The 503,748-nt window shown below is 34.4% G+C and overlaps 2 protein-coding genes, 1 long non-coding RNA gene and 1 pseudogene across 16 annotated transcripts; 2 read left to right on the top strand and 2 right to left on the bottom strand.

Moving 5' to 3' along the window:
- The first annotated feature begins 45,719 nt into the window (after positions 1–45,719).
- Positions 45,720–180,944, top strand: CadN2 (Cadherin-N2). Of its 4 annotated transcripts, none has more exons than XM_036374491.2 (13): positions 45,720–46,159; positions 144,065–144,208; positions 149,202–149,317; positions 151,010–151,174; positions 154,850–154,987; positions 160,088–160,508; positions 160,602–161,504; positions 162,608–164,924; positions 165,245–165,415; positions 166,059–166,300; positions 178,750–178,971; positions 179,226–179,396; positions 179,544–180,944. In XM_036374491.2, the coding sequence occupies exons 1-13, from the start codon at positions 46,105–46,107 to the stop codon at positions 179,852–179,854; spliced, it is 5,376 nt and encodes a 1,791-aa protein (XP_036230384.2). In that variant the 5' UTR covers positions 45,720–46,104; the 3' UTR covers positions 179,855–180,944. The 4 variants fall into 4 exon arrangements, with proteins under 4 accessions (XP_036230384.2, XP_036230373.2, XP_014103284.2 ...); XM_036374480.2 differs by having other exon boundaries at positions 179,226–179,447; XM_014247809.3 differs by lacking the exon at positions 45,720–46,159 and adding an exon at positions 135,187–135,516.
- LOC118683129 (uncharacterized) lies at positions 51,239–97,090 on the bottom strand. Its single transcript, XR_011395582.1, has 2 exons — positions 96,965–97,090; positions 51,239–52,031 (listed from the first exon to the last, which is right to left on the bottom strand). It is a non-coding gene; the product is annotated as an uncharacterized lncRNA (long non-coding RNA).
- A 6,419-nt stretch (positions 180,945–187,363) lies between the features above and the next one.
- Positions 187,364–188,577, bottom strand: LOC138855917 (uncharacterized; annotated as a pseudogene).
- Positions 188,578–209,351: 20,774 nt separating this feature from the next.
- Positions 209,352–501,068, top strand: CadN (neural cadherin). 11 transcript variants are annotated; one of them, XM_070106310.1, is made up of 24 exons: positions 209,352–209,722; positions 247,084–247,160; positions 292,198–294,046; positions 324,306–324,759; positions 328,090–328,306; positions 329,950–330,735; positions 331,803–332,036; positions 332,098–332,289; positions 339,007–339,197; positions 350,321–350,510; positions 357,673–357,855; positions 361,380–361,569; positions 450,709–450,852; positions 451,220–451,335; positions 455,087–455,251; positions 459,497–459,634; positions 463,970–465,293; positions 468,337–470,638; positions 470,790–470,960; positions 477,535–477,776; positions 490,531–490,743; positions 491,608–491,778; positions 494,328–494,364; positions 495,877–495,961. In XM_070106310.1, the coding sequence occupies exons 3-23, from the start codon at positions 292,345–292,347 to the stop codon at positions 494,360–494,362; spliced, it is 9,360 nt and encodes a 3,119-aa protein (XP_069962411.1). In that variant the 5' UTR covers positions 209,352–209,722; positions 247,084–247,160; positions 292,198–292,344; the 3' UTR covers positions 494,363–494,364; positions 495,877–495,961. The 11 variants fall into 11 exon arrangements, with proteins under 11 accessions (XP_069962411.1, XP_069962407.1, XP_036230269.2 ...); XM_070106306.1 differs by lacking the exons at positions 455,087–455,251; positions 494,328–494,364 and adding an exon at positions 456,689–456,847 and having other exon boundaries at positions 495,877–501,068; XM_036374376.2 differs by lacking the exon at positions 494,328–494,364 and having other exon boundaries at positions 495,877–501,068.
- The last annotated feature ends 2,680 nt before the right edge of the window (positions 501,069–503,748 follow it).

Raw genomic sequence — 503,748 nt, 5'->3', positions numbered from 1 at the left:
TAAGATATGTTTACAAAGTAAGCTCTCAAAAAGTAAATAGGTCTACTTGTCCTGTAAATGGATTTTAAATTAAGGTATTAGTAGATAACTACCATTTCGGAAGAGGGTTGTCACATATTTAGAATATACCATATACCATGTAGTACTCAGTATTAGTGTTATAGTTTATTTTTAATCGGCAGTTCAATAATGCAAAATTAAATTAATTGACAGGGTTCAAAATGTCAACATATGGAAAGTAGGCGTGGTCTTCGACCGAAATTTTAATTTTATGGACTGCGCTGCAAAGGCATTGAAAAACGTTCCATCAATTTTGGCTTATATAGTTTAACTGGTTCATGAAGTATCTATATTAAATCTGTTAGATAGAATTACCATGTCAACTTTTTGAAAAATTACAAAATATTGTATACTTCTCTTCCTCAGTCACCTCTTAAATCGCGGAATCAGATCAGTGCTACTCCCTCGAAATGCCGTTAATCAGAAATTTATAAAGTGCTATAACTAAGCACCAAGTTAGGACGGAACTTCCTTATAGGTTACAGCATGTAAATCGAGAGCCAATGACGTTATCAAAATACAACTTTGTTCACAAAGTATATTTAAGTTGGGCAATTTTACATCCAAAAAGGGGCGGAATTGGGTTATAACTTTTTAAGTCCCCAGATACCGAATATCTGTACCTCAGTGCTTATGGCTGACTCATTACAAAAATATTTTTTAATCTGTGGAATACCTTAAAGGAAGTCATTCAAGGTTTCGTCAAACGTATCATTTTTGTATTACAGAGTTTCGCAACATCTAAAAGTATTTAGCCGCCTTTGATCCTTGCAAGTTGCAAGTTCGGGTTACACCCGAACTTAGTCCTTGCTTACTTGTTTTTTTTTATTATTATTACAAACAAATAAGTAATAATAAGATGAGAACATAATTTAATCCTGTCATTCGGATATCGTATCGTATTAGATTCATAGATTCTCTTGCATTTCTTTCCTCGAACTTATTCATTTAACATGACTAATTCAATTATTTTCAATAAATGTGATCACTGTTGTAAGCTTTCAATAACCTACCGATGAAAGCTCGTCAAACGCTGTTAATATCTGTTTGGTGCGGGAATTACAATACTTTTTCAGCAGCATTGTTTGCTTTTTGTAGAATTATTGCCAAGGGTATTTTTTAGCAAAGGAAAATCAAGAATCACTGAGGTTTACAATGCTTTAGTCAATACACATATTTTCAGTCAAATTTTCTAGCGCTGCACCAGTCACTGGCTTCATATTTTGTCTGCATCGCTTTCGTAGAGCACGCTTACTCTCACAGCTGTCGCTAGTGTTGTGCCAGTGCATAATGAAACGCATGAACTTCCGTCCGCTGGATGCAGGACATCAACGGCGTAGGGGAAATTTGTTGAAGCTGCAACACTGCTGCAATTTGTTCACTTGACTACTCCCGAATGCAAGACGACAATTCGTTCATCAATTTATTTTGAAGCATGATTTCATCATTCCACTCAATTGCTGAGCGTGCTGGCAAACTTTTTGTGGAAGAGCTTGTGTGTTTGTGTAGCTGCATGAAGCCAATGGCCAAAGCGCATTGACAGTGCACGATGCGCCACTAAATTACAACAACGCCAAATCAGTAGTATCCATATAAGTGTGTGTGTGTGTATGTTTCGGTCAGAAGCGTAGAGAAATCCGTTTGCTGGAGCACAATTTTTCTAATCAGCGCAGTTTTACTCTTTTTTTCGTTTTGACTTGGCAAGATTTGTGTTTGAAATCTTGTGCAGCATCATTAATCATTGAAATCGCTTTTCAAAAATCGATTGCGTGCACAATTTGCCTTGCGCCACACTCCTCACTACACTCCCGTCGGCGGCGGCGATTTATAGCAATATATCTCTGACTCCTTTACACAAATAGTGCCTATATACAAGTAGAGGGGCACAAGTTTGCTTATGAGTTTATTTTCAAAACTTATATCGTAGATTTAGAAGTCCATATTTTACGTAGCATATTTTATTTATTGGTCCATTTAGACTAAAACAATAACAGGGGTCATTGCGTTCTTAGCCGCCGGCCGCGACATTTGTCATCCTATTTTATGACTATTATATTTGCGTTTTGTTCAGAACGCTTAGTAATTTTAGCGAGCGATATGAAATTATTTACGATTTCCTTTAATGAAGAAATGTTCATTTTCTAACGGCAAGAGCGACAACTAAAACAATGGCTGAAAGCCGTAAATTTATATGCGCGTATATCCACTCTTTGGCACACGAGACAAAATGATGAGTTGAAAATTATTTGCGGTTGTGCCCAGCCAAGTAATTTTAATGTCATAACAATGTAGTCAGCGATTTGAGAATTCATATTATCCGGTCATAATTTACAGTCTTCTTGCACCTACCCACGCGCTATTCGCGGCTCCATTGTTTTCTCTTGTCTGTTCGCGCTGAGTAAATGTTTGGATAATGCACGTTAAAAGCTTGGAATGAAAGCAAAAGATTTGTGCTTAAGTTGCGCTTAAGCATTTAGTCGCGTATTGTTTGACTTACGAGATTGAGATATTCTTATCCCGTCATTTAGTAATTTTTTTTTATGATTATTCTGCCATAAAAGTATTAGATACGATTAAAGAATTTCATAAGAAACTGATGAATATCAAAGTAAACTTTTTGTTGCCCTTTACAACAATAACTTCCATAAACCTCTTTTTATCGCAACAAACGCTCAGTGGTTTTGCATTACCTTTCGAGAGTCAGCTGATATTCGAAATAAAAAAAAAAAATTGTATTTAAGGTTCATTTGATCAAAGATTGACTCTTTTGAGTCTCTGAATATTTCCGAGGCATTCCTGGGTAAGTTGCAAAATCTGGAAGGTTCAGGTCTGAGCAGGGAGCACAGTAACTATTCATGCAAATATAAATTGACTTTACTGATTCTAAACAATTAGTAATATTACTTAAGTTATACATTGATTGCATTTTCGGTATCCAGTAGTTCCAAGCCTTAATACAAATTATGAGAAACTTCCAATTCTTCCTCCTTCACTTCAATATTACTTTTATTGTTCCAGACAACAATCGCTGATTCCTACAGCCACATTCATTAAGTATAATTTCTCTTCCTTTCAACGAGAAATGTCGTTGGCGCTCCCGCTTCGTCATTTATTTAAAGAGTTCTCCGATAATAGCAGCGGCGCGGTATTAGAGTTGAGCAACGCAAGAAAATATTAACAAAAGCACTTTCAACCGAAACAATGAAATGCTTGTTGGAAACAAAAGCGAATAGTCGAGAGAAACGTACACGCGAAACAAAACAATTTACAATTAAATACATCAACCGTTGTTGGGGACAGTCTTCTTTGACTTCGTTTAAATAAAGTTGAAAAGTTCGCTGCAGAAGTATATTTTAAGTACTTTCCATACATTTATTCACGTTTCATCAATGCCTCGCAAGCTCTTCCAGTATAAAGTGTATCACTTTAATACTTGCCCGCTTTTATGTCGGCAGACTTATTTTGTGCCGTTCTATAGAAGTTTTCGTCGCGCTCTTATGTTCCAACTTCTTTTTGTAAATTTGTAAGCTACAAAATAATAATCTGAGTTGACATAAATATGTAGAAGTGGGAACACTAATATTCAAGCACTATATGTTAAGATATTGCAGCAACAGAAAAAAAAATTAGAACTACAGAATTCGAAGTAACCAAAATAAAATATGGGCTTAATGCCAGACGGTTGTAAATTAATAAGTAACTGACTTATTTAAATATGTTAGAAGCTAAACTACTTCGTAGCAACAAAAAACTTTTTTCGAAACTGATCACAGTGTAGTGCTTGATGAACTCTTAATTCCGTTCCTAAATCTTTTCCTATTATGAAGTTTATGGTACAGTACACACGTTCTCAATGCAAACAAAGTAGTCTTATCTTAGTTTTAGTTATCACCAGATGTTATCTATCACGGAAATAAATCAAAAAAATTAGTGTGAACTGCTGATAAAATAATATTAATATATCCATCTAATTGTTCTCTACTTGGTGAAATCATAGCCGATGAAATAGTTTTACACCTCTCGATCACAAACCATATGCGAAACTACTTTTACTTCTGACTTAACTGATAATTGATCAGAATTCTTTTAACGGCTTTTCGTGAAATACGATGGGATAAAGATTGAGTTTTCTGTTAACTTATAAATTCTTATATGTGTAGATCTCTAGACTTGTAACTCATTCCGTTGTTTTAAGGGGTTGCATGGGTTTCAAGGCTTCATAAAACAAAAAAAATGTATTGTCTTATTTCATTCTATAACATCTCTCTAATATTGTCCTAATCTCTCAAGTTGATCCCAGTAATAGCTTTGGAGGTACATCTTTGAAAAGTTGCATGCTCGTCAGGTATATAGTCACTTTAAACTTTAAAAACGTTTTTCTTGAAACTGTGTTTTCCAAGTCGGTTGTCAAGATTTCTCGCGAACTACTCAGCCGATCTTAATGAAATTTAAACAGGTCTTCAAGATAACCTTTTCAAGGTATTGAATTCAATTCCAGTAATCTTCATTCAATTAAAATTATTTAAAACAAAAAAACGTCGAGAAATTTTCACCAAAATTTGCTTTTTTTTGTAAAAACGTCTGCCAAAAATACACTTTTCACTTTATTTGTTTTTTTTTCTCCGTCCAATACCTAGTTATTGGTCTTAGTTCAAACACGTATTTTTATACTCTCGCAACCTGTTGCTACAGAGTATAATAGTTTTGTTCACCTAATGGTTGTTTGTATCACCTAAAACTAATCGAGTTAGATATAGGGTTATATATATATAAATGATCAGGATGAGGAGACGAGTTGAAATCCGGGTGACTGTCTGTCCGTCCGTCCGTCCGTCCGTCCGTCCGTGCAAGCTCTAACTTAAGTAAAAATTGAGATATCTTTATGAAACTTGGTAGACATGTTTCTTGGTACCGTGAGACGGTTGGTATTGCAGATGGGCGTAATCGGACCACTGCCACGCCCACAAAACGCCATTAATCCAAAACAAATAACTTACCATAACTAAGCTCCGCAATAAGATACAATACTGTTATATGGTACACAGGATCACATTAGGGAGAGGCATCTGCAGTTAAAACTTTTTTTTAAAAAGTGGGCGTGGTCCCGCCTCTAATAGGTTTAATGTGCATATCTCCTAAACCGCTAATGCTATAATAACAAAATTCACTGGAAGCAAATGTTTTTAGCACTTCTATTGACGGTGTGAAAATAGTTGAAATCGGGTGGCAACTCCGCCCACTCCCCATATAACGGTACTGTTAAAAACTACTAAAAGCGCGATAAATCAAGCACTAAACACGCCAGAGACATTAAATTTTATCTCTGAGATGGTATGAGATGACTTTAGAGGAACCGCGTTTAAAATTAGACAGTGGGCGTGGCACCGCCCCCTTTTAGGTGAAACCCCATATCTTTGGAGCTGCTTAACCGATTTCAACCAAATTCGGTGCATACGTTCTTTTCATATTTCTATTTTATAGTGCCAAAATGGGCGAAATTGGATTACAACCACGCTTATTTCCCATATAACACCATTTTCAATTCCATCTGATTCTTTCACTTTCCACTATGCATATCAAGCAACAATGATTATATCGGGGTAAACCTTTGCGTGAATAATACGCTTAAAGTATGCCACCTTGTGACCAAAAATTCTCTAAATCGAACCAAAACTGTTCAAGCCCCTAGGTACTGAATATGTGGACCCCAGTGCCTATAGTTGACTTTCTACCGAAAATATCGGTCAATCCACAAAGAGAGCTCAAACGAGTATACCATTTGACTTTGCGAGAGTATAAAATGTTCGGTTACATCCGAACTTAGACCTTCCTTACTTGTTTTCTTTTACTTTTGATGATTCTGTCAGAAGTTCTGCTGTCAACGCGGAAAAAAATTTCACAATTTTTCATTTTTTATATAATATGAAAAACAATTATTAAAAATAGAGCGTTTTTTGCTCGACGAAACCCATGTAACCCCTTAACTGGCCAACTGCGTTTCGATCAGTGCAATTTAACGGCAATAAAAAAAGTACGGTCTTACTACCGGGCAAAGTAAATATTTTTATTTTTCGATTTATGCTGTATTGCGAAGTAAGTTTGCTAGTCTTCTTTGCCCTAACCTTCTGTATAAAAGCATATCTCATTTTTTCAACATCGCTACGTCTTCGCCTTTGTGACAATGGCAGCGTCTGATAGTTGCTACTGCTTTTGCAAAAACAGTCATTGCGCAGTTCATGTTTTTCATACACCCAAGTTTCTAGTGAAAAAATAGGGAAGTTACAAGTTCGAGTGACACCAAACAAAATAAGCTATGTCCTATACTCAGACCATTTTTTGGGATTTTGAAAGGCATGAACTGAAGTAGAAAAGTTAGTAGACATATCGTTTAACGTTAGCTTGCAGCTGGTACCAGATTCAGTTCCAGCGGAACCCTTTCTTTCCGATTGCGGCTGGTAGATTTAAGAAAAAGACTTTGACTAGAAAGATAGAGAATCATATTCGGATCATACTACTGTCGACTATATCCAACAAATAACACCTTTTGTAATTTTCCAAAATATCAACCGATTTTCACATTGTTACAGAAGATGAAAGTAGACGATATGCTGAATTATGCAAGTTTACTATATAAAGCACGTTAAGCGCGAGCATAAAAAGTACATTTCCGTTACGGTGTTGCCAACAACAGTCATTGTCGCAGTTGGTTGCCTTCGTCCGGATGACATAAATTTTATTCCGCGTCGATGCTGGAGGGCACAATAATGCAGCATTTTAATTAGCAACACTGCAATGGAGTGTCAGTCGTACTATGTAACTATATAAATACAGCATGTAAGGAAGAGCTAAGTTCGGGTGGAACTGAGAAGTGCAAACTGATAATATAATAAAGACTTCGAACTTGAATTTCGCTTTAAAAAATTTATCTTAAATAAGGATTTAGTTCGCGCGAAGTAAAGGTATTTAACGAGAAGTCTAAAAAAAAGGAACTGATAATTATTAATAGGGACACTGCGGACTGATTGTGCCCAGCATCTTACTTTTGTTTCACGCCAATTTACAAGTGTTTATTTTGTTTTATATTGCACATTTTAATTTTTGACTCAGTCTATTACAAGTCACGATAGGAGAACAATGTTTTCATTGACAGGGAAGCCCAAAACACCCATTTGTAAATATTAATTTCTATATATCATGAGATTTTTAAATTATACCGTGGCACCGGTCAGTTTGTATGGCAGCTATATGCCATAGTGGTTCGATCTGAACATTTTCTTCATAGATTGTATTGTTGCCTTAAACAATAAATAATGCCAAATTTCGTAAAGCAAAAAAGTTTTCCATGCAAGTACATGATTTTCATTGTTTAGTTTGTATAGCAGTTGTATGCTATAGTCCTCTGATATCTGCGTTTCTGACAAAGGAGCAGCTTCTTGAGGAGAAGAGGACGTATGCCAAATTTCAGATCGATATCGCAGGATCTGAGGAACTAGTTTGCGTTTACACAGACGGACATGGCTAAAGCGACTCAGCTCTTCACGGTGATCATAGTACATATATATATATATATATATATATATATAATATATTTTATAGGGTCTCCGACAAATCCGTTTAAGTGTTACAAACTTAATTGACTGTGTTCAGGGTATAAATATAAAAAAGGAAATAACATGCTCAAATCAAGTCATCCTTGAAGTAATTGTTATTTACGCTGATATCTGAACAGAAAGTGGCAAAAGTTGCTCGGTAATGGTGTATTTGAATTGTTCTCCCTGAATTCTCACCTTTAATTGCATGCACTCAATTAAAATTAGCAATTCTTTAAGCAACCAATCAACGAGCGCTGCTCACTTTCTACGCATGGGGAACTTTTTTCGAAATGAAATATGTAAAATTTTTCCGACCCGGCAAAAGAAAGAATTTTCATTTAAGTTGAAACTCACTGCATTACAGAAATAGTATAAAAATTCGCACATTAAAGTATGAATTAATTCAAAAAGTATCCTTTCTCCGCTACCGAGGCGCCTTGCCCCCATGCAATCCTTCAACACTACAAGAAAGTTGGTCGTATGAGTCGTGCGGGTGTGTGGGTGTGAGTGTGTGACTAAAGGGGTGATGTGCGCATTATTGTGAAACGAAAAATTAAAAGAAATTCAAAAGTTGGTTTAAGAAAATGAGGCAAAGTGGAAAAGTTTTATACGGCAATGTGTAATTTCCCCAAAGTATTTGAGGGCTCATTTCTTGGAGCTGTAACATAAGTATACAAGAACACCAGCAACAGTAAAAAATTTTAAACTGTAGCAACTGAAAAGTCGTAAAGTGCTACCGACATTTGGATAATGAGTTATTGCTGAATTTTCTTGCCAAGGCATTGAGGAGCAGCTTGCATCTTCTTCCTTGATTTACTTTAGTTTTTTATGTTAGTTCGCAGTGCAATATAAGTACACCAACCAAATGGAAATGCAAAGAAACTGAGGTGTTCAGCTCAAGTTGTCTAGCAATCGTATTACAATGGTTAAAGGGTACTTAGTGCTGTTCTTCATAAACTTTTTATTCGGCGTTTGGGAGTTAGTAAAATTTTGTTCCATGCAAGCAGATTTATATAAAAGAACATAAATGAAGAATAACCACAATATAGGAAGATTTCGAAATGAAGCAAAACTTAGTACACTCAATTAAACTTACTATAGCTGTCTTCGATTCGCAAAGCGTAGGAATGTAGCAAATCGAACAAACTATACCAGTAGCTCTAACAAACGGGCAGCACTTGATCAATAGTGTTATAATTCTTTCTTAGGGGACAACGTTTTAGTAACCCTTTAGTTTTGCTTTCTATAAATTTCTATCTAATCTGCAAGAAAGAAAAAAATTGTGTTTTCATTTATCATCTGAGGCATTCACAATAATAAAACCGATGTGAAATATACAAAACAATACTTGGTAGTTATGAATATAACGGCTATAGCACTTTAATGAGGTATCCACATATTATCTTGTACGAATTTGACTCGATATGTTTGTAGTTGTTTTTCCAATCGAAAACAGCTTATATCTATAGCATTACCTTGAACTGCAACGACTTATTAGATGTTGAAAAAAATATCTGTAGCGTTAGGGAAGAAAGTACTCATTTTGTATGTCAACTCACTTCAAGTATGTTGCTCTAACAATTCATGGACTTTATCTCTTCTTATCTAGGATCTCTATCTCTTCTTATCTCTAAATTACAAATATTCACCTCAGACTGTAGATCCCGTCTTGATGCTTCTGTTGTACTGTTCACATTTATACCCTGAACAAGGTATATTAAGTTTGACACGAAGATTGTAACACCCCGAAAGAAGCGCATAGATCCTATATATACCAATATATATATACATATTAGATCAGCGTGACGTGCTGCGTCGATTAAGCCATGTCCGGCTATTCTAACGGTCCGTCCGTCTGTCTATATATACGCGAACTAGTCCCTTAGTTAAGAGATATCGATCTGAAATTTTGCACACGTCCTTTTCTCTCACAGTAGCTGGAATTAATTTCGGCATAATCTTTGAACAAATTGTCGGGATCGAGTCACTAATGCATAAAGCTGTCATACAAACTGATCGATCAAAATCAAGTTCTTGTTAGGAATCTTTTGTAATTGTGAATGGTATTATAGTTTCGGTTCAACCGAAGTTAACGTGGTTTCTTGTTTTTTTTCAAGCCGTTGCACTGTTTAATTAATATTGTAGTGTTAAAATGGTCCAATGTGTCCAGCGTGATTAAAGTGAGTAGTCACGTGAAAATATTGTCTCTATTATCACGCAAACACCAAAAGTTTGCCTTCAAAATCAAACTCTGCATTCACATGTGGCTATAATAGTCAAAAATGAACTCTTGTGGAGCTAAAATCACAGAAGAAAATGAGTAAATTTCGAACCTTAGTCGAACATATAATAACTTACGCACACATGTTTTTAACTAATGCCACCTCTTCCCTTTTGAAATGCTTCCGACTTTACAAAAGTTTTCCATTTGCATGTTTTGTCTTCTATTTAAGTGCTACTTTACATGAAATCATCCGCAGCTTCGTGCTTTTGATAGCTGATAGCCTTGCATAGGAATAGGTGAAACTTGCTGCTGCCACGAGTAGAGTCATCATTTTTCATTTCACGAACTCATCAACTCGCATTCATCATGCACCAACGTCGGGTGCCGTCATATTTTTCCCGAAGAAAATGGAGATGAAAGTAAGTGACGAAATCGCGCGGAATAGAGCTGGTTTAGTTTAAAACTTTTACGCGTTCAAATGAAAATGATGCTGCGCTTTACTAAATTTTCGCCATCATTTGCTTAGATAGAACTACCGAGCTCATAGAATCAGCTGCAGAAAATTTACCTTAAACTAACGTATATAAATATATAAGAAAATTTTCTTGTATCGGGTATATATGTACAAGTATGTTATTTGCTAGACTGCTGTGCTATCTTTCTCTCTCTAGCAGAAGTGTTCAATAGTTTTGGTTGTCAATAAAGTAATGGACTCAGACTGATCTAAGCTTAAATTTGCAAAGGAAAGAACGAATTCCACTATAATAACCTAATTTATTATAATAATAATTTTAATTTAGGATAAGGATAATAGGAATTTAGATGTAGGCGAGATTCTCGATTGGACATAATATAACAGGACATTTATGAGTTCCCGCCGAAAGAAAAAATTTTATTATATAAGGTTTTTTCTAACGGAATTATACTTAAACCTTAGAATCTTTTCACATAACTTGTTTAACTTTCATATCTTGGATATGTATGTTACAGAGGCAAGCAACAAATAGAAGCAGAAGTTCATTCGAACGGCTCGAAAGGGTATAAGCATAATTTAATTATTTATGTAGTTGTTTTGCCTAAGAAAGCATTTCCAAATATATTGCAATCCTTTTTCTCATTCTACTTGTACTATTTTTTTCTCCATTTGACTCTTAGACTATTCCGCACTTTATAATCGAACAATGTAAGCAAGTAGTTGAAAAAAGTTTGTAATTTTGCGACTTTCTTGTCTGCGTTGTTGGAATACTTGATGAAGTGAAAATCACACCCACACTAAATTTTTGTGCAAACATATATTCATGAATACGCAAGTTTTCCATTTTTTTCCTACCGTTGACAGTGATTACGATATTAACCCTTCTTTGCGGAGGTCGAGGGAGTCACAGCTGCTAAACGGCGATCTGTTTGACAGAAGTAACTCTTTTGATAAGACCGTAGTATTTACTACAAGCGGTACTAGGTAATGGAAGTAAGGCAATAGCATTTTCGTAAGAAAACTTGCAAGCGATGTTTATAATGAGTGCTTTATTTATTTAAGGGGGTATTCTTGTCTACAAACCACAATTTACGGCGCGTTTTGATGCTCTATACTTATTTTAGATATTTCAAAACACACTAAAATGCACATATCTTCACGTTGTTAAAGAACACGTGAAAGGGCGTGTCGATCTTTTCACGAACATCATGACAAATATCATGATTTTGTGCTTGTTAAATGGTAATGTAGCATCGTGTCTACTTAAAAACTATGAATTTTTCTACATTTTTTTATAATTTCCGAATTTCTATTATTAAAACAATTTAAAAATTATGATTTTTTGTCGCTTTCCGCCACAAAAGGATATATAACGAGAATGAATGCCAATTTTTAAGTAAAGGGGTTAAGCGTGGTATAAGGGAAGATGAAGAAAACATCAATCAGAAGGTTAGAAATCGGGTTATTAGTGATATGAGCTTTAGACCAAGGGCTGGATCAATTCCAATTATATTCAGCGCTAAACCACACTATTTTTGAGAAAAACTGTCCATTTAATTTCGTTAAAATTTCACACGTGTTGACCGACATGAACGCTTTAAAGTTTAAAGTCAGATTGAAAGTCAAAATGGATGGAAATAACGATATCCGAAATGTTGGGCATTAAGTCTGCTAGAATAATGGAAATCATTATTTGTAGTATATGGGAGCTAGGAATAGTTGTGGACCGAACTCACATGTTTTTGGTATTAAACTGCAGTTTAATGCAGTTTACAACATATCATATCAGATTAGCCTCTATTAAACAAAAAGGGTCAGAAGTTTGAAGGAAAATAAAACATTTTCTCTAAATTTAAATACTACATCACAAAGATTGACTGATAGGTTAGGTAAGAGATCAGCCATAAGCACTGGGATCCACAGGATATCTGGTGCTTTGAAAAGTTATTATCTGATTTCGATAGTTTTAGATGTGAGATGGAATACCTCAAATTCTCTATTTCTACAAAATTTTATAATATTTTAATAACGTCCTTGACCCTCAGCTTATAAACTGTATATGAAACAATTTTCGCAATGTAAGATATGCTGAATAATGTTACACCCATTCGGTTAAAATAGCTATTATAGTTTCGTACATATATATAGAACTGATATCAACCACTTTTTATATCGAGATAAAGACAGAGTTTTTATATATGAGCAGGACCTTAAAAACCTTTTATAAAAATTAAATGATGTTAAAAACTAACACAATCTTTAAATGTCCGATTGAATAAGTTAAATATAAACGTTCCAGGTACTTAACAGAAAATATACAATTTAGTTCAACTGATAACAGAAAAGGAAGGGCTAAGTTCGAATGTAGCCGAATATTTTATACTCTCGCAAAGTCAAATGGTATACTCGTTTTAGATTTCTTTGTGGATCTTGCCGCCTTGTTCTATGTTGACCGATACTTTTGGTAAAAAGTCAACTATAGGCACTAGGGTCCACATATTCAGTACCTAGGGGCTTGAACAGTTTATAGAATTTTTGGTCACAAGATGGCGTACTTTACACGCATTATTCACGCAAAGTTTTACCCCGATACAATCATTGTTGCTTGATTTGCATACTGAAAAGTGAAAGAATCAAATAGAATTTAAAATGGTGTTATATAAGAAATAGGCTTGGTTGTAGTCCGATTTCCCCCATTTTCGCACTATAAATATCAAAAGAATGTCATGTACCGAATTTGGTTGAAATATAACAACAATAAATACTGATTAATATTTTCAGAACCATGGGGCGAATTATAATATTCATGTTTACTTGGCAAATAACTTGCGTTAATATACAGATATATTAGCCCTATTTGGTGTTCACAATGTTTCATTGTTGCTACTAAAACTGGCGAAATCTTATAATTTTGTAAGCTAATTATGTAAAAATTTAAGCTTTAAATTTCACAACATCAAATAAAAATGTAGTCGAATCCCGGTTCCAAAAGACGTCTCGTTCTACGTAACGGTATATTCAATAACAAAAATGTTTCCAATTTTTTGATAAATAGCATATATAGTAAACCAGATTTCAAAATATACATCATTCCTCCAGTATGGCAATTTATTTCCAAAAATCGACGATAATTGTTCAATATTTTCCACTCTTCCCACATATTTCCCATCAAATTTAAAACCGCATATTTCGGTCAATATATTATATTAAAATTGAACGTATGAAGGTGAGCTTGTTAAACTTTGCGTATGATAACGTTTTACAAAAACAAAAATTGGAATCGATAGTACCTACCAGAATTTCTTCCTTGTATGTACTCGTATATATTTAAATATTCATAAGCGTATGTGCATACAGAGTGCCTAATATATGTATGTATGCGTTTACGTAAAAAAGAAAAACTTTAAGCCGTCTCTCAGCTGCAGATACACTCGTATACACGATTGTTATTGCCGATTTCACATAAGCACTTATTATATGCAGAACATTTTTCGCTTGTACATTTAACGCCCGGATTATCAACAGACAAAACAAAGACAAAGTTAAATCTAGCAAAATACGCAAGCAAATTGCCAGAAGTCGCCTGGTGGTGAAGCCTAAGAAACAACTCAATAAAACAAATCAAAATTCACAAAGCCCAAAACGCTGAGCGCTGAACACGGAACACAAAGCAAACAGTATTAAAAGTCAGACGAATTGTCACGCGCACACATCAGAGATACTTTACTCAAACACACATACAGAAACGCTTCAAACACCTGGTAGGAAACGTAAATTTATCAGCACAAGCTACAGTTAAACTAAGAAACTATGAATATTTATGCATTTATATATGTTAAATGCAACTCTTAAACATATTGATTCCATACTAACATACTAACGTATAACACTTTAATAGCAAAAGGTAGGTAATTTCCTTTTCAAATGGAACATTTTTTCGTGATTTTGACTTAAAAACGTTCTTACATTTTTTTTATTAAAGACTCAGAGCCTTGTCAATTTCAACCAAACGTGCCTACAATGTTATTTAGCAATCATTATTTAAAGCTTATTTCTTTCTAAGCTAATGTTAAATACTACTACATCTGCATCCCACAATACAGATGACATGCAGAATAAATTTTCTAGCTGACTCTTTCGTGTTTCCACGCATTTGACTCGGTTTATTGAGTACATTGCACAAGAAGACTGTTTATTGGCTTCCCGGAGTGAAATAATCTTCGGGAATTGGATTTCAATTGGGAATCAAATATCGTTGATACTTGTATTACTACCAAATTGCTCCAAATACTGGTTAAAAACGTAATTTTGCTGCTGTTTTTAATTGATTGTGACCTCTCATTTAACTTACAAAAAATTGTATGAACGATATATCCAATCTCTAACATTATTATCCATAGAGTATCCTAATTTGAAACCTTTAGAGTATCTGCTATCTCAATCAACTTCATTTCACCATCACGTTTTCTGATCTTTTTGTCCGTTACTGTCTCGCTTAGGAGTGTACCAGGTTCATTGTTTTCGCTACTCATTGGACCTGTACGGACTTCAGCAAACAACTTGCGAATTCCGGCTTCCACCACGGGTCAGAAACTGGCCAAATCTCACAAACATAACTCTTCTTATTAGCAATTTTTTTTTAAATTAAATACTAGTACTTTATCAACATGCGCATCTCTTTTTTATATATGTACTTCTTTTTTAATCTAACACTTCACAGCATCACTTTAAGATATTATATAATATATACAAGTAATACAGGAATTAATTTTCTAACATCTTTGGATCTCTCATGTGATGTTTGTTAACAATTTTTCAGATTTTTCAACAGGTTATAGTTGGAAGTTTTTCTTAGTTTTGACATATATATTTATTTTTATTAATTTCCTAGCAGTAGTGGAATCGAACACTAATAATTTTTTTCCTGCTGGGTATGACGAGCACGTGTAATACCAGCATATACACATGTCCCCTTTACACATGCCTACATATGCATATATAAGCGTCTCAAAGGATTTTCGTGGCCCAAAACTTACTAAGGAAAAATCGCAGATGAGCCGAGTTTGGGGACTTGAAAAAATTTTACGCAAAGCCAAATAAATAAAACAAAACGTATGAGGGTGAGCAAAGAGGGAAGGGTAAGGCGAAGGACTAAAAGAGCAAAAAGTACGGCAACGTAAATGTCGCTCTCAGGCGTGAAAGAAATCAACAAGATGGCAACAAGAAAGCCGCACAAAAAAGTACAATGCATAGACAATTTTTCGTTGAAACGAATAAGAAGGAGGTTAAGTTGTATGATGAGTATCCGATGAGACTTCATTATGCTTGGAACGGTACATGCATAGAGTTTAAATTCAGGCGTAAAGGCAGTGCAAGGCTGAGATTTTCAGATTAAAAAATGTGATAATTCTTTGTGTACAAATGCTAACGGAAATTAGGAGTCCCTGGAAACTAACACGAAAAAAGTAATACTAAGCTAGAATAAATGTTAAAGCATAAGCGACTACAGTCGAATTTGCGTATACCATAAAAATGTATGAATATAGGTATGTGTGTACATAAACGTAAATCGTATTAAGCACTCATGCGAGGAATAGCAAAACTTAAAGTAAACATACTGCATGTCTACATGGAAACACATATACAACCATATGTACAAGTATGTGTGTGCACATATGCACGTTTCGGTTTTATGTAGCAAGGTGCTACTTAGAGATTAACAAAATAGCGGCAACAGAGCAAAATGGTACATGATGCAATGATGTTTCATTGCCAACAGACACGCTCTAGCGGATACTCAAGTAGGATTGTGTATGCACATATGTTTTAACTATACGAGGGTGATCCGATAAGAACTTAGCCTATAAAAGAAAGACGAAAATTATAGAAACGACAAATTTTTATACATATTTTTTTTATCTCGATATACTTGACCCAGCAAATATGAAAAATATTCCTCCGTGGCGGCAATAATCTTCTTATTCGCTTTAAATTTCTGTCCGGCGAGTAATTTTTCTGGTTTGGAAACAAAAACAAAAGTCGCACAAAGCCAAATATAATGGTGTGAGCCAAGATATTGTCATGGTGGAAGAGCACTATTTTCTTCGAAATTCAGCACCGAAAGAATCAAGTAATTCAGCATAGTAGAGCCTTGCAACCGTTTCGACAAAGGGTTATATGGATATCATACTATGTGATATCTAAAAAACGGTCATAATCATCTTTCCGTCGGATGAAATGCACTCTTTTGACTATTTTCTGGTCTCTGGTGTCATCAGAAGTCTCGAAACGACGTTGAGGTTCCTTCGAATCGTGCCTAAACAGCAGCAAATACTACTGTGAAGTGGTCTCATAGTCTCATATCACTTATTGTTCGAAGTAATCACACGTATCCCTCATCGCGCAAACAGTTTCTCAAGCTCAGGACGTGGGCTTTTATCAGGTTACCTTCTTCTTCAAAAACCGATGTGTAAACAAGTTGAAGCTCATTATTCTGATTATTGACTATTGCTATGGAAACCGCTCTTTGATTTCATAATACGAATTTTGTTCCAAAAACAAGAAATGATTCACCGACCTATACATATATTTTTTTAATATTTTAAAAATCCGTGGCCATGCTAGCTTTAAAACGAACTTACGATTCAGAGGTGGATATTAGCCGGTATGTACAACGCGATAGTTGTGGCATCTAGCCAAGAAAATAATTACCTATCGGACTACCTTCGTAAATATAAATGTACATATATGGGCATACATAACAACTGCTTTAATGTGCGAATATTGTCTTGCATTATTTGTTTTCGTCTGTTGTCCTAGTGTATAGTCCTCTCTTCATCCCTACGGCGCATCAGTACTAACCTCGCAGCTGCTGTAAAAGGTTGGAATGTGTTTTTTTTTTTTGTAAAATAAGCAAATTGCTTGGCGTGGCATTTGCTTAAATATTTCTAAAAGGATTTTGTTGTGATCTCTGACACGGCACTCACTCTCGCTGTGCAAGAACTCTTAGGGAAAACAAACGAAGTGCTCGAATTACTGCGGAAATAAATGCAATGTGTCATGTGTCTTTCCGCTCAGGTATTCATATCGAGTATAAGCGGAAAACGTGTTTGCCTTTGCTAGGAGGGGCTTAGCGTGTTCTACCAAAGTGCCCTAAACTGACATATTAGTGCCGTTGGCTACAGAAGCAAATACATATCTTAAACTATCGTAAAACGCGAAAAATAATTTGAATTGAGTTGGTATTATTGGGTTTAAAAATAAATTCACCAGTGAACGTATATTGCAAACGAAACTCGTGCATCAGTTCAGTATTAGATTAGTTATAATGAGTAGAACAAAAGCTCTCTATTTACACCAAACAAGGAGGGGCTACTTTGTTTTAGTGTTGTTTCTAAATTGACCATTGCTTAGTCAGACAGTAATTGAGGTTATGCCTTTCCAGCATTTTGTAATGTTCTAGCTTGCTTTGTTTGATGAGAATATCATTTATCTGGTGGTGAGACTGTATACTACGACTTGGTGTTCAATGTATTAAGATCTAATGATGAAGGAAAATATATCTTCACATCATTACACTGACTACTCTACTCTCTCTGTATTTTTTTCCTATTGTTTCAACGATGAATAAGACGGTTGTTTGGTCTACCAATGTAAATTGTCTTTACCAAATTTTCTATTCAGTTTTTCAGATTACTCTCTGATATATGCTTATAGGCAGGCCGATCGTCGCTAAGGGAGTCTTAATTTTTTTTCCATCTTAAAATCCCCAGACAAACCCTGCGCGTCCCAAACAAACAGCTGCCAAAAACATTCTATGGCATGCTGATATCAAACTTCATACAATCAAAATAAAAAGTTGTACCAAACTATGAAAAAAACATTTATCTATTCCGTTCGCGCTCGTAGTTTCAACGGACCAAGCCGAGTCAAATTTAATCTTAAGTGTAATATTTAATCTTTCTACGTACTTTTCTACACGAGTATAAACTATTAAACTGTAAAAGATAGGGAATTAATCTGAGTCTCGAAAACAACCTCAATCCCGTACTACTTGGCTTCATTTAATTTTTTTCAAAAGAGAAAAAATTATTCAATTAATTCATCACATATCCTTCAAAGATTGATATTTATGTGGAGGCCACATCTGTTTACTTGATATTCATTTGCAAAGCCACTTCCAAGATATTTCGATGTTCATTTATGCCAAGAGCAATAGAATCAGCTATGAAAGCATAATTCATTTTATATATGCGACATTCACCAAGGAACATACGTCGTACATGCAATTGTGTATTAGAGCGGCAGAATAAAAAATTAATGATGCTTTTTATAAATTAAAAAATTCAAAAAGTGTATACCTTTTTTTTTACTGTTTTGCATTCGAAACACTGCATAATTCGATTAACGGATAAATTTGAATTGAAGTATTCAGTCTTTGGCTTGAGCTTAACAGTTAATAACCTACTTTATGTATTAAGTTTGAAAGTGGCGCCAATGTCTGTGGGGACATTTTCAATTGTGCGTATATTTCTATCTGCTAACACGTGCACATTTACATAACATACTTATATATATGCAAATATATGGCATATCGGCATTTGCAACAAGCGATCTGTCACTCAAATTAATTTCCTCGCTAGCAAACAGACATGCTTTACGTACTTCCGGCGCACTGAATGCATCCAGCACTGAAAACCAGTAGTGCAAATATTTACATATAAGGAGCATATGGAAAAGTTAGATATAATGTACGATGTATGTATATAGATATAAATGAGTTTATGGGTGCGACTCGGCGAGGTTTGGGTTCGACGCAAACAAAGTCTGTATTATCAGTTAAATGACACTTCTCGATAAATAATGCCCAACACTGATATATATTTTTGATGCGAAATAATTTTTTCTAGAATTCAAAAGCATTTAGGAGACATCACAAACTTTATAGATCTAAAAATGAGGGAGAAGAACAGCAGCCTGGTTCGTGACAATACAAAGTGAGCTTTTCGACCACTTTGACTTGCAGACATTTGCATCGGAATTATAACATATTAAAAGCCACATATGGATAACTTTAGGTACGCTGAAAAAAAAGCTCAAAACCAAATAAATACGATCCAAATTAAATTTATTTCTCAATGCATACGTTTAACAGGATAGTTAAATATCTCTGAACCAGAACTGAATCTGGGATATTTTTAACTGAAATCTGATAGTTGTCAAATTTGGGAACGTAATCCAATTATATATTGGCTAGTTTTTCTTTGATTTCTACCAGCTTATGAACTTATCTAGGTATAAGGGAAAAAAGCTGTTTGTATCGAATCCAACAAACTATAGCCATTGTTCAAACAGATTTCTATTTGAATAAATCGTTTATATCACTTTAATTAATTATCAGCGTAATTTCTGGTAACGAATTCAACTCGAAGTTTGAAACTGGAGTATTTTTTACTAAAAGCTGACAGTTGACACTTGATTTAGTTCATCAACACGCAAAAAATACCAGATGCGTTTGTTGAAAAGAAGACAGAAACGCTGGCGTTTCATTGATTTCTACGAGTTGTAAAATAGGTTTTAATTAGTTGGTCACACCACAGGGTTTCTACTTATGTATGTATCTGTACGTATGTATGTAGAAGTCTTGTAAAGAAACATTACAGTCAGCATAAGCTAAAGCCAAACATTCAAGGGAGTTTACATATGTTATTTATACATATGTATTAGCTAGGTCGGACCATTTTAATCTGGATAAGGAAATTGGTTCACTCTTACCTTTTAAGTGGTTTATAGTGAATTTTTAATATTCGTTTTGCTTATAAAAATACTTTCAGTGTAAAATACTTTGATCGTAACGGATTCCAATTGTTATATCTATTAGCAATTGAATTGACTGATGAGAAATGGTCTAATTTTCTTTAACAAGTCTTATTTATATTTATCGGACATTATCATCAATCTTTAATCCATCTGTGTAATATATTTTGATACTTTAACATTTTCTATACAACTTTTACTTTAGTCGAGTGAATAGAAGTAGCTTTATAAATTAGCACTCTAAGCTAGCGTCTATTGAGAAGCATAAAACTCGCAAAGCAAATTCTAAAGTCAATTCATTATGCTCAGCAGGTATTATGTTATGTCTACTAATTCGTCGCTGTGCTTTGTTTTGCTGTACTCAACGCAACTCAACTCAACTCAACTAACTTCACTCTCAAAACTTTGACAAAGTGTGATTAAGGAAACTAACGGAGAGAACTGCAGAAATGCCTCAAGGCTACCTAGCCTCCGTTGGCTAACCTACAAATGAACTTAAGTGAAAATAGATTGTGTATGTGTGTGTATGTTTGCAAGTGTGTGCGTTTATTTGTGTGCGTGACCTACTAATTGTCATTAACGACAGATGTTCGCTGTGATAAGTAACGGAAGTGTGGTATGATTATTATGGTGACACAGTCGGAGAAAAACGTGGGAGGTTAAAGAGGAATCTAATAGTGGTTAGAATGGCCAACTGAGAAGCATACAAACGAGAGATGAAGATAATAGCTGCGAAAGCTCTGGACTTACAAGCAGTACAGAGGAAATGCTGGTATAGGGTACTAAATTCAAAAGCCTGTAGATTTAATTATTTGCTTTTGGCCCTAAGTTGTTAATGTTGAATTTTGATTGTTGAGTTGACAGCGGAAAATATTTGCATGTATTTAAATGTCATTAGGGCGTAGAGCGCAAATGGAAAGTAACAACATAAAAAGTAAAGCTGAGGCATGGCGAAAAATACAGTAAATGGAACAAAACACTTCGGGAAGAGACTAAAAAACACCCACCAAATAACGTGTATATATATAGAGAGAGAGAGAGCTGACCGTTTAGCGTAAGAAATGTATTCGTGGACTCTATAGACAATTACTTATGAATTTAAATGTGTTTGTTTATTTAAGCGATCATGCAGCTGCAAAAAGCCCCCTAGCGATTCATTCCGTAGTCTTCAAGAGTATGTGTTTGTGTGCGTATTGTCGCATGCAAATAACTGCCTATTAACATAATGGACACGTTAACAACATTTCACGTGGTTGCTACGTCGTTAAATATAAACTTTAATAGCACAATGCAGCGAGACTGTACAGATAAGTCTTTGAAATTGGATTGGTTCATTGTTAAAGCGTTAATGTGGTAGGACATTTTGAGAGCGATAAACACTTAATAAAGCATTAAGATAACTTAATAATATTGTTATAAGGGCTGCTAAGTAAAATAAAGTGTTTCCAACATCATTTTTTACGCACCAAGACGTTCTCTCAGCTCGTTCTTATACTGGTCCCACTGATTATTTGCAGTAATTGATGTCAATGTATTCCATTATCTCATTTATTCTGCACTTTATTTGTGCCTTTAGAACTATTGTAGTCTATTGTAGATTTCAGATTAATGAAAGCTTGTAACCATATACATACATATGTATGTACCATATATTGAAATGAAACATTATGCTTAAACTCGATAAGAATGTGTATTGTATCAAAAGTATCGATAAATAAATATATCTCTACAAATATGGCGAGTACATGAAAAGAAGTACTACCAGTATATCAAAGAGTCGTCCTCTGCTTGACATCGGGGTAACTGGGGGAAATTTATTTCGTATCTACTCTTTATTAGAATCAGATATTAGATTTTATGAAAAATTGTAAAAACTACATTTTTATTTGTACACACATTCGAATTAGCTATCTGATTAATGATTGCAAAATGGTTTTTCGATACTAAGAGAACATATGCGGCATCGTTAATAAAAATTGCTAAATTGAATAGAAAATCATGGTCTAAAAATATAGGGTTATATACATACAAGTATATATAAATGATCAGGATGGCGAGAGTATTTGAAATCCGGGTGACCGTCTGTCCGACCGTCTGACTATCAGTACAATATGTAACTTGAGTACATTTAAGATATCTTGGTGAAATTGTGCATGTTTTTTGGCATCATGAAAAGGGAGGAATCGGACCATTGTCACGCTCACAAAACGTACTTATTCAAAAACCTTTGAAAAGCTATATTTAAACTCCACAATATCCCGCTCTCTAACACGTTTAATGTGCTTATCTCCTACGCCAGTAACGCCACCATTATTGATCAGAACAAATATTTTTGCTATCCAATCTGACGGTGTGAAAATGAACGTAATCGGATTATAACAACGCCCATTTAACAAACTTTGTTTAAAACTGCTAAAAGTGCGATAAATATATAAAAGAATATTATGATATTATATATATTGACATTAAATTTTTACCCCAGATGGTACAAAGATCCTTTTAAAGAGCGGGTGTAAAAATTGTACGATGGGCGTGTCACCGCCCACATTTGGGTGGAATAACATATAAATCTCGACCTATTTCAATCAAATTTGGTACATAACACTATCCTGATAGTTCTAACAGTGCGAAAATGAACAAAATGGATCGAACTACAAACACGCCTATTTCCCTTATAAAGAAATTCTAAATTCCATCTGAATCTATTGAGAGAAAACTTTACACAAATAGTGCCTTTAAGGTGTCATCTTATGTTCCAAAATTATCAAAATTGGACTACAAGTGTTCAAGCCTCTAAATGCCGAATACCATAATAGTATGGTGTGCCTGTATGTCCAAATACTTCCCTAATATAGGTATACCTAATATAGAGAGTTTCGAACTTCCAGTTGACTTTATACCGCATTTGTCTAAAATGGATAAAATTGGGCGAAAACATATAACTAATATCAGGATTTAAAACATCCTGTTCTGTACTCCATATATTTATGATACTCAGAGAGCATCTTTTTCCGTTAATAATATATAGTAATGCCAAAAATAGATCAAATCCGGTCAATACTACCCCTGCCCACATAGCTAATATACGATTTTCAAAAGTCCGATTGGCTTTATTTTTTATTATAAGTAATAATCTTAGCAAAATTAACTGAACATATAATATGGGACACACTATAGTTTAATTTCAAAAGTATGAGTTAATAGACTACGAATTACCCAAACCCCCATATACTACATTCTACATGATTTTCGTAATTCTAACAAACCTTATGTCGAATCGTTCAGCGTATGATTCATATATTTAGATAATTCAGGAAAACACCTTCTTAATATACCTGAGCAATGTCAAAAGTACATGAAATTAGTGTAGATCGTTCTCTGCCCCAATATACCCTAGATAGTGATTTTCGACTTTCCGCCTGCGTTTAAACTGCTTAGATTACTCAAAATGTGTAATATTTTAAGAAAATTAGAATTAGTCTAGACCTTTGTCCAAACTTCATATTCCTAATATCCTTGGTTATCATTTTGCATATCATAAATGCTCTAAGGTATCAGAAAACGTTTAAGCCAACAAATTTGAAATACTATTTTTCACCATGTATTAGAAGAAAATAGAAATTGAAATTATGACCCAACGACGTCCTCATAATTAATATCACTTTAACACATTTGATTGGTACATAAAATAATATATTAGTAAGCCCTTACCTTTCAACTTATTACATTGGAATAACTCATAAATTTCCCGACGGATAATTTAGTAATATTTCGAATAAGAAGAAGCTAGAATACGAAATTTGCTCACGGTCTATAGTAGAGAAGGCTCCACTTATCGAATATAAAGCTAAATTATTGTTTCATTGACGTGTTTTTTCCAATTGGTCGATTCTCGGTCATATAAAAAGTGTGACTTACGCGCCCACCCAATGCCCTTTTTTGATTTATTAATATAATTCAAAATAAAGCGTTATATGGGAAATCGGTGGAATACCGACCAGGTTTCAAGCTGCGCCAACGTAGAATGTATCGCATGAGTTGTGTGCGGAAATTTTTAAATTTCGCCGGCCAAATGGGTTAGGATATAGCTGAATATGTAAAAAATGAAACTCGTTGAACAACATTTTTCACAATCGCAATTCTTGACGATTTTATAATAACTTACGGATTACTTATCGTTTATTACAAGTATTATACTATGTAAGAATATTTTAAATATATTTCAATACTATTTCAATCTCTTTTTAGTTAGTGAGTGGCTCACTTATGAGATAATGTTACTTCTTTAAGCGAGAACAAGCGTGATTTCGTTTTGCTATCTACTTTATGATTTCGAAGGCAAAAAGCTTTAGTTGTAAATTTTTAAAACGTTTAAAGAATAATGTCCCAATAAATTTTGGGTTTTCCTTGTCGACAGACTATAGTATATACAAGTGAGTAGACTGCTGACAAAAATAACAAAGATTAATGATTTCCCATTTCACGAAACTAATGATGAACAAAACAAGAAAAAACGTTAACTTTGGTTGCACCGAAGCTATAATACCCTTCACAAATACAAAGTACCTTACAAGAACTTGATTCCGAACGTTCAATTTTATGGCAGCTATATGATATAGTAATCTGATCTGACCAATTTCTGGAGAAAAATTTGTTGCATTAAGCCTAATTTCGTGAAGATACCTCATCAAATAAACAAACTTTCCATGCAAGCACTTTACTCCGATCGTATGCAGCTATGGCAGCTATATGCTATAGTCATCCGATCTATACAATTTCTTCGGTGATTAGATTATTGCCTTAAATAATAATCCATGCCAAGTTTCGTAAAGATACCTTGTCAAATGAAAGAGATTTCCATACAAACACTTGATTCCGATTGTTCAGTTTGTGTGGCAGCCATATGCTATAGTGGTCCGATATCGGCCGTTCTGACAAATAAGCAGCTTATTATGTTAGAAAAGGACAGGTGCAAAATTTCAGATCGATAGCTTAAAAACTGAGGGACTAGTTTGTATGTATACAGACAGACGGACAGACAGACAGACGGACGTCGCTAAATCAACTCAGCTCATCATGCTGATCATTTATGTATATATTCTATAGAGTCTCCGACGTTTCCTGCTGGGTGTTACAAACTTCGTGGCAAACTTAATATACCCTGTTCAGGGTATAAAAATGGCGATTCAGCAAGACACCTATCGGCGAGAGTCGGCCGCATCCAGCAAACGGGGAATAGCACAGCTGACAAAACATCGGCGACGCATTCCATTACAAACAATTTAAAAACGGCAATTGAAATTCATTTCCTCGAATTTTTCACAACATTGTTACCTAGTGTAATCAACTTTTCTGCTCAATATATGAAAATGAAGCTTTCATTGCTTTCTTTACCTACAAATACACTTACATACTTTTTTAGCTCGAACTGTATAGTTGGAAAAAATTCACGGTGACTTTCTATTCTCCTTCGCTTCTTCAGAAAGCTGATTATTCATGTAAACAACTCAGAAGAATAACGAAATCTATAAATATGCGAACGTTTTCTGTGTGAAGGTGTGTTGGTTCATACTTTGTTGCTCTCAATGATAAGCTAAGTTTATTTATGGCTATTATTTTGTCTGTCATCCTTTTGTACTTGTATACAAGTATTCCTATTTCTTACCTTTCAACAAGTACCTCGGAGATGCTCTTGCTCTTGCCTCAGTGGTGTTCGGATGTTGACAACACCGTGTCGTAGACAGCTTCCGGTCATATATTTTACGTTAGTATAATTTAAATATTCCTAAGTGAATTTGTAATGAGATTTAAAAGTTTGTTGAAATTTTAATAAAAGTACCAAAATATTTTGGTGTGGTTTATATCACTTTAAGTGTGGTATTAAAGTTATCTAGTACTATTTTTTTTATTCTTTTGCAGCAATGTTGCTACAGAGTGTAACAGTTTTGTTGTATAAAATATTTGTATATTATACCTATATATATTGCGCTTACAGTGGCTGGCATGTATGCATTTGACGTTTTCATTTATAGAATTGAGAGAAGCCTCTTGATTAGTTTTAGGTGATACGCACAACCGTTATTTGAATAAAACTCATTCATTTGATCATCGATAGGATTGAGAGAACTTTGTTTGCGCCAGGAAGCGCCTTAGTATAATATCTACCAAATAATCATAGTTATGATGGGAGTAGTCTCTTAACCTACGAACTCTCAACGGTGAACTGAACGCTATAATTTAAGAATCGCATCAGCACTTCCATACGAACTTGTTTAATTTTTGATATTATTGCGACAGTTTCGTGCCGCTGCTATTTATGTGGGAAATCGTTGAATAACTTTGCATCGAGGCGGCACCGATGGTCGCACTAGATCGTTTCGAATACAAACTTGTTGGCAGGATTTTAACCCGGAGTGGACGAATGATTTCTGTTTCGCATGACAAGCGGTGTCCACTGGGCGCAGGTCTCGTATACATGAACGTAGTTGCTTGACCATAACCGCTTTGCTGATTGTCGGTTTGCGATCTAAGAAAAGTTGTGAAGGAAGCCGCAGGTTCTCGCCATAAACTAAATCGGCTGGAGCTGCGTCTAAGTCGTTTTTGTATGTAGATCGAAAGCCCAATAAAATAGGTGGTAAATATGAAGTCCACTGGCTAGTGTTATGGCATAGAAGTGCTGCTTTTAAAGTACGATGCCCCATTTCTTTGGGGGTGGAAAGGCGTAGTACAAAAATGACGATTACCTAATAACTGTAGTAATTGTTGAAATAGGACGCTCTCGAACTGACGTCCGAAGTCTGAGGTAATTGTTACAGGAACGCCAAACCGAGAGATCTAACCATTCAGTAGCGCTTTGGCGACAGTTGGTGCTTTTATATCTGGTATAGGTAACGCTTCCGGCTGGCGTGTTAATCTATCCAAGATAGTGAGACAATCGCGATTTCCTTCAGATGGTGGAAATGGTCCAACTAGGTCGACATGGATGTGCGCGAAGCGAAGTGTTGGTCATTTTTGACGCTATAACAGACTTCGTTTGTGACGTATAGTTTTCTTCCGCTGACACTGCAAACAGCAGCGAGCAAAATTTCTGCTATCTCGCTGGCCACCAGGCCTAACAAATCGCTCTATTACCAATCGTGTAGTCCCTCTAACACCTGACTGTGAAATATTATAAGTTAATCGTAAAAACGTATCCCCAAATGTATTGGTTATGAACAGTCGGACACGGGCAGTTGAGGTGTCACAGCATAAGCTTCTGGAACTAAAAAGAAGAGCAAAATTTTGTAGGTTAAGAGAGTGCTCGATGTTACCATTTAAAAGTTTTTGAAACTCCTCGTCTTTGGACTGGTGGTTTATGCGTGCCAGCGGTTCTGCTGTTACATTATCTTCCCTGGTTATTAGGCGGATTAAAATCTCGGTCCAGCTGAAATATGTATATCAGCGGCTTATGGTCTGTATTGAAACTGTCGTAATGCTAGGTATGTGGCAGTCAGCTCCCTGTCATAAGTGCTATATCTTTTCTCAGCATTAGTAAATCGAGAAAAAATTTCGAATGGTTGGAGTCCCATCCACGAATTGATTAAATACTGTGACAGCAACGAAATCTGATGCATCCACCCCTAAATATAGTTCCGCGTTGTCCGATGTATGAGCGAGTAATGCACAATTGACTAGTTGTTCCTTACATGCGGTAAAGCTGTCTGTTGCTTCGGCTGACCAAGTAAGTGGTGTGGTATCGTTTCGCCTATTATCACGAACCATATCGAAAAGGCAGCTGTGTGTCTATAATGCGTGTGGTATGAAGCGACGATAGAAATTAAGCATCGCCAGAAAACATTTTAATTCTTTGACAATAACTGGTCGTTTAAAATTACGTAGTGCCTCAACGCGTTCTGGTAGTGGCCGTATACAATCTTTGGTGCTAGAATACCCAAGGAATCTTAGTTCCGAGACGCCAATTCCCGATTTACTAATGTTGATAGTTAGGTTGTTCTTCCTTAGTCGTTGTAGAACTTGCTGTAGGTAGTTTTGATGTACTTCTTCCGACATACATCATCAAGATCACGAAGTTTAAACCACGAAAAACTTTATTAATAAGTCTTTGGAGTGTATGTACTTGCATTCCTTAAACCAAACGTCATGTGTGTAAATTTGTAGAGTCCGAAAGGAGTCGTTATCATCGTTTTACAAATGTCTTCATTATTTATGGGCACTTGGTGCAAAGCCTTTTTAAGTCGATTTTAGAAAACACGCGTTTTCCAGCCAAGATATTAGAGAAATCGTGCAAAACTGGCAACGGGTATTGATCAGGAACTTATACTGCATTAAGTTCTCGATAATCCCCGCATGGTCTCCATGTGCCATCAGACTTATACACCATATGTAATGGGCACGCCCAGTTACTACCGGATGATCGACAAATGACCAGTTTCATCAGCGAATCAAACTCAGCTTTTTGGATGAAGACGTCGTGGTTGTGCGAAGACGATTTGCGAAATTGACAAAACGTGCATATTTAGCATACAATCTTTTAACACGAATTCTAAAATTTCAAATGTTGCAGATTATAGTGGTATCACTCGCTCTCATCCGCTAAATACACCAACAAAATCGGCGGTAGAACATCGAATTATTATCTGACCGGTGGCAGCACCAATAATTGCTTGAGAAACGTCGGCGATAACGAAATTCCATAAAAATTCGCGTCGTAAATTTAGGTTAAGTTTCAGAATCGCCTCACCAAATACAGAAATCGGCGATCCATTTGCGGCAAACAATTTCATACCGTTAGGGGAAGATCGTGCTGTGTTGTTGCACTTTGGTATAACGGAGACGTCCGAACCGGTATCTATTAAGAAATTAAATTTTGTTGACATATCGTATATGCATAAACGGTATGTTTTCACGGGTTTTCTCTACATTTAATTGCTTTCGCACCGAATTTATTATGGTACCAACAATTCGTTCTTTTCGAGTTACCGTATGGGGGTTGAGATCGAGATCGCGATTGTAAATCCGACCCTTTGTTTCCGAAAAGCTTATGCACTTGCCTAGTTAGTTCTGCTATTCCAAGTTTCAAGTTACAGACTTCATTAAGCGCCAGACCCTCTTGCGCGTGGTTATGTCGCATCCCATTGGTTTTGATGATGGAGTCAGCGATCTTAAGTTTTTCCACGATAGCGACGTTTGTGGCAATAATCGCTGTCTGTACATACGGAGGAGGTCTGCTTACCCATAGATCGAGCAAGATGCTGTCATTCAGTGTCATTCCTGCTGCGCGTTTCATGTCGTTAAATAACTCGCTAGGACGTTAATCGCCTAGGACGATATCTTTAAGAACACGTTGAATGTAACACAATATGAACACGTAAAATGAAAGATATGATGGGCCACGATATAAGGTGTATAGCATGACGTATAGTCTTCATCTAAAATAAGAGAAGTTACTTTTGTCCAAGTCCATTAACTTTTCTTACATATTGATTGATATACATATGCCTTATAAAAAACTTCGAAAAAACGAAAATCAGTATATTGGGCTTCCATATAGTCCCATAGGGAAAGGTCTGGATCGAAAATTTTAAACACCAAAACTTATTTTGTTCATGGAAATACATTTATGGAAGGATGGCGAGTGTAGTAATTTTAAGCTGTTAGGGCAAATCTTATAGGACTTTCTGTTTCTCTAGTATACTTCTGTAATACTAGGAGAACTCTAGAATAACAAGCCCACTCCTGTGTTAAGCTGTTGATGATGCAAATGGAAGCCCTGAGTGTCCTCTAAACGATGCAATTTGTTTGACCCACCTAGCTTTTATACTCCGGCCGCTAGAGGTCGCAGAAGGGTGGAAAAACACCTGTGTGCAGGGCAAAATGACCCATGGTGCATCCTATAGGATTTCCACGCTCCTGGTGGAGGTAGGTGGGTAGTTGAAGGTGATCCACTTGGTTTCATCCCCCCGCTCATATACCCCCTTAACTGGAAACACAAAAAAGGTAATAAGTAGAAATTTTGAAATTTTCACTTTTTTGTTGATTGCCACTTACCTATACCTGAGATTGATGTCTCTAGTTAACGCAGCAGCAGTTGTAAAAATTGGCTCCTCCTATATACATGAATAGTTAGTTGTGTAAAAGCGTCAGTTTCAAGAATATCGAGACTATAGAAGAAACATTCAACAGCTGGATGCTTAAAATTTTTAGCTGAAAGTTCATGGGAACATATTCGCGTGATAATATAATGAGTTGAAGTTAAAACGTCAAGCAGAGGATCTCAAATCCTTAATTTAGAAAAAAAGGCTTGGACAAAAGTATAGACTAATTTCATTCATATTTTCACACAATTTTGAAGAAAACTCTTCATTTACTAATATTAAAGTTTTACACATATTGTTAGATGGAAAGTCGGAAATTATTATACAGCCTATATTGAAGACAGAGAAAGGGATGGGCTGATTGAATTATTCAGATCATATTTTCAAGCAATTTTATAGATATATAACTCACACATTGACTGACATATTCGGCATAAGGTTTGTTAAAATAACGAAAATCAAAATAGGTAATATTTGGGAATTGGGGTATTCGTAGACTAAATTCGCATACGTTCGGCATTAACCTATAGTTGTATTTATGTATATATATATATGTGGGGATAAGTGAAGATGTGTTATGTTTGATATCCAATTGCAGAAGATATTTATTTCTTAATCGTTATAACTTAAGAGCTAATAAGAAAGTAATAACAAAATCAATGAAGGAACATATGCTAGCTAGCGTTGCATTTTAGGAGTTAGATAGAGTTGTATTTTAGGAGGGCTGCGCCAAAGATTGAATTAAGGCGTTATGATCCAAAGAGGTTATATATATACCTATATGCTATCCATTTAGTAAAATCTCTTCTAATCATTTCCTCAGCACGCCATGTTTGTATGATTACAAATATACATTCCATATACAACCGCAAAAATAACCGAAAAGCAATGACAGTATTTGCATTTAATCTGGTAAGAATTTGCATCTCGTACTCAAAATTCACCACAAAATTTATTACCAAATTTGCACCCTAACTAAATTTGAGTGTCACCACTCGACACTCAATGAAAGAGTTGTAAATCCAAATAAACAAAACATTTCGACTCACAGTTGAAAGCTGTTGATATGCCTTGCCAAAAAATAGAAAATCAAAAAAAATCTACGGCTTCGACCACAAACACTTCTAACACTTAACCTCAAATGACAATTACAGTTTCCGACTTCCAACTTCCGTTTCCCGTACAACGAAATAGACTTTGGAAAACATAAAACGATAAACTCGTGCAACTTCTTCAAATCTAATTCAACCAGTGATGCAAACAAGAAAGAAACGAATTTTAAAATAGTGTGGAAAAACTAAACCAGTCGGAGTAACAACTCAAATCTGTGGTTGGACGCAAAGTGTCAACTGTCAGCTACGAAGCACACACCGCAGTAACTCACAGCACGAACTTCAAACACAACGAATACACAAGTGAAAGAAAGAAAAAGAAATTGCAATAGCGAAAAGGGAGGAAAAAAATGAAACGAAGCAAGTGAGCAGCAACCTACACAACAACAACATCAAAGATTTTCACACTACAAGTACATGCCAGGCGGTATCCGATATTTCGACCGTATGCTAGCGTGCCGAACGGGGTATAGGTATAATAAAAAGGTTAAAGACGCCACTGCCAAGAAACGGAAAATTCAAGATATTTAAGAGATGAAAGAGTTTAATCTAAACTATAAATTGCCAAAACTCCAAAAGTAGCCAAAGAGTGCAAAGATCACGAAAATGGCACAAGCAAGTAGAGCAGAGGATAGGATAGGAAATAAAAAATGCGCAAAAAGCAAATATGAACAACACATAGCAAAGTAATGCAAGCAAATCGTCTGATTATCATGCAGAAACAGTAAAGAAATAGAGAAAGGACTGTGCACACAAATGAGGCAAAATCTTACCCAGCAAAGAAACCGATTGTATACAATTTTTTGTTAGCGAAAACGATATACACATACAAGTTGTTTAATTTTTGCGAAACTATGGCAAAATCACTCGCGATATTATTTGGATGAATAAAACAATTTCAGCTGCCTTTTAAATTTTATATATCTTATCTGCCAGCTCTTCTGTTTTCGGGCTCCCTAATTATTCACTTCTTGGAACACATTCATTCACAATGCAGGATTTTACTTTTTTAAGGGATTTTGCCTAGTTGTAAGTGTAAAAAAGTATATTTCTAGAATTAAGTATACATTAGAAGCCCGCGATTTGTTAAATGCTGAGTTCCCTTGCCCTTATAAACGATCCTCTGAAGACCCTCCACAAAAAGATACTGGATAAATAATAGATATCTGTCAATATAAGGGACTTATTTTCTGGATAGAAATATACAGAAGAGATAGTAAAACTTTTAATTTTTGACAAAATTGCATCCACAAATTTTCACTTAAAGGGCTTGAACATTCTTTTAGTTTTTTATCTTATTTCTTCCCCCATATCCCCATTAATATTAGTCAGATCAACCTAAACTTCAGAAAATATACTTCAATCTATTTTCATTGAACAATGTACAATAAAATACATTAAAAAAAAAAAGTATGCATAACCATTTAAGAGCAGCTATTTGTTAAATCTGCTTACTAACGAAGCTCTGGTAAACCACAAATTATCAATATATTAGAAGTCACCAAACTATTGGATCACCACTATGGCCTGTGGCTGAGACTAATGCCAAAGATAGTGCTAGAAAAAATCTTCGACAAGAGAAAAAGTGAGAAGCGTTGACGGTACAATGTGACTTGGCAAATCTGTGGCTAAATTGTTGGCAACGCTTTTGCGATGGTGACGCCCTTATTTATAAATATCCTGAAATGATTATATGCAACAAATGATAACTTCTAGCTGGTATACTGGAAATGACAATGTCATTGAAGCGACTAAGTGAGGGTAGTGACGAAGCTAGAGGCAAAGTCTTTAAAAAAATAGAAGTCTGATAGGCAAAAGAATGAGTTTGGATTATGAACATAACAACGTCATGCATATCTATATCCACTTATAAACTCACAAGCATTGTCATTGCTGTCGTGGCAACTGGAATGCCTGCAGCCGACACGACGCGCCATCAGTCGCAGTAAAAGACAAAATCTGCTCAAATCCCATTTCTTTTACAATTCTATAGCCACTGTTTTCTTAAGTTATTCCGGTAAATGCATTGCTTTTGTATTTGCAACGAGCACTTTTCATGTGGACAACAATTGTGTGGCATGTAAGCAGCCGGCAAGAGTGTAACATTGTTGCATTCCGCACGAGGCGCACAAGGCGCTGCATAGATGATTACCACTACGTCTTGGTGTCTGCGACAGCAGTCTGCTCATTCACCATAAAACCGGGGCAATATGAGCAAAAGACTACATTAAAGAAAAGGATCTTGCCTTGGACTACAACCAAATTTAAATCTTATTGAAACTACAGCGAATATCCTGTTTACCCAAAGCAGTCGTATGGAAAATCTTGCCTCTGGCTCTTTGTTTTTCTATCTTTGTTGTATAAATGTAAAGAAACTATAGTGGTTTGAAGGCGAAATATCTTCGTATTAAAAATGGGTGAAAGTAATACTGAAGTCAATTTTAATATTTCAGCTCTTGTGTGCGATGCATGTGTTCACATTTAGTTGTCGGAAGCTGAGTCCATTTAAATACATTTTTCAGAACTTTTATCATAAATACAAATCTCTAGGCACATATTTTCCATTCTATATTGCTCGGTGGTAACATTTTACATAGTTCAATAATAAATAATATTCATATCAGGTCTTGCACACTTGCGTAAGCTTGTGTAGGCTTTGAAAATTATGAACTGTTAATAAAAATTGCCACGTTTTTTTGATAACAATAAAGAAGGTAAATATTTTGAAACTGAGCACCATAAAAATTAAAACAAAACAAACGTTAACGTTAGCTGGACCGAAGTCATAATACCCTTCGCAGTTGCATTTTTTATAGCATACAAGCGTATAAAAAATTAATCTATGAACTGGTTAGGAGCTTAATTTCTAATCTAGACGTAGATCTGCCCTATGGCGCACATCAGCCTGATTTAAGTCACCCAAACCAAAACCGGGGCCTCTGTATAAGTATATTATTGATTATTCAGACTTTCTCACATTCTGTAATACCCTTTAAGTTAGATCTTTAAACTTTTTGCATACATTGAAAACAGTTTATTCCCTTTCTCAAGTTAATAATGTTGTATTTTAATAATCATACTCTTATGTCGAAAAAGTGTTGATCTGTATCAATAATTACTTTAGTACCCACATACCTAATATAAAGATTTGTGTGAATAGATAAAAATCGGTCGAATTCTACAATTATCTTCGATAACCCTAATACAAGATTTTCAAATTTCCGGTTTTATACCGTATATTTCGGATAATATGTAAGATATTTTAGCAAACTTAACTGAGCGTATAATAATACTACAAGTACAGCTTAATATCGAAAATATGTGAAATTGGTCTACGAATTACTTCGATTTCCATATACGACATATGAGAGTTTTCGTTGTGCCGAATATGCCAGTCAGTGTGTAAGTTATGTATTTTTAAAATTGCTTGAAAATATGTTCTCGAATATACGAGCCTCATAATATATGAGCCATTAGCGGACATTTCTCTGCCCCTAAAGTGCTCTATATAGTGATTTCCGACTTTCCACCTGAATTAAATACCAAAATTTGTGAGATTTTAATGAAATTAAGTAGAAAGGATTTCTTAAAAAATTTTTGTGTGAATGTGAATGGAGTAGGTCTTGACAAGTCTACACCTCCTGTCACTCATATACTAAATTCCGTTTTTCTGGTTGAAGTTTTGCATATCAAATCAACTCGGTTGAGTTTATGTCAGATATATCCCAATTGACGATGATTTGAATATAAATTTCGCCGACTTGAAGTGAAATATTTGTTTGTGTTTGATGGTATGAAAAAACTTTATTTATTTGTGTACTTCTAGAATTGTACTATTAGTCTTAAAAAGTATAATATATTTTTAGATGATATAGATGATGTGACCTACATTTCACATTTTGCATATTCTTTGTATAATATCTGAATTGAATGATGTTAATTGTACTTAACGATTTGCCTTTCGCCAGAGCAAATAAAACTATTCTCATTAAGTTTGGTTGCACAGGACTTTCCAACTCAGCAAAATATACATACATTTCAGTATGAGTGTATGTAGAGTGCACAGAAAGTCGGAAAAAATTGTATATTATTATGCATGTCAGATTTGAGTATGGTATGCTTGATTTTATAGGAGATAAATGAATTTATATTACCCTTGCACTGCTGATGCAATTGCCTTGTATGCGAAAATATATATCAGAGGTCTATGCAAAAATAGTTTTCAAATTTCTAAATACATTTTTGTAAACTTGAATTATAACCAAATGCCCAATGCGGTTATATGCCATATCTCGTAACAACTAAACAGACTCACATTGTGACAGACGATAAAGTTACTGTGGGCAGAAGTTGAGAAAAGTTACCGACATAGTTTTACGGTGCTTACCAACACATAAAATCATCAAATGTTGGTCTGATGTGCATCTTAATCACTTTGTCAGAAGTTGAACCAAACTTTTTTTATTAAGCAACAGAGTAGGAAAGAAGTAAACATTACTGAAACCGATAATAGTCGACTATTTTTGTAACTTACTAACCTACAAAAATACACTGCTTCCAGGTTAAGAAGTTATTTCGGTTGTTAAACCACACTGCATAAGAAAATATAGAAATAAAGAATAAACATAAACCAAAATCTATGCAATATATGATTATTTAGTCAATATAACAAATAATGTTATAATATTTCAATAGCATGTATGTATATATGTACGCTATATGTAAATACCATAAAACATAAATATATACATATTTATAACAATATTGTCAAGAATAGACCCACAACGCGAGTAACGCGCTCACCAAAATTTGCCTTAAAAAATATATTGTATTGATGCTGGATGACAGCAACATGTTGCTACAGAGTATAATAGTTTTGTTCACCTAACGGTTGTTTGCATCACCTAAAAATAATCGAGTTAGATATATGTTTATATAATATATATATATAAAAATTATTAGGATGACGAAACGAGTTGAATTCCGAGAGACTGACTATCTGTCCGTCTACCCGTCCGTCCGTCTGTCCGTGCAACCTGTAATTTGAGTAAAAATTGAGATATCGTAATGAAACACATGTATGTCTTGACTAATTCGTAGACGGTCGTAAACGGACCACCGGCTCGCCTAAAAGACGCCATTAACCAAAAACCTACAAAAGGCTATAACTAAGCACTAAATTAAGATATAAAGCTGCAATTTAGTACAGGGGATTGCAGTAGCAAAAAGCAATTATGGGCTAGAAATTAAAAAAATTGGGCATGGTCATGTACTCTAATAGGTTTAATGTACATATCTCCTAAACCACTAAAGCAATATCCAAACTCGCTTAAAACAAATTCTTTAAGAACCCCTACCCACAATATGAAAACAGATGAAATCGGATTATAGTCAACTCTGCCCTCTCCCCATATAATGGTTTTGTTAAAAACTACTAAAAGCACGATAAATCAATAACTAAATGCTTCAAAGACATAAAACACCCGATATCGTACCCTGAGGGCTTTAAAGGAGCCGCTGTCAAATGTAGACGATGGGCGTGGCACCGCTCACATTTAGGTAAAAATCCATACCTTGGGGCCTACTGTACCGATTTCAACCAAATTTGGTAGGTAATATTATCCAGGCATTCCTACAGTACAGTGTGAAAAGAGACGAAATCAGACCAAATCCACGCCTACTTCCAATATAACGCAATTTTCAATTCCATCTGATTCTTTTACTTCCCAGTATGTAAATCAAGAACCAATCAATGTATCCGGATAAAACTTGCACAAATAGTGCCCTCAAGACATTCCACCTTACGACTTAAAATTGTCGAAATCGAACTATAAAGTTTGAAAAACCCAGACGCCAAAAATTTGAACCCCAGTGCATATGAAAGAATTTTTGCCGAAAATATCCATCAATCTGTGAGATATGTTATTAAAATTCCAGGAAAATATTTCTTTGATATTAATATATCCTTATGTCAAAAATCGGTTGAATTGGTTCAATACCCCATATACTTAATAAAAAGATATTCGAACTTTCAGTTGACTTTATACCACGTATATTTGCTAATGTGGGAGTTATCTTAATGAAATTGAGAGATCGTGTTTTTCTAATAACAGTGTCTCTTTATGCCAAAAGTGGATAAAATTAGGAGAAAACTTGCCTTAGCCGCCATATAGCTGATACTTAGTATTTTAAAACATCCTGCTGACTTCAATATGTGTTTATTTTTATATACAATAATTATAAAATTGTCCTTCCTTTTCTTTGCCTCCAATATATCCTATATAATGATTTCCGACTTTCCACCTGTCTTTAAACCGTTTAGGTTGGTCAAAATGTGTGATATTTTAATAAAATTTAGTGGACGCGGTTTCTCTAACGATTTAATATTATATTAATGATTTGGCGCTCAATATAAATTAATTTTCCTTAGCCAAAACTGCATATCCCTAATATAATGAATTCCGATCCTTTGGTTCAAGTTTTGCACGTGAACTGAATATATTAATTTTATACTCTTCGGTTGTCTCATTTGAGTACAATTTTAGCATAATTTTCGCTGACAGTAAGCAAAATATCGTAATAAAACTAAGGAAGCTTATGACCTTCAAAATAAGTTAATATAATACCAAATTTGGTTGTATTCCATTCACTATTTTGTCTAACAATAACACTTCCTTACTTGTTTTATTAAAGTTCTTACTGTTAAGATATATTTACTACCGTAAATACACCTGCATAAATGGTAACACATTTTTCCAACTCTTTCATACCATTACAACTTTTCAGCTACTTCATAACCACAACTCTCTGCTGAGTTAATTTGATTAACACCGTAATTATGTGATATTTCCATGATTTAAATGCGCTTCATTTTTACTTAATTGCCTTGTCCCAACTTCCGCTAGGTGCATTGTTCATTGCGGCTCACAATGATTGGCATATGAATTCGCAATTTTATGCTCCTTTTAGCAAGTGATGAATGCGGGTGGCAACATCGCACGTGAAAAGCGAAGCATCCATTTCATGCATAACAAGCTGAGTTGCGGGCAGCGACTACGCCGCGAAGTACAAATAAATAATAAGCCACAATCGAGACGGCAACTTCATGCCGCTCGCATACGCATCAGCATGCTTAATAACAATCATTACAACAATTATAATGACACCAACAATACAGAAGTCACAAGCGAAAGACGGCTAAAAGTGAACTTCATCATTTAACTGCAATTCAAAATGTAAAGCATACTTTTTACCCAACAATGTAAAACTGTAGAGCGACTATAATGTGCATTCACTTAGCATATATCAGCATATATTTTATGTACGTGTGTCAATATCGTACTCGCGACCATATGCACACATTAAACATTGTCAATGCACCGTGAATGCGCACCGGTTCTACGGCAGACATCATGCCCAAGTGAAAAATGAACCACCGAAATCATTTATTCAACATTATTATTCCGGCAATTAATTCATAATAGCGCACACGCACTCGCCTTGAAACTCAGATTTGAGTTTGGTCGCTGCTGCCGCTGACATACAAAATATGCTGACTGGTGGCGTGTGTCGCCTATGGGTTCTCAGTGGAATGCTGTGCAAATTTACAGTGTTTTTTGAGTGTGACATGAATTTTTGTGGTTGTAATGAGATAAGTCTCATATTCAATGCTCCTTTTAAAAGCATATGTTATAAAGATTTTTATAAATTATTTATTTGATTACTTATTAAAGTTAATTTTTTTAGGAGAGTTCTGAACATAAACTGTTAACAAACACAAACATCAAGTCAATTCCAAGCACATACTTCCGGATCTGTTAACAAAAATAAAATAATAAAGGTCTGATCGACATCATAGAAGCCCTATAATATTGTAAAATTTGAATGAGACCATTAAATAAGGAATACTTTCTTGTGCTTGTCAAAAACTTATAAATTAACCACTGTTATACTCATCAGCTGAAACACTGGCCTTTCCACTGGTTCTCTCTTTCTGGATTTAATCTTCCGCCGAAGCGCATGCTTGAGCTGTGCTTGCAACCAAATATACTACTTACTGATATTCCCTTGGAATAATATTAGCGACGACAAAAATGAGTTGAGTCGGCCTAAAAATAGTTGCAAGGCTTTGCATCTCACTAAAGCTTTCGCGACGATCTCATTATCATCATTTTTAGGTTTGTAAGGTTCTACGACTTTAAGAAGTTGGTTCAACTTTGGACTGATTCATCTCGATAAATCGCCTTCAACCTATCGTCATTCTGCTTAGCTGTTTTATTTCTATTTCCTCAAATTCAAATTTCCTCGTTCTCACAAAGGCTGGACATTCAAAAAGAACCTTGTGATGGTATTCAAAACAAAGCAGTATTTAAAAGGAATTTCAAGGTTCTTCACGGGTTCACGTAAAATTGTTTGTTTTTTATTCTTGAGATATTCTGAGAGACATTTGCGGCCTTTTGTACACAAGGTTTGGGCACAAAAGGATTCAATTTTTAGGGGCATTCTGTAGAAAGAAAGCCGCTTTTAATATCATTGTTTATAAAAACTATGAGCATTTCGAAATATTGTTCGCCGTTAGTTCTGGAGCTGACATATAAATCAAGCAATGCAACATTACAACTGTATATTTTCCCTTGCATATGTATGTATATATTTACTGTTGTATAAATGGATGTGTGCTCACTCGTAATTGCATTAAGCAGACACAAATGCACACACGGCGCATACACGCCTATAAATCCTTGATTGTCTTGTCACCAATGTCAGCAGTGTAATATGCAAACGCGAGCGAGGTACTCCACACAATAACAACAAATAAAACAAAAATATGCAGCAACAATGATAATTCCGTTGCGTGTAAAACGTGCACTTCAAATTAATGCTTTTTATTGGATTTAATTTCATTTCATTTCATTCTTCACGCGCTCTGTGACGGCAACTCCTGCATGGCTTACTAACCGAAGGGCGCAAAAGTTAATAACAACAGCAACACCGACAACAATGTTGCAAAAAATAAAAAAATAAAAATTGTAATATATTGCTGCTGAGTAATTGTAATATGCGTGTAAATGCGCTTATTCAACACAATTCATCTGCCGTTTCGTCAGCCCATTCATTTTCTATACGTGAGCATATTAATCCAACTGTTGCACGACAAACAATCAGGCGTAGCTACCGAGGAGTGTAGAAAAAAGGTGTGTTCGAGTTTATAGGGGCAGCCGCAAAGCTGAGAAAAACGATAAACTCATAAAATAATGTCAATAATCATAAAAAACAACGGCATTTTATTTTTATTGTAATTGCATCCGAAATCAGGTCGGAAATTGAGTGGTGTCCGATTGACACGCAATGTCGATCGCCCGCCATTGAATTATTCATTGCATTGAGCTGTTGTTGTCACATTAACAGAGGTGTGCATCGGACGAGTTCTACCACGAGCAATTAAACGAAGTCCGCCCAAATGAAATATGTATATATCAGCCCGATTAATCAATGTAATTGAAAAGTTAGTTTGGAATATACATACCTAATTAAATATATATAAATATTTTAAACATTACAATGATTTTCGGTTCTACATAATGGGAACTGAACAGTTCCCCCCTTGCTAAAAGCATCCATTGAACAATAGCTCCACTATATTTCAGACTTCGACGATTTTTGAAAAGTCCACACTCGCCCTGAACCACATGTCAGCCGAAGGCCTTAAATATTAGCGCAGTGTTTTCTTTTACGTTTACTTAAATATTAGTTAATTTTTAAAATTATTTGAAACTGAAAACAATTAACAAAAAGAAAGAACAATTTGTTGATAAGAAGATAAAAAAATTGTCGGGATAAAAATTTAAATTATTAAATAAAGTGTCCGGACATACTAATCGGAGCAAAAGTTCTTACCAAAAAGAGAACGAAACCCCACAAAAATATGATTATGGATTTCCAGCCATTCAGCGGTAGATCTGAATTATGATATTTAAGTGCATAGTGGGTGTTTTGGAGAAAAGCTCAAGCAATGAGACTGTTTAATGAATTTATTTACAATGTGAGAAGGAATGCACAAAGAACTCTGACTTACCTCGGTGATCGTATGGTAAAAGGCTGAAAAGCTTCAAGTCGCTCATACGCACCGGCGACCACACGACCAAGTAGAGCAATTGCATCTAACAAACTCATTTCTTTTTGCGGTTATAAGTGAGGTTTGTGCCTTTTTTGTGGCGCTATGTGACAATATAGTCAAAGCAGCGAACATAATGAGTACATAATTTTTACCGCCTGCAGGCCACACATTTGCTGTCATCCTAAGGCGGCTCTAATAGTTACTAGATAATATATAGTGCGGAGCATTATCATTTAATTCGTTTAGTAGAGCGTGAAAATGTGCGCATTGTTTGCGAAAGCGGGGAGTAGAAAACAATGAACGGCTGAAGGAAAAAATTGCAAAAAATTCTGAGAACAAACAAAAAGAAGAATTGAAAGAAGACATGTTAGAGGAGAAGTGAATAATTAAATGGAATACGGAAGTAGCATTGCATGTAGTAGCGCTGTCAATGAAGCTTTTACATACTCATAGTTAGTGTGTTTCAAAATATAACGCGATTGTAGTTGGAGTAAGACCAATTAGACGGCGGCATGAGAAGCGGTTGAAGATATTTGTCTTAATGGCTGTGGGAACAAAGAAGTTTGAAAAAAATGTCATTTTCAGTCTACCACAAAAACATTACTTTGAATAGAGTATATCAGTTAGATATGTCATATAAAAATAGATATGCCCGCTGGCTGGCTAGCCAAAGTCATTGTCTGCCAGTCAAGTAACCAACCAACCAAATGGAATGACAGCGGGAGAATTGATTGTCCTTCCAACTGCCTCAACGTTTGCCGAAATGGCGAAACGCTACGGAGAGTAGATAACGATACCGACCGTCCGCAAAATGCCTTTTGTTCACTAACAAATTTTTCGAATGCTAAAAAAGAAATTTGTAAAACTTTAAAGCACATTGCTGATACCTTCGCGAGCCTCGCTAAATCGCCAACGACAATGAACGATTATGCCGATGCTATCTATCCCGCCCGGGCTGTCTAACATTTGTGCTTACAAATTGCTGCAATTTTTATTTTTTAATCTTCATAATACTTTAAGTGCAGCAACTCAAGTGTGAAAATATGAAAGCTCTTAGAGCATTTGCATATAACTTAGACAATCACTTAAATACAGTAATGTAAGTGCATTGAAGTATTTGTATATCTGTTAAACACTGTACAAATATGTACAAACTTTTTGCTATAATTTTCTGTACTCGCCAGTTGTTGTAGTTGTTTGTGTTCACCATGGATACTACTAATTTAACTTCATCGCGGCGCTAATTGGCTTAGCAAAAGTTTAAATTCGTTGGAATACTTAGTAATTTGTTACTTGCAAGTGTTTTGCGCTACTGTAGAAGATCGCTTCGCTCCAGACGTCTACACAGTTTGCTGCTTGGTTGGCTGGTCGGCTGTGTCTGCTCGATTTGCCTGATTGCCACGATGAAAAAATTAAGCTTAAGGCAGATAAGGGTAGATGCGCCTATAGGGCTCTTTTGGACTTTTATTGGTTGTTAGGTATGTATGTAAACAGCATCGTCAATCACAACTTCATAATTATATGTAAATTCGAGTATTACCGATACCTTCAATTAGAGTATAATCTGTATAATATTATATATATATTTCAATCATAGCAAATAGAAAATTCAAACAATTCTTCTGGGTTAGAACTTGTTTGTTAAATTAAACTAGTAGAACGTGGCCGACGGTGTCCCATTTAATGTAACTAAGTGCTCAATCACAGAACTAAAAGTATTGCGATTATTTTTAGCACCCAAAGAACGTAAGGAACAAAACAGCATTAAACTGACTAAATTTTAAATAATTGTACTCCTAAATTAATTTTATCATATTATATATACTCTACTTTAGCGCCGGAAATGTGTAAAATGGTTCAAAGGTCAAAAAAGGTCAAAGGCACACATATACTACCTATAATGATTTTTGTTATTATAACAAACCTTATGACGGATATGTCGGTCAGTGTGTGAATTATCTTCACAAAATTGCATGAAAACATGTTTTCGATTAAATTTGAGTAATGTCAAACGTTAATGTAATCAGTTCAAATCTTTCCTTAGGCCCATATTCCCGATGTAGTGATTTGGGACTTTTTACGCCACTGTAAACCTTGTGTGATATGGAAAATTTTGTGATATGTATTTTAATGATATAAAATGAAGAATGTTTCTTAAAAACAATGTAGTTTAGTGCTGAAGTTGAATAAAATTGTCTAGACTTTGGTCTAAACCTCATATTTCTAATGTTCTGACGATCCTTGGGTACCCAATAAATTAAATTTTGCCTCTATGATTGAGTTTACATCTGATATATCGCATTTGAAGTTGATTTTAATATAAATATTTCGAACACGCAGTAAAATGTGGTAATGAAACTATGAGAGTGTACGGCCTAAAATGTACAAAGGTTAGTAAGATAACAAGTATGACTGTAATCCAATCATAATTTGTAGTATAGCGAATATTATTTATTTATTTTTTTTATATCAAATTTTCCAATACTTGGTAATATATTTTTGGCTTTGATGCTTGAAAATTTTGATTTTGAAATATTTGGTGACACTCGAACTTACTTGTTATATTTATTATTAAACTTCCAATTTGCTTCCACCTTGAAATCTGGATATATAGATAGGTAATTGAATTTACTTCTTTCCGAGATCAGATATCTAAGGGGTTTTCTGCACAAAAACTGAACTCAAGCCTTCAGGCTTTGACGAGACGAATTGTATTACTATTTTGAAGATACACCGAAGTTTTTTCGGAGCATTGTGTCGGCTTTTTTAAAGGCTACTTTAGATTTATTGTAATACAAATACAATATCTTTTGTTTAATTATCTATTTAGTTTCACAAGTGCTATATTTTTAAGTTTGTATAACTCTGATACTGATTAATGTTCTTAAAAATAATTCAAAATTTTCATCTGATAATGATAATTATTGTGTAAAAAAATGACCATGTAGTTTTAGAGTCCAGGAATAATACGAGTATATATAATTATAAGGTAACTCTGCCACTCAATGGAAATAATGACAATAGACAACAATGGTATTAGTAAGTGACAGTCCTAACTCTGTACTCCGTTACGTTGGTTTCTCCAAAAGCTTGAATTCGAACCATAACAAGAGCAGGCAACAAATGAGAATTACACAAAAACCTAGGTCTTTAAATTAAGGATCTGTGACAAAACATATGTCCAACGTTCGGAGAATTTAAATTTAAGTAAACTAAAGCAATTCGACCGCGCAGAAAACATTTCGGAATATCAGATGGTTAAACAAATAAGTATAAAAAGTATAAGTAACTTGTGTATAAATATCATGAATAATCTTTCGAGTATAATATCATAGGATGCTGTAAAGACAGTAACGTAACGGTTTATAGCATCAGTTATTAAGTATTCTACCATGAAGTTTTCTGAAGTCAAACTGGTGATCCAGGACGAGTTGTTTTAATTCCAACAGAGGCGAGTCTGCGAAAAAATATTCTGTCTAACATTTTCCAAACAGTTACCAGTAGTCTAATCGGTCGATATGAACTCACCAGATGCTCAAGTTTATCAGTCTTCGGAATTAAAAGTTACCTCAGTACATTTCCATTGAGATGGAAAGGAGCAGAGTTTGAGTACGATTGTTTGATGCTCATGCTGATTACGTTTTCTGGAAGCTAAACTCCTTAGGAGTGAAGGTGTTTTGGTGATGTGTGGTAAACTCATCGGCTTTTTCTGCATTAGTCGGCACCAAAGATCTCTGTTGTTGGTAATTGGTGGGCATCTAGACATCGGCATTTTCTTTTGTCTAGTCGCGTTCCAAAGATTGATTTCTGGATCTCCTCGTTTAGCAGTAACCAGATACGCCTCTAGAAACTTGTTCAATAGAATCTCCTTCAGCAACTGCTCTTTTGTGCAGTATTGTGTATACTTCCGCAGCATAATCAATGTCTGCCTCAGAGCAAATGGTGATGTAGGAGTTTATATCAGCGTTTATTTCTCCCCAAGAAACTGTTCAATTGTCGAAACCCCCGATATCGGACCATTATAGCATATAGTTGCCATACAAACGCAACGATCAAAATCAAGTCCTTGTTGACTTGAAATAAAATTTTAATATCTGAACTATAATAATTATATTATTTTATTAGCTTGGATATAGGATAGTAATTTAAAATAAACAAGTATTTATTCTATGAGTATATAATCGCTCTTACTTACCTAACTTTTTCTATTTTTTCAGGACTATTCTCAGATCATAAACAACGGCGAAAACTCTTGCGCTCTCGGGAGATGAATCATTTATGTAACAAAAACTGTATAAAATCAGAGTAAACAACTTAAGCCGCCATCAGAAGTAAAGTACGGCTTTTAACCGTGGAAATACTATCCTGGACGTCAGTAGGTAGGTTCAATCTATCGAGCCCAGCAACTAATCGAACAATGCCTATTCGAAGCAGCAATGCTACTGAACTTTACGCTACACTGTTCAAAACGGAACTTTGAGGAGAGCTGAGTGCTTTTCTGCGAGATCAAAATTAATAGAACGAAAGTTAGCTGCTGGCGTTTGACATAGCAGAGCATAGCAATTAGCTAAACCGCCCATTCGGCCATAAGGGCGGCATATGTTTACAAGTTGAATGGACTTTAGCGCCTTGCAACTTCAAATGCATATTTGGAAACTTCTATTGATAGGTAAGTGTTTAACCATTAGGAAAAATTTAAAATAACTTTTATTGAAATTTATATGTGAAGTTATCTTACCTTTTGATAAAATCTAAATATCCAAGTAATAAGAGTAATTCACTTCGGACGATTTAACTATTAAACTACCAGATTGATATTACATATTTCTCAACGACAAAACTTCTCGCGAGCTGGTGCAGGAACAAAGATGACATATTGACCAGCAATAAGAAGTAAAAGATGTAACAATGTTAAAAAGTATAAACAGCTTCTTAAAATATATGGCTTTTAACTAGCGTAATGAAATACGAGTATTACAAAAGTTTACTAATATATATTAGAATTTTAAGAGTTTTGCATTATCTTTCCTAAATCTGTTATACTCTTTCAACTAGATCAGTGGTTGGAAAACTTTTAAATGTCAATGAATTATATTGTGATAATATGTGCGTGTTGAGAGCTATTCAACTATCCTAATGGTACTAATTACTGGGATGGAGCGAAAAAAGTGTTTTTTGGCTTAGCCTGTGGGTAAAATTTGCAGCTTATAAAAAAAGAAAATTTTGGACAAAAAAAAAAATTTTTTTTAACATCTAGAGACTTTCAAGTAAATTTCGAGTTAAAATTTTATTTGGACAACAAATTTTGGATAAGTGTTCTAGAAGCTGTGGAGAGTCCTCTTTCTGCTCAATTAAAAGTTATCAACTTAAAAAAATTGTTTATGCTCATTATTGGAGTTATAAAAAAAAGTCTTAAACGACAACATGCTTTCTTTCAGCGTTAAAATAATTTTTTTTTTTTTTTAAATTTTAACTTGAAATTTACTTTAAAAGTGAGTGGACCGGGCCGCCTCTAGATATTAAAAAAGTTTTTATTTTCCAAAAATTTTCTGTTTTTATAATCTACAAAATAGCACCAATTTTTTAACAATTGATTTTTATGACAATTTTTGAAAACTCCCGTTCGAATTAATAACACAATTAGTTACAATATGATTTTCGAGTATTAAGTAGTGCTGATCTTCTAACTCCAGTTTTTTAATACAACAATTTTCTTGCTACTGCCCGGCTTATATAATATATATGTAGGTTAGTGTGTCAGGTATGTTAAAAAATTTATCAAGTACTCAATTGTTAATATAACTTTTCTATAATGTATGTCCGTATATATTTTAAAAGAACGAGAAGAGTTATATTAATACAATAATAAATGCATATTTAAGAGCTTAATATAATGGAAAAGTCCATTTTTCAAACCTTCTACAAAAATAATAGTAATTTTTATATTGAAATTGTATATTAGATCTCGTCTAAATTATTAATTGTTGCTGTTTCACACTCAACCCAGTTTAGGTACCTTATCGCGTCTGGCGAGTGTTATTCTAACCGCTGAAGCACCGAACCAGCAAGTATCAAATTTCATAAACATCCACAGGGTGGAGTAGGTGTCCATGGTGAGCGGAAGAGTAGCGTGGCAAATTAAGGTGAATTAGAGTAGAGTTAAGTGCAGTTGAAGCAAAATTTAACTCATCACCTAGTTTTGTTGTTGCAATGGTTGCAATAATGAAGCATTTTGAAAGTTCCCTAATTTTTGCAACTCGGAAAAAATTGGAGTAGGTATGCGAGAATTAAAATCTGCGAAGTACTTATTACGGTAAAGTGCTGAGAAAGCGGCTTTTCTACGCTACAAACTTGTTTTGCGTGCGTTGTGGTTTGGCGCTGTTACAAACATACACACACATTTGTATGTGGGCATTCATGTATGTGCAGCATCCTAATTTACACTGCTATGATTTGCAACAGTTTGCTAACTCCACCGCTTCCCTGTCGCTCTTTGCTTATAGGCAGTATCTGTGAGCGCAGGTGTTTGTTTATTTACTAGACTGGCAATAAAATTTTCGCTGCTAACATGATTCTCCTGAATTTGCGTTTGAGGTATTTATTTGAAAAGTAGAGAAGAAACCGTGCGAAAGCATGCTAAAGTTTGAAGCGCACTTTTATTTTTTATTTTTTTGTTTTACTTACCACTTTAAAATGCATTTGGTGCTGTACTTGTTTCATTACTGTCTTATTTTATTTGTTAATTTGCTGTAGAAATTTCAACCGATACTTAAATTGCTGCAATTTTCTTCTGAAACTGTGAAGCATACTTATAGGCGCTTAATTAGTAAACCATTGCATTTCAAGTGCATTCAGAGTTCTAGTCTCTTCAATTGCTTTGCTTCTTCAAAAACCCACCTCAATTTCTTGTTTTCTTTCAGCAGCAACTCGACTAGTTGGCTATTTGTTCGAAAAGGGCAGAGTGTAAATTAAACATATAGTTCATTACTTTTAATAAAATAGGAAAGAGGCCTTAAAAACTATTGATGGGCAGTATTGCCACCAGTGTTACTATTTTACTTCGCATAATTAATTTAATATTTGGTTAAAATGAAAGCAATGTTAGTATAAAGTGAAAAGTGACTCAATCAGAAAATTTTCGCCGGAGATTATACCGTTGCCTAAGGAAATAATCCGAGCTAAACTTTGTGAAGATATCTTGTCAAATAAAAATGGTTTCTGTACAAGGCCTTTATTTTGATCGGTCACTTTGTATGACAGCTATATGTTATAGCGGTAGCAAAGAAAGAGCAGCGTGTTGAGGTGACATCGACGTATTTAAAACGTCAAATCGATAACTCAAAAATAGAGGGACTAGTTTGAGTATATACAGAAAGACGGACGGACAGACAGACAGACATGCCTAAATCAACTCAGCTCGCCAAGCTGATCACGTATGTATATACTTTGTGGGGTCTCCGACGCTTCCTTTTGGGTGTTACAAACTTCGTAGCAGACTCTGTTCAGGGTAGAATAAGTTAAAACAGCTTTATTCGGTGAACCATCTTGGCTCTGCAGAATAGCGCTTAATATGTATATTTTTCAATTATTTTATTGCGTAATCATTGAAAATAGGAATCCACACTCGCAGAACGTTGTCTTATAATCCTGTTTTCAAATTCTTTTCAGATATTCGTTATTCGTTATGTAACTCTAAGTGTTTCATATCTCAGTTCCGGCAACATGGTTGGAGTCAGCTTCCTGTTGGAAGCTTCAACCCTACATAAACACCAATTTATCTGCAGATTATCTCAAATTATCTCTTGACTGATCTAGGTATAACGTACTTTATTATTTATGTTTCGATAAGAACAAACTCTCTTACTCCAGACCCCGACTTACAATCCACACCGGACTCTGTGCGTAACTGTAAGAGTTAAATTTTATTGCTGTTATTGTAAAACATATATATGGTATTTTGAAGGACGCTGTCGAGTATAGAGTTCTTGATCGGATAGATACCTTTCAGTTTCGCAACCAGGAAGTAAATTTTACGACAGTAGTAGTTCTTGATTTTTGCGTCATCACAGCTAAGCCAGTTAAACTGATTGTCGCAGTGACTAAAACCAGTGTGGTCATACAATAATATAATATTTTTTTCTCATTAACAAAACATAATTTTATTGGAAAAGGGTTAGAAAAAGTATGAAATTTTTTGTGTTTTTTTTTTTAACTTAAATTCCCTTGAGTAACCGAAAATATTCAATATTACAATTCAATTTTACAATTTTACAATATATTTAATATTCATTACGTAATTGTATGCCATCAAAGCCTTCTCAGTTTTTAGCTCTAGAATCGTTTAATAAATTAATAGAAATTTCGTCAGTAATAATCCATAATTTTTTAAGTTAATTAAAGCATTGAGAGCTTATCTAAAGTGAATATTTGCTGCTTATATCCAACATATTTAAGAACGGACAAGCATATCGAGAATCTTGAAATGAGCATTTAATTAATCAAATCACCAAAATTAGATATAACTTAAACTCAACCAATAAATTTATCATTATGTGGAAGGGCATAGTTAATAAATATAAATGTTAATATTTCCACATAAATTATTTAACTTAATTGACATTTTGCAATAGCACAAACTCGTTTCATACTCCAAATTACTTGGGTATGCATTTACTACGCGCTTAATTAATGAAATTAAAGTAGAAAGCTACTCACATGTAATGCAACACGTTTCCGGCAATTTACTTATTATTACCTATTAATATTGCAAGCAACGATAGCGTATTGCATACCAAACGGGCAAGATTAAATAAACATGTGTGAGCGAGGAAATAAATTTTAGTCGAAACTATAAATTTCAATAACCTTACTTATGCAAAAAGAAAATTAAATTAATATAAATGACCATATGGTTGTGCGTTATATGAAGTTTTTTTTTAACTAAACTCTCCATATTCCAAACCAACTGCACATGCTACACAACAGGATTTTACTTATATTTTCTGGAATTATACTGCTTATTTCCATTCATTAAAATCATCCAGTATGGCACTAATGAGACTGGTTGGGCTGGGAGGTGAACTAGTCCCATTAATTTTTGGTCGTTTGTGCAAATGGTTCCTCTTAAGTAGGCTATACTGATACGTTCGCGGTCCAGATTCTAAAAATTAGATTCCAATTTTTTAATCCAAGATGTTTGGATTAAAGATTAAAATTTTATTTTTTAATTCAAGATGTTTTGGATTAAAAATTTAACATTAATAAATAAAATTTTTTGATTTGAATGAACGCGAATAAATTTTAACTCTAAAACAAATATAATTTGTTTAATTCTTAATTGAAATTGTTTGAGTTAAAAAATGTTCTTTTTCATTTTTCAATCCTGTAGTTGGGATTAAACTTTTTTTATTTTTAATTTTGGTATGAGCGATTAAAACCTTTTTTATTTTTTAATACTGTGTTTGAGATTACAAAAAAAATTTTATGTTACTTCAATTATGTGTTTAATGCATTTTTTGTAATCCTGAAAGCCACGTATTCCGATTTAGAGTTGAATACTCAAATTCTGCATAATTTTTTTTTTGGTTGAAAACATTATCAAATGATTTATAAATAAACATAGCTGTAGCTTATAAAGTTAGCATACAAAATTAAATATTCTTATAAGGGTCCCGCATTCAAACTACTTTCAGGGTAACTAAAAATGAGGCAGCGTGAATTTTACCCCTACCACATGAACCCGTAAATGTGCAATTTCCAATTTCACTTTAATTTAACGTCCATTTACTCCAGATTACGTACACTGTAGGGTGTTAATAAAGTTATTTATCTGAAAAAACATTAGTATCACTTTGCTTATACATATGTATACTGGGTGTGTAAGATGTGTATACAACACTTTATATAGTTTGTGTCTTCTTCCGCTATCTATTTACGAATGTTATTCACTTACTCACACACATGTATACATATATGGTATTTCGACACTTCTACAAGCGAACTTGTGTAAAAGCGCGCTGCTTGAGTTAGTTTATCAGTCCGTTGCGTGCAGTGGAGGCTAGTGATTGATGACATCGATAAGTTGTTATAAATTGCAATGATTTCTCCTGCTCTTTGTGATCCAGTGAACTTGTAGCAGCTTGTCGGTAGCAGCGCCTGTTTTTGCGCACATTTTCAAATCGCCACACTCACTTTTCTCTAAACTATTACGCCCGCGCAACAGTCGTTCTATGAGCATGCCGAAAATTCCACGTGCTCACGTAGTCGCCCGCTACAGCCTTTTGTTTTGCTCTATGTGCCGTTTGGGGTCGACACGTCGTATGCGCAACGTACATTCAATACTAGAAATGTTTGCAACGTTTTATTTGATTTTATCTGTGACTCAGTAGAGAAGCTGCGTTGTTTTCTTTTGAAAATTGCCAAGCAATTAAAATAAAGGATGTTTTTAACGTTGTCTTTGCTCAGATCTATCCATAGAAGCACTTACAATTTTGGTTGAAGTTATGTTGTTTATTCGCGTTGACCGCAACTCCGCAACAAAGCTGAAATCAAGGAAATAAAAGTAAATGTTTGCAACATCAATTACAAGGGAATTCAATCTGGCATACATGCCATCTCCGCTTCCATTCACACACACACTTACCCTTCATCAGACTTAGCTGCAATCGTTAGCATTTCCTACTAGTTGCCGCTTGTGGTTCCACGCATTTTATTTGACTCACTCGGTCGACAAGTACACCACAGAGTTTTGGTTTCTCTCATGCATTATGCATGTGTGAGAATGCTCTGATATTCGTGCACACAATTTTCAAATACTTTTAAATTTCGCCATTGCCTTCCCCAATATGCTACCAGCTGCCGTATGCAACGACATAATGCCCAATGCAAAATATTTTTAGCCAGTTGTCATTGGTATATCTGTCCGCATACTCAAAGTTTTTTATTATGTGGATTGTATGAAAGTGTGTACCTGCGTGGTTTTTGGGCTCCGTAGGGTACGGAATAGTACAGAAATTGCTCCTAAATAAGTGCTTTAGCAATTTAGTCCCCTTACCTTAGGTAATAAAGAATTCAAGCAGAAAACCACAAAAATTAAGCTAAAACTAAAGATATTAGGTGATTTGCGAAATAGGTCGTGAACGGAATGAAGAAAAATGTGAACCGGCGTGTTGAAAATCAAAGACAATGCATTGAATTTAGAGCAGTTGACATTTTCTTCGAGCTTCATAATAATAATACATGAATTGTCATCAGTCTGGTTGTCTTTACGGCATATATATCGGGTACTCACATGCCTTAGTAAAAATCGAATTTTGAGTATTTCATTCGTATATATGTAGGCCTTTACTATTGTTTTAGGTTATCTCTCAATTCCATTAAAAATTCAGAGTTAGAATATTTGAATATTTTATGGTAAGAATAATATTTACGTTTCTAATTCAGTTGTGCTACTAAATATGTATGTGTTTAGAAAATATAAATATCTCACGATTAGTGTAAACCTCTCAAAACCAAGTTATATAAGAAGTAATAAGAATGCCAATGCTCGGGTCATTCCTCCACTTATTCGAAAAACTTATTAAACTACGGAAAGCTTTAAAAAAGTTCACGAACTTGAAAAAGGTTAGTGTACATATCTCATAAATTTCTAAACCTATGATAATTAAACTCATTTGGAGTATTTGTTTCGCCAATTAACACTAGAATGTAAATCCTAAATAAAAATAAATAAATTGGAACGTGCCTTCTCTAGCCATCAACAACGATTACAAGGATCGCCATCCCCCCGGTGGTCGTTATCACATGTATATTAGGCAATAAGTGAGTTCAGTTCCATACACACAATATAATTATTTTCAAACCTTTTGTGATTTTACTATATTTATACTATAAAATTATGAATATGTAGTATTTTATAATATTCGTATTTGGTTTCCCATAAAACCGAATATACATATATTTTTATGCAAAACTGTATTCTCATATTTTAGTTTATTATAGCAATTTAAAGTTTATATTATGGCATTTTAAATTCTAGTTTTGTTTCACTCAAATTATGGTTAAAATATTTGTTAAAAATATAAACGACGTTATTTATTTTTAAAATATAATTATTTACGTTAAGATGACTTAATAAAGCATGCCGCGTGTTATTTTAAAAGTTCAACCCTGTACAACAATAATGCTGTTACAAAAAAAGATACTTCCATAAAAAATTTCCCTTTTTTTCATCCTTTAATTTCAGAAAAATTAAAGTTATGTGGAAGAGCCATAATTTTAGATTTATGAATTTGTAGAAAAGCTTTTATGGGTTTACAGAGTTTTATATAGCATAAAATATCAAAGCTAATTATTTAAATACTTAGACTGGAAACCAGATATTAGAAGCTGCAGCTGTTTGAGCTTACGGAAAATTATGATGTGCTGTTGTTTACCAACGGTTATATTTTATAGCTTAATTAGCTTTTATTTCTATCAATATCTGCTTTTACTTTACAAATATAAAAAGCTTGCTAACTTACAGTCCACAAGATAGAGAGATTTACTCAAGAAAATTAAGTTAACTCGTCTTAAAGCTCTAAAGCGACAACTTTTATGGCAAAGCTTTGAGAGACACAAGAGTTCAAATAAGTTCGCTCACGCAGTGAAAGTATATACTTTAAGAGAAACAAAAGCTCGCCGGGATGATATGTTCAAGTAAAATTAAGTAAATTCTTATTAAAGCTCTAAAGCGCCAGCTTTTAGGCAAACGAGTTCAAGGAAGTTAGCTCATACAGTTGAAGTATATGTTTTAAATATAATTTAAGAGAAACAAAAGCTGGCCGGAATGATAAAAGAAAAATACAAAACGATTTACTTATTATGATACGTATTTCAAGATTAATATTTTCAACGGTTGAATTTCAAGAGTTTTCTAAAATGTATGTGGCAAGCCTTGAGCTTCTAACTACAAAGATATTTAATTTTCCCTTTGTCACGTTGATTTATTATTTTTACTGTTAGTAGTGTCATTAGATAAGTATGGTTAAATTCTTCTATTTTATAATTACTTTTTACTTAGCCCTTTAAGAGATGAAAACCGAATGTTAACCATTGAATTTCTTCCAAGGGGTATCACCAAAGTTTTATCTTTAACTTAAGCTTCGATAGAGGCTATTCTATGAAGCAGCTTGATGGAGAGTCTCTTAATGAGATCCGCAAAATGTACTCTCCAAATCAGAGTTGCTCGCGCCGTAGCTCACTTGGCTCGCAACAACATCACTTACAATAAACACAGCGTTTTTTGTAAACAATATGCGAAATGATCACAGCAAGCAAGCTAGAACCGTCTGGTTCGCGGTGTCTTATTCAAAACCAGCAACACAAAAATCTATCCTTGGATCGCATACGTTTAGCAATGGACTTGTTGTTGTACTGGTCATTGCAATGTTGTTCATTAGGAACATAGTTTTGAGTCGAAGTATTTTTTGTCATTCTGAGAACTAAGTTGTTGTAATTATACGAAGTTTGTAACACCTAAAAGGAAACGTCGAAAACTCTATAAAATATATACATAAATGATCAGCGTGATGATCTGAGTTGATTTAAACATGTCCGTCTGTCCGCCTGTCTGTATATACGCGAACTAGTCCCTCAGTTTTTAAACTATCGATCTGAAATTTTGATTCTGTCCTTTACTCACTAAGAATCTGCTCATTTGTCGGAACGGCCAATATGGGACCACTATAACACACAAACTGAACAATCGGAATCAAGTGCTTGTATGAAAAGATTTTCGATTTGACGTAATATCTTCATAAAATTAGGCATATTTAGGCATATTTGTGAAGGGTTTTATGCAGGGTTGCACCGAAGCTAATGTTAATTGTTATCGTGTGGCTGCCGTGTTGTCATGTGGTTAGCTCTATATGTTATTCGCAAACTGTTGTATTTGTGCTGATAGAACAACTGTACATGTGGGTGGCCTAGTATTATTTTCGCTAACAATTTTTTTTAAATATCAAATTCTCCTATTGCGTCACGTATACAAGGATAACTTTTTTTTCAGGTTAACACTGGTTTTTGAAAATATAGTTTACTCTGTTGTTACAGAATCTCCACTTAAAAAACTTGCTCAAAATACACAACAGTTTCGTTATGTCATATGTATATTTAAAACATAAATAAATAATGTGAGATTTTCTAGGGGCGTACGCATACATATTTATTTTTAATATTCATTGGACTCTTTAGTGTTTTATTCTTCAGTTGAATATTAAAAATTCTGTACAAATATTGCCATATATCTGAGTTCGTTATCATCTAAAAAGCTGTAAAAAATCTACATAGACTCTTTTGTAGAAGCTGAGCGAAAAATATGCATTGTAATAAATCTAAAAATATTTGCGTGTTTTCATAATTTTGCATAAAAAATACAAACATGAACATGAACGCAACAAAAGCAGAAATAAAAGGACAGTAAATGGACTCACATATACATACAGAAATAAATGTAATAAAATGCGACAAAATTTGTGCCAACAAATTTCAGTAGCTCAGTCAAAGGAGGTGGCCAAATGGAGATCACACACATAATACCACACAAGTATCCACTAACTATCCTGTACACACTTACACTGTGCATACGTGCATGTAAAAATTAGTAGGAAACTACGCGCATAGCAGCGAACAAATGTGGCGTTCATGCAAATTCGGTTAGACCAACACTCAAGTTTATTGCTGTATATATGAAGAGTACAAAGGGTGTGCACTTATGTGTATGTGCTTGTGACTGGGTATGAAATGTGGCGCTTAGATCTACAACGACTCTAACAAATTACGACAAAAAGCGTAGCAAATCGAGCCACAAATGCCAACAAAAGTAATAACCACGACTACTGTAAATACTAATATGAAAACACTCGCATTTGTAATAACCGCTAACGTTGGTGTCACTGACAGCGCCCCAAATGGTGGTGGTGGTAGGGGCTGCGGGTTGGGGTGTGGGCATACAAGAATTTTATGATTGTTGCTTCATTTGCAAAGCGATTCTAAAGCTGCTGCATCTAAAACGAGAAATCTAATAGATGAGCGCGATAAAATGTAAACATACTTTGGGGCGCTTAACCACATATTGCGGCACCATGTCGAAATAAGGCTTCCAGATTGCTTTGAATTAATATTTATAAGTATATACGAATATATGTAGCTTTAAATGAAACACGGAAATATGCAAATTTTATGGCGATATTTTTTACATCAACTATAGCGCGTCGAAATATTAATCAGCGTAGTTATGATCTGAATTTCTGCTGACACTGCCAAAGGAATCCGTTCACACTTGCAGAATTCCTGCTGTTATTACTTGCTCAGTTTCGTTGCCTTCACTACAGTAGTACACTGGTGGTGGTAGATCACCCGCTTTATGTCGAAACATGGCGAAATAGCAATTTACTTCAAGGGATATCATTGAATTTGTGAATTTTTCAACTCTAATGCAAGGGAGAAACAAATTATGTTATTTTATATAAGTAATGAAATTCTTTGCTGCTACTACATGCTTGCTTTTGGTATTTTTTGATTGCTTGTAAGGCTGTGAGTCCAATTTAAAAGTGAAACTATTTTGTGTACCACTCTGTTGCAAGAATTTCTCTTAAGGTTAGTCAAACAAAATTTTTATATTAAAGTAGTACAGCTTCTTAATATAAAAATTAAATTACAAAGGTTTCAAACAAATTTTTCTATATTTATTCCGACAAATGAATTAGTTATTAAAATGTACTTCAAGACAACAACTAAACTTGGAAATTTCGTTAGGAATTAAGTTCTATGAAGCGATTAGGTCCGCGTTTTGAGTGCGCTCAAAAAAGTACAAACTTTGATCATTTATTCCAAGAACAAAAAATTGGAAAATCACTTTTAACATTTTGAACAAAAAACCTCTATAGGCGCCGGTCATTTTAGGAACTCAAAATAATTCAAACAAAATAAAATGCGACTACTTAATCTAAAAGTGTTAAATCGATGCACAAAAGATGTTGATGTCCTCTGCTATCTCTCTGATATCAATACTACGATTTTCAAGCAAATGGATGAATTCGCGACTTTCACTTTTTAACCACTCAAATACTTGTGTTCATGATAAAGTCTACTCCCCAAATCACTTGTTAAACATTTTCAATAATTCCGTAGCCGCAATTCACTTGTAAACACACTTCAAACTAAATTCGTTGTTACTTTTTTTAAAGGTAAAAATTACCAGACAAACTTTTCGCAATTATCTCGTTACAGTCTTGAGAAGTTCCGCTACAATTGTCCGTAATACTTTTGAAAGAACTTGACTAACAGACCAACTTCACAATAGTTGTAGACCATTGCCAGGTCTGGATATCTTTCAAGTGTATAAAAACTGCGCTTTGAATTGAGCGCCATAGAATTCGTTTTAATTATCCAAATTAATATATTGCCTTACGTATTTATGAAAAAATTACTTTAAAAAAAATTAAAGGGTTCTAATTTATATAGTCGTATTTCATCTTACCATATACGTTTCATTTTGGGAGACTAAAAAATATATTGCAAAACCTTTACTCTCAGAACCATCATCTTTATTAAAATTCTTATCTCTGTCATATGTTCAAAATTTTATGTATAAAATAAATTATTGCAAATGGTAATTGCACAAACACCACAAATTAACCAAATTTTAAAAAATATTAATTTCTTTAAAATTTCATAATATTTTAATTTTCCCAACTTAAAATAATATTTTTAAACATTTAATGTGACACCTTACATTTCACGTACATTGTTTACTTTTCAAATTTTGAAACAATTTCAATTACCTTCTGTCCATCATTTATCAAGAATATACGAATAAATACATTAAAGGAAGTTTGTTCAACTAAAAATTTTTACAATGCCATTCACAACTTAATTTGTGCGAACTCAAGCGTTACACACATCCGCACGTAATTTAATTAGCTCCATAGACACCTTTGCGGCACGCAAACAATTAATCTTATCTCACACCCTTGAGGTGTTTGAATGTGCGAAGCGAACATGCTTGTGTGTGTATGCTACAAGGGCACATTTCAAGTGACGCGTGCTTACTTGTGTTTCTTAGGTATTTGCAATTTATCTTTATGCCCTTAATCGACGAGCCAGGTAGTTTATAAATTCGTTGGAGGTCAAAAATTGCAATTGTAGTACTTTGCCTTTGTGCTTATTGCTCAATTGAGAGTTTTGGTGTATATTATTACTTATATAACTACCATATATAAAGTAAGCTAATTGGGTAGGCGGTTGATTTGCGCCTTATTATTTGCGCATTTCAGTTGAACTTTGAACGCAGGTGTTGCATCGGTATAATTGAAATTAATACCATAATCTTGTGGTACAAAGTTCTTCATGTTAAATATTGGTTGGAAATGTTTTGTAATCACATTTGTTGCGTTTCAAAGGGAAAATATTGCAAAGATATGCTTTATTTAATATTTAAGCCACTCTTCGCTACTCTGCCTTCATTTACTTATATAAGTTTGTATTAAGATATAAAGAATTCACGGATTGAATCGCAGGACCTATATTTGCCATTAAAGACACCCACGACTATTGTTTGTTTTTTGTTTTAGAGTCAAACGGAAAGCACGCTAGTGGAGATACTATATATGTACATAAGATAAATGTAAATTTACAACAGTCATTCAGTTTGAATTTCGGCCTCAGTAGTATATCTGATAATATTTGTATATATTATTTGTTACAATATACCGTCACACTCCCTTTTCAAAAGTTATTAAACCAAAGATGTTTTTCCAACTGTGAGCGCTAATGTCAAAATTACGTTTTGTTGCTTACATGATCGCTTAGTCGTAGCATCTCTTTATAGGCATGTCACAGGTCCAATACCGCTTATATTATATTTTATACGCACCTACCAAAAATTCTAAGCAATACCTGCATCACGTTTCATTACTCTGTATTCGAAATTAAAGATATAAATAAACTTTTGGAAAAAAAGTTTCTCATCACCCTAATCTATATCGCTACCATATAACATATATGTATGCCAATTATTATACTCTAAACACGATATATTAAGTTTGTCACGAAGTTAATAACCCCCGTCGGAGACCCTATAAAATATATATATAAATGATTAGTCGGTTTAGCCAAGTCCGTCTGTCTGTCGATCTGAAATTTTTCACACGTCCCTGCCCAAGAAACTGCTCATATGTCGAAACCACCGATATCGAACCACTATAGCATATAGCTGCCATACAAACTGCACGATCAAAGTCAAGTTTTTGTAAGGAATTTTTTACATTTGTGAAGGATATATATTATATCGGAGCGATCGAAATCGATTTTTTTCTTGTTTTTAGGTGTTAAAAATAATTGTTAAAATAACAAAAGTATACTAATCTACGCAATATATTACGAAAGCATTCAAAGACTGGGTATAATGTATTTGTCAGTGGACGGATTTTACATATATGCGTACTTGTATATATAGTTTATAGATACGTAGATACTAAAAAATATTATCTTCCCGAAATGTCAAGTATCAAATCAAATCAGTATACTTTCAGCTTCTCTGACACTACAACCAAACTAATTTTGCTATGTGAGAGAGCATATTATTAACCCTCTTCAAATTTTATATAAAAAACTTTATAAAATATTGATATTATTTGGCTTTTGATTGGCACTTTAGCAAATGTTTGATTGCAAAGGTGTATTTACAGGCAATTTAACCCCAATTATAAAACTCTCAAAGTATCAGGCTGACATGCTTAACGTTTAGTTATCTTTTAAATTTTGCCCACCTCATTTTATGAAGAGATTAATCAAGTGTCAAACACGTGTGTCATATCACTTAAAAGTTAAACGTAGATATCTTATTTGACAGCTACACAATTGGCTATTTGAGCTGTGTCAGTTACATGTGCTATTTGTAGTTTGCACATTCACACATATCGCTCATCATGAGCTTATTTTAAGGACACTAACTACTTACTGATAGCCCATCTCTTATTTAAATTAGAGGGGATATGAAATGACTGTTAATGTTAGTTTTTGGGCTTTTGCTTTATAAAACTGTGTGCGTGAATATGTTTGAATTTACAATATTAGAACGAGTTAATTGTCATATAAGCTATTTTCTATATATATTTCAGTATACTAGAACACCTGATTAATGCCCGATTGTATTATGTCAGTTGTTTGTTTTAACAACTTAAAAGTTGGACGTAGAGCCACAACAATTTTAACAGGAGCAGAAAATTTGGTTCGAGGAATATTATCGCTGCGAAAAGCGTAAGACATATTGAGAGGAAAATATTAAAAAACCAGAAAAAACCTTAACTTTGGGCGGACAGACGAACAAACGGACAGACGGACGGACAGACAGACGGGCATGGCTAAATCAACTCAGCTCGTCACGGTGATTATTTATATGTACACTTTATATGGTCTCCGACGTTTCCTTCTGGGTGTTACGAACTTCGTGGTAAAATTAATATACAGGGTATAAAAATTGATGCTACGCACACTATATCTCTTTTATTGAATATAAAAAACAAATCGAATGTCATTTGATTGTAGAATGTTTATACTGTTACTACTAGAGTAGCTCAAGAATGATTCAGATTGAGATATTACCATATTGTTAACAATACGGAGGAGAAAACGACCTTATGTCGTCGAAGTCAATCAATGTACGACAAGCTACCTGACGCGCTAATCTAAGTGGATAGCCATAAAATGGAAAGAGTTCCGGCAGATTAATCAACAGCAGCGAGCACAGGAAAATTAAATCCATTCCGCAGACGCAAAGCTCCAGTGAATCCAGAACAAGGAGCATTCTCTTACGATCGAGAAATGGAAACAGAATTTGCACAGAAAATTGTTGCATAGAATATAATAGTTTTGTTTACCTAACGGTTTTTTGTTTCACGTAAAACAAATCGAGATAGATATGGAGTTATACAAGTATATATAAATGTTCAGGGGCTATCTCAACCAAACTTGTTGAGAAGAAGTCTTTTTTACAATTCTTTAAACACTGTGAAAATGGAATAAATCAGATAATAACCACGTCCGCTTCCCAAATAAAGGTTATGTAAAAACTTACTAAAAGTGCGAAAACTTACTGAATAAAAGAGCGGGTATAAGAATTGGACAATGGGGATGGCACTGCCCACTTTTAGGTGAAATCCCATACATTAGTAACTACATATCCAATTTCAACCAAATTTGATGTGAGAATTGGTTTGCAACCACGTCTACTTCTCATATAACAAATGTTTTAATTTCATCTGATTCTTTCACTTAAGAGTATACAAAACAAATACCAAAAAATACTCAAGGTATTTAATCTAACAAAAATTGTTAAAATCGGACTATAACTTTTCAAGGACCCAGACATCAAATATGTGAACACCAGTTCATATGGCTGATTTTTGACCGAACATATCGGTCAGTCTATGAGTTCCCTTGTGTCAAAAATAGGTAAAATCGATCAATACTTCTCTTAGCTCTCATATACCTAATATAAATAATTTCGAACTTATGGTTGACTTTATACCACATCTAGCGGTCAATATGTAAGAAATCTTAATGAAATTTCAAAAGGACCTCTATTTAATAATATGTAGTGTATCTTCCTGCCTGTGATTGTAAATAATGGATGCAATACTTTCTACTATTAATTAAAATATATATGAAAATCAGGTGTATCACTATACCTTGAGTATCGGTTACCTACCCCCCCTTAGACCTTCCTTAATTATTATTATTTTTCAATCCGGTAATGAGGTTAAAATTACCATTATTCATTTTTAATCCGATTGTTTGAAATGAAAAATTGGGATCAGAAATTTGTAAATTAGTTTTAATTAAGAGTTTCAGGATTAAAAAATAAAAATAAAAAAACTGAATTTAAATGTTAACTTATTTTTGCCTATTTAATGCATTATTTCAATTATTTGGCATCGTTAGGCAAACTTGTCATATTTGTAAATAAAATACTTATTTACTCTCCTTGAAGTATCGTTGCATGGCTTAAAGTGCTACTTTTTAGGTTGAAGCTTGGGTAAATTGGACAAAATATTTTCAGACAAAATGAAGCAGTATTAAACTCTATATCGTTTAAACTCTATATCGAGACTGCCCGCCAATGCTTTAATAAGGGCTAAAAGATTACTGGGTCTCCATATTTATTGACAAGTTCAAGGTACAATTCCTGCTATAATCATTGCTTTACCTCCCGAGGGGCTTTAAAAAGTAATAAGTAAAAGAGCTCAAACTTTTCAGTGAGCCTTGAAACCAGCTACTTATTTTACTTTGAACTCAAAAAGAAAAAAATAAAAACAGCAGTTCAGAAGACATAATTCTGCAGAATCAAATCAAATAGTGTGAAATCAAGAACTTTGCCCTTTCTATTATTGAAACTAATGTAGTTATTAGAATTGAAGGGTGTGCCTTTACATCATAATTTGAAACAAATCACGCGAAAATGCCAGTAACGACCCTCGGTATGAGTGAGTACATAGTTAACCCACTCACTTACTGGTACGCAATGTATCAGATTCTAGTTTACCCAATCCTAGCGCCTCCAATGCGCAATATTTCAGTCACCATATGCACATGTATGTATGTACTTATTTGTATACACATTATATAATATATTTGTACTCTAAGGATTCGTGAGTTTCCCTGAATCCATATCAACAGTGCATCCACTCTCTACTCTCCACTCTCTCTCCCAGCGTACCAGTTTCAATATGCTAAATGGCGTGAGTTGATTTTTAATACTCTCAACGCTAGCTACAGTAACAACAGCAACAACAACATCGTTAGCAGTGGCAATGGCAGTACAGCGCACTTAGTTTACCCTTGATATGGCCAAGGTAAACTTTTTACGTTTTTACTTTTTTTCTGTTGTGCATTTTGTATTTTTACTTTTGCTCGCATTTTTTCGATTTTTCAATTCAACCTTAACACCTTTTCAGCGCAAGCGGTTTCAAAACTTTTTCATTAGACCCTTTACCCCCTTCTTTGCAAACAACACATAAATTTGCTCGCATATAGATGGAGGAAAAAGTATGTAAATTTATGACTAAAATAAAATACGCTCATCTGCATTGCATGTACATTAGTATGGGTCAAACAAAATTAATTATTATTTTTTGCTTCGTACTCTGAAAAATTGGTGAATAGACACCTCTAAGAAAGGTTCTCGGAGTAAGCTTTGAATTGTAACGGGAACGTCCAACGCTTATCGGTTTTCTGTTTTTTCTTTTTATCAGATAGATAAATTAATATTTTTTTTTTTGACCCACCCTATTGTACATACATATATAAATATTTACGCCCCCACTTTCTATAGATAAGCTCATCAGTGTGGATATGAGCACCCCAAACACTGTTGCTGCTGATGACTGGTTGCTTCTGTACAAAGTCGGTTCTGTAATTTTCCCTGTCATTTCTTCTTTCTGATATTTCGTTTTTTTATTTGTAACCATGTGTTGTTTTCGTTTTTTTACAAACGTTAATTGCGCTTCATACAGTTGAGTGCAACTTTAATCCCGAATGTGCCATATTTACGCAAACGATTAAACCGAAACGACGGTGAGGAGCAAACACGCGCCGGTATTTGTTAAGCGCTTGGGCTGGATGAGCATGCGGTGATTGGATCAACAAAACCATTCGCTTGATTTTAGACATTTTTCATGCGGCAGATTAAAAATGGCGTAAAATACTTTGCAACAACGATTTTTTGATTTTTCAATGTTACACAAACCGACAATGGCGCGGTGCCCTTATGGACGTATTTAATCCTTCCACCGCAATACTAAAAAAAACTCAGCTTAAATAATAATAATAAATGTTGTAGAAGTATGTGATTGAATGTATGATTATTAAATGTAAATAACCAGAAAAGTTTAGAAGTATGTACGAGGATAGCTACTTGCAACAAACGAGGAAAAGTTAATTTAGGATTCAATCAGCATTTGTTTTATCAGAATTTGTAGAATCAAAGGTGCGATGATAATTTAAAATTTTGACAACATTCTGAATTATGACATGTTCCATATGAATGTATTCATCTCAATGCATAACTTATATTCATGGATCTACTTAACTTTTTTACTAGAAATTCTGGTACATATGTATATCTTAAAAATGTTTATTATAATTGAGCTACGCAGTACAATACACCATATGCATCATATTTGTGCAAAAGGCAAGTGCATACCATACAAGTATTACTACCAAATATTACATAATTTCGGTTAATACGGTTTAGTTTCTAACAGAAACTAAATTAAAGTCTGGACCAATTTCACTAACATTTTACGCCAATTTATATCGTGTGTGTGTTCGCTTAGTTTTATTAAAACCTCTCACCGATTCTTCAATATTATGGATACCAAGCTACCACAGGAAGATCCCCATATTCGGTATGATTTTATTGAAGGTGAGAAAGGCCTTAAGCTGAAAGCACTATTTATTCTAAGTTTTATTCTATGTGTTCAAAGATAAATTTGATTTAATATTATATTTAGTACGCAGTAGGCCTGGTTTTACATCCGATTTTGACCTCATTCGAACTTTGGTTCAAGTTAGTTGAGCAGCTGCTGATATATCAAATTGTACAATAAAAGGGATGACGAAACGTCAATTGTCCATTTTTTATATCACAGACCTAATGGCGTTTTTCTTTAGAGTATCATCATAATTTTCGTAGCTGTGGACATGACTTTTGTATGGGAAACGGGTATGCATATTATCCGATTGGACCAATTTCTTCACATTATCAAGAAATTGCAAATAAACTTTCACTAAACTTGGCTTATGCTGTTTTAACATGAAAAATATGCGCATTAAACCTGTTTTGATAAATTTGCTATAGAAGCTACTTCCTTCCTTTGATAATTTTTACCAAATTTAGGTTTGTGATTTTCGACTTAGTTATATTACCTTCTATATGTTCGATTAACAGTATTTTGTTGGTGTCGGAACAGTCCGATTTTACTGTATTGTTAACGACTTCAACCTCATCAGTGTGCCAAGAAAAATCTCGAATTTTACTAAAATTAAAATTAGATTAGTTGTAGAAACATAATTTTGATATAGTGTGACTCCGTAGTTCGATGAGCTTTAAATGTTACAAACAACCGTTATGTGAACAAAACTTTTATATCTATTAACGATCGAATAGCCAGAAAAAGGCTGAAGCATGCTTTCAACAGAAGCTATTATATTATATAACGATTCTGAACTGTATGACGAATTAACCAGTAATATGACTTGAAAGCCTCGTAGATTTAAAATAAAACGATTATGTATTTTACTTATTGGAAACAGCATTACTAATGCGCGAACTTGCTTTTATGAAAGAGCAAATATTTAAAGGTTAACGATAAAAGCAGCAAGAGTATAGTACACCAAATGCTGCCACACTCCAATTAATTTACTGCACAAATACGAAAACAAAGCCAAAGCAAAACAACAAATGTGAAACCGTGTGAGTCTCACTTTATTTGCTGCATTCCAAAGAGTAATGGTGTTCCTGCCCCTGCAAATGGCCTTTCACTCCTTGGCATCAGTGATGGAATAATGTCTGCTCGATGCTCAAATAGGATTTGTATGGAGTGCGGTGCTGCTCACACCACACGCACACATACACCTACTTGGATAAATGAGTTCTTGCATGTGTGTGTATGGTCAAATGTATTTGAATATTTTGCATTTCTTTCAAATACAAAACGTATATTTCCTAATTTTTGCAGAAATGTTTTTGGTCTATCATATATACCTACATAAGTAAATATATATAAACACCATGTGCGTATGTTTGGGAATCTATGTGTGTATTAGAGCGGGCTTTTTAATAGCTTTTAATGCAAATGCATGTATTTTCCCTCCTTATTCGGATCAGCTGCACTTCTGACAGTTACTTCTTTGGCTTTCACCCAGCAACCCGCGCCAATGCGCAAAAGTTTTTATCCGTATGTGTATGTATGTACGCATTGCTTTGTGTTCGATTTACGCTCCAAATACGTTTTGCCTGCTACTTTCTCAAGCAAAAGATGGTCCTTTCCTTTTCCTTCTAGAGCACTTATAAATGCATACAAATGTATTTGTTTGTAAACAACTTGTGTGTGTATGTATTTCGTTCAGCCTTTTAAGTTGTGGCAGCTGCATTGAAAGGATTGAAGTTCAACCAACAGTTAAACCTACTGACACACATTTGCATATCGCCCCCCTGCCCCCATTGCCCCGCATTGTTTCATACATCTTGATGTAACGTTAACTGAGCGTGAGTGTATGTGTGGCATGTGTGTGCGTGAGTGCGTATGACAGCATTCATCACTTGTTTTGTTGTTTTCTGTGCGCTTTTCAAGTGTGTCCATTGTGTTCACGCATGTATTAGTGTTTGTTCATACACACTTTTACTTTTTGCAATTTGCATTGTGTTGCAGTGTCCGCCCTTAGCTTTGTTGACATGCCGCAAAACCACAAAATAACAGCAGTGACAAAGAGGCCACCGCAAGTAGTCGTAGCAGGGAGTGTAGCAGTTCGAAAAAAATGCTCAAAATTAATGTCACCTCATAAATTTGCTTTTTAATGCCGTAGAATTGTGGCATCAAAGCCGCTCCAGTTGGTCCGCTTTAGCTACTCAGTTGCTGTTGTTGATTTTATGTTTTAGCTCTGCTCCAAAACAAATGTTACCTCTCACGTTGTTGTTGTTTATTTCGCATGCTTATTTATTTTTTTGCTGACTTATTGGTTTTGCTGGACTTCCATTTGTTGTTATTGTATCCTTTGGTTTGCGTCAAGCATTTTTGTATGGATTTTCATTTGCTCTTCTTCCTTTCGCCATGTTGCCCAGTACTGTTGTCGATTTCGTGCAATGCCTACAATGTCCAAAAGCTATTACATTTATCATTGTCTTTTCAGAGCATATTTTAACGCTTCGCTAGACAGTAGTTGAAAGTAGATATTGCGTTAAACACGGACACTTATTTTCATTAAAATAACTCCTATATTGAACGATATATACGAAATAAAGTAAGCAGGGAGTAAAAATATCTGTGTATAGATATGTAAATTTAGAGGGCTTAGGAAAGTAATAATAGAATTAGTATATTTTTATGTTTATATAATTTTGTATGATAAGTTTATATAAAGAACTGTGCAATTTTTTAACCACCAGCTCAACAAAACATACCTTTTTGAGTAATTTAAAATCTGGTCTGCCCAATCTATCTATCTATAATAAGAATCCCAATTGCGAAGCAGAGCAATGCTGGTCCGCCACACATTTCCTATATATTTTAACTTTATATAGGTATTTAAATTCACACACTAAATCATTCATAATGGCTATATATATACATATATGATACATATTCACAACAGGTGACAGTGTAAAGACTGTCTGCATTCGCACTTCCATCACGTGAATAAATAAATTTAAAGCACATTCAGGTGAATACATACATATATACATAATTATGTACACACTGGGAGCTTGGGTGAGGTGTTCGCGCAAACAAGCTCGCTATTTCGCGGTAGTAAATGGCAAACGGCAAGTGGCCTCAGCGTTACTCTATTTGGCTTTTGCATGAACAATACACCGTGATATGCGACTGCTGCCATATGACCCAACATCCGTGAACGACGGCCTCCTAAGGCCAACGAATTGACTTTCAACTGTACACGTTTACTAATAAAGTGCGCTGCGCTACTATTATATTTAGAAAAAAATATTTATAATGGGTTGCACTGCACTTGAGCGTCTAGAATTTATTTATTATTTTAGTTTTATTAATTTTTTTTTAACCAAAATAGCAAAAGATAATAACTGTGCTTAATTGTTAAGGAAAGACATACTAACCTATTTAAAGAACAAAAAAGAACTTCGTGTACCCTAACGCTATTGTATAATACTATTCACCGGAGCATTTTGTGTAGCCTAAAAGGATATAAAAGGATTTTAATTTTATTTTTGATCGGTTAGTTTGAATAACAGCTGTATGATATATAATTTCTCAATTAAAATTTTTTCTATGCAAGGACTTGACTTCACGAGCTTCTTGAAGAGAAAAGTCTTGTACAAAATTTTAAAACGATATCTCAAAAACTTAGGAATTTGGTCGCTTATATACAGACGAATGGCCAGATGGACGGGCATGCCTAGATCATCTTAGCTCATCACACTGCTTATTCATAAATGTATATATATCTATATTTTATAAGGTTTCCAACGTTTTCTTCTGGGTGTTGTAAATTCGTGCTAACTTAAAATACTTATACTCTGTTTAGGGTATTCAAATTATTGATAAGTTAGGCCACCACAGCATTAAACGTACTTCGTCAGTCAATGAGCACTACATGTTGTGAAAAAAACTTGCAACACTTAACTTTCTACAGAAATAATAAAATGGTCACGATCGCGAGTTTAAGTTAAGTTTGGTTTATAACATGCTGACAACTCCACCTCCCATAGAATGCATTTTAAAATACCATCAAATTATTTTACTTCAAAATAGATAAGTCAAGCGTAATGACTACACATATCTATTTAATGATCTTTTTTCCGATTGACTTCCTTTCGTACATAGTAATTGGTGGGAAAGATATCTCAATACAATAAGCGGGTAATATTATGTACCTAATATTATATATAAAATTCACAATGTGATTTCTTACCAAAAATTTATATAAACGGTCCATATATCACACGCACTATTATGGTGATTATACTAATATCAGTTTGATTTTAATGCATATAGTTCTGGTATTAAGCGCGATACAACATACCAGAAAGGACTGAAATCGGTTCATAAACGGATAAAGAACTGTATTGATAAAGATTTTTAGAAACCTCGGAGTATTAAATTAAAATGAAATTCTTGTGAAATAGTCGTTTTTAATCTTTTTTAAATCTAACTGTAGCTTTGACTATTATTTTTCGGCAGCTTTACAGCGAGCACAAATGTTGCAAACATGTTAATTATTAAATAACAATAGCAGCAGTAATGGCAACCATAAAACGAATAAAGTAGAACGGTGCTTATAAACGAAACAAATATTTACGAAAAACATGAAACCATTAAATTTAATGGTGAAAATGTGTTGCCAGCAACGGCAACAAGTAAAAGCTAACATAGTTAACATAAAATACACAAATTTTGTTAATTACCGCTAATGCAGTGAGGAGGATTTTGAAAATCATTCATTCCAAGAGCTTCAAAGCTAATTAAATACAAATCTTTTAGCTTTTTAGATACTATCACTTATAGTATTAACTATTATTTGGTTCAAATAAAAATTATTTTTTAATGTTTTAAAATTAGAATTTTTTAAGAGAGGTATTACCGAGACTGTAAAAATTTAACAAATTCGGAAAATAAAAAAGGCTGAAGCCATATTTATGAAAATATTATTGAATATTTTTAATGCGGTGGCCATAGTCTTGTGAGCCACTGTAAGTAGTGGTTATCATTAAAACGTTTAATTTCAACTGTGAAGTTGACTGTCTTTGATTCGTCAAACTTTGGAGAGTAAAGAGTCGTACAACAACGCTATCTTTCAAACAGAGTTGTAGCATTGATATTGAAATGGTTTGTTTCCTTCTATGGCACTTTTATTCATCCTGATTATCATTTTTTATCTATTTGCTTTCGTCCGTATCTCGAATTTTCATAAAAGGCAATATATGAGATTATGGGGTAGGTGTAGTCAGAGACATGAAAAATTTATTATTTTGCCAACAAATTACTTTATTTTATAACTGTAAAAACATAACATCATTAAACAAGATTTCGACTTGACTTGAAAAAAATTTTAAACAAAAAATTTATAATTTTATAAGCAATACAAAAATTTGGTTTTATTAATAGATCATCTAGTGTCAGAACCAAGTTTTTTTTTAATTATTAAAATGGTGATCTCAGGAAAAGTTTTCCAGATTTTCGAACAGTTAATTGTTTATAAAAAATCGAAATAAGAATCCTTCATTCAGGAAATAGTTTTCCATATGTTTAAAAAAATCATTTTGTTTAATAACAAAATTTGTAATATCGTTTTTGACAAATAATTGACGTTTGGTTGATTTAAGATTTCTACTATATGGAATTTAACTGGATATGAGTGTTGTTGCTTCCATACGTAAATAGTTTGACAAAAGAAGTTACGAGTAAAAAAATGACGAATAGAAGACGGTTATGAATATTTAATTACGATAGCGTAGCATCTAGATAATTTTTATACTCTCGCAACCTGTTGCTACAGAGTATAACAGTTTTGTTCACCTAACGGTTGTTTGTATCACCTAAAATTAATCGAGTTAGATATAGGGTTATATATATATAAATGATCAGGATGAAGAGACGAGTTGAAATCCGGGTGACTGTCTGTCCGTCCGTCCGTCTGTCTGTCCGTCCGTCTGTCCGTCTGTCCGTCCGTCCGTGCAAGCTCTAACTTGAGTAAAAATTGAGATATCTTTATGAAACTTGGTAGACATGTTTCATGGTACCGTGAGACGGTTGGTATTGCAGATGGGCGTAATCGGACCACTGCCACGCCCACAAAACGCCATTAATCAAAAACAAATAACTTGCCATAACTAAGCTCCGCAATAAGATACAAGACTGTTATTTGGTACACAGGATCACATTAGGGAGGGGCATCTGCAGTTAAAATTTTTTTTTAAAAAGTGGGCGTGGTCCCGCCTCTAATAGGTTTAATGTGCATATCTCCTAAACCGCTAATGCTATAACAACAAAATTCACTGGAAGCAAATGTTTTTAGCACTTCTATTGACGGTGTGAAAATAGTTGAAATCGGGTGGCAACTCCGCCCACTCCCCATATAACGGTACTGTTAAAAACTACTAAAAGCGCGATAAATCAAGCACTAAACACGCCAGAGACATTAAATTTTATCTCTGAGATGGTATAAGATGACTTTATAGCTCACTTTTAGGTGAAAACCCATATCTTGAGATCTGCTTAACCGATTTCAACCAAATTCGGTGCATAACGTTCTTTTCATGTTTCTATGTCATAGTGCGAAAATGGGCGAAATCGGATTACAACCACGCCTATTTTCCATATGACACCATTTTAAATACCACTTGATTCTTTCACTTTCCACTATGCAAATCAAGCAACAATGATTATATCGGCGTAAAACTTTGCGTGAATAATACGTTTAAAGTATGCCACCTTGTGACCAAAAATTTTCTAAATCGAACCAAAACTGTTCAAGCCCCTAAGTACTAAATATGTGGACCCCAATGCCTATAGTTGACCTTCTACCGAAAATATCAGTCAATCCACAAAGAAATCTCAAACGAGTATACCATTTGACTTTGCGAGAGTATAAAATGTTCGGTTACATCCGAACTTAGCCCTTCCTTACTTGTTTTCGATTTATTTTATATCAGACTAACTTACGGTTATGTCTGAATCAAAGTATCATGTAATTTGTTGGTGCTGTGGCGGTGTTTATTTAGAATTTATATAATGCGATACATAAAAGATAAAATCGAATTTTGTAAACCCTTGTCACCCAATACATTTTAATTAAAATCAGATTGAAATTTGAACTCGTTTTCTGCTCCAACCCACTGGGTATAGCACATACCCTTTTTTTCTTGGTATGTTGCACAGGTGTTTGTGACATTAAAATGGCTTTATTATCATTGAAATAATGAGTTTCAAACAAAGACGAAATTATTACATGAATGCTCATCTATTGAGCGGCGCTTCTATATAAGAATGCGTGGGACTTTGCGTTTGTTGAAGGCTTAGTTTTCTAGTTGTACACACACATCACTGACATGAACTACGGTTTTCCATTGTAAATATAAAATAATTATCATTTGTGGAACTACAAAAGTTCCATCAGGTGACAAACACTCTCTAAAAAGTTACTGTTTGACGTGTGTTTTTCGCTGATGACTATATTAAGATTCATCTTTTGGGGAAATGAATTGCTTTAGGCCACAACCATCAACAGCTGTTGCGCATTTAAAATCAATACACGGTCGTAAGGGACATGAGTCCATATCACCGCAAGAAGACGCGATTGAAATGTAAATGATATTGTATTCTATAAACAATGGTTCCGGTTTAGTTAATGTTTATTCATTTTCACTTAAATCCTTTGGCATCCCTTTATGAACCAGCAATTTTATACCTTTCTAAATTTCTTTAAAATATTTACACACAGGGACACTGGGACGCTCTTGTCACCTTGCCATTCAGCAACTTTACGATTTATATTATACTTACTTGGTTTAATGTAGGTGTTTGTTTGGCAAATATTTTATGCTGATGACTTTCGGGACACAAAGCACATAAAAGATGTACATAGGCCTTCAAGCAAGAGCATAAAATTGTCAGCAGCTTTTTATTATTTCAGGTGTAATGAAGTAATACCTAACCTCTTGCTTGTCGAAAACGAAAATTAAAATGAGCATTTTTCGTACGCTTTATTTATTTTGTGGTTAGGCAGCGTGAAGTGAGCAAAAAATTTAGTAATTGCATAACTCTATGTTGCGTAGTAAAAAACTTTCAATGTGTTTTTATTAGAAAATTTTTTATTCGATAATTTTGGAGGAAAAGCGGCATATCCAGATATATCTACTACAAAGGGCAAATCTTGTAAAATATTGCCAAAAATTAATTAATGCGGTTCAACAACGCCTTATTTCTGAACAAAAGCTGAGGTCGCAACCAGATTAGCGTTTGTGGGAACTTGGAGAATCCCTTGAATTACGAACCCAAAGCGAATTTAAATATTTGCAAACACATTTGCAGCTACACCCATACACAATAACATATACATACACACATTCAAATATACCAAATGCCAGCCTCCCCTACTGTTCAGCTACAAGTGGTTTACCTACATACATACATTCGTACCAACAAATACACTTCCACATTTGTCACCGCAGAGCGCTTACAGCCAAAGCGATCGGTTGGTTTGTGGTTATTGTACTTAACTTGTCGCCTCTATTTAACCCGCAAGTGAAGAAAACAAAGCCACCAACAACAAATGCAAAATAAACTCAGACGATTACGGTTGAATAGATAACCGAACGAATAAACGAAAAGGCGAATGAGCGTGTGCGAAAGCAATACAAATATTTGTTTTTATTTAATTTCTTATTCAACCCACCACATTACCATCGGATGTCGACATATGTAGCCGACATGTATATACTTACAACTTACCTATACATTACGTGCACATGGTGATATTGACCCTCAGCGCTTTATAATACAACAAAACATTAAAAGAGCTTAAGCCGATTTTTTTGTTGAAAAACCAAGAATTTGTTACTTTACCTGTATTTCTAAACTACGTGATGTTTGTTTGTGGTAAATTTTAGATGATGCCGGTTATTTAAAATACTTGTTTCATAAATACCCGAACAGTTCGTGCTGAAATAAATTGCGATAAAGCTGAACGTTCGAGAATCATATCACGTGTTAAGCAAACCATCTTTTGCTTTCCAAAATCCAAAATTAATATAAAATAAAAGCATCTCTGAACTAACTTTATGAGTGTAAATCTTAAATTTATTAGAATCTTAATTCTTCCCTCAATTGTTCATTCTCTGAACTATCTCGAAAATTAAAAAGAGAATATAGTTTAGTGTTTTAAAGGAATCTGTTATATGAAAAGAAGATGAAATGCAAATGGACAGAACAGTTCTTAAAAATGCAAAAGTAAATAAAGAAGAACAAGGTCTAATTTTATGATCTAATTCAGAATTCGTGGAGCGACCTTTTAGAACTCATTAATGTATTCATATAAAAAGAAGAAAAAACGTTAACTTCGGTTGCACTGAAGCTATAAAAAACTTCACAAATACAAAAGATTCTTTATAAAAACATTGATCGGTCAGTTTCTATGACATCTATATGCTATAGTTGTCCAATTCCTGCGGTGATTTCATCGTAGCCTTAGACAATAACCCACGCCAAATTTCGTGAATGTGAAATATCTGGTCCAATGAAAAAGTTTTCCATACAAGCACTTGATTCCGATCGTTCTGTTTGCATGGTATCTATATGATATAGTGGTCCGATACCGGCCGTTTCGACAGCAGATTCTTGAGAAGAAGATGGGTGCCAAATTTCAAATCGATATCTCAAAAAGACAGGGTATTGTTTGTACAGTACAGACAGACAGATGGACATGACTAAATGGACTCAGCCCGTCACGCTGATCATTTATAGGGTCTTTGACGTTTCCTTCTGGGTGTTACAAACATCGCGGCAAACTTAATATACCCTCTTCAGGGTACAAAAAATGGTCGATGAACTTCACCAGCTTGTTTATTAGAGTTCCTAAGTTTGTTGTTTCTTTAATATAAAATCGTTTAAATATCTTACGTTCCCCATTTGACCTAATACTGTGCTGATAAACCGAAAGATCTTAACATATAATAATCACAAACCGAAAATAGCGACTTTAAGTTAAACACCAATAATCGCTTATACAAACGATGTCATGGCAAAAGTAAAATTCGGGAGTGTCGTCTATAAGCTAAGTCAAGAAGTCTCAATCTGGTGACTAGGCGAACAGTAATGACGTCAGCATCAGTCCAAGTAAGACTGAAGTTGTCTTTCTGACTAGAAGATATACCATACTTATATTTCAAAAATTTACCACATTAAAAGACATTCGAAAACATTTTGAAATCTTTCAAAATTTCGACATACATATAATATATCCGGATATTTTGGATCATTGTTTCACTGAGCCAACTCCTGGAGACTTCTTCTCAACGCTCATACATGGAAGAGATATGTGAGCGGGGTAGATTTTTCGCGGATGGATCGAAAATCTATATCATCATAATCATAAAGAACCGTTTATTTTAAAATCAAAAAAAATATCTTGTATATTATTGATTTGTATTAAACACATTTGTTTTAAACACATATTTTTCTAATTTCATGAGGGTTACCAAATGAAATCATCAACCATTTGTAATTATTATAACCATATTTTCATCAATAAGTTACTTAATTACACTATCTATGGCACACACAACTGGAAGAAACGTTAAGCATATTTATTTGAATTACGATTCGTAAAATAACTACTAACATAGAAACTGCATACTCTCCACTTTCGATGCCCCCAAACATGCTACTTTGCTTTGAGCACTCAAATTCGGTCGACGCAAGCCTGGCACTTATGAATTTTCATTGAGTATTAGCAGTGGAAATAAGTTTCATTCATAAATCAATGCCAATACATAGTGCGTATTAATGGCACACACTTAGATAACCCTCGAAATCTACATGGGCGTTTCTGGTTGCCACATGCCATCGAAATTTAATTTACAACTATTTGCTGCGTAACTAAATATTTTCAAAGCAAATATCTGCATGCGAGGCGACCGTACTTGGCACTCGATGGGTGCTCATAAAATCAAATAAATGGGAAAATAACATTTTCCGGCTGCAATCCGGACGCAAGCAATATTCATAACTCGATTCGATGGCCAACGGTTAAGGAAGATGCTCGAGTGGAATTCAACTTTTTCTGCACATTTTCTATGCCACACCATATTTTTATACACATATGGGAGAACGATTGCATATGTATGAGTAAAAAGACAACTGATGTCACACACACGCACACAAGTACGTGAGTATGTATAAGGCCGGACGATCATATGAGCGAGTAAATGTGTACGTGTCTGCACTATTATTACACTTTTTTGTGGCATCTATTATTATCACACTTATCGAATTGGAAGTGATGCGAACAAAGAATGAGGAAAATTGCATTCGACCAACAGACACTGACCAACATGATAAAGAAGATAAAAAAGCAGAAATACAGAAACTGCAGGCGACTACATTTTGCTACAACATATAATATTATAGTGTGGACACTGTGCCATCAGAGGCCAAAAGCAGTCGACGAAATTTGATAACGGCACATGCCAAGGCAGCGAAGCTGTTGAAGTGTAATGCCGAACACACATGCGTACACTCATATGGCCAAGCACAAGTGCTGTATACCTTGTTATATCCATACAACTTAGTGCCCTAATGTGTATAAGTGTGTGTATATGCATACTAATATTAAGAATTGCATTTATTTGGGTGTGAGTACACGTTTCGAACGGATGCGCTTCGCCGCTTCAATTGAATATCCTCAAAAGCAATAAAGCAAATGTGTGAAACGAACGCCGTAAACAAGATTTATGTTTATTTTCTAGTTAGGTGGCAGCATAAACTTAAATTATTATATTTGGATGAAACTTTAAAAACAATTGGTCCCTACCGCAAGTATTTTAATTAAACATTTATTTACAGTGGAACTATAATTACAGCATCCAAAGATAGTAAAAGCATTTCACCAAATTTTCAAGGTTGTGTCGAATCGGCCATACAACTGGTAATAAATTGTTCTTAAACTGGCATAGTTATGTGCGAAAAGATTTTTAAGAGGCTACACCATTTTTAAGATATATCCATTTACCTTCGTTTCGTTGAATGAGCGTCATTTGAATTGAATCCATTAGTTCTGCAACTTGACCTGGCCTTCGAAAGATATGTGTATAAATTTCACAGCTACAAGCCACAAGCACCGAAAGCGACGAAGGTCCAAAAGATATAAATTTTGGTCCAGCTAGCTGACACTCCGAAGAAATCAAAGGAGTTATTCGGACATATCGTTCATGAGAGTTTCTATACAAAGGGAGTACTGCAAATTACCAAAAACTACCAAATTTCTGATCCCGAACAGTGTTTGGAACTATTGAATGTAATTATCCCTAATTTTTGCATTGACTTTTGTCGATGAACATTTAGTTAACAGTCACCTGAGTGAACTGTATGCAATTAACTGAGCCGAGAGTTTGGTAATAACTTAGTAAGTCCATATTTTCAGATACCCATCGAATAACTTCTATCAACTATCTCAGAATGGAAAAACCGAAAAACGGCGATTATTGTACGGAACCATTGAAACGTTCGAAAGAAACGCCTTTATTTGAGAAGAAAGAAAGTCGACTTCTTTCTGCCCTCAGACATCATACGAATATTTGATACATATTTAGCATATGAAGAGGCAACTGACGCTTAGACTTATTTTATAATATTTTAAGACTGATCGGTTGCTTTGTACGGCAGTTGGCTAGTTTAAAAGATAAAACACCTTTTATTAAACATTTATCAAAATTTACTTTGGTTAAAAATGTTAATTTACAATAAAAGATTTTTAATGATTCTTCCAAACAATAACGGGTGAAGTTTGTTAAAATTCTTCCCAAATATTTAACTATTTTTCTACCATTTTGCTATAAATAAATAGGTAACATTGTACACATTACTGTTGTTCAAGTCCAACAATGTTATCATTAAAAATACCTCACACACTGCACTGCATAACAAACCACATCAGCTGGTCGACGGGGCGTATTAGCAACTAAAATGCCCGTTGGGGTATACAGTGTGTAGACACAAGTTTGATTATTTTCAACTGCGATTTGCGAACGTGTAAAAGAACTTTATTTGTCGTAACAATGTATTGTAGCTTGTTTATACAATTTCAAAACTATTATGCTTGTTATTGCTTTTGTTGCACGTTTGACCGCACTGCGAAGGGCAAAGTTGAAGTGAGAATGGTTTGAAAGAGCAGTTTTGCTTATAAAAGCTGTAAGCAGAGTGAAGCAAAAAAGATAACGTTTATACCATATATTGCCACTTTGTTTATACACATCTATGTATGTATGCATTTATTTATGTGCGTTTTTGTTACCCATGTGCTGCACTCAATCTTTCCATTTCTGTTATGGGTTTTGTTTGAACTTTCTATTTGCTCAATTTCCTTCACGCGGTGAATTGCTGTTTTACAACTTGACAGTTTTTTCCCCCTCTTTCATACATTTGTTTATTATTTTGTATGTTTTACTTCATTTTATTAGAGTATATCTGCAATTTAACCGCAATTTACGAGCTCTGATTAGTGTGCAGCACTACTTCCTTCCCATTGTTCGAAACATATACTCGTATACGATGCGAATACATTCGGGTACAACTATACCTGTAAGTGTGCCCGAAAAGCGATGAAAAAATTTTCGAATCTGTTTTGACAGCATTTATTGAACGCGTGTGGTTAAGTAATCCGCCGTGCCATGCACACCACGAGCAGATATATTGTAATTGAAGGAGGAAATATCGATGAACCTGCTTTATCCGTAGGTGTGTCAGTGTGTGTTTGTAAATATATTTCAGCTGGCAAATTTTGGAATTATGGGTGAAAAAACTTCAGATTCCCGCATCAACGCGCTCATTGCACTGTCTACGAGTACACTCAATGGCCCCAATTCGTTTCTCATTTATCAAATGCCAGCAGGAAAGTGGCAAAAGTAGAAAAGCAACAACAACAATGCCATAGTTATTATTGAGTGCTTACTAACAAGGCGTTTAACAAAAGCAGAAATAATACATTGTGAATCAGTAATTCTGAAGATGAAGTACAATGGCTGATTGACTTACTCACCCTTAGTCGCCTACTTATTCACTAACAAATCAACAGTCTAAATGTACTATATACATACCTCCTGTTCTTTTTGTCACCTATAACGAAGCTGCCTGTCATTCGGCGAATTCCTGTGCAGTCATGGTTTCGCTTTTCTTTCTGCTCATGGTCATTGGCATCAACACTGTCACGCTACGTTTAATAAAATTTGTGATTTGTTAGGTTCTGTCTGGTGGGTTTTAATTCAATTTATGGGTGAGTGGCAACGCAAAAAGAAAAGAAAATATTTAGAGGATAGATAAAAGGTAGTAATGGAAACCACACAATAAAATTGAATAGGTTATATGAAATGCCTGACTTGGCACCTTTCATCGACTGCCAGAAACTGATTTTCGTTATAAATGACAGAAAAATGGACTGCTTGTGGCTGCTTTGACGTTCATGCCCAGTATAATGGTGGGTTACAATTAAAAGTTTGTGCAGAAAATATATAAACGACAGATGAATAGGCATTGAAATGAAGGTTTATGTCAGTGATTGGGGAAGGTTGGGTGCGTTTCAAAGTTATTGAATGGAAAGTAATAATTTTGAAATTTATTCCTTTAAAATTTTCCATTGGGGAGCAAGCAATAGAAAACGATTGCTTTCAATGGGGAATGCGCTGACAACTATTTAAAAACCGTTTTACTTCAATTGAAATTTAGCCAAAATCTTATTAATGCTGCTGCGTTGGCAACGCAACTTTATATGCAAAGCTTCAAATGTTGTCTATTAGATAATGGATAAAAAAATTGTTTCATATATATGTTGTTGGTATGATATTTCTTACACAAACCTATTCATTCGTGTTTCAACTTAAGAATAAGTAAATAAAATCTTAAATCTAAAATCTTAAATCTTAAATTTAAAATTATACTCGCTTAGAGTTTCCAATACGTTTGCTAGATACGAGGTGTGTTCAAAAAAAACCAGTATTCGTTTTTTGAAAAAAATTATATATTCCATAGGCCACTTATGCCAGCGCTTCTTCCAATATATCGTACTTCAGGGGCATGTATATCAACGTAATAAAAAATAATGTTGGCAAGTGGACTCTCCAAACCCTTGAAATTTTAAAATACCAATTTTTTTCAGAACACATCTCGTATGTGATTTCTCTAAGTGAGCCCACTGTCCCAATAAATTCCTTCATTTGATTGAGGTAAACAGACATTTTTCAGTTCGATCTCTGACAAGTTATGAGCCCGTAAATGAGTATGGAACATAATTGTTGACTCTTTATAACCTAAGTTTGCCCGATGTTTGTAACAGTCAGAAGGAATCGTCGGAGACATTATAATATATATATATATGTAAAATATCAGCATTACGAGCTAATGTCCATCTGTATATACGCGAACTAGTATCTCAGTTTTTAAGATATCAGTCTGAACTTTTCAACACGTCCTTTGCTCATCAAAAAACTGCTCATTTGTCGAAACCGCCAATAGTGGGTAAAGCTTACAACTACTATACAAACTGAACAATCAAACTCAAGACCTTGTATGGAAATCTCTTTTATTTGTCAATGAAATTTGGCACAAATTATTATCCAAAGCATCGCTGCAATCTCAGAAAAAATTGTTAAAATCGAACTACTTTAGCTTACAGCTTTAAAAGGACTGATTCAAATCAGAATAAAGACTTGTTACACCTTCTTATACTTTTGCAACATGTTGCCACAGAGTATAAAAGTTTTTTTCAACTAATGGTTTTTCTATCTTCTTAAAATAATCGAGTTAGATATAGGGTTATGTATATATATATGATCAGGATGATGAAACGAACTGAACTCCGAGTGACTGTCTGCCTGTCCGTCCGTCTGTGCAAACGTTAACTTGACTAAAAATTAATGGGCGGAATCGGATTACAACCACGCCTACTTTCCATGCAGCTCAATTTTAAATTCCATATGATTCTTTCATTTTTCGGTACACAAATGAAGCAACAATGATAATATTTGGATACAAATTTGCTCAAATACTGCCTCGAGGTATCCTTGCACGTTGCGAGAGTATAAAATGTTCGGTTACACCCGACCTTAGCCCTTCCTTACTTGTTATGCTACAAAATGCGCCTGGGAAGAGTATTATGGCTTCGGTGCAGCCGAAGTTAACCCTTTTTCCTGTTAAATATCACAAGCATGCTCGCTGGAAAGAAATTTTGAAGCGAAAGGACAATAATAATACAAAAATTATTTGTGAAAGTTAAAAGATCCCTATAATTAGAGTTTCATCCTTTGTGGCAACTATGGTAATTAATACAAAATTTGGCAAAAAATGTATTCTAGTGTATTAGCCTATTTCGTATGCAAAGCTTTTTTTCCCGCAATAAGCAATTTTTCTTTACATATGAAGGGCGTGTGAACAGGATATTACAACACAAACCTTTATACAATTATTATCGCCTCTGAATTTCTGCCCGGAACACTTGTCAAGAGTTAAACAGACTCGCTTCCGCTAGTTATCATTAACTGTAAGTAACTTCCAAAGCAGTATTCAAGCGAGACCGACTACCAGTTTTAAATATACGAAGTAACGAGCTCACAACTCAAGTTTACGATTTTAATTTTAGATTTCAGCCAATGCTGCGTTACAACTATTAACTTGGACTATTTGTGTTGTGCATACTAAAAAGTCATGTACAAAACGGAAGACATTCCACACAAGTTATTCGCAGTCAAATGCAAACGCACACACACCCAAGCCTAAGTGTGACAAGCCAATGCGTGATAGGAATGTGCGGATACACTCGCTTACAAAGTAAATGCATCCACATTGTAACGCTATCAATTTTTGGTAACTTCCACCCCACTGTCCCTTACTCACAATTTAGTAGTTTAAATATGAAGAAGACAAGCTGAAAATTTGTTGCAGAGAATTGCCGTTGCGTATAAATCACGGGAAATGTACGCCATTCGAATGACAGGCCAAACTTGCGAAAAGTTGTAGCCGTTACGCGAATCGTAAACAGAAGGCGGAAGATTGTAATCAGAATTGTGAGCAGAAGCTGCTTGAGCTCACACACATAAGCCCGTAGATGGTTCGCTATTACTTGCACACATACATACATGTGCACGCATGCCACATACATGCCATCCAAGAATCAGAATCTCGGCGAAGACATTAAGCCAGTGATAGCAGAGTGCGAATTAAAAGTGAGGAGGTGGCAAAACCAAGTCCTCGGAGAGCCGGTCAAACCGTTTAGTGCGAAGTAGCAATTCAGGCAACTGAAGAATTAGCTGTACTTCAGTCTGACCCGATTTATTCAGTGGTCGGAGCAGAACTTAACACCTCACTCATTCTCCACACACACAAGTTACACATACACCATCTAGCCAATAAAACAACAAATGGAAAACTTAATAATGATGTGCAAAATTTGTAGGGAAACGGAAATGCCGAAATGCAATTCTCAGATTTTATTTAAGCATTCTCTTGAGCCATTAAGTTACAACGCCCGTCTTGGCCAAGTAATGTCTGATACGCTCAGCTCGTTACACGTCACACGCCTTTCTGCTTCTCTCGCAACTCCCTACCATATCTTTGACTGTCTTTGCTACATTTAATGCTCGGTGTCTTCGCCGCTCTGGCAATTGCTTGCATTTCCAAAGTGCTTGTAAGCATAAATCTTAAAATTGCAGCTGCACTGGGTCGTTGCGACGTTGTGTGTGCTGGTTGCTGTTGGTAAATGGCGTGCATCCATGTGGTTTTTGCTTTTTTGGTGCATTTTATCTCTTCCGAGAGTATCTCTAATTGTGCACTGGTTGTTTGGCAGACGCCCCAATGGTTTAGTACTAATGTTACTAACGATTTTAGTTTAGTGGCAATTGCTGCAGCCTGCTTTGATTGCTATATTTCCTGTTGTCACAGTATGTACATATTCACTTGCTCTATAGTAATTTCCAACCACTTCCTGAGAACGATCATTGTATCGGTAGAGAGTTCATTAAAGCTTTTATGTTAATTTCAATTAGAAGAAATATTTTCTTTCTTCGAAACAGCACAACTAAATAAAAAAAGAAACGAAACAAAAGCTTGCATGAAAGTGAAGATTAGCAACTGAACTTCTTATGGTGTCAAGGAACAAGTGACAGACAATCAACAGGCATGCAACTGGTTTCATTATCGTGATCATTTATACTATATGCATAACTCTCTATCTATCTGGATTAGTTTTAGCTGTTATACGCAACCGTTTGGTGAACAAAACTATTATACTCTTTAGAGTAGAAAAACAAGATCAAAGTTAGCGAACTGAATTCAATACAAGAGCTTTATTGCTACTAAATATTGTTTTGCAGATTTTAGACCAATTATATTTATGTGAATATCTCAAATGCAAAATTACTGTCTAAAGAGAAAATACAAAGACGTTTTTTAATAAAAAAAAATTAAAAATACACCTTTACCCTGTTTTAAAAAGATGTTATTATATATAAATATTAGGCGTTATATATGAGGATATGTTGGCATAAAGATGGATCGCCATTAAACTTGATTGGTTAACTTGTACAGTTTGTTCGATTCGCTACTCTTTAGTGCTTGTCGGATCGAAGACAAATCGAATTTTTTAGACTTTCTTTTTTCAAAAGAAGAAAAAAAGAACTTAGTACACAAGTATTTTCTTCTCGAAATTATCACAATCGGCTTATCTTATTATTCGCTCTTTGAGTAGAAGAATCGATTAGCAGCCATTTTTACAACAAAAATAGCGAATATCGTACGTAAACGTAGTAATAAATTTCGTTTGGTTTCTTGGTTAGTCTCTAAGCACTCTTTATATGAACTGATTATTTTGTAAAGAAATTTTATATTTATTACATTGAACAAAATCGTTATATCGTAAAAATCCTAATTGTCAACAGATTTTCAAAGCACAACATACGATGATTATAATGATTATATCTGATGTTATAACAACTCGTTCGGCAAATACATTATCCTTATCTGGATTTCTTTATTAAATAAAATAAGTAAGGAAGGGCTAAGTTCGGGACATTTCGCACTCTTGCAACTTGCTAGAATCAAAGACGAGGGAGTTCATTCAGGTGTAGGCTAAACTTGATTTTATAAATGTTGCAAAATAATTCAACATACCATATATTGCTCTGCGAAATCGTGAACGAATTATAATCAAATTTGGTATTTATTTAGTTATATTAATGTTCATATACTAAATTAGTTTTATAACTATATATTACTTCCCGTCAGCGAAAATTATATTAAAATCATCCGTAAATATATCTGACATAATATTGAGATGAGGTGGAAAACGTTTACCAAAGGATCGGAATTCATTAAATTAGGAATATGATATCTGGAGCTAGGTCTAAACCAATGTCATTCATATTAAGCCCAAAACCACACAATTTTGAGAAAAGCTTGTTTTGGTTTCACTAAAATATTACACATTTTGACCAACCTAACGTTTTAAATACAGATGAGAAATCGAAAATCACTATATAAAATATATTAAGATATATTCTTTGAACAAACTTTTGACATTACTCAGGTATACTCGAGAGCACATGCACCGCCATGTTCGTCATAAAGTTTGTTACAATACTGAAAACCATTATAAGCAGTATACATATGGATAATTCGTATATTTATACGTTGTAAAGCCAACCGGAAGTTTAGAAATTTTATAATAGGCATAGACTCCATAGGTCTAAAGGATGTATTGACCCGGTTTTATCAATTTTTAGAAAAACCACATACTATTAACATCCCACATAGTGGCAATATCCTCTCTGAGCCATTAAGGTACTTTACATACCATCACCAATCATATGAAGTAAAGGCAGCCGTTTGAAAATCGTGATATTAGTTTTATGGGGGCTAAGACAAATTTTCACTCGATTTTATCCATTCTAGGCACAAAGATACATTGCTATAGGTAAAATACGCTGCCTTATTTTCACTAAGATAACTCACATATTTGCCAATCTACAAGTATGTGGTATTTAGTAATACGGAGGTTCGAAAATCTTTATATTAGGTATATGGCGGCTAAGAGAAGACTTCATCCGATTCAATCCTTTTTGACATACAGACATACTGTTATCACGAAAGGAATTGCTCCGAATTTCAATAACATATCTCACAGATTGACCGGAGTTTTCCATAAAATGTTCGCTGTAGGAACTGGGGTCCACATATACTGTATCTGGGGACTTAAACAGTTGTAATCCAATTTTAATAATTTTTGGTCATAAGGTGGCCTACTTAAAGCGCACTTTTCGGGCAAAGTTTTACCCCGATATAATAATTGTTGCTTGATTTATATACTGGAAAGTGAAAGAATCAGATGAAATTTAAAATTTTGTTATATTGCAAGTAGACGTGGTTGTAATCCGATATTATTACATACCGTATTTCGTCGATATCGGTAAGGTTGGATCTGAAATAAGAGTTTTCACCTAAAAGGGGGCGTTTCCACGCCCATCGTCTTATTTTAACCTTGACTCCTACAAAGTGCTCTCGTACTATTTCAAATGTAAAATTTAATGTTTCTGGCGTATTTATTTATTAATTTATCGCGCTTTAAGTAGTTTTTAACAAAACTGTGGAAAGTGGACGGTGTTATAATCCGATATCATCCATTTTTATGGTGTTATTGTACCTTAAGTGGTTTAGGGGCCACGTCTATTTTTTAAAATTACTAGACCGCAGGTGCGCCTTGTTGCTACGATCACTTGTGCCAAATTGCAGTTTTGAATCTTAGTTTAATGCTTAGTTATGGTACTTTATAAGTTTGCGTTTAATGGCGTTTTGTGGGCGTGGCAGTGGGTCGATTACGCACGATTATGAACTCATCCTCTCTTTTTTGCCATGGAAGCCATGCATCAAGTTTCAGTACGATATCTAAATTTTTACTAAAGTTACAGCTTACACCTACGGATTTACGAACAGACAGCCAGTCACTCGAAATTCAACTCGTCTCGTCATTGTGATTATTTATATATACATATATAGTTCCATATCTATCTTTCAGATGAAACGAACAACGGTTAGGTGAACAAAGCTATTATACTCTGTAGCAACATGTTGCAAGAGTAGAAAACAAATTATTTTGTTGATAGTTGGGCTCTTTATGATTCAGATCATCATCATATAATTCGATTGTGAGTCGATTTACAGAAATCAAATGTATAAAATAAAAATATTGTGTCATCCACTTTTGAAACTTTTTCTCAAATATTTTATTTTTTTTTTAATATTCCCCAAAAGCTTTTAATATCAACAAAAATTATGTTGAAAACTATATTTTAAATCAAAATTTAATCCGAAAACGCGGTAGAAGTAAATTGCAATAGTTTTAACAGCAAACTCTCGCAGTTCGACATTTTTAGTGTAATTTATAAACACCACAAAAAATGCATGCCAAGAAAAGTAAAAAATATTTTAAAAGCACTTAACACAATGCGCCCGCACACCCGAACGTTGTAAAATACAAATGCGGTTTTTATTACTTTTTAAATGTTCGCAATTTGTATTATTATTTTTTCCTTACCCATTGTCTGCAGCAAACATTTTTTGTAATGCTCTCGCCACACACATGCTGCCACAAAAATAATTCATGCGCCATAAAACTAACAATAACAATAACAATCACTTAAATATTTAACATGCACACCACACAACAATGCAGCTACATGCGCTCACACATACATATGTACGAACGTGTCACAACAAGCGTTCGCTCATATTTTGGTGCACCTGCCAGGGCAACATCGAAAGTTTGACAGACAACAAGCGCATCTGCTCATCAACTCCTCACCGCATCGCGCCACACTAAATAACTATGGAAAAGTTGGCAGCAGCGCAGGCAGTGAGTTGTTGCACTAATACTAATATCAATACACATATGCACTTGTACATGTGTTTGCAGCATATGTGCAATATTGTGTCGCAACATTTTTTGAACATGTGTAGTGGATTGTGCAAATTTTGTTTTACTCTAAAAAATTTGGTTTTTCTGGCTGTAAATAATAGAGCTTTTCTAAAATCCATTTAACGGCTTTAGCGACTCAGCACTCCCCACACGCATCAACGCGCATTCATACATGCATACAGGAATAACAGTAGACTATCTACTCTGTTGGCCCACTCTTTCGATATTAATGCTTTATATTATTTAGTGAATGGATTAGGCGTTCATAAGCTGGACGATTTAACTAGTCGGTGTGTTTGTCAAACTATAACGCGATTACTGGTTTGGTAAACGCTCCAGTGCGCATATGTCTGCTTCCTTTTGGCAAAAGCACATCAATATGTCAGATATATACATATGCTTACCAATGCATGTGCGATATATGTCTATGGTATACTTATGTATATGTATATACATATATGTATTTTATTTGTTTTACATTCTCAGGTGTCATTTTGTTTGGTGCTTTCATCAAATTGTGCTTTTAATTGCATACACTAAGGCGTAACAATAGTGTGGTCTGTATGCCAACGCATACCTATGTATGTATGTTGGTAATGAAACGCACACACCCTCACGCGCGATATTGTCAATCGTGACCCACATTTTAAGTGTGAAAAGTATAATAAAAAAAATGTCGCTGTGGTTGCTCGCAAATGTTGACAGCGGAGAAAAGACAGCATCTTATATTATCATAAGAGTAATATTGGTATGCTGGCACATATATTAAGAGGAGGGAGAAGAGCGGTATGATTGGTGAAGTACGACATACACGTATATAGGCATAATTGCTCTTTGTATAGACAGTTTTGCGAAAATTCGGAAACGCGCAAATTTAATGTAAAAAAATTTTTGATGAAGTCTCTTTTTTCGTTAAATGATATTGAGCGCTCTTAACAGTAGACGACTTGTAGCAGTACCTCTCAGTAGAACGGTAAAGTAAATAAAGCGTTACATACAAAATTTTTATTATTTAAATTGTAAAACCAACATTTGTGGAAATTACAAAATTGTTTTAATACATTTTTTTTTGGTTTTCTACTTGTTGTTCAATACAAAACTTCAGTTATTAAAATCATAAGTAAAATCATATGAGTAAAAAAAAATTATAGCATACTTAATATCTTATCATTTTTATTAAAATAATTTTGGTAATTGAAAAGCAAAACACAAAAAAAAAATTATATAAAAAATTTTAATGTTATCAAATATAATATTATCGTTTTCGAAATTCTAAAATTTACCTACAAGTATAAACTGATTTTTAAACGAACTGAACAAAATTCGTAATGTTTTTTTTTTCAAATAATAAATAATAAAAGTTAAAGAAGAATGATAGGATGAAAAGAACTGACCAACTTTCCCTATTTTCCTTTCATTTATGACGTCACGATACATTTATGTCTTTCCTAACTATAAAAACTTTAAAGTGCACTGAATTGTTTACTTTAACTGTTGCTCTTAATTTTACGAAACGAATAAATTTCTCTTTTAACTGCTTTCACTCTCAATTTGGTATACTGCTGAGTCTGTTAAAGATAACAGTAAGAGTCAAAAGTTATCACTCTCTAAATAAACAGCCTGCAGAGCATATAATATAGGTATATATAGAATTAGTAAGTTACAAACAAACCAATTTGCAGCCATGCTTAATCTCCCGTTTTCTCTCTGCGCTATGGCTGCAGAGGCAACACGCCTTCACTTAGCGCTGCTGTGTGGAATATTAAGAGCAGTTCTGCACAGCTTCCCTTTGGATATTACAGGCTGCGGTGAAATGAGTTTACCAAATTCAACTAACCTAGCCACAATGCAGTTGAGCACAAAAGTAACACTAAATGCGGCGTCGAGGCATGTAAACCGCTGCCTTATCATATCTGCAACAGCATCCCATTTGGAGCGAAGGATAACATAACACACCATGCACAGCATCAGTTCGTGTTGAATTGTCAGTGACGGTACGTGTATTAGCGGCTGATGAATCACACACATCAATTCAATTGATGTGTAAATAAACACAACTAATAACTAAATAATTGTGAAAGTTTAATTGAAATGGGGAAATGTGTTTGATTAATGTAAAAAAAACACTAAAAATTATAAGAAATTATCTCAAAAATATTTCCTTTGCCAAAGCATACCAACAAAGCGGAAAAGTTACACAGTTTGTTTAAAACAAAATATATAAATGAAGTATAAATATGGCATGGAATAATTAAAACGTGTTTAGATAAACATAAATTGAAAGTGAAAATTAATAAAACAAAAAAAAATACGAAGTAAGTTATTTAAAATTAAAAAAAAAAATTTGTGCAACAAAAAAAGAAAGAATAGAATAAAAATATAATAAATAGTTAAATTTCATTAAGCAAAAACCAAACAATCTTTTAAAATAAAATTTAAGTGATATATAAATCCAACACTATTTTTATCTCAATGCAAAACATATTTATCCAGTATTAAAATATGGTTACAACGACAAGATATAAATTGCTCACAAGTGAATGTAGTGAACTTGCATTTATCAAATATTTTATTTTTTTTAGCTAGTGAGGCCGAGCGAGTCTCTAAACGCGCCTAAGTCCATGAAGTGCGCGCCAGCTAACGCCATAACTTGGCCATTAATCTCAATAGCCGCATAGCCGCATTACAGCAGGGCACCAGCTGTTTCTGCTAAAGAGGATATTAGCCGAAAAGTGAAAGAATATATAAATAACAAATAAATAAAAAACAACAAATTCAAACCGAAAAAAAAATAAAATAAATTATGTGAAGTAACTAACGGAAAATTGAATATAAATCAATTTGATTTCGCATGTTGCTGTTGTTGTTGTATTTGTGGTCACCACTTAGGCTGTAAAGAATACTGCACACGCACATTTTTTCGCATTAGTAGTGGTAAATCATGGCAGCCCTAATGATGAGTAAATGCGCTGCTTTGCAACGAAGCTCCTAAATTAATCTTAATTGAGGCAATTCAAAAATTACCAGACAAATTTGATGTAAAGTGATATCCGACGTAGCTATTAAATTATTTGCAATTAGTGAGTCGCATTCATAATTTGTGGATAATTGATTTAAATCTCCTTCATTTCTCAATTTACGTTCCAAATACAAGCTAATGACACTGCTCAACAAATAAAGGAACATTTTGCGACTGATGTGCTAAGGCGTGTGTGGGTGTATTTCTGATTACATATTAAATTTCAAAATTTTCTCACGTGCAGCTATTGTTGTCATTTTAGTAAATCCTACATGTTAGGAAATTTTTCTATCATTTTCGGTTTTAGCAACCCAAAATTAGCAAGAAACATCTTCTAACATCACAGTCGCAAAATGACTGTTAACTAGTGTAATTTATATTGAAAGTTATGAAGGCATATAAAGAATCTGAATTTACTTTTAATGTTTCTTTATTAATAAGTATTGAGTACTTGAATAAAAGAAAATTAAAGTTATGATAAAAAAATTGTAAATGAAATTTAATTAAAACTTTTTTACATTTATAAAAACCAAACAGCCCTCGGTACCTGTCCAATACCAAAAAATATTCATTTATCCATATATTGTTTACAAATGGTTTCTTTTAATTGATTCTGTTTTTCCACATCTTGTTTACAAATGGCTTCTTTTGATTAAGTTTGTTTTTCTGGGCGTTGTAAAATGGCTTTTTTTGACTGAATGAGCTTTTAGTGTCAAAACACAACACTATTTAATTTTAAATTCTTCTGAATAACCAGCACTTTTATTATCAAGTTTGCGAAGCTTTATGCCTGGCATTAGTAGTAAATGGTAAAAGCAAATCGCGACACAATTTATTTTATAATTCATGAGCAATGCCAAAACAATAGTTAAATTTAACATAAAATTCCTTAAAAAATACAAAACAACGGTGAACATTGGCACTTCAATCCATCTCTAATACACAGAACCTCCACTATGGACGTATTAAGACCAATTTAGGCTAAATATTTGAATGTACCATACAAGCTTAAATATTAATCCTTCTTTTTTTTCACGCTTCGCATTCGATCATTTGCATAGAGTTCACTCGGATGTTTGTCGACTGGACTCCGAAATAAAGTAATGAATGCGCGTCTCATGCATTATCGCATATCGAAATTCCGGTTTAGTATGATAGAGTATTCAACATATTTCTTTGAGAGTAGTTTTTGAGTATTAGATATGAACTTTTCAGCAATAATCTTGTATATGTCAAGTTAGCAATTATAAGATATAAGCTGCCAAAATTAACGGCCTGTTTTTTGATCTTTGCTAATTCTCCCGAAAGATTACTTAGTGGGAATGTCCACTTCTAATTACTCATAAATTATATTACCATATGGCATTAAGAGAATAAAAATATTCTGCGCATATCACCCATTTTTGGGTACATTAAATAAAATTCAAACCACAGTGTAGATATCATTATATTTGGTATTTGAAAGTTCGGCCAAAGTATGGATGCATTTCATTGCTAAACCCCAATCTGGTCAAGAAAACCCCGAAAAGTCCAAAAACATTATATTTTGTATAATGCAGCTATGCAATATCTGAATCGATATGAAGTGCGTTTTTACCTTTATACAAGTATATATATATGGCACTGACTTAAACAAAATTATAATATACTGAAGACTTTGTACGCCCTTAATTTTGTTATATATCTTATATATTGGTCGACTTATATTGTTAAAGTCAACTGGAAGCTCGATTATCATTCTACTAGACATATGTTGCAAATTTTAAACACATTATTATCAAAAGAAGATCTCAACCGTTTTGATAGCTTCTTGTCTTTATAATAGAACTCAGCGTGTGATATTTGAGGATACTCTTTCAGATACCATTAATGTCTTTTCAGGTTTCCGCAAGGTAGCCATCTTGGCCCGATTCAGTTCTTGTTGTTTATTAACGAATGTAAGACAATGTGCTTTTCCCGTAGATCTGTGCACCCCTCTTCTTATGTAATAAAACATTTAAACTTAGTCTAGAGCAAGTTTTTAACTATGTCGATTTGAATATAAATATGGACCATAAGTTTAATTTTATTATTTATATTGATACCATGGTCTTGAAAGCAAAAGCTGTCCTCATTATCGTTGGTCTAAAGAATTTAGAGATCCGTATATTACTAAACCACATTTTACAATTTTGGTTAGACCTATTTTGGAATATGGCTCAGTTGCATGGAATCCTAGCTACCAAATCCATTCTGAAAAGTTAGAGTCTGTTCTTACTTTTCGCCTTAGGGCATTTCCGATAGGATTCTAGGGTAAGTCTACCTCCATACACTAGTCGTTTAAACCTTATAAATCTAACTACACTTTCTAGTCGTAGGGAAATTCTTGGCATAATATTCTAAATATCTTGAATGGAATAGTTTTCAGTTTTTTTCTCCTGTCTGAAATTAAATTTAATATCCCGGTTCGCTTTTCGAGGCAGTTAAGACCTTAACTGTTAACATCCTGTAGATCCAATTCCGAACTAACAATGTCATGATTTTAATTTTCATTCCAACACATTTTACTTATCTAACTCACAAAATTAAAAAGACTTTATTGTTTTCTCTTTATAAATAAAATTGGAACAATTCATTATATCATTGACTATAATTCTTAGCTGTTAAAATTTTTGTTTCTGTAGCTGAGCAATTTTTGTTGGGCGGGAGGAGGTTAATCGTTGGGTTATTATTATGTTTGTAACACCCAAAATAAACGTTGGATACGCTCTAATGTATATAGGTATATCAATGATAAGAGTGATGAATTGAGCTGATTTTGCCAGATCTTCAGACATATCATTCAAATCGGATCACTATAGCATATAGCTTCCTGACAAACTGACCTTTTTAGGAATTTTGGAGTAAAGTGTTTAGAAACTTTGAAACAAATTTAAAAGTTTAGAACCATTTTATAACAATTTGAGAATTTGTGTATTATTTACAAAGTTTGCAGTTTTGATGTGTTCGGTTTTTGGCGTGGTACAAACAATACTTTCCTAGAAAGATTATTTAAGACCAACAACTAACTCCATTGTTTCTAATTATCTGGCCATTACTGTATGAACAAATAAAGTACTAATTTGGCTTTTACCAATTATTAATTTAATATTCAAGCAAAATCTGTATCCTTAACCCTCTTATTTTATCCATGTATTATTTTATTTTAATTTACTCTACATCAACAACAACTATACTATCTAGTCACTCAGCTTCTACTTAACAATATTCAAGTTTAGTTGTAAGTAAGTAGGCGGCTTGTTGTGTCTTATATGGAGTAATTAGTTGGATTGTAGCTGCAGCATTGAAATGTGATGAGCCAAATCAGTGTAATTAATCAGTGTATAAAATTGTGTTACACCACAAGCTGCCAGGCCGTTCTGTGCATAGCGGTATATACATACATACATATAAGTATATGTATGGTAATTGACTAATTATTGCTGATATTTATCGATAGCAACAAAACTGCATAGCTGAAAGAGACCACACCAATACAAGTATGGTAGCAAGTCGTCATTGGCAAGCAACTACATAGCGGTACATCGTACGCTAAGTTATATGCATGTGTTCGTAACTACAATTTTGTAATTAGATAAATGTAGTTGAGTCGAGTGTCGAGTGTCGAGTGAACTTGGCAAGTGAAACTTTATTTTATTCTAACTTACTTACAAAGTACCAGCTTTTGGCCCAGGGGTTGTGCTGTACGAACTGCCAACTACTTATGTATTTGTTGCGTCTTGTATGTGCTTTCACCTTACAAATATACATATGTACATACTCACATATGCGTACTTTTAGGGGTACGTCATCACTTAACCGAGCAATAGTAATTGTAATTAATTACTTAATTATATAAAGATTATGTGATTCGTCTTCATAATATGACTCGGGGCTAACAAAGATGTGCCAGTCAGCTCGACCAAATCGAATTTATTCAATTAAATCAAAGTGCACATGCTCGTGTGATGTTTGAAATACTGTGTGTTGATAGAAGAGTAATAAATATGTGCTGAAGTATTAACAGAGTATTTCGAAAAATAAATTTATTCAAAGTTGGAAATCACTGAATTCAATCGGAAAAATAAAATATTTTGTAATGAATTCGATCGTGCGTTTGGTAATTTGAAAGCGTAAATATGTATGGTTGCACATTTGTATTCAGCAAAATTTGCGAAATGTGAGCGTGATTCTGTCGCACAAGCGAAAGTGTGAAATATGCGCTGAGTATTCACAGCAATGATAAATTGGATTTATCGAAATGACTTTTTATTATTGCGGCTTAACGAGCAGAAAAACTTTTAATACCGATTGTCATGTTAAACTTTACCGAATTTAATGATATGGATAAGCATTTATAGCACTAGTCGAGTGGAGAATATTCGAAAAACTAAATATTAATGACATTATACTCAATTTTTAGAGCTGGGTGAAAAATAACGGAAAGTAATTAAATTTTTTTGTTTTGAATATTTAGTTTGTACAAAACTATTAAAAGTTAATTACGTCTAATTTTTTATACATATTAGTGCTCTCAAATTGTATTGAGTAATAAAATACCCTCAATAACATTAAAATTTCGTATAAAAAACCAGAAAAAACCTTAACTTCGGTTGCACCGAATGCACCGAAACTATATAACCGCAACATATACAAAAGATTTCATACAAAAACTTCATTTTGATCGGTAAGTTTGTATGGCAGCTTTATGCTATAAGGTTCCGATATCAACGGTTCCGACAGCTACTTCTTGAGGAAAAAATCGACTCAACTCGTCACGCTGATCATTTATATATATACTTTATAGGGTATCCGACGTTTCTTTGTGAATATCCCGTTCAGGGTATTAACATGTTTTACATTAATACAATAGTTATAGTTTACAAGCGAAAAGCTTATATTTCGATCTGAAGTATGACTTTTTAAGCTTATCTTGTAAGCTACTAACATCTTTGAAGAATGCGATTGTGATTGACTGACTAATTTGGCATATGCTTTTTTGAAATTTCTGTTAGAATTTGGATTTCGTAGAAATTTCTTCCACGAACTTGTGCTATCAAAATTAAAAACGCGAACTTAATCTACGTAATGCTAATATTTTTTGGACCCTAATGTGTACTTTAAACCAAATACAAAATTCCGCTTTTTGACAATCCCTTTTTAATATCCTGTCAAGGTCCTTCTTACACCTAGCAGAATTTTTTTTGTATTCCTTGTATTTTATCTAGAATTTCTATATCTCCTACTTATATATAAATGGTAATGGGCATATAAATTACTAATGCATTTTTAAAGATATTCCTGTTTTTATGAATTTCCTCTCAGTTCACATGGGGGTTAACACAATAATTTTATGAGAGAGTTTTGAGAGTAGGTGTTGAAAGGAATATAATGGTGCTACAGGTAAAATTGGGTATATTAATTTACTTTTGAAGGTTTTGTAATAACTTAAGCTTCGTTTTAATTATTACAAATACCGTTTATTTTTGTAGTTTGAATTGATCAACAAGTCTATTGGGAAAAAAAACTATCGAAATTATTTGCTGGAGTTAATACTACGTGTAATGTGGCACAATTATAGAGCGGCGTAATCTCAGTTTCGGGACTAAAACTAAGAAGACTTTTATACGATTCGGAAAATTCAGTTGCGAGTTTGTAGTTGCTTTTTTAACTTAAATAATTTATTGAAATAAAAAGTTTCAAAATAGATTAATGGTAATTAAGGTTGTTAATTTATTAATTGAAAAAATTTTAATTCCGATGTTGGGATTGAAAACTTTCTATTATTTTATAATTGAACATATTATTTTTAATCCAAAAATCAGATTTAGTAATTGATAAAATATAAATGGTTGGAATGTGTAAGTTTGTTGACCAGTGCTTTAGAGTATTTTATATGATGGTACCGTGCAAGCTCGGATTCAAAATAATTGAACACAAAGTTCGTAAACGTGAAAAAATGTTGATTCTAAAACAATTTCCGTTCTTAATTTTTAATTATATCCCAATCATACATATTTTTCAATCCGGTTTTTGGGATTAAAGTCTTTTTCATTTTATAATAAATTTGTGGATATATTCGCAGGTAGTTAACAAATCGGCCAAAAAGAGAAAATAGAATTAGCTTAAATAATTGTATCAAATGTCACTTCAATTTGAACAAAATGGAATTTTAAATTTGAAGAGATGTGGTCAATATTAAATACAAGAGCGAGTTAATGGATCTACTAGTTTTACTTTATTCTTTAATTTGGAAATAGCGGATTTTGGTGAAACAATGGTTTCAGTGCTAGTGATTTTGTATACCCAAGCTACGAAAAATTAGATCAAGGAACTAATGAGCGAGCTATACGAGTGGAATAAAACGCACATGTTTTTTTTAATACAAATTTAATTTAGCGCTTATATAAGAATAAATGATTTTTGAGAGTAGAAGGAAATCGCAAGAGTGTCGCAAACAGGTTTGGGTATAAAAATTAAGAAACGAACCCATAATTCTTTGCATTTGACGTTTTCGCAGGGTCCCTTTTAAATGCCAAATGGCAGAACACGTGGATGGCATTAATGATTAAATGAAAGTGAAAAACTTTAGCACGTGCATGCTTTGGCGCTTTGAAATGTGCTCCAAGCAAGAGGTACATGTTTATAATATTATATATCACACCAGCGTACACCCATATGTACGAGTATCTATACAAAGGTATATGTTTAATACATATAACCTGCAGTTGCTTAATAGACGGACTGCTATTCCGCACAAACTGCTGTGACCTTTATTGCTCTGTTTTATGCTTGTCTCTATTTCGTTTTATTGTCAACGCTGTCATTTGCAACACACACCATGCACCATGCAGCTTTATATGGTAATGAGTGTTGCCACCGGCTGACAAGTGCAACACAGTAACATCACGACACTCCGTTGTCAGTGCCTTCACCTATAACCTGTTTTATTCAACATATTGCACCTGCACTTACCTTTTGTATGTATGTATGCGCATGTAAATGCTTATTTTGTATGCAATATATTCGTAGACTACGCCTCTGGTATAGCTTTGCATTGGAGATTGCTCGGCGTCAGCTGCCGTTGACACTCACTCACACCTGGCTATCGGAAATGGGATTTATTACTACGTATACGTGCTTTAGTGTTTTTGCTGTTGTACATACCTACATACTTTGCATATAATATAGAATTGATATTTTTCTTTACTAACCTTTACTGCCCATTTTTATTATAAACTCTTATAAAGGTGTGAGATATTTCTGTTACGCTTGTATTTAATAGTAGTCACATCGGAAGACAACTATCCACGCCACTCTAAAAACATACCTCTGTATCTTCCCCTACTCAACTATTAATATAAATATTTATACGAAAAAATCAATAATATAAAGATATAATTGACACTATGGTCATGGTCGATTCAAACTTAACTATTGTATAAATAAATTGGGATATTGAGAGCATTTTTAGTTCAGTGTCACATTAACTAAAAACTTAGAAATAATAAAATTTGTATATAATTAGTTTAAGTTTCTGTGAAGAAAATTAAAATTTATTTATTGTATAATACTTCTCCTCTCCAATTAACATATATTCGTATAAACAACGGAAAATATTGATTGCAAAAATACAAATATATATGTATATCATACGATGTTTTTGCTTTCTTCGACGAATTTTACATATTTCATATGACCAAATTTTGCAAACATCAAAAGAGGGGAGGCAAAACTTACATATAGTAGACCAGGGTCAATAATTTTATTAACCAAAAAAAATAATTAGACTGATTTAAGAAGTAAGAAAATCTAAATCCTGTAAGTGGAAGGAAACGGGGATCTTTGAGAATTTACGGGTAAAGTAGTAACCCAAGGCTAGAATTGTTGGTTGAAATTATGCTGGTTTCGAAACATACAAAAACCTACACTTTTTCAAATTTTATTCTGTAACCTTCACATACATTTTAAAAATTTCAATAAGGAGTGAATAAACAAGAGTATCGTTGTTATTATAAGTTTTAGCATAATTGATTCAAATTAAAGCATAATTGAAAATTTATTTTTATTTGATATATTTTGCGTAATATCAAATTAAATATAGATTATAAAGGACTTCAATATTAAATAACTTATATATGTACATTAACATATGTATATATATATGTATATGTTTATGTTTACATTTCAATATCAACTATACGGTTCTTTACGTATTCAATCCCTAAAGTTAAGGGGCTCACACTTTCGTTAGCATTTCGCCTCTAACTTTTAAGCCTTTTCTAACAAGCTGATTATCCTTTTTTCTGAAATTAAGCGCGTTAAAACAGGAAACCGATTTGCTTTCGCCTCCAAATTGTTTATTATTCATAATTTTGTACTCTGTTCTAACCGTACTCTGCAGCAACCACCCACTTAGCCTTCAAATCACCCGGCTACAACGGCCATTTCGCATAATATCAGTGCTAAAGTTTAACCCTATTAAATAGTCATGTATCGCTGTCGTCCAACACATCTGCAAAACACTCTAAGCCATGTTCTTTCACATGTGTGGTTTATAACAGTCAACACTTTTTGTATCGTTTTCAAACCCAAATACTTTTACCAACGTCGAAAATTCTATTAACCTCAACTTTAAATATGTACATCTGTAAAGGGATACATTGAGAGATGCGAACGACTGTTTGGTAATTAGATTTGTACGCGCTTGATGTTATGTGCTATATGTATTTACATGTTTTCAGAAAAAGGCCAACAATGGGTTTGTGTATGTGTGTATTGTATGGAGAGATAAGCTAAGCCAATTAGGCACACACGTGTGCTTTCAACTGACGGTAATTATGTTGCAAACATCAAAAAACATGAAAATAGAATTATGAAAATCTCAAAACAGTACGGAATGCAAAGGAGAAATACAATTTACGCAATGTCAGCCTCAAAGTACATGTGAAAAATAAATTAAACCTTTGTTCTATTTTTCATGTTTCCGCTGACAATATTTGATTTATTACTTTTTAATGTCGACTCGACTGTCGCAGAAGTACGCACGAAAGCACCATTTGAGGTAACAATTAAATTAGCCTTAGTTCGAAAGGGCTAACGACAGCAGTCGAGACCGCACATTTAAATAAATTAGCCACAAAAAGTTTTAAGCGTTGCCACGGTTACAGTAGATGCGCTATTGGAAGTGTCTTGTGTTTGTTAAGAATTTTTATGCACTCTGGAGCGCATCTGGTGTCATATAAGCTACTTTTCTATAAAATAAAAAATAAAACCTTAAATAAAATTATTCAAAACGCTAAATATTTTTATACTTTATCAATTTATTGTCTTTTTCGGCCATTTCAATCATATTTTGGCAACATTTCAGGCGAATAGGAAAATCTAGAGGGTTTAAAAGCCTTGTTATTTGAACTAAGGAAACAGGTTTAAGTCATTATAAATTATCCGTTGTAATGACTGTATACTAACTCCAAGTTGCGAGTCGAAACTCTTGGATTTGCCTGAATTGACGATGCAACAGCCGCGATTGTTTCTTGAAAACGAACATACGGATCTCAATGGTACGGTCTTCTTGCAATACTCCAGATTCAACAAGCATGTGTACCACTTCATAATGGTCCATCTACTCGGGGGAGTGCCGCCAAAATCCCGACTGAATTTCGTTTGAGCGGAAATAACGGACTACTACTACGGACTGTACTATCCGAACCCGCTTTTCGGCATCCCAAGCATTCATTTTTAAAAAACCTGTCAAGTAAAAAATAAAACCTAAGTCGACCACTCACACTGAAAAAAGTTATTACGGTTGGTTTTTGTAGCACGATTCGTGAGCCACCCTGTATTAAGCTCACAAAACATAGTCGCATTGGTTGCGTATACGTAAGGGCTTACTAATATGTGGAATCGCAGAATATGCGCCGTTTAACAACATTGAAGTCGGTGTTTGTGGTTTTTGAATAGCTGAAATTTATCTATTAAATAATATGATTTTAAGCATCTTCTATTATATAGATACTATAAATACTAAGGATTTTAAGAAAACCATTTAAGATGAAGGGTGACTGTTTGGTAATAAATAGTATGACTTTAACTGACTGACTAACTTTCTTGTTTTCAAATACTATGCATTTTCTAGATTCTACGAACCAATTTTTATGACTATTAGATTTGTGTTTCGTACTCTTTCCACACAATTATCTTTTTTTGCATTGCGATAAATTTCATGAGAACTATTTATAATTAAGTAATCTCTGAACTAAAACATCATGTCAGGCCTACGTGAACACTGTCCATACGTTTACGTTTTATACAAATTGCTTTAATTAAAATCCGCAAAATTTTGAATTATTTAAATTTACTTTTAAATTGTTTGTTTGTCATATAAAATTATACGGTTGAAAAAACGCAAATATTTTCCGTTTACAAAAACAAATACTTATGCTAAAAATAAATTAAATACATATATTATATTTAAATTGTGGCTCATACTAACAGATTTAAATATAAATTTTTTGCGTTTAAAGTTGATAAAAACTGCACAAAAATTTAAAGAGGCTTAATTTGGATTAGCGGTGAAATCCATAGACTTTGGTACCAATGAACTATGCTAACATTTTCATGCCTTTAATTTTTTACTTTACAAACTATTTTGCTTATTATAATAAAACGTTAATTTGAATGCATACTGATACAATATATAGATATCGATTGAAATTACAGCGCATGAACTCGAAAATTTTCGTACGCAATATATATATACTTATACATAAAAATGAAAATGTAGGTAATTCAAATTTGTTTAAACAATTATTTATTTTTACAATTAATAAAATGTAGCGGGCATATTAAGCTGACTGGCGTTTTCCTGCGTGACCAATTTGTTTAAAACCCACAGTCTTGCTGAGCTCATGGTTGCATTTGTTGCAGTCAATTAATGAGGCAAATAAAAACTCAATCACGTTGAGTCATTAAATTAATGACAATCGATTACAAGAGTAATGTAAATAATATAATTGTAACGGGATGAGTTCGAAAGTGAAGCTACGCATATGCAAGCGAATAAATTCATTAAAAAATATATTTTTCTGTTTTTGTGGGAGAATATTTTTATTATATTGTTATGTTGAGTAAAAGCTAATTAATAAAGGGTAATAAATTTAAGATCCATAAACAATAACCATATTAAAAGCTTTTAAGCTCTACACGTAGCTGTCAATAAAAAAATTACTGTGAGAGTAGAAGGCATTAATTGAGTGTAAGTAAATACCAAATCTAAATGCATATATTTACTTTTTAAAGGGTAAATAGTCTGATATATTAAAGAGACTTCTGGTATCGAGTAACTGATTAAGTAGTGAATTATATGAAAATAATAGATCTATTTTAGTCCACTTAAGATTTCGTTGTATTTTTTGTTACCAAAAGTTGTCTCTTAATTTTGCTTAACTACTCTATATTGCCACGATAAGGTTTTTCGATCTCACATAGTTCAGCGCTGTTATCCCAAGTCAGTCGGCTAGTGCGCTCAGTACTGACCTCATGTAGAGTATTATGATCAGCTTTCATTCTTTAATAGGAAAATATAGCTTTCCGTGCCCGTAAAATTTTAGTTACTCCTTTATTTTGAACATCATGCACATTCTACGGCTTCCCTAAAATACAAGGTCAATAAAAACAATAAATGAACCCTTTTTATTCAATAACATATATAGTATTATATGTCTTCCATTCGCCAAGCGTTACAGAGTAGCCAATCGAACAAAACATACGAGACCTTCAAACAAACAGGCAGCACTAATGGTGCAACCCTACGCACCTCTGACACATTCTCAATTGTGCTACGATTATTTCTTGGTGGATAAATCTTTCTTCCCGTGTTAAAAAATGTTTTACAAACACCTAAGTTTTTTTTTTTATAAACTATTATAATTGACTTTAAATTTCAAGTTTTAAAAATGAAAGAATAAAAAGAAATTTGTGTTTTCATTTGTCATTTAAGCCATTCACAATTACTTAACTGGACTAAAATATCCAAAACAAAACTTAGTAGCATTGAAGATAACGGTTATACCACTTTGATGAGGTATCCGCATACTCTCTTGTACGAATTCAACTCGATAACTTTGTTGTTGCATGTAAAGATAGCGAAGAGAGAAATGGCGAATCGAAGATTCTATTGTGATTTTTGCTGCTATTTGATTACCGCTTAATCATTCACAATATGAAACTTGTTTAAAATTTGTACACCAAAAGCCACTGGAGGTTATGCATTTTAGAGAAGGTTCTGCATATTCACTTTAGCCAAATTTAACTCGCTAACTTTGTTGTTGCTTTTAAATAAATGTTTTTGGCTAAAGGGCAGGGCTTAAAGATAGCGAGTAGAGAACATTGATACAAATATAAACCGATATATAAACTATACCGTCATTGTAAAAATTACGTTCTACCCAAAACATGATCATTTTTTACCACAGAAATTTCGGTAATGTTTGTAAGTGTTCACGCAATTCTAATTATACCCCCAATACATAATATTTACTAAAAGACAGGTTTGTCAGTTCAGGACCAAGACCAATTGTGCAAGCTCTTAGCCACGTTATGAAGCATGAATGCTTAGTTTTCCGCGAAATTTTATACTACATTCACAGCGTGGCTTAGTGCTTTGCGCATTTTGTTCATTTATTTGCTTCATATTCCTTAGACACGCCTTTACAATATTAACTAGCATGTTTCCGCTTTGAGAATTTTCCTTTTCTTTTTCGTTACTTTCAAACACTTTTAATTAAAAAAATTCAGTAGCCGTCTATGAAAGCACACACACATATAGGGCTGCAGTCCTTGATGATGGTTATCGGTGCATGTGAACATGCTGCCCTTATATTATAAATGTTTATATCGATGTATGCGATAAGCCCGCACTCTTTTTTCTACACAAATCTTCTTGCTTCCTTTTCACTTGTTTCACTTGAAAAATCATTGTGGCTGGAGTATTTTTCTTCTTGACCGCTTGACTACTTCCTAAAGCACATATTCTTATTTTACTATTTTATTTCATACTTTTCTCCACGTTCCTTCTTCCGAGCACTTCCGACCACTCAAGCGAAGCACTTTAACGCCCTTCACATTTTCTGTCCGTTTTTATTGTAGTGAAATAAATGAAAGCACGTAAATTAATCCTTATGAATTTAATTACGCGCTCGTATAGCAGCGGGGTACAAAGCAGATTCATTTCGCGCACACTTGTGGCTTATTTGATACTTTCTCACTCGTTTCACACGTCAAATTGCTTCAACTGCATATACAACAACTTAACCGAAACCATACACACTTGTATTAATTGTGTTCATTGTTATCCCTTTTTAAACCGTTTCATTCCAGTTTTTTCGCTATTATAGTCATCTAGCTCATTTTACTTGGCTTTCCTTCTGCGGCTTTTTATCCACTTCAATATCCACTTTCCGCCTTTATTACCGCTCCCAATGCGCTAATATGCGTTATAAGTGCGATGCCGCCACATTTTATCTCTCAGTTCTGTCCTTTTTCTAGACTTTTTCTATATGCACTGCTTTACCTTAGCTTAATGCCAAAGTTTTGCTATATAACCCTTCTAGCTTGCCTCTTGGCTTGTGATCCGCTTACGCGTTCCTTTTGGCAGCGCAAGTTCAGGCGGTTGCGTAATACCGCCCTGGAGAAATGCTGCGAAATGCAACTAAGCGCATCGGACCACAAAAGCTGAAATAAAGCCGGAGAAAAATTGTTTCCTAGTTATATCATAACATAAAAGTAGGAATTTATATACTCGTATACGAGTAAGCAATAAAATTTCAATGAGTGCATGTATGTGTGAATACACTGCACATTATATACACATATAGATAAGTACAGACGTGAAATAGTTACTAAGCTCATAACCTAGTTTTTTATTTATTTAATATTAAGTTTATGTTTCCACTTTTCTCTTTTTGGAGAACTATGGCGCAAAGTTTATATGGTTGAGCAGTAAATCGCGTTACCCGCGCAATCTATCTCTATGAGAGAGAAAAAAATATATAAAAATTCTTTACATAACGGTTGATTGTATCACAAATACTAAACAATACTATGGATTTTATCATCCACAAACGCAAGCTCAATACATATATTTCAGGAATTGACTTTAGGATAACAAAGTTTTGCCTAAAATTCTAAACTATAAAGCAAAATGTATCATTTCAGCTATGAAAATGTTCTACAAAGAGATGTAAAAGAGCTTATTATTTCGTATGTGATGATCGGGGGCTATAAATCGTGAAACCGTTATATTGCCGGTTCTTACTGAAGTTCCCAAACGCCAAATGTTGTTGGATATTATATGGTCTCGTTGATGAGGGCTTTTGGATTTTAGAGACACTCTGTTATCTTAAAACTTTAAAAATATTTCTATCACTTCTTATTCTGCGGCAGCCGAATAATTTAAATAAGTGTCTCTCATTCGTTGAGTCGTTAACTGAGATCTTAAGCCGAACATTCTGATACACTCTTAGAGAATACCAAGCCTTATTCAACATTTATCAGCCGGAACTTTTTGATTAATGGTTGAACTATTTTCATTAATTTGATGGGTATGTAACTCGAGAAATTTGAGGCTTGGTTGTTGTCTTCAAAAGACCCCACACAACTCAAACCTCCAACTGTTGACTGAAGAATTTGCTATTCAGTTCCAATCACCAAAATAAGATATTATGAAAAGCTGATTTGCGAAACCAAAGAATTGTGTCACGCTCTTCGGAAGTGTGGCCATTAATGTCCAAGACCAATGATTTTCACACACAGCCTTAAAATATTAAAAATGTATGGAAATCAGTAACCTTTCTCCTCAACATGAAATACAAAAATATCTTATACACCTTGTTTTATCTGATTGGCTTATAAGTATATTAACACGTATTCTTTTACTTATTTTCTAACTCATTTCCTATGAGAAACTGTTTTACTCTTCTGAAAGCACTTAGAAAATTTTTATTTTTTTAGAAAAAATTATGAGATTAAAGATGGTCTTAGTCTTCCCAGACATAACAATACAACAAGAATGATTGTGCATGAAAAGCGTAGAGTACTATAGTTGCTAAACTTGTTGTTGACTTTATACATTTCCGTCTAATCTCTTCCTGGTTAGATATTCTGTTTTTCATGAATTTCCTTTTCCTATTTTTGTTTCATACTTTATATCAGTTATCAGTTGAAAGTTACAATTCCACGATAAGGAAGTTAGTGTACCGAGCAATCTGTAACTATGTTGTTTGCTGGTGGATACTTAAACAACATATTTACCATCGGTTTGGAGTTCACTTTGGCAACATTTTGTTTGTAAGAATATTGCATTTCCTCTAACTAGATGCCCGATGCAATATGAATTTTATTGAAATGATGTGTGATATAAAGTTTGCTTTGATTTAGTAGCTCTATTTGTTGTGCACACACACACATACATGGCACCAGTGCTTGCACGTTACTTTATTTGTGGAGGCAAAACTCTTGTGGGACATGCATAGAATTTTAATAGGTATGGGGAGAGAACGCATAGGATTTGTGGTTCATCATATCCTGCCGACTCTAAGTGTGCGCTTTGTTGGTGCAATATGAAGTTCGGTCGATTTAATTTGCGATTGAATATTGTGGGCGTGGTGGGAACTTGAGAGTTCCACTAAATTTTTCCACTAAATCAAGTCGTATATCATGAATGGCACCTTCAATATTCACTTCTAAAGCTTGAAAAGATTTTGATTTATTGCCAATGCCTTCAAAAAACCCCAGAATAAATAGTCTAATTGTGTTAAATTACAACTTCTTGGAAGCCATTCAATGTCACAATTTCTTGAAATTATCGAATCTCCAAACTTTTCTCGCAATAATTCGGTTGTTGCACGTGCTGTGTGGCACGTAGCAACGTCTTGTTGGAATGTTGTCAAGGTGCACTACTTCCAATTGCGGCTATAAAAAGTTGGTTATCAAAGCTCTACACCGCTCTCCATTGACAGTAACATTGTCACCAGCTTCATTTCGAGAGAATACGGACCGATAATTCCACCAGAATAAAAGCTCCACCAAACTGTCAATTTAGGTGAATGTATTGCTCATAAATAATTTGTAGATTTTCTTCGCCTCAGAATCGACAGTTTTGTTTATTTACCGCACCACTTACCAGAGAAGACGATTTTCTTAAAATATCGTTATCGTTTTCAAGTTTTTCCAATGCAAAATCAACAAATTCACGACGTTTACGGTGGTCCGATGTCTTCAGTTCTTGAGTGAAAACAATTTTATACAGATGCAAGCCCAAATCCTTTCTTAAAATCCGCCAAGTTTTGGTTTGACACAGTCCCAATGCTTGAAAACATCTTCTAATCGACAATTGCACTCTCCTCAACGGCATATACTTACGTATTTCTTCGTATTGTAAACATTACTGTATAAAATGACCGAAACGACACTTAGAAATCATATTATCCTTATTGAAAACCCCGATACAAACATTCGTATTAATAATTAGAATTGTACATATATAATTCTTTATGCTAGTATCGTAAATCTATTTTAAGCGTTTTTATTTCAATCTTCAAATATAATTTTTTTTCTAATTCATAATTTACAATATAATTTTTTTAATCTGGTTATCACTGCTGTAAGCCAATTGAAAAAGGAATACCAAATTGAATAATATTTTAATTATTATTTACTATTTTTAATTAATTTTATTAATTTATTAATAAATATTTTTACAGATATATTGTTAAATGCGATTAAGTATATTCGTTTTTATTTCCAATAAGTTTTTGTTACACGAATTTAGAATAGTTTCTTACCTCAGCAATAGGCTAGAGTAAGCCTAAGAAAAATAAATCTTTGTTTAGACTTTTACGTTTCGCCTTCTAAAAAAAATGATTGTCCAAATATAGACCAACGTAAAATATCCGTTTAAGTAATCTATCAGCGTTCTTAGGTGATACTGAATACCCAATATGTATTGCACACTATTGGTTAGATCACATTAATGAAAACTATAACTATTTTTGCCATCGACTGTCTCAGTTGTACTTTTTTTTTTACCTAAACACGGGAAAACTGCTTACATTTGCATTTCCTCGCTTTACCGAGGTTTAAAAAGGGAACTGTTCTAAAAAGCAGAACAAAAAAAATCATTTAAACACACCGAGAAGTTAAGAACTAATTTCTATTTTGGTTTGAAAAAAAATATGAAAAATATTGGTAATATATAATAAATTCTTTAAAAGACACAACCAGCCAAATATCTGGATGGTCTTCTTCAAGCCGAGAAAAATGTTTACACAGTTACTAAGTAATAAACCTAACCCTACACATAAAAAAAACAAAGCTATTTGATTGCTTCTAATATCCTGAAAAAATGAGCGAGATTTATATGAAATCATGTCGACAAGAGAGACAAAATTAAAACAACGAACTCTTACTTTGCAATTAGGTCTCACATATGGTTGGAGTGGCAAACGTACCAATGCAGGCTGTCTTTTTGGTTGATATATGGTCCTAACCTCATTTTGGTAGGGGAGAAAATATGAATGAGAATGACTTTACTTTTAGTAAGATTAGTAATGTGCGCAAAAAATATTCAAGTTCAACTTCAGCGGCAGATAAATAAAATAATCCAACGACAGATATTATTTAGTTTAAAGATTAATCAAGAAGCCGACATTTTTGGGCGTGAAGAAAATTTACTTAACAACTTTACCGTCGAACTCATAAGGCTTCAAAGCAAATTGCCACTTAAATGTCTTCTTGAAAATTAAAGGAGCAATGTGTTTCGCAAACTCAAAGATATTATTTGTGCCACTATTCCATAACTGCTTATATTCTAATTTTTCTTATGACTTTTGACATTCAATCAATTTTATGATAATTTAATTCTACTTTGCTATTTCTTCGGCATGTACGAGTAATGAAAATTAACACTAATTAAATACTTCATGTGGGAATTATACTTACCTGACTATGTAGAAAAAAAATATTTCTTACCGCGTCCTCATTATTTTGTCATATAATATTTGTCGTATAACTTCGACATAGAAAGGGAAACCATTTCCCATAACTTTACTTGTAAAAGAATATACGCGCAAATAAATACAAACGCAAATATTTTCTTCCAACTTTTCTAATGAATTTCCCAATAGAGCATTTTCGCCCCGTACCACCATTTGAAGCAATGTGGCAACATGAAAGCACTTTATTCTGCTTGCCAACTTGTCTGCTCCAAGGGAGCGAAAAATTTTAACGAAATGATAAAAAGGGCACTTGGCAGCTCTCTGTGGTGCTTGTCGTTTCCAACTTCGCCAGATCTTCAGAGTGTACTTCATACTGTGTCATTTGCCGCTATTCAATCGGTTTTGTTTGTCCTTTTGCTGTCATTGAAATAAAAAAAGTTGAAGCATTTAAAAATTTGCACTTGTAGCTGTTAAACTGTCATCAATCAAAATATAACAAGGAATATGTAGCTATATAAGCAAGTATTCATGCTTTACTAATGAAGGGGAAACGTTGAAAGTCAAAGATTTGGAACAAAGAAAAATATGAAAATTGTTGTTCTCAGATAAAGTAAGGCAATCGGTAAAGAAATGCTAAGTTCGGTCGTAAAGACGTTCGAACACTCTCGAGCTGTCTGTAAAGCTTTCCTTGAATTGTCGTATGTGGATTTAAGGTGCATTCCCAAAAAAATTTTACATCGGCACTTCTTAGTTTCATTACACTATTTATCGATATTTAGCCTTGATGAAAGCTTCCTATCTAGGATGCGGTACGTACATTACCCTGTCCACAGTTGAAGACAAATGCCTCCCAATAAAGATGTATTTTATATCCTCTAGTGAATAAGACTAGTTCAGTCATACCTCAATTAATGGCGAGGCCACTTCTGTTCGCCCAGTGAGTCTCTATGCTGAAGTGAGTTAGGACATAGACGGTATACAAGACGAACCTTTAACCATGAAAGCAATGTTTTAGTTGTTCCAAACAACATATCAAGCGCTATCAGAGCTTAGACTCCAAAGAAAATAGAGCTCGGACAAATAGTTTCTAGGTAACCTTTGTTATATATTTGTGTTAATTTGATATTCTCTTCTTTTTCACTATTCTATTCGATTTCCTGCAGATTACAAATAAGAAAGCATAAAACTCGTCATAACATAAAAACACACCATTATTTAACGATTGGTAATAACATGCTTTCAAAGCCAAAGATAAACAAATATGAATGCCTCACATTCCGTCGCAATTTCAATAAAAATATTTGTCACTTTTACTGTTTTGTCATTATAATTTGTCAATTTGTACTTAAAAGGTTCCCATGGAAGACATAACCTATAGCACACACCACAATAGCTTTTTATACAGCTCAGTCTCCTTCCCTACACAGTTATTTATACCAATTTATTAATTTTTAATACGCTCCACTCATTTTCTGATTGTATTCTGATTTATTGCAATAAACAACGGTATATTTGTATGTACTTGTATGTACATAGCAGTAGGATATGAAAGTCACTCCATCTTTACCGCCTAAACAATCCAACGAACAAAGACGGCAATTTACAGTTAGCGCTGTGCGCAATGGCGACACGTTCTGCCAAAATAATAAATTCTTCTCTAACTGCGGGCGATTGCCATGCGCCGCCTAACATTTATTGTCGTCGCTCTTTAACAAGCATTGTTAATGCGGCAAAAGTCAGCATGCCCGCTCGACATTTAAGTCAAAAACTCGTCGACTAGTCGGCACTTTGTATTACCGGCCGTTTCACTTTGGCGCGAAATAAAATGTGCTTGAACAAATGCACAGACAATTTATGCTTTAGTGACTTCTCCATTATAAGGTGCCATGGAACTTTCATAGATACAAGGCAGATATAAAGCTGAAAAGCAATTTGATTATATTTGTTTTACTTTATACTTTCTTGAATTTATACAGTTTAGTTTGCATCCGTACATACATACACTTCGGGAAATTAATGCGTACTAAGAAATTGCTTAGCAAACAATTTAATTAATTTTTGTATAACAGTTATTTCTTTAATAATTTATTAATGTATTCAAATCCGTACAATGAGCTTACTTTTAATAGCGCTACTGTAGACTCACTGAATATGGTTATGTTAAATTAAATTATTTAATGAAGGAAAAATAAATGATTCTTTATGCAAAAATATAAATTATTTTCTTATTTTGTAGAATGCTTTTGCCATTTAATACAATGAAATAATTGTAGCATGATGACTAACTTTAATTAAAGTAAATGTTATTAAAAAATTTACTTTATTGTACTGTATGTTTTTGTATGATATAATATATAAAAGTAATATTTCTTTCATGTGGTACTCATTTTAAACAAATCTTCGGGGAGGGTTTGCTAAAAATTTCGCTTCATTTCATTTGGTCAATAACCAGGCATGCCTATTGTTTTAATGATAAACACACTTTCTGACAAAATTCAATTATATTTTTTAACAAAGTGTCAAGGGCAATTTTATAACGCTTCACATGTATGTTTGTATGCATGTATTAATGTATGTTTGTGAACTTTGTCGGTGACACTGAAACGCCAGATATTCCCAATATTATATAATATTTGAGTGGCGCTATGAAAAAACTACCAACAGTTTGAGAGGCACTGCAAAAAAAGGCCCGTAAAACAATCCATGCTATCATTTGAATAACATATTTACACATACAAAGTGAAAACAACCTGTGTGGCTAAATAATAAGTATGGTTTAAAAAACTTAAAAAATAACATACTTTTAAAACATATTAAACTAAAAAGTGAAAAAAAGTAATGTATAACAAGTAAGGAAGCGTTAAGTTCGTGTGTCACGGAATATTTTATAATCTTGCAAGTTGCACTGGTCACAGTCTGGGAAACACCAGGTGTTGGCTAAACTTTATACTAAAAGGTGCAAAATTATATTCTAATAACCTCACTGATGTTTGATTTGTATATGGGAAAGTGAAAGAATCAGATGGAATTTAATTTGTTATACGGGTAGTAGGCGTAGTTGTCAATCAATTTCGCTTATTTTATAGGATTTATTTCTAGAATCGTTTGGATAATCTGATACCCTAATTTTTGTTGTAATCGGTCAAATAGTTCCTGAGATATATGATTTCACCTAAAAGTAGGCGGTGCCACGGCCATTTTCCAATTTTTGCAACTTATCCCGTAAAGCCCTTCCGTACCATCATGGTTGTGAAATGCTTGTGGCGCATTTATGCAATGAGTTTTCGCACTTTTAGTGGTTTTCAAAATATCCGTTATATGAGGACTGGGCGTGGTTATTGTCTGATTTTACCCATTTTCACAGAGTTGAAAGAGATTCTAAAATGACTTCCTCTCAGCAGGTTCGGTTGGTATAACCTTAGCGGTTTGGAAGATTTGTACAATAAACCTAGTGTCCCTGGCTGCTGCAATGCCAGGGAATACGTGTAACAAGTTTTATCGCAATATCTCAATTTTTACTTCAGTAATCACTTAACTTGTGTCATCATTCTGATCATTTATATATACATAACTCGATATCTATCTCGATTAGTTTTAGAGTTGTATTATTGTAAGAAAAGTGTGGTATGGTAACACAAGTATTTTTCGGTCAATATTACTGTCAATTTATATTAAGAATTATTTTTAAGTGCTTTAAAATGGTGTTTTTTTATTTTTTGAACACATATTGATAGTTGTCCCACTTGTTTTTTGCTTATATTGTAATTTGCACTCAGTATCGGCATTTTCATTCTTATTGATATCTGAGAACTTGAAAAATCCACATTAGGGCCAGGTGTTCATTTAACGGTCAACCAAAGTCATTATGTGGGTTTTTGGTAGTTTTGTCCGTTACAGCCTTCGGTATCTACACGGAGTTTAAAAACCACTTACGAATTTGGGCTTCGTCTGAAGCCGGAATAACGCTTTCCAAATCATTATGTCTTATCAGCACCATTTTTGTTATCAAAGTTCGTTCTAAGTCTGTGTTTTCAAAATACTAAACCTTGCGTTATAGAAAAAACAGATTTGCACGAGCTAATTGTAAGGAATATATTTAATTTCTGCATATGTACATATGTCTTTTCTAAACTATATTAATTGACAAAATATTACAATTATTTTCAACGTGCGTGGCAGCTTTCAAAACAGATAAAATTCATTTATAGAAAAATATTTATTGAGCCGTGCCATTTTTGAAAAGTCTTAGAGTTCAGCTGCAGTGTTTTCCAATTGAATTAGTTAATTAGTTAAAGGACTATTCTACTACTGATCCACATACCTGCGTTATAGCTGCGTAAAACTGAACATTGTTGGAAATTTTCCAGAAGTGGGTTTTCTTGAGCCAATATAAGTAGGTAAGGTCCCTTCACGTATTCCGACTGTTTTAAAGCTTACAAAACGCTTGTTTATTGGATACTATAGAATCAATTTTTTACTAATGGATATAAGTATGTAAGTCATTGAATAACATAAGCATGTATAAACACATAAAAATTAAAACCAAATAAAATGTGAAGATTTTTTATATGTTACATACATATGTATTTCTACGTAAAATAAAATTACAGATGGATGGTCTCATTATGATTAATTATTAATCCGAAATTTTGAGTTTAAATCTTAAATCAGTAATCTCATTGTCCAGGTGTGAACCGCCATCGCTTTTTTTTAAAACCGCTTATGCATGAGTACGGAGTAAGCAAGTGAGTTTGGATGATTACTGAGCTTAAGTACGCATTTCTATGTACAATCTTATACATGGTTCTTCACTATGAAATACCAAGATCTATATATTTTTCTTTTCGAATTTACCATTATGAACCGTCTATTGCGCTACACATTTCTGTAATATGTATATAAATATTTCAGGAGCGAAATTTTTGCATTTCTGAATCCTAGCCTTTTTAAAATCGCATACTTTCTATTCCTTTGAAGTAAAGTAATATATAAAGTAAACATCATTTTGAAGGTAAGTAACTGTTACAAATTGGTAGCAGGAGCTATGAGAGTGATATAAGTGCAAACTGTCTCTGACATTATCGTCTATCACAGAGAGTTAAACGAATGTGAGGCAAATGTGACAAAAGCATTAGCCAAATAAATGAAGTTAGCGCTAAGCAATGTGTTTTATAAGCGCAAAAGACATGGAGTGTGTGTTTCACATACTTCCACATAAATTTTATATACATAGCATACTTGCCGGCGCACTGCATTCCGACTTTGTTTAGCAAAAAATACAGAGACTTGCAGTGAAAGACAGGCCCATAAACAAGTGGATAAATATACTTGCTTGTTTGCAAGTGCAGTGTGCCCCGATATTTACTTATGTGTAAAATATGGCTGCCACCACAAACTAAGAGTAATGCGTACATACAAATAAGCATTCATATAAAATTAGCTACCGTAGATAGTTGGGGCTACGTTGACTCTGGCACGCAATGACTTATAAATGGCCATTTGTGAAAGAACTTTTAGCACTGCAAATAACATACTTAGTACCAGAAGGGTAAATATCTATATTGAAAACCCTCATGATATACATGTATCGAATGTATGTACTACATATGCATGCATTTAAGTACAATGTATACATATGTATGTGTGCGTTATATCAATGAGAGCAGCCTTACAAACTCGCTGGAACCACATCCCTACAAGAACAGTGATAGTCATCTGACCGGTAATATGACAGTCACAGTTAAAAATATTATGTCCACGTTGTTCTGCACGTTTTTATCATTTTCTTAAAAGCCTTGTGCAAAAACTGATGTAAACAAATGAATGTGTGTGATTTTGCATCTTCCTTTCACACATGGATATTCGTAATTGATTCACTATATATCTATTGCTCACTCTCATGCCTTTTTCTGAGTCATTGCTGACCATAAATCCATCAAAGCTGCAATTTGTCAGTGATAACTGTAAATGTATCACAAGTGAAAATTTTTTTGCGCTGTTATTTGATATATTCAAAACTTAAAAATAAAATTGGTTATAATAAATGCGAGTACAAAAATATAAAAAAGGAGTCCAACAAAAATAGAATTATATGATAAATTACGAATAGAAATTTTCACTTAATTCCATGCTTGATCTTCTCAAAAGCTCTGCTGTACGTGTTTCTCCAATTCATGGATATTTCGGAATTTGAAAATGCCCAAATATACATGAAAATTAACTAAACGATTTTATTTGAAACTTAATAATAACTTACGTATGTAGGTATAGGTAGTATGTTTGAAAACTCCTTCGTTATTTATTTTTTTTTTTTTTAACACAAAAAGAGTTATTGCACTTTTGGTTTATCGCACGGAATAACAACTGCATAAGTATTTCACAACTTCTCGAGACTTCTATGAAAATATATGCTCTCTTTCCGACGTATGCAGAATTTTCTTTTGGAAAAATCGTAAACATTAGCAGTCATTTTACTGTTCATTTCACTGTCAGTGGCGACAGTACTAAAGAATGCAGCTATTTCTTTCTTACATATGTAAAGCTATAGTAAGCAATATAAATCACAAGAGTATCTTTTTAACAATAAAAGTGACGGTCAATTGCCGGGTAAGTTGACCGTCAATACTGACGTAACAAATGTGAGTGTATTGGTGAACCCATCAGCAGTTTCTTGTAGGGATACATCTTCTCCCTGTTATCTTCTTGCTGTTCATTGTAAACAAGTTAATCATCGTCAGCGTTACAACTCCTTTAACACGAACAGTTGTATGCGCGTGTATATGTAGTATTACATGTATTAACTTCTGCTCTGGCTACTGGCGGTAGTTATATAAACTTATGTACATATTATACCTACATACAATATGTACCCAGATCACTGTTGCCGGATATTTTTGCAGTTAACCGCTAGTTTTTCTGACGTTGTTTTTATCGCTGCTTTTGTGGTATTTTATTGGAATATTCGGTGTTGACTTTTTCATCATCAGCTCAGCAGCTGCCCATAACACACACATCATGATATATTGCGTTCATTTCGCCATTCGAGCAGAAATTTTCATTTTCTTTTTTCACATTTCCGTTTCAGTTACACGGCATATAAATTCAAATGATTTATTTACCAGCACTTGATTTATTTACACAAGTTTGACGCATAGATATACCATATGTATGTTTATAGGAATGTGTATATTGTACGCTTATTGCTCTAAATTCGTCCGCTCTAACCTAACTAACTAAGTGCACAAAAGCAGCATATGATTATTGGTGGGAAAGTGTGTATTAATTAACTTAAAGAAAGGAATACAACAAAACAGCATAGTCCACAAATTGAAGGATTCGCTTGAAGAACTTGCTTGGCCGCTTTTGTGGCTCTGATATCCAAAGCTAAGTTGAGACCCCCGAATTATATGATGTTCGTAGAATGATCTTTTTGCCCAACATACAAGTATAAGCATAAGCAAACGAACATACATCACATTCGCTATGAGCATCCCTGTTATAAATATAAGCATTTTTTGTATTATTAATCAAAATCCTTAACTGGGTTTCCTCGAACCCGCAGCAAATAATTCGAGGAGAAAGTGCCGAAAACTCAATAAGAATTAATTGGAAGAAAAAGAGCAAAAATCGCATATATTGTAAGCTCTTGACCGTCAACCTATACATGCTCAGTCCGATGTATTAAATATTCATATTCAATATGCTCCGTTTTAAGCTTACGTAAATAATTGACTTTAGAATATATTAAACGCAAATTTGATAGTAAAACAAGAAAACGAACAGAATTTGTTACTCTAGAAAGTACTACAAATAAAGATTATACTTGAAATTTTCTAAGCATAACTCCTTAGAGATAATAATAGTAGACTAGTAGACTAAGGAAAAGTATTCCATTTAAACTAATGTAAATAAGCAATCTACCACTATATAACTATATACATATTTTTACTTTTACTCACTTTCTCATTCGTAATACCTTGACTGATTTATACGCAAATGTTTCCTTTTTAATGGTTAACTCGACGTCAACTTTGATTTCGCTTTTGTTTTTTTGTCTGTTTATATTTACTTTTGTCTTAAGCTTCAACCATACCTATTTACATACTTACTCCGACATACTTACTTAGAAATACATGTAACTATATTAATTTGTATATATTTTACGACATTACAACTTTGTTTGAAGTAATATTGCTTGTGAGTTTCTAACTCATTCTTTATTTTGGCTATTGGATTCCAGTAATACTTTTTTGCATTGATCTTTTAATATGTACGTATATTTTTTGTAACTTGAACAGGGTATATTAAGTTTGCCACGAAGATTGTAACACCCAGAAAGAAATGTCGGAAATAGGGTATATGTATATACATGATCAGAATGACGAGTGGAATTTATTTAACCATTTTTGTTTGTCTGTCCGTCTGTCTGTATATAAGCGAACTAGTCACTCAGTCTTTGAAATATCGATCCAAATTTTGTACATATCCTTTTCTCCCGAAGCAGTTGCTCATTTGTCGGAATCGCCGATATCGGACCATTATAGCATATAGCTGCTATAGAAACTTAAAAAATAATTGTCTAATACAATGCTGTACTTTTTCAGATCGGATCTCTATAGCGTAACATATAGCTGCCATACAAACTGAACAATCAAAATCAAGTTCTTTTAAGGAATATTTGTATTTTTAAGAGTATTATACCTTCGGTGCAGCCGAAGTTAACACTTTTTTTGGTTAAAAATCTTTTAGTGTTGTTAAGAACTGAAGTATAATTAAATATACTTTGTTTTTCTTTTATAAAATACATTTTTTTGGGGAATTTTCGACACTCTCATTATAGGTTTCTTGAAAATCTATCCAGGAAAATAGGAAATGCTTATACTCAAGAAAAAACGAAAGCATAATGCAAGTATAAATAAAGCAGAAAAATGAGGTATCACTTTTTATTAATATACTAAGCCTTAAAGCAAAAAATGTAGTGTAGGATTTCACATACTATTATAATATTAATATAATGCAATATTATGCACACTTTAAGTATAAAAATCGTTACGATCTTCTTTGGCACCACAAATATACATTCTAGAGTCAATATTATAAACGAAATCAATATATTAAAATACTTTATCAATTACAAGAATGTTGGTACGAGTAATATTAAAATTGGTTCACAACCACACCTACAGACATACTTTTCATTAAAAATTATGGAGCTAAATGGCCCTATTGACTTCCCTACATAATAACTGAAGATTGTTGATTGATTGAGAGGCGATCCTGACAAAATTTAGTACCAATGGAGATGCAACTAATACTACCGTTCTCAAATATGGAATAAAGGATAAAGGATCTTTCTCAAGCCTAAGTACATATTAATGGACTCGAATCGGTTGTTTAACTTTGAAATTAAAAATCAGACAAAGAATTCGGTGGCTGAAGGCTCCGTATAATTTCGCCTTTGATTAAAATTGTTATTATACTTTTTAACTTTAATATGAATTCGGAAATTCAACAGTTTTTCTATATTCATACCATTCAGATAATATGCAGGAGCATCTTTTAAACATTTCCTTCGCAAAATAAAAAAGGTACGTGTGGCACTCGGGGACTGCCGCGGTAAAGCTTTGCATAGCATTTTTTATCAACTTATGCAATTATAATTTTTTATGTAATATTTTTTTTTTTTTTTGATATTCATTCAAGCTACATTTTTTGAGCGTGCTTACCGAATAGGAAACACATTTTTTTCTTTTATTCAATAAATGAGAAGTTAATATTGTTTAAAATATTTTTATTTTCTTACAATACATGTAGGTTATTCAGAAATTTGTATCATTGAAACCAGGGATAAAGGGATGCCCAACTTAATCCAGTGTGAGAGCGCCTCAAAATTAGCGTTTTTTATAACATTTTCCATTGTAGCAAGATCAGTCAAAATGATAATTCTTAAGAATTTAAATTAAATACTCAATATTTGTTAGTGATCTTCAACAGCAGCAACAAAACTCTCTGTTCACATATTACCATTGATAATCCGATTGAAATACCTTATTTCAATTGTATTGTTCAATTCAAACGAGATATTGTTCCAAAAGGTGAGGTAGCTATTTTCCAAAATAATAATAATATTACTAATATTATGACTCCGAACATTGAACAATTTATTTGTTATTAGTTAAATTTTTATTGAATTCCATATTTTTATTTGCCAAATCACCCTGCTCTATAATTGATTTGTTCTGTTTCTTAAAGTTTATTTCTGTATAAACTTTAACTCCGAAAAAAAAACTATTTGCACAAGTGAAATAAATGTCTTTAATTTGCCCTTTTCTCTCTTCTAATCTAAGTGGTTATTAAAACGTTTTTGGACGCGGAAAGAAGAAATTATTTACCAAGGAACAAATCTCAAGACAATTGCGTTTGCGTAAGAAGGCAACTTACAGCAGGGTTGCACCATAACCGCTGCCCGTTTGTTTGAACATCTACTCTGGGATAGCATAACTACATAAAGTAAATAAACATAACGACCATTATTTTTGTCCTCGAACACACTGTATACATCACAATGTCATTTTGTAGTCTTCCGCTCATTTGTTGTCATTTCTGCAACATTTACAACTTATTTGTTTGTCAACTACAACTTTATTTGCTTAGAGCGTGTTATTATTTCTTTTGCTTGTCTGTTTATTTACATCTCAGTTACATGTATTTGTGTTGGGTTTAAATGGCGTTTGCTACTCGGTATTCTTGCAGACATTTAATTGTATGAGTCTCACTATCTGAATGGCGACTGTGTGTTTTTTGAATAATAGATATGTCAAAAGCTTGAAGATTTGTTTACACCAAACTCGGGTTGTTCAATATCCGATACAACTACATATCAATGTATGTGTGCTGTGATATTGCTCACAGCGCTACCAAGAATTATTGAAAGTATGTATGCATATACATATATGTTAAAATGATCAGATGACATGTTTTATGCCTAAATTTCTTTATTTACGTTGTATATGACATTACCACACGTGTCTACCCAACCTCGAATTTCTCTAGTTACAAACTACTTTTACAACTAGTATTAACTGCAAACCCAACTACAATAGTTTACCGATCATATGTTTTTGTACAACGATTTCATAAGTTTATGTCTTCATCATCAGTATCTGCTGTCAACCTAGTGCTATAGTCAACGAAAACGACCAAAATATCCTGCAGTCAGCAGCTATCTAAATTGAGGTGAAAAATGGAAACAGAAGTTTAGCCGTGTGTTCTGGGTCCACTTCAGGAGTTTTCCGTCTTTTGATCTTATTAAAAGTGAAGCTAAACTACCTCTACTGGTAATTTGGTGTGCACATCGTACAATGCTTTGATATTGTTTTGCTGTGCAGCTTGTTCGGCTATTAAAATTAGGCTATCAGTACAATTACACTGTACACACTACGATCTTTTACGAGATGCCAATTGTCAGATATCAGTAGGATGTCATTTTGTTTCGCTTCTCTCGGCGAATACCTCTGGATTGTCGCTACACTTTTACTTCGTTCTCTAAAAGTCACTGACGACCACATCCTAAGAATACAGTGGATGCGGAAACAATGAAAAACAACTTAGCAATAATTTTAACTCATTTTGGAAGCGTTTTAATTTGGTATACCTTAAATTACGGCGTTTTTCAATGACATTAATGAACGATATGTCTAACAAATGCTTTTAATCCTGTTAGAGTGGGAGTTAGCTCCATCAACTTCATTCTACGGTTATAAAAATAACTTTGTGGATTTCAGGGTCATATTTTCTTACTTCATTTTGATCAGATCAAGTGTTATTTGAACTGGTTTTATTTCAGTTAGATATGTACATGCTACCAGTTTCTAACTCGATTCGTTTCTGTTAAGAATTTCTAATTCTAAATTGGTGCGTTTTCTGTCTGGTAGAATACTTTACTTCTGGGTTTGTGCATTTGTTACCGATGTTATTTGTTTGTTTATTGAATATTTAGTTTTATAAAATGATCAAATGACATGTTTTATGCCTAAATTTCTTAGTATAATTGCAATATTCGAAACCTAGTTACCACCCAAGGCGACTGCGTTTAATCTGATAAGCCCGTTGGTAATGTATTCAAACCCTAACCTTATATAAACGTAAAATTATATACTTGTATGTACATACAAAAAATTTTATCATAGTGATTTCATATCACATTGGAATAAACAATATCTATCTGTCGTTGTATAAATATAATTACATTTGACGATAATTTCATTACTCTTACTTATTTAAGTGGACATCAGTATGTGGTTTCGCTAAAAGTTCTTCATTGTGATATTCTTTTAAATGCACATACTCTGTTATTAAGTTCTATTAAAAGCTTTCTATTAATTCCATTAATATACCAATGTTTTGATACAATGGCATATAAATTAAATTATTTTAATAGTACTATAGAAATAAAATACCTTTTAGACTTTGTTACTTTGATTATACTTGTAGCGAAAAAAGGCATTCGCTTTATGAATGCAAAAAAAATATTTTAGAATGATGTGTTTCACAATAAACTTCTCAAAAAAATACTTCTTGATATTAAAATAAGTTAAACAGGGAAATGTATATCTGAAAGATAAATCAAATGCAGATATGGCCACTTTTCAAGCTGTACCGATATCAAAGTAGATTTTCACACATATCAGATATAAGAAGAGCGTGCCTATAAGAAGGGTCCACATTACATAACTAGTCTGCAATATATTAAGAGCGAGCTTTTAAAGCTAAGACACATAGTTGGACATCTCACCAATGCAAAAAATTATATATATATCAAAAACACCAATGTCAATAGTTTTGATTTATATTGAGCCCAACACCAACAACAAGAATATATTCGATGTCAAAAGGCTCTCGTGCAGTTTTAAGTTTCGAGTCGCCAAGGAAGTTTGATGACTTAGTCCAATGCCATAGATGCCAAGAGTTCAGACGTAGAGATTCTGCAATAAACCATTTAATTGTATTAAATATGCACAAAACTACCAAACATCCGACTGCATAAAACAAGGGAAGCCGCTGACAGCTGTGTTCACGGCGGGGAAGAGCACACTGCATCCTACAAAGGCTGCAGAGCCTACCAGCGAACTGACCAACAATTGTTTAAATTGCAAGGTAGAAATTACCAACTTAGTAATCAAAATGAAACTCGGTCTGCTTCACCAAGTCAACCAATTCCTGATACAACTTTTGCCAGTTTGTTGCACAACGGACCTCAAGTTAGATAACCCTCCCCAAACCATTACCTCACCAATCGTCGATGAGGAGTCAATAATGAAAGTGGAAGTGCTCATGCAACGGATGGTCATGCAAATAGCAGCTCAATTTACGCAAGTGATTGCTCAACTCATGACGTCAATCAACCAATGCAAGTAAGATTCAAAATTACTATATGTAATGCTAACGATTTATGCAAAAGTGAAGCCGAAGTGGAACATTATATTAAAACCAACAATATTGATGTACTAATCAAATCTAACCATCCAAGTGGTAATGCAAGAGGTGGGGCTGCAGTTCTTATGAAGTCTGATATTTCTCACACGCACCTTGAACCAATTCAGCATTCTTGGGTTCAGGCAGCAATGATCATGTTGCCTAGTCCTCATGGAAATATAACGACATTTGCCTTTTACTTTCCTCCGCGACACAATCTATCCCAAGTAATACCTATATGAGCAGATTAAGGACCACTTTGGAAACAAATTCATTGCTGATGGTGATTATAATGCCAAAAACACCTGGTAGGACTCATCGCTCACAAATACCAAAGGCAGAGCACTTTTAAACTGTATTCGGAATAAAGACTTGACATGTCATACAGCTGGCGAGCCAACTTATTGGCCATCTGACTTCCAGATGTACTTGATTTTACTATTTCGAAAGGTTTTAACTCAAGACATATACTTCCACCTGTTTGGACCTCTAATCTGACCACAGCGTACTTTCAGCTACATGGCTAGAGGACAATGTTAACCACAATATCATTACTTGCTCTGAGGCAGATATTGACTATGCTGCGGAAGCCCTGACCAGCACTCCAGTTGCTAAATCCACACAGAGCAACAACAAGCGGGACAGACATCTTTCGTCCATTAAAGTAATGACAAAGCTGAGAGAGAAGAGACGTCTTCGGCATGCAAACACAGCTGAACCATGTCACGAAGGATCTAAATGCAGTTCTCTGAAAACTGTGAAAAGAGTCCCTAGAGGCGCCAAACCAGGAGATCCAGAGATCTTTGGAATGCGACTAGACAAAAGAAAAAGCCTATAGCCAGATGCTCGCCAATTATCAACAGCAAAGGTCTCTTATGCCGAACTAATGCGGAAAAAGCCGATGAGTTTACCACACAGCTGCAAAACATCTTTACTCCTAATGAGTTTTGTTACGATTCTAGCCATGCAGAAGTCAGCAATTCAAAAATATTGAAACTTTTGCCTCTGCTGGAGGAAAAACAACTCATCCCGGACCCATTCTTTTCACGGCTAACCTCTCAGTAATTAACTCTGGCTGCACAATTACGGCAACCTATGTTACTGACGTCAAATAGCAATTCTAATACTGAAAAGTCCATAAAAGTGGTGTATACCCTCAGGAAAGAAATATGTCCTGAAGTGGCCTCATATGGTCAGCACAAGTACAAAATATCTGGGACTTACAATTGATAAGAGACGTACATAGAGAGACCACGTGAAAATTAAAAGAACCCATCTTGCCAGAAAGGGTTCTGATAACTGTATAATAAAAATGTAGTTGGAAGAGCAAACCCACGGAGAACTCACCACAAATTTTCCAATAAGCAGAAGATACATATATAACACATTCATTTTTAAGTATCGAAATAGCCATAACTATCGTGTTAAATATACTCCGTGAAGTAAACATAATGGTCGAAGAGTCAATATATTCTAATTTGGGTGCCCTATATGGGGTAATAGATGCTTAAAACATTAGTCGAAATAACAGATTTCGATGATGAGGGCATTTTTCTCTCTCTTCTAGCGAATTTTTTTAAAGCAAGTAACAATTTAATTTGCATGATGGGATCAAATATCTCCCACCGCTGTGACTCATCAAGTGTGACATTAATATGACACTTATGCATGCCCCACACAGGCATAATTACGCTATTTCCCGCTGACTCAGCCTTTATATTAGAATAATAGCCTGATGGAAAATATTATTCTAAAGTAATTGCTCATTAAACCCCTTTTCTTATTATTTGTTTTGGTTTTTTTGTTTCGATTTTAATGTAATTAGTTCAGAAGATTTATAAATGCCCCAGAAAGAAATTCACGATTTTGTTTATGAATCATGATAGAGTTTTTTGATTCGTTTTAAGGCATGACCAAGTTTGCTTATCTCTTCAAATACATAGAATTTTTAGTCCTGGGTACTAAGGTCGCTAACACGGTTTAATAAGTCTGCAAAGGAATAAGTACCATATATTCGTATGTACAACTATGGTACATATCTACATGTAGGATTAATTACACACGTATACGATTATGTGTGAAATACTCATACTCATATAATCATATGTACATTTGTACCTCTCCAAGTGTTGGCACATCAAAGCCAATTTTCGCGCATGGCCGCTTACAAATGAGGAAATAGGGCACTTTAATAATAAGTATGTCTGGCAAATAAGTAAAAACTGTAATAGCAACTATGCGAGCAAAAACATCACCAAGAGTTCATTCCACTCTGGGGAATGCAGCAGCTAACTTTAACGCAGGCGAAAGCAAAAATAAAAAGTAAGGAAGGATTAATGTCGTGCGCAGACGAATGCAATACACGCAGTACTGATAAGAGAAATCTAATAAGATATTAGATAAATACATAACATGAGTGTATATTGTAGTCAGTTGTTGTTACAATGCTTTAAATCAAAATGCGAAAAATTAAAATTCACCTTTTCCTTTGAACACACCTCGTATGCTGGGTTAATTCCAGTCCAAATTGCTAACTCAACACGTCCCCGGATCTTGATATATACCTTCGTATATTTCGAATACTGTATTTTGCTGCGCAAAACACTTTTGCTCTTATTTCTATTCACTATATTCTATACTAGAAGGCAAAAGTATAAATGTGAAAAAATTCAACTTCAAAAAAAATTAACGCTATAAAATAAGCGCAGGAAAGCTGTAGTGAACAGTATGAATGGTGTACGCGTTGCGAAGCTCGCGGATAACTGCAATTGTAGTGAATGCTTTGAAAACAAAAAAAGTACACACACACACCCATATAGAAGTTGAGATTTGTGAAAGTAAATGCGTGCACGTACTATTCATGAAACGGCGTCCTGAAAAAGCGCATCTGAACTTTTGTATTCAAAAACCAAAACAGGAAAAAAAATAGGCAGAAGGTGCCTTCAGTTAAAAGAACTTATCGTATGACAGTCTATTCAAATAATTTTTGTTCTGTTAATTATGTTCTCTGAGAAGAGAGTATATTAAGTAGCTTTGTCTTATGAAACTTGTATGTACAACAATACAAAAATACAAGCGATGACATCTGAGGTTAAAATCTGGCATTGAACACACCCACATATTCTGCAACAAATTGTGAGAATTGCTGTCTTACTATAGTATTTTATGAGGATTATTACCGCTTTTACTGTTTACAACTCAGCTGAAGTGAACTCGAAACATCACAATTTTAAAACAACTAAACTGTTTTTTGGTAGTTCGAATTACAGCTAATCTCAGTTCAGTTGAATTGTATTGCTTTTGCCAATCTAAAAAAGTAACATTTTGACAGTTAAGTAAACAGCTTAAGGAAGAGAGGACAAATGTTTCGATTTAGGCTACAACGACCAAAATGTTGGAGGCAAAGCTGATGCAATAAGCTTGGTATCGCTTTATTCTTTTTGAAAGCCCGAACTCCAACTAAGAAAAAGTTGTAATCAACTTATGTTATATTGTTAGATAGTTAATAGAAAGACACTTAAACTTCTTTTAATATTCCACAAAGGAATAGACAACTCAACTTACATTTATTTGACTACTTCAATTGGTTTCCATGATAACAAATTGTCAAATTTCAACTTAAGAGTTGAGTTGTAAGCCGCAGAAAAGGTGTACGAGTAAATTAAACAAATTTAAACATCATATGCTACGTACATATAAATACTTACTTCGATAACAATTCAAGTAACCAGAGAATGGAGCTCGAAACAACTAGAATTCTGCTCTAGGATTCTTTTTAGTGCGGGAATTTGAACAAAGTTATTCCCTACGAATTCCCATTGCAGTCACTTACTTTAACTATATCCGCGTACATACTTTTATAACGACATACGCACATTAGTGCGCACTTGTAGAGCTACACACACAGCTATTTGTTGTAGACGTTTATGAGGGCCAACTTAATAAAGCAAAAATTGCAGCACTTTTGCTAAATGCAAAAACGCAAACACATATGCATGTATTTGTGCACATGTTACATAATCACATACATACATACATGGAACAATCAAATATCTACTCGAAACTCGCAGTTCACAATTTCGCAACTCACGACTTGTCTGCATACCATTCGCATGCAACTGTTCCCTCACTTGCTCGCAGTTTTTATTGTTTATGATAAAGCTTCGTTTATGCATGCAAGAGTTCTCTTCTGCATTTGTGTAATCTCAAATATATGCATAATTAGCTACGCACCTGCAGCACACTGTGTACGTATGTATTCATAATGAAGGCTGCACAGGCAGATGCTTCCCGCAAGGATGCTTGAGATTATCCTAGATTTTCTTACAATTAAATGGCAGAGCTTAACTTTTCAAAGAAACGCAGTTACTCAAGTCAAACATTGATATTGGTTCTAGTTTAGCATTGTGTCTTCCAAAGCTCACTCTACTTGCTATTAAGAAGCTAACAGCAATTACATACAGCTCCTTTATAGATTGTCAGTTAATATTCCGAGACCATGTGATTTACAGTAGTTTATTTAATATACCGACAGGTTAAACCTTTTACATCTATTGATCTTGGCCCCTTTTACCTGGCGGCTATGGAATGTAATAGACACTGAAAGACAAAGGCGCCATTTGAGAAAGCTTCAAATTCAAGTCAGTATACGCACAGATTAGGTTGTATGTGCCTTCAAAGTATCGAAAGTGCTTTTGAAAACGCAGCACACCCCAATGTTATCAAATTGAGTTGAGGAAAATGCCAGATGCATCGTACCAGAGTAGTCAAAATCTTATTAGGATACACAAAGATTCGACTTGGAACCAAGGGAGAATCTGTTCAAGCAGGAGTATTATTCCCTCTGAATGTAGAGCCTTATAATAGATCAGCTACTTGAAAACTTGTTAATTGGTAAAACAAGGTCATAGTCACCAGATTACTGTCACTCTGAAGCTTCTGAGTCTTGAACTTAACACATAATACTAGCGTACTGAGGCTAGATGAGATATTTTGAGAAGGGGAAGCACATTTGATTGTATTTTTTTCCAGTGAAAGACTGGAAGAGTAGCATAAGTATATATTCCCATAAGCCACCACACTCTATAAATTTATTATAAAATAACTTATAAATCGGCCAAAAGTTGAATGTTCATCAAAATCACTGCAATAAGTATAAATAAGAAGTACATAAACGGCTTCTGTTCTGTTTTTATTATTTTCCTTTATAATTTAATAACAGCAAAGTAGATAAATAATCTTTGTTTGCAAATTAACACACACGTTTTACGCCTCCGCAGTCTTAATTTTATGATCAGCTAATAAGGTCGAGGATTTATGTAAGGATAGGGATGGTAGTATGGCTGGACAGAATCTAAGCGAAACCTGCAGTATTTAAGTATATATGTATGTACGTACATATAATATATTATATTTTTCCGTTATTTCTTTGTCTCCTTGCTTAAGTAACTTCGACCATATTATTCTCATCTTCCGCCATCTTTCGCATTTATCTTAATTTGTGTTTGTCGTTAACCGGTCATTGTCCCTTCGTTTAGATCATTACCAACGCTTTTATGCAGAGTCATGAAGTGTCACTGGCAATTATTGGATTAGGTATTTGCGAGTGTATTAGTTGTCTAGTAAAATGAAAGACAAAGCTTAATAACAGCGTAAATACGCCAACTCAGTCAGCATTAAAGAAGTACAAGAGGAAATTATCCAAGAGTCCATTAGAATTGAATTAAAACGTAATATATTATGTTATATAATATATACACTTAATAGGCGGCAAACGAAATCGCTCCATCATTTTATTAATCCATATATAAACTTTATAAAAGATAATATGACATACTTATATGAGGAAGACTTATATCAAGAAGAAATAGAACGCATTAGGCTCTATTTTCGACCAGTTTTTGCAAAATTGAGGCCGTCTGTTAGCAATAACGCGCTAAATATTAGAGATAAAGCGCTCAGCAAAAGTTTCCTTCAATAAATTGATTGTTTCATTGGCTGTAGGGCATGTAGTGCCGTCTTGTTATAACCAACGGTCGTCCTCATAAACATCCTTCCAAACAACAAAAAAAAGCATTTATCATGGCTCTATAATGTGCCCTATTGTACTGACTGTATTAGTATAGCCGGCTTCATTTTTGAACAAATATGGACCAATGATTCCCTCTGCCCATAGAGCACACCAAGCATTCGATGTAACGGCATCTCAACAATGGCTTCTGGACACTGCGCAAAGTCAAATGGTATACTCGTTTGAGATTTCTTTACATATTTTAATAATTAGAAGTAGAAACTGTTGCCTCAGTTATTTACATTCACAGTGAAATTAATAAGAGCAATTAGTAAACTAAATTAAATGAAATTATGAGAAATTATATTAGGTATATGAGGGCTATAGGAAGTATTGATCCCATTATATATATTCAACCCATTTTTGACACAAAGACATATTAATTTCGAGAGTTTCATTTATTTATTTAATTATACAAGTATGAATTTCAATTATATATCTTACACATTGACCGATATTTTCGGTAAAAAGTCAACTATAGGCACTGGGATCTAAAAATTTAGTACTTAGGGGCTTGAATAGTTTTGGTTCGATTTAGACAATTTTTGGTTACAAGGTGGCATACTTTAAACGTATTATTCACGCAAAATTTTAAATTTTGTTGCTTAATTTGCATAGTGGAAAGTGAAAAAATCAGATGAAATTTAAAATGGTGTTATATGGGAAATAGGTAATCCGATTTCACTATTTTCGTACTATAACATAGAAATATGAGAAGAATGTTACGTACCGAATTTGGTTGAAATCGGTTAAGCAGATCCCAAGATATGGATTTTCACCTAAAAATGGCGTTGACCACTGTCTAATTTTGAACGCGGTCACTATAAAGTTGTGTCATACCATCCCAAAGATAAAATTTAAAGTCTCTGGCGTGTTTAGTGTTTGATTTATCGCGCTTTTAGTAGTTTTTAACAGTACCGTTATATGTAGAGAGGGCGGGGTTGTCACTTGGTTTACCATTTTCACACTGTCGATACGGGTGCTAAAAGCGCTTGCTCTCAGTGAATTTCCTTATTGCAGCTTTAGCGGCACAATAAATCTATTAAGGGAATCATGCCCTCTTTAAAAAAAAATTTAAACTACAGATGCTCCTCCCTAATGTGATCCTGTATACCAAATCACAGACATGCATCTAACTGTGGAGCTTAGTTATGGCAATATATTTGTTTTTGATTAATGGCGTTTTGTGGGCGTGGCAGTATTCCGCTTAGACACATTTGCAATATCAACCGTTTTACGGTACCAAGGAACATATCTACCAAGTATCATAAAGATATCTCGATTTTTACTCAAGTTACAGCTTGCATCCAGATCATTTATATATATATAACTCTATATCTAACTCGATTAGTTTTAGGTGATACAAACAACCGTTAGGTGAACAAAACTATTATACTCTGTAGCAACAGGTTGCGAGAGTATAAAAATACTGTATCGATTGTTTTACAATTTTCAGCTACAAATTCAGAGCCCTATTAAGATAATTACTTTATTACTTTGATCGAAAAAAGTGGACTTATTACTTGGTGAGTGCTACTGGTGTTTTACGCAGTAGCGTGTTGCCTAGTAATTTGGTATTATCCACTCCAAGGATTTTTACCGAATTATTTTTAATGTCGGTTATTATGTTATGTTGAGTTGGATAAGAAGTTGACTAGACTTTTCTTCCACCAGACGAAAGGTTACAAGATTTGAAATTCGTTTGATCTGCTTATAGTAATTTAATAGGACTAAATTTTTTTGAACTGAAGTCTCTTGTGCGGAAATACATGAGAACCAGGCGCAAGTCGTAACAGAGAAAGATATAAATACATATAATATCTTATCTCGACATCTTCTATCAAATTAGCTATTTCTAAACATTATAGAATAGTGTACACACATGACTACTCGCTCAGGCATACGATGGGACGTAAGTAAAAGTCCCAATGGAAACAACATCTAAAACTAAAGGCAAACATTTTTCGTGCAAATAGAGTACCCGATCATACATGAAAATTAACTGGCATTTCTTAAAACAAGGCTTGGTTTAATACCTAGTAATAGTATAAGTGAATATTATACTATTTTTATTCCTACTATCATTATAATCTTTGTTCGTACATGCATTAGTACGAGATATATTTATTTAATTCTATTTATATCTCTTTTATGCTGGAAATTGATTTATGCAACATTACTTCCCATACGTAACAGCCAATCGAATATTTTTGAAATATTTTATGACAATAAAGTGAATACAACGCAAGTCATGCATAAGCATATTCCAACAAACACAAGCCTCGCTTGTGGGCTCCATGTACTAATAACAAACATCCGATTTGCTAATATTTTGCAAAATTGCAGGGTGCCAAACACGCATGCTTGTATAACTGGTATCTATATCAATGACAAGTTATTGTCAGCAATATTGTCAATATCATTGGAAAATTCATTATTGATGGGTATGCAAATAAGCGACATGTGTATTTGCAAAGCGAGAAGCTTACATTTAACATGTGTTTGCCTATGTTAAAGTTATATTAACGACAGTTTAAACAAGATCGAATGAAGTGCTAGGTAAATAGGCAGATTAGTCCGATATGATTACAACTAAGTGGACATTTGTCATAAACACAGAGTCCACTGTCTCTTATGCAAATTATGGATTATAACTGAAAGTACCTACACATATATTAACGTATGCGAATAAATATAATAGACAGATAAATGATTGGGAAAGTTAACAGATGTGGCCGCCTATAATCAAATATAGCCACATATTTTTCGAAACTAAGTCTGCCTGCACAAAGACGCTTTTAAATTTAACGGTTTATAAGTGCTAGAAAAAACTGAAATTTATTTTTTCCAATGCCATTGGTTCATAGCTTCGGGTCTTTTTGCATGAAATCCTTACTTTTGTCCACATTTATAGATATCGAATTTAATAAAACAATCGCTACGATTCGATTAACGCTTGATAATTAGTGGCGAATTAAACTCATCATACCAGCTGTTCAAACGCAATTACAGCACTGAAAAATCAGAAAGGAAAAAGACTCTATAAAATATATGTGTAGGTATATGGTATATATGAACAGCGCGACGAGCTAAGCTGATTTAGCCATATCCGTCTCTCTGTCCGTCCGTCCGTGTGTCTGTATATACGCGTACTCATCCCTCAACTTTTGAGATATCGATCTGAAATTTGACCACCTTCTTTTCTCCTCAAGCAACTGCTTCCGACAAATGATGTCGGAACCGGCGATATTCTGACTGACTTAGTGCCTTTGATTTGTTTCAAATCTGAACAAAAACAATAAGCTCAGAAATATATCTAAAATCATTAACACCGTTGCAAAGTATCAACTCAGCTTTGAAACAGACATTTGTGCGAAAATTATTTACAATGTTGCATTCGGTTATGTGTGAGAGATACTGTTTCGTTAGTAACTTACGCCACTACCCAGCTCATAGCGTAGTGCTAGCCGGATTTCCAAAACAGAGATCTCATCCAATGCTCATGGCTGCAACAATGACATTATTATTAGATGAGTACTCGTACATGATATGAAGTAATATCACTTGTGTACGCACTCATTGCATTCAAGCGGAAGGAAAATACCGAAACTCACTTGACTAACTAAAACATTCAAACTGAGTACCATCTACCGAGTAATACGAATACAACAATAAGTAAGTGGGTAAGTAGGCGAACGAGTGCTCGAGGTGGATATCAAAAGGGCAGGTGACGTAAAAAAATCTGGAGACGAAGGCACGAACAGCTAACTAAAGTGGGGTAGCACCGAGGCGAGCTTCATCTGCCTTGCTGACTAAGTGGTCGTTCTCAAGGACACTTTAGTATGTGAATTTACCTAAATCCCTGGAAGTTTTTGCTGTTTCTTTAGTTCTTTAGTGTGCATTGTAGAGGAAAATGGCAAACTTAAATGAAAACAATCTTTCACTGCAACTGTCGACGATACTTTTTGCGATGCAAAAAAAATATATAAACCTAAATGAAGTTCAGTCAAAAGAAAACTGGGGTACAAAAGCAAAAAAAATGCCAAGACGAATTTGAAAAGCACTAAATAAAATAAAACAAAACGGAAAATTGTGCGCCAGCTTCCCAATTTTGTCATACATTCAATCTGTGTTGGTATTACGCTTGTTTAGTTTCCATGGGGAAAAGTGAAACGCTGAACACAGCAGCGCATACAAAACTAATGAAAATATGGTTCAAAGCCATTTAATTTAATTATAAAATTCGGGGTAAATCATTTATGCGACTGCATTTTCGCTGTTAAATTGAAATACAAAAATGCCTTTCAGTGCTTTTAGTTGAAAATTAAAAATTATGCAATAATACATGTATGTAAGAGAATTATCGATGCAGTTGTATTTGGTTTCTGATGGGCTGCTAGTTTTCATGATGATCTATGCTTTTTTTGCAAGGTTAAGCCAATCGAGAGTTCTAAAATTGGCATACATTTGACAATCTTTTCTGGGAGTAAGGGAAATGGAAACGACTTTCTTGTTTTTGAGCGAACATTTTTCGAAATTATGATTCAAGTCTCCATTACACGATGATTCTAGGAACTCGTGCTATCTGAAACAAAATAAACGATACGGTAGTTTAATCTAAAAACTACATGCTCTCGTATATGTTTTGTTCTTTACAGGAATTATTTTCAAAATAGTGGTTTTGTAAAGAAAGAGAACGCTTCGACACTACAACGTATTTGTTCTCTACTCTATGGTTTTAGCACCTTAAATTATGCTTTAACCTAATAAAAACTTGTCAATTATTTGAAAAACTTAACTAGCCTAACCCTTTGATAAAGTCTTTAACCATTTCAGTCGGCAGAAGGAGGAAAATAATTACTGTAACCTTCAATAATTTCACTATAGTAATGCTATGCTTGTTTTATGTTTTTTCGTATTTATAGTATAATTTTGTATGGAATAAGGCATTGAATTTCTGTGGGTCTTTGTTAAAATCTAATATAAGTCAAAATTTGTATTCATAGCCTCTTAAGTATATATCTAAAAGACTTCCGTATTCAACTATTTAAAATAGTTTAAATTTGAAATGATATAAAAAGCCCTCATAATCATTTCAATAAAAAATTGTGTCGCTATAATCTAGTGGGTATGAGAGCTTTTCAATTTACATTTCTTTGAACTCGTCTACTTCTGCTTGCATGCATCGAATTTTAAATGAATACACAAAAATGAATTAGAATGAGAAACGTATAAAAGGCTGCTCAAGCGTTTATTAGGTTTTAATTTAATTAAAAGTTAGTCAAACTGTAATTAAATAATTCTTTTGAAATACATATTTACATTAACATGGTATATTCTGATTTGGTATTTATTATATACAAATCATTTCTGCTAAAATTTAGTTAATTATAGTCTTTAAATTTAAGGTTAAGAACAAAACACAATGGGTTTTAATATAAAAGCACTAAAATATGAAAAATTGTAATGAAATAATGTTTATAATTTTTTTATTGATAACCAGAAATCATAGATACATACATATATACACGCTTAATTTCCTCTCAATTTCTTCCAATTCGTGAAATTACCTTTAAAGTAACAAAACAAAATAGCTTGCAGCTATCTAATTGGTGGTACACTTAACTACAGCACTTTAGTATAATTGACCGACATATACGGCATATTTCCAGAGAGGGTTAAGAAGGATACCTTATTTCAAGAACCTGATACACACTAAATACTGTATGACTATATGTTGGCCGATGCTGCCTATTTGGTAATAATGAGCGAATTTTGTTGAGATTGGTGAAGTGGTCTTTGCACATGAAACATCTCTGAGAATTGGACCTTTTTTAGTCTATTACGTTGATTGATATAGTAATCTAAGCCTGATGTTTTTAAATATCTGGAGTTATTCACCAGAAAGCAGTCGTACCTATCTAATGTAAAAAAAATACTGTTATTTCAAGTTGAGCGTGGTGGTTACGCGATGTGGTATCTTTGAATAACTTAATGAAGAACCTACCGATTACGCTCAGATAATCCATGTTTATGATGCTTATCCTGGTAAACTGGGTTTAGGGATATGTAATTTTAACATAACAAAGTATAACTTTTAAAGCAATCTTTTACAAAAAAAATTATAGGGTAATTTTTATTAGAGCGGAAAATTTTAAATTAGAATATCACTTATTCAAAAATTTTTTTACATGCTTAATGCAAAACATCGAAAAATCCCATATACCCAATATATGGGAAAAGAAAAATAATTTGGACACGGTTTAGATTGAAATTAAAGAGGTTGGTTAGATTGAAATTAAAGACGATGGATCCTTATTTTTAAGGCAAGACTTTAAACTTTAGGAGGGGGCGTTTGTCATAAATTGGGAAACAACGGACACCCTAATATACATATCAACTTGATTATTTTGTATAGTTATATACATCTGTTATATTTTTTCATTTATTATTCCTGATTTACAGCTTTATTTGGAACGCTATAGTAAATAATACATTTTATAGAAAATAACGAAATTAATTGCCAATTTTATTATGACATTTATTTGTTGTTATTTGGGCAATACAAGTTTATACAAATAAATTGAATAAGGTAAATATTCTTTTATTAATACAAACTATGGTTTATCTTTTAACGTATGTAACTTGTCGAAAGACAAATACCATATATATATATATATATATATATATACATAAGTAATAAATAATCTGCATATTGACATGTACTGTATGTACATGTGTGTATATGTTCTTACACTCTAGCATTAAAATAACTAAGAACAAATTCTGTTACATTTATTTAATACAAACAACTCATTTACGCTAGTGTTTCTATACTCCGTTCCACTTTTTTCCATACCAATATGTTCAAAGACTTTTCCTCATTTGGTTAGATCCCAACAGCCTCAATTACTTAACCTAACTGTGCCGAGCCAAACAAACACAGATCTTCAGTAGGCTAAAACATATTGAAACAAGCTTGGGATTATTTACTCATGCCGAATAACTAATAAAATAAATGAATACAATAAAGTAAACAATGTTGCGAACAGCAAACAAGCCAAACGCACGTACAGACAAAACAGCTGAGCTTTCGTTGCTCCAGTTATATGGAATTTTGTGTAAATGCGGTAAAGGATTTCTATGCTAAGCCAAATGAAGTTAACAAATATAAGATAAACAAATACAACAACAAAAACATGTTAATAAATAAAACGAACTGAAACTGAAATTGAAAATGTTGAATCGAACACAACAAATAGTGAATGAATCTTAGAAGCAATTAATTGCTGGTGGTGTTGGTGATTGTGGTCAGATTTTTACTTATTCTGCTTTTAATTATATAGTAAATACTGTAATTAATAAATCGGGTATATTATTCACTTGAAATGAATTGAAAAATGCAAACTGAAATAAATCTATATGAAAATGTGTGCGATTGCAGTTCAAAACCTTAAAACGAAATTGAGGATAATTTAAATTATCGCGAAATAATATAAGAACATAAATTCACCAATAAAATTGCGTACAAATATATCAGTACAAAATTAATTTTGTTTTAAAATATTCCCAAAAAATTTCAAATTTAAAAAACAATCATAAAAATCTCCCATTTAAGTTATGAGCTTAAATTACCCAACCAGTGCGTACGTAGAAAATAAAATGTCACCATTTTTCATTAAACAAGTTTAACATCAAAATTTTCGAATTCAACGGCAAAATTACCGACAACAAAACGGCGACTTCGTCATCCGCGCAACACCTCGCTGATTCGAGCTATGTATTTAGTCTCTTTGCTATATACGCTTGGCAGCTTTTGGTGTTGTGGTTTGTGTTGACACTGTTAACAAAAATTCCTGCTTCACCAATCAGTTTTTGGAAAATATTTAAGTTTCAGCTAAGCTGTGGTCCATACCATTTTCCCTGTTTCGTAGTTATGGTCGATCCGTTAAAAATATTTTGGGTACTCACAAATAGCACTTATTTAGGTAAGTATCTTAAAATATAATGTAATATAAATGAAATGTATTTTAGTTATATATTTTATATATATATTTTAGTATATATTCTTTATCTAAATATAACGAATACAAAAAAGATACCTTTCATATCGCAAAACTGTCAGTTATACCTAAACTTTTTGAAGCTATCATCACTGACCATATAACCTTTTCGATTTCTCCGTTAATTTCCCCATCTCGGCATGGACTTCGTAAAGGGAATTCGACTATAACAAACTTGCTTGAATTTGTAAACCATGTATCATTGGGTTTTAGAGAACATAAGCATACGGATGTTATATACACAGACTTTAGCAAAACTTTCGATAAAGTAAATCTCTCGATTCTCATACATAAACTTGATCTGCTGGGCTTTCAGCCAAGATTTCTTCAATGGGTAGCTTCCTATCTTTATAATAGAACACAGCGTGTGATATTTGAGGATACACCTTCAGATACAATTAATGTTTCTTCAGGTGTTCCGCAAGGTAGTCATCTTGGCCCGGTTATGTTCTTGTTGTTTATTAACGATATCTCTTCAGTAATAGAATTCTCAAAAATTTTATTATACGCTGACGACGTAAAGCTTTTTAAATCATACACTTCAACTGAGGAAAGGTGTCTGTTGCAAACAGACTTAAACAATTTGGTTGCATGGTGTGATAGAAATGATTTACCATTGAATTTCAATAAATGCAAGATGATGTGTTTTTCCCGTAAATCTGTGCACCACTTTTCTTATGTAATAAAACACCATATTCTAGAGCAAGTTTTTAACTATGTTGATTTGGGAGTTAGGGTCCACCTAAGCTTAATTTTAGTCTTCATATTGATACCATGGTCTTGAAAGCAAAACCCTTCCTCAGTTTTGTTAAACGTTTGTCTAAAAAATTTAGAGATCCGTATATTACTAAAACACTTTATACAATTTTGGTTAGACCTATATTGGAATATGGCTTTGTTGTATGGAACCCTAGCTACCAAATCCATTCTGACAAGTTAGAGTCTGTTCAAAAACAATATTTATTTTTCGCCTTAGCGCATTTCCGATGGGATTCTAGGGTAAGTCTACCTCCATGCACTAGTCGTTTAAAACTTATTAATCTACCTACACTTTCTAGTAGTAGGGAAATGCTTGGCATAATATTCTTAGTGAAAATGTTGAATGGAATAGTTTTCAGTTTTTTTCTCCTATCTGAAATTAAATTTAATATCCCGGTTAGCCTTTCGAGGTAGTTCCGAGCGCATGCGGATTGCGCCCCTCGCTTCGGTTGGGCGGGAGGAGAGTAATCGTTGAGTTATTATTATTATTATTCACCAACAGTAGAATGTTTTCAGGCAAACCTTTTTATCACGTTAATCAACGACATTATGTTAAATGGTGAGTTAAAATATCTGTTTATTAAAGAGCCACGAGAGACCTCAGAGATTCACAATACGGTAGAGCTTTGAGAGTGGTCTCAACCGTCAGAAATATATTATGCAACTAATATTTGGTAAAATTTTCAATCTTACTGCATGAATGTAGATCGGGCTAGGTCCAATGTCCAGTTTTAGGACATACTCGTTCGTTTCTGGAACCAGTAAGCCAGGAGTACCTGACCTAGAAAGCTCATCAGTCCTGCAGTTTCCTACAATTCCGCTATAGCCAGGCACCCAAACCAGTCTAATCATGAAGTAACTCAATGCCAGAGATAAGGAGTCGAGACATTCACACGGTCAGCGAGCTCAAGGTTAATATCGCCGCCCTACTATCGGAGTGGAGAGTAACTACTCTGGAAGAGGTTAAGCTCTGAAACAGTATATCTTTTGCAACTTTAATGGCAGTCACGCCCGCTTGGAAGACGCTATAACGATTAGGAAGTCTGAACCTACCGTTGATAGACAGTATACTCATCCACCAAAATTCCATTCGCAAAAATTTATCCATCCGTAAAAAAGCTCACCACCCCTCTCCTTCAGCGGCTCTTCCTCTCCCATATAATCTCCAAAGGTATGTGAGCAGAAAATACAATTTACAGGGCTAGGCTCAGTGACTTGGTAATCCGAGTACTTTGAAATGAATTGAAAGCCTGCGACGATCCCAGAGTACCCAGGCTCGCGTTCATCTATGTGACCACCACAACACTGAAATTTTTTTCACCGAATTGCGGCAGGAGAGGAGCAAGAAAGCTTTTTCATTGTTAATTATATTTCAAAATCCACTTATTTTTTATGTTTATGTTAATATAGATATTTCTATGCATTAGTACAAAAGCAGAAATTAATTAACTTTATATGCATTTATGCCAAATATTTTGCTTTCAATTTAGCTCATAAACACATTACCTAAACGAGAATTTTGAGGAGTGTCATTGTTATTCATTAATTTTGTTAAAATAAATTACTATTCAAATTTTCGTAATTCACAAATGTACACAACACTCCGACAAAAGTATTCGGCATTTGTAAGTTCCTTGTCATTGTAATTTGCATTTTAAACTTTTATACGCACGTTTTTAATTACGGACAAATGCAATTTTCTTGTTTTCGGCACACCACGCGGTCACAGTTCGCAGATTCGTGCTCTCAGCGGGCCATAATTAACATTTTATGAGAACGTCCTTTTCGTATACGCCGAAAAATGGTGTTGGTAGCAAGAGGAAGCTAGAGGGTAAGGCCTCATGCATACATATAATGTTCAGAGCTGCACTGTAAACAGTATTAATACATAAGTATATAGAGTTATATATTGTGGAGGCTTGTTGCATATAAAAAGTGAAATGAAAATTAAAATTCTCTTCTTATAAAATGTACGGGTCTAAAAAATGCAAAACTGCGGCACTAGAAATTTATAATTTTAAGTGTCATTATTTCTAAATTTAAATTTTTTGAACGTGATTTTTTAGTTTTGATTAGCTAATGATAACTTTTGAAACGTAAGACAGCAAATTCTAGCTATCTCAAAACCCACAACCGTAAATGTCCCTACTTGTTAAATCGTCAGAATGCGGTCTAAGATATGTGTAATTATGCACCATAAAGCGTACTAAATACCATCTAATGAAATACAAAGAAAACAGACAAAATTTTGTATTAACTTTTCTCAGCGCCATGCTGCTAAGCAACTCTTTCGCTGTTAGTTCATGCAAATTACACAAGAATCTGCCAACATGCATGCCTGAACGAATGTGCCGCCATTTGCTGCATACACACACACACATCATATTTACACAATTATGCTGTGTTGCACGTTCATTTAAATTCACCCTGCGGCTATATCAGCAGCAACATCAACCGGAATCGGTGCAAAAGAGCGCCGCGTGCAAGCAGCCAGCGACGTAACCCAGATTTCAAAGCGAAGGATAAAAGAAATAACAAATAAGTTGAAAACAAAAACCAGCCAAAAATCGGCCAGCCAAGGACTGCATATTTATATGCCTTTGGTGATTTCAGTTATGTCATTGTTGCAACATACGCGCCTGTTGGCTCGCCCCCACACACCTACACACACTTTAGTAACGTAACGGTAGAAAATAAGATTTCAGCAGCCTCAGCCATATCCACTAGTAACAGCCTCAGTTGTGTCTGCTGATATGCACAATGGCGACTTGCTTGTTTTGCCAGGGATTGCTATCTTTTGAATTGTTGTTAGGTATACACTGAATACAAATTTTATGAACACATAAATTCTCGATGTGGTTCAAAAAGAAGTCTATGTGTTAGCAACAAATAGTTAAATTATTCCTTGAGAATTGTAGTGAGCTGTTTTCCATTTAAAGCTGTAATATTTACAATATTTTATTTACCTAAACCCCTGTTTCTGTATAAAATTTTTTTCTCAACATTGCAAATACTTAACTGTATTCTAGTGTCAATTTCCCAATTATTTAGCGAGCCTCCGAATGGAATGCATACAAATCTTAAATGCCGTTATATGAGTGCGTTTGTATTCAATATAAAAATCTTGATCACACTGCTATAAGATTACCGCTATAAATGTGTATACTTATAAATAAGATTTCTCAAAAAACAACAAAGGAATTAATGCTTTTTAGGTGCAACCGACAATCCGAAAAATAACGAGCCTTTTTGAAAAAACCACTTAAAAAACAACAATAAGCAGCACATAGAAAGTTGTCAGCTTTTCATTTTTTATTGTTACAGAAGAAAGGTCCACGTCGCATATGTCGCCGCTACACAAAAGTCAGGCTCAATCATAGATATGTACATAAGTACGCATGTACTGCTACAAACAAGGAGTGCATCCAACTTCATTGCGAATTCCCTTTCCTTCCGTCACTGTAAGTTCAAGCGGATTTGACTCGTGCCGCGTTCCCTCAGTTACTCGCACATAACACGTTACGTTTTCTTTTTAACTACCTTTGTTAGCTTTGCGCTACTTACTCCCTTGACGCGTTTGACATTTTGCCGTCCTTGCTAAATAGGCATCAAAGAGCTGGAAAAGTCAAAGCATTAGCGGCCGTTGTAAGATGTTCAGCAACTAGCTTGTTACTGCACGTTCAATTAAATTGCCGCGAACTCCGATAACACAAAAGCCGAAATTTAAATTCAATCACTAAAATATTAAAATAATTTTTCTTTGTTTAACTTAGAATATTTTGAAGCAATTTTTATTGAATTGAATTTTTTGTGATTGAGGAAAGGAGTTGATGTTTTAAATTAGCACCAGTCAAATACTGAAACGATAACAACGATGTAAGTTTCATTACTTGGAATTTCTTTTTCAGTTACTACAGCAACCTGATGATTTCCATAGTTATTCGAAAAAGCAAATGCAATATTAAACAATGTTATTAATATATATATATAAATTTATAAACCAGTTAACATTGTTAGATAAAGTTCCAAACGGTTTTTTTTCGTACAGCCTACCTTATATACATACCCGTATAATAATAGGACTAACTCAACACGCTCTCCGCGCTTTCCTCGAAAATATTAACTCCAATAGACAGCAGCTGACAGAGCTATTCGATGTTTGCTGACGTAATGTCACTGCTCTCATAGTAGTTTCACTTTGCGGTGTATTTTGAAGCATGATTTGAACTTGTTTCCCTACCAAATGCAAAATAATATTGCCTGATCTAACAATCCCTAACCCTCAGATGTAAAAAAAAACGCTGGCACTCACTGGTCATCAGTGTTGCGAATATTTCGGGATATAAAGTAGCGAAATCTGCACTTAAAAATAGCTAAAATAGCCAAAAAATTAAAAAAAAAGAAAAAGAAACTAAATTAAAAGCTAAATAAGTTCATCATTGTTTTAACGTTATATTAATGTTAAATGTCTGCGTCTTCTGCAATTTTCTATAGAGAACATGTCAATTTGTTCAGGGATTTCAAAGTTTTCAGGTAATCTGTAGAGAATTTATGTATAGTATTAATAGCGAATAACACATTCATATAAAATCATTTACCTTTGCTTCAATCCCTTGACCATTTTCAAGACTATTTTTTATATTCCTAAATAAAGTTATAGATATATAGTAAGTTTTACCAATCTAAGAAAACTTCTTTTGAAATGTCAATGTTAATATTTGGCGTTAAGATTTTGCTTTTGAAATCATTTCATTAGAATGCAAGATCCCGTGTTTACTTGCATTCACAATCAGTATTGGGTTATTGCACTGAAATCGCCACTCGAAACTTGTTTTGCAGAAAGCTAAAATGAAGCAGTTTGTCCTTTCAAAATAGCTAGAGTTTCCTTCAGCCGCTATTTCATAAATTATCTCGTATTTTAACTCGAAATTCGAACAATTGAATATACAATTTATTAACAATATTAATACTGCTTAAACTTTATTTAGGAATTTAAAAAAATGTTAATGTTATATTATGTTATAAAAAAAATTTAATTTTTAATTCAACGTCATGCAAAATAATTTGTTGTGTTTCTGGTTTGTTTCGGCTTAATTTTTCCTTGAATGAACAATTTAATAAAATCGCCCAATTTCAATTTGTCGTCATATGTGACCGCGTATGTACCTGCGAGTGAAAGAAAATTATTATAAAATATTGATGAATTGTTTGAATAAAATACCGATGAAGTCTCGAACTGATGCTCCATTTTGAAATCTTTTCAACAAATTAATTATATTTTCTTTCGCTACGCACATTGTTCTTCAGGTGATATCGAAAAATTATCGGCAGAGGAATCAGCAATGTCGATTCAACCAACTACATAAAATTGACCTTGGAAAAAATGTTTTACAAATTAACTATCACACAACGCACTTGAAATTAATCTTAAAATTTCTAACTCACCATTATAAAACAAATGATATCAAAGGTTATTTCTATTTCAATGCTTTATTTCCCCCCCATTTCAATACTTGAAATGAACGCGTTAAACAAGTAATTATATCAAAATTCACTCAAAATTATATCAAAATACTATAACGCGAAAAGTCCAAACACAATGAAAAAAAAAATCCCTACCACAAATTCCCCGTAAACGATAAACAATTATCCGTTATACTTATGTATTTGCAACTTATGTAGAACAGCGACGAAATGTACTTCTGTATATGACTGTGTTAAGTGCCACGCACAAAGGAAAAATAACATCGACCAATGAAAACGGGAAATAGCGCTATATGAAAAGATAACGTTGTGTACTTCTGCATTTCTTCTCCTTTCCAACGATATACATTTGATCTATATGTGTCAACGGTAACACAGTCAAAAACACAATTTTTTTTTGTTGGCGTAGTTATATGTATATATTGTAGATATGTAACAAGTTTTCGTGTGATAACTATTCCGATACATAAGTTTTTAATGAAATGATAGAGTTCAAAATGGTTTTAGATGGAGTTAGGTTTGCTGGTGCTCTAATCTCTCTAATTTTGTTGCACTAAGAACTTCAGAATGTTTTGTACCAAATTTGTCATAAATCGGTCCAAGAATATTTGAAATATGAAATTTCACCTCTATTGGGAAATACCGCGCCCAATTGCATATTATTTTAACTGAGTTGTATGTAAGCTTACCACGGAACTTAGCCTCATTGGCTTAATTTTTTCATAAAGTTATCGAGCTTTTAGTAGTTTTGATTTCATTATGTGAGAGGGGGACGTGGTTACCAATCGACGAATATACAGTTCCTCATCGCAATTTCAATTTGTCTGATCATTCTGATCGCTTTAGCATACATATAACTCTTGATTAGTTTTATATAATTTAAATACAGCTTTTCGGCTTTTAATTTTTTCAACGAAAAAATACAGAAAATATGCAAGTAATTTGAATAACATTTATGTATATCTGTCGGTACAAGTATGATCTGCAATTATATAATATGAGAATGACTTGCGATAAACTGGTAAGTTTCCATGCGCATTTTCAGAAAGTTGCCGTGCAAAAAAACCAAAACAAAATAAATATTTAACTGTTAAGTGTATTTGTACAAATAAATATAACAAGCAGCGCATACACACCTACATACTTGCATGTAAAATCTAATTGTTGCACGTATGCAAATGGATTTCGCTCCGCATCAATTCACTTGAAAAGCTAAGAAAATACAAAATTACTTTTTACATATGTGCACGTATGTATGTATGTGCACTAAAAGTGGCATTGTAGCAGTAATAGTTTCCATCACGTGCGCTTCACATTTCTTTTAGAAGCATTGAGAGGCATCAGCCAGAGTAAGCATTAAAACTGGGACGAAAGTGAATAACAATGAGAAATAAATTGTTGCTTAAACTATTTGTACAGATTTCTGAGTATAGAATTTGTAAAGAGAGATGTGTAACTCTTAGTTAAGATAAGAAGGTGACCTGCTGGGAATTTTAAGATAATGAGAAGTTATTTTTTCTTTGGAAATTTTTTATAAAATTCTCAAGAAGATTTGAAAACAATTTAAAATATGTCGTAAACGCGTCATATTATTTTAATTTAAAACTAAATATCCAATTTGTGCCTTTTCTTCTCTTCTCATTCCACGAATGTTATCACTACTCAGTGTGATCGTAAAATTAATTAAGATAATAACTTTGCACACAAAAGATGAACTTGTCACTTGAAACGTTTCGTGTTGCCCAACTTCTAGTTGCATAAGATGAAACTTGAAAATATTTGAAGTGTAATGTGCTGCAATATCGCACGGATGGCCAAATGCGTTTCCAATGTTTATAGTATCCTGTAAAATGTATGCCTTACAAAATCAATGAAATGCATTGTAAACATCTTCAATTGTTTGTTGTAAGAAAGTTCCATTGTGCGAGCGAATACATAGACTCGCATGACTTAGACACACATACATAGAGAGACGATAAGCCATATAACTTCTGAATATCAGAACTTTTAACTGTATTTATATTTCCTTAATGGAATGTGCAAACTTTCTCGGTATGTATGTGTGTATGTATATGTGCGCTTAGACATAAATGGGAGCAATGGAGCAAAAAAAAATAAAAGCAAAAAGTTTATTTTTAAAACTTTACTTCCAGCCACTTAAACAAATAGATAAAAACTATATTTGAAATGAATTTCTATTGTACATTTATGTTTTTCTATCTCTTTGCAGTTACAAAATTTGTACGCATTGGTATTGCCGATAAAAACGACTCTCCACCGTATTTCGACAGATTTCTCTACGAGACTGAAATTGATGAGAATGCCGATCTACAGACAACTGTACTCACCGTCAATGCCAAGAATCACAATGATTGTAAGTAACACATCACAATCAAATGGCATTCATTTACAATGCATTTGAAAGCGTTACAGTTTCAGACATGTAAATCATTTGGCGAAAGTTATTAAGTCAATTTATGGAAATATAACTTCCACTTTACATACAAATATTGGTGTAGTAAAAATAAATAAATTATTTTTCCAATAGATGGCGTTATCTGTATCTCGCGTTGCATAAGTTCGATCGGGTTCGGCTAGATGGCGTTATAAAGATGACTTTTCGTACTAAAAAAGTTTTGCTGACGGTTTTGTGATTGGTTGATTCAGTTTCTTTGAGCGTGCGTCAAAAATGGACATTAGCAAAGAGAAAATAGCTATATTTTACAGTTTTTCTTCAATAAGGGCGAAAACGCAAGCCAGGCGGTTAAAAATGTGAATAGTGTTTATGGTCCTAATAATTTCAGAAAATAGTTCGGTATACGGGGGTGGTTGTGAATTGTTGTAGTCCGAATCAGATGGAATTGAAAATTGTGTATATAGAAGGTAGGAATGGTTGTAGTCCGATTTCGCCCATTTATAGAAATGCCAGGATAATGTTACGAACAAAATTTTATTGAAATTGGCAGAGTAGGTCCCGAGATATGGGTTTTAACCTAAAGATGGGCATTACCACGCTGATTGTTCAATCTTAACACCGGCTTCTATAACGCTCACCACTGCAATCCCCTGCACCAAATTACACTTTTGTATCTTAATTTGAAACTTAAGTATAGCACTTTATAGGTTTCCGGTTAATGGCGTTTTGTGGGCGGGTGCAATAGTCCGATTTCGCCCATCTTCTAGGCCACTGCTCCTTAGATGTCAAGGAACATATGTACCAAGTTTCATCAAGATATCTTGCTTTTGACTTAAGCTGTCGCTTGCACGGACAGACAGACAGGAAACCAGATTTCAACTCGTCTTGTCATCCTGATCATTTATATATGTACGTATGTGTATATAACTCTTTAAATATCTTGATTAATTTTAGGTGAAACAAACAACCGTTAGGTAGACAAAACTATTATATTCTGTAGCAACATGTTGCAAGATCTAATATCTTTCTTAGAAAAAGTTGCAATCACGCGATATCAAAAATCATCAGATCAACCTCGTCATCGTAAACGAAGTTCATATACCTCCCAAACTTCAAAGAAATGTCAATTATGGCATTGACAATTTAGAGAAAAAAATTAATTCTGACTGCAAATCGGTAAAATGGGAATTGTCTGGCCAAAATAAAATCGTTGCAAATACTTGTATGATTTTGGCAAAATTATGTAATGCTCGAGAGGTTCAATACTACTATATATCTTCTTTAGTAACAATATTTATATTTAGTAAATAAAAGGTATATCCCTTAACGCTTTAAGTAATAAGCTTAAAACATTAAAAATTCGTGCACAGATATTATTTACCTCTAAATCAGTAGCAATTTCCATTACACGAAAGCATTTATATTCGAGATTATTTATGTTATGCTTATAGTAATAAAAAAATGGAAAAGTTAATTTCCCTAAAAATCCGTTTAAATTATATCACTTTACTGCTAATGACATAATTCCATTTGTATAGCCATTGTTAAAAGTACCGGAAAATATGTTAATGCTACCGCTGGTTAAACGTTTGTATATTTAGCTACAATATTTCATTCGTTCTGCACAGCTGCATATTGGGTATGTATGTAAATGCGGTAAGCGTGAAAATAACGAGCAAACCAATTTGAATATTGCCCTTATCCACAAGTGCGCCAATTGTACGCTAGTGTTTAATAAAATTGACATTCATTTTCCGCATATCGACAACATACGCGTACAATTGTAACTAAACTCTGAGAAGTACAACAGCATTTCCTTGCGAGCGCCAACAAAGCCGCTAACCTTAACAGGCGCCTCGAAGTCTCCGCCTAAAATAGTAGCAAATAATAATAGAAGGATACTGCAAGACAAATGTGGCAAAGGATGAATGTGAATGTTTACTGAAGATGGAAAAGTGCGGCAAAACGAAAGAGAGGTCACAACGTTGGAAAGAAACGAATTGTGTGCACATTAACCCAAATGAAGGGATATTTACGGCAAGTGTATGGAAAGAATTCGCATGAAAAAGCCGTAAACAAAACCGTAAATGACAAATTTCAAAATGAATTAGGGAAACGTGGAAGGATACCGTTATATTTAAGTAGACAAAAGAAATATTTCAACACTCCGCAATCTTAAGACACAACATACAGATTTAAATTAGAAGCAATATGTTTTTGCGGTAAACATATTCCAAGGACAGGGTATTTTAAAGCAATATGAATGCGTATAGCACTTAGTACTGCCTACAATAATGAATTGAAATTAGAACGTACTGAAGCTTTGTTGTTTCTTAAGAAGTGAAAGACGCCGCATGTGGCGAGCTCTTCATATGTATAAGTACTATATGGAAAGCTATGTGTACACATCCGCTTGAGTTAAACGCATGTATATGGTAGTCCCTTATCTATATATAAACATACAAGTGTGTACGTGTTTTGTTTTTGTGTTTATGGTAAAATTGCTAATCGCTTGGAATTTATGGGAAGAGTTTTATTTATGATGTATGATAACAACTAAAACGGAAGAAATATGTGAGGCATATATAAACGTTTTGCCAAATTTAAGTTTTCGTTGAAATTTATGCATCGGATAAAAATGTTAACAATGCATTTCCGTGCTCTCTTATTCCACAATAAATACCCAATATGTACATTTTACAAAATCTTTTGAATATTTCGCTTCAATCTCTTCCAAGTGCCGCAAGATGTTGTTTAGTCAAAAATTGTATTTGTATTTATTAACTTTTATAGACCAGTGTAAGTGCCTTTGAAAATGGAAAAAAATTTTAAGAAATTCATAGTAGCGCGTTCTAAGGTCGGAAAGAGGAAGGGGAGGAGCGTGGTTGAATTTTAAAAGTTTTAAAACAGTTTATTTCGATTTCCACCAAACCTACGAGTTCTATAGAAAAAAGTAATACGCCTAAGTTGTAGGTAATGAAAAGATCTACAACTTATGTTAAAAATTAAAATATCCAAGTTTTTAAGCTTTTAATTTTAGTTTTGAACAAAAAAAATAATTTTTGTTAAATTCGCTGAAAACTTACCTTCTTATGTCCCAAATAAACAGTATTTTTTAGTTAAAATATTAAAGAGAAAACTCTTTTTCGACTTAAAATCAAAAAAACAATAATTCATAATCAAAAATTCTCATTTCAAATTATCAGATCTTTTTTGAAAGGTCAGTAGGGTTCATGGCCTGCTCTTTCCGATCTCAGATCGCTTGTTAATTTTCTTTAATTTTTCTTTTTTTGTCTTTCGTTTCCAAAAGGTTTAGTGCTACTATGATTTTTTTTGTTATCTGGTCTATTAGTCAAATATTAATGTATATTATATTCAATGTCTCATTTTCATGGCAGATAAAAACTTAAATGCGTGCTGTCAAACGCTCATCAAGCGTAAAAGAATCTGCCATATCAAAACTGTGCGCACTAAATTTAAACGCCAATAAAGGTGCAAAGTTTGCGGTGTCGTTGAAAGTTTCGCTTTCGTCGATTTGAAAACTTTTCCACTTGTTTACGCTACTTAGAGTTTTCCCAGACAGGCGCGCAAATAATTAGGTCACGCAGTTTGAATTTCTTCACAGCAATCTTAGCTATATATTGTCACCAATCTATTTTTGCCTATTTAGTGCAGCAATTGAAAAGTCTACAACTACTATATATACTTGTATGCAGGATGATTTAACGCTAATTGCTTAATTATTATTGCATAGTAAATATTACAAGCAGAAATTTGTTGCGCATACGCCGTGTACTTTCTCTTTGCAGCTATAAAGATATATTATATATATATATATATATATATATCGATATATGTATACGATATGTATATATGTATTAAATAATTCGCTTAAATGGCAGTATTCCTCTTTACTCAGCTCAAGCATACACTTGGCTGTATGTCCATATGAAAGCACTTGGCCTATCTCTTCCTTTTCATCACACTTAATGACTGATAATGAGTATAGATTAAAGCAACAAAAATCGCGGCATCAAACCCAAGCACAGCTCACAGCTCAGCAAAATACTGCGTATTTTCGAAATTGCTTCCCCGGTACTCACGCATGAGTAGACACAATCAAGCCACACATGCACACACTTGTCGGTGCTTAACACTTCGGTGGCTCTACTTCATTAGAGCGGTTTAATGTGTGGCGCCCGTTACGTCATTTTATCAACATTTTACGCATATTATCATAATGCTACCAAGAATTTGCTGTTGTTGTTTTAACCAGTGGCACATAAATTCAATAAACTAAGACGTGTGCAATCGGTATAAAAAGATAAATACACATTAAAGCCTTCTCGCTCACACAGTTTCTAACTCAGTAGAGGAGCTACGAGTTTAATGTTTAGTGAGTTTCAAATTTTGGTGCTTTTCGATTTGTAGCTCAACATTTCAAACCATTTTACCGTTTTACATTTGGTCATCTAAAGAGAACTTAGTGAGAGTTTTTGTAGAATGTACAGTGAAGAAAGGCATATTTTGCGACAACTGATTTGTCAACTAGTATGGGTGAGAACGGACTATAATTATCCAGGTACCTAAATACCGAATATAAATATTCTCAAGCATCCTTATATATTATTATATTAAAATGTCTCGCAACACCCATCAATTAAGACTTCTACTAATTTTTCGAAGGGGAATTAGGAGCTTATATGGCTTGCACACTTCCACTTTTGAAACTTTCATCTATACTACAGAAAAATTTAAAATTGGTACCACAACAATTCTGAATCTAAAACTAGTTTAAAATGCCAATGCAAAATGGAACATTAAAGAAAAAATTCAGGATCTTAAACATGTACATAATATTTATAATTGGTAAAGGATTAAAGCCATACATAATTTTCATGCTTTTACACTAACTACATATATTTACATACAACAAAATCTTTTTTTTCAGCCTCGAATATTCGATACCAGATCACAGGCGGTAACATAGGCAATGCCTTTGGCGTACAAAACACAACTGGCGCGATTTTCGTAGCCAGTCCACTCGACTATGAAACCCGACCAAGAGTAAGTACATATTTACACGCGTTCACATATTTACATACAATTATAAATGCTTTTTTATACTAAGGGTATGTTTGCTAAATACATTTTAAGCTTTATCCTTAAAATGCACATCCAGACTTATGGACTCATTTATGTATTTAAGCATATATGGGAATACTTTCATGAATTTCTAGAAGTATTTTAACAATTTTGAATATTTACACATCGTACGCCTACACTACTGTGAAAAAAATTAATTAGGCTACGGCATTGGAGATAATAAAAATTTCATTAAACGACTGAAGAAGGAAATATACTCGAAATTTCCTGCTTTCTGCCGTTTCCTGCTTTAAAACGGTTATGATCCTTTTGTATTTCATTTAATACATTGCTTAATTTTTCCTAATAAATTAATAAATTTCCATATTATATACCTTAATGACCACCTATTCGTTGATACAAATTTGTATGGAGTGTTTAAAGTCAACTATATTTTTACTCAAAAATTATGCGGGGAAAAGTTTTTAAGTTTTTTCGAAACTGAAAATTAGCACTTATGTCCCAGTATAATTTACGTACGCCACGCTTGAGCGCATTGGCACGCGTGAGGGACGATTATACTGATGCCGTCGCTGGACACGTCAGACCCGTAGCCTTGGCGAATCAGGCCAACAGCCCATTGAGAAATCATGTACGCAAAATGCCAACGAACCCATGCAGTGAGTGCCAAGCCGCACACTTATTTTCAGAAAAATCAACTTTCACTTTGTCCCTCACTATAATTTACAAATGTTTGCAGACGACTGCACAATCTTGGCTCAGACGCATGTAGCATATGTACATGAGCACAGTGACACAGAGAGTCGAGTGAAATTCATTTTTTATATTCACATTGAAATATTACAATTTTAAACAGGTCGTTTTATAAGATTTTACCTTTAAAACATGACAAAATTTTTTGATAATTAAGTCTTAAATACTACCGTATGATACTTAAGTTGTCTTCGACTTGTCAAGCGTTAGAGAGTAGCGAATCGAACAAATTATACTTGCAATTAAAACAGACTAAGGCTAGCTACGTGCTTGCCAATGCTTTAATGTACAGACATCAAAGCAGTTTTACGAAATTCTTCATTTGGTTCAAAAATTTTTAACTTTTTAGTCAATTTAAATCACTGTAACTTAACATGCGCAAACCTACTTAAGTGGGTACTTTCTAGGGTATGTCTGTGCTGCTTTGCATGAGCAATTTTTATATTACACGTTAATTTTGTACGTAACGGAACATGCAGCATTTTATGACAAGCGCCACATGTGTGACATCGTATATGAAACCTACCAATACATACATTCGTTAAAGCAAATGTGTATGTGCAAGTTATGCAAGTACCGAATAAGTTGGCTGGATGTGCAGGAGCGCGTTAAAATTCAATTCATAATTCAGTTGTCAAGATATTTGGAATTTTTTACAAAAACCCAAACGCAACGCATGCTTTTGTACGTACATTTTATTAAATCACAAAAATAGAAGTTCTCGAAATAGTGACAGTTATACCAACAAAACTCTCAAATATTTTTTAAAAGAACTTTACGTACATTTTACATAACATTAAATATTTACATTTTAGAATTACTGAAACTATACTATTACAATTTTTTTTTGCTTACGGTTATATAAAAGTTATGTAAAATTTTTGCACTCTATTTTCTCAGTACGAACTCCGTTTGGAAGCGTCGCGCAATCGCAAAACAAATTACACCACCGTCGTCATCAATGTACGCGACGTCAACGATAATCCACCGTCATTCGATCGTCAAACATATCGCACACAAATTACGGAAGAAGATGATCGTAATCTTCCCAAACGTATACTACAGGTATGAGGAATTATTAAAGCTTTATGCCAATAGTATAAAGGTAGAATTTGGAAATGATGGTTTTGAGTTCATATTTAATGTTTAAACATATGTATGTATATGAAAATTTAATATACTCAGCCCTGCTTTATGTTCTGTTACTTGTTCAGGCCATTTTAAAAATAAAACTATTACATATTTGTTAATAAAGTTAATTTTATTTAATAATGCATATAATAAATCAACGGTGTAAAATTTTTCCTGGAAACGATCACCTTTCACTTTCACACAAGTCCTTAAACGACTCGGTCATTGATCTACAGCAGCATTCACAGTTTCTACTGGTATTGGGTTCTCTAACTCGGACCACAACCTGTAGTCTAATGAATTCAAATCTGAACTTCCAGATATCAGCTATGAAACTACGAATATTGCCTTTTTGTGCCTCGTATAAAAACCATCCAGCAGTGACTGGAGCAGAATCTTGATGTAAGATCCAATGTCCAGCATCGAAGAGAGTATTGCTTAACTACTTTACCGCGCCTTTCAAAACATCCTGCTGAAACACTTTTGCACCAGTGTTAACACCATTTTCACCGAAGTGAAGAGGTGTAACGTCTTTACGGGAAGCTCCCCACCAAACTATTACAGCAGCTGAATAGTGACCATGTTGAACCCATCTAATAACAGTTTTTGCGTAGATTTTGTTGTTTTTCTTATTAAAAACTTCTTCAGCAGTGAACATTTTTTCACTTGTAAAAAGAATACTCTCATGGCCGTTGACCGCGTGCTACTGATGAAGCCGCTTGCATCTGAGAAGATGACCAATTGACCAATGAGGGGCTTTAATGTGGTTATCATCTCGAATAAGCCTTGACATAGATCTGGTGACCAAATTTGCTTGATATTTGTCGAATAGTTCCTGAGCTATGGCTTATTGTTCATTTTATATTGTTTCTAACGTGTTTATATAACGAGTTAAAGCACTTTGAGTAGTTTTCCAAAACCTCTGTAAATGGAAATTTCCTGGTTATTCAATTTCATCTATTTGCTGGAAATTAGTGACAATTTAAAATAGTCGAAACGCCATATTACCTAACTAAAAAATATGTAAACCTATTATATATATTTTAATCATCGCATTTTCTTTTTTATACGTTATATATACACAAAATAAATACAGATTCCGCAGCGCATATTGCATATTAGCGTATCGATTCCGTCAACATTTTGTTTTCATCGTAGCTTATTAAACATATAGACACACATAGGTAAATGTAGCTCAAATATTGTTGAAATTAATGCAAAATTGTTGTAGTTGAATGCAAGTGATTGAGTTGTGAATCGCCGATTAACATTAAGCATTTCCTTAAGCCGCTAAGCTGCATAACCAAGTTGGAAAGCATTTAAATGCACGCTTATACACTCAGTGTGAATTCGCATTTAATTTCACAACAACGGAAAGGATTTTTCGCACAAAGGTACACATTTAAAACACTCGAATAATGCCAAAACCATATGCAAATGTGGCGTTGCACAGAAAATAAATAAATATTCCAATAAAAACTCAAATATAACAATCGTGATATAGTTATATATTTATATACATATTTATACTCACGCAACATTTTGCTACAGAGTATAATAGTTTTGTTTATCTAACGTTGTTTAAAACACCTCAAAAAAATCGAGATTAAGAAATAGTTATATATGTATCTATGTATATAAATGATCAGGATGACGAGTAAAGATGAGTTTCGGGTGACGGTCTACCCGCTCGTTTGTCCGTCCGTCCATGCAAGCGAGAACTTGAGTAATAAATGAGATATCCTAATGAAATTTGGTACTCATATTTCTTGGTACTCAAGGGAGGTCTGACCGAAATCGGACTATTGCCTCAACCACAAAGTGCCGTTAATCGAAAAGTTATAAGAAGCTTTAAATAAGTTCCAAATTAAGCTACAAAACTAAAGTTTAGTGCAGAAAAGCATTGCAGTAGAGCGTCGGCATGCTGAAAATTTTCAAAACGTAGGCATCACCCCGCCCTTTAATAGGCTTAATGTAAATGTCCTACAAGCCGATAGGGTTATATAGACTAAACTTGCTGTGTTGAAATTCTTTTGAAATCTCCTACTACCACGCCCAGTCCCCATATAAAGGATAAGTTGAAAACTGGTGAAAATGCGACAACTAAACAAATAAGCCCGAAACATAAAATTTTTCAATTTATTACGCATTTGATTTGTTTTTTTTTTTTTTTGTTTTGCCAACACCTTAAAGTATTTTCCCCGCTTTATTCCTTGCCAATTTTGAGAGTTTAAAATTCTCCGTTACATCCGAACTTAAATCTTCCTTTCTTTTTTTTAGTTTAGAGCGAATTTATTTACATGGTCGTGTGCGACGTTGGCGAAAAATCATTCGAAATGTGTGAAAATTGCTTTAAAAGCGATTTGATTTTCATTACTACTTTGTTTACAGCAAAAAAGTGCTCGTAAAAAGTCGAAAATTGTCCTTATATTTACACCTGGCAAGCACGTTAATGCTGGTAACACATACGTGCAAATGCCCGAGTATGTTCGTGTATACAGTTATGATTGCCAAGCATATGCAACGAAATGAAGTTAACAATACAATTTTGCCGTATATTGCATGTTACGTGCCACATTTTCATGGGAATAAAACAGATAGTATGTGGCACATACATATGTTTTTTTGAGAAGGATAATAAAGAAATATTTCCTAGAGAGGGGCTTTGCTACATATAAAAACAGTCCTTGTAAAAACTTTGATATTTTTTCGATGCAAAACTCTTGCTTACTTATAAATATGCATCAACTTTTATCTTTTATTTTAAAAATTGATACTTTCAATTGAATGTATTTTCTTTTTCAATTTATACGGCCAATGCGTCAACTGATTTTAAAACAAACACATATATAACACACATCAATATGTTAGCAACATTGCACACACGAATATAGCATTTATATACGAGTAAATAAGCGTGTACATTAGGGTGCCCATTAATTCGCAAGTTGATTTTATTTCTGCAAACGCCCTCAGAAGTTGTTTTGCCTTAAATTAAAGTATTTAACATAAACAAGCTCTTTATTTTAAAATTAAACCGTACCTTAATCACTTTACTTATTCCATATACATATTTTTTGATTTTGCAATAAATTTGTTATCAAAAAAATATTTGCTTAGTGCTGTGAAAGAATGATATTCTTATACAAAATCTTCCGCTCTATAAAAAAAGTTGATAATAATATTTGTTTCTTAAAACATTCCTTTAAAAGTTATGTATCACATGTGCTGTATTCAAATAGTACACCATGTCGTATGCGTAACAAAGCATGTAAAAATTACTTGCATGTATACTTAGTACATTTGATGATAACCTGCGTATAAATAACTTTTAAAGGAACGTATTTATGTAAAAAATACACACGCGAAACGCGACTTTCAGACAAAATAAAATCAATTTGGGTGAATAGCGGTCACCCTAGTATACATACACAATAATCATATATTCACAATCCAACAGAACCGCAATAAATCGCGCTGGTATTTAATAAAAATCTCAGCCGACTTCTGCCATCATTTCCAAACAATGTCGAACCGAATGAATAAACGGTAATTTATGTGTGTTAACCACTTTTTATGTGTTTTGCTCTCGATTTCTCCTGGAATTAGGTTACTGCCACCGATGGTGACGTAGATAGGCCAATGAGTATTGTATACTTTCTCACCGGCCAGGGCATCGACCCGGATAACACAGCTAATAGTAAATTCGATATAAATCGTACAACGGGTGATATTTTTGTACTAAAGGTAAGCTATTACTACAATTGAATTTATGCTTTTAATAAGTATTACATAGCGATGTTATATACAACCATTCACAGTTTGATTAAATATGTAAAGCGAATTTACAGCTGCGAGCAATGCTAAATATAGTAATTATAACTGCGATAATCCATATTAAATCATTATTGGCACAATGTGTTTGTTATTTCAGGAAGGCTGAAAAACTCACATCGAAAAGACTCCCCTTTTTGACAAAATTCCAGCTAATTATTCACCAAGCTATCAGAGTTATTTAGATTATCGCTTAATTTCCCGTTATAATTCTTGTAATACCGTCGTGCTTTGCTGCAATATAACCATCGGTTTAGGAAATTACCTCCACATAGCGGCTAAATTTACTCGGATGACAGAGCCTGGATAACGCTAGTTAGACCACTTTTAGTACGTCAGCATTTTCTTCACTAAAAAAATAAAAAACTATTACACAAGCACCTCTTTATACAGTTTTTTTTTCGAAACACTCAAGCAGTCAAAACGATATTTTTTTGAAAGACTTTGAATGCGAGCCAAAATATGACTAGATGCAGGTGCAACTCTAAGCCGAATTCATATGACTTTGGAGTCGTTTTCAGCATAACCTCTTGCTAGTGCTTAAAAGTTTCGCAAGCTATTAATGGGTTATATCCTCTTTCGTATACCAATGGGGATGATGTGATTTGACAGCTCGCGGCGGCCATGTTTGTATACGAATTTGCTTCAAATTTTGTCAGTATGTTCAGTAAGGTTTCCATTTCATCATGTTACGTTTCACTTTGGTACAATTTTTGGAAATTGTACAAGATTTATACGCAAACTCACGTTCTCCGAAAAATCATCTTCTTAAATTATGCTAATTTCTGGCTAATGGCTTACAGCTAAACGGCTATTGGCCCAAAAAATGACCGTTTGGTGCGGATTGTGGTATGGCGGCATTAAGGCCCGACTCGGAGACTCGTTAATTTCGAGAAATGGCTCAGTTATATGGCCGACAAGATCGTGCAATTTAGCACCTAGATTTTCTTCATCTTTCATTTAAAATTAGCGTAAATGGGTGGAGATATGCAAATGGTGCCGTGATGACCATTCGGCCGACATTTTGCTCAAATAATGAATATCATAAAATTATCTGAATATTATAAAGAAAACAAACCCAATTGGACTAAATTACAGTTTTTTTTATTTCATTCAAACATCACGTCTTTCTTGTTTGTAGACCCTATATAAAGAATGTTCATATATTTGGGAAACTTTCCGAAAATTTAAAGTTGATTCGGCAAATGGTTTCAGAGATATGAGCGTATTTAAATTTTTTAACTGTAATCCCAAAACTTTAAACGTGATTTTCTTAAGAACCTTGCTTTAAGAGTCGGTTCGGAACATTGCTTCGAAACGGCTGAACCGATCGACTTGAAATTTTCCCGCCACCTTCTTAAATATATTTGTCAAGTAATAATCTTATGAACAAAATGTGTGAAAATAATTTTGATTTTTAAAACCACTCTTTGACGTAAATTTTTTCCCAAAAAAAAGACTTTTTCTTTGGAAAGACGCCATTTTGTCAGAAAACAAAATTTCGGCGAATTCTTCGATCAGTAATATTTGGTGTTTTATGGTACTTTAAATGTCCAACTCTTTTAAATGTTCACAACAGAAGTTACACACAATACTTGGACTCTATTATATTGTAGGTTTTCTAAGATTTTACAATACAAATTCACCTCAAATGAATTTGGATTATTTACATAATTATTAATTATAAATAAAGATTAAGAAATTATAATGGTAAAATGATAGGTATTATAATGTATATTTCTAGGGCTTTATCAATCGTTACAAATCTGAACACAATTTCCAGATTTTAACAGCATCGTCGTATATTTTTTCTGCGGGTATTCGTGTACGCATTTACTTTATCTGACGAACAGATAGTACTCCTAACCGAGTACGAACCTTATGTCAATGGACACTCACTAGTTTCAATCTTATTTACTACGTTACTATTGTATATAATGCCTGTGTCCGCTTAGCGTAGTCAAATTTATATTCTCACTACTATAAATTGTGGAAAGAGTCTGCGACGATCTTATCATACGACATATCCCAATGGAATTTGGGCAGCACGCGTACGTCAAAGGAAAATCGGTTGATAGCGCTCTATACGAGGTAGTTAAGACAATTAAAAGTTCCTTAGAAAAACAAGAATTTAGCCTAGCGACATTCATTGGCATGGAATGTGAATTCAACAGCGCCAGTAGGGCTGCGCTGATATCAGTAATCGCTTCTCTTAGCATTAATCAGAACCTACTGGCCTGGTTAAGTCATATGCTGAGGAATAGACAAGCCATACTTGTATAACATATGATGTGGCACTCTGCAACGAGGCATCTTATCCCCCTTGCATTGGGTCACATAAATCAATAGTTTAAAATTTCTACTCACCAGGAGAACTTTAAGTTCGTCTGCCACTATGGGCATGGTATCATACTTGACCTTCCTAATTAACTCGGAACCCATGGAGAATTTAACATTTTAATTCCTCAGTAGAGAAGAATGGACCAGTGGTTCTGTGATGGATCATTCTAACGACGAATCAAAAGGTGAAATAGGATCAGGAGCAGGTTTATTCTGTAATAATTTATATGCAATAGTTAGCTTCAAACTAAATGAGTACAATTAAGTCTTTCAAGTTGAAATTGTTGGCATAACAGCCAATGGCCAAGTGAGCTTCTGCTCTAACCAGCGAGTCCATAAACCTTCTAATGGACAGCCAAGGGGTTATTAAGGCAATGCGTAGCGCCAATAGGAAGACAAGCAGGCAATGACTAGACTCTAAGTAGGTAACTCGGTTAATATTACCTGGTATAAAAGCAAACGAAAAGGCAGACGATTTGCCTGTTGGGGCAGCTCGAAACACAAATCCCTAAGTGGCCAAAGACTAAGTATTCAGCTCCTTCAAGAATTACGTGAAGAAATCAAGACCACACCTTCAAAAACTTGTAAAAGTGGATTCGGCGGAATGTAGAGCATGTGCGGAGGATGATAGATCGTGAAATAGGTAGTATCTTTGCAAATATCTAGCCTTCAGCCGGATAAGACAGATTATATTCCATTGCTCCCAGTACTTTAACTAAAGATATATTGGGCGGCTAAAGTGGAAAAAAATCATGGTTTTTTCCAAATCCACTGAGTTGCTGTATATGGCTTACTTTGGTTACCAACCGGGAGTACAATGGGCCTAATAGTGGTCTAAGTGGGATCGCCTGCGGTATTCAGCTCCTGCGCCTTCCTGTTCAATCAATCAACTAATCATTGAAACTCTTAAAGCAGTACCTATTCGATTCGCATAAACAGAGGTGAAGGTCATAGAGCACCATTCTAGGAGCACATTTTTTGCGTATCGCTATTTTTCCGGAAAAACATCTATCATTATGAACAACCACGCCATAAATTTGCCGATTTTACAATCGCAAATTCTGTATTAATTTGCAGTATATATTTACCAAATAATGAAGCAAAAGCAGCTTCGCCAAAACTTGCGAGTGGAAAATCGAACAAACATGTGGTATAAATCAAATATACTTGTATAATTAAAATAGAGGTAGAATGAAAAGAGGGCATACAACGTTAATTAAAATTCAAAACATATTTATTTTTTTCGCGAATAAATAAATTGTTAACCAAGACATTGGAATCACCCTAGTGGATCCAATAAATACGGTACATGTATAATTAAACAGTGATCCAATGGCGACAAAACTGGAGCAAACATACAAATATGCTTGTACATATGTACATATATATAAGCGTGAATGTCCATACACGTGTTCCTGCTAAATTAAAAAGTTTGTCATGCTGACTGAACACATCGTATTACCAACGAAACGCTCGGGCTCACACGCCATGTAGGCAAATACGAATATGTACGCGAACTGGTTTGTGGGCGTGTTGACAACTGTCACCAATGAAATTTTGATAGCGCGTGCATATGTAAACGTGTTTATAATTTGCTAGTTGTTTTGGGTTTTCTCTTCCGCTACGCATTGCAGTCATGTCGCGCTGAGCGCGTTTGCGTTTGAAAATTTCACTTGAGCCGTGATGGCGACTTTTGCCAAACGTGATGTTGACAAGCGGAATTTTAATATTGGAAAATTCCGAAGTTTTCAGCATTTGGCTCCCGATACAATTGCGCAGTGGATTGAGCCAAAAAACATGAAGTTTCATGCAGTAGAAGTTTTAAAGCATTTATACATACATATGTGAGCGTGTGGAAGCACTGGATCATATGAGTTATATTTATACATTGCTGAGTATATGAGGGTATAGAAAAACAAGCGATTATGCGCATATCCGTCTATTATTTAAAATATTTTTTTTTTTAACCTACGCGTATCACAATTAAAAAACATATATTTTAGTCCTGAATTTCTATTTACATTTAGAAAATTCAGCTTTAGATTAGATTGAACATTTTTAAGCTTTCTTATTATTGTACTATTTTTTATTTTACTCTGTAAATATTCATTGTTCTCTGTGTTAGAGGTGTCTCGCGTCCGTGTTTCGTCGCTCTTGTTGTATTCCTAATTGCAATAACTAGGCCAGGCCTCGTCAATGCAATTGAAGAGTAGGCGCGATATAATATATGTTTAAAGTGCTTTTTGGCTTTTAGAGCTTTGCGAGTATTTAGTATTTTCGCCACTCATCAATCGTAGCTGTCAACAATGGCCTCGTCTCAACTGAATGACAAGCAATGTGTAATATGCAGTGCAATTGCTAAAAGTGGTTGACAGACCGCAATATAATTTGAAATTGTTTATAGCAACCATCATTATACGAGCTCTCAGCTGTGGACGTTTGCAAGATGTTCGATTCATAATATTTATTATTACCGGGCTGCTGGAATTATAGGTCACGGACTTGCTATTACAATTTCTTACTAATGAACCAAAATAAATAAAAATCCCTCTTAGTATTTTAAGAGCTCATCTATGAGTTAGTAACAGTTTTTTTTTTCTTTTTAATTTCGATTTCACTTAGTATAGTTTTCTTATTACATTTTGTATATTTTTTACAAACCACAAACCACAGCCACTCGATCGTGATCAACCACATGGTAGACCGCAATGGCGATTTACAGTCTTCGCACAAGACGAAGGCGGCGAGGGATTGGTGGGCTATGCCGATATTCAAGTGAATCTAAAGGATATCAACGACAATGCTCCACAATTTCCGCAAGGAATTTATTTTGGTAATATAACAGAAAACGGTACCGCCGGGTTGTCAGTTATGACAATGTCAGCCGTTGATTACGACGATCCCAACGAGGGCACCAATGCCAAACTAATTTATTCAATTGAAAAAAATGTGATCGAGGAGGAGACTGGTGCCGCGATATTCGAAATAGAACCGGAAACGGGCGTTATAAAGACTGCGGTGTGCTGTTTGGATCGTGAACGCACGCCCGACTACTCTATACAGGTGGTTGCGATGGACGGCGGTGGTTTAAAAGGTACATTCACGATTGTAGCTCTTTTTTTTAAATCATTACTTTGATTCCTAATACTCATGAACTCATGTATATAAATCTTTTTTGTTGCATCAGGCACTGGCACCGCTTCGATACGGGTTAAGGATTTGAATGATATGCCACCGCAATTCACGAAAGACGAGTGGTTTACCGAGGTAGACGAAACGAACGGTACTGCCATCCCCGACGCGCCTATACTTACAGTGACCGTGCAAGATGAGGACGAAACAAATTCATTTCAGTACAAAGTGGTGCCGAACAGCGGCTTTGGCGCCGAGAAATTCGCTATGGTGCGGAATGTTGATGGTACTGGTTCCTTGAAAATCACACAGCCGCTCGACTATGAGGATCCGCTGCAAAGCAGTGGTTTCCGATTTCGCATACAAGTCAACGATATGGGCGACGACAGTGACAGTGATAAATATCACGTGGCGTATTCATGGGTGGTAGTCAAATTACGCGACATCAACGATAACGAACCGCACTTTGAGCGTGATCATATCGAAGTGGCCGTCTACGAGGATACCAAAGTAGGTACAATACTTGAACAGTTTCGCGCATCGGATGCTGATCAAGGCGGGCACAGTAGAGTAACTTATCACATTTTGCGAGCCTCAAATAAGAAACGTCAATTCGCCATCAGTACGAAAGGTGCAGTTAGCGTACAACGACCGTTGGATCGCGAAGAAACTGATCGACATTTTGTACAACTATTAGCTATCGATGATGGGAGTACGCCGCGTACAGCTACCGCTACATTAACGGTTATAGTGAAGGATGTTAATGACAATGCGCCGGTTTTCGCGAAGGATTACCGACCGGTATTGCCGGAGAATGTGTCGCCGCGAAAAATTGTGGAAATTGCAGCGAAAGATGCTGACGATCGAGCTCGTGGCAACGGTGGTCCGTTCACCTTTCGACTGGACCCCCTTGCCAGTGATTTGATACGTTCGAGCTTCAAAGTAGAGCATGACAGACGTGAGTATTACATATCAATATTAATATAATTCGAAAACGAGCACTCTCTAGTTAGAGTCAGGACTTAATCTGGGTAGGACGAAATTTCACCGTCAATAATAACTTTAAAGTCTTTTAACAAAAATTGTGTGGGTCTCATAACACAATCGAAGCTTAGCTTTATCAACAGTATCCACATAAAGAGTGTAGTTATTTAAGTGTCTACTAGTAAAATTCTTTTATCTAGATAGATAGATTAGTTATCTACATGTGAACTTGATTAGTTCTGAAGTCTTTAAAATTTATCAAGGTAACTCTATAACGAAGCTAACGCAAGGCTCATTCGGATTAGTCTTACGTTTAATTGTTGCCAAAGACTTGCTGATACCTTAGTTAAGATTACTAGTACGTAAGCTTAAAAAGTAATTAAAATCGACTAATCGAAAAACGAATTTGCTATCCTTAGCATATCTATGACGACTTAATTTTTTGTAGACTCAGATATTAATTTTACGGAATTTCGTTCAATTTTTTATTCAGTGTTTTTATCTAGAAAATCAAAAATAATATTATATTAATTTTTTTCACAATCCATTGAATTATTTTTCATAGGGGACTAAATGTCTAACCCTTAGAAGTTTGAAGGTTAATCTGATCCAAACTATTCATAAGTTTTTAAACTTCAGCATTTTTAACATGCCAAATATCATTTTTGCGGTATGCACACAATTGAAATTGAAACCGCTCAACTTTTATATCCACTTGAATACGAGCAATTAGCGTAATTATATAGCAAGCGCTAATAGCCAGATAGAATACTCGGCTTTAGGCGTTTACTTAAGTTGACTGTACCGACATAAATATGTTTGTATTTATTTTTCCCTTTCTCCACAAATTGCTTTTAATTCAACGAAAAAAAAAACAACGATTGAATGTCCTCCACAACGACTGGAAAATCAACAAACAATTCAACCAAACTTACGGATGCGATACTCAACGCAAATCCACTTAAATATGTCTGACAATCAACCAAATTAACTATGGCTGCCCGTACAAACACCAATTTGCGCCATCGTACTCGCCAACTTCATGCCTTCCAACCCTTCGCCGAAAAACATCCGCAGGCGGTGACAATGGCAATGGCATAGCAATTGTTTCGTCACTACGTCCCTTTGATCGGGAACAGCAAAAGTCCTACCTCATACCAATTGAGATTAAGGACAACGGCACACCACCCATGACGGGCACCAGCACTCTAACTGTCATTATTGGCGATGTGAATGATAATAAAATGCTGCCGGGCAGCAAGGAAGTTGTTGTCTACAATTACCAAGGACAATCGCATGACACGCAAATAGGGCGCGTGTACGTACACGACCTAGATGATTGGGATGTGCCGGACAAGAAGTACTATTGGGAAGCGCAAGAACATCAGCGCTTCAAATTGGATACGGACACGGGCATCGTTATGATGCGCGCGGGCACACGTCGTGGACGCTATCAACTGCGCTTCAAAGTTTACGATCGAGAACAAGGACAGGTGGATGTGCCAGCGAATATGACTGTGATAGTACGTGATATCACACATGAGGCGGTCCAACAAGCGGGGTCTATGCGCTTGGCTGGTATAAGTGATGAGGACTTCGTGCGTGTGTGGGACTATACACAGCATAAACTGCAACAGTCCAAGCTTGAGCGGTTTCGCGAGAAACTAGCAGAATTGCTGTATACGGATCGTGACTATGTCGACGTGTTTAGCGTGCAGCTGAAGTCGGAGCATCCCTTAGTAACGGATATACATTTTGCTGCGCGTTCACCAACCCAACAGCCATACTTTAAGGCAGTGCGTCTGAACGGTGTGGTGCTTATGCATCGCGAAGAGATCGAGAAAGAGGTGGGTATTAACATCACCATGGTCGGCATTGATGAGTGTTTGTTTGAGCGACGACACTGTGAAGGTTCCTGCACAAATCATGTGGAGATACATAACCGTACGCCGTACACGGTAAGTGTTAATAAAACAGCGCTGGTTGGAGTGCGTCTTAACACGAACGCTGAATGTGTTTGCAAGGCGCGCACTTTCACTCGTGAAGAGACATGTCGTACACATCATTGCTATAATGGCGGGCGTTGCGTTGATACTCGCAGTGGGCCCAGGTGTGTCGCCTGTCCAGTAGGCTATAATGGGCCGCGCTGCCAGCAGACCACACGCAGTTTTCGAGGCAACGGCTGGGCTTGGTATCCAGCACTGCAGTTGTGCGAGCAGTCACATCTCAGTCTCGAATTTATCACAAAAGAAGCGGATGGTCTTATACTATACAATGGACCAATAGTACCACCCAAACTGGGCGAATACCTGTTGCGCGATTTCATTTCCATTGAGCTGGAACAGGGCTACCCACGCTTACTCATCGACTTTGGCTCAGGTACATTGGAGTTGAGAGTGAAAACGAAAAAAATGCTAGATGATGGCGTTTGGCACCGTTTAGATGTGTTTTGGGATAGTGAAAATGTACGCATGGTGATAGATTTCTGCCGCAGTGCTGAAGTATTTGAAATGGAGGATGGCTCTGCGCCCGAGTTCGATGACAATTCCTGCCAGGCACGTGGCCTAATACCACCCTTCAGCGAAGCACTGAATCTAAATGTACCTCTGCAACTTGGTGGCATCTATCGACAACATTTCGATCAAACACTTTATCACTGGCAGTATGCATTTACGTCAAAAGGCTTTGACGGCTGCATACGTAATCTTATACACAATTCGGAGCATTACGATCTAGCATTTCCCGCGCTGGCACGCAATAGCTATCCCGCCTGCCCTCAAACGGACGAAGTTTGCTTAAAAACGGAACACACAGCTCGCTGTTGGGAACAAGGTAATTGTGTTGCCAGCCTAGTACAAGCCAAATGCTACTGCCGACCCGGCTGGACGGGTCTATCTTGCAACTTTCCCACCATACCTACCACATTTAAACCGCAAAGTTATGTTAAATTTGCGCTGAGCTTCGAGCCGGATCGTTTCAGCACGCAGCTCCAATTACGCTTCCGTACGCGCGAGCAACAAGGCGAACTATTTAGAGTTAGCGATCAGCATCAACGTGAATATGCAATACTCGAACTGAGCCGCGGCCACCTGCAGTTGCGGTTCAACTTAAATTCTTTGCGCGCCGAAGAAAAACGCTTACAATTGAATGCCATCGCTGTCAACGATGGTCAATGGCATGTGGTGCGTTTCAATCGATATGGCTCGGCAGCTCTGCTGGAACTGGATGGTGGCGAGGGTCGGCGTTACAACGAAACATATAATTTTGCTGGCCATCAGTGGCTATCCATTGACAAGCAGGAGGGCGTTTATGCGGGTGGCAAAGCGGAGTATACCGGCTTAAAAACCTTTGAAGTACAATCGGATTTTCAAAGAAGTTGCCTGGACGATATTAGGTGAGTGCGCATGAAATGTTAACTTAATTTGTGGGCTGCACATTGTAACTGCTTAGAAGTTGAAAAATGACATACATTGCAGAAGTCGACTAGAATATCTAGTGTGTAGTATTTCAGTTAAAGTTCATTTTGTGATTTGTGTTGGTTATGTGTTAATATATATACATATATATGGACCGTTGGGTTCTTTACCTATTTAGTGTTACCCAATTTTTTTCTTTATTCAAAACAAAAATATTTTTTCACTTATTTCTTGCTTTAAATTAGATGCTTAACATGTTTTGTCAACTTTTCTATTACACTCTTTGCTACCTTGTTAGATTGGATGGCAAACACTTGCCACTGCCACCTTCAATAAATGGCACGCAATGGGGTCAGGCGACGATGGCGCGCAATCTGGAGCGTAACTGCCCATCAAATCGACCGTGTTCAAATGTAATCTGTCCGGATCCGTTTGATTGTGTCGACCTGTGGAATGAATACGAATGCACGTAAGTATGAAAACGTCCGTTAGCATGTAAATTTATTCAAAACATAAGTATTCGCCGTTAGACCGAACGTTTATATCTGTACAGTAGTTGCACAATCTATATATATATATATATATACCTATATACATGTTTATTTATATATGCAAACGTAGTATTTTGAGGAGTAAAGTTCTCTCCGCACTTTAGTGGATAGACAAATAGTTATGAATAAACCTAAACATTGTTTCCAAATCATCAACTTAGTTATTCTTCTCGGTAAGCAAATTACCCGATTGACTAACTAATGAGGCATTAAATGTAAATTTGACTACACAATCACTTGGACCTTACTCAAATGGCAAGCAAATCTGATAATTTTGTTTAAAGAAAAAATTACAGTAAATACGCTTTTACCTTACATATTAAATTGAAGATTCTCAAAAAATATTGGACAGCAATAATTCAAGCAATGTATTCCCACCAGAAATTAGAGCGAACAACAATTTATGCAGGCAGTTACAATGCTTTTTCAAGTTACACCGGCTTTCTCTAATCGAGCTAAGCACTGGTTCTTTCTTACTGTTCTGATTTTTTTAGATCCTGGATTAACCTTATAACTGAAATTTAACGTGCAATACTTTCCGATTTTATTTTCAATATATAGCTGCAGTGAAGGACGCATCATGTCCGCGGACACGAAAGGCTGCGTCGACCGAAACGAATGTCTCGACTTGCCTTGTCTGAATGGCGCAACATGTATAAATCTCGAACCCCGCCTCCGTTATCGCTGTATCTGTGCCGAAGGATATTGGGGCGAAAACTGTGAGTTGATGCAAGAAAGTCAACGTCTCAAGCTGAGCATGGGTGCGCTGGGAGCGATCTTCATATGTCTCGTTATTATATTAAGTGAGTAGATTTTCAATTAACAAATTTAAATAAATAATTGACAAAAATACTAAATTAGCAGTTCCAATTTTAAAAACTCACATTTGTGATAATGAGATTTTAAATAGCGAATTTCAAATATTTAGATGTGATCGACTGAACAGAATCGGTGGAGGTGTTCTATTTGCCGTGCATTTCTCTATCCCATCTGAAAATATTCTTGTTCCAGGGACCGACTTATTTGAATTTAAATGTATTAGAGTCTATGTTAATAGTTGCTTTATTTATTTAACCCTGTCTTATATACCACCCCATTCGGACTTATCTGTATACATGCAGCATGCTTCTTTAATAAATAGTGCTACTTCGATGGCAAATAATGCAGATTCAATAATCGTGTTAGGAGATTTCAATTTACCGTGTGCTTCGTGGAAAGTTTTCAATGGCTATATCGTACCGATTTGCAATCGGTCATGTTTTCATGAGTTTTTCGAAAAAATGTCCGAGTTGGGTCTGAACCAAATTAATTTGATTCCGAATAAATTTGGTAAATGCTTAGATTTAGTATACGTTGGTACGTCTTCAAAGTGTTCCGTTATTCATCCTGTTCGTATCATCCTGCTTTGGAAATATCTGTCGAAATCATGAGAAGTGTACGCGATAATAATTATCACACTTTGTGCTTCCGTACTCGGTTCAACTTTGCAAAAGCTAATTTTAAAAAGTTAAATACAGAACTTTCTACAATATCATGGCCTAATTATAATGGTGATATTGAATTGAGTGTCTCTCATTTTAATAACATTATTACGAAATTATTTGAAAAGTATTTTCCAATAGTAATTGTTAATAAAAGTAAAAGTAGAAGTCCGTGGTCGTCGAAAGAGTTACATAAATTGAAAAACAGAAAAAATCGAGCCTTTAAACATTTTAAAAAAACCGGTTCACTTGTCGACTATTCTAAATATTCCGTATTGCGTCGACAATATTTTGACCTAAACAAAAAATGTTACAACAACTACTTAAATAACGTAAAAAGAATATTGGAAGTAATCCAAAATCATTTTATGATTTCGTCAACTCCAAACGCAGGATTTCCAAATTTCCGTCCGCGATGAAATACAAATCTATCATTTCAAGTGACAATGATATTATATCCAATATGTTTGCAGAATTTTTCAAGTCAAACTACTGTAATAATTCTTCCAAAACTTTCTTATCAGCACGTGCTGTGTTCGAATACCTTAATTAACGCTCAAATTATTTCTGAAGAAGACGTCCTACTTAATTTAAATAAGTTAAAACCATCTTTTAGTTACGGCCCAGACATGATCCCTCATGCTTCCTAAAAAATAGTATATTTACTTGCCTTTGACAAGGATATTTAATTCCTCTCTTAAACACGGTATATTTCCTTCAATATGGAAACAGTCATTTATAATTCCTTTGCATAAAAGTGGATTTAGATCCAACATTGAAAACTATAGAGGTATCGCAAAACTATCAGTTAAACCTAAACTTTTTGAAGCTATCATCACTGACCATATAACCTTTTCGATTTGTCCGTTAATTTCCTCATCTCAGCATGGATGTCGTAAAAGGAACTCGACTATAACAAACTTGCTTAAATTTCTAAACCATGTATTATTGGGTTTTAGGGAACATAAGCATACGGATGTTATATACACAGACTTTAGCAAAACTTTCGATAAAGTAAACCTCTCGATTCTCATACATAATCTTGATCTGCTGGGCTTTCAGCCAAGATTTCTTCAATGGGTAGCTTCCTACTTTTATAATAGAACACAGCGTGTGATATTTGAGGATACACCTTCAGATACAATTAATGTTACTTCAGGTGTTCCGCAAGGTCACCTTGGCCCGATTCTGTTCTTGTTATTTATTAACGATATCTCTTCCGTAATAGAATTATCAAAAATTTTATTATATGCTGACGACGTAAAGCTTTTTAAATCATACACTTCAAATCAGGAAAGGTGTCTGTTGCAAACAGACTTAAACAATTTGGTTGCATGGTGTGATAGAAAGGATTTGCCGTTGAATCTGAATAAATGTATTTGTGTTACTAAAACACTTTATGCAACTTTGGTTAGACCTATATTGGAATATGGCTCTGTTGTATGGAACCCTAACTACCAAATCCATTCTGACAAGTTAGAGTCGGTTCAAAAACAATATTTACTTTTCGCCTTAGCGCATTTTCGATGGGATTCTAGGGTAAGTCTACCTTCATGCACTAGTCGTTTAAAACTTATTAATCTACCTACACTTTCTAGTCGTAGGGAAATGCTTGGCATAATATTCTTAGTGAAAATCTTGAATGGAACAGTTTGCAGTTCTTTTCTCCTGTCTGAAATTAAATTTAATATCCCGGTTAGCCTTTCGAGGTAGTTTAGACCTTTACTGTTAAAATCCTGTAGATCAAATTTTGAACAAAACGAGCCATTCCGCCGTATATGTCATGATTTTAATTCTCATTCCAGCACATTTGACTTATCTGAGCAGTTTTAGATCTCAACACTTATAAAACTCTCTTGCCTTTTCTGACTCGGCTAATTCCGAGCGCATGCGGATTGCGCTCCTCGCGTCGGCTGGGCGGGAGGAGAGTAATCGTTGGGTTATTATTATTAAAAAAAAAAAAATATATATCATTGTACTCGTTAGAGATTCAATATTTTTTCTCATAAAGTAGGCAGTTATCCTCTATTATTAAAAATTATTATCACCAGATAAAACTTTTCCGCTTTTAAAATATGTTTAAAGTAAAATACGAATCTGACATTGAGTATGTCCCATATTAATTTCGGTCGACTTCACCAACTTGTGCATAATTCAACTGGTTTATGTGCGCTAGGCGATCATTATGAAAACTTTTTATACAATCGCACATTAGAATTTGTTCCCTCAGCCACTGTATTTTGTGTTTTAATGCTTACTCCAGTTAAGTTACCATGATACACGTTGTATAACTACACATAAATTTGTCTCGGAGGTAATTGGTGTAAGGATACACTGACCTATTGAAGTTTAATGTAAGTAAATTTAACCAAATTGAATACATAATTATTCCACGACATCTCATTATCACAATATACAAATGGCATTAACCGGACCAAACCATGCCACTTCCAATAGAATTGCTTTTTGAATACTTTCACCTCATTCTACTTTGCTATAGAAATACTGACTCAATTAATAACGAATATATCTAAACACAACTTACTATTATGTATAATGTCTAGTACATGTGGCAACTCTCAATTTAGCTCAACTAACTCGAACAACAGAGAAACGTTGGACACCCTAGAAAATTTAAGGGTCATTTCATCTACAATTTACATACAAAATTTTTTCTCGTGCGAAACCTTTGTTTTTGTTTTCTTTGAGGCAAAATATTGGACACGTTTTTGTTTTATTTTCACTCAATAAGAAAAATTTTGGAGTTATAAATTTTCAACATTTCAATTTTGTATTTGTGAAGGGTATTCCGATTTCAGTGCAACCGAAGTAAACGATTTTTCTTGTTTCACTAAAATTCGACAATCTATTTAAACTAATAGCTGCTGACAACAAATATACATATACACATGCACATAGTGGCTAGCAACACTGTGGTGTTTAAAACGATTTTGCCTGCCTTTTGGCGGATTTATTAAACATACACAACTTTGTGTGCGTTTTTGCATTAACGATAGCCATATTTTGATTAGTAAAAAATGTGTGATTACATATATAATTTTTCAGATATGTTGTTGATTGTATTACAGAATTAGTTACTCGTTTAATTTAATCTATAATTTATTTTCATTAGATACTAACAAGTCCATATAATTACATTGATGTTATTAAATGTACATATTTAACGATTACATTTTGATGGCTTAGTTATCAAACGAAAATGTTCCTAATGATTATAAATATTTTAATTAACTCAATTTTTTAAATTTAACCTTAAATCAACACTTGAACAGCTACGTACATATAAACATCATAACCGCATCTCTCTGTGCCCCGACTTGCACCACGGACTCGTGCACCGCCGGTAATACAATAATTCTCCAAAGTTTTAAGCTAATTACACTTGGTGGTATTTTTAATTGCCAACCCGAAAAATTACAGGCAAACCACAGGGTTTAGTTTAATCAAAATATGTCGCATTAGTCACGAAGGAAGATTGACAAATAAAGTGTATTGTGTGTCCCCAATATGAAGAGCAAAAGTCATTAGCGAATTTCTACGTGCGTGCCACGGTTGAAGTGAGTGAAAATTGTGCTTAAGCTAATATAAGCAATAACGCAGTTTGTACTAAAAAATTGCAGGAGTTTGTGTTTATAAAATTAAATGTTAAAAAAAAGTTTAAAAATGACCAACACAAATTATTTGATGGTTTCACTATATGCCGCCCATGGCTTCATGCCTTTGTTGCTACTATTACAGAATCTATGGCAATGCAGTAAATAGTGGTACGAAAGAAGTGGTAAGGAAAAGAAAAATTGTAACTTTTATCTGGGGATGACTAAAAAGTGACACGGAATAAAATGACAAAGAATGGGGGTGGTGCCAACAAATGACAACAAATAATGTGACTCCGCCAAAGTAATCTGAATTCAAGTCACTAAAAGACCATAAGAAACAGTGGGATGAAATGAAAATAAAATTATTGAAAGGAATAAAGACATTTTCTTTAATAAATTTAATAAAATATAATATATAACTAATCCAAAATTTTTAATTTAGTGGTATTTACATACAAGTATTTATGAGAGTACTAAAAAAAAGTATGTACCATCTGTTCAATCCATTTACGGAATACTATTGCAGAATAGCGCTAATTGAGAATTGATTTAGATAAAAATAATAAATTTGCTTTGCCAGTAAATGTATGCTTACTCTGGAAAAAATAAAACAACAATAACTTATGTAAAGCACAAAAGAGCAAAACCGCCTGTTAAAACAAACCATATGCTAGCAAAGTTAAAAATGATCTCGGTTTACTTTAGCAACACTTTCTCAAAAACTGAGTGTTCACATATATAAAGACAGATATGATCATGCTAAACATTTAGATATATATTTTATAGAATCTCTTACGTTTCCTTTTAGATGTTGTAAATATCGTCGCAAACTTAGCATACCCTGTTCAGGGTATACAAGTTAATACATATTTTTATATCGATATAACACTGTGCCACTTAGAAATAAGGCGTCTTTTGACATAAAAGATAGAAAAGTAAAATAGAAAATATAGAAAAAAACCAGACTAGACTTTTTCGGCACGTAAAGCGTAAACATTCAGAAAATATATAAATTCATAAAATAAGTTAACCAGATACACGAAGAGAGCGAAATCTGCAAACAACACTAAACACCATTCGCGTTTAATGAAGCTAATTAAACAGACAAGCAACAAAATGAGGTTGTATTACCACGTTAAGAATATATAAGCCATAGTTGTGCATAACTGCCCAAAGTGATTTCAGAAGGTACAAGACTTAATTTCAATTGCATTAAGGAAATGATGACAAGTAACTACAACAAATAAGCTTTAAATTGAACGCAAATAAAACTAGAGTGAAGCAAAGCCAACTGCTCTAGGAAAAAATGCAAGAATAATTATAAGAATTCATCAGCATTAATGCTGATTACATGCAATAAAATAGTACGTCTATAAGTATCCGATGGCGGTAATAATAGCTGATTCAATTATTGCAAATTTTGTATCAGTAATTGGACATTTGGAACATTTCTTAACAAAAATACCGGACTGCAAAATTAAAAAAAAACCCATTTAATCTCAAATACCAAATTGAAAAATAGAATTTGACAATTTTCGACGTGAGATCGATTGCCTTAAGGGCAGCATTAGTGAAACGTTTTATTTTAATTAAATCGTTGAAAGAATCGGATGGAATTTTAAATTATCATGTATGAAAAATAGGCGTGGTTGTAGTCGTGATTTGAGAACTATGAAACGAATCATCCCATTAACTCGAATTTAATTTTTGTATATACATATACTCATTTCGGCAATTCTAGTAATATATATTTTGTGTGGTTGGTTGAAAGGGAAGGTAGAATTAGAAGAACTAGAATTTTGAGATACTTGAATGGAATCAGATTTGTTGCCTCAACTGTCTGTCTGAAGGCTGGTCTTGTCTTATTGTTTCATCATCCACCAATTGTTTGAAGGTGAGGCCTTCGAGAAAAGTGCCCAGCAATGACATCTGTAATTATACTTAATTCCCCTCTCCTAAAAGTATTTTTGTTACCTTCTATGTGTACTTATATGTCTGGATACGTAAATGATGCTTACTGAGTTTGCTAATAAAAAAGTTTATTGATTAGGGCGATTGGGACTAGGATCGGCTGACTATCGACAATAAAGTCAAAAGATATGCTAGTAAGTAGTAGATTTCTCCAACAGTACAGTCGATAACTGTATCTTTGGTCCAGATTTTGTGGTGGCAACATTATATTGTTTTAATCTCCAGTTTTTATGCTACAAGTGTTACTAATAATTTGTTTTCAAACTATTCATTTTGTGGTAGAAAATGTTTTAAGCAAATTCGCAAATTAAATTATCTTTGTCACATTTTGTTTATTTGCTGCCGTCGCAAACTGACCGAACTAAGCCCCCTTCTTTCAAAACTTTATATCACCATTGGGTGCCCAGTCCGCTACTTCAAGCAAAAATGCAACTTGAAACTTTAAGCTACCTTCAAAGATATTTCGAAGAGAAAGGGAGAAAGGGGCATCTAGCTACTTTCAACAAAATCAAGTTGTAGCAGACAATCTGGAAAATGACAAACGGCAAAGTTTCTGACTTTGACCAAGTAAGTGTTGAAGCCACACAGCTTCATGTATACATAAGTACTGAGATATGCTTGTATGCACACATGTACGAGTATGTATTAGGTAACGGAAGAAGCTTAGAAGTGAAAGGAAGCAACTCCATTTCGTGCATCCTTCCATACGAATACTAGCATTTTTATTTTCTCCAACAACTTCCTTCCTCTACTATTTAGCCACTTTCTCTGCTGCACAATTTTTGCTGTCCCTGACTTATTTTGTAAGCTCCTTATAAACACTTTCAAGTACTACAGGAAAAATAACCACCCTTACCTCTTAATAAAGCTCCACTTACATAATAATTACACTGTGAGAAGACAAAGTTTTGCGACACGCAGGTGGCAACAAAACGCTTAAATGGTGGAAGCAACTTTTGGCAACTTATTGCATGCAGAAAATTAAGGTCTAACAAAAGCCTTATCCTAAAATTTTGCACAATAGACTGCCAATGCCAGTACGTAGATTGCTAATCAATGGTTTTCTGTCTTTATAAATTTAGAGAATCCCCAATAACTTAAGCACAATACAAAGAACAAGAAACTAGCGTTGAAGATGATTTTGTTTAGTACAGGAGACAGTAATCAATGGTCAGAAATTCATGATTTGAAGAAAGCTAAGATGACAGATATATTACTACGTTTTAATTGTGAGAATATTAAGTTTAATCAGAAGTTCCGAGATAATTTTAAAATTCTCTTTTCTATGAGAGGCCTCTACTAGCATTGAAACTATTTATTTTGAAGTCAGACCACTCTAGTTTATAAGTTCAAACGAATTTTTCCTATTTTCATACAAATCGTCGAATTTAAGCCTATTTTGAAGCAGCAGACAAATTGTACTACCAAAGTTGTATTAAAAAGTTCGTACTCTTGTCAAAATAATGGCATAATGGTTTTCGATAATTCGATACAAACAGTATGTCCGGTACATGATCAGTGTTTATATTCTAGTTTTCATGAAGACTGATTAAACGAAAAGACAGATGGAGGAGTATGTCTATATCGACTACTCTTTTTCCACTATTTCACAAAATATCAGAGCAAAGTGTCAATACACTCCTTTAGCATGAGAAGCACAGTTACAACATAATAATAAATAGTCATTATTCAGGCGAAAAATTATATACTTAATTTTTTTCAAGTGTTATTACAAGATGTATGTAAGCTGTAACGCTAAATTATAACGGATTGAAAATTTCTAGGAACTGAGTACTATTTTGTAGAGAACAATTTACTCTTGCGAGGGGACTCAAGTGTTAAAAACTTTCCTGAGTTTTCAAACGTTTAAATTTGTCAGCATATTTTCTCGAGCTTTTAACCATTAATCAATGAGCTCTTTTGCTGGTTTTAACCACTAAGCACTGTTGTAATGACCGAAATGCAAAACTGTTTTTTATTCTCACTCACTTTTATTGTTCAAAACTTTATACAACTTTAAACATCACCCTTACCGTGGCTACTTACTTCAAATTGTTAAGTGTAGCCTTGAACGCAACCTCAGTTTCGAGTAATATTTTGTCTTTCTCTTAGCATTTAATAGAAATGGAATAGAATATGCCAACTTGAACTAAAACAACTAAAACAACTAAGAAAGGACTAACAAATTGAACTAAAACAACTAAGGAAGGACTAACTTCGGGTGTAACCGAACGTTTCATACTCTTGCAGCTTGCAAGGAACAAAGGCGCAGTAACACCTACAGGTTTTGACAAAACTTTATATCGCACTAAGGAAAGAGCATACATTGTTATTAGAAAGAGATTTTTTCAGAATTTCGTTAAGATTTGTTACGTATTGACCGATAGGTGTGGTATAAAGTGAACCGGACGTTCGAAAATATTTATGTTAGGTATATGGGGGTTAAGGGAAGTGCTGACCTGATTTTACCCATTTTTCGCACAAGTTATAGTACGATTTCGACAATTTTTGGACGTAAGATGAAATACCTTGAGGGCACTATTTGTTATATGGAAATTAGGCGTGGTTGTCGTGCGATTTCGCACTTTTTTGCAGTGTCTAATATGAATGGTTGGATAACCTCATATACCAATTGGATTTGAAACGGCCGAGTATTTCCTAAGATATAAAATATCACCTAAAGGTGGGCGGTGCCACGCTAATTGTCTAATTTTCACACCAGATCCTATAAGCTCTTGTTTATCATCCTGGTTGTGAAATATAATGCTTGTGGCTCATTTATAAAGTGAGTTCACGCACTTTTAGTTTAGTTAAGCGGTGAGTTGGCGAGGTTATTTTCGGATTTTACCCGTTTTCGCAGAGTTTTAAAAGGTGATAAAATTACTTCTTTTTAGCAAGTTTGATTGATATATCTTGGAACCACGCCCAATTCAAAAAACTCTAAGCCCGCAGGCGTCCTTTGCTACTGCGATCGCCTGTACCAAATAACAGTTTTGTATCTAAATGTGTGGCTTAGTTATGGCACTTCAAGGGTTTACGTTTAGCGGCGTTTGTGTGCGTGGCAGTAGACCGATTCCGCTCATCTATTGTACATACCTACATTCCCGAGGTACCAGGGAAGATGTATACCAAGTTTCATCAAGATATCTCAGTTTTTCCTTAAGTTATTGCTTGCATGGACAGACGGACGGACGGACAGACAGTCGCCCGGATTTCACCTCTTCTCCTCATCCTGATCATATCACGATCCAAGTAAATGTACCTTTTTTTGACACGTTTCTCTAAAGAATGTGTTTCGCGCGCTTCGCTCAACTTGTGGTCAACATAATCGGCCTACTGAGCGTACTATTCGCCACACCATCACCCATTTTGAGACCCAGCATTCATTCATGGAAAATATTCGACCGAATAGACCACGTCAAGCACGCGGTGAAGAAAATATAGCGGCCGTAGCTGAGAGTGTACACGAAATGGAAAGCGTACAAAATACAGCTTGTGCAAGAACTGAAGCCGCTTGACCTTCGCAAGCGACATGTCTTCGCTCTATGGGATCCAAGAAAATCCGACGTTTTCGAGCCAAATTTTGCTCAGCGATGAGGTCTTAAAAAACAACGGTTTGGTGTGGTTTTTGACCGGTGAGAACGTAACCGTCAATGGCGACCGTTATCGCGACATGATAACCAAATATTCGATGCATGAAATTGAAGCTCGTCACTTCCCACACATCACACCAATCAATGGTTTTATTAAGGAACACTTCGTGAGCAGATAATTTTACATTTTGTGCCAATCGCTTGGCCACCATGGCACCGTTAAATTTTTTCTTGTGGGGATATGTAAAGTCAAAAGTCTATGCGGACAATTCCGCTTCGATTCAACATGCCCTTAAAGTAAAACATCATGCGTGTCATTCGAAAGTTATCTGTCGAAATGCTAAAACGAGCCATCGAAAACTGGATTCAATGGATGGACCACCTGAGACGTAGCCGCGACCAACAAAATCTTCAAAAAATAAATGTCAAAGAGTGTTCCTTTGTATGATTATAGACATTAAATTTTAATTTTCTGTGTTTTTCTCTAAAAAAGTAGGGAACGTGTATCTATGTATATGTATATACTGTTCTTGAACCTATAACCCTATATCTATCTCGATTATATTTAGGTGATATAAGCAACCGCTAAGTGAATAAAACTATTATACTCTGTAGCAACATGTTGCAAGAGCATAAAAATTAAAATCTGTCCTGTCGTCCAATCATCACGCTTAAACTACTTAATGAAAAATCGTGAAATTTTCTATACTCATTTTACACGTTCATAGGCGTGCAATAGGAATTTTTTGTGAAGGAACTCTAAGATTTTGTTCACTTGTTTTATTAATATATATTATTATGAGCAATATACTTATGTGATAAAAAATCAGATTGGATGACGAAAACAACTATTATATATTGATAAAAGTTTATATAATAAATTGAAGCCGCACGATCATCAAGCGGGTCGCACATTCGGCGAATGGGGCCAAAACGAGATGGCCACCGATTCCAATTTTCACAAGGAAATTGTGTTCAACGGCGAATCTTACTTTTGGTTGAGTGGCAACGCTAATAAACCAAATTGTCGCTTTTAAAGTGATGATAGTCGTTATTTCCTCAAAATGTTACAGTCAATGGGGCACGTTATAAAGCCATGATTAATGACTTTTTGTGAAGGAAACTAGACGATTGACGCTTATTTTTAAAACATAATGGCGAACCCTTATCTGTATATTGAAGCTAAATTCTTGGCCATAACATTAAATTATTTGCGTTTTATTTCTTCTTAAAAACCACATGTCTAAAAAACACCTTTTTATTTCGTTAAGATTTATCTGTTCTCACAACGGTTCGACGTGATAACCAATATCCAACTGAAATTATTATATGAAAGTGATGGCGCTCAATAAAGATGATAATTAATACGAAGTTAGTGCTTATAATAGCTTTATTAGTATAAGTATGAAAGATAGCAGTGGTGTAGCTCTCAAGATTACAAAGTAAAGTAAAATGTAGGATAACTTAACTCTTAATATTAACTAACTTAATATTAACCAATGAATGCATGGTTTAAATCATTTTGATGTACAATGTATATCTGTTTAGATTATTATAGCCTGAACAGGCTATATTAAGTTTACCACGATGTTTGTCACACCCTAAAGGAAGGCCGTCGGAGGCGCTATAATATAAAGCACCATACATATGTACTTTTATATACCGATGTATATAAACTGTCAGCGTGACGAGCAGGGTTTGTTTAGCCATGTCCGTCCCTCTGTCTGTATATAAGCGACCTAATCCCTCAGTAAGAAGCTGCTCATTTGTCCGAATTGCCGAAATCGGATCACTTTAACATATAGCTCCTATACAAACTGGCCGATCAAAATTAAGATAAAGATCCTTTTATACCCTTCTCCACAGAAATTAAAAATATTATTAAAACTCAAAACTATATTAAAAGGCACAATTTAATCTGCAGTTCGACTGAATCTATATATTATATATATGGAAATATGCACACGGCTTGCTTGAATGTTACAGATGCCAGCTGCTGATAAACAGTGTTTTGAGCTTTCATTGCACTCAAAGCATGTAAAATTCGTAAGATTAATTAAGCTAACTTGGCAAGGAAAACTTTTCTTGTTCGCAAGTCACATAAATTATTCATTAATAGAATAGTATAATAGTTAAGATAACTTGACTAATGTCCTCTGTCCTCCAAAAATACTCTCTATTCGTTTTAAATTTTAAAGAATTTCTCAGATAAAATGTTCCCTAGTAAACTGAGTAAATTATGTGAACAGAAAATGTTCAAATATTTTCCTCTGCCACAAATTCTAACTCAATTTACATACGAGTAGGTATGTGTATTTATTTAGCCATTTGGCATCATTGCACTTACATATAAACGATTGGCTCCTCTCTCTTTTGAATAGAGAATCCGCAAAACGTTTGCAGTTTAGAGTATTTATATGCAATAATAGTTCACCAAAAAAGTATAGAAACGTACATTTCCAAATTACTTAAATCTTTTAAACCAATTCACAAAAGCACTTACCCCAGTAGCACACACAAACTTTTGAATTGTTGAGCAAACTCCACTCACTGAACATGTTTCTCTGCTTTTTGTTTCCTTTTTTTGCAGTGCTTTCACTGCTGTTCGTGCTATATAACCGCAAACGCAAGACAACGAAGAAGAAACGTGCCGGTCCGGAAAAGGACGTACGTGAGACTGTTATCAGTTATGACGATGAAGGTGGCGGCGAAGACGATATGACAGCGTTCGACATAACACCACTGCAAATACCCATCGGCGCCGGCGGTAATATGCCACCAGATATTGCCACCTGCAAGATGCCAATAATATGTGAGTAGAGATTTTGGAAAGAAATTCAATACACTGTATCATTGTAGTTATGAATAAATGTACATGCAACCATGGCACAAATGCATTTCAAATAAGAGCACGTAAAATATTATCAGATTACGCAATGATAGGATAAGTTAATCTAATATATACATACATAGGTGTTTTTGTTTATGTTTCCGAAAATATTTGCCATTAGATAACTTAGTTTTGGATCAGTACTAATCCATTCCCTTACTGTCTATAATTAACAGATCCCGTTATGACACTTCTGCCCGGCCAAGAAGTGAATGTTGGTTTCCTGATGGAGGAACGCAAGAAACGCTTCGATAAGGACCCGAATGCGCCACCGTTCGACGACTTGCGCAACTTCACCTTCGAGGGCAGCGGTAGCATAGCCGAGTCGCTGAGCTCCTTGGCCTCAGGTGCGTACCGGCACACTCCGACCACCGTCGCCACCACCTCATTCATGCACTGTAATTTTTGCTAATGTTGTTATTGCAATTACAAGCAATAAAACAACAAACTTATATTTTTTGTCGCGCCACCCACTTATTCATATTTACTTACAGGCACCGATGATGAGAACCAAGACTACAACTATTTGACGGGCTGGGGGCCGCGATTCAATGCGCTCGCCGCAATGTATGTGCATCACGACCATACGAAGCTGACGCGGGTAGTGGCGACAAACGAAGTGGCTATAACTTCAGCTGCAGCGGCTATAAAGGGGAGTACGACGGCTAATATGCTGGCCGTACCCACGGTGATGGGTATGGGCAACAATTCGGGCATGTTAACAAAAACAACAGCTGCGGTAATTCAAGAAGAAGATGAAGATGAGGAGGACGAGGATGAGGAGGAGGGTAACGTGGCGTTATAAAATAAGGTTCTGCAACAGATCCAAAGAACACGAGAGGTGCGTTCGTAAAAATCACATCAACTATGAGCCATACAAGCCTACATTGAAAATATCACTCGATTTAAAGGCACTCAACTCAACGTAGATCTCTTCTGCTAGATGCTCCTTACGGTAATATGCGAGTATGTGCTCGTTCGTGAACCGAATGGGGTAATTAAGGTCAAAGCAAAGGAAATGTATACAACTTCATCGTTTGTCAACATGTGAGTGAAGTTTTGGGCTTGTGCTCATTATCTCAGCATAAAATCAAAGAAGCAATCAAGCAAAGCAACTGAAAGAGAATGCTGTTAAAAAAAATATTTGTAAGGAATTTAAAACACATTTGTAAGGAAAATGCTTCTGTTGGCAGACGACTGTGCGCTTCACAAGCATTTAAGGTAACTTTGTATTTGCTTGACTTTAAATAACACGCTTTATGTGAAGAACGACAGAGGATACTAGTTAAAAACGATAAATCGAAGTTAATTATGTACCGTCATAAACATACATACGTATCCATGTATACAAAGGAAAATGTGAAAGTCGCCAACTCAATTGTAAAATAGTTTGTAAATATTTTGAATGAAAACCGAACGACTAATAAGAATAAAATGTTAAACTAATATTAACAAAAAATGGTAAGAATTGATGTAATTTTAAATTTCAATAAATTACAAATAAAATTAAGCGTGTGTAGGGGTGGTAGCATAGTGCGAACGACTATTAGTATAGTTAAATCAAATTTAACTTAATTTTATGCTAAGCAAGTAGTTATATGATACCTACAGAAATAAAAATCAAATCAAACAGTTTAAATAAATAATTTAGTGAGAAATAATTAAGAGAATAAAAATAATAAATAATAGATATTACACTATGGTGACATATAATAAAATAATTATAGTTAATATCTAAAAAATGAAAACGAAATATTTCTGCATTTATTAGAACAAGCATAAACATTAATTTATTAAAAATATTTACTTATATATAATACAATATGTAACAGTGAAATCAAAATGGAATTAATGAAAACAAAACTAAATTTAGTTATTGAATTGTTAGTTAGCAATAAGGATATTGATTTTTTAATAATAACGATAAAATGGTAATTCAAAAATATAAACAAGCAAAAAAGAAACAAAAACAACATTTGCATTTAATTTCGTTTAATGTCACATAGACGCATTTAAGCGCCGTGAAGCGCAAAAACAGGTAAGCATTGCAAAGCACATAACAGTACAAAAAACCAAAAGCACTAAAATGCAAAAAGAAAAAGATGTTAGCCAAAGCCATCACATCAGCACGTAATCAGAAATTAGTTCCAGTTGTTGCCTGCTATTTTGTGTGCTACTTGCTGCCTTTTTTGCATTCATGCCTAAAGCCTTTTCTTGCGCTTAATGATCCTTTGAGGCGAGCACCGTAAGCACCATCACAACACAGTTCCAACTAATCAGCCAATCGCCCAGTGTGCTGCCAGTTGAATGTCACATAAAATGTCACTCAAACGTGAAAAGGCACGAGCCAGTGTCGACTGGGTGAGAACGGAAACTGCCGGCGCGTAAAAGGAAAATTACAGTAAAGGCAACAGAAAGAAAAACTACAAAAGTAAGAAAAGAATTTCAGTGCTCTGTTTACTGTTCTATAAAAATTCCGCTTTAAGAGTAAAATATTTACTTCTTGCACATAACTCTTTTTTAACTTTAGTTTAACTTACTAAGTGGTAAACATATAGCTTCAGATAGATTAACCAGATCTGCCTTCGAAATATGATGTAAGGCTGTTTTCTTTTTCGATTTCTTTGCCTACTTTTATTACCCATTACTTGAATATATAATTTGTTACCCTAGTTTTAGATTAGCGATTGATCGACCAAATTCAAGATAAAGATCTCTTTATATTTTTTTATGATGCAGTGCAGCCAAAGTTAACGTTTTTTCATGTTTGAATTTTCTTTAATTGTTAAGATATGACACAATTCAGAATACTTAATCACTCTGATACTTAAATAATCTGATACCATTCATGCAATGTTCGTTAAGCTTGCAAACCTGTGCCCAATTTGCACTTCAGCCTATTGGACGGTTAATTCTGTAGTTGAATCTCTTGTATCTACACAGTAAGGGTTCCTAGGTATTTTAGTTTTATTCTCTCAAAGGCGGGACAGTCATGAAGAAAGTGAATAATCCTACCAATGAAATTTTCAAAATTTTCATGAAGAATTTGTTTAATCTTACCGGATGGACGCCACTCTAGATAAGCTTACGCAAGGCCTAGTCATCCATTAGTAAGCACCAAGGCGACAACGATGTTCACTTCTCTGAAGATGGATCAATATTGGTTCAATATAAATAAAAATACCTAATAATTGCATTCAGTATTATCAACTTAAATAATGAAAAGTAGAATAAGCCATTCACCTAATAATTCACCAATCAGTGTGATACCCCGCTCAAAATGTTTCCCAGTTTGGAGTTTGGTTTACTTTCTTAGTGCTCTGCACCATTAGGTGCAATATTTTAAAAATTGTTAGAGAAACCGTTATTATAATTAATCGAGCTATTTACTGAAGAGAAAACTTTTGCATCCTACTTAATATATACTCATCGACAACTGGATGGCCAGGTGTTCACTTGTTGGTCACCTTAACCATATCAGCACTTGATTCTTTCGGTACAAATAAGTACCTTTTCTTATGGATGACTGGTTTTCGCACCCGTGTTTTATAATTGTGAAACCGGAGTCGTTTAGTTTTGGGATATTAGTATGTACCTAGAGTGCAGACATGTTTGTTTTTTTAAAGTCGTTGTAGGGATAATGTGTACGTCCTAGAAAAAAGTTTATACATTTTGAGGCAGCGGGTGTGATAGTGACATCTATGTATACCCAAACAATGGTTCAATAGCTTAATGGGTCAATTGTGGCATAATGGGCTTTGCTTATTTGTGCCACTTCTAATACATGAATAAACATATGTTAATAATGTATTTAATTAATTTCAAATATTTAGTTTTTATCTCAAAAAATTAGCAGCAAATCAATTGATTTAAAATCACAGATATCCATTGTTTAATCGACATGCGGAATTGGTTTGTTTATCAATGTTGTGGAAGTTAAATTAACACCGAATAAACCGCCGCATCAAAAACAAAGAAAAAAAAGATAAAAAAACAAACAACGGTAAAAATAGTGAAATCATTTGACCGTATTAACAAATATTTGCTAATAGACATTTGCTTATAAAATACAGTTCTATTCATACGATAATTAATTCTGATTGACGGCATACAACAACACAAATACAAACGAACATGATAAATACTAGGGTTGTTTTGAAATTTCTGAACTAACAAATGAAAATACAACTATTGGAAGAAGAGATATTTATTGCTTTTCATATATTTTCTCATTTAATTTTGATCATTTTGGAAAACGAAATAGTCCGGTATCCCATGGTTTCTTAATGAAAAACTATAGTGTTTAAATCGAAATTCAAGGAACCGGATACTCTTTTATGTTATAAAGAGCTTTCGTTATACGGAGAGAATTTTCGAGAAATAAGTGCTTCAATTATAAGATGTCTTCAATTCGCCATTTCTCTGCTCGCTTCTGCTCTCTTGTCAAAAGAATTTCATGACAAAGCAACAACCAAGTAATCGAGTTGAATGCGTTCAAGAGAGTATGTGGATACCGTATTAAAGTGGTATAACCGCTATCTTCAGTGCTACCAACTTTTGTTTTGCATATTTTATATCAATTTCACTATTGTGAATTTCAAATGATAAATGATAATACAAATTTTATTTTTTTTTTGTTGGTATTTTTAAAATTTAAGATCAAAAATTATTGAAGTAATTTATAGAAAAGAAAAAAAAAGCGTCAGAAGACATGTTAGCGCAGGGTTGCACCACAAGTGCTGACCGTTTGTTTGAGCACCTAGTATAGTTTGTTCGTTTCGCTGGAGAGTAGGGTAGGTAGGTTGAGTGGGTGTCCAATGACGCACCTAGGCCTATAGGAGGCCCATTGTGATACCTCCGGGACTAATGTTCCCTCACTCTATCGTCTCCTCTCTGAACCAACCTGTGCTCCTGATGAAGTTCATCAGTACAAATAATTTTATATTAACAACTTCTGATACGTCGTCAAGGAATCCACGACCGATAGTTGCGATTCTTTTCCTATATAGAGCTTTACATTCGCATATAAGATGCTTTACAGTCTCCTCTTCCTCTACTTCTTGACAGCTTCTACAATAGTCGTTGTATGGTACACCTAGCCTACTTGCATGTCTTCCAATTAGGCAGTGACCTGTTAGTACTCCTATCAGAGTTCTTATATCATTCCTTTTAAATTTTAGTAGTCGGTTTGTGCGACTCACGCTCCATTCCTGCCACGTTAGTCTGCTGGTTGTGCAGGTTATTGATTGTCTCCACCGAGACTCAGCTATATTTATAGCATGTTCGCTGATTAAAAGTTTGCAAGTTGCCAGAGGCATAAAGATACCCTCTTTTTCAGGGGTTAGTTGCAAAGTGGTGCCTATTCTGGCTAGTTCATCTGCTTCGCAGTTACCAGGAATATCGCTATGTCCTGGAACCCATTGCAGGTTTATTGTGAAGTAGGATGTCAGATCCTCTAATAGATCAAGACAATCTTTCACTAGCTTGGATGAGACCATTGGAGACTTGAGTGATTTCAAGGCCGCTTGGCTATCCGTGTATATATATATGCTCCTTGTTGTGAGCACACTTTTTGTCAATACCACTAGGCTTTCTTTAATTGCTGTGATCTCCGCCTGGAAGACACTGCAGTGATCTGGCAAACGGAAGGCGATATTGGTGTTTAATGTTGCGCAAAAGACACCACCTCCCACTCGATGATCCAGTTTGGATCCATCCAAGTAGATTCTAATTCCTGTATTCCTGTCCACCTCGCCCCTTTTCCACTCGTCTCTTGTGGGGAAGGCAATATTGTGTACCGAATTTAGCATCCGTTCTATTGGATTGTGGAAATCCGTGGTTTTGGGTAGGAACGGGAATATACTGAGTATACTTGAATGCCCCTTGTTGCATGCGACTAGTTGGGAGGATTCCCTTAGTCTAAGAGCTGACTTTGCCGTCACTTGTTTACAAAACAGGTCTGTTGGCAGTAAATGTAGAATGACGTTAAGAGCCTGGCTTGGCGTTGTTCTAAGAGCTCCACTAATGCATATACTGGCTGCTCTCTGTATGCTTTCCATACGCTTTACCGCGTATTTCTTTTCCATTATTGGCCACCATACCAATATACCGTATGTCATGATTGGTCTGACAACTGCTGTATAGAGCCAATAAGTTACCCGAGGTGTAAGTCCCCATTTGGGGCCCACCATCCTTTTACAGGTGTAGAGTGCTGTGGCTGCCTTCTTCACCCTAGAATCCAAGTTTTGTTTCCAAGAAAGCTTCCTGTCTAAGATTAGTCCCAGGTAGCTTGCCTTATCTCCAATTGTTAGTCTGCAACCATTTATTATTGGCGCCGTAACTTCTGGAGCATTATGTTTTCTGGTGAACAATACGAGCTCTGTCTTACCAGCATTTAAATTTAATCCGCACGATACTGCCCAGCGATTTATATCGTCCAATATCGTTTGCATAAGGTCTGCGAGAGTATTCGGAAATTTGCCTCTGACCGATACTGCCACATCGTCAGCGTAGGCCACAACATATACCCCCTTCTTTTCTAGATCCATCAGCAACTTATTCATTGTCAGGACCCAGAGAAGTGCGGATAACACGCCTCCTTGAGGTGTACCTCTTTCGACAGATCTGCACATCGTTGACGCTCCCATCGTTGAAGTTATTGACGTGCTCGTGAGCATCTGTTCAATTAATTTCCTGAGAGGTTCAGAGATGTCCAGATCCTTAAGCGCACTCAGTATGGCCCTAGGCTGGATATTATTGAAGGCCCCTTCTATGTCTAAGAAGGCAAATAGAGTGTATTCTTTGACTTCCAGAGATTTTTCAATCTCCGCCACCACAGTGCTTAGTGCTGTTTCTGTGGATTTTCCTTTAGAATACGCATGCTGCGAACCAGCCAACTTTTCTGGTTTCAGTTTATTTCTTATATGTAATTCTGTTAGTCTTTCCAGGATTTTTAAAAGGAAAGAGGAGAGGCTAATTGGCCTGAAGTCCTTTGGACTTGTATGCGAGCTTTTGCCTGCCTTTGGTATGTATATTACCTTGACCTCCCTCCAAAGCGAAGGGATGTAGTTTAATTGCAGCGCCCCCTTAAGAATGGCAATATGCCAATTCATTATGTAGTTGTGCGACTGCTGCAATTGAGCCGGGAATATACCGTCTGATCCCGGTGACTTGAAAGGCTTCAAGCTGTTTATTGCCCCGCGTACGTTGCTTTCTGACACTATGTTTATGAGAGTGGGGCTCACTTCTGCTCCACTGTCTTGAGTATTTTCTGCAGTATGGCTTTCAGAGCTGCCTGGGAAGTGGGTATATATTAGTAGCCCCAAGGACTCTTCACTGGATACCGTCCAACTTCGGTCTGGCTTCTGAAGATATCCGATATTATGCACCGATTGTGCCATTATTTTCCTAAGTCGAGACGCTTCCGCCGTGTTCTCGATGTCGTTGCAAAACGATTTCCATGAATTTCTTTTTGCTCTCCTAACTTCCTTTTTGTATGACCTAAGGAGGTTGTAATAATAATCCCAGCCTGACTCGCCTTGGGATTGCTTAGCTAAATTGAACTGTTTTCTGCATTCTTTTTGTAGCTTTTTGAGTTCTAGAGACCACCAGGGGGGCCTTATTCTACCCCTGCTTCGTGTTATTGGACAAGCCACTTCTAGTGCTTGCCGGCACGATTCCGTGAGTCGATTAACGAGGATATCTAGATCCTCCTTGCCATTGGGCTGAAACGGTAGAATCATAGGTATACGTTTCTCTAGCTCTTGCATGTGCACCTGCCAGTTCGTTCTCCTATGATTCCTAAAGTTAATGCCTCTATCGGCCCTTTCCTCTATTGTACATTCGATATATCGGTGATCCGAAAAGGAATGTTCTTCGAGAACCCTCCATTGGGTTACCCTGTCAATTAGTTCTTCCGACACAAGTGTGATATCCAGCACTTCTTGTCGGTTTCTTGTAATAAATGTTGGAGTGCTTCCCTTATTACACACCAGTAATTTAGTACCTAGTAGGTAATTAAAGAGACACTAACCTCTGTCGTTTACATCTGTGCTGCCCCAGATTGTGTGATGCGCATTTGAGTCGCATCCAAGTATCGTCATGCACTTGGATGCCTCGCTATCCCGTACCACCTCTTTTACCATCAGAGGTGGCACCAGCTCCTGCTCATACGGCATATAGCACGACACTAGCCGGTAACTGCTTGAGCCCGTTTTCCAGCTTACTGCTGCTGTGTCGTTGTTGCTGTAATTATGTAATATAAAAACATTAAGGTTTTTCTTTGCCATTATGCAGGCTCTGATTTTACCTTCACAGTTAGCCATCAGCAACTTATAGTTCGGCGTCCTCAGTCCGCAAATACGCCCTCCATTAACCCATGGCTCCTGAATGAGGACAAATTCAGGCTGTTCCATTGCCACGCGGTTAATTAGGGCTGCTGAAGCTAGTTTGCTATGATGGAGATTAATTTGTAGAAGACGCATAAACCATTGTTATATCTGCGTCTTCCTGAGAGTCGCTTAAAAGCTCTTTCTCAGTATACAAGCTTGAGAGTCTGGCCGCAAGCTCAGACCCGGAAGAAGAACACTCACCTTGCTCCATGCTTTCCGCGTCGCTCGAGGACTCCATCGGATCTTCCTCTACTTCGCATAACTCTTTCCCCGATGCCAGATGGTCTGCAGCATCGGCGTCCGACTTGTAAGGCGTTATCCTTACTTTCGTGAACCCGTAATTTATCTCCCCGCCACTTTTCGCCAGCGGTTCGATGGATTCTTTCGTTAATAACAGCAGAATCTGCATCGTGGCCCTTTTGGTCTCCACGCCAGATTCTGCTACGCTGTCATCAAATGTCTTGACATACTTCCACTCTTCCGTGGGTAGGCTCGGGTTGCAGGCTCTTATGAGCTGCATAATTTGGTCCGGCTGTGATGGTGTAGCCGGAATCCATACCCTTGCCCTTGGTCTGGATGGTATGTCCTTCTTGTCCACTGCTACCAATTTTGCCCCGGGGTATACCTCTCCCACCTTGGCTATAGCAGCTTTGTATAGAGCGACCGATCTCTCGTCATCGCAAGCAATCATTTTGATCTGGCCCTGGTACCAGCCGGCATCTGCGCATGACGGTGGCGGACCCGGATTGCTTAATAGCACTTCCAGCGCCACATTTGTCAGCGCAGCCTGCACCCATTTCCATTGGGCTCTGGGGATTCTTCCTTCGGGATCTCCCTCATCCAGAACGCCAATGACAATTCGGTTCCGGGCCACTTCTGCAAATGATTTTGCGGGCGTTACACCCTTGGTCTTCGGTCTTTTTGCTGACGGCTTTGCCTCTTCAGCTGACCTCTGTCGCTTGGCTGCCTTTACCGGCGGCTCCAACTTGAAGTTGGGTATGACTGCTCTCGCAAGGTCAATTGATGCTTGGAGCTCCTTCGTTAGCTCCTCTTTCGTTGGCGGCTTTAGCTCTACCAACCTTAGTGAGTATGCGGCGCGTCGTCTCTCCGCATACTTTGCCTTTGTCGGGTCCTGCATGCTAAATGCAGGCCACTCTCTGGCAGATGCACTTCCAGCAGCAGCTCCTTTGGCATCTCCTCCCTCCCCCTGCTTCTCAGCCGTGTTTTGGCCGCAGGGTTTGGGTCTGGCTGCCTCCGGCGCTACCACTTTCTGTGGGCCAAATTTAGCTTCTGCCCCTTTACTAGTGCTTGCCTTGTCATCAGGACCAAGCTTCGCTCCTGTCCTCTTCGTGTTTGTTGAGCTTGCTCCAAATGCTGCTCTTTTATGGGAGCAACGCGTTTTTTCCTGGAGATTCGGGCTCTCTCCGATTTTTTGTTTGTTGTTTTTGTTTATTTGCGTTTTGGTTCATTGTTGGTCCCACGAGTGTGGGGGAACGTATGTCCACGGCGCCAGGTATCCGTAAGCTCCGTTCGAGACTGGGCTATTTAAGGGCCCCCAGCCAGGTTGATCCTCGGCACCGGTCGCATGACACCTTGATCCAGCCCTTTACCCCCGACCATGGTAAGGCTCCTCATCTGTATGCTGTGCTATTGAGGAACATCGAACACACAGATAAGAAGTCTGACCTTAGCTAGATTCCTCACGTCTACGGCAGGGGCGGACTGTTACCAGCTCGTCCCCGCTTGTGTCGTGAATCTGTGGTATCTATTACCAGTCGGCACCCTCGGGGAGGGTTCAGTGGGAGATTTTTGCCGACCTCGCTGGAGAGTAACACTTGTCGAATTGTAGACAGCCATAATTTATTTCATAAAACGTGATGGATTTTATTAATTATTTACAATACACATAGAACGGAATTTAGGGATACTTTCCGCTACACTAGTGGATGCCCAAGCAATAACAACTTTAAAGTAAGGACGGGCCAAATTCGGGTGTAGCCGAAAATTTTGAACACTTGCGACTTGCAAGGTTGAAAGCCGGGGACTAACTTTAACACTAAACGGGGCTAAGGAAAGTAGTGATCCGGTTCCACCCATTCGACACACAGGCATAGTACTTGTATTATCAGGAAAAGATTTTTTCGCAATAAGACATATATATATATGATATATATATATATATATATATATATTCCACATACTCGGTATCTGGGGTTGGAATAGTTATAATCCGATTTTGACAATTTTTGGTGATCAGGCATATCTTAACGGCAATATTCATGCAAAGTTTTATATGGATGCATTCATTGGTGCTTAATTTGTATCCTGCAAAATGGGATCTAAATTTTTGTTATTGTATATGGAAAGTAAATGTGGTTGTTCTCCGAATTCACCTACAAGTATTTTCGCACTATAACAAAGGAATGTCAAAATAATCTTATGTACCACATTTGGTTAAAATTGGTGGAGCATGTATGAATCATCTCAGGTGCAAGATCTCTGATATTTTTATTTATTGAGTTATCGCACTTTCAGTAGTTTTTAACAAAACTGTTATATGGGGGGTGGTCTTAATATAATTTCAACCATTTTTACACTGCCAATACACTGGGGGATGCTAAAAAAATTGTCCTGAGTAGGTTTGGTTAATTTAGCTTAAGTAGTGTAGGAGAAATGAACATTAAGAAGGTGAGATCCTGCCGACTTTTTAAAAATTTTCAAACCACAAGTGCCCCTGTAATCCTCTGCACCAAATTACAGTTTTGTATCTTAAATTAGAGCTTGATTATAGCACTTTATATGTTTTCAATCAATTAGGTTTTATGCGCGTGGCAATTAATAGATTCTGCCCATCTGCAACACGAATTTCCTTTGGGTGCCAAGGAATATATATAGCAAGCTTCATCATGATATCTTAATTTTGACTCAACTTATCGCCTGCATGAGCAGACGGATAGACAGCCGGTCACCCGGATTTCAACATGTCTCGCTATCGTGATCATTTATACATATATATATGTATGTAACTCCATATCCACCTCGATTAGTTTTAGGTGATACAAACAACCATTAGGTGAATAAAACTATTATATTCTGTAGCAACATATTGATGTTAACTATGGGAAGTATATTAGTTACATATTGCAAAAATTGTATCTGCTTTGGTCGATAGGACCCTATGGCCCCTCGTTTATGGGCGTTTCCTAGGGTCTTCCTTGCAATAAGGTGCGCTTCGGATATAACCTTCGCCGCTAAATTGATATAAATCTTGATATGTTAAACGTCAGAAAATTTTGAAATCAATGCACCATTTTTTCAGCCGGCCCACAAGTCTCCACATGGGTTGGCTACCGCATCGGGTAAAATCAAACCAAACGCGCTTTTGAAAAACTATAGTATATATAAAATTTTAACAAGTTAATTTGACGTATATATAATATAAGTCCGTTAAACTTACAAGTTTAGTGAAACCAATGTTGGCTGCTAAAAGTTTGCATGTCGATTTATATATATGTATGTATGCATGTTCATGTTTTGTAATAATCATGACTCCACAAACCAACTCAAGTGGCATCAACAATTTATTTTTTTTAGAAGTACCGTTTTAAATAATAATGATGATAACCTTATAAAATTATTTATTAGCAATATAAAGCGCTTTAGCCTTCCATTTTGAATGCATTTCGGAATCACCGTAAACTTTCGCATAAAAAATGCATAAAATCAGAAATGAGAAAATGAATTTCATTGATTTAGCACAGCATTCATTGCCACAAGTAGGTCAAAGTGGCGAGGTTTAATGAAAGTTATCGTGAATTTTGGAGGATTATTGTTTTTTTGGCAAAGCAATAAACCAATTAATCACAAAATTTTCCAGCTTAGCATATTTATATGCGAGTGAAATTTTGTGTAGACTTATATACGGAAAAAATCAAAAGCGCCGTAAAAATTTATGAAGTATGTATGTATGTCTAGCTAAACGGGAACGGTGCAAGAAGGAATTAGGCCAAGCTTCGAGGTAAATCCTTTATATCCCATGAACTTAAAGAGATAATTACTTGCAGTAAGATTATTGTCGATATCCTTATTTTTTATCACATCACTTATGTTATTGTTACTACTTGTTTCGCTTATGGCTGTTAGCTTAAAGTGTTTAGTGTGAAGCGAGCTCGAAAACTGCAGACTGTTCTGCAGCAAACAAATTGGTTTTGTCGTCCGTCATTTATTCTAATAAATTTAATTCAAAATGTTCTGCATTTAAAGCTTTTTTTTTGGCTATATGATATTAAATTGAATTATATACACATGTTGTCTTATTGGCAATTTTGCTAAGCTGTTGCAACAGCAAATACATTGGCAATATTAATTCTGCATGAAAATGGTAAAATCATTTGTCCGCTCGCCACCACATAACAACAATCCCGCAAATGCAAATATTCCACACACACACTCTCACAGATCCTATTACCTGCGTGTGTACGCGTTAGCCGCACATTTCCGAGTATTGCACGTGTCGGCAGGCGCGCTTGATGATGTTGCAAACGAAATGCAAACATAGCCAGTAATAACCACCAATGGTCCAGCTCCTACATGGTGGTCGTTTGGCGAATACGTATTGAATGACACAAGCATATTGGTGTGGGCAAGTATAAGCCTGTATAAAAGTCGGTATGTGTGTCTAGCAACAAACCAACTCCACTCGTAAACTATCGACACAATCGTCGCCATCCGCATCCGCCCGTGGTTCATATCCGCCACATCCTGCCCGCGAAATCACATGCACATTTGCACTGACCGACTAACTACTAAATGCACTGCACAAATTGTATATTTGTGTACATATGTACGCATGCTATGGGTATTGTTATTGTTGCAGCGTCTATGTTATTACTTTACTGTGTTATACGCACATTGAAAGCATCCTGTTCAATGGACGTTGTAAAATTTGCAAATATTTTTATCCGATTCAATTGTAAGTATTTAGCACCGCTGCCGTTTTCATTTTGTGGCAGATCGGCTAAACAAATACGCCACATGCCGTTAGGTGCTACTGCAGCATTTCGCAACAGTGGCTTTGAAAGGCAATACGTTTGGCGAGTTCTCAACTGAAAATTGGTGGATTAATACATCACAGTAAATTCTACCAGTTAGCAATTTATGCCCGTTAACTCTGTACCTGCACTCGTTGCTGCTAATTAGGTGATTTTCATTTATCGGTTGTCACAAAGTTGTGGAAGAATAATATCTTCTTTCTTTTATTTAACAAGTTTGCCGCTTTAACTATATGTTAATTTTAATATCTACGGCAGTTTCGCCCCACGCACGAAACCGAATGGTAGATTTAAAATTTTACAGTGGGATAAATGCGATCTATATTATGCATTTATTTTAAATATATTTATAGAGTTTACAAAAAAAAAAATTCTAAGAAAAAAATAAAGTTTCACACAGTTGTACGTTTTTGAAGTAGATCCTCAATCAATACTCATTTATACGAGAAGCTTAGAAACTACAGAAACAAATATTTCGCACAAAACGGCGGATGCTATGAACAAATATCAATTTTTTAACCAATTTTTATATATACCGCCTATGTTTTTAAATAGTACTAATTTCAATTAAAACTTTAAATATGTTGATTAGAACTTGAAGTTTTTTTAAAAAACACTTCGAAAAAAGTTGTTTCAAGAAAAATGCGTTTTAAATTCCTTAAGCCATCTATTGTTAGATTCGTTCTGACTTTCGGACTCAAATTCGAAAACTCTTTTTAGAAACTATTCTTCAATATTTAATACCCCTTAAATGGATTAGCTTTAATTTAATAGAGGATTCCAATTCTCTCTGCTAAGTAGAAATTAATTTTTTTGAAAATACATTTACCAGTGAAATTCTGGAGGTATAATATAATCTCTAAAGTTTTCATTACTGGCACTTAAGCGTTTAAGCAATTTTGATCTACCCAGTCAGTTGTTTATTCTCTTTGTTGGTTGACGTCAATATCTTTTTACTTTTTCTCTCTAACGCAAAACGGTACTGCATTTACCTTAACTTACTTTTCATTCGAACGATTTGTTCTACCCAATGTAACAGCTAAATTACAACGCCATCAAACACAGGATGCTCAAAGCAGAACGAATGATTCCTTATTAAATCTCAAGAATGAAGTTGGTGCAAGAATTTACATTTATCTTCATTATTTATAGTCATTGATCTTCAAATTTATAGTCATTGATTGTCATGACAACGAACTGACATTTTACTTAATAACAAGAAATATCTTGTAACCTTCTCTTTTACGGCTATACCAAATTCGCTTTGCTTCATTTTCTGCTACTCGGTTAATATTCTCCAACATCAGATTTATAAACTAGCGCAACCGAGTGTCACCCTGCTTAAAAATTGTTTAGAAACTAAAGAAAACGCAATTAAGAGGTATGTGACTAAGCTGAATACATTAACATATTATATCGGCTCGGACCTCCGCTGTCTTCTTACTGGCTAGAAGACAGAACCTACGGAACTGAAAAACTCCAGAGTGGGATGCAGTACTTATTTTCAGAAAGCTTCATCAGGATGCCAAATTGCCTGGAAGAGAGCCAGATGAAAACAACTTAACCATCTATAGACTGAGGTCGACACATCTTATATGTTATAGCTTCAGTAAAACATTCCAACAAAATTTTAGCTCCAAAGTTTGGCAAAATTTTAGCTTTAATACAAATAAATAATGGAGAATAACAGATACTACCGTACATATTACAAGCTGATAATAACTTTACAAAGACAATTTATTAAAGACAAGATTACAGTCCATTAAACAGTTAGTTATACTCTTAATAAGAGATTAGTATTCGTCTTAGGTCTGCATTAGAAACCCAGTTGGGTAGGCACAATTTTAGAGGTACTCTGTAATGAGCAAAAGTAAGGAAATAACATAAGAAGTAAATAAGTTTAGTTAAGAACTTGAAATAAAAAGATTTCATTAAATAACATTTTGCTTCAATAATACTTGTAAGGTCGTTAAAGGTTTCCAATACACAAAACACTGTACGCTACAAAATTTTTGTTTGCTCACAATAGCAACCAACACAATGTTGCCACATTGAAGCCTGGAGAGAGATGCAACAAGAACAAAATAAATTAAAAAGTATACAGTAATAGAAACATAGAATTTGGGAGTAGAATATCCAATAAAAAAAATATATATTGAAGTAAGGCTATTTGTTTAAAAGGGTTGTTGTGAACTAATTTGAGGGCCACTCACTGAGTTCGCACACACACACACCAAGCCTCCAAATCCAAGCAAATCAAATAAATTGTTTGAAGTAAAATTGAATGCTGAATATTGAATAGTTGTTAGTTTCAAATGGCAAAATAGTACACAAACACGCCAATTAAAGAGGAAACAATAATAAAATTCATAATGACCGAGTGCAAAAATATTGAAGAGGCGGTAGCATTTCAAACTGACGAAGAACTGCAATTTAAAGCTAAAACTAATCCAATTTTTATTGAACCCTTTTCAATTTCAATAGCTCAATGCCAAAATTATTGCCAACTATTTGGATTGCACTTAAATGCATTTTGTTGCTCAGACAATGCAGTGGCTCTAATAGTCTGAACTGTTCACGAGGAGTAGGGCAACTTTGCATGTTCGTTTTTATATACTTCCTGTGTGGAAGTGGCAAACATGCCAAATACGCATTGTATTACAAATTAAATTAATTGCAACCGATGTGATAATTAATCGCCTAAATACTATGGTTAAATTATTACATTAAATAGTCGTAATAGTAATATTTTTTAGTTTTCTTTTATTTATGTTAATGCTTAATTTTTTTTAGTTCAACCCAGCATTCCTTTCAATGCATTATCGTAGTTAATAAGAACGTTTAGTGTAGAATTTTATTCAAAAGCGTATAGTGACGGCGGAACCAAACTAGACTGGCGCATTATATGGAAATATAGCAATATATCAATGTCGTGTATTGGAGCAAATGACCGCTAAAAATGTTCAATTCAATTCAATGCTACAAGTTTTAATAAACTGAAAGCTGAATTGTCTTAATAAGCGTTAAAAAATCACTGACTTAATAAAAGAAAAAATTAAAAGATGTTATGTTTTTATTGCCTATGAGGAAAATTTTTTCCGTAGAAAAAAACTAATCAATATAGATATAGAGTTATATAATATATATAAATGATTAAGATGAAGGAACTGGTGCAAACGAGGTGACTGACATGAGTAAAAATTGAGATACGCTAATGATGATGGCATCCAAGGCAGGTTAGAGTTGAAGAAGCGCGGAATCAGTCTTTGCTATAGCTAAGCCATAAATTAAGAGACAAAACTTTAATTGGCAATACGGATGAAAATATGGAGGGGCGTATGTGGCTTAAATTGTTTTTGTTTTTTAGAGGAGGCGATACACCTGCTAATAGCCTTGAAGTACATATCTCACAGACCACTTAAGCTAAATCCCCCAGACTTGCTAGCATTTCCTCGTGCTATGTGATAATGTGTGAAATAAAATAATAACCACTCCCACTCCCCATAGAACGGTTATCGGTAGAACTGTGTAAAGTGCGATAACTCAATACATAAATTCGTCAAAGACATTAAATCCGAGATAGTTCGAAAAGATTTCATAGGAGACCGAAAAAATTGAAGGAACCGCCCGCCATTAGGTGATATCTCATACCTTGGTAAGTACTCGACCAGTTTTAAGCAAATTTGTTGCATAACATTACTCTGACCTTCTTAAACCACATTTTTAAATTCCATATGATTCTTTCCCTTAACAGTATACAAATCAAGCACCAATTAAGATATCTGCACAAATATCTATCAAATCTTAATATTGGATACTGTAGTTTAATGCAGAAAATCTGTAAAATCGATCCGTAAATTACCCCAACTACCATATAATACAGGGTGGCTCACGAATCGTACTACAAAAACAAACCGTAATAAACTTTTTTACTCCAACGAAAATTTTAAAACAAATTAATATCGAGAAACTTCACTTTCCGTTGGCCCCCAAAGTCACCTGACCTGACTACACCAGACTTTTTTTATGGGGTTATTTCAAAATAGAGGTGTACAAGACAAAACCCAAAAAGCAGTTCATTAAAACGATAATTGAGGTAATACCGACTACAACCCTTCAGGCCGCAATGAATAATTTTCTAATTAGATGTCGCATATGCGTGGATGAGCATGGAGGTCATTTACGGTCCATAATTTTTAAAAATAATTGATTATATCAAATTAAATTTGCTATACACTAAAAAATAAATAAATGTAACGTATTGATTAAAAAAAGTTATTACGGTTTTCTTATGTAGCACGATTCGTGAGCCACCCTGTACATATATGTAATAATCGTTATTATAGCATATTTTTCTGAATATGTCGATCAGTGTATGAGCTATATTCATAAAATTGCTAGAAACATGTTCAAGAGTTAACACAATCATCCCTGACCTTTACCTAATGTTCAACCGTTTATATTGGTCAACATGTATAATATTTTAATAAAATTAAGTGTACATGTTTTCTTAAATTAATGTATTTTAGTACTGAATATGAATAAATTAGTCTAGACTTTGATCTTAATCGCATATCCCTAATTCAATGGTTCCCGATCCTCTACTTGACTTTTTCCTCATGTACCCAATATAATAAATTTGCTTCCTTTGGTTGAGTTTAAACCACTTATATCTTATTTGAGGTTAATTTTTTACATGTAAATGATCAGGATCGGGTTGAATTGCGAGTGATTGTCTGTCTGTCTGTCCGTCCGTCTGTGTCTCCGTGTAAGCGATTATCTTTATGGAACTTTTTTTTAAAAGTGCGCATAACCCCGCCCCGTAAATGGTTTAATGTACATATCTTCCAAGCCACTGAAACTATATCAACTAAACTTGCTGAGAAAAAGTATTTTTAGCACAGTTAAAATAGTTATAATGAAATAATAACCACGTCCATTCTCCATATATCGGTTATGTTGAAAACTACTTAAAGTAAGATAACTCAGTGAATAAATGCGCCACACATTTCACAATCAAAATTGTAGGGAAGCGCTTTATAGAAGCATTTATAAAAATTGGGCAGTGGGCCAGGCGCTGCACTCTTTAGCTGAAATCTTATATCTCAGAAAATAATTGAACGATTTTAAACAAATTTGGTGTGGGCGGTTATTTAAACATCCCATTATATGCTGTTAAATGGGTGAAATCCGATCCCAACATACATAACCAATTTTAAAATTCTATCTGATTTTTTCACTTTACAGATCAAAGTTATCAGAAGAAAACATTGCACATATAGTACCTTCAACGTACTTCCATTGACGCAACAATTTTTAAGAAGTGCAAAACTTAGGTGTAAGGTGATGTGCTTCTTAATTCTACGCAAAGCGTTGCACAAGGTGATGACCTCCATTGTTAATGTGTCAATGACACATTTGACACATTTGCTTAATAAATAGTTCAATTATATCTTTATTGTTTACATAACGGGTATGTGCTAAGGATGCTATTAAAATAACTATTCGAACTGAGATTTGCCAATATTTCAAGTAATTTCATAAAATTTAAATATCAGGAATTTCAGTCATCGAACGTAAATGTTCGTGGCCACATTGAGTGTAACCCTTTTCTTAATTTGGACCATAAAAAATTTTATTTTATATTATAAATTCCGAAATTTTACCATTCTTCCTCTTCTTTTAATTCAAAAGATTATTTGTAATTGTAGATCATGATTTTTTTTATAATTTTATATAAATTCTAGACGCAAATCTAAATAGGCATGGACATAGATAACTTTTTCCTCGCTGCTATAATTGCCCGGTGGAGTCCCTTAATGTGAAAACTACTTATTTGCAGACAATGTTAAGAAAATATTAATGAAAATTTATATAACATTTTCTGTTTGGGCCTTCTCTATTCATTAACATTCTCTACTCTGGTTCCGCACCTTTCTACCTTTCCACAATTCATTCCCACTTGATATCGAAAATTGGAATGATAAGACCTGCGTACGTTCTCTGCTTGAACTGCCATAAGTTCCACGTGTTTGGTTCTTGTCTGTGCTAAAACTACCTTATCGTTTATTGCATTTAACTGGTTTGTGACTTGGTTAAAATGTTGCTAAGTGGAACATGTTGCCAGTATCAAACGGATATCTATTGTATAAGTTAGTAATAAATTTTATTTGGCTGACGAATTGAAAATATAACTGGGATAGATAATCCCAGTCCAGTCGTTAAATTATATTTCGATATTAGACGCTATCAATAAATGTATGTATATATATATATAATTATAACTAAAATTATGATTTAATGTCGTTGTAAAACGTGAAAGTACGGCCAACTAATTAACATTCTAATTGATATCAAATATATAAACGTTATTCTTTCAGATCAGATGGCTAAAGCATTTTAATATCAAATTTGAATACCACATATAAAGCATATTTGAATTACTGAACACATTTTTGGCTGCTAGATTGCTTTTGCGTGCTTTAAATAACAAGAGTCCAGTGATATTGCGGAAAATCAAGTTCAGATAGACCAATATTTTTATATTATAACCATGTCAAAGTATTGCTTAGAATTAGTTTCCGCAACTCCAGACAAGTTCAGCCTTTTATATAACTCATTCTGCAAATTTCCGCACTTGCCACGGAAAAATGCTTCTCAATTCATTTATCTGACAGCAAATTTACTATATCTCGTGGCCTCCATATGCTGATTTGTCAAGTTTTATTTTTTTTTTTTAAAGTTGTCATCTAAATTGATTGTTGTTTCAGAAAGTGTTAGTAAATTACTGGACAGTAAAAAGTTGTTTAAATATGAAAACAAAATAGTCCATAATGTAATTATTTATCTTTTTAAGAATTTTTGGAAAAAAAATTTTTGGTAAGTAAGCAAATGCTGCAGTCAACGAAATACTTTTATATAGATATGTGTGTATGAATGTAAGCAAATATTTAAAGCCAATGAACATTAGTTGAAACATTTTATGCGTAAAGCTGGCGAAAGCAATCAGCAGCCAATTAATTTCAATCACAAAGCGATTTATGCGTAAAATTTTACGCTTTGAACAGTCAATAAGTCCAGACAGACAGACACTATGGCAGTTGGCTAGTGGGGCAGCCGCAAAGCTGCGGTAAATCGACTGTGTGGGTGTGTGCCTGTGAGTGTTTGTTTGCCACATGTGCCAATACCAAGCAGCATAGTCACCGCCACCTTTGGATTGGTCATGTTTGACCGCGAGTTCGCCATATTAATTTGCAACAACAATGCGTTGTCGATGTTGGTGCTGCCGTCGCACGCACGAAGGCCGCATGTTGCAATTGTGGTAGTGGCTAATGTCCCCGCAAAAACTGTTGGTGGACCACAAGCCATTTATATCACATTGGAGTACTTACGAAGTGCTCCTCTGTAGTTAAGTCTCTACATTAGCTTATTTCTACTCGATGCTTGTTCAAGTTTTAATGTTTAATGAATAGAAGCGGAAGAAATTTGCGATGACACAGAAACAATTCCTTGCTTTTTTATGGCTCTCATGGGCTCTGCATGAAGTTTGCAGAAAAACATCGTTGGGGTCATATCGGGCATGAAAACTTGGAGATCCTTACCCTTATCCTAATACATATAAACGCAGAAAAAAAGGTTCCATTTGGCGAACAAAAATTGTTTTTCCACCATAATATCGCATCGGCTCACACCTGCGTCTTCGCCAAATCCTATTTGAACGGACTAGGCTACCAACTGCACCGTATACTCTAAAATTTGGCGTGGTGCGACCTTTTTTGTTGTCAAAATCTGACCTCGGACAGGAGTTTAGGTCTAATGAGTAGTTTATATTTTTCTTTTGTAGGCTCAGTATTTATCATATTTCATTTCCTCGTGTTTTATATTCATGGTAGCTAGTTTGGGAGTACTTTCTGATCCATGTGGAGGACATTTTACAGCTTGCAGAAAGTACTAGTGATTTGTGCAGGGTCAGTGTTGTGGTCAACGAGTCCCAGCACATATCATCTGCATGGTTATGCTATGTATCTAAGTACAGCACTACGCTATCAAAGTGTTTGCTCTGCCTTTCATTTCTCGTTTAGTGTTTTTAATGCGCCTACGATAAGCTTATGACAGCAGCGGGTTAAGTACAGGTTAATGGTGGCACGCATAAATTCCAGCTCTTCAACATTTTTTGTTCAAAAGTAAACAGCGTTAAAATTGCATTTATATCTAGATGAATATACTTTTTACGTGCCGTTTTAAACAAATTCATAAAATTCTTTGCAAGAAAAAAATTATCAAAATACTGCAAATATTTAATTTGGTGCGATATTTAGCACGAACAAAGTAAGGCTTGCACCACCAATTTTGATTGCAATTCACCAAATATATCTTGAATTCGATGGAATCGTTTCTACTTGCTGCTAGGTGCAGCACGTCTTCATTGCTGTGAGTAATCGCTGCGTGTGCACTCTTAATTTTAGGGCGCAGCGCAGCACGTTTCAACAGACACGCCTTCACTGTGGCGCACACCTCAATATTGTCAGTTCAACAGACTTTCCGAAGCGCCAAAGATGCACTAAGTCGCAAGCAAACAAAGGGTTAGACTTTTTGATTGTTACTACTCATTTGTCGAATGTGTTTGAACTGGTCCGAAAGGGCTGTGTGGTAGTTGACCAGTACGAAAAAATCCTTTAAATTTTTATTATACTTAATAATTTGTTATTTACTTATTTAAAATGGTTGCCAGTCGTTTAGTTTCGTACTTTTGTAACCAAAAAAAAAATCGAAATTTCAAAATCAAAAGCATTTCTTTTAAAATTCAGAATACGTGAATAAATAATGGACTGACTGAACCACAATAAAGGAAACTGAGGTTATGCTAGGTGATAAAACAGAAATTTGCCCATTATAGTGCCAGATTTCAGAATTTTGAAACTGTATGCTAAGTTGAGTACTACACTCTTATTCTATTTAAAGTACCGAAATTTCATAAATACTTCCTTCATTAACTATTCAGGGTCGAACATAATTACTTTAAGCATAGCTATTCGTAGGGGTGCAAGCTGTGGCAATTTAACATTTTTTGAGAGGAAAAGAACACATTCAAGGAATCTAAAATTTAGTTTTAACCCCGCCATAGAAATGTTTTATAAATGTCTGATAACAGTTTGAATAATTGTAATATTTTTTTTTAAAACAATTATTTGATACATTAGTATAGGGATTTCGGTGGTATTTCCAAAATAAAGTAGTAGAGAATCGCTTGTCGAGAGTGGATTTATACTATCATCTCTTAAGCCACACAAACTAATGCGATTGCTGTTTACTTACCTGAGTCGATATCAACAATCGAGCTATAATGGTTGTTGTAGTTTGCTGCCAGTGCTACAATGCACATTTGTAGCAAGTGCCTTTGGCAGCTTTTGATGCTGCAATCTTTCGACTCACTGCTTGGGGCTGGGCGGAAGCTGTTAAATGCTCAACAATAGATTGGTCTTAGGTTTTATCTAAACGTAAGGCGTATTGAAATTATGCCTTTAAGCGATAATTAAATAAATAAATCTTGTAAAATGTAAATAAAATTGTTTACTTTTTTGGAACCTTCGTTGTCTTAAACTCGACAATTAGTTTGGAATGATTTTAAAGACGTATCACCAGCATATTTCAAATTATTTAAGTTCCAGTTATTACGGCCAATTTTTTTAAACTCACTAATTTATTATTTTACTTGTATTTAAGAATAACCGCTCATCCTAATTACATTTGTACATATATAATTGTTATTTATGGAGTTACGACTATATATAATAACACTTCAAACGGTTATAATTGATGGAAGATGCGATGCTAATTAAACAAAGAAACCTAAACGCGAAGGCAAAGCTATCAAGCGTCAAGTGGCGTTTCGCAGTCAAAACAACAGAAAAGCTCAAAACACAGGTGATGAAAAACGAATATTTACATACGAACAACGATGCAGCAAAACGATTCCAATTTACAAACAATGCAGAAAAACTCGTTTTCGAGTAGCTACGTGTGTACGAATTTCAACAAGTGCTCCGACTCTTCAAATCTGGAAGCTACAACACGAAAGGTGTAAAAGAAATGTTAACAGCTTAATGAGACATACCTTGATGCTCAATTAGGAAACCCCGCAGGCGCCTCATTTACTGGCAACTTAAATTTCAAAATTTTAGCATGAACTTTAATTGTTGTCAAAATGTGATTATTAATTCTTTTTCAAAAATATAAAAATACACTTTAAGCCTCTAGTAGGGAATGTATATGAGAGAAGGTCACTAGAGCAGATAAAACCCGCGTGGTCTGATTGTGTATATTAATCTTTTCAAATAAGTTTAAGTGAAAAATTGTTTCGTTTTTACAATGTACCACATTTATTATTATTTTTAAACCAAGTAGAACAAAAGCCACACTTAAAGCTATCGACGTCAAAATCTCATTAGAAAACTATATATCAAACAGCGGGGAAGTTAAACGGCAGCCAGTACCTCGGTGACATCCAGAAGTATGAGAAAGACAAACCCGCTGCATCGTCATTCATTCACAATTACTCTTCATTATTTACTTCACAGCTCAGGCTTAACAAATTGGTGGCTGATTAAAAGCGGCATGAACACCGTTATTACAAACGCTGGCAAATGGATAAGATATGTTGAAAGCTTAGTAATTTGAAACAAATACATAACCGGAGACGAAAGCTGCAATCAAATTACTGACAAAAATGTATTCAAATTCCAAATTGCTGAGAGAGAAATTTTCATGGATTTCGTTGTGAAAAACCAATCGCATGTTTCAGGGATTCCGCAGAAATAGCTTTCTCTAGTTGTTGTCGTTTTCGCTATGCAATAAAATTCTATGTTGTTATGATCTATCATTACTTATTCGATGAAATCCAAAGTTTTCCACATGTGCACGCAACCATTACCCTACACAATAGTGTCAAAAACTCCTATAACTGTTGAAAGGTGGAAGCCACGGAAGCTTCACACGCAGTTCGACCCACTTCACCACCGCATTAGTTTGGAGTCCGATAGGACGAGTTTACCTCCATGGTCTGATCTTCTTCTTTTTCCTCTACGCTTGGCCATTCGCCTTGGCATATCCATCATGGCATGCCCTTGACCCTGAAACCCGTGGTACCAATAACTTTAGGGTAAATAACACTTAAATTTATTCGATTTTGAACACAAAGAATAAGCCGAACATCAAGTATTGCTGAACTTACGTCAATGAAAAGGAAAACAAATGTATTACTTGTTCTTTGCATTCTAAGAGTTTAGCACCGTTGAATAAATGCACATCTTTATTTTGCATCAAGATTAACATAAGTAAGTGTCGGTGCGAGTCGCGACTACGAGTTTTTTATTGACTTACACAAGTAAACTAAATTCAGTTCAACTCTGTCCCATGTCACAATAACAGCGGATTTTAAAAATGCGGAAAACGCTCATAAAAACAAATAAGAAGGGCTGAACTCTTGCACAGAAGACGGTTGAAAACTATCGTAATTTGAATTAAAGTGACTTCCGGGTCTTGGTACATGGATTTAAAATTGTCAAACCAAATTGTGTGGCGTCTATTCTCATTTTTCATTATTAAATCTTGCTCCTTTAGTATCCAAAATTATTATTTTAGAATCAACCGACCTGCTCTCACTATAAGGAACACTCCTCACTAAATTCATCATACTACTACTGCGGAAGGATATAGATCGATATCTCTAATTTTTGATACTAAATTACATGAAGCTTAAGAAAATATATCCTTTTAATTTCATTAAGATAACTTACACTCTGACTGAAATATGTCGTATAAAATCAGGTATTCTTTTATTCCATTAAGGTAAATTGTAAAATACGCGATTTCTATCTTCCCGAAAGATGTTGTAAACTTTCACCTCACACTTTCCAATTATCAAGTGACTCAAGCTTTTACATTTAATTAGTTACTGCGTTGCAGCATTACAGGTTTATTTGAAAAAAATTATTTTATAGGCGTGGTAATGATCATAGTAATTATACATAAACAACAATCTGTCCATAAAATCGATAGTTCTATGGTACAACCTATAAGCTCCACAAATGGTTTTCACCGAGTGAAAACAATTCAACACACATACACAAAATATAATACTTTTTGAAAAATATAAAGACTTACATACAGTCTTCAAATTACCCAATATGGCACTTCACGGAAAAAAATACCAAACCATTTATTTTCGAGAGATTGAGTTAAAAATTAAATAGAAATTTATCCGTTTACTTTACATTTTTTTTTTTTATTGTATAGCAAATTTTATTTTATATTTAAAAATTATGGACGTAAATGAGCTCCATTCTCGCATATGCGGCACCTAATTAGGATGTTATTCATTGCGGTCTGAAGGGTTGAAGTTGGGATTGCCTCTATGATCGATTTATTGGACTGCTTTTTGGGTTTTGTCTTGTACACCTCTAGTTTGACATAACCCTATAAAAAAGTCTGGTGTAGCCAGGTCAGGTGACCTTGGGAGCCAGCGAAAAGTGGAGTTTCTGGATATTAATTTGTTTTCAAATTTTCGTTGGAGCTCCGCAATAACCGATCTGGTTATGTGTGCCGTTGCTTCATCTTGCTGGAACCAAACGCTGTTGAAAGGCGTCTTCGGTGCAGTTTTGGGTAAAAAAACTAATTCAACATCTTTAAATAAGGGTGCCCTTGACGGTTACTGTTACACCGTTTTCTTCTAAGAAGTATGGTCTAAGTATGAACAATACACCTTGATGAAACTGCGCACCACACAGTGATTCGTTCTGGGTAAAGTTCCGTTTCGTTGATTATTTGTTTGCTTATATTTCCGTTTAGATCAAAATAAGCCTCATCAGACATAAACTGGTAATTTATCAAGTTCTTCAGCCATTTCAATACTAGGATACGTTTAATAATAGGAATATCTAGGAAGCTTAACTGGCTTGTTATTTGAACTTTGTACGGAAACAAATATAAGTGATCATGAATTATCCGTCTACTAACTCCAAGTTGCGCCGATAAGTTTCGAGTCGAAACTCTTGGATCTGCCTGAATTGACGATGCAACAACCGCAATTTTTTCTTGAACATGAACATACGATAAGATTCGGCAAACATGGCAACATCCATTCGGTATCCCAACCATTAGTTTTTTAAAAATTTAAATAATTACCTGCCAAATAAAAAAACAACCTAGGTCGATTGCTCACAATGAAAAAAAGTTATTTCGGTTGGTTTTGTAGCACGATTCGTGATACCCTGTATTTCGATTTTGCGGGCTAATAATATAATTTGTCGAAAAAAGTTTTTTTACAGGGTGATGATTAAAAAAGAGAACCACATGCAGTATAGCACTTATCCTTGCACATGTGTATATGCGAATGTATGTTTATACGAGAAGGGAAACCTCTACCAATTAGGTCTCGATTTGGCTGCAATTAAGCGTTCATTATGATTAACACAAAGGGCATGAGAGCAACGAAAGCGGTGCTTTCCGGTTGCTTTTATTGCTTCCATTGTGGTGCGAGTACAAGTGGTTTTAGTTGTTGTACGTTCCACTATGCGCGAACTGTTATCGCAGAAATGTGCGATCAAAGCAAATTTGAAGCTAAAGAGCTCGTAAACCAAATCTCACCTATTTCCGTTAAGTACTCTACTTGTACATAATAACATGCATACATGACATAATCGAATTGCTAGGAAAGTTTGTTTGTTGTTTTCATTGCTACGACCTAATTGTTGTTACTGGTGCTTATTGGCTTTTTAGAGATTCGACTCTATTTCTGTTACAATTAGTCCCTAATTTTTGACAATTGTACACACATACATACGTATTATGTACTATAACCTTATATGCCATTTTAATAGAAACTTTGGATATATCAAACCCTTGATTGGTGCAATTAACATTACCTCTCCTAAATAGTCTTGTTTCGTATCATATATATATATAAGCGTTATTCTCCAGCGAATTGAACAAACTATTGTATACCAGAGGCTTAAGCAAACAGGCGGCAGTAAAAGTTCTTCTACAAGTATAATATCTGAAAAATTCTCGACTACAAATACAGAGAGAAGTTTAAAAAATTTGTTGGGCCAATACTGCTCTCTTCAATAATTATTTGATTCGATTATTTAATGGGATTATCTAAATATATCGATATTTAGTTCGAATTTCCGGCAAAAGGAAATTCCTTCATTACCTATTGTTGTTAAAAATAAATATAAGAGCGGTAAAGTATAACAAGTATTTTTCCTTAACTCTCCTCAATTTTTCTATATATATATATATATGTATAAATAGACATGTATACAAATGATGGTATGATTTTGATATGATTTTATAATAACTGCTGGGTCTCAGCGAAAATTCCGTTACACAAACCTTTCGCGGCTTCTTCCTTGACTGTAGGCCTCACGTTGAGTCAAACACACCTACTTTTTGTTTTAGTTTAGAAGTGTCTTTTCTGTTCAATTAATTCAATGCATAATCAGATGTACCCAGGTGATGTATACGACATTAATTAGAATCACAAAAATAAAAGCGAAACAAGAGTATAAACGAAGCACCATCTTACTGTGAGATTGGAGTATTTACGCGCCCAAAACTCTCACGTTTTCTACTTTTTTCTTTCCATTTCGTGGAAAAAGTGCAGTACAGCGTCAGCAAAATAAAATACGTGATAAGAATTAAAAATAAACAGTAACAACACTTTAATAGTATGTATTTTTATATAATATACTATTTGAAGACAAGGGTTTACTAAAATGTACGAGAAGCTTCCGATAAATAATTGCCCTACAAAAGTAGTTGTTGGAAAACATTTTAGCTTGATACGCTTAACACAGATATACCTCTACTTCCCCAACTCATCTGAAAAAGCGGTGCAGTAATTTGTTACACGAGTAAATTGTTACACGAAAGGACGCAGAAACTTCTTCCAATTGTATTTAAGCAGCGTAACACTCTGCTGTGAAGTAGTCTCATAGTAGCATTTGTTGTCCGCATCATGCTCAATATTTCATGCAGGTTATGACCCAAACAGTTTTGAGATGCTTACTGTCTCATTTATCTCACCTTCATTAGGCGGACTGACAATGCGAGATCGTGGACTTTGCCAAGTTATCCTCCCTTCTTTAAAACTCATTGAATCAATTTGTAACGTTTGCAACCGAAGGAGATTTCGCTGCAGCACTTTCTTTCAAAAACAAGAGTCGGATAATCAACGATATTGCTCTTATACCTTGTGATACCTGGCATTTCTCAACAATTTCACACATTTGTAATCAATTTTATTAATTTCCTTCGCTCATTTGCTGAAATATTTGCTGGTATCTTTTGTTTTTGAGTAACACCGCCCCATTTACGCCTTACCTTTCAATTTTGCTCTTTGAGAGCTCTCGGAGTTGTGAGAGCTTTCCCTGGTACCAAATACATACTAAATAGCCAACTAGACTCCAGTATCGCTCTGCATTTAACTGCAGAATGAATGTAAACAAAGCATTCATTTTACCGGCAAACATAAAAATAATCATGCATTCATTTTCGCTCTCGCGTTCATTTTCAATTGCCTCTCCCTCACAATCAGCACGTGTAGCCAAACCAGTTGTTTACCACACAAGATCTAAACGAAAAGGGGGTCTCTACAGATCCATACGAAAAAAATAGCACACAGACGAGGAAGACGGTCGGTGATGATCGCGAGCTGCGATATGTGATCAGGCGGGCTTCAGTTCCATGTAAACAAACGTGACGAGCGGTTGTGCGAATGAATTACGGTAGTGAGCATTCCGTTAATGAATATTGAGGTATACTTACGTAGTTGCGACCCCATTGACTTGGGCGAAAGTGATTTCAAATAAAAAAATATATACATATATTTATTTTCAATTTGCAGTTTTTCAATTCATGTTTATATGTACATATATTTATGTACGAGAATAGTATGTATGTAGAATAGTTTTTTTTTACTATTTTCACAACGGATGTGCAGAACATTTGTTGCACATGTTTCGGATTGAAGTGTAAAAGTTTCTATTTTCGGAACGATGGGTCTCGCAACTGACGACTGCAGTGAGTGCGAGTGAACCCGACGACGGAGTGTACGCAAAATTTGTTTTTGGTTGTTTATATGTGCCACAAGATTTCTTAGGCGCGTCGGCGGAGTGCCTGGTCTCCCCCATTTGCTATAACCGTCCATCTCATATCCGTGCATTATTTTATACGCTTACGTCCGGTGTTGGCGTCGTTTTAACGGTGTTGTTGCAAGTTAAAATCAACAGTCTATCATTTTTCTGTTGAAGTTATAAAAATCAACTTATTTGCCACAAACATTGATATTAGCCTCGATACAGGCCGTGGTGTTTCCAAACGGTTGCTGCTGAGATCCGAATATATTTAATTGAAATGTATCTACATATGTACATTGGTATATGAGCAATGTGCATATGAATATTTATTTGTTTTTGTTGTTGCAAGAATGTTGACATCACTCCTGCATGCCGCATTGTGTACCATATTTATAAATATTTTCGTAAAGCGTGAAAAGGGTGTAAGTAAACAGTAAAAGTAAAAATTTTAGCATTGAAATAATGAAGTGCTCTTCAGAGAATTTCCAGGGAAATCAATATATAATATTGTATATGTTATTAACATAAAATATACAGGAATCAGAATATGAATACCTAGCAATTTTAAAGAAATTTCGTCTTTAATTGCAAAAATTTATTGAAATCCACGAAAGCATTACAAAGTCGTAGTTACAAATCTTCTAAGAATCTTCAAATGTGTTATAAATATTTTGCACAAGTATATATAAAGCGAATATTGCCCCCCGTGCGTGCGATTCGGTCAAATTAAAGCAATAATCGTTGCCACTTCATAATTTATGTGGATTCTTATCAGTGAATCGCACGTAATTTGCCATCATTTCTCGGATTATCTGCAGCGTTTTATGCACATCAACAAGCGAACTCAAATCTAAACATATTGCAATTATTCACACAAACGTAACATACACATATACGAGTAAATGTAATTTGCAATGCATGCAAATACACGGAAGCGCCTCTAAAAAATTTAGATTATTCGTTGTGCTCTCTAAGGTTGCTATTTTACAGTTTGTTGCTTGAGATTGTGTCCGAGTATATTGTGAATCTTCGATACAGCCCCAGTGGGTGCAAATCATTTTGCGAACGTTGATCGCTGTCTGCATTGAGTGCGGTAAGTATAACGTGATTGAAATTGCCTCCGAGTTGTTTTCATGGGTGGCCACAACAGAGTAGCCTTGTTACAGTTTTTGCTTTTTTAAGTTTTTTAAGATAACGGTAGTGAAGAGGGAACTCTGATTAGAGTTTAAGACCCCATAGTTGCACCTACGTACGAAAACTTACCTTAGCTCACCGAAGTATTCTAGACCCTAACTTAAAATAAACTATTTTGACTAAGGATAAGAGCCTCAGCATTCTATTGGGTCAGATGACTGATATGTTAAATTGTCTGTATATCGCTTACATTCGATAAGATACTTAGAACCAATTCAACTTTGTCTATACGTTATATAAGTTGGTTAGTCTTAGATATTTAGAAATTTGTCGCGATATTTTACAGCTCTTTCTTCGAGTATAATTCAACCCGCTGAAAGCATGAATTATACAATAAATATATTCGATCCCAAAAAGATGTTTACTATAGCTTTACTCACAACGCTTTAGTTACAATGGCGTTTTATAACAAGTGGAAGTGGATTTATACTGATTTTGTCCATTTTCAAACTACGAGAAAATTTTTTACAGATCACTGAAGTATTTTGTGAGATCAAAAATTTCACTCAAAAGGGGGCAGGGACTGTCTGTTCGTCCATACGTCTGTCTGTATGAGCTAGCGATAACTTAAGTAAAAATTAAGATATCGGGATGGAAGTTTGTACTCGTGTTTCTGGGCCAAATGGGGAGGGCAGTATGGTAAATGGGCGTAGTCAGACCATTGTCACGACCACACAATGTCATTAAACGAAAACCTACAAAAACTGGCATAACTAAGCTTCAAATTAAGATAGCGTCCACCTCCACCTCCTTCAACAGTGAAAAAATGGTTAACCCATTCAGATTATAACCCTTCCTCTCTCTATATAACGTTTGTGTTAAAAACTATTAAAAGTGTGATAACTTACTAACTTAATATGGTAGAAGCACTAGGTTTCACAACTATGATGGTAAAGAAAAATATGGCCAAGCACCTTTATAGGAAATTCTATATCTTACGAACAACGAGAACCAATCTTGGTGCATACCTAATACTACAGTGTAAAAATGAATAAAATCGGTGCTCAACCACGCCTACTTTCCATACAACCCTTTAAATTCTGAGTGCCTCTAGCTGAGTTAAAATATCGAATGTGTAACCTATGAGGTATCTTAATAAAACTCAGAGACCATCTTTTTCTGTTGATAATATGTTGTAAAGCCAAAAATGGAAAAATTCGGCTAGCCCATTAGATAAATGGGTATTATAATTAGTATTTCAAACTTCCGGTTGGATTTATACCTTATACATCTCTCAATGTTCAAACTTAAGTGAAAGTATAATATTTGATATACTACATCCTAATTCCGAAAATATGTGAAATTGATCCACGAATTACTCTAACTATAACGAATAATGTAAATAATGACTTTCGTTATTCTTGTAGCAGACTTTATGTCGAATATGTTGATTTTTGTGTGTGTTATATTCATAAGAAACATGTTCTCGAGTATATTTAATTAATGGCAAAAGTTAATGCAATCAGTCCAGATTTTCTTCTATCCCCAATAAAGTTTTTGAGTTATCGGTCTAAAATTTTGCACTCGTCCTTTCTTCCCCAAGAAGCTGATCATTTGTCGGAACCGCCAATACGAGGCCACTACTACTAGCGTTTTTGGAAAAGATATCTTCCACATCGAACCTAATTTAACGAGTTTCTATTTCAATGATAACATTTATTTTTAAGCTAATAACTTCTAATGAGAGTACGAAATAGTAAAATAAAATAAAAACTGTTCTGTTGGGAACAATGAATTATGGCAATTCATTATTTCGTTGTCTGATGTTTGCCTGTCTTATATTTCACTGCACTTAAGAATTGCTGCAGTGATGCCACCTTCATATGATGAAAATGCACTGCAACTTTGGCATGCACTTGTCACTTAGCAGAACTCCCATCATTTGCTCGGTCGGCTATGAAAAACTTCAGTAAAAAGCTAAGAGAAATGGAAAGCATATTCTTTGTTATTATTTCATTTTGCTTATTTTGTTTTTGTGATTGTCAGTTGTTGCCCCTGTTAAGCATGCGCTGTCGTACAAATTGCTTTGCACACTGGTTGCGTCGGCTAGGGTCCACGTCAGCGTCACCTATATACATTTGTACTTCCATACATGTATGTACATAAGTATATGCTACTATGTGTGTTACTTTGTCGTTCAAGTGCTCTCTATAGCATTCGACAACGCAAACAACTCGAGGTATAACAACAAATATAGCAAGTGGAGCAGCAAGCGAAATAAACTAAGTAACGGCCACTTGGGGAGCGTATAGTTAGTACAATAAATATATGTAGGTGTGTATGTGCATACATAAAAGTGGCATCAGCAGCAGCGACGGGAGCAATAATAGTACTTGCAACATGCTGCATACTACGGTTGGTTGTAAGGTCACACGCTGCCGGCACTTGGCGTTCTCATATATAAATACCGTTGGGTATGGATGCCATGTATATGTGTTAATGCCACTCACCCACACACTCATACGGAGTCACTGCAATAAGTACTTGTACTTATCACCGAGACATGTGCAACATTTATGCATGTTGTTGTTGCGCAACGTAGCGTTTTCGTTCGTCCTCGCAGTCATTATCGCGCATGTGGTTGCTATTATTTTTGTTGCTACATGCAGTTGTTTTTGCTGATATTTTTACCAATGCTGCGCAGTGCAACATTATTTATTTTAAACTGTTGCGGTTGCCCCTACGACTGCTCCATTACTCTGCTTCGAGGCGAAATTGTCCCACAATTTTCTTGATTTTTCACTAAAATTGTCACTGCTTTTTTGGTTGCCTCATTTTATATTTGTTGTTTTATGCAATCTTCGCTCGCTTAGCTGACAGCTAAAATGCTCTTAATGATTTTTCTTTTTCTAGTGTGGGAACTCAAGTTTGCGGTTTGCTATGTAAACATCCGTTGCATGCAACTGTTCATTTGAATTTGGCAAGCTATAAACAGTGTTTCTACCATTATTTAGTTAATATTCATTTGCCTTCTTCCACTTAAGATTTCCCCAGAAGATCGTAATTCTTGTTTATAAATAAAAATGTCAGTCAGTGCCACTTTATGACCTTCACCGCCATGAAGAAGCATTTTTCGTTGAAAATTTTATTTATTTCACTGCACTTCGCTAAAATCCCACCCAATGTCACGTACCCGATTTTGAAGGCGGTTACAGAATATCTTCATACTCACTACTGTCAATGGCTCATTATTGTGGCTTCCATAGTGACCACACCAGATGCTGGCCACCGGTGCGCACAATCACATGCGAGTGGTGTGCCTCTGGCATGATGTTGACAAAGTGGCAATTAAGCAAATATTTAGCAAACTTAAGTACATAGTGTTTTAAGAATGCTAAAAATTGTGTTTTTAGTATGCTCGCTAAAACAAAGGAGTGGCTTAATTTCTTAAGGTAAACTTGCGGGAACTGCCTGTGACTTTCGAACTCACTCCTATAGTTATTTAAGTTTAGTGTTTACGACCTCTGGCAGCTCTATAATAATCTAAAAATGAAATTGATAAGCTCTCAACTTTGAACAATTTGAATTTGAAAATTTTGTACACCTTTGAAAGTGTTACGCCAATCTAAAGCTCTAAACAGGTCTCACTTTGAAAATTTATTCAGGAAGTAATGAAAGTAAAAAAGTCAAGTGATGGTTTAAACATATACTTTAGTGTATTTAAAACGTTTATATTGACATGTTGAAAACATTAGCCCATCTTCGGAATATTTTTTTCAAGGGGATCTCGGCTGAGGGGCTCGGTGTTACTAGGAACTTGAAGGAACTAAAATATATGCTGCTAATCTAAATAAGGCTAGTAGATACCATATGTATGTACGTTTAACATCAATTTTGTTGAACTTTTAAAAACTGTTACATTTTTTACCGAAAAAATAGAAATATTACTGTGAAGCTATAGTTAAAATTTCAAGAGGATACGTGCGATAAGATAACATTTACTAAGGTGTAGTATATTGCTTTGTACATGTTGTCTATATGCAGACATGCGCTCCAGCTTCAACTATTGTATATACTTGTAAGAAGGTAGCTGTTTTTAGGAAATACTTACGCTAGAAAGTTGTCTCAATTTTTTTTCCAAAAACAAAATAATTTAGCCAAATTACTTTAATTTTTTGTCTTCTTATTTCAATAACTAGCCCCTAAACTTTATACGATTTTTGTTACGTAACGAGCAGATAATAGCTCACTGTAAAGAGTAAACTTTTAGCCCTTAAACACAGATGCCACTCCGTCTCAAAAGTATCGCCATAATTCTCCTAAGTAAGAATAGTTTAAAGCTCTCGGAAGCCGCACTAAACAAACTCGTAGTTTTCTCCGAAATCGTCGCCAAAATAGACTTTGAGGTTTCGATTTGCATGTTTTGACTCGCAGTAGGCTTTCCGTTGGGACAACCTGCTGCCAAAGGTATGTAAGCACAATAAACAACAAACATGTGTTTTTCTTCGACTTCGTAGGGCTAACTGTTTATGCATAGGTCTAGGGCTGTGTGTATGTTTGCTAGCAGCTTTCCATTTGGGCGGTCGTTTGCTGGGCTGACCGCACCGTAGCCGTTGTTGGCACGTTTAATTCTTCAGCCTTTACTTGCTGGCTGTGTGGCTGGGCGTCTTTGTCTACTAACTCACTCGTTGATGCTCGGTTCGGTCCTGTTTGCATATTTACGTCGTAATAGTAAAAATAAATTGTGGTAATTGCATTCATTATCATCTGTGAGGCAATACATCTTAGAAAAGGGAAAATATTTGGCGGGGTGTGTAATGGCATAAATATGAGTTGTGTCTGCAACTGGGTGCAAGTGGCACAAACCAAGTACCGCTTGTCCTAGTGTTGTGCACCGAACTGAAATAGTGCATTGACTGAATAGCGAAAAATGAGTAGGCAAAGATGCTGGTGGGTATTTAAGTGGGTATGTGTTGATTTTTAGATGTGCTTGGGTATATTTTATGGCACAAGTTTAATTAAACTGGGTAATCAATTTTCGACAGTGGAAATCAGCTATTAAATCGTTTAGTATGTCTTTTAAGTGGGCGATGGAAGTCTAATTAAAGTGGGAAACTACACTAGTTGCATCCCAATACAAAGTTTATGGTAATAAATTATTGTAAACTAGCATTTAGTTACTCTGAAAGTATATATTTATATGCACATACGTGGCTTATTTCCGCAATTAATGCACTATAGAGCCGATATTGCCGCAACGAACTATTATTCGCAACTAAAACCTAGATTGAAATGCCAATGCAACGTTGAAATGCCGAAAACAATTATCTAGCCAAATTTTCCAACAAAAAAACGCCTTAAAGCATATTTAAGCTCCAAAAAATATACAAAATTATCTACGAAGAGCTATGCGTTTACGTTGGGCTACATAAAAAATTCGTGAGAATTTTCATGCCACAAAAGTGCCATCACGACTTGGCCGTATTCTGCGGTCGCGAAGACATCAATTTCGATATGCCGCAGCGGTTGCAACGGCACTAACTCCGAGAAAAAGCAGAAGAAGACGACTTAGCAGCAGTGATAATGTCAGCGACACGTATTGCACTGCGGCAATAACACGAAGGTGATGTGTCGTGGCTTGAATTGCGCTGTGTATGATCTCTCTGTGTTTATGCCAGTGTACATGTGGGTGGGTGCGGAGCGGCAAGGGCAAGCTAATGGGGTTATTGTCGTCACAGCAGATATTTGTAGTCGGTTACGCGTGTAATGCAATTGTTAGAAAGGATCGTCTTCACCTGAAAATGTCGCATTATACTCGTACATATATATTATGCAAACAGATACGAACAAACAAGAATATGTATACAAAATTATATATACATACATATGTATACTTATTATGTGATTTTAACTGCCTAACTGCAATTGCAAAATGTGAAAAAGAATATGTACACCCAGTAAGCATTTGAAACAGCTCAGGAAACAAATGAATAGAATGAGAATAAATCAAATAAATTGAAATGAACTGGTCTATAATGGCTCAAATTCCCCATGTAACACAGTTAAATCATTTGAATTAAGTTTAGAAGAAAATTATATTATTTTCAACGATCAAGTACGGCTTTAGTGGTTACAAAATAAAATATGTTTATGAGTGTGGTCTTTCATTAAAAAAAATGTGCATAGATATTCGCTTTGGCTTAAAAAGCCAATTGCATATAATATCATGCGGCCGAATAATGTTAATTAGGTCTCGTAAACATACCACTTACATTTTTATTCTTCGAATTTCCTACTATAAGCTTTTCACAATTTCCATAATTAATTAATTATTGCAAAACAATGAAAAGTAACTCCAATAGAAAAGAGTGTTACCGCCCGCGAAGCCGAACATTGGACATTCGTTCGGGACGTTCGGACATATTCGTAACTCTCGCAATTTGTAAAAACTAAAGATCCTTGGCGCGCTAATGCTTCGAAACTTAATAAATCATAATTTAAATATATATATGTATTCATCCTGGGCTAAAGACATTATAAGGCAGTTTTCCACCATTTGAAGAAAATTTTCAAATATTAAAAGATCCGGTAGTTCTATGTACTATTTTGGTAACTTTATTAATGTTAAAATATCTATAGTGTAGTACGGTAAAGCTAATGCGATCCAAACCAACTTTATATAAAATAGATCAGATCACGCCTGATTTTCCGAATTTACAATTTTTCATAATTAGGCATTGCATGACATCCAATTAGTTATTGTTAAGGATTTGGATTTGTTAGGATTGTATATATGTATAAGCTTTTATTTGAAAGTGGAGGTTGGCCATAATCCAATATGTCCTATTGTGTCTTCTCTGTTTTTAAATTTCAGATATCTCTGAAATTATTTAGATCAATCGATTTGACAATGATTTTAATTTTTTTCTCTCTCACAACATGTTGCAACAGGAAGTATTAAAGTTTTGTTTACCTAGCTGTTGTTTGTAACACCTAAACTAATCGAGATAGCTATGGAGTTATAAGTATATGTAAAAATGATCAGGATGTCAAAGCTGGTGGAATTTCGATTTCGATGACTGGAGTAAATATTTAGATATTTTGATGGAACTTGATATATATGTTGCTGGGCACTCAATTACACTTAGTTTTGAGCTCTATCGGAGTTTTGCTATGCTCACAAAATGCCTTTATTCGAAAACCTAATCGACTAGCAATTATACAAAACTGTAGTTTAGTAGCTCGTCGAAGTGTGAATAGGCAACTACTTAATCAATAGCAACTGAATTTGGTGTATGTCAACCACGCCTACTTTACATATATCACAATTATAATTTCCATATGATTCTTTCACTTTGAAGTATATAAATCGAGAGCCAATGTCGTTATCGAACTAAAACTCTTAACAAAATTAAGTGAACGTATAACATTGGAAATACTTTAATTTAATTCCAAAAAGTGGACTAGTGGACGAATACGTTGGCCAGTTAAGTTATTTTCACAAAAATAATTGAAAACCTGTTCTCGAGTATAACTGAGCAATGCCATGAATAAATGCAATCAGTCTTGATCTTTCCCTAGCCCCAATAAACTTTATCTTTGTCATGAAACCGTTCATGTTTGTAAAAAATGTGTAATGTTTTAATAATATTAAATGATTTTTTTTAACATTTATTCAGTTTCTTCGAATAATAACTGTTGAATTTTTATGCTAGATTCGAGCGCGCCCCGTGCAAATTGCGAGAGCATAAGTCCTTCTTTGCTTGTTAATTTATATTTTGTTTACACCTAGAAAATTGGACATCAATCTTCTAACGAATCTTTCCAATATAACGAATAGTTATTTCCTTTTTTTAAGTGAAGCAAAATTCAATAAAACTGGTGTAACTAACATGACTAATTTTATTTTACTACACGTTACAATTAAATGTTATAAAAATAGTTTTTATTGTTCTGTTACACCATTGATCTGTTTGATCTGGTGGTGATCTGTTATGGTCCGATATCGGCGGTTCCGAGAATTGAGAAGCTCCTAGGTAAGAAAAGTACGTGTGCAAAATTTGATAGCGATAGCTCACACGGACAGACGGATATGGTTAAATGACTCAGTTGATCATTTATATACATATATTATAGGGTCTCTGATGTTTCCTTCTGGCTGGTACAAGCTTCGTGGCAGACTTAATATACCCTGTTCAGGATAACAGTTACTGTCCGCTTCTCGTATTTATAGGGCCAATATAACAGTTACTGTCCGCTTCTCGTATATATAGGGCCAATATAACTGCAATTTGCTGCTTACTGGGTAACAATCAGAATATGCATACTTCACTTTTCGAGCGGCCAACGTGCGGGAGGTTCTTAGTATATAGGTATGTGAAAATAAATCTTCCAGCAATTACACTCTGTCGTCTTTTGCGGCAAGTGTAGGTAAAACTACATACCACTGAGGCATCCATACTTCTACTCTTTGCACACTCAGACTCCTACCGCTTTCTACAAAGTGTTCGTATTTTTTTTATTGCCGTGTACGCTTTGTAAGTTGTAAGTTTATGCAATGCTTCTTTCACTTGCCGCTTTGCTACTTCTCCGATAGGATATTGGCAATTACAATAGTGCAATTCAGCTAAATAAGTATGAAAGTAAATCCAGCAGTGCTTGAGATGTTGAGGGCATTCCTTTCTTTGGTCGTGAAAAGAAGGTTTTCAGGTTAACTCCCACGGTGGGAAAGTATAAACTTTGGCTGTTACAAGCCATCTTACAGCCATACATGGACAACTCATTAATCTTAATTCAACAATTGTTTACAACATTCGAGAACTCTACTATTAAGTTTGCTGTTATGTACAATTTCTTACAAATATGGACACATTAATAGAAGAAGATGTCATTTTGAGTATTTCACGCGTTGCAAAAGCAAAAATAATAAATATTTGCGATTCGTCTTCTGCCAGAAATGGTGTGTCGATAAATCTTGGCATTACAAGCGCATTATTCTTTATTTGGTCACATTATTTTTTCCATCTTTCGCTGTATTTTTCTCCTTATATTTTCTTAGAGAGTGGTATGTTTCACTACTTTTTCAATTTTTTTGTGTCAACACGTGCGAAAACGCAGTCGCTCAACTCTTCTAGTTGCGACAAGCAACAACAATTGGGCTAGATTGCCGTTAGGGGGTTCTGACATGAAGTCTAACTTCGCACACACGAAACAGGTACCAAGTGGAAAAATAAGTATTTTTATGTGTGGTGTTGCCAGATTTTAGCAAAAGTATTCAAATTTATCAAATAAATAGATAAAAAAAATTATTTCTATTGATATTTATGTTTAACAGCCTCTTCTCATGATAAATGCACTTTAATTAGTACCTTGACATTTCATTTGTCATTCTGAAGCTACTCTTAATACATACTATTAATGTGTCATAATCTACTCGTATTATAAAAGGATGTTCGGTTTTATATATTAAAAATTACAACTTTAAATTTAACGGTATGAAGTGAGTGTTAAGATAAAAATGCTTTGGTAGGAAAAATTTGTTGTGAGCGAGCCCTAATTTCATGAATTGAGTGAATGGCAATACAATACGAAATAAAATCAATTTTGCATCGAATTGTCACTGGCGATAAAAAATGGATTTATTTTAAGAATCCTACACGGAGAAAATCATGGGTCAATCTGGGATAATCATCAACATCGACTGCCCCGAATGCACGGCAAAGTAATTTTGTTACATGACAATGCAACTGCACACAAAGCAAAATCCGTTCTGGATACAGTCAAAATACTTGGCTACGAGTTGCTACGCCATCCGCCGTATTCACCAGACTTGGACCCTTCCGAGTACCATTTGTTTTCATGGATCGGACATTAGCTGAGCAGACATTAGCTACGCAGAAGTCGAAAATTGGGTATCTGATGTGTTTACGTCGACGAACATTTCAATGGGTATGATATCCAAAAATTCCCAGAAAGCTGATTAAAATGTATAAAGAGCAATGGTCAATACTTGGAATAATGTTTTTTTTTTTTACTTTTCCATTAAAAATTTGTATAGATATCAAGCAGGCTGAAAAGCTGGTGTCATTTCTATGAAAAAAAGCGTCTAGAGTTAAATGTTCGTAGTGGTACATAACATCCAACCGTTTGAAGTGATGTAACTTTTCGTAGAAATTTTGTGAGAACCGAAAATGATGTGCACAGCGTCTTCGAAAAAGGACCCAAATTAATGAAAAAGATGGATTCGACTTGAATTTGCCTACGCATTCCCCGTTATCTCCGTAGCTGCTCACCAATGGCTTTTTGCTGAACCTTTTCCTACTGAAAAAGCTGAGGCGATGGCAATTATGTTAAGTAATAGAGTAAAAATTTACCAAACAAAATTGAATATTCTTTAAACCGATGCGAAATTTTCAGCCTTATGGAAAATAAGCTGTTGATTATAGCTATAATTCATAATATATCAATCTGGCCACACTTTACTGCCCATCTTAACAGCGACTGAACGCACTATCGATAAATATCTTTGTAAAATTATTCAACTTTTGTAACCCTTTTGCTCAAGCCGACTGGTTGATGGAAAGCACTACAAAATTTATTTATGTATACCATGTAACTAAAGCTATACCACTTACTTCCCTGACCCATGATGCTTTTCAATACAAGTATAATTCCATTTGCAGAAGACATCCACATATATTTGATCGTTTGATCGCTGATTCCTTGTATTGACGTAAAATATGCGCACACGTGATGTAATGATGCTTAAAACGAGTTGTTAGTGAGTATTCGGAGAAGACATAGCCATCTCGTTGCCAATGTCGTTTCCTTTCCAACGACGAGATCACTGTGTAGCTGTTGGCTATCCAATGTGCACAACATACTATACACACATCGTACAGTCGACGTGAGTGAGCGGACCATAGTGTAATCACTCTTCGATCATTTAAAATTCGCTTTCGCGATCGTTCTTATTTGTATTCTGTGAGACCCGTTGCTTGTTCTATTCTCACAGATCGCAGGCTGACAAACTTATTTCCATTACATCTATTGCTGTTGCATTTTTTCACTTATACTACTATTTGTTCGTGATTTTTTCCGACGTATTTTGCGGCCAGTACATATTTATTTATTGGGCTGCTATGCCTGACAACATGTTTTGACTTTGTTTGGCATTCATAATGTTACGGACAAATGTTTCTACGATTGCAGGAACTGCTCACCATTCAACTAATGCGCTAGTTAAAATATTCGACATTGTTCTTCTCATCACAAGCCACGCTTCCACAAATGTTACTGGTCCGTTCTTACCGCAGTGCCATCCGAGTTATTGGCAGTCGCTTATGTGGCTATAGTTTGTTTTTTTACTTTTGAGCCATTACCGTGATCGTTTTGGCCTTAACAAATGGGAAATGTCGTTACATACCTAAATGATTGTCTTTTCTACAATCGATTTTGTTTTGATAAAATTGTTGTTGTGGACTTATGACATCAGGTTTTGTATGAATTTGTAACTCTAATTGCAGCATTAGTGATCAGTCGCAACCGTCGTAGAGTATTACATCCACACATCTATGTATCTACGAGTATGCCTTTCTTTGTGGTTCACGTTCTATTTCAAAGTGAAATTATCTTATAGAGAAATCGATTACTTCGGTATTTGGCAGTTGAATGCTTTACTGGCTTCGCTGAAAGCGGATTCCAGCGGTAATTAGCTTAAGTGACACAGGCAAGATTATCATCTTCAGATCATTCAACTTAGTTACGAGCGCGAACGTTGGCAAGTCATAGCTGAGACCTTCATATGTCAATAACGTGGATGACAGTTGAGTTTGATGTGATTGTTGTCATTAAAGCTTTATGCCAGACCAATTAATTCTCTGCTTAATTTGATCGATGAGCAAGAGTTAGAATTCTAGTTGTGACTGTTACCGTTCATATACAAATAAGTTTTGTAATTCGTCTAGTCTAGTGGAACTACATTCTATAAATAAATGTTGCCCGTAGTTATTATAACCAAAGCGCTCACGAATTAAATTAGACGCTCGGCCTTGATAAATTTACATACGCTTAGATTAGACAAATTTTCCTTGTAAAGAAAAATTTTATTGAAAAAAATTTCTGGTGCTTCAGCTGTTGTTAGTTCATTTCATCCTGAACAGGTTATATAGGGTGATCTATTTCGAGGTTTCCTACTCTTTTCAATACAAAAACACATACATTTCAATTTTAATGGGGAATATTTAGTAACATTCGCAAGAACATTCTTTGGCATTTATTTCTTGAAGATTATATCTTTGGCCGTGGCATCCCTTGGGTCCAATTTTCGGTGACTCGTTCGAGCATTTCGACTGGTAACTTTCGAATGACACGTGTGATGTTTTGATTTAAGGGCATGTTGAATCAAAGCAAGATTGTCCGCATGGACTTAAGACTTTACATATCTCCACAGAAAAAAGTCTAACGGTGTTATATCATACGAGCTTAGTAGCCAATCGACCAGCCCAAACCGTGAAATCTGAAATGATATCTGCTCACCGAAGTGTTGTCTCAATAAATCCATTGATTGGTGCGATGTGTGGGAAGGGACGAGCTTCAATTTCAGGCATCAAAAGTTTAGTTATCATGGCGTGATAACGGTCACCTTTGACGGTTTCGTTCTCACCGGCATCATTTTTGAAGAAATATGGACTGATGACTCCACCGACTCACAAACCGCACCAAACTGTTGTTTATAAGTTTTTTTTTTATGAAATGGCTGCTCTTGAATCTCTTCAGGTTGCTATTCCGTTCTAAACGTTGTTAAGGCATACGTCCATGATGAAATGCCAAATAATACTGAACAAAAATAATATGACAGCTTGACATGACTCACGCGTGATCTGTCAAAAGAAGGCTATTGAAAAAAGTGCCTCTACTTGGATCACCGTTTGTATATGCATATATTGTACATACTAGTAAATCCGAGCGATTGTACTTGAGGTTTAATTGTGAAAATTATTGATAAAAATATTTGTCAATGAAAATAATAATGAATTTTAAATATGGCATTTCGCTAATTAAAAAAATACTTCCGTTTATTCTTATTTTATTATTGAATTATTTTTTTTTTTAAATAATTGAGATGTAAACTATCCTATATTTTAAGTTGGATCAAAGTAGACATAATCTGCTAAATTTTACTAAAATCAGTTCAGTTGTTTAGAAGTTTACCCCGGACAAAACGTAACAGATAATGTATATATATCTATGATATACATATATATAGGAAGACTAGATATTATATATATATAATTATATATATTAACTAGCACCTAAACAAAGTAAACAAAACTGATTAAAATCAAAGTACAATAACTGTTATGACAGTAAAAAAACCAATCATAAAGAGTAATGAAGAATAACAAAGTAGCAGAGAGATTATTTGTTTTATGTGGCTCGTTTGCTTTGTTGCCACAAGCTATAAAAGGCGCGGCCGTGGTATCAACAACATTATCCGCCACTACAGGTACAGTGGCAGCATGTGTCGTGCAATGAACGACATGCAACTGCTTTGAAACAATACTCCGTTGGTCATATATTTGTGCATACCGACGCATGAAGGTACGTTAAATAAATAAATGCACAAACGCACCTCTCGTCAGCCGCCACTTGCCGCTGCACATCTACATCTTCCCCCTCTTAACGCCCCACGCTTTCAACACACACGAGCACAATCGCTAACCATCGACGTATTGCCTGGTCGCCTCTGGGGCACACTGTTAGTTGTTGTAATTATTATTGCACCAAATAACGCTGAGCCAGCCGATCGGCTAACGCTAGCCGCAGAGCCAACGCATGCATATGTATGTGTTTGAGTGCTTGGTGTGCCCTATTGGCGTGTTATTATTGAAATTAAATTAGCCTAAATTGAATTGAAATGGTCAATAAAATCGCATGCTTACATGTCTTTGCTTTTCGTTGTCGCAGCCGCCGACTGACTGACTGCTGGCATTGTTCCCATTATTGGCGTCGCTTTTGCTGTTGCTTTTACGGTTTGTTGTTGTGTCGTACTCCTATTAGCAGCTGTTAATGAACATATGGCATGCCAGCAATGTGTTCGAGGCTCACCTGGTCCGTATCGCATTGTGTACGCTCATCAATTTGGAATTCGTATTGATGCCTCAACAAATACATATTTACAAACATACATATGTACTATATATGTATGTATGTGTGAATGCATACAGCTCTGTTTTATTTTTCTTGCGATTAAAAGTTATTAGTTTTCCTATTTGTTGAAATTTATCGAGAAATCGAGATTAAAATTCAAATTTCTATTTAATTTAATTTTATTTTTCAATAAAACAAGTTTGTTTTAATTCCTTATCTTAAAAAGCGTTAGCTTTTAATTAAAACAAAGAAGCGTCCAACAGTTTGAGGTCAATTAATTTGTGGCTATTTTTATATGCAGATAACTATCCAAATTCAAATGGTAAGTTGATAAAAAATATCTTCAAATTTACATTTGAAAGCTGCAATAGATAGTATTAATAAAATATAATTTGCCTATCACAACTCCATAAATAAATATCAGATTTTCGATTTTATGGGATATCTGCATTGCTAAGTGTTAATCCGATATTTTAAGCATATAACTTTTCAATACAACCGAAAGTATTGTTCTAAGTGTGAAAGCTATGAAATACTTAGTAAATATACACCCATATACCCCAATGCCCCAACAAGGTAAACCCAAAATTTTAGTATATTGTTAACGGAAAGCTAAAAATATTTATTTATTTTAATTTATTCAAGGGAATCAAATTCGAAATATCTCAAAACGAAAATATTACGATTTTTAGTGGCATGTTCTTAACCTAATCTAATCGTTAAGTTTATAACGTTATGAATATAATGCTATAATATAATATAATATATAGATAAAATGTGACAATTTCCGCACCCAATAAACCGAGTCCATTGAAAATGTGGTACATTAAAGGTATAACCATCATCAACAATTAAGCTAAAAAATTTTGAAGTGAGTACGGTGGGGCTAAAAGCGGTGGTTTAGAAGTTTTGGAAAAGTAGGTGTGGAGCCAATTGTCTACTGATAGGTTTAATGTGCGTATCTCGTAAACTAAAATTATATACCAACCAAGCTCTATAAGAACATTTCGTTTTATTATTTCATGCTACAGGAAAAATTTCATATCGTATAAAGTTATTAGCTGATTTCTACCAAATCTATTTCATATATCTTTACAAAGTTTTAAAATTGAATTTTGCAATTAAACGTGACAAAACAAAAATACACATTGTTGTTACACATTGCGTGGTAAACTTAATAACAGGTGATCCCAGTAAAGGTACTGTTTTCAACAGCCTTCTTTTGATAGATCACGCGTTTGTCGTGTCAAGCTGTTATGTTATTTTTGTTCAGCGTTATTTGACATTTCATCATGGACTTATATCTTCACAACGTTTAGAAATTGTTCAACTTTATCACTAAAACTTCGCTCAACTTATGGTCAACATAATTGGCTTACTGAGCGTACTATTCGCAAAACCATTCGATCGAAAAGAACATGTCCAGCACGCAGTGAAGAAAATATAGCAGCCGTAGCTGAGAGTGTACACGTAGACCGTGGAGAGTCGTTTCGGCGTCGTTCGCAGCAACTAGGTCTGACGTATGGAACGACTTGGCGCATTTTACGTCGAGATCTTACATTGAAAGCGTACAAAATACAGCTTGTTCAAGAACTGAAGCCGCTCGACCATCCAAGCGACATGTCTTAGATTAGATTAGATTTGCAAATGAGGTATGCACTGCGACCTAGGGTCTATTGTGCCCTCTCCTCCATCACATGCATTCCCAAAGTCCCAGCACCCTGAAAAACTCCAGATACTTGCTGGGTGATATTGAGGCAATGTGATCCCTGGTCACAAAAATGGAACCGAGGGCCTTGAACCTGCGTCTACAAATTGCGGTGCAATCTAGGATTAGGTGTTCTGGTGTTTCCGGTCCCATGTCGCAGAATCGGCAGTTGCCACAAGAAGCTAAGCCCATGTTTGATAGGTGCTTCTTGAGCCTGCAGTGCCCAGTGTAGAGCGCGACAAGGAGACGGAAGCGACATGTCTTCGCTCTATGGGCTCCAAGATGATCCGACGTTTTCGAGTCAAATTTCGTTCAGCGATGAGGCCCATTTCTGGCTCAATGGGTGTGTAAACAAGCAACTTTGCCGCATTTGGGACGAATAGCAACCTGAAAAAATTTAAGAGCTGCCATTTCATCAAAAATAAATATAAAAACAACTGTTTAGTGCGGTTTGTGAGTCGGTGGAGTCACCAGTCCATATTTCTTCAAAAATTATGCCGGTAAGAACGTAACCGTCAAAGGTGACCGTTATCGCGCCATGATAACCCACTGTTTGATGCCTGAAATTCAAGCTCGTCCCTTCCCACACATCGCACCAATCAATGGATTTATTGAGACAACACTTCGGTGAGCAGATATCATTTCAGATTTCACGGTTTGGGCTGGTCGATTGGCTACTAAGCTCGTATGATATCACACCGTTAGACTTTTTTCTGTGGAGATATGTAGAATCTTAAGTCTTGCTTTGATTCAACATGCCCTTAAAGCAAAACATCACATCGAAAAGAGATGGCGTGTCACCGTCCACATTTAGGTGAACATATCTTCGGACTTCCTCAACCAATTTCAACCAAATTTAGTTCGTGGGATTATTTGGCCCAGACAACTTTAAATTCCCTCTGATTATTTCACCTTCTAGTATACAAATCAAGAACTTATCAATGTATCGCGATTAATATTTTAGCAAATTGTACCTTTGAGGTGTGCCATCTTATGAATAAAAATTTCCAAATAGGACCATAACTATTCAAGCCCCCACATATCGGAAATGTGGACCCCAGAGCTATGGCTGACTTTTTATCGAATATATCGATAAATGTGTGAGATATATAATTAGGAGCGAATCCTTTTCTAATAATCGTTTGTCTGTATATCAAAAATGAGTCGAATCGGGTCAATATATCCTTTATCTCCCATTTACCTAATAGAATGATTTTCGAACTCCCGGTTGACTTTATAACCCATATATGGGCCAATGTGTGAGTTACCTTAATTAAATTAAGCGAACGTGTTTTTCTAATAACGGTGCATCTGTGCGCCTAAAGTACATAAAATTGGGAGAAGACTTTTCCTAGCCCCATTCAACCAATATCAGGATTTTCAAATACTGACTTTTCTCTTTATACTTGTATATTGTTGATGGTATGTTAGGTACCCTATTGAAACTCAGAGGGTATCTGTTTCGGTTAATAATATGTAGTAATGCCAAAAATAGATAAAATCGAGTTAATACTACACTTATCTTCCAGTATATCTAATAAAAGATTTTCAAACTTCCGGTTGGCCTTATACCGTATGTATCGAACAGTGTATAAGATATCAAAAAAACTTAACTCGAAGTACATTCTATTGGATATATTTTAGTTAATGCCGAAACAATAATTTCCATTATTCTAACAAAGAATATTTTATTAATGGTTTAGCGCTAAACATGAAAAGATTTGGCCCTGAAATCAGTCTTAATTTCATATCCCATTTCATATCATCAATTCCGATCTTTAGAACTTTGAATTTTAAACACATACTTATGAGTTAAAAAATAATATTTTTTATTTATTAATTGTATTGACTTTTAACATGAAGATGTAGATAAAAAGAATCTTATGTCCATCCCCTGGCCCTCAGCTACCTTCCCATCAATTTTCAGCTCAATAGGTTCAACCGTTCTTGAGTTATAAATACACTTCTTTCTTTAATGCATATCAACATATGTATGTTTGCAAATATATTGCAAAATCGACAGTGATTTTACAAAAAAAAAGCCTCCGTTAGGACTTTTTGCAGGAATAAACGAATAACTTTGCAAATTTTCACGTCACATGGTTTGGACGTTCTACGGATACATAACAAAATATCGTTTACTTTTTGTACTCTCGCAACCTGTTGCTACAGAGTATAATAGTTTTGTTCATCTAACGGTTGTTTGTATCACCTAAACCTAATCGAGTTAGATATAGGGTTATATATATATAAATGATCAAGATGAAGAGACGAGTTGAAATCCGGGTGACTGTCTGTCCGTCCGTCCGTCTGTCCGTCCGTGCAAGCTGTAACTTGAGTAAAAATTGAGATATCTTTATGAAACTTGGTAGGCATGTTTCTTGCTACCGTGAGACAGTTGGTATTGCAGATGGGCGTAATTGGACCACTGCCACGCCCACAAATCGCCATTAATCAAAACCAAATAAATTGGTATAACTAAGCTCCCCAATAAGATACAATACTGTTATTTGGTACACAGGATCACATTAGGTGGGGGCATCTGCAGTTAAATTTTTTTTAAAGTGGGCGTGGTCCCGCCCCTAATAGGTTTAATGTGCATATCTCCTAAACCGCTAATGCTATAATAACAAAATTTACTGGGAGCAAACTTTAGCACCTCTATTGACGGTTGAAAATGGGTGAAATCGGGTGACAAGCCCCATATAACGGTACTGTTAAAAAATACTAAAAGCGCTATAAACCAAGCACTAAAGACGGCAGAGACATTAAATTTTATCTCTGGGATGGTATCAGATGACTTTATAGGAACCACGTTCAAAATTAGTCAGTAGGAGTGGCACCGCCGAATTTTAGGTGAAAACCCATATCTTGGGATCTTCTTAACCGATTTCAACCAAATTTGGTGCATAACGTTCTTTTCATATTTCTATGTCATATCGCGAAAATGAAATTCGAAAAGTTCCGAAATCGGACTACAACCACGTCTATTTCCCATATAACACAATTTTCAATTCCATCTGATTCTTTCACTTTCCAATATGCATATCAAGCAACAATGATTATATCGGGGTAAAACTTAGCGTGAATAATATGTTTAAAGTATGCATGCCACCTTGTGACCAAAAATTGTCTAAATCGAACCAAAAATGTTTAAGCCCCTAAGTACTAAATATGAGTAATATATTGTTGGGCTATGACAAATCATTATCGTGGTATTTTTTCTTTAACAATCACTAATTAATAGAGCAAATCGGCATTAAGTTTTACTTTTTGTCTCATGAGTAAAAGTGTAACGTATGTAGTGTACATGCATATAACGGCATCAGAGGCATGCAATAGCATTCATCGAAACGGAAAACGAAATACTCAAGTACCTACTTATCGCCCCTTCTGCTTTTGAATAATTCTATGATTTGTGGGACAGTACCTCATTACTGGACCAGTAACATACTATTGCTATCGTATATCATTAATCAATTTATGTACGGAGTATGATGTAAGTATATAAGGTGCAGTCGTCATTGATATTATGGATGAGAGATAAAAATACTCATACACTTAATTATACAGCTAAACATACATATGATATGTATGTATATACTCCAACTGTAGGTTATCTGCTACTGCTGCTGCGAGGTAACTAAGGAATCATGCCAGTATTATCTCCACGCTCTGATAGGTACTAGGTTTTGATATGAAAGCAGAGAACCGCCGTCCTCTTCTACAACAAATTCAATGACAATAATCGGGTTATTCTTGATTTATTACTGTATATACACTAGGGTGGGTAAAAAATCGAATGTTTGTTCATGTACATATGTAGACATATGTTATATAAAGCAGAAACTTTTGCTTACACAGCCGTAGAGGAAAAACCGCGGCCAAGGAGAACATAGGAGAAAAGAACCCGTAAAAATTGTTGCAGAGCATCAGGACCCCAGATCATATCAGATAGCAATAATTTTAGATATTCTAGTGTAATATTGAATATATCTATCGTTATTATATATATATATATCTTTATGTTCCAGAGATAAGCGAAATCGATTTTTTTCGTTGTATCTAATAGGTTTAATGTATATATCTCCCAAAACTAAATCAACCAAATTTGTTCAGGAGAAATCATTTCGGTAACCCCCCCGATAGTGCGAAAATAGATGCAATGGGATTTGAACTCCAACCACTTCCCATATAACGGTTTTGTTAAAAACTACTAAAAGTGCGATAACTCAATGGATAAATTCGCCACAATTATTAAATTTACAACCAGGTAAGGAAGGGCTTTTCAAGAGTAGGTGCAAAATTGGTCATTTGAACCATTGTACCCAATTTCAATCAAATTCACGAAGTCGGATGACAACCGTAGGCATGGCATTCCCATATAACAAGCTTTTAAATTAATTGCGTAAAAATTCCTTACATAGCGTGCGCTGTGAATACTACTGATTATAGCACGAACTAATGTACTACGATTTTGCAGAGCAGATATTTTATTTAAAAAATAATAATTCAAATGCCGCTTCTGTAAAAGCACTTTATTTGTACTCCAGTATTAATCCTTATCAAATTTAATTATTTCATATTCAAAACGGATTCAATACCTTTATACTACTTTTTGAATTATTCTCTTCGGACATTCCATTTAAAAGATATCACGAATTGAAAAACCTAAGTATTAGAAAAAAATACCGCTCATCTACTTGTAGGTTGCAACATACTCAATATATTCAGTTAACTTTACACTTTAAATACCATATTGGTCAAGAAGTGGAGGTATCTTGATGGAACTCAGCAGGAATTTTTCGCTAGTGTAATATAAAGTTTTGCAACACCTGAAAGTATTTCCAGGCCCTTGACCTTACCAAAATCCGAGAATATAAGATGTTCGGTTACTGAACTTTCCTTACTTGTTAGTTTTTAATAATAATCCGTCATGAAAGTTAGTGAAATTTGAAAAGGTACTTTGTTATCATAAAAACGCCAGGTGTGCCTGTCTGTTAACTGGCTTTAAACATTACTATCAATTGCTTGGATAAATAGAGTTATCTATGTGGCGTGACTTAGAAAGTTCCGACACTAAACTCGTAAATATAATTTGTAATTTTGTTATCCTGTGTTTAAAAAATTTACAATACCTATAAGTTTATAAGATTACCTCAGCTACCGAATTTGCAAATTATGTGCATGGCTAAATGACAAAGTCAAAGTACGCACACACTTTTCTGCCGCGAACTTTATTAACTCTTAGCAATGAATGATTCAACATACGGGTTACTAATCCGTTATAACCCTCAGTTCTACAATTTTTACGAAATTATTAATTCTGCTAAGTCTTGCATCCAACGAAATTGCGTGCCGCCTCAAGGCAACTGACTAGCTTTCCTTGGCTTACAACTTGCTATCACGAACCACCCGCCCTTTAATGACAACCTAGCAGCAATAAAGCTGAACAAAGATGTCATGGTATGTACAAATTAGTATTTCGATAGTATTTATATGGTTTGTATTGAATTTGTTCGGATTTAGAATTCGCAGACTTTGTAGCGCATTACTTAATATTCAAGCTTCTGTATCACGAACCATCAAAGTAATCGAAGACGAAGCAGACCAACCAAACCTATAACTTCCGTTTCAAGCAACCATAAAGGTGGGGTCATAATGCGAGAGTGGATTGTTTGTAACCAGTAAAGTGAAGTAGTGATATGGTGGAACCCTTTACCTACTTTCAAACTTCTTTTCAGATTTAACTATTGTATTAGCTTTTGCCACTCCCGCCCTCTCACTCTCGCTAGTAGCGTAAAAAGTCATTGTAATAAAAGCATTCCAGTGATTTATGACGTTAATTTACAGAATAATGCAAACTAATACGAAACACTGAAAAGATCGCTAACAAACACACCTGAAATATTGGAAGCAGTCGACAACTTCAAGTTTGTCAATAAATCAATATTGATTTTGTTAAGCTAAATGCATATATGTATAAATAAACCGAGACCTGTAAGGCACTTATGTGCGTACTACGTGCTGTTGTATGTGTGTTGTTATACTATTTTTTCTTGACGGCAAATTAATTAAAAGATTTGCGACTTGACGCCCAGCATCGTCAACGTCGCTTTGACCGCCGGCAGCCATTAAAAGCAATTAATGTGTTTCGCTTCGAGCTCACCACTAACTGCATTAGTGTAAATGTGTGTATGGTATATACTGGGAACGGTTGTACTCAACTTGCCGACGGACTAAAAGGGAGCGCCTCAGCGACTTAGGGAAACTCCGAGACTTATTTAAATAATAATTTCGTCTTGCTTGTTTAAAGAAATGGCCAAACACCTACTTCGGTCATTGATTTTTTATAGATGTATGTAATAGCAGTACATATGTATGTAAATATTTAAATAGCTTGAGAGGAATGTATATGCAGCGACTTGCCTCTTCACCCTAGCATATTTACGATGTTAAGGCAAACTTTTTTTCGTACGAAACTACATACATAAATCAAAACTTTAAGTACTTTTGTTAATTGACTTTTTAATTTCACACCTGCTGTGACACCAGTCAGATATGTATGGTAGGTATGAATAAAGTGGCCGACGTAATGTTGTAGTTGGTATTGTAGTCAACTTATATTACAAGTAACAGACAGACCGAAAAATTCGAACTGAAAATCCGTTTCATTGTATAATATAATATATGTAGATGCCAAGGCGTCCGATCCACCAAAAATAGAGATCTTCCAGCTTTTCTATATTCGCTCTATATTCTATAATTTGTGACACACTCATTTGATATTTTCAGTATGTCGGCTATCTCGATGAGGTTCATTGTGTGGAGACTTTTTTTATTGTCGCCTAGTACGGAACCCGGATAATACTCATCAGACCTCGTTTTGTATCAGCAGAATATATTGTCATAGAAACGGGGATATACTATGTCTATGTATATCTATTTCTTCATTCACGTTTTTTAAATACCAAAATGCTACCATATATTCCACGAACCAATTGTACGATGGCTGTGATTTAATAGTAAATGTCAACGAATGACCAGTTTTCCACCCTCTCACGTTGGCGATTCGAATGTTGTTGGTAAGCATAATTATGCTTTAAGCTGGTCTCTGGAAGTTTATTTCACGAAAGTAGGAAATTCGGTGGGAAAGATAATTTGGCTGTTTAAATACACACGTACATATATTTCAAAATATTTGCAAATATTCGTATTGGAAAAAGTCTAAAATTAATTTTGGATGACGGCTTCTTTACAAGCAAATAAAGACGTATTGAATTTATAAGTATAAAAATTATAAATCCGAATGAATTAGTACGTATTCACGTCTACTCAGTGCACACTGAAAATAAGGTTATCCACATAATTTCAAGGCGATTTTCCAATTGAAATCGAAAATTTGCTGCTGAATACATACATATGGTAAACCTTCTTCTACTTGAAACCATTTTAGAGTACTTGTTATTCGAATTCGTATTTATATACGTAGGAACATATACATACTCGCAGATACTTGTATGTACGGATGCTAACCTTAACTTTTTGGCATCTGATTTCAGTTTGATTTCCACATTCTAATATTATTCGCCAATCGTTCCGCAATCACCTATATACTATATGCATACATACATATGTATGTTGACTTTGCGCCACACCAAAGTCGCCTCTTTCTTCACCGTATAAACGCCCTTGATATACCCTTAACAGGGTATATTAAATTTGCCATGAAGTTAGTAAGGCCCAGAAGGAAACGTCGGAGACTTTATAAATATAAACGATCAGTGTGATGCGCTGAGTCGACTTATCCATGACCATCTGTATATACGCGAACGAGTCCTTCAGTTTTTGAGATATCAATCTTTTATTTCGCACACGTTCTTTTCTCTCCACGAAGCTGCGGAATTGTTTATGTCGGAGCACTATAGCATATTGCTGCCATACATGTATGGAAACCTTTTATACACAAGACACTATCTCCACAAAATTTGGCTCAGATTATTGTCAAAAGCAACGCATCAATCTCCAAACACATTGTTCAGATCGGACCACAAAAGCATATACCATAGCTGTCATATAATCTGACCGATTAAAATCAAGATAACAACCTTAATTCGAAGTGAAGGTAGCTTTTATCAAACAACGTGGCTAAAGAGAACAGCAAAAGTTTTCCATTGGATCCGGCTACTTTTTCAGATTTAGTTATGCATACATTAGTTTTAAAAAAAGTACCTGTGAAGGGTATTACTGGTTTGGTGCAGCCTAAGTTGAATTTTTTCTTGTTTTTATTGTTGCTTTGTTAGCTTCGTAGCTTCGTCCTCTGCTCACATTTTGGTGGCCAGTGCCGCGCTTAAGTGACGCTCATTTCTTATATTCGGGAAGAGTGGTTCTTGGGTTTCTTTGCGCTGTTATTCTTTGTTGTAGCTGTAGTTATGCTAATGTAATAAAAAGTAATGATAATGATGCTGTTGATGTGCGGCGTACACTTTGTGAATATTTACTAATTTTCGGCATTTTTCCTTTTTTGTTGTTGCTGTCTTTTTTGGTTTTGTTTCCCTCGTGTTTGGCTTCGCTTCATTCGGTGGTCATATCGAACACGCGGGCACTTCACTTTCTCGCTCACTCAATGCTTATAATTTATTTCGAAGCGGCGGCAATAAAGGAATTCTTAATATTTTCTTTAGAGACACTTCATGAGAGCGAAAAAATTCAGCATGATTGCTAAGTGAGGCTGGGGAAAATTAGCTGGCTGAGTGTGCAAGACAAAAGTGAACGGCAGTGAGGAGGTTAAGAGTGGAGCAATGGAGATGAGTGTAGTTTCCGGAATGGTAATGAGCGGCCACAGGAAATACGCTGATGTAGTGTATGTGTAGGAGTGGTTGTCTTGTTTTGCAAGTGACCGTGAAATAAGATTTGTGATGAATCGCTAACTTGGAAGATGAAAGTTTTTTGTTGACAAAACTCTTAAATATAAGTATTAATTTCGCGAAAATAGCATTACTAAGCCGAATTCCATACTCGTATAATGCGGAATTTCAAAATTTTTTAATAATTTACGATTAGATTAAAATAAAACTCGAAACCTTTTTAGCTAATGTTTCGTTAAATTATATGCATATGTATTGCGCTGTAATAAAGTCAAACCAAATTTATCTTCGGACAAAAGTCCGCTACTTCAACTCAGCCTAAGCTAATGAAAACGAATGCGCCATATTTTAAGCAATACATCACCCACTACTTACTATGTCCGAATTTGGCTTATGCGGTGTCACGCGACAATGTACTATGCACTTGTATGTGCTGCGAGTAATACTAACCACAAAAACAAAGAGCACGGAGATTCTTGTGTTCAAAATACCAAGCTGATGTAATAAAAAATGGTCCATAAATCGACATACTATTCGTTCGTGAATTTTGTTTTGTACAAGACTGACTGTGTACACAGTGCGTTAGCCAGTCCATTCATCAACTCGTTTATTAGCTGTGTCCAAACTGTGGTTGCATGCAACAATTATGCACATTGCAACAGAGTGATTGTGGACATGGCATTACTCCGGCAGTTAATTCATGCGCTTCCATTACCCTTCTTATGTCGAAAAGCAGTGGTAACGCGACATATTTAGGTCTATTACTATAAAAATGTATTAAAAAAATTTTAAAATATTTCAATTCAACTACACAAAATAAAATAATATAGTTTTATATTTCAGAACTCGGCTCTTAGTAGTTGATATATTTGAAGATAATACTATACATCTTAATCCAAATGAAGGGACTAATTTAATATTGGCCTCAGTAGAGTTGATCTGATATTCTACCAAAATTTTGCACATATTTCCAAATATAGATTTACTATCGCTCGAGCAACTAATTATTGTGGTCTACAGTGTGAAATCATTTAGGTAAATTGGTAATTAATTCATTTCACAAAATCTTGACTACCAGTAAAAATGCGTTCTATTGGACTGTTACACTTAATTGTTGTATTGTTGTTGTTATTGTAGCAAAAATTGTATTCAGTTCTTGTTGAAATCTTGTATCTCTGGAACGAATTAAACAATTTCAATTTTGCGCTTAACATTATTTTGGCTTTATTAAAGATTCAATTTCATTCAAAGAGTTAACGAAATAAAACCTTTCACACAAAATGCTTTTAAGGTACACCATCTTATGTTCCAAAATAGTCAAAATGTGGCCAAGATTTTTCAAGTCAGGGGGAACCTCAGCGTCTCTAGCTGACTTTAAATAAAAAAAATTATGTAAAATATTGGTCCATCTGTGAGGTAACTTAATGAAAGTTAGCATCTTTTTCTGGAAACAATTTGTTGTACCTCTCCTCCTATTGACTTCATACCACTTATACCGATCAATATATGAAATATCTTAATAAATCTGATGACAGTGAGCCAATAATTACCCAAGCTTCATAAACCTAATGTACGAATTTAAACCTTCCGATATATTATATATATATTTGATATATTACATCTGGTTGACTTTTTGCACATATATATATATATGTAAGCCCAATATATTGAGTTTAGCTCCTTTGGTTGAGTTTATATAACATATATCTCATATAAGTGTTTTAGGTTCATTTAAAAATAATAATTTTGGTCACGAAGCAAAAGTAGTAATGAAACTTCGTGAATATATGACTGATAATATACATATGTAAATACATACAATACATAAGTTGATTAGATTGCTAATATTTAATTCATTCGGTTTTGTCGAATAATAAATGTCAAATTCTTATCCCGGGTGAGGAGAGTTCGGTTACCGCCGAACTTTGCTCTTTCTTAATTGTTTTAGTGTGCATTTATGGAGTCTGTTGACATAACGTTCATTGCTAGTGATAAGTGGCTAAGTCAGTCTCGAGCCCTCGAAAATGCCCAAACTTTGAGAATTCATTCCGGGAGTGAGGAAATAATAATAAATTTTAAGTTAAGTGTATAAAAAAATTGTATTTTAAGGTTTTCATACAAAATGGTGGCTCAAAATGGTGAATCTGAGATCTCTTAGTATCTGAAACAAAATAATATACGGGATTTTAATCTACAATAGAGCTGCTTGCTAGGAAAGTGCGTGTGGCTACTAGCTTTATAAAAATTTATTCCATTTTGTTTGGAGTATTGGTTTCACTGTGCGCAATTTGATCTCGCTGTTTGTGTTAAAGCTTCGGACACCCAGCTTTTGTGGTTGGATACATTCAACTAGCGGCGCCATATTGTTTGTATCCCATCATGCATATATCCGCAGTTTCTGATATATTTGCTGTCAGATGGAAATTCGCTTTTTCATGGTCGCCTTTCTTACAGTTAAAAACAAAAAAACAAACTAAAGGGTTTCTGTGCTGGTGTAATGGTGACACCTTTTCTTTTTTGCAACATAATGATGGATAGGTTTAAAAGCGTGCTGGGTATTTTGATACAAAGAAACTCAAAAGTAATTTCTTGTTCATAAATTCCCCTTAAGATAATGGAGTTTTGTCTTAGTAACCTTGGATTCTGATTGCTCAACATTTCGGATATGATATGAGAGTAATCTCCTTTTAATAAAGTAAATAACTTTAAATCAAAAGTGAATTGGAAAATCTTAGCAAACTTAACATCCGAAATGTGTATATAAAATCAGGGATAAAAATGTATTTACTTGCATATGATATTTAATATAGGGAGAGAATATAAAATATAAAATTGGTATGTATTTTATTTGCTATTTATAATTGAGGAAAAAAATAATGATATTCGAACATTCATACCCATACATACATGTGTATATGTATATGTATATGAGAATGTGATAAAGCACAATCTGACCCGGTCGACGTAGATTGGCTTGATTAATTAAATATGTATTTATAGACATACACATATATTTATGAACATGCATATATATATAATATAAGACCATTTGACCTTTTTGGGCTACCAACTGGCTGAGTGTTCTATCAGTGGAGCACATGTAACAGATAGCTTCCAGCTCATTGGGTGCGCAGAGTCAACAAGCTTGTCAGTTGATGCGACACAAAGTTACCACAGAACCATTAATGCACACCTGCAATGAAGCGGTCGTGTTCATACCACAGCTCCACAAATAATCACACTATACTAGAATACTCGTATATGTACTTATGTATCTATGGTATACGCACACAAACACATCGTCAAACACATACAACTCTTCGCCAACATTTTCAAAGGTAAACGCACAGTTTATTAGCTTTTGCGATTTTCACTCGATTTCGCACCTCAAAGTTCAAGCACCGTTATGAACCGCCACAAACGGTCATATACACGTGTAGGTGTGCAGAAATGTACTATACCAATCGATTCGATAACGGTTTCACATTGCCATTGCTAACGCTTATGTGGGCGCACTTGTGTTTTTGAACATATACTCCCACACACACATATACCAATTGCTTGATTTCGAGCATATGTGAACTGAGCTTTTTGGCTTTTTGGCAACCCTTTGAGGTGGCACTTGTGCGGTCGTGTCCCTATCGCAGATTGTACCGTTATACCTGAATTTTCCACAGCGTCGTGACAAAATCTTGGGGGAAGCCTGAACACACATATGTGGAAACATATTTGTATGTAAAAGCATATAACTTTTACTATGTATGCATATCACAGATATATTTATATCTCGTGTAAATAAGTTTTGGTTTCAAAAATTTCAAAGCAATTTTTAGTAGTAATTTTGTTGAAGAGGTATGGGCTCAGCAGTTTATGCGGTCGAATATAGGTCCATAAAAACACCAAAATAGAGAACGTTATTTCTAACGGCGGTTACAACACTGAACGATTAATGATTTCGGTTAAGACATAAGATTTATGTCGCTTTTTTGGTACAACATACATATCTATAAGAGCCATCTTTAATCAATCAGCATTCGTTTAGAATTTAATGTATACATAATTTATGTAAAACTATGGTGATCATTACAAAATTTTAAGATTATTGTGGGTTTTGTCGAAGCAACACTTTACCACTAATAACAAGATCCAAAATATAGGAAGTTTTTTTTCTAGTCAGTGGAAATATCAAAAGACCGTTCTCAATGGCTCTACCTAGTACATTCTACAAACAATTTCGAGTTTCTGAAAATTGTATTGCTAAACTGCCATAAATTAAAATTTGAGATATTATTGGTTTTTTAACGCAATCCCTATTAGAAAAATTATTCGTTCTGTTCATTTCAACCAGGCAGGGAGCCAAACTATATTTAAGTAGTAGTAAAAGTACTGTATCTAAAATAAATGTCTTACTTCCTACCAAACCTAAACACTTAGCATTTGCAATTTTACTTTAAAAAGCCACCAACGTAAGTGCATAAATTGCATCTAGAGTGGCTCATACACTTTCTGTTTTCCTATGGACTATATGGCATTGAGCCAATAAATATCATAAATGAATTAGGTCGTTGATTTGACTGTGGTTTGCAAAGAGTGGTGGAAGCAACCACAGGGAAAAACTTCAACTCGAATTTTGACGGTCACCGTTAGTACTTAGGCAGTTCGTATGAATATTTAGGTGTGTATAGTTATACTCTACAGTGAATTATTATAATAATATGAACACCGAAATAATTACAAAGTTTGAAATTCAGAACTGAGAACAAAGCAGTCGGAAAGAGAACAGAATTGTACTAATCATTATACGATTGATTACTGATTAATTTTTCTTGAGCACTCTGACTAATTCTGTCAGAAAAAATACTAGATTGTAACAGCAAAATTTTGACGAGAATTAGTCAGAACATACTGATTTAAAATCTAATAGTAACCGAAATAAACTAGGTCGAAAAATACCTAAATTGTATCTATATAAAACTACTTAACAGCTAAAACTTCAATGATTTCAAATCCTAAATATATTTTCTATATGAATATTTTGTTAATGTTGATATCATTGCTGGGAATATATAAATACTGATGAAACTGAAAACTTTAGATTTATACCCAATTTAATCTTCATAAACACTCATGAAAAAACTCAATTGGCTGACTAGTTGCAAAGTAGTTTATAACCATTTGGATCGAGTACACCCACCAGTGTATAAGATGCACCTTTCAGCTTCTCGCTGTGGTAAAGTGTTTCATTTGTTGGCAATGAAGCAGTGATGGATAGCGACGAAATTGAAGATAAAATGCAGACCACAAGAAAAAGTTAGTTAATTGAAAATAAATTAAAAATATTGAATATGTTTTCAATGAAATTGCGATCCGCTGTGATTCAGTCTTTCATACCAACAATATTATATTCTTGTTGCTGTAGCCAAATATTCATTTTTGCTTATTACACAATGATATTAAATTACAACTTTTCGTTTCATTTCAAATTTCATTGCACGCTGCCCGCCCGTTTACCCGAACCCCCAACCGCGTTGTAATCACTTGTAAAATTAAAATCGTAAAACTCATACTTACAGCATATGAAATTAATTACCAGCAATTCAGCACGAAAAGTTCGCTACAGTTGTTTGTTGGTAGCCCAAGCTTGCCTTATATTATATATTCACATTTTCAACGCAGACTTTGCGGTCACAGTGGTTTTTGCCTTGTGCTTTATTAATCCTACAATTAATTTCACTTTCAATTTACACATTGTCTTTAAGCCGAAAAAGAGCGTTTGTGCATATGTAAATTTAAGTGGAAGTGTGAACATAACTTCAATGGCCCTTTCTGTCATGAATACATGTACGTCGTTTATATGATATCTCTGTAACATGGTAATTCGACTCACTCCTGTTCAGATTGGTCGTGATATCACTAGGACCATTCTCTGCCTGTTGCTAATACTCTAACTGTTAGAAACGTATGCCTCAAAACAACTAATTGAGGATTGCTTATGTTTGGTACATCAGTTTTACATATTGATTAGTATATTCGGCATAACGTCAGCTGAAATAAGTAATGTGAAATATCTTTATATAATGATTATATCAGGTACATGAAGACCAACGGAAGACCTTAACCGATTTTAATCACATTTAGTACCAGATCATACTGTCAGAAAAATGCTAACTCAAAATCTTTAAGAAGTTTCGTAAATGAATGATGTTTTCAGTATCTGGGCTGGGGCACGTACGTGCATGAGTATATGATTCATTTATCTGGTTGTATTTCAATGTACCCCATTATCAAAACTTAATGGGAGGATGTCAAGAGAATGTTATGCTACAAAGTTTGATTACTTCGGTCAAACGGTAGCAGAAGTGGTATACAGGTTGGTTGAAAAGTGACTAGTGCTCACCAAGAAATAGCACTACTAGCTCCAAATTTTTTTTTCTCAACATGCTAAGTTACAAGTCATTCTGTCAATTAACTCTTGTAAACAAGCCATTTGAAGTTGAGGTTTTTTTTTTTTTTTAATATGGAAAAAATTGAATATCGCGCAGTGATTAGATTCTTTGGTTTGAAAGGTTCAAAAGCAAAGGAAATTTATGAACAATTGTTAGAAGTGTATAAGGAGTCCTCGTCCTCAAAACGAACCGCTGTATTACGGGCTGGTGAATTACAATGTGGTCGTACTAGGCTTGAAGACGATCCACGCAAAGGACGACCAAAAACTCCAACTACACCAGAAATCATTGAGCAATTTCATAATATTGATAGTGAAGATCCAAGTTTGACTAAGCGTGAAATTGCTTATGCTATAAGCATTACATATGAAAAAGCTGTTTAGAAAGTTAGTGCCACAAATGTTTAACACAAAACTGGATCGAAAAATAATTTCTCAGTATAATTTGGAGCGTTTTAAGCAGAATAAAACCGACTTCCGAATTGAAATAAGACCGTCTACAGTGGGCTGAAGCTGGTTGTTCAGCTCCAAAGCAGGTGAAGTCACAACGATCAGCAAAGAAGTTTGTGGCATCAGTTTTTTGCAACCAATCTGTATATAGTAGTCATCATTCATCTAAAAGAAAACGGTGTCAAGTTCACTATCAATTTTGATTCGTTTGTAAGACTGCTGTGTTAATATAATCGTTAAATTTAATGTTCTGGAAGTTATGAGTTACTGAATTTAGCACTTGTAAGCACAATTGTAATAAATAGGTAAGCGGGTAAGTGGGTAATGCTAAATGACAATCTTCTAACTAGGTTTGGTTAACATATTCTTAGTGGCTTGTGAGGTATTTACCTTCAGCATATTAAGTGATAGGATAAGAATATCCGACATTTAAGCCAGTGACAGTATTTTCTTCGACACACAACATAATTCTACTTGTTCGTCTTTGGCACTACAACCATGGGTCGATCTGTACCGAGGACAAAAACTTCGATAGTTGCCTCCATCCTTTGCGAGGTCATGCTTCAAGTGCAGATAGGGCCCTATGTACTAGGTCCTTCCATTAGATGCGTGAGCTGCTTTCTTCCATTGTCCACCTATGGGTCCTTAATCGCTAGAGCTTTTCGCTGGAGCATCGGCTTCCATGCGTATGATTTCGCCTACCCTGCACATTTGTTGGATTTTAAGCTATATCCATGTCGGCGTGGAACTCATACTGTTCATAGTTCCTTTGTGTAAGATACTCATGGCTTCGCGGACGGCTCCAATGACTTTGCGAAGAACAATTCCTTCGAATGCTTAAAGTGCTTTGTCATCTCGGTTCATCATCATCCATGTTGCTGTGCCATATAATTGGACGGGAATGATAAGAGACCTATTGAGCGTATTTTTTATCATCGAGAGAGGGATCTGCTTCTTATTTGCCTACCGATCCCTAAGTAGAACCTGTCAGCAAGAGCTATTTCGTGCTTGATCTCCAAGTCAGATTGTTGGTGGTATTTACGCTGGTTTTGAGATACGCATGTTGTCTTGCCCTTGGTCACCACAAGATCAACATTATTATTCCTTATCAACAACAAGATGTGCCCACATAAAAAAATATATATATTCTCTTTTAACTAACTTTATCAAAATACCACAAATTCATTTTATTATATTAATGGAAAAATAATTTAGAAACCAGTGATAGATATTGGAAAACCTCTATGTTTTAATAACCTGATATTGAAACAAATAGAGAAACTGAAATATATTCATACAACTAGTGGGTTCCGAATCTCCGGCACTGAGTTTTGTAGCTCACGGTAATTTAAAAAAAGTTTTTTTCATTTTCTTATTATTTATTTTTATGTCCTTAATAATGATTCATTTACTGATTTTAATTTAATTTAAATATGCAACCTTTCTCAGAATAATTGAAATATGACCCTCCGAGTATGAACTCCAATCCCTTTTCGACTACATTTTCACATATACTTCGTCTACCTATTCTAGCCCTAGATTCATATGCACATGGATTGCATCGATAGCATCCTTGCATATATTTATCAACATGAGCATTTTTTTGTTGTTCCGCCATTGCCGTTGTTGTGGCTGCTCTTAATAACTTAATGACATTTGTCGCATGAAAAACGCGGCATTTTGCATATTCCCTGTTCTATAGCTACGCAGCCTCTGTGTAAAATGCTCCTTTGCTAGCAAATGTTGTCTTCGCCTATTAAGAGTACACAATATATATATATACAATATTTATATTTTTATATACTTGTTTGCATCAGGCGATGTGCGGCTGTATCTCGCTACGGAGCCCCTCAAACAGGAAATGAGTTCTTGATTGCTTTTGAGTTTGTGTTGTGTGCTATTAGGCAGTTTGGTTGCCACATGGGGACATATTTATGCAGCTTACTGTCTTCACGCCGATTAGCCACTCAAAAACTACACAAAGCATTATTTATTTAAATTCTTCTTTTTCTGCCTTATTTGTTGTTGCTGATTTAGGTACTTCTGCTTCTCAAATGACTTTCGGTTTAATTATGGAACACTATTCCCGCCAAACAGTAAAGATACTAATGGCATAAATATTCGCATTTTAGATGTACTAAAATAATATTTGCGAGAATATATAGATATATATAGATAGTAGAAGAAAACGCTCACATCACTATTCATATTAAACTTTTCAATCTGCCTACCACAAGCATCCGTCACGAAAGTTTCCTTGAAATTTGGTGCCGCTGAAAAATATTGCCGTTTAATGGAATTAAAATTTTTAACCTTGATAATAAAATTTTTTTTAGTAGTTGAAGCGTAAGTAATAAGCCCACATTATTATTTTAGAAAAAAGTACATAGGAAAACGGTTTTATTTAAAGATCTTCATTTGTTGAAAAAATCTTTTATTTATTTTATCATAACTCAAAAAGTTCATATAAAAGCAATATACTCTCAAAATCTGGATTATTAGTAAATAAAAAGGACAATTTAGTATATTGGTTATATGAAGAGAAAGTAAACCAAATAATTGGAAGTCACTCTATTAGGGATATGAGGTTTAGGCCTAGGTCTAGACTTAGCTTACCATTCGTCTCGGTTTGGCCGGACAGTCAGTCTGGATTCCCAGTTAAGCGTCCCGGCCGTCCCGGGCTTAGAAATTAAAAAAATAATGCATTGAATAAATTTGTGTTGCTCTCTCACTTATTATATGTCGCAATTTTCAGTGAATTATAAAATCGATGACTAAAAAATCCGGGACGGATCCCGGAAAAATATGGCCACCTCAGTCTAGACCAAATTGGTTGATAATCCACACTAAGCCACATTATTCTTAAGAATTATACTTATTGTCATTAAAATATTTGACACTTATTATCGGAATTACATTATAGTATATCCAAAATAATACGTTCACTTAATTTTGCTAAGAAATCTTACCTATTGGCCGATACATATCGGGTATAAAGTGAAATGAAAGCTCGAAAATCTTTATATTAAGTATATGCGAGCTAAAGGACGTATTGACCCCATTTTATTTATTTTGATACAAGGGTACATTATTATCAGAAAAACATTCTGTCTGAGTTTCAATAATATACAACTATGTTAGAAATTGACCGATATATTCGGTAGAAAGTCAGCCATTAGCACAGGGGTCCACATATTCGGTATCTGCGGTACTGTTCAAGCATGGGTACTGTTCAAATTTTTTTTTTATAATTTTCCGATATACATATTCATGGGTGTTTTTTGTGAGTGCTGTATAATGAAAGAACCATCTCAGGTCTCTAAAAATATATACATCACCCAATCAACGCTGTTTTTAGTGCAATTGTAAATTAAAGTAGCAGAGGTTGATCAAGGGCATTTCAATATGTCCGAGCTTGTGTTGAATTTAAAATTATTCAAAGATGCATCATAACTTTGGCATTTACTTAGTTTAGAGCTTGTAAAGTATTGTATTGTCTGAAAACAACAACAATTTGTTGATTGTATTTATCAAGCCACAGAAAATATTTATATGCCGCCTTATTATTATTTAGTGGCATGTGTATTATTTAATTTCCTATTGATTTGCGGATGTGGTAAAGACAGCCATCAAATGCTTTCGTGAAATTTTTCATTTAGCTTAATTAACAATATAATTATAAGGGGTTATTATAATAACCCCGTTATTATTATAATTTATAATTTATTATAATTGAATTCTGAAGATGTCTGAAATTTAAGTGAGAGCATGCTGTACAGTTGACAAGTCTTCAGACATAACAGCGAAGACTAAAATGAACTCACATAGTATATCAGTGATATATAATGCGGTTTATATATAGGTATACGTAGACATTTTTGATTGATTGATTTGTTTGAATTCAATGTGCATGTGCTTGTGTGTATGTAAATATATTAGTTTCGTGTCAACCGAAAAACGATTATGGAAACCATTTGTTGTCATATTAAACCAATGCAAACATTTGTATATATGTAAGCAAATTTGCCTTTTGCTCATTTCATAGTTATGTGAGGTATCCACTAAGACACAATCTTGGCCCATTAATTAAATTATGATATGCAAATATAATTCATACCTGAAGGTCACAGCGATCTAATCTTCTGATTAACTCGTCTGAGCGGGTGTTATTAGCTTTTTGTATGCCTTTAACAGCGTATATTAAGTTTGCCACGAATATGCGCTATAAAATACAAGTATATAGGTATATAATCAGCATGACGATCTGAGTCGATTTAGCCATGTCCGCCTGTCTGTATATACTGCTCATTTATCGGATCACTATTGCATATAGCTGTCATACAAATTGAGGGATCAAAAAACCGTTTTTATTTGACGAGATATCTTCACGAAATTTTCGAATTATTGCTTAGGGCAAAGGTAAAATCTCTGAAGAAATTGTTCAGATCGGGCCACTGTTAGTTTGTATTATAGTTTCTGAGCAGCCAAAGTTAATGTTTTTTCTTGTTTTATTTAATATAAACTTATATACACAGAAGTTAAATATTAGTCTTAACAACATTTTTCCATATTTTGATTGCTGTAATTTTGGAGAGAACAATCATACATGCTTTAGTTAGCTCCGTCAGAACTGACATTTATTGGGACAGTAAAGTAAAATTTGAATGAGATAAATATTTAATTGATCCTACAAAAAATCGTTTCGTCGAATGGTTTTCCGAATATTTTAATTCTCTAAAAAGTTTCCGACCAGCAGATCGACTCTGCTTGAAAAAAGTAGTAGTGGTCTGGAAGCCGGAAGCATAGTTGCCCACAATAGACTCCTCCATCAACTTTCTACGCAAGCTTTGCTGCATTTGATAAAAAGCTTACTATTTCCCTTCACTTGAAAGCTAGATAAAATCGTTCTTTTGTTTGCCACAGCTGTCGGTTCTAAAAAGGCTACACTTCGTAAGGCTGCACAAAATAATGAATTTATGTAGTTTCAATACAAGCATCTACATTTTATCTATGGAATACTATAAAATGATACATATGCAACTGAAATTTTGCATTAAATAAGTCATGGCGCTTAGAAAAATATTATACCCCCAACGATGCTGCCATATCCAAACATACATATACATATGTGTATGTATTACCACAATAACTTGACTTGAGTGTCCATGCAAGTGTCGTTTGAGTGTGTTCGCAGACGTGCGTGAAATGTTGATTCGACAATAATAATAATAATAAGTAATAACAGAAAAAAGAAATATTCATAAATGCGCATAATCTTTGTCGAGAGCACATGCTTATAAGGACATTTATTTGTGATTTTCACTCACATTCACTGAGCAGCGCTCTGAATTGGTTGCTCAGATTACAATATGTCATTGCGTAATGTTATGTAAGAAGGTGTGTATGTGGGGGCACATCGTCTGCAGATGACTGTTTTTGGAAAAGATGTGTGTGGCATATAGTATGGACGAATACTAGATATTATCAAACTGAATAAACATATTTGGGCGAGTAGAGGATTTCTGTCGCTCACAAAGCACATAGAATATTATCCATTTCGTTAAATGAGGAACAAAATTTGTTTAGAGAAAGTAGTGTGATTAACTTTCACCAATAAATGTAGGAATTTCTTTAAATTAATTAACTTTCCCTGCCCTTATGGTATACGCATAATTATTTAAATTTATCTTTTGTTTCAGAGGCTGAAAATAATGAATACTATGCGTCCACTCACTAAACTTACAGTAGGACAATTACAAAATTGCTTGGAAAAAAGGTAAGCCAATATTTATATTCGATTACAATATTTAGCATAGGCCATTGAAGGCGATATATTGATTATATTGATAGTTGTAAAACTTTACATCGCGAGCTTTTAGGTGAAAGAGGAGCAGGAATTTCGTGCTTGTTTCGTCATTCAACACATTTTTCAATGTAACAGTACAACTTGAGTCCAATAAGTTTCCATGTTTCACATCGAAATCCTCGAAAAATTCCCAGGCGTTGCTTGCTTTTCCTGACATTTTAATTTTTTCTTACTTTCGGTATGTTACCATCAGGTAAAAAAAATTTCATGTTATATCGTCGAAAATTTATTGTCACCGTCTACTTCTTGTATTTGCTTCAAACAATGTTCCCACAGCACGGATTTGCTTTTTTTCGAAACAAAATCAGATTTATTTTCATGTTGTATTATTATCAATAATTTTCAGTCCAGAGTCCACCACTACCCTGAATAGGGTATATTAAGTTTCCACGAAGTTTGTAACACCCATAAGCAAACGCCGGAGACTCCACAATATATATATATATATATAAATCATCAGCTGAGTCCATGTCCGTCTGTCAAATAGCCCCCCAGTTTTTGAGATATCGATTTGAAATTTTGCACACGTTCTGTTTTCCCCAAGAAGCTGCTTATTTGTCGGAACCGATGATATCAGGTACAAACTGAACGGTCGGAATCAAGTTTTTGTATGGAACACTTTTTTATTTGACGAGATATCTTCATGATAGTTGGCATTATTATCCAAAGCAACAGTATAATCTCCGAAGAAATTGTTCAAATCGGATCACTACCATATAGCTGCAATACAAATTGATCGATCCAAATTAAGACTTTATGTGGAAACCCCTTTTATTTGTGAAGGGTATTATTGCCTCGATGCAGCTGAAGTTATCGTTTTTCCTTCTTTTTGCTATTGATAATTTAAACTTTAGTCACTTTTGAAATGACGTTTAAGAAGAAATCTAGCTTATCTTGAATATGCATTGTGTTCATGAAGCTCGGTGCTTATTTTGCTTCTACAGTGTTCAGCAAACCACTTACAGTGAATTGCGTTTGTCACCAAAAAATGGTATTTTATTAAAACAAACAATTTCATTTATCCTCTCTTTTCAATACACAAAAAGCTACGTAGGTCTAATTTCAATGTCTTTCGAATCAATATCCTGATTAACATTAACGTAAGTTTCCTGAAGATTAGATCTAGAACACTTGAACTCAAGTGGCGAACCTATAGGCAAAGCATTCAAATTTTTACTTTAAGTTTTTATTTATTAACTGTATATTTAAAATTATTATGATGAATTTTATTTATTGTTTCGAAATTTACATAAAAGTTTTTCCTGCAGGTATGTATATTCATAATCACTTAAGAGTAATGTTTGACAATTGATGGGCCTATTTTCCACAAACATATCCTTTCAAACAATCTGTAACATGCTCTGTTTAATATCCAAAATATAAAAGTATATCTGTTTTTCTTACAGTAAGAAATGTTTTTTTTCACAAATCAAACTCTTAAAACTCTAAAATTCATTATTGACCTAAAAAGCACTTGAGGCGATGTTTGTTAAACTTTCGAAACTGTTGCTAATCTTCTTTATTTTAATCCAAGAAACTACATAATAGACTTGAGAGCTTAATCCCACTGGTGTTGATTGTTTTAAACTTTGACTACCGGCAAACGCTGCACCATAGACCAACTGTTCGAGGGGAAACAAAGCCCTGCCACAGCTGACACTACTCATTGTCTGTACACAATGAAGGCATATTTCGTGTTTGTGTAAGCAATTTGCCAAACAAGTGAAACTGTAGAAATGTTTGCACTTACAAAATTGCAAAGTTTATTTAGTATAAAGTATACATACATATATATATTTTGTACAAGTATGCGAGAGCGTCCAACGGAAGCAAGAAGACTTGAAAACTTGCATAAAGCAATTTCCGCTTTCACTTTAATACTTAATGCAATAAGTTGCATATAAGTGATATATGAATATATAGATATACAATACATACAAAAGTACGCACGTTCATATATCACATGCGTTATAAGATAAGTTAAAATTCAAAATTCCACCAAAAGTGTCAGCCGAAATGGCAAAATCCAATATAAGCAGTTTGTTTACCTCAGCCCTAAGCCTTGAAACTTATTCAGCAGACAAATAGCAAGGAAAGCTTTATTGCTACTCTAGAAAATTACATACACATACACCTATTTATCTGCCCTGCCTGCTACAATGTGAAAGCAATAGCACTATCCAAAAGTGAAGTGCAAACTGTTGGCGGCAAGATACTATTAAAAGTTTCAGTGCTTGTGGTGCGTGTTTATTGTACGCATTGGTCACAATGTGAACACACTAAGTTTCTCTCCAGTTCTCGCCCACCAATACTTGCTCTGCTGTTATCTCTCTTTCATCGTAGCAGGTGCTACGCTTCGGCTACTTTCAAAGTTCGATTTCTTCAACTTTGTTAACTGGCAGTTGCTTTGCTGGTTGTTATTGTTATTAATGTTCCTAACTCCTGTTGAAGTGTTTTTGTGTTTTTATACCTTCAACAGGGTATATTAAGTTTGCCACGAAGTTTGTAACATCCAGAAGGAACAGTTGAGGACCTTATAAAAAATATATTCATAGAAATGATCAGCATGAGGAGCTGAGTCAATTCCGTCTATCCGTCTGTCTGTATATGTACGAACCAGTCCCTCAGTTTCATGCTCATTTGCTGGAACTGCGGATATCGGATCACTTTAACATAGCATAGAGCTGCCATACAAACTGAACGATCCCATCTAAAACAACTGCTTCACGAAATTTCGCATGTGTTATTATCTAAAGCAATGGTGCAATCTTCGAAGAAAGTTTAGAGCGGATCGTCATAGCATATAGTTACCATACAAGCTGACTGATCAAAATCAAGGCATAGAAAGGAATTTTTTGATTTGTAAAAGGTATTATAGGTAGTTTCGGTGCAACCTAGATAATGTTTGTTCTGGTTTTTTTAGTTGTTATTTTTTTTTTGTTGGCAGGTGCGTTCGAGAAGGATGTGCCTCAAACGTGTACCCGTCTACTTTTATAAAGGATGGGGGTTCCATGTGAATATATTGCTTTATGCAACAGTGAATATATTAAAATAGAAGTTACCACAAATAATTCTTCTAAAATGTGGGAACGCTCTAATGAAAATCGGGAATCTGACTATGTTTATTCTAGCCTTCGGTACAGACTAATCTCCCTGGCTGTGACTTGATTTATACTGTTTATTTATTGATTGCTAGAATCGGTGGGTACTTTCCAAGGCCACATTATACAAGTATGTACTTAATATTACAACTTTCGCAATTCTGGTTGAATTTATACCATATACATACATATGTATGTATATACAAGTAAGTCAGTATGAAAGATTTTATTGCAAGGTTAAGTGACCAAATTATCAGAAAGTACAATGCTTCATTCGATTAGCTGAGTAAAAATTTCTTTAAGCCCTTGAAGTACGCAATGCACCGTTATTTGCTTTTCAATTTGAACATTAGCAAGGGAAGAAAATACTACAGACAATCAGTATCGGAATCAGTAAGCACCAGTTTCGAAATTTCCAACTTTTAGTTTGATTTTAACAGCATAAAGTTGACTGTAAATACGACGCTAAACGAAAAGTAGCGCTGCTGCTATAAGCCAGAAATGGAGAAACAATGAATTATATTCACATCAAAATTCATACATATACAAAAATACACATCACACATATGTGTGTATTTATATGCAAGTACATTGATAATACAAATACGCGGCTTAAGTTTTGAGAAGCAAGTGCATTGAGCGCCTCTTCTCATTGTCTCATTTGCTATTTCGGGAAATCAGCTTTGGTAATGTTAAAATAGCAACAGTTTTATCGCTACATGAAAATCTTCAATTAAACTGAATTAATTACAAATTTGCTTATCATTGTTGGAGCTCGCGAATTTCCAAAACTCAAACAAGCAACGAGGTACTACGTTCGGGTGGCAACGAGCAAAAGATACTGCCGCATTTTGTATGAATTATGAATATTTTAAATATGTCGAAGAGCGTGCAAAACTGTATTATTAAAATTGTGGCATGTTTATTAACCGAGTAAATTGTCAAATTAATAAATTCATTTTAGCGTCAGGAAAGTTTTCGTAAAATAAAGATAGATATATTTGGGTACCCAGTGACAGCATGCACGCTAAGCAAAACAGTGATACTGAATCTACAGGATTTAGTAACATTTCGCCATACAAAAATTACACTTGCTAATCTCGTTACCGAGGTGATTTGCATCTAATCTAAACGAAATTTCCTTTTATATGGACTAGTCTCATTGCTAGACGCTCAAAATCAAAAAATGCGTCCATTATTTTCAATAAATTGGTAATTTTAAAAAAAGACCACTGTTATAATAAAGTACGACATTACAACGTTTTCTTTTAATAAACAAAAACAATACTGTAACGATGCTCCAGCCAATATTCGCCAGAAATGGCACCATGTGACTTAGTCCTATTTCCTGTTTTATAGATCAAAATTAAGAGAACATTAAAGGATCGTCGTTTTGCAAGATAGACGGAAATCGCTTAAAAGGCTATACCAAAAATAGAGTCTGAGAAGTGTCTTGGAAGAAGCGCTGCCATAAGTGAAAAATAATTAAAAAAAGAACGAAAAATGTAATTAAATTACTTCACCCATTTATATTTTTATATTCTCTTTCGGTGTGTGTGGAACTAAGTGCTGTTGTGATCCAATAACTCCCATTTTAAAACTTTTGAATTTGTCAAATTTGGTGTTAGTTTGAGAGATATGTTCAGATTTCATCTTAAACAATTAGCTCTATAAAGTCAAACTGCTATCTCAGATGGGTATCCATACATATTTAATTGGACATGCATCCTACAATGAAAATATTTCCACTTAAGACTCGATATATTCATTTCAGACGTAATTTATTACTAATATATTTCAAGAAATATGTATATATGTAAGACCTTATTTCATGTATGGAACCGATTAATAACAATTACCATTATAATCTACGTTTTGGAAAATAAGATTAAGTCAAAACCAGCTGGTATGCTCCGTATATTACTGTCGTATAAGAAATCCCTTAGAGCGGATTCGATTGAAACATGTTTTAATAAAAGTCATGAAATCTTATTGCTATTTTTGGTTTAGATATATTGTTTTGTTGAACGTAAGAAATAATAAACCACGATATTCAATTTTAACACGACGAACTTTATATTATTAACTATTGCAACGCATGCTGAGTGCGCATTCTCACGAATAACCGACACTTATGTGTTGTCAAAATTATACATAATTATGTACAATCAAGTAAATAAATACATATGTACATATATATATATCCTTCACATCCATATACAATAATGTGTATATTCAATAGTTGGCAAGATCGCATAGTTGCTAAAGATAAATATCTATAAAATGATGATCATTAAATTAATGTGCTCATGAAGTATAATTACACACCACCAGCGTGCATATTGCCTCGTATGTGGCATATAAAATATGTAGGTATATATGGTTGTGTGCAAGTGACTTTCATGCGGGCGTTTGGTCAGCTTGTTGATATGACCGTGGTTTCGATGTTATGTGGCACATCGTAAACAAAAGGTCAATATTCTGCTGAAAATCGAATTGAACTGCTGTGGCCTATGGAGGATTGTAGCAACATCTCGTCGTATACATATAGTACATATGTATGTGTGTGCTATAGAGCATGTGAATTGAAATTACTTTGGGAGATATGTATAAATGTCAATTCAGTGATAGTTGTATAGTAGTAAATAGGTACTTTACATTAAAGAGAATATGTGTATTAATCAGCGACGGTTCATTACAGTTCGAGGACTTAACCGTATGAAATCTATAGGTCTGTTTGACGTTTCGAACTTATGTCCATATACAAAAACACAACACAGTAAATTTCAAACTTCATCAAATAAATTTATAGTTGTAGTTGTTTCGCTTAGTGAGATATTTTCACCTTCCATTCTACATTAAAATTTTCGCTTGATCTATATTCGTAAATAAAATTAAAAATAATATTATTTTAACCACATACCCTCTTCTTGGGAAAACTCTATCAGAAAAATTCACGCAGAATTCTTCAAATTTTCAATCCACATTGGAAAGGTCTTATTTGTAGATCTTTATTAATACGTACGTTGACAGCCTGAAAGAAAAATACTTCTCTAGTACAAAATTGCTGTGACAAATGCGATTACATCACTTCAACAACATCAAAGAAAAAACTTTATTAAGTGCGATACTTAAGCAAAAACAAAAAGTCCCAATATGTGACCACTGTCAATTATTAACAAAATTGAAATTGTTTGCTCTATAGAGGAAAGTTAATATATTTATTAGCTTAGGAAGACCTTTTACCCCTTTGTCGTAAGTGTGAAACAATGCGTTCATTAATGTATAACACTTTCGATAATACTTCAACTTGGGTACTAATCATTTGCCCTTCATTATCATCACACACACAAGGGCAGTGGTAGTCAACAACAAAAACACATTCAAAATGTCATTTCAACATATTATATTAGTGTGTGTATTTATTCTAACGAACAAGGGAGCACACCCGCATACATCTATACATATGTGTTCGAATGTATATTAGGGTGAGTCACAAAAAACTAATATCGAATTTATGGGATAAAATGATCCTATATACAATGAAAGCACTTAAATATAAAAATTCTTCAAATAAAAAAACCTGAGGTAGATTTCCTAGGAAATTTTATATTCTAAAAAAATTAATACCACAAGTTTAAAAAGTGATGCTATTTATTATGAAAAATATTCTTTTAATACCACAAATTCGATAGGTTAGTTGGCTCAGCCTAATGCTTGCATTTTACTTGGAAAAGACAAATTTCGATAGATAGCATACATATGTGAGCAATGTGTTCGATACGTCATGTTGTTATTGTTGCTTAAATGTAGTAATGTATACATGTCCACTTTATTTTAGTTTTGGTTATTTAAATTTGTTAGGCTTGAAAGGTTGCCGAAATGAAGTGCGCGCGCCCTCAAGTACTAAAAAAACTGTTGCCCGTCTGCAGGATATGAAAACCTATCAAAATTTTCATGGAATATACATCAAGAAAAATGTGAAGTGCTGTGATAAAAATACAAACATGAGAATGTCCAATGCCAAAAGTACGTAAATACAAATGTATGGAAGTTCTATATAGCAAAAACACAAAGTACTTCGAGACTGGTTATTAAAATGTAGTGAACATTGCTTTCGCTTGTGAAAAAATTTATTGGAAATGAGAATGGCGCAACAGTGTGTGGCTGCATATGCACATATATATGTGCACATCCCTACAAGAACAATGACAGTCATCTAGCCGGTAATATGACAGTCAAAGCTGAAAAAGTTTTGTCAGCGCGCAGAACAAAGTTTTTATCATTTTCTTAAAAGCATTGTGCAAAAACTGATGTAAACAAACGTATGTGTGTGAGTTTTCATCTCTCTTTAACACATGGATATTCGGAATTGATTCACTATATATCTATACTGCTCACTTTCATGTCTTTTTCTGAGTCCTTGCTGACCATAAACCCATCATAGCTGAAAATTTTCAGTTATGACTGATAAGCTATCATAAGTAAAAAGTTCTTTTGCGCAGTAGATAACATAATTTTCATTTCTTTAATAAATTCTAAACTCTTAATTACGTATACATAATTAAAAAATAAATTATGAAAATAAATTTTCACTTAATTCCATGCTTACTCCTCTCAAAAGCTCTGCTGTACGTATTTCACCAATTCATGAATATTTCGGTATTTAAAAATGCCTAAATGAAAGTTAAAATTAACTAAAAATATAATTTTATTTGAAACCTAATAATAGCTTACGTATATTATATTTAAAAACTATTTATTTATATTTATTTATTTATTTATTTCATCTGGTACAAGTCTATAGAGATGTTTAACATCTGTGCATAGAACCAGGGCATTACAAATACAATATATTTAACAGCTTATTTCCTAATATTATAAATATTCTAGCATGGATAATAGTATTTTACACTAAATATTTTTTAACACAAAAAAAGTTATTGCGTAAGAGCACGCAACACTTTTGGTTTATGACACAGAATAACAGCTACTTAAGTATTTCAGAACTTCTCGAAACTCTTTTTGACGTATACAAAATTTTGCTTTCGGAAAAATCGTAACACCGACAGTCAGTTTACTGTTCATTTGACTTTCAGTGGTGACAGTACTAAAGCATTTAGCTATTTCATTCTTACACATGTAAGCAATATAATTCGAAGATGTCTCTGTTTAACAATAACAGTGACGGTCAGTTAATAAGTAAACTGTCCGTCACGACAAACAAAAATAATGTGAGTGGATTGGTGAACCCTTCAGCAGTTTCTTGTGGGGATATAATGTTATACATGTATATATATTTAAATATGTGTGCTCTTCCTTTCATGCATGGCTGTTTGATTATGAAAGAAGCAATTTTAAGAAAGTGTGAGCGAAAATAATATTTCACAAATATTCATTTAGATATAGGCAAAAGTAATGGATAATACATACATTCAGTGGGTTTAGACCCTAAATAATAAATATTTTTATACCCTGATCAGGGTATAGTTAGTTTACCACGAAGCTTGTAACACCCAAAAGGAGATCCTACAAAGTATACATATATGTACATACGAGTGTGTATACATATAATTGAAGCGTGAAGAGCTAAGTCGATTTAGCCATGTCAGTCTGTGTGTGCGAACTAGTCCCTCACTTTTTGAGACATCGACTAGAAATTTTGCACACGGCCTCTTTCCACGAAGACGCTCTCATTTGTCATAACAGCCGATATCCAACCACTATAGCATATAAGTAGCTGCCATATAAACTGGCTGATCAAATTCAAGATAAAGGCTTTTTTTTATACCCCTTTATGCTATAAAAAGTTGCACCTCTGAAGGGTATTAATGTTTTGGTGCAGCCAAAGTTAACGTTTTTTCTTGTTTAAAGTTACTTTGTAATTCTCATGTTCTGTTGTTAAAATTGGTTGATCCGAAACTTTTCACTATAGTAATATACTATATAATTATATATATGTAAATATGTTATATACTAAAATGAAATGTAAAACTAATTGTAGAAGCACTCTTTTGTGGAAATATTGGTGTCATATGGACGCTATATTTAAGTGTAGGAATAAGAATACTTAATATTTTGGGGCTTTTTGAAGTAATAATGATAATCTGCTATTTTACACCAGTCATTTTGGTAAGTGTTCGTAACGTTCAATCTTACATTTAATTGTTTTTTTACTCTACACACGTTTTTTTACTTTACACGTATCAGAAGTATTAAATTTTTGTCATGAATTGAATTCATTTTAGACGACCCAAGAGAAAGTTTTTAAACGTGGTATGTCTGCCCACTTTCTATGCAATCTCATATTAAAGTCCAGCAATACTTTCACTTTGCAATTGATAAGCAAAGAACAAATAATGATGTCAAACGGACTATAACTTTACTAGCCTCTGTTGATATATATATATATTATATATACTTCGAATGTTCCGTTGTACGTGATATTAATTCTTTCATACTACCATACATGATGAATTTCACCTGATTTGAGATATATTCTAATGAATGAGTGCTTTATTAAACACTCGCCAAATATTAAAAACCCCGTAATAATTGAATTTACATAAAACTCAGAGCCAGTATTCCTTGGCAACCTTACTTGAAACTACAACGGATAAATAAATTTTATATATACTCAGAATATCCACGATTAGTCGATTTAATAGTAAGCAATCTTGACGACTGAGTTAGTCAATGTGATCAAGGTATGGAAAAATGTCATAGGATATTTGTAGGGATTGTCATACCGTCCGTCTGACCAGACAAGATACCATACAAGGTGTGTTCTAAAGTAAACAGGACTTAAAAAAAAAGACAGAACAAATGGTTTATCGGCAAAATCAATTAATTTTATTCAAAATATTCTCCTTCTGCTTTAATACAGCTTTTTGCACGGTCCAAGCATTTTGAATGGCCTCTACGTTTTGCTTTCATCGGCAAATGCATTTTTCCGAAAAGATAAAAGTCGCACGGTGCCATATCAGGTGAATACAGGGAGTGGTTTAATGTTAAAATGTGATTTTTGGTCAAATAATCAGCCACAAGCGTCGATCGATGAGACGGCTCGTTATCGTGCAACAAACGCCAACTTCCATCTTCGCGATATTCGGACCGAACACGTCGAATATGGCGCACCAAATGCTTCAAAACTCCAAGGTAGAATACCGCATTAACGTTTGGCCGGGTTGAACAAATTCTTTGTGGACAATACCCTTGAAATCATAAAAACAAATCAGCATTGTCTTCACTTTTGGCTTCTCCAGGTGCGATTTTTTGGGTTTCGGCTCATTTCTCATTTATGTTCTCACGACCACTTTAAAACGTTGAAACCACTCGTGCACTCTGCTACGAGATAGGCAATCATCGCCATAAACTTGTTTCATCAATTGAAACGTCTCGGTAAAACTTTTACCAATTTTAAAACAAAATTTAATGTTGACTCTTTGTTCGAAGCTCATTTTCGCACCGATGACAAAAACATACTGACACTTAAAACGCATTAACTTCACTTCGAATAGATGTAATGTCATGAAATTTTTACTGGAAGTCGATACAGGATAGCAGATCCTAACGCACTAGTCGACATATAGATCGCGCCACTAGAGTTTACTTTGTTACTTTTTTGCTGTTTACTTTGGAATGCACCTTGTATATGCCTGGATATTAATCAGTAAGCATACATTATTAATGAAAGATGTATAAAAATGTTAACAAATGTTAGATCTAAGTTTATTGTCTTCAATAATGGATTTCGATAGGCGATACAGATAGATTTAGCCACCCTACCGGTAATTTTTGAGCAGTGCCCAGTTGAATTCGGCTTTCTTACCCTTCAAGTTTACTTCATACCGAATTGCATATTTTACAGAACCTGAAAATCTCTCGCTTTCTAATTGATTTTTTCGAGTTTCGGTCAGCCGACTGTATCAATAGAATCAATGTTAATTGTAAACTACCTACAATTTACCAAATCAAGTATAGACAAGTCAGGAAGGGCTAAGTTTGGATGTAACCGAACATTTTATACTCTCGCAAAGTCAAATGGTATACTCGTTTGAGATTTCTTTGTGAGTAAGACCAAGGGACTTGAACAGTTTTAGTTCGATTTAGACAATTTTTGGTCACAAGGTGGCATACTTTAAACGTATTATTTTTCCCCGATAAAGTCATGCTTGATCTGCATAGTGGAAAGTGAAAGAATCAGATGAAATTTAAAATGGTGTTAAATGAAAAATATTTGTGGCTGTAATCCGAAATCACCCATTATACATATATAACCCTATATCTAACTTAGTTTCGTTTTAGGTGATACAAACAACCGCTGGGTAAACAAAACTATTATACTCTGTAGCAACATGTTGCGAGAGTATAAAAATTAGTGAACTCAAATTTATGACAGAATATGAGTAGTCTTATAGTTTAGTATAGATAATTTTATTTGAATAGGATTAAGATATAGCAAACATTAGTTAAATTCTTGTAATAGGATGTGGCAAATAAATATATGTATGTTACATTTTTGATTGACTATATCGCGGAAAACATAAAAAATAAAATAAATGAAGCCACAAATGTAGTTCATCAATAATATTTCGCTAATTTGTTGACATTAATGACATGTCATTATCATTTAATTTAATTTTTTTTATTTTTAACTAATCTATAAATCCATCCATTATTAACCATCAAGTTTTAGTAGAGTCGTTTCGCTTATAAGTATAACTTTGAATTTCTACCGGATTTCTAAGTGATTGCCCCAAATGTCACTCGTTTCCTCTTCCGTGTGCGATTTTCAACGCTCTCAGTTACATCCTTCATTTCGTCCTACCGCCCCTTGACACTTGTTTCGCGCCATTCTTCTGTCGTTATCTCGTTTAACTCTCGCAACCAGAAATTCACCTTTTGCTTCGTGCCACTAGACCAACTGTTTATTCTTCATTTCCCATTTGCAACTCCAATTTAGATTCGTCTACGCTGTCGTTACGAGCGGTACGTTGTGTTCAGCGGAAGCGGTATTTCGTGCAATCATCTGTTGTAGGTGCATTTACTTAATCTCAATTACAGAGAGTCATTTTTGTATTTGTACAGCCACTTTTGGTGGAAAGTGAAAAAATAAGTTAAAAAGAAAACCTTGATAGTGGATTACCGCTCAAAGCGGTGAATAACAATATTCGTACATGGTACATGCATTTGTTTGAGTGTGTTTCTTTGAAGTTTGCTAATTTTAAAATACTCATATATAATATTTGCTGTTTGAGTATAATTCCCCAACAATTTCACTCAAAATTAATTTTATTGAGAGCGCATTGTACGGTATTATGGTTGTGAATCAACGGGGGTAGTTAGTGTGAGTGATAGTATAACGGTAAATAAATTTCTAAACTTCAAACTTAGAGAATTCACATACTCGTATATAATTTCTTGATATCATTTTATGTAAAAATCGAACGTGTGGTTTGTATGAGTAGCTCATTTGTATATACATATTGTTTATAATAAATGAAAAATAATATTTTTATTCAGATGCCAAGTCCCACAAATTGACACTACTGCGTTTGATTTAGCAGAAAGCTGAGGTCCTGAGTATAGTCATATCTGATCTTAAATGGAAGAAAATTGCAGTTTAGGTACTTTATCTGTGCTGATATGTGGTGAATGATTTAGACAAGAATTGTTGATTTCGAAATGCAAATAGAGGGTGGTTTTTTTAGAGTTATTGAAGTTTCTGGAGTTATAGCTCTCAAAGTAAATGTTATGGGAGAATTTGTAAAAACTTTTGTCTAAAACTCACATTTCTAGACCATTTCGCACAATGAATAAAGTTCAAGCCGCCAGGTCGTTGGTTGTTTTTTCGGCGATTGAGCTGAAAGCAATTGTAAGTTGAATTTATTTAGCATCAAATCATCTTCAGTAACGCAATATACTTCAGTATTTGGGGTGTACACAATTCTGAAGAGCCAAGCTGGGTTTGTTTTAGTCGTTGAAGTCGTATTGGTTAATTATTTTTTTTGTTTTTGATCGAGCCAACTTTAGGTTCAAAGGCGAGCGCCATATGCAATTGATTTGTAATTATATTTCCCCAGCTCATTATCTATTATCAAAATATTAAAAGGTTCCAGCAAGATGTGGTGACAAGTCATACAGCGTGCGACGGTATCATTTTATTCGACGCACCCCGGAAACCGAACGCAAATAACTGAATAGGAAATGTATTTTAGTTTTTTAAGTGTCTATACTAGTAAACCATGTACAACTGACCAGACAGAAGCTAAGGCTCGACATTTTCTTGGTTAGTGCTGCCTAATTGTAGCGACAGCATAGTCTTCATAACGATAAGACACTAACCGCCATAAACAAATTAATAAATTACAAAAATATACATTATTATTAATTTTGTTTTCCTCAAAAATATTCAACACCCCGAAATTATGTTTCACCCAAATTGTTTTCAAGATACCGGTTAATCTTTTTATAACTATAAGCCATTAGTCATACCCATTATACTTGTATACTCGAGTACCATAACTACGACATAAAACGACACCATCACAGGATATAGTCTGGATGCTTTGTTGCCGTACAGAATATTACTCACTCCTGTCATATCGAAATTCCATTTTATAGATGTATACATAAGTACTTTAATATTCATAAGTATATATGTATATGCATTAAAATATTTAAGGTAAGTATTATATATGTACATATATACATACATACTTATACCTATACAAATTTACTAGGGTTATGATGAAGCCAAGCGCCATGTACCGGCGCTGGTAGCGTCATAAGAGCACACTGTTGTACCATAGGAAACCAAAAAGAAGAAACAAAAATTTCTACACATGTTCTTCAAACATTTTATAGTGATGTTTAGCACTTTTTTGCGAACGTGTGAGTATTACTATTTTTCTACGATTAACCGCCAAGAGTTTTAGTTGGGGGAGTGTGCTTAATACATGGAGGAGAGAATCACAAAATGTATTATATATGAATGTGTGTGCGACTCCGGGAGCACACTGAAATAAACGCGAGAGTTTGTTTTGTTTATCAAGCGCTCTCTGCACGGCAAAGCACCGTTAGGAGTACCGCTAATATTTTTCTATCGTGACAAGCACGCACACCACTAGACGAACATATGTTGTGTTCTTGTTCGCATGTGTTGTTGGTGAAAATGCCAACTTAACCATAGCACTGGTGGTTGTGCTATATTGCGAGCACGGCTCGCTGTTGGTGAGCGCAGGATTTTCCACGCGAAAGCGGCAATAATGCGCTCAGCTGGCTTCGCTCGGCTAGCAGCCTGCTCATACGCTTCATTGTGTCGATTGCGTTGCTCGTGACAGGACGATTCCGGAAATAAAGACGGCAAAGCGCACGGTAGTGTATCCAACAGAAAAAAATTGTAGCAAATAGTGGGAGTGTGAGTTGAATTGGGAGCATTTTAACCCTATATATGTAATTAAAAAATGTAAATAATAGCAAATTTTCTAAGTGTATAAGTGAAATATTTGTAAAAAATTGATAAAAAAAAGTGTTTTAAAGCGAAAAAATTGCAATTGAAAATTTAGATTCTAAGCGAGTCAAGGCATGAAAATTCGCTTATAGCCAAGTTGCCATTTTTTGTGTGTGTACCTAGTATACGACGGAAGGAAAACTTCAGTTCTGCACCAGCGCGTGTATGTGTGCGTAAGCAAACGCGTAAAGTGTATTGTGTATATGTGTACAACAAATATGTATTAGTGGTGGTAGTACACTAAGGATATAGAAGAAAAAATTCTCTATTGTATTCAAAAGGAAATTAAATACATACTTACATACATGCAAACAATTTCTTTTTGGCGAAAGTTTTCCAACATTTTGGAAGTGTGCTTTGTGAAATACAAAGATTTTACAATGAAATAATAATAAAAATACACAGCATATAAGTTTTTGCTACACACGATCTTCTCCCCAGTGGATTAAAACGCAAAAATCAATAATTCGGATTAGCCGCCTGTGTGACGATACAAACTGAAAAGAGTAAGTAGTGAAAATAGTTATTGTACGAAAGTATTACTAACTTCATTGTCTGTCCCAAATGGATATGTTGAATAATACAAGTGGTCTTTTGGTGGTCACAGTGCTTCAGCGGATAGTATTGCGACGCAATAAGTGGGTGGGTAGACAGTAACGGGCATTTCAAAGCACAGAAATACAACTTTCTATACTTTAAGAGGCAATTTTAAAGTATAAAAATAAAATCAGATTTTTTTGTTTTTTTAATTTCCAAATTATAACTTCTTGTTTAGCATTCAAAATGTTCGAAAATTGTACGCCAGAATAGATGCAACTTAGCAGTCGATTGTAGCTTTTTCGCCGAGATTAACACACCTTAGACAAATACATGCCCAACGGCGCTCTCGCATTTACACGTACACCAATGTTCGCTCAATAAAAATTACTCATTTCGCTCGTCGGCTTTCACCGTAGCCGTCGAATTGCTGAGAGTGAGAGACTTAGCATTTCCACCGTAGTCTGCTTTTAGGCGATATGCGACAAGTTACTACCACTATTAGACTACTTTACGTTTACCATTGATATCGCATTTGTAGTGCCGTTGCGCTCATATACGTATGTAAATATGTATTGAAGCGAAAATCGATCGATTACTTCTTATCACATTCGTTAAGCTGTGGTTTCGGCAACATTGGCACACAACTTTGGCCGCCTCACTAAGGGCGCACTCATACAATCCGACCACCCATACTGTGCTGTTGACGTGTGTAGAAAATGAAAAAACAAGTGTGCGCCAATACAAAGACACCGTTTGTCATGGCGTATGCCAGCACATGGGGTTGAGCGCGTGTGGATTCCACCTAGCTTTTTGAGTGTACCAAACAAATAAAGCAAAACTCTTCTTTAGCTACAATAATTTTGCCTAAGTTTTGTCGTAAATATTGTTAATTTTTCGGTGTTTTATTTTCCTTAAACCAGTGTAAGTATGATGTGTATCTAAATGTATTTGCTGTGTGCTTTCAGTAATTTTTTTTATATATATTTTTCCAAATTTTGTTTTAATATTTATTTCACTACATAAATATGAATAAACAAGAAAACACGTTAATCTTGGTTGGACTACGACTCTCGCCGAAATTCCGAGCAGATATCTCTTCAAATGGAAAAGTTTTCCATACAATTGATACCGATCGTTCAGTTTGTATGGCAGCTATATGCTATAGTCGTCCGATATTGGCAGAAAAGAACGTGTACAAAATTTCAGATTGATATCTCAAAAACTGAAGACTTGGTTCGCGTATATGCAGACATACAGACGGACATGGCTAAATCGACTCAGCTCGTCAAGCTGATCATTTAGATATATATTTTATAGGCTCTCCGACATTTTTCTAGGTTTTACAAACATCATTGCGAACTTAATATACCCTGTTCAGTGTATAAAAATGCATAACATTAGAATAATATGAGTCTAAGGTCCCATCAGTTCCAGTGAAAAATTAATAAGTATGACCACATAATGTCAATTCAGTGCCAGCAAAAACGGTGAAATCGTTGTTTTACATAATTTTACAGCACGAATCAAACGTGCGTTCCAGTCATTTACTGGTTTCTTACCTTTCAAATATATTTTCATGTTCACTGCAGACAATCTTACTTATAATCATTTATGGTGCAAATTTTAAATTTTCCAGTTGAAATTGAATTTTACGCACGTACAGAAACGCATTTAAATATATTGACTTTTTGCCTCAATGTCCAACTGTTTGTGTCTGACCGCAAAATAGCCGCTTCTCATTCGCAATGCCACCAATGAGGATAAACGCACCAACAATTGATCTATGGGGTATTTGATTGGCTGAAAGCTTGATCGCCAGAAATCGTGCGGTTTTGCTGCAGAGTGAAACAATTTAACCTCAATTGAGGTTGGTGCTTAAAGAAGATAGTTGTTGTTGTAGTTTTTGTTATGGTATGTGGGACCACATGAATGAACGAAAGAAATGCATGCAGATGTCTTATTATTGGCAAATGTTAATTATTCATGATGGAGAATTATAAAAAGTACATGTATATATTTTTGGTTCACACTGTTATCAATAGTCCCTATAACTGTAATTGTATTGTACTTAAAAAGATTAAGATTCTGAGTGATTTCTAATAAAATGTTACGCAAAAGAATAGTTAGTTCTATGCCCTTATTTTTAAATGAATCTCTTTTATATTTGAAATGGGGTGTCGAAATCCACACGTGACAAGATTTTGTACACCTGTGCTCATTTTTTAATATGTTGGTATTGATTTCGCTTGTTATTTAGTATTTATAAGAGACTACTGAACTTAAACCGAACAAAGATAAAATGACGAAGTCTATGGCGGCAATGCTTTTCAAATAACTTACCGAGGCCCCAAAGACAACACAGTCCAAGTCTACCCGAGCTTTACATCTGAGCTCTTAATAAATAGACTTGAATGGTCTTCAATTTTATATTGATCGAAAAACTTAATAAATAATTTATTATAACTATACAAACATCTTTTGACTCTTAATTAAGTATGTATAAATCAACCTATGTCTACTCATTTCTCAAGAATTTCATATATTGGATTATCACTTCCACTCGAACCTGAATAAAAACAAGAAAAAACGGTAACTGCGATTGCACTGAAGTTAGAATACCCTTCACAAATAAAGAAGCTTCAATACAAGAACTTAATTCTGATTGTTAAATTTATATGACAGCTTTATCATATAGTAGTCCGATCTGAAAAATTTCTCCGGATATTGTCGCGTTGCCTTGAATAAAAATCTATGTGGAATTTTGTGAAGATATCTTGTCAAATAAAACTTTTTTTTCATACTAGAAATAAGGTGTGCAAAATTTCAGGGTGATATCTCAAAAGCTGATATGCAGAAAGACCGACGGACACGGCTAAATCGACTTAGCTCATTATGCTGATCATTAGGTTTATATTTTATAATAGCTCCGACGATTCCTACTATATGTTAGAAATTTCGTGGCATACTGAATATACCCTGTTCAGGGTATAAATATTGATGTGGTCCAACTTCCGTTGTACAGCCAGCCACTGACTGGATTACCGCGCAAACTTACTTCAATACTACACAAAATAACGGCAACAACTGCAACGAGAAAAAAGTGCAATAAGCAAAAAAAGAGTGTCACTGCAGTGCATTGCCACTACATGTAGATGGTACACAAAATGTGGCAACGGAACAACTGAACGCAGTGCGACCTCTCCTCCTCTCGCTTCAATAATGCTGTCACAAGGCCGCAATGCAAAGTGTAATGAATGAGTGATGTGCTGGTGCACAATAAGGTTTCATTGTGCAACACGCATACAACACTCGAAAACAAGCGCAGCACGCGGTGTGAAGGGGAAGTTTAGCCGTATAAAGTGACAGCTTATGCGCATATCGCACCACGAAACAATTGCAGCGCCAAAGCCAAATGCAGCACTACATTTATTTATGCCACCAATGAGTCTACAGACATGAAAGTTTGCAGCATTAGTTGCCTCACTGACAGCCGGTCTGTGCATTCGACTGGGTCGACGGCAAAAGAGCACACCCGCAAACAAGTGCAAACACATTCCAATATCAAAGGACCCATACAAGTGTACGCCTATAGGCTTGAAATGAACAAGAAATAAAAAAAAAAAAAAACTATGTTGCATATTCAGGCACTCAACGATTGTTTGCCAGCGCTTGCCACCAAAGTACCGTGGAAATTGGTTAAGGAAATCGATTGATGTGAACTTTTTCTGCCTTCACATTTAGCACTTCTGCAACGGGCTTTGATGTCCGATGTGCGACGCGTTTTTGTTGCGTGCAGAAGCGGAATCAAAACAAAAGAAAAAGTAGTTACAAATTAGTACTTGTGCATTCAATGCAACACAGCCTTTTTGTCGCAGCTCATATTCGCCACCAGAGACCTGCGCTTCCCTCGTTCGAGCCATTAGCTCGTTGCCAATCATGTTGCTGCCAACGCCATGCCATAGAATTACGACGCTAGTGTTTTTACGGGTCGCCGCAATATGTCAGCGATACATCAATTTAATGCTGAGTTGTAGAAAAAACATTTTAATTTTTCTTAAAGAAATCAAGTTTAAACAAGAATATGGTACAGTAAAAGAAAAAAGAGAAAAAACTATCCTTCATATGCATACATTTCTTAAATTGTAGAAACTATTTGCAGACAGACAGACAGACAGAAAAACGAGCATGTCTAGATCAATCTCATCAGCTCATCCCTCTGATCATTTATACATCCACTTTATAGGGTCTCCAATGTTTCATTTTAGGTTTTACAAACTAATAAAACAAATATACTCTGTTCAGGGTATTAAAAACCATCTTAATATTTATATATTATATTTCTTTTTCTTAGTATCTTGTATCTAATCCGCACCTTAGTTCTACAAATATTCTAAAGCCTTAACAACAAATTTGTAATCGCTGCTCTTTTGACGAAACTTTAAAAATTAATTTAAGTAAATTTAAAAACTGTGTTTTCTTTATATTAACTTTTCTGCTCTTCTGTTGTTACTAAGTGCTTTGAAACATCTTAAATATGGTCTGACCAACTATAATAAAACTTAACAATCACCACTAAATTATTATTATAAAAATATGTCAGTTACACTGAGAGCAGGTCATGGATTTCTCCATCACATTTTCGTTAATGTATATTGGCCTCAGGAAATAATTACGCATATGCTGTCACACCAAGTAAGTCACCCAAGTTCTTGCGTCGAATATACTCATATATAACTAGTTCAATTATTGCTTACATTGGCTAATCAAATGTCGAAATTAGGAAATATCAAATAAAGAAATGTTTATAGATATCAAAATCATATTAAGTTTTCATTCGAGTCTCCCTGTGGTTTTCTTGTTGTCCCCTCCTCTAGTCAGAACTGTGCTAAAAATAGTTTCAAAATACTTAAAGCAAAATTATTGTTCCAGCATTTATTCTATATTAATATGTGCAAAGACAAATAGTCATTGAATAATTTCTGGGTCTAAACGATTATAACAGATGTTTGTGCCACAAATCAATTATTACATACATATTATATATTTGTATTATTAAGTAATTTTATCTGTTATCTTGTGCAAAAACTAAAAACAACAGCGATTGACCTAAAAAATATGAGTTTAACATGAATCTGCTATAAGGTATTGTGATTATCTTAATACGAGTACTAGCAACAATGAGTTCCCACGTTTTCCTCAATTTGACGCTTGCAGCTGCGGTCTCCGCGTGCCTTATGATGAATGCTGAAATATTGATGACACTGTGTGTTGTTGCTGTTTTTGTTTTTGTTTTTTATTTTTATTTTTTCAGTTATTGTGGTAATTGGCATCGAATTATTGGATTACACCGCTCATAAATATCGCAATTATAGTCATTTGTTGCATATTGGTTCTGTTGTTTTCCTCCCGCCTATTTTCTGCACATTCGCATAAATGCGTGCAGGTATTGCTTTGTTTGCAATTTTCGTACGATTTTAAGTTATTAAATTATAGGCCAATAGGATCAATTTTTACTGATATATGAGATATATGCCCGTGGATTTAGGATTGTGTGAGCGCCTATGAATGCGAGTATAGGTGCAGGAAGTGCATGGTTATTCGTTAGTGGGTTGATAATGACATAAGTGACTTCGTTAGCATGGGAAATTTAAAAGTAGACTTGTATTGTATTAGACGTAATCAGTACAGCAGAATGTTGGCTTGAAGGTCGTATGTTTAAAAGGAAAGAGTATTATAATAAAATATGGAACTTAAGTTTTAAAAAATCTTTACTTAAAATTACACTGAAATCGTTTCAGTTGTCAATCAAATACTAAAATCAGTTTAATATGAGAGATTTTGACAGATGTTTTTTTTTTTAAATCATAGTCTATTCGTTTTGCTTCAATCGCTTACATTTAAACCAAACTCTTTTAGTTTAATATGTATACGAGCTTCTTTCACATTTTTACATGTATACTGTTAATTTAGCATTCATTCATTGTCTCTCACTTACAAGAAAGCAAGTCGTATATATGAGCTGTCTTCGATTCGCCAAGCTTTGGAGAGTAGCCAATCGAGTAAAAGATGGTATACGAAATGTTCAGACAGCACTTGTGGTGCTAGCATGTCCCCCAACGCATATGCAATTGTGCTACGATTCTTTCATGGTGGAGCAATTCTTTTTTCGTGTCGAAAAACGGTTTACTAACTCCTTAGTTTTGTTTTCTAGAAACCAATATAATTGATTTCAAAGCTTAAGTTGGAAAAAGAAATTTTCTTTGTCATTGAGGGATTCACAATAGAAAAACCGATGTGGAAAAACAACTTGATAACTTTGTTTTTGCTTTTACATGTAATTTTTGTTAACAGCAGCGCGCAAAAATAGCGAGCAGAGAAGAGAGGGCGAATCGAAGAGAGCTATTATAAAATTTCGGGCCATTAATTCCTTTCTTCCTTGAATCCTTAGCATATCTGTTTAAGCGTTTCATTTTGTTTTCAGCTAGTTCAATAGGATAGTTGAAGGTGTGAGCTGTTAACATTTTAACGGTACAGGCATGTAGTGAGGGCTAATTTGATTATACTCTATTCCCGTAACTTTGACGACTGAAAGCCGGTTAGTTTTTTACCGCGCGGACGCTTCTGGATTTTGACTCTCAGACTATAAAATTATATACATTTTAAATCATATTAAAGAACCGAAGAAAATTTAATTCTACCGCAGTTTAATAATAAAATGGGATAAAATTAAAATAATAATTTTCCCATACGCTACACTCATACAATAAATATAAATACACTTCATATGAAAATGTATACCGACATATAGACATATACTTGCATGCAAACATGTAAATTACTTGACCCTGCCGGCGTACTGGACCGACTTTCCATTTATACACATGAACATGGAGAACGCAGTGTGTGTAAAACCAATGCGGGCAATTACCATAAACGGCACTTGCAGAATTTCAACGGAAATGATGGAATCCTGACTATTTAAATCAACAACAATGTCAAAAACAACAAACACTTTTAGCACGCACAAAACAACAACACACAAAGGCATGTTCCTATATACGTATGTATACATATATATATATGTATGGTTTCGAAAATTATAAATGTATTGCCATTGGTGATGGTTGGAAATTGAATACAAACAACTGAGCACCCGCCAGCCAAAGGCAAACAACCAGTGAGTGGGTGAAAGGCTGGATGCAAGGAAAGTGAGTGAAGAGCACATTTGGACTGGCATGCATGCAACCCCAACGGGATGGATGAATTCTGGTGTGCGCGCAAATTGTGCTGGTGTGGGTGACCGTGGTGGTGGCGGCAGACTTGATGAAACTGCTAACCGGACATGGAAGGCCCGATCAGTGTAAGCCACGTGCACCGACCGCAGCAACATAAACAAAACAAACACGGGCGAAGGGACAAAGTCAGCAACAACACCATATCTGCATACACAGAACACGAGAATACAACAATAACAACAACATAGATGCAAACAACAAGCACGAGGTTGCCGCTGAATGCGTGCCAATGACTTAATCATGCAGCAAGAATTTTACTCTTCATTTAATGTTGATAAATAGTGCGGCCAATTTGGGGGGAGAAAATAAAAACCGAGGGCGAGAAGAGATTACAGCTAGTACGCACGGTTATTTTGAATGCAAAAATGAACACACAACGAGGTAGTGTGAAGAACAAACCGAAGTTGTGCAACAACAAATATATTTACATGCAATATGCCATAAAAATACATACGAAAGCATATGTGGCAGGCAACTGCGGTATTAGGAGCATCGCGCGTTGGTGGTGTTCCAAAGTTAAATGTGAAAGTGAGGGCCTTTGAGACACCAGCGACGTCAGCAGCTTGATCAACGACTCTGACGGCTGGTTGTGGGTTGATTTTGGACGGATTTCATATGCAATCTGCAGTAATTAAACTTTGGCTTTGTCAGCATGCCACACGAGGCATTCAAATGCATACGTTATGAATGCAAGAGGAGAACGCTTCTTTAATTTTTCTTCTTAAAAAAAGTTGTTCGAACAAAAAAGCAAATATATGAAGTGTCCGCCTGCCTGCTTGCATTTAATTACAATTGCAGTTAATAAATTTTAATTGTAGCCAATTAAACCTGGAATGTGGAGCGAATAAAGACTGGAAAGTAAAGAATGCGTAAACAGACAACGAGTTTTAAATTTTAAGCGCAAACACATAAAATTCGATCAAGCAAACGTTTGATAATGTAGAAACGTAAGCATTAATTCAAACTTTTTTTAATTAGTAAAAAAATATTACTGTTACAACTTGTTTGGCTTAATTATTTTAAACTCGTTTTTATACCATAACAAAAGCAGCAAATAAAATTATTGCAACTATTCAATTTGTGTCACTCGTAGTTGATTACATTCCCGCTGTCGGTTTCAATTCGATATTTGATATCACTTTTTGCGTGCAACATTTGTTCAATTGCATTCCACCCACGCAGTTGACACATATTTCAAGTTACTGCAAATGTGTGGCTACACACATACTTGGGCAAACGCAAATATGTGTAAAGCTACGGACACACATTTTACCTTTTACAATTTTTTTTTTGCGAGAAAATCTTTTTTCTGCCACGGCAACATTTGTCGGTCTTCTTATTGTCGGCGTTCACTCAAAAAGGTAAAATAAAAAATACCAATATGTATTTAAAAAAACATGTATATCTATATATGAAACCATAACCAGTTTATGGATTATAGTTTGATAAAAAAATGTTTTAAATATTAAAACCCATTGATAAAAATTAAAAATTAATTGTATAAATTTGTTTTGTTGACATTTTACTTTTAAAATTTAAAGTGTGAGCCAATAGATAGAACGTGGTGGATAAGAGTGGTTATATTATGCATATTAAGTTATTTGGGGATATTATATGAAGGTCTATTTATAAGCATGTCGCCTGGTAATCGGATTGATTTCTGTGATCAGTTTATCTCCGATTCTGTGATCTGTACACTGCGATGTAACAGCAACATATATCAAGAAAAAAAAACTTAATGATATCTATGGGGCCTAGCAACAAGAAAATTAAATAAAACACTTAAATTTGGTCAAAATTGGCTCTTCTTTCGTTATACAGATATTTTTATGCTATTTGTGATTTGCGTAAAATATCGGCCAAATGGCCACCACTGCTCCGTTTGCATATCGCTATATATGTAAACCAATGATCCGGTGCAGCATTTCGGCTGGAATTTCGGCAATAGTATGCTGAATGTTGTTTTCGAGCTCCTCGAGTGCTGTTGGTTGATTGGTGTAAAACTTTGATTTAACTTACACCTATAGAAAATAATCTTAAGGCGTTAAATCCCATGATCTTAGCGGTCATTTGACTGGGCCATTTCTCGAAATTAGCGAGTCGCCAAACTTTGCACGCAATGTGTCTATGTTTACACGTGCAACATGAGGCGGCGCACCACTTTGTTGTGAATAGAGATAGTCCGCATGGACTTCATTAAATTCCGGAGAAAAGGCGGTCAACATCGTGCTATAACGCTTTCTTTCGAAATAAGCCCGATGATGCCGCCATACCACAATTCGCACCAAACAGTACATTTTTGGTATACAATAGCGTTGTCTGAAGACGATTAAGAAGACGATTTTTCAATGAAAACCGTCGTTGACTTCCACCATTTCCAGCGTCCAATCGGCAAAACTACGACGATGCAGAGCCGAATCCAACCGCAAAAATTGCCATGTTGTCATCGGAGAGAGACCCAACTGTGCAGAACGACATTTAAAGGACTGATTCGGATTGGCCTGAATGACAGCGATATTTCCTTCATGACGGCACACTATCGTGGAGAATATATGATGACTGTGTTTTGCGCGAAGAGCTCTTACAGTAGCCATTGGAGAATGTGAATTTGCGTCATAATCATGGATAATTCCAAGCGTTGTATCAGAGTCAAAAGGGGCATGATAAAATGACAAACATTACTTAACACATCGACAAAAGTTTACTCAAATCCGTAAACAGACATAACCACCACAGGCTTTCAAAATCAAGTCATCTCTATTGGTAGACGCTGTATAAACGTATAGCTAAGTTAAAGCAAAATTAGATATTAAATATTAGACCGAAAAATCACAAACACAGTAATAAAACTTTACATTTATATGGAAAACTTTGTCGAATGATTTGAACAAGCTTTCCCCTATACTAACAGTTAGACTAAGTGCTTTACTCACTGGCTCTACCACATTCATGTCGTAGAAATAGATGAGAGTCGTAATCAACAGTCTTTATTGATCATAAGAAGTACGTAATTTCTCTGAAGAAGCCTTACTTGCGGTTGCTAGGGGCATTACTGAAATATTTGGAACGATGACAATTATTTTTTATAATTCTTTAAATCTTGCGGAACTTTTTTTATTTATTTTTTTTTTTATGGTATGACATTAGAAACAACATGCTTAAAGAGTGCTATTTCAAAATGTAACATTTATAACAACGGGTGATCCAAGTAGCGGTACTTTTTTAAAAAGCCACCGTTTGTTCTGTAAAGAATGTTTTTCGCGGGCTGTGCTCAACTGATGGTCAACATAATCGTCGAGATCTTAAACTGAAAGCATAAAAAATACAGTTTGTGCAAGAATGAAAACCGCACAATCTTCTCAAGCGACATCGCTTTGCTTTATGGGATCCAAGATAATCCGACGTTTTCGAGCCAAATTGTGTTCAGCAATGAGCCCCTATTCTGGCTCAATTGGTATGTTAACAAGCAAAATTGCCACATTTGGGACGAAGAGCATTTCATCTAGAAAAAACAACAACGCTATCGCGCCATGATAACCAAACTTTTGATCCCTGAAATTGAAGCTCGTCACTTCGCACACATCGCATCAATCAATGGATTTATTGAGAGAACACTTCGGTGAGCAGATAATTTCACGTTTTGGGCCGGTCGATTGGCTACTAAGATCGTGTGATATCACACCGTTAGACTTTTTTCTGTGGAGATATGTAAAGTCTTAAATCCGTGCGGACAATCTTGCTTTGATTCAACATGCCCTTGACATTGGAAAGAGCTGATCTTCAAAATATAAATGCCAAATAATTTTTTTTCCAATGATAATAAACATTCCCCATTTTTTTTTCTAATGTAGGGAACCTTAAAACGGATCCCCTTTTACATTCTCAGAAGACATCGACATTTCCTCAGGAGTAGTTTAAGGGAACCATGTATGAGTATATTACAACAGTTTTGTTGTCACTTTAAAAATTGTATACAAAAATTTCTATGTGACTAAGTTTCAACATTTTAAATTTTCATAAAATTATTTCAACCAGCCATAGAATGAGAAGGTCTATGATACAAGAGGACCTAGATGGCATTGCATATTTATGCAAAGTTAATAAGTTAATGCCTCTGAATCTGCAAAAAAGTTTAAGTAATTTCCTTTCCCGATGAACTATTCAATAAAAAATGTGTATAATGTTGTCATTCGTTAATTTTAGGCATTATACTAACGCTAGAAGTTAACAAGGATTCTAGCATTTGCGAAGCGACGGTCAAAGAAGAAGAATTTATCAAATTATACTCACTAATCTAGGAACAAGTTTTCTCAGACCAAGTAGAGTCTTTTGAAAAGTAATGTTTTTTTTTGTTTAAAGGAATTTACTTTGACATTCTGGTCCAAATCTTCCTTTTTATGGTACTCAAGTTGGAAGAACTTACAAAATTATGCAATAGATCTCTTTGAGAAACTCAATATTGAAGATCTCCAAGCAGGAAATCAATCAACGTGAGCTCAATGCACTTTTAAACCAACAGGTTCGCAACACCCTAGAGTATATATGGTAGTGATTTCGACTTAATCTCGTAATGTCCAGTGGAAGATTTTCGTATAACTGTGACGCATGTTGTTGTTGTTTGCGTTGCACTGCAAAGCGCTATCTGCGGTATGCAGAATACTGAAAATGGCAACAATGGAAAACAAGCACACAATTTTAATAAATAAAGAAAAAATCAATAGACAAACGCAACCCCAAAAGGAAAAGTGAAAAAACAGTAGACAAAGCGCAAAGTACAAAAGCAAACTGTGAATTCACCTAAAGTAGCAACCAAAGCAATCAACAAGGGAGGCTGAAGCGGGTTAGAATCCATGGTGCGGGTACGATTTAACGGAGCGAGTGTATTCAAGGGGAGAAATGAGGATAGACGAGAATAACGATGCGCACACTGACGGGTGATTGCCCTCACGCTGGTGCAGCCGACAAAGGAAAAACAAACAACAAAAACAACGGGCCAAACCGAACGCAATACAGTGACAACAAAAGTACATGTGCCTGTGTGTGTTGCTGGAAGTGATGAGTCATTCATATGTATGAGTGCACACACACATTCACATAGTTTATTCGCCAGAGCGCACAGTTGGTCGCAGCGCATTCCAACTGGGGAGAGGCTGTGGAAATGCATATTTTTCTTGTTAATGTGTGTATTTGTTCGCGCGCAGTTTCGGTTGATTTACAAGTGTGTACGTATCCTGCTTGCGAAAGAAATGCGAATGCACGAAAGTAAATATAACGGCAAATAAGGAAAATAATTGAAAAAAATCATCGGTGAAATGAGGTAAATTGTTCCTGAGATGGAGAATTCGAAGACGCAGAGTTGTGAGAGAGTGTGTTCAGCACAGAGGCGTAGGTGGGGTTGTCCTCCACTCAGTATAAATTTATAGGTAAACCTTTAGAAGGGGAGAAGCGACAAATGGTGGTGGTTTGGTAGTGATTGTATCGCTGCAAGAAGCGTTGCAAACGAAACGTCTCAATGATCTCAACGCACTGCGGCGACACAGATAAATGTGGTGGATGTGCTAAAGGTACAGTGTAAACCTAATAAAACATCAGGGTAAGGGACATTTGAACTGCTTTCCCTTCACCAAGTGTTTCGTCGTTCTTTCATTATTCAGAGAAAGCATAGATATTTGTCTGGGATTTTGTCGTCGTCGCTGCTCTTCCCTTAAAAAAATTAATCCGAAATCAATATAAGTACATAAATGTAGCCACAAAATGCGACAGATAAAGATGTGTTTGTAAAATACGCATTTGCTGTTTAAGAAAGATATCCAGCATTATTTTACATTTTCGTAATACTTTTCAACATTTTAAATAAGACTTCCACTCTTTAGACCGTGTAAAAATTATAACCTAAGTTCTGCTTATCTGTTTGAACTGCTGATTTAATGTGTTCGACGTTTTTGCATATGCGTATTAGACAACTAACTGTGTATTTTCCGATAAATGTGAATATGTTTCAATTGAGCAAAACTGTTCAAAACTTCAACAACCAGGATAAGGACTTAATGTAAATGGTTTTTTGAGCGATGTGGTTTTCAAGAAGAAAAAAACTTTTATGTTATAGTCAAGAATTTATCTTTTTTTTAAAGATAAGGCTCGTATAAATTCCAACCGAAAGACAGAATTTTCGATCACTTTTTGCAGCAATTGGGGCCGCATGTCAGCAAGATCCTTATGCAAAATCTTCTATAAAGTGGATGACCACAGCTCCAATTTATGCGCGCGATGGCGAATGGACTGATTGGGATCATCTATGATACTCTGCTCCACAGCAGCAATAGCGTCTCCGGTACGCACTGTACAGCATCTGAGGATGCGCATTATCCGCTAGAGTAAACGTGGTGCGAAACCGATCCATGCTTAATCGAATTACTGACTTTACTGTGCAATTATGTCGACTGAATGTTGGATACAGCGCGTGATGCGTTGTGCAAGCCGGACCACTTTTTTATTACTTTTTTATGAATAAATTTGTACGATTTTCAAGTATTGTTCCGGAGTAAGTCTGTTCAAAATGAAATGGTAAACCAAGCTGAGTATAAGTCAAGTAACAGCCAACCAAAACCAACTCCGTAAAACGTGAGACAATAGCCTCATTGAAAATCATACGTCTAAAAAAACAGCCGTTCTATCAATTTGGCTTCCGTTTTATTCATTTAAAATAAATTTTAAATATCTTCGAGACGCTTTATGCATTCGTCAGGTATATTTATATTCTGAAAAATCTCCATTCGTCATACAGGTTTAACTGAGGACTTCAGGCAAAGCGCTACGTTGCTATAAGAAATATTATTTTTGCCACCTATTTATTTTGTACAAATAAAAGTATTAATTTCAACTGTCTTAGAGGGTATATAATTGTCTGCGCCTAATGTCTTAGCATACTTGTATATATTTAAGTAGTTATGTTTAATTTATCTTGTTATTTTGGTCCACTTTCATTTCTTATGCTCGGAAAAAACGTGCGTCCGCATTAATTCCCCGCCTGATTAAAAAGTTCGCCTGTGAGACAATTGTCAAATTTGGCGCAGATTGTTATATGAGTACGTGCATGAGGGTGCACATCGGTTGCCTTTGAAACCATTGCATTGAATTGAATTGCCAGTTCCATTGCATACTTTAACCTTGACGCTACTTTTCGGAAATCCTCACGCAGTAGCTCACCCTTCGCTGGGTCGGTGGGTGTTGTCTCATGAGGAATCAGCTGAAAAACAATGCAAATAGCTTAATCCGAACAGTATATACTGGAATAAATGTATGTATGTGCGTGTGTATGACTGCATGTTGGCGCTCCCATCAGTTTATTGAACCACTTGCGTGTCCGTGCCTTTCCTATATGTATGTGTTGAACAATCAATACATACCCATAAACACATACACGTACATATATTTGCAATGTTTATAGTTTACAACAGTTGCACGCTGTAAATGGCGTATTGCACCCTGGTTCAATGCACTTTGCAATTTGGCACTTGCCACGCCGCACACGGGCGCACAGTGCATGAATGCAAAAATATTGATTTTGGCAATGCGCCAATTGATCAACACTACACTATACGAAACAAACCGAACAACAGCAACAAAAAATTCTGCCTATCCATTACTGCCGCCTCCTTCACATTCACAGCTTGAGTACGTTAGCTTTGGCGTGCGGTGTTTTTGATTGTCAGGGTTTTATATACTCGCCTGTACATAAGTGATGTTATACTTGTATGTATATATGTGAACATGTATATTTTTATGGTTTTGATCAAACATCTTGCTACATGTATACCATAGATATAAAGAGTTCCGCCAGCAGTACATACTAACACTCTTTGCTCCTTGTTTCACATTCTGTGTGTTTAAACACAGTGTAGACGAAAAGTTTACGAACAATATACAATATCAACCAGGCTTCCTATCTTGTCTATTGTGTTAAAATAATGAAAAATTAAATATCTTGCATCCAGCAACAAAAAGGTAGATACATATATACAGTTATGTTTCCAAACATAGCACTGTTCATTTGTTAATGGAAAAAGATAGCCTATCAGAAATAAATACCATTTAATTATACCCTAAATAAGGTATATTTAGTTTGCCACGACTTTTGTTACAACCAGAAGGAAACGTCGAAGACCATATAAAATGTATATAATATTATATAAAATAATCAGCTTGACGAGCTTTAAACATCCACGCCTGTCTATCTGTACATACGCGGACTAGTCCCCCAGTTTTTGAGATATCGCTATGAAGTTTTGTACACGTTATTTTCTTCCCAAGGAACCACTGATATCGGTATACCGTACAACTGAACGATCTAAGTTAAGTTCTTGTATGAAACACTATTTCATTTGACACGATAACTTCACAAAATTTCGCAGTGATTATTGTCTAACGCAACGCAATGCAGATCGGATCCCTATAGCATATAGCTATCACACAAACAGAACGTTAAAAATTAAGATATATGAAATTTTTATCTTTTATTTGACAATATATATTCACGGAATTCGGCATAATTTATTGCACAAGGCAACGCTGCTATATCCGAAGAACTTTTTAGGATCGGATTACTATAGGATATAGCTACCATACAAAATGAGCTTAAGTTCTTGTATGGAAACTTCGTTATATGTGAAAGGTATTCTAGCTTCGGTGTAACCGAAGGTAACATTTTTTTCTTCTTTTTTAATTTAACTTCTTTTCGGATGCTTCGATTCGACAAAAATCGTAGATAAATTGTTTCACACATGTTAATGTTCCTTCGATAAGGTTCAAAAGTAGTTGAAATGGTAAACAACAAAAGTATATGAAAACAAAAACCAAAAACTGCATTCATTAACTAAAATAATAAATAATTCAACTAATATTTAATTAAAATGTCCCTGTGGACTAACGTCAAATATACTCGCAATGAGAATTACGCTTACCTTAAGCAAACCCGAAGTAATGCTAATTTTTTATACCGTTATGTTGATCTGAAAACATAATTTTAAATGCAAATAAATTTCAAACAGTTAGTTTTCTTCAATTAAAGCATATCTCAATTTTCAATGCTTTAATAAGAACATACCAGTATATAATAAATGCTTTCCTGAGTATTAAAAATAAAATTCGCTTTCTTCCGGATAAAACATTTTTCAATCGTTACGTTTCCGCTTTTATATCGAACGAAGAAGTATCTGTTTGGAATTTATGTATGCTCTTTTGAGCTAGATTTTACTACTTATTTCTTTCTTTACCAATATATCATTTTTAGTTAGCTTTTTAAAAGGAGATATGATTCAATTTTACTGGAATAACCTCATATGTAATTTCGTAAGATCCATATATTGCATGTCGTATATATAATATATGGATTATACTCTGCAAGTTATTGGTCCTGTATATGCTTTACTTCCAAAAAATCCTTAAACTGTTAACCAGAAATAGTTCTCTGTGCTTCACCATTTAATTACCATCAAACTTACCTTTCTTTGGCGTTGTGTTTTTAAAATTTCTGCTGTCCTTAATTTGACTTTTTTAAGTAAATTGTTAGGCACGTTTTTTGTCTGTCTGCACACCACTGTACGTGTATACATTGATATACATTATTTCTACTCATATAGTTCAGCTGTTGCAATTTTTTACACATAAGCAAGTTCAGGGTATTTCTAAATTAAATCAGGCTTGTTTCGGATTTTTGATTGAATTTTCTATTTTGTTCGATAACAAAGTTACTTGCGAACTTTCATGAACAGAAAATGGAAAAGGAAGTTTTTGGTTGTTTGTTAATTGGTTTTGGTCAAAAGTACTAACTTTTTGATTTTTTGATTTCAAAGTGGAAAGTTAAAAGAACAATATTTATGTGAATGTAAAGTAGATTTCTCGTATCTGAATATAAAAGCAAAATTGCTTATAAAGTGTTTCGCAAAAACAAGTCCGAAAGGAGGATCGCAAGCCATTATTAAGAAATTTTAGCACTCCTGTTTAGCATATCAGCACCAACAATCACTTGTGATTTCAACGCCTATAAATAAATTTAGTTATTAAATGATTAAACGTTTGACACGCCTTTTTATATTTTTTCCCATGTCTACCCATATTTGCATGCAAATATTTGCATAATAATCAATAGCTTTCATCGCAAGAAACAACAAAAAGTTCAGTCGCAACGCCAGAAAGAAGTATCCGATTCCAAGAAAATAATACGAAGGCTACGGATAAAGGAACAACAAGGTAGTTGATATTACTTTTTCACAACAAAACAGATAAACACATATATCAGTAGCATTTGCTTGCTTTTTGCCACAGTCTTCAGCAACAACTGCAAATTAAGTTGTTAACAGCAAAAGTATTGCTCTGCGCATGCGCCAAGCTCACTAAATTACTGCCTAGGGCTCGCGAACTATGCGCGGAATTAATTATATCAAAAGAAATGTAAAAATCTGTGTGGAAACTCTGATGCATGCCACTGCACATCTCAAATTTCAGTGTTCTCCTTACGTTATAATTCCCATTCTTCTTCTTCTACATGCACGGTTAGCTAAGTACTAGTCTTATTTAACCTCCAACCAACATATTATTGATTAGTTCTTATAAAATATATATGTACATACACATTGTCTTATTTATTGGTATCTTAATTTTTATACTCTTGCAAGACGTTGCCACAGAGTATAATAGTTTTGTTCACCTAACGGTTGTTTGTATCACCTTAAAGTAATCGAGTTAGATATAGGGTTATACATATATACATAAGTGAAACTGCTACGCCCGAAAACTCCATTTATCGAAAAGCTTTAAAATGCCAAAACTCATCACTAAATAAATATATACCACTGTTATTTAATAGCAGTAGCAAGGGGCACCTGTGGGCAAATTTTTTTTAACAGGCGTGGTCCCACCCTCTTATGATTTACACACATATCTCCTCAACTATTCAAGCTATTATAACCATGTGGGCACCGCCCACATTTAGGTGAAAACCCACATATCGGGACCTGCTATACCGATTTTAACCATATTCGGTACGTAGCATTATTCTGACATTCAGTGTGTCACAATGTGAAAATTTAAATCGTGAAATCGGACTACAACCACGCTTACTCCTCATATAACACAATTTTGAATTTCATCTGATTCCTCCATTTTACTGTATACAAATCAAGCATCAATTAATATATCCGGATATGACTTTGCCACCTTATCACCAAAAATTTTCCAAATCGAACCAAAACTGTTCATGTCCTGAGGTACCGAATAGGTGGTCCCCAGTGCCTATAGTTGACTTTTTAACGAAAAAATCGGTCAAGGTGTTAAAAATGGGTTGAATCGGGTGAATACTTCCCTTAGCCCCCATATACCTAATATAAATAATTTCGAACTTCCGGGGCACTTTATACCGCATATAGCGACCAAATTGTGAGCTATCTTAATAAGATTCAGTGAGCGGATTTTTCTAATACCAGTGTATCTGTGCGCCTAAAATGGATTAATTCGGGTGAAACCTTAATCTAGACCCAGTATGTCGTAAGATCAGGATTTTCAAACATTTTGGTGATTTTACTGCTTATTAATTGGTGATGGTACAAGTATATAAGCTACCTTAATGAAACTCAGATTATTTCTGTTAATAATATATAGTAACTGCAAAAATAGATAAAATCGGGTCAATACTACCCCTATCTATACCTAATATAAGATTTTCAAACATCCGGTTGGCTTTATACCGTATATGTTGGTAATTATTTAAGATATCTTAGCAAAATTAACTGATTGTATTAAATAGAACATATTACAGTTTAGTGCCGAAGATATGTGATATTGGACTACGCAAAATACTATATATGTATTGTATAATGTTCGTTATTCTGTATGAGTTATAAGTTATAAAATTGCTTGAAAATATATTCTAGAATATATCTAAATAAAGTCAAAAGTTAGTTAAATCAGCCCTGATCAGATTTGTGACATTTTATGTGTTAAGTGAACAAGCAGTCTTAAAAAGTATGATGGTATTACCCCAGCTTTGAACCTTGCAAGTGGCAAGAGTAGAAAATGTTCGGTTACACCCTAACTTAGCGCTTCCTTACTGTTTTCAACCCAATTGATTCCAATTTCAAATAAAAAACTTTATAAAATATTCGCTTGCACATATTTACACGCTTTATCACACACGACATCTATCAGAAATTCCCCAATTCAAAATTCCAAAATGATTGCCATATTTTGACAACATCAACCCTCTGCTGTGGCTTAGCCAAGCTGACAGTTGAATTGTTTCCAGGTGTTCAGCATCGCGCAGACGCTCCTTCACTGCGCGTGTGATAAACGCACACATTCATTTCAACTATGGCACAATAGCAAGAACAAACTAACCCGGGGATATTCCACATATGAATCAACGTTGAATTCCCCCGAGTGACAGCGGCATTGCTGCAATCTCAGGTAGGCGCTTCGTTGCGGCGTGGAATTGCTTGCGGCATGCGCCAAGTAATCATGCGTGTGTGAGTGAAAAGCGGTGCTGCTACAACAAAGCCATATAAGCCGTAATGACATTTTTATTGAAAGGGCACGATTCCACCGCGCAGCATACATCTGTGTTTCGTTAACCGTTTTGTGTATTTTTCTGTTTCCACATTTGTTTGGAGAAAATCGTAAATGACACTGCGTCAGTGCCAAAGATGGGGAATAAGTACTTTTATTTTGTTATAATTAAGGCAATCGATAGGCCTAATAAAGTATTTTACAATTGAAGCATATATTCATAATGCTAATGTAAACACACGTCTGTTGGCGGAGATTGTCTGTTTTACTTTTTATACCTTGAACAGGGTATATTAAGTTTAACACGATGTTTGTAACACGCAAAAGAGGGGGCATATACCCTATAAAGTATACATGTATATGACCAGTGTAACGTACTGAATCAATTTAGCCATGTCCGTCTGTTCGTCCGAGTGTATACAGGCGAACTAGTCTCTCGGTTTTTGGAATATCGATATGAAATTTTGAGCCCGTTCTTTTCTCCCCAAGAAGCTGCTCATTTATCGGAACGGCCGATATCGGACCACTATAGCATATAGCTCTCATACAAACTTAACGATCGGAATCAAATGATTGTATGGAAAACTTTTTCATATGAGGAGATATTTTTACAAAATTTACTTTGGGTGTATAGCTGTCATACAAACTGATCCATCAAAATAAAGTTCTTGTAAAGAATCTTTTGTATTTGTGAAGGATATTATAGCTTCGGTTCAACCGAAGTAAATATTTGATCATAAGTCAATTGAAAAGGAGTTGGCAAATCTTATTTGGCGTTTTTCTTGACGCAAAAGTCGTAGTAAAGAAAAAGTGGTCATCCTTATTAGTCAATTACTTGCCTCCGATTGCATATGTTTTACGAAAAAGTTTGATACAAAGTTCGTCAGATGTTTGGAGAGTTCCCAAACTTGTTGAACCTTCCGACATCAAGCCGGAAATAGCAAATTTGAGGAGCTCGATTCATTTAAAAATATAAAAAGTTTCAATTTTTTCTTGGATGTAATTTTAATAAAACTAAAAAATAAAAAATTATATTATATAAGCTATTTTGTTTTCCCAAAAATTTCGAATAAAAGATTTGAAATTTGCAAATGTGTTTTGAGTTTTGTTCAGTTATTATAAAACATATAGTATGAAGTCTAAATCTTTGTCTTTCGGCGAATCATTAACTATTTTTGCACGAAACAAATAAGTGTGGCCAACAACACACTTTTAAGTCGTAACTTGAAAGTCGCCTGTTTATAGGTACGTATAAATTTAAATGCCATGGCCAACTTGAGCCTAACAGCAACTTACGGAACCACTTACTCGTATCATCACTTTATTTTAAAATTTGTATTGTACATTCAAAGTTACCCCTCGTCGAGAAAGCCGATTTCACACACTTGAGAATAACCTAAATCCAAACAAAGCTCCCCTTACTGATTAACTCATAAAAGTTTTTTATGATTACACAGTTAAGGACTGTTTTATTAACAATGAAAGCAAATAAAAGCCGCAATAGTGAATGCAGATCAATGAAGCATTTAATAACAATACTACTAATTAAGTGAATGTTAAAGATCAAGCATTGGCTTTTATGAGGCGACATTCAAAATGACCAATGGAAATCAAATTATTCAAAATTACCTACAACCGATAAATCGCCTAGGTCTCTTAAGCGTGTACATCAACATAAAATAAATGTGTTATAATATTTAGTAAAAAATAGTAAAAATTCACATATTTACACGCACATATGTATGTATATGGTACAATAACCCATTTGTTGCTGCCGGACATTCAAATAACTATTCAGCAACCCGTCTGAACATGACCTATTTCCATTGCACCCCTGCCGCTTTCCCCAGCGCACAAAAAGTCAATTTCACGCCTAAAATCAAATAATAAAAGTAATTACTCACCGGCTTATTATCGTCGTAAAAAAACAAATAATGCAATAACTTAGTGAGGCTCAACATAAAAACACCCTTACCAGGAGCTCTGCGATTCGGCGTGGCAAGCACATGTAAAGCAGCTGTGTCTAATTACGCACTTCTGGGACGCACATGCAGTTCGGTAAAAGGAAACAAATTTCAAATGCAATTGTCACCCTTGTTGAATCCTCCGCCGCAAACAGACTAATATGTGTAATGTGCTTGGTCGAAACTCATAGATCTACATATAGCGGCTTGCACCCTCCTCAAGTGCACATGCCCACACGCAACATAGCTGATGGGTGACCCGCCTTGATGTACGTATGTATTGCCTTGTACCAATGACCATATTCAGCAGAATTTCGTACCTGTATGCTAGAATTCTATTACAAAAAAAAAACGCAAAAATCGAAAATGGAATGCAAAAATTAAAAAGTGAGAAAAAATGGTAAAAAATAGTTTCAAGGGCGCTCAAGTTTTGCTCTTCATATTGGATGTTGGTACGTTTGTGGTAAGGGTTGACGAAATTAAGTGCAGGAAAATACAGAACTAGTGAAACGTGTTAGTATTTAATAATATTTTATAATACGAAGATTTTATTTATTAAATGCTTCTAAAGAGATAAAAAAATTGAAATCTGCCACAATGAGATGCTTTTTCAAAATAAACAGAATAATTGTTTTGTCCTTTCCAAGGTCATCATAAATCAGAGGTCTAATGTGGCAACTTAGTCTGTTCCAACAAATTTCAGGAGATATTTCCTACAAAAATATTTCCTACAGGGAATAAATTTGAATAGTCACATTTTCCTAAATATATGTGAATACGTATGTCGTTATGCAGAAAAACTTTGAAATCCTCCACTCCAATCCTCCATCACCACATATGTGTGCCATGATGCGTGCAGCGTCAAAAGTGTGTGCACTACACTACTTGAACATTCATGCAACGTTTTTTTTTCGATTAATACTTACATATGTCCTTGACTTGTTGTATGGTTCGCACATTGGCCATTTAACCATTCATTTTTACGCTGCCATACTATCAACAGCGCAAACAAATATGACTAACTAACTTTCTTTGGTGGGGGTAATGAAAGTGAAAATATATATAGGTATAATATATACACATGTTAGCGCTGGGGAAATATATGTATGCTGTTTCCTTTTGTTTAAAGTTTGCTTTATTTTTAATAATTTTTATGTGGTTATGCTTATATTATATTATATATATGCGTAATTTAATGTACTATAAAACATCTTTAATAGTATTTATTATCTTACTGAGTGGTTCCTTGCTCATATAAACGAGGTCCTCAGCTACAAGGTGTTTGATCGTGCGCTAGATTACTTTGGTTAATATTATCTAAAAATCATAAACATAAAATATTTATATTAAGGATACATACATAAAAAGAAGAAGAAATATTCTTAATTTTGGTTTTTGACAAAATGGCGACTTCCCAACAAAAACCGTTTTTAGACCAGAATCTCGCTTAAAAATATCTTGAAAAAATGTAGGTTTTCGCAATAATCCATTAAAAGTCACTGTCTAATTGGGAGACATGCCAACAGACTGGGAACACCATACAATGACTATAGTAGAAGCTGCCAGGAGATAGAACAAGAAGATACTATAGAATATCTCCTATGCAAATGCAAGGAATCGCAAATATATATCCAAAGATTTCTTGACGATGTCTCGGAGGTTGCACAAATAAAACTTTTTGTACTGTGGAACATTATCAGGAGCACAGGGCCGTTCAGAGAGGAGAAAATAGAGTGAGGGGTTTTAATTCTAGTGGCTTGACAATGGCCCTCTTAAATGCCTTGGTGTCTTGTCAGACATCCACTATACCTACTTAGCTAACTACCTAAATAATGTATCTAAAAAATTGTGTATATGTTTTAAATGGTGGCTTGATGACGTGCTCTCGAATGCGCTCTTATCTCCGAAAATTTGTGTACAAATATTGCTGAACCTGTTAACACACATTTTTTACTTGCAGAAGTAGTACTTAAGATAATAAATAGCCTTATTATCTATTCTGAATGTAGCTAAACGACATTGTTCAACTTTCGACAGACTAAATTTGAATATACAGAAAAGTTATTCCCTAAAAGTTGTGGATGTGTTAATGAGCCAAATTTGTATCTATTTACATTCTAATGGTGAGCAACAGAAGCTAATTATAAAGACTCACAACAATAACAATTAAATATTATATATGCGCTATTATATGGGACTCAAGTAAAGAGCTTAATATTTGCAGTGTCACTATCTTACATTTCCCTGCACAGGAATATTGTTACCCAAATTATGTAGATTTCTGTTGGCAATAAGCGCAAAATTCGCTGTGATAACTTTTGTGGCAAGTGTGTGTGTGGTCAATTAGCATGTTTTTTATTGAAGCGTTGTAATTTTTTGTATTAGCATATCGAATATGCGCAAATAGGTTGTTTTGTGGATTGGTAATTTGACCACTTTCTGTACACAAAAACTATCGTACCACACTGCAATCGTATACACTAATGAACCAAAGTTACTTGCAACGATTGCGGTAAAGTCAAAGCTCGTTTGGAGAGTGCTCAACTACAAAGGCAGAAAAGTTGCAATTGACATTTTTCATTTTTCTGGGCGGTTGCACCGACTCGGTACTGATTTCGTGGTTATGTGAATATTGTTGCAAACTAAAGTTCTGCAACAAAGTTGATATCGCTGGCAGTTGCAGCATTGCAGTGGGATTCATTCTGTTTGCTTTTGTTTTGCCCTCTGCTGGCTAGTGAAAATATGATAAATGCAAAAAGTTTGGTGCAAATTTTGTAATTTTTACGTGTTTGACAGCTGGGTGGGTTAAGTAAATAAGGAGTATGTGAAAGTTATGAAATAAAAATGCTTCATCTGTGGTAAATACGGTAGAATGAGTTTTGAAAAGAAAAATATTTAAAAATATACGACACTGCATTTCTAAAAATAAAAAATAATATTAATGATTTAATACAAAATAAAGTAATATTTGCACTTATGATGAATTAATATTAACTATGGAAAAAGTCATCTTAATATTATATGTAATTAACTCCTTTAGTACCCGACATATTGAAAAATTTTACAATATTTATTTGTCACCTTATAATTACGAATTTGTGATTCAGCAATCGATTTCTATTACTGATTAAATAACTCTAAAAAATTTTAAATGCCACTTAAAGCCTTTGCCACTAATTAGATAAAGCTACCAAAAATAATCTCTGTATAATCTACGAAAATCTTAATAGCTAGCGTCACAGTTAGTGTGATACAAATTAGCTAGGCCGAGCATCTGCATAACTATCAGTGCCGACATCTAAAAAAGTTTATAGTTACAATAAAAAAGCCATTATTGGTTATCAGGCATAAACAGTTAACAGTTTTAAGCTTTCCAGCTCAATCCGTTGACTACTAATTCGAATTATTTATTTTTTGTATAAGTTGATTACATTTTATTGTCCAACGAGCTACACAAAAGCTAAAAGCGCTTCAGCATAGTTCTTACTGTTCCTAGATAGCATACATATATAATATGTACGTTATATGTGTATGTCTACTGTGCCGAACTGTCTCGCCATTTGCATTCAAAATAAATTAGTATCTTTTATCTTGTCGCATATAAATCAATGTTGACGGGACCAGAGTCATAAATACATATGTTGAAATTCTTTAAATTAACCAGAGAATGACTTTGCGAAGTATTTAAACTAAAGGAGAGGAGTATTTTCATTTTCTTCATAAAAGTTAATTATTGTTGTATAGTCCATTCGACACTTTTGATTTTATTGATTTTACAGCACAAACCAGTGTAAAATTTCATTAGGAGTGTTGTCTTGCATCAAACAGAACTAGATGCAGACTTAGAAAATGGTGCCGAAGAATTAAAATAAAAAATAAATAAAACAGCAGCAGGTGTCTAATTCGAAGAGTTTTACAACCTATAATTTAGATGAATAAATTATAGATATGTACATAATAATGCAGATATGCTGATTAGCCGGTTTAAGGCCGAGGAATTTCCATTATATGTATATATTATATTATATATGGTTGGGTATTTGTATATAATGATACAGCAGAGAAATTTGATTTATTTTATGTGAAATGCCATAAAGCCCATAAAAACACGTCTAGTTGTTTTTGTTTTCATTTTTGAACACAGAAATATTTCAGCTCATACATATAAATATCGCAATTATAAACCGAATGTCACATACAAATTACAACAAAAATTAAAGCTGCTCATAGTTAACGGTTCCGAAGAAAAGAGTGAAAATGGCTTACAAATTATGTGTAAATATCAACCAGGCGCGGCAAAGGGCACTTTGTTATTGTGTGGGTGCAATTAAAATTTGGTGCTGTTGTTGGTGAAACCGTTTAGATGGGCGCAACCGCGGCATTTGCATACGACACAATTGAGGGCAAAAATCAAACAGACAATGGTAATCGATTTGAATAAATACTCCCAGACAAACACTTGTATATATTTATGTATATACAGGCAAACACGTGTATATTATAATGTGTGTATCACCATATCATATGAAGCAGTAGCCTGTGCTGACTGTCAAACAGCTGGTATTCGTCGGTGTATTACAAAAAAGCTCCAAATCATTGTGTACAAACTAATTTAAAAATCATTTAACAAGGGGGACGCGCCTCAATTGCTGCTGGAGCGGTCGCGTATTTGTAGCTACAAGTATATATTTATTGGACCCCCGACTGCGATGCAGCAGAGGAAAATTAAATAAATTTCAATATGTTGTAGCATGTATGTTATTCTAACAAACAAAAATCATAACAAAACAAGAAATGCAAACACCGAATTGTTTAATAATATTTACAATGCTATCAATAATTTGAAAACGTATTTCCAATTTTCAAACCTTGTTAACAAGGCGTTGCATTGATGCTTCCATTTGTGAGACCAGCAGGAAATCGATCTTAGAGTTTATATATTAGTGTGGCCATTGGTATAAATATTTGTGAGCAGAAATGATTCTATTTCTCAATAACATTGAACAAAATTATATATATTATATAAAGGTAGGTGGTGGGTGATTGCTCTAACCAATAAATAGCACTACTAGCTCCAAACTTTTTTTCTCAAGTTGGTACATCTGTCGTGTCACATGAACAGTTACAAGTCATTCTGTCAATTAATTCTTTGTTTACAAGCCATTTGAAGTTGACGTGTCAAAGTACTTTTTTAATATGGAAAAAACTGAATATCGCGCAGTGATTAGATTCAATCAACTCTGAATATTATTGCAGCCTTTTGGATCAGGTGGATGAAAAAATTCGTGAGAAAAGCTGTTTTGCAGCACAAAAAAATAATTTTTCATCAAGACAATTCACCTATCCACAAAAGTTTCTTAACAAGGACAAAGTTCAACGAATTAGAGTGCTAGAGAATTGCTTTAGCATCCATCGTATTCGCCAGAACCTGAATCTCTTCAGAAACCTGAAACAATTCTTTCGTGGGAAACGTTTTTCTTTGAATAAAGAAGCTATTACAGCCGTAGACGGGTATTTTGCAGAGCTTCCGGAAAGTCATTTAAGGGATGGCGTAAAGTTATAAAAGGATCATTGGAATATATGTACTGGAGTTAAGAAAGATTATATTGACTAAAGAAATATATTTCGTACAAAAAACATTATATTTCCATAACTAGCGCAGAAACTTTTCAACCAACCTATATACTTATCCTAAATTGAATATTTGCTGATTGTCTTTGTTTAATCCATCCAACAAATATAGCAAATATTATTTGAAGTAACCGCTGGTGCGCTTTCAAATCTTTACGGTTTGCTAATGAGAGTGCACTCTGCTGAGAGTTTTGGAATCACCACAGAAAGTTTCAAAACAATGTATCATTTCTGTCTGATACTTGAAGTTGTCTGCCACAAATTTTTCGTTATTTAAAACTAAAACAACATAATATAATAATAAAATTACTGTAGTATATTATAGTATGTATAAAACTTTTTACTTTTCAATCACTACAGCTTATATCTTATCCGAAAATGTTTGAATAACTGCTCTCTTAGTTGGTTATGTTGAGGGCTGTACTTTTTTAGGTATATTAGTGCTTAGTTGTGTCTTAATTAACCCTTTGAGCGTAACTTAATCGGATTGTTATATATAGATGTTGATGAGGTAATAGTTTTACTGCTAAAGTTCTTACAATCTGGTAACTAGCTGTATTGCAAATAAAGTTTTATACGCCTCTTAGGAAAGTTAAATGTGGTCAGGTTAGTTACCATTAGACGAAGGTCTCTTAAAAGAAAGTGTGTAGGTAATGGCTTAGCTTTAGCGGTTGACATAAACTGAAAGCAAAACTTTCAAGGAGTAAAAGCGTTTACTCTTAAACCTTAAATGGCCTTCCTAGTGTCTACAATGCAAACACGGTCAATATTCAATTAAGCTATGAAAATTTCATTATATACATAAAAGTAACAAAGGTTGGAAATATTTGTTGGTATGTTCAACAAAATATGAAATATTTTAATTCAATGAATTTTTTATTCTGGATTTTTTGTGAAAAGGCACTATGGATGCATATATAATATTTATTTTATATTTGAATATTATAAAAGTTTGATTAAACAAGAAAAAATAAGTAAACCTCTGTTACCAGAAACTATAATACCATTCACAATTAAAACAGTTTTCCACACAAGAATTTAATTTCGATTATTCAGTTTGTATGGCAGCTATATACTATAGTGGTTCGATCTGAAATATTCGTTCGGAGACCGTTGTCTTAGATAATAATCAATGCCGAATTTCATGAAGATACCTTGGCAAATAAAAACGTTTTTCATACAAGAACTTAATTCTGATAATTCAGTTTGCATGGCAGTCATGTGCTACAGTAGTCCAATCTAAATTATTTCTTCGGAGATTGTGACGTTGTCATAGATAATAATCCATGCTAAATTTCGTGTTGATATCTTGTCAAATTAAGTTTTTATAAAGGGCATATATTTGATCGTTCAGTTTGCATGGCGGCTATATGCTAAAGTGGTCCGATATCGGCGGTTCCGACAAATCAGTAGCTTCTTGTCGTTCATAGCAAAATTTATATACCTTTTTCAGGGTATAAAAATTACGACTAATAAAATATACCTATTTGGATATGAAAGTTAAAAAACTGTTAAGTATCGACAGGTTGAAGGAAGAACATTTTATTTTTTTCAATAAATATTAATTTAAGTTGTTTTTGTATTGTACACCATTATTCTCTTAATACTGATGATTAATTTTTTCTCACATTTCATTCCATTTAGACTACGGAGAGAGGCATGAATATATAATATAATATTTACATTTTTTTGTAAACTCAAGTGCCCCCTACAGTTCACGCTGTGTTTAATGACATCCATTGTCTGTATGCTAATGACGTTTTAATTTCGGCGTAATTGTTGTGACACGCTGCCGCAGTCGGCATTATTTCTTTTGGTTTAATCGATTTCTATTTGATTGCAATGAGCATAATAATTACTGGCGTGGCAAGTTGAAATTTATTGTGGCACAAATTGGCGGTTGATTGTGGAGTGGTATTCACTGATAAATTCAAAGAGAGAGAAGTGAAGAAAAATGTCAAGGCAAGTGCTAATTGACAATGATATTGACTTAATTAATGGTTATTATTTTAAGTTACTTTAAAGAAGATGAAATACGATATATTAATATCAAGTTGCAGTTTCCATTACTTAATGTCTATGGATCTGCAATAAAATAATGCGACGTATTTTCATTAATGAAATTTTCTATTAAAGAAAATTATCAGATCATCACAACAATATAAAATGTGTACCGTCAAAGGCCACGTTCAGATAATAACAGAAACAAAATTTCAAATCATTCAAAATCTCTCTTTGCTTACTAGAGGTTCAATCTGTTAATATATATTTTCAAATCCAAATGTAAATAATATTTATTAACAACTAAACTAAAGACTCATTTTACTCTCTCTTTCTTTCCAGCTTCCTGAAAATGTATTAGAACCGAGTAATTAAACTCAAAACAGTGTTTAGTGAAACTGATCGACGAGTGCAATCGACAGTGCAAAAATTTGTGTAAAAAACTAGTAAAGTTCGAAGCAGCGAAAGAAATACAAAACGCGTGCCACAATGGTGGCGCGTTGCTCTTCCGAGCTGCAGCAGCAGCGGGGGCATTCGCATAACAGAACAACACGCGATTTCGATACAATGCCCCGAATAAACCCGCGTACTTCGTCCAATCCCTCAAAAAATATCGAATCGCATTTCTTCCATACGCCACCTTCATTACCTCGCTTCTTCATGTTGGCCATCATTATCAGCGCGCTGCTCATGCATATTTCTAATACGGAAGCGCATATGACCGCAACTGCCAACGGCGAAGGCATGTCGCATGCGGTTGGTATTTCGGCAGCAAATGCTGCGCGCATGTTAGCTGGTAGCGGTGGCACAGCCGGCAGTGAGTACTCCCTTGTACTGCCACATGATACCTATCCCGGATTTAGTATTAAGCGATTCAAAACAATGCCAGTGAATGATTCGAACTCAGCGATGGCAAAAACTTCCTCGTCGGTATCGACATCTGTTGGAGCTTATCATATGCTTGCCGGTGATTACTCCAAATATTTTACAGTACTTGACGATGGTGTGGTTATGACTACATCAGATATTTCCCCACTAGTTAATCGTCCGGTGAATCTCGTTGTGGTCGAGGAGACACCTAACGCCACCAATACACATAATCTGCAGTTGTTTGTTATGCATCGCAGTGATATGTTGCGATTCCCCGGCACTATGCTAGATGCAAGTGGGGAGGTGCGTGAGAATCGCCCCACAGGCACACGTGTACGCGGCATACCATTAATGCAAGCGCTAAGTGGAGATGCAGCTGTTGAAAATAATACCGGTGCTTCTAAGAAGGTGCGTTACACCATCATTGACGGCAATGATGATGAGGCATTTGCACTGCAGACGCGTAAATCTACTAAAGAAAGCGATATGAATGTAGAATCCATTACGGTCGATAGTGATGGTGAAACCGGTGTGTGGTTGGTCACCAATCGACCATTGGATCGTGAAACGAAAGCGCACTATGACTTATCGGTACAGGCCTCAGACATAGATGAACTCGATAAAATCATCTCGAAAATTCAGGTGACTGTATTGGACGAAAATGATAACCACCCTATATTTAAATCCACCGAATACAAATTCGCTATTGCTGGTCAGAAGAGCCCTAGCTTGGAGGGCAACGCAACAACCACTTGGAAACGGTTCAGTATACTGGGTAAGGTCGAAGCAACTGACGCGGATGGAGATAAGATTGCCTATAGGCTAAGTGCGCCTAGTAATATTGTCATCATTGTGCCCCAAACTGGCGAAATAATGTTAGCTGATCAACCTCAAACTTCCGAATTGCTGATCGAAGTAGAAGCACACGACTTACGCTATCCCAGTTTGATGAGCAAGCAATCAGCTAAAGTATTGCTTGAGTTTCTAGCGCCAGAACCGGTTTCTTTCATAATGCAGCACTTGGAGCACGATGCTATCAATGAGCACTCACATCATCGCGAGAAACGTCGGGTAACGCGCGCGGTACGCCCGACTAAACGCATCGAGTTTACTGAAGCCGATGGCGATACCGAAGGCAAATCCGTCTTCCAGTTGGAGAAAGAGACCGATAAGGAAACTTTCAAAATACGCGACGACAATCCGTGGGTGACTGTCGAAACAAATGGCGCGGTGCGTGTGAAAAAGAAGTGGGACTATGAAGAGCTGGGTCCAGAGAAAACCATCGATTTTTGGGTGATCATCACCAACACTGGACAACATGGTGAGTGTTACAAATCGTCAATGTTATCAACCTACATTATTGTAAACTATTGCTTTTGCGAACACTTTATCAGCAACGGACACATACTCGTCTGTCGCATGTGAATATTCTTAATTTAGAATTGTTTTTTATATATGTACATGAGTTTTTATATATGTATTATATATATAGTAAGCGCCTGTCCTTAAAAAAATAGGTTCACTCAAGGCTTTTTATTTCCGCTACCATTTCTTCGGCTATTTCTCCTGCTTTTGTCATGTCCTTCCATCGCAGCCTGCATTTCAACTACAGACATTTCATGGAGGTAAACAAAACTCGTTGTTCGTCTGAAGGAACGCAATGGCAGTGAAATAAATTATATCATTATAGAGAGGGAAAACGTTCAACAAAATACAGACAGCTTTGATAGAACAGCCCATAAAATAGTAAAGCTAACAAAATGGTAATAATTGAAGAAAGGACAAAGAGAGATAATTTCACGTTTGCACATGCGCTAAAATTTTGCGGCGAAAACAAAGGAAATGTGATGTGGTGAAAATCGTTCGCAGAAATTTTGAAAGAGCGACAAAGCGAAATTTATATGAGAGTTACTTGCGCTCTCTGATGAATATTTACGTAGAAAAATACACATATCTAGAGAGATTGCGAGAGAGAGAGTAAAAGTAAACTCACAAATAGTTTTCACTCAATTATCTGCAGTACTCCGCACTCAATCATATTTCGGGTATCTAATAACCTTGTGGGCAGACCAACGCACCCTCTAAGGTACTATGAAGAGCTTCTCTCTAGAGAAGCACGTTTCTCTCGCACACTAAGTCATTTGCTCACATTTACAATTCCACTCACAGCCACCCTCTACATATGTACAATTACATAGAAATTTATATATACATAAATATGCTGATTTAAGTACTATCTGTTTGTTTATAGTATCTTGATCTTAGAATTTTTTAGTTTCTGTGATCTATTTTGCATATTTGTTTCATTAAATCCTTCTCGCATATAATTTTAAACATAACGATATGTAAGTATATAGGGGTTTTGAAAAGCGTGACAGGGCACCTCGAGAGCCAATAGTTGATTTCTAGAAATCTGTATTGCCAGTAATATTTCCAGTGTAGTCTGGATAATGCATACAAGTATGTTTCGCATTAGTTTCCTAAATATATATATTGACATCCATTGGTGTAAATAAACTTTCATTTGATTAAATAATTTTGAATTCTTATAAAGATAAATTGCAGAGTATTATTCTAGGATATTTTTGTAAACTATGTTAAAAGGTTTTCTGTCCGGGCACTGGGCACACGTGAATAGCATGAACATATAGTACACCGTGAGAAGAGAAAATTTTGGCTTTTCGAAATGCACCTCTGCCACCTGTAATGACCAGATGCTTTATTTATAGTAGCAGCCAAGTTGAACTTCAAAGGGCACTGAACCCTTTTTAATTGAAATGGAATGTCAATGGGAATGATTTATATATGGTATATACATATGTATAGATAACATGGATACGCGTACGCTTTCGACTTTAGACAACAAAATTGTGGAATCCTATCTTGATGACGAAAACTGCAAAGACACTTACTAACATACACATACACATGTATATGGCTGTGTATTTTGTCACTGACGGCAGCTCCTAGCTTCAAAATTAAGAGCACAATAAGATCACTCGCCATCAGAGCATTTAACAGCATAAGCACAACAATTTCGAAATTCGAAGGAAAATATTTTTATTTGAAGGCTAATATCGAAAAAAGAGAATTTACTACTTTTACTTATGCTATAATTTATGACATAATCTTTTCTGCTCCAACACGCAGAAAAAGATCGATCATTAAATGCTTAAAGTCGATTAACAATTTCAGTTCAGTCTACTTTGCCACTACCGACAACTATCAGCAAATGCTTACCATCTATAGGATATATGCGTATACGTAGAGCTTATTGCTTCTTCACGTTTACATGTGGCCTATATGTTGACTTCTCGCGTTTAACTGTAACAACATTAACAAAGGCATTTTCGTGCTAAAATGTCAGACTTTTGAACTTAGCAACTGGTGCAGGTACAAGCCCTACCAATGCGCAGTGTTTTATCTACCTGCGAATACTTATACAACTAGTATTACAGAGATCTAGTTCCACAAACAATCTATACACCAGCATCTTAGATTTGTATGTGAGTGTTTGCGTAGCACTCAACTTACGAGTACTTGGCCTAAATTTACAGCCGTCTTGGGTCTCATATTCAACCATTCGCACATGACCCAGTGTACAATAGCTTCTGTAGTCAACTCTACCATCAGCCACCCGCACATTTCTCACCTGCTTCACTTTAGTTTCGTGCGTACGTTGTGAATTTGAATTTGTATGTGTGAGTGTTCATTTCTTTCCTTTTTACTTGAGCAATTTTTACTATTTGTGCTAACATGTTTACTTTGCTTAGTACTATCAGAATAACTAGAAAATATACTCGGTGTTAGTTGTAGTGCAACGTGTTTCACTTTTCATGTACACAATAATGCCGTTAAAATGCTTTGAACTACTCAACGTAACCGGGTTTATGCTTATGAGTCCTTCACAAAAAAACTGAAACTCTGTTCTGTTGTGCAAAATCGTAACAAAACAAAATCGTATACTATGTATGGTATTCACAAGCGCAGCAAGCAAGGCATTTGTGCTTTTTGCTTCAGAATTTCTTGTGCAAAAATTAGCTTAGTGCAAAAGAGCAAATGTGTAAATGTAAAATGGATACAATTTACGCTTGTATTTTTCCTGATGCTTTTAAAGTTAAGGCTTCCGTTTTTTTAAATTTTGTTTTAGCTTTTTTGTATTGTTGTAAGAATTTCCATTTCCTACCGGATGTACCCTCTTCAGTTACAGTTTAATGCAAATATTTTTCTTTGAAATATCGAAAGCTTAAGAACCGATACTAGTGGCTCGCTCATTTAACAACTTGGCCAACCGAAAACCAATAAAGATAACTTTAAATTGATAAAACAGAAAAATTTACCCAAATATTATTCACAGCGGCATTAAGAACATCGTATTCTCGAATGAGAGGTTCGTCACAAAATACTCACAGGTGCTACGTCATGTTTAACTGAAATTGGCCACACAAACCCTGACGTACCGGAAAATTTTTAATGAAATCTGTGTAAAAAGTTCTCTCACAGTTGGGGGTTATTATGTGTTTTCAATGAAATTATTTGCTAACCACAGATGTTTCACGAAGCCTTTAATGAAGGTCGTGAGATCATAAAAGACTTATCTTATGCGAGTGTTCCAGCCGTATCTTGTAACGATGATCATATCAAAAGATTTAATAAAAATTATGAAAACGGTATACATAGCTTTGTTTTTGGGTAGATTCAGATTCAGTCAGGATTCTCTTTGCGGAAATCATGTAAATACATATGCACTTCTTTTTATGCGTTAGCTAAACTTTCCTACATTATTTAATCCAATTTTATAAGGAACGCCCAACGCGATACGGCTTCTGTCAATACTATTTTTACGAGTGAATACGTACCTACAGATATTTATGTTCTGAAACAGCTGCCCGTAGCAGTTTTACATATGTTTGTATTACTAGTAACCATAAACATCTGGAATAGCTTCGCCTGAAGGCCTCTTTGGCTGTTATGGCAATGAGAATCGTCCACATCCCCTTTTGACTCACTTTACCAACTAGAAGTATTTTGATATGAAATCAAGACACATAGGCATAACCAGCTTTACCAAGACTTTAAATGAAATATTCAGTTTCCGGCTAATCTAATCTTCCGGGTAATGTCATCACGAGTTTGGTGAGGGAAAACAATTTTTTTTTGGTTTCGCAAGTTCTGTGTGTTTGGAAAATGGTTTAGTACATGCTCCCATTCGATTTTTTCAGTAATTTTCCGCTGAATGAATGATGTCTGACAATATTTTCCTCATTGCAATGAATCCCAACCTTAAGTAGTCTGTTGGTGACATTTGTACTTTGGTTGAATATACTTTATCAGTTGGATTTCGGCACAAGTCCTTGGCTGGCGACCACGAGCTATTGCGATTCGACAGCTCCGCCAAAATCTGTCTTCCATAAGTTATAATGCTGCTTTGCAATCAGTGAGTTCGCCCTTCATGATTTTTGTTTTAATTTTCCTCTCTTTTTCATATTTAATGTTTGTTTGCTTGTATCCATTAGGTTATGCTGAGCCTGCAGCGTACACTGCACTTGTCCGCTTGCATTACAGCCATTTATTTTGTGCCCTCCCATTTTTTATTTGATTTTGTATACTCTTCGGCTATTTTGGTTGCTGTTGACCATTTCAATGTCTGGTTTGTTGAACCCTTTTTGTGGTTTCCGAACGAAACACGTTCTCGCCTTAATGTCCACCATGGTTATTTCATCGCATTCAACCAGTCGGCAGCTAAATAAAATGCGACAGCAATGGACAAATATATAAAGGAACGACGTTTTCTTAAATATTGAATGAACTGACTTCAGAAAGCAGCAACCTTATGTACTTTTCCTGGGTGGTAATAACTTGAACGACTAGACCGATGTTTGTGATCCCTGATTTGTTGAATTCGCCTCATTCTCGAATAGCTGAATAAGCATTAAAATATCGGAAAGATTCCCCTCAAAAAGTGTATCTAGAAATATATCAAAATACATTTGGAATCATCTGTAAGAATGTCGTTTGGTCGGTATAACACTTCTTCATAGAGAATTTGTCGTTATAGAGATTTTAAAAATGCTTGCCATCTCACTCAAAATTAGATCTGATCATATTACGAAATTCAGGTGAGTTGCCACCTTTCAAAACAAATAAAAACGAGAAAAGATTTTAGTACTAAGAAATTTAAGAAAGCTTTTCAAGCTTTTTTTGTAGTCTAATTTAAAAAAAGACTTTAAAAAATTTGACATAAAAATAATATATTTAGTAGAAATTATAAATTGTTCTGTTTAGTACTACTTAGTTAATTGGCTGTTTTTTGTTTAAATTGTTTTGTTGTAAATTGTCAAGATTATATTTCTACTATGAGGTCAAAGAATCAAACTAATTGCACTTTATTCATACCAATTATTCTATTTCTGAATACATTCTTTCTAAGCAGCTCTTGAAAACATATTACATGATGCCATGTTCCGTTACTACTAAATGGAATATGTGGTCGAATAAAATACTCGATTCTTTGGTAAGAGTAACATATTTCATGAAGTCTTAAAGTTCGCGTTTCCTAATCTAAAATTTAAAAGGCACACTAATAAATAGTATATGCACCATAGTTAAATTTTACTCGTATTACTTTTTAACATCAGCCTACCTATTCTAACGATTCCATTTGCTGAAAATGGAGCGCCGCTAGAGTGTTCTGCCTAGTTGTTAGTTCCTAGATGACATTTCTATTATTAATTCATATATGTACATTTCGCTGGATAATAATTTTTCCTAATGCACCAAAAATACTGCAGTAGCCGGGAATGCCTGGATGCATGCGAGGCATGTGGCAGCGGTGCGATTGTAAGCATCCGCAGAGCAGTTACCGCCAACAGTGGTTATCAGCCACCCCACAGGCTCGCTACCGCACTTACTAGCTTATACCACATATACATATGTATGTATGTACCTACATATTTGTATGCTACTGGTTATACACCCTATTCCCCATTTAAATGCTCTGGTACTTATATTTCCAGCCGCTGCTGTTGATTTTCTGAGTATTGCAAAATTTTGTGCGAATTTCTTTTTTGTAAGCTTCAACATTTTTTTTGTTACTATTATTTACATTTATTCTAACATTTTGCTATTTTTCTACTTTTCGCAGCGCCGAAGAAGTGTGATTTCAACAAAAGTTTTTTGCAGAGTTCGCACTTTTATTCCGCTTTGGTTGATTTTGGTGTGCATTTTTAAAATTTTCAGGGTTTTGCTATTGTTGTTATCCCTTTTTTTGCCTCAAAGCATTTGGTAAGTTTTAAATTTTGTACACAGATCCATTGTATGTATGTAGGTACTGTATGTACTTCCAGTTAGAAAAACACAGAATTCACCACATAGTTGTGGAAAACAGCGCACAAGCACACACATACATGAGACGAAAAGGAAAAATCGCAAATGTTGTTATGTGTGTGTGACAAAAAATGATGGCGTCGAAATAAGAAGTGGAAAAGGGCGGATTATAAAATGACAAAATGTATGCATTGGCTATATTTCGTTTAGAGAAAAGGTAAGGTGGACAGCAGGAAAGCGTAAAAACTTTAACCAACTGTCGGCGACAAATTTCTTCCACTTCCACTTTTTTGTTGTAACTAACAAACTAATTGAAAACTGCCGGTCTAACTGTCACTGCCACCGTCAGTTTCATAACCATGCAGAGTTTTCTATTCTGTGGTTTGTGAAACAGGTATGAACCCTGGTATAGAAAGGAGTTTTGTTAAACTTTGAGTGGTGAGAAATGCCGACAGACATCCATGAATTAGTTCATATGCATAAGTATGTATGTAAGGATCGATGTGGCATAAGCATACAACGTAAGGGCCAAATGATTTCCTAAAGGTGGCATATTATTTTCCAATTCAATAATCATTATTTTTGCCAACTTAATGGAAAAATCATGCTTCCTTGTTTTGACTTGTGGGATTTATTTTAAATCAATCCCTGGAGTACATAATTTCGCATAGAAATATATTTTCAAAAAATAGATGTAACTGACACCAGTGGTGGTGTTAAGGTAGCATTTTTTTATATCGTAGAAACGAACTGATATGTATGCGTGCTATGAAAATATTTGTGTGCACCTTCATTGTCCCATTTTGTAGTATTTCACATTTTTGGAAAGTAACATAGGACGTTATTGTTTAAATATTGTGTTCAAATATTAATTTCTGTTAGACCTTACTAAACTTTGTGTGGTATAATTGGGAATAAAGTTGTCGACTTAAATTCGTTTCTTAGATATTGGAGCAGTTTTGATCACCATTACGCAAACATCAATCCGGAGCACACTAAAGTAATATACCCCAGAACTAGTCATCAGTTTAGTCGATTAACTCTCAAGAACGTTAATGTTGCTATTATAAGCAATTTTGTCAAAGATACTTAAACATAAAAACCTATACCCTTATTATTGTATATGAGTATTTCTCAGACATAGTTGTAAAAATATTTACATACACATGTATACGTAAGTCCTGAGTCAATAATTTTTAGTAGCTTTTAGTTTAAGCACTTAACTTAATAAATAAATAATTAAACAAGTAAGGAAGGGCTAAGTTCGGATGTAACCGAACATTTTATACTCTCGCAAAGTCAATTGGTATACTCGTTTGAGATTTCTTTGTGGATTGACTGATATTTTCGGTAGAAGGTCAACTATAGGCACTGGGGCCCACATATTTAGTACTTAGAGGCTTAAACAGTTTTGGTTCGATTTAGATAATTTTTGGCCGCAAGGTGGCATACTTTAATTGCATTATTCACGCAAAGTTTTACCCCGATATAATCATTGTTACCTTAAGCGTGGTTGTAGGCCGATTTCGCCCATTTTCGCACTATGACATAGAAACATGAAACGTTATGCACCGAATTTGGTTGAAATCGGTTGAGCAGATCTCAAGATATGGGTTTTCCCCTAAAAGTGGACTGTGCCACGCCCACTGACTAATTTTGAACGCGGTTCCTATAAAGTCATCTCATACCATCTCAGAGATAAAATTTAATGTCTCTGGCGTGTTTAGTGCTTTATTTATCGCGCTTTTAGTAGTTTTTAACAGTACCGTTATATGGGGAGTGGGCGGAGTTGCCACTCGATTTCAACTATTTTCACACCGTCAATAGAAGTGCTAAAAACATTTGTTTCTAGTGAATTTTGTTATTATAGCATTAGCGGTTTAGGAGATATACACATTAAACCTATTAGAGGCGGGACCACGCCCACTTTTTAAAAAAAAGTTTTAACTGCAGATGCCCCTCCTTAATGTGATCCTGTGTACCAAATAACAGTCTTGTATCTTATTACGGAGCTTAGTTATGGCAAGTTATTTGTTTTTGATTAATGGCGTTTTGTGGGCGTGGCAGTGGTCCGATTACGCCCATCTGCAATACCAACCATCTTACGGTACCAAGAAACATGTCTACCAAGTTTCATAAAGATATCTCAATTTTTACTCAAGTTAGAGCTTGCACGGACGGACGGACGGACGGACAGACAGTCACCCGGATTTCAACTCGTCTCTTCATCCTGATCATTTATATATATATAACCCTATATCTACCTCGATTAGTTTTAGGTGATACAAACAACCGTTAGGTGAACAAAACTATTATACTCTGTAGCAACAGGTTGCAAGAGTATAAAAAGCAATAATAACTACTTGCAGTGGTTAAATGGAATATAGAAATTTTAACGCATATAATTAACTAAGTTTTTGAATTTACGCGTAAAAAATAATAAAACATTCTCGAAGTGATACAAGTTACAAAAAATGGCGAATAGCCAAAAAAGCTGACCACAGTGTTATCAATATGAAGTTAAATCTACGAAATATCTTAGCCTAAAATTGGCTTTTGTAAAGACACAATAGAAAATATCGTTTATGTTGCAGAAATCATTTTCAATAAGCTATTTGCTTCAATCAATTACACAAATACACTTACACGGACATGCAAAAGCGCAAATGCTTTGAAAAGCATTAACATAGATATCTGGCGCTAACACACCAGAAGAATGTGTAGCTATCACAGCAATTCATGTGTGTTGAAGTAAATTTCCCTGTTAATACACAGATTTAAAAGCAAGCAAAGCGGATACAACATAGGCCAGAAATTATAAATGACTATAGAATTACTCACACATACATATGTGTGTGTAAAGATTACTATAAAATTTGTGCTTATCTGCAAAACTGACATTTGCAGTAATTTTTGATCGAAATCTGCAAGTTGAATTGGTTGGCCAGTGAAAAAGCACAAAATAAATGGGAATGCACGACACACATGCACAACACTGTTGGTATAAAAAGTTGTAAGAAAGCGCTTGCAACATTGTAAGCTGTACAAGCATGTTGTTGGACATGGAAAAGCTTGTAGCCAAGAACAACGTCTATATGTCCGTGTAATGGTCAGATTCCAATTTATTATAAAATAATATATAAAAAAACCTTTACTGTGTGTGCTTACAATAATAACAACAAAATCCACAACAAACCTTTTCGAACATAACGATGTGTGTGTACTTGTGTTTCCTTGCTCCAACACATTGTCGAGATGCTGTGGGTTCCATCTCCTTCGCAAAATAAAGGAGATTTCAACGTTATTATACAGTTGGACAAGGACATGTTGGCTTTGTTGTATGCAAATGCTGCTTGCAGCACAACCAATTTCCATAGTCATTCTGTGTATGTGTAAATTTAGTTAGTATTAGATAATTTTGTTCTCATGCTATTACCAAACTAAATTTAAACTATTAAAAATAAACTAAGCAACGTGCATAATCTGCTCTATTAACCAGAGAAAATGCATGTGCTCTAAGCCATGCAACAACATTCTCTCATCGTTTACAGTTGCATGGATGGCTTTGTACTTGTAGTTAAATATGCTGCACATACAGTATAGTACGCATACGAGTATTATAAACTCAGCATTTTGGCTATTGTTCAGCTAATTAGTCCGTGCGAAACATGGAAACGTGGAAGTGTGTGTATCGCCTATTTATGTTTTCTTACTCGATATTACTGTTAGTGGGTAGGATGCTAGATTAATGTAGATAGATGTATGGAGTCATTGGCTAATTCGAATTAGTGCCGCATCACTGCACACTCTGGTGCCTAAAATTAATGTGGCTAAAATGAAAGGCCACATAATGCTTCCATTTGTTTTTTTCCTTTCAGCTTTGTCAGGTATATACACAGTTAAAGATACCGCTATCATACAGTATACTGCTATTATCAAATTTTCAGGAAAAGCGAACAAATAGTTTTGTTTTTATGACATTTAGAAGCCGAAGTGTCTGAAGTTTTTTTAAAAGATGGAAAAAGAGAAGGAAAATTTGTGCAATGAAATTAAAGAGCGGTCTATCGATTACATTCGTTAAAAATTAGTTTAATGAATTTCAACGCTGTCCGATGTCGATTATTAAGGAGCTACGCCGATTTCATATTCGCCGACTCAAAATGCGAGAGATAACTGAGATATCAGTCATCTCCAAACACAACATGGGTCATATCTTATGAAGTCGTGGGCCTGAGAAAGCCGACTTCCTCTAATTCGATATTTTCCTTAAATTATCGTGTTTCTTTTGTTTTGCAATACGAGTATTACTAGTAGATTCGGCTACGCATTGCTCGGGCTATAGTATTCATCAACTACTATCATAATAAACTATTCCATACACTGAAAATGTTATTTACGAATGAAAACGGATACATTATATTGGGTGCAAGATTTCAAGGGATTGTATTTGAAGTTTAATTTTGAAAATGTTTGGAGTAAATATTTTTCAAATAGAAAACATCATGAAAACTGCAAATCGCATTTTACTAAAATTTATAATTATTATTACTAATATATTTTTTTAGAATTTGGAACATATGCGTATGTTTGGAAATATATATATATTTTTTTTAAATGTTTTACTTTTAACATAATTAAGATATGAACTATCTTATCTTTTAAGTTGGAACAAAGTGGACACGGTGTACAAAATTTTACAAACCTCGTTCAGTAGAATAGGAGTTTACGCCGGAGAAAATGTGAAACGTAATTTTTATATAGTAAATTGATTTACCATACTGGTAAAAGCAGGTTTTTCTTTATTGCACATTCAAATTCATAGAGTGTGTGTATGTGTAAATTGCCCATATACTACTATTCATGGGGCTAAACATAGTTTTTAACTTTCAATTTACTCGGCACATTTTACTGGGCGTTGGAGCCGCCTCGCTTATTTGCTTACTAAAATCACTCTGGCGTCCATTTGCATTTTCGCACGAGAATTTTTCATGCAACAGTACACGGAGGCTTCATTTTGTGGCGCAGCACAGCAATAATTCATAAAAACAAAGTGCGTTGCCAGCTACCGCACAGCCACTAAACCAAAAGCAGCGCCAACAGCGTGGCCATCAGTATGTGAATAAGCATAACAAAATGGGCGCATACCGCACTTTTACGCTACCAAATGGAAACTGATATGCAACTTGCGCATAAGTGCGTGTATTTGTGTGTTATTGCAGAGAAATCACTTTACCAAAACGGCCAACTGGAAAAACTTACTTCTATACCTCGCTGGGTAATTCTATCAAGCGCCATTTTGTATTCGAAACTGCACACATACACAACAGCTAGTTATGCGTTGGGTTGCATGCGCGGCGGCCGCAATTATTCACGTCCTATTCCAGTGCAGCAAAGAAAGAAACTCCTAGCGTATAAAAGTGGCAAGAAGTTGTGGAGTGAAACAAAAAAATTGCAACAATTTATATTCACACTGACCAATGTAACGGTAGTTTCGTGTATGCACTGCTGGCGCAGTAGCTGGCTAACAGCACTCAGTGTCAAACACGACCGCGGCAGTCATTCATAAATACATATTATATTGTCGCAGTGCACCGTATGCAGGCATTTCAGCTCATTTGTACCGCTTGGTGCCAGAATTGTTGACTGCCGACAGAAAGTGTGCTCAAACGTAGTCTGCTGTTAACATGCCGCAATGCGTGGCATACGTTAACACCAAACTCACCCACTCAGTGCTGCTTTATTAGCGTCTACCGCCCGCCACGCTGCGACCACAACTTTCTGGAAGGAGGGAGCAGCTATTTGTTAGATTTTTCCGCTAGCTGCATGAAAAAACGAAAAATTAATACAAATTATAAAATTACCAAGTCGAATCTGCTCTCAGTTCTCTCACTTCCTTTTGGTATGCGAAGTTCACATTAATTTTTTCATTTCTTTGCTGTCATTCCTTCGTTGTTTTTTAGGAAAACATTTAGTACTTACTTATAGCAGATCTCCATATTGGAAATATTATAGTGAAACACATACATTTTTCGCCTCTTTTTTAAAAGCACGTTTCTGTAACTGTCGTTTCGCCACTTTCTCACTCCCTATCTGGAAGCCATGTTCTCTTGTTAAAAATTTACACATACCCTGAACGGGATATATTAGGTTTGTCATCCAATATATATATGTATACATTAAGCGTGACGAGCTTAGTCGGTTTAGCCATGTCCATCTGTCTGTCAGTTTGTATATACGCGAACTAGTCCCTCAGATTTTGAGATGTCGATCTGAAATATTTCAAACGAACTTTTCTGACCTAGAAGCTGCTCATTTGTCGAAACTGCCAATATCGGACTACTATTAGATAAAGCTGCCTTACAAACTGAACAATAACAAGAAAAAACGTTAACTTCGGTTGCGCCGAACCCTTCACAAATACAAAGGCCCCTTACAAGAACTTGATTCCGAACGTTCAATCTATATTCCATCTATATGATATAGTGATCTGATCTGACCAATTTCTGTGGAGAATAATTTGTTGTCTTAAGCAATAACTCGTGCCTAATTTCGTGAAGTGCCTCGTGAAATAAAAAAAATTTCCATGCAAGCACTTTACTCCGATCGTTCAGTTAATATGGCAGCTATATGCTATAGTCGTCCGATCTATACAATTTCTTTGGAGATTAGATGAATGCCTTAAATAATAATCCATGCCAAATTTCGTGAAGATACCTCGTCAAATGAAAGAGTTTTCCATACAAGCACTTAATTCCGATTGTTCAGTTTGTATGGCAGCTATATGCTATAGTGGTACGATATCGACCGTTTCGACAAATGAGCAGCTTCTTTGTTAGAAAAAGACAGCTACAAAATTTCATATCGATATCTCAAAAACTGAGGGACTAGTTCGCGTATATACAGACGGACAGACGGACGGACAGACAGACGGACATGGCTAAATCAACTCAGCTCGTCACGGTGATCATTTATATATATACTTTATATGGTCTCCGACGTTTCCTTCTGGGTGTTACAAACTTCGTGGCAAAATTAATATACCCTGTTCAGGGTATAAAAAGCAATGTCTTGTATGAAAACTTTTGTATTTGTGAAGAGTATTATAGCATCCGTGCAACCGAAGTAAAATTTTTTTCTTATTTTAACTTTAAGTTTATTATATGACAGTTCGCGGATACTGTAACTACCAAGTTTTATTTACAAGGGTTTAGATGGTTTTTATTATACTCTCGCAACTTGTTGCTACAGAGTACAATGGTTTGGTTCACCTAACGGTTGTTTGTATCAGCTAAAACTAATCGAGTTAGATATAGGGTTGTACAATATATATATAAATGATTAGGATGAAGCGACGAGTTGAAGCCCAGGTGACTGTCTGTCCGTCCGTCCGTACGTCCGTCCGTCTGTGCAAGCGTAAAAATTACTGAAGCTTGAGTAAAAATTGAGATATCTTTATGATACTTTGTACACATATTTATTGGTACCGTAAGATGGTTGGTATTGCAGATGGGCGTAATCGGACCACTGCCACGCCCACAAAACGCCATTAATCAAAAACAAATAAATTGCCCTAACTAAGCTCCGCAATAAGATACAAGACAGTTATTTGATACACAGGATCACATTAAGGAGGAGCATCTGCAGTTTAAATTTGTTTTTAAGTGGGCGTGGTCCCGCCCCCTAATAAGTTTAATGTGCATATCTCCTATACCACTGAAGCTATAATAACAAAATTCACTGGGAACAAATGTTTTTAGCATCTCTATCGACGGTGTGAAATCGGGTGACAACCCCGCCCACTCCCCATTTACCGGTACTGTTAAAAACGATAAACCGGGCACTAAACACATCAGAGACATTAAATTTTATCTCTGGGATGGTATGAGATGACTTTATAGGAACCGCGTTCAAAATTAGACAGTGGGCGTGGCACAGCCCACTTTTAGGTGAAAACCCATATCTTGGGATCGGTTCAACCGATTTCAACTAAATTCAGTACATAACATTCTTCTCATATTTCTATGTTATATTGCAAAAATGGGCTAAATCAGACTACAACCACGCCTATTTCCCATATAACACCATTTTCAATTCCATCTGATTCTTTCACTTTCCAGTATGCAAATCAAGCAACAATAATTATATCGGGGTAAAACTGTGCGTGAATAATACGCTAATATACTCATATACGCTAACAACCCACTATCAGTTTGAAACTGCTCTAGTATTAAGGGCATAGCCAATGAACTTGAACTTACTAGGCAACTAACACAAGATTAGCACAATGTAAAGATAAAAAATTTTAAAATTGAATGGAAATTAGTATATGTTACAGTAACTACTATGTACATAATATATATTTTCGATTACCGCTCAATTGACATAACGCTATAAAAAAATTTACCGTGATCAATGATGAGGTGCTATCAGTTTCTTCCTCTCTATAAGATTTAGTTTCAGTAGACCGTAATATTTGCGTTTTATAGTTTTTATTTCTTTTTATATTTATTTTTTAGTTTAATGTTAAAATATAGTGCAATATTTTGAAAAAATGTATATAATGTGATTTAACGCAAATTATATAAATATCCTGAATAATATAACTATATATACACTAATTCTCCTTATGATTTTGTGTAAAAGTTTCCACATTGCCCCTTTCATACTCGGCTTACTAAACAAAGTTGTTTGACATGCTCAACCAGGCGTATACGCAACAGCAAAGCCTTTCGTTGCTGTCAAGAGTCATGCCTTCTTTGAGTCTGCTTTATGCTTCTCATTTGTTGGTATATTTTTTCCAGTTTGTAGTCATTATGTGCTGCTGCTTTGACTGCGACTGATTTATGGTTATATATTTGATGTTTGTACTAACGGAATACATAAAGCCTTTGTGGCGAAACTTGCCCTAGACATTCAAATATTCATTAAATATATTTTTAATTATAAATTGCAAATGCATTAAATTTGTTCGAGTTGTGAGATGTGGAAAGTAAATGTGTAAATTTTTTTTTTAAGAATTTGCAACAAACTCCTTGCCTTACATATACCTCTACATGTAAAAATAGAAAACACTTTTCGCGCACTTCCTACAAACGAAGTAGTTTGATATATTCGAACACACTCTTATTTTGAATATTACTCTTTGTGCAACAACATAATGCACTTTTCCTGTATCAACACTGCAACATCAGAAATGCATTTAAATAATTTTATCTCAGTAGCTATCAAGTGATGTAAGCTGACTTTAGTTTTGAGTAAGCCGTGGAAAGGAAAATTGGCAGATGTAAAAGCACTCGTAAATAGAAAAGAATGAGCAGTAACTTTTGATAAAATTGTAAATACGTATAATTTAACTTCACATTCAAATGATTTACTTATTAATATTCATTTGTAGAAACACGAAAGTTCCATTTATGCAGAAAGCATACACATATTATAAGTAATGTTTAAGTAGATGAATATAATATGTTTAAAACTCACTAATTATAAGTACGTGCTCATAAAATTAAACAAGTACACACTACAAAAAGTAGACAAACATATTTTATATAATAATTTTTCTCAATTTGAAGTATTGATTAATATAAAATTGATTTATGTCAGTCTAAACGAGATAATAGAAGTTCAAAGTTCTGCCTAATGTACAATGTTCATTGTAATCCATCAGTTTGTATGTTGAAAGTTTGCACTGATTGTTGTGCTACTAATTTTATCCTTTTATCTCTCTGTGGTTTACTGTTAAACCAATTATTGTGTAATTTTTAGATAAAACTATTTAAATTTCTACAAACACACTGACTCAAAACCCACAAAAATGTGTAATATTATTCCACGAATAAATTTCGATGAAAATTAAATTAAAGCTTTCACATAACAATGAAGGCCATTACAAAGGATTATAAGCGCATTTAGCCAATTGTTAGGGCCAAAGGCTATTTGATATTTGATCTGTATCGCAAAGGGCTAATTTTAGCATATCTTATGACCTATTATGTTGGCTAAATGTTCATTGTTAGATATAAATATTTATGCGCGCAATGAGTCCAGGGCAAAAAAAGTGGAAGTATGAAAACTTGTGCATGTTTTAGTATATGGCAAAAAACGCAATTGCACCAATATGCGACAATATCACAACCTATTTCAATTGCTTTGCAAAGCATTTTGACATGCATATTCAATTTTGATAACACGCAGGATTATGTATTAAATTATTTGAAATTTTCAAAAGGGTTTAAAAAGAGTTAAAATACTTTTTTACATACTCAATACATGAACCGCTGGAAAGTTGCCGTTCATGAGCAATAAGTTGCAAAAACTGGGCTGAAAAGCATAGTTTAATTTTTGACAAAGTTTGATTTTATAATTTAACATAGTTGTCATCTTGGACACGTTTAATTTTTCGCTTTAAAAGAACTGAGATTTCTTACCAGCGAGCATTCTCTTAGGTTCTGAGAACATGAAAAAGTCGCTAGGGATAGATCCGGAGAACTGCATGAAAATTGCTTTTGATTTTTGAAACTCACGATGAAATAAGCTGTCTTTTTCCTCAAGTATTCAATTCGCGCACATTGAAGAAACCGTAAAAAGATTAGAATGATTTAATTAGCGAAAAAAAAACTGTAGACAATTTAGAATTAGTGTTGTCTAATACCGATTGTGATTGACAAAAGATTATCAAATTGGTGCAACAAGATGTATAGAGATATCTTGATACGGCGTACTAAGAAAGCTAAATTGCACATAAGCGGAATTGAACCATTACCATGAAGACTGAGTCACCCATTAAGCTAAAAAAATCAAAATTGTAAGAGGTTTCTGAAAAGTAGACATGGCTACATCGAAAGAATAATATCAGGGACATTAGTCTTACAGATATGGACGATAGAACAGACCTACATACGTAGCAGTTTAAAAATTCGACAATGGATCAGACAACGTCCACTTTTGGGTACAATTCATAATTCACAAAATGTTCGAATGTCTTTAAGCACATGAAGTTATAAAATTTGGAAATGGCTATAACTGGACTAATATAATAATAATATAATATTTATAGATCAGAATAAAAAGCCATCAGATTATTAGACTGTCCTATAGATAACCAAGGGGGCCAACAAATAATATATATGAAAGTAAAGATCAGCATAAATAATTTTCGTGATATGTGGGAACTTAACCAATTATGGTTGAAATATCAGCCTTTCTAATTGCTCTGAGTACACAGAACCATTTTATTGAGATTTACACTTCCGGCTAACTTCAGTATCGCTTAAAATTATCTATCTATATTCAAAAAAATGTATTATAAATAAATAAAATATTTAAAATTTCACTTTAAGCACTTTCGAATAATTATTTTAAAAGTAAATTTAAGAATATTCATTATTATAAATTATTTTTAAAGATAAAAGTACAATTTTTATCATGTAAATATGTTTTTGATTAGTATACCTTGTATACATATCGAATCACTATAGAATATAGCTGCCACTGAACGATCAAAAGCAATTTCTTGAATGGAAAACGTTTGTAGTTGAGAAGATATCTAATGATATCAAGATGTCTAAGGCAGCGCTAAAATATCGAAGAAATTTTATAGATGCAACCACTATATCATATAGCTGTCATACAAATAGAACGATCTAAATCATATTCTTTTATGGAATCTTCTTTTTTTGTCAAGGGTATTCTAACTTTGGCGCAACCGAAGTTAACGTTTTTTCTCGTTTTTAACTAAGTTAAACTTCGTGTGAAGCATTGCGGTACACATATGTAGATATAGTCTAGACGTAAGTTTTGAAGTACTTTGCATTAAATCAGCTTGTGCAGTTCCACTTAAGTTATTTAATCCAAATACGTAAGAGTCATAGAGTTGCACGTATACAAAGGAATTGTTTAGCCAAATACAATACGATGACCGCTGGGTGAGCGGAAATATAGTATACGGCTTTGGTAACAGCTGGTGCATGAAACAATAGCCGTCATATCAATTAGTACATTATTTTATGAACAAAACTTTTGCATTACGACTATGTCTCGTCGTCATATAGCCTTCACTGGCTTATGGCAACTGAATGTCTGTCGCTCACACAGCCGTCTCGCCCTTGTTGTTGTATATTTATTTGAGCCACTTTTCCTTCTTTATACTACTTGCATAAAACCAACTTGTCCGCAACTTTTCGTACCATTTTATATTCGCTATCGCCACCTGCTCAATGCGGCAATTATCACACCGACCAAGAGTTTGCCAGCATGTCGTCATTTGTCTACGTTGAGCTGTTATTTGACACCACCTAAAGTAAATGTCTTTATTATCAGTTAGTCAGGCAGTAGTTGCAGTTGTAGCATCAATGGAATCTGCAATAGGCAAGAAATTATGCCTCACTGTAATATTATCCATGCACTACATATGTACATATATATACTTACTTATTTATAGCTCAAAGCAATAACGCATGGCAGTGGCAGCTACAGCCGCTATTATAGCTAACGGCTTGACTACCGTAGTAGCCAAACCGAAGTTGCCACATGACTTGTTTCACTGTTTGAAGCCGCATTACACACACACTTAGACGCGGTAGTGCGGTTGCACATGCGTTTTATGATAATCTCTTCTAGCGCGCCAGTTGTTTTAAGCACAGCCCACACTCACCTATACGTATAATATACGCGTTTTTACACTTTGCTGTCCACGTTTTGCATTTGAGTCGTTTTGTGTGTGTAAATGTGCGGCTATGGACACTTTGCTGCTGTCGCCGTCACCCACTTCGTGTTCACCTTGTCCACCTGCGGCCACGACCTGGTGTTTGTCGCGCCTCGCCACATTGAGCTTCGGCTTCAGCGCTGTGTAGTTAGTCCCAGCCAAGGCAGTGACTTATGGCAATGGTGTTGCATGTTTGCTTGCCACGTCTGTACTGCGCTCTTCATATATGGCATTTTATTTCTGTGCGTTTGTTTTTGTTGCCGTTTTTATTTTGTGGCCTCATTTTGTGGAATTTCTCAGTTGACAAATTTTTATGGTCACTGCATATCATCGTCGCTGGGGTCGAAAAAAGGAGATATTCAGCTTTACGCTGTAAAAATGTGCGAATATACAACGATATTTTTTCATTTTTAAAGTTTCTTCTTTGTTGAAGAGCATGATAATACTTTAATAATACCGTGAACGGTTCACCATGAGTTTTGTAACACCCAAAAGTAAACGTCCGATAATATATGGATATATATATAAAGTATATATATATAAGTAGAAATGATCAAAATGACAAGCTGAGTCGTGAAATTCTGCACAGGTGCTTTTCTCTCCAGGAACCTGCTCATTTATTGCCGATATCGGGTCTTTTATGGAAAACTTTCTTATTTGAAAATTATCTTCACGAAATTTTGCATATATTAATGTCCAAAGCAACTCTACAATCTTAGAACAAGTTAGTTAAATCAGACCACTAAATCGTATAGCTTCAAAGTGACTGATCAAAATCAATACAAAGATTTGTATACCCTTTTATCACCTACAACAAAAGCACCGGTGAGGGCCGGTGAGCTCCGGTGTAGCCGAAGTTAAAGTTTTTTCTTGTTTTGTACAATTGCTTATATTAATATTAAATTGTCATACAATTGTTTATATTAATAAGTTTTGGATCATTATTAATTCTGATATTCTACACATTTAGAATTTTAGTATTACGCTTAATGGTTAATACATGGGTTCTGTAAATCTTTTGTGACGGCAAATAGATGTTAAAAAAAACAAGACTTATTCGTTAGATATTGGTTTTCCCCAAATAACATGTTTTCGAACCATTTTTAAAGAAAAGCGTATTAAAGGACAGAGAGAGAACGGTTCCACCAGGATCTAAAAGTGTTGAAAAAAGTAACGAAGTTGGTTTTGCCAAATTACTGCTGGTCATAAATTCTCAACTGGAAAGTATAACTGGAAGTACAACAGAAACGATCATAAAGGAAGTTTATTGACGTATAACAAATGTCTTCTACAATTGTTTTTCGGTTTACTTTAATGTTTCCTTGTTTTTCAAAACCAAACTGATATTATAAAGATATCTGCTATTTTGCTCATGTTCTCTGATTCTTTTCTCCGACGCTACCTTGTATATTACAATATATACAGAAATAGTGTTCCAAATTTTTCAGGGATCGGCTTAGTGGAGCGTACCGACTTTGAAAGCATTAGTTGTGGGGTAAACGCTTTAAAAATTTGAACAAAAAAAGATATTATCGGTTGCTAAACATTTACAAGTATAATACAAATATAATACTTGTAACTTTGGTAATTATGCTCCAATTGACTTAAAACTTTTACACAATATTCTAAAAATATTATGCAAAAAATCAAGGAAGTGCTTCTTGCGGGAGTAAGAGGAACAAATATAACATACATACATTTATAATAAATAATACTATAATGAAATCTTTTACCATGCTCATCTGATGCGGCGGTAAGATTTTAAGCGAAAAAATCTACGCGCGAATGAAGAAAAAGAAAATTCCTTTTAACAGTTTAACAGACAGACAGACTTCAGTAATTTTTCTGTTTTCTTTCAGAGCTGATAAGTACGCTAAGAATATTGAACAGATGCGCTTCAGTTCAAATTACTTAAGTCTATCTTCTACTAATATCCATTTGTATCCATTTAGCATCTAACTTATTATCGTTGTACCTATATTTCTGAAGATATTAGTTCAAACAAAAATGAGCAAGAACTCGAAGACTGTATTTCATAATTTTCAGAAATGTGCCAATTGAAATGAGCAAATTTATGCAATCAATAGATAAATTAAAGTTTTTGAACTGATTACTTTAATAAGTTTGCTTATAATATTATTCTACTCCTAACATTTCAAAACTCTGGATTTTACTTAATATGACCTGAATACTGAATAATAAACCTTCGAAGCTTTACAAATAAATGTTCCCAATATATTTTAATAACTTAGGAAAAAGTTCCTTTAAATATTTTATTTTTATTGTTTGAGTTTGATAATATTAAATAATAATAATAAAAAAATTGTTGACATCAAAAATAAATGATTGATAAGGATCGGATGAAAATGAAATATTGTGTTGATAGTCAAGAGGAAACAGAAGTCATGTTACACAATGAAAATAAAATATGCGGGAATAGTTCCTGAAACATGACACAACATTCACCTTTACTATTCACCTTATATTCCACTAGGCTTTTCACATTTAGAACACGGAATAAAAAGTTCATTAAATCTTTGACCCCAAAATGTATTCACATTTATCCCCTCTGAATGGATATGATGAAGACGTGCCACTTCAGCAGCGCCATTGCTTTTTATTTGAATAGCTCTCAAATGAAGCACTGCGTTGCTGTTGTTTTGCAAGCGTAAGGTGCCGAGCACTTTTAATATTCAACAAAAGCTAAAATCCGACAGTCGAGCAAAACAACAACCCGCACCCGGTTGGGTGTGTATTTCCACACTGGCTCCCCTCCATTAAAGCAACTTCATCATCACCGTCTTTGTCGAAGCACTGAAGTAGTCCTTGAAAATTCTTATTGTTTTCACTCCACACAGTCATGTTATTCACTCGACGTGTGTTCCACCGTTGTTAAATATGTGGTGGGAACAGTTATAAATGGTGGGTGGCGCCTATGCGTCCTAGTCAGTGTTTGCATTTAGTCCGGCAAACAATAGAACTCTAAGCATATTCTGGAATTAAGCTACGTGTTTCGTGGTTTGGGGAAAATATGTATTTATAATGCAGAAAAGAGAAACAACAACGGTAAATATAAAGTTAGATTCACTTCCTAGCCGTTATACTTGTACACACTGCCGTTGACAATTATGAAATTTCAGCGCTTTCAGCTTGCTCAAGATTCAAGCATAGAACTCACCGCAGAATCTCTTATTTACTATGTTCTTGCTGTTTTCTTCTTATTATTATTATTTTATGCGTAGCGGTGCATTTAATTCATTCTGCTTTCAACTTATTTTCACAAAACAACGGAAAAGCGGATATTAGAAAACTTACCGCCTGAAAACGAGATATAGATTTTAGAAAGCGAGTTTATCCAAGCGGTGAAGTGCGCAAAACTTCATTCAAGTTTATCATTTTTTTATTCAATTTAAGTTTGTATGTGTATATAGTCAATGCTTAAGGCTTTCGTAGCTAACATCTGTTATAACTTCTTTCTTCTTTTGTGTGTATAAAATGTGATGTGGGATGTTGGTCGAGTGTCAACTTCTCTCTAAATGCTTCTTTAGTTTCATATATCGTTCCCTTTTTTGTAATAATTTTACCTATAAACATATTCCTGAGTACGAAAAGTAATAACTCTTTTAATCATAAATTCTTTTAAATCCAAACAGTGAGAAATTTGTATAAGTAAATGTTATTACGTTTAGTGACTGCGAATATTGTAGCAACTAGGCAAGCGTATAACAAACTTTACATTGCGTGGCAACCAGTTACTGCTTATAAGCCACTGAGTAGCCAATCTTTATTTTGTGGGTATTATGTACCATCCCTGTACTACTTAAGACCAATTGCATACAATATTATTTCCAACAAAATTAATGTTCTTTAACTATCTTGAGAAACGGTATCTTTCGTTTTATAAATTTGAATTTTTATTTTCATAAATATGATTGCTGATGATTAAACTAAATAGTATTAAAAACCCAATTTTTTATAACCTAAAAATCGTCAATATAAATCATTCATTATACCCTGAACAGGGTATATTAAGTTTACCGCGATGTTTGTACCACCCAAAAGGAAACGACAGAAATCCTATAAAGTTTATATTTAAATGATCAGCGGGACGAGCTGAGTCGGTTTAGCCATTCCATCTGTCCGCCCGTCTGTCTGTATATATTCAAGCTAGCACGTCAGTTTTAGAGCTATAAATCTAAAATTTTGCCCGCTCTTTTCTCACCAAGAGGCTTCTCATTTATCGGTGCGGCCAATATCGGATAACTATAGCATATATTTGTGATAAAAACTAAGCGATCGGAATCAAGAGCTGGAAATCTTCCTTATTTGCGGAGATAATTTCACGAAGTTTGGCATGGGTTATTGTCCAAGGTAACAATGCAATCTCCAAAGAAATTGTTTAGATCGAGTCACTGTAGCATAAAGCTGCCAAATAAACTGAACGATCGGAATCAAGTGCTTGTATGGAATTTGTTGTATATGTGAAGAGTATTACAGCTTCGGTGCAACCAAAGTTAACGTTTTTTCTTTTAATATTAATTCTCTTCACTGATTTTTATTACTTTTTATTCCATTTTATGAACTCTTCCACAATGCTGCCAAATATAATACTTTAAATAGTGCTTCTCGAAATTTTGAACTCAGTGTTGTTAACTGCATTTCCAAGTATACGTATACCGATATCAGTAGTCGTACATAATACAAAGTAAACGGTTTGATAGACCAGCTGTGTTACATAATATGGGTACTAATATAACATAGAATATTGCATATCTAAAATTTGCCAATAATTCTTTTTCTTAATATTAAATCAAAGCAACTTTAGTAAAATTTCTTCTCTCTTTAATGAATTCAAACTAATACACCAAGTTAAAAATAATTCTCAAAATCTGCATTCATTCATTCTCGTTTACGCAATGTGTAGAAAAGGATTTCCTGCCATTTCGAGGAAGTAACGGCGACTTGTTTGCTGAAAGCATTAATCCTTTACTTAAGTTCTACGTTTTGGTATCACTTTAATAGATGAAGCAAGCGTAAGAAGTGGAAAGAAACGGTAAAAGAAAAGATTATCAAGTCTGTTGAAAAGCGCACAGAACTTTGTACAGCTAACCGGCAAACTTATGCAAATTTTTCTTTAAGAAATATTAGAGGAGAAGAGGACTGATTATTATACCAGATGGTGGGGGAATAAAAATAATCAATAGCGGCAAGGGAAGGAAGGTATCTAAAGAAATAAAAATGCAGCTAAGCTACCATAAAGTAAGATGACACATAGATAGAAGAAACAGACGACGCGCTAACAAATAAACAAGGGAAACAATGAAGGAGTGTGCACAGTGGCAAGCAGACTGACAACGAAAGACAGACAGTCACAAAGCCATTGCTATTTAGCCAGGATAACACGGCAACACAGACAAGAGTGACCATTGTGTGGGCGTGTTGGCAGGCGGAATTAAGATGGAGTAGCAGCAACAGCAGCAGCAATGGCAGCAAAGCCTTAAAAATGGCAGCCGGAAGCGCGCAAAGGCAGTGCAGCTAAATGCCACAAAGGCAGACTAGGATACATTCTAAATAACACATACACACATGCACATGCTCTTGCAATTGTGCCATAAATACAATGCCGTTATTCCGTCAACCAACCAGCCTACTTGTCAGCCAGCAGTTGGCTTGTGAATACAAACGCGTTGCGGAAATCCTGGCTGCGGCGCCGCGCACAGCTAAATTTTCGTATTCATTGTGATTTTCGCATTCGCTTTGCCTGCCAAGCTTTTCATACACTCATTCGTTTGTGCAAATGTGGCGGAAAGCAATGCAATGAGTGCTGAATTGAAATACATACAACATTCTTTGAATTGCTCCGTAAACTTTCTGCCACTGTCGCTGCTGCTGGTAGTTCTTCTTCCAACTACAACTTCCTTCGTTTGTTAGCGTTTGCCTCGAAATTCAATTCCATTTAAAAGTGGCACACTGACTGCTTTCTAGTCAAGGCTCATGCTGCGGGCGTAGTGTTACCAATAATTAACTACTGCAACAGTCAGACTTTGTCTATTAGAAGACTACTTGTAGTTTGTTGCTTTGTCATTGTTATTGTAGCGGTGTGTGTAAGTCATATGCTTAGGTGTGAGGTACGATTTGAGTGCGTTGTTTTGTTAATTTTGAGCACACACTATATGGTGGCATAACCTGTTAGTACAAACTAATTTGCGAAAGTCTTGCAACAGCTTGGCTGCGGGACATCTGACTAGAATCAAAGCGATGTTGCAGATCTCATTTGCACTTAACTTTATTCTTAGTTTTAATTTTGTTTGTTTAATTATACAAATGCAAAGTAAATATGTACAGCATACCCTAACTTAACAATGGAATAAGTAACAGGTTACCTCGGTTGAACACTCAAAAGCTTGGATCGAATTATTGCAAGAATATATTATCGCAAAATAGGGAATTTGAGTTTATATTTATTTTGCTAAAGGAGACAATCCAGTGTGAGGAGCGCAAATGTCTTTCACAGTACAGTTATTAGCTATAATTTTTAGAAACTTACTCGATATTTCGTTGCATCTTTATGCACATATTACTTAAATAATATCAGTTTCGGCTAAGTATTCAGGTCCGTCGAAACTGTGCTATTGCTGAGATGTTTTAGTATCAGCCTAGCGAAAGCCGGACAGTGGAGGAGAAAGTGCCGAGATGTTTCCACCACACCCTCCACCATACAACTTTGGCAACTATAATCGGGTAGACCGTACCGTATAAGTACCCATTGGACAGTGTCCAGTGAGAACTCCTACCATAGCGGCGAGATGCACTTTGCTCAGAGCGAGAAGTTCCACGACCTCTTGATCCAGAGCTAGAATGCAAGACGTTAATGGAGATCCAACTCGATCCCATCCCGATGTGAGTGGGGCAAGGGTGACCCCCCTGGCTAGCTCATCAGCTTTGCAGTTTTCAGCGATTCTGCTGTGACCAGGCACCCAAACGAGTCTGATATTGAAGTAGCAAGATGCTTTGTCTGAACGGTTCGCGCGCTCAGAGCTAGTATTGCCACCCTATTGTCGGAGTGGATGCTCACTTCTCTAAACGAGGCTCCACTACGTAGCAGTGATTCTCCCGCCACCTTGAGAGCAGCCACTTCCGCCTGAAAAACACTACAGTGGTCCGGTAGCCTAAAGCTAAGATTGACGGAGAGCTTCTTGCAGAAAACCCAGAAAATCCAACCTTCCGTCCTAGCTTCTATCCATCCTTGAAAAAGCTTACCGCATCTCTTCTTCCCATCCACATGTCCCTCGTCGGAATATAAGCAGAAAAAGAGCCGCCTCGAGTGGCCTCAGTGACGCAGTGATTTAAATTTTGCGGAATGAAGCTGAAAGAGGAAAGAATTTCGGCGTGTCCTTGTTCGGGCCTCTTCATAAGCCCAGCTTTCATGAGCCTTAGAGCACACTTCGCAGCAATGCACCTACCGGCAATGTCCACAGGTGCTATGTTTAAAATAGCATTAAGAGCTATTGTAGGTGTGGTCCGCAGTGCACCGGAGATTCCGACAAGCGCCACTATTTGGACCCGCTCAAGCTTTTTAGCCAGTGTGGTCCTTTCGAGCGCCCTCCACCAGACAAACACTACATAGAAAATTATTGGCTTGACTACAGTTTCGTAGAGCCAGAACACCACCTTAGGTGAGAGTCCCAACCTTTTCCGTATAGCCCCTTTGCAGCAATGTTTGGGCTCAACGAAAGTTTTCTATTGAGGATAAGCCGTAGGTATTTCACTTTATCAACAGGTTAAACCCCCAAAAGAGGGGAGAGGTACATTTGGGATCTTATACCTCCTAGTAAATAAAACCATGTCGGTTTTACTTGGGTTAACGGCTAGGCCGCTTCTATTCGCCCAGTTAGATAAAACGTTTAGGTATCCTTCGGTAAGCTCGTAGACGGTATTTAGGAATTTTCTTTTAACCATAAGAACCACAACATCAGCATAGGCTGTCACTCGCTTTGCTCCTCGAGTTCTATAAGATCCAGTTGACAGATAATTAAGCAGCTGAAAATTTTTTAACAAAAAATCTAAACATTTCAATTTATTTTTTACTCATAAAAGAGTGGGTAAATATTATATTAAAGTGGACATTAGCTTTGATTTATATTCCTAGGAGAGAAATGTTGGAATAAAAGCTTTCGTGATAACTTAAGCTCATTGAAACTGCTCAACACTAAGTAAGACTTAGTATTAATTACAACAAAATGGCTCCTTAATAAGTTATTTTCACTTCCTGTATTTAAATATCCGCAACTCTCTATTTCCCTACCATCTCTAGATACCACAAATGCAGTGAAAATTACTTTAAAGTTGAGCCGGGGCATCCTTCTAAGTAAGGTGGAACAGGATTTGTGCGCAGTAGATTAAAATCTAATTACTGAAAGCGCTACAAAAATATAGTTGGCCTTGAGTTTTAGTACTTACAAAATAGTGGAAGTAAGAACTATGATTAATCTCTATAATTCTCTCACCCACAGCATGGTAATCAAAATATAAGATCCATGGATTTGACAGGCTGTGCCAAGTAGCGATTGAAACAAACAATACCGGTTGCAACTGCAGTTTCCCTTGCATTTTCCCTTAATTTTGAATAGTGTGCGAGTCAAATAATTATATGTGCAATTCTTCAACATAAATTATTTCTAAAAGAAAGAATGAAGGAATGTGGGATTTTTTGGCATTTATAATTAAAAGATCTAAACATTAAACAACAAAATGATATTCAAGATATGAAGAAAGAATGAAGGAATGTGGGATTTTTTGGCATTTATAATTAAAAGATCTAAACATTAAACAACAAAATTATATTCAAATATTTTTCTTAATTAAAAAAAGAATAGGTTCCTAATTTTCCAACAAATTAATGTAGATTTCTGTATTCATTTTGCCTGGCTCAAAGCATATTTTGAACTTGCCTTTTGATGAAAATGCAATGCCCATACCATGAATGATCCACCACCATGAACGCGTTTATGGTATGCCTAACGTGGACATCTCAAATTCCACCAATATTTATGGAGATCGTCTGGTCCGTCACTGAAAACCACAGATTCGAATTCTCGATTTTGATATTTAAGATATAAATATTTTCTTAGTATTTGATGCACACATTGTTTAATCACATCTAGGCCAAGTTCCGCTTTTAATTGGTTGCTAGCTGCTGAATGCGAATTTTGCTCCTGTCATCTATGGTACATATACGACCACTATGCTTAGTAACTATGGTGTTATCTGGATTTTTCTGAAAGTTTGTTATTGTTTACAGAAAAAGCAATTTCAATGGTCGAAACTGTTTGTTTTTCCTGGTTATAGTACCCTTCACAGGTGAATTTCTTATAAGTAATAGCATAAAGGTATAAAAAAATCTTTATTTTGATGTTAAGCGGTTTGTTGTATGGCAGCTACACGTTGTAGTGATTCGATCTGAAAATCTTCTTTGGAGATTTTAGCAATGCTTTAAAATCTATCTATGCGGAATTTCGCGAAGAAACGTTGTCAAAGTAAAAGATTTTCCATACAAGGACTTGTGTTTGATCGTTGGGTTTGTATGGCAGCTGTATATTATAGCTATCCGAAATCGAGGTTTCCGATAAATGACCAGCTTCTTGGTGAAAAAAAAACGTGTGCGAAATTTCGAATCGATATCTCAAAAACTTTTTAGTCATATACGGACCGGCTAAATCGACTGCGCTCGTCGTGCTGATCATACTTTATAGGGTCTCCAATATTTGGGCGTAGCAAACTCAATATCCCCTGTTCAAGGTATAAAAAGTTCATCAAATTTAAAACTTTTAACGCGCCGATTCAGAATTCAATATGTATGTGTGAACCCCATTCAATGGTGGCCGGACTCCTGTATTTCCACATTTCCCTAAACTTTTTTTATTTTATTGTTAATGTTTAATGTTTTTATGCATAACTTCTATAATTTCATTCTCTTTTGATTAGAAATAACAAATTAATTCAATAACTATTAAGAAACGATTTAGAAATTATTAAAAATTATTTTTTTTGATATTTTTTTGTTTTTAGTTAAAATTATGAAACAAAATATTTTATGTACTAATCTTTTTATGTGGTTTCTCTATGTAATCTTTTTCTTACTTTGAGTTTGTGTTTTCTTCAAACAGTTGCGCAAATTGATATAATGCCTCTATAGAGTTATAACAGGTTGCCCTTGTTTTTAGCTGTGTACTATCTTCAAAGCAAACTAACGTGTAAACAGGAAAAACAACTGTAGTAGTAATATTTACAGCAGAAATAAATACTTCGAAAACACGGCCGCTAATATTTTGCATAATGATTCTATCAAAAGCCTTTACATAAACTAAACAGTTAATCCGTTTATTCGTTCTCGAGCATTGAAAGTTCATTTTCTTTTGACCTATCTAACGAGTTCCTTGCTCATTGGGTTATTATGCCCGCATGTTTTACATTGGTAAACTTTTTGGGAGTATACATTTCCTACCGCCTTGATTGGATTTTTCCGGTGCATAGGCCCGGCTATTGTTTGCCACGCAGGTGTGAATGTATGCTTTGCTACAATCGAATGCATACATAGTTACATACATACATACCGTGCATATATACGTTGTGTTTTTTGCGTAAATGGAAAGGACCTGCTTGCCTAGCGGTCGCTTTTATTGATTTTTTGCCGTACCTTTGCTTGCGACGTTCATTTTTCCCACACATACATACACACATGTAAACAATCCTATAGAGAAGGTGTTGAAGTACAAATATGTACAAAAATACAACTCTAACGTAATCGCTTCGTTGTTGTTGCGCATTCAATAAAGCATTTGCACACGGAGGAGTTTTACCGTTTCTGATGCCTGTAGCTTCTGCATTTGATATTTATTGCTGTTTTTCTAATTCATTGCATTTTAATAGCTTAAGTGAAATTGAATAGTTCCCCATTGTTTGGCGCAATTCTATAGTAATCTTGGAGTGAGTATATATCTACGAGCATTCATGTTTGTGGGTTTGTTCCCCTTTTGTTGGGTTTGCAGGACAAATACACTTCAATAAATCGATACACAAAAGTCGAATGCTCTTTTCAAGGATGTACATATTTCCACGTATTTACTAACAGACCTTGCGTAATCTGAGTATGTGCGAGTTGTAAGTACGGCTTCAAGGAAGCTAATAATGCTAATTTAACTCAGCATTGTAGTTTGTACGCTTTCGTGTGCAAATAAGGAAAGTTGTTTGCGGAAAGTTGAGTGTAAGAGCTAGAAACGATTGACTTTGTTGTTGTCAAGCACAGTAATTAGTTTTTGTTGTATATTCCCTTTTTTTCCTTTGTCGCTGCCATTGACAGTGCTTTGAAATAATTTTTGCCTCATGTAGTCTTATAGAAACTGAAAGGAATTAAACATCTACGGTGTTCAAATATATATCGCGATTACCTATAAAATAAAATTATTCATACTTACATACATAATATATATATTGTATAATACTATATAACAAATATGCATACTAAACAAATACCATTTTTCTTCCTCTTAAGTCTCCGACCTCAAGTACACCGACAATCAGCGCGTCATCATCCACGTGAAGGATGTCAATGATGAACCACCATATTTTATTAATCGTCCGTTGCCAATGCAAGCTGTCGTACAACTTAATGCTCCGCCCAATACACCAGTTTTTACATTACAAGCGCGTGATCCGGACACCGATCATAACATACATTATTTCATTGTACGTGATCGTACCGGTGGACGTTTCGAAGTGGATGAACGTTCGGGTGTCGTACGCACCCGTGGCACTGATCTTTTCCAATTGGATATGGAATATGTTTTATATGTGAAAGCTGAGGATCAAAATGGGAAAGTGGATGATCGCCGTTTCCAGAGCACACCCGAGGAGCGTCTTTCTATTGTCGGTGGTAAACGGGCACCACAATTCTACATGCCCAGCTATGAAGCAGAGATACCGGAAAATCAGAAGAAGGATTCTGAGTAAGTTGTAAAAATATTTTTCAAAATTTGACTGCAAGTAGATACCATACAATTCTTAACTTTAGTGAAAGTAATGCTCATCTAATTCGGTACATATTTATATCTCATATATATAGTTATATATATATGTATATTGAGCAACAACAAGTAATAAGCCCTAAATGTATATATGCAGATCCCTCGTTCTTTAGTAGAACGAAACAACATACATTTTCAGGAATATAGCATCAGATAAAATATGACAAGGACTAGTCCATTAAAAGTGTGTGCACAAACCAAACAGATAGTTACTGAAATTTGATCTTCATATGTCAATTATCGTATATTTGACACATGTTACATTACGACGGGAAAAGTTTGTTCGGCGACCATTACTACGAAGAAAAAATTTACTAACGAGTTACAGAATCGTTGAAAATGTTGCATACATGATTTGTGGAGTCTATCTTTATCTCGAACAATAAATTTAGTGTCACAAAACATCCGGTGAAGGTCGCTAAGTCATCATAAACCCCATGCGAGTCGTCCATCCATTTCGGTTACCGTATACTTCCGATATAACGATAACATTGAAAAATTAGAAAAAATAACAGTGTTTTAAAATCGTCGTGTTGGTATCATAAATATATAAGAAGATTTCAACATCTCTCTCTCAGTAGTTTTATGTGGTACAAATATCGGGCTGACATGTTTATTAGCTGATGATTTTTCTCATATCCATGGTACGCAAAAGATGATATGCAATATAATCACCAAGTTTTGCGCAGCAAACTTAAATAGTCCATTTCACAGAGCTAATCTCTATTTGTTATGGTCGAATGAAAAGCAAAATATCTTGTTGTTGGTATTGTAAAGATGATTTATGTAAATTCTGTTTGGTTCAGATAGTGTAGGTATTGTAATCGTCGCCATCTGATGGGAGGCCCAGTAAACGAGATTATTCGATTGGGTTGGGCCATAGGGATATTCCCTAAATTTTTAATACAATTTTTATAGTAAAGACATAATTTTTTTAGCTATTGAAATGAATTAAATTTAAAATTAAGACGCTTAAGATCTTCACGATTTACCTCTAACATTTTCATCTCCTCAAACTTAACAGATTGAATATAAGAATTTGAGCCTTCCAATACTTAATAACAGTAATTAATTTTGATTTTAATGGCTGTAGGTACACTTTCCAAACGCAAATAAAATGTGTATCTTTTGTCGTTCTAGCCTGAATTACAAACATTTACGCCCTCAAAGCCAAGAATGTACATACACTCGGCAAAAAAAGTCTGCGTACACGCTTATGTCTTATTATCTTTTGTTAAAAAATATCTTTTATATACTAAGTTTTAGAATAAAATCATATGAAGTGCTTTATTACTAGTCTGCTGCATAATCCCATATAATTTAAAGCAGTAAAAATCTGATACCACAGTTTTATCGATAAAAGTGTTGGAAAGTCATAGTTTTACTTGTTTTCGTAAAAGTTTGTTATTCAATTTAGAACATCGAATCTTGCCTAAAAGAAAACAAAGGGAAATAGTTAAACTTTTGGATGAAGAAAAACATAACACATTCGTTTATTAAAAGAGTAATAAAAAGTTACAAACGGCGATGTTGTATCTGCACTGACACGATTGGCAAAATTAACAAAAAGCAGGGTTAAATGGTCAAGTCGCACACAGGAAGTAATTCCTATCATAAGCGGCAAGTGCATAATGCTTTCGCCAAGGAGCACTCAAACAAGCCAAGGGAGTTTTGACAAAAGGTTATTTTGTCCGATAAAAGCAAGTTTTGGATCTTTGGAATCGTACGATTTTATGGAGACAAACGAACAAGGCACTCGATAAGAAAATCTTTATGCCTACTGGTAAGCACGGTGGTGAAGAAGTAATTATATGGGATGGATGTTAAAGAGTCCACCATAGACAATGTATATCGTAATATCTTAAAAATAAATTTGCAACAAAGAGCGGAAGAATTGTGTCTTGGAAGTGACCACTATTCTAAGGGATAACGCCCCGAAGCACCCAGCCTAGACATAGTTAAACTTTGGTTGCTCTACAACGCTCCAAGCAGCTTCAAACACCACCAGAATCACCTCATTTGAATCCTAAAAAAGCACCTATGGAATTCACTGGAACTAAAATCCGCCAACACACAGCTACCTTAAAGGATATGCTCAAGGACGTGCTAAACGAGGAATGGGCTCCGATCATTTCAACAGAAACCTCTGAGCTTGTCTATTTCTTGCTAAAACCTCTAGCAAGAAGTTTTAAAACGTTGGGGATAACCGACTTCCTATTAAATTTTATGAAGAATTCGGTGTAAAAATATCTTTGCTCGACTTATGTACCCTGTAAGCAGACTTTTTCTAACGGATTTTTTATTCGTCGGCATGTTTCGTTTTTGTTTTATATGTTATTGTCGGAAATTTAATTACTTTTAGTTTTATAAAATTGCATATTTAATATCTTTGAATGGATATCAAATAAATTGGTACGCAGACTTTTTTTGCCAAATGTGCATATGTAGAGAAATCAAGTTTCGTTAATGACAATATAATCCGGCAATTTGTCTTCTTATTATGCTGTGTGTACAATCTTCCTGACTAGTTTGATATTTCACAGCAGGGTAGCTATAAATACACTCGAGCTTACATACTTGTACATCACTCACGCACGGTTATATAAGGATAAGAATATACATATTGTAGAATCTTTCTATACCGAGCGATCCGCCTTCATACTGTATATAATAAAATATGCAAATTATATTCCAATAAAGTTGTGCAAGGCGAAAATGTGCAAAAAAACAAATTGAGCCATAGAGAGAGGAGCACGTCAGCTGAGCAGCAGTTAGTCGAGCCAAGTTAACGGGTACAACTGAGTGACTAAAGCTCCGCTCATTGAAATTCCGGTAGGAAAACAACTGTCAAATGGCATTTCATATGAAATCAAATATGTAAACGGAAGGACACATAGAGATATATCCTGAATTATAAAAAAAAATATTTGCAAACAAATGCACAGGCAAGAAAAAGCACACACACTTGCTTAGAACTAGTTAGGCACACGTCTTCAAACACGTATGTATGCATGAATAAATATTGTCAGCGTCACTCAGCGTGCTGGCACATTCCCGATTTATTTTCCATTTTATGAGCACTTTTGTAGCCAAAAAATGTGTGCGCTGATGGAAAAACTATTATAACAAATATTAAAATCATTGTACAAGCTTACATACTTATAAGCTTAAAACATCATATACTTACGTATAAATAAATATTAAGCTACTTTCGCAAACCCACCCACTCAATCATGCTTTCTTCTCTTTCAGCATCATCTCGGTGAAAGCGAAATCTTTTGCGGATCGAGAAATACGCTACACATTAAAGGCGCAAGGACAGGGTGCTGGTACATTCAACATTGGTCCGTCCTCGGGTATTGTTAAGTTGGCAAAGGAATTGGATTTCGAGGATTTACGACAGCCACACGTCTACTCGCTGATAGTTACCGCCACCGAGGACTCGGGTGGTTTCTCCACATCCGTTGAGGTAAGTAGATACACGTACATTCTTACATATATATATTGTATATCATGAAAAGGAATCTACCTGCTGGTTGAATACTCGATATCGTTTGTATGTCTTTATTCGCAAAGCAGTTAAAGAATTGTGAGCTGTTTCATGCTATAAGCGGATGAGCAGTGGATGTGCATGCGTAGATATGAAAATAAATTTGTGTGTGGACAATCGTGTCCTGGATGCAGATGCACTCAAGTGTGTACTAAAATTGTTAAAAAGCACATTCAATGCTCATTTATCAATAATATCGACTAAAGGAGGGTAATAAAAGCGTGCAGTTCTTTTTTTTTTGTTGGAAAAGAAAGGTTACACACCATATATACTATTTTTATGACGTGGTTGGTAAAAATATGCAATTCCTAGAAAGTATATTGTTGGGAAAATGTAGGTTTCAGTATTTGTATAAACAAATTTTCTGACACATTCTCAAAAAAAATTACATACTCGTATGAATGGTAAGTTGTGAGTGGACGCCGGTGTATATTACAGAACTTAATTCTCCTTCTTCTGCATACGTATTAAGATATATGTTCGATTCGTCACATTTTAGAGAGTGGCTAAACGAACAACGGGTATCAATTAAATATACTGGAATAATCAAATTGAGATAAAATAGCAAGCGTTTTAACCACTTTAATGAAGAATTAACTGCCTTTGATTCGCCAAACAAACACAATATACCAGCTGTTCGAACAGACTGACGGATACTTCCTTTGCATGACAAAGAATTATTTACTATTACAATTATTATTTATTTCAAGTCTTAAGTCAGGCAATGGAATGGATGGCATGTTTTCGAAAGTAAACAATTATCTCTCCGATCTTTCTCGCTTCTTCTTTGCAAGAAGCTTGACACTTTTCCCCACTAAATCCAAAACGATCATATTCATCAACTAGACGAAAACTTCGACTGTCAACAACCCTTAAGATTTTAGGGATTACTCTTGACAGCTTGTGCTCCTTCACTCCGCATTTGACCGCGATTATTGCCAAAGTACACAGCCGCAAAAAAATTACAAAGTGACTAGCTACCAGCTTTTTCCACTCATATAACACCTCTCTCCGACCACGTCGAAACAGCACTTTTCCTAGACCTACCGTTAGATTAATTCGATGATAACTTGAATCTTACCACCCAAGCGGGGACTAGATAACCGCTACAACAAGCACAACAACAGCGAAAAAATTAATGGATAACCGATTACACGATTTACAAACTTTCACGTACTAAAATCTCCCTTCTATCCCTTTATTGGAGCTTTCCCGTACACTTTCTTATGAAGAAAGAAAGGATTTATGAAGAAAGGATAGCAGAGAAATGACGAAAGTCTTTTAAATTTTAATGTATGACTAAACTAATTCGCATGAACTTTCCAATCTTCTCAAGCCCGCATTCCCCCCATCTTATTGATCGCCAGCAATATTTTAGAAAAAGATCGTCTCAACTTCACTCGCGTATACAGTTCGACAGTATCTAATATCTAACATAACCACCTACGAAATCTATATTTATCCATGTTCTGCCCACTATAATATCCACACAATTATTTTTAGTATATTTAGGATAAGGAATAATTTTCATAATGTGTAATTTAAAATTTTTTCTCCCACAGTTAACTATTCGCGTAACGGATGTTAACGACAATGCGCCGAAGTTCGAGTTGCCTGATTACCAAGCGCACAACGTCGACGAAGACATACCGCTCGGAACTAGTATTCTACGTGTCAAAGCAATGGACTCTGACTCGGGTGCAAATGCCGAAATTGAATATCTAGTTTCGGATGATCACTTTGCGGTCGATTCGAACGGCATTATTGTCAATAATAAACAACTCGATGCCGACAACAACAATGCCTATTATGAATTCATTGTGACAGCAAAAGATAAAGGTGAACCTTCGAAATCTGGCACTGCCACTGTACGTGTCTACACGAAAAATAAGAACGACGAGGAGCCAAAGTTCTCACAGCAAGTCTATACACCGAATGTGGATGAAAATGCCGGACCTAACACACTTGTCACCACTGTGGTGGCATCCGATAAGGATGGTGATAATGTACGCTTCGGATTTGTCGGTGGTGGCACATCGTCTGGACAATTTGTTATCGAGGACATAACCGGTGTGATACGCTTACATAATAAGGCCATATCATTGGATCGCGACAAGTATGAATTGAATGTGACAGCCATGGATGATGGTTCGTGTTGTGTTAATGGTGATCATACCATACACACCTCCACCGCTGTCGTGGTAGTCTTTATTACCGACGTGAATGACAATAAGCCCGTGTTTAAAGATTGCGGCACCTATTATCCAAAAGTGGAAGAGGGTGCACCCAATGGCAGTCCTGTGATAAAAGTGGTCGCCACCGATGAGGACAAAGGCGTGAATGGACAGGTATGTACATAGTAGACCCTTGCAAGCTTAGTGAATGAATTCAATGCAATTGTATTTCAAATTTGTGTGCTGCCGTATGCCCTTGAGTGGTGTTTTAGAGCTGTGTGTCTAGCATTTAAGAAAACGCAGTCAATAATGCTAATAAAATATCCGCGATTTCACGTAGAACAAAGTAGAAGTAAAGATAGTGGTGAAAAGGGTGGGCAGTAGTATTTGAGTCGCGGCTGGGAAAACGGCTCCTTGAAAATAGCAAGCTATTGGTTAAACAGGACACAATATAAATTTCTTTACGGTGAAAACCTGTATTGTTGTAGTTGTTCACCTTAGTTGGTATTGCATCAATTTATGTAGCCAGTTAATAAAGTCAAACATTAAATATGAGCCGAGCTAACTTGGTTCGAATCAACACCATTAATTTAGTGGTCGAGTGAATGAGCCACTAACCAAATACTCAAAGTGTACGCTCTCAGTATTTTATAAACACTCAAGCGATAACAATAGACTGCCATGGAAGCGAGGAAAGAGAGAGTCAGTATATTTGCCAGTAAGTGTACTTGACCAGGTTATTATGCTCTGTGAATGATTGGCCGCCAAAATGAAGAGGACTTGAGCGCGGTCATAGCACATTTTCTCTTTTGTTATGCTACTGAAATGTATTACCACAATTTTGTAAGCAAGTTAATTGTAATTTTTTATGCTTTTCTGAAACCTGGTAGTGAATTAATTTTGTCCTCGTTAGAGAATCCAAATCTAAGCATGCTCTTGCAATTAATGAGTAAATATTATGAAGAAAATAACTTACCCTACTAAGAGTAAAGTAAGAAGAGTGAAGTGGACACTCATACGATTTTTTATTAATTTTTTATGCCAACCATACATGAATTGGAATTTTTTGTGCCTTTAAATTTTACCATATATAGACTTAGATATCATATGTCAAAGAATCGTCAGCGCTTGTAAGATAATTTATATTATTATGCATCTAAGTAATAACAGTAACAATATAATTGAAATAAATCTCTTTTGGATTTTTCATTATACATCATTTAAAATGTGCTTTCTCCCAGGTCAAGTACTCAATCGTACAACAGCCGAATCAAAAAGGCACGAAATTCACAGTCGACGAAGAAACCGGTGAAGTATCAACCAACAAAGTGTTCGATCGTGAAGGTGACGACGGTAAATTTGTGTCAGTGACTGTCAAAGCAACGGATCAGGGAGAGCCCAGCTTGGAAGGTGTTTGCTCGTTTACAGTGGAAATCACTGATGTTAACGACAACCCACCATTATTTGATCGACAGGTAAATACGCATAAAATTTTCACCGCAAAGCATACCAATAAATAATGAATTCAATTGACAGAAATATGTGGAAAATGTGAAACAAGATGCCAGTATTGGCACCAATATTTTACGTGTCTCCGCCTCAGATGAGGACGCCGATAACAATGGCGCCATTGTTTACAGCTTGAGTGCGCCATTTAATCCCAACGACTTGGAATACTTTGACATACAAGCGGAGTCGGGTTGGATCGTGCTGAAGAAGCCCCTTGACGTAAGTTATTCGTTTACCAATGCACATTTATAGATGACATTCCTTATTTTATAATATTTCGTTTAAACTTTTAATTTAAAATATTTGATTTGCTTAAACTAACAAGTATTTATACGGATGAATTTAGAAATTTTTATGTTCATACGAATTTTTGAGTTTTAACATTTTTTGTTTTGTTGTTTATCTAACATTTCGTAAACTGGCATGATTTAGGCGACAAAAGGAAAAGAAAACTTAAACAAAGCTCGCTAAATATTTAATTAAATTGTTTAAAGCCATAACTGATGCCACCTAAGCGTGGTATAGCCCATTAGTAATGCCTTAGTTTGACAAAATTTTTACATATACATTTAAGTAATTCTCTAAACAAAATTTGCAATGATTGGTATCTTTTGTTTCATTACAAATATTATTTGAGTTGTTTATTTTTTTACTATGCACCATTCTATGTTCCATTGAAAGTATAACTTTGAGTTTTTCACCAAACAGAAAATTTGTTATTCGATGTTATTCATGTAAAATTATATTATTTGATTTTTATTTCAATAGTATATAACACATAAATATCTTTAAGAGATAAACAAATTGAAAATGCATTCGAATGAAACTATATGCAGTGCAAATTTTTTTAAAGCATATCAGAAAAGAAATGCAAAATGTCTTTTCTGCTCATACAAGGCAAAAGTTATGCCAAAAGATTAAAGAAATATTAAATTTTTTGAATGTGAGTGCAACATCCTTAAGCTTACTTTCACTTTTTGGTTAGTTTATAGAAACTTTATTAAAAAGAGCAGAATATCCCTTGGTTTTTAGTTTTCAACAGAGAATTTTTTTGAATCGGAAACATTCTGTGTTAGAATTTTGGTTATAGTTTCCCAAATGCGCGCACGAAATCGGTGGCGGTGTTATATAATATATATACCAGAAAAATTAATAACAATAACATTAAAATAGATTTTTAACATTTTTGAAAACCCCATTGTTATATAGATCAGTTTAATAAAATAATAATTAAAAAAATAGGTGAAAACTGTGCAACTTTGGTGTTTTTTGGCTCTTGCAGTGCTTAGTATGTAGTTTATAGCAAAGTTAGGTCAGCCGCTTTGTAAAGCAAGGTTGAGGTACTAATAAACTATAGATACACATTTATGTTTCAAAAATATATAAATGGTTGAGATTTAACATTTTTAATATATATAACAAAAAGTGACATTTTCTACACTTCAACAACACACACCAAAAACAACAACAATCACTAGAGACTTAACTGCGGCAACTGTTTTAAAAATGATGCTCATTAACGATGACATTTTTTCGTATATCGTATTGAAGCTTATTTCAAAACAGGCATATTTGCTAATGAAAAAATAATAATCAACACATTTGCTTTTGTTTTTGAAATGATTTTTTGTACTACTTACTTAATTTTGTGATTAATACATATTTTTGCTAGTAAGTAGAAACTAACATTTTGGTTATACTGGATTTTTGTACAACTAAAATCGTATTTTTGCCATTTTTTATCACTGCAGGTGATATTTGAAATATTTTCGTTTACGCGAAAGTAAAGTTCGGCGGGGCTAAAACTTTTTTGAAGGTCAGCCAAAACTTTCGTTGTTCAAAAAAAAGTTTTTTTCTACATCGTAAATGCATGCGTACAAAAGGAAGGGTACAAACATATCTCAATAAAACAAAAATGTACAAAAAATATAAAAGTTTATACCGATTTTTGAGTGTTAAATTGTAGTCTGTACTTTTCTGTTTCGTTAACTGCACCTTTTGATGTTACATTTAGTTATATTCAGTTACATTATTTTATAGTTTCTTTTTGGTTAAACATTTGTTATTTTTGAATATTTAATAAACTCAATAACTAAAGCATTTCTCAATGATTTCTTTCATATATGTTTAAACTGTTATGAATATACAACAATTGTGCGTTACCTCGCGCTGCATCTCAATGCAGGGTTGCTATCCAGTAAGTACAATGTTTGTACGCATATGCTATCGCACTTCCGTATACAGCTGTACCTGCCCCGAAAGTGGAAATGCTCATATATTTCAATGCTTGTCGTAACTGTACTTAGTCTCCGTTTCATAGTAACTCACCAAACCGTTAAATATGGCTAATCAAATAATGATCCATCTCATCAAATCTAATTTCGTTCGTAGACACAGTAGTCGATAATTATTGGCGCTTTTGGGCGATTATTTAAAATAAATCTTATGTATGCTACAGTGTGTCTCTGGCGTAATTATTTGTCTGGAAACACTTATGTCTAGCCTAATCATAACATAATTTATACTCTATTGTCATAGAATCAGTAAGTCAAACAATGAGTTCTATAATGAAGGTCTGTAGATGTTAAGTCATATTTATATTTAAAGCAGAAACTCTTATTACTAAACTATGGTAAATACATATCTGAAGCTGAGAAGTTCATGTGGTTAAAAGCACACATTTTGTCTTAAATTCAGTATTCATTCATCGAGGGTAATATACCGATTATAGTGATCGGTCGATTTTTCGATAAAATTTTTGTAGTAAAAAATATAATATAGTTTCAGAATAAATCTCAGACTCGGCACTTACATGTTTATAGTCTTTAATAATATTTCCAGTGAGCTTTTAATGATGTCTGAGAACAGTAAAAAGTCACTGATGACCAGTGCGACATCCAGAATCGAACGATTGTGAGTTCGCACGACACCTACCTTGCACAGGGCTTTCGTATATGTGCAAATATATTTTTGAACGATGTGCTCTTCATGTTTGATCATTATCATTAGAGTGTAGATCTATCTCGATTTACTTCATTTTAGAAAACCATGAATGGAAACTTCACCTGGCACCAAAATTTAAACTATAAGACCTATTCAGGTATTTCAATAATATGCTATCGGTTGTACCTTTGTACTTTAACTTTCTTTATAAAACTGTCAGACTCAAACGTATATCTAATAGTAATGGCATACTAATTTAAATTCTACACAAAAAAAAGCTTCTGTGAGTAAAAAACCTCCAGACCTATATTACGATAGTACAACAATACGAAGCTATATCATTTAAAAATTTAAGACTCATTGTAACAAAGTCAAAATAATCGTAATTATCTCCGGACAAAACGAATGGCCCAAAATGAAGCTGAAATTTACAAATACAAGTACATAATCATTGTTTCATAAGGATAGCTAAAGTATTTCTCACTAATATCAAAATTATTTGTTTAACATCATTATTTGAAAACTTCTTTGCTCTATTTTAACAATTTTATGTTGAAAAGTGAATTTATAGTCAGCTAAACAGTCAGGTGCTATTACTTTAGGCAGTCTAAACACCCACTTTGATTTACCTATTTACCTTTAAGCGTTTGCTTTGAAAACGCTAAAAATATCAAACTATATTAACTCTTTTCCAATTAACTTTTTCATTCCTTTTGAACAAAAAGTTATGCCTTACGGCATTGAGCCTTCAACCACTTTTGCTCCGCAAAATCGCCTATTACGCCTTTATTATCGACTCTCTGGTCCTCCTACGTGATTTCCCAACGGTATTGATATGAAAATCTCTCAAATAATTGTATATTGAGTTCAAAATATTGGCAAACAATTATATTTATATAAACGTTGTCTTGTTGTCTTGATAAACATTTACCAAACTAATTTCATTTAAGTTTTTTTATTTATTATTGTTTACTGTGATGTAATTAGTACATATATAATTTGTAACTTTTAGTTTTATTCTATTTGGTATGCTTATATAATATTATATACAATTGATTACGCCTAAATGACGTGCGTAGAGGCAGATTGCTGACTTTCATTAGCAAAAGACTGATGAAATACACAATTTAACCATCGGACTAACTAATTTAACGCAGTTAACTATTCAAAATTTGAACGGTTGTATTTAACAACAATCAGGGAACGTATCTCATACGTTCTCTGCAGTGGCACAAGTTTATCGTAAAATCAAATTAGTCCAGACACACACCACACACTAACGAATCATGGACTAACACACATAGTCACATTAACCGTCGAAAAAAGTAACGTTAGCTGAGAACTTTCGTGTAAAAAATGAACTTAACTGAAAGCTCCTTCATACATGTATCACCGCTATTCGGTCTAAAATAAATATAATTCCGTTGTAACCTAAGCGATACTGCTAATAAAATAACTCATAAGTCAATTTCTTACAGACTGTTAAACAATTTTTACGATTTTTCATAACATAATCACAAAAACCCATTTTTTCTTTCTACGCATCGACAACACTTTGACACCACACTGTTAACATATTGAAACAATATCGTACGGTAATATATAACCAATACACACACACATAATAGCGTGACCGTTATCGTTTACGGGTGCGCGCCTCGGATCGTGGTGAACCACCATCCTATGCCGATGTCGATGTTGAATTAGATGTAGTCGACCGCAATAACAAGCCGCCAATATGGGATAAGAGCATATACGGTCCAATACATATACGTGAAAATGTCACTGTGGGTACGGTTGTAACATCGGTGAAGGCAAGGTTTGTATATATAGCGCTAACTGTACACAAGCGTCGACAAGCTGCATAACATACATATGTGTAGATACTACTAAACAAAGTGCTACTTACCAGCAACAAAAATAACCAAATAATTCAAATAATTACCTGTATTGTTAATATTTCCATTACGTAACTAAAGCTTGTCGAACTTACTTACAGAACATATACTACTATACACAAATAAATTTCCTTTTCATACTAACTTTTTAGTACCACTAACTTTAACATACTTTTAAACTTCATATTCTAATGTAATCTTAACTGATATTGGCAAGCAACTAACGGCAGCTTTTGCGTGAACGTAAAGGATTTTTTGTATCAAATTCCCCAAACAGGGTTATTTTTGTTGGTACTAGCGCCGTACGCTGAGTGCAAAGGCCAACACACCACTTCACATTCGAAACATTGCTGAGCGGTGAGCGTCTAAAACTGTCACTACTGTGGTGTAATATCCTTTGCATGGCAGTACTGGCCTTCTTGCTAGCTGATAACACCAACCCAAAGTTACGTTCACAATGGATTTTTGAATTTTGTTACTGCCTTAAAAAATGAAAAAAAAAACAAAACAAATATGATTATAAATACGAATAGTATTAAATGCATATTAATTTCACTGCTCTCTCTCCTTGCTCTCAACGTTGATTCCTCGCTCCAAACAAATTTAAAATAACAAAGAAAATCATTTTTTTTATTGAACACGTGTTTCCCACACATCCTAAATCGAATTGGAAATTCAAAAAATTTACGCTTCGCTCCGAAACCCAAGTCATCGTGTGATGCCGTTTCATCTTATGAAGAATGTTTACACAAAAAATTCACACTCCACTCATTAATTATTTAAATAATACATATGTATAACCAATATATGTAATTTGAAGGTTATGGTTGGGTTTGGTAAACTAATAACAGCTGTCGGAAAGGTTATGTGTTTTAGGTATCTGGAATTTAGCGCTTTTTTATTGAGGAAATGCATATAATCATACTATTTACTATGTTTAGGCTTTTATTAGGGTTTACTTATGCCACCTCCGGTTGTACTAACCAAGTTTCAGGTAACTAATTTGTTTATTAACGTTGTTTTAACGAAAAGTGTTAAAAAAACAATGCCATTGAATGCTTTGATTTGTATAAACTCTGTACGCATTTTTAATGTTTTCTAGTTTCATTGGTACAAGTGAACTAATTTTAAGTGAATATTTACAAAATATGCAATATTCTTATTATGCACAAACGTATTGTGTTCATTTTCTTTTCATAGTTTTGCTTTTCACTTTTTTTATTATAACTCTCAATAATTTAAAAAAGCTCTTTTCTTCAATATGCATATGCTAATAATTAGTAAGCAAGTATTTATAATACGGTGTACAACTTATTTTTTATTATTTATTACAATTTTAGTTTGCCGTATATAGGATAAGAAATTTGCGCATTTTGCTAATATCCTATATTATTTGTAAATTGTGATGAGTTTTTATTTTTTATTAATTTTCAAATTTTATATTTGATTTCTCTATTAAAAAGTTATGGGCTAGGATCGAGACAAAAGCAAAGCGCATTGCTTTTAACGAAAATCAACGAAAATAATTTGCACTGCCTTAGAAAATATAGTAAAAATTTATACATACAATAAATATTTTTGCTTTTCACCACTTTGAGTGAAATTTTAATTTAAAAAAAAAAAACTTTTTGTAATTTTTTATTTTGGAATTCCATGTATATTTTTTGTTTGTTTGCAAGTTAGCATAATTCTTATGTGCATTATTTATCCGTTCGGTTGTTGGCGCTTTTGATACTTTTTTGGTTAAAGGTATATTTTTTAAGCAATTTACCAACTTAATAACTCAACAACTTTGCTAAAGTTTATAACTTATATGCAAAAATATACATAATTTTTGTATTTTGCCCTCTTTTTTATAATTTCAAAACAAACAAAAAATCAAATCGTTAAACTATAACCACATTTTTGCGACGCTTCATTAAAATAATCATAAACGATAAAATGAATGCTATAAATTTTTGAATACACGATTTGAAACATATGCCAATGTGACACACAACGCGCCTGATATGCTACTGTACGAATTTATATGTGTGTGTAACAATAATCCAAATATATATATATATGTATATGTATATGTGTGTGTACCATACAGCGTGAAACATATAAATTAGAGGCAATGGCGCAGGACAAAGGCTACCCGCCGCTGTCGCGTACCGTCGAGGTGCAAATCGACGTAGTCGATCGTGCCAATAATCCGCCCGTATGGGACAATACGGTGTATGGGCCGATTTACGTCAAGGAAAATATGCCAGTCGGTGGGAAAGTCGTCTCGATCAAAGCCAGGTCTGTTTGAAAACAAAAAATGCAATAACTTTTTTTTATGAAATAAACATAGCACTAGAGTTGGTTTTGGAAATTGACAACTAAAATTAAATTTTATATTAAATATGTATTTTATACATATATATAATATATTAGTTAGAAAATGTATCTGTTTGTATTTGTATACATACGTTTAACTTTTATAATTAATTACTACCATTTAACTTATTTGCCATTTCATACAGTTTTTAATTTTTAAGCTCATTCATATCTGTTTGTTGCCGAATTTATACGTGCTGTCTCGTCTAAGTTGTTTGTGTCTGTAAACTGTTCTATGTCAGCTGCACTTCTTGATCCATATCCTTAAACTTCTTCCTCACTAAAAAAATTATGTTTTGATCAAATTATCGGCCAAAATTTAAGCAATTAGTACCAACTAATAAAAACCATAAGTAATTACGCGGATTATTCTCGACTGTGACAACTGCAACCGCTTCGTAAAAATACGAGAAATGACAGAGACAGAGAGTAAATGAGAGGTGGTGAGAATAGCATTAAAGGTGACACTGACGGTGAGAGCGAAACTGACAGTTAGACTGATATATACAGTACGGTTACTACGCACAAATGGTGCGGTCAGTACGGTGATGACATCCAAAACAGTTTATAGAGCAATAGCACCAAAATTGATAGGCTCAAAACCGATTTAAAAACGCTTATTTTTATAACCGATGGTTTTGATCGAAAAATACTTGAATATCTAATGCCCACCACGGCCTCTTAATTCCATTCCAATTATACCAATTTATCATATTCCCATAAACCGCGCACTTCACACACAACACACTCATGCCTCTGAAACACCTAGCACCGAGCACAAAGCACTGTCAAGCACAAAAATCAACAATAAGCAACCACATTAAGCACACTCACTACTTATGTATATACATACATATATATACGAGTGTAGAGTATGTACCTTTCTAGTTTACATTAGGCGTTTATGTATTTGCACAACCGCTAGAAATGTGCATAAGCACACCGACGCAGCCCACCAACAAGCATGCACCACACATTCACATAAGCACACGCTTGCCACACATTAGTTACATGCAACTGCTTTGACATATTTATGCGCACAAATATATCTATATATGTATGTATATGTATACCTAAATATGTAAGTAACTATGCATTTAAACAAAATTATAACTTATTATTCACCATTGTTTACATTATGCACCACATACACCTTCGTTTTTTTCATCAGCGAATTAATTGCAGAAACTCATACGACCACGTGTTTCCCCGCTTTAGTAGCATACTTGTGCCCCCAGTAGCTAAGTACCACGCCTACCTCGTGCGACCGTTGAATACAGCGCTAATGACACTTTTTCCTTCCATTCGTTTGCTGACTTTTTATACTTAACTACCTTGCATCTTTGTTTACCAGCCGCCCCACACAACCCCGCTCTTTTCACGATCTCTTCTTCAGGCCAATATGGTATTAAAGCTCTTAACTCTTAATTAATTAAAGAGGCAATGAGATATGAGCACTGCTAAGCTCGCCAACGCGGTGAGGCCACGTACATATATGCGTGTATATGTGGCAACATATTCAGTAATTTCACTCATAAATATGTATAGCATTTAAACGTTTTTTATTTATTCTGAAAAGTGAAAATATACTGCGCACATTTGCACTTACGCCCGAACTGCGTCTGCGGTGAAAAACTTTTTTAATTTAAACATGAATAGATAGCTTTGCTTAGACACGGTGTTGCAGCAACAGATGTGCGTAGTAGTATACAAAGGATAAGTAAATTGTACTTGGAGTATATATTTGTTTAAATACATTAAATATATATATATATTATATGTATAATGAGAATGACAGATAGTGAAAATGTGTGTTTGCTCGCATAAATATTTTGCATTCTGCATTTCACCCTGAAGAATTTCTAACTCTGACTCACACAAATGGTCACTAATGTTACCCTTGAGAGAAATCTAGTCCAATCGATAACTGGATCCTAATGCGGTCAGTCGATACAAATCCAACAAAATAAAAGCATAACATTTATTTTTGCACTTTTTCCTTGTATTTCACCTATTTTTAGTTATAATAAAATAGCGCTACAGAAACTCAAGAACTATTAAATAGCGACATAATTTATAACGCCATTATTTAAGTATGTAATTTGTCATAATGCTCTAAAGTAGATTTATCAGACAGGTTTGTCAGTTCCTATCGCTTTGAAATTAAACTAGTTTTTATGCCATATTTCGATTTTATTATTGTTTAAACATAAATGTCGACAAGGATATACATCGAATATTATGATCTCCCAACTTTCGATAACATTCATGCGATTTTGTAATAATTTCCATTGATTTATGACACGACTATGAACATGTTATTATGAGATATTAAGATTACGTAGATTTTTCGAAGTTTTCGTTTGGTATGCATTTCATCTGACTTATAAAAAATCTAATTAACAGCATCTCGTCCTAGCGCCGAGCCGGATAACACTGATCAAACCACTTTCTATTAAGGAATAGTTTTTTACATATCACACAAATCCGTTATCCGACGGCAGTGAAATTTATAAATGTACATTTCAAAGGTTGGGTCTAATAACCTGACGCTCTTTCATAGAAATTATACAAATTTTGATTGACAAATACGGCCATGAACATATTAATATGTCAGTAATTTTCTTGCTGATTTATGCTCAAAAAGTACTCACCAACTTGATTTATATGGTAACTACACAGCACTATTTATTCGAGCTTGTAACTCACAGAAGAAAACGATGGAGATCCTATAAAATATACACATATATAAATGATCAGCGTGATGAGCTGAATCGATTTAGCCATGCCCGTCGGTCCGTCTGTATATACGCGAACTAGTCCCACAGTTTTTGAGATATCGATATGAAATTTTGTCCTTTTCTCCTCAAAAAGCTGATCTCCTTTTGCAACCGCCGAATTCGGACTATTATAGTATATACATACATAGCTACCCTACACGGTGTTCAATCAAATTTATGTCCTTATAAAGAAAACTTTTTCATTTGGCGAGATGTCTTCACGAAAATTTGCATGAATTATTATCTAAGGCAATAATGAAATCTCCGTAGAAATTGTTCAGAATGGATAACTACATACTACAGCTGTCATACAAACTGAACAATCGAGGTGAAGTTCTTATATGGAATCTTTTATATTTGTTAAGAGTAGTATTATACTTCGGTGCAACCAAATTTAACATTTTTTCTTGTTTTATTTTAAAGCTTTGTTTTTGTAAAGACTTCATTATTATATCCGAAAATAATTATCTAGTAAGAAACTTTCTTTCTAAGCATACACGACTACGAAGAGCACAAGCACCATTATCCTCACTTAATAAGTAAATGCTAGACTATCGGCAAATATTCGTTTAAGCTACTAGTCTGTACTCACTTAAATCTAATAATAACCGCACTGAAATGCTATGAATAGCAAGTAGGTAGCTCTAAGCATGCACAACAGAAGCGCCGCACAAATTTCCTGTAAAAGCACTCAAATAAGTTTTGTTTATTTAATCAATTTTGAAAAGTTTATATTTTCTTTTTGTAAGTAAAAAAATTGATGATAAGAATTCTGAAGCTGTACTTTGAAGTAATATACATAGTTTCAGTTATAGCTTACAAACCATTTATGAGAATTTTTGTAGAGAAGCAGCTAGTGTTTACATATTTAATAGTGACAAGTATGTATTGTTCATATAGTTGAGAGAGTGGTGAGAAATATAAATGTATAAAATAAAATATTTTTTTATAATATTTAAATATGATAAGTTTAACAAATGTTAACCAAACTATTTTTATGACAGTCATTTATGAGCGAATGATTATGTGCATGTGTGTGTGCTGACGGGGGTTTTACTGCATAGTAGTTGGATTTAGAGCGTTTAACGTGAGTGCGTATATGCACGCTCCCATAAGGATGTGGTTATGTAACACACTTACGTAATAATAGCGCATACACTCGCTGATAAAGCATACTTATGGGCGCATATCACGGCAAAACCGTACCGCGGAGGTCATTCAAAGCCATTAGAAACCAAAAAAAAAATAAACGAAGACAACAAAACAGCCATTAAGTGCTACTTCTTCACACGTTTTTTCGCTTAGGCATGCTGCAACGGAAATATGAGTGTGCGGTGATTTTTCCGTTTGTCGGTGAATGCAGCGGATAATACGGATGCGCTGGGAAAGTGATGCCTTCCTTTCAGACGATGCTCGCCCATCCGTGCGAGTGTGGGTGGAAATGGCGCGTTTGAATTTTCGCTTTTATTTCATTTTATTTTTTATTTTGTGCTTTTTCTTTTCACTTTTCTCTCTTTAAACAAAAAATTTGAATTTTTTTTTTTCGTATACGTTGCATGCACCGACTTCTCTATTGTTGTCTGTGCATCTACGGAAGCTGACGTTAGGCATATCCGTGGCATTTTTTTTACTATTTTACCACATTAAACGCGCTATGCCTTGTGGCATGCAACAATAGCTGGGTGGAAAAACGCTCAATAGCGGCAAAGACTACTTATGAAAATATTATTACGACTATTATCACGACACGTCGGTGATCTTTATGCCGCAAGCCTGTATTCGCAATATTCACTGCCAACCACAACCACGTTACCACGAAATGTGTGCGATACTTTTGCTCTTGCAGCAGCGCATACTTGCATACTCCTTTGTGTATGCATAATATTTAACGGTGTTAACAAATGTTAACATCGTTTTGCCCCACAGTCAACATCGTGTTTACTTGCTATTATAATAATGCGCCTTGTTATATACATATGTATATATGTAATGCAAGTTAGTATCTTTGTGAACACACATACTGAATTGTTTTCACTGCTTTGCATCACACACAACTTGTACACTTGTTTAGAAAACAAAAACGACATTTATTTATCTACAAGTATAATGTTGCATCAGCTTCTGAAAGAAAAACGCACTGCCAAAACAGCTAAATATGGTATGAACAATCAAAAACAAACGGAGCTTATAAGCAAAGATAATTAAAATTATATCGACAGTGTACACAGGACATTTTCTGAGACCCCATTAATTGCATAGATCTGCGATACACGAACAGAAATTATACAGACTATGTAATTTACCGACAGAGAAAATAAATCCAAGTATAAGGTAAGGTTTGGTTACGTTAATGGGCTGTTTTCTCGTGAGGCCACGAAAAATTCCACTTGGACAGCTAGAAATGCTTATCTGCCAAAAACCGACAAAACGCTTAGAGCCTGCCTCAAATTTATTGAGGCGGCTAGTATCAATTCTAGCCAATTCGCCGGGTTCGTAAACAGCAAGGCGACCGAAATGATTCAACTTTGGTCTGGTGAAACCTGCACAGTAAAGGAGAAAGTGTTTAGATGTTTCCCCTTCATCTTCTTCATTGCAACTTTGACAAGTTGAGGCCTCCACAATATTTTATCTTACTGCGACAGTCCGAAAGCACGAAGACAGTGGAACCCCTGCTCATTCCCATCTTGATGGAAATTGGGTATGGACGCCTTTTCTTACAAGCACATCGGCATTAGAATTTTCGACGATTCCGCTATGGTCAGGCACCCTGACAAATTTCATATGGAAGTAGCTTGATGCTACTGTTAGTGAGGTCATGCACTTCTTGACTAGCTTTGAGCTTACAGTGTAAAGGTCCGTATAGTAGCTCTGCTATCAGAGTGGATGCATACTCCCCTTAAAGAAACCAAACCATTCTAGCGATCCTAAACTAGGTAGTAGCTGCACACCTTAAACAACCATAACTCTATCTTAGAATGTGGGATTAAAAGAATATGCCAAGTGAGACGATTGACTGTGTTAACGCGAGATCTCACTGCTTAATGAGGCAAAAGCTCGATACCCAGATAAATATATATAGAAGAAAGCAAAAAACGGTTAAATTAGTTCGCCTTGAGGTAGCCGGGGATGCAGTCCTCATAGGTATTACAAGGGTGTTCAAACGCTTCCAAGGATGCTTGAAGCAATGGTTGTGAGAGTAACAGGTCTCAGGCCTTGAAGCAACACCAATACAAGGCTCACCACAAAATTTATTTGGGCGATTAGTGGGCAACTTAAATAATTCTACTTAGTTTTCATGCCGTGAGGATGATAAATCGTTACAAATTAGAAAGAGATATGGCATGCTATAAAAAATGGGGAATACGAAGATCCCACCTCGTACTTGTTCAAAAAATATGCACGTTCATACAATAAGCGTCGATTTGAGAAGCATAACTCCAACTGAACTCTTAAAGCATATATATTCAAGAAGTAAACTATGCTATGTTCTCTGTAAACAGGTGGCATACGTAAAAGTGTCGACCAGTTCGCATATTCAATTCATACTTTGAAACAGGTGGTAGCACGATACTACACATTTAAAACTCGCTAAAAGAGAAGTATATACTTATATATGTATCATATATGCCTCATGTGACTCCAAAACAATTTAAAATGTTGTCCAGCAGTAGATTTTGCGACGCACAGAAACTCTATGCTATGTTATGCGCTTTTTGTGTGATTACACAGCTGACACTGTATGCATTAATATATTTGCAAACCAACTCTTTTTTAATACATATATGCCGGCAAGCGTTCAATTTAAGGAGACAGCGGTAGAATGTTTATGGTTGCTGTTGTTATGTTCGTAAGCGCAAGTTATACAATACTCGTATGCGGTGAAGTTGTAAACCTCCCTCACCTTTACTTATCCACCGAAAATACACATACGCACATATTTATTGCAATACTGTGATCTAGCCTCAGGCAACACATCGGCATGCGACATGTCACTTCTCAAATTCCATCGCTCCAATTCCGCTCGACAGGCGCATAGAGATTGTGTGCCCAGTTTCGTTATACGTAGCTTCCAATATAGTCTATGTCATGCATATTTGTGAACCCCTGCACGGGAGTATTTGTAGATTCTTCTACTCAGCACGACATATTGTGGACTGTTGCGGCGTAATGCTATGCTCCTTAACTGGCGAGCGAAAGAGGTCACACGCTCCAGGGCAGATTGCGCACTTGCTCAAATATTTGCGCCTGAAATGCTATATTGAATGTGTATCTGTGTGTATGCGTGGGTGGGTGCTTCTAGCATAATGCACTAATATGTGGTAAAGAGCACGCGTGCCGCGATTGTCGATGCATAAGTTAGATAAGGTATATTTTAAATACCATCACGCGAGTTAAATAAGTTGCAGTTTTATGATTACAAATGAATATGGACACATATTTAAAGGTAATATTTCCGAATAAAGTACATATAGGATTTCAGATTGTTTCCAAATATACCTCAGGTAATTATATTAAAGTAATTAGCACATCTCAATACGGTTTACACTTCAGCCCAACTTCAGTTGAAATTTGTCAACTCGAATTTTATACCTCTATTATGGTTTTCAACTCCACTTGGTCGAATTGAAGTTGAATCAATTCAACTTAAGATCAATCTAACTCATATTGTTATTATGATTTTCAATTATTATCAGCCGAAGTTTGATTAGTGTTGCCAACCTAAAAACAAAACAATTAAATTTAGTTATTGCTCGCAAAAAAGTGAATAATTACTAAAATTAGTTTTGATTTTTATTACGATGCCAAAAATGTTGGAGACAATTAAATGGTTTCTAAGTAATGTTTAATGCAGATTCATAAATTATTTTCGTTTAAATAAGGGGTAATTTTGTTTTTTACTAAACGAGATGAAAGAACGTCACCAAAAACCATCCATTTCCATGCTGCTTATAATGATCAAGAGAGCATCTTAAATTATTTTAACATTGTTTTAAAGCAATTGACGATATCTACGAATGGTTACAAAACCTGCTTCTAAATATTATGAACATCACATTTGTACACTGTCCACCAATGACTAAAGAGGATCAAAACGCTTCAGAAATTTTATTTTAGCCAAAAACTCTTTATGTTCGAAACAATTCCTACGATTCTTTTATTTTACTTTATTTTATTTTATTTTAATTTTTTCTTTAGGAATTTTACTACACGAACTCAACAAATTTTTCACCTTTCTATGGATTTCTACATAATAAGAGATTAAAATTGTTTGAAACTATAACTAAAATAGTTATTTTTACACATTTTCTATTTATATTCTACCCAAATAAATTCATTAATGTTTAACTACAACTGCTTGTTAGCAGTTCAAAATTTTTCATACCCTAGCCAACCCCACTGACAGAGTGTTGAAAACCACAACACCAAAAAAAGTTGAAGTTTGACAATACTTCAACCGATTTTTTTGTTTTGACGGGTTGAGTTGAAGACAAATTTCAAAACCTCCACCAAAATGCAGTTGGGTTGAAAAAAATTACAGGAGCACTAAATTATCATATCACGCTTGTTAGCGTGTCAGTGGTCCGATTCCGCCCATTTGCAATACCAACCTCTCTTGGGCGCCAAGGCAAATGTTTCATCAGGATACTCAAGTTATCGCTTGCACGGACAGACGGACGGACAGACAGTCACTCGAAATTCAACTCGTCTTATCACGCTGATAAATTATATACCATATATATAACTCAATATCTATTTCGATTAGTTTTATCGCCTAAACGACCGTTAGGTGAACAAAACTAGTATACGCTGTAGCAACATGTTGCAAGAGTATAAAAATCTCCTTTTAATGCTAACTTTTAGATGAGAAAATTTAAATCTCTAAAAACTTTTTTTGTTCGATTTAGTTTTTTTTAATGTTTTTATGGTACTTTATTGTATGGTAAGCGAGTTGCGGTTCTACAATATTCACTTTTGCTTTAATATTTAATTAAAATTTTTTATTTATTTATTTAAAAAGTTACGTGAATATGTTGAGTTTGAATGAGACTGAATGCTAACAATTAATTCATACGCTATTCTCGGGTTAAGCATTATACCTCGCATATATAAATTATACTATCTAGAAGCCAAGTGCAGGACAGGAACTTTTCTAATTAAATGATTGAAAGTTTATGAAGGTATGAAGAGAGAAAAAGTTAGTGTAAATTATCATATACCATGATATTTTTTGAACTAGGTATTTGTACAGTATTTTGTACTAAAAAATTAAATCCACCATTCATAACACACCATTCATGATACAAAGCAGTATTAAAACGAAGTATCATTAACAAATATTTAATTAAGACTACTTTTAGTAAAATGTCTGTGTGTGTATTTCATACGAATTGTTAGTAGGTTATTAATTGGTACAAATAGTTGTAAATTAGCGCAAAATATTATGCATAAATACACGCAAATTCTACCTAGCATACCAACAAACATACACCATCCATGCTATTGGCAAACATCGGTAATTCGAAACATGAACATCGAAACCCACCAACCAAAACTCTTATTGTATATGTATACACGTATTTCTAGCGGTATTTTTTACATACAGTAAAATATATTTATGAACCAAATTGCGTACACAGCTGATAGTTAATTACAAATTGTATTGGAGAAATGCAAAATTTGCAACGAAAGCCATTTCACCGAAAATAACATATAAATTACAAAGTATATAAATAGCCATCAAAAACCTTATCATAAACCATCATATAAGTACACAACTCATAGTGTCTCATCGCGTCACCTGCAACAAAGTAAAAAAACAACACTTGCGAAAATGTGTACTTGTATGCATAACCCATTCAGGTATTATACAACTTATCCTATCACCCACGCGTCCAGCATATTTCCACTGCAACCAGCCTTTACAGCTTTTACTTTCATAAACCCCTACTCCCTAGCTACTTTTTATGAAATTCCTACATTCCTCGCTCATGCTGATTTATTTTCGCTATTTTGTATTCAATTTAATGCGGCATTTAATTTTTTGCGTGGCAATAAGTGAAAAAATGTCACTCTCACGTGTCGCACGCCCTGTTCGCTATTATGTTTTCGCTTCATTTTATTTCCATATATTTTCCTCCAGCTATTTTTGTGCGCGTTCAAAAAAGTGAACGACTGATTCGCTTTTTTTCCAGCGCAAGCAAAAGAACAACTGTCATTTTTGCCACGTTTTCATTCGAAAATTGCATCCCCGCTCCCAACCCGAATACCTACCTACCTTGTGCTTAATGACATTTAATATGGCAATACCGTTTTTTGATGCCATTTCACAATTATTTTTTTGCTTTTGAGAAAATCATTGAATTCTTGTTTAAAACATTATAAAAAATTATTTTTTCTGGAGGTAATTGTGTTTCACAAATTTAGCGCAATGACGTCGTGGAATCATAATTTATCCTTGTTTTTGTAATTTTTACTTTTTTTCAGCACTTTCTCTTAGGAACATAAATATTTTTTTTTTTAAATTATGCGTCATAAATAATTTTTGTATTTTGTTATGTCGCATGCGCACACTTAAATAAATAACTGTTATTTTTATATAAATAATAGAAAATATTTTATAAGAAATCTTAACCCCTAATACTTTTAATATCCTTATTTCCTAACTGACTAATTATATATAACTAGCTAACTGTTTTGAAACACGTGCAGATATTCTGGTCTAACCATTGCAATTCCAATTCTAACTTATTCAAATATTTAAACGAAAAATTAAAACATATTGGAAACCTTAATTGTTTAATTATAGAAACCAATATTTTCTTGGTCAAAATTTACAATATCAAAACAAAATCGCGTTAAGTAAAACTCTTTTTTAAATTGATACATAATAAATTCATAAAAAGTGTTTGCATAAATTAAGCGAAAATCGGATTTTTTTTGTATTTTCGAACACCAATTATTCATTTTTTAGATTTAGCCAAATATTTGCACGTATTATTAATTTAATAACACACCTGTCGTTGAACTGATTGAATTATGACGAAATGTTTGCATATTTGATTTTTGAAAACCACACACAGATCATCTATCTTTATAATAATACCCTCACACTACATTTGGTCATATTTCAAATAACTGATATAAAATTAGTTCTCCTAGTTTAAAACGTAACTATTCTAATATTTTATAACGTCTTCTTCAATTTTCTAATGTGTATATGTATATATTCCTTTACCCGCTTTATTTCGTCATCGGCGTTTGCAGTTCGGGTATTGAAGGCAATCCGACTGTGTTTTATCGCCTAATGCCTGGGTCCACCGCACAGACCAACAAATTTCATACGTTTTATTTGCAACAAAGACCGGATAATGGGGATACATGGGCTGATATAAAGGTGAATCATCCCTTGGATTATGAAAGTATAAAGGAGTATAATTTGACGATACGTGTGGAGGTGAGTAATGCATTACAAATTTTGTAATTTCTATTAGTTAAGAGTGAATTAAAAAACAGAAGTTCTATAAAGTATATAATGTATATACCATAAAGTAAAACAGTAAAATTTTGAAAATAAGCCCCGAAAGATTATAGCAATTTAATACATTTTATCTCCGTAGTGCTGTAATTAATTATACAAAGTTAAGGAATATACTTGTATTGTGGTTAAATATAAAGACAAACCGTCATTGATAGTCATAGTAACGACAGAAATAATTTCCCAAAAAATATTGAATTAAATAATGCTGTCACTTTGACAGTCCTTCAGCATATAAACATACCGAACCCGGTTTTTTTTTATTTTGCGGGTGAGGGGGTGGATCTGCATCATCACAGCTGTCATCGCAGCAGCGGTATGTGCCGCTTGCAAGTCACTAAAAACCACCCCTCTAGGGAACCGTCGCCCACCCTGGAACCGCGTTTGCATTACATTATTTGCTGCGTAGCAAATTTGCAGCGAATTTCTGGATGATCCCCCAGTTTTCTTCGCTCTCCAGCATGACGCTGATTAAATTGTCCGTGTTTATTGGAGCAACCGGTCTTCTACGGCGGTGCGTTCCCGTTGCCATCGCGTACATTCAAAGAATGTGTGTTCAGCGTCGTCTTCTGTCACGTCGTTGTATGGACATGACGGCTCTTCGGCTTTTCTCATTATGTGGAGATACTTTTTGAAGTATCCGTGACCGGATAGCAGTTGTGTCGTGTAGAAGTCGCCTTCTCCAAATTTCCGGCTTGTCCATAAGTTTACATTTTGTATTAGTCTGGCCGTCCATCTGTCGCGACTCTCATTCTCCCATCTTCGCTGCCATGCTGACATCGTATCTTTCTTTATTTGTTCGATTGCCCTCTTAATATTCTCAGATGTCTTCTTTAGCTCCCACAGCTTTTTTCTTTCGTATGCCAAGAGGTCAATTGGGATATTACCGCTTATAACTAATATTGCATCAATTGACATTGTTCAGTAAGCTGTTGCAACTCTAAAAGCTGCGGTGCGGGGTACTTTGGCCAATACCTTACGCTGAATTTTATTTTTTAGCACATCTGCCCAAATCTCTGCTCCGTATAATAGGACGCTGATGGTCGTGGACATTAGGAGCTTTCTCTTTTCTTGGCTGGGCCCCCTTATGTTGGCCATTAGTCTGCTGCCTTTCCTGCGACGTGTTGGATTTGTACCCAGAAAATTAATCTGGGGTCCAGTCTGTCACCTAGGTAGTTTACCGCTTTTTGTGTCTTTAGAAAATACGTAGTCGTTTGCATACTTATTTCGAGAGCTATGTGCTTGTTTGTCAGCAGTAGTAGCTCTGTTTTTTCAGTAGCGAGCTGTAGGTTATGTAAGTCAAGCCACGCTTGCGTCCGTATCATGACCTGGATTAGCTTTCTTCGCGCATCTTCTGTGTCTCTGGCTGTAATTACTTCGGCGATGTCGTCGCGTAGCCAATTAGATAAGATTCGTCTGGCATGTCGAGTTTTAGTATGGAGTCGTAGCTGATGCTCCACAAGTCTGGGCCTAAAATGGATTCTTGTGCTGCTCCTGACGTATACCGAACCCGGCTCAAAAGATTCGTATTGTGTGTTATATGAACATGATGTCGTTCCCAGAGCTATTGGTCCTGTATCAAATGTGACTTACAAATAACATCGATTTTCCGAAAAAAAAATTTCTGTGTTTCTGACTTACAATTTATAATTATAAATATTGTTAATAATTTACTTAAGATAATTGAAAGGAAATCAAAAAGATTGCTTTAACAAAATTAGTTTATTTCTAGCAAAGAAAAGTATGAGGGAGTTTGCACTTAATTTCCATCGAACGGTATTCTCATACTCCTCTATAAAATGCAAATATTAATTAATTATATTTATGCTTGAAAATAAATAAACATGCATACATTCCTCCGTTTGCACTAACTCTAAGTGCGAATTCTTCAAAAGCCTAAATATTTAATCGATTTGAAATATTTCCTAAAAATGCCAACTGTGATCTATTATATCGCTTTATTTGCGCTTATTATTACACTGGCATATGTTTGTTTATTTGCAAAGGCATATATTGCACAAAATATTTAAGCAATATACTGCAATTAGTAAAGGAAAACATTTACATCTTCCTACTAAAGACATATGTATATACAGATTTATAAGTGACAGCTGAAGTGACATCAATGCTTGCCCAACAAACGGAAATGTTATTAAATATTTGATAAACAATTTGAAGAGAGTTGTCGGCGCATTTGCAACAAATGTGCCACGCCTGTGTGCGTCCGTTATGTGGCTAATTGCTAAGAGAAATGCAACCACAGAAATATTCAGTAAATATGTAGTGTATGTTCAGTAGGTATAATATTTGCCACATTTATTTGTTATTACCAGGCAAAGCACTCTTGTTCTTGCCGCTCTAATACATTTGAATGCAAAGTGAAGCAAAAGTAAACTTCGCTTAAGGCAGACGAGCAAACACTTGCATAATTCATATCCATCTACGAAATAAATCAAATATTGCATATGTTCAATAAAAGTTGTGAGTTTTAAATCATATTTGCATTTCACGTATCAACTAATTTGTGTAACTGTTTGTAGAATATATAAGTATAAATAATTTCCTTGGAATTTATATACATATATACAGATATACATATATATATATACATATATGTATATCTATATCCAATCAAACTTTCAAAAGGATAAATACCTTCAAGCATTTAAGGTACATAGTGTCCGCTTGCCGCAAAAACCTTTGTGAGGGACTTGGTTTTACGCCTGAAATGCTTAGACAAATAATTCATTTATTAATAGGCGGATTTTAGTACAATCAATTTCAAAGCAAATAGTTATATATGTACTTATAAGAAGTTTAGTATTGCAACATGTTTGCATTCCAAAATTTCAGCATGTTGAAAACTATTCGAGATTCTTAAAATTTTTTGCTTACATTTAAATAGCATCTGTTATGTTTTTCAAAAAGCTGTGATTTTATTTAGAAAGCATTTATACGAACATGTATCGATCATAATAAAAGTTGCAAATACTCAGTGAACATATGTGTAAATATAAGTGCTGATATATTTTAAACATGAATAACATAAAACTTGCAAATGTATTAGTGAACTTTTTTATGACACATTTATTACCACAATTTATTCACTTCTTTCAACAGTTTGACTTTGCTTAATACTTTTGGAATAAATGATGTCATACGAACGGTTTTTGTATGGAAAAATGGAGATAGATATGGCGTTATATATATTAGGTAAAGTAAATGATCAAGACGACGAGGCGAGTTGAAATTCGGGGGGCTGTCTGTCCTCGCCTTAAACTGTAACTTGAGTAAAAAATGAAGTTATCTTTATGAAACTTGTTACACATGTTCCTTGGCAAAGAAGCGAGGACGATCTCGTAGATGGGCGTAATCACACCACTGCCACGCCATTAATCGTAAAGAAATGAAGTGCCATAACTAAGCCATAAATGAAGTAAATAACTCAAACTTAGCACCACGGATCACATTAAGGAGGGGCACCTGTGATTTAAAAATCTTTGAAACTTGAGCGTGGCTCCGCTCCCTAATAAGTTTTATGTATATATCTTCTAAACAAATAATCACCCTAATTTGCACAGGTTAAATTTTTAAAAGTTTTCGAAAGGTAGTGTGAAAATATGTGAAATCGGATGATCCCCACTCCATATATAACGGTTTTATTAAAAATTACTAAATGTGCGATGACCCAATAACAAAATGCTTCAGAGACATTAAATTTTACATCCAGTATGGAACCAGAGGGCTTTATAGGAAGTGTCAAATTTGGACGATGTGTGTATTACCGCCCATTTTTAGGTGAAATTACATATCTTGGGACCTGCTCAACGTATTTCAACCAAATTGGGTACATTCCTTTGATATTTCTATGTTACAGTGTGAAAATGGGGGAAATCGAACTACAACCACACCTATTTCCCATATAGCAAAATTTTAAACTCCATCTGATTCTTTCACATAGCAGTATACAAATAAAGCATGAACTAGTATAACGGAATGAAACTTTGCACGAATAAGGCATTTGACCAAAAACTCTTCAAATTGGACCAAAACTGTTGAAGCCCCTAGGTACCGAATATATGGACTTCAGTGCATATAGTTGACATTTTATCGAAAATATCGGTCAATGTGTGAGATATATAAGTGAAATTCGCAGAGAATTCTTGCATTCCTGATAACAGTTTGTCTGTACGTTAAAACTGGATTTAATTGGGTCAACACTTTCTTTAGGCCCCATATACCCAATATAAAGATTTTAAAACTTCCGGGTGACTTTATACCGCATAAATAGGCCAATATGGGAGTTATCTCAATGAAAATGAGAAATTGTATTTTATTAATAACTGTATATCTTTGTGCATAAAATGTATAAAACTAGGTGAAAACTTGACCTGCACTATATAACTAATATCAGAATTTTCGAATATCCGGCTTTACTTCATATAGGTTGGTGATGGTACATGAGGTACCTTAATGAAACATGGCATGTTAATAGTATGTGGTATTGGCAAAAATAGATAAAATCGGGTCAATACTACCCCCAACTCCCATATACTACATATACCTATATTTAAGTATATCTGAGCAATGTCCAAATTAATGCAATCAGCTCGTCCCTCTCTCTATCGATCTAAATTATAACAGATAAACTGAGTCTAAGTTTATGGACTTCAATTAAAGCCAAAAAGATACAAAATTTTATTATAATTTATTAACGATTAACGATTATTAATTCTTTCGCAACATTTTTAAAAATAAAGTTTCGCTAAGAGTATAAAATGTTCTGGTACACCCGAACTTAGGTCTTCCTTACTTGTTTATATACTTTTGGCTTACACTGCCATTAGCTACATTTTAATAATGTATATTCTTAAATCTTCAATTTAGTTTAATCTCGAAAGCGTTGGTTTCTTACCTTTTTATACTTAGCCTGTGCTGTATACAAAAAAAACCTTCAATTTCAGTTATTGAAAGATTACAGTTATATTTTCGAAATCGCACCCCTCTTGAGTAAAACTGGTCGGTCCGTTTGCTCTAACTCTTATAACAGTCAGTATTAATAATCCTAATATTAAAAATCTCCGGGTGTACAATATCAACACGACTCGATTTAGTGATTATAAGGTTTAATAAACAGAATTTTATTGCAGCAATTATTTATTTATTGAGTAAATATATTTTGCCAGTTTTCATACAAGTTGCATTTATTAATAGGTGCAAACGAAAGCAAAAAAAAAAATAATAATAATAAATGTATCCAATCCAATATTTGTAAAAAGAAATATAGCCTTTATATTGGTTGAGCGCAGTTATTGCCATAAGTCCTTTGCTAATAAACTGGTCGGCTCACTGAGGTAGAACTATTTAGAATTGACAAATTGAAAAAAAAATTTTATATAATATAAATTCTTGTTTGGAGTTTTGAAAAACATTTTTACATTATTAGTTTATAGTTTGTATATAGCAGCGAAAAATTCAAATGAAAGTGTGTGTTAAAGTGTAGTTTCAGGTGGAGCCTAACAAAAAATAGCAAGTGCTTTTTTCTATCGCTATAAACTATATATCAAGTCTTGTAAAAGCTACTCAATGGCGTTAGACTTTATATATTGCTCAAAAAAAACTTTCCTTTTTTGTAAACACAAATACACCTGAAAATTTGTTTACATTGTACAAGCCTCCTAATTGATTGCAAGCGCTTAGTGTATTAATTGAAGGCAAATTAAGTGCAATAACGTTCAATAAAATTTTAAATTTAACTTTCACAAATTACTTTATCTACCAGTATTCGACTGGTTAAATCATCATTACATTTTTCCAGCTATTATATTATAAACAGTTGGCAAATCTGAAAAGTAATGCATTAAATTTAATAAAAAATATATTTAGAATTGGAGTATAGAGGGAAAATAACTAAATTAAGTTTTGGAATAGACGTATTCATTTATGTTTCTGTTTTATATACCTTGAAAACTATAAACTTTAATTGATTTATTATTTGTATTTAAGGTTTTTGGGAGTTGGGTATATCTTGTTACTGCCGGGCTCTTTATTCGCCATATTTGGCCGAGAGAACAATAGCGTCCCGCTGTTTCATTACTTCGAACCACCAGTTGAAGTAAAGTCCTTTTCCACGTGGTTACATTTACCACCAAATAATACCACATTACATACCTTTAGCGATTGCTTCGATGTGTTCTAGGTAGGGCTATCGAGATGTTATTAGCTTCCGTCTTATACGAGAGTTTCCTTTGCTAGTGACCAAACGTCCATAAAGGATTTCCCAATTATTAGTCGCGAATAATCCTACAGATGCCTTTTCGATGCCTTCTTCGATTTCATGATAAATTCCACACAAGATAGATTTGACCGGACAAGGTGAGACACGTAGAATTCAAAACAATACAAATTAATATGGATCATTTGGCTTTGGAATTCAAGATAAAGTTTATGTTAGTAGTCATGCTGTTGCAAGTTACTTCGAGGTAATGATTTCTCATATTAGTCAACCGGCCGCCTTACATAATGAACCTGCTAAACAAATAACACACACTTACTTAAATTACCTATTAAGTTTTAAAGAACTCAAATAGTTTATTGAATATTTTAGCATTTCAAGTCCATGTCTGAACTCAAAAAAATTGGGATGTATGAATTTGGTCGTATCTCGTTAGCATAAAAAAATTAACACGATGCTTTATAAAAAAAAACATTTTCCATATCAAGTTCGCTTTTGACTGCATTTTAATACTTTAATCAATTTTCATATTCTTTCATATGCAAATTGAATTTTTTTTCCAGAATACAAATAAGCTCTGCATAAATATTTTTTTAAGTAAATGTCGTCTATTTTTGCATATGATACCTATGCAAGCAAAAAATGCCTGCGCAATTATTTCTATATTTCAGCATGTAAGCGCATTGTTCCAGGTTTTAATTAACTTTATAATGACAGCGAGTTACTGTACGTAATGAGTTATTGCCTCATATCAACTAGCATATTTATTTATTTTGTCGCTTTTGCATAATGAAAACAAATTTTTCTGATTACGCTTTGTTTTTATTTATTTCTGTGTGTTTTCAGAACAATGGCGCCCAACAATTGGCATCCGAGGCGACCGTCTACATAATGCTCGAGGATGTAAACGACGAGATACCATTGTTTACGGAGCGTGAACAGGAGACCGTATTGGAAGGTGAACCCATTGGCACGAAAGTGACGCAAGTGAATGCCATTGACAAGGATGGCACATTTCCAAATAATCAGGTAAACAAAATGGAGAGCCGTTAGGAAAATTTAGGGAATCATATACTGGGGAGTAAAACAAAGAGTACACGAAAGAAATGGTAAGCAGAAATATTTATTCATGTTTGCGCGACAGGGGTGTATGAGGAGCAAGCGGAGACCTGCACTATGGTATGTGGAGCGTATGCAGCAGTGCAGTCAAGTGCGAGAGCGGTTGATAAGCGCCTGCCAGACATACGGCTCATTATTAAGCTAGATGGTAGTATGCAAAGCGCCCAACATTGTTTACTGTGTCGCCCCAATTTTCCAAAACCGTTTTTCTTCTTTTCAAAATTTTCTTATCAAACCCCTTTCCGCTTATTCTTCGTCGCGAAGTGAAAAACAAATTATGCTATAATTAAAATTCTGTGTTTATTATGGCGTGTTAAATGGGATCATCTGGGTGGTAAAGTAGAAAACGCGTAACGCGAGAGAGAGAAAGAATGAAATATAGCGTTAAAGTTGCGCGAGATTGCGCCAGTGCAGCGCAACTAAATTAGCAAATGAGTGTCAAAATCAGTTAAGTGGAATGAATGCTGCACAAAGTTTATGCTTGTAAGCTAGCATGAGCCATTCCGCAAAGACGTTGACTTGGAAACTGAAAAAATTCAATGAATAGGTAAAAAAACTGGCGCTGGTGTGGGAGAGCGCTTATGAGCATGTGACTGTTAATATATTTAAAAAAATGGTAAGAAAAAAGCGGTAAGGTTCAAGTCCAGCTTTTTTTTTAGTTAGTTGCTTATATAAATAACGGTCTTGCCAGCGCTTCTCACATAACTCTACCACAGCTGGTTCATTTGCTTTGGGCTTATGCTCTCATCTGCTCACATTTTCACGCTAATAAATGTCCAAAAGCATTACGTGCGATGTCAAAAAAGGAACTTGAAAATTTATAAGAAAGACTCGCAACCAACCGCAGGCAAAGGAAACGCTGAAAAATGCTTCCAATGAAGTGGTGTTAGTAGATGTGGAGCATGTCATCTCTTTCACCGCTACCTTTGGTCACGTGAACTAAGCAACGTAGCTGTGTTGAATGCCACAAAGTAAAAAAGGAAATACAATTTACAATATATACACATTCTTTTACCGAACAAAATGTCTAAACTAATTAATGCTATCACTTATTTGATGTCTCGCCATAATAAAAAAATATTACGTTTGACTTTTAAAGCGTTTTCTTAGAAAATGTGTCAGAGTTGCATGAATTCTCATTTGTAACACTTTATCCCTCCAAAAGAACTTCAGGTAATATTATATTTTATCTTCCCAAACTCGCTCACATTTTCACAATCACATTTCCTTCATGTGTACAATTGATACCAACATATACCAGTATGTACATATAATGTTAAAAATTTGGTTGAATATAGGCTTTCTAACGAAGCATCCTAAAGGTCCTAAATGGACTATTAAAAAAATGCAAAGTATAAATAAGAGTTGTGGTCTGACCATTATGGAGAAATTGGAAGCGGAGATGACAAGGGAAAAGATATATCTCTAAATACAATACGGTAATCAAACCCCTACTTTCAAAACCCACATTGACAACAGAAAACAGGAAAACATCAAGTGTGATTGAAGCAATGTAATTGTTAATTCTAAGTATTAATAACTATTGTACATATCCCATCTACAAGTAAAGGGTGTTTTTTTAGAGTTATTGAAGTTTCTAGAGCTTTCAAAGTAAATGTTATGTGCAAATTCGTAGAAATGTATGTCTAAAACTCATATTTCTAGACCATTTGACACAATAAAGAAAGTTAAAGCCCTCAGGGTATTTTTGGCGAAAGCAATTTAATTTATTTAAATTAAATTTATTTAGCATCAAATCATCTTCAGTGGCGCGATATATGTACTTCAGTATTTGTTTACTTGTTTTGATTAGAGTAATATAACTTTTATAGATGTGTGAACTTTTGTATTGTTCAACCCTTTGAGACGTGCACCTCAAACACTCACTGAAAACCTGAACGCCGTTAGAATGTCACTAAAGTCAGCTAAAATGCTTTACGCAAAATTACCAGGAACCGAAACATAGGTGCAGACTCTGTACTCAATGGAAACAAGAAAACCATACAGTTACCTTAGATTAGCCATCACAGTCACCAGACGCTAATCCAATAGAGAATGTTTGGGTTTTAATAAATGTCAAAATACCAAGAAAAGATTTAACATCAACAAAAGATTTCTTTCGGCTACTCCAGCATACCTGGAGGCCGCTTCCTGTGGAATATGCGGAAAATTTAGTTGCAAGTCGCAATGAAAGAGCAAGACCTAATTGACAAAGCGGAAGATGTGAGCAAATATTTAATGAACCTCAGCTATAACAAACTTTTTTTTTGAAGCGCACTGTAGTATTTAGCATTTTTGAAAGTAAGTTCGAGAAGTTTAAGCTAAAGAAGGGGAGAAGCTTGGTCTCAGTAATTCCAGAATTTATTGGGCTAACTAAGCATGTAAATCCATTCATCGAAATAATGTATTTCTGTAATTTTAATGGATTGGATCTGTATAATTTGTTATTTCAATTAACTATTGAATTTGGAATTTCAAATGACAACCTAACACCCCTATTATGCATGGCAATCAGCGTGAGAGTAGTCGCCGCTTTGCAACCAGGCAACAAAATTTTTATTACGCATGGAGGCTTTCCACTGATAAAAGTCAACTGAGTAGTCATTCGCTATTGTAGGTCTATTAAGTATAAGTAACATCCCTTTGTACAGAAAAGTCAAATCCAGTTCTTAATATCAGTCGCTTACAATATTTTTCGAGTTTAAGATTTGGAAACTTTAAAAATATTTAAAGAAAATATTTAAAGGTACATTTTATTTTTTTTTTTATTTATGAAATTATTTTATCACAATTTTTTTTACTTACATATCTTTTGGATATTTATTGTTAAAATTAATTGTTCTTAATCGCTGCCTTTTTATACATAAGTTGATAGTAATAATTTTTATGTCCTATAGAATTCACAATATAAATCAATTTGACCATTTAATTTCACGAAATACTTCAAAATTAATTTAAATACAGAAAAATTAAAAGTTTTTATTCATTTTCATATTACGAAAAAATTTGAGTAATACGACTGTTTGTTTTAAAGAGTGCTTCTCAAAAATATAAGCTCTGGATTATTGTATGACTTTTCGAGTATACTCGTACAGAGGTCAGTAGCTGTACGTATAATAAACTCCTATTATGATAGCTGCGGATAGTAGACCGGAAACTATAAATTGCCTTACATAATCAGGATATTTTAATTTTTATTACTTCTTTCATTAGCTTTTAGCCACTATAAAATTCACGGGGTCACCTAGTTTCGCGTTGCTATATACTCACTTGTTAAAGGAATACCATATACTAGGAGATTATCACCAAAGTACGATATTTAAGGAAGTATTTGATAATTGACGTAGATCTCTTATAAGCCATTATATTAAATAAAAATAAATAATAAGTTACTTAATTTGGACGTTACTTTATTCTTCGTCTTTGTTCTACAGGTCTATTACTACATTGTCGACTCACCACGAAACGAAGGCAAAGAATTCTTCGAAATAAACTTGCAGAGTGGCGAAATCTTCACCAAAACCGTGTTTGACAGGGAGAAGAAAGGCGCCTATGCGCTGGAAGTGGAAGCACGTGATGGCGCGCCCTCAGCGCGACCCAACAGCAATGGACAACCCAATTCAGGTTAGTCACAATACACAAACCGTTAGTTAGCGTTGTGCATTTTATTTGGAACCTGAGCTGAGCGCGTGCATTTAGCGCGACAATTATTCAGATTTACAAGTTGTGATTTACAAAATTATATGCGCAAAAGTTGCAGCAGTCAAAACAGATGTACGCTGTTATCAACATCAACAACTTAAATCAACAGCTGCCGCAATTGCCGGCATGGATAAGTTGTGAAAGAATAACAAAAACAGCGTTCGAGTAAAAGTTTCTTTGTGAATTTTATTTCTCGAAAGTTTTTCATATGCAAATGCAAATGGCGTCATTTTTGGGCAAATAACATGCTGCATTTACAAGTTTTCTACTTGCGCAGTTGATGGCGACAGCAGCGCGGAGTGCAACCAGAGTGATGGTTTGGCAAAAGTTCTCATTTTTGCATTCAATGCTTTTTCTTGGTTCGTCGTGTTTGAGTAAGAAGTGCCAACAGCGTTGCCTATAAAGTGGATTAAAATAACACTACTTAAAATGACACTTTTTCGACAGTTACCGTTACGTTTTGAATTATTACTTTTGGCGCAAATTGAAATCGGCTGCTATATATACTTATAACACTAAATACTTGGATGGCAGCCACACAGTGGCTTAACGCGGCAGCTTGAGTCGCAGTGTCGCCATAAATCAGACTTAGCAATCGCAGCTCAGATTTTAGCGCGTCATATGCTTATTAGTTCATTCAGCCGTGTGTGCGTGGGCAAGCTGTGCAAATGTTACCTCAATCTATGAAGTGTTTACCGGTGCAACGCCACCTGCATGTGAACACAGTATTTTTTGCACAAACCAGCCGCTGCAGTCGCATTCCTCCAGCTATTCGCTTTGCGCGCAGCTTTCGATTGGCATTTCGCAAATTCGTTTACCTTTTGAGTGCAGCCAATTTTCGGTTTTGGCATTGAAATCACAGCACACGCGTCAATATTCCTCTTTTTTTAACTTAATTCACAGTCAGCGCCGCAGTAACAGGAAAGTGAACTTTGAGTGCCGCACACAAACACGCACGCACACATTGGTGTTTCATTTGCAGTATGTCATTGGTTGCTTTGGCTATTTAGTGCATTAGTGTATACTGCATGGCGAAGTAATTCGTAGCATTCCGTATGGGTGCATGTATGTGTGGTTTGTCTGTCAGTTTGTTTGCTTATCTGTCTGCCTTCCTGTCTATCGCTCGCCATTGCTTTCGCTGGCATTTGCATTCGCATTTGCAATCCATGCAAATTCTTCGTGCTTCATTTGTATGCTTGTGTGTGTTACGTATGCATGTATAGGTGTGCACTTAGGTTGTTGCTATTTTGCATTGCCAAATGCAAATCTTATTTTTATTTGCTGTTTATGCATGCACCTTCACAGTGTACTCGCCGTCCTTCAGCGCATGCATTCGTTGCGCCTCAGTACTGCTCTAAACAAATGCGAGTGTTAACATACTTTTTAGCATTTTTGCACTTAAAAATTAAAAATTTCTACTGAACAAGCAGAAAATAATAATAAAAATGGAGTCTGCCCTTGGCAAGTGCGTTCAGAGCGCAACTGACACTTGGTCAGTTTTCGGTTCAAACCCTGGCCGAAGTAAAATAAATAAGCTGTTGAAACGATTTTTGCTACCGCCTGAATTTTTCGCCCCCCTGTTCGCAGATAAAATTAATATGTAAGACATGCTAAATAAATCACATGGTTTCAAGAAAAACAATTTTTTTTGTAAAAACCAATTTTATTATTATATTGTGGGCGATACGATTCGAAGAACGATTGGTCTTTTACTTCGAAATAGGCGAAATTCTTGGCAATTTCTTTCCGATGACCATACCTTTTGGGCCCCTGAGGACAGACTCGAAGATTAGGGCGAATACATGCAATTCTTTTTTGTTTTGGGACACGGTTCATTGCACTTTGCATAGAGCTTTTGCATTTAAAAATATGTCAAACACGTCAAACAAGTCCTTTTATAATACTACGTCAACAAATATTGAAATATTTATATTTTGTATTTTCATGTATCCAGGTAAAATATACCCAATGTAAAGCGAAATATCCTATCTCTTTGTAGAGCGTTAAAATTACTATGGGCTAATTTTTACTCTATTAATACTTGGGCTTAAATTCATTTTAGTTCTATTCACTTCCAGCAAATATATAAAGCTATTCCATCAAATGGCACTTCGCTTAAATTTCTATTAGTTTATGTTTTCTGATTGCAAAATAAATGACGTCTACTTAAACGCTAACAAATTACTACTTTCACGCAATATCAATTCGATTACATTAACTTGCTATCGATTTATCTGCATATGCAAAATGTATGAGGCGGCAAAAAGGGCTCGGGCTAAAGCACAAGCATATTTGTTATGCATAACTCCGTTACGTGCCGGTTGATTTGCTACTAGCGTTGCCTACTTTTGGGAGATTTTAAAAGTAATCAAATAATTTTTCTTCGGTGCCTTACAATTGGGTTTTCTTGTCCTTTTAATGGCATGACTACAACACATATACACACATGCAAAGTGTTATTACGGCCATTGCTTCTATATTCACAAACTTGTAGTGCAACAATTGCTTGCTTGGCGTTGTGTTTATTTTTGTGTGTACATTTTGCAACAACAAATCACAGCTGCCCTGCACGCTATACATATGGCTGTGTCTGAATTCAATCTGAATTTGGATATTCATACATACAAAAGTGCGCAGCATACGAAACCAACTATTAGGCGGCGATGGGCCATGAAACAGCAAATAATATTTTCGTTTGCGCCCTTTCAGTTGACTTTTAGGCTAAAAAGCGGTTAACTTGTATACACAGCCTGTCGGCTTTATGGGGTTCAAAGGTGCGTCGGCTAGCAGCTAGTTGGTATTAGACAGTAAACGGAATTTTAGATGTTATCTCTGGTACGTGCTGCATTTATTGCTTGCATACTTTTGGGCTTATGTGCTTGTGTGACCGTCGCCTGTGCACGTCGGTCAGCCGAAAGCTTCAGTGACTGATAGTCACATCGTTTGTGTACATTTCGAACTAATAAAAACATATTTCAGGAAATAATATTCTTGGGTTGTGCTCGTAAAGCATACCGATGGGCATTTAATGTGGCAAAGTTCGGCAATCAAGCAGAATATAAACAAAAACAAAAAACGAAAAATTATTTTAAAAGCAAAGAAAGGCAAAATTTTCGTTTTTAATGGCTAAATTTAATGCACTTTAGTAGCATATATCATGATATAAGAGTGCTCTGAACTTCTAAAATTTTATTTCGCTCATTAACCTGCGGTATGTACTACAGGAAATGCATCCTACAGATAGAGATAAGGTCAAATTATCAGTGTCTTATATATATATGTAAGTATATATATCGGAAATTTGCTAAGCTCCAATACTTGCTAAAAATTCGTGATGTATTTTATCTTCATTTCCTCGTTCAATCCATAAGCTCAATTGCCCAATTTGTATGCACTTTCTCATCAAACAACAAATTTTTTTTTTCTAATATCGATTACTACTGTTGCCTGCTTAACTGCGCTACGTGCGCATGTTGCTTTAATTCATCCAACAACACATAATAAATTTCAATACAAGCATGAAAGTACGAATGAATGTATGTATGTACAGCAGTGATGTTATGTTTTTTGATGAGCTACCACGAAACCCGACCTCAGGCAATTTGCGCGCTAACTGTTGTTTTGCGGCAAGCTTTGTATTGCATATTGTTGTTTTTGTTGTCTGTTAACTGTTGGCCGTTGGCAAAATTTTTTTTTTCAGCCACTACTCCACCATTTTTTGCAAGTACTCCTTTAGCTCATAACTTTATATCTCATGAATGAGCCTGTGTTTAGTTGGAAAAGTTTATTATGCTGCTCACATGAAATAAGAACTTCCTAATTTCTAGGGCGGAAGTAAGTACTCATAAAAATTTGCTCATAAAAACATTATTACTGCTGTTCTTTTTGTTATTGTTGCGTTCACAATATGATATATCCCAGCAGTTTTTTTTAGATAGATAGCTAAGCATAATAACATTCCATTGCAATGCTTGCTCACGCTCTCAAGCGCATATGTCATATATGGGTGTGTGTGCATGTAGTCGTGCCTTTTGCGCGCAAATGTATTCAAGTGTACACATATTATATTGTGTTTGGCAAGTGTGTGAAAAGTGTCATATTTGTTGTAATGTTAGCGTTGTTTGTATTCTAATACACATACTAGATGGTGTTAAATTTATTTTATTGCTCTTACACTCCGCGTTCATTCCAGCAGTAGAGGTACTGACATATAGCATTTATATGTATATGTATGTGTATGAGTCTGTATGTTAAACCTCATAAGGTGGCAATGCTACAATGCTTTTCAGCAAGTGTGGGCAATTTTTTTGTACACATCTGTACAAACTTATTTTCATGTATTTATTTCAAATATATTTATATGTTTGTTATTTTAAGGTATTTGACTAAATATCAACTTTACATACATACATACATCTACTGAGGGTGAGTGGTATAAATATGTAACGAGCCCACAAGAAGCCACCTCAGTAATTATGAAAGCTTATAAAAATAGTTTTCATATCAATTGAGTTCATTGACACTTTAACAGTACGTGATAAGCTCATAATTGCTTTAATATCTGTCTCATAACATAATCTAGCTACAAAATTGTAACAATTTTATTTATACACACGAGTGTTCCTCCATAAATTTAGAGGTTATGCCTACTTCTATGTAAGTCTAAAAGAATAAGAGTTTTCCAAATTTTTGTTAAAAAGTATTTGATTATATAAATACATCCAAAACGTGTACATTTAGAGGAGTCCCTTTGCTTCTATAGGCAATGTCCTGAATAGCCTAACCCTCATGTTTTGAGAGAGCGCTTTTAAAGTTTGCAGTTTGAAGACTTTTACATTTAGTTTAAAAATTTTACTGTTTTTTATAATCCGAAAATATTAGCCGGATCAATCAAATTTTCAGAGAATAATCGAAATATATACTTATGCATATTTAAAAAATTTGATTTTAGAATGTTTATGTTTGTATGTATATATAATTGGTTTCTTAGTATAAAAATTTTAAACTATAGGGCTTTGATTGGCGATTTCTTCTGGCTCAGTCAAATGAAATTCAACAAAATATGCAAAGTACTATATTTTTAATTTTAATACTTTAAATGACACTTAACATAATTGAGATGAGTCATACATACATACTGCTTGCTTTGCATAGGAGAAACAGGAAACAGATTTAAAATTTCACTGTGAAAATTTAGATCACGATCTGAACTAAAGAAACAGTTCCAGATTAACAGATAGTTGTTAGAAATCCAATATTTGTGATTTTCTAAAGCTGTCTAGCGATTTTCTTACGTATTTACACATTTATTTAAGTACTTTGGCGAGCATCTGACTGTTCGAAGATAACAAACAAATTATAACAAATTGCCTAAAAGCGCTACTCATCTATGCAACAGTTGCATGCATTTATGAATAAAGCATATTTCTGTCTGAGATTCCAAAGTAGCAAATATTTGCACTTGCATACTCATATTTACATCAATATACCAAGTAATTTTCCACTAGCGTCATGCTGCCACCACTTTATAAGATATATGCTTTCTGCTCAACTGCTTGGTGTCTGAGTGCAAGTTACACTTGCACTTATGTGCACATCAAATATGGCAAAATCATGGACATGCCACAATTCACCCACGCTACTCACATATTATACTTACATATGCATACATATCGGGTAAACAAACATATGTGGCAACTAAAGCGTGTATGACAATATTTGCTGGGTACAAGTATTGAAGCAATACAGCCAATCGAAAGGAAGTGCCTCAAGACAGCAATGTCACATCGATCATACGGCTGCCGTTGCATGCATGACATAGTAGTTTTATGTGGATTGAGGCAAATCGACAGTTGAGTGGTGAAAAGTACAAACTAAGTGCAAGCGAAGTAGTTATGCAGCTAAATGATGGGCTCTGTACTCTGGCAACAGAGCGTATGAGTGATGTATAGGCACATATACATATGTACATACTTGTATATACAATATAAATATACATATGTAGGAATGTGTGTTTTTAGGTTTGCTCGTACTTGTATCAAGGTAGTGATTGGTTTTACCAGATTTATGGCTTTTAATCGTTTCTGATGAAATACATATTTAATAGCATGAGCTTTAATTTTCGAGACGAGAATAATAAAGTATCGTATATTCAATAAATTCGACACGAATATTTGCCAGATACTTAAAACCATTTAAGTAAAATTAAATTTTCTTCAATTTGCTGAAATTCGAAAGTAATTTATTTTATTTACTATTTATAACTCACTTTATATGAAATAGTGTGACACAGAATTAAATTATACTACTTTTGAACACCGATCTTTTAAAAGATTAAGTTTTAGAAAATGTTATAAAAATTGTTATTACTACCGGGTTTCTATTAAAAGTATTTTTAATTAATATACATACATATGTATAATATACATACATATGTATGAATTGGGTAAGGTCAATTCAGAATAGAACATTTTATACAGCATGTTATTTGCATACATTTAGGGCAAAATTCTAGATAAAATTTGAGTGGCTTTCGAACACAACTTTTCCCTTCAATTTAGTTGCTCCTCATTTCTATAACACTACAGAAATAGTCAGACATTCTAAACTATTATAGTTTGTGGAATTTTAACACTTAAATATTATCTTTGCCTGACGAGATAGTAGAGAAAAGGGGAAACATTTATAATAACATGCTCTAAAATACAGGATTAGCTCTTTCGAACATAACTTTTGTTCCCCATTACTACTACTACTTCTACTTTTCTCTTAGTTTAACCGAAATAACCGCGGCTGTTAAAATTAAATAAATTAACGGAGGAGTATGCACATATTCAATTCCCCTATTCGAAGTTTAAAATATGTGTATGTGAGTCTCCTCATATCGAGTTGCAGCAAAAAGAAAGGGGAAATTGCTTCCTCTGTTATTCATAAATGACGAGTTCTTTCCCCTTAAAAGGCTTCTTTTGTTGAAAAATGTTAGTATTAACGCTATTTTAATAGAATGCTGGAAATAACAGTATGCTAACTACTTAACATAAAGTATAGCATATTTTCGCCGAGCTGAGAGCTATACTTTCATATAAGTTAACACATATTCTTATATTGGTAAAATATTTCGAATAACTGATTTTCTCTCACATTTTCTCTCACCTTTCTTCATTGAATCCAACTAGTCTCCTTAACAGTAACATTTTAATATCCTTTTCTCGGCTATGTTAGTACTCTCAGTAGTGTTCGGTTTTATGCCTCCCATATTTAATTCGTATTGTGGAATCTATTTGATATTCAATCATCACTGCTCTCATAATACACAGTAAACTTACGCTCAACAAATTTCGAAATGTTACCATAACCGAATGTAGGGCAGCAACAAACAATGCTGAATTGTTTATCCAAAACAAACGACGAGCTATCTCTTCGTTTTAGAAAATACCCGAAAAAGCAAAACAAACATTTGCGAATGCTGTTCGTCGGCATTCCAACGTATCAAAGGCAAAGCAAATATGAATTTGTCACATTTTTTTTCCATTTGGTATTAGCTGGCCACACGTTTCAATATTTATTGCAAACGAGTATATGTATGTGAGTATATAATATTTGTATGCATATATAATAGTCTCACATGGTTTGTGTAAATTATTTTATAAGTAAGCACGTCAATATTCCTTAATAAATTCAATAGTTATATATATTTTTTATAAATTCGTATTCTTATAAATATTAGTTTTAATTGAGATCATTCGCAGTGTTTTATGCTCATAATACATATCTCCTATATTTAAAATTGAAGCATTAAGCATTTGGTTTTACGACTATAAAAATGCTTTCAGAAATTTATCTCAATTTGTCTCTGTAGTGTAATAAGCACAAACAACTGTTGCGAATATGCGGGCATTGATGAAATCTGAATATTCTATAGCAAACTGAAATGACACACATGAGATTTGTGCTACAAAAATATTAAAATCAATACAATACAAGCGATAATGGAAGAATAAGCAGGAATAAGGATGAAAAATATTGCAAATGCGTGTTATTAACCGTGTTTGTGGCATGTGGCAATTATATGTATACAAGTATGTACGAGTACATATGTATTTGTATGTATACTATATATTAGTATAAAAGTGTATGAGTGTTAATTGGTAGGCTGACATCAGGACATTGTGGGGTACCATCAGCCTTTACTTAACAATAATTCAGGATCTACGACTTTGGAATATAGACAGATTTTTATTAGTTTTGAAAACTGAAGCTTTTAAAAAAAATATAATTGTTTGAAGAAAGCGTAAAGCTGAATTCTGTTCGAAACCAAGGAGCAACTGTCTTCGATTCGTCAAGCGTTGGAGAAAAGCGTATCGAAAAAACTATACTATATGTCCAAAGAAACCTGCCTTAATACCCATTCATGAAAATAAAACTGATTTGTGAGATATCTGCATACTCTTTTGTACGAATTTAACCCGATAACTTTGTAATAGCTAATATTAGCAGTTAGTTACTAAAATAATAGTTTGTTAGCTGAACTAATTTTTATTACTTAAACATATTATAAAACACTGATTTTCATTGCGAAATTGCGAGCTTTATGTTGAATCTGATCTACATACTAAACTATACACTTAAATAGTGTGAAAGCTAACTTCTTCATCAGCAAAATTACGCGCCTCCCAAACACAAATTATTATTTTTAAGTAGTCAGCAGATTTCGAAGAGCTTGCTTGTTGTAAATAGTGCAAACGCTTGTCATTGCGGCCGGGTACAATTTGCAATTCAATGTCTAAATCAAAGTGTTCGCCAAATTTGCAGGTGCAAGAAAATTTTCTTCGTTACATAAATTATTGTCCCCCAGAAACTGAGCTTTCCATTTATTCTGCGCCTTTCTTGCTGCCTGACTTCTAGACGACCCAGCGCATTTCAAATGTGCCGTATAGCACAACTGCAGCTTTTCGCCAGCTTACCAACCAGCGATCCAATAGACATACGTAGATATACATACATATGTACTCTAAGCTTCGATTTCAAGCTAGCGTTTGACATTTAAAGTTAGCACTGGCGCTTGTGTTTTTGGCTTGTATGAACGTGGTCGGTGGTGTCGTGATTTATACCAGGCAACCGGCAACCGGCCACTGGCCACTCGGCGTCTTGTTGCTATCAAAGGCCAAATAAATTACTAGGCGACAGCAAACACGCTCGAAGCATGCCAAGTGTTTGCCTTGACTTACGCAGAATGCTTGGTCCCTCCGAATGCCGTGACACACGGACTCATTGGCTGCGTGGCTTGCACTAATTCTAGATGCATGAATTGAAACAAAATCAAATCAGTATTTCCGTGTCGTTGTTGTTCTTGTATCACCGTAAGGCAGTTTGTCGTCCACAGAGCATTGTTGGTTTTGTGGCCGTTTGCCGCACCACAGAGTTTCTGAGATAAAAATGCGGAGACAAACGTGAAAAATTGCAGAAAAAGCAGAAGATGAAGCAGTAACAGCAGCAGCAAAAGAAACATTGTCCAGAGGCCATTTTGCAACAAAAAGAGGTATTCGGTGCAGTGTTTAAGTGCATTCTATTTTACTATTGTTGTTGGTGTGCTTTGTTGCCGGGGTGAGGTGGCCATAAAGTTTTTAATTGCAGTGCAGATTATGTGTGGTTTCTAGTGTGAATAGCTAGCTGCTGCGGTAAGTGGGCGACGTGCGATGAAAGCTAAGAACTTAGAATTAGTGGGAAGCCAGTGTAAGAGTAATGTGCTAGAAATAGCGAATAATTAGTTAGAAGATGGATCTCTTCGCTGTCAGTGTATGCAGTCCGTTTAAAGTAGCCGCTGTGCAAATTAGTGGGATTTAAGCTAGTGCAGTTAAGGGAAAGCTGTAGTAGAAAAAGCTGAATAGAAGAAGGCGCAAGGAAGCTTCTAAGTAGATCAAATTAATTTAGTGAACCTTCTTCCTGTCGAGTAGAAACCAATTTATTGCTTAATTCCACTGAGTTGCCACTCCAATTTTTTATACCTTAATTCAAATAAGTATTTTAAAATTTTTAATGGAAATATGGAGTAGTTCAATGTTTATTATATCTCTATTTAATTGTTTAAAACTTTAAAATAACTTGCATATCGGATTATTTAATTAAATTTTCCGAAAATAGTTCACCTCACATCACTTTCATCACTTTCCTATGTCCCATTACCGGATACTCAAGGTGAAATATAAACATTAAACTCCACACCTAAACACAAATAGACTTCCCATCAGTTACTCGGATAAAAAAAGTCCTCCATTACACAAGCATGAGTGTTCCCTAAATCCGGGAAAAATTGGAAATAACCAAGTTTAGATATTCTATGACAATTTGCACACCTTTGCAGGATTATAAACTAATAGTTGTAATAAAAACATGCTCCGATTAACTGTTACTGCGTATATGTGTAAGAAAAAAGTTCAACCGAGCTGTCAAGCATAAAATACGTTCACATTCGTTGCATTAGTTTAAGTCCAGGCATGTCTGCTGCCCATACTCGTCGCTCACTAACAATGTTCATCAGACGACCGTTGCTGCTGGCTCATTTCTCTAATTAAACACTACTTATGAATTAAATTCGTCACGCCTACTCCATTCCTTTGCCAAACAAAAAAAGAGAGAGCAACGCCGAGGATGCTACGCCTACATACTAAAGGCAGCACCTTACAAATTTGAGAATGGTTAGTGATGAGCGCAACCGTCGGAGGAAAAAGTTAAATTCATTTACCACCGTTTGCCTTACACATTTTCGCGTTTGTTGGGTTTTGCTGACATAATATAAACGACAGCAGTCAAAAGTTAAAGACGAAGCCGGTGTGCTGATCTCACAGGCGACAGACAGCAAATTCATCAAAGGCAACGGAAGAACGGACTGTTTAAGTGAGTAATGTCTAATAAGATGCAAAAAGCGACAAAACCAGGGAAGGTCTGAAGTGTCCATGAGATTAGAAATGTTGGGCCAAGGCAAGCAATGCGATTAAATATAATGCGCAAATTGTGAAAAGAGACTTCGTTCAATTCATTTATCACGTGCGAGAAATACGGACTCACTAATGTGCTGTCCAGAAAAACGTTAATAAGGAATGAAGAGAGGTTACAGGATAACGCAAAGTTAAAAATTGGGTGTAGGGGATAAACTGAGACATAAAATTTAATATTGGATGTGTATATTTCTATAAATATTTTCTCTTTTTCTTTTATTTTTTTAATATTCACTACTAATTCTAAATCGGATAACCAAAAAACGGCACACAAGTATCTGGAAGACATTTTGTATTTCACACCATTATACAGAAACTAATCGACATTTTCCATATTCTATTTTTTTTTTTTTGAATATGCAATATATGTACCCCATTAACTATATTCATATTTTCACTCCAAAAACTACTAAGTCGAGATGCTATATAGGCGTGTATATTCACTACACAAGCGGAAAGGGCTACTCTTGTTTCGGAAGATTACCTTCGGCTAGTGATTAATGACGACAATTTAGCCGCTATGACATTTAGTCCAGCTAACCGACAGTAGAAGCAAAAACCAAAAAATATAATAATTGAAGGAATTGAAATATGAACATATATATTATATATACTTTACACTTGCTTATGATATAAAAATAAAAGGCTAATAAGTACTTGCCCTCTGAAAGCTGCTCTCACTGTTGCTTACATCGGTCATTGTCCACCGAAATCTAAACTTTAGTAGTCAGACTTTTAAGCTCACTGCAAGTGCTTGAATGTTATCGTTTTTTGTGGCTTTTATGTAACACTGTTATTCACTTTTCTTGTTCCATGCTATTCTCTTACCCTATTCCTATCGTTGTCTGTTTCTTTCTTCAGCTCAACACTGTTGCCACTCGGCCCCTTTTTTGCGGCTAATTTAGTATAAATTTGCATAAATTCATCAGTGTCTCAAATTTTGTGGCTAATAAATTTTGTAAGACGGCTTGCATTTTATTTCAAATATTCGCCACAAAACCCTCAAATACACCTAAAAAGCATTTAAGAGCTTTTTTAGCATTTCAATTTTGTGTTGATATATTTAGCTATGAAAACACGTAAAAATAAGAGATCTTGACAACGGTTACCTGATTCTCGTTTTTCCTTAAAACCAAGAATTCATCGGAAACTGGAAATTTTCTGCGTGTGCAGCTATTGATATGCTTCCTACTATTACATCTGCAGTTTCACGAATACGTTTTGTGGTAGTAATTATCACAAAGCTTACTATTTTTTAATTTTTGTTTTGCGTTTGCTTGCACTTAGTGGGTATTTGATAAGTTCAAATTTTTAGTTTACTTTAACATGCGCCACGCCTAAGTGCAGCGTTGCATGTGACACATGCCTTCCGTACAGTTTCCGCACCTGCTCGAACACTTCTACTTCCTGCCGTTGAAATCTTCATGCTCGACTCCCACCTGCTTTTATACTATATAACGGTACGCCTTTATTTTCAAAGCAAACGAATCTGCCTTTGGATGCATACGTTCGCTATCAGTTGCGGCCCCTTTACGTGAGTGCTCACACGATTTCCCTTGCACTCTCAGCACGCAGCTTTGAGTCGGCGGAAAAAGTGGCACAATTCATGCCCATTTAACGGTAAAACGGCCGTGTGTCCATCTCTGTATGTCGGCCACAAAATTCGGTGCGCTCACATTTGCCAATAAAATACGCTCAAACACAACGTTTTGTATATGTGTATGTGTGTATATATGTGTGGAAGGTACTTGCACGTAAATTTCCGCAACCAACTCGCTTACATGGGCATCTGCATATGCTTATGCTCATAAGTTTGCAACTTATAATAGCTCTGTGCTATGCTGCAAGCTCACCAACACACATAACGTCTTTTTTGACATCGAAAACTTTTACCTACGCTCCGTATTTATTATCCACACATTCGCAGTTTGGCTTTTTTTTGGCAATTTAACGGCTACTTTGCTCATAACGTACCAATGCGCTGCAGTGTTGTGCTGCTATACCGTTAGCCAAATTATTTGGACATGTTTTTTAAATGGCAGCCAACTAACCGGTCAACCATCCTACAAAGCCGTTTAAAAACACACAAACCCATGCGCATTTACTGACACAGCAATAAAGAGCAATGAAAATATTCATATGTGCCTCATGAGCATATACATACATATGTATACTAGCACATACATATATAATATTAAATTAGTTAGTTGCGCAACTTTTTTGCCAAAAGTGCAAACACCTGTTTATATTTATATTTATTCTTTCGTCAAATATGCAAATAAAAAAAATATGTGCGTATGTGATTTTGTATAGACTCATACATATGTACATTTAAAAATTCAAAAGTACGGCATAAAGAGCAATTTAAAATTTCACAAGCTCTCTGCAGTAAAAAGTGACATTCAAAATGTAATTATAGAAGTATTAATGTAGACCATATCGCGGTCGATTACTTCTACGTCTATGGAAAAAATGCAGTGATAATCTGTTATACACTCTCTCAAATTTTGACGTTTCTGACGTTATCTGTTGAATATAGTTTTTATACTCAAAAAATACCCTTATACCATGTTCCGACCAAAAATTTAAAGTGATTTGATTTCATTTAATCTATTCACTAGCCCTGACTGCCATTTGAGATTTATAAAACAGCTGATTTTATCATTAAGAAATTCACATCGTTTAACATTTATTAAAAGAAAACATTGTAATGTCGTATATTGTTCTAAAAGTCGTTTTGTTTTAAATATTTTCCATCTAATGGAAATAATGGACGCATTTTTTGATTTGGGAAATCGATTTCCAAGTGAACTCGGATGAATTGCTTTTAATTTTTTTCTTTGTTTACATTTTTGTCTCTTTGTATGTAGTGTCTAAGTCAGCTGTGATAATATAAGAAATTTCCCTACTGACAAGCAAATGGCGCTAAATCAGAGTCGCACAGGGAGACGAGATTAACAAGTATTAGTTTTGTATGGTGAAATCTTGTTGAATCTAGTAAATCAGTGAGATAATCTACTTAAAAGCCTAAATCCCGTTCAATTTAAAAAATGTTTATGAGTTATAATCCGGTATACATATATAATATAACTGCATGGGTTGAACTGGGATTAATTTTCTTTGCTGAGTCACCTACATAACCACACATCAGCTACATACACATACAATATATGTTTTTTTCAAAATAATTCTCCTTCACTATTTCTAACTTGTTTAGTGACAGCGAAATATGTATATATCTATGATTATTTATTGTATTATATATTGTATTTTGATTTGAATATTTTGTGTATGTTTGGATATGTAAGAAACTCAAAAACGATCACTACCAATCAAGTTTGTAAAATAATATTCTGTATTTAATTTTTCAAATTAATTTTTGTTACTTTTGGAGTTTTACTGATAATCCATTGACCGATTGCATTTTTGTAAAAATTTTATACGATTAAATCTTTACTGAGTTTTATGATACAAAAAAGTGCTCTAAACTATTTTTAAACTATCGATCTCTGGAAAGTTTATGCATAAGCGCGTCTTGCTTTGAACCTGCTCTTAAAGCCAAACAGAATACAGGAAGATTAATATGTCAATGAGAAAATAAGTACGTATACTTAAGTCAGCAAAGCATTAAAAAGCGTATGTGTACGATAATTGGTTATGGTAATACCATTTGATCAAAATAAAATGTTCGCTATTTTAATACAAATCTTTATTGTCGCTTTCAAAACAGACTCCTTTCAATTTTCCATATTCCAAGCCTCGGCTGAGATGACCAGCCTTCAATGTATTCAATCCTTCAATGCCTTCTGTAAATTTTGGCTTTTTTGGTGTGGGCTCATTTTCGGAGCGCCATTCGCCAGATTGTTGAACAGTTTCGATGCCACATTCATAAACCCACGTTTCTTCATCAGTAATTGTGCGTATATTAAATTTTGCGTTATAAATAATCAACTGTCAAACAAACACTAATTGACATATAAAGATGAAACTTTACATGAAATAAAAAAGGTTGAATCCAGAAATCAAACAAAAAAATGTTATCCATTCCGATATTTGTCCTGTTGGTATATAAGAAACATTTTTTTTTTTAAATTGGAGATAAATATCCTAAACTCATCAGCGAATGGAGGAAAAATCTTTGGTTGATTAAGTTTTCAGCTGAGAACAAAAGAAAATTATTAAGCAGCTCAGTATTTACTTATCAATTTGGTTTAGAATTCCCATGTTACCTTTTATTGAAATCGAACTACGAAACAAACTGAAAACCAGTTCAAATATTTAGTACCGCTACTTTGGAAAATCACTCAACAACTTTAAACCTAACTAATTTGCATGGAGCGCTCTTCAAAAGTTTTCAATAAATATTCGCTTTTATTGACTATATGCATTCCTTTGTTCTCATTTGCCTTTCATTACGACGAACTTTTATTTAATTTTCGTCTAAACATAAAATGAATAAATCACTAGTTTGGACCGGATTTTCTTTTGCTACATTTTGACTCACGCCCGCAAGACTGGAATTGAACAACAAATAAAACTCGAACTGCAGCGAATGCACAGCGCGCATGCAAATAAATCAATTTAGAATTTCAAATAATTCCATTTGTTTCACGCTTTTATTTCAATTTAACTCACCACTCTGTCACCGCTTCCAACAACAAATGCGCGAGAGTACGTAAGGCTGATTGTTATTTAGTTAACTTGAATGTATTTAGTTGTCACGGTTAGTGTGTGTGTGTGTGTGTGCGGTTTTGATTGTAACAAAAAACAACAACACATTTGGGGTAAAATAGTTCACTGCCATTTCGGCTTTTGTGCGTTCTACTTTTTAATTTTTCGTTGATGCAATGATTTCACGGCGCACGGAAGCCTTTCAAAGGCAAATAATGTAACAAAATCCAACCCACGCCTCTCACGGCCAAAAAACGGGGTTCTACGCACATATAGGAATTGGGGAGAGGTGTTAACTTCAGGGTAGAGTTAACTTTTAATTTGCCAAATAACAACAACAATAGTGCTCAAATGGTTCACAAATGTTTTAGCCACAGGCCCCTGCTGTTGTTGTAGCTTGTATGAGCACGCATGTTCTTGCTGTTGTTTGTGGATACATACATATGTACTGCTGGTGTTATATAACATATATTTGACTTTCTACTACGTTTTATTTGCATTGGTTTAAATGCTATAAAAGCCTTTCAGGAATTAATTAAACAGACAGATTACCAACTGCCGACCGCTTCGCTTGGTGACGCTGATGTTGTGATGCGCTACACTGCACCAGCCGCTAGCTGCTAGTACCATTGTTGTCGGCCTGTTGTTTGAGGGCTATTTTACCATTGTCGTGCTGGTGGCCTTGCTGATGGTGCATTAGCACGCCGGAACCGCATCAGGATGTTAAACAATTGAACGGAGGCACTAAAAAAGCCGTTACAAATAAACATGGATGTGTGCATATGTAAACGTGTCTATGACGAGATGATTTTGCTTGAGCCTCAATTTTTGTTCGCCCTCCTCTTGAATGACATATATTAATGGCTGTATTTGTGCAGTTCGCAAATTGCTATTCAAATAACTCGAAATGTCTAGTTCACATATGGACACATACGCATGTTTATTTATTTAAATTTTAGGCTTTTAACTGGAATGTTCTTGTCATGCCACTAGAACACGTTCGCGTCTGCTTTTAACTGAATGTGCCGCAAACACATCATTTGCTGTATTTACATGTGAACTCGTGGACTCACTCGTTTCAAAATTTAGGCCGGAAAGGCGCATTTATTTATTACCCGCGCATCCTTCTAATTTCTCATTTGCATGCTTCTGTGTACGTCCATGTCACACTTAGTAACCGCTATTATGGTGAATGAAAACAATTATACGAGCTTCACAGTTGATTGCTAGTCCCAAATTAGCTTCTTGGGAACGTGAGTGTGCTTTATTACTAGCTTTGAGTTAAAAAATTTAAAAAATGTTCTAAACTTTTTGTATTTTTTTTATTCTTCTAGAGGAATTAGCTTACTTTTATTTATTGATGATTAAGTATCAGTCAATGTTTAATTTGTGGAACTAAAAATTGGAAACAATTACACTAAAACAAAAATTTAGTTACTTATTTCATTTAAAATATTAGTTAGTCTCTTTAAACATAAAAAAAAATGTACTAGAGGACGTTTCAAATACTTATTTTTGAAAAACAAAGAAAATTTGAGAATTATCGAAATTAAATCAACGATAAAAACTAATGATTACATAACACAAAAACGGTACTAAAAACTTTACAAAAAGTAAAACTCACAAATCAGCGCTAGAAAATTATAAAAAGCATGACCAACGAGAAAAAACAAATAAAAGATAAACTTTCAAAACATTGTTCAAATGAGAAGAATCGAACTGAACAGAGAGAATTGGATGAAAGAAAATTTTGCCGCCAGCACAACGGATGTTGAACAGCATAGAAACAGCCAAACCAGAACAAACCAAACCGGATTTACACGCTTGGTTAGCTAAGCAAATACGCTTGTGGATGGTTTTCGTATTGCTTTTCGCACGTAAATATATTTTACGAGGGAAAAGCGCAGGAAAATGCTTACAGATGCTCACACACTCTAATACCTGCAGATGTATGTATGTAAGCGGCTCTCTGCCGTATGCTGACCGCTGGTAAAAGTATATGTAAGAGTTGCAAATAAGATTAAATTCCGGTTTAAAGTAATTACATTAAAATTTCAAGGCTTAAAGCAAGTTGCAAATAGTTTCATAAACATATTTCTTTTGCTCGTTTTAACTCTACATCCTTTCGAATTCACCGTGTTAAACTCTTCTTAATCCTTGTGTTTGATGATTTTTTTAAACGCTGCGCAATTATATATTATCGTAATTCTCTTTTTTTCCATCAATGTGGTCTGTGCCAATGCCGTACTGTTGTCCTTTCGCGTTTACACTGCCGCAGTGCAACAAACTTTTGCAACCTCAAATCAGTTATAAAACGCTAAAAATTAAATCATTTACAGCTCATCGATTCGCAAGAAAGCGAACACAAAGAAAATTACGCATAAAATGAGGCGAAAATGCAGAGCAAAAACTGCAACGTACGTCGGTCTATTATTATTCGGATGTAAGGAATGGCTAAGTTCGGATGTAACTGAACTTTTCTACTCTCGCAAGGTAAAGTGATATATGGGATTTTCGTGTATATTTTAATTAAGGCAGGAAGTATTGTATTCATTATTTACAATCACGTACAAGAAGGTCCACTGGAATTAGAAATAGAGTCTTTCTGAATTTCATTAAGATTTCTTACATAATGGCCGATTGAAGTCAACCGGTAGATCGAATAAAATGTATATTAGGTATGTGGCAGCTAAAGGTTGTATTGTCCCGATTTTACCCACTTTTGACACAAAGGCATTCTGTCATTACAAAAGTATTCCTTATTCATTGACAGACATAGCCCGATTTCGACAATGTTTGGTCGTAAGATTAAATAGCTTAAGAGCATTATTGTATAAAGTTTTGCCCTGATAACTTCATTGATATTTGATTTGTATACTGGAAAGTGAAAGAATCAGATGGAATTGAAAAATTTGTTATATGGCAAGGAGACGGGGCTGTCAGCCGATTTCGCCCATTTTCACAGCGTATCATAGGAATGCTTGGGTTACACGCACAAAATTTCATTGTTATCGACCAAGTAGTTCATGAGATATGGGATTTCATCTGAAGGTGGGTGGTGCCACGCTCATCGGTCAATTTTTACCTATAAATCTCTTTCTTACCATTTTGGTTGTGAAATTTAATGTTTGTGGCACCGTTAGGTGAATAAAACTTAATACTTTGCGAAACATGTTGCGAGAATATAAATAGAGCAAATAGGGTAATGTAAGACAGGGCTTTCCAATGGATACGTAAAATTCGGATTAAGAAGCAACAAAAGCAAGAAAATGCGTTAACTTCGCTTGCACCGAAGCTATAATACCCTTCACATATACAAAAGATTCCATATAACAATTTGATTTTGATCGGTCAGTTTGTATGGCAGCTATATACCACAATGATTCGGTGAAGATATCTCTTCTCCATACAAGGACTTGATTTCGATCGGTTAGTTCGCTGCCATACTTCAGTTTGATATCTGCAGTTTAAACAAATGAGCAGCCTCTTAAAGAGAAAAAAGGATGTGCGCAAAATTTCAAAACATTGTCTCAAAAACTGTTCGCATATGTACAGTCAAACGGACATGACTAAATAGATTTAGCTTGCACGCTGATTATTTATTTATATATATTTTATAAGGTCTTCAACGTTTCCTTCTGGGGAATACAATCTTCGTGGCAAACCTAATACCTCCTATTCTGGGTATAAAAATATTTATATATAGAGTTTATTACGAAAAATTATAATTCCCCGCAACGTTTCACTTATACGTTTACATATCCAAAATAAATTTCTCCGGGGTAGTATTTAATAGTTCTACAACTCTGCTCACAACCCACGTTACATACATAACCGAAAGGCCGAAAAGTTATGATCGTGTGTCTGAGTCTCGACGATTACTCTTTCATTGTTACCAAATGTTTTTTAAAAGGGGATAGACTTAAAGTTTGAGGACAGGAAAAAGTTGCTACAGATCAGATACCAATTCATACAACTGCCCTATTCGTATGATATACGAATATTTAGAGTGTCAGCTATCAATCAGGTATAGTTAGGAACTACCTAGAATCACTTTGAGGGTTTCGTGTGATGGTTTCATCCAGAATATCCGCTTTTAGACGTTCACTGGATCTACGAATACTTGTTTTGTGTGGCACAGAACTCGGACAACACTCATCAATTCATTTTCCGGAATCAGCAGAATATCTTCTTTAATAAAAAACTTTGGTGCATTTACACAGGAAATTTCCCTTTATTCAGTCTTTTGAAATATCAAAACCTGCTGCAGTCAAAACACCATATATCACTCGAACCAATTGTCCACGATTGTAAAATGTATGCGCGTTTAGTTTAAAGATTTGGTATAACTACAACTTATACGGGTTTAATACTATATAGTAGCTCCACCTCATAGAAACGATAAACTTTTCAGCCTTTTAAATATAATATATCCTTAACGCTGAGTATTCGGTTAATATCTTAGTCTGAAACCTTTCGTGCCCCTTTATGGAGTCGAGAGTACAGAGTTAATTTTGCTCTGAAATTTGGCGACTCTTGGAAATGGGTAATGAGATTGTGGGTGGTTTCGCGGTTTCGAAAAAATGTGTATGGTATGTAGTTCCATATATGTATATATGTATATATATGTATATATGTATATATATGTACATATATGCATATAGGCGGAATTAAATTTTTTCTGCAGTGGTGCGCTGGATTTGCATACACATACATTTGCGCCGCAAAAATATGCATATTAAAAATGTGTCTGCACGATTGTTATATTTAATGCATTTATGCTTACATGTGGTATATTCAGATATATACTATTTACTGGATACGTTTACATCTATACAAATATTTTTATATGCGTTCACAGAGATAAACGTGATTTCGAACATATTCGTGCGAATAATAATTTTTACAATGCACGTTTCGCTTTAAACATTCCCTTTGCTAACCAAATTATAAGAATTTTATGTTGTTGTAAACCGGCTGAAATTGCAATGTTTCTTGACGCTTGATTTAAAGCTGAGTTTATCTACAGTCGAAAAGCACAATTGTAATAGCAAATTAATTTAAATATTTTGCATGAAGAAATTATGGTACCAACACTTATTTAAATATCGGATACAAGGGTTCTCCATAGTGCACAACCAAATAGTATTTATTCTCAAACGGTTAAAATTTGATTTATATTGTTTTTTACTCGGATCCTGCTGGACCAATTTTCTGCACAAAATCATAAAGAGACATGAAACTTCCTTGTATGTGACATATTACCAAATTTTCAAATTATTATTTTGAAATACAAAATATAGTTTTTGATCATAATTTCGATATTCTTAAATCAATATTACACAATTGATTTATAGCAATTGATACTTGATCTATTTTTAATAATTATCTGCTATAATTTTATTGAATTAAAAATTGCAAATAGCTGACAATCCTTTTCAAAATATATTTTGAGTTATTATTTATCTTATCTATACGGTAATTAGTTTAGTTAAATTTTTAGACTTAACAACGTTCAAATGGGCTTCATACGATTTCAATATCTATACCGAGAGCAATATCGAATTTATTTGCTTCACATAATCTAGTTTCAATCAATTCACCGACTATCAAACATAAAGAAGTTTTATTTTTTTAACAACAAAGGTCAAATATGCTTTTAAATTTGACCTTAACAAGGTCGTTCGCATAATGTGGTAGCCACCGACCATTTGCAGCATATTTATGTGCAGATTTCCTTTCCAAAAATATGCTCAGACGGATTTAGATTTTGACAAATACTCATAAGCATAATTCATAAACGGGTACTTGACATTAAATTGATAGTTATACCATATGTTTATAAATTTTTCTTGCAGACTTAAAAGTTTAGTAGAAGCGTAAGACCACAGGCACTTCTAAGTCAACCAACAACACCTCCGAATAATCATAAACATATGAACGAACACTTTTTCGAACGACAATCACAGGTGTATGTAGTAATTCTTATTTTGTGACATCTGTACTTCTTCACCAACCACCACCTTCACTCAAAGCGCGCCAAGAAAGTTTGCTTGGTTTTTCAGTCATAATTAAGTAGATTTATTTACACTTAATTGCGGTTGTTGTCATGTTGTTCATTGTCATGCGGGAGATGAAGTTAAAAACATTATTTATGAATGGCTAAATGAAGTGGTTGGTTGCGCGTAAGCGTGTAAACAGCAGCTGTTGTTCAGTGCAGTTTCTTTTGTTTTATGCCACCACACAACACACCACTCAAAGCACTTACAAACACTAGCATCATTGCTCACTAAGAATTGCCATTTCTTATTCGACAAAAGTTGCCATGCAACAACAACAATTGATAAAACTCCACGAAATTTAATATTTCCTTCGCTTACTTCTTATTATTATTATTATTATTGTTATTGTTATTGTGCAGAAGTTCAGCCAGCTGACTGTGTCTATTTGTTCAAATATTTTTCGACTCCATGACTACCGCCGAGTCAGTTGCAAATTTCAAGCAGTAAAAACATATTACTTCGCAGCAGTATTTCTATAAATAAGACTTGCTTTTAATTTAGTTACTGCCGTACAGTGCAATCACAGTCGCTTTGTCAAGCGTTCGGTGGAGCGAGCTCTAGCTGTCACTTAACATTCATACTCTCTTCACATCAACTGAAATATGAGCAGTCGCTCATAGTATTCGTCGGTGCTAATCAGTAGCTTCTATCGTTTTCTTCATATCGCTAATATTCCGTTATTAATTTTCGAAGTTAAGCCGCCGGCTGCTTTTATTTCTGTTTTTTGTTTATCAGTATGAATTTATTTTTCGCTAGCTTGTTTTCACAACTCCCTCTCCCACTGATAGCGTGTAGTACATTCTGCCTCAGCCGTAGGAACTCTTTTCCCTGCTGCAAGCGCTACAAAAAGAAATTAAATTAAAATTAAAAACTTTCGTGGAAATTCAAGTAACAATAGACAAAAGTAAGAAACAGTCAGTTTTTATGTTCTCCCATTTTATACCGCAACACACGTGCACGTTCATATAATCTGGCATATTATAATTTTAGATAGACCACTTCTAATAAATGCTTACTTGCTATTTTTCTCCATATTTTCATTTTATTAAATTCGCGGTAATTACATTTTTGGTTTATTGTTTTTTTGTGTTTTGGTTATTTTTCACTGCGTTTTAATGTAACTTCTTGTTGGTAATTATCATAATTAAACATTAATATAGATTTAAATAGCGAACAATTAGTAACATAGTATATTTCATCAGCTTCTGTTTATTATCAGAGTTTTTGTTTTTATGCTTTTTCACCGAAATAACGTTAGCAAATATTTGCCGCGGCAATGTAAACAAGTGCCATAAGTGCAGGCAATTATTTTATAATTCCAAATGTGCTTATTTTAAATGCCACTCGTCACACGTATGCGACTATTTCATAATCTAATGAAACACCTAACATGCAACAGCTGTAAAAATATCACATTTCAGTTTTTATGCTCTAATTGCTGCCAGATTGACAATGAATAATTTGCTCAACAAATTGTAAATTAACTGCAACTAATGTAAAATGAAACAGTTTGCAGTGTGTGCCTGGCAGTGTTAATATGTGCTGATTAAAATGTAGCCAAACTGTTTGTTTTAACTAAAACAATGGCACTTTGATATGCTACACACGTGATTACGGCATACAATATGTTACCGAAATTAGATGATAATTAAAAGTGGTCTATTTTCGCATAAACTGTGTTTCTGGTTGAGTTTTTTTTCAGTAAATTTTAATTAAGTTTGAAATACTGATCTTTAAAGTAAATATTTATAATATTATTAATCTAGAATCACTGAAAACCACTCTATGCGATTTTTTGACACGAATTTGTGCTAGCTAAATTTCCGTATTCCACACTTTTTGTTTTAGATTTCATGAGAATGAAAACCTCTATAATCTACAAAGAGAACACTTAACCCTCAAGTTGACTGATAAACCTCAAAGAAAGTTTAAACAAATTTTCATTACTAAGAATTCATTATTTATTCTAATATGGATAGTATTGTATTTATTAGGAGTTCTGCAACCTTTATTGGGCAGCAATTGCATCACCGTGCAGCAGGAAGGGCTTAAATATAAATTTATAATACCTACTCAAGGGTTTCACTTAAGGGCCACACCTAGATTGACAGCCTAACACAACGCCGTATCGATTGTTATAAAATTTTCAAAATATATTTATAGATATTTCAAGAATTCACAGTTAAATTTTTGAATAAAAAATTCAGTACTTTTTGAGTTATACGAGATTTCCGCCGGCGCTAAAAAAAGTCCTCCACTGCTGCAGTGATTCTTGCCTTTTCCGTAGGTGAAACATACAAATATAAAATTCTCGTTAAACTAGAAGATATTTTTCGTACAATGACCCGCTACAAAAAACGAAATCAAAAATTGACAAAATAGCGGGGTATTATAAAAAAATTTTAAGAAGAGACTGTCGAAATATGCAAAAATTTGAATTTATTTAAAAATTTCACACTAGGTATGCCGCTTAAAGGAATTTTATAATTTAAAGTCAGATTCCGTTTTTCTGAAAATATGAGAACTCAATCCAGAACATCTCCAAGAGCAGATAATATCATTTTGTGTGACCTTAATATACATATGGTAGATGTATCTGGCTATTTAATTGAAGAAATCAGCCAAGAGAGGTATATCCACGACACAAATTCAGGACCCCCAGAAAATGTTTGTATAGCCTTGTGATTACAGTGAACAGAAAGCTTATACGGTTTCATTAGTTCTTAGAAGTCCAGCTGAGAGTTAGTCGGTTGCACCGACTCTGCTTAACAAAGAAGGTATTCAACCAAAAATACTAAAAACGGTCTGATATCTTTTCTGACGATTAGATCCAGATGATTTAGACTAAATTCCTTCAGTGTATATTGTCTAACTAATCTATCCTTTAAAGAATACGCGACAGCTCAGTTGGTTCCTAATTTTTATTATAAATGAAAAACACGCTGTATAATACCTAATATAATTCTTTCCCTCTTCAATTACAGGTAAGCTGAATTTTTTTTAGAATCAAACTCTACAACAGGTAATTTTATTCATGGTCTTTATATTCCAATACGTTAAAATAGCCTAATTTCATTTGTCCGAATAACTAAAATTTTATCACTCATATAATTAATCGCAACAAATACTGTCTTTTCAACACCAACAACTTTCGAAAATGTTTAGAGTGTTGATATTACGGCAGAGGTTACAAGTGCGCGTTAACTGTATATAAATATTTCCTTCATTGACCTTTCGATTAGCACACTCAGCAAAGCAAAAACCGTTATAACGTCCGTGACATTCATGCCAAAAGTGAAATATTTCGAGTTAACTTTTTATTACTGCTCCTTTTTCACCTTCGCGTGCACTCGACATTAGTAAATATTTAATATTTCAGCAATTTTTTCGCACAAAATGCTATATTTGGATTATTTGTTAAGCGCAGGCAAATTAGCCCACTTCACTCAATATTCGCAATTAATTCACAAGCAGTGTTGCGTAACCGCGAAAACCGCAAACTATTTAGAATTATATTATTAACGTACACGTACGTATTGGTCCAAAAAAAAGATGATAATTTGGCAAAAAATCGTACACAATAAAATCAATAATTAAAACCACATATGTATTTTACACAAAATTACATTGTCGAAAAATTACCATTTAGAAATATGTGTGCGTACACTTGTGAACATTCAGTTAAAGCCGCCAGTGCCAGCATAAATACTCGCACTGGCGGCTGCGGCAGACAACAACGTTGAATATCAGGTTATAGAAAGTTTCTGTTTTTGATAGTTATTTAATTATCTGCATAATCAGAACAGTTAAGCGCATGTAAAGGGAAACCGAATTCATTTATATTATATAAGTAATATAATGCTAAGACCACATTTGTGGAATTTGTTAAATGTAGACGAAACCATAGGTGTATTATTGTATAATTGTATACTATTTTAAAACAAAAGGTCAAATGCAATGACCGAAATTTGTTGTACGCTACAGCGAAGCAAATTCATTTCAATACAAAAGTAAGCTTTTAGTTTTAAATTACTAAATTTCAACATTAATGAAACATTGTAACAATATGACAGTGGTCTTCTTGAGAGTCATTTTCAATAGGTATAAGATATGGCGAGTGTTTTCAGACTCTCTCAATTTCCTTAACATAACATAAAGTGCTTTCGAGTACTATGTATCAATCAAGAGTTTATGATTGCCGTCTCCGAATCGCATGGGAAAAGATTTCTTCTAACGGATGCGGAACTATGTTTGTTGCTCTCTTTTGTGGTCAGATGATTCTGTCCGCGTTAAATATAATTTTATTTTAAAGTCAATAAATAGATACTTCTTGCTTAATAACACATATTCTATGATAATTTGTGACAGTTCTTTTTAATAGCGTGATCCATTTCCGGATCCGTCGGATCTTCTTGGAACTTTTCAAGATCCCATAGAACGAAGCGATGTCGCTTGAGAAGGTCGAGCGGTTTCAGATCTTGCACAAGCTGTATTCTACGCTTTCAATTTAAGATCTCGACTTAAAATGCGCCAAGTCGTTCCATACGTCAGACCTAGCTGCTGCGAACGGCGCCGAATCGACTCTGCACGGTCTACGTGTACACTCGCAGCTACGGCCGCTATATTTTCTTCACCGCGTGCTGGACATGGTCTATTCTGTCGAATATTATCCAATAATGAATGCTGGGTCTGAAAGTGGGTGATGGTGGTGCGAATAGTACGCTCAATAGGCCGATTATGGTGACTATATGTTGAGCGAAGCTTTACCGAAAAGTATCTACTTAGATCACGCGTTATATATATTTGGGCATTGGCAATAGAAAATAGAAATAAATTTTTGTTATATCCCCTTTAATTTGAGTGAACTTCTTACCTTTATTTTTGCTTCTATTTATGTAAGAAGACAGTTTCGCTGAAGCTAAGTGAACAGTCAAATTGCGAATCAAAGATGGCTACTAACGAACAAACGCAAACTAAAACAAGTAAGGAAGTTCTAAGTTCGGGTGTAACTGAACTTTTTATACTCTCCCAAATTGCAAAGATCAAAGCCCGGAAATTACCTCAGGTGTTGGCAAAATTTTATATTAAAGGAAGTATTGATCCGAATCAAACAATTTTTGACACAAAGACATACTATTTTCGAGAGTTTCATTTCATTATTTAATTATATGAATTTAAATTATATATCTTACACATTGACCGATATTTTCGGTAAAAGGTCAACGATATGCACCAGGGTTCACATATTCAGTACCTAGGGGCTTGAACAGTTTTGATTCGATTTAGACATTTCTTGGTCACAAGCTGACATACTTTCAACGCATTGTTCACGCAAAGTTTTACCCCGATAAAATTATTGTTGCCTGATTTGCATAGTGGAAAGTGAAAAAATCAGACGGAATTTTAAATGGTGTTATATGGGAAATAGGCGTGGTTGTAATGCGACTTTGCCAATTTTCGCACTATAACATAGAAATATGAGAAGAATGTTATATACGGTATGAATTTTATGTTATGGTATGAATTTGGCAGAAATCGGTTAAACGGATCCCAAGAGGGTTTCCCCTAAAAGTGTTCGGTGCCACGCCCACTATCTAATTTGAAAAGTGATTCCTATAAAGTAATCTCATACCATCGCATATTTAAAATTAAATGTCTCTGGCATGTTTAAATTGCAGATGCTCATCCGTAATGTGATCTTGCATACTATATAAGAGTCTTGTATCTGATTGTGGGCTTAGTTATGACAATTTTATTTGTTTTTGATTAATGACGTTTTGTGGGCGTGGCAGTGGTCCGATTACGTCCATCTGCAACACCAACCATCTTATGGTACGAAGAAACATGTGTACCAAGTATCATAAAGATTTCTCAATTTTTACTCGTCTCTTCATCCTGATCATTTATATATACATAACCCTATATCTAACTCGATTAGTTTTAGGTGATACAAACAACCGTTAGGTGAACAAAACTATTATACTCTGTAACAACATGTTGCGGGAGTATAAAAAACCAAAAATAAAAGTCATATACTTATAATTTGTTTTTGGATTAAATGTTATTGCGGTAAAGGAATGGCTTGTTGTAGTCTCATGTTTGCTTGAGACAGTGCCTGAATATTTTCAATTTCTTTATGTAAATTAAAAAAGTGATTAATATAGCCATTAACTTAGGTGTGAAGTTTTGGGGGGTTTTGAGGGTAATTCTTTTAATTAAACATAAGATGGGAAGCTCTCTACTAGAATACCATTTTCACAGTTACAATTCAGCAACAAACGTTTTTTGTAATTAACTTTCCTAAAAATTAAGATGCGATGTCTTTTCTTTTTACTATTCATTATTCATTTCTCCCGTTCTTTCTATTATTTGTTAAAATTAAGGCACTTGTTCAACTTTCTGAAGAACCAAAAAAAGCCACTTCATGTACTCAGTACTTTAAGTCGAACATTAGAATTCGCAAACACACAAACAAGAAACAAGAACATTCAAGCAAATACCAACACAAAGAGAAGGAGAAAAAACTACTCGAAAGGGGGTGCTGAAAAACAGTTGAAAATATACAACAAAAACGTATACTATAATTTGATATGAAAAATACTAAAATAAAAACTAAATAAATATCCTGAAATTTTGCTATTCCTGCCACTTGTCGCTGTCAAGGCAGCCACTCAAGACCGACCAACCAACACTCAGCGGTCACCCATAACGGATAGCAGTTTGCCCACTCAAATGTCAAGTCAGCGCGACAACGACGACATTCGGTCAGTCTAATAAGTTGCAAGGCAGACCAAACCAGCCATGTTGGCAATTTTCACTTGAAAAGCAAGCGTCTTTTAATGGAACAAGAACTCGCGGGCGAGTGAATGATGCTTGTAACCATACTCGGCGAAAAAAGTGGCAATTAAAAATACGTGCATGATGAAAAACAAATAAAAACAAAACTGCTACAAAAGCCACCAAATGTATGTATTGGCATATTGTCACCCTGAATATTCGTTTGCTGCAAATTGAAATAGCGCATTATTTAGGCAAAAATTCTTTATTATTATGGTGATAATATTATATTAGTTCCCTAAAAATATTATTAATATTAAAAAATGGAGCTGGGCAATATATTGCACACATTTGAAAATATCGCATTTGTGGGCCGATAATTTTGCATACTTCCTTAATTTCGCACAATCTCCTCTAACGGCATTTATAGCCTCATGCCAATATTGAGTTCAATATCCTCTCACTTGTAAACAGCTTAGTGATATAAATATAGATTACCTTGCATATGCTAACTTTAGCTGCCCATTCCTGTACTCTCTCCACTCAAGTTGTTGCAATATTCCGCAGCTGACCTTGTTGCTGTTACAAACTTTTATTTTCTCCCCTTTCCAATAGCGGAAATGAGAAAAGTTCACTTTTTATTCTTAATATTATCGTTTTTTATTGTTGCTGTTGGAATCACTTGTAATATTGTTTGTAAATACAACATACTCCAACCGTCACAAGCAACAATAAGAGTCACCACTCTTTCTCCTTGCAGTTCTATCTCGTTGCACCTGTGAGCAGACCTCCCTTTTTTTTTACTTCCATTTAAGGCAGCAAAAGCGTCCATTCAATTATTGCTACACATGTTGACTTGTTGTATCAGGAGTTGGTTGCACAAATTCTCCCCATTTCCTGCGGTCTTTGCTGCATTTGTTGGTTTCCTCTTTGGTATTGCTGCTAGCATATCAACTCGTTGGCAAAGTAATATCGGGTCTGGTGAAATTCTATGCTGGCGGTGAAATGTTGAGTGGACTTTGGGAAAATATTGTTTAATACTAAAAAAAATACACAATATCTACGAGTTTGTGTGCGTAATTTTCCACTTTTGTGGCAAAAATTTCGAATGGAAGCTTATCGAAGCTCCGTTCGATTTTTGAACCCAAACTACAAAAACCGTAGAGTGTGTACTCATGTACAACCCATATCATATTCAAATACATATAGATACAGTACATATGTAAATTATATGCATACAATGTGTATCACACTTTACAGGCCCTAGTTTTTTCGGACAATTTAAATACGCCAACCATATGTTTTAAGAGCCATAATAAATCTGCTACTATGCACGTACTTTGTTGCTAGAAAAAATATTTCCACTGGCTAATTAATAAAGCGAATCTAGTCTATAACTTATATTAGTAAATCATATTATTATATATATGTAGGCATTGTTATTCTGTTAGAAACCGAAAACTTATAATTGCACACTCTTTTGAATTAGCCAACCAGTGAAGAGAATAAACGACTGGTTTGCTAACAAGCACTCACCTTCAAGAACTCACGCAATTACCTACATACATATATTCGAAATTTCGCAAAATATTTCTCACGACTTTAGACATTATTCATATGTCGCTATTTAATAAGTATACATGTTAATAGAGAAGTGATAAGGATCTTAAAAAGTGTTATTTTCAGTATTTGAAACGACACTACAAAATAGTATACCTAAGCTGTTTTATTCTACTATTGGCTCAAGTATCAAACGGATGTAAAAGGTTTGGTTGTGTTGCTCATGGTAACTTTTAAGGCCGTATACATTTAGGAAATTAAAGTATATTTGCCGAATGAAGTAAATTCTTACATTATTCTAGGATTTTCAATTTGTTAAATAATTTAAGTCAAGTCTAATTGAGTTCATATCTAAACCTTTTCAGGATTTCTTGTTTTTAGTATTCATTGAATATTTGATCATTTTTAATTCCCTTCGTTAATTAAAAAATATGTCAATCGTTAATTCAACGAAAAGCGCCATGAGCTGAGTGCATAATCAGTGGCTGCCTAAAATTACGGGAATATTTGTTAGCTTTTGTTTGTTCGCTCTCCATACAAACGTTCATTGTCCAGTTAATTATAAGTTAATTATTAAAAGGAAAACGACCGTCAATTGTCCCGTTGAAACTGAAAATTTTCTCAAGCTGCCTTTTTCGATATTCTATACGTTTAATTTAAAAGACGCCTAAATATTTGCCCAACAGCATTTCGTTTCAAATAGGAGTATATTACATATTTACGAACAAAGAGAGTACAGACATTCTTGCAATTATTGCATTGAGTGAAGACAAGTATTGGAACAGTAAGAACTCATTTAACAGGAACAACGTCAAATACTTGAATTCAACACTATATTTCCCCTTCAGATTTTGTACTTCCGTTTCACTTCTTAAGTATGTAATCCCTTGCGTAATATTTCATAACGGTTAACGTCAACTTTGCCTGCGCACGCTTTGTGGGACCGGCCATGATTTTGGGCCATTTAAAGTAAAAGCTACAACCACTTCGTAAATTTAACAAAACATTCTAAATTTTTGTTCATAATCTCTCTTTATTGCTCCCACCGCAAGAGAATGTATGGTACAACTCATGCTTTTTGTTGGAGAAAGCCGTAAAATTCACACAGCCTTGAAATTTTGGGCTAAAATTTCACCGAACTTTTTCTCATGTTTCTCACTGCAATATATTTTTGTGGTGTTAGGGAACTTGTTAGACTAATCTTTCGATAAGATATACAATGGAAATGAGGCATCGTCAAATGGGGTGAGCGTATTCATAGTCGGCAGCAAATGCTGTTTAAGTGATGATGTGCAATTCACAGAAATATTTATTATTTCATTTATAAACGTCAGTATTGCAAGTGGTTGTCAAAAGATAACTGTAAAACAATCTAATGACTGTAAACGAAAGTTAAGAGTTCGTGAGCGCTCGAATTTTACATAGAATTATTAGTCTCTCGAAGGCAGAAAAATATATCGGTTCAAAAAATGAGAGCTTTTGTATATGAAGACTTTTTAATTAAAAGTATTTCTGATTTCTCCAGTATTAATAAACAATTCTATTGTTGTTTATAATTATTTTTGCAATAAAAAATGCATTAACTTCATAACGTCAATGTCTGAAACAAAGGCAACCTGTTCGGATCAACCTCAAATAAACTTCATTGGCAGAGTAAATATTTAATAACAGCTTTACCTGGAAAAATGCATCTTGTTTAATTTAGATTGAAAAAAATCAAAATACTAAATAAATGTACATTCACTAACAAAAAGGATTTTTTAAATCTAGATTGACAATATAAGGCAATGAATTTGTCAATATGTAGAAATAGAGTGTGCCAAATGTTCATTAACACTGGCTCTATATTTGAAGTGAGCATAGTTTGATTGTGAGAAAAAATGCAGTATACAAAAATAAAATTGCATTTGGCATAGGAATTTTCAATAACACAACGAACAGGTGTCAGCTCAACAAATTCGTTCAACCGCTCCGACAAATCCTTGAAAAAATATGTTTGCGGTAGTTAGTTTTGCCCGAATGATAACAAGAGGCAGACAAGCCGAGCATGCAAAAATTGTTTAATTTAGAATTTTGAAGCGGTTTCAGTGTTGATCTCAGAATTGTATTTTATTTATGTGTTTGCAATACGCTTTATTTAGAAATACTGCATTGTGGGGAGAAATCCTCTCGGCATTTCCCATAACGTTTTATTAACTTATGTATGAGGAAAATTGATTAATCCTCCACTATCCTTAAAATATGTCTTTCATTTCTGCAATAAGTTGCACAAGATAAAATCATTTTGTTCATAATAGTTGAGAAATATTATGTGTTACATTATACAAGTATATACATAAGAAACAGTCGGTGCATAGCATTTCCAATTTTTTATATGTCCAAATATATACAATTCTATATAAGTAATAATATCATTGATAATTTGGACCCTTAGCGAGTTCGCCTATGTTATTGTAATTAAAAATGCTGTAATTAAAGTTGAGAAAAAATTTTTTTGATATAATTGTTTCTAAAAAAAGTAGAAATAACTCCTCAGGGCATACTCCAAGTTTCGAGTAATTCATCTGCTACGCAAATGTACTTCTTCTAAATATATTCTATAATTGTTACATAACTTAGGTACAAATTTTTGTTAGCGAAAAGTCTTTTACAAAAACTAACTCGTAATCAAATGAAATATCTGGAATAGTCAACCGAATCCTAAAATGTCAATCTCTTCACATAAAATTAAATGTGTGAAATTGTTATAATAGTAAAAGCCCATTTCTTACCATGTAAATTGGTATAAATATTTAAAGCTATAAAATGCTCAAGTATGCGTACGATTGTGGCATGTCACTTTACAAAAGCTTTATTGTCAGATTGTTTTGGCATACTGCAGCTGCTATTGAAATGACGCAAATAAATACAAATCAATTGTAGAGGCACTCAACGTTTCATTCTGCAATTATTTGCAGGCACTTTTAGTCAATTTCAATAATGGACGTGTGATAGTCACGAATGGGTGAAAAACACATTATATTTATAAACAAAAACTATCAGCCAAGAAAGTAGTCGTTTGGTGGAAAAGGCAAAAGAGGAAGGTTAAAGAATTTCGTTAAAAATTAAAACTCTGGACGAAATGCCAGTTAATTTAAGCATCCAAAATATCTTAGTAAACGAGATATTTACCATTATATTCTGCATAAGATTGAATAAAGAGAATTCCGCACATAAAACTATATTTTTTCCTCATAAATCTTAATATCTATTTTATAAATCAAAATGTTAAGCTTAATCAGTCTGATGCTTTTTTAAATGAACAAATATGTGGTATTGAACTCATTTAGAAATGTATTTTTTAAACCTCTGAAATAAAATTCATAACCACAATGTCTGGATTTATTTTCACAAACATATTATATTACGACGCTTCTAAAATTTGTTTATTTAATACTTTCTAAATTATAATTTAAAAACAAAATATAAATTATATTTTTCATCTAACAAAACCTTGTAGTGACAGCGAAGACCTTTCATATAGCTGGACAGGTTACTGGATGTATTTGAAGTAGTTCTTGCAATGGGTAATAGGTTGTTTGATATTGCTTTCGAACGGTAGATAAATAAATTAAAAACGTCAAAAATAGTTAGAATTAGTCAGCAAATCTAATTTCTCCTTAGGCTAAACCACAAGAGCCGTCATAGTTAGTGAGCTGAATACACAGGATAGTATATTTTTATTAAAAATCTAAGGCATTGATTTTGGTAGAAAGGACAAGCCTAATAAAATGCACATTTAGCTTAGAGAGAAGAATTCTTCCACCTATTTTATGTACATAACCTCGACAGCTGGTATAATGTGTTCGATTCGCTACTCTCTAATGCTTGTTAGAGAGCTAATATATTTTCTAAACTTTTTTTTACTTATATTTATTATAGAGAGGTTAGGGAATTTCATTTGCGCACAAAACTATGAAAATGTAAAAATAAGTAAACCGACTTCATACAAATTTTATAATGATTTGCCCTCCGTCATTGTTACCTATCTGGCAACCAGGCTATTTTCTGCTCATCTCTAATACCAGATTTTTGTTATGTGTGAAATGGTTAGTCGGATTCTCTGTTTTACGCTCATTGGTCAATGCAATTGTATGTATTATTCTCGCAATTCAGCTCGGCATTATTTTTTTGTTTTTGTAAACTGCAGCCTTTTGTCAATAAATATATTTCCCAAAAATTGTCAACGCAATGAATTGGTCCTTCAATTGAAACGGCTGAAGGACTTAAATATATGTAACACCATAATGGTTAAATTAAATAGCATATTATTTCAATATATTTTTCTTATTTCACATTTTATATTATTTTAACTAAGTGATTTATTTTCATACATAAAAATCTCTTAAAGTCTGTTTTTATTTAGCATTAACCGCATTACAAGAAAAATAACTTTGATGGCGCCTAAAAATATTTATGTTGCACTTGCACATCGTTTTCTTTCTCAGCCGTTAAAGACCGAAAGTAGGCACCAAGCGATGGAAATCACAACCTTAAGTACTCAAATGTAATACATAGTTTTGTATACAATTTTGTACATACTCGTATGTATGCATGTATAAGTTGAAGACCCACCTGTGCATTGCACTGATTCTTACTACAAAATACATAATATAAACACATTTTATACATATGTATATGAATTCGGCCCCCCCCCTATATACCACAAGTAGTAAAATTTTTGCGGTTCATTTACGTATGTAAGGCAAACTGCTTCTTGAGTCGCTACTACGGCGACTTTTCACCGATCGTTGCGACATTCAACATTTAACCACTTTTACGTGCAGCACTTAGACGCACCATTAATCTTTAACACGCACCAGCGACGCGACCAAGCCGTAAAGAACAAGTGCTGCTGTCTGCACTATCCACACTCAAGATAGTTACACACATCCTTATACAAATATATTGTACATATGTATAAGTATGCGTGCATTTAGTATATATTTACAAGCTGTTATTGCTGGTGGCTTTCATATTTGCTTTGTGGTGATTGTAAGTAGTTGTAACTGTGTATATAAGTGCCATTAAGTACACATACGCACACTATTGGCAGGTTAAGTATAGATAGGTACTTGCGATTTGGCGTCTTATCTTTATAGCTGCGGGGGCAAATATTTATTTAGCTGTGTGGGTGTGTATCGCTTGGCATTTGTCATAAAAATAAACGAACCAAATGAAAGTGCATTTCGTGGTTTTGGTCAAAGTAATCAAACCAAAAGAGAAGTGCTGAAAATTAAAATAAATTATATGCTAAAGATACAATAGCTCTTTACGTGGCGCATAAAGTGTTTGCTGACCAGTTTACGGTCAACAAATCTGTGCACTCAACTACACTCGCAAACACGAATAAAGCTCTGAATTGCCTATATGTTAGCGCTTGAGTTACATAATAACAACACTCAACTGGCTCGATTCACCTCCGTTTTTATTTGCGCAAATGACTCGGTGAAAGTAAATGCCAATGACATTGAATAGCACAGTGAATTATGATAATTCAGTGCTAATACTATAAATGGTAATGTACTTACAATGCACAAAAATTATGTCGGGAAATTGCAGGTGACTTCAAAGAACGTTTGTCTCTGAAATATTGAGTTCTAGGTACGCAGCACTTATTAACACTCATATTTTTGCATTTCTTCTCTCTCAGGTTTTATTAGACGTGGATTTGAGTGTGTAAAATATTGTTTATTTTGATATAAAAGGGCGGCTTATGTGCCAATCTCGAAGCAGTTATCATGAGGACCTCGACGGGCGACGGTGTTTCCTAAAACTCATGCTATTTCAAACATTTTTATCGAAACGACAAAACTGTTAAGAAATTTAAAATTTTTACTAAAAAATTAAACCGAAAAACAAAAAATAAACGTTAACTTTGGTCGAACCGAAGCTATAATACTCTTCAATAATATTTCGACCAGCCAGTTGGTATGAAAGCTATATGTTTTTGTGGCCATGCCAAATTTCGTGAGGATATCTTGTAAATTAAAAAACTTTTCCACATAAGGACATGATTTTTATCGTTCAGTTGGTATGGCTCTATTTACTATGGTGGTCCGATATCGGCGGTTCCAACAAATAAGCAGCTCCTTGGGAAGAAAAGAACAGATCAGATCAATATCTCAAAAACTGAGCGACTAGTTCGATCATTTATATATATCTTAAAGAGTCCCCAACGTTTCTTTCTGGGTGGGCTCGTGGCAAACTCAGTATATCCTGGCATTAAAAGCATTTAAAATTTAGATGGACACGTGCGAGTAACTACGTCGCCCAAATTAAAAAAGGCAGTTCCGAGCCAAAGCATTTAAAGTTATACGTGGTGAAGCTAACAGAGCCAAATGATTCGATACCAAGCTACCAAGCTACTCTACTAACACAATAATAACTTTTAAAAAAGTAATAATCAATAAAATATTTTTGTCTAGTATATTTCTTAATAGTTTAAAGTTTGCTGGAATCAAAAGCAATTTATCGACGCAGTTGCTTCCTATTATCAAAATTGGCTTTTAAATCCGCCCACAACAATTTAGTCCAGCCTCCGAAAACCATGTTAGTTTATTTGTTGACCACACGAATGCGGTTAAATGCACTTCAAAACAGGCGGCTTGCTCTCATCCCACCACACATACTTGATAAATGTAAAAAAAAAATGCAAGTTTAGCTTATAATTTACATAAGTTTCAAACATATTTACACATAAGGTGGCATATTGAGAAATTCTTTCTAATAAGCCGGTACATTCTAGATATTAATAGCAGCAAAACATTTACATTCTTAGCAATAAACCACTCTTTTAGAATATTTTAAGCCAACAGCAACACGAATTTTCGTCTAAAACTAAGAGCTACAGAAGCTTTTAGCAATTTTTCAAAGTCATATCCAATCTAATAATTTGCCCAAATTTTTCCTATTCGGTATTTTGCTTGTACGTCATACTATACGTAAGTGTATGTAGATTAGGGTATTTCTGAAGCTATTTTTTTTGGCATATTTTTAAAGCAAATGGCTCTGAAATTTCAGTTTTTGCACTAACAATATGGATCTAATGAAAACAAGAGCTGTATTTTAAATCTAACTCGGGCCTAAATCATATTTCTTTTTCCATTTGTATATTATGGGAATTTTTGGATATTTTACATTAATTAAGTAAACCTACACGCTTGAAAAGACTATATTCTAGTAGAAAATTTTCATATCTACAATAGAGGCTTAGATGAATTTACATAAAACCAGTCATTTACAAGTTATACTGCGTATTTTTTTAAATTTATGCATCAAATGTACTGTACTATTCATACAGTGCACCATGTCGTATGAGCAACACAGAGTTTATAAGGCACATGAATGCTCAGTACATTTGATTAATAACTTTAACCGCGCATAACTCTTAAAGGAATGTTTTTATGAAAATTGAAGTTTTTGAAAAAAATTTTTCAAAGTTGTAGTTGCTTTGAAGATTAAAAAGTTATTGAAAACGATCAAAAAATCCAATGGCATGGTTAAAATTGAAAATTAACAATTTGTTTACGTTGAATCATTTTTTTAAGAGCAAAAACTGAAAATTCAGGGAATTTCGAGAAATAACGGACACCCTAATCTGCATATTTGTAGGATGGGCAATCCCCCACAATTTGTTGTGCTAAACATTTCAAACGTTTACTTTGAGTGCACTCTAAAGTGTTGCACAAATATTTATATACATATTCACACTCACACACTAGTAAACATTTATTTAGTATAGCACATGCCTGCACCTTATTAAGTATATTCGCCGTGTGTGCGCTTGGTCGTAAAATACAAAATTCTTGCATAAATTTTACATAAATAAATCTGTTTTGGCATTTAGAAAAGTAGACAAATTCTCACATTTACTGCAGCAAAGCATCGTGCTATGTATAAGTATATAAACTTAATATGTAACATATATATATTTATATGCGTACTTTCACATATACTAGTATTTGATCAGCTAGCTAAGAGATAATATTTCTCAGGAAGCTTGCGAAGCTATTTATAAAGGTTTCGAAATATTTCCACACCTTTAACATAAGTTATTTTTTGTGAAGACAAATTTATGTAGGGTGACTGATGAAGGGACACCAAACTACCATACATAACTAACTATTTTTTGACTAAGTGTGTTACAATCGTTGTAACGTCCAAATATGATATCTGACTTTAATGTTTGCAATTCGATAAGATGTTTTATGTGACTATAAGATAAATTGATAAAAAGTTATTAATTATGTATATACTTGTAAAAATTCTTTTAAACTTGCAATCTGTCTTTCTAAAACAGATGCTTATTAAAAGCAAAAAAGAAAAAATTAAATTTGAGTTCTTTGTTTGAGCATTACCATTTTAGTAAAGTTGAAGTCTCACGTTAAAAACGAAGCATGTCGAGAGCCTTGATAACTTGAGAGATAACTCTTTCGTTCTTTTCGAAAAGTTAATAACAAAATTGGCAGATAGTGTCAATCGAGTGAAAGAGAGATAAAAATCAAATATGCAATAGCAAACAGAAAGCGAGTATTATTATTATTGAAACTACTAATTATTATTAAGACATTTTAATAACAAATAAATATTTCTGTGTTAGATAAGTTTAAAAATGATCTACAGTAACAAATTATTTTATTTGTAGTATATTTGAATTGATTATTCCTGTAATATAAAAACTTTAAATTCAAAATTAGTTCAAAAATTTAGTCGGAAAATATTAATAAAATTTTAGATTAATCTTATTTTGAAAACTATAAACAAAAAAGCTATAAAGTTTTAAATCAAAATACGTTGCAATAATAATAATTAGCTTTTCTGAATTGAAAACAAAATACATTGCTATAAGAGCTTATTGTGTATTATTTTTCATTATAGCAATGTCAAGACAACAAAATTTTTATGGCAGTAATTATGGCATAAGCTTTTACATATTTGTTGACTTATAGAGAATTTGAGAATAATTTATAGAATGATATTTGATAACAAATAATTACCTCCATAAAAGCTTCAGACTCCATTTAATATAAAATAAAGGTTTTATATTACAATTTATAAGGTAATTATGGCAAAAGCTTTCACATTTTCCATCAGTTAGTATAAAGATTTTGTATAACAAATTTCATTCCTATAAAAGCTTTTACGCTGACATTAACATGGTAAGCACGAAATCAAACAGCACAAATGGAACTCAAGCTTCAGTCGAAGAATAAAATGCATGACAAGCTTTTCTATGCTCAAATGTTTGTTGGTTATGAAAAGCTACCAAGCGTACCAAATAAGAGAACATTAAAATAGAACGAACTCTGTGGTTTATAGTATACTCTCTCATATTGTCAAGCACAGTCAAGCTCTTATCAAAAGGCTCGTTCTTCTTCATTACTAATTTTCTCTGATTATTATCAATTTCATTACTCTTTACCAACATTAAAGCTTCTACCTGTTTATTAAAAGTTACTTTACCAGTTCTCTGCTCTTGAATAAACAAAATATTTCGGCATCTTCCATTACCTTCAATACATTTTGATTTATTTTTTCTCAGATACCTATTTTTAACTTAGCCTGCAAAGCTGAAATAATTTGAGGTTTCCAAAAAATATGTGTAGTTTTTGCCAGTTTTATTTAAACTACCATATCTTGTTTTGTTTACATTTGAAATGCTCTTACTTTAGTTCTCTTTATTAGTGCAAATATCTTATCGCGCCTCCACTATTATTTTTATGCGATTAAAATTACCACCAAACCATTTCTGCACACGCTTTAAACAAGAGAGCGTACCACAGCCTTTAAGGCGAAGGCTAACATGTTCATTAATTCGAAATCTAGCAAAATGTGGCATGCACCCCACATTTGTGGTACCTACTCGTGAATGTAAAATGATGCTTGTTGCGCATTTGTTAGCCAACTTGAATGGAATTTGCAGTCAGATAGATAGACAAGTAGTTGTCAAGGTTGAAAGTGTGCGTTGGTAGTGCATATGAGTAGGGTAGCGTTACAAAAAATAAGACTTGCCGAACACTGACTTTAGTATGTGGCAAATTTGCTTAGTTAATTTTCCCATATAACCAGCTGACTGCATTGAGGATCATATAATACAAGTACCTCATCGTGTACTTGCTTTGAAATAGTATGCATGTCTGTGCATATCTGTAAGTATATATTTCGGTTGCTCACTTAAAATAGTTTTCTGGCAGAGCAGACAGCAAAAAGGCGCAAAAAGTGCTACAAGTAAATGTTTATATAGACTTGTTAAAAGAAATATGTAAATAACGATTTTATCCTCAGTCAAGGCCAACAGTCGTAGGCTTGGAAAATCTTGGCTTGCGAGAAAAAACAAAATTTTTTATTCAGTCTTAATTCAATGGAGCTGTGAAAGAATTTGCCAAATAGAATCTGTTTTCTACGCAGTTGTGAGTATTTGGATGTGCATGATATACTGATTCGTTAAATAAGGGAAGTGACTAACTAGAATTTTTTAGGATACGTATCGTTCAAAAAGCAGAGATCATTTGCTTGAAGTTTGAGTATAGGAAAAAGGCTCTGGGGTCATATCCGGAAAGTTAGACAGATGCCGAAACTATTTAAAAATCAATTTATGTGGCGTAATTTTTTCATGTTCAAACTGTTGATTTAGCGTTCGCGAAGCACCCTATTTGAACAGAGCTTTCACATACTCAAGTTTTTATAAATGACTAGATCAATTCGCTTTAAAACCGATTCAAGCTTTTTGGCCTGTCTCTCATATCTAAATCTACATGTGTATCAGTCTTCAAAAATCATACAAGTGAGGTTCGGAGCCACTACTGTAGACGCTACTACTATTTTAAAAGTCACTTGCTCCAAAGTTATTCTGAACCCTGCAATATATCCTGTAATAATTATTTTATAAACTGATTTTTCCTACATGGATACTTAAACGAGTGCAACTTTATATGTAGATAAGCTAAGTATAATGTATATATATATATATATATATATATGTGGCCATGTGCATAAATAAGATTATTTGCGGTTTATAGTTGAGTTCATAGACGATGCAATGTGCGACAAAAGTGAGTGCCGCATGAAAAGTGACAACTACAAAGCACATGTATTAACTCAGTACATTTCTCCATACTCCATACACCATTTCCTTTTTGTGAACATAAGAGGCAAATTGAGATTACTGAGAACAATTGATGCTGTATTATTTTGTACACAACTTATAAAGGAAATAGAAAATATTTTAATAAAATATATAATTTGATAAGATATACAGTATACCTTTAGCTAAAATGAAAACAAGCGAAAATAATGTACACACTGTTATTTTATTTTGGAATATAAGTCAACGTACAATCTATGTAGGTAGCAATGCTTGCAATGCGTCAATGTGTTTTCAATTTGGCACCTGGCAAACATTTGTTAGCTGATTTTCTTAAAATTCGATCAGCATGAAATTCTCTGTAACTAAAATCAGGTCACACAAATTCGCGAATAGCAATCTGTACGCACTCATAGTTCCCGCCATAGTTGAACCAACTCTTTAGGTATGTGTAATTGTGCTTGGCATGTGAGCGGCAATCACTCTTTTGTGGAATGAAATCAATTTTCCTGCATTTTTTGCTGATTGACGTTAAGCCGTTGATTGATAACGTCTATTTAGTGCGAACGTAGTCAATGAAGTCGCGCTCGAAAAATAATCAACAAGTGTTGAGTGACATTATGCGTGTGGGTTGGTAATGCATATAGTATAACAGAAAACCGAAATACATACAGAAAAAACGTCATAATATGCACCATTACATACATATATTGCAAGTAAAATATATATGAAACTAGCAATATGAATTCCATGTAAGTACTCTAATATGCTCTTTACCAAATGTCTGGCTAAAATTTTGAGAGCGCTGAAACGAACAAACCATTCGCATAACTCATACAAGTATAGTGATAGTTTAGCAAACTGTTACATTACTGTCATGATATAGCGCCTTGTTGTCTTATGTTAGTCTTAGCTAGATAGCTCTGTGTTGCTCTCATAATTAAATATTTAATAAAAGAGCAAAGAGAAATAGAGTGAAAGACAAATGTTATTAATGTTGAGGATTATATATTTTTAGTACGGCTACGAACGAGAGCACTGAAAAAAGAATAACACGAAAAAACGTCACTTCAGTTGCTCCATACAACTACTTGATTTTGATCATTCAGTTTGTGTGGCTGGTATATGCTTCTATTCATCGAACTTAACAATATTTTAGAGATCATACAGTTATCCTAGATAATAATTCATTTTCGAATTTGGAAAGGATATTTCGTGAAATAAAACCAAGGCTTTGATTTTGATCGTTCGGTTTGTATGGCAGCAATTTTATTCTATAGTGGTTTGATATCAGTGGTTCCGGCAAATGAGCAGCTTCTAAGGAGAAAAGGAAGTGTGCAAATGTGAGGGACTAGTTCGTGTATGTACCGATAGACTGAGCATGGTTAAATCGACTCAGCTTGTCACGCTGATTTTTTATATATAGACTATATGTTGGCCGACATTTTGTTCTGGATGTTACAAACTTCGTGCCAAACTTAATGTACCCTGTTCTGGGTATGACAATATTTATAACAGCAGTAAGCTATAGATTGTTTTTATGCCAAAATCGTGTCGAATCATGTGAAATCATCATCTCCGAAAAAGATCAGTTTGTGCTTCAGTTAATTTATCGATGCTTCTTTTGTAAGCTTTTGCTGCAAGCCGTTTGCGATGTCCTCTTCTTGTTATGATGTTAATGAATATAGTTTAATCATGTATACACAGCCTGCAACTCTATTTGTTGCCTACATTGGGGCGCCTTAATTCTTTTAAGCGTGATACTCGCGATTGCAGCTTCTGCTGTGCATTGGTTGTTACCTACTTATACTTAAAAGATTTCATTTTGTAAATTTGCCAGAACCAACTTTTTGCCTGTGTAATCTGCCGGTATCTACAATAAATTGGAGCACATACTTGAAAATCTTTTGAAAAACGGTGAGAAAATTTATTTAGTGTTAAAGTTTAATTAAGCAACTTTCACTAAAGCTCACTCTCACTATCTCGCAAGCTGTTGCAGCCTCACGCCCTCACGTTTTTCCGCGTAACTGAATTCATCGTTCTATAGAAAACCGCTATATTTTCAACAGTTGTTGTTGCATTCACAGAACTTCGATTTATTTGCAAGTTTGCACCAGTTCAGCTAACACAATCACCAACATGTCTGCTCTTCGATGAGTACGAAGTTGCCTGAAGGTTTCTCAGTGCTCTGAGAATATTTAGACCAAGCAAGTCGAATGTAATTGGTGTTCGAATATTCTTATTAATTAAATAAAATATATCTAACTAGAAACATTATTGTATTCGTTATATATTCAGTAACAAAGTTCTTCTGCTACTTTAGTTTTGCTAACACTTTATACATATGTAGGGTCTCGATTAATTACGGGTACGCATCTTTAAGACTCATTTCTAATGAAGAGCTACTTTCGGCAGGCGTTGGAAAAGCAACTGCACTTCTGTCTTGAACAAACTTACATCGAATTAGTTCGACGCTCGGGGTGGCTTAAAACTTGAAGAGCTCTATGTGCTCACTGACAAATACAAAAATAATATAAAATTCGAAATGTAACATTATTGGTAGTTAGTTCGTTTTAAACACAGACTCTTATCTGTTGAAAAATAATTAAAAATCGTAAATTATTGTACATAATTCAATAGTTGTTGTAATCTATTCGCAATTATCACCAATAAACTCTTTGCTTGGAGTTATTACCTGGAAGACTGCAAGAAGAATACATTTAAATCCACAAAAACTGATTTTTTCAACAAGCCTGCGGTGTAGGAATATCTCCCACTTGTTTCTAAAGTTTACGAGCAACTTGCTACAGAATCAGAAAAACAACAACTTTTTGCATTGTACATTCAGCAATTGTCGCCAATTGTTTTCTTGCAACATGCTCGTCCCTCAAATGCGCCACGAACTCCCTGATTTGTCAGTAATTCACTAGTTAACCACAATTTCCCCGAGTCGCGCATATTTTTTTCAAGTAAGACGTGCTTTCAGTGAAATATGCAACTTTGCAGCGTTTTGCTCGTATTCCCTTCCGACCACAAAAAAGCGGCGCCTTATTGCAATTCGTTGCATTTAGCGTTACTAGCCAGTGGATCGTATACAGCGACTAGTTGGTCGTTTTCAATTAGGAAGCAACCAACTGAAACTGCGTCTATCAATGGATAATAAAAAGAGACAAATTTTTGGCGCGACAGCGAAAGAAGAACAGTAAACGCAAGAAGCTGTGGTCTACAACTGAGATTTCTAGTTGCGACGGAAATGGCAGCGCAATCAGCGTTTATAGTTTTTCGCTTCGGCAAAAAGTGCCGTTGTTTGACTAAAGCTCTTCGGTCTAGGAACATATTTCGTTGCATGGTTTTTTAACACAACTAGTAACGCCATAGTTAAGCCTTTGCATGATTTTAATGTCATTTTTGCATTCTTTCTACTTTGGTGTTTGCAGCCGTCGCGGACACGCTAAAAAAGGAGAAATAAATCAGCGAAAAATTCGACATTGTTGGTGTAGCATTCTCACTATTATATGGTAGTGCTCTACTTGGCCTTAGATGTCGCTGGCGGATGGCAAATTTATGCACAGTCAGCTTAAAATTTCAAATCTCCACTTATTTTGCAGCGTTGCGTTCAGTTCGGGCACCGCCGTGACACAGTGGCTTCGCGCGTAAGTACCTAGACTTCGTGGAGTATGCCGAAAGCAAAAGCAACGAAATGTATTTCCTTCATTTGCTTTTTGTGCGCCACACACTTTTTCAGATGCTTCACATTTTTGCAAATTAATTGTTGGACATAAAATTGTACCCCATCTCCGCTGCATATCGTATTTTCCCCGAGCTGTTTTTGCGCTTCTGTCGCTTGCTATTGTTGCTCTGATAGTTATTGCTTAATTGCAAATTATGACAGCATTCAGGTGAGTGTTAAATCACACAGCGTTACGTAAGAAAATATACATACGTATACATATATGCGTTATTATGGCAACATAAGAAGGCATATAGAAGAAATGGAAAAGCAGGTGCGTTACGCTCCTCGACAATGTGGCTTTTAAATTGGAGGAGTTAATTAATTAATACAGTATCGTTAGACATTTTTGGTAATTGCATCTGCTCAACATCTGCTATTTTCCAAATTGATTTTTGACATGTTTCAAGTTTAAAATAAGGTAGTGAGGTAGAAGAAAACAGTAAATATTTTTACAATATAAATGATATGATAATAAGAGAATATGGCTTGAGAGTTCCGCCAAGATGTTTAACAAAAACATCTTTCGTTATCTGGTCATTACTCATTTATGCTCAAGTATGATACAAATGGAGATTACGACATTTTCATCGCGTTAAATCTTTTTTAGTGGGTTCGATACATAGTCCCATTAGTCCATGACGTCACGAGCAAAGAAAGTGGAGGTTTTCTTTACTTTTACTGTGCAAGGTAAGTTAGCCTATTATGATTTGTGACTTGTTATTCTTACTTTATGCTAATCGCCGAATTTCTGAAAATTGTTTGCTTATTATCACAAATATCCACCGCGGATTATCGAATTATTTGGAGAGATTTATTTGGAGAGATATATGATATTGTTTCGATATCGTTGTCAATACTTGATCGTTCCCATAGACCAAAGCACCTGTCCGTATGATTTGGATGTTGAAAGCTAATGTTATAACAAAGGGTCAAATTCATTTTGCTAAAACTATTGTAGACAAAGAGTCAGAAATATCCATATTACAAATTTTTATTTAACATCAAAACTTTAAGCTAGACTAGCGTTCATACGCAAACTCCAAACAAAGAGGTAAAATAAAGAGAATACCCAGATATTTTCGTAAAATAAAGTCAAAGTAGAAATTTAAATCGATGACTTGGAGTTTTGTGACTTTGAGTTTTTAATTATGATCTACAAGTTATCTATATCTAATATTGCAAGGTCATTATAATATGAGACAACTTGTCTATGTTTCAAAGTAATGCCTAACGAAGTCATAACAATTATACTGAACTGAACTCTCAAGAAAAGCGCCACCCACCTGTTGCAATAATAATGAGCCATAACCCAACCAAGTGAAACACTAAATAAGAGCAGGACTCTGCAATGAGCGAATGGAATATGACTGAAAACATTCAGCTTCTGGAAGCTTCCTCATGCTCCCGCTTATCAGCAAAATATTGATGCTGCCAACAATACAAAGACAATAACCATTGTCACAGCGCAGTAAGGGAGCGAGATACAATGAGACAATGGAAAGTAGTGACAATGTAAAGAAAACAAGACAAAGTTACTTGAGAGAAAGTTGAACTGAAGTTTAAATGATATTGTTGCATTGACAGCAGTTTTGTGGTCTGTTTTGCACTTTGTTCAGGCTGAATGTTCATCATGACTTTTTTTTTCGTTTGGACTTTTATAATGACTGACGGCAATGGTGGTGAGATATGTCATATTATATTGTACTTTATAATTGGTTTGCTCAAAATTAGACCCTAAACAATGAAAAAAAAGAATAGAAAAGCGAATATAGATGGTCGCAGTTTAAGCAGGAGGTTGGCTGTACTCAAATATATACTCGTATAATGTAGTGCAAAACAAAGAAGGTGGAATTTTTAAGTGTTTTAAGTGTGCTTAAAATAAGAGCGATTGTCTGCCATTTTTAAAGGTAAATAACTCTGGTTCTTTAATGCTGTTTTTCTAACAATTTCTTGTTTCCTTCTACGCACTTTTACATCTCTGAAATATTATTTGTTTTTCTTTTTAGTGGCATGAGTATGACATTGAAAAGTTTTGCATTAAAAATGGAAAATGAAATAAAGACAGAAGCAAATGAATCACGGTCATACCTCCGGGCCAACCTTGCATCCCAAAGCAGCAGCGTTTATAATGGGAATATTTTGCCAACTTTTTTTCTCTCTAATTAATTTTAAGATATTTGAACTTTGTTTTTCTTGACTAGCCATGAGCAAATGACATTGAGTCTACGTAATAGCTGCCCAATTCTCCCGTTCGTTTCGTTTGAATGCGTAGCTTAGTTTAAATGAACTTCGCTAGCCCTAAAGGTTACTAGAATATGATTTTGTTAGCTTAATTAAATATATGTTGGACAGATTTTGTGCAAACATGCAGCCGAACTAATTTTTATACATTTAACCATATCGATTATTTCAATGAAAGAGCGATAATTGTAATTAAAGCTTATCGCAATTTTTTTAAATTCATCATAATTTATAGACTCATCTATTAAACGTTTAGACAAAGTTACAATGTATAAAATTTCTTTTTATTATTGCTATTTTATTAAGTAATAAAAATATTGATTCTGTTAAAAATTTAAAAGAGACGCTTCGATGCTAATTTTACAGCAAACTAAATGATAGATCTAATTTGGCAATGAATATCAACGAAGTTTGCCAAAAATGTTTTCAGTACCCCTTGGCTTCCGACTGCAGAAAAAACCGTCACCGGATGGTCAAAACATATTCAAGTAGTTTTTGGCACATTTAAATTTCTCTATTAATTATGACAGTTTTTTGCAAAATAAATCAAATATATATTTTTGGCAAACGTTTTATAGTTGCAAGTTAAAAGATTTAAATGGTTCCAACAAGTTAAGCTTTATATTTGCTTTAGGTGATACCTCACCTTTAAATGTGCCAGATTAAAAGCATTTTCTTAAATGATAATAAAATCTTCCATTTTACCTGGAGCTATCACACAACTACGTAAACTGCTTGGTATGAACAAAAAAAAATTTTAATAAATCATTATCTGAACTTTATTGGTTTAGAAAGCTTTGTGGGAGCCACATGTTATTTGCTATGTAAATATGTATATACAGTCATAGACATTTGATTAAACGCATTTGCATTTTTGTTATTATTTTAAAAATTTTTAATCTTTCAATAATTTTTTGCTTGCAATAGCACTTAGCACTAATTAGGAAATAATTTTAATTAATTCACTAAAAATGTTTTCTCAAAATAATTTATTTTGGAAAATAACATAAAAATAATTAGACAGTTGATTAAACGCATATGACTTTTTGTAAAGAATTCTAGTGGAAATGCATTCTTCTGGTGAATAGTCAGTAGCTTAAAAAATAATTTTACTTTCTTAGGATGTTATAAGTTTGTAAATTCTATTGAGCATTGTCTTTACGAGTTTTCTGGGGAAATCGGGTTCAATATCCATCCAACAAGTCTTTATTCGCTACTTAAGCTCAGAAACCGTTTTAAATTGATAGATTTTCAATGTGATTGCAATCTGGACTACATGCAACTACAATAATTTGATTTCTTTGCGTTGAAGCCACTATTTCGCTTTCTTCGACACATGCATGGCGCATTGTCTGGCTGAAAAATGTAATATGTTTCATTGTTTTCCACGAATGTAACACATCGTCTAGCTAATCTGGCTTTTTGTAGTAATGAAGCACAGCGGCAGCTAATAATTTTACGTTAGAGCACCTCATACCATTACAGAACCCCCTCCAAAGTTTCGCACCATTCTTTCGTCATGTGTTTTGCCGCTATCCTGCCAAGAGAAGCTCAAATCATCAGGACCATCAAGAATTTCTTCTCGGCCGAAAATATTACGTATTCCCACTCTTTCTTCCAGTGCATATACTTTTGAGCAAACGCCAACCTCTCCTCTTTGTGCATCTTCGACAAGCTTGGACGCCCGACCGTTTTCTTCCATTTTATGCTGGCGTAAGGTGTCGTTTGGTCACAGAAAAATATAATTTTTCTTGTATTTGTGCACATGTCAGCCTGTTTTTCAGGAATTTCGGCTTTATCTCGCATGATTCTGAATTTCAATAAGATTTCGTACATATTGACCAGAGATGCGTTATAAAGTGAAGCGGAGGTTCGAAAATATTTATATTAGGTATATGGGGGCTAAAGAAAGTATTGACCTGCTTTTATCCATTTTTGGTACAAGTTATAATGCGATTTCGACAATTTTTGGAAGTCATGAAATACCTTGAGGGCACTATTTGTGAAAAGTTTTATCCTGATAAGTTTATTAATATTTGATTTGAATACTGTAAAGTGAAAGAATCAGATGGAATTCGAAAGTTTGTTACATCGAAAATAGGCGTGGTTGCCATCTGATTTCACTTATTTTTGCAGTGTCTAATAGAAATATCTGGATAATCTTACACGCATTTGGCTGAAATCGGTCGAACAGTTCCTGAGATATTTCACCCAAAGGTGGTCGGGCCACGCCCCTAGTCCTATTTTTATACCAGATCCTATCAAGCTCTTCTCTGCCATACTGGTTGTGAGATTTAGTGCTTGTGATTCATTTATTCAGTGAGTAATACTACTTTAAATAGTTTCATTAATATCCGATTTTACCCATTTTTACGGAGTTTAAAGGGGTGATAAAACGGCTTCTTCTTAGCAAGTTTGGTTCATATATCTTAAGCGGTTTGGAAGATATGTACATTAAACCATTTAGGGGCCGGAGCTACGCCCACTTTTAAATTTTTATACCCTGAAAAGGGTATATTAAGTTTGCCACGAAGTTTGCAACACCCAGAAGGAAACGTCGGAGACCCTATAAAATATATATATAAATAATCAGCATGATGAGCTGAGTTGATTTAGCCAAGTCCGTCTGTCCGTCCGTCCGTCTGTGTATATGCAAACTAGTCCCTCAGTTTTTAAGTTATCGATCTGAAATTTTGTACCTGCCCTTTTCTCACTAAGAAGCTGCTCATTTGTCGGAACGGCCGATAGCGGACCACTATAGCATATAGCTGCCATACAAACTGAACAATTGGAAGCAAGTGTTTGTATGGAAAACTCTTTCATTTGACGAGGTATCTTGCCGAAGTTTGGCACAGAATATTATTTAAAGCAATAGTGCAAGCTCCGAAGAAATTTTATAGATCGGATGACTATAACATATAGCTGCCATATTAACTGAACGATCGAGAATATAAAAACATTTGAAATTGTTCTAATTGCCACAAGTTTAAGATTGTTCCTATGAATTCGCTGTAGTTGAGCAAAAGTTCGTTGCTATGAAATTCTTCTATTATTGGCTGACTGTGTTCATTTGCAAATGTGGCAATTTTAACATATAATTGCTCTTTCTCTCAAAATTTTTTCACTAAACTTTCACTAGAAGTAGAACTTATTCAGTGCAATTTTTTTTATTTCGACATGAACAAATTCAATAAAATGACTCAAATTGAATTAAATATTTGTGTGATGTCTTTCTATCAAATATATTTTAGTAGGTAGCTCAGCAACGCATGCAGGGTACAGTTAGTAGTATCTAAAAATTAATTCTAACTTTATATGTATGAATACTTTTAACGAACTTGAACTCTTCTTATTTCTTAAATATTTGTGCAAACATTCATGCAGTATATAACATATGTATGTACCATATACCAAACACATAAGGATGCGTACTTTAGGCCATTTTTATGACTTCACTGCTGCCGCTAACAAAAATTACACGCAGAAATACATATATACATATACACACATATATCACATATATACATACCTGTATAGTACTATACATATATACATGTCCACATCTGCATATAAACATGTGCAAATGCATATATAATATTTGTCCTATAAGAGACGCATAGCCTGCGAAAGCGCGCTTTGGCTTAATATGAGAGCTTATGTCGTATTCGGATTTTAGCTTAACAAATACGAAATCCTAAGTGCTTAAGCTGATTAAAATGTTTTCGTAACATTTTATGTCCATTTGTGTTTTTTTATGTGTGCTTTTTGCATGTCGTACAACATTCTATTATATTTTTTGGGGTATTCCTCTAACAAGCATTAGCTATTAAAATTGCAATGAGATCAGCTTCTAAATGCTTGAGCACATGTTAAAAAGGCATTCACACGTCTGTATTTACATTTAAATACAAATACAGTCAAACTGCAGGGAAACCCTGCAATATTTATGTAAGGTATACAGAGATTTTAGTGCTCTTAAATCGGGTAAAGACATAAACCACTTAAATATTCGCTTTTTTATATAATTTTTAAGGGATTTGCATAAAAGTTATTTCATTTTACCACTTTATTGTATCGATACATATAAAACTACTAAAATTTTGATAACTCAAAACATAAGTGGCGCCGCTCACCATTAGGTAAAATCTTATACTTTAGAAACTGTTCATAACATATATGTATTTGATATCCATACATTGTGAAATTCGGTGAAATCGAGCTACAGCCATGCCTACATCCCATGTACTGCAGATTTAAATTCCATATGATATTCTCACTTTACAGTATATAAATCAAAGCCAATGTCGACTAGTGCGTTAGAATCTGCCATCCTTTATCGACTTCCAGTAAAAATTTCATGACATTTCATTTATTGGAAGTGAGGTTATTGAGTTTTAAGTGTCAGTATGTTTTTGTCATCGGTGCGAAAATGAGCTTCGAACAAAGAACCAACATTAAATTTTATTTTAAAATTGGTAAAACTTTTACCGAAACGTTTCAATTGATGAAACAAGTTTATGGCGATGATTGCCTATCTCGTAGCAGAGTGCACAAGTGGTTTCAACGTTTTGAAAGTGGACGTGAGGACATAAATGAGAAATGAGCCGAAACCCAAAAAATCGCGCCTGGAGAAGTCAAAAGTGAAGACAATGCTGATTTGTTTTTATGATTTCAAGGGTATTGTCCACAAAGAATTTGTTCCACCCGGCCAAACGTTAATGCGGTATTCTACCTTGGAGTTTTGAAGCGTTTGGTGCGCCATATTCGACGTGTTCGGCCCGAATATCGCGAAGATGAAAGTTGGCGTTTGTTTCACGATAATGCACCGTCTCATCTATCAACGCTTGTGGCCGATTATTTGACCAAAAATCACATTTTAATAATCAACTACTCCCCGTAGTCACCTGATATGCCACCGTGCGACTTTTACCTTTTCGGAAAAATGCATTTGCCGATGAAAGGAAAGCGTTATGCAGACGTGGAGGCCATACAAAAGGCTTGCATCGGCATACTGGCGGCCATACCGGGCAACGAGCTAAAACACTCGTTCGACATGCTTTTGGACCGTGCAAAAAGCTGTATTTAAGCAGAAGGAGACTATTTTGAATAAAATTAATTGATTTTGCCTATAAAACCATTTGTTCTGTCTTTTTTATAAAATTCCTGTTTACTTTGGAACGCTTTTTGTATATCAAAAAATTGTCGAAATCGGACCCCAACTTCTCAAGCGCCCAGATACCGAACATGTGAAGCACAAAGGCAAACAATTCATGTAACCCAAATCAATTTCTGAATTTCACATAAACGTTATGGAATTTATATTACGTTTACAGTTGAAAAAAACTCAACTCTGAAACAACTAAGCACTTTTTGGCATTACGAACTACAACCAATTTAATTGGTTTTTAATACATAAATTTTAAAAATTCAAGTTGAAGTAGATCTGACTTGGAAACCATAAGAGCATTTTCTTCAGTGAATCAGTTAAGTATACCGGATGTTGTCAATTATTTTAAGCTATATAAAAAAGTAGCAGTAACGATTTTAAGAACAATTTGCTTCATAAAAATTCTGTGGTATAGCACAGCGAGGCGTAGGTAGGTCGTTTCCGTTTTTAATTCTTAATAAAACTCACATAGTAGTTATTTACAATTCTCTGGTACACTACCATTTACATTTCAAACAATGAATATAATAAACAACAACGAGGAGCATACAGTTTGTAAATACGCCAATTTCTCTTATGTACGAGTACAAATTCCATGCATATTGTAATAAACCGACATCATACACCAATTACAAATTTGTTGGACTACACCAAAGTAAACAATTCTTTTCATGTGCATATGCTATGGCAAATAACAGCACTGCCATATTGGGTATATGATCGTTTATATATATGTGCATTGTACGCACATATAACAAATATACCTTCACATGTACTCGCTCATATACTTGTATATGCTCGCGCCATCAACTCTTCTTTCTCACTTTAAAAGCTTTCCTGCTGCTTGTTACGACATTCTGCATCATTTCTTCGTGATGCTTTTTCCGTTACTTGACCATCTTTATTGGACAGACATGGGAGTTGCTACACTACACAACGGACTTCCTGGATCGAGGAGTGGCTTCCATAGAACCAACAAACAGCAGTCTTCTGGAACACTGAATTTGGGTGCAGGAGTTCGCTAAGTTTTCCACTTCTGTTATTATACTCTCGCCACTTGTTGCTACAGAGTAAAATAGTTTTGTTCACCTAACGGTTCTTTGTAACACCTAAAACTAATCGAGTTAAATATAGGGTTATATATATATAAATGATCAGGATGAAGAGACGAGTTGAAATCCGGGTGACTGTCTGTCCGTCCTGAAGCTATAACAACAGAATTCACTGGAAACAAATGCTTCTAGCATCTCTATCAACGGTGTGAAAATGGGTGAAATCGGCTGACAACCCCGCCAACTACCCATATAACGGTACTGTTAAAAACTACTAAAAGCGCGATAAATCAAGCACTAAACAAGCCAGAGAGATTAAATTTTATCTCTGGGATGGTATAATAAGACTTTATAGGAACCACGTTCAAAATTAGATAATGGGCGTGGCACCGCCCACTTTTAGGTGAAAACTTATATCTTGGGATCTGCTTAACCGATTTCAACCAAATTCGGTACGTGACACTACTTTCATATTTCTATGTTAAGTGCGAAAATGGGCGAAATCGAATTACAACCTATTTTCCATATAACACAATTTTAAATTTCATCTGATTTTTTCACTTACTTATTTTTTATTTGTTTGGTTGAAGATAGTTTGTCATACATCTTAGGCCAATAAGTTGTGCGCTTGATAGTGAGAGCACCGTGAGAATTGTAGGCACAGCTAAGTTTTGGGTTCAAATTTGCATCATTCCTGATATGAATTTATTTCCTCTACTTGTATAGTGAGATTATATTTATGTGGGTTAAAAAGGGGCGCGCAGGAGTACCAGACCGCAGGGGGTCGCACTTAGGCATTAACTAAATCAAGTCCTATCCAGTAAGTAAAAAACCTGAATCCTGAGCATTCACAATGATAATATTCCAACGTTTCATCATCATGCGCCCATGATCTTCATTCTGCCGAATCCAAAAATTACCGAATCAAAAATTACTAAGTTCCCTTTTGCCCAAAAGTACTTAGAAGGTTTTGGTCTGTCCACCATCAACGCTACCGCCAGAGTAGTTTTTTAGTATGCCATATGTTCCAATGTTCTAAGATCTGAGATGTTCCCGTAGGTCCATTGCTACAAACAACCCTGGAAGGAGCTGAATGGCCTGGGGCAGCTTAAAAGAATTATGTTTCCAGCCAGCTCATTTGCGTATTCGTTTCCTTCTATTCGCTGAGTTAACTACTGATAGTCTAGTTATTGCCTGCTTGCATAACCTAACGCAGTGAGGCTTAGTAGTGCCGCTACGGATAGTCTTAATTGCCGCTTGGCTGCTCACTAGAAGAAGCCTACTTAGCACCTTATGTTATGCCAACAATTTAGGCCTGAAAGACTGAATTGAAGTCAGCCCGCTCCTGCGGCTATTTCAACATTTGATCCGTCGGTAATAATGTAATGGTATATTTGACAGAGCTCGAGAAAACAATAGTTCTATCCCTTAAAGAGGGGAGATTGAATAGTGAACATTACATGATATTTATGAGATCATAGTATTTGATATATAATATCACATAGACAGCCACTTTTATAAATTGACGAAATCCAATCCTGTCATTGTGGCCGCACAAGTACTAGCGATGGCCAAGCGCATGCTGAGCCTACTAGAGGAGCAGCAGTCGAAGATCAGACCGCAGAAGACCAAAGAATTTTGCAAGCCGAGCAGTCGCTCAGTCTGGGCGAATAACAAACGCTGTATAATTAATAAATACTTTCCGACCCATATACAGCAACGATAACCAAGTAGTTCAACCAATTACCAATTCCAATTACTTGGCAGACATTGGTGCCTTAGAAGCTACAATATGTGCAAGGTGTTGCGAAAATCCTGAAATCGTTACTGACCTAATATGTCATATCTCTAGAAAATGGAACGCTGTCAACGAAGCATTAGCTTTAATTATAATCAGCATATTAAGAGACAGCCACATCTTACCTTAAAATCTTTAATTACTTCGTCGTAGTAGTACTTAACCCCTGGTGGGTCCATGAGCGTCATAACTCTCTCAGGGACTCAGGTTGGTTTTAGCGTATTAAAGTTCTGTACTTCGCTTCTCCAAGCTTCCCCTAATGACAAAAAAATCTCAGCGATTACACTAAAATGTCTGTCAAATATTTTCCGTTAATGTACAGGGAAGCCACAAGAATTGTGAAAAGACTCCAACTCAATTAAAAAAATGTTCGACAGTTTTCAAACACAAACTGTAAATATGTGTCTATGTTTGCTATCGATACGGAAGTGTTAGATGATGCTCAAGCAATTACTTCCATGTCACTTTTCCTTGTCGTATGGGCTTTCGCTTTCTGCGAAAAATCAAATGAATATAATCCTAGTGTACATGTGTACTTACATTTGTATGTAGTGCCATTTTCTTAATGCAGCTTGACTTTCTGCACACATACCAGTGCTTTGTTTGTGTATTTGCCTACCCAATTTGTTTTCTCTCTTGCACAGAGTTCCTCTTATTCAAATATTGTGAACACACGTTCTTGTTGTTATTTTTCGTATATGTATATGGTATGTTGTCTACTCAATTTCTGCACTTACATTGCCAATTTTCGATTTGGTTTTACACTGATGCCAATCGCAAAGCAAATAGGCAACTAAAATCGACCGATGCAAATAGCCCCGAGCGTTGTTTGGCAATTTTTCCTATTTGTCCCTAACAACCAATGGAGATTGCTTGCTTTTATCAGCCCATTATTATACTGCTTACCGGCCGAATGTTGATTACATACATATATACTTTAGTATACTGATATGTTTGATGTGCTTCGGTAAGAGGGCGCATCTGTGGCATACGACCATTATAACGAACATGAAAAGGTGTGCATTCGTGGACGGAATGAAAATAAAAGTTTCCAAATTTTCCTCATATCGCTTGTGGTAGTTAGAAGCATAAGGTACCAAATGCATACTTGGCCACCAGAAGGAAAAGCCACAGCTCACACTCGCACACAAACAATAATAGTTTACATGTATGTATATACATACATACATATGCATCATAGACGACGAAATGATCGTCCGTTTATTTCAAGATATATTTTGCCTTGAGACCTGGCCAAATAGTCCGCACTCAATTTATTTGAGCTCAATCTGTTTGCAAGCAACAAATACTGGTCAAATATATATTCTCCTATGCTTACTGTACGCAATGGTACTACATGCTAGAGGTGCACACGTTTGTGTTTGTTTGTGATGTTTCGGTTTTCATACCACAGGGTTTTACTTAATTAAAATCGGATATGTCTTCAAGGCATTTCACATATGTTTGCCTGCGTCAGATGTGCTGTCTGATATTGCCTTTCCACAAGGTGAATATTTGTTTCTCTAATGTTCGGCAAATCGACTGCAAAAGTCAGCGCTGGAGTGTTGCAGCCAACACATGTTCACATTTGTACATACATAAATATATATTGGAGCCAAATAAATTTCGTTTAATTTACCACCGTGTGGTCGGTATGAACACATTTTCGGATATGTGTAGGAATATAAATTAACTGTGTGGTGGAGCATTCCATACAAAATCGTCTGCGTAAGAAGTTTGCACATTTGAGTTATGTTATGTTCGAATGCTCAACATATCTCTTTCCCCCTAAAAAAAGACTGCCAATTTTTAGCTTTATAAGAATTTAGTGTTTTGATAGTCTACTAACCATGACTACTAAACTAGTATTTGGTATTGCGTATGGCTACTCACATAATATGTTTGAACACTAACATAACATCAACGTTTAAAGTAATTGGTAGCTTTGCTAAAACTCGTTTAAGAATTCGTAAAGTAAAACATAAAAAATGGGAGCAAATGACAACAAATTCAAAAATTTTATACTTAGTAGATGTGTAGTAGAATTGAATAATTTTGCCCCTTGGTCATGAAACTATTAGTTATCCACATTAAAAGCATCGTCTGCTCCAGCTGATCAATATTGGAGATTTTATAGGACCTAAACATTTATTTATAGCTGTTTTGACATGCAAATGCATGGTAATAATAAATAGCAACTCGATACTCAGTTGACTTCGACCAGTTGCCGGTTCTCATGCACAATGTAAATTTTTCTAATTCTTGTGTTACTACCCAAGAATAATTTGAGTGTAAAAATTACATATAATAACGCCACAAAACAAATGGCTTTTAACAAAATGTTGAAAATTAAATTGGAATGCACCATATATTAGATGACTGTACTTATGTACTTGTTTGTATGCAATTCCTTTGTAAACACCAATACGAGTTTTTCAACTACTTTGGCAACATATTTTTAATTTAATTTAGCAACTAACTCTCTTAATGTAAGTTAAAAATAATTGGGTAATTTGTTACATTTTATGAAAATACTCAATAAATATTTTGTTCTTAATTTATTATAACACTATTATAACAGAATAAGTGACTTCTCTTATCTAGGCATTTTACGTTTAGCGGATATTTTGAAGTTCTTGATCAACTGTTATGACTGATTATTTTATTGCTGATCCTATATATATCATTGTGAAGGGGTTCTTCGAACTAGCAGACTAGCTAGAGCTTCATTTCAAGTCGATTATTGTAAAAAGCAAAAAATGTTGGTACAATTTCATTGGAAAATTTGTTGCCATGGTTAAGCTCCTAAATACCATTACCTGTTATAACATGCTACAGTGCCTAGTCGATGTAACAACAGCTTCAAGCTTAAACGAACTCTTTATTTACCCTGTGTTTCTATTGCCAACCTAAACCTTAGCGCCGTTGCGCTTCCTCACGAGAACTACAAACAGAATTTTTCAGTTTTATTTCAAATTAAATTTTATTTTCACTTACACATATATACCTATGTCTTACCTAAACAAGCAAATACAAATATTGATATGTACATACATACATACTTACAAAGCAATACTATTTTCTTTCTAATTTCGTTACAGGTGAGTAAAATGAGACAGCTGGTGGCATTACTTCGGCATCAAAATACTTGGCAAATGTGTACAGAAACTGTAAGTTTTAGATTTTATATTAAAACGAGATTTTAGAAGAAATTTATATTAACTAATCGTTTATATTATTGATAAAATTGAAAAAGTGTAAATTTGTAACACGAGCAGATTATTTTCAATTACACTGTTTGTTCTAGAATTTCAATAATGCACTGAAATGTATTTTTGTAAATATCTGAATTATGCAAAGCTCTGCTGTCAACGAGAACTCCTACATGCATTGCTGCTTACTTTCAAAATTTTAAATAAAAATATGTGTCATTTAAAATCTGAGCTTCCAAAATGAAAAGTGAATGAATTGTGATATATTTTTTTTTTTTTGGCAAATTATGATTAAATAAAAATCTCAAATATTATTTATATTCTCTCCATGAGAAAAATACATATGGATTATCAGTGAAAGGTGACAAGTGCACGTAATTTGCGTTATCAACTACTTTATTATTCCCTGTGTCCTTTACGAGGATAGAAATACTCGCAATATTTCCATACTCTCCTTTTGCCAAATACTTGTATGTCCGCGCACATAAGCATTCTTCATATTAAATCTGACCACTGCAATCTGTATGCAAAACAACGCCACAAACACGTGACTGTATACAGACGCCGTGTATTTTTGTGGTCGCGTTGTGTTCAATTTACAAAGAGGCTGGGTATATAGCCTTGCTTACGTGTGGGAGATACTGTCCGTCAACAACATGTGACTCGCAACATATGGTAGGGGAACATTCATTTGCCGAAAATATTTTTACTATAAGTGTACGATAAGACACTGACTTATGTTTTATTCATGGCAACATAGTTTGGAATACGTGTATTTAAATTTATAAAACGAGTAAGGAAGTGCTAAGTTCGGGCGCGGCCTAACATTAGATGCTCTCGCTAGTTTATAAATCAATGACATGTAGCTGTTGTCAGATGTTCTGTTTAATATAACAGTTGGGCTTAAAAATTTTTGTAATTAAATTTTGTAAATACAACTTTCGATACTTCAAATTTATTACAATTTTATTCTAAATCAACTTTTGTCTCTAAGATTACCTTTGCATCATTGCTTAATTCCTTAACAGCGAGTATTCTTTAGATATGAGAGTCGGGACCAAATCACCAGAATCCAATATACATCCAAGAAATTCGAAGCAATTTTGCTTCGTTTTTATAAAAATCTCACACACTTAATCGGTGGAATGTGGCACATACTTTCCGCAAGGCTTTCAAACAGTAAAATTCAACCAAGCAATTTAAGCAACCCCATTTTATGTCTATCCGAAACAAATTTTTGTAAATTTTGACCCAGAATCTCATTATACTAGGGAAATTTTCTCGCTTCATTTTATTGAGATATCTAACACACCTACCGATATGCAGGGTAATAAATCAATTGAGATTAATTCTATTCAATAATTTTCGATAGCCGCTATATGTTTGGTAAATTTTTCACTTTATTCCGATAATTTTGATGCAATCTTATTTTAAACTTACAAAAACCGTTAGAGGAATAAAAACATTGTCCTCTGTGCAACATGTTGCAAGTGTGTAACAGTTTTAAAATCTTTTAAGCCTCGAACACTCGTTCAGGACACTTTAAAATGTGCAAAATTTCGGCAATACACGAGTGTTAAGCAGACACGTTTTATACATATATATACATACATATATACATAAACGAATATGGCTGTGATAAGAGTACCGTATTACGTGCTGCTGTCACCAAATGGCAATTTCATTTTATTTGAACTCTTTTGTGGGTATTAACAGATTTTTGAGTTCTTTAAGCTTCTTTGTGCCGCTTGTTTGTAAAAAATTTCGTTTTATGGACATATTTTTGAATTCATATAATATTCATAAGTGTTTTTTTTACATTTCCCTCTTTGTGAATGCTGGCCAAAATTGTGAATTTTTCAAACTGGATGTTATTAAAATTCCTTGTGACTTTTTTCTAAAACACTAAATTATGTGAAAACATAACCATTAACAGAATAAATTAAAAATACTGCTTTGATTTTTTGTTAAATTTGTTCAGTTCTAGCGGAACCAATTACACTGAGAAACAGTAGTTTTGTTTTATGAACTTTTTCCCGAATCTGTATGATTTTGCCACGTTGATTCCAAATCGGTAGTTAGTTTTTCTCTAGCAGCTCTAGTTTTCGAAATATGAACATATAACATCTTTAAATTCAATCCATGCAGGTTTCTCCTTATCTGTCATACAATCGGTAAAATGTTGATCAATTATTAGTTCCCTGATTTGAGGATCGTCAAAAACAGCAGCTTCTATTTTTTCTCAATTTCGTAAATAAAATACTGATATATTTAAAACATTACCCATCCTTGTTTAGAGCTCTTACAAACTGTTTTATCAGACTAAACTGTAAATGAAGAAGGTAATATAATGCGGTCTCTGGCTACTAGAGAGGCATTCATCATATTCATACTACCCGTTACTAAATTTATTCTCAATGGCCAAACTTTTTAACTCAGCTATAATCTATAAGCAGCATATGTGGGGGGGTATTTGGTCCATCTTCCTTGTTTATGATCGACGCGTATCAGCCAGTTTTGTTCTATGCATTTTATTTTCTCCATAACAAATAGGCCTTTTTTATAGAATCAGGCGCATTTAAACGGCATTCATTCTAGTATATAGTCACCATAAACAGCACAAACAGTAGACATAGCGGTTTATTTATGAAATTTAGTAACTTTTTGCCCTAAAAATTAATTCAAGTAAGCCGAGTTACAATATTTCAAGAAGTCCCTGTATCATTAAAACTATAGCTGCGAGAAAGAAACTGAGGGAGATTTGAAATCAGCGACGGTAAATTAGTAATAAACAGTCTAGAAACTTGATAAAACAAAAAAAAAGTTTAATTTTGTTTAGCAGTGTTATACCTAACGGAAATTTTTTTGTTCATCATATCGGTAAACTCGAGTAGGACAACCGTTTTTCTTTCTATTTCCGTTAATAAATCACATTCACTAAAATAAATATTCTCACTTGATTTGATCACTTGCTTACTCATAAAAGTATCATAAATTTAAAAATTAAAATGGAAATCATTGTATAAGTTGGGATTAGGATAGATACTGAATAAATATTTAAAAACACCTAGTAAGTTGAAATTTCTCTCGTATGGACCATTATACCTATTTAAAGGTCCAAAGTCAACGCAAAACTGGAAATAATTTTATTTGATTTATGTAGAGCATGGAAGAAAATTATTTCCTGCCTTTTGGAAAGTAATTTTCGTATATCAACGATGTACTGAATCTGTCTTTTTTTGGAAATTTAAAAATCATTTATGTGGGAAATCGATAGTGTAGCTTGTGAGATTTTAAACTAACTTTAAACTATTCTTAAAATAAATTTTTGTGAGTTTGAGCTTCACAATTAAATCCATTTTGTATTGTTTTTTCCTTGTTATTTTCTAAAATTATTAGCTAACCAAATGTGTTTTGTTTTTAAAATTTTTATGAAACAATAATTTTGGTGTTTATTAGCAATCTCGAAAGAAACTACAAAATTCTTAGTGCCTACAATTCTTTCTTAATTGTGTAGCATAAATAAACTCGTACATAGTATTGAGAGACCAACCCACACATTCAGCGCCAGCTGGAAAATGAAAAACAATTTGGCTTGATTTTTGCCATTACATTTCTAAATTTTAGTATCACCGTACCATTTTTAGCACAATTTTATTAACCCTACAAAGTAAGTGGCAAAAAATAGTATGCAGTACACTTACTACTCTAACTTTGCTGCAATTGCTTTACGTTCTATTCTGTCTCACTCACCCTCGCACGAAACTATTATGCTGACTGGCACTCCATCACTTTCGCACTGTGCGCATCAGCATCAATCACACATTACAAAGTCGAGTACTTTATTGACAGCTACGCGACATTAACCGAAGAAGCTTTCGTACCGCGTGTACAGAAAGAGAAATAGTTGTAGTGAAAGGAAGCAAATATCTAATATGTATGAGCATAGAACAAATAAACGAGGTTTAACAATAAATTTGCGATAAAGACTCAACAACGTCTTGCTGATATAAGATGATGCATAAGCACTAACAGGGATAGTGATAGTTGTTTTTGTTTTCGATTTGCTGCCACGGTGTGCTGCAGAGGTTTGCTTCATTGACTTGTTTGTTGATTTATGTACTTAGCTTTTTGCTGCGCTCAGTAAATTGTGTTGCGGTAAGTGTTAAATTAATGAGAAAAAGTTGATTGATTGCGAGCGCAGCAATGTATACTTACTTAAGTACATACTTACGTTAAAAGAATGAATGTACAAGGCGATAAAATGCAAATGCTTATGGTGCATACTTCGCCAATTCTTCCACCACGATTAACCGAGCTTGAGGCCATGGTATTGAAAGCGAATTTTTATGATTATTAGAGCATAATAAATTCCTCTTCACAAGTATAAAGTTTGGAGATAACAAATTTGGAGGCGTTAGGCTAAGGCTTGTTGTTAGGTCTATTTGATAGTCAATAGAAAAAAATTTGTGAAAATAATTAATTTGATATATCGTGATAGGGCTAATTTGAGTTTCAAAAGGCCATTGAAGAAGCTTAGATCTGCAAAAATGTTGTTGTTGGCAAATGGTAACATCATTTTCGTTAGGGGTGTTGTTGAAGCGGCATAAAACATTCCTGAAATAATTGTGAAGAATGCTGCCGAGTTGAGAGTCCTTGGACGGATAAAACTCCGGGTTCGTTTTGGTTACGTAAACCCGCCCGTCATGGGAATGGGCTTACATCTATGCGGTACTTCGGATTGAGTAATTACATATATGCGGTATTTCCACAACAAATAATACATTGCTCTCTTATCCCTAAGCAGAGAGTAAACTAAGACCAACTTGTCGAGTTTTGACACGTCGTGTTTTCTAATAAAGACATTGATTTTATGCTAACGCTTTATTCTACAATACAATGTGGAAATGGTGGAAAAGTTGGAAGGTTTGCGTAAATTTTCTATCATTTTACAATTTGATATTATACGAAGCATGGCATAAATTGGTTTGTCAGTACAAAACAAATTCAAAAGCAATTTATCGCCCGATTGCAGCCTAACTGTGCTTTGAAAGTTTAACTAAGCGTCAAATTGATGTCAAATGTTACGCCTGAAATGCTGTCACACCTTTCAGTCGGCACTCGCTTGCCACCATCAAAAGCCTATACTGTTCTTGAAGCTTCCAATAAACCGCACTAGTAGTGATTTGTATGGTCACAATACTAAACTGTTAGAGAGTTGCATAGCAAAATGTATAAATGTAGTTTCGGCTTCGATTAGCAACCTAAGAGTGGGTCGGAGTGTATGAAGCTGACTGCCAACTTTCCAACTTTCTGCCCTCAGCCCTCAATATACTTTGAACTGGTTTACTTTTTCTATAGATTTTCTTTTTATTTTTGCAACTTTTTCATTCACTCTTTGTTCGCAAGCTAATAAAACCAAAGTTGGCAGTCATTATGCTAAGTCAAGTGTCGGCAAACCTTCAGCTTCAATTTGCCCATATTCATATTATGCATTTTTGTGTTTACCTCTTTGGAAACTTTGTTTTGTGCTTACCCAGCTTCACTGAAGTGCCATTAAAAGTTCAACAAAGTTGCGCTCATATTTGATACGCCGCCAGTTCAACGCGAACGCCATCGCCAAAGCCAATGGCAAAGGTAAGCGTCTGTCAAAGATCGACGGCTATTGTCACACTATTGCCGCCAGGTCGTATACGTAACTTGTTTAGTGCATACGAGTAAATTGTGTATGCGGGTGTGTACCTATACATACTATATATATAGTATTTATATGTGTTGCAAGCTTTTGCAGTGCCGTCAACGTCGAAAAGAGCTTCGACAGCCTCGAAAATGACCTCATCCACTTGATTAGTTAGCGAAGCGTTCGTCTGGGGATGTGAAATAGAAAACAACAATAAAATTATGCGAAAATTAGTTTAAAAATAAAGTAGAAGGAAGCAAGCAGTTAACTTTAGTAAAATTTTCCTGTATTTTTAGTTCAAGCAACAATTCAATTTCCTATCAATTTAAGTCACACTTTAGAATAACCAAATTAAATTTGCTGTAAATAAGAAATAGATTAATGAATGCAAAAAATATTTAAGGCGGTTACAATTTTCGGTAATAAATTCGTATATACAAGGAAATTATTATTTTAAAATGTTTAACCAGAAAACACTGAACTTTAGAAATTTTTATTTGTATTTTACTATTCATTGGGTTTGCAATTAACTTGATCTTGTTTTCGCTTCAGTCAATAAATGATATTTGGGCAATTCACAAGCTTCGTCTTATGTCGTATGTCGTATTTTAATTGTTTTAAAAAATACGACACTTGTTTTTTTCTTCACTTCACCAGCTGGTAGTGAAAAATTAAGAATACAAAAATGCCATAAGAAAGTGACAAAAATTAAATTTAAGCTTCTTTATGTTGAACCACCGGCATTTTGGTTTACATTTCAACCACAATATTTCACTTTTCTTTAACTTAATTTACCTGAATATCGTTCCTTCCACATTATTAAAGAAATTGATTAAATTTATTTATTTTATCAACTTTAGACACCCAAACGTCAATAACAAAAAAAGTAAACAGATACAGCTAATAGAATAGCACACTCAAAAAACATACCTCACACAATTTTGCATGGGAAACAACAACAGTGTTGATATGACAGTCATAAAATAATAAGACAATATGACGATATAGCTATAAAGTTCTGATCTAAACAATTTCTTTGAAGACTGCACCATTGCTTGAAATATTAATTCGTGAGATATGTCGTCAAATGAAAAAGCTGTACACACAAGCACTTGATTCCTATCTTCCAGTTTAAATGTGTAAAATTTCAGATCGATATCTCAAAAACTGAGACACTAGCTCGCGTATATACAGGCATACAAACAGACAGACGGTCATGCTGACCATTTATATATGTATATTTATTGCGTCTCCGCACATTTTTTTTGGTGTTACAAACTTCGTGGCAAACCTTATATACCGTGTTCAGGGTATACAAGTCTTGGAAAAACTAATAATTGCTTTAAGAAACCAAAATGTTTACTCATCTTATCGCACATCCAAGCAATGCGAACAGTTGATGTCTTCCAAAATCTATATACATATGTATGTATGCTTAATGTTACATTAAATATTGTGAGGCTGTTTAGATTTTATCTACTAGATGGGTACATTTGTCACAAGTTTATTAAATTTTGATTTTAAGCGCATTCAAATAACTAAATATATGGTATAAATTACGCATATTCCACTATAAATGTGTTTTTTTTTGCCATATATGTATTTAAATTGTATAACAAAACTACATGACCCCATCAATAAAAAATTTAAATTCGGTAACGCACAAACTTTATATTTGCTTTTGCAAATATATTGAAAATAAATGAAAATACCTTCTTTACTTTCACATTGTACCTAATGACAAACTTTCACCTGGCATACTGAGTTTACCAACTTTCATGCAGAGTAATAAAATTTGTGCTGACCTCAACCAGATTTTACCAAGGCAACTCTTCAGGTTGGCAACGCATATGTTGTCTTTCGTCGCCTAAAAACCATAACTACATCAAAGTAAGCAAACTATTGCAATATGAAAGCGAACACTAAGCAATATATGTAACTTTTTCATGAGTGTGCGAGTAGCGGTGCTCCATTATTGCATTTCGTTTTAGTGAATATTTGGTTATTTGTGAAACAAACAAATAGTTACTGTTATGAAGTGTGCAGCTACACCGCACTACTGATAAGTTGAAATGAGCAGAAAATCCTATTGTTGAGAGGCGGTGGTTTGTGCTTGCAACTAATCTGGTAAATAGGCCACTTATTAATTGTACGCAGTAATCGTAGCAAAATCACGAAGGCATGCATGAGGTGTACATATTTTTCATGCCATCCGGAAGCAAGCCAATAAATATAATCGGCTGCGAAAAGTTGACGTTTTGCCAACAAGCCAACAAGAATTTGGCAAGCAAAATAAAGAGTAGTAATCATATGCCCCGATGCCTCTGCTCAAGCTATTGGACAAGTAAAGAAGGTATGCATACAAGTATGTTTGCTTGTTGGGAAAAGTAGCGTAAGCAGAAAAAATCTCGCCAGAAATCCCCCTTAATGGTTAAAGTTGTTGTGTACACTTATACTATATTACCGCAATCAATCGCACCCCTTATATAACCAAATGCCCAGCTTCTTCTTTTCTTTTTTACTGTTTCATTTTCTGTTTTGTGGGTGTGTTCACATGCTATGGCAAATTTTTATCAACTGCCGAGCACTCGACTCTTTACACTGACGAATAAAATTTAATGCTCGACAGTAAAGTCACCAAAAGCAACTAACCATACTCCAGCACAGCCTTGCAATAAGTAATATCAGAGAAATGTGTCTACAGATTTCTTGATTTCGAAAGGTATTCAAATGGCTGGGTGTACCCGAAAAATGTAATAATGCAGGTCCATATAATGCATAAGTACAATAGTATTGAGCAATTGCGGAATCAACTTGGTAAAAAGTACCATAAAATAAATATGTTGTGCTCGTATGCATAACTGTTTGTACCGAAGCTAAATAATTTCAGCTATATTTTATCAGATTACATACACTCCTCTTATACTTGTAGCTCCATGTTTATGGTGTATACGTAGTATAAACATCATGTATTTGAATGCTTAGTAATTTTGTGGTTTACAACCCCACATTTTTATTTACAACTATTTATATTTTAGTTACAGAAGAACCTACATGCATACTCAACAGATATATGAGCTTAAAGTTTGTGGAAAGCAATTACTTTACTTACATTTACCCAAGTACTCAGTTATGAATTTCAAATATAAATAAAACACATGCAATCAAATGCGCATTTGTACATTTCATATTCAATATAATAGATGTAAATACTGGACATTATCAATCACTAAGTAAATTTCAAAGCTGGTCAACGCAAAATTAGAGTATGCGGAATTTAAATGTAGAAACAATTTCACAATGAGTTTAATATCGACCTGCGCTGACTTGAGAGGTGATGCAACTTATTAGTTTTAACTCAGAGGTTTGCCGATTGCTTGGTCTTAATATATTCTTAATTGTTGGAAAAAATATATCTTCGTCGTTCGCACGGCACTGCAATGGAGAATATTTAGGCGAAGATATTGCATACGATCATATTGAAAAATTGTCTTTATTTTCAAACTGCTGGTTAGAAAGCAAAAAATGCAAAGGATCTTAGGGCTGTACACACCCACAACCACTCACAAGTTATTTGACAAGACTCCAGAACTGCCGGTAAACACTCATATAAGGAAATATGGACTAACTTCAAATTGCAATAAACCAGTGTCAGCTGTCTTACTTTTGATATCCTTGGGTACTAATGCTTGGTTTCGCTCTCTAGCAAGTAATATACTTCAATCATTTTTCTTTTTCATAACTATAATCTTTAACGGCAAAAAATTAAAAATTAGAATTTACATTCCTTGAAAAAAATGATATAATGGAACGAGGTTCTGGTCACATGTAGTAAGTCGCTACAAATACTGAGGGCTTCAAGGACGAAGAGCACTGCAAACAAAATACGAAATTAAAGCCCCGTTACGGTTTTCAAATCAACTGTATTTTGTTTCTATAATTCAGTATTATCGATATCAAACGGAGAGTTGCGCATAATTTAAATATACTCGTAGAAAGTACGGCAGCTCCTCGTACACGTTTGTTAAAATGTTCATTAATTTTTTTTAGCAGAAAACAGAATGCTTCCTTTTTTTAATGAAAATAATTTAAGAATTGCCAACAAACTTTATTTATATTATATATGGCTTTGTCATTAAAACTTTGGAATACTTCGTGTTAGAAAGTTCTAACGGATTTGAGTGACCACGATGGACTTTCGTATGCACATCACATTAGCTTGGAACTTGGATTCGTCCTCATAAAATAAATCAAAAATAATCTACAATATACAATTATTATTATTTACACTTTTGTGAGCTATAACTGCATTGAATTGTTTTCATTTTTCGTGGAAATGTTATTAGCTGTTAATTATCTGTCAAATTTTCACCTTAGGTTGGCAACACGATTAAAACTTCGACTGAATTTAGTTGAAGTTTGTAATACCAAACAAGTTGATCTAAAGTTTAATTGCATTTACTTCAATTCACCTGCGTAGAGTTGAATACCGTAATAGGGGTATAAATTGAGAATAGTACATCTGGTGGCTAACTTGAACCAATAATTAAGTGACCATACAACAAAAAGGACGTTCTTGGCAAAACCTAAGAATAATCTAATTGTGATACTTTTGTAAGAGTTCTCAACAGCAGATAGCCCCACAAATCCGTGTCGTAGTCGCACTCAAGAAAATTTTTTTTTTTTAAACTCTATTTAATTATTCGGCTTACCGAATTTTGCAATATATGTATATATCTATATGTACATATATAATACAACTTTTAGCCTATATACACAAAATTTTACTATGTCAAGAGCGTAATAGCGTTTGATATTTAAATTTCTGTCCAAATTACCACAGAAAAGCTATTAAATAAAGAAGATGCTTCATACCACTTTACGCAACAATTTGGACTACATCCACACCTTACACCTCAATTTTGTTTAATAGCACCAAAAACAAAGGTTATAATTTAAAGAAATATTTTTGACTGTATTTGAACGTATGTAGGTACGCCCTGCTTTGCATATAACGGCACAGCTGTTACTTTTCAAGGACTTGCGCTGTAATCTCTTCCATGTCGAATGCCTTACGGGTTATGTTCTCTGCCACTTGAATGTATTTTCGCAACTGGTTTTTAATTTCTTGTGGCTTTTTTTACTTTCATGGACCTTTTGCGAACTTTTTAACTTTGTGTGTTATGTTCCTGTTACGACAGTTTCGCCAGCCATTCATTATACCATATACATTTACTATGGAATTTTTCGAAGTAATTAAAATCTACTTCAACTACCATACTCTTAAGCAAACTGAAAACAATTACAGTTTCAGCATTAATGTCAAACATGTGTTGATGTATTGTATATATACATACATATGTATTGTTATACATTTTACGATTCTTACTTTGAGCCAGATGCGCCAGTGCCTTGTTTACAATACGTATATCAGCGAAATTTTGTCCGTTGATGATATGGCTTGACAAGTCAAATTGATAATTACGTAATATCTTTTAAAATAGTTTATTCGTTCATTATAAATATTAAACAGCCGCATAATTGGCTGATATTGCAGCTGTAGGTAAATTTAATTAATGATTTTGTTACGAAAAATTTGAGCGTTCTACTTACATATGACGAGTATATATGTATATGAACAGCGCGTCACTTAGCAGCTGCTGCGTGAAATAATATACATATGTGTGCAGCTTACATATCATAATTGCTTTTGCATATTATAATCTCACATCATATTCATATTCTGATAGTAAGTAAGTGTGTCAGCTGCAAATATCGATGCCTTATATATTATTTTAAATGAAAAGTATAACAAGTAAGGAAGGGTTAGATCGGGCCAGATCAATAGACTTATTCGTAATTTCTAAAAATTCTTAAAGCACTTTGAATTTATTTATGGTGATGGATGGTATTGTTCGTTAACTATACTTATCGAACCAGTTTAAGGGAACGAGTCAACCGATGTCATTTAGGAACATGTTATTAAAAAAAAATAAACAAGAAAAAACCTTAACTTCGGTTGCATCGAAGCTTTACAAATACAAAATTTCCATACTATTTCTCGATTTTGAACGATCAAACGCGTTGCTTTGAGCAATTATCTTTACGAATTTTCGTAAAGATATTCTTACAAATAAAAAAGTTAAAAAACTGAGGGCTAGTCCCTCATGCGTATATATAGACAGACAGACAGCTCAGTTCGTCACGCTAATCATTTATATACATATTTTAGTTTTCGATCCTTTAGACTTGTATCAGATTATTCTGATCCTTTACATTTTTCTTTATAATCCCATATAATTCTCAATTAGCTTTGGATATTTTAAATAGCCGCAAATTGATCGAAACAATTATACTCAGAACAAAATGTTGCGGAAGTATAAATATTGACTTATCCTGTTCCATCGAGAAGTCGTTTTGGCAACACTTGTTCAAACGTAATTGTAATTAATTAAATAAATAATGACATCGACGGGCTTAACTTTTTGCTTGTGACTGTTGTTGTGACTGTGTGACTGTGTGACAGTGACGTCTACTTATCGCGATTGTCAAAACCCCTGATCGATGAATGGTCGGCAGTAAATGAAGTTGTACATAATTGGCGTTCAATAGTTGTTAGATGTTTTTTCGCTAGTTATCATAACTAGAATGTGAGAGTTAAATAGGGTAGTATACCTTAATTTCCATAATTTTTGTACACTATTTACCCCTCGACAGAAGTACTATGTGTATTTTGTTTCGTTGTTACTCAAAATTGCTCAATACTTGTAAGGACGGACAGGATAGTGACGTGAGTGGTTTCGACTATATGTATGTACCTGCTCATATTGTTGTTCTGCTCTGTTGATATATTTATATATTATATTACAATTATGCAAGCAGATGTAGATGTAGGTGAAACTAATATACTTTTTAGAAACTATATAAAATTTAATTTAATATCAATTCCTTACATTTTCTGGTTGTCAAAATTAAGGAAACATTAATTAAAAATTAATTGATATCAGTAAATTATATACTTATTTAGGAATATTATATAAAGGTTGATTGCAGTTTATCATAAAATAATAGTTGTCTTCGATTCTCAATTTACATGTTCGCTTCTGCTCTCTTGTCAAAAAAAAAGTATACGTAAAGCCAACAAAGTTATCGAGTTGAATTCGTACAAGAGAGTGTGCGTATACCTTATTAAGCTGGTATAGCCGCTATGTTCAATACTTCCAGTTTGGTTAAAAGTTTGGTTCGCATATTTTAGATCAGTTTTACTATTGTGAATGTTTCAAAACAATATTATTATTATATTTTGCATACACAAATACATCCCTTACACTGGCCTAAAGTGGCTTTGTTGCCCAAGATAAAAGATCGATTTCGGATACATTAGTGTGGTCCCAATCCATGAGTTTGTACGATTTGATATAGTTTATTTTTAAAGGTTTATTTTCATTTGAAATTATCAAAATCATAAAACTTGAAACTAAACAACAGATACTGATGTTTATAATATCAGTTTAGTTTGAAAAATAAGGACACATTGAAGTAAACAGAGAGACAAATGTCGATAACATACATATATTATATCTCAATTAAATGCCTTTTATGAGTTGTTTCTTTATAATTTTCCAGTTGACAATCTCTTTTTAGACAACAGCAATAATCTACCATAATTGAACGAGCCCATCAACCTTGATACCTTTCTTCTATCACGTTTAGATCCTATTGGAACCGCTTTCTCTCTTTTTCTCACTTTAATTATCCAAATTATCCTAAAACTTTTCCAGATGATTGCAGGTATAGTATAACTTGATACTAATATTTGCTCTTAGCATCTTAAAGTTTGCCGGCAAATTTTGGACAATTTCTTCCTAATTGGAACGGTCATAATTTAGATACAATCCATATCATTCATGAATTGCCATAATGGAGTACCAATAGATAGTCCACCTTTCAACTTTTTCATGCTTAGCTTAGACAATTTTCCAAAAATTTAATTAAAACAATATACTTCTTTGGCGTAAACGCTTCACCCTATATTTCACTTCCACTGATCGATTGTACCGATTTATGTGAATTTGGCGACATCATTGCTTCTGAGCGTATGCCAATTCCTTTTTAAACACAAAGGGAGATTCTCATTGAGTAAAACTGTACAATTAGTGGACTGAAAGTTTAGATACCTCCATGCGTAATTTTTCCAATACTTTCGGTAAAAATCCTGAGGAGAGGATATTGTGATATTTGTATGTGTAAAAAAGTGCGCGGAACCCTAATTATGACTGGAAAGAAAAAGTTGTATTAATAATATGTTTAATATATTATAAGCCGATAATTGATCAAAATATAAGAAATGCAAATATGAAAAAAACAAGAGCACATTTAATACTTTCATCAATAAATACGTAAAATGGACCCTTAAAACCCTCGAAATTTACTAAGATATACTGGGCAACCAAAAAACATAGTTTTTTTTTTTTTGTAGAGCTGCGTTATTGTAGTGAATATAAAATCACTTATTAGCGAATTTTCAGTTCAGCAATTAATTTCTCACATTCTTCGTATTTGCATAATTCAGCACTGTATGTTCATTACATAAATTAATATAAACACAATTACGTAAGAGTAGGCTAAATTAATATTCAATGTTTGGGACAGTAAGTTACACAATTCTCGTAAAATACGCAAGTAACAAAGTCTATTTTGTCAGCTAAAATTAAAAAACATTATAACTAAACAAGTAAGGAAGTCCTGAGTTCGGGTATATCCAAACATTTAATACTCTCGCAACTTGCAAGGATCAAAGCCCGGGAAATTACTGCAGGTGTTGGCAAAATTTTTGACACAAAGACATACTATTACCGTCAGTTTCATTTATTTATTTTATTATTTGAATTTCAATTAACTCAACTACTTGATTTAAATAGTGGAAAGTGAAAGAATCAGATCAAATTTAAAATGGTGTTATATGAGAAATAGGCATGGTTGTAATCCGATTCGCCCATTTTCGCACTATAACATAGAAATATGAGAAGAATGGTATGAACCGAATTTGGTTGAAAACGGTTAAGCAGATCCCAAGATATGGGTTTTCACCTAAAAGTTGCCGGTGCCACGCCCACTGCCTAATTTTGAACGCGCTTCGCATATTGTCGCGCTTTTAGTAGTTTTTAACAGTACCGTTATATGGGGAGTGGGCGGGGTTTTCACCCCATTTCAGGAGATATGCACATTAAACCTATTGGGGGGCGAGTCCACGCCCACTTTTTAAAAAAAATTTAACTGCAGATATCGCTTTCTAATGTGTTCCTGTATACTAAATAACAGCATTTGTGGAGCTTAGTTATGGCAATTTGTTTGTTGATTAATGGCGTTTTGTAAGAGTGGCAGTGGTTCGATTACGCCCATCTGCAATACCAGCTGTCTTACGGTACCAGGAAACATGTACCAAGTTTCATTAAGATATCTAAATGTTTACTTAAGTTACAGCTGCACAGACGGACGGACAGACAGTCAGCCGGATTTCAACTCGCCTCTTTATCCTGATTATTTATATATATAATATTACCCTATATCTAACTCGATTAGTTTTTGGTGATACAAAAAACCGTTATGTGAACAAAATGTTATGTTATGAAATTTAGTTATTAATTACGATTCACTACACACATGTTACCTTTATGTATGTAGAGTATTTTAACTCACTGCTACCAGATATAACCCACCTATAACCAAATTAGACATCACTAAAAACAGTTTCTCCTGTAAAGATATGTAAATGTACGTTATTTTGCATTTTAGGTGACGGTATGTATGTACATTTCTCAAAATTTACTCACTGAACTCAACATTAACTAAAAAAATATTAATTACGACAAACTATTTCGGTCACAAAGATCTAATATCTGCACATTAGTTCGAAACATTAATGTGTATGTTCTCATACATTATTTTAATTGGGATTATTTCGAAGTCCTGTACACAAGTAAATTAGTACTATTCCCCACTTGTGTAATGTAACTGTATCTTAATCATAAATACTGTGAGAAAACCACAAACAGAAGTTAATTAACAACAGTTCGTAATAAATCATTTAAACCTTACATTGCAATGACAAATAAACAAACAAATTAACGATGTATACTACAGCCATCTGCTCTCTAACGCACGCCTTAAGTCAAGTTGTTCCAAATACAAATTAATTATTTGATTGAATAAGAGACATTTATATTTATCCAATTACAAGTTGTACTTTTAACAAGCTTTGAAAGTTATGAATAAAATTTATTAATTTGCTTTTTCTAGACAAAGCTGACTCTTTCAGAGACTAAATGGAAATACTTTGTTTTGCAAATGATGGGACTTTTCAGTTGATATTTTCAACATTGTACACATTACAAATATAATAAAAAAAGTACATAAACCAGTTCTTTAATATTTTTCATCATCTTATTTGCCAATTTTTACAAGTGAAAAGCTGAATATATTATATAAAATAAGTTAATTATACGGAAATTTGGGGACCAAAAGTCATATGGATGGGAAAGCGAAGTGGTCAGAGGATCCACTGTCTTGAAAATAAAGTAGCAGTAGAGTAACTAGCAAGTTTCATATACAAGTAGATATCTAATTTATCTGCTGCTATATGCACTTTTATTTGACAATATTCTTCACGAAATTTGGGAAAAATTATTACCAAGAAGCGCTGCAATCTCCGAGTATATACAAGTATTTGTATTTAAGACCAAACCCCTATAGCTTATATTTGCCATTCAAGCTGACTACTGCATAACCTTGGTGCATTATTTTAAAATGTCTAAAATTACTATAATAGAAACAATTTTATTATTATCGCCGGCTATAAGTTCTTAAATTTAAAAAGTAGAAAACAAGTAATTTGAATATGCAAGTAGATTATTTCTTGTATTCTAAGTAATATTTCACTGTTTATGTGTTCACATGCGGATATATTTCAATCATCTTTTGTGGACATATTTCGTAGAAATGCTGTCAGTTGAAGTTATTTATATACTCGTTGCTTTGCATTGTGCCCGCCTGGGTTAACCGAAAATGGCAAGCCTAATCTAATGAAATCCAATGTCAAAATTACTCTTAATCTTAGTAATCTCTATAATACAGCATCAAAGTTGCCTGAATTGTCATCGCCTTTCGTCTGCATACAGTCTTCTTGCACTAAACTAATTCGGTACACTTCAGTAGTACAGATAATGCACGCACGCTGTTTATATATGTATTTACATATATGTATTGTAAATTTCTACATAAATATACTCTATGTCTTCAAGCTTAATAATTTAGCACATTACCTTTAACATATCATCTACTTACTATATTTTGCTCCAGCTTACTTAATTAGATATATTTATGCATTCGTCTGCTTAAGCTTAACCACTGACTTGTAGACATATTTATCTGTCTTGTCAGTCTGCAACAAAAGTTAGTAAAATTTGTAGTGTGTTGTAAGCCTGAATGAAATTTACTTATGTACATACTATATCAGAAGATATGTGCACAGCTGTAGCTTCGCTTACTCGGATATGAACATATAGACAGGCGTGTACATAAACTAACTGTGTTGCCACTTTTGGACAGATGGCTGTTCTACTTATCAGTAATAAATGGTTTAAAATTAAATTCAATAGAAATTGTGTCTCATTTGAGTAAATAATTATTTATTCATGCTTCGGAAGCATGTTGCATAAAGCATAACAGTTTGGTTCAATTTAGCTGGTATACCCCAATTGAATTCAGATAGCCCATTTAAAATGTTTTAAATATTATGACAAATCTCATTCATATTATTCGCTTTAATTATGACTTGAAAAAAAGAAAGATAACTTCAACAAAACCTGCTTTCATTTTAACAATTTTTTGAATCCAACCAACTCTCAACAAATAACTTAAGCGTCATAAACGAGAAAGCAAAAATCATAGTTTCATGAGCTTTCTTCTGCGTGCCGATATTCTTATATGTTATAGTTATAGACCGGATATTACAATCTTTCTTTCTCTGGTTTAGGTAATATCGTAATATATATCGAATTGGTTGGAAGATAACCGTTGTTTCTATATAGATATAGTTTAATTACTGTTACTAAGGTAAAACTATATCGGGTTTGAAAAACAGGAAGATCCTCTTCCTCTGACTGCAATGCTACTCTGCTTATTTTATTCTAAAACCAAATTGATGCAGGATTCAGCGATTAACGCTTTACAAAATCTGTGCTGAGTATAGGGAACCGGAAGTTAATAGTGAAATTGAAAAAGTGAATCGGTCTGTAATAGTTGCAACAAGGAGATTGGAACGGTTTGGTGCCAAAACTACATGAGATTGTTAAATTGATTTTATTAGCTCTCTTAACCGAAAATCCTAATTTCCTGCTAACTCGGACAGTAATGAAACTACTGAACTTCTATTTCCCTCATTTGTAACTTAATCTCGTTCGCTTTTATAGGGAGAAGTGAAATTTTGTGTAGGTATATCTAGTAACTGAATATAATAAAATCTATTAAACCGGACTCTTTTTGTCAAAAACAACTATTTCTCTTACTAATTAAGCACACTATTTTAGCAGTGAAGTCTCAAAAATTATGGAGTTATATTATGGCCTTTTCATATAAATCCCAATATATATGCATTGATTTGCAATATTTCATAAAAATAGCAAGATATATGTAAGCGAACGATGTTGATTTCTCATAAAATGTACAATAATTTCGAAACTTTGAAATAAATAACTCCCTACAAGTGCTGCGATAATCATCGAGTTTTTCATCGAAAAAGCCATTTATCAGGTTTCAGCTCATAACTTTTTGGGAGCAATTTTTATTTCTGATGAATTTTATATGTCTGTTTGAAAAAAAGCACGACTCCATATCAATTTGCATGGCTCATATTTCATAGCGGTAATTAATATTCCAGCGGTTTTTTGGTTATTTAATATTTAATGCATGGGAACGTGAACATGTGTAATCCCGAAATTACGTGTCTTTATATCACATATTCCACATGCGTATATATTATTTAAATACTCACATGTATCACAGGTCTCCATTTGTGTATGTGTGCGTGTGCAACGGCTGCATAGAGAAAATTTAAATTAATATTAAAGCGGCAGGAAAACAACAGGAACTACAACAAACGTATTAACTGCCATTAACAGCTACATGGATATAACGGTGACAACATGTCGTATATGCAACAAGCATTTTAAGAATTCATTATGATACCACGCGTTTCGCGCTCCGTGTTGCCGCACTCATATGTATGTGTAGCTGCGAATGAATTAACAAGTATCGCAAAAATTAAAACAGAAGATTCTTGCAAAAGAATGGCTTGCATGTCACAAAATGTGGCATGCAAAAATATATGCATGTGGCGGTTCGCATAATTGCAGCAAACGTCGAGTTTGTTTGGATGGATGGTGTTGCTGCTCATTGGGCCCACCAAAGTAGTGCCACCTACAGTACGATTGTTGCAAGTGGGCTATTTGTTGGGCGCAGCCAACTGAGTTTTGCACAATTTTACACACTCGTTGGTGCAATTAATCAGTCACAATTTTTATACCAGCGTGCAACATACTGTATAAGAATATTGTGCATTAGAGATTCAACTTTCAAACGTTTGGATCATCATGTTGTACACCAAAAGAATAAGAAATATTCATTCAATTTAGAGTACACTTTTGGCTTAGCAATGCCTAAAATTTTGAAATCAAAGCGCACTGTTATTGAAATTTAGCTGAGAGAAAGTGGCGAATGGAAGAAATTATACTTGTTACAAAGCGTTTGGCAGCACTTGAACTGCAATATTGTATTAATATACTTATTATTAGTAAAATACTACTTTAGAGTAGATTCATATACACATAGAAAATTATAGTCGAAATAACGATTATCTTTTCCTTGACAATCAAATGACCATGGGTACATATTCTTCTGACTGGCGTCGTATATGCCAATGCTGTTGCGATCGAGCTCGAACCTTCTTACTTCGTTTTAATTAAAAACAATGTTCTGCATAAGTAATGAAATACATTTTATATAATATATGGTATACGACAGCCAATTTATGCTACAGTTCGTTTTCGTAAATTGGTATTTTCTAGTGTTTAATATTAAAGCCTAAAATAAATATCAAGTGCTGTGTTCTAGGTGTACATTTTGACAAATTTTCATTCATGAAAATACACTCGAGAGATTTTTTACATTAGCTTGAAACTTATTGAAAAGGGTGGGGAAGAAGATAACGCTGCAAATGTGTTTTGAAATCTCTTTGAGGGCACTTTGTACATATAATGTTTGACAAACCGTTCAGACCATTGTCATATCCACAAAGTGTGTTATTAAAGTGCATGAAATGTAATAGTTCGGAAATTTATCGAGAGCGAAACCAAAAAGTATTTAAAGTAAGCCTCATAAAATAATTTAGCTCTGTAAATAAGCTTTAGCTATGTACAACCTCTATTTTATTGATTTAACTAACTTTAACTCAGGTGCTAGAAAAGATATGTCCTCAAATCGTAGTACAATGGTAAGATAAACAGTTTTCAAAGATTTAAATATCTGTCCATCTCCATGCCTTCAATTCATTCTTGGTTCTCGGACAGTGAACAAAATGTCAAAAAAGAAAAATGTGCCGATTCAGCATGTTGTGACTAGTACTCATGAAGCTAGTCTACACTTACCTGTTTTTTCTTTTAATTAATCATAAATTGCCTAAATTTAGAATGAGAATATTATAATCATATGATATTTAATAATTATAAAGCAATAATTTAAAACTTTAGAAATATTTTTATTTTCTCTTATTTCAATTATTATATATTTTTAAACAGAAAAAAAGTAAAGATATTTTTTTTTTTACCAATGCCAAAAAACACTTCAGTTACATTTTCATCGCTTCATTAAATACTTGGGTTTGTGCTGTTGGCTTTCAGCATATTCTGCTTCAGTTGCCTACATCTGTGTTGCCTCTGATGGAACTTATCTGCAAGTGGCAAAAGTTTATCGCTGAAATTTTCACTCGAATGCATCCCTGTGGTAATATATAGTCGTCTTTGCTTCGTTTTGTTTTTTGGTAGAATTGACTATCGTTCTTTTATTTCAATGCTTATTGCTTAACAATTTCCTTTACAATACTAAGGCGTTTGTGGCGTTGACATTGCCATTGGCATGTAATACATATTTGCGAAAAAATAGTTATGGCCTTTTGCCAATTTATTGTCAAACGCACTCATCGTTGGTGGAGCCTGGCGTACGACCACTTGCGATTGCAATTGAAATTGCGCGCCAAACCGCAATCGTACTACCATAGCACCGCTCGTATACCTAAGGTTTTCATGTTCGCATTTTTGTATGTACAATGGGTAAAATACAGACGGTTTGCTGGCATTTAGCCCGAAGTGATTTCTAATTGCACAGATTTGTTTTAAGCGAAACTGAAGATAAATCTGCCCACAAACGAAAATTTGTTAGTAATTTTGGCCAAATATTTGGGGTCTTTCCAAAAATTTAAATCCTCAAATTCTCATGTTAATCAGTTGGAAAATTTGCCTGCAAAGCTTTGCACCTGACAAACACCACTGTTGCTGACAACATTTGATGTTGTCAATTTGAAGAAGTTTTGTGCTGCTAAGTTCTTCACGGAATTACTGCAAATAATTCCCCTCGAAAAATTTATTTGGTTAATTTAATCTGTCATTCGGTTGGTTTTCATTATTTTTGCACATTTTTACTTTGACGTCAGCATTCTTACCTTCAATTGCCATTCATTTGTGCATTGTAACTTTGTTATTAACTGAACATTAGCGTTTGAGAGGTGAAACGTGATTTTTGCTTTGACAGCAAGTTTCACTTTCCTTTTTTTTTTGCTTTTTTGGCCTGGACATCAACCAACACTTTCATTTATTACTAATTGCAGACCATTATGGTTTTGGTATATTTTTTGTAATTTTGCTTTTGACGTTTTTATGGTATTGAATTGATGTAAATGACAGTGCTTCAGTGTGCTGACGTATTTCCGCTTCATTGCGCTGTCATTCCTATTTTTCTCAATCGTCCTTTATTCGTACAAAAACTAACAGCTCGTCAATTAAGATCTTTCAATTCCACCAAGGACAACTCAGTGCCTCAAGCAAAAACAAGTAACCTTTTGTTGCAGGTATATAACCATTAAATTATCTGAAACTTTTAATAAGTACCATAAATAAATGCAAATAAAAAACAGTACAACAGTATACGAAATAAGGATATTGCAATAATAACTAATGTGTTATACTAAAAGGTGGAAATACTTTCAATGAAGCAAAACTTTATATTGAACAAGTAAATAAGAGTGTAACCGAATATTTCATGCTATTCAAACTTGCCAGGATCAATTGCGGGGTAATACCTAAAGGTTCGACAAAATTTTGTTCAACGAATCGTTTTGTATCTTATTAACTTATATGATTATATGACCTACATAGACTAAATTAGTTTACAACATAACTATATTTGACTTCCCGTCTGCGAAAAATATAATAAAATCATTCTCAAATAAGACATATCTGATATAAACTCAATGGAAGAGGCTCAGTTTAATTTATTGATTTGATTTGCAAAGTGTCAACCAGAGGATCAGAATTCATTACATTAGGCTTATAAGGTCTGGATCAATCCAATTGTCTGATTTCGCAAATTTTCACACTGTAAGGGAGGGAAAAGGTCTGAAATGATTACATTAACTTTAAGCATTATTCAAGTATACTCGGGAACATATTTCCACCCAATTTTTTGAAAATAACTCACATATTGACCGACATGTTCTGCTGGAATAACGAAAATTATGATATGGGATCCGGGATAATTCGCGGACCGATTTCACATACTTTCCCAATAAACTATAGTATTTCCAGTATTATACGTGCAATAAATCTTTCTAATATATCTTACATATTAGCATTATTTCATTTAAATAGCTCACGTATAGACCATAAAAGGTATAAAGCCAACCGAATTTTTGAAAATCGTATAAAAAATTGTAATTTGGTATCGGGAATCAGATAGAAAGAAGCATCTATGAACTGAAAAGTTTTGAAAAGTGGACGTCCCATAATATGTTAAATATATATATTACACAATCACTAAAAGTATGGTATATATCAACTAAACTTGCTGAGGTCGAATCCCAGCAGCACCTCCTCAAACAGCGTGGAAACGGGTGAAATCGGATGATAGCCCCGCTTACTTCCCATATAATGGTTGTGATCAAAATAGTGATAACTCGCTTAAAAAATACGTCAGAAGCCTTAAATTTCCAGGCAAGATGGTGTCTAAGGGCTCCAAAGAAATCGATGTAAAATTATAGGATGCCCGTGGAACTGCCCACCTTTATGTTAAATTCTATAACTCAGAAACGACACGACATTCCTATGATAAAGTAAAAATGAGCAAAATCGTAAAACAAGACAAGCACCAATGAAGCTATCGAAATAAAATTTTGCGCAAATAGTACAAACATGTTCAACTACCCCGAACTTAGCCCTTATTTATAGCTTAAACACAATACGGGTGACGACGAATATTCGTCGTAGTCGGCGGCGCCGTCGGTGACAAGAACCCACGATTGTATATGACGATGAACACAATACGCGACGGCGGCGAATTTCGCCCACCATGATATTGTTATGTGATGTATTGTTGTAAAAACACGGCGGCAACACTCGGAGAAAATCCGTCCGACGGCGTCGCCGAGTACGACGAATATTCGTCGTCGCCCGTATTGTGTTTAAGCTATTACCTGTTATATTTAATCATAGATTTTGTAAAGTTCTGTTATCGTCTTCATATGTTCACTCTATTTTACTGATAAACAAACAAACTCTAATATTTTGTGTAAACTGTTTGTGATGTATTACGTAACTGATAAGTTGCGTTTTGAGACAGAACATCCCTGTAACTATAATTTTCTGTGAAACATAAATTCAAGTACTGAAATTTCATTTACTCTTTATCTCGTATTCGACTATTAGCAAATATTTACTTTGCTTACTATACAGTTACGATTGTTGATAGTCAGTTCTCAAATAAATAGTAAGCAACTGAATAATTGGAAAAGTGGCATGTAAATAATTATCTATCAGAGGATATGTTCCCACTTATGTTTAATCACTTTACATTTTAAGTATAAGCCTTGTGTGTCAAAGCCTAAAATGCTTATGTAATTAGTATTTGTTTAGTGTGAATACATTAATTAAAATCAATTTATATGCATTCGTATGTGTTTGCGAAAGTGAGCTGCCCTTTCGAGTGACTGCTTGCAATTTGACCCAGATTTGCAGCGGAATACAAATAGAAAGCAAAACGGAATCACAAACACATAATAAAACAGACATTTACAAGCTTATGCATGCTTTTATGTAAAGGCATGCTTACTCCGGGTATGTACCGGAGACTGCTCAAGAAGCAAATCGAGCTGTGTTCTACAGGCAGAGCAAACAATTCAAGCAATCCGTTTATCTAATTGCCATAACAGGACTTAATGCAAATATAATTCAAATTAAAACATAATCACAAGACCAGAGGTACGCACATTCGCACATACTTTTGTGTGCTTACAATTGCACATCCGAGTACATTTGCACATACACAATGCCGTAAGCAGTGCCTCAAAGACAGACAAATACACATAAGCATATGCATATGTGCATACCAAAATAACTGTAATCCCTTGAAATTTACACAAAGCCTTTCATGTCAACGCTGTTATAAGTGAATTTACATAAATTAGTTCTAGTAGAGGATTAACTTACTTTGGGTTAACACTGGACCACATTGAAGAAGCTTTCGTTGTTGACGAATTTCTTGCGTGGAGCAGTTCACACCGGCTTAATTGAATGAACTTTATTATTAACATGTAAGGAAGGGCTTAATTCGGATATAACCGAACATTTCATACTCTTGCTCCCTGGCGGGAAAATATCTTCAGGTGAAATACCGGTAAATACCTTCAGGTGTTGGAAAAACTTTATGCTAAAAAAGGTAGCGAGGGTTCAAAGTATGTACAGTTAATATCTTTTTACTACAAATTAAAGTAAACAAATTGCATTTGATTAGAAAATTTTCGAAATTATTCCGAGTGAAAGAGTTGGTGTGAACTTGAAAATGTTTCTGTTAGACAACCATATATCAAAATTTATATTATGCATGGCAACCAGCTACTGACCATAGTAAATTCAACAATTGGACGCCAATTCTGGTGTATTATGTATTACTATCATCTTTTGTTATGTATACAGAAATGTGAAATTTAAACAAAGAGTCTTGGACAATAGTTTGCCAGACGAGAGTTTGAGTAATAATTGAGTTTTCAATTGGTTTGTGACCATTTTTAATTCACTAATTTATCGAAACTTTTCTGCAGGAATATCGTTGTTCCTTTTGAAAGCGTATTTTCCAAATAATATTTAACTCGTTTCATAATCTTTTTGGTTGTTAAATTATTTTTATGAATTTATAATGTTGACTTATGCACCAATAGGACTAATCTTACGTTTACAATTTGAAAAATTCAGCCTAAGCGTAGCATTATAAATTGGTAGTTAATAAATAATTTCTCAGATTATATAATATTACGATTAACAAATTTGGCTGCTGAATTTAATTAATTCAATGTTCAGGAATCCATGAACGTATAAACAAACCTAATAAATTTAAAAACAGTCATTATCTTCCAATTCTTTCTGTCTCAATTCATGCACAAATTTGAACAATATTGTCATTTAATTTATAAAGTGGTCCTCAAAAATTTAACTCAGGGATGTTGAGTGCGTTTTCGAGTATACTGAGTTTAATAGTCACACGCAATACAAAATTCGGGGATAGCGACAAGGGCTAAACCCGTCGCCTTACATAATAACGGAGTAAGATACGCTTTTAGAACATTATGCATAAATGAGTATAGGCACATAAAATGTGTTCCTAAATAATGCTGCTTATGATGACATTATTTTTACTGGAACACCTTTCAAATACACAATAGTAATTTTGAAAGAGGTCAAATTACAGCAAGTTTGAGCTTCCATCAGTTGTAACCCAAAGCTCCACCTTCATATGGCTTCTCATAACTTGTAGAACCAGATCTGTTTGGTCAACGCAAACAGGTTGTCTCTATGTACACATACGACATACGAGTATGTTTGCGCTCTCACTTGTAAACTATTTAAACCTTAAGTACATTTTAGTAAAGACAAAACTACAGTGAAAACAAACTGTGCACAGCAATACTATTAGCACTATGAAAATCGACTTGAATATAGATTTGCAGATATACTTGTATGTGCGTATGTGTAAACGTAAGTGCAGTAAATTTTGTGTTTCTTTATATTAAAGCGTAAAAGCATACTCGCACCAAAATTCAAGAAACTGCCAATTTAATGGCTGTTTGCTTCTCTTAATGGCGCAACAATTGCAGCATTCTGCCACTTAAACTTAAAATTTAGCATGCGCAGGCGCATCGACGCCAACACCGTGTTGCTTGTCTACTGCAGTGCCTGATGATGTTTTAATAATTCCGAAAATAATAAACAAGTCAGAAGCACAGAAATTTATTCAAGCCTGTTGTGTGTAAATATGAAATATATGCAAGGCAACGTTGTCGTAGCGCCCATTCACTGAGCTGGTCAGTATCGTTCCACTGGGCGGCTAACTGAAACAAACCAATCACGACAATACGGAGAATATATTGCAAGGCTCATAATTCAAATACTTGCTTGGCATGCTGGCCTGTTTGCCTGTCTGGCTGCATGTTGGTTTGTGGCAACTGTCATTTGCAAGTTGCAGTAAATTCTTTTACACCCAAGGATATGTAAATGACTACAGCTTGGGGATATAGTATATACGAGACAGGTAGAAAGTGAAGGTATATACTTTTATAAAATGGTATTCATAAAGAAATGTTTCTGATTTTCCTTTAAAAATAAGTTTTTATAAAACATGAAGTTAATTTGTAACTATCAAAAAAGTCATTTAAAGGTAACCTGATTCCAATCTGCTTCAATGCTTTGATTTTCTTTTCAAAAAGGATATCTATCGATAAAAACAAACAAATGAATGTAAAACAACAATCAAACTGAACCGACTATAATAACTACTCTCTTATAAAACCTGGACATTTCAAGCCTATGCCATATACAGCGCGTTCAAAAAATAACGTTTTCCTTTTCCAAAGTGTAGGGAGCGTTTATTAAAAAAAAATTTTGTTATTATAGAAAACATATTGTTTTGTTATAACTGACGTTTACTCAATATTGCTCTCCTGCAATAATAATCTCCCGGGTTGACGATTATAGCCTGGCATCTTTAATGTCAACTTGCAACTAAATTTTCCGCATAGGTTTACTGTGAAGCACCTCAATGCACCTTTTGAGGGTGCTAAACACTCCTTTGAATAAATGTTTGTTCGTTTCTTAGCCGAACACCTTTCAAGGGGTTGAAAATACACAAGTTTTAAATATTACATTGCTACAATCAGATTTGATAAATAATCAGAATAAAGAGGCGAGTTGACATCCGGGTGACTGTCCGTCCGTACGTGCGCTGCAACTTGAGTAAAAATCGAGATATATTCCTGAAACTTGGTAGACATGTTTCTTGATACTGTAAGACGGTTGGCATTGCAGATAGGCGTAATCGATCCACTGCCACGCCTACAAAACGCCATTAATTCAAAACAAATAAATTGCCATAACTAAGCTCGAACACAAGAGATAAGACTGTTTTTTATTATACAGGATCACATTAGGGAGGGTATCCGCAGTTTAAATTTTTTTTAAAAAGGGGCGTGGACTCGCCCCCTAATAGGTTTAATGCTCATATCTCCCAAACCGCTAAAGCTATAATAACAAAGTTCACTGGAAACAAATGTCTTTTAGCACTTCTATCGACCGTGTGAAAATGGATGAAATCGGGTGACAAGAACGCCCACTCCCCATATAACGGTACTACTAAAAGCGCGATAAATCAAGCACTAAACACGCCAAAGATATTAAATTTTATCTCTGGGATGGTATGAGATGACTTTGTAGGAATCACGTTCAAAATTTGATAGTGGGCGTGGCACCACCACTTTTAGGTGAAAGCCCATATCTTGGGATCTGCTTAACCGATTGCAACCAAATTCGGTACCTAATATTCCTCGCATGTTTCTATATTATAGCGCGAAAATGGCCGAAATCGGATTACAACCACGCCTGTTTCCCATATAACACCATCTTAAATTCCATCTGATTCTTTCACTTTCGACTATGCAAATCAAGCAAAATATATAATGAAGTCTCAAACGAGTATACTGTATGACTTTGCGAGAGTATAAAATGTTCGGTTACATCCGAACTTAGCCCTTCCTTACTTGTTCAAAATATGTTTTTCAATGTAGGGGTTTGATTACAGTTTTGAACGCACTGTTTCGCTTTCGACTCGACCACACAGTAATAACCAACAATGCAGGGGATACTCATTTTTATATTTTCTGAAACATTGAAACAACCATCTGTAGTCTTGTCCTATGCTTGAGATCCAAACCATCATCATCCACAAATAATATATTCACTATACTGTAAACCACTTCAGTAAAGACTACGCAAGAACGGAAATCTTCTATTTTTATTTTTTGTGTCCAAATTATGGTATGTCCAAACCATGTACACATACAGCCATGCATATATGCGTGTATGTAATGCTTCGTCTTCAGATTATTGGTTTAAAAAAATTTCTTTTTCCAAGAAATTTTAACGGAATACTTTAGACAGCCTTTGTGTATCATATTTTCACTACATGAAACATCTGCATTATACTACTTTGAAATATATGATTGTTTTTCCAATAAAATATAATATCATTGCCATTGTTAAGACTTTAACTTGTTATAAATCATTTATATATACAAACATAAAACCATAGGAATTTGATTCAAATTGTACTCGTGATTAAACCATCTGTAAATAATCTATACATAGATGCTACCTGTACAGAAATATCAGGCATTAGAAAAAGGAACCGCACACATTTGCTATCCCAACTTTTATAACTCAATTTTATTCCAAACACTCATGAAATTTTCGTTTCAGTTAGGGAAATTTTTGTTGAATATGTTTATTTTTTTATTGCTAGCAGTGTATTTGTGCACACTGCTTGGTTAGTATTGTACACACCTAGTTTTCTTTATTAATTTCACATAACTTTTGTCATTCTCAGCAAAATTCAATGTCCAGTAGGGGCAAAGGAAGCAGTTTACTTTGATTTAAAATACATTTTGGCTTTTAAAATATTACGTGAGCAACAAGAAGAAACAATGTCAACATATTTTCAAATGTATATGTATTCCTAAACCCAATAAATATGAAATGTTTTATGATAAATACTCATACTACATAAATACATATGTATCCATGCATGAAATTCAGTAAAATTATTTTGTGAATGAGTTATAGATTTACATATTTTGACCTGTTAAAGTCGAAAAGTTGCCTCTATGATTTACTAATACGTAGAAAACTTAACAAATAATCGGCTTGTTTGGAAGGACAACTTCAAGTGAAATTCCCCTTACATTGTGTTATATATAAGCAAAAACAAAAAATTCTGCTGATTTTAATTCCTTATAAATTTTTTTTTATATAGCATACATAAAGTTGTAAAATCCAACAACATATGCATCTAAAATTATTTGCATTTAGCATTTATTTGAAGTGGTTTCCCACTGTAGCACTCGTACTATGCCTAAATGTATTTATTATCTTTTATTTAATATACGTGACATCTCAAATATAAACGCACTAGCAAAAATTCATATACCAGAAAAGTTAATAAAAAGTACACATGCTCAATGCGTGGCACATGCTCGTAATATGATAGTGCCTCTTCATTCGCTGGGACTGTTTGTAGATTAGTGCCAAAAGTGAGTACAAGCTAACTGTGTGTCACATTGTGTTGCTAGTAATCGTGCAGGCTGTTTATGGGAATTACGTGTTAATTGCATAATTTTAGGCGTTTCGCCTAACCGACTTTTTCCCATTATTTCCGGTTGTCTACATGTTTATATGTTTTAAGTGCGAAGTATCAACATCAGTGAATGCTTTTCACAGTTTTGTTTAATAACAATGCATTATATTGGAGGAAAACTATATTAAGTTTACAACGAAGTTTGTTAGAACCAGAAAGGTACGTTGGAGACCCTATTAAGTATATACATACATGATTATCGTGACGAACTGAGTCGACTTAGCCACATACGTTCGTCCGTCTGTCTATCTGTATAAATGCGAACTTGTTCCTCAGTTTTTTTTGAAATCGATCTTTTATCTCAGAAAAGCTCCCCATTGGTTCAGACCACTATTGTGTACAATTGTCATACAAACTGAGCGATCAATCTCAAGGCAAGATATCTTCACGAAATTTGGTTTAAGGTTTTCTACGAAGCAACAGTATTCTGTTTTAAGAAATTGTTCATATCGGATTGCTATAGCATATAGCTACCATACAAACTGAACCATCAAAATTAAGTTCTTGTATGAAAAACTATTTTAATAATTTTAACATGCAACGGTACAATATCCGAAAAAATTTTACAGATCGGACTACTATGTAATGAGATATAGCTGCCACATAATATCAAGATCTTTTTATATCTTTAATATATTTATATAATATATGCATATCTTAGCACCTGTGAAGGGTATTATAGCTTCGGTGCAGTCGAAGTTAACGCTTTTTCGTTTTTTTTTGATATAAACAAAATATTATTAGCTAATTATTAGGAATTATATTAATATGTAATTTTTATAATCAGTTTTCCTATGTGCTATGAAAAGTACTACAATCAGCCAAGTATTTACACCAGTGACGAAGGAATATAATCACACTTGCATATTAAAATTATGATTGAGCACAGACAAGAATATATTCTTATTCTCTATTACCCTTTTTACTAATAGTGACGAAATTTATACGCATTGGCATCGCCGATAAGAACGACAACCCGCCCTATTTCGACAAGTCGCTCTACGAAGCAGAGGTGGATGAGAACGAAGATATCCAACACACTGTGCTGACCGTTACAGCTAAAGATCACGACGAATGTAAGCACATATCCACTCAAGTGGTTACATATACTTATATTATATTTCTTGTGCATCAACTACAAACCATTAAATAAATATGTCTATAAAAATGTATTTTATCTTTTCTGCTTCTTTGTATGCGTTGCGTTGCCTGCTGTTCGTTTATAAATGCCACCAATAACATAACGGAATGACGGAATGATTCGTGGAATGTCGTTTACCGCTTGAAATGGATCTCACATTGTATTCGACATACATATGTTTATATATAATTTTTCAAATGAAATTAAAAATGTCAACATTGTCAACAATTACAACAACTTTCACCGACACTTTTGTTATTACATCTGTCACTGATGGTCATTGGCTTTTGAAATGTGTGCAGCATCGCGTATACGTTACGAAATTACGAGTGGAAACATTGGTGGAGCTTTTGCTGTGAAAAATATGACTGGAGCCATTTATGTGGCCGGTGCATTGGATTACGAAACTCGCCGAAGGGTAAGCTGATAAACAACAAGTTTTCATGTTCTTTTCATTTTGCGTTTTCATATACTATATATATATATATATATGTATATCGGATTTCCCAATAGGGATGCTATGATTTCTAAGTGTCGGCCATTTTTAATTTGTCATAATCTGTAATTGTTTAATTATTTTCAATAGTGTTTACAATTACATCATGAAAAGCTAATCAATTAAGTTTTGGTGCGGTAAATATCAAATCATTCATGAACAACCATTACATTCACCTAAATTGACAGTTTGGTGTGGTTTTTGGTCTAGTAAAATCATTGGTCCGTACTTCTCTCGAAATGAAGCTGGTGACAGAGTTACTGTCAGAAACTTCTGACACTACTGAAAAGCGGTACAGTTCGTTGATAACCAACTTTTTATGGCCGCAATTGGAAGAAGTTGACCTTTTCAATATCTGACAATCGAATTATTGCGAGAAAAGTTTTGAAGATTTAATAGTTTGAAGGAATTGTGACATTGAATGGCACCAAGAAGTTGTGATGTAAAACCATTAGACTACGTCTTTTGGGGTTATTTGAAGTCATTGTCCTTTTCAATAAACCAGACCCTCTGCAAGCTTTACAAGTCAATATTGAACGTGTTATTCATGACATACGACTCGATTTAGTGGAAAAAGTACTCGAGTCGTGGAGGTTATTTGAATAATGTTATATTCAAAACTTAGTTGTATGGATTTTACTTCACACTGAATAAAAAACATTTGCTTAACCTTTCCTTTCCTTACCTTTTCTTAACAATTAGTGTGTTTCTTTTTTTGAAAAAAATCATATCACTCTTATTGGAAAATCTTCTATTTGTATATATTTATCAATTTTAAAAAGTACTTTTCTTCATATAAACGCATTATAGTAATAGTTTTTATGAATGATTCGATCAGTCTATAAGGCTCGCTTTCATTCCAGTGGTTCTGAAATACAAACAGCCAAATCCTTATATTCATACTATGAAGTTTATGTAACACTTAAAATAAGAGCAATTTCTTTTCCTGGAGGCAATTAAATGCACTTTTAGCTTGCAATAAAAGTGTTTTGCTATCTTAAATGTAAGCTTTTTAGTGCAGAAAAGTGATAATAATATCAAAAAGACCGGCTATCAACGGTTTCTGTCTGCAACAGTGTCAAAAATTGAAGACCTATCGAAAAAATCAATGAGTGTGTAAAATGTAAAAAAAAATTATTTAAAAAGCGGTTTATTGAAATTTAACAATAACTTTGCAGTTTTGTGGAGAACTCATAGCCAATTTAAAAACTTTGAATTGCTTTCGAAAGAAACTTTCCATGCAACACCACAATGAACAGGTTCAAATCACTATTTAGTAAATAAATGCATATATTATAACGGTATATATGTAAGTTGGAAGCTTAAAGTGACATTGATAAGTAACCTTGTGCTGAAACTAAAAGAACTGTTTTCTAAAGAAATTCAATATTAATATGAAACTGAAATTTGAAAAGCTGTACAATAGAAACAAATATTCCTAGAAATGCTCACAAAAGATTTAAATTAAATTTTCAAAGCGAAATATTCAGCTGTCACTATTCATAACACTTTCCTGTATCTATATATGTTTACAGTTACATAGATATTTGTTCATACACGTGACACATGATGGCTTAACCAGTTTGTCAATCGTTTATTTCGATATGTAGTAGTGGGCACCTATTTGTTACATATGGCAGTGGATGGGTTGAAGTTTACTAAACGTCTCCTTTAATTGAATTGCCGTGCTATGTAGCAAGTATTTTACATATACACATTCGTTTTCGCGCTTTAACGTGTATATCATGCAGAAGCTCATCTAAAACCTGCAGTTAAATCAATTATTATTTACCAATTTCTTTGCAACTAGTACGCACCGTTAGTACCACTAGTCAACAAAATACTTGTATCTTTTTAGCACCCATTCCTGGTATTTTCCACGTAATGATACCTGACCGGAAGTCAATCATCAGATAACGTCATAAATTGGACATTTCTCTGAGTTAACTTTCCAAAAAATTGTTTGAAATCTGATGTTTTTCTGCTCACTTGGATTTTAGTCTGCGAATTCTAGCTAATTTTAAGCTAAGCTATTTTTTTTATCCACTAGTTGCACGTTTCATTGTAGGTAAACTACTAGCGCCACACTTTATAGCCTGCAATTTTGAAAAACGTGACCAACTTAAACAAGAAGACAAATAAAATATTCTTCCCAAAATGTGACATATGTGTTTTTACATACATCTCCTTGACAACCATAGCCAAACATCGAATGGCCGATCATACCATCACGTGTGCTCGCACTAAACAAATGCCACTTTTCGCCAGTCCCAACGTATTCAATATACCGCATTTCGTTTCATCTGTTAGCATTTGTTCAAGTACATTTCATTTATTTACATATTTATAGGTGCATACATATTTGCACCAAATTTGATTCTGCAGTATATTTGGATTGTTTCAACATACATATGTATGTAATTTGGAATTTGACTGTATTATTGCAACATTCAAAAGTGTATAACTGCATAGAGTCATTTGAACAATTGTAGTTCATAGCTGCTGCTTTTTTATGCGCGCTGCCAACGAAGAGCAAAATTCATAAATTGAGTTAAAAGACAAATAAATTTGATTAAAACTACTTTTTAAATGTCTTCACGAATATTGGTTAATAGTTTTATCTTACTTAATTCACATTTTCTTAACTTCCATGCTACTTTTTATACCCTGAACAGGGTATACATATTAAGTTTGTCACGAAGTTTGTAACACGCAGAAAAAACCATTGGAGATCCCATGAAGCTTATACATACTTATGCATATATGGTAAATGATGAAATTAAGAAACTGAGTCGATTTAGCCGGGTCCGTTGGTCTGTCAGTATATACGCGAACTAGTCTCTCAGTTTTTGAGATATCGACCTAAAATTTTGCAAACTTCCTTCTTTCCCAAAAGAAGCTGATCACTTGTCTGAACCGCCGATATCGAACCACTATAGCATATAGCTACCATACAAACTGAACGATCAAAATTAAATTCTTGTGTGAAAAACTTCTAGAATTTGGTACGGACTGATCGCGCGAAATCAAGTCGTTGCATGGTAAACTTTTTACTTGACACATTTTCTTCACAAAATTTGTCATGTGTTATTGTTCAATGCAACGGTACAATCACCGAACAAATTGTTGGATTAAACCTCTATAGTGCTGCTATGCTACACAGCATATATACTTGTAGATATATTTGTGTACGAACATTCATGTACATTTATGTACTTACGTAGAAAGATATTTAGATTTTTAAACCATTTTTTCTTACGAAAATTGTGATAAGAAATGAAAGCGGCAGAAAAGTCGCAGAGAGGGTAAAGTCGGTTGTAAAAGTTTAAGAATATTTAATACTTGTGATATATATATATTAAGTGAATATTAAATACTTTTAATTAACATTGCGACGCGCGAGCAATAGCACTGACCTTCAAAAATATGGTTAAATATAAAATGCAATTAACACGGTTCTGACCTATATTAATTTATATGTAATGCATTAAATTTTTTAAAGCTTTCAACAGTACTATATAATTCACATTAAATAATATTTTTTATTAATGCCGCTTATAAAATATTAGAAATTAATGTTTTTCTTAAAAAATGGCAAGAAATATGTGGAACATTCCCTTCAATTTTTCTCACCCAAATAATGCACTTCTCCTCTTTAACTAAACTCACACAGTATGAGCTGCGTTTAGCCGCTTCCGATAACTTGAAGGAAAACTATACGACCGTCATAATTCATGTTAAGGATGTCAACGATAATCCACCAGTTTTTGAACGTCCCACCTATCGCACGCAAATCACCGAAGAAGATGACCGCAATTTGCCGAAACGTGTGCTTCAGGTTATTGGCCATATACGTATAACGTTAATATAATCGCACACTCTTTTCCATATTTTGTAAATGTGTAACTTAGTAACTTGTATACGCCAATTTTTAATGCAGTTTATATATATATATTATTTTTGTAATTTGAGAAAAGCTAGAACAACTTTGAGCTTTATTTAGAGCTTTCGTGCTTTATATACCTTTAGCACTATTCAAGCTGTTGTTGTTTTCGTTACGACTCCTTTAGCATTGTTGCAAACTTTGTTAACTGTAATTTTTGTTTTGCTTCACTTATGTGCACGCTTGAAATAGTTTTCCTCTCAATAATGTTTATGTTCCAAAAATGAATATCTTTGCCTTAAAAGCATTTCGAATTATATTGTTACTTTTAATATAGAAGAATATATTCAATTTATTGTTATGTCTTTTTGCATGAATTTAACTTAAGATTTTTTTTTAAATATACCATACATGCCTCCTTATAATTGCTTGTTATGCTAAGATGTTTCACACAACAGAACGGAAAACTCAATTTCACTTACGGCAAACAAAGTTATTTTATATAAAATTTATTTAAAGCTAAACTATTTCTACGCTATCTATATTAATTAGGTAAACTTTTTATATTCCATATTCTATTTTTTAATTATTTTTTTTTTTGATTCAGTAACCTATCATTTTAATAAGGAGCAAATAATATATATTATATTGTACATGAAAGTAAATTTTAAAAGTTAATAAGTGGAACAATGGTTCTAGTTATGATATGGTAGTAAAAAGTACAGGTCATCATATATAATACTAACAGATCACTCTAACCATCAGGTTACTGACCGCTCACCACGCGACTTTTTTCTAATACTTACATTTTAAAATTCGTGTGGCTTTCAACTGAATTACTTTGTTATTGCGTTCACATGCAACAGAGCTAGCACAGAACTATCTCACTATACGAAGCTAATATACCTTTTCAGTTACCCCGGTATTCCGTTGTAAAGATGAGTATTACGTCAAGTCCAAATTACGCGATTTTATTCAGCCACAGGCCCATGTCTCAGGATATATATCATAGTCATATCACTAATTTAAGAAATAATGTAAACTGATGCTCGAAACCAACTTCTGTACATTTTTGTTACCTAAAGCTAAAGGCTTAACACAAATAATATATTCAATTATCCCCTAAGTGATTACTTAGCAAAATGTATTAATTACATGTCAACTGCGAACTTTTTATTGAAACTGAGTTACTTAAATACATTCGACAAGTTTAAAGCATTGACGTAATTATTGGTCTACTCTCGTACAATGTCGAAGTGCTTGGATCATTTTACTCAATTTATTTAGGTTGACTGAATTTATATATCAAATTGTTTACTCTTACACATTTTACACACATTTATTATTTTGCATTTTTTGTTGCTCTTGTTTTTATTTCCACGATGTTTAAAGTACGATTTAAAATTGGTTGCCTCCGATAGTTTGAATGAGAATTCAACAACAATCGTGATTTATGTGCGCGATGTCAATGATCTGCCGCCGGTCTTTCCACAAACCCTATATGAGCGCACGCTGGACGAGGAGCTGGATGCGCCGTTCACCATCATGCAGGTCGCTAAATTTTTCAAAGAAAAAATATGTTTTATTAAATTAGTTATTAATTGTCACATAACCAATTTAATTAATTATTTTAATTTTTGTAAATTATAATTTTCATATTTTTTATTGTACTATTTAAACTTGTATATATTATTTCATACAAATATCTGGAGTATTTTAATAAACTCTAGTATTGGTTTGAGTGCCGGGCTACACTTAACACATACATTTGTATATAGTAATCTGGTAACACTTTGTGTATAATGCGTAATGTAATTATGTTAAATCATTGTATAATTAATTCAGCAGCTCAAATTGGTGTGAAAATGGCATTTTCATACAATAGCTAACATTCATTTGATTGTAGGGGTTATCAGGTTTCCTATTGCAACCTTTAATTCCAATTACAAATAGTTCATACTTTATCAGCCACTACAAATTAATTAACTAAATGTAAATATATATTGCGTATGGGCAAGAATATGCACTAATTAATGGTTTTGGATTTATGGAGCGCCAAAGCAAAAACGAGTATGTTGCTCTTTTATTTAATTATAATTTAATAAAATTTAATAGAGTTTAATTCAGAACAGATATATGTTAATCGACCACCGTTTACGCTAATGAAGCTCTAATATTTGCAAAAGTCATATAGTATATTACATAAAATTGATTATATACACAAGTACTCGTATACAAGCGAGTGAGCAGCGTGACAAATTAGGTGAGTTAGCATTGCTCGAAGTACATTTTAACCTACTTCATCTGAATATAATTGAATTAAATTCGGAGTAAAATTTAATCAAACGATCCCGGAAGACAAACCATTTGATATTGTTTCAAAAAATAAATGTATTTCGCAAAACATAATTTTATTGTTCAATAAAGTTGCTGGCAATAGTGACAGACTGCTTATGATAATCTTTCAACCCCACAAAGCCGAGTTTTTGCAGTACAATTTGTGCTTTGCTCAAAACACATTTCGACCTCTTGAGATCGAAGAACTAAATCAAAGTCGCTGGGGGTCAGATCTGAGAAATATAGTCTGTGCGGAACAATTCCCGCATCGATTCAACGCGCACAATCGAATGGAATGCTGGTGGACTGAACTATCAAATGAAATTTGATTTTGCTTATGCGCACATTTTCCTATGATAGATATAGGGTACCAGCTATTTCGAGCAAGTTCATTTGATGGTCTGAAAAAAACAAAGAAAGTGTTCTATTAACATATACGCCGAGCGGGGTAAATTAAGTTTGCCACGAAGTTTTAACACTCTGAGGAAAACGTTGAACACCGTATAATATATATATATATATTTAGCCATGTCCGCCTGTCCTTCCGTCTGTATATACGCGAACTAGTCCCTCAGTTTTTGAGATATCGATCTAAAGTCAGACTACTATAGTATATAGCTGTAATCAAGACCTTGTATTTAAAACTTTTCTATTTAAGAAATTATCATCGTGAAATTTTACACAAATCATTGCCCACAGCACTGCTACAATATTTGAAGAAATTTCCTAGATTGGATGACTATAACAGATATCTGCCATATAAACTGCATGATTAAAATTGAGTTCTTGTATGAAAAACTTTTTACTGGACGAGATATGTTTACGAAAGCTGTTTTAAGAGACAACGGGAATTTCTTTTGAGAAATTTTCTGATCGTACTACTTTGTGATATAGTTGCAAAACTGAACAAACTGAACGATCAAAATCAAGTTTTTATATGGTAATTTCTTTATTTGTGAAGTTTATTCTAGCTTCAATGCAACCGAAGTTAACGTTTGTCCTTGTTCATTATAATTTTGTTAAAATTATATGTGTGTGTCGTTATTGAAGTATATAAATGCTACCAAAAATTGTATGACATTAAATCAGAAAAGTTTGGTTAGATTAAACATTTTGTTGCATAGTGAACCTGAGTTTTATACTGAGACTGAGAAAGACGGCTGGTACAGAGTGATTTTATAAGAATGTTTATGCAAGTGACGCATTTGCTTTAATTTGACAAAAAATATAAAAGGATCAATTTTCATGAAAGGAAATTGTAGTAAAATTGTTATATTTATAAGCAAATACATTTATACGTGTTCTTTAAAAAATGTTCATCACAAATTCCTGCAATTTTATAAATGTATAAATAATACAATATTTAGTTACTGAAATTCACAAGCGCTTAAAAGAAAAATTTGCCGGAAGATGAATTGAATTATTGTAAAATACGTTACCATATTTTATTGTGACTTATATGTATGCATGTGTATTCAAATAAATGTTTTATTTAGCCCATAGGCCGTATAAATCTTCTTGGCATATCAATAACAAAGTGGTATGTTCTAACAAAGGTTTTATATTCAAAAATAAATATTTTTAAATTTATTTCTGTAGATTGCGTGATTCGGTAGTATTTGCATTGCTATTACTTTAGCTTTCTTGTCTTAAACAGTTGCATGCATCTTGCCAAATATGTATCATTGCGCTTATGTTAGTATATGTTGGAATTTATATGATTTTCCGACTACATTTTCACAACACATACAAAGTAGTTTCATACGTTTTTCAATTCAATATTAATAAAAACTATTTGCTTACGTTTTTGCTTACACTGTGTGAAACTGGATTGGACCGCTTTTGATTTTGCCTGAATAACAGGTCACCGCCACCGATGGAGATAAGGATCGCCCTCAAAATATTGTTTACTTTTTGACAGGTCAAGGCATCGATCCGGATAATCCTGCCAATAGTAAATTCGATATAAATCGCACCACGGGAGAAATATTCGTGCTTAAGGTGAGTGATTGAAAGTTTAATTAATTTGCATTCACGGTCAATTTCATAAATAAGTTTATCATACAAGTAGAATTATTTTAATAACATGAGCACTGTTACCGAGAAGGGGTGATAACGAGTAATTGATTTATAACCGCATTTTATGATGAAATCATAAGTTTTTGCCTCATTAGTTTTTATTATCAGTATAGAAAATAGAGGGAAAGATATAGACAAATTAAACAATTTTTCGAAAAAAGTTGCCACCTACTGAAAGTTATTAAGATATTAAATTAAATTTTATTAATATTTCATAAATCAACAATTATCGAATTTCATACTTTATTAAAACGGATATCAGTGAAATAAAGTCTTCCTTGGATAGTCAGTAAAAATAAGGCTTCGACCAAATTTGAACATTATTATATTTTTTTGAAGAACGCGCAAGGCTGAAATATTATCTGTTTCCAAGAAAATACTGCGAGATAATCGGATTTCATCGAGTATAATTCCAATTCTTTTGTAATCCGAAGTTTTATAAATGTAGATATATCGTGTTGCTATATTCTGCGAAAATAGCCGATTCCTTTATTTTCAACCCTTCGGTGTTGCGCTGCGATTGATTGATTCATGATTGCAATTGCATGAGATGAGCTGGCATGATTACGAAATGCAGCACCATTCTGTTTGCCCACTGTTTAAAATAAGTGAAAATCTCATTAAAAGCAAGATTAAGCCCGCGCAAAAGTAGACTACGATTTCGCTGTTGCCAAGGCGAGCGCCTTAAATGAATGCAATGCATACAATCGTAATAAAAGCATTTACAGTTGCAGCAGACAGGTAAGGTTGAGATAACAACTGAATAAGGGCGGTAAGCAAGCCACAGAAGATGATTGCCTGATTATCCAGGGCTATAAAAGCCTACAATGAATTCAACTCAATTGTAAAAGGGTAAACGGAAGGGTGAAGAAGTGAAATGCACTACAGTTTGTTGATTTGTATATACATACATACATATACATATGTATATAATTATGCTCTGCTTAATTGAGAAAGTAAAATACGCAGAAGATATATGAGCGCAGTCAAGTGCGTATGTGGGTCGTTGTAAAATATATATATGTAGGCCACAATAAGCATGATTCGCGTGTGAAAAGCAGCAATAAATTACAGTTATAAATGGAGGAGATATAATTAAAAGAAACCGTTCTTTTTACCTATCCGAAGTAAATGCGCGTTAAGCCAGCACTTCTTATGTTATCTATAAGTCTGCCAATGACAACGATACCGTTTTTCGTTTTTCAACTGAAAAAGAAAACAATAAAGTTTCCAGAAACATTAAAGGCAAAAATAATTATTTTTATTGCACGCGCTTACCTTCCTTTACTGTGTTGCATGCTTATATTTCTTATATCAGCTTCAAGATTGAGCTTCACGAAAATTTTCATAAATTCACATGGCTGCAACATTAAAAATGCATTTCAGCTTTATGGGCGTACTTAAGCTTGCGCTAAGCACCGCAGAGGGAATTTCGCCTGTACCTAATAAATTTACCCTGCATATGCAAGGCGCAAATGCCACCGTTGCTACCCACAAACTCCTTTATGCACACTCTCGCTAAGTCTAACTGCATTTGCCGGCACTTCACCTGCCACAGCTGCAGTGGCGCTATTGTCAATGGCTTCGTAGAGATTGTGGTCGGCAAATTTATGCGTTCCAGGCGCTGCACAGATATGCTGCTATGTTTTGTCTCGCGTGTATTCATTCTCACACTAAAGTTTGCATAAAATTCTACTTTAGTATGCCAAGTCAAACGAAGCGAGAACTCTTAGCATTCATGTTGTAGTAAGCACCAGAAATTCATCAAATGGCAGTGGTTTTAGTTTTTTTTCAGCAAATCTACGAGACAAAAAATACGAAGTACATAGTGGTACCTATCCGAAGGTAACTTTTGAGTTAGTCGTGTAATGTGCTAATAAACATACTCGTAATATATGTATGTAGCACAAATATACGTTTGACGGAGATTTTTCAAGTAAATTATCATGTCAACTTCAGCCAACAAAGCGATAATCCTTTTTGTTATAGCTATTTATGTATGTACTTGTATGGTATATCCTAGTCTGAATTTCTCTCCTACACACCACAATTCGTTGATGTATCATCACTGCTCCCTGTCACTTAAATACTCACTCCTTTATAAAGAGAAATCATCAAAAGTAGTATTGATTATGGGTATGTTTACTAATATAGTATATATATTTCCTGTACTTAAATTAATTATTTATGGGTATCTAGGGTATCTACATAGAATCATTATTATTTACATGGCTGCTGACATTAGGTAAATTTAATTAAAACACTCGTACCATTATACTGCCAGTATCCAAATTATAGATTCAAGGTTTTGAAGAAGTTAATTTACATAATGTTTCAATCACAAATCATTGAAGAAAACAACCCTATTGTGAATAGCTGTGTTCGATTCGCCAAGCGTTGGAGAGTAGTCAATTATAAAAAGTAAACGAGTTGTTCAAACAAACAGGCAGCACTTGTGATGCGACCTTGAGCTAGCATATTCTCCGAATCATGCGCAGTGATGGTGGAAAATTCTTTTTTCGCGTTTAAAAAACGTTTTAGTAATAACCCCTTAGTTTGGTTTTCTATGAACTGTTATAATTGATTTTAAGTCTTAAGTTTTTAAAATCTAAGAAAAAAGAAGTAAGTATTTTCACTTCTCATTTGTTATTTGAGCCACTCACAATAGTAAAACAGATCTCAAATCTGCTAAACAAAAATTTGTAGCATTGGTGATAGCGGTTATGCCACTTTAATGAGGTATCCGCATACTCTCTTGTATCAATTCAACTCCATAACTTTGTTGTTACTTTAAATATTAATTTTTGTGTCAAGATAGCAGCGCGCAAAGATAGCGAGCAGAGAAATTGCGAATCGAAGACAGCTTATGTTACTAGCCCGAGTATAATAGCCGTTAGGCAACCGTGTAGCGTGTTTATTATGTATTTCTATTATCAAATTCATAGAAACATTAAAATCAACAAAAATAACTGCTTAAAATCAATTTCATACAGAATTCTATGAGTTTTGGAATGTGAGTACGTATACTTCATAATGATTTTATTTACGAACAACGGTAAGACTGTGGTTTATGAGTCCACAATGAAAGGATTTGTTCTTATAACTGTACCTCAAATATAGGTATTTATCGGTTATATAATAAATAGCAGCATAGTAGCTGAACTCTAAATAAAATTTAAATAAAAATTAAAAATTATTTCTGTTTATATCTGTATTTCAATGGAAATTAAATTAATTAAAATATTCTTCAAAATTTAATAGATTATTCCCAAATGTATTACTGAAAATAATTTTTGCGTATATTTCGCCGAGAAATTTTCTAACATGCATAACGTTAATGCCTCAAACTTGTTTGGCAAAGTACAACTTTGGCAATGATTTTAATGAGCATAGACCTTCATAACTCTTACACACATATGTATGTAATATTACATTCCGAATGAAGGATTCAACACAAGTTTATATGTACGTGAAAATTTATTATGCATATATATTGGTTCGCAAATGCTTTACTATTCAAATATTCTACTACCTACGGGACAAACACACAACTTGCATAAATTATTTTCTACCACAACTTTTGTGAGAATATTTCGAATGTTTCATGGCCAAAATATTAAATTTAGGTATATATGTATATAATGGAGGCACAAAGTATCTGGTCGATATCCCAAATTTAAAAATGGAAAACAAATCAGTTATCGGATGGAATAATTATAATTTCCTTACAAAATGTAGGACGTATCAAACTTCAGCTGTATACTCGCCTTCGGCTTGACCACACTTAAAACCAAATTTTGAATACTACTTAGCTACAGCATAGTACTGGACCACCCTCCATTCTTTCTGAAATCTCCTCCTCTTTTTCTATGCACTATCATTTTAATGCACTTATCCCCTCAGTTACTAAAAGAACCCACTGAATTCGATATCTCCACTATATGTCACTTGCGCAAATAATCCGACCTTCTTCGATAAATCTTACCTCGCGCTAGTCCGTTTGCCAAACTAAAGCTTTCGCTTTTAGCGCGCTGTCTTCTTATATGATTATATAAATTATGTATATAATATAATATAATAAAAATGTTTTTAAAAATATGATTTGATATTATTAAACTGATAAACTCGATATTTTAATCAATAGTACAAGGCGAAATTCACAGGATCCCTATGATATGATTACGTGGAGCATATGCCTAAATTGAAATGTATGCACAAGCACTAATGAATTTATATACCTCCGTTTTCTCTTTATAGCCACTTGATCGTGATCAACCGAACGGGCGTCCGCAATGGCGTTTCACAGTTTTCGCGCAAGACGAAGGTGGTGAGGGTCTTGTCGGTTATGCTGATGTGCAAGTGAATTTGAAAGACATCAACGATAATGCACCGATCTTCCCACAAGGCGTCTACTTTGGCAATGTGACAGAGAACGGTACTGCCGGTATGGTGGTGATGACCATGACAGCGGTTGATTACGATGATCCAAATGAGGGATCTAATGCAAAGCTCGTATACTCCATTGAGAAGAATGTGATTGAAGAGGAAACGGGTTCGCCTATTTTCGAAATAGAACCTGACACCGGTGTTATAAAAACTGCAGTCTGTTGTTTGGATCGTGAGCGCACCCCGGATTATTCTATACAAGTGGTTGCCATGGACGGCGGGGGGTTAAAGGGCACGGGGACGGCTTCTATACGTGTGAAAGATATCAACGATATGCCGCCGCAATTTACAAAAGACGAATGGTTTACAGAGGTGGACGAAACGGATGGCACAACATTGCCCGAAATGCCTATACTTACAGTGACGGTACATGATGAGGATGAAACAAACAAGTTCCAGTACAAAGTTATCGATAACAGTGGTTATGGCGCTGATAAGTTCACTATGGTGCGAAACAATGATGGTACAGGCTCACTAAAAATTGTACAACCACTAGATTATGAAGACCAGTTACAAAGCAATGGATTCCGCTTTCGCATTCAAGTTAATGACAAGGGTGAGGACAACGACAACGATAAATACCATGTTGCCTACTCTTGGGTTGTGGTAAAGCTACGTGATATAAACGATAACAAGCCGCACTTTGAACGTGCTAATGTGGAAGTGTCTGTGTTTGAAGACACTAAAGTTGGCACGGAATTGGAGAAATTCAAAGCGACAGATCCCGATCAAGGCGGTAAAAGCAAAGTTTCATATTCAATCGATCGCTCCTCAGATCGGCAGCGACAATTCGCTATCAATCAAAATGGTTCGGTGACAATACAACGTTCATTGGATCGGGAAGTTGTGCCACGACACCAAGTAAAAATTTTGGCAATTGATGACGGTTCACCACCAAAAACCGCAACTGCTACACTGACAGTAATTGTGCAGGATATTAATGATAATGCACCGAAATTCTTAAAAGATTATCGGCCTGTGTTGCCAGAGCATGTGCCTCCAAGAAAGGTGGTTGAAATATTGGCTACAGACGATGATGATCGTTCAAAAAGCAATGGACCTCCATTCCAATTTAGACTGGATCCCAGCGCTGATGACATAATACGCGCGTCTTTCAAAGTGGAACAAGATCAGAGTAAGTGAACGCACGACTTAAATGTATTTAAAACTATTTAAATGATGTCGCGTATCGTGATCAAGAAAAAACTTAATTTAAATATGTACATGCGCAAAATTTGTCTTGCATAAATTTCATTTAGTAGTAAATTTCAGTGAATTTGTGCACGAAATAATTAGCTTACCAGATAAACCCATTCTGCCAAATTTCTTAAGAATGAAGAAACCAAATCAAATTATCATCTCTCCGTGCCTTTTACGGTGAATTCTCAAAAAAGTTGATAATGCACAATTCACTGAATCAGGCACAAACAATGGTGAGAAATTTTCCATTTTTTGTGTGTTCGCACTTCCTTAGTTGATCATGAGAATTTATGAGTCTATCTTCAACGGAAATACCCATTCAATGAAAACATTTTAAATGATTATACGCATTTCATCCTTTTTTTATACTACCGCAACATGTTGCACAGAGTAAAATAATTTTGTTGACCTAACGGTTATATATATCACTTAAAACTAATCGAGATAGATATAGAGTTATGTATCTACATATATATACTTGTATAATAATTGATCAAAATGACGTGTCGACTGAAATCATGGCGTTTGTCTATCTCTCCGTCCTTACGTGTGTGCAAGTGATATAAATTAAGATATCTTGATAAAACTCGATACACATGTTTCATGTTAGCATGAGAACGTTGGTATTGCAGATGGGCGGAATGTGGTCCGACGCCATTAATCGAAAACTATAAAATGCCTTAACTAAGCTCCAAATTAAGATATAAAACTGTAATTTGTTTCAGCAATTCGCAATAAAGAGAAGCATCTGTGGTTTAAAATATTTAAAAAAATGGCCGTGTTCCTCCCCATACATATCTGACAAACCACTTGAGTTATATCAACTAAATTTGTTCAGGATAAATCTTTTCGACCGTATAAAAATTGGTGAAATCGGATGGAAGTGTCATCCACTGTTCATATAACGGTTATGTTGAAAACCTCATATCCCTAATAAACTAACTTCCGATCTTCTGATTGTTTTCCTTACATACCCTTTATATTAAGTTAAGTTTAGGTTTATCGCATATGTGTATATCTCATTTGAGGTTGACTTTGATATAAATATCTCAGACTTGAATTGAAATGTAGTAATGAAACTTAGAAAGTCTACGACCTACAATATAAGTAAATAAGATACCAAATATGATCTTAATCGATTCACAATTTCGTAGAACCGCGAATATTGAATTCTTTCACCACTTTGTTTTTTTTTTAATATAAAATTTTGCTTATACCTGAAAATATGCCTCCGGCTTTAATCTTTAAAAGTAGCCTGCCTTACTTGTTGATTCGTATTTTATGAGCAAAATGAAAGTACTTGCAATGTGAAAAGGATGAAATACATTCAAAATCGATTATCCATCTATCTGCTTTTTCTTGAGTGTATATGAATATAAAAACGTCCAAACCGCATTCTCAGCATTGGAAAATTTAAACCCAAAACTTTTGGGGAAACTTCAAAATAAAAATATATCTCATGCATTGTAATTTTTAGAAGTGAGGATGAGTTTGGTGCATTTGCTGTCCACTCCACATTGAGCAGTCACAGTTGGCATTGAAAGTGATATACATACATGCTTGCTATTGTTCAGTTAGTACACATTCGTTTACATTTTCAAATACATTTCTAGATTTAAACGTAATTACAATCCAAAATACAGTTTCCAAGCAATGCTTTGCAATGGTTTAGGTTCAGAAACATGGAAGTTTGAACTGAATCGCCTACATTGTGCTCATAGTTATTTTTCCAAGCAGTTTTTTTATAGTACGGACAAAATACTTCCCAGCAAGCGTATAAATACACTCATGTTATATAAATAATTTTGTTTAGTTATGTTTATTGTAAAATAAACAAAAAATTCAATGAACAGCCAACCGTTAACGATTAACTATGAACTTATGAAACACTTAAGTGCCAGAATCGATAATTATACTATATTAAAATAAAAGTGTGGTAAGCCAAAATCTAATTGCTTTCGAAATATCTCATTCTTAAGCCTAAGAGTTTGGGTATTTTAGTGAAAATAGAATAGTTAAAATAAAATGTTCCATTGCCTCGCTAGATTCGATATTATTTTTACGTGGATCACATGTACGCTTTAGTTTTAATGTAGTACCCTTTACAGGTGCATTTTTTTATGGTATAAAAGGTATAGGAATATATTCATCTTGATTTCAATCGGTCAGTTTGAATGGCAGCTACATACTATAATTGTTCCGACAAATGAGCAGATTCTTGGTGAGAAAAAGACGTATACTAAAATTTAGATCGATCACTCAATCACTGAGCGACTAATTGACACAGTTTGCCTCGCTGATCATTTATATATATACAAGTACTTTATATGGTATACGACAAATATTTTGCGGCTTCCGAAAAACATTCAATTCTTTATTATGGTTGAATGCTTGAGAAGTTTTTCAAAATTATTAAATCGATTCAACTTTATAGAAATCTTCCGATTTACTTACTGTCGCAAAAAATTTACGCTTTAAGATCTGGATAAGTCGTTTGCTCTAATTATTTGCTGGGTTTAATTTGAATTTTACTCAATGTAGGTTCTTATATACGTATGTATGTATATATACCTACATATGCTTTACTTGATAATTGGCGCAATTGTTCTACCCTTACTTCCTTGTTTTTTCGGACGACATGAAACAATGAAATTAGTTTTTGTTCTAAAAGCTAAACACCAAATTTTCAATGGGTAAACCATTTAAATGAATTGGGCATTGCAACTTTTGCATTTGACTTTTGCTTTTGTTTTGGTATGCACAAACGCTAGGGACGACACCATAATATGTGCTTTATGCATACATAATTTAAATATCATAAAAGCTCTCGTGGAGATGCATATGTAAGGAAGGATAAACAAAACTATTTTGCTAAAGCAATTTAAAGTTTCTAGTTTTTTATAGCGGATTTTATAAAACAAGCAATTAATCTTATGCTACATGTAATTTTTCCTCAATTTACTCTTTCGCTATCACAGAGGGCGCTAATGGCGATGGCATGGCTGTAATCTCCTCTCTCCGCTCTTTCGATCGTGAGCAACAGAAAGAGTACATGATTCCGATTGTGATTAAGGACCACGGCTCACCTGCGATGACCGGCACCAGCACACTAACTGTCATCATTGGAGACGTAAATGACAATAAAATGCAACCCGGATCCAAAGATATTTTTGTTTACAATTATCAAGGTCAGTCACCGGATACACAAATTGGACGCGTGTATGTGTATGATCTGGATGATTGGGACTTGCCAGACAAGAAATTCTATTGGGATCCGCAAGAACATCCACGATTCAAATTGGACGAGGATTCAGGCATGGTAACGATGCGTGCCGGTACACGCGAAGGACGTTATCATTTGCGCTTTAAGGTTTACGATCGCAAACACACCCAAACCGATGTGCCCGCCAATATTACGGTGACAGTCCGCGAGATCTCTCACGAAGCGGTAATCAATTCAGGTTCTATACGCGTCTCCGGTATAACAGATGAGGATTTCATAAGAGTCTGGAATTATCGCACACAGAGTTTGAGTCGCTCAAAATTGGATCGTTTCCGAGACAAATTGGCGGATCTGCTGAATGCGGATCGTGAGAACGTAGATATATTTAGTGTGCAACTGAAGCGTCGGCATCCACCACTCACCGATATACGTTTCTCTGCGCATGGCTCGCCCTACTACAAACCGGTACGTCTCAATGGTATTGTGCTCATGAATCGAGAGGAGATTGAGAAAGATGTGGGATTCAATATCACCATGGTTGGAATTGATGAATGTTTGTATGAGAATCAGATGTGCGAAGGCTCCTGCACAAATACATTGGATATCAGCTCTCTGCCTTATATGGTGAATGCGAATAAGACCGCATTGGTGGGTGTGCGCGTAGATACGCTTGCTGAGTGCACTTGTGGCGCTCGCAACTTTTCGAAACCTGAGTCGTGTCGTAACACACCTTGCTACAATGGTGGACGTTGTGTAGATACACGGTTTGGTCCGCACTGTTCCTGCCCGGCAGGCTATAATGGTCCACGCTGCCAACAAACAACTCGCAGCTTCCGAGGCAATGGTTGGGCGTGGTACCCACCACTAGAAATGTGTGATGAATCACATTTGAGTTTAGAGTTCATAACTAGAAAACCGGATGGTCTTTTCATCTACAATGGACCGATCGTTCCACCAGAACGCGAAGAAATGATTATTACTGATTACATAGCGCTCGAATTAGAACGTGGTTATCCACGTTTACTTATGGATTTCGGTTCCGGTACGTTAGAACTGCGCGTCAAAACAAAAAAGTCGCTTGATGACGGTGAATGGCATCGTATCGATATATTTTGGGATACAGAGAGTGTACGCATGGTTATAGACTTCTGTAAATCTGCAAACATTAGTGAAATGGAAGATGGCTCACCACCCGAATTTGATGACATGTCCTGTCAGGCGCGTGGACAAATACCTCCGTTCAATGAATACCTCAATGTTAATGGACCCCTTCAGGTGGGTGGCATCTACCGCGACCTCTTCGATCCGTCACTTTATTTCTGGCATTATGCGCCCAACGCCAAAGCTTTCGATGGCTGCATACGTAATTTGATATTTAATTCTAAGCTCTATGACCTGGCGCATCCAGGACTTTCACGCAATAGTGTAACTGGTTGTCAACAAACTGAAGAAGTTTGCTCTCAATCAGAGCAAACAGCACGCTGCTGGGAACACGGCAACTGTGTTGGCTCTCTTTCAGAAGCACGTTGCCAGTGCCGCCCCGGCTGGACGGGACCTGCTTGCAATATACCCACCATACCGACCACCTTCAAGCAACAGAGCTACGTTAAGTATGCACTCAGCTTTGAGCCAGATCGATTTAGTACACAAATACAATTACGTTTCCGTACACGTGAGCAACACGGCGAACTGTTTCGTGTTTCGGACCAACATAACCGCGAATATGGAATTTTAGAAATTAAGGATGCGCGTCTACACTTCCGCTACAATCTCAATTCACTGCGTACGGAGGAGAAAGATTTATGTTTGAACGCAGTCGCGGTCGACGATGGTCAATGGCATGTGGTACGCATTAATCGTTATGGTTCGGCAGCTACCCTGGAGCTAGATGGTGGCGAAGGACGACGTTACAATGAGACATTCGAATTTGTGGGTCATCAATGGCTACTGGTCGACAAGCAGGAGGGTGTATATGCTGGAGGTAAAGCTGAATATACGGGCGTGCGTACATTTGAGGTGTATGCGGATTACCAAAAGAGCTGCCTGGACGACATTAGGTGAGTATGCAGCCTTGAACAATGTATATGCATACATGATAAACCCCTACCAAATGTTAGAGAGTTTGGCCTTTCCATTGCACTCTAACTCCTTGCGTTACCAGGCATTTATTCATGTGAATTTTTATTTTATGTTTGCGTTTGCTTATAGGCTTGAAGGCAAACATTTACCCTTACCACCCGCTATGAATGGCACGCAATGGGGTCAAGCCACTATGGCGCGTAATCTGGAAAAGAACTGTCCCTCCAATAAACCTTGTTCAAATGTCATATGCCCAGAGCCGTTCGAATGTGTGGATCTGTGGAACGAATATGAGTGCACGTGAGTATCGTTTAAGTTCAATTTATGTTGCAATTGGCACGCAAGCACATTACTTTTGCCTTACTATCGTTTGTTTTCATAACATTTTTGAGTTACTCATTCCATTCAATCATAAATGGAATATCTCGACTTTGCTAAAATAAGTAAAAAACATACAGTTACCTTAACATATAAAGAATTAATTAAAAAACATTGCGATATCTAACTGTTATTAGTTGTAAAAGTATTTTTAACTAGACAGCTTATTGATTGATTCCATTTTTTAACTTTTGCGTAATTTCGAAAATCAATCAATACTATTAACAAACTATACATTCGATGGACATTTAAAAGATCTTCTTCATTACAGTCCTACTAGTGTCATGAGAACTACTGTGGTTCTTATGGAGTCATAAGGACATTGGAACCATAAATGCAGTACTAAATTAATTAAATAATACTATTAAAATTTTTCCTTTTTGATATTAATATTAGCATATAACCAAAAATGTCAAAATTTTTTGTTAAAAACAAATACAGAAAGTTAAAATCCAACTTTTTAGTACCTTCAAACAAGCTGTTTTATAAAATCAAGTATTCAAAATGTAGACTGGACACTATAAATATTATATATACCCACATAACAAAATAAAAGTTTACAAGATATAACAAAATTTATTGCCACCACTTACAAAAATTTAAAAAGATACTTGCAACAAATTCGATAAGTCCTTCGAATAATTTTTAAAGGCATTTACAGCAAATGTACTAAAACGGCAGTAAACTAAGCGAAAGAACATTTAATAGTTTTTCACTTTCGAAATTCTACAAAATTTATATATACATTCTTTTACTGGATCCATATATGAGCAACACGAGTACAGGCGAGTTCACCTACAAGTGAGCAAAGCTCTCCATGTCATAAAGCACAACAAACAGTAAAACGCAATAAAACAACAAACTCTGCAAATGTCGGCGTCGAAAAACACAAAGTCGCTTTTTATAGCCTACCACATGCAAACACACTCCATTACGAAAAGTCATTCGTGTTTTTGCCCTAAACGCTTGCAACATTCACCTGCAGACACTAGCTTTCACTTGCATCATTTCATTTTCGATTGAAAAAGCGTCTTTCAACAATTTCCCATACTAGTAAAAATGCTGTGAGAGGAGTAAAGTAAAGTGTGACGATCAAGGTTGGCGAAAGAAATCACTCACTCAGCATTACAAAAACAAACATACCGTACGTAGACATAAACATTTTTGAATCGCCCTCTCAAGAGCAGACATTTCTCCGTAACATTACAGGCACGGCAAGTCTGTGTAAATATGAATGCTGCCGAAAAATGTAGATATGTACATATGTGATTATTTTTATTTATATACGAGTAAGTATGTTGTTACAACATATATTTATATTCGCTCTCCATAACTCAAGGTTCATATATATCTCCAACTGATATTCATCAGTTCTTCTATGAACTAAAATCATACTTTTTCATGTATGTACTCAAGTGATACAAATATCAAAATATATTATACTACCCCAAATATAATTTTTATACTCTCGCAACCTGTTGCTACAGAGTATAATAGTTTTGTTCACCTAACGGTTGTTTGTATCACCCAAAACTAATCGAGTTAGATATAGGGTTATATATATATAAATGATCAGGATGAAGAGACGAGTTGAAATCCGGGTGACTGTCTGTCCGTCCGTCCGTCCGTCCGTCCGTGCAAGCTCTAACTTGAGTAAAAATTGAGATATCTTTATGAAACTTGGTAGACATGTTTCTTGGTACCGTGAGACGGTTGGTATTGCAGATGGGCGTAATCGGACCACTGCCACGCCCACAAAACGCCATTAATCAAAATTAAATAACTTGCCATAACTAAGCTCCGCAATAAGATACAAGACTGTTATTTGGTACACAGCATCACATTAGGGAGGGGCATCTGCAGTTAAAACTTTTTTTTAAAAAGTGGGCGTGGTCCCGCCTCTAATAGGTTTAATGTGCATATCTCCTAAACCGCTAGTGCTATAATAACAAAATTCACTAGAAGCAAATGTTTTTAGCACTTTTATTGACGGTGTGAAAATAGTTGAAATCGGGTTGCAACTTCGCCCACTCCCCATATAACGGTACTGTTAAAAACTACTAAAAGCGCGATAAATCAAGCACTAAACACGCCAGAGACAATAAATTTTATCTCTGAGATGGTATAAATTGGCTTTATAGGAACCGCGTTCAAAATTAGTCAGTGGGCGTGACACAGCCCACTTTTAGGTGAAAACCCATATCTTGAGATCTCCTCAACCGATTTCAACCAAATTTGGTGCATAACGTTCTTTTCATTTTTCTATGTCATAATGCGAAAATGGGTGAAATCGGACTACAACCACGCCTATTTCCCATATAACACCATTTTAAATTCCATCTGATTCTTTCACTTTCCACTATGCAAATCAGGTAACAATGATTATATCGGGGTAAAACTTTGCGTGAATAATGCAATTAAAGTATGCCACCTTGCGGCCAAAAATTGTCTAAATCGAACCAAAACTGTTCAAACCCCTAAGTACTAAATATGTGGACCCCAGTGCCTATAGTTGACCTTCTACCGAAAATATCAGTCAATCCACAAAGAAATCTCAAACGAGTATACCATTTGACTTTGCGAGAGTATAAAATGTTCGGTACATCCGAACTTAGCCCTTCCTTACTTGTTTTAAATGAAATTATAGAAAAAATTTTCTTTCAAACCGAATTTAACTTCAACATTTGAATTAACTTATTTTTTTGGTAAACATTTAAATTTTCTTTTTTTAATTTTGGGAAATTTAAACACATTATTAACAGATGAAAATTGGTCAATCGAAATCGAAATTGCCCGAATCGCCAAATATTTTATGTTGCACTGACCTAAAAGATATATAAGTCTACATATAATTAGAAACCGATATCCAATCTACAAATAGAATTACTCATTTTAACATTTCAGCATTTTTTTGTCTCTCGTTCTCTCTTAATTGCGTTGTTTATGAAAGTGAATCATCATTGAAATGAAATATATTTCTCTAGGCAATATTTTCAAAATTAAAACGAAAAAGCTATAAAGATCTAATATTTCAACACAACGTTGACAAAGTTGTATTCCTGACACCTACCAGAATTTCTGATACCAAACTGCTAAAGGTCCATAACAGAAATATTTTCAGTGGATTTTTGTAGTAAAATGTTAACTTATTGGTTTAATGTAATCTAATTTAGGGGTGAGCGTCCATAATCGGCATTTTGAAGCATTGTCATTTCTTTAAAACTATGTATTTCTCAAGTTTAGGTATAGAATATTTAAGAAGTAGGCTGTTTAAAAGTTGTGATCAAGTTTTGTAATCAATTAAATTAGTCAAATGAAAAATAATGAGAGATTATTTTGACGAATCCATAAAAGTAATATTCGCATTGCTAAATACCTTTCAAAGACATCCTTGCATCCCTATTTGCCAGCTTTATTAGCTGAACTAATCCAAATATTTGAAACTGACACTTGCAAAGACACTCATGTTCACTTTTCGCATCGAATTCATATCGAAAAGGAAACTGGATTCTGCAGGGTGTTGTCCAGACTGTAAATTTGGTTGTGTTTAACTCTGCGGGTTGTTGACCAGGGTGTGTAAATTTGGTTCTGTCAGCTGATAAATTTTAATCAATAGAAAAAATAAAAAATTAAGAACACAAGCAAGTATAACAGCTATCGTTAATCGAGTACCCGGCTGTGCGAAAGGCAAAAACTGGTTTCTTAATTATAATCTTAATGTACTAAATTAATTTGGCTGTGCGAAAAGGCTATTAGGTAAAGTCAAAAACCTATTGTCAAGACGAGACCACGCAAAATAAACCCGCCATAAGTGAAAGAAATGTGACTTTGCCATTACCTCGTTAATGACATCACACACTAATGTATTTTCATGTCAAACACTTTAAAAAAAGAAACGGATTGAAATCGTCATTACATTTATTTCTTTCATATTCAGGTACTTCTAGGTCTTAAACTAGACAAACGTACTATTTGTAGTCGTAGTTTCCAGTTGAGAAAATCTTAAATTATCTATGAACAAGTAACAATAATAGATAAACATGTGGGAAGTGGTTCCAGCGACATTCCACAAATCGGAACAATGTGTAGTCGTAATATGATAATAAAGCCTGAAGTTGCAGAATAATCATAATAAAAAATTCCATGTTATGGTGTATTATTGCAGGCAAACAATACAGCTTTTGCTTATTTTATGAAAATTACAAATGCTGCAATGTTTGCAATTACTAGTCCTTACTGTTTTCGCATGAAATATGAAACATACCGAGAAACGTTTACAATTAAACGAAATTCATGTGAAAATTTTTATGCAAATTTCTTGCTTACAGAAACTTTATGGAAATAATTAACACATTAACAGAACACTTATGTACTTGTAATACTTGGTAGCTTGGTCTTTAATTATTATCCTTCAGCGGTTTCGCATAGAGTGAACGAAGTGCTAAACTTTTTCGCTTTAAGCTTTTATTCAGCTTGCAAAGTACCAATTTCAGTGGCATGTCCTGAAAGTTAAGATACTTAATTATTTGCCAATACATACATATGTATAAACCTGTAGCCTTGATTTACTTTAAACCAGGGTAAAATAGGTTTTTGTATGTTATGTACCTTGGGTGAAATTCTATATTTCCACGAAATTACAATGAGTTGCAATATATATTGTGCTTTTCAAATGATTATTTCACCAAAGCATTACCTCATCCAAAACTCTCTGCCGAAGTTTCAAAATGTTTGTGGCTAAGTATATACCCATCCCTAGCTTACTGTTTTAGATATCACAAATCAAGTTGTTAAATAAATTTTATATTTTATGAATAATTTCCAATTACTCTTGAGCTGTTTAGCCTTGTTACAACAAAAAAAAAATAATAATAATAAAAGAACTGCATCTTGCAACTGTAATTTATGCTTCCGCTATTGTTCGAAATATTGTAATCAAATAGAGCTACAAAGTATATATAATAATTGGAGCACTTTCACTTTTATTAAAAATGAAAGCTCTAACTAAGCCACAAAACTTTCCTTATCAATGTCACATATTCGGCATATTGTCGGCTTAAAAGTTGCCGAAGTGATACCACATCAGCCACTTCCATAACCACAAACTAATACGCATGTAGCCGAAGAAGCTTAATGTTGCACGCACACCTGTCACTATTCAAAGAAACTTTTCCTTTCTAAATAATTAGGGAAAACATGCAGAGCATTTGTGCTGAATTCAAAAACTTTCGAACTCAAGCGAAATTTTAACAAGACGCCAAACCAAACTATGTGAACACAACAAAACAACGATAACAAAAGTCGAAGAGAAGTGAAGTAAAAGCAATAAACCACAATTGAAGCAGTTGCAAGCAAGGTTGATTCAAAGAAAAAACGATGAAAAGAGGGTTCTAAGTAACAGAATGCGTAAGCAAAATATTTACAAGGATGTAATGGGTCGAAAGTACATATGGGGACATGCAATGCATTTATATATACATTATATATATACCCTAGTATTTATATAATTTGTGCAAAGTTTACTGCAACTTCGACTGCATTGAATTTGACAAGGAAAGCCTTTCGGAAAGTTTCGAAACACAATGCAGTTTGGACATTGACGAGCGGATGCCGTCACATGCTTTGTTGCCCAATTCTGTGAACATGGGCATGCACTTACACATATACAGTCATACATATGTATGTACATTATATGATGTACATATGTAAGCGCTTGTATATGAGCGATAATATATTCAGGTTTATTCGAATTTTATTAACTTTAGACCCAGTTTTACAGTCATCCAGTGAACCCAGCAAGTCACAGCTACCGAAACTACAATACACTGAAAGAAATAGCGCGGTAACTAACACATACACAATGTGCAAATCATAAGACCTTTGCGTAAAAAGGGATGAACGATCACACGTACACAAGAGTTTCGGTTAGAATTGTCAATGAGGACTTAAGAAACTTAAGAAAATCATAGAAACTTTAACAGAAATATCTTGTAGCGCTATTGGGTAATTAACCGATAGTTAGCTTGCAGGGAAGTTACTTCGCCCAACAAAGTACAACCACTGCTTGTAATCTAAATTACTACAAATACTCAAGTTCAAGTGTTTGAATTTTCATCTGAATCCAACACATAACCATTTGTATATTCATTGATGAACGTTAATCATTTACACACACACATATCGCTTATAAGCAAAAATCCATAAAATTCATGATTTTCACATCAACTTTTTGCAAAATTCTAAAATCCTTATAATAAGTATAAGCCTTTGCATATAACTTTCACCTAATATAACATAATTATAAATAAATCGTATGTATGTATATCTTTTTCACCACCACCACCACAACTGCCACCATCGTCATCAACGCAAACAAAAAAATAAATAAAATATTCATACGCTGCACGTAAATAATTTAATAAAACAACCGTTTCATAAAACAAAAAAAAACAACAACAAAATCTTCGACATTGCAATGCACAACAACGCCTTGTAGTTGCGGTGAAGGACGCGTCATGTCGCCAGACGCCAAAGGCTGCATGGATCGCAACGAATGTCTGGACTTGCCATGTCTGAATGGTGCCACTTGCATCAATTTGGACCCACGTCTGCGTTACCGTTGCATCTGTCCGGATGGCTTTTGGGGCGAGAATTGCGAATTGGTGCAAGAGGGGCAAACGCTGAAGTTGAGCATGGGCGCACTGGCAGCCATATTGGTTTGCCTGCTGGTCATACTGAGTGAGCATTCAATGTGTAGAAAAAAAATTAAGAGCGTTGAAGATTATGACAGTAAAAAGCATAGAAGTAGAGAATAATAATAGCAAATGCAAAACAAGCGTCGTCAAGGCAATAACGACAAAAATCAAAAAAATAAACATAAAACTATCGATTTGTGCAGCAACTCGCAAGCTGCTTGCAACAACGCCTACTGCTCGCAGTAATAACAATTTTTTATTCGCATATTCAGTTTTGATTTTTGCAATATTAAATCATAGATACTTATATTTACATATATTTAGGCTAAAAGCATTAATGTATTGCCTTAATATTCACATCCGAAAGACATATTACTTTTGTTTTATTCACCATACATACATATTCAATTTTATATTCTGTTAGCATTCAACATTCAGAATAATTAATATATATACATATATATACTTTTTCTTCATCTATGTAATTGCCCGATTTGTAGCGTTGGTGGAAATGCTCTGTTGGTGTTGGTGCTAATGTAAAAGAAATATATTGGACCCAAACATCATCATTTATATATACATACATCTATATATATCTTTATATGTTTACTTGTATAAATGTTAGCAAAGTTAGATTTACATATATACATATGTATAAAAATCGCATTTCCCTTCGACCTGCCTCATTCCAAGCATATCAAATCACATCGTCATAAGTAACAACACTGCTCATTTTGCGCTTCAGTCACTTTACATACATACATACATATAAAGTTTCCATTTTGTTCTTATCTCATGCGCCTTTCATTCATTTCGAATCCCTACCTCCTTAGCCATTTTGTACCTTGCATGCTATTTTATCAAGCGTTTAGCGCACTTTCGCACACATACATATGTATGTACGTGTGTATAGTACATAGAAGCTTACACACTGACATATGAAAACTTTTTAGTCTCATTCGCCACATTTAGCGCAAATATATTGTACTGTGTTTACTTGTGTGTCACAATATTGTCGCATTTGCACCTTATCATATTTACATGCCACAAATTCGCGCCACTTAATATTTACATAATACGACAATTTTTTAGGCTTTTTATTTAAATATTTACACTTTCCATTAACCATATTATATTCATAAAATAACACAAATATACCGCTTACTATAAAGGTGTGATATTTGAATTGTGAGTACGCATTATTTAACATGCCTCAATGCTTGCCACTTTTTTCGCTCATCTCATTATTGCACCGTAATATGTATGCATACACATACATACACATGTATAGGTATTTAGATATAAAAAGTCAGTGTTCGTTGTGTATTATTTTTTCTTTGTGCCCATTTAGTACGACATCCACAGTCATCTCTTCTCTATGGTAAACGTTGGAAGCAATGCATGGCGTGCCACATGCGTATATACATACATATTTACAGTACAGAAAAATTGTGTGAAATTATTAGTTTTTGTGGAGCTTGTGTGTTAGCTGTACATTTTTTGCAATGATATAAAACTTCCGTAGAACGGAATGTAAAGGTATTTGCTCGGCTTTTGATATTAAAAAATTTCACAGCAGCAACAACTGTTGTTTGCCCCTTGTGTCTATAATGGTTTAATGCATTTTTATTAGTAAAAAATGTAGCGTAAATTTAAATACATAATTGACGGCGTAAAAAATTGTAGCGACAATTATTAGCGCAGGTAATTATGTAATATTTAAATATTTATAATATTTCTATGGCGCCAACCCACATAAAAACCAGTTGGAAATGAAAAAAAAATTGTACCTCTATTATGTAATGCAACCGACGATAGTGGGTCTAGTAGTCGTAGTTACTATAGTATTTTGCATTTCGTATGGCAACTGAACTGAACTGAATTCTTGCAAACTGAGACGATATCTCTAAGGTTCCATTTTTTTATTAGCATTGCAATAAAAGTATTCGTAAAATAAAACGTAAATAAATAACAACCAATAATTGACCATAACAACGCATTTAAATTAATTTGCACATTGGTCATAAAATTACCAGAGTCGTGTGCATTAAATGCATAAATTCTTCAAATTATTATAAAAAGTAAGAACATTTAATTTAGGAAATGGGTTAAGGGTTTTCTTTAGTAAAGAAAAGTTATTTTTTTGAAAATCATTTTAGAAAAGTAATATTTCATATTCGTAAAATGGCAAAAAAATATTTATTGACTTTCCTTAAAAATATTCACCGAATTCATACTCCAATGGTCAAAAATAATATAGATAACTTGATTTGGCATTTCGGTACACTATAACAAGTGACGGTGGTCTATGATCAATAGCTACTTGCCATGCGTAAATCAAAATTAGTCTGTATCTCTAATAGATATAGAACAATTTTGAAAAGACAACTGCGAAACTGCCTATTTGACTAAATGATATTCAAGTTAGGTCAAGGTTTTGTTTGTCCAATGTTCCCAAAAATGTAACGGGACTGTTGTAGTATAATACTTAGTATTGCCATAAATTTTGTTACAAAGTTTTCAAAGTTTATATAGTGAGGACAAATTCGCAGAAAAAATGCCGTTATTTTGTATTATAACTTGTAAATAATCTACTTTTATATTTACCAGTTCAGCGTTTGCTTTCGCTTATTAACAACGGAGTGGGGTGCTAAAGAAAATCATATTGCGTTGATAGCTTTAAATAGGTTTGGCAAATGCACAAGTGAAATTTGTGAGCATCTAAAAAAACTTAAATAATATTCCGTGAATGTTGGTTTACCACACTATTGATCGTTTTTCCCAAACGCTTACAATTGATGACAGCAAAAGGAGTGGTCGTCCTGACATTCGGATCTATCAGCAAGATTCTCCATCATTGGCTTAAAAGCAATATTCCTGATTTCATAGCTGCAGATGATTGGCCACTTGGAAGTCCAGATTTGAAACCAATGACTGCAGTTTGTGGTCAGAGTTGGAAAACATGGCCTGTCGAATACTCCACAGAAGTTTGGCGAGTCTCAAAATATATTTGAAATAATTGAAACTGGACTTGCTGGCATTGATCAGTGGACGAATGTTTGAGGGCTTGTGTGCAAGCAAATGGTGACCATTTTGAATAAAATCTTCTCCATCGCTGAACTTGTAACAAAACTTATGGCGACACATAGTATATGGCTGAATAGAGGCTAGTATAGTAAAGACCACAAATACAGAGTTGGACTCTCCTTCTCTTAAACCTGAACAACTGACTGTGTTTTGAAAAACTAAGTTACGTTACCAGGGAAGGCACCATTCAGAACTGAATATTTTTATTTGCCAAAAACGTTCTTTTTAAATTATTTAATGCCAACATTTCTAGTATATCATATGGAGTCAGTGCTTTTCAGACATTTTTCGTACATTAAAAAAGCACTGTCGCGCCACTACTGCGTAAGCGCTAAAGTACTTTGCCGCAACTGGTGCTTTTGATGTGAAAATAAATTCAACTTTTCTAATTCCCCCATCAAAGCAGCAGCAAAGAACTTTCTTTCAGCGTAAAACTCCCAAGTGAGCGCCTTACACACTTCGCAGTAGGCGAATAATACGACCAATCGCTTTCTTCAAATCTCCTCTTTAAGTATGCACAATCGTACGAACTTTCGCAGGCTTTTGTACACACCCACATTTGCTTCCAATTCGCGTATCTATTCACTATCGATAATGTGTATGAGTATATGTGCATAGTAGCATTTAGAAAATATTTATACGGAAATATTTCCACAACAAAATATCCATATCTCACAGAATGTTGCAGCATTTTGAATAATTTATGGTGTTGTCATGTTTTCCCATATCCACACACATACATATGGTATGTATGTACATATGAATTGAATGCTTTTGCAAATCTGTACTTGAGCGCTGATATCGCACCAATAAGCGCGCAAATTCACTTTTAGTCAACTTTTGCGACACACGAGTGTGTACGACTGTGCATGTGGCAAGTGTATGCCTGCGAGTTTCAGGTAGCCAAATAGCTTCGTCTATCAGACAAACAATTCGGCTGCTGTTGCTTAAAGCGCCATGAAATTCTACGTAAAGCGAACAAATGCACTGCATACGACACGCCGTACCATCACTAAAGCCGGTCTGTCAGTTGCAAGCGAAGAATGCGCTGCCAAAGGAGTCACCAGCTCACACACTGTGATTTCTCGCTGCCAGTTGCTTATGCGCCGTTTCAGAAGCTGTGCGTTTTTCAATGTGTTTATCTACTGTGTGTGGCGCATACTGAGTCTGCTTTACAATACTTTCCATTGCCGTTGTTGTGTGGTAGCAACGTGTGTATCAATTTTTCGCTGCGTCTTTTCAAAGTTCCATTCTGCGCTTAAGACTTTTTCGGTGCTGGGAAAAAAATATCAGTTTCTACTTAAATAAAATAGATGCGAATCGTTTTACTGGCAACTGTAAATAAAGTAGAAAATACGAACGCTGCTAGGAGAGAGAATTTGTAGCTAAACTTTTTGAAATGTTTTCTCGCACAAAAATATGGAATCATCTATATAAAAAATTTGGTAGCTTTGGCGCGAAAATAAATGAAAAAAATTTTATAAAATAAGCGCATAAAGTATGGTTGGCATAAAATATGGTGCCAAAAATGTGCATAGGTATGTGTTCAACCAAACAGAAGCGCGCAGTCTAGCGTGGAAACGGAAAGCTTGAGCTCTAAGAAAATTCACGCATAGTTTTGGTCAGTTATGGTTGATAGGAAATAAAGTAAAAGTTTTAGTTTTTATATATGTACATACATATATCTTTTTTCTCAGTTTTCCTAAAATAAACTATTAAGTTCCCGTTATTTACAACCGCACCCCAGGGAGCATTGTAACGCAGCAGCAGCGAAGTTTTTACAGCCCCTCACATGCCTCGTATATGGACCTTACTATTTAAATAATTATACATATTGACGTGCATTTGTACCACATACATATGTGACAATAAAGTTAAGGAAGGTTTTCTGAAAGTAGTAGACACTTTACTGATGGGCAAGTAAAAGATGCAGAAGTTTGGGTGTATTTATTTACTACATATGTACATATATATATATATAAAATTTAGGCCCACTTAAATAGTTGAATGTCGAAAACGAACCATTTCAAATGCTAAACAAAGCGACTGCTTGCCAAAAATTGTTCGTATAAAACATAGAATTTCAAGCCGAAACCAACATTTGAAAACTTAGAGCACTCTTACGCTTATATAACCTAACTTCAAGTCGCCTAACGTTAAAGAGTAGGGAATCGAACAGTTTTTAAGAGCTGGCGACACCGAAAAAAGCACATAATACTTTTCACAAATTTGAAATATTCCATATAATAACTGGATTTGAATCGGTCAGTTTGTTTGGAAACTATAGCATATAGTATAGTATATAAGTGGTCCGATCTGAACAATTTCTTCGAAGATTGTACTTTTGCATTGGTCAATAATCTATGCCAAATTTCGTGAAGATATAATATATTACCAACTAAAATAGTATTCCATAAGGAGACTGGTTTTTCTTGGATTAAAATCAACTCGCTAACTTTGTTATTATGTTTGCATGCAATTTTTAGCATGGTGGCAGGGGTGTTGTGAAATCCAAGACAGATTGGTTTGGTTGTCAAAATTACAAACCAGTTCTGATTTACAATGGTGTCACAGAATCTGATTGGATTTTCGTCTTTTCGATATACGCAAAACCAATATTCAATCAAATCAGCTGTCTGCTAATGTAGCAAAACTTTAAAATGAATAAATTTGTAAGCAATTCTATTAAAGTTTACAATGAGTTCCGCAATTTCATCTTTTATTATATTAAAGAAAGAAAGCAACAAAAATATTAAAAGAAAGATTTTAAGAGATCACGGTAGTCCACTTGATGTCCGAGGGGAATCGTAAGTGAAATTTAGCTTGCAATTATTTGTATGCTTGTACGTATTTACTTGCTTACTTTACAGATTTATATTATATTATTTCCTGAATAAAGAAGCATTTGTCATATCCTCTTAAAATATCTGCATTTTTTCCATAAGCTCAACAAATATGGAATTTATTTTATATTCTTATACTTTCCTCTATAGAAATAAAGATACGTTAATTCTTAACAATAAAATTAATTAATTTCTCAACTTACATTTCAAATCTGTCAGCTTCTACTATCTTCTTGCTTTGTTTCTGATAACAAAACCGATAAATTAGTTACCGTGAGACCCAAAACCGATACAATTTCTGTTTGGAACAACAAACCAATACTATCTGAATTCATGACACCTCCTACATTTTTTTTCGGTTTCGATTCTGTTTCCGACAATTATCAGTTTCTACATCACTCCTGATAATCACAATACTCTTACTGTTCTCTATACTATGTTCGGCCGTGTGAAGTAGAATTACACTCCCTGAATATTTTTGAGAATTACTAAAAATCTGAAGTTATTCAATAACAATAAAATTAAAAAAAATATATATTCAATGAAAATATAATAAATATATTCAATGAGCCAAAGAATAAATGAGTACTATATAGCATATGTCTTTAACTTTTTATAGTCTGTTCAAAACTCACTAATATATTGAATTATTGACTTTCTACATTGCTGTAAATTAAATTGCATAAATAGATATGTATGTTTTAAATATCAAAGTAATTTCTATAGCAAATCACAATATACATAAAAAAGCTATGCCGTAGCCGCAATAAAATGCAAAAACCTCCTTTTGCAGTCAGTAGCACTCTAACGCGTTCATCTCTCCATAAACTTCTAATTAATTTTTTCTATGGTTTTTAACACACACGCATACACACATCTTACGCACATGCTGCCAAGCAAGTACATACATACACATAGCATATATATTAAAAATAGTAGATATATTTATACAAAACATACATACACGTTAACAAATTTACACACAAACAAAGAATTACAAAAATTTTCTCCTTCATGTTATCCTCTCCAAACCAACAACAAAACCAACAATATATAAACCTAGGTGTCCGGCTGGTTACAAAATTTCGGGCAGTCAATGTGTCAACGACAATGAGTGTTTGCAATTTCCGTGCCGGAATGGTGGCCGTTGTCGCGATCACAATCCACCAAAGAAATATGAGTGTCACTGTCCGATGGGCTTCACCGGCATGAATTGCGAACTGGAATTACTGGCGTCCGGTGTGTTAACGCCATCACGTGATTTCATAATAGCACTAGTACTCTGCACTAGTACACTAATTCGTAAGTAAAAAAGAGAAACAAAAAGATAGTAAAATACACACATTTATAATGCATATCGTAAAGCGTTGAAAGTTCAAGAGGTAAGACGAGTGTGTACAACTATCAGAAATTTGCGTGAATGTTTTGAATTATTTAGAATTACATATAAGTATTTATTTATATAATAATATGTTGGGGAGCACTTGTAGTTTTTTGTGCACTTTCCTATTTAATATAATACGTCAGAGAATATATAATATTATAATTAATAAAATTGTCCTTTGTTAAGTGTATAAAAAATTATAATTTATTATTTTAAATTTAAATATTTAATAATACAAAAATGTACACTGAAACCACTACTGTCTAATATTTACATTTTATTTTGTAAATATATACATTTTATATTATACTAACTTTATACTCACAATTGTACAGCAACAGAACTTAGCCACAATGCGCATTAAATGAAAGCGTTCAACCGCATAACCACAATATTATAATACACGACCATTAACCAACACAAAGCCACGACGAAATCCAATATGCGTATTCAAATACAATTACATAGAATTGTGTAAAAATAATTTTTAATCAAGCACCGTGCGTAACAAGACCATGTTTTGCCGGCCAAAAAACACATAAAGTTGTTATAGACCATAACCGACTACCTATACACAAATACAAGAATTTTTACAATTTAAGCCTCAAAACTGCAATCGCTGGGGCTTAAGGGGCTTTGCAAATTGTTGTCTACAGCTGAAGGTCTATTTAAAAGAGCTATGTATTAAATTTTGAACAACATCTCTTGTTTATAAAATGCTTAAAATGTTAACATTAAAAAACTTCCACTATAGAATTAAATGTCATATTAAAGAACAAAAATGGTATAATTCATCGAAAATTATGCCATTATCGTAAAACCTTTTTTCCTATACTTACAACTCATTAACACAAATACCCAGCGCAGCCAATGAGTGGCCATTGGGCAACCGGTGAATTGAAAATTAAAATTTTATACATGCCATTCGAGTGATGAGCACTTTCATTGAACCGTATAACTTTCAGGCTCTTGACTCTGAAGTGTTCGCTGTAATTTACACTGTTATTAATGTATGAATATACATATGTAGATATACATAACACAGTATATTTGCACTGAAAGTGTACTGGTCCGATAAGGTTTAGATCTACACCAGTTATAAAATGTTTTATGAAATTATAATTGGCTTCAATGCAATGCCTTTATACCATTAAGTACAGTAATAGTTAGAGCTTTAATAAGATTTTTCAAGATGGATTATATTTTCAACCGAGTATATATAAATTTATTATTTTTACCCATAATTCGATGCAGGGCTGTCTGATGTGTATTCGCTTTTTTTTTTGCCGAAATCTGAAGGTTACATTCTATAAAACATCATCATCGACGAAGCAGTATTTTTGTTAATGAAAACACGGAAGACCTGTTCAAAAGACAAGCAAAAAAATTACCGAGGAGCCTCAAAACCGGTAGACCCATAGTTTCTTGGGTAAAGTTGTTCAGAATTATGCTTAAAAATATACCACTTATTCGTTCCCATGAGAGTCGAGTCTACGAAACCGGATTTATATCCGTTAAAGAACTGTCATCTCGGCAACATGTGAAAGTGACAATCAGCTGACTTCTAAGCCTGAGTTTCGTACTAGTTGTAACTCGTTCTGCAAATGGTTAATTTCACTGTGGGAATTATGTATGCATTAAATGCGATCAGCTCTGGGTTGAAAAGTTAAAAATATCATGCACCTTTCCTCTGCTCTTTTATTGCAGTTTCAATTAATTTTAATTAATTCTCTTCTACACTCATGAGGTTTTATAACTGTTGCACTACAACAGTAAGTACATGATTCTTAGACTTTAATGAGTGTGCATAAATAGCACTCAATATTGCTGGTGGCAAAGATTTCAAAGTTTACAGTCCAGCGTAATTGTGAATCCTCACAGCGCAAAATGTGTAAGCTTGAGCCAGGTCGAACATCTCGGAACTGAGAAGAACTACTCAAAAATAAAGTTGAGTGCTATCTTTTAGATGCAGAGTGCACACTACAGAGGTTTTTAGGTTGTAAAAAGATATTAAAAAACGATAGTACAGATTATGTTTTAACCCGTCAGAGCTTTTTAGTTTTGATTTCTATAAACAATTATAATTGGATATAAGTCCAAGTCTTAAAAAAAAAAAAAAAAATACATTTGTATTTTCATATTCGTTAATATCTTGTAATTTGAACCATTTACAATAGTAGATGTGGTCTAAAATATACAAAACTAAACTCGGTAACATTGACGATAGAGGCCATACCACTCCAACTCGACAACTTTATTTATCGAATACAGTTATTAATTAGCTTCCTCGTTTATAGTAGATATCTTTTGAAAGCTCTTGGGATTTCGGTTAAGCTCGAGCAGCTATACATAACCGTTATGGTTGGTCCTCATAGTGGAAAGTATTGTAGTAAGCCATGACTACTATTTTATTAGCAGACCACAAATACGCTCAGAGTAACACATTTTAAAAGCTTCTTAAAAGCACGTCAAGCATCAGCAGTAGAAAGCAAAGCCATAACTCAACTCAGCTTAGTCCTCATTTCTCGAAACACACAGAATTATGTTAAAATTGAAATAATAATAATATAAATAGTATACATATGTGCACCGGTCTGCTGAAGCCTTGAAGCTGCACTGACAGATTGATTAAGTAGCTGTGCGTCTCTATATAATTTGAGAAAACATACATATGATAGAAATAAAACGAATATTAATTACTACTCATGTAAACGCATGCTCGCATTGTAGGTAAGTACACTGTGAGTATCAATGGAAAATATAATATAAAATATATTTTATATCTTCATTTTCACATACGAGTACTTTGTGGTTTCGCAATGAAATGTTTTCGAGTTGAAATATTAAAATTTCAAAGTGGCAAAGCGCTTAAGAGTGCTGTGAAATTATAAATGAAATGCTGCACTGCCACTTACGAATTTGCAGCAGGGGCTGTTTTGCGCACTTTGCGCACTAACGTGCAACAATGATACTGCAACATTGTTAGTTTAATTCATTGCTTGTTGTAAGCGCATTTTGTAACGGTACCGTTCATAGTAAGCGAGGCAAACCCCCGCTGAAGCGTGCTGGCTTAGATACACACACACATACATATGAGTATGTATGTGTAAACAACTTTGAGTTCTATACGTGCTTGTTGCAAGTAATTAATGTTGCGCGTGTGGCTGACAGCGTGTTAGCGCGCCCGTACAACAAAACCGTTGCATTTCATTTTTATGCACATATGTACGTGTATGTGCATGGGAGGGTGCACAATTTTGTAATTTACCAATACACACACACTTACTTGGTACCATGCCACATAGAAATTTATATTTATTTTTTCCAGTATTTGTTCGCGGTAAATTTGGTTAAGTTATGGAAGCTGCAGTTAGTCTTTTTACGAATGAGCGTTGCGTGTTGTATAACACTTATGTACATGCAGTGTTGGAAAAAATAATAGGGACATATAGATATGTTTAAAATTTTCAATTATATGTTTAAATTAAACGATTTACAATAAAATAATTCAAACATTATCGTTCAGTTAGATAATTAATTAGCATTTGAGTAGTTATTTAAGGTTTATTTGAGCTCACAAAGTGAAAACGGATCCACTTTGTATTTCAGCTTGGAAATAAAAATAGAGACAAACATTAATTAATTTTTTATTGTGTTATTTAATTTAATTATTTATTACCTATCTTCCATTCAAATCTAATATTTTGTTGATGCTTCTTTCATTTTAACCACCTCCTGACATCTTCGCGGAATGGAGCTGACGAGGTTAATGCAAGTTGTGACCGGTATTGAATACCATGCTTCTTGGACTTACCTCCATAATTCGTGCTTATTTTTCCATTTATATCCACCGACTGATTTCTTCAGTACTCCCCATCAGTGTTCTAAAGGGTTGAGATAAGCTGTTGAGCACATTTTTCTTGTATCCAATAAATTGGCCAAACTTCAGCCGCCGAAAAGCATAACTATAACATTATTGATCTGACTCCGTGTTTAATTTTTTTTTTTGTGTATTTTTGGGGTCGAATTCCGCATTTTGAGGTCGTTGTACAAAAGTTTTGCCATCGGATCCAAATAAATTAACTTTCGTTTCATCCGTCCACAGGACGTAATTTCAATTTTCACGAAGCATTTGCCTCTGAGCAAATGCAATTTCACTTTTTTACATTGTGTTTGCTTAAAAACGGAACTTTTCTTGCATTTCTTCCAGTTAGACCAGCTTCCCGAAGTCTGTGCGTCAGGCGATAAAAATTAATAATTTTTTAATTGCATTACCAGCAAATGGTCAAACTTTGCCATTGTTTTGCGTTTCCGTCCTCTTTTTTCACTTTTTACGCATGTTTTGAATGCATTAAATACCATATTTTTGAGCATTCCATTATGTTCGCTATTTCAAGAATATTTTGTCCCGTAAAATATTTGCCGCCCCGCATTTTATTTATATTGTATAATAATATTTACTTGTTATGTAATACAGTTAATTTCAACAAAACAATAAATAAGCTCTTAATTTCAGAAAATTTCGTTGCGATCTTTACTATTTTTCTGTGCAAATTAATAAATAACTAAATTTGTCCCTATTATTTTTTCCAGCTCATACGCAGCACGCGCACTTAAAATTATAATTTTCTGTTGCAATGCAAAGACTATTGCACTATTGGGTGTTTAATTTAAGTACTGTTTGATGGTTTTAATTTACAGTTAACTTCAATACTGTGACACGAGTTGTGAATGCAAATCTGTGCTAAAAAATATGGGAATAAAGGTGATGTCCCTATTATTTTTTCCAACACTGTATGTATGTACATATATAGGTATTGCGTGTGCTGTGCAAGCATATTTAACTTATGTATATTATTGTAAGCATTTGTGTGAGTGTGTGCGGTTGCGTGTATGCATTTATGAGTTTTATTATTTTATCATATTTTTGCTGACTAATATATTTGTTTATATCTATTATGCAGCGATATTATTTAACACAACTATGTTGCACACACACACACTCTCTACAACCATTAAAGCGTAGTAATGCATGTGTATTTAAAAGTAGTCGGTAGTAACAAGTAGTAATATGTTCATAATTATTGTATATAAAATTATTCATTTTAAGTTTACAAGTACCTACTTGCTGTGGCGGTGGCGTTGTTGTAACAACACATGAATTTCCATTGCGTACAGACAATTTTAAAACTAACGGCAGCATATAAACAACATTGGTTCGTTGTGTAATCTTAATGGCGCGATAAGTGCTGCCGCTTATAGCCGCGAAACGCTAAATATTGCATTTGAAAATTATTAATTCCACAAATATGTATGCATTATATACCCTGTTTATATATACATATGTATGTAAGCATAAAAATTATGCACTAAGCTTTCTGTTGTGTGAAAAAACTAATGTTTACATACATATATCCCATCCCTACATCCATTTCCATCGTTACACCCGTGTGCTCCTCAACCACTCTTTTGTCGTCATTTAGTTCTCGTGCTTGTGTTCGTTGTTTATAATCGCCGTCGTGAGGCGCATATTAAATACCCTGGTCCGGATGATGACGTGCGAGAGAATATTATCAACTATGATGACGAGGGTGGCGGCGAGGACGACATGACTGCATTCGATATTACACCGCTACAAATACCAATCGGCGGGCCAATGCCACCCGAGCTGGCGGCCATGAAAATGCCAATAATGTGTAAGTACAAATATCTGTAATAATTTACCGTTTATTTTAGCAAATCGTAATTTTTAATCCATAAATGGCAAATGAATGAGCGTTTACTTAGCTGTGCTGGGGCGGCTTCGCGTAATGGATTATTAGCCATTTTTGTGCAAATACTGTTGAACACACATACATATGTTATTTATTGTACATACACAAGTATGTGCAAACAATAATTATTTGGCTTAAAGCTTATTTCAAACTTTAAAAAAATATACTAGAAAATATGTTAACAATATTATTTTTTTTCCCATAACCTAGCAAAGAGAATTCTTATAATGTATAAAATTAATATAAAAAATTTTTAGCTGAATTTCAGAGATAAATTCTAGTCACAATGCTTTCATATTTTAATCTAATTACTTATGATTATACTTCTATTTACAATTTTCAAATGTTTAATAATCACTTTGCAACCGTAAGTAGCCAAGTAAAGTATCTTCAACAATCTTAAAGCAAACTCTGCAAGTTTCCATTTTGGCGAAACAATGCGTGCGTCCGTCTTCCACCCATAATCTTTGTATGCAAGTACGCTTGTGACAGCATTAAAAGTGTAAGCAACATGAATTTGCACTTCAGTTTTGCTTTGCGTTGTGGAGCTGCGCCAAACACTGACACCCTCGGTTCCCTCTCTAGCACTGAACAATCTAAAAAATGTAGTGACACAGAAATTTTTTCCAATAATGCGCTAAAATATGTTGAATAACAGTATGCCGGCGAACTTCTCCTGAGTTGCCTGCTAGCTTACAAAATTTTCTTACTCATCTAAAACTCGTACTAATTTTATTTCCATTGCTCCATTTCCTGCTCGTTTTCTTTATGTTCGCAACGCTGCAGATCCGGTGATGACGCTAATGCCCGGCCAGGAGCCAAACGTGGGCATGTTCATTGAGGAGCACAAAAAGCGTGCCGATGGTGACCCAAATGCACCGCCTTTCGATGACTTACGCAACTACGCTTATGAAGGTGGCGGCAGCACAGCCGGTTCGCTGAGTTCGCTGGCCTCTGGTGAGTACTTCAGTGAATTACTAAGTAAATTACAACTAAAAACACACATAAATATGCTTACAACAGTTCGTAATTTCACATCGTTTAGTGTATATTTATTTATGTTTTCTATATACTTTTACATATTTCAATATACTCTTATATATAAGGCAGCACTTTTATGCTTTTGCACCCAATATTCGCTCCATTAGAACTTATTTAATTCATTAGCTAATAGATCAGATTAGAAATTAATGCCAGTGAAACATATACACATACCTATGTAGGTAAAAATACAAGCAAAAATTTTTTTTTAATTTGAAGCGATATAGATTCGTTTAAGAGTTTACAACTTACATCGAATGGTTAATAAAAAACTGTAAATTGGATATTATAAATATATATTAGGAACATATCGAGCCTTCTAAAGAATTATCAAATGTAACCATCATGCATCGATTCTAATGCCTTTAAGCATAATCCATATCTAAATAAATATAGAATACACAATGTCTGAGACTGCCGCTTATTGGAATAGTTAACGCTAGTCTCATATAGAACTACTATATTGAAAGGCAGTATCACAGGAAAAATCCGTTCAAATTGTTCGTTATACAACAATTCATATTAACTTTTTTTATAGCACGTTTTAGTAAAGTCTTGGCTCATAAACTTATGTAGTAATCCATTGGACACCAAATTTCAATTTCAATTTGGGCGGTGGAGTTCCCCGTGAACCTGGTGAATTCAAAACGTCTGTTCGATAATTGACTGGCTGCTTCTGTTGCATAACATTGCCTAAACGTAAGATGCCTATTATAATTTAAGATTTAGCAACCCTCAGAACGATTCGACATACGAGCGCTGTTTGTGTTGTTTACAGTTATTAAAATGTTCATCTTGGCTAAAAAGTGGAACTAAATCGCGAACATTTTCGCGCGATTATTTTTTACAACTTTTTACGTGGATTAAATCAGCAACACCGCATCGATGAACTTAATTAAATTTTTGGTGATGAAGCTCTATCAGAGACCAGTGTTTATCGATGGTATGGTGAAATCAGTCGAGGTCGTGACGACCCAAGACGAATTTCGTAAAGGTCGTCCACAATCTGTTTTTTTGGAAAAACTGGACATGTCGCAATCATGTCACCATTAGAACAACGCAGAACAGTAAATTATAAGTGGTAAAAACCATTCGTTTGGCAGTTTTCTTTCAAGAAAAACGGATCACTATACACGACGACAATGCGAGCTCTCACACATCGACTGAAGCAACTGCATTTTTAAGCACTCAAAACATCGATTTGATGAGTCATCCACCATATAGTCCTGACGGACACCAATGAATTAGTTTTATTCTCGTACCTAAAAAATAAATTAAGAGCACGGCAAAGCAGCGATTTGACAATTGGTTCTGACTAATGCCAAACTGTAATGGTAGATCTTAATGAAGAATATTATGAAAAACAATAAAGAGTTTTTCGCTTATTTATTATTTGTTTTTGATCTTTAATCCGCAATATAATGATGTATCTTATATGTGACGGCTTATCTTTGAATGTGGGTAATGGGCGCATTCTCTTTCGAAGTAAGGATACCTCGCTCACGTAACCAATCATGACTCTACAGTTTGTTCGGAGAATATTTCTTGAAACAATACTTTATTCGATCATCATGCAATGTAATCATCATTTCTACTGCTGCTTAATTGAGTGCATTCCTTTTATGAAGAAGATCTGCTAGTTGAAGATAAAAGATCTCCCGGCGAACGGGACACCGGCTTTCTTGATAACTTGTCTCATAACCTTGAATGTTGGAAATGTTTCGATCGATCCAGAAAAGAGTTTTTAGTAGCAGAAGTGATTATAACTTAACTTTGCATGCGCTGCGCTATTAAATTCTTATATCTTGCAATAATGCATACATTACTCATAACACCCAAGGCGAATAATACTGTAATACTCAGCTTGATTTTACCGAAATGCAAGACGATTTTGATCCGAAGGATGAACAAATCAAAAATCGGTATCCTCTGTTCAATATATGATGAGTAGATCCAAACACTTAGGCGTTTGGGAAACGTTGTGTCAAAATTTTAAATCAATTGAATTCATTAATATTGATTCCACTTCAAACGGATTTATGAAGTATTATTATTAGTTAGCATAGCTACATAGTAGAGATAAACTTTATGAAATATTCTTGAAATATATGTGATATACATACTATGGGATCTGAAACTATAGATGAACTTAAATGCAGACCTTGATTTAGATTAGCCAAATATACAACCATCTAATACACCAATTGCTAAAGCCCTGAACTATACAGATACATATAAATACTAAACTATTCTGATACACAGTAGTAAACAGGTACAATTTCAAAGAACTATTCAACAGATACGGTACCAATTAGCTAGATCATTATATAAGGTGTATAATTTAACTAGCTATTTAAATAAGTATTAACAAGCCGTTAGCTAGCTAGTCCATATGTAGTTCATTTAATATGGCAATCCATTGCATAATTCATGTTCAAAATATGTTTTCCATTTTAAAATTACAGGACTGCGCTCCAATACTGCTGAATATTGGGTGTAAAAGTGAGCAAACAGATATTTATTAAGAAAACCACCTACATGACAATAAAAATACAAAAATTAATGTACTATAAAAATATTGTACTTTTTATATTCAGATTATTTTATTTACGTATGTATACAGACCAAGGCTGAAAAAATGGACATTTAGATATTTTTCGTTGGAGAATAAATCAAAATAAATATCTATATACAGATCATTATTTTTTCCATACTTTTAATTAAAAGGAGGGGGTGAGGATTGCCGAGTGTGGGATTTTTTCTGAAAATTATTTCTTTATTAGATTGCCTAGCCAGAAAAATCTATCTAAGCGGTAATATACGCTAACTAGTTCAGGAGTGCTCACGCCATAGCTCACTTAGCTCCCAAAAACATCTAGTCGACTTAGTTGAATTGAAATTGAAACAACTCGACTACGTCACAGTTTAACTTCTTTGGCATTGTAAATTACAACTAATTTCCATTGAACTTGTAACAAAAAAACTTTTGATTTGTAACAAAAACATGAAGAAACGTTAACTTCGGCAGCACCAAAGGTATACTACCTTTCACAGGTGCGTTTGTTATAGCATAAAATAGTATAAAAAAGCTTTATTCTGATTTTGATCGGTCAGTTTTTATGGCAGCTATATGTTATAGTAGTCCGATCTGAACTATTTCTTCGGAGATTGTATCTTTGCTTTGAGAGAAACGGACCCTCGCAACTTTCAGATCGATAACTCATGAAATGAGAGTATACTTGACGTATACCATATACAGATAGGCGAACAGACAATCGGACATGTCTAAATCGACTCAGCTGACGCTGATTATTTATATATTATAGATATATATATATGTACTTTATAGAGTCTTCGATGTTTCCTTCTGGATGTACAAATTCGTAAACCAGCGATGCTTCCCTTTAAGAAATCCTCTTACCATATTATGGGGTTATCTAATCTAAATGGAGTAGTACTCACTTAGAGTTGCTGAATGTATGATGGTTAATTTAGTATATATTTATATTATAATATATGTTTTTGATATACAACACTTTTTTCATTTGATGTTGTAAAAGTTTAAGGAAAATATTCTGGACCCATTAAATTAGCATACCTCATAATTAAATCATTTCTGAGCTTTCTGACGCAGCGGTGTATAAGGCGTTTTTTCTTTATATGTATGTCTTCCAATTTTATCGCTTACGAATTGTTATTTCGTCTGGTCGGACTTTAGTGTCCTGAAACTTTCAAAAAAACGATACGACCACTTCAGGTAGTCTGGGATATAAGTATATATAAGAATACTAATAGATGTATTGCTAAGAATATGTACTCTTTTTGTAAGTTAACTATATATTTGTTTTGGGTGTCAGTGTTTGCTTTATACAAGTAGACATACCTTTATATATAATAGTATATGTATACGATTCTGCGCGAGGTATTCTACCGGGCATTATTTTCTTGAAAAAGAATTGCACTTGCTCTACCCGCTAATAAATTATTTTACATTATTTCCACTATTTACTGCAGGCACTGATGATGAGGCGCACGAGTATGATTACTTGGGCTCGTGGGGGCCACGCTTCGGCAAACTGGCCAACATGTACGGCGATGAAGTGAACGCTGCAGCTGCACACCCCGAATTAGGATTGTAAAAACATAGAGGACAAAAACGGAAAAATGCTCTATAAGTACTGCAAAAGCAGCGAAAAACACATAAGAATAAGGAAACCCAAACAAAAATAATGATGAAGATGAAAATGCAAATGTAAACGAAAACGAATATAAGGACAAAGAAGAAATATATAATGAGGGAAAGATTTGAATGGAAACTAAATTAAATTAAATATAAAATAGTGTAGTGCAACCAAAGATACTTGTAGAAGTGAGAATAGAAATCTGATGTAGAGGTGATTGAATGGAGCTCGCGAAACGAAAACCAACAAATTATGGAAAGTTAAATTAGCGACGACAAAAATGTCATTTGTAAAAAAAATACTCATCCCCATACTAATTTTATATAAGACTACTACTGTACGCTAAATTTAGGCAGAGAGAAAGTTAGGGAAGGTAAACTAAAGGCAAACAGATTTGCAGACTAGCAAGGTTCTTTCATAAGGGGCAGGCAAGCCAAGTCGCAATACTAAACTGTTAAATTAAACTTGCGGGCACGAAATATAAATGTTAATGAAACCAAAGTATTTAAATGTAAGGAGGTAAGAAAATAACACATACATACATACAAAACACATATGGAAACAGTAGACGAAAAAATAACACATGAACATAATATACTCATCATAGTTTTATAAGTACTGTACATTTCCTTTTTGATATTATTTATTACTATTATAATACAACTATTTAAGGCGTATACTTAAAATTTAGATTTAATTAAAAGTTACACAGTGTACGTGGGTGCAGAGCAAGCAATTATGCAACACGGGGGAGTCAAGAATAGTTGCAAATTGTAACCTTAACGCTTCAAAAGTAGAAGCTAAAAGAAATGGAAGTTATATGTATAAGAAATTGCTATAGTCAAATAAGTAATGTTGCACGCATACATATTTAGTAGTTATAGCATTTTTTAACAACAAATCACAACTAAAAGATCAATTCATCGCAACGACAAGCAGTTATAGGCCGGAATTGAGTTAAATTTTGCAATGGATGTTAAAACATATATACAAGTTATTGTATGTATATTTATATATTTGAAAGTGATTGTTGAGAGTACATTGATAAAGAAATTGAATCTTGTTGAAATATCTCAATTTTAGAGAAATTAAATATTTCGTTAGACCAAAACCATATTTTGAGAGTAACTATGGACACACTCGAGAAGTATATACTACGAATTAATTTTGCATAACTTTCATTATGTTTGCTGAGAGTGAAGTTCAAGCTTTTCAATTTCTAATGAAGTCAAATCTTGAGTATCAGACTTAATTAAATTCTATTCCTTGTCTCTGAAAAATGAATACTACCAACCAAAAGCCTCTCAGGCAGACTTGACATTAAGTTGACTCAAGTTTTTATACTAATTCCACTATAGCAAATAGTCCTTTATATATAGCTGTATTTAATGTTTTGATATTTTATTCACCAAATCGTTTCTTTGCTGCCAAGCCTTTAAGTATAGTGACTTAAACAAAACCACTGGTATAAAACACATAAATTGGCATAATTTGTTGTAATTTATGCTAGCTTGAGAAAGCTTGAAAATTGTATTCAGTAGTAAAATTTTCGATAGGGGAATAGCGAATCGAACAAACAACTGATATAATATCAACATATATACTGGCTTTATGCAATAGTGTTTGTTCCTGTTGAGGATGTTACTACGCTTCTGTCTGATTTTCACTAGTAAACTCTTTCACGAGAGACCGTACAGAATAGCGTATTACAAAATTTTTTTACTTTTTAATTTCTACGTTTAACTCGAAATCCGGATTATCTCGTTCAAACCGGGACGAATGGTCAGATAAGGTTTTACCTCATAAATATGTCCGAAAACTGTTTTGGATTGAATTATTTTCGCTACTAAATTTTTCAAGAGAGCAGCACTTAAAAATAGTAAATACCGTACAGGGTAATTGAAGGCGGCTAAACTTTTCTAACGACTACTGTACTGAGAGACTTTCTTGTATGATGATTTGTTATTAATTATGCTTTAAAATCTTCACATACAGCACTTTCGGGCCAGAAGACACAAAATGTACCCACAAACACACACTCAAAGACACTCTTATATATACATGTTGTGTATGTATGTATTTATCTGTATGTTTACAACAAAAAAAGCAAATTAGGCGAAATGAGTTAATGTTGAGCGTAAATGAAAATGTGTGTATGCATTAAAATTATTTAATTATTACTTTACTTTTTATGTAGACGTAATTATATCATTAAAGTGTATAATTAAATATAATTATAAACAAAAACATAAAATGAATTAAAATTTAAATTTAAAGTAAAATGAATACCCAAAGACTGTTTTCGTTCCATCAAATATGTGAAAGTGAACAACACGCATACATGCATACTTAACTTTAATTAATTATAAACACTGGGATGAAAAGTTGTACTATTTGAATAAGTAAATATACAAAAAATAAAAATAAATGAAAAAAACTATACATTTGTGAAATTAAAAAAAAATTAAAAACTTCTTTTTTTACACAGCAAAAACAAAATTCGTAGAAAATGTAGAAACAAAGTTTGGATAACTAAGCTTGTGCTCTGAGGGGGTAGCGACTTGGTAATTGGTGGTATTAACCGACCCATATGGGTAAATTTAAAACAAGTATTTTTTTTTTTTAATTCATCTTTATCATGGTTTTTGAACTTATGCTGCCCTCTCAATCACAACTGCACAATCTATCGAAAACATGTTGAATGATAGTAGAAATATGAGCGGTGAATTATAATAGCAAAACAAGAAAAAAACTAAAAGTCTCCTTCATACTAACAAATATCTAACACAAACTGAATTAAACAAATGCGCATAGCAGAGAAACATTTAATTAGACAAACTTGTATTACGAAAATGATTAAAAGCAAAAGTGAAAACCAACTAATTAACGCAAAACAATGAAAATGTAAACGTAAAAATTACCTTAAGGTGAACTTAGCGCAATTGAAGTAATGAATAATAATGGATAAATAATGAATATGATGAAAACGTAAATTAAAATTTATATATAAAGAAACGAATGCTATTAATAAGGAAGTGCATATGAATGTGTTGAAATTGATTTCACAAAACTGGCAGACACTGTAAATAGTTTTAGCATATAATAGACGGCAAATCCGCAAGCAGCCAAGACAGGGGCTGTTTGCTTGTGTTCGGCACTAGTGTATTATGACGTAATTGACGCAAATAGTATTTGAATATAATTACACACAAGTACATATATAAGGGAGCAAATATGAAAAACTAATGGTTTTAAATAGGTCACACGTAAACCAAAAACAAAAACAAAGAATAAATAAATAAAGTAAGCAAGGAAAAGTAAATATAAAACAGTATTTATATGTTTAACAATTAAAGTAAATTAAATAGATTTTAGTAAAAATGAGGAGACAAAATTTAGAAATTAAAGTACACTTAATTAAAAAATGCATCACAATATCTTACTAAACGATTTCAACTACATGAGAACGATGCTGTTGAAACGAAATACCATGTATGTATTAAAGAATCGTTTATATAATGAGATTATTCGTGAATTCAAAAATAGCACGACAAACACATTTAACAACAACACCATGCTAACGAAGGTAATAATACAAATAACAATAGACAAGAAAAGAAACAAAAAATAACAACAAAAATAAAGTAGTATAAAAAATTTATTAAATTACAGTTAAAATCGTGCGTAAAAGTAAAAGTATTTTCAGTTGAAATGCAAACACTCGGCGAAAGAAGAACAAAAGCCTGTAAAACTAAATAAGTAACAATTCAATTTTAAAAACTAATTATTAAAAGGCTATAAATGCTGAGGATTGAAACGAATACCAAAAAGCAGAGTTGATATGTTTCAACTGCAAGCATACAAGAATCCAGATTACATCATAATTTTTTCTAATATTTTATATTTTTTGTAACCAAATAACTCTTTTTAGCTGAAAATTATTATTTTTTTATTTTCATGGTTTAGGGCATCAAAGAAAACTCATCAAGTTTCACATTTATGTTTAATAAATATATTAGTTATTTTTTATGAACTTGTATTTTATATATCATTATTATTATTAATTTTTATTATTATTTTAAATAGATAGTTTTACTTGCTTTTCAGTTTATACGTAACCGAATATATTCATTTTATAATTCAGGCTACATCTTATTTTTGCCATTTATTTTAGTGTAAAAATATATGTTTCACTTAAAATAATTAGCATACACAATGTTTGTTTTTTACAAATTTTGAATTAATTTTAATGTTACTAAATACGTTTTTTCTAACAAAATTACATGTAATTTTTGTTGATAATCACCAAATCGTTTGTAAATTACCATTAAAACCATTTCGTATAGTGTCTAATTTTCATAATTTAAAAATAAGATATACATATAGAAAATTAGCTTCAGCTAAACCACACCCAGTGCAATTTACGATTTATATACATACATACATAAATATATTGAATACAAATATTTATACACAAAACATTTTACATATACTTTAACGTAGATAAGTTATAGAACATTCATACATACAAACAAACACATACATATATTCCATATACCTACATATTATTATAAAAACAAAAATTTAACAAAATATTTAACCCTAACTGCGTTTGCACACATACAAGTATAAAAATCAGAACTTAAACCAAGATATTTTTATTTAATAAGCAATTGTTTTTTTTTTTTGTTATTTTAGCATAACTGACATAATATGTAATAAATCATACAAATAATTTAAAAACCTTTTTTATCAAGAACATTCCCAGTCATGCAGACATATGTATTAGAATGTTTTTACTTAAAACAACACGTACAATGTATCGTGAAAATAGCAATAACCAATGTAATTAAGTCAGCCAAGTTGTTAAACATGAGTCAACGTAGAGTTGTGGAAGCCGTATTTGTTACCTACAATCTAACACACTCACACAAGAGATCTTATTATTATGTTTGAACTCGATTATTCACACAATTCATGCTGTACGACTTTTGAAAATAAAATTGAATATTATCGGAAATCATATACATTTTAGTGTCATTTTTTGTATAGTTGGGCAGCTTCTCAGGCTTCAACAGTTAACACTGCTATTTTATTTAGTACGCCATAAAATCGCAGTGCTAAAAAGCAAAAACACAAGTAAAAAAGGCACAACCAAACAAAATAAAAATACAAACCAAAAATAAGGTAAACATTCTTTTTGCGTATACACATCTATACAATGCTGAAGTTACTCTTTTCATATACCTTTACAAGAGATTGTTTGATATTTTTCTGCGACTTCTCTTTTACAGGAAAAGAAGAAGGAAAGGTAAGTATTTCTCAACGAAATTCTCAGTTTGCTATTAACATTTCACAATTTGCGTCGTTCAAGAATAAAACAAAAAAAAACGTTAACTTTAACTGCACTAAGGCTACAATACCCTTTACCCTTTGGTAGGGGAAAAGGTGCTAAGGAGTATTGTTTAGGTACCACAGAAATGCTGATATTCATAGGGACTTAAATGTAAATATAATTGTCGAAGAAATAAGATTTGAGAAAGAGGCCCACTACAAAAGACTTAATTGACATGTGAATGAGAAAGCGAGAAATCTCGCTTAGACAAATGCCTCTCTAGTCGCTTACGCCGAAAACAAGAAAAAACTTTAACTTCGGTTGCACCGAAGCTATATTACCCTTCACCTACACAAAGTTCCTTACAAGAACTTGATTCCGATCGTTCAGTTTGTATGACAGCTATAAGAAATAGTGATCTGATCTGAACAATTGCTGCGGGATAATACATTGTTGCCTTAAACAATAACTCGTGCCTAATTTCGTGAAGATAACTCGTCAAATAAAAAAGTTTTCCATGGAAGTACTTTATTCCGATCGTTCAATTTGCATGGCAACTATATGCTATATTGATCCGTTTCGACAAATGAGCAGCTACTTAGGGAGAATTGGACAGGTGCAAAATTTCAGAACGATAGCTTAAAAACTGAGGGACTAGTTTGCATAAATACAGACAGACGAACACACGGACATGGCTAAATCAACTCAGCTCAGCATGCTGATCATATATGCATATATTTTATAGGGGCTCCGTAGCAAACTTAATATTCTCTGTTCAGGGTATAAAAACCGGAATTACGAATTTCTTTGTTATCTTTGTAAGCTTTTAAAATTAAACTGCTTTTTATAAAACTAGTTGTAGTGCTATCAAACATTTGTAACGTTTTAAAAATGTTTGAAATAAAAAAAAAATTAAAAAAATATCTTCACGCGTATATACAGACAGGGACGGACAGAAAAGCGAACATGGCTAAAGATTAGCTCGTAGGTTGGTCCGTTCGTGCAAGCAACAACTTGAGTAAATATTGAGATAACTTGAAGAAACTTGGTAGCATGTTTCTTGGCACCCAAAGTATGTTGGTATTGCCGATGGTGATTGGTATTGCCGGATGGCGATAAAGTGCCATAACGAAGCACCATTTATAGAACTTTTGTGATAGAAACGCGTGAATCATGATATTCTTTGCTTCCACAGTAAAATATTGTAAATTACTGAGACTCGCATACTAGGCATGCTGTAAATTATATAACAAATTCAAAGGGTTATACGTCGATTATACCAAAGATTGCTGTTTTTTCCAGCTGAATGCTGTTGAAATCTACTTTTAACTCTGTGATAATGGGGTTGACTGAAGTAACAAAAAATTTCAACTGCTACCAATCAGTTGTAGTTAAACATTCATGAATTTATTTGGGAAGAATATTAATAGAAACTTAAAAAAAAGAACTATTTTATTAGTAATTTTTAACTATTTTAATCAGTTATTATATAAAAAAACATAGAAATGTGAAAAATTTGTTGAACTCGTGGAGTAAAATCCCGTAATTGGGCAAGGCAAGCTACAATTTAGAGAGAGTAAAATAAAATTAAAGGTCCGAACATAAAAAGTCGAATAATCTACTACTCCTAAGAATATACTTTTTGAGTAACATTAAATTTTTGAGGCGTTCTGTCATGATTAGGCGTTTGCTTCAGCCCAAAGTTGAACTAATTTAAAATACAGTCTTCATAACTACCGCAAGCAAGCAAATGAAGAGTTTGTGGTATACAGAATATTCCTTCGACTCATATAGTAAAAAACAAAAGCATTCCTCGCTTAAAAGAAACAAATTTTCAGCTGGTTAATTATCTGTCAGATCTTAAGCAGGTAATCCTATGTGGCGGCCTGTTTTTTAGGGAATTTTTTAAGATTTTTTTTTCTACGACCAGTAAATAGATAGAACTTTAAGTTTATTATAATTTTTTAACAAATATTTCGCTTCGAAAAAATGGGCTCGTACTTTTTCCACGAATTCGGGATTGGCTTATCTGAAACAAAACAAAATAGTGGTCTGTTAGCCTAAATGCACGGAATGGATTATTATCAAATGAATATACCAAAAATTGGACTTTTGGAAGACAATTAAAATAAAAGTGGCAAAATTTCTTTTTTTTTTTGTTTTTGCTGTAAATACATTTTATGGGAACTTTTAATTGATGCTGATTACAGCTGCTGAGTTTACCAAACAATATTCTAGACATGTTAAAAACAAAAATTTTTAGGTTGGCAACAATGAAATTTTGACTGAAAATGGTTGTAGTTCGTAATACCCAAAAAGAGTTGGGTTGATCTAAAGTTGAATTTCTTCAACTTCAATTCAACTGAGTGG

This window comes from Bactrocera oleae, chromosome 3 (genome assembly GCF_042242935.1).
Source record: "Bactrocera oleae isolate idBacOlea1 chromosome 3, idBacOlea1, whole genome shotgun sequence".
NCBI lineage: Eukaryota > Metazoa > Arthropoda > Insecta > Diptera > Tephritidae > Bactrocera > Bactrocera oleae.
This window is presented reverse-complemented; position numbering and strand designations above follow the sequence as displayed.

Excerpts from the sequence above, each read along its gene's own strand:
- CadN2 (XM_036374480.2), top strand. The coding sequence starts at position 46,105 with ATGGACTTTAGCGCCTTGCAACTTCAAATGCATATTTGGAAACTTCTA. Across the intron at positions 178,972-179,225 it reads CTGCAAGATGCCAATAATAT|ATCCCGTTATGACACTTCTG; the intron begins GTGAGTAGAGAT and ends TATAATTAACAG. Across the intron at positions 179,448-179,543 it reads CACCACCTCATTCATGCACT|GCACCGATGATGAGAACCAA; the intron begins GTAATTTTTGCT and ends ATTTACTTACAG.
- CadN (XM_036374376.2), top strand. The coding sequence starts at position 292,345 with ATGGTGGCGCGTTGCTCTTCCGAGCTGCAGCAGCAGCGGGGGCATTCG. Across the intron at positions 357,856-361,379 it reads GCACATTTCCAAATAATCAG|GTCTATTACTACATTGTCGA; the intron begins GTAAACAAAATG and ends TTTGTTCTACAG. Across the intron at positions 451,336-455,086 it reads ATTACGAAACTCGCCGAAGG|TATGAGCTGCGTTTAGCCGC; the intron begins GTAAGCTGATAA and ends AAACTCACACAG.